At 38.8% G+C, this 565,905-nt stretch overlaps 12 protein-coding genes and 2 long non-coding RNA genes across 31 annotated transcripts in view; 9 read left to right on the top strand and 5 right to left on the bottom strand.

Annotated features, from left to right (window-relative positions):
* PLCL1 (phospholipase C like 1 (inactive)) overlaps positions 1-30,513 on the bottom strand; it is a 251,306-nt gene extending 220,793 nt beyond the window's left edge. Inside the window, exon 1 of the mRNA XM_032238169.1 lies at positions 29,844-30,513. Within this exon, the coding sequence (XP_032094060.1) occupies positions 29,844-30,107 (264 nt within the window). The 5' untranslated portion in view covers positions 30,108-30,513. The remainder of the gene's footprint in view (positions 1-29,843) is intronic.
* Positions 30,514-49,884: 19,371 nt separating this feature from the next.
* On the top strand, positions 49,885-83,967 carry BOLL (boule homolog, RNA binding protein). The gene is made up of 12 exons (XM_032233293.1): positions 49,885-49,902; positions 59,263-59,406; positions 60,942-61,033; positions 63,419-63,473; positions 64,890-64,965; positions 66,320-66,444; positions 69,153-69,155; positions 73,103-73,174; positions 73,785-73,832; positions 75,662-75,790; positions 79,844-79,942; positions 83,809-83,967. Exons 1-12 carry the CDS (start codon positions 49,885-49,887, stop codon positions 83,965-83,967), a joined length of 1,020 nt encoding a protein of 339 aa, XP_032089184.1.
* Positions 83,968-97,586: 13,619 nt separating this feature from the next.
* RFTN2 (raftlin family member 2) lies at positions 97,587-125,874 on the top strand. Of its 2 annotated transcripts, XM_032233161.1 has the most exons (10): positions 97,587-97,715; positions 98,178-98,324; positions 100,562-100,745; positions 106,602-106,713; positions 108,413-108,731; positions 110,382-110,585; positions 112,766-112,884; positions 115,201-115,304; positions 121,908-121,986; positions 125,060-125,874. In XM_032233161.1, the coding sequence occupies exons 2-10, from the start codon at positions 98,186-98,188 to the stop codon at positions 125,321-125,323; spliced, it is 1,524 nt and encodes a 507-aa protein (XP_032089052.1). In that variant the 5' UTR covers positions 97,587-97,715; positions 98,178-98,185; the 3' UTR covers positions 125,324-125,874. The 2 variants fall into 2 exon arrangements, with proteins under 2 accessions (XP_032089052.1, XP_032089059.1); XM_032233168.1 differs by lacking the exon at positions 97,587-97,715 and having other exon boundaries at positions 97,854-98,324.
* Positions 125,875-130,567: 4,693 nt separating this feature from the next.
* Positions 130,568-147,579, bottom strand: LOC116513574 (MOB-like protein phocein). Of its 3 annotated transcripts, XM_032224748.1 has the most exons (9): positions 147,259-147,579; positions 144,762-144,926; positions 135,229-135,291; positions 134,695-134,795; positions 134,159-134,201; positions 133,895-133,981; positions 132,921-133,000; positions 132,698-132,809; positions 130,568-131,804 (listed from the first exon to the last, which is right to left on the bottom strand). In XM_032224748.1, exons 1-9 carry the CDS (start codon positions 147,259-147,261, stop codon positions 131,673-131,675), a joined length of 786 nt encoding a protein of 261 aa, XP_032080639.1. In that variant the 5' UTR covers positions 147,262-147,579; the 3' UTR covers positions 130,568-131,672. The 3 variants fall into 3 exon arrangements, with proteins under 3 accessions (XP_032080639.1, XP_032080622.1, XP_032080630.1); XM_032224731.1 differs by lacking the exons at positions 144,762-144,926; positions 147,259-147,579 and adding an exon at positions 139,996-140,248; XM_032224739.1 differs by lacking the exons at positions 130,568-131,804; positions 132,698-132,809; positions 132,921-133,000; ... (2 more) ...; positions 134,695-134,795; positions 135,229-135,291 and adding exons at positions 142,335-142,542; positions 143,579-143,668 and having other exon boundaries at positions 147,259-147,529.
* Positions 147,580-147,829: 250 nt separating this feature from the next.
* HSPD1 (heat shock protein family D (Hsp60) member 1) lies at positions 147,830-161,150 on the top strand. The gene is made up of 12 exons (XM_032224705.1): positions 147,830-147,987; positions 150,147-150,322; positions 151,696-151,948; positions 152,950-153,032; positions 153,234-153,329; positions 153,620-153,713; positions 154,791-154,959; positions 156,329-156,428; positions 157,870-158,115; positions 159,770-159,944; positions 160,280-160,458; positions 160,547-161,150. The coding sequence occupies exons 2-12, from the start codon at positions 150,149-150,151 to the stop codon at positions 160,694-160,696; spliced, it is 1,719 nt and encodes a 572-aa protein (XP_032080596.1). The 5' UTR covers positions 147,830-147,987; positions 150,147-150,148; the 3' UTR covers positions 160,697-161,150.
* COQ10B (coenzyme Q10B) lies at positions 160,920-174,647 on the bottom strand. The gene is made up of 5 exons (XM_032224717.1): positions 174,477-174,647; positions 169,843-169,992; positions 167,967-168,159; positions 164,303-164,404; positions 160,920-162,701 (listed from the first exon to the last, which is right to left on the bottom strand). Exons 1-5 carry the CDS (start codon positions 174,551-174,553, stop codon positions 162,534-162,536), a joined length of 690 nt encoding a protein of 229 aa, XP_032080608.1. The 5' UTR covers positions 174,554-174,647; the 3' UTR covers positions 160,920-162,533.
* A 2,999-nt stretch (positions 174,648-177,646) lies between these two features.
* LOC116503934 lies at positions 177,647-182,410 on the bottom strand. The gene is made up of 3 exons (XR_004254754.1): positions 182,329-182,410; positions 179,833-179,925; positions 177,647-177,861 (listed from the first exon to the last, which is right to left on the bottom strand). It is a non-coding gene; the product is annotated as an uncharacterized LOC116503934 (long non-coding RNA).
* A 3,776-nt stretch (positions 182,411-186,186) lies between these two features.
* On the top strand, positions 186,187-212,036 carry SF3B1 (splicing factor 3b subunit 1). Of its 3 annotated transcripts, XM_032209210.1 has the most exons (25): positions 186,188-186,295; positions 190,260-190,426; positions 190,616-190,717; positions 193,422-193,536; positions 195,324-195,403; positions 196,597-196,764; positions 197,080-197,317; positions 197,796-198,008; positions 198,450-198,571; positions 199,539-199,736; positions 199,826-199,927; positions 201,427-201,606; positions 202,317-202,403; positions 202,663-202,933; positions 203,993-204,138; positions 204,226-204,372; positions 204,976-205,101; positions 205,546-205,767; positions 206,372-206,554; positions 206,876-206,987; positions 207,079-207,199; positions 208,074-208,205; positions 209,390-209,662; positions 210,659-210,875; positions 211,423-212,036. In XM_032209210.1, exons 1-25 carry the CDS (start codon positions 186,268-186,270, stop codon positions 211,579-211,581), a joined length of 3,909 nt encoding a protein of 1,302 aa, XP_032065101.1. In that variant the 5' UTR covers positions 186,188-186,267; the 3' UTR covers positions 211,582-212,036. The 3 variants fall into 3 exon arrangements, with proteins under 3 accessions (XP_032065119.1, XP_032065101.1, XP_032065109.1); XM_032209218.1 differs by lacking the exons at positions 186,188-186,295; positions 190,260-190,426; positions 190,616-190,717; positions 193,422-193,536 and adding an exon at positions 193,602-195,009; XM_032209228.1 differs by lacking the exons at positions 195,324-195,403; positions 196,597-196,764; positions 197,080-197,317; ... (16 more) ...; positions 210,659-210,875; positions 211,423-212,036 and adding an exon at positions 193,718-195,197 and having other exon boundaries at positions 186,187-186,295.
* A 4,916-nt stretch (positions 212,037-216,952) lies between these two features.
* Positions 216,953-400,351, top strand: ANKRD44 (ankyrin repeat domain 44). Of its 9 annotated transcripts, none has more exons than XM_032210432.1 (28): positions 216,953-217,217; positions 289,486-289,569; positions 303,386-303,464; positions 313,094-313,164; positions 322,353-322,553; positions 322,854-322,941; positions 327,216-327,358; positions 332,454-332,666; positions 334,367-334,445; positions 340,273-340,387; positions 341,577-341,659; positions 344,174-344,291; positions 349,148-349,216; positions 351,384-351,524; positions 356,023-356,103; positions 358,988-359,099; positions 364,643-364,714; positions 368,452-368,653; positions 371,372-371,450; positions 373,540-373,657; positions 375,323-375,536; positions 376,824-376,911; positions 378,266-378,349; positions 379,647-379,792; positions 386,712-386,794; positions 389,720-389,802; positions 390,005-390,096; positions 394,831-400,351. In XM_032210432.1, exons 1-28 carry the CDS (start codon positions 217,191-217,193, stop codon positions 395,097-395,099), a joined length of 3,234 nt encoding a protein of 1,077 aa, XP_032066323.1. In that variant the 5' UTR covers positions 216,953-217,190; the 3' UTR covers positions 395,100-400,351. The 9 variants fall into 9 exon arrangements, with proteins under 9 accessions (XP_032066323.1, XP_032066355.1, XP_032066329.1 ...); XM_032210464.1 differs by having other exon boundaries at positions 396,245-400,351; XM_032210438.1 differs by having other exon boundaries at positions 344,228-344,291.
* A 6,543-nt stretch (positions 400,352-406,894) lies between these two features.
* Positions 406,895-455,373, top strand: PGAP1 (post-GPI attachment to proteins inositol deacylase 1). Its single transcript, XM_032223863.1, has 27 exons — positions 406,895-407,076; positions 415,026-415,179; positions 417,483-417,658; positions 418,208-418,379; positions 421,119-421,279; positions 422,258-422,310; positions 422,440-422,506; positions 425,361-425,466; positions 426,722-426,777; positions 427,873-427,956; positions 428,813-428,862; positions 431,401-431,452; positions 431,653-431,730; positions 432,272-432,347; positions 432,680-432,753; positions 432,852-432,903; positions 434,541-434,607; positions 437,605-437,710; positions 441,129-441,167; positions 443,505-443,598; positions 444,638-444,728; positions 444,914-445,099; positions 447,626-447,761; positions 448,407-448,457; positions 449,667-449,890; positions 450,861-450,965; positions 452,450-455,373. Exons 1-27 carry the CDS (start codon positions 406,933-406,935, stop codon positions 452,586-452,588), a joined length of 2,793 nt encoding a protein of 930 aa, XP_032079754.1. The 5' UTR covers positions 406,895-406,932; the 3' UTR covers positions 452,589-455,373.
* Positions 455,374-464,171: 8,798 nt separating this feature from the next.
* C1H2orf66 (chromosome 1 C2orf66 homolog) lies at positions 464,172-469,456 on the top strand. The gene is made up of 2 exons (XM_032235473.1): positions 464,172-465,466; positions 466,356-469,456. Exons 1-2 carry the CDS (start codon positions 465,179-465,181, stop codon positions 466,557-466,559), a joined length of 492 nt encoding a protein of 163 aa, XP_032091364.1. The 5' UTR covers positions 464,172-465,178; the 3' UTR covers positions 466,560-469,456.
* A 3,160-nt stretch (positions 469,457-472,616) lies between these two features.
* GTF3C3 (general transcription factor IIIC subunit 3) lies at positions 472,617-498,510 on the top strand. Its single transcript, XM_032216669.1, has 19 exons — positions 472,617-472,858; positions 474,952-475,054; positions 477,298-477,476; positions 477,821-477,944; positions 479,845-480,036; positions 481,515-481,680; positions 482,874-483,021; positions 483,745-483,817; positions 484,384-484,458; positions 485,525-485,628; positions 487,621-487,792; positions 489,933-490,135; positions 490,618-490,719; positions 492,876-493,002; positions 493,266-493,503; positions 494,145-494,335; positions 494,864-494,988; positions 496,489-496,641; positions 497,800-498,510. The coding sequence occupies exons 1-19, from the start codon at positions 472,757-472,759 to the stop codon at positions 497,920-497,922; spliced, it is 2,700 nt and encodes an 899-aa protein (XP_032072560.1). The 5' UTR covers positions 472,617-472,756; the 3' UTR covers positions 497,923-498,510.
* Positions 498,511-498,721: 211 nt separating this feature from the next.
* Positions 498,722-542,783, bottom strand: CCDC150 (coiled-coil domain containing 150). Of its 5 annotated transcripts, none has more exons than XM_032216632.1 (28): positions 542,711-542,783; positions 542,324-542,460; positions 539,917-540,087; positions 539,334-539,554; positions 536,918-537,096; positions 531,151-531,219; positions 530,161-530,277; positions 528,980-529,109; positions 527,942-527,985; positions 527,658-527,750; positions 526,812-526,919; positions 524,784-524,804; positions 524,484-524,596; positions 524,120-524,294; positions 522,868-522,933; positions 522,192-522,284; positions 518,796-518,903; positions 515,184-515,312; positions 511,011-511,180; positions 509,861-509,951; positions 507,254-507,423; positions 506,699-506,825; positions 504,975-505,169; positions 503,578-503,646; positions 503,349-503,489; positions 502,470-502,556; positions 501,570-501,683; positions 498,722-500,153 (listed from the first exon to the last, which is right to left on the bottom strand). In XM_032216632.1, exons 3-28 carry the CDS (start codon positions 540,060-540,062, stop codon positions 500,049-500,051), a joined length of 3,081 nt encoding a protein of 1,026 aa, XP_032072523.1. In that variant the 5' UTR covers positions 540,063-540,087; positions 542,324-542,460; positions 542,711-542,783; the 3' UTR covers positions 498,722-500,048. The 5 variants fall into 5 exon arrangements, with proteins under 5 accessions (XP_032072523.1, XP_032072532.1, XP_032072512.1 ...); XM_032216641.1 differs by having other exon boundaries at positions 542,324-542,399; positions 542,643-542,732; XM_032216621.1 differs by having other exon boundaries at positions 542,643-542,732.
* LOC116508166 lies at positions 542,779-550,345 on the top strand. The gene is made up of 3 exons (XR_004255290.1): positions 542,779-542,841; positions 547,872-548,075; positions 549,884-550,345. It is a non-coding gene; the product is annotated as an uncharacterized LOC116508166 (long non-coding RNA).
* Positions 550,346-565,905: the final 15,560 nt, after the last annotated feature.

The raw sequence follows: 565,905 nt of genomic DNA on the forward strand, positions 1-565,905 counted from the left end.
AATACTAGCAAAATGGTAACTATATGATTCCACCTTAACAATAAACTTGCATATAAACCAGAGGTGGGTTCCTACCAGTTCGCACCTATTCGGTAGAACCGGTTCGTCAAATCTACCGAACCGGTTAGAAGGGGTTCCACCAGTGGACCCGGAAAGCAGGCCACACCTACAGAAGAGGTTCCAAAAATTTTTGAAACCCACCACTGGTCCTTGGATATGATTATTCTACACTATCATGCTCATATTTATAAAACTCAGTGCCTCTGTGAAAGGTAAGGATGACTACTGCGTTTGTGGTGCAATCAGAACATTGCGTGTGTTGAAGTTGTTTTAACGCAAACCAAAGATGCCTTTTAAAAAACAAGTTTACCTCATATTCTTATGCATGCCAGTGCTGTGTGTGAGGTAATTTAAGGTGGTTCTGACAAGTGTCGTCGGCATCTTCATATCCGGTCACATGGGCAGCAAGCCACTCTCATCCGGTCACATGGGCAGCAAGCCACTCCCACAAAAGAGGCCACACCCACAGAGTAGGTTCGAACAATTTTTGAAACCCACCACTGATATAAACCTTCGCAGGTCTATTTAAACAACTTATTCCTATCCAAAGAACCTTGAAGTAACATTGGACCAGACTCTCTCCTATAAGATACACCTAGAGAATACTGTCACAAAAATCAATACTAGGAACAATATATTCCAGAAATTATATGAAACAAAATGTGGAGCTTCAGCTACCACCTTCAGGTAATTGGCACTAGAGTTGGTCTATTCCGTAACAGAACACTGTGCCCCTGTATGGATTAAGGATAAGAATTGCCAGTTTTCTTTCTTTGAAGTTGGGTTTCTATTACGTATTGTTGAGAAAAATAAATATTATGGCACCTGAAATTTAAACCCCATTTCTGTGCTGGGTTCAGTGTGGAGTTGAAGAAGAGTGTTGCTTAGAGAACTGAAAGGTATTTGGAGAGAAGAGAAAAACAAATGGGCACAACTTAATTTAAGAAGAAATTTTTAAACTAGAGCCGAGGTGGCGCAGTGGTTAGGGTGCAGTACTGCAGGCCACTTCAGCTGACTGTTATCTGCAGTTCAGCGGTTCTAATCTCATCGGCTCAAGGTTGACTCAGCCTTCCATCCTTCCGAGGTGGGTGAAATGAGGACCCAGACTGTGGGGGTGATATGCTGACTCTGTAAACTGCTTAGAGAGGGCTGAAAGCCTTATGAAGCGGTATATAAGTCTAACTGCTATTGTGATTGCGATTGCGATTCCTATATGAATTGGAGAGGATCATCACGGGGTACAGAAACAAATCTCCAGTTACAGATTCAGTCATATCAACACAATCGGGATTCAAAGATAACCTTCAAGCTCTGATTTTAAAAAACTTGATATCTAGTATCGTAAATAAACTAGGGTTTCTCAACTGGTGAGGATTCAAAAATTCAAAACCAAACTACACAAGTTAGTTAAAATACACAAGTAGTAGATTAACACTGTATGATAATGGAGCCAATAAGCAAGCTAGGTGACAAACCAGACTACTACATCCAATATTGTGGCTGAGGAATTTTCGGGGAAAAATGCCTAAGACTCGTCTGATTTAAAATCATCATCTCAGACACATTATGAGAAGAACTGAAAGTCTGTAGCCTTCAACTTATTTCCCAAAATGGACAAAAATTGGCAGGGGACAGCACAACACTTCTCCAGTTATAACCTTATTAAGTGCACCGTGAAGACTTCGTTGCTGCAATTCGTACCTAAAGGGCCATATGCCTTGAAGTAAAAGCATAAAGTTGAGGCTAAATTATTCTTAGATCCTGTACAGGCCACCAATCCGTTTGTGATAACTATGCCCCAGTGTTATTTTGCTATTTTCATCGTTCAGTTGTTAAATAACATAATCTACCTTTGGTACACTGAATAGCAGCTGAAAATGCAAGCTACAATACAAAGCTACCTTAATTATTATACAAAGGGAAAGATGTATAAAAAGAAAGAAATAATTGGGTAGGCATATACAAAATCAAACAAAATGAAATGACCTTTGCAGCCTTTATGTACTCAAAATGATCTCTTGTTTCTGTGTCCCAAAATGAGTAGAGTTAAATATTGTAGATTACTTTAGGTCTGGAGATTTTTAAGTACATTATTTGCATAGTATGATGAAAGAACTAGCCCACAGATCATCTGCAGCAAAACAATGTTCTTTATTAGTTGCTAATAAGGTGGCACCATACAAAACCTCAATGGAACTTGATCACCTATCAGAATTAACTACTCATTAAACGGACACTTAACTTGCATCAAATTGCGACACAAACCTGCTCCTTTTTTCCCCTGTTGCTTCCTCGGGACGTTGCCTTCCCCAGTTCTGCGGTCGTTACCTAAGGGAGCCTTTGGTCATCTTTAGTTACACTGATGTCAATGTAATGTTTCCTCACTTATCAAGAAACAATTAATTAATTAATTGTAATTTAATAAATTTATATGCCGCCCAATCCCGTAGGACTCCGGGCGGCTTACAAATACAAGAATAAAGTAAAAAACTAAAATATAGGGAAAAGAGAAAACAGATTTAAAAGCAACACACCGTACACTCAAACCTAGATGGGGCTGGACCTCATTTATGGCGTCAACAGCCCCAGGCCTGCCGGAACAGCCAGGTCTTAAGTGGCTTTTCGGAAGGCTGAGAGAGTGGGAAAGGTACGGATATCTGCGGGTAGATCATTCCACAGGGCCGGAGCAGCTAAAGAGAAGGCCCTCCCCCGGCGGGTCGCCAGCCGGCATTGCCCGGTCGATGGCACCCGGAGGAGGCCCAGCCTGTGAGATCTTATCGGCTGTTGGGAGGTATGTGGCAGGAGGCGGTCTCGCAGATATTGCTTTGTCTTGGATACAACCTAATAGACTTCACCAACTGTTCTCTCATTGGTGCAATCAGATGACTTTTGGGATGGGGGTGCAAGCAACCTGGCACCTATTGGCCAGTTTAGGCTGCTATGCACATGCCCCTCCCTTCCGGATTCCTAGGCATGGTACTGAGTCATTCTGTTTTGTGTGGTAAGGGAGTAGCAGGGGGCTGTAGCAGGAAAAGCAGGCAGCATCTGCTCACTGTTGTTCTCTTTCTGTTCCTCGCTCTCTGTCATGACACAATCCTCTCCGTGCCTGCCAGCTATTGTCCCAGCCCCAGGCCATATTAAGAAGGACGTTTTCCCACTGGTTGGTGACATCTAATTCGGAGAGAAGAGAAACAAAGCTCCGAGGCATGAGAGGGATTGCCAGTGGAGGACAGGACAGTTATCTTCCAACTCAAGGACTGGTGTTTAGCCCTTTAGCTCAGCTATGAGAAAAAGCCCTTAGCAATAGTTGCCTAATTTGGCTATTCAAACTCTGGGAAACATAATGCCCCCATTACAAAATCCGAAGACAATTATACCAGTCAAAAAGAATGAAGTTCTATAATTAGCATTTCAAAAGTGTAAATGTGCAATTAATGTAATAATTAATCGTATCACTGATGAATGGATGATTTGAGCGATACGCATCAAGCTCACATTTTACGAGACTGAAGAAGCAACAACAGGCTTCAGATACGGGGTTCAATGAAAGGATCCAATCTTTTGCATCCTGCTCTCATTTAATGTAATCAACATTCGTGTTCTTTCAAACAAGGAATCCTCTTAAAGATGAGATATGCTATTTTGTATTTGTCTCAGAAGTAGTTCCTCTTGGGGATGTTCTTTTATTAGCAAGAGAAATGACTGAAAGGCACGCAGGTGCATAATATTTTGTCATATTATTTTCACAGAATCATAGCAAAACGATGGCGGAAAGATAACAGATTCAAGACGTTGAACCACACTTCTGCTTCGTCTTAGACTTTGGCAAATGTTCAGCTGTGCCAGCCTTTCTACCCTGTAAGCCAGTGTTTCTCAACCTTGGCAACTTGAAGATGTCCGGACTTCAACTCCCAGAATTCCCCAGCCAGCATTTGCTGGCTGGGGAAATCTGGAAGTTGAGGTCCGGACATCTTCAAGTTGCCAAGGTTGGGAAACACTGCTGTAAGCAAATAAGATGTACATTGTACACCCCTAAATCTTGGGAGATGATCCACTTGCAAAAAAATACACCCTTCCTTCCTTCCTTCCTTCCTTCCTTCCTTCCTTCTTTCCCTCCCGTCCTCCCTCCTTCCTTCCTTCCTTCCTTCCTTCCTTTCTTTCTTTCCACATTCTCTTTTGCATAAGGAAGGCTATCCCTGAAGGAGGATACGAAGCCAGGCAGAGCTATATCTCAAGTCTGTATACTGTAATTCTGAGGAACAAATTCAGTTACTAAATCAAGTTTATTAAACCTTCAGATCATTTCATTTTATTTTACTAGGCAACAAAAGACAAAAAATGGATCGGGCCATCTCATTTTATGTCAATTTACATTATACAAGCAACAGAATTTGTAAGAGCATGGCTGAGGGCAGATTACATCACCATGAGTGGACTTGATTAAGTCAAGCATTTGTAGTTACGTTATGTTAAACATACACTTGGCTTACATAAAGTGTTTTGTCAGTAGCAGCATAAAAAATATACAAAATAGATCAGAAGGGACTCAATAAAGCACTAACAGAGAACCAGTTTGGTTTAAGGGTTAAGCAACAGGCTAGAAATCAGAAGACTGTGAATTGTAGTCCTGTCATAGGCACGAAAGCTGGCTGGGTTACTTTGGGTCAGTCTCTCTCTCTCAACCCAACTAACTTCACAGGCTTGTTGCTGTGGGGGAAATAAGAGTAGGAAGAAGTATTGGTGTATGTTCACCACCCTGAGTTACTTATTTAAAAAATGATATTTAAAAATTTAACATAGTATCTGTACAGCCCTGAGTGTATAAAACTGAGCCATTTAATGTTGGTAGAATGGTGATGCATTTTGTGTCAAAATGAAAGAGTAGGCAGTGCCAGGTGTTTCTTTTCTGCATATGCCCTTTAGTTTCTTTTTTTCTACATCATTTTTGGAAGTGAGGATTTGCATATGCTAGCACTTCAGTAGGAACATTTTCTGATTTAAAATATTAAAAAGCCAGTCAGTTATTTCTCACCAAGCACTGTTATTCATAGAAAAGACAGTTTGGTGTAGTGGTTAAGGCATCAGGCTGGAAATCAGGAGGGCATGAGTTACAGACGTGCCTTACTTAGGCACAAAACCAGCTGGGAGACTTTGGGCCAGTCAAATTCTTTCAGCCCTGAGAAAGAATCAGTTGGTACAGAAAATAACTGTATGTTCTGCAAGTCTAGGACTTAAATCTAGAAGAGAAGGCAGCTGAATCATGAACTACGGAAGTTACAGAAAAGGAAAACGAAGTATCTGTGCAAAGAATAGAAGAGGGGCATTCTGGAGCCATCAGGAATATTTTTCCCTACTTGTTATACGAATGGGATGCGGTGGCTCAGTGTCTAAGATGCTGAGCCTGTCGATCAGAAAGGTCAGCAGTTCGGCAGTTCGAATCCCTAGCGCCGCGTAACAGAGTGAGCTCCCGTTACTTGTCCCAGCTTCTGCCAACCTAGCAGTTCGAAAGCATGTAAAAAAAAAACGCAAGTAGAAAAATAGGAACCACTTTGGTGGGAAGGTAACAGCAATTAGTGTGTCTTCAGCTTTTAGTCATGCTGGCCATATGACCACGGAGACGTCTTCGGACAGCACTGGCTCTTCGGCTTTGAAGCGGAGATGAGCACTGCCCCCTACAGTCAGGAATGACTAGTACATAAATGTGAGGGGAACATTTACCTTTATTATACCAAGAATGCCAGGCTTCTTGTGGGTGAAGATGGCACACTTAAGGATGCCTGCTTGAAATTAGAGTTCAAAATTTATGTGTGCAATTTGAAACTGTTCGCCACTGCTTATTTTACAGTTATATTTATATTCCACATTTCAACCAGAATCTCAAGATAGTATATACAGGACTCCCAATTTTTCTAGCAATAACAAACCTGTGAATAAGGTGGGGTAAAAGACAGCTCTTAGTCCAATTTCATGCAATGAGTTTCTGTGGCTGAGGACTTTAATCCAGATCTCTTCGCCATGTGGCTGAGGACCATTATACCACATTGATTCTCAATCAGTACACTTAAATGTCCAGTAATAACTAATTGAAAATCATTTGGGGGGCGGGAGGATATTCTGGTTAACTTTCCATAGATATATTTGATGAAGCCTAGTTGTTTTGGTAGAACTAGGTAGTCATGTTTGGGCACATAGTCCAGGGATGGGTTCCTGCCAGTTCTAACCTCTTCTACAGAAGAGGTTCCACAAATCTACAGTGCCGTTTAGAACCGGTTCCAGCTGCCTCCCCCCACACCAGTCCGCACATCATCAAGATGAAGAGTGAGAGGAGGAATTCTGGGAGTTGAAGTCCACAAGTCTTAAAGCTGTCAAGTTTGAACACCCCTGGGATTTTTTTCTAAAGGGTTAGGGGTGCAAGGGTCTTGTAACTTGACAGCTTTAAGACTTGCGTGCTTCAAATGCCAGAGTTTCTGAGCCAACATTTTGGTTGCTAAGCAAGAACGTTGTTAAATGAGTTTCACCACATTTTACAAGTTGGCCACTCCCACCTGGTCACATAACCACCAAGCCACTCCCACCCAGTCACATGGCCAGCAAGCCACTCCCACAGGCCACACCTACAGAAGAGGTTCTAAAAAAATTTGAAACCCACCACTGACATAGTCCATCTCAGATTCCTATTTCCAAGTAATACAATAAAATTCTTACAATAAAATTTCTATCAGTGGGAATCTGTACATCTTACTTGCCCCTGTTTAATGTCAGGAAATAATCAATTTAAGCTCAATGTATGATTTACTCTACCGAAACACATACAGTAATGACATTTGCAAAATGCACTCAGTCAACAGGCCTGTATTTTTAAAGCAATATTTCATGATTGAAGCTTTCATTACCATTCTTTTTTAATACCATGAGGATTCAAGACAGAAATGCCTGAAGAATTTTACTGTCTGAATCATAATGGCAAAGATGCTCCTTTTCTGCCCCTTGTTAAAATCATAATAGCTGGCTATGAAAACAAAAGTAAAGACTTGGAGCAGCTTCTTTCACTTGTCTCCCATTTTAGGCATTTGTTAGAGATACATGACAAACAACTAAACAGACGTAGCAGCGGAATGGAGAAAACAAACACTCCCTGACGGAAACCAGGCATGCCATTCAAAAGCCACCAACCTGAACTCAGTCCAGACTACACCGAATTTAAGAGCACAGCCATTCTATGTCTGCTCCCCCTCTGTGCATGCAATATTCTGCTAGAACCAAATTCAGACATAGGCATTAATCCAGGCGCTAACATTTCCTCCAAGCCAACTATTTTCTCATTCCTTTTTTTTTTGCACCTAACTGCATGAATAGAGCCCAGTCATATACCACTGAGTCAGATCAAAGTCCTGCGTAGCAAAACTGCATACAAAACTGAGAATTGCGTTCACTCCAGTAGCATAAAGAAGCTATTTGAGCAGAGCATGTACTGTCTTAGCGTGAACAGAAAATCAGAGTTCGAAAACAAGTACGTTAGTGAATAAAACTGGTTGGGGACTGTCTAGATAATAATACTGTTAAAAGTAAAACGAATGTGAATGGCTTTCAACTTCTCACAAGTAAAGGACCCATCAGATTCAAAAAGACTAACTAGGCAATCCTAAAACATTTATTAGATCACCTATATTAAACACAGACAGAAATGCAGGATCCGATCTGGGTTGGTCACTGGAACCAGAGATTTAGTCTTCCAGGTTTCCGGAGTCGTGCTGTAGCCTATCCTCAGGGAACTTCTCTCTAGAAGAATGTGCACTTTGGGCTATTCTATGTCTAGTATTTATGTGGTGCCTGCCTGTGTGTAGCTTTTTAGTTGTTGACTGAGGTGTTGATGGCTACCTATTAAGTTGTGACTATTGTTCCCTTGTGCTGCCAACTCTTGGATTCCTAACTAATTGATAAGTTGGTGATAAATCAGCACTCCCATTGACTGACAAGGAGTCTGTTTCCAAGGCTTTAATCATTTCCCTGGCTGTTTTTATCCCTGCTCAGCCAACAACCTTAGCAGCTGCAAAACAGAATGTACGTCCTTGTCCATTGCAATGTGACACTACCAATGATTTTAGGTATCTTTGTCTGACCACTTGCTTCTTGTAATGTGGTGGTTAGCTTCCTCCCCATCTGTCCTACACAATCACAGGGGCAATCCTTGCAGTGGATCCGGTAGATTACATTAGAAGTATCTCCCATCTCCAAGCGATCTTTGCAATGTCCTTGTATGGTAGCCTCTGGGTGGTGTGCAATGCCCATTTGCAGATCCTGGAAGCTATGTTCTACTGCTTCCGAAATGTTTTTGATGTATGGCAGGGTGTGCCCTAGAGTTGATCCTGTACCTTCTTTCTTCCTTTCTCTCCCATACATGTTGCCCCCTTCATTCGTGACAGATAGGAATCTTCTAACTTCTGTCTTATCTAAATCTAATTTCAGCTGACTATTTCTCAGTATATACAAAGTTTCACAGAGTTCAAATACTTAGAAAAAAATGAGTTATCTTATTGGTACTTTGAAGGCAATTTGCTCCAAAATGATCTTAACTGTTTGATAAAGGTTTTAAAAAACACTGGGAACAAGATGAAACCGTGACAATCATAGAGCAAAGCTTCCATAAGATCAAGTAAAGTTCCTGAATACATTTTTTAAAATCTCTCACATTTGAAATTATCTGATCACTTTAGCCCTTACAGTCAGCACAGCAAGATACCATGATTTAAATATATCAAAAGCAGCTAAGTAACACCATCAAGCTTATCATCTTCCAACAGAGTTCACATTTCATTGTAATACCTCAGGTGAAACCCCAAATAAATTGGAACTAGATAGCTGATTTTATTTGGAAATGGTCAAGTTAAACTGAAACTATCCTCCCAAATACTTTGCTGAAAAAAGGAATGCTATGCCACTGAGTAATACCCTCAGAAATCAGTATTTGTTTGTTAGATTGTTTGTGTGTTTAGTGACTTTATATGTCACTCATCTCACCCTGAAAAGAAACCATGAAATTAGTATGTGTTTCACTGATTGTAGAAAGACCTTAGACTGGGAAATGTGCTTAGAAAAATAGGGATTCCAGAACAGCTCATTATTCTTATCTAAAACCTATACAGATACCTATAGTCTGGATGGAACATGGCAAAACAGATTGGTTCCAGATTGGCAAGATAGTGACACAAGGTTTTATATTCTCTCCTTATTTATTTAACCTGCATGCTGAATATAGGTTGATGGAAACTAATTTTTAAAAAGTGGTTTTAAAATTGGAAAATGAAACATCAACATGCGATGTGAACAACACTATCCCACTATCCCAAGAGCCGAGGTGGCGCAGTGGTTAAATGCAGCACTGCAGGCTACTTCAGCTGACTGCAGTTCAGCAGTTCAGCTGTTCAAATCTCACCGGCTCAAGGTTGACTCAGCCTTCCATCCTTCCGAGGTGGGTAAAATGAGGACCCGGATTGTTGGGGGCAATATGCTGACTCTGTAAACCGCTTAGAGAGGGCTGAAAGCCCTATGAAGCGGTATATAAGTCTAACTGCTATTGCTATTGCTATTGCTATTTGCTGAAAATAAGAAAATCTGCAAGCTCTAACAATAAAAGTTAAGGAGCACAGTGAAAAAAAACGGAACTATAAGTAAATATAAAGGAGACCATACAAATGACAATTATAGCAACCAGCTTTAGAATTGTCAATGAAACTACTGAAGCGGTAGACAGCTTTAGCCTTTTAAGATCAGCAATCAATAGGGGAAAAAACAGCAGTCAAGAAATACATGCAGATTAGCCCTTGGTAGAATAGCCCTCTAGAAAAGTCTCTATTCTGGAAAGATAGAAGGAAAGAGGAGAGGATGACCAGCAGCAAGGTGGATGGGTTCAATGACAGTGAAGATGAATGCACCATTGGATGACTTGAAGGATCAGATTGGGGACAGATCATTCTGAAGAATTAACTATATGGTAGCTAAGACTTGACACCAACCTGAAGGGAAATAATCAGTCAATGGTATCCTTTTCAATGCTATGCCGTCTGGATTCAGCAAAGAGTTTAAAATAAGTTCTTCTTGTTCTTTCAAGGAGGCACAGACATTTTCTAAAAACAATCATTATCTTGATTTAAAACAGGCAGTAGAGAAGAATTCAAGCTTGGTCAGAGCTCTCTAGCCATTTATCTACATCCTCAGGTAAGAACTGAAATGTATCTGATAATAACTGAACCAGACAATAGCTAGCACCTCTGCATCTGTATGGTTCACCAAAGCTCTCTGTAGCCAGATGAGACATGAATACTCCTTGAAAAGTCTAGCAAATTTGTCATCTAGATATATGAGTATCCCAACTTCTTTTTCTTTCAGTCAATTTAGTCTCATTTGCTAACTGTATATGTGCACAAATTATTCCTACTTATATATGCAGGTTATATCGGAGGTGGGTTGCTCCCGGTTCGGCCTGGATCAAGAGAACCGGTGGTACCGGTGGCGGGAGGCTCCGCTTAGACGCTTCTGCGCATGAGCAGGAACACACCAGAACCAGTAGTAAAAAAAAAATGGCAACTGGATTATATGTAAGTTAGCAATATGATCCTTATTCTTCAGCTCTACTCCATATCTCACTAGGTAATATGATTGCCCTCAAATAGTCATGCATAATATTTTATTTATTTGTATCCTTCCTTTATTATTTTTACAAATAACTCAGAGTGGTGAATATAGCCATCCAGAGGTGGGTTCTACCAGTTTGCACCTATTCGGTAGAACCGGTTCATCAAATCTACCGAACCGGTTAGAAGAGGTTCCACCAGTGGACCCGGAAAGCAGGCCACACCTACAGAAGAGCTTCCAAAAATGTTTGAAACCCACCACTGGTCCTTGGATATGATTATTTTACACTATCATGCTCATATTTATAAAACTCAGTGCCTCTGTGAAAGGTAAGGATGACTACTGCGTTTGTGGTGCAATCAGAACATTGCGTGTGTTGAAGTTGTTTTAACGCAAACCAAAGATGCCTTGTAAAAAACAAGTTTACATCATATTCTTATGCATGCCAGTGCTGTGTGTGAGGTAATTTAAGGTGGTTCTGACAAGTGTCGTCGGCACTCATATCCGGTCACATGGGCCGCAAGCCACTCCCATCTGGTCACATGGGCAGCAAGCCACTCCCACAAAGGAGGCCACACCCACAGAGTAGGTTCGAACAATTTTTGAAACCCACCACTGTAGCCATCATACCTTCTTCCTCCTATTTCTAACACAACAACAATCCTGAGAGAGAGTCACCCAGCTGGCTTTCATGGCTAAGGCAGGACTAGAAGTCATGATATCTGGCTTTCTAAGCTAGTGCCTTAACCACTACCTTGCTGGACCATAGGGCAATAATTATTATTATATCAAACGTATGGTTTAATACAATAATTCTGACAAATAAACAGAACGATAGTCTTATGTGTTATGTGATAGTCTAAGTGTTATGAGAAAAAGAACACGTCAGATATAGTTCAGGGGTTTTCCTTGTTCTGCAAAAACCAAGGTTATTGGCATTGAACGAACTCATAGGGGAGAGTGATTGTATTCCATTAGCTGAACTGTCATTTTAATCAAGGGAACACTAAAGCACATATAACTGAATATAATAGAGGCTGGCTGGGGAACATTTTGTTTCGAAACCGCAGGGGAAATACCAGAATATTGCACCAAAATTAACATCAGAATCTCTATAATTAAATTCATAGCATTACATTGTGCAAAATTACTTTCTCTCAACCTTTAACATTTTGTACAGACAGGGTGAACAAATGTTTTCTTCATTCATATTAATACCCATCAGTGGTGGGTTTCAAAAAAATTTAGAACCTATTCTGTAGGTGTTGCCTGTTTTGTGGGAGTGGCTTGGCCGTCGTGTGACTGGGTAGGCATGGCTTGGTGGTCATGTGACTGGGTGGGCATGGCCAACTTGAGAAATGTCGTGAATCTCACTTAACGATGCTCTTGCCTAGCAACCAATATTTTGGGCTCAATTGTGGTATAAGTTCTCTTTCTTTCTTTCTCTTTCCTTCTTTCTCTTTCTTTCTCTCTTTCTCTTTCTCTCTTTGTCTCTCTCTCTTTTTTCTCTCATTTTCCTTCCATTCCTTCCTTCCGTTCTTTCTTGTGTGTTTCTCTCCCATTTTCTTTCTCCCTTCCTTCTTTCTTTCTTTCTCTTTCTTTCTCTCTTTCTCTCTCTCTTTTTCTTTCTTTCTTTTTTTCCTTTCTTTCTTTCTAAATCACTCTAAGGTTTGATGAAAGCAGTCACAAGTTTAGAGTGAATTAAGTCTTTCTCCAAAACTTAAACCAGGATTACAACAAAAACCTCTAGGTCAGCATCAAACTCAGGTTTTGACTTTTATCCAGAGCCCACCTCACCAGCTTCAAAAGTTCGGGACAGACCAGGTCTCTCCAGCTTAGATTTCCCACATAGCCCTGGAAATCAGGAAACTATGGGGGTGTGCCACCTCTGAACCCTCAGCCACCCTTGATACTACAAGAGGACTTATTGATGCTCAAGTATCATGGGCTTTGGGAGAGTGGCCACCACAAGGGATGGAAGGCAAGCAAGACTAGGAGGCATCATAAAAGAAGGCTAGGATGAGGGATGTCTATAGGGATTCTTGGTCATCCAGGATGTCCCAAAGACTCTTTTTTTTCCAAGAGACATCTGGACTTCCTGCTTTTTCTTCAAAGACCTTTCGCTTCTCCTCCAAGAAGCTTCTTCAGCTGCTCCAGAAGCTTCCTCAGAGCTGAAGAAGCTTCCTGGAGAAGAAGTAAAACATCTTCCAAGAAAAACCAGAAAGTCCAGTTGCCTCTTGGAGGAAAAAAAACACCTTTGGGAGAAACGGATGAGAGTACGAGGTCCTAGCCTATGCCCCTCGTGTCCGGGCATCCATCACAAGGAAGGACTCAACCCGGCTTGAAAAAGGGCCCATGCCCCACAGCTAGCCAATTTGCAAAAGCGTGGAGGGGGGCATGGGGGAGGCGTGTCACACATTCAACACCAATCACGCCCAAGTTCCCCCAATGTAGTGACTGGACATGGGGGGTAGGTTGGTGGCACTGGGTGAAGGATAAAAGTTGCAGGCATGGCATCCCCCCCCCAAAAAAAGCATCCCCGGCTTTGCATCAGGAGGTTTCTTCAACCCTCAGCTGTGCTGTGCTTTTGCAAAACAAGCCTGCCCTCAACCGAAAGCGGGTGGGCGGGCAGCTACCATTGCTACTCACGTTGTTGCTGACCTCCTGAAGAGCCATGCTCATGCTGGCAATCCAGAGGGCAGGGGGAAGAAGCAGGGGAGCAGGCCAGGGGAGGGAGCGTTCTGGTACGGTGCCACCGGACCAACAGGTATGGAAAGGCATGGTAAATTTCACCATCCGGTATGCCCGTACAGGTGCGTACCAGGTGAAACCCACCGCTAATACCCATGATCTATTGGGTCATCCTTTCAGAGATATTTACTTACCTATCACTCGCACATCCCCATGTACAGTACCTATCCTGACACTTGCTGCACCTTCTTTGCACCAATGTGCACCCCTTTCCACCCTCCCCAACCCCCCAAAAATTATTCAAAAATTGTTACACTATAATGCACCATTTTGGCTAATTGAAAGCTACAAGCATACAGGACAATTTAGTGTCAAATAGATACATAGCTGCAATGCAAATCACAGCCAGTTATCACAGTGGGTCTGATCGAATCCTCATCATCACCAACAGCCTAAGTTTCCATATAGTGTTGGCAGAGAAGTCTAGAGGATGCAGCTGAAGTTTGAGAAAGCAGTAAAAAAATATAATCTTAAAATATAATCTTACACATTTCTACTTGGAATTAATCCCTGGAGCTCACATCCAGTTTAATGGGGATGAGACTGCAGCTTTAACCATCTGATTCCTGTGATGCCAATCAGATAAACACATCTCTAGGCAGGAAACTACAAAATGTACAAAACCAGCAAAACACGTACCAAACTTTAGTCATATATTGGGATCAACATATTTTGTACATGTCATTTAGTGCATCAAATATATAATAAAAGTTTATATGGATAAATTGGATAATCCAAACCAAGAGGCAATGTACATATTAAAACATATATTAATATAATTAGTTTTGGCGCTATGCATTCTCCCACCTTTGGCTTGTGAGAAGCCAGACTGTCCCAGGTTACAGTTGAAGGATTCCAATTGTTGGTGAGATATAATCTCAACATTCTTTAAAACGGGTCATATAGTGGATGATTCAAACACATCTAGAAGGTTGGAGATTCTTCAGGCTGGTCTGCATTATTGGAATCATGTGTGAATTAGCTGCCTTAAAAACTACCTTTATTTGCCTGTCATATCCATTTCTAGGTTTGCTACTATAAACCAGAGCTCAGCCTCAATAACATTTGTAAGGATATTATTTGCTTTAGCATAAATTCATCCAGATGCTCAGGGACACTGCATCGCTTAGTAGAAATTCATGCTTTGTAAGAATGAGTACAACGACTGTTAATCTTCCTAGAAAATTTCAAAAGACTTTCCAGTTCCTTTATATAGTTAAGAAATTATGTGCTAAGAGAAAAAAAAGACAGGTTTCTAAGAAAGATTCTGTGTTAGCAATAAATTAATTTGCAAGAGAAAAATGAAACCTGCAAAAAAATAATTGCTGGATAGAGAAAGAGCTTATGGGTGATGAAAAAATGTCCTTCTGGGTTTGGCTCCAAGTGGGGAAAAAGACACTGGAGACATGGAGGCTGCTTGGAAAGATGGTTTAATGGTGGACAGGACCACATGGCTTGAGCCCTGAACAGAAAAGGTGATCACATGCTTCAATGTTGGTGGAGAAGAAGAGAAGGGCTGAGGGAGGGGCTTGCTAGGCTTTTTATAACTTGTTCAGTCCCACCTCTCTGTTTCCTGTTCCTGTGTAAGAAATGCATTCTGATTGGTTGTCAGACTCCCTTGGGGCCATGCAGGGGGCAACTCTCTAGGCTGTGTTTTGAATCCAGGTTTGGTTGAGTTCACAGATGCCATGTGGTCAGTTGAGTAAAGGGCCAATATTATCATGCCTTTACTCCCATCCCCCTGGAGCTGAAGTGGAGAAGCCTTTATTATGTAAAGTGGACTAGCTTGGCCTTCTTAATGGCCCGTTGACAAAGTGGGGATGGGCAGGAAGCTACAGGCAGCTATTTTGTCTTTTAAAATATGTTTCTTTCTTTTCACATCCAGAGAAATATTCTGCCTTTTCAATATTTCCTAGGATAGTTCATTTTTCTGGGAGAGGGCTGGATGATAGCTTCCCACAAGGGGAGGCAAGTTATAATAGACCCCCCCCCCCCAAGAACTCACGACCTGATTGTGGGCACACACACACACACACACACACACACACACACACACACACACACACATGGTCTTATGACTTCATACAGGTGCTTGGCAAACAGCTCATTTTTATGACCAGTTGCAGCATTCCACAGTCACATGGCTGCAATTCGCAACGTTTCAACTGGTTTTCAAGAAAAAACACCCATAGGAATGCATTGACTTGCTTTATGACTGGTGTGTTTGCTTTAGGATTGCTGTGTTTGCTTTATGACCACCACAAAAAAAATGGTAATAAAATTGGGTGCCTCGACTTACAACCATCACAGAAAATCTGGGCTTCATTATTGTTGTAAGTTGAGGAATACCTGGGCTGATATACAAATATTGATGCAATATATTAGTTCCAGATGTATTAGTTTTAACCCTTTCCTGGCCTGCTTTATAACTTAACTGATTGTAGAATATTGAAGTTAGTCATTAACTGAAATAAAACAGGACAATAGCATCCAAAAACAAAGCATGGATTTCTCTTCGTATAACAGAACTTCATTCCCTCTTTTTTCTTTTGTTCTCCTTTACTTCACAATATTTCCTACATCTACTCCAGAGTATTGGTAAATACTGCAAAGTAAATCAGAGGAGGATATGAGGAAGGAGGGGGGGAAAGGGGGGGGGTATTCTTTCAGCAGAGTCCCTTCTACTAACTGGAAGGTTACAACTGGATTTCCGCCTCAGCATTCTTATCCCATTATAAAAAAGCTATGAAAAACTTACTAAGACCAGGTAACTGTTTAATATTGTTTATGAGGAATAGAAATCTTGCTCATTCTAAATCTGTGCACGCCTTCCATGAATCCCATAGATCAGGGGTAGTCAACCTTTTTATACCTACCGCCCACTTTTGTATCTCTGTTAGTAGTAAAATTTTCTAACCGCCCACCGGTTCCACAGTGATGGTGATTTATAAAGTAGGGAAGTAACTTTACTTTATAAAATTTATACAGCAAACCCCTACCGCCCACCATGAAAGCTGGAACGCCCACTAGTGGGCGGTAGGGGGCAGGTTGACTACCAATGCAATAGATACTCTAAAATAAAAGTCCTTGTACACTAGGATACACAATATTTGAGTGTGATTGCAAATATTTGAATTAAATCTACATAAAGCAAACAATAAGTTACGACTCTGATTGCAGGTCATAAACAACATGGTATGGCACAAAAAGAAAAGTAAGAATAGTAATGAAAATAAATGTGACGTGACTAAAAAGAATGCAAAATAGAAAGAAATTTAGTTGAACTAAACCAGTACTAGAGTTTAATTTCTGAGTTCTAAAAATAATTTCTGAGTTCAAAGAGAGCATAGCAAAAACAGTGACTGTGAATAAATGGAGTCAGGTCCACAAGAAGACCATTCAATACTCCTTTACCTGTAATCCTCAACTTACCACCACAACTGAGCCTAAATTTTTTGTTGCTAAGCAAGACAGTTGTTAAGTTAATTTTGCCCATTTTTACGACTTTCCTGCCACAGTTGTTACATTAATAACACTGTTGGTAAGTGAATCTCACTTCACCATTGACTTTGCTTGTCAGAATATCCCAAAAAGTGACCACATGAGCCTGGGACACTGCAGCCCAGAGGTGGGTTCCTACCAGTTCGCACCTATTCGGTAGAACCGGTTCGTCAAATTTACCGAACCGGTTAGAAGAGGTTCCACCAGTGGACCCGGAAAGCAGGCCACACCTACAGAAGAGGTTCCAAAATTTTTTGAAACCCACTGCTGGTCCTTGGATATGATTATTCTACACCATCATGCTCATATTTATAAAACTCAATGCCTCTGTGAAAGGTAAGGATGACTGCTGCGTTTGTGGTGCAATCAGAACATTGTGTGTGTTGAAGTTGTTTTAACGCAAACCAAAGATGCCTTTTAAAAAACAAGTTGACATCATATTCTTATGCATGCCAGTGCTGTGTGTGAGGTAATTTAAGGTGGTTCTGACAAGTGTCGTCGGCATCTTCATATCCAGTCACATGGGTTGCAAGCCACTCCCACAAAGGAGGCCACACCCACAGAGTAAGTTTGAACAATTTTTGAAACCCACCACTGCTGCAGCCAGAATAACTATGAGTCAGTTGCCACGCATCTGAATTTTGATCACATGACCATTGGAATTCTGCAGCGGTGTGAAAAACGATCATAAATCACTTTTTTCTGTGCTGTTGTAACTTTGAACAATCACTAAACAGTTATAAGTTGAGATCTACCTGAATTGACCTCTTAAGTTTGTCAGTCCTCAATGTGTTCATCCCAATTTCATCATAGATAGGGTTGAACAATGAATGAACAATGTCCTTTCCACCCAGAGGCAAAGGTTCTGTTTCACTGGACATTTGCAAAATCTCATCTGAGATATGCTAAAATTTAAATATATAGCATATTCTGTAAGTAGAAAGATGTAAAAGCCTTCCTCAATGGAGTATGGTGATCTTAAGCCAAATACTGGAGGCAGTTCTGTTTCTTATAATGACATATTTGATTACTCTACCGTAGCGATGTCTCTACTGGCATCCAATTGAAGAAGACAATCTCAAAATGTTTTCTTGTGAAAAACGGAGAATACAGTTGTAGGACATGAGACAAATATCTGGGCCATGTATACTTCACATAACAGAATTGAACTAGGTGAGGTATAGTACCTTGGAAATGATAAATGGGCTTAACAGAGAAGGAAAGTAACCCTTAGTTCATCCTTAAAGGAGCAGAAGGCTACCCAAAAGATGGCCAACAATCTTCCTTAGGAAATTGTTCTGGACTAATTTCAGCTGCCTTGGATCTAGGATATTTTCATCTTTAGTAAAACTGTTTAGGAAACAAAATTGGCAATTTTTGGATATTGGTGTTCTTGCATTTATTGTTATAATTTCAATTTCAATATTAATTTTAATTATTAATTTCAATTAATTAATTTTAATCTCTTGGATGTAGGAGATTGCATCACATCTTAATTTCTTATGCTTTTGAATTGCTTAATTTGGACAATTGCTAAATACCGGAAATAAATAAATATAAATACAAAACTGATTTATACTAACCCAGACCAATGGTATGTTTAATTCAGTATTGTTCATGCTAAATGACAGAGGCGTTACAGGTGCTCAGAAAGGAGTTCCTAACTATTCTTGGAGATGCCAGGGATGGAAAATAGAGTTTTTCTGCATCGAAAGGACATTTTCTGCCACTGAGCTACAATCCTCTGAAAATAGAGGATACATGTACACTTCACACAACAGCTCTCACAGCAACTTTTAAACAAACCATAGTTTAAGGCAGTGGTCTCCAACTTTGGAAACTTTGGAAACTTTAAGACCTGTGGACTTCAACTCCCAGAGTTCCTCAGCCAGCTGGGTGTGGGTGTGGCCTCCTTTGTGGGAGTGGCTTTCTGCCCATGTGACCGGATGGGAGTGGCTTGCCACCCATGTGACCGGATATGAAGATGCCGATGACACTTATCAGAACCACCTTAAATTACCTTACACACAGCACTGGCATGCATAAGAATATGATGTCAACTTGTTTTTTAAAAGGCATCTTTGGTTTGCGTTAAAACAACTTCAACACACGCAACGTTCTGATTGCACCACAAATGCAGCAGTCATCCTTACCTTTCACAGAGGCACTGAGTTTTATAAATATCAGCATGATAGTGTAGAATAATCATATCCAAGGACCAGTGGTGGGTTTCAAAAAACTTGGGAACCTCTTCTGTAGGTGTGGCCTGCTTTCCGGGTCCACTGGTGGAACCTCTTCTAACCGGTTTGGTAGATTTGACGAACCGGTTCTACCAAATAGGTGCGAACTGGTAAGAACCCACCTCTGAAACTCACTGAGTAACTTTGGAACAGCCCATCTCTTTCAGTTCAAGAAAACTGACACATTTGTTGTGGGAAAACCAAAGGAGAAGAGAATGCAATATACAGTACTTCAAGATACTAAAGTGACAGCACTATATAAATCTAACTAATACATACATATACATTTCTTGCCCACCCATCTACTCACCCTTAGTAAACTGAAATTATCACTTGGCCTTCTTGAAATTCTGATTTTCCTTTCTAAGTGTAACATTTTGAGATCTCGGATATGTTGCTGGATAAAGAATACTGCTGGATCTCCTTATTATATTTAAATCCTGGTTTTCTGAATAAAATGCAGTGGCTGAGTTCATACATAGAATTAAGCCATAAACAAAAATGGCTGAATTAATCTGACATATAAAGCCAAAAGTAAACAAACCACATTTCAGTTTAAAGAGGCATGAGAATTCAATCATTTGGGGGGGGGGGGGGGGTTGCCTTTCCTTTTTTTTTTATTTCCCTCTCTCTTTTTGGACAAAGAATTATTAAGCAAACATCCTGCCCTTCTGCATCAACTGAAGTCAATATACTGATTCCATACCCATATCATTCAGTAGCACAGAGAAGTAATATTTGCAGGAGAAAACAATCAGAACAATTGCTTGGGAAAGTGTAAGATATTGAAATAAAAAAGTCACATCAGGTAAATGGGCTGTGATATGTATTACGTGCCATATTTGTGAACCAGATGTTACAGTATTAGGATAAAGATTTAGAGTGGATTTAGTCTTCTTTTTTAAATCTTTGATATTTTATCTCTTTCCATGACTGATGCAACTCTAACCTTTGTTTTATTCTATTCTTTTCTTAGGGGAAAAACAAGCATGTTGTATCCTCTATTCCAATCTTTATTCCACATAGCCATTGAGCTCAGTAATTAGGGATGCATATATTGGAGATAAAAGCTTGCACTGTAAGTGAGGATTGTTCCTATTTTAATATACCAGCATATATCACAAATTCCTGAATTTTATACAGAAACATCTGGCAACTAGCTAAGAAATGAAAGAAAGAGAAGGGAAAGGGAATGCTTGGACTCTTTGCTTCTTTTGGCAATTTTTAATTTCTTTCATCTTTGAATTTGCAATAGAGGTGCCAAGAAAGATGGAAACTATAGGAGAAATTAGTACTGCAGTATGGGTGGTATATGCAAACTGTATCCATTTGAAAACCATAGGAAAGATCATAGCGTTGGTGATGATGACCTGGACTGGAAGCCATGACAATGATTTATAAACTGCAGAAGTTGTAGATAAAAGTAGACATCCACTTTTCTGTGGAAAATTCCTCACTGTATTGAATTAATCTATTTTGTGACATTCCTTCCCAATGGTATCCTGAGAGGTCTGGGGGTTTTTCCTATGCTTTTTTTTTTCCCCTCTGAAATTTCAATTAACGATTATCCCAATATTAATTTAATCGAGGATTGAAGTAAATGAACAGCTCTATATTAAAATAAGTCTAAAATTATATTAATTTATTAAATTTCTCTTCATAAAGGTGAAATACTATTTAAATATTGCTGACACAAAAATTGTTTAGAAACATTGAATTCAGCAGAAATCCTTGTTAAGGGATATGTTGCCAAACATCAGCAAAACTGAAAGAATATTGAATAATTGCATCACAGCTTCCTATTTTTTTAAAAAAAGTGTTGAAAACCAAGAGAGTTATCTTGAATAGAGAATTAAGACTTGTTAACCATATATGACTCTTAATAGATATTCAATTTGTCTGAAGTCAAAGTTGCACTTCTAAACAAGTACATGATATCGGAAAAGTTTCATTTCTGTCTTAACTGCAGAGAGAGAGAGAGAGAGAGAGAGAAAGAGAGAGAGAGAGAGAGAGAGAGAGAGAGAGAGAGAGAAAACCTTCTATTCTATCTCTCATTGTTTGTTCTAGTTGTCAAATAGGGTCATACATCCACAGCCTTGGTAATACAGTAAAATGTTGTTTTGTCTGGAGTACTGCTGATATGGGATGAAAAAGAGAAGAACTTAATTTAAATAAAAAAATTCATAACTGAATATTAAACACTTGTTGTGTTTAAACTTACTGAGTTCATCAACACTACTTAGCCCTGTATATTTCAAAATACCATGACGCAAGTTACACATCCAGGTATAGCATATGGGATCAATATTAGATAGAAGATATCATCAAATGATATCAATATCAGCCAAGCTGCTGCCCCCATTGAGATGATGCTGGTCCTGGACCATGTGACCTTTTGAAAATCCTTTAAAAAGATGCTTTTCCAGCAAGCCTGGGGATCCTCTGCCAACAGAAAGCCCATGTGTTGACTTGTATCATGTTTAATGACATGAGGAGGTCCTTTTTGACATCTTGGGTTTTTCTTTATATTTGTTTTGGCTTTTTGTTTATTGTTTTAATTTTTGATCTTACTGTACACTGCCCAGAGTCACCTTGTATGAGATAGGCAGCCATATACATTTCATAAATAAATAAATTAGTGGAACCACATGCCTCCAGAAGTTGTAAACTGCTTCAACACTGAAAGTTTTTAAGAAGAGATTGGATAACCATTTGTTTGAAATAGTGTAGGGTTTCTTGCCTAAGTAGGGAGTCAGACTAGAAGACCCCCAAGGTCCCTTCCAACTCTGCTATTCTATTCCATTCTAAATCTACTATGCAGCAAAAAATATTCAAAGAAAGAAAAAGAAACTCTTGCATGTAGAAAGATGGCAAATCAACTTTAAAAAACAGACAAGATGAGGGCAGAACCTTGACATATTTAGAATTCACGAACAGAGTTTCTTCTTCGGGGAATGCACTCAACTATTTCCTGCAATGCACTTCAGTATAGCCCCCAAAATGGCATTTTTATAGTATTTTCTTTATTAGTTTGCAATCTGCTGTAAAAAAAATATCATCAATATGTCATTTGGCCAGGCACTATTTCAGTGAAGATTCAAATGAATCTAACGGATACAGCATTAAGTCAGGATTAAAAATAGAAGAAATCTAGGTTACAGTAGTCTTTCTCAACCCCAGGTTAGATATTTCAGAGTTTGATACATCTGGAAAACAGTTTGGAAAGGGCTAGCTGTACTTGGTTTCAACATCAGGTTAAAAACTAAAATAAGATCAGATCCATAAGACCACATGAACAAAGTACAAGATAAGAAAATACATGCACTTATTTCTAAATCAAACTCAAAGTACCCCATAGATTTGTCTTCCAAATGAAATCAGCATGACTATTAATCATGCAGTCAGTGTTACTGAAAAAAAAAGCATTGTTCTACTAGGACACGCAGTGATTTTGTTTAGTTTAGAGAGGATTTTCCTATATTGGACTTTAAAAAGCAGTTTAAAACGAAGCAAAAACAAAACAAAAAATCCCTTCACTGATGCTTTCATCCATTTTTTTTCCACATAGATATAATGCATGTGAATTGTATAGTTTTAAATCTCCAATGTTTTGATAGATTAGGATGAAATTATACCTTTTTAGAACTTCAGTTTATAGGACTTGGAATAATTTCTTGTACTTGAGCACTCTCAAATAAGTATGAAAACCTTTGTAATTTAATAAGAATTTCATATAGGAAATATTACATTATACTTTTGTTAATTAGCGGAAAGCATAAAGAATCATAAAATCAGTATTTAAAAGAAAAACAGTGATTTTATCTTATGCAGTTTTTCATTTTGGTACCTATTATCAATATTCTTTTTCCTGTAATATAATGTTGTTTCATATTCAACAGTATATTTCAGGGGGGGAAACTATGTAGAATAAGCAAAAAAATAAATAAATCCAGACATACATGGTAACATTGCATACCGTATGCCAATATTTTCAACTGGATTTCACCCACTTCATGCCCTCCACCTTTGTTTGACTTTAATTCGCTAAATTACCCAGCCATCATTATGAGGACTCCTAGGTTGAAAAAGATAGATTGCACACAACCATCTTGTGAAGCATCTTAACTGAGAAATGAAGCACATTTCAGTAAAGTACATGACTATATTGTATTTCAATTCAAATGTGAATTTGGTTGTAGCCTTAGTCAATTATCTACACTGCTTCCCAAGCTTCATAAATGCAGACATGCTGTACCACAAATGTTCTCCCCTTGATGCTGTGTAAACTTTCTGACATGGCCAGGATTTTCTCCAGTTTACCAATGGAGCTGTATAAAATATAATATTTCAGTCTATGCTTTGCCCCCATCTATTCTTGTTCTTTTCTCACATTTTTTTTTTGTTTTGTTTTCATACACAGGAGAGGGAGCACATTTGCGGAGGTAAAACTACCTCTCCCTTAAACTGACTGGGAAGGATAAAGGTGTGAACCTTAGGAGTTAGAAGGAAACTCTGTGAGATGCGATTCTTTGCCCTATATCTCCAAAAGAAATAATGCAAAAAATAATGAAATAAAAGTACAAGTCTAGTCTCAAATTGGCACAGTTTTTTCATTTGGAACAGGCTGCCACTGTGACAACTAAGCCATATTGTTTATTTGATATTCAGTATATTATATCCTGGCACATGATTGCGCCACTCTATTAGGTTTATAATGTCAACTCTAAATTTGGAGTAACAGCATATTAAATTCAGAAATGCACCACCTCTTTCTTTCTCTCAAAAACTTGCAGACAGAGAAATGTCATGCTTTGTATTCCCAGAACACAACCTCAGAGCTGGAACCTATTTTTAATTCTATAAATATGAGAAAATAACATCAAGGCAAACTAGAGAACAGGAAACTGTCTTGGGTTTAAAAAAATACTACAAGTATGCGTAGTCACAAACATTTCTGTCACGCTAAATGTATTTTTTTTTAAAAAAGAGCTATAACGATGCTTTAAACTTAATAGTGCTGAACTGTTTCAAGCAAATTTGAGGTTTAAATGTTGTGAAGATAGAAGAAAGAGGAAAAAATAGTAAATAAAAGGCAGCATGTAGGTGAGCAACTGAAGTTACGAATACTACCAAGTAACTCTTAAGTGCACTGTATCTCTCTATTTTTTAATATAGAACGTCTTAATTGTTTTGCAAGCATGATATGAGCTAAGTCTTCATTTTATTTGGAACTACATTGGAAAGAAAAGGGGTTTGAAGAAAGGGGTTCAAAATACATTCAGAAGAAACAGATTTAAAGTATAACGGATTGTTGGTTTACTGGAAGAATTAAAAAGCTCTGAAAATGGAAAAAAAGATTATTCAAACCATGCAGAACTGATTAGTCATGAAGATCAGAATGGACTAATCCTAAAAATTCAAATTGGACTAAGCAATTCATTTAAACTTTGACTACATCACCATTTCAACCCACATCAAAAGTAGACAGTTCCCCAAAAGAATGCAAATTGCACTCAAGTAGGAAATGAATGGGCACCCAGAAGTCATAACCATTCCATCTATAGAATTAGCTTCACCAGCATCTTTTAGCTCAGGTATCCTTGTTCTTGCCATAATGTTTGTTCTTGCTGTTCCTAGATCTGAGTCTGTGAGGTCAGGCTTATGTCTGTTCAGAGGATGTTGAGGATCATTCTCTTGCTTACTTCTCTTGGGATCTGCTACTACTTCTCTCCAGATGCCAGAGAGAGGATATATTTTCTCAGTTGGTGTAGATTTGAGACATCCTGTCACTTAGCGTGCTGCTTCATTGACGGCAATGCCAACTTGTTTCCCGTGTGCAAATGCACCCCACACTGGAGCAGCATACTTTGCTGCAGAGATGCTCAAGGCCCAAAACTGATGTGCGCGACATAGATGGTTGAGCTCCCTGTGTGTAGTTTATCAACTTCCTGATGATATTGTTCTTTGAGCTGACTTTAGCATTAGTGTTCAGACAACACTATTTAAAGGAGAGTGTCCTGTCGAGTATCACGCTGAGATACTTCACTGTTGGACAATGCTGTAGTGTAGCCGGTTCCCTTGCAACGTAACATCCAATTCTTCTCTAGCCAAGCTGAGGTGGCGCAGTGGTTAAATGCAGCACTGCAGGCTACTTCAGCTGACTGTTATCTGCAGTTCGGCTGTTCAAATCTCACCGGCTCAGGGTTGACTCAGCCTTCCATCCTTCCGAGGTGGGTAAAATGAGGACCTGGATTGTTGTTGGGGGTGATATGCTGACTCTGTAAACCGCTTAGAGAGGGCTGAAAGCCCTATGAAGCGGTATATAAGTCTAACTGCTATTGCTATTGCTATTGCTATCTCACTGATGCAGAGACTCTGAACACTTTACAATAGGGGTCTCCAACTCCGGGAGCCAAGGTGGCGCAGTGGTTAAATGCAGCACTGCAGGCTACTGCTAGATCAGCAGGTCAGCGGTTCAAATCTCACCGGCTCAGGGTTGACTCAGCCTTCCATCCTTCCGAGGTGGGTAAAATGAGGACCCAGATTGTTGGGGGCAATATGCTGACTCTCTGTAAACCGCTTAGAGAGGCCTGAAAGGCCTATGAAGCGGTATATAAGTCTACTGCTATTGCTATTGCTGCAGCCTATCTCCAGGCTTGAGCCATTTGGAACCAGGCCACAGAAGTGGCTAGCGAGTGCATGTGTGCACACTCATCCCCACCTGTGCAAACAGTGGGTGTGCACGTACATGCATGCTCCATTTGCATGAGTGGCAGCCCGTGCTTAAGGAGCTAGGCTAATTTATACTATATTGGACCTATTCTGTACAGAGTATTTACATTATGCTGCAGAATTTGCATTCAACTCAAGGCATTGGGTTTGGCCTTTAACTTCTAAATTGGCTTGATCCATGCTATCTGAAGGACTGCTTACATATGTAAGAGTCGAACAGAGCAGGAAGATCAATATTTGACTGATCAATAACAGCTATTACATTGGCTGGGAGGGGAGTATTGGGCTATCTCAATCAAAATTCAATGGTTTTAGAAATGCATCAATCATTACTGGTTCTCAAGGAAGACTTTTAGGAGATATGTTTAATAATGTGTTTTAGAACCAGGCCTCATGGCAATTGTGAAATCCTTGCTAGGCTAAATTATCCATGGCCTCTTAACCATTTCAGGGCTCATAGGATCTAAATCAGTGGTTCTCAACCTTCCCAATGCCACGACCCTTTAATACAGTTCCTCAGTCCCAAACCATAAAATTGGTGTCTCAGTTCCTAAGACCATCAAATATATGTGCTTTCCGATGGTCTTAGGCAACCCCTGTGAAAGGGTCGTTCGACCCCCAAAGGGGTCCCGACCCACAGGTGGAGAACCACTAATCTAAATTATAGCAAAATCAAATCACTCTAACTTAATGCTAGGTACAAATATAGGGAAACAAATGAGTAGATGCAAGCAAATTACACAATAGAAAAGTGAAACTTTCCTAAATAATTTTATGAAACCTTCTTCCCTAGTGATTCTGCCAGTTTCTCCAAACCAATATTTTCCGGATGTATTTAAACTATAGTTCTCGACATTCTTAACCAATATTGTATGGCTGTTGAAAAAGGTCAGCACTTTATTCTTTAGTGCACCGAATGCATTGCAGTCCAATGCATTATGTTCAGAATTAATGAAGGTGAATTCAATCATTCTTGCTCTCAAGTTATTGTACATAGGACTGCAACTTTGACCATTTAGATTCTCCCTAATATTTCATTTACTATCCCTTGATTCAAATTATTTTTCAGAAAAAAAGGCAAGAAGGTACAAACATTAACCTTTCTAAAATCCTTATGAAACTATCACCTTATTTTTATACAGCAGAGACACTGGATGGCTGGATAGATAGATATAAACAAATTGAATGCAATCTTTTAAAATATTAGCTTTTAAAATATTCTGTTGTAAATGATTAAAGGAAATTGCCCAGCATTTCTAAACTTAAAAATATTTTATTTTATTTTTTTAATGTTTTTGCATTTGTAACAGATAATTTCCCCCTTTTTAAATGGTGTAATTTTCTGTCAACACTAACCTCTCCGGTGATTCTAGTAAAACAAATATTTCAATATAATTCAATCAATAAAGCCTTTAATATATAATTTTAAAAATAACACATATTAATCTTAGCTGATTCAGATTGTGTGAGATAATTGATTTCACTAAAGAGTTGGTGGTTGATTGCATATGAATACTAATGAGAAATTGATGAATTTTGAGTGTGTGTACAGATTATTGCATAGGACACAAATGGTTTCACTTCTGCCTGTTTCTGCCTCATTACCTGCAAACCTTCACACATGTATATCTATTTTGTTTTTTAAACTACTGTGGTTCTCTACATTTAACTAGGATTCTTGTGCTTGATCATCCCCATACTGGTCACCATTTAGTAGTCACCATTACACCAGTAATGATTATAGATGTATCTACTATTGGTAGAGCATCTTTGAGAGACCGCCTTCTGCCAATAACCTCCCTGCGTCCCATCAGATCGCATAGAGTAGGCCTCCTCCGTATTCCATCCGCCAGTCAGTGCCGACTGGCGACTACCCGGAGGAGAGCCTTCTCAGTTGCTGCTCCGACGCTATGGAACAATCTCCCCGTGGAGATTCGTACCCTGACCACAGTCCAGGCCTTCCGTACAGCCCTTAAGATCTGGCTAGCCCGTCAGGCCTGGGGATAAACTCTTCTGCCCCTCCCGAATGCTGAGTGAATGTTGTGTTTTAGTACTTTTTAGTTATTTCACATTTTTTTTTCTATATTTTGTCTTCACTCCCCTTCCCTTATTATTGTAAGCCGCCCTGAGTCCCCTCAGGGAAAAGGGCAGCCTATAAATGCTAAATAAAATCTAAAAAAAAAAAAATATGAGTCTACTTGTTTCTGTAATGATAAATTAAGCTTAAATATACTTTTAGGTTTAAAAAAAGATTTTAAATAAAGTTATACATAAGGAGTGTGCACCAGATGTTCTTAATATTTTAAGACATCATACAAATAGATGAATGCAGGATTTGAAGTAACTGATGTTTCCTTAGACAGAATAGCTTAATGTGATCTGTACATCGCCAGATGTTTAAAGCACTAATAAAGAGCACAACATGCCACAGAGAAATAAAGGCAAGAAATTAAAGCAAACTTAAAAAACTTTTCCTCCACAGAATTCTCCTCTCACTCATCCATTTACTTTTTCAGACTTATGAAAAGCAGTTAAGCCATTAACACATACACTGTCACGTTGAGAGAGTAACCTTCTCACGTGCAAGATCTGATCTAGGAATTAAAAACAAAAAACCCCGTCCCCATTATTCTGATGAAGGCCATGCGGGATTGCAACCCCAGAATGCCCTAGTCCTCCAGCCACCGGTGTGCTCATCGGAAATGCCTGAAATTAAAACCCCAAGGCATTTGAATGGTAATTATTTGGAGAAGGCGATCCTAACGGGGAAATCCTGGAAAGAAAACAGACTCATTGTACTGAAAGGGATGGACTGTTTTGTGGGCAGATTCCTTTAAAAAAAAAAAAAATCCGATATCATTTTATTGGAAGCAAAACCAACGGTGCCCGTGCTTCTATCTATCTATCTATCTATCTATCTATCTATCTATCTATCTATCTATCTATCTATCTATCTATATCTCTCTTTCTATCTCTATCTATCTATCTATCTATCTATCTATCTATCTATCTATCAGTCTATCTATCTATCTATCTATCTCTCTATCTCTATCTCTCTCTCTATCTATCTATCTATCTATTTATCTCTCTCTATCTCTCTATCTATCTCTCTATCTCTATCTATCTCTCTATTTATCTCTCTCTATCTCTCTCTCTCTATCTATTTATCTCTATCTCCCTCTCTATCTCTCTCTATCTCTCTCTCTATCTCTCTCTATCTATCTCTCTATTTATCTCTCTCTATCTCTCTCTATCTCTCTCTCTATCTCTCTCTATCTATCTCTCTATTTATCTCTCTCTATCTCTCTCTCTCTATCTATCTATCTATCTCTCTCTCTCTATCTATCTCTCGATCTCTCTCTATCAGAAGCCATCGCAGAAGAGATGAAGAGGTTCACCTCCGATAGTTTCTCTTCCCCCCCCCCCCGCCCCAATCCTCTCTCTTTGAAATGAAATTACCCCCGACTCTCCTTCCCCTAAACAGCCTAAACCGGGCTGGTTATCAAATGCAAAGTTAAAGAGCCGCTGCCGCCCCAGGGGCTTCTAGCCAGAGCATCGTTTCAACCTCCATTCCTCAAATCTCCCACCGAGGGCTTGAAATGAACTCTTGCTTTGACCTTCTCGGGGAGCAGCCGCGCCGAACAACACGCAGCCTCGGATTCGCCGTTTGACTCTCTCTCTCTCTCTCTCCTTCCTTCCTTCCTTCCTTCCTTCCTTCCTTCCTTTCCCACCCATCGCCCTCCTGCACTCCCCGGGTGCTCGTTTCCAAGGCGAAGACACCCTCCGGGGCTTCCCACCGCGGTGGAGGAAAGCGCCCAGCGGGCATCTCCCGGCTGCCCGGTCGCCAGCGGCTACCTTTGCCCTGGTCGGGGCAGCATTGGGCGCGTCCCCGGCACCTCAATGCAAGGCAAAGCCATCTGAACGTACCTTGATAATACTGCTCCTCCGAGGGGTCGCCCGGGCCGCTTCCAGGAGCCCGGAGTCCGAGTCGGTTGCCAGGGTGCTGGCAAAGCGCTCCGCGGCGACGGTGCCGGTCCCGGCGAGCAAGACTCCGCTCCTCCGTTCCCTTCTCTTCCCTAGAGACGCCGCGGACATCTCAAAGGCTCCGGGCTCCGAAGACATCTCCGCGTCTTCCTCGCCCTTGGGAGGGATCACGGGCGGAGGTTCTCGGTTGGCCGAGCCTTGGGCCATGGCGGGTCCCGCTCCACCAAGCCGAGTCTCAACTTGCGGGAGGCCACTTCGACGGAGAGAGCGGCGGGAAAGAGAGCCCCGTTCACTGCAGGGCAGCCGACCCGCCAAGTTTCTCCCGGGGAGTCATGGGGGTGGGGGGGGTGGCGCGGTTCAAAATCCCCGGCTGGCTCGGGGAGCCCCAAGGTTAGTAGTTGCCCGTGCGCGGCTGCAGGAGAGAAGCGGTGGCTGGCAGGGGAGGGGCAGGAAGGCGCTAAACTTGGACAACGAGGGAGTTTTCCAGCCGCAGAGAATTACAAAGCAACAGCCACCCCCCTCACACGCCCATCCAAACGGAGACGCTCTTCCTCGCCGTCCGAGATTAATACGCGCATCTCATATATGCACATATACATACATACACGAGGCAGCTATATCTAGACAAAGCTATAGCTATAGCTATATATATATATATATATAGGTAGGTAGATGGGTAGGTATAGGCAAACAGAGAAAGAGAAAGACGCGCTGCTCTCAAGTACGCGCCAAGGAAGACGCTCTCCGAGCCATGCGAAGCCCGCCAACCAGCAGGAAGTGCAGCCGTTCTTACTCTTCTCCCCTGTGACAGACAAGAGCCTGGACTGCTTTTGACAGACGAGACTGATAGACGTCAGCCAGGGCCAGTAAGCGTTTTGATCGGAGCCGGCGCGGCCTATCGTTGCCCCGCGGGGCGTGGCCAAGGGATAATGTGCGCGCGTTTTCTGCGCGCGCGCGCGCGCACGGGGCGCGGGCATGGGTGTGGAGTGGGGGGGGAAGAGAGGCGCGGGCTGGTGTACACTGAAAGAGAAAAGAGGAACGTGTTCTTCGTTGAGAGCGGGTCTCAGTCATTGAACGTGCGTTTGCAATGGCTTTATTTTATTTTGTTTATATTTGCTTTGCGAGCTCCTTTGGCAGTTGTTGTACTGGAAGGCACCACAGGATAGCAGCAAATAAATGCATGTGACATGCAGTGAAAAGTCTTAGGCAGGTAGCCTACTGAATCGAGTTAGATGGCAAAATAGCAATAGCAATAGCAGTTAGACTTATATACCGCTTCATAGGGCTTTCATCTCTCTCTAAGGGGTTTACAGAGTCAGCATATCGCCCCCACAGTCTGGGTCCTCATTTCACCCACCTCGGAAGGATGGAAGGCTGAGTCAACCTTGAGCCGGTGAGATTAGAACCGCTGAACTGCAGATAACAGTCAGCTGAAGTGGCCTGCAGACCTGCACCCTAACCACTGCGCCACCTCGGCTCAGTGACAGACAGAGCCTGGACTGCTTTTGACAGACAAGACTGATAGACGTCAAAATAATCCTCTTTGGCATGCTACGCCCAGAGTAACTTCGAGGGAAAAGTGCTCTTGTGCTTACCTGCTGCCTCTTCCTTTAGCTTGATTGTGAAGAATACAGATCCTTCCAAAGTGGTTTAAAATATCATCACAATTTAATCATGAAAAGTTGCCAACAGGTGATGCTCGCACACCCTTTTCAACCCGTTATATATTCCAGCAAAGTTAAACAGCATCTCCCTTTGCCTCCTGTAAACATGACATTTATCTATCTGGTAGAAGGACCAAATGCCCTTGACAAAGCTGAACTTAAAATGATATGCCTGGACTTTTTCTTTCTTAAGAAAGGCATTTTCTTTTTCAGGATGAAATACTGCTTGGTGCAATATCATATCTCGAATGGTATGATTGTTGCGTGTTTTAAATTATGTATTGTTTTGTGTTGTTAATTTGTCTGTATCCCCCTTCCCTGGTTTGAGTTGTGAGCCGCCCTGTGTCCCCCTTCGGGGGGGGGGGGGGGAAGGGCGGCATACAAATGAAATAAACATTCAACATAAACATTAAAACATATTTGTTTCGTGCAAATTTATTACATACTTCATTATAGCAAACATTACCAGAAGAATCAGAATGGAACTACAGTACAAAAATAGCCTTTTTAGGGCCTTATGGATTTCTATATCATCGTCATATGACTGAGGATAGTAAAGTCCTCAATTTCGTAAGATTTTGTCTAAGGGAGTGGAACAATAAAGAATTCAGCTTGAAAGAATCACTAGGTGCCATTTTTGGCCGAGTCCTGACAAGCGCATTAGTCGCTTAAAGGAAAGGTCCAAATACTTTTGGCACGCACAAATGTGTAACTTTGGATCATTTTCCTCAAAAAAAAATCAATGAATAAATATAATGGTTCTGATTCATTTGTTTAAGTGGGTTCTCTATGTAATTTTAGGACATGTGGGGAACAGGTTTATGAAGGAATATTGAAAATTAAAAATATTTCACACACTTTTAAGAAAATCTGCCTTCTGCTTTCAGAGCAATCTTCCAAGATACCTCATTTAGAGTATGCTGCACAAATCTAACCCTGTTAGTAATATGTCTGGAACCAGCATACCAATTGGAGGCCTATCTGGCCACAACCTCCACCTACGAGGCAGCAGTACCTCCATTTGAGAAAATGATTAGTCGTAGACAATTCTTGGACAACCTCTTTGCCTTTTTAAAATTATCTTTGCAGCATACAGACTTTCTGGAGAAATGAGATTGATTTTTTCCTGCAGATGTAGGAAGTTTTCAAGCCAATGATAAGGAATGACGGACTGCAGTCTAATAATTGAAGGCCATAATTTCACTATCAATGGCATAAGTTTAAAAAAGGGAAATCTCAACCGAGACGATCGTGTTGGATTGACATGCAAATGGGAGGAGAAAGAACACCCATGTTCTCAATTACTTCCCACTTAATTGAGAAGTGTTGTTGGCTTTTTCCACATTGTGCTTCCCTGTGTAATATTTTAAAGTGGTCCAGACATCTATAATGAATGCCCTGCCCTGTCACAAAAATCACCTGTACAACAGATAGATTAACTCTAAACAGATTAACATCAAAATAAACTGATAAGAAAGCAACATATAGGAACAAGCAGACGTCTGCAGATTAGTTATACTAAACTTTAAGAGTGTGAGGGGACAGAATATCAAGTAACATTTCAGTATATTGCGAAGTCATCAATACTGTAGATCTGTCAAGTTTCTTTCCTACATCAGCTATTCAAACGATGGAACAGAAGTCAAATTATTATATCCAAAAGGACAGATCCAGTACAGATGTCAGAATTGTTTGAACAAACTTATCGCACCAGAATATAAGCATGGATATGGGTTCAAAACCATAAAAAGAGATCATCATTATTTGTACATTGAGAAGGGTAGCCAATTAGTCTGTGGCAACCAGTGGACTACATTGACAGCTGAAAAACCCAAGGCTGTAAATTATCCGAAGCCTCTTTTATTATTTTGGACAGGTACCTGCATTTCATTGCTTTAGTTCAATAAAACTGCACTCCCTGTCAGCAGCTTTCATTTATTAAAGCACAATCTACTCCAATATCTCTAATAATAAGTTTATATTCACCAGCAGTGGAAGAATAGAACCTATTAAAAATTTTTGAAATGTGATATTTGTCAAAATAATGTGGTCTTTTCTTTCTGGGTATGGACCACTGCAAGTTATTTTATTCTATTTTTGTGACATAAAAATTGTGTGTGTGTGTGTGTGTGTATGTGTGTGTGTATTTGTTTTTGTAGATTTTCATGGGTGTAGGTATGCTGGTCTTGTTGTATTCAGATCTTTTCCCATGTAAGAATCTTACACGGGAAAAGACCCGAATACAACAAGACCAGGATACCTACACCCGTGAAAATCTACAAAACAAATACACACACACACACACACAAACACACACACAAACACACATATATACTGATCTTGTTGTATCCGGGTCTTTTCCCATGTAAGATTGAGATTGTCTTGGCAAGATCCCATTCGCCATCTTGAGGCTGGTGTTTTCGGCTTCGTGCTTGTGCGAGTAAAACATGGTCGGAGCTGCCATCTCTCTATAAATCTTGGTGGGTGGAGTGCTGGCTTTGTTGCTGTAAGTGGGTTGATTGGCTGTGTAGTTGCATCCTGATTGGTAGATGGAATTGATGTTTGTAGATTGGTCGGCTGTTTCATATCATCCTGTGTGGCTGAGGGGCGGGCTGTGTGTCCGTTGTTCTTTTGTGTTGTAACAACTACAAACATCAATTCCATCTACCAATCAGGATGCAACTACACAGCCAATCAACCCACTTACAGCAACAAAGCCAGCACTCCACACACATCCATTAAGATTTATAGAGAGACGGCAGCTCCAACCACGCTTTACTGGCACAAGCACGAAGCCGAAAACATCAGCCTGAAGATGGCGAGTGGGACCTCGCCGAAACATTGCCAAGACAATCTCAATCTTACACGGGAAAAGATCCGAATACAACAAGACCATACAACAAGACCAGCATACTTACACCCATGAAAATCTATGAAAACATACATATACATATACATATACATATACATATACATATACATATACATATACATATACATATACATATACATATACACACACACATATTAGAAAATGCAGGTAGGCTTCAGTTTAACTTATTAGTCATGCATTAGTGCTAAAAGTTGATTGAAACATTGTGTTTCAATTATTTAGTTTATTTGCACTAATAACTACAATTCTCCTAACAGTTTAAAGTTATTTAAAACAGTAAGACTATCAAAATAATACATTAATAAATACAATGTATATAAATACATTTAATGAACAAACATTAATAAAACATAAAAATAAAAATATATAAAAAAACAATCTTGCTAGCAAAATGTTGGGACCTAAAATATTATTATTGTAATTATGTTTAGGAATGGTTTTACAGTAATCTAACCATGGAAGTTTTAATTTTGGTATTGTAGACTGTAAGCTGCTGAGGATAATTTTGATTGTAGCAGAGAAGAACTATGTTCAATAAATAAACAAATAAAATTAAAATGTACTATAAAAATCCTGAAATAATTAAGCCACTTGCTGAATTCAATATATTATTGTCATGGATTACAAATTTTAATTTCAATAAATCCAAAATAGAGGCTGCTCTGGGTTCAGATAACATAGTAAGCCTACTTTAACAACTTCATATGACGGGAGAAGGAGAATAATGATGGCCTACATCAATTTCACTTTTGAGGCTTAATGAGTTGTCTGAAGACAGCCATAAGAATGTGGTAATAATCTACTGTAGATGTCGTGTTAGCAGCACAGTAATGAATGTACCCCTGCAAATGTATATGGTTGATTTGATTTGGATTGATTTGGGGCATTGCCTGTTACAAGATAGCAACTATAAATCAGACCAATATTATAATTTCCTATTAGTACATTTTAGGTGAGTGAAAAATTGCTATGTTAAACAGTATGCAAAGCAAAACAACATAAACAAGAATAGAACTTCCATATACTGCAGAACATGTTACTAAGTAAAACTTCACATGATTTGTATTTTTGTATTTATATTTTTCCATTAATTTGCAAACCTGGAAACAGAATATCTTTGTGACTGTATATATTCTGAATTTAAAAGATGTCCTTAATGTTTGCTAGAGGAGGATTGGTGATAGAGAGTAATAGGGACCAAAATGGGCTAGATAATTATGAGAAATAGTCAAGACCAAATTAATTATATAGATGGTGCAGAGTTTTTCTTTTTTCTTTTATTCCAGGCAGTCTTCATTTTTAAACTTAGTATGCTTATTATAAAGTTCATTTTACTGTTTTCACTGAATAAATACTGTAGAACTGTATCAATTTTGCAATTTTTTCGCAATTGAAAATAAAATGCAGCGATGCAATCAGGCTAGAAAAAGAGTTGCTGAGCCTTATTTTAGAATGGTGGGGAGAAACACAGCGCTTGAGATTTGTCATTATATCTTTTGGTTGGTGAATTCAGTAAAGAAGATTTATATTCTAGGCTCAGAATACATTCTTCCAATTTCTTTGAGTAATTGTTTTCCTTACGTTGCTCATGGCTCAGGTCAAACACCAAATGCCTTCATTCAGGATTCTAAAAAGAAAAAAAAATTTTTTGCAAACAAGGCAAAATATTGTATTGTGCATTAAATTAATTGTGCATTAAATGTGGCAAGTCCCATGCAAGGGGTGCGATACCCTTTTTTATAGCCATGTATAACAACAACTTTGCAAATGCCTAATTCTACAAATCTCAAGTTTAACTTTCCAAATAAGGCATAGTCCTGATTTCTCACTTTCTAACTGGTATGCTTTATCTCTGTTGCTAGAATCATAACAGTTTCTTCTCATTCCTTTCTTATCTGTTTGCGTGACTTTCTCTGGCCTCTCTGTAATGTTCACATATTACCTTCCCTTCCAAAATGTTTTAGTTCAGTTTTTTTTTAATAACTACTACCTAACAACACCTAGAACATTAGAGAATACTCAGTGGTGGGTTTCAAAAATTGTTCGAACCTACTCTGTGGGTGTGGCCTCCTTTGTGGGAGTGGCTTGCCACCCATGTGACCGGATGGGAGTGGCTTGCCGCCCATGTGACCGGATATGAAGATGCCGACGACACTTGTCAGAACCACCTTAAATTACCACACACACAGCACTGGCATGCATAAGAATAGGATGTCAACTTGTTTTTTAAAAGGCATCTTTGGTTTGCGTTGAAACAACTTTAACACACGCAATGTTCTGATTGCACCACAAACGCAGTAGTCATCCTTACCTTTCACAGAGGCACTGAGTTTTGTAAATATCAGCATGATAGTGTAGAATAATCATATCCAAGGACCAGTGGTGGGTTTCAAAAAATTTTGGAACCTCTTCTGTAGGTGTGGCCTGCTTTCCAGGTCCACTGGTGGAACCTCTTCTAACCGGTTCGGTAGATTTGACGAACCGGTTCTACCGAATAGGTGCGAACTGATAGGAACCCACCTCTGAGAATACTTAAAAAAAACTAAAGCTATTTAATTTAAACATTACAGTGCTTGGTACTTGTTTTCATTCTTCTCGAAATAAAATTCCTTCATTTATTGATGCTGGACTGTCTCTTCTGGAATGTGCATTTTAAAGACTAAATATCTACTTTGAAATGAAGCGTCAACATAGCACTTTTTTTTAAAAAAGACATTTTGCAATTTGGAGAACTGCACACGTTGCAATGTATTTTTTCTAGAGGTGATTCCATAACTGACAACCTAGATTTCTAATACTTCTTGTTTATTGATTTTCCAGAAAAGAATAGCAATGATGAAACATTCCTGACAGTGTGCATTTAAAATGTATCCACCCACCACCAGACATAAATGTAATCAAATCAGTAATATTATTCTCTGAGGAAATATTATAGGTCAGACTTTGACTAAGAGATGTTAGAACATAAAAGAGGAGAAAAAAATACTAATAATAAATCATGGAGAGCATTGTAACTGACAATGTTTAATGGCTATTACAAAAAACAGCTTTAAAACAAAATAATCTAGAAATGAAATGATTTTTCTAATTATTTTTTGCAAGTGCAATTATAGCCTCCAAATCAATCTAAATATCTTATGCTATCCAAGATTGTTTGTAAATGTTCTAAAACATAACTAACGTGTCAAGTTTCTAGCCACCATTTCCCATAGGAAAAGTCATCATCATCATCCCTTAAGTAAAGGTAAAGGTTCCCCTCGCACATATGTGCTAGTCGTTCCCGACTCTAGGGGGCGGTGCTTATCTCTGTTTCAAAGCCAAAGAGCCAGCGTTGTCTGAAAACGTCTCCGTGGTCATGTGGCCGGCATGACTAGATGCCGAAGGCGCATAGAACACTGTTACCTTCCCACCAAAGGTGGTCCCTATTTTTTCTACTTGCATTTTTACATGCTTTCAAACTGCTAGGTTGGCAGAAGCTGGGACAAGTAACGGGAGCTCACTCTGTTACACGGTGCTAGGAATTTGAACTGCCAACCTTTCTGATCAACAAGCTCAGTGTCTTAGTCACTGAGCCACCTCGTCCCTTACTCTTCAGCTAAAAAAATGTTTTCAAAACAGTTTACAAAGATGTATAGGTTGGTCCCTGCCTTTTTCCTTCACTAATTATGTTGCAATTAGGCTCACCTACTCCTTACTATAATGCTCTTCCTGAGAGGCAGCCAAGGGGCATTTAGTCCAATGGTCAGTGTGGGAATACAGCACATCCTCTCCTTTAGTTCTGCAGGCAACTAATCATTCAAGCTGAATTTTTTTTTCCTGAGAAAATTAGTTCCTTGCAGCTGCTTTCTTTCTGGAAAAAGGACAGAGCTAGGTTATACTAGGTTTAATAAATGAAATATACTGTAATTCATCATTTTACTGATATAAGAAGATGAAGAGTTGGTAACTCTGAAGTTTTACCCAGCTATAAAAATGGATTGTCAGTAACCTTACACATAAAATCTAGCAGATACAGGAAACAATTAATGGCTTTGATAGAGGTTTGTAATGACCGTTTAATTGGGTGAGAAAGAGAGAACGCACAGGCAGATTGCTTAATTATAATTACATTTTTGTACTTACTGCTCTGTTAGTTTGATGTGTCCAGAGATCGAGCTTCACTTTTTTTTTTCCTCTTATGATATTCAGCGGCCAAGAAAGAAAATGAGAAGCTTTATGTTGAAATTTTAAAATGTCTTTTCATTGCATATATTTCTAACAGTATTAATGTTACGTTGTATTATTATTAATTGGCAGAGAGTTAAGTGCTTTACTTTATGCCCTTTATCAATCAATGGGAGAGATTGTCATTAAGTCCTGAAGACCACCAGGTGACTTTACCGAAGAAAAGTATGATAGTCATAAGACACAACCAGGATCCTTATAGTGGCCAGAGTAGAACGGTTACCAGTAAAGAGAATTTGCTCTGCTCCTTTGTTCTTGCTGGCTAAAGTAAAGATCATACTAGCGATAGCCAAGTTTACTAGCCAAATAAATTCTGCCCTACTCAGGAGCAAGGATTATAAACTGCTATTCGGACAAAAGCTTCACAGAGAAAGATCAACTAGCACAACTGTATGTAATGATTCAACTATTGTTTATAATTTCTTATTCCCTTTTCTCCATTTTATGTCCACTCTTTTCTCCCGCATATTTTATATATTTTTATTTTTAAATTGTAGCTTAAGGGCAGGACCAGTCTGGGTCTTTTAATTGGGGCAAAATCACAAGACATTGTTTCAAAACAGCAATATACAGTATGAGACTGCAAACAAAATGTTTGAAGGTTTTAGGAATAATTTATTCAGCCAAAATCCAACATGGTGACATTTACAGGATTTCCAGACAGAATGTTCTTAGAATTGCCAGTATTATGATAATAATGATAATGCAGCTCTTCCATCTTTTTACTCCTTAATGGTTTATTTGATTGATTGATCAAGAGGGAAAGAGGAAGAAACAATGCAAACTTTCCAGAGGGCTACAAATAGAAGATCACATAATCTGCCTCCTCTCAACAAAATGAAGACTGCAAAATAAAAGTCTCTTCTGGATATATCTACGCAAAAAAATAATGGTTCAGCTCATTTTAATTGCATTCAAGTACAAAAGGAAATGCTATACAGAGCTACTGTTGCCCCTCATTGACCAGCCAAAACTGTCAATGTTTTAATACTTTAAAACTTTGAAGGCCAATAAGGGAAAAAAATTAAGGGCTTCACAATGTAAAGGTTCTCATAAGAGAAAATTATCATGAGCAAGATTGCCCCCTAGCTTTGATTTGCAAAGAATTAGCACACTGATGTTGCTCAAAAAGAATAATATCCACTTTCAGTTCTTATATTCTCAGTTTTGTCTATTATTATCATAAATCTTAAAACCATGAGAAACATAAAGTAAAATGCTATTGATTTTAAATGTTAAGAACATGGGAACTGTAGCTAGCCTGGGACTATACATATCACTTCAGTTGTCTGCAGATAAATATATGATTGCACTTTGATCTGATAATTTAGAGATTTTTCTGTATATTTTTTGGCATATTGATGTGTTATGTTAAATATTTTAATTTCACTCTCTTTTTTCAAATAACACTATTAAAGATTATATTATACAAGTAAAGTGAGTTCAACCACAGAACAAAGAAATATATTTACAAAAAAAAATTGAAAATAATCCCATCTCATCCCTATGGCTGGTATATATCTTCCTGCACCTGGGCTACTCTGGTAGAGGAGGAGGCTTGGGAGTTTGAGGGTTCTGCACAGTATCTTATCTTGTACTCTTCTGGACAGAGAACTCTGATGTTGTTCTTCGGATGTGTTGGAGCAACTCCTGCAGCTTAGGAGTCAAAGCCCTGAGTGCTTCAACCACTACTGGGACACTTTGACCTTTACTTCCCACATCCTCTCCAGTTCCTCTTTCAGGCTCTGGTGTTTCTCCAGCTTCTCATACTCTTTTCCTGATGTTGCTGTCACTTGGCATAGCTACATCTACCACCACCACTATCTTCTGCTCTTGTCTACTACCACAGTGTCTTGTTGACTGGCCAGTACCTGCGTGTTGATCTGGAGTTGGAAGCCCTGCTATTCTCAATTACAGGGAATAACACCTTCCCTGTAATTCAATTACACCTTCTGTGTAATCCTTGCTGTGGGTTTGACAGAGTCTAGACTCTAGCCCAGTGGTGGGTTTCAAATTTTTTTAGAACCTCTTCTGTAGGTGTGGCCTGCTTTGTGGGAGTGGCTTGCTGGCCATGTGACCGAGTGGGAGTGGCTTGGCAGCCATATGACTGGATGGGCATGGCCAACTTGTAAAATGTGGTGAAACTCACTTAACAACGCTCTTGCTTAGCAACCAAAATGTTGGCTCAGAAACTCTGGCATTTGAAGCACGCAAGTCTTAAAGCTGTCAAGTGACAAGACCCTCGCACCCCTAACCCTTTAGGAAAAAAAACCCCAGGGGTGTTCAAACCTGACAGCTTTAAGACTTGGGGACTTCAACTCCCAGAACTCCTCCTCCAGTCATGTTGGCTCAGGAACTCTGGCATTGAAGCACACAAGTCTTAAAGCCGTCAAGTTACAAGACCCTTCCACCCCTAACCCTTTAGAAAAAAAATCCCAGGGGTGTTCAAACTTGACAGCTTTAAGACTTGTGGACTTCAACTCCCAGAATTCCTCCTCTCGCTCTTCATCTTGATGATGTGTGGACGGGCGGGGGGAGGAAGCTGGAACCAGTTCTAAACGGCACTGTAGATTGGTGGAACCTCTTCTATAGAATAAGTTAGAACTGGCAGGAACCCACCCCTGCTCTAGCCCATACATTGGGCAGATGTTCCAGTACACAATACCAGCTACTTGGCTGTATTATTCATTGTATGCAGTGTCTGCCTGCATCTCACATCCTGCCACTATGTGTTGAACTGTCTCTGAGGCATCGCTGTATAGTCTACGTATCGGGTCCTGTTTAGTGGGGTGACTCCTGTTTCTATGGATCTACCACGTAATGCTGTTGTTGTTCTGTTATGACCAGTGGCTCTGAAGTGAACCAAAATGTAAGTATTTTATATATCTAATTGATTCAAAACACAGTATGAGTCCAAAGTGGAATTATCGTCAAGTATGTATTTAACTAAATAAATTTACAGCAAATAAATATAAAGAAATAAGAAAATGATGCCACATAGCAAAGAAATAAACCCAATGCAAATAAGCACTTTAGTTCATGAAGAAAAAATATATCAAAAATTGATATCCAAGATGTCCCCATGGAAATATCCGATCAAAACAAAACATCATAGCAGAAATGCCTCTCAAACCTATTTATTTTCTGAGCAGATCCATTCTCCTGATTGACCCTCCTTCAAGTATACTGGATATAAGTGCTTTAAAGCTTTAGATAAGAATATGCACTTAACATATCCTGTTGCAGTATAGATATTTCAGGTTTATAATCTTTATGCTATTTAAAAAAGGGGGTTTGAACAGCGATGGAGGGAGGATTCCCAAGATCAAGAATCTAACCTGAACAATAATTAGTGAAGCAGATTTTATAACTACCAAAAAAAGACCGAATAGTAAATAAAAAGGTATAAATTCTTACCTCTCCATTCATTTCTCATTCTTTATGAGCCTTGATGACAACTTCGCCATCCAAAAGGTAGAGGAGAGAACTAGAGGATCAGATATGTGGGACTTAATTCTTACTAACAAAGATGAAATGATAGAGGTGGGTGAAGTTGCAGGAACTTTGGGGGAGAGCAACCATGTCATATTGGAATTCAATATAATACAAACACAAGGAATAGAACAAAATCAAACTAGTGTCTTAGACTATAAAAGAGCTGATTCAGCAAACTCAGAGAGCTTGGGAAAGATTCCATAGATGAAAATCTTAAAAGGGAAAACAAGTTAAGAAGCTTGGGAAACTCTGAAAAATGTCATCATTAAAAGCCCAGTCCACCACAATACTGCTGAAAAAGAAAAACAAGAAATTTGAGAAACTAGCATGGTTGCATAAATAACTCTCTGATAAACTCAAAGACAAAAATAATAAGTATAGAAAATGGAAAGAGGGGCACATAAGTAAGACAGAATAGCAGAATATAGCCTGAATCTGCAAAGACAAATCAGGAAAGCTAAAGCTCACAATAGCAATAGCACTCTAGACCTATATACCATTTCATAATGCTTTACAGCTCTCTCTAAGCAATTTACAGAGTCCCAAGGTTCTGTCTTAGGCCCAGTACTCTTCAATAGCTTTATAAACAAGTTAGATGAGGGAATAGAAGGGGAATGCATTAAATTTGCAAACAACACCAAACTGGCAGGAATAGCCAATATCTCAGAAGATAGATTCAAGATCCAGAAGGATCTCAACAGACTTGAACACTAGGCACTATCTAACAAAATGAAATTCAGTGCTGAGAAAAGTAGTTTTACACTTAGGCAAGAAAACCTAAATGTACAGGTATACAACAGGCAGAACTTGGCTCATTAGAAGGAGGGATCTTGGAGTCCTAGTGGATAATCACTTAAATATGAGCCTTCAGTGTGCTGCAGCTGCCAAAAAAGCCAGTGCAGTCTTAGACTGAATTAACAGAGATTTAGAATCAAGATCAAATGAAGTGTTAGTACTGTTTTATAATGCCTTGGTAAGACCACACTTGGAATATTGGATCCAGGTTTAGTCACCCCAATATTAAAAAGATGTTGTGTCTCTGGAAAAAGTGCAAAGAACAACAATAAAGATGATTAGGAGGCTGGAGGCTAAAACATATAAAGAACAGTTGCAGGAATTATATATGTCTAATCTAGTGAAAAGAAGGACTAGGAATCAGATGATAGTAGGGTTCCAATATTTGAGGGGCTGCCACAAAGAAGAGGGGGCCAACCTATTCTCCAAAGCACCAGAAGGCAGGACAAGAAGCAAAGGATGGAAACTAATCAAGGAGAGAACCAATCTAGAAGTAAGGAGAAATTTCTTGACAGTGAAAATAATTAACCAATGAAACAGCTTGCCTTAAAAGTTGTGAGTGATCCATCACTGGAGGTTTTTAAGAATAAATTTGACTGCCATTTGTCCAGAAAGGAATAGGATCTTCTGCTTGTGCAGGGGACTAGGAGACTTCCAAGATCCCTTCCAACTCTTTCATTCTGTTATTTAGTTGATCTTATAGGTTACCTCAATTATAATTGCAACTCTACAATCCATTTCCCCTTGTGGTCAGTAGGTCATCAGCTGCCAAAGAGACAGCATCTTTGCATCCATAACTCCAACCCTGCTTCAGGCCTCTTCATACAGTATTTAGCATGATTTCACAAAGTGGTCCAACAAGAACTTACCAAAAAATAGCCAGTGGTCTCATACCTTTTTAATGCTTCAGAATGATTCATGAAAAATTCTCAGGCTCACAGTGGTTTCTAATTTAATTGTGAACCTGAGCCAATGGCGGGTTTCAAAAATTTTTAGAACCTCTTCTGTAGGTGTGCCCTGCTTTGTGGGAGTGGCTTGCCGGCATGTGACTGGGTGGAAGTGGCTTGCCGGCCATGTGACTGGGAGGGCATGGCCAACTTGTAAAATGTGGTGAAACTCACTTAACAATGCTATTGCTTAGCAACCAAAATATTGGCTCAGAAACTCTGGCATTTGAAGCATGCAAGTCTTAAAGCTGTCAAGTTACAAGACCCTTGCACCCTAACTCTTTAGAAAAAAACACTCCAGGGTGTTCAAACTTGACAGCTTTAAGACTTGTGGACTTCAACTCCCAGAATTCCTCCTCTCGCTCTTCATCTTGATGATGTGCGGACGGGCAGGGGGAAGGAGCTGGAACCGGTTCTAAATGGCATGGTAGATTTGTGGAACCTCTTCTATAGAAGAGGTTAGAACTGGCAGGAACCCACCACTGACCTGAGCCATTCAGAGAATTACAATCACATCTGTAGGAAGTGGTTGCAAGGAAGGTCATCAGTTGCTTCTAAAAAATTCTGGAAATGTAAAGAAAATACTAAGGTTGTATCTAGCCTGAAAAAAAAATTTTTTTAAAATCCCAGAAGAAGGTCTGGTTGTCAAGAAAAACATATGAACCTATTATGTAAAAACTAGATTTTAAATAAAAATAATTTTATTTCTATGGTACCTTGTTTGTTCATCGGTATCTATGCTATTTGGAATATAAGTAATTTTAACTAATATCACTCTGGAAATTTAAAGCATAGACATGTGCAGCCTTGTTTAATATGTGTGCAATTACATTTAATATACTAATGCATTTTCCATAATTAAAATTATAAAGATATATTAACATATCATGTCAATTAATCATATACATTATGAAATTTAAGGCAGGGGGGAAAAGAAAGGGATAGGAGAAAGTTTCTAGGTCATCTCGAAACGATATTTTTCTGCTTCAAGACATGTCAATAGAGCTAGAGAAATATCTAAAGTCAGTCCAGTTCATTTTACTCTAAGGTGCTGGAGTCACCAAGGCTCCAGTGACCCTAATACAAAAGACAGGAGGCCCCCAAGTCCGAATTGGTAGGATAGCATCCGCCATATATTAGTTGCAGGGGTGGGTTTCAACCAGTTCGCGGTGGTCCCCACGAACCGGTTGGTCGGCAAACCCGGAAGTAAGTAACCTCCGGGAACGGCGAAGGGCCCACCCGCCTGCCTGCGCTCCTTACCAGTCTTTGAAGGCTTCTGCGCTTCCACGCAGGCGCATGGCACATACAGCGCCTGCGTGAGTCTCCGCGAGCAGCTGGAGCATTGCGCAGGCGCTAAGACGCATGCGTTAACTGCGCCCGTGCACGAGGACGACACCGGCCCCGTTCCAACTGAACCGGTTGGAACGGGATTAGCAACCCACCCCTGATTAGTTGCCTCTCAACAAACATGGTTGTAACTCTGCTGATCATTATTATTCAGCACTAGTATATACCTGTAATCAAGAGCCAGCATTCAGGCAGTGCCTCTTTGCCTCAACAAGCTAATAAAGATTTTAAATGTCTTTCTCCTTCAGTTTTCCACATTCAAAAGCCTCATTTTGCTGATTAGAATTCAGTTTTGTTCAAATAATGCATCATCTCTCAACCCACATACAGTATATTCAATATGAGCTTTAAAATTAGCTCTTCAACTTGACAGCTCAAATCATTCCTCTGTCTCCACATCCTATCAAATTACTTAAATTTTGTCCAAGACAGTAATCTACATTCAACACTATCTTCTTCCTAATATCCTGTATGCATTATGTTTGCTACATGTATTTTTCTTAGTTCACATAAATTGTTTACCTTTATCAAGGATTGTAACAAATGGTAAAATTATAAGAAATGGTACAGATATGTACCATTGGGAAATACTGCTTTACAGTCTGATTATAATTTGGGTTATATAGTTTTATATTGATATCCATTCTGAAGTCACTTAGGCTTTAGAAGTCACAAGTTACATAATTTTCTCTCTTTTTTTGGCATTCAGTAATAGCTTTGATTTGTTCATTTATTTTCTTCTTTCCTTTATTTTTTTCCCATACACTGGCCTCCTTTTTCTTATTCTTGAATGTTTATTTCCAGTTCTCCACATATTCAAATCCTCTTAAGCAAATATAAATTCTATATATTGGGCATGAATTTCTTACATCATTCTTCAGTCTGAAAATGTATTTTTATATGTATTCAACTTCAACCCTTAAAATTTTCTGAGTCTAAAAAATCAGAACGGCCTAATTTGGGAAAGGCTACCTTTGCTTTTAAAAAAAAAAATTGTATTAACTGAGCAAGCTTACTGCCTTTTTTTGGCAATATTGATTTTAATTATTTAATTCTTAAAAAGGTATCAAGCTATCAGAGATAACACAGGGTTTCCACTAAGTTCCACCGATAGCAGAAAATAAGTATAATGGGTCTCTGTTGAAACCCAATTTCAGCGATCAAATATTTAACACTTTTGACACATTTATTTCAAAATTATTGACGCATAAGGAAGAACTCTAGAATTCAAAACATATTACTGTCATTGAAAGCTATTTTTTATTATGATTGATTGTGACTACACTGAAGTTCCCAAGAATATTCCTTTCTGGGGCACTTCTGAAGGCAGATAAATCTATTTTTCTTTGAAAATACATTGTAAGCATATTAGGAGCATTTTTTTAAAAATCTATGTACACATTTATACTTTTTATTCAGCTTTACAGAGAATTAAATATATACCTAAGAGTACAAGGTATATTTGTGTTTTATGTTTTAAACAATATCTGTCACTTTGCATTAAATAATACTATTTTAAATAGTATTTACAGGGGTGTGTTCCAGCTGCTGCTATCTGCACATGCATAGTACTAAAAAAATGCTTCTGTGCTTGCGCAGAAGCAAAAAACAAGATGGAGGCCCCTACGGCACTGCCGAGAGAACCAGTTCAGGTGCGTGGCAGGCCGAGTTACTACCTACTTGGCCGAACCATGCCGAACTGGTAGGAACCCACCTCTGGTATATTATAGATTCAGAACATATTTCAACATAAATATGATTTTTAAAAGTATAGTTAATCATACATTTAAAAATTATATTTAGGTTGAAATATGTTCTGAAATTTCTGCCCATATTATGATTTTCTGGAATATTTGTTCCATATTTTATAATTATAACAAAATGTTTGTTCCATACTTTATAATAGAACAGATCAAAATGAGTCTACAGTAAGGGTTATCAGTTATCAGACTGTAGAAAAACTCCATAAAATGGATAGTCAAAAACATATCAAAGACATGGATTCAGAAAAAAATGCAGAGAGAATCCCCAAGAAACAAAGATTTCTGTGAGTAAAGTTCTTAGTTTAGTTTTCCTGACATGTAGCATCTTAACTGACAAAACAGCAGTTGATAGTCATGGCTGTGATTTAATCAGGGCTTCAAAAATTACAGCAACAGGTTCTCTGCCCGATTGCTAGGTGGATGTGGCCATGGTGGGCGTGGCCTAGTTGGCCTCCTGCACCATGGCGGGGGGGGGGGGCATTTTTGCCTTCCCCAGGCTCCAGAGGCTTTCCTCAAATCTCTGGGAGAGTAAAATCACCTTATTAAGATATAGATAGAATTCTTTATTGGCCAAGTGTGATTGGACACACACTGCTCTCAGTGTAAATAATTAAAATTATTTTTGTCTGTTGGGTTTTGCAGCACATATAAAACCGACCTGCTTGATTTAGTATTAGATAATAAATTCTGAGAAGTTGTAGGCTGAATATAGTAATAGCTTCTCCACTAAACCTATAGGTTTGAGGTTTGAGGTTTATTCGATTTATATGCCGCCCTTCTCCCAAGGACTCAGGGCGGCGTACAACATTAAAAGAAACACATAATGCAAAAGTTAAAAAGAAATTAAATAGGATATCCCAAACCCAATTAAAATTGACAATGACACATTTTTTTAAAAAGAATTAAAATTAAAATTAACAGTAATCAATAATTTGATTTGTTTTGTTCAGGCCAGGCTGGCTTGCTGGAAAAGCCAACTTTTTAGGGCGCGTCGGAAGGACCGGAGGTCGGGGATTATACGAAGCTCCGGGGGCAGCTCATTCCAGAGGGAAGGCGCTCCCACAGAGAAGGGTCTCCCCCTGGGAGACAAATGAGCAAATGGATTTTAAAAACTTCCCTTCTCACCCTTATGGGTTATATATGTCTTTCTCAATTAGGAAGATAACAAGGTAACGTCATCAGTACCTAGTTTGAGTAAATGAAACATCTGCAACGAAGCAGCCAAGCTACACAAAGGTGGCACCACACTTTACATCTGCATGATTCCCATTCAGATCTGTCAACTAGGCTGAAATCAGGCAGAAACTAGACCTGACTTACTGTCACATGGGTACGTGTATGCAGATAGCTGGGAACTGCTGGCAAAACGATACCCAAACTGGGGGAGGAGTAATGTATGTTGTAGAAAGCCGAGACGCAGCACACAGAAAATGAAGCCAACACATATGTTGCTCTTACTCCTTCAATCTTATGAACAAGACATTGTCCTTGTTACTAAAGTATAGTATTTTGCCTTGCACAGAGGTAATTATTCCACTCCCCCCTCCTACACTTTTGAATGAGAAGGTTATAATTGGAGTCCGGGTAACTCTTGAAAGTTAACTATTTTCTATCTCAGAAGTGTTAGGGTTGTGGAGAGAATGACAGCAGCAACAGGGACAAGGGCTGGCCGTTTTCTGTCTCAAGCATAAATGTCTTCTGTCTGGCACTATAATGGAAATTAAAGCCCAATGATAAGTAAAAACAGACTTGGTATCTCACTGGCCTCCTCTAAGCACGAAGCAAGTTAGAAGGTGTCATGGACAGGTAATAGGCAAAGGCATGTTTTTGTATGATTCTAGACTGACAGATTTAAAACAGCAAAAAAGATTGGCAAGATACCAGGAAGGAATTTGAACAGTTTACAATGGATGGTGTGATTTATAAATAAACAGTATTTTTACCCAAAATCTGTGTAACATTGAGCTTCATCTCCTGGTTACACATCCGGGTTCGACACTCCTTTTGCAAATTTACTATAGCTTAAATAGTCCATAATGAAAGAACATCTTCAAATGGATTCTGCCATTCCAAATTGTGAGGAGGAATGCACACCATAACTGAACCAATCAATTTATGATGTCAGTGTAAGTTCATTATTATCTCCTGATGCACAAACCATGGATTTGTGAGCTGAGTAAGGATGACAACGGTCACTGACATAAATTACCACTTGATCCAGTTCACTAATATAGATAATTTATTTCCTCAGTTAATAGGAGGAGGTCAAACCAACACGAAATTTATTTATTCATTCAGTTGTAACATTTGTGTGCCACTCTATTCCTAATGGCTCAGATGTGAATTTAAAGAACATTCAAAAATGTGAATTTGCTGGAATTAAGGATTGTGTATATAAAGCTTTATAAAATTGGAAACTAGAAAGCTCATACTCCAATAAATATTCCATACGAATATACACACCACCAAGTTTAATATTTAACACAGATTAAAAAAAAATTAAATGACGGGTTTTGTCTAAAAAAAAAAACAACCTTTGAAATTATTCAAGAGGCCCAACTAAACAGGAAGGGATGAATAAGAGCTAGATATTAAACCTCCCTCCCGCCCACCTCGCTTTTAGAGTTCCGGACGCCAGCCTAAACGTAGCTACAAGCCTTTTCCCTCAGCCCCACCTCTTGGCCCAGCGAGGGGCCACTGCACCTGTAGAAAGCTTGCCGCGCCCGCCCACCCCGTTTCTCGCGCCTTGCCCCTTAGTAACGGAGGCGCGGCAGCTGCGTGAGAAGGAGAGCTGCGTGCGGGAAACGTGCTGCCCAGAACTTGAGGCGTGCCGTGTCTGTACGTGTGAAGCGAACGATGGAGCCCGATTCCTCGGTTAGTACGAAACCTTGCAGCGTTTCAAAGGACACTCCGACCCCCCATCGGGCAGAGTTCGCGCCGCCGAGGGCCGGGGTTGGCCCACTTTCCTGAGGGAAAGGCGCGCTTTAGGCTTGAAATGGGGCCCTAGGATCGGACGGGGAGGGAAGCGGCAACTCGTCTTTGGGGCGGGAAGTTGACGACGCGGGGAAAGGGCGAGAAATCACTTCAGACTCGGAGGCACGAATGGTTTTGACGTCGCTTTCCCGCCAAAATACGCGAGCGCTCGGGAACGTTGCTGCCGCCGCCGCCGCTGCTCCTCCCTAGCACTCTCGAGCAAGAAAGGCGCAGCGCCCCTTCTCCCCGTTTTCCCTCCCCTCCCCGCCATTCCTTGAGGCGCTTCTCTATACCCCCACCCCTCCCCTCGCAAATGGGAGGGGCCCTCAGCTGGGGCTAAAGAAACGGCCCTCCCTGTGCGCGCGCCCCCTAACGGCAGCGGAAGGCGGTTGGGGGCGGTGGGGGGGGGAGGGAGGGAGGGAAGAGAGCCGCGGTTCTTCTCGGGCGGCGGAGAGTCGAGGCTCCTTGCCTTGTGCTGCCTTTCTCCGCGCCCTGTACGTTAAGAGGCGCTAGCCTTTCGCTTTGCTTTTGCAAACCGTCTTTTTTTTATTCTGCCGAAAGCGATCCAATATTCTCGATTTCGTTAGGAGTTCCAGCTCTTTATTTTAGGTGACGGGGGGGGGGGGATTTTTAAATATTTGGGCAGGTGGAGGTAAAATTCTCCTTCGGTTTGAGCGCGACTCCGGTGTGATTTATGCGCATACAAAATACACAAAAAAGGAAAACACACGAAACAGATCTATGCAGGGAAATAGGGACAATATTTTACACCTTATCTCTTCCACAATTTTTTTTTTTTCATCAAAGGTTTAAAAATTTTGATGCTCAAGAATGTTTTGTTTTGTTAGGAAGTTAATTAAAAAAAAAATAAGCAGGCACTTTTATAAAGGAAAACAAGTTCAATCCGAAGAAGCACTCCGATAACACATTTGCTTAACGTCTGCATTTAAACTGAACAGTCATTTAAAGTGCCCAGAGTTGCTTGGTGAGATGGGCAGTCATAATTGAACAAAGAATTAAATATCTCATGATTTTTTAAAAAATATTCCTATAGTAAGGTACAGGCATTTAAAATTCTCTGGTCTGAACTATAAAACATGGAAGCTAATTCCTGACATGATTGTTTTTGTGTGTCTGCACAGTCTTCATTGGACATTCTAAAAAGATTGCATCTTGAAATGTATTTTCTGGTGATTCTCACCAAGCCTCATTCAACAAGAACCCTGGAGAAAAAACTCTTTTTACGGATTGGAAAGTTTTTCCAGTTTGATGTTTTTCAAATGTATTGAAATTTTGGTTTGGCCATGGTGGCGAATTGTTGTAGGAACCTAGAATTTATGAAGAACATATTCAAGGAGATTGCTTTTTAAATACTGTGATTTAAATTGAGCTGTCTATCTGTTGGAAATTTCCAAGACATTTTTATATGTTATCCTGTACATCACAAGTTATAGCTACCTACTGGGAGATTACCAGAACATGACTAAATTAAACCAGGCTCTCTCTCGCTCTCTTCAGTTAGGGATGCTTCTGATTTATTTGATGTTCAAGAGATGTATCACTTTCAAATCAAATATCTGAGCTAGAGAAATTGACTACTTGATGACAATGCTGCTATAACTTGTCAGGATTGACTAGTTACTGGATTTAGTCAGTTAATTACTGTGCTCATGTTCTCTTCCAGTAAGTCATATATCTCGCCCATTGTTTGGTTTTGTATGAATATTAATTAAATCTTCACTCATTTTCCTGTACTGCATGTTATCCCATAGTTCCTACGGATGTTAAATAGGTCAGATGATAATATGGAATGAAGAATTCTGATACATAACTATCACAGAGTAAACCACCCTTTTTGTAATCTGCTATCCAAGTAGGAACAGAAACACTATAAAATAATGTATATAGGTTAAACAGCTGAACTAGAAAGATATAACTAATGTTATGTTAAGTAAGACTACATAACAATAATGTTATTGTTAAGTAAGATTACATATTCCCAACCATGGTGCTCAAGGTAGGGGACGTTCTACAGTGGGTTAAATATGGTGGCTTTAGCTGAACAATTGAGAGGCCCTTCCCCCCCCCCCCTTTTTAATTTGCAACATTATCAGTGTATGTTTTTTAAAAGATGAGACTTTTAATTGCATGGCCCATCTTGATCCAAGGTATTTTAAATCCCCATTTATTCAAATGGAATTTAAAGAGGTATATTTCATCATCCACTATTTAAAATTGGTTATTGATAACTTGCTAAAGATTTTATTCTCCATTCATTCGTATTTAGATTTTTCTAGAAGTGGCCCAGTTGCTGCCCCTTTCAAAAGAACTTAGTACTGTGGTACTATATAGACAGCTAAAGAAAGAATAGTAACTTTAAAGATACAAATAGTAGTCCCCTATTTATTAGAAGCAACAAACTTTCAACATGCAAGTATTTAGATTCCCTTTTATAGTTAGTTTTATTAAAAGTTAAAAGTTTTTTTATTAAAACTAATACAAACTTAAAAAATAAAAGGTACATAAAAGAAAAAAACAGGAAAAATAACAAAAAAGAAGACAGTAAAGGAAAATAAAATAAATATATAAAGAAATCAGTTCCCTGTTCATCACAAGTATAAGCTATTAACTTTTCACCCTATCTTAAAATACAATAAATGAACTCTTCTTCCCATACCCCCTTATTTATTTTTAAAAAAATCCTTAAAATCTTGTTTCAGCCCTAATTAGATAAAACCCATTACAGGTTACTAGGAATAACAGCATATGTATTCAAACCTTGATCAAATAAACCAATTTCATTTTACTTTTAATGATCTACAAGTCCCTTCAAATAATGTTCTAGAAGTTGAATTCTTTTCATTTTTTCTTTGTCTCTTTTCCCAAAATTCTTCAAAGTTTTAACTACCCTCTTTTTAAAATTCAATATAGGAAAATTATCCAGGTCGTTGTTTTGTTGTTTGTACAGCCTTCTTAATTATTAAGCTGATTTCTTTTGTATGTCCATGTGGCATCATCCATATAATTTTTGTAGCCTGTCTTTTTAAAATGCATTTTGAGATCAATCTCAATCTTGTCAGGTAAAATTTGATCCTGTTTCATAACCTCTTTGAAGCAGTCTATCAATGGAAGTAGACACTCTTAAAATTAACTCCATTAAAAAAAAAACTTCAGTATTTTCCAATGTTAAAATATTTTGCTCATTCTGAATTAGTAATTAAAATGTCAGTATTCTCCTTTAATTGTAATTTTAGGTACTTCTGGTTTTCTCTAGTATCTAACCTTCATAGTCTCATCCTATTATGTTTTTTTTAAGAGAATTCAAAACAAAAACATTTTCTCATGAGAAAAGTCTTATTAGTAATACCAAAATCTTATTTCAAATCTATCTGGACCCATAGCCCACTTTTAACTTTCTAGAATCAAAGTTCTAATCAGTCCTTTGGTGATTCCAAAATAATTAAGTCTAAACTTGAACAGGTAGTTTCCCCCTTAAAACCATTCATTTCGTGACTGTTAGAAGTTATAATAGCACTGAAAAAAATGATATAACTTTTTCACACTTACGATCGTTGTAGCATCCCCACAGTCATATGATCAAAATGTAGATGGTTGGCAACTAGCATTCATTTATTGACAGTTGCAGTAGCCGGTGTCATGTGATCACTTTTTGCAATCTTCTAACAAGCAAAGTTAATGGAGAAGCCAGTTTCACTTAACAACTGTGTTATTAACTTAACTGCAGTGATTCACTTAACAACTATGGCAGGGAAGGTCATAAAATGGAGCAAAACTAACTATCTTACTTAGCAATATAAATTTTGTGCTCAATTGTGGTTGAGGACTGCCTGTATTTCAAATGTCTTTCATTAAAAATTGAAGGAAACTCATCTGGTACTTTAAAACAATGATCCAAAAGGTTCCCAATACCTAAAATGCAGTTAAGAAGCAATTTCCATAAGTGATTAGAAAAGCATGCAAAACCATTGTCCTCTTGATGGCACTAACCATGATTTCAGCAAGATGGCTATTCCCTTCTGTGCGCTGCTTGGAGAATCTAAGCATGGGTTAACTTCTGCCTATTTGCCCAGAGACTGAGTTAGAAAAAAAGTCTTGACCACGCCTCTTCTGCTGAACTCAGTCTAGCCTAGTGAGACCTGATTATCCTTTCTCAAGCTCAGCCAAAGCAAAAGGCATATCACCAAGCTTGGATTCTCCTAAATTAGCAGCTATTCGTTTTCTCTCAAGGGGAGGAGAGCCTTCCACTAGTCTTCTCCACCTGGCGGCAGAGATAAATACCAAGACCTACCTCTCCCAGGAATGGCATTTCAGCATCTGGTCACTAGTAAACCAACTTCGGACACAGCGGTCAGTTCCTTTGACGGTTCTTTCCTAACTCTTGGGGAAAATGATTTCCTGCCTAGACATCATTACCTGGGCACGGCTGCACCTGTGGACCATGCAGTGGTTTCTGCTCCCATATCAGCAGACCGACGGCAGCAGCTCCAACAGCAGGGTTCGGCCACCGAAGGTGCTTCTCCAACTAAAATGGTGGACATTCCCTGATCTGCAAAAGGGTGTTTGTTCAGAGAACCAGAGACTCAGGTGGCGCAGGAACAATGGAGCCCACAAGAGCCATTGAACAATACAAACTGGTTGGAGCTCTTGGCCACCCACCTAGCACTTTGGCATTTCCAGGAACTGGTAACAGGCCTCCATGTCTTGATCCTCACTGACAGTGTGGCCAGAAAGGCCCGTATCAACCACCAGGGGGGCACCCACTTCCCATCCCTAATGCTCGAAGCAGAGAGACTGGGTCTGTGGGTGGAGATGCACACCCTTTCCATCAGGACGGAGCATATATCCGGGCTCACAAACTTGCAGGCAGATTGGTTGAGCAGGTCCACCTTGGACCATTCAGAGTGACGCCTTCACCCGGACCTGTTCAAGGATCTGTCCCGGAGATTTGGACAACTGACAGTGAACTTCACTCATCCGACAAACACTCAACTACTGAGGTTTTTTGCCAGGGGCAGAGGGAGTCAACACTCTCCGCTGCCCGTGGCCTCAGGGATTGTTGTACGCCTCCCCTTCCCCTCATCCTGAGGGTCATCTGGAAGGTGCTAGCGGAGAAAGCGGAGGTTCTTCTCGTTGCTCCTCATTGGACCAGATACCCCTGGTATGCAGACCTGGTCAACCTCTTAGTATCCTGCCCTGGAGAATTCCTGACAACAGGATATCCCTCAGCCAGGGGACACTCCTCCATCCGGAGCTCATTGGCTCCAGTTAGCCGTCTGGCACTTGAAAGAGACATCCTAAGAAGGGATAAATTTTCCAGGAAGGTCATTCAAACTATCCAGGCAGCCAGAAAATCTTTCACTATTCAAATGTATAATGCCACCTGGATTGTTTTTTGCAGATGGTGCCACATTGATCATATCAATCCTCTCTCAGCATCGATTCTGCAGATCTGGACTTCTTGCAGGAGGGGTTGGACAAGGGTTTGTCCCCCAACACTCTCTGCAGGCAGGTGACCGCCTTATCCACGGTTCTGGCAGGTGGAGATAGCCATACCCTTGCTCATTATCCAAGGGTACGCAGTTTCCTGAGGGGGGGCATCCAACCTGAGGCCTCCTGTGGTTCTTTGCTACCCCACTTGGCCATAGTGTTGCAAGCCATCAACTCTACATCGTTCAGGCCATTGCGGACAATCAGCCTTTGTCTATTGACTTTCAAGATCGCCTTCATCGTGGGCATTACCTTGACAAGGAGGATCTTGGAACTGGCAATTCTATCCGTCTGCAGGGATCTTTGCATCTTCCACCTGGACAGAATTGTACTATGGCTGGATCCCTCTTTCCTTCCTAAAGTAAACTCCTGGTTCCATAGGGCCCAGGAAATTATTCTCCCGGACTTCTGTCCACAGCCTACTCACCCTCTAGAGAGGAAATGGCACCATCTGGATGTCAGGAGGGCTCTTCGTAGGTACATCAAGCAAACAACTTCCTTCCAAAAGATGGAATCCCTGTTCTTTTCCTTTTAACTGGCATCCATGGGAAAGAAAATGATTCCATCCACCGTAGGCTGGTGGTTAAAGGCTTGCTTAGCCAAAGCCTATGAACTTCAGGCCAGACCGGTGTCTAGGCACACTCAACCAGGAGTGCTGCCACAATGGCCTCATGGGCTACGCAAGCTTCAATCAAAGAGATTTGCAGAGCGACGATGTGGTCTTCCCCCTCGCCCTTCATGAAAAATTACAAACTGGACATATTCACCTCGACTGAGGTGTCTTTCGGGTGGTGAGTGCTACAGATGGTTCATTTGGCTTTCGGGACCCTGGACCAGTCTATTTGCTGCCCTTGAAACATTAAGCTTGGGTATATCCCATGCTTGCGCACAGATGAAGGAACGTTGGTCTTTCCTGAGATGTTCTTTCCCTGTGCACTGCAGGAGAATCCAAACCTGCCCTTATGATCCATCTGGTCCAGGGCCAGGAGAGGATTTTTACCTTCAATGATTCCATCTTTACTGAACGGCTGCACCATTGTTGAAAAAACTGAGCTCAGTTGATCAGAGGAGGCGTGGTCAAGAATTGTTTTCTAAGTCAGTCTCTGAGCAAATTGGCGGAAATTAACCCATGCTTGGCTTCTCCCGCAGCACACGGAGAAAGAATGTCTCAGGTAAGACCAATGTTCCTTCCCTCCCTCCCCCACCAGATGCTGGTGTCTTATATTCTCCTCATGAAGAGTAGCACTATGGAGCACTTGTGGGCGATTTCAAGCCCCCTCCTTGACCCGAGAAGAATTGTAAAAAGCGGATCTACATGGTGGTTCTTCATTCTATTGAAGTTAACAACTCTGCTTCAGTTTGCCATTTCTTCCCTATAAGTCCTCAAGTAATCAGATTCCTGATTGCATTTTTAGGTTTTAATACTCAAAATGTGGACTGAATAGTTCATTGTCTCCAATAATAGAGCTACAATGTGTATGGAGTCATGATGAATATTGCTGATTTTTTCTTCAAATATCTGCTGAATTTCTTATAACAATTCACTTAAGGTAGAACCTGTTCCAATTCAGTTCTGATTGTAATAAACCACTTACTGTCTGAGACAGCGTTGCTTTGCAGATTACATTGCAAATGCCCTAGATAGGAAAGAACTTCTTTGGCATAATCACAGCATAGAGTGGATAATAAGGTCTAATATATAATTCTGTCAGTTTTTTCCTACTAGTTTTATTGTTCCTACTAATCAAGACCCTATATCCTATTAAGTTGTATCTGGAAACTGGTTTGATCTTGTTGGTGGAAAAGAAATGTGTGGTTCAGTCACCAAGCATACCAATTGGAAAACTACTAACAGAATCCGGAAACAGTAGTGTAGAATTTATTAGTTTCTTACGAGAACCATTCTAGTACAATTGTTTGCCATTGTAAAAGAAATAAATGAGAAAGTAAAAACCACAGCAATATTTATCTTTTCATCATGTCTGTCATTATCATCCTACTGAATTCAATGCTTTTTAAACTGTTTACCATGCATTTAAAATACATTGTGAAATAGCCCTTCTCTCACCTTATGCTTCAGAAACATTTGAATTTGTCGTGTTCATAGCAAGCAAAGTAGACATATTCTTCTGTATGTGATAGGAATGATCATATATACAAATAGACCTCTATGATCAATGTGTAATTTGTAAGGAGAACCTCTATTTTATTATGTCAGACTTGATCCCAAACAGTATATTACAAAGGTGTGTCCCTTCAAAAAAAAAATAAGTAAGGCTTCCTCATTAAAGCAACTATTGATGATCTATAGTTAATTAGAAGAATCCACTCATTTGCCAAAAATATACCCAATCATATGTAAACCAATACTATATGTATATTCAGTATTACTTGAATTATATTGTATGGAAACTTTGAATCCATGTGTTTATATAGTTTTGTCAATTTCACAGTGTTATATATAATGCCAAATATTTCAAAACAAACAGAAATATGAAATATAATTATATAACAGTCTGTAAAATGATAAAACTTTTAAAAATATCTTCTTATTTGATAATACTATTGTAATTTCATAGTGTTTCAACAAGTTATTCATTGATGTTGGAAGGTTTAAAAAATATTTTTGTTACTTTACATACAGTATTTTGAAATAAGTTTAGAAGCAAGCATTATAAATGAGAAAACATGCAAATTGATTTATTAAAAATTATCAAAAGTCTGGGACCCATTCTAATAGTAAATAAGCTCTTTCTCAGATAGATAGAGTTCTCTCCATTGTTGTTATTTTATCCCTGTTTAAAAAAGCATATATATATGATATTAACTATTTGTCAGATATCTGATTTCATATAACTTCATTTTTATGCAGTGGAACTCTTCCGAAACAATTTGAAATGTATAGCTTAAGTAATGAGATATTTTTTAAAAGCTAAATGAAAAATGTGTTTAATGTACAATTTAATTATGAGGAATTCAAATTTTTATTTTAAATTAGTGTTTTACTTTCTAGGTTAAATGTAAGTTTCATTGTACAGATGAACTGTTCTAAGAAAAGAGAGGATACAAATATCCTATTTAATAAAGCAGGCATAATGTTCATACATATTTTTTTAAAGAACTTTATTCTTTTAACTTAAGACAATATTTAATACACATATAAAATAATAACTTTTAGAACTTTATAGAATTAAGAGTTCAGTACAGGTAATCCCCAGATTATGAGCATTCTCTTAGCAAATGTTCAAAGTTAGCACCCCCTAGCTTTTATAAAAAAGTCCCAAAATTACGAATGTTGCAGCACCATGGCAGTTGTTTGCTCTTACAAATTACCACAGAGGCTCTGCAACATTCACCCTGCCTATCCCCCCCCCCCGCCCCCTCTGCTGGGTCTTCACAGACACTTGCCTGTGGAGACTCACTTATCTTGCAAAGATCTCTCTGTCCCGGTTTCTTTGCCTGTTTCATTGCTTCAGGCTTTCAGTGCAGTCGCACAGAACAGGCCTAAGTTTGCCGGCAAGAAAAGGCACAGAAGGGCACGTAACTGAGGGACTACCTGTATATGAAAACATAATACAAGAGATAAACTTTTGGTATTGTAGCATTAAATTACTTCTGGATTAAAGTAAAAATGCTTCCATTCCCTAGAAATGATTATAACTTGTTTGTTTTTTTCCCTCATTTTAATTTTTTGAAAATCCATAATATATTAGATTGAAAATATATTTAACAAGAATATGTTCTTTTAAACAGCAAACTGCAAATCAGATGCAAACTGATTCTTTGTCTCCATCTCCTAAGACTGTGTCGCCGGTGCCTTTAAATAACACCACCAGTGCCCCAAGGTTTGGAACAGTTATTCCTAATCGAATCTTTGTTGGAGGAATTGATTTTAAGGTAATTTGGATGACTGAATAACAGTCCAACTTTTATTGTAATAGAATTGTTTTTATATTGTTACATATATCTAAGAATTTATTCTTATCATTTTATTGTCTGGTAGATACAGAAAATAAGTGTTACGTCTCCCCCTTCTCATCCCTTTGTTGCTGTTGCTGTCTAATAAAATGGTATTGTCATTATAGTAGATTCCAGTCTCCCACTCTATTTCAGTAGGCTTGGGATTGTCCAGAACAAATTTACTAGTGTCTTTGTGAAGATAAAGAGTAGGGAATCATCCTAACTTATTAGCCATGCTCTCTAATAGTTCTACCTTTTTTTTTTTTACTGTTTTTTAAATCTTTCATTCACCCATAAATTCACTCAGAAGTATTTCACTTTTTAGTTTTTCAAATTATTCACCTTGAGTTTGAAAATATCCAAGTAGTATCCTTGAAAATATCCAGGTAACGTCCTCTCACTGCTTTCATCCACAGGACCTTCTATTGACACTTTTCTATGGAAAAGTGTGCATTTTTCCCTATAAGCAATTATGAATGAGAAGATGTATGTTGAGAGAAGTGTATACTAGCCACTTCCAATCTATTCAAAGGCCAGTGTTGCAATTAATTAAGAGCAAAAGCAAAAATATCTATATTCTTAGACACTACAGAAAACATACATATTTGAAAATATATTCCCTTCCATCATAGCTTAGTAAAATATCTAAATATGCACCCAGCATTAAAAACTTAAAAGTGCTAATAATGAAATATTAACTCTTAAATATATTATTCAATTTATAGAGAGAGCCATCATGGCACTGTGGTTAGAATGCAGTATTGCAGGCTAATTCTGCCGACTGCCAGCTGTTCCATTCTCCTTCCGAGGTCGGTAAAATGAGGACCTATATTGTTGGGTTCAATATGCTGACTGCAAACTGTTTAGAGAGGACTGTAAAGTATTATGAAGTAGTATGTAAGTCTCAGTGCTATTGCTATTTGTTGTATCCTGTTTAGCACTTTGTTTTTACAAAACGCTTCCAAAGTGATTCATTTTTTTAAAAAGTTGAATCCTTCTCATTTTATTTCCTGTAATAACACTTCTTTGTGTGTCTTTTCAGAGTAGGTTTTCTGGAAAATGGTCTTGAAAACCATTATCAGGCATGCCAATATATCCAAAGAAACTGCTGAATTTTCTCTCCTTTTATTATTTCCCTTTTTTAAAAAAAAACACATTTCAGAATACCATAGGAGATGGAAGTGGAAATTATATACAATATGGATAAGTCTAGAACAATTGGTCCACTTTAGAAAAGACTGTAGGTATCCTTATTGTACAAACTGCTGAAGAATATAATTGGAAAGTAATGTAACTTTCAAAATAGTGTATAAATGGATAGATTGAAATTAGTTTTGATTGAACAAACATGCCAGTTATTAAAAGAATGTCATTATTAAGTGATAATTGTATTTTAACTAGATTTACTAGTATTATAAGATACAGTCTTATTCTTTCTCTCTTCCCACTCCCCCTTTTATTTATTTTAATAGACTAACGAGAATGACCTGAGGAAATTTTTTTCCCAATACGGCTGTGTAAAAGAAGTAAAAATAGTAAATGACAGAGCTGGAGTATCAAAAGGGTTAGTAAAGTAAAACATTTATTAAGTTAATATATTGATGAGAGACCGTATATAGTCTTCCAAAAATTAAGAACATGGCATAAAAGTCCTATAATTCTGTAAGCAAATTATCTGGAAATAAGTTTAAAGTTTAAACAGTGTTAAGTTTCTTAGTAAAAATATATATTGGTAGTTTCATCAGCTATGGTTTCTGTTTCCAATCTAATCTGTTCCTAAAGTGTTGGCTATCATCTTCTAGGTTTAGTAGAAATATTCACAGATTTACTCTTCAATCTTCATTATTCAGTTTGAAGATATTGAAATGATATTCCAAACTAAACATACTGCCTGTAATAGGTGTCACCACAGGTCTATTTTCTTGAATAATTAGAAGTATTACAGATCACACTCCCATATGACTGAATGCTTCCAAAATATTTCTAGAAAAATACTGTTGTTTTGCAGAATTGTAGAGGTTTCCTACACTCAATCAATGGAGAACAAAATTGATCCCAGAAAGAAATATATTTGATTCACCAAGCTAGCTTACATGGACATTATTTTTAGACATCTCATATCCTTTTACAATGTTCAGGCAGATAAAATAATAGCTCATTGTTGTTGCAAATAACCATATAATGGCTATATCTTTTAATTGTCTCTTCTTTGGTACAATCTTTTCATAGGAAGGGTACAATAACACCAGTAACAGCTATGTAAAGAGTGCTAATTTCTATTTCCATTACTGTACTAAATAGATGAGGACAGTCTCATCCTTTGCAAATAGTCTTCTCTCTCCATCCCTTTAACAACTTCCTTGTTTAGTAACAGCAGTTACAACAGTGATGAAAAAGTAATTTACAACCTTTGCAGGTCTATAAAGTAAAGGAAAACTGAAGTAAGATCATAAGCACAGTCAAAGGCTTCACCTAACTTCGCTTAATGATCAAGATCCTGTTTCCAATTGTGGTTGCTAAACAAGGACTAGCTATATAAGTAAATTGTCTCACAAGGCAAAACGTTCACCCACATTGCATTTCAAGCTCTTTCCTTTTATTTAGGCTCAAATTCTAGGTAATTATTTTTATTTCTGTGATAGATACTTTCTTTGTACTGATCACAAGTACATCTTTATCAGAAGGTGCTTCATTTCACTTGTTTATTTCTACGGCTATACTCATACCTGCCTATGTGGTATTTCTATACTTTTATTGAGATACATAGGCATATTCATTTATTACTATAACTTGCCACCCTGCTAGGAGCACGTGAAGATTTTGGACAAATAAACTTATTTTCTATTATTGATTGGTTACAGTCCTACTTTTCTTTTATTTAGAATATGATGTAAAGCATAATTGGTTCAAAGAATCAAGGAAAAGAACTTCAGCTGCATGGTTTTCATTTGGAATTCACTACAGCCATTCAACTGTATCAAGAATTATATCATAGTTAAAAATAAGCATCCTATTCATCTATACAAATCCCACTGAAAAGCTATATGTCATTTTATGCAAATAAATTATTTCTTCACTTGAAACCTTATTTTAAAAATCATTATAGTTGGCAGATACATATATTTCAATGCAAAGTTTCATAAAAATAGCAAATTGAAATGAAAGAATTCTCAGTTTGAAAAATAGATTCATTTTATTGAAAGTAATTCCAGAAGGATATCTTTTATGCTAATTACAGCTTCAGTTTATATTGAATGTATTTTTCTTCAGCATTAGTGAATTTGGAAATTTGACCTAGAATCAAATATTGCTACACTGTCCTAATGTAAATCAGAACAGTTCCAGAAATCACACATTTTTTAAAAAGGACAAACAAAAACATGTACAACCTAACCAAAGCATTAAGGGTGTAAGTTTATATTAGCATTTATGGTAGTTTTATTTGCATACCATTCTGAGTTTTATTGATTATTGCTTTTGTCTCACATAAGCCTTACTTGGGTATATGTCTATTGTCAAGCTAGAGTTACAGCAAAATCTTCACTTTTCAATTCCACATGTAAAGTGCTGTGGTTCTTAACTTCTAGAATTCTGTTTTGATTAACATAGGAAGAATCGTTACTATGAGATAGTGTTATTTTCTATTAATAAGAATTTGTTTTGGGGGCACTGTTTTAGGCCTGTGGCTTAAACTTTTTCTTCTATAAATACTATAAACACATGGAAGTAATATGTTTCTTTTAGAAGGTCATAATCTGTTTTCTCTTTGGGGTAAATGTTTTTTAAAAGCCTTGTTCTCATTAGATGGGCTGAAACAAACACTTTGTTGCTTCACATTCCTTTTTTATAACTACAAAATGTCTCAAAATTCTCAGACAACACATTAACATTTTGAAAGAATGCATGTATAATGTACTTTAAGGAAAATAATTTCTGTTATTTTACTTAGGTACGGGTTTGTCACATTTGAAACTCAGGAAGATGCACAAAAAATTTTACAAGAGGTAAATGATTATTTTATTTTATATACGTAGATAGTAGTAATCTTCTCATGTTTACATACTTGTGAAGATCGTTATTTGAAGTCTGTAGGAACATTATTTTTTCAGATTTGGTAGACACCATCAAAAAATAGCTGCCATAATATATAATCAATATTAAAGCTATGGTACAAGAGAGAATTGTGCAAGTTACTTACAGGAGATACAGAGGGTCTTTTTCAGATACCATAGACATTTGGACTACTCTTATGCTCATGGGCATTGTGTTATAGGGATGGGATGTTCAAAAGCAGAGAAATGGATTGAAATGTGCAAAAAGATTTTTTTAAGCTGTCTTCGTTTCCAGTCAATGTATCCATGGCAATTAAGGGAGGGTAGAAGTTTTCTGATGCTCCCTTCTAGCTTCCCACAATGATTCAATGGGGAAGCCAGCAGGAAGTTGGAAGTCACTCCCACTGCTTTTTTGCCCTCCTATGATCATTAGGTAAGAAAATAACTCTGATAATGACCCAGTGGGCACTGATTGTCCAGTAGAAAGTTAAAAATCACAGCAGGAGACCTAGAAGTTTGAAATTGCTTTTACATGGCACAGAAAAAAATAAAGATGACAGACAATGTCTTACCTTATTGGGAAGGGCTAGCAGAATGATACAACTTGCCACGACTACAGGACAACTCACTATGGGACAATTCAACAAATACAATGTTAATTTTGATGGAATCTTAGCCAATATTAATAAAATAAAATCAATCCAGAAATATATGAGGTAGTAATAATTTTGAAGAAAACGTGGTCACCAATAATAAAAATAACTGAACGAAACAATTAATACAGTGTTGAATTGTCACACTGCGAGTTGGCCATGATGAGTTGGCTGTAGCAAGTTACAGTGGCAAGTTGGCCATGGCAAATTGTCCTAGACCCAGGACTAGAGGCAACAGGCAATTACTTGAAGAAAGCTACTTTTGGATAGCTATCAAATGCTTAACATGATATGGCATGTCAAATACCCCCCCCCCCCAAACACAATTTTATTTTAGTCAAAGGAACATAGAGAAATAGGCATTCCTAGTCCTTCAAAACCCTTGGTTCCAAGATATTAAGGGGTTTATAATTTAAAGTCAGTACCCTGAAGAAAATGTAAGGGGGGGTGGGGAAATCTAGGGATTGTTTTATATTTTGAATTCGTATCTTTTGAATTTTACATTCTCAAAATCCTTATATAGTAATATTAATTATTTGAACAAAAGAATTGTAATAGTAACCAAGCATCCCCCCAAAAAATTGCAAGAGATTTTTTGTAAGATATTTATTGAAATAAATATCTGAAAAAAAATGTTGGATTGCTTGTAAACATTTTGTAAAACAAGATTTAGAAGTAAGTAGTATAAATAACACATTTCCTTTGTTTTGTTTAGGCTGAAAAATTAAATTATAAAGATAAGAAACTGAACATTGGTCCAGCAATAAGAAAACAACAAGTAGGGATTCCTCGTATGTATTTGTTTTATCTCCCTCTTTGCCCAGGCTGCAGTGAAATCCCTTTCAAGCAGAGCACTAGACATAACCATTAAGCTACTAGAATCAAGAGACTATTTGCTGCACATGAGCCTTCTGGTTCACCCTATTTATTCATGTTACATCAACAATCTAGAATCTCTCCATGTGGCATTCAGTCTGGCCACATGAGGGTTATTTCTCTGTAACTTCTCCACCTACTACTCTTTTCTCTTCACTTTCAGCCATTCAAATTGCTAAGGGACAACCACAATATTTCCCTTCAACCTGATAAAGAGATATTATAAAACTTTGAAATTTGCCTGAAGTGGAACCTGTTGACCACGGAAAATTTTTAGACACACACTTCTCCCAGGCAAATGCTAAAGACAATAAATATTTCATTTGCATTGTGGTGAAATAATGTTCTACAGATAGGCCTTGCTTACTAACCATAATTGGGACCAGGAATTCTGTCACTTAAGTAACACAGTTGTAAAGCGTGACATCACATGACTGCACTGATTTACTATAGGAGTTCCAGTAATCCCATTTGTTACTGTCACCTAATTCCCATACAGTCACAGCATCTCAGTCACATGATCACCATTTGCACCCTCTCCTGATTTCCCCATTGGTTTTGGGTGTCCAGAGTTGGCAGTGAATGTTGCAAATGATAGTCATGTGACCACAGGACACTGCAACTTAATTGCAAGCTGATTGAAATCACAATTATGTGACTGGGCGGTGCTGCAATGGCTGCAAGTACCAGGACCTGTTGTATGTCCCTTGAAAGTGAAGCCTAGATTAGCTTGGATTGGGGCAGGTCCTTAGCTAATGACCCACAGAATTCAATTAATGTGGCAATGTCGAGTATAAAATCCTCATTGCTAAGTGATGTAGTCATGTGATGTGCTTTATCACTGCCTTGCTTAGCAACAAATTCCCATCCCAATTGTAGTTTTAAGTCAGGGACTACCGGTTTATCACTATTGCCTAATTTAGAATTATATTCTAAGTTCTGTACAGAGTTTTCCTGTTACTCATGATGCAGATTTAGACTTAGACTTAGATTTGTTATAGCCACCAAACTGATTGACTCTAGGAAAATTACCACTCTAATTCTCTGTTCCATCAATAAAATCCTACCTATAAAACGATTTGTGTGCACTTAAAATTCCTGTTTAGGAAATTTAATAGACGCCTCCATGTCTGATTAATTATTTTGTCGCCAAATTTTCAAACTTACACATGTTATATATCTGATTTTTACTAACTAAATACTTGTTATTCTAAGAGCACAAAATGATAAAATAAAAAGATACAAATTTTTATTCTGTCATTATTTCAGGTTCCAGTATAATGCCAGCAGCTGGAACAATGTACTTAACAACTTCAACTGGATATCCATACACTTACCATAATGGAGTAGCTTATTTTCACACTCCTGAAGTTACGTCTGTTCCTCAACCATGGGTAATTCTTTTATATAGGAATATCAGATTTTCTGATAAGTTATTTGCTTTATTTTATTTCTCTGTGTTGCCATGCTTTGTAAACTGTGGTTAATGCAGCAGATTTATAACAGTGTTGCCTTTGCCGTTTTATTCCATGCAGCTGTTGCAAATAATAATAATAATGCAGGTAGTTCGTGGGTTACGACAGCAGTCCTGAGAAGTTTGGGTTGCTGTTGTAACCTAAAAATATGTGGGTCATTAAGCTGGAAGAGATGGGAGTCCCACCTAAGGAGGGCAGGAAGGGAGGAGGGCCTGAGAAAGCTGGCACAAGCCATGCAGGAGGCCTAGGAGGGATAGCACAGATCACACCTAAGTTGTGAAGACTGAGGAGAACCAATACAGACCATGCATGCATCAGGGTAAAGGGCAGTCAGATTGCCAATATCTCACAGAAGGCAGGAAGAGCCAGCAGAGGCTGTTATGGGTGGGGGAGATGCTGCAGGCAGGTGAAAAATCAGGAGCAACTTAATGGAGCAATTTGCAACTTTCCTTGCCAGCTTCCTCATTGTGTTGGCTTGATGAATACTGCATTCACAAACAGCACTAAACAAAGACTAAATCATGATTAACTAAGTGGACTGCTTCCAACTACTTTTCACATCAAACCAAAAATAAACAAACCAAATTATAGATAAGTGTTATGTATAAAACAGTATAGTGGTTTTATGATGGTTAATATTTATCATAGTCAACTTCAGTTTATTTCAAAACTGGTTTCAAATTTTATTTATGAAATTTGTGTGTTGCCAAGTCTTAAAAAGACTCCTAAATACAATAAAAGTTTACCCAATAAGACAAAATAACACTACATTATACACAAATACAGATCGATAATACTGTTAGCTATAATTAAATACTAAAAAAATAAAACTTAAGAAAAAAGGCAAATGGTTATTTTTTAAAAGCCCTCTGGAAGAGCTTCCAGAAAGCTGATACAAAGGAGGCCCATTTAACTTTTAGAAAAAGCTTGTTCCACAACATAGATGTCACAATAAACTTTTTTTTCTGGTCTTAACCTTTTTATTTCACAGAAGTAGTGTTCCACAAGTGGCTATTACAGGGATCTAAGAAAAGTCAAAAACCCAAAATTCTAATAATAAATTAGTATTGATGCATATGAGAACCTGTTTGGTGTACTGGTTAAAGCATCAAGATAGAAACGGGGAGTTCATGAGTTCTAGTACCACCTTCAGCACAAAGCCAACAGGGTGGCCTCGGGCCAGTCATTGTTTCTCAGCTTTTAGGTAGCAGGCAGTGATAAACTACTTCTGAAATTTTGCTGAGAAAACTGTACAGACGTATCCAGGAATAAAGACTGATTTGAAGGCAAAAAAGATAGGTATACAAATTATGTATGTTTCACATTTCTGAACTGCCTATCTCCCTCAAAGATTCACTCAAGGTTCTCCGGAAATGAAAGGATGAGGGAGTCTGCCATGGATGACGAAGCAGGTAGAGCACACAATCCTAGACAAGATGTGCATTAAGTTACTGAATGAAACTTATTCATCCTCTTTTACAAAAACTAGTATTTTAACAATGCAAGTATACAGTGCATTCAGAAAGTACTCAGACCCCCTTCAACTTTGTCAATTTTGTTATGCCTGATTCTACAGTTGTTGAAATTCATTTTTTTTCTAATTAATCTACACTCAGTGAAGACGGAATTTTAAAAATGTCTGTAAATTTATTAAAAAGAAAGAAAACCCTGAAATATGGAATGGAATATAATTCTTTATTGGCCAAGTGCGATTGGACACACAAGGAATTTATCTTTGGTGCATATGTTCTCAGTGTACATAAAAGAAAAGATACATTCAGCAGGAATCATAAGGTATAACACTTAATAAAAGTCATAGGATACAAGTAAGCAATCAGGAAACAGTCAAAATCAATATCAATCGTAAGGATACAAGCAACAAGTTACAGTTCTGCAATCATAAGTAGGAGGAGATGAATGATAGGAACGATGAGAGGACTAATAGTAATAGTAATGCAGCCTTAGTGAATGGTTTGACAGTGGTGAGGGAATTATTTGTTTAGCAGTGTTCAGGAAAAAACTGTTCCTGTGTCTAGTTGTCTTGGTGTGCCGTGCTCTATAGCGTCGTTTTGAGGGTAAGAGTTGAAACAATATATGTCCAGGATGCGAGGGGTCTGTAAATATTTTCACAGCCCTCTTTTTGACTCATGCAGTGTACAGGTCCTCAATGGAAGGCAGGTTGGCAGTAATTGTTTTTTCTGCAGTTCTGATTATCCACTGAAGTCTGTGTCTCTCTTGTTGGGTTGCAGAACCAAACCACACAGTTATAGAGGTGCAGAGGACAGACTCAATAATTGCTCTGTAGAACTGTATCAGCAGCTCCTTGGGCAGCTCCTGAATTAGCACAGAAAGAACATTCTTTGTTGTGCTTTTTTGATGACGTTTTTGATGTTAGGGGTCTATTTTAGGTCTTGAGATATTATAGAACCTAGAAATTTGAATATCAAAAATATCACATTGGCATAAATGTTCAGACCCTTTGGAACAATAGCAGTAGACTTATATACCGCTTCATAGGCCTTTCAGGCCTCTCTAAGCGGTTTACAGAGAGTCAGCATATTGCCCCCAACAATCTGGGTCCTCATTTTACCCACCTCGGAAGGATGGAAGGCTGAGTCAACCCTGAGCCGGTGAGATTTGAACCGCTGACCTGCTGATCTAGCAGTAGCCTGCAGTGCTGCATTTAACCACTGCGCCACCTTGGCTCTTGCAATTTAGCTCTTGTGCCTCCCATTTCTCTTGATTGTTGCTGACATCTTTCTGAAGTCCACCTGTGGTAAATTAAATTGATTGGACATGATTTGGAAAGGCACACACCTTTCTATAGAAGGCCTCACAGCTAACAATGCAAACTGTAGCAGAACAAGAGCCATAAGGTCAAAGCAATTGCCTGCAGAGCTGAGAGGCAGAATTATTGCAAGGTACAGATCTAGGGACAGCTACAATAGAATTTCTGCTGCACTGAAGATTCCTAGGAGCACAGTGGCCTACATAATTCTGAAATGAAAGAAGTTTGGCACAACCAGGACTCTTTTGACAGCTAGTCACCTGGTCAAACTCAGCAATAGGGGAAGAAAGGCCTTAGTAAGAGAGAAGACTAATAACTCAATGAGCTCTAGAGATCCTGTGTGGAAATGAGACAGAGTTCAAGAAGAATAACCATCACTGTAGCCCCTCCACCAGTTTGGACTTTATGGCAAAGTGTCTAGATGGAAGCCTCTCCTCGCTTCATGAAAGTGTACTTGGAGTTTGCAAAAAAGCACTTGAAGATCTCTCAAACTGTAAGGAGTAAGATTCTCTGGTCTGATCAAACCTACACTGAAGGCACAATTATTAGGCAAGTGAGTATTTTGACCATATCATCCTTTGTATGCATATTTTCCACCTCCAAGCTATAAACTTAAATGCTTATAAGCAGATCAGGTGATGTGTATTTGTGTAATGAGGGAGATCTTCATTACACTAAGGAGATCAACATCCTATATCAAGGTATGCATAATTATTAAGCAACTTCTTTTCCTCAGACAAAATGGGCTAAAAAGAGATTTAATTCTGAAAAGTCAAAAGTTGTAAAAAGTCTTTCAGAGGGATGCAGCACTCTTGAAATTGCTAAGATATTGGGGTGTGATCACAGAACCATCAAATGTTTTTGTTGCAAATAGTCAATAGGTCACTGGTATTGGTCTGTATTGGTCACTGATTTTTTTGAACTGTCAGAAATGTTTATTCTCTGGTATCGTATGGAAGAAACGAGCTACCTCTCATCAACTGCCCAATATCATCCCCAACAGTGAAGCTTTGTTGTTTTTCAGCAGCAGGGACTGGGAGACTGGTCAGGGTTGAGGGAAAGCTGAATGATGGAAAGTACAGGGATATCCTCAATGAAAACCTGTTCCACAGTGCTCAGGACCTCAGTCTGCACTGAAGGTTAACTTTCCAACATGACAACGATCCTAAGCACACAGCCAAGACAATGCAGGAGTGGCTTAGGGACAACTCTAAATGTCCTAGAGTGGCCCAGCGAGAGCCCTTACTTGAACCCTATTGACCATCTCTGGAGGGACCTGAAAATGGCTATCCACCAACAGTCGCCATCCAACCTGACTGAGTTTGAGAAGATTTGCAAGGAAGACTGGCAGAAACTCTCCTAATCCAGGTATGCAACACTTGTTGCATGACACCAAAAAAGGCTCTAGGCTGTGATTGCTCCCAAAGATGCTTCAACGAAGTATCAAAGAATGAAGGTTCTGAATACTTATGCCAATGTAATATTTCAGTTTTTTCTTTTTAATAAATTAGCAGACATTTCTAAAATGTTTTCACTTTATCATTATCAGACACTGAGTGTAGATTAATGAGAAAAAATGAATTTCAACAACAATAGAATCAAGCTGCAGCATAATAAAATTGACAAAAGTGAAGGGTATCTGAATACTTCATGAGTACACTGTATTTCTAAGTAACATTTAAAACCTGAGTATACCTGAACAAAATACATTTTTCAAGTATTTTTATTAAGAATTATAAATAAAAAATAAAAATCAATACAAAATATAAAAAGAAAAAAGTACAAGGGAAAAAATGAGGGGTGTGAAAAGGGAAAAGAAAGAAAAGAAAATAAGTACCATATTTTTTTGCACTATAAAATGCTCTGGACCATAAGACACAGCTAGCTTTTGGAGAGGAAAACAAGAAAACAAAATCTGCCTCTGCCTCCCAGCAATTTGCCTCCTTGCAGCAAACAGCCTGGTCAGGTTCAGCACAGCCTGATTTAGCACAAGCAGCTGATTTCCGGTTGGATCGGCCTCCCGGAATATCGCTGATCGGCTGTTCCAGGCTGCGGAGATCACTGCCACCTCCACCTCCATGCCCCATTTTCAGCCTCCGCACACCCAGTTTTCAGCCTCCACACATCTGGTTTTCGGGCCATTCCAGGAGGCAGGGATCACCACTGCCATTCAGTGGCAATAGGTGGTGGAGATCCCCACTATCTGGAATGGGCCGAAAATGGGGTATGCAGAGGCCAAAAATACGGTGTGCGGAGGCAATGATAGGCAATCTCCACAGCCTGGAACAGCTGATTGGTGGTATTCCGGGAGGCCATCCAACTGGCAATCAACTGCTCAAGCTAAGTCAGGTTGTGCTGAAGCTGATCAGGCTATTTGCTCTTTGCTGCAAGGAGGCAAATTGCTGGGAGGAAGAGGCTGAAGGGTGGAGGGTGGCAGGTAGGAGGGCTTTGGTAATATTTGCTCTATAAGACGCACAGAGATTTCCACCCCCTTTTTTGGTGGGGGGAGTGTGTCTTATAGACCGAAAAGTATGGTAACTTCCCTGTTCATCCTAGCAGATAAAAACAATTTTGGTAGCGCTGCACTGTCTAAATAAAACATAATCTCTCTTTCCCCCAAAGCATATCTCTTAAATAAAGAAAATAAAATCCAAATTCTAGGTCAATAAATCTTTTGTCATCAAAAGTCCAGTAAAGGGAAACAGATATAGCTATTTTTAACAATAATAAGCCAATTTTGCAAACCTTTTCTAAGTTTTTAAAATTATACTTTAACTCCTTCAAAAAAAGTCCTAGAGTTTGTCCTATCATTTGTGCTTCAAAGTGAAAATTCTTCAGAACTTAACATATTTTTTGTATCAATTAGTAAAGTATCCCTTTGTCACTTCTAAAAAAAGTCTTTCCTAATCTTAGCAGAGTTCTTTTATATCCAGAAGAAAAAGTCCAAATCAGTTTCCGGTTTAGCATCTGTTTATCTCCTTTAGGGAATAAGTCATCAGATCTATTTCCATTACATTTAAGTTCCCGTTCAAATTATTTTCATAGATATCTAGCTTTATTATGCTTTGTCAATTTTATCAAACATTTCAACGATTTTGTCAAAAAACCTATGTGGAGATATTCCAAAGCCTTCAATTTCCATTTTCTTTATCCTCTGGCTCTATAGTCCAACCTTCAAGGTCTCCTTATCATTAAAAAACAATCAACGCAATCTACATTTTCCCATCAGAAAATATATTCGAAATAATTCAAAACTATAATTCTAAGTCCTCTGTCCCCTTAATTATTAATCTTCCAAAATCTATCTAGTGTCCTTACAACTTTTAAAGTCAAATTTACACCATCTTTTAAAGGGATAAAAACTCAGCTGATGAATACAATAATACCTTGCTGATCTGAAGGTTTTACACTCTCTAATATACAAACAATTTTTAAAAACCAAGTGATTTAAGATATAAGATCCTGTCAAATGTGATATCCATAAAGTCTGGTTTATGAGTGTGAGCTTGATGTAATCCTGAATCCCCGCCAGTCTACTCATAAGCCAACCATAAAAACTGCAATTTCATGATCTACACATGAGTGGCTATACAGAGTCATATCAATGATCACCACAAATCTCTCCCTTGTTCCAGAGAGATTTTGCCAGCTCGGATCTAGCATTTATTTCCCTTGCAAAAACTGTCTTGCTAACCAGCCAAAGCTAGAAAGACATTGACTCACCATGTGCCTACAGGTAATTTCCATCTCTGCAAAATACTAATTGATGTTATTTTCTTCTTTTTAAAGTCACGCTCAATTTCTAGTTCTCCTGTGATGTTAGCTCAACCAATTTATCAACAACCAACATATCACTATCAGGTAACAATGAAAGATTGCATTTGTTCAATATGATTGTAAATAAGGGAAATCATTAATTACACTTCTTTTTGTTTATGTAACAAAAACACTGAAAAATTATGAATGTATTCCATTTGTATGTTATTGATTAATAGTATTTTAGCTTTTTTATTAATTGTAATGGTTTCAATGTTTATTTTATTTAAAGTTTGTATTATCAGTTTTTGACTTATGACCATAATTGGGACTGGAACTTTCATTGCTAAGCAAGGCAGTCCTTAAGTGAGTTGCACCCGATTTTATGACCATTTTTGCCATGGTTATTAAGCAAATCACATCATTAATCCAGCTTCCCTCATTAACTTTGCTTGTCAGAAGCCAGCTAAGAAATGGTGATCATATGGTCCTGGATATATGCCAGTTACCTAGTGTCCGAATCATGATCGCATGACAGGATGCTGCAATGGTTATGTGATGACCAGTTGTAAGTCAGTTTTTTCAGCATCTCCATTACATTAATGATCTCCAGGTCATTAAACATATGGTCAAGATTGCCTGTATGTATAGTATACATTGCTTTAGAATTTTGATTAGAAAGAGTATTAACAAAAAATGTTTTTATCTATCCTAGGCTCCTGCACAATGTCTTCCTGGACAATGGCAGTGGAGTATTCCCCAGGTAAGTTGAAATATTTTTCAATCTCCTTCCCACATTTTGCTATTCTGTTTAATCTTCATATGAAATTCTTACAAAAGAACAAAAATACGGTAGTATTTATTATTAGTTATTAGTACTTTTTATGATTGAGTAATCACTAAGTATAGTTCGTTGAAATCATAGTTACAAACAAGATTTTGATGTATCATGTTGAAAACACCACATAGTTTTCTGATTATTCCTGGCAACTGATTATAAGAATTAAGGTTGATAATGTGCTAAGTTCCTCAGTCACCCACTTTTCAGTGAATCTCTGACAGATGAATTCACATGTTGTATTGAGAAAGATTGTATCATTTCAAGATTTTTTAAAAAAAAATGTTATTAACAAATGTAACATAGAATGTAAGGATATGGATCATATTTTGAATCAAACCATTTGAATTTAGGAATGTTTCAAGGTCAAATAGTGTTCTGTGATTAGAACCCAGCTATTTTGACCTTAAAACTTCCCCCAAATAATTGAAAGACATTTTATTTGTATGGAAAAACATTGCATTCTCTATTATTGTTTGGTGCATTTTAGCTGACACTAATCAAATGTCGTAGAGTTTGGATTGCTTTTTAATTGCTTATAATATTTTGGAAGATAGAAAATGGACTACTTGCATGGAGAAGAAAGTTGAAAAATAGAACCTTTTAAAGTAAGCTATTCAAACTAAGAGCTAGTTGCACACATTTATGCATGCACATATTTTTTCAAAATATACCATTTTTAAAGAAAGTATGCAATCTTTATTAAATAATAGCTCAATAGGATTTTAAAAAAGGTTTTATAACAATTACTACAAATTACTAAAGCACCGTCTTTATGGAATTTCAAGCATTCTGAAATAACTTTTAAGGCACATAGTTGTTATTAATAGATTTAATTCACAGCTCAAATTATGTGCCTTTCCCATTCACTATACATGCACGCCCTGGTAAAATCATTTTTCTGTTGCGTTCCATGTCATTGCCTTCACTTTGTTCAGCTGATAAGCGTGATAGATTTAAAGTCTTTAAATTATACTGATGTTTTAAGAAAAATGTCCAGAATACTGCATTACCTTGGAGAGGAATCTGTGAGTCGAAATAGAGGCATCAACAATGGTAGCAGCAGTGGAAAGAGCAAATATAATGTTAGTGTAGCTTGTCTGCCAGCTGAATTATGAACAGATAGCACTTCAATTCAGTAGTAGGGAAAGGCTCTATACTTATTTAAAATTAAGGCATAATAAAATATGCATACTGGAGGACTTTGAAAGAAAATCAGCTTTCTGTGTCTTGCTTGGTTTGTGAGTTGCTCAGAAAGCAGTTGCCATAGACTGGTGCTAGAAAGCAGCACTCCATAACAGGGTTATAATGATATGAAATTGCTGAATGAATAATGGGATTCATCTTCTAACTTTTTTGTTGATTTTCTGCATAAGTCAGAGAAACCCATGCTATAAATGAAAGTTTTGTATGGGATAGTCATGTTTTGCATGTCAGAACAAGGTTGACTGGTGAAAAAAAAAAGAAAAACGTTGAAGTAGCTGGAAAACAAACAAGGAGAAAAAAATATTCTAACCAAAATGTTTTAACCATATTGAGATATATTGTAAATCTTTTTGACTAAATCTACTTTTATTGGCATAGATTTTTCAATTATTTCAAAATAGGGCTTTTTCAATTTTGTGGAGACATTTTATTTATGTATATATAAAATGTAATCAAAGTAATAATGAAGTTTACATTAATTTCCTAATGTAGTTGAATTATATGATTTACATATTAATTATCCACAGTTTTTGTCTTATTTCTTTTAGTCACCTGCTTCTCCTACTTCATTCTTTTACCTTCATCCTTCTGAAATTACTTATCAACCATTGGAAATTGCACAAGATGGTGGATGTGTCCCTCCTCCTCTTTCCCTAATGGAAGCTGCAGTTCCAGAGGTATTTATATTCAGTAAAATATTTGTATCTGCTCTGTTCAATCTATGATTTTTAGAATTATCCACAGAAAATTCAACTTTGAGCTGAGGGAGAAAATATGCTCACAGCTTCAAATGAAACCTGCCTAAAGGACACTCAGTTTGCCTACTACACTATTGCTGACTTTGTAAAGGAGAATAAATTTCCCCAGTAAAAGTAGATGAATATTTTAAGAAATAAAGTTTATCAAAAATAACAGATGATAAATGAACCTGGAACAATAAGATTTGGGAGGCAGGAGAAAGGTGCATTTTAAATTCAAGATTGTGTATCTTGTAAATATAAATACTTATTTCAAGTTAGATAATGCGTTTTCCACCAGGGGGCAGGATTAGCTTTATTATGGATTTGTGCTCTTCTGTAGCCTTTTCTTAAAATGAACAACTAGTATTCATCAATACCAGGTAAAGTAAAAAAAGCAGTATATGTTTAAAGTATTGTTAGTTCCTTGTTTGGGGGAGGGGAAAATGGGCAAATCACACAGAATTTGCTCCTCAGTTTATTGATTGCAGTCTCTTTGTCTTGAAGAATTTGGAGGGAGCTCTTTAGAATTAAGCCTACTGATTTATCTTTTGTCAGTATAGGACATTGTGTTTTTTGTATTACCACTTCTTAATTTAATTTTTATTACTCCAGATCCCCAACAATCTATAAACTAGCTTTTATTTTATAGATTTCAACACATTTTGAAAGCTTATATACATATATTCCTTTTTGCTATTGGAAGGCCTATTATCATTACATAGGTGTGCAGACTCTACAAATTATCATCCAGAGTCTGTCTCAATGAGATACTGTTCATTTGGGACAGAAGAAAAATGATAACTAAAGCATACAACTGTTTCTTAAAATTTAAAATGGAAGAGGAAACAATGAAAGAGACTGATAATTTGGGGCAAAAAATTTGGATACAACATTGAATTGGAACACTGGGAAAAATTATGGGAGAAAAATTATATACTGATGATGTCAGCAGCTTATAAGGAAAACATGTACAAAATGTTTTAGCGTTGGCATTTACCCCCGGCAAGATTGGCCAAAATGTTTCCTAATATGTTGGCAAACTGTTGGAGATGCAATCATGAACAAGGGACATTCTACCATATGTGGTGGACCTGCCCAAAAACTAATAAATATTGGATGAAAATAAAAAAATGGTTAGAAGAAATTAGGGAACAAAAAGTAGAGATGAAACCAGAACTGTTTCTACTGGGGATTATAAAGAGAAACCTAAGCAAAGAAATTCAATATATCATATTCCATATAATAACCACAGCCAAAATTACTTTTGCTCAGAATTGGAAACAAGAAAACATTCCTTCAAATGCAATGATAATTTTTACAAAAGTGCTCAACTGTGCAGAAATGAATAAATTAACCATGGAATTAAAAGATAGAGAGGAAACAGAATACTATAAGATCTGAAATAGGTGGTACAGTTCGCTAGAAATTAGACAAAAAATTAATACATAAAAAGTACCTAGAAAATATAGTAAAGTGAAAAACTGTATATACCCGTAAACATAGCAAATAATGCTAAAAGTTAAAGATGTGTGTGTGCGTGTATGTATGTGTGTATATATATATATGTGTGTGTGTATACATACATACATACATACATACATACATACATACATACATACATACATACATACATATATATATATATATATATATATATATATATATATATATATCTATCTTCCTCCATGGCTTCAGCTGATAAGGAAGAGAGCCTGTGGCTTAATGGCTAAGACGTCTGCCTAAGATGTAATATAGCACAGGTTCGAATACCAGTAAGGGTATGGCTAGCTGATGAGAGCTAAATAGCTTGAAATAGATCTATACTAGTCTCCCTTTATTTATTTATCAGCGAAAATACAACACAAATGTACAAAAGGCAACAGTAAAAATATTGGGTTTCTGTCATGATGGACTCTTGTGATGAGCCGATTGACAGATAATGGAAGCAGTTAGCTTCCTCCCATAATTGGGGCATACCAGGGGTTGTGACTAAATGTATGTATGTATGTATGTATGTATGTATGTATGTATGTATATATATATATATAGAGAGAGTGTCACAACCCCTGGTAAGCCCCAATTATGGGAGGAAGCACAAATAAAACACACACACACACACACACACACATATATATATAGGCATACCAGGGGTTGTGACACAATACATACATACATACATACATACATACATACATACATACATACATATACACACACACACATACATACAGGGCGGGGCATAACCTTTTCCTAGGGGGTCACAGCAAGATCGACAGCAGTTTACAACTTCCGCGACACCTCATTTTAAAGCCCATAAAAAACTGAATTGAATGAGCTATTAAATGTTAAATTTGCTTTAAGAATGGCTGGAAAATTCGATTCGGAAGAACAAAGGATCATTGACAGAATAAAATGCATTGCCTTTCGAGAGGCTCGCGATGCTGGAGCGACGTTTATCAATCGAAAATGGATTGCAAACAAATTGAAACGTCATCCGGATTGGGTTACTGATAATTGGAACAAAACAGCCCAAGAATGTTTCACAAAATTTGGAGAAGGGCGTCCTCTGCAACTGTCCCAAGAAAGCAAAGCCATCATTGCAACTGGCAGTCGCAAACAACGAAAAGGAAACCGAAAAGTGGCCCAAGAAATCCTTCAAATTCGTGGAAAACGAATGACGTCTGGCCGGGAAATTCGCCAGATCTCAATCCGGCAGAGAACATTGGGGCCATAATTAAGGATGAAGTGGAAGCTCTGATGATTCAGGAGCAAGGTCAAAATCGATATTCGGTTGAAACTTTGAGAATGAATTTGGAAACTGTGTTGAAAAATCTGGAAAATCGAACGGAACTGTTTGAAGATTTGTTGTGTTCTTATCCACCTCGTTTGAATGCTGTTCGAAGGGCTAATGGTGGTCATACTGACTATTAAATCGTGTCAATAAACTCAGTTTTTGATGGGCTTTCGAATGGTGTATGAATTATTTGTGTTGTTATTACAAGTGTTGCTGTGACCCCCTAGGAAAAGGTTATGCCCCGCCCTGTACATAAACATATACATACATATATATGTAATGTATAACATATAATGTATAAAAGATGGGGGGAGAAGGATTGCTGATTTCAAACTGTATTTTGAGGGAGTGATTTGATTTGGCTGAAAGAGTGGGTATTGCTGAGAAGTAAGAAAATGTTACAAAAAGAAATATATAACCTGAGATTCAGGTGGCACAACAAACTAAAAATTAATGTAGATTTTAAATCATTATGTGAGAAGTGTCATTTTAAGCATTTGGAATAAATAAAAGCCCATCTTGTATGTATTGGTCTCAGCACAAGAAACATTTTAAGAAACAATGGACAAAGAAAAATGGTTAAAATACCAAATGCGGGAACATGAAGAACTTAAAGATGAAGTCAAGAGAACAATTGACTGACTGCAGAGAGATTTGCAGTCATTTGTTTACGCCTCAACCTTCCTTTTTTTTTTTTTAACAAGAATGCTTCTAGGTGTTGTTTATATAAATATACAGGCTTTTGTAGAAAATAAAGCTGCTGGGTGATTACACCAGAGTTTTTCAAGTATTTTCTTCCCTTAAAAAAATGGTAGAGATAAACCAGAGCTGCTGGATAGAATGCAGAAAATTTTTACGTTCTAATAAAAAGTGACAATGCAGCTCTCATCACATAGGCAAGCTTCCCTGTCCCACATGTAATCAATTTATTGAAACGCAAAGAATATTTTCATAGAATTCCAAATCTGCTTTCCAGTCCAAAAGACTAACCCAAGTTGCATGATGATAAAATTAAAAAGAATGTAAATTTGGAGGGCAGAATGTTAAGACTAGAATCAGTGAAGTTGACTAGTTGACTTCTAGCTTAGTAGAATGTGAAAAAGGGTTTAAACTGAAAATCCAATTTTGATTGTTGTTCATATACTGAAGATATATTTAATTCTAAAAAGAAGTTGAAATATTTGTTTGCCTACCAGCCATATACTGATCATGGAGTTCAAGCAGCATATCACCAAGTTTATGCTCCAAGTGCCATAGCCATGCCAGCCCCTGTGATGCAATCGGAGACTATTAAAGTAAGGCTTCTAATTTTTTTGTACCAGTTGACGTGTTTTAGAAATCAGGAAAAACTCAAGTTGAAAATATTATTGCAAAAAAAGGGGAGGAGCATAATACTTTCTTCTCCAAACAAAAAAAAAAGTTGGATTTGGATCCAGATTTAATAAATGGAAAGCTCTTGCTATTTAGGCATGTTTTGAGTCCTCAGAGGTTTCCTTCTAGTAAAAGATAATCATTTTTCCGAAATCTATTATCATCTGCTTTGTACCCTCCAGGCATATCTGTCCAAATATTTTCCATATAATTTAGAAATTCCAAGTTTTGGGAATATAGTGTAACAACATAATGACATTTTTGAACCTTAACCTCTTTTCAAGAACCTAGCAATATATTTTAATTTCTTTTCTCTTTTGTTTCTGCAATTCAAAGCAAGTTTTCAGAGAATACCGATTGCTATAGGGAATCCACTAAAAATTCTACTGATTCTTGAGTTTCTGTGCAAGTATACTTTACATGCAAGACAGCACTCTATTGATTCTGATCCTTTAAAATACCGTATTTTTCGGAGTATAAGATATCCCTTTTTTCCTCAAAAAGGCTGAACATCTGGGTGCGTCTTATACACTGAATACAGCATTTTTTTGCCTCCCAAAGCCCCGCCCCTTCATCAAAATGGCCATGCATAGCCTTATGGAGGCTTTCAGAGAGGTGCTGGGGGCTGGGGAGGGCAGAAATGAGTAAGAAACGGGCCATTTTTTGCCCCCCAGTCCCCAGCAGCACTCTATAAGCCTCCATAAGGCTATGCATGCAATTTTTTTGAAAAAAAAACTAGGCTCGTTTTTGCAAAAAAACGGGCCTTTTTTTGCTCAGTTTTGCGGCCCCCCACCCAACTATTCATGCCTTTTTTTTTAAACGGACCCATTTTCGCAAAAAACAGTCTGTTTTTGGGAGGTTTGCAGAGTGCAAAATCTTTTTTCCCCTTTTGGAAAGCTCTTTAACTGATTGATGAGAATTACGTTGATCAAGTGCTGCAGATTGTCAGCGATTTCCTTCTCCAGCACATGGATAAATACATCTGGAAACATCTACCTACCTACCTACCCTTTCTCTCTCTCTCTCTCCCTACCTACCTACTGTATTTCTCTTCCTCTCTATCCCTCTACCTACCTATCTACTTTTTTAAAATTTGCCTCTTCAAAACCTTGGTGCATCTTATACTCCAAAAATATGGTAACTTGTACCATTCCATTGGCATGCACTAGTTACAAGTATTATTACATCAAATTTCACATATATAGTGTCACATCATATTTCTCCTTAGCAATCTCTTTAATTCTATATCTTCTGGGCATTGATGTAGAAAACTGAGGTTTTGAGTGGCACCACCTACTGTTTTAGTTTTCTGTGAAATTCAGAGTCCCAGTCTTGTCCTTTTGCTTCTCCCTTTGCATTCTACTTTATTGACCCCAGTTCTTGGCTGAGTATATGTTCTGGGCCTTTGTCACCCCTTTTTTTTTTTAGTTTAATGCCTTCCTGATGAGACTGGCAAGATATATGCCAAATGTTTACTGTGTTTCCCCCAAAATACGACAGGGTCTTATTTTCTTTTTACTTACAAAATATGGACTTGGGCTTATTATAGGGGAGGGCTTATTGTTTTGGGGTTGCTGGGCAGCTGCTCCCTTGTGAACTGGCTCCCGAAGAGCCGGGCACAGCCTCAGGGGCGAAGCAGCCATGAGGTGACCAAGCTCACGAGCAACCGCCCGGCAAACTCCCTCTCCAGCTGGGCAGAGCGCCATTCACTGACCCAGGGGGTATCCCTAAGGCACCAAGCCATGTGGTGCTCTGCCCACTCCCCAGCTCCCGCAGTTTAGCATATTAGGGATACCCCCTAGGTCAGTGCATGGAGCTCTGCCAGGCTGGAGAAGGGGGTTGCTGTTCCACCCCCAGCAGGCATGCCTCCTATCCTCAACATGTCCAGGCCCAACTCTCCCTGCAGCAGGCACTGCCGCGCTCTGAGCATAATGTCTTCCAGTTCCGGTTCCAAACTCCCAAACTCTGCTGCCGAGTCTTCCAGCAGCGGCCACTCTAGGAGTGTGCTCTATGGTTGTGGGCTGGCTGTTGGAAGACTCTCTGTCCAGAAGACTCTTACAGAGTCTTCCAGCAGCCAGCCCACAACCATAGAATGCACTCCTAGAGCGGTCGCTGCTGGAAGACTTGGCAGGGAGTTTGGAACCAGAGAAGCCGTTATGCCCAGAGTGCAGTGGCAGCAGCTGCTTCAGGGAGAGCTGGACAATTCCCCCCTCCGGCCAGGCAGAACTCCACTCCCCAACCTAGCGGTATCCCGAAGGCAGCAAGCAATGTGAGTGCCTTTCTCCCCCCCCCCCCCCACCGGCTCCTGCGGCTTGGTGCCTTCAGGATACAGCTATGTCGGTGAGCGGTGCTCTGCCTGGCCGGAGGTGGGGGTTTGTCCAGGGGGTTTATTTTTGGGAGTAGGCTTATATTTTTGCCCACACGAAAAATGTGACAGGGCTTTAGTTTCAGGACAGGTTGTATTTTCGGGAAAACACGGTACTTTTCAGGCTTTGAAGATGTAACCCACCTTTTCCCAAGTGTTCTTTGTGAAAATGGAACAGGTCACTCAGGTAGAATCCAAAGCCTATCTCTCTATTACTTAAAGGTAGCAATCCGTAATACTTGCTAATAAATTGTTTAATTCAACTTCTGTTCTCTTTCTCTAGTACATCTTTTTTTCTTTTAGGATCTCTTTATTTTTCAAGTTATTCGCAAATATATTAACCATAATAGATTTCTTCCTTCAATAAGCATTTCTTGTCATGCCTTGAGTTCCTTTTGAGTCCAGTTTGATGTCTCATGTTTGCATATGTAATTAGATCTTTCTTACTATAATTATCTTTGAAATAAAAAGCATTTAATGATGGTGCTAGTTGCGAAATCATTAGATTTATCTGTGATTTTAAGTAAGTCCAACTTTTTAATAGATAACTAAGATTGAGAACAGTTTTTGTGCTGTTTTTTGTTTCTTGCAAAATTTTGAATTTTACTATTGCTTTTTTTTCTCCCATTCCGTATAAAAGAATTAATTGACCTTTATCAATCCTGCATTTATTTATCCAGAAATCAAGGTGCAGTTTGAAGTAAGAAATTTAGAGTGGCTAGTATGTTCATTTTTATTAATGCCGTAAGTCCTAGCCAGAAAATTTTTAAAGATTTTTCACTTAAATATAATTTTGTTTTATTTTTGCCATAGTTTATTGAAATTGTTTTGAAATAAGATTTTATTATATAGTGTCAAGTATAGTGCTAAATGTGTCATTGGAGTTTATGTTATCTCATAGTTAGATTCTTTTTTATGAAGTTTTTTTCCTCAGAAATCAGTGCTTTGCTGTTATCTTTGAGGTTTCCTTCATTGGTTTAGTATCTGGGAAAGCAACCCAAATCTTTGATTAATTTCATTACATACTTTATGGAGTTATGTGGTTTTGTGATTGCTAAAAGTATTTTATCTGCATATTTCTGCTCATTGCTGTTCATTAGCTTGCTTACTTTGAAAATTATATATGTTAATTATGTTGAGGTTCAGTTTGACAAATTATAACTAAAGATACCAGCATTCAATTTATTTTTGTTAGTAGTTTATCAAGGTAAAGAAATGAATTTAGTTAATGGGATTGTTTACAACATGTTGTAAATTATTGTCTGTCTTTTCAGGCTGTATTTCTATATGTTCATTTTCCTTTTGGAAACTTCCTTTTTTTTAATTGAACAGATTTAGCAGAATTTCATGCTTTTATTTAAACTATTACAGAATAAAGCGGTGTGGTTTTTGTGAATGTGAGTTTTGTTTTGTTATTATTTTTAGGAATCCAGGATACATTCAGTGAGAAGAAATTTTTCTCATCCTTCATCTATGAGTTTGAAACCTCGATATGCACGAACTCCTCATTTTCACCCTAGAAAAGATTACAGATCAGATGACAGTATGCTCAATACTTCTTCCTCTACAGACTCTGTTAAATAAAATGTTAGGTATCTACCAAATATGTTAACTCTTAAAGGTATGTAATTTTATAGCATCTTATATTTGCTGAATGCAAAATTCTTCTCTTGTGTAAGGGTATTTAAAAAACCCTTGCTCTTATGAACATAAAGTTAGTAAACATAAACTGCAGGATAAAAATCATGGTTACTGTTATCAATTGGTATATTACTATTGTGACACAAACCAATTTGTAATATGCACACTGTGCATATATTGCTTGTTTTAAACAATACATTTTAAAACCAGCATCTTTATGTTGTAAGGTAAGCCTAGCATTTATCTTCATCTGATAAATTGCAAGGGTGACGTAATAAAACAACAAAAAACATTTTTGTTAGTTTCACTGAAATCTAGTTAATACCAAAATTACATCATTTTCTCCAATCTTTCCATTTCAGTTCAATTTATTTTATATATTTTTAAAAAAATCTTTTTTACATCTTGAAGTTAATTTCAGTAAGTTGGAAGATAATTTAAGATTTTCAAAGTCCCTTTTTAAAAACTATAGGACTGCCAGCTTATATATACATAACATTCTGTTTTTTGTGGCTGATAATTTTCTTAAAATTCTAAACTTTACATATACATGTATTTTGTTTAATGTTGAGATTACAACAGGCATAAATAATACTGCATACACTTAGATATAGCATTTCCCCGGTTTAAGTGCAGAATCAAATAAGATATCTGCCTATATCATGTCTAGTATATTCCTCTACACTATATCACACAACACTACACTGATCAGAAAAGTTTTTATTACAATCTCTCAAACAATATATCAGAATAAATAAACACTTAATTACTGTGGAAGCCCATTCTTGTAATTAACAGTCAAATTTTTTCCATTATTTTCCAATTTTAACTGAAATATTTTTCATATTTTAATTTGTTTAGTCAGCTTTAAAACTATTTTTCTGGTTGGAAGGTTTTATTTATTAATACTTTTTAAGGGATTGTTTTAAAGCAATGGTAGTTATGCCAGCAATATTTAAGTAATTTATTTTTAAATTCCTTTTCTGTTTAACATTATATTGGATGCCTATATGCAATATATAGTTGAAGTTTTTTAAGTATATATTCAGACTCCTAACACTTGCTTTTCTAGTAACTAAGAACTAATTACTTCTTGTAAGTAATAAACAGGTGTGCATCTTCAGGACAAAAGATCAACCGGAGAAATATTTTATACCTTTTGTATAAATGTTTATGATAACAGACCTAGTAGTTTTATGACAAATATAAGTATTTTGAATTGTTGAAAATACCATACTAATGTTTGTGTTTTGATACTTGCAGAGGTTTTAAAATATATATAAAGGTGTTGACATCTCTTAAAATGGCTTTATATATATGAAAGGATTTGCTCAGTTGTAAATATTCTCGTAAGCAATATAGAAATAGACATGAAAAGGCCATGTGTTCTGTTATTATGGTCTTATTACTATCATGAAACATCCAAGTAGTCAGGGTTAATTTTAAATCCTTTGCTTGGGTTCCCATTTTTTTCCTTGTAGATTATAAAAAAATGTTAATTTCCTGAAAATATTTCAGAATATCCAAGGAAGCACTTGGAAAACAATAGACTTGAAATTCTATATTCCAAATATTGTGTTACAGTTATTGATATGCCTATCAGGTAAAATAATACATATTTCCCACGTGAATTAATTCTACATAAAAGAACAGTAAAAACATCAAGTTTGTTTCATATTTGGTCAAAAGTTTATTTCATGCCATTAAATATAATAACAGAAATAATTAAGAAGCAGGTCCCAAATGTTTTAAATGTATTATGTCCAAAAGTATTAAAACTGCCTTCTTTAATTTGGTTCTATAACGGATTATCACAATTCTTGTCAAAATATATGAATGTTTTTCATAGACTTCACACATCACAGAGCTTGGAATACTACCTGGGCAAAACTATTACTGTTCTATTTCTTATTATGTTTCTCCATAAAAAGCAGTAGTTCCTGAGTATGTTTAATATTCAGACAACTATATGCTACTTGAAAGGCTAGATTTATAATATTTTAATACATGGAACTTACATTTTTGTTCAAATGTTTATTTAAGAATACAAAGTGGAATCATACTAGCCATGGATTTAGAGATAGTTTATTTAAATAATATGTCAATATGATTAAAACTCCATATTTTGAGAAAAAGAGTGCTATAATGTTGAATAAACAGAAACTTCCTGTTACTGGAAAAATGGCCTGTTTTGAAATTTGAAAAAAAAAATGAACACCAAATGTTACCTTATGAACCAGAAAAATGTTCAGTTTAATAATAAATCATTTGCCCTACCACTTCAATTTTTCTTTATGCTTTCAATATCCCCAAAAATCCATTTAATAAAGTACTCAACAAATACATTCTAACTAAACCTTAGTCTTAAATAACAGAACACATGGCTTTGCAATATATATATATATATTACCTATATTACCTATATCTTAGCGTAGTTTTACAATACAAGTTTATAGTAACACATGGTTCTAAGTGTTAAGTAAAATAAATAGTAATTTCAGGGGTTTAGAATAATTTTGGTAGTGTGGCAACTTTAAAAAACCCAGAAGTGACAAGCTGTTTCAGTAAAATATGTATATTTCTACTGTGGAAATTTATTTTTATATATGCCAATTCTTTATTATTGTGAAAGTATTTTTAAACAGTATTATTTTATATAAGAAACTTGAAAAAGTACTTTCTTTTGAGCTTCAATACAAGAAGGTGCTCTTCAAATGGTTGATACAACATTATTCTAAAAATACCTTTAATTTGGCAGTTACAAGTGGGCTTTAGGATTGTATTTTATAATATAGGGATATTTTCCCAGGCATGTATATATCATCATAAAAAGCCTTTCATAAAAATGTAAATCATAACCAATATTTTTTTTTAAAAAATGCTTGCCTAGCCATAGAAATAATATTATGCCTAAATTGATAAAAAATGTCTTCATTGCACTACAATCTATGCAGTTGCTATAATTACTACAGCCTTAAAGAAAATACTATGGATGCACAGAAAAAATGTTTTGTCAGCATTGAAAGTTTTGTAAGCCTACTAGCTGAACGTTTTCTGTAGCCATTAGTCAATTTCAGACACAAAGGTGATGCACAGAAGATTACAGTATTCTTTTTTGTCTTTCCAAATAAACATAGTCCTCAGCATTACATATTATAGCAACAATGGGAGCTAAGCAGGTTCATTTATTAAAGACCTATTAAAGCTTTCTTTTTTTTTTTTGTACACACACAGAGTAAGCAGTTCTGTTAATAAATACTGTAAAAGGTCTTTGTACAGGCACACTAAATCTGTGCAGGACTGGATTGTTTCATGAATGTGCTGTATAATAAATGCACACTAAAATCAGTTCCTGTACATTGCATCTTTTAATTAAAGTGGTTTTGTAATAAAGGTTTATCTCAATAAAGCATTCTGTATTTACTATTGGTGGTTCTTTTTTTTTTTTAAGGAAAAAGCATTTGCATAAAATAAAACAAAAGCCAGCTACAGGGTTTTTTTCTTTTTTTGAATGAAAAAGCAGAATCCAGCTGGCAGCAATAAATCTTGGAATAATTTGATTTTTAACTTGCCCTTCCAGAAGTATCGAGCAGCAAAACAGATACAGGTAGTCTTCAATCTACAACAGTTAATTTAATGATCATTTGAAGTTACAGCAGCATTGAAAAAACTTGACTTATGACCATTTTTCACACTTAATAACGTTGCAGCATCCCCATGGTCATGCGATTTATATTTGGATGTGACAAGTGACTCACATTTGTGATGGTTGCAGTGACCCAAAGTGATGCGATCCTGTTTTGTGACCACCTGGTGAGCAGTCAATAGGGAAAACATTCACTTAACAACTGTGTTACTAATTTAAGAACTGCAGTAATTCACTTAACAAATGTGAGAAAAGTTGTAAAATGAGGCAAAATTCACTTAACAAACTTCTCACACAGCAGCATAAATTTTGGGCTCAACTGTGGTTGTAAGTTGAGCACTACCTGTATAGCCATTATACCTTTCCTAGATATTCTTCATTATGGTCTCTGTATTTCACAATCTGAATTTGTGAAATTCTTTGTCTCAAGTTCCATCAAGAGCAATGTAGAGCTTTGAAATATTTGGCTACATCATACTCTCTATGTATACGACATGATTAAGTATAGCTTATATCAAATCCCTTCAGTCTGTTTTCAACTACAGCAGCATTAATATTTACCTTAGCTCTGATTTCCTTTAAATACTGCCTTGTCTTTTTTAATTTCATTTTTTTTTAAAATTGCCTTAGCTTGACATCAAACAAATGAAAACATTGTTTGAGAATCATTACTCAAGAAACCATTGTCTTCCTCCATAATCTATCCAGCCTTCAACCGTATTGCCTTAAAGGTCAAATTTCACAAGTATCAGGATTGCAGGAGCAAACTTCGCTTACAAGACAGGCCCCCACAAGTCTTTTTATTTTGGAGAAGGTCAGTCAATAGAGTCTTGAGGACTGCCAGTCATTTATTAAGACAGACTTACTGCAATTTGTGAGCAATTTTCTGGGAAAAAACTCTTGATATTAAAGCTATTGTAGTCATTGTCTTACTCCATAGTTTTCACTATGCCCTAAAATCTGTATGGGTTCATCTCTTTAGGAGTTTGATGAAATCCTTAAATCTTAAATTTAATTGGCACAGGATATATTGCCCAATAAGGGCTCAAAACATTCCAATAAGGGCTCAAAACATTCCAACTAGACAGCCTTACCTGATTCCAACAAGGAAAAAAAAGAGGGGGAGCAGCCATGAGTTCCTCACCATATCAGCCTTCTCAGTTCTGAAGTTAATTCTATAGATTCCAATCTATGTGTCTAATTTTTGTCAACTACTCTTCACCTGACTTGAAATCGGGAGACTCTGGACAGCTTTTGGTAACATTGCTATTCTGTCTTCAGGGTTTATTTTTTAAACATTTATTCAAGATTTTACTTTGGAGTTCTAGGATGGCAAGGCTCTTTTGCCTAAAGATCAGTGGTCCCAAAGTTGCTTTTTCCTAAAGCAGCCGTGGTAGCACAGTGGTTAGAATGCAGTATTGCCAGCTAACTGTTGACTGCCGTCTGCCAGCAGTTCAGCAATTTGATTCTTAACGGCTCAAGGTTGACGCATCCTTCCAAGGTCAATAAAATGAGGACCCAGATTGTTGGGGGCAATACGCTGACTCTGTAAACTGCCTAGAGAAGGCTGTAAAGTCTAAGTGCCATTGCTATTATTTTCAAAAGGCTTTCTTCATTTTTCCTTGAAGATGGTTCACTTCTCATTCAAGCCTTCAGTATCTGCAGAGACCTCTTGATCTTGTCCATTTAGCAGAGATCACTCCATTCATTGCTTAATGAACTACAGGCCCATCACCACAAAGCTGGTGTCAGTTCTTTGAGGTAAGCAAGATTAGGAAACGGGCAGAGCAGGCATGTTAGGAATGTATGTATTGCTGTAGAATAGAATTAACAATCCTGAAAATCAATCAAAAGTTTTTCTAAGCTGCTTTCGCCAAACAAAAGTTGGGGTTACCTTGACTTTCTCAGGAAATTTTTGAGTCTTCCTTTAATGGTTTACTAACAGATTCAGCAACCTGAGGACCTGGTCCATCATTTAGTACAAAATGTTTCACCAGTCTTCATCCCTTTCCTTCCTGTCTTATTGAAGGAATCATCAAGAAATGTATAGGACAAGCCAGCTACTTTGCCATCACCCTCTAGTGAAAGAAGAGCATTTCTATTACAGATGAAACTCGAAAAATTAGAATATCGTGCAAAAGTTCATTTATTTCAGTAATGCAACTTAAAAGGTGAAACTAATATATGAGATAAGACTCATTGCATGCAAAGCAAGATAGTTCAAGCCATGACGTGTCATAACTGTGATGATATGGCATACAGCTCATGAAAACCTCAAATCCATCATCTCAGAAAATTAGAATATTACATGCAATCAATAAAACAAGGATTGTACATAGAACAATATCGTACCTCTGAAAAGTATAAGCATGCATATGTACTCAGTACTTGGTTTGGGCCCCTTTTGCAGCAATAACTGCCTCAATGTGGCGTGGCATGGAAGCTATCAGCCTGTGGCACTGGTGATGTGTTATGGAAGACCAGGATGCTTCAATAGCAGCTTTCAGCTCTTCTGCATTGTTTGGTCTCATGTCTCATCTTTCTCTTGGCAGTGCCCCATAGATTCTCTATGGGGTTCTGGTCAGGCGAGTTTGCTGGCCAATCAAGCACAGTAATTCCATAGTCATTGAACCAGGTTTTGGTGCTTTTGGCAGTGTGGGCAGCTGGAAAATGAAGTCATTGGCCAAGTTTTCCATCTCTCAGGCTGGGGGGTCAAACTATGCCCCTCAGACAGGGTTCGCAATTTGGGAGTCCTCCTGGACCCACAGCTGACTTTCGAACACCACTTGTCGGCTGTGACCAGGGGGGCATTTGCCCAGGTTCGCCTGGTGCACCAGTTGCGTCCCTACCTGAACCGGGAGGCCCTCACAACAGTCACTCGTGCCCTTGTGACCTCTAGACTGGACTACTGCAACGTGCTCTACATGGGGCAGCCCTTGAAGAGCATTCAGAGACTTCAGCTTGTCCAGAATGCAGCCGCGCGAGCGATTGTGGGTGCACCTCGGTTCACCCACGTAGCACCTATCCTCCACGAGCTGCACTGGCTGCCTATTGGTCTTCGGATATGCTTCAAGGCGCTAGTCGTCACTTATAAAGCCCTTCATGGTATTGGACCTGGGTACTTGAGAGACCACCTGCTGCCAATTACCTCCAATAGACCGATCAGATCCCACAGATTAGGCCTCCTCCGAATTCCATCCGCCGGCCAATGCCGACTGGCGACTACCCGGAGGAGAGCCTTCTCTGTGGCTGCTCCAACCCTCTGGAACGAGCTCCCCGTGGAGATTCGAACCCTCACCACCCTCCAGGCCTTCCGCAAAGCCCTTAAAACCTGGCTGTTCCGACAGGCCTGGGGCTAAAGAGTTTTTGCCCCCCTTCTCGAATGGTATGGTTGTGTGTTTTTAAATTTTGTATTGTTATGTCTCGTCTTTTTATCCCCCTGTCTGTACCCCCTTCCCTGATTGAATTGTGAGCCGCCCTGAGTCCCCTTTGGGGAAAAGGGCGGCATATAAATGTAATAAATCAATCAATCAATCAATCAAGTCAGCATGCCCATAAAGCTTGTCTGCGGAAGGAAGCATGAAGTGCTCTAAAATCTCCTGGTAGACTGCTGCGTTGAACCTGGTCTTAATGAAACACAGTGGTCCAAAGTCCTCTTCTGATGAGAGCAACTTTTACATCTCATTTGGAAATCAAGGAACCAGAGTATGGTGGAAGAATGGAGAGGCCAATCAAGCACAGTAATCCCACTGTCCTTGAACCAGTTTTTGGTGCTTTTGCCAGAAGTTGAACGCCAGAAGGGGTTCATCAAATTTACCGTACCTTTTAGAACCCGTTTATCTGGTGGGGCAGTACTGGAACGCTCCCTCCTACCTGCCCCCCCTTGCTCGCTCCCCCCGCCCATCCGCACCAAGCTTGCCTTGCCCGCCACTTACTAATTGGCTGGCTCACCTCTAAGAGCCCTATTTAAACCATGGCGCGGACATTCACTTACCTTTTTCCTGTTTGGCTAACGCGTCGTCGCTCGCTAGCTGATCGCATCCTCGCTTGCCTTCCCTGCTGCTATTGCTGCCTCCCTCAGGTAAGTAAGCTGCAACTAAGCACAGGAGGACGGGACTTGCCTAGGAGGCCTGGCCGCCAGCAAAGCATGGAGGTGGTGGCGGGAGCTTGCGCAGCCAGCCTCCTAGGCAAGTTTGGGTACTTCACTGAACTTGCCTGTGAGGCCTGGCCACCAGCAAAGCACGGGGACACCTATGGCATCATAGGCAAGTCCCGCCCCCCACGCTTAGTTGCAGCTTGCGTAGGAGGCCTGGCCATCAGCAAAGCACCGGGGTGGCAGTGGAAGCTTGCGTGGCGCGGCCAGCCTCCTAGGCAAGTTCGGGAGGTCCCCAAACTTGCCTAGGATGCATAGCCACCAGTAAGCATGGGGGCGGGAGCTTACATGGCACGGCCAGCATCCTCGGCAAGTTCGGGGACTTTGTGAGGCCTTCGCCAGGTCCCCGAACTTGCCTAGGATGCCTGGCCACAACTAAGGGTGGGGGTGGCGGGAAGCAGCTAGAGCGGCCTGCTGTGGCTCTGCACTCTGGGCGAGTCCGGGGATTCTTTGCAGCCTTCGTTGCAGTGGATCCACGAGCTCACCTAAATGGTAGGACTGCCTGGCACTCGGCTGAGACCTTTCTGGCCACCACCACCCTACCCAGTCCCCAGCCTCGCATGGCTGGCTAAGCCTGCCAGGCCAACTTACCTGCTGCCTGGTCTCCTGCCTGCTCCCTGCATCCATCGCATCGGAGAGTTGCTGATACTGCCTGCTGGTAAGTGACTCAGGTTTTTTTCTTTATGCTTTTAATGTTTTTTAAAGGCTATTTTATTTATTGTTTATAGAATTTTTTTAATGGCTTTTAGGGAGGGAATCGTATTTTTAATTATGGTTTATAGAGTATGTTTTTAAATGGTTTTTAAGGATTTTTTATTATTTATAGAATATCTTTTTTTAAAATTATTTTAGGGAATTTTTATTTATTGCTTATAGAATATGTTTATTACAAGAAATGTTATTGCTTTTTGCAAATGTTTTATTTGTGATGCAATATGTTGCTTTTAAGCATGCAGGTTGGTGCATGGTTTATGTGCCTCAAAGTGGCTGTTTTTCTATGGGCAGGCCAGGTTGGTGCAAGGCAGCTTTGCCAGATTTTGTGTGTTTCTGGGTGATACCTGGTTGTTTAGGTAATTGCGAGGTGGTTGCTGGTTCTGTGAGCTTCCTAGCACTGTCCTTTATAATTTCCCACAATGCCTTGATGGTTTTTATTCCAGTGGCTTTGTCTTTCCTGTCCTTAGGGTTAGAGAAAAAAACTGGTTTCATTTGCAGTCTTTTGGGGGGAAATTGTTATTCTTTTGGTGTTTTCCTGGCGCTGTCATAGTTTGTGTGTGTGTGTGTGTGTGTGTGTGTGTGTGTGTAATGTCCCGCAGTTATCTACACATTAATAATGATCAAGTACTAATAATATTTCCTTATACATTTTAGTGACCTTTTCTTACATAATTGGTTGTTGTAGCCCAGCAGGACCCATTGGAGCTACCACCAGACTCCGACAGCGAGGGGCCCTATGAGTCGGCTCTGGAGGATGTGGAGGACGCCAGACAAGGCTCCGACTCCGAGCAGGGCGCAGAGAGGCTAGTTGGCCACCAGGAGGCGCCTGAGCCTTGGACCAGTGGGGAGGAGACAAGGGAGTGTGAGCCTGAGGTCAGCAGTGAGTTGTTCCTGGATGCCCGGCATCGAAGAGCTAATAGGTGTCAGGAACAATTGCGCAAGTACAGGAGGTAATTGCACTCAGCTGGTGGTCATTAGGCCGTAACTTATCTTTGGCTCAGAATGTGTGTTGGTGTGGGACGAGGGGGGTCAGAACAATTGGTGTTTTCTTTCATACATTTAGATTTCTAATTGCTGTTTCTGTTAGTTAGCAATTGATCAAACAAATCCCACTTGAAAAAGTATTTGAAGCCTTCTTGATTTTAATTGTCAATTTATTCATTCCTGCACATTCTAATATTTATTCATTTTCATATCTTTGTTTTTCCACTGTTGCGCAAAGACAATTCCAGCAGCTGTTAGCATGTATAAAATTAAATATGTATTGTATTCCCTTTGAAATACCCAACAAAATATTACTGGTTTTAAATCCATATCTTGCTTTACTATTGCTTCTAACCATGACACCACTAACTCTTGAATAGCTACTTGGTCTGTCCTAAGTACTGAACCTAACTCATATATTCCTGTTTTTTTGAACTGAGGAATAAATTTCAGAAAAAGAAATCTGTATTGCTCTGTGAATCTACCTATTACATTCATTCTTGAGCTAACTTCTTAGATGAAAAACTATATCTTTCTATACCTTCTTTCAGAGGTCCCTTATGTTACCTGTAGTATAGTCCTCAGCTTACAACCACAATCAAGTCCAATATTGTTTTATTTATTTTGCAGGTAGTATTATTTAACAGGATGAAGAGGCAACAGAGTATGACCGCTAGGACAGTCATCTTTCCTATGTAAGTAGCTGTTTTATTGCTTTGTGTGCTGGTTTCATCCTTAATGTGGTAGTGCATGCAATTAAAATCTTCCTTTCTGTGTCTCTCTGTGCAGGCCATTCATTGGAGCAAGGTGGTCAGTCGGTGATGTTGAAGACACACAAAAGGACAATCATCTTCTTTTTCTATTATTTTGTGTGCTTGTTTCATCCTAATGTAGTGCATGCAAATTGAAGAGTTTATTTCTTCTTTGTGCAGGCCATTCACAGGAAGAGAACATAGCTAATTGTAAAAAATAACTGCTGGTTAAAATAAATTGATCACTCATTTCCTTATATTAACAATTTTATCTTAAATATAGAAGCACTTGTGCACACAATCATGCTTATATGTACACCTTCCCTTCTTTGAGCAAAAAACAGTGAAGAACAGGATGACGATGGGATAACAGTGTGATACATAAGGAATAGAAGATGAAGGGAGAAAAGAAACTGAATGAAAAAGGAGAGAAAGGTTCCTTGACTAAGCAAGAGAAACTCTGCTAGGATGTCACAAACAGAACTTGCCACCTGGAGAAATGAACCCCACTTCTCCCTAAAATCATCTTCAAAGGCAAACCATTGCTGCTCACTTCCTTGTTTTTAAATTTCCTTGCTTATTTTTCAGCAAAATTATAAACACCTACTCCTATTGTTCAGATGGGGAAAACTTGGCTTCTTAACTAAATAGAGCATGTGCAAAAAAAAGCATACCGTGTTCAGCATAACCCCTTTCCATGTTAATAGATATTTTTATATCTATTATTTCGTGTATGGTGTTTAAGTTACTAACTTTCAAGTCAGTTTACTTAACAAAGGGAAAAATGAAAACTCATATAAACTTTTACATGCAGTCTAAATTTCTAAATAGTCCTTTGCATGAAATTCTCAGAAGTAAAGTGTTTGCTTGGATATGAGATCCAGAATGAGAATTTTGGATCACTGTTGGAGAATAAGCATTATATGTATTATTTTTATGGTTCATTGCAGTCACCTAGATGTTTAGACTCGATTTGGCATTTTTATCTACTTCTCCAGCCCTTTCCTGGTATAGGCAGATGTTGTTTAATGGTGTTGTAGTCTACTAGCAGCCTGTGGAGCTGGCAGCAGAGTCGGACAGTGAGGAGATTGGGGAGGAACATGGGCCAGTTCTGGAGTCTGGGGAAGGCTCATATGAGGGCTCTGCGTTGGAGGCAGATTAGAGGCCAGGGCCATCTGGCAGTTATGTGCTGCCTCCAGAGTTGGACATCAGCGAGGCAGAGGAACAGGGGGAGCCTGTTCCCAGTGCACCCATACAAAGAGCTGCCAGAAGGCAAGGACAGTTACGACAAAAGGGAGTAAGGCTTGGGGGTGATTGACCCCTCCTATAGGACATAAAGGAGGAGCAAAGGCACGTGAGCCTTTGCAGGAAGCAACTGTATTCGTGCTGGTCGGTTTAAATTCTGAAGCTCCGTTTTAACTCTGCTCTGTGTGGCCTTGCAAGTTAATTGCCAATTAGGTCTTTGGCAGTGTTTCAAAGAAGATAAATGTGGGTGCTTATCAGCCTTAACCCGAAAGACTTTGGCAGCCTACTGTAGGACTCTTTACAACTATTTGTGACTCATTATGGGTTGTGAATGAACATAATTCACAGCCTTTGAAATAAAAAGAGGATTTTTAGGACTAAGCGTGTGCTTTTTACTCTATCAGGACGCTAAAGTCAGAACAGATAATGTTAAAGGTATCATCGCAAGATGTAAGTTGTTTCAAGTAAAGCTCCTTTTTTTACAATTGATTGATAATGATTTTGTCAACACCAATGGTGTTCAACTGCTGCTCCAGATGTTTTGAGAATGTACCTTTCCCTATTGGAACTATTGGGACTATCTTTGCATTCTTTTGCCACAGTCATTCTATTTGCAGGTCTTTATATTTTGTGATTTTCTTCAGTTCTCTTCTCTTCTGCTATCTCCAGCTACTGTGCTATCAACAATCCAAACTTTTTTGTCTTATCAACAATCGTTAAGACTGGGCTGATCTATATCAAGTGCTTGTCTTTATGAATTCTAAAGTCCCAAAGCACTTTGAATTGTTCATTTTCTATTAACTTTGTATATTTTGTGGTCTTATCAGTTCTTGCTTGCAGGCAAATGGTATGTCTTGCAGATTTTCCAGCACACCATTGTTGCCACTTTATCATGCCATTGCTTGTAGTCAGTCTGTGCAACCTTTTTGTGGCAATTAAGCTACATGGCCCACTCTTTCTTCAGCTTATTATAGTTCATAGCACAGTCAACCATACGTTTAGATTGGATTTGGCATTTTTATCCACCTATCAAGCCCCTCCCAAAGACCTGGGATAGGCAAATGTTTTTGATAGTATTATTAATATGAAAAAACTTTCCTTTTTTCTTCTGTTAGTTTCTAAATTATGGATTATAATAAAATATATGAACATTGTATAACATATAAATCTGTTCTAGGCTAAACAGTTTTGGAAATAAATGATTATTTATTTTGATTAAGTACAAGGTTGCTCTGAGATAAAATATTCCTGTAAAACTCAAATTCTGTCATATTCAGGAAGTAAAAAATGTTGTATAATCATTATAAAAGTGAATTCAGTTATCACATTATCTAATAAGAATCATCAATAATGCTACTGAGAATTTGCTGAATTCCAGCACATGGAATTGATGCAAAGCCTCATTTGTAATAAAGATTTTTATTTTCTTGGGGAGAAAGTTTTTCTGAATTTGAAAGTGCAGTGTTCTAAAACATCTCGCTAGGGGATGCCCAAAGGGGGGAAAACAGAATAGTGTGAATCATGTTAATATTTTTCAAAAAAGACCTGTATGATGAACAACAGATTTTCTGTTTTTCATGGTTGTGGTCTTTTATAGGACAGTCCAGCTACCATCTTCTGAGGTGACAAAAATATTTTATCACACTCTGGCTTAACTTGATTACTGCATCTATTTAAAAATGAACACAAGTAAAAGTATAATAGTTAGAAACCCAATGCTTCAGCTACTATTTTAGGAAAATCAGATCAATTTTGAAAGATTGTTTTTACAAAGTGTTCCAGAAGATAGTAATTAGAAGGGAACTTTCCCAAGACCCATTTTTAAAAATGAAATTGGATTACCCTGATGATTGCTCCACTGATTGTTTTCAAGAAGGCAATTTAATCATTCCAAACACTATGATTTCACCACTCTAGTTAAATCTTTTCGCTTTACTTGCATGATGTGTAGTTTTCCAGCTGCCCTAAGAAAAGGAAGTAAGCAACTAACGCTCACATTTAAAATAGAGTTGAACTGCTTTTCATTTATTTTCCTCCCCTTTGAGATGCCAGAAGCAATTTCCTTTTAAAGTTGACTTCCTTTCTGGAAATGATTTTCTTCTCAGACCATGGTGACGCTCTCTATCCTATTTCTTTGACTTCATTTGCTAGTTTTATTTCTTTTACTGGCCATTGCACTGAAGCAGATCTTCTGACTGTAAGTAATCATGCTAAAGTTTTGCTCTAACTTTATTTTGTTTCTTTTCTTTTTTTCTCATCATTATCAGCCAGCCAAGAGAGACAGACAAAGCACTCATTGGTGCCCTCTGCAACAGAACACTATTAGGGGGCTGGCTGTAAATTGACGTGGCATGGAAAATCTCTGCTCACTTTGTAGCAGTTTGTATTTTTTTGAAAGAGGAGTAGTACTCCTCCTGAATTTGGTGCCTGGTATCTTTAAGAGCGGTTGTGCCTTGCTGTAAATATGGGGAGAAAAAATCTCTTTTTTCTAACTTGGGAGCAGAAGATCGTTTTTTGTGTGGATGTTTCATTAACAGCAATAAAGAGGATCTAAAACACATTGCTTGTTTTTAAACCCGTCTTGTGAGAGAAGCCGATTTTGTGCCTGCAGTTTCTTCCTTAGCTTCTCCTTACTTTTCCCCTTACACCCATCTGCCAGGTCTTAAGATGGGGTGTGGGCTGAGAAAGCTAGAAGATTCAGATGACAGCAGTCCTGGAAAAATATTTTCAACGCTGAAGAGACCGCAAGTGGAAACAAAAACAGACTCTGCTTATGAGTACGTATTGCTGGATTTTACATTAGAAGGTATGTATGAAGTGTTTTAACCTTTCAAAAAAACATACTGTGTAAGCCAAATGTGTTTCTTACGGTTAGATACAGAAAAAAAAAGTTTGATTCATTTTCCCCTACTGCTTATTAGATTAAGGATTTATAAATGACTACTAAAACATTTCTCTGCCTGTGTTTGTCATACCTGGGTATCTCTGAAGAAATATGTCACTTTTCAAGACCTTCAGAATTAAGCTGGAGCTATTGATAGTAAGTGGATCACTGAAGATATCAAATACAAATATAGTTGAAAGTACTCTTCTTTGTTTTATACTGCTCATGGACATCTGTGCGGTTAAAAACAGGCTATCCTGTAGGTCTACTTCCTTCTTTTGTAGGGTGTCTTGTTTCTAACCAACTTCATGTCACAGAAAGTGGAAAAAAAATAAACAAATAGTCCCAGATGGCTTCCCACTAAGAACAGGCAGCTCTGTTCTGCAAAAGTTGCTTCTGGGAATTTTTTGAAGAAGTTTTTATAACGCTATTTGGGTCTGTACATCAGCTTTTTTGTGTAGAACTTAGTAGGTATTGATCCAAAAGACAACTTGCATATTACAGTCAGCGTGGTCATAGTTATAATTTAAATAGAATGATTTTATAATGTATAGGATACATTATGAAGTGTTATACAGTACCACTGAACTATATGTTAGCTTTTTAACATTTTTCTTTGGTTTCGGATGAAACAGCTTTTGTTCATTATGAGGAGAAAAAATAGTAACAAATACTTGTGAGTTTCATGTTTGATTGTCTAAAATCAAATGCAACAATATTAGTTATAACTGTGCATTTGGCTTTTGATTTAAATCACACTATTTATTTTATTTTAATGGGTAGCGGTTGATTTAAATATGTATATTTTCAGGATTATGAAAGTACTTTGATGGAGATTATTTCTTGTAAAAAATAATCATATTGCTAATAATTCAAACAACTGTTAGCAATTTTATGCAGTTACTTTTGTAACTGAGGTGATAGATGAGAGAGAGAGAGTGATGACATTGCCATTTTTCGATCACGTATCATAATGAAACAAGCAGTTGGATCAAATCTTGTCCTACTACTACTAGAAGACCCTTTCCATTTCTGGCAACTAGGCAAAACTCAATGGAGACTCCTATTGGGGCAAACGCGGAGGCAATGAAATCCAGCAGTAGAACCTGAGATGGTAAGGTTAAGTATGAAGACTCCAGAAACAACATGAGACTAAAAACCAATTATTGGGGTTGCTTTCTTTTCCTCTTTCCTTCATATTTTATTGATAGTGGAAACTGCAATTATTTGCCAGCTTCTTTATTTTAGAATACTTCTAGTCTTGCTGTACATTATTGGTTATACTGAGAGGTGAAAACATTCTGCCATTTATAAATCACAAGCTTTCTATTAAGCACAGAATCCCAGTATGCTTTCTTTCTAGTTTTTTTTTTTAATATCACATTATTACAAGGCTTGAAAATAGTTGGACAGTGACTGGTGTCAAAAGCAGAACTTCATATGTGGTAAGGCTCTGGTATCTACTCAAACTCCTTGAGTGTGTATAATAGAAACAAATACCTAATTCAGATGTGCAATATATATAGGCCAAAATCTATTGTCATATAAACTTCCGTTTTAAAAATCACTTAATAATTTAATAACGCTGCGTTAGTATTGCAACCACAACAAATATAATTTGTTTAACTTTCTCCCTGCACCTGTTATTATAACTATTAATGGTTCAACACTTAAGTCCCTATATTCTGTTACTGCTATAGTAATAGAAGCCACAGGCAATACTGTCTTCTTTAAAGTTTTTTTTCTTAGTAAATTGATTGATTGATTGAAATATTGCTTCTTTTCTCTTACAACAGCTCTCTGAAATTATTTGTTAAGTTCTTTTCTGAAATTTCTATTTTTCTTGGACTTGGCTTCTCTTTTTGGCAATATGGAATGACCTTCACACCTTGTGCGACCCTGCTAAGGTGTATGTACTGTTAGCATCCAATCCTGACTTTTCACATATCCCTCCCAGGAGCACTACTCCTACCACTATGATGAGGCAGGGCAGCAGGACTTTGGAAGGGAGATAGTGTTAGCAAATATCTGAAGTGAATAGTTAGTGAATAGTGGACCCCTCTAGTGATAATGAATTGTTGTACAACTTAATCTTTACAAAAAGTTATTTTAAATGTTGAATTCTATATCAAGTGTTTCTGTTGTTTTAATCCTTTTAGTTATCTCAAATCCAGAAATTATAAAAATATGCTCTGTTTTGGATATTGCAAAGAATGTGGAGAAGTATTATAATAAAGGATATGTGGTAGGAGCTATTCATCCTGTTTTACTGTCACCTGGACAAAGAAGGCATTTTCCAGCAAGTCACATCTATCGAGTTGTGCTTGTCCGTCTCAAATTCAGGTATGCCATACAAGAAATGCTTAAATTCTAGCAAGCTTTTGTACTGAGTGGAATTCCTTCATCGAAAAAATTGTTCCCTGCTTTAACAGTAAAACCATTATTATGACAACCACGTCATAATTTTGTTGCATTTAGAATCAAATTAGATCTTGCATTAAACTGCATGACTTAGTTTATTCCCCATGCAAAATAGCTGTTCAAATCTGGAGACTTGCAAAAATAATATCCTCTCCATCCTCCATAGTGTATTGATTGATGAGACCCTGATGGCTCTTTCCCTTTAGAAATAGAAAATGTGGGAGAGGGATGCAAGCAAGCAGTAACATCAGATAAAAATAGAATGAAAATAGTACACCTTTTATTTCCTTCTGACATTTTTGTTCCTTTTGCATCCTTGCCTGTGCATATCTCTTAGTCGAGATAATTTTTTATGCATCTGAGGAAGTTACATCCAGCACATGAATGTTTATGCAAAAACACATTTGATAATCTTTAGCTAGTCAATAGTTGGTACTGTAATTGTGACCAACAATGTGACTTTCCAGCTATACTTCTGAGATTCTTATATTAAATCTCCAATGAAGAATTGCTTAAAACTGAAGCTGAACTTAAACATAATACACACAGAACATTAGGTACTGATAGCAAGCTAGAAAAATAGGCTTTGTGAAATCAATTTTAAGTAGCCTTTTATATATTCTTATATACTGGGTGGATATCAGTTCATATATTTGTATATTTTTACCTAACTAAAATTTATGTTGTAGGAAATTGGGCATTATTTTACTTGTCCAAGGCTGCATTCTCTGATGTCAGTCTGTTTGGGTCCCAATTGTTGGCTTGTTCTAAAACTGTGTCAAAAACCTGAGCCAAAAGTGACTATAACCATCTTGAGAAACATCTCAGTGTTTCTTGTCTCCTTACTGACAAGCCCCTTTTTTGTCTTTGATTCATTTTTTTAACAACTTCTTTGTTCTTTTTTACTCTCTCCTCATCCTGCTCTACAAGCAGATTATTGGGAGAGAGGCTGATTACCGTATATACTCGAGTATAGGCCGAGTTTTTCAGCCCACTTTTTGGGCTGAAAAAAGCTGCCTCGGCTTATACTCGAGTCAGTGAAAAATTTGCCCAAATGGAGGAGAAAAAGGGGCGCCCCTTTTTCTCCTCCATTTCGGGACCCAGTGGAAGTTCTCTGCGCGAGGTGAAATGGCCGGCAGCAGCCTCACTCTCCTGCCGTGGCTTCCGTTTCAGTCGCGCAGAGAACTTCCACTCGCTTCCCGGGCTTGTGTTCTGATGAGGGGGAAAGAGAGGACTTTCCTTACGCCCGCATCAGAGCTGGACGTAAGGACTTTACCCCATTGATGAGGCGGGCGGCGCGGATTGTAGCAAGGACGGCCGCCGATCGCAGCCTGGCTGCGCTGGCGGGGACGGGCGGGGCGGGGTGGGATGAGACTCCCCACTCGCCAAGATGGTAGGACTCCAAGTCCCATCCCCTCCACCCGTCCCCACCAGCGCAGCCCCTGCCGCATCAGCCGGAATCTAATTTCCCCCTCATCAGAGCTCGGCGCGGATTGTAGCAAGGACGGCCGCCAATCGCAGCCCGATTGCGCCAGGGGGTTCCGCTGGTTGAAAGAAAGTCCTTCTTTGCACCAAGCGCTTTTCCCTCCCAACTAATTATAACTAATTATATTAATTAGATAGATCAGTGTTTCTCCACCTTGAAGACTTGAAAATATGTGGACTTCAACTCCCAGAATTCTGGGAGTTGAAGTCCACACACTTTCAAGTCTCCAAGGTGGAGAAACACTGAGATAGATGATCCACGGTGTTTATTTTTGGAAAAAAGCGCCTCCTGCTCTGGACTGCCGGGAACGCGATCGCGTCTCTCTCTCTCTCTCTCTTCCCCCCACCCCCGGCTTTTCCCACCCGGGAATGTTCTGGCGGGCTAGGCGGAGGGTGCGTGTGCGTGCATGTGTGTCAAGGGTGGGGAGGCTAAGAGGGCGAGGTGAGATCCTGGCGGGGACCGCATTTCACCCGCCGAGCTTCCTTTTCCCCCGTCTTTTCCTCCGCTCGCCGACTTCCTTTCTCCCGTGGCTGACAGGTGGGTGGGTTTCCCTCCTCCTCCTCCCTGCTGGACGTGGATCTGCGGCGTGGGTGGCCGTCCTTGTTGCCCGCCGGCAGCAGGTCGCGGCAAAGAGAGGGAGAGAGAGAGAAATGCCGCCGCTCCCCGGCTCGCCTCTTTTTCCCGGGATCGCCGTGATGCTTTGAGTTTTCCTTCTGCGGAGGTGGGGTGGAAAGAAGAAGAAGTGGGGCCCTTCCCCGCTTCTTCTCGGACTACCTAAGCGTTGGGTGCGCTGTCCCCATCTGGGAAAGTAGTGCTGACTCATCAGGTGTCTGGGAACGGGTGGGGCTGAGGAGCGGCTGGGGGTGGGGGGTGTTTCACAGAGCGGCTGGGGGTGGGGGGTGTTTTACAAAGGGATGAGGTGGACTGAATTACCCCCTTGTATCTGCTGCCTTGTTTAGTGATTGTTTTGTTTGCAGCTATAATGATGGTGAAAAAGACCTGTAAAGCAAAGGAAAACTGAATAGGATCCTCAGCCCAGTCACAGTTTCATTTAACAACCATTTAATGACCAAGATACTAGTCCCAGTTATGTTCACTAAATAAGGATTATCTGTAAACTGTTCTTTTGGTATCCACGTATGCAAAAGACTGATAGCTGTAGGAGATGACCAAGCTGAGCCCAAGGGAAGGGTCAAACACATCAATGGCCAACGTAATTGTTTCAGGGTTCATTTTATTTACACCAAATATAATTCATTTAAGAAATTGGACAGCACATCCTTTATTAGTTTCAAATTCTTTCTTTAAAGATATCCATGGTGGAATGTAACATGCTGAAAGCAACAGTGGCAATGGGATGCTTTTGTGGCCCTTTGGGATAACCAAGAAATAAGTGTGTGTGTGTGTGTGTGTGTGTGTGTGTGTGTGTGTGTGTGTGTGTGTGTGTCAGAGAAGAATTTTTAACACAGGTATGTTGTACATGCATACATTTGGACAAACTTTGCAGAAATCTCCTCTTTTTTAAGTTTTATTTGGCATCATTCAATAGAGCAAAGTCTGAAAATGAAGCTGCATGCTACTGTAGGAGTCCAACAGTTTAGCAAATAAAAAGAGAACTTAGTGTTCCAGGGAGATGAATTTAAACTGCATGGAGATGAGGTGAGTGAAGTATTTCATTGAATACACCGGTATTGTGTGATAATAATTTGTTATCCAGAGCAAATTTTTACAATGGCTACTGTATATTTAATGGGCACAGGCAGGCTGTATATGTTATTCAATGGGCAATGGCAGGCTGTAATTAATGGACACAGGACAGGCTGTATATTCAATGGGCACAGGCAGGACACTGGTAGAATGTATATTATGAGCCTATGAGTTTTGAAGGATTTTAACTCGTGTTTTAGCTTGGTTGCTGAATGAGCTAAGGTTTTTGTACTTTTAAAGTTATTGTTGATACCATATTGTTTTTGTTGACCCTCTTTTCCACTTACAGAGCTAGTTTACTGTTTTTCTTTGAAATAAATATTCAAAAACATTATTGGTATCTATTTTTATTTTTGAAATTTACCGGTAGCTGCTGCATTTCCCACCCTAGGCTTATACTCGAGTCAATAACTTTTCCAGTTTTTTGTGGTAAAATTAGGTGCCTCGGCTTATATTCGGATCGACCTATACTCGAGTATATACGGTACTTTTGAAAGCATGATCAGAACTGCAAGTTGCCCTTTATAGGGTTATTTTATTTATTTATTATATTTTACCCCATCTTTAATACTTTTACATACACAATATTCCTTTCTCCTCATTTATTTTCTCAGCATGAGAACTGTAACATTCTTAAATAGGAGGAAACTATCCAGAAAAAGAACAAACATTGCAAGAAAACACCCTACATGACCTTAATGTATATTTGTAACACTAAAGCTAACATAATAATATTATCTTTATTATTGGCATATTAATATTAATATCATGATATAAAACAAAAAGGCCACAGGTATTAGTTCTAAATGTATTCTTCTTGAGAGCTACTTACAATTTTTTATTTATTGAACTCATTCAGGATCAACTCTTGAAACTCTTCTGAACTATTTCAACATAGCTAAAAACTGTATTTCTAGGTTACATTATCTAAAAGTGAGTGTGAGATGTTAAGTGCTGTTAAAGCTTGAGATAATGAGTATACTAAGCTCCACTTAAACCTTAAAATGTTAACTTAAAGCATTTCACAGGATAAAAGTTTCCAGTCCTGTCCTCTCCACAGCTATCTGCACTTGATAAACAATGTAGGACAAGACAGTAACATTTCCTTACTGTTAGCTTCTTAAGCTTCAAATCTTTAAATTTAACTAATTGTTAGAAAACAGTTATCTTCTGACTTAGCAGTCAGTCATTTATTGCTTGTGTCATTTTGGTGAATCTCAAACAATAAGAGCTGTTTGTCATGATGAAACCCCCTTTTGAAACTATTTTATCTGGAGCTTCAAGTCAAGTACTTTTTTTTAAGGGAAAGTTGAAAGATAAATTGAAATTATCCAATTCATTATATTAGTTGGGCTCACTTTTCACATTCACCAAGCAGAACCCGAGAAATCTTTTATGTTGCTACATTACCTGGGGTTCCTCTGAAAACTAATGAGGATTCTCCAAACTCCACAAGTGTAACAAAACTGCACAGGTCGTACTGAATCCAAGACTATTATCATCCTCTTGTTACAGGTGGTAATGGCCTCAGTAAAACCAGAACCCTAACCCAAAAGAATCAATCAGATCCCTGGAGTAGGCCAATCAAATAAGTCCTTCCTTCCTGCTCCAAGGTCAACAGGGAGTGATCTGTCCAAGACAAGGGAGTGGGTGTTATATCCCAATGTTGCCACAGCTCTGAAATAAAAAGCAGGTATAATATGTAACACCTCCCACACACACACACACACATACACACATGTGAGTCAGGGCAGAGATAACTTAGTCAAGTTGATGATCAGCTTGGTGACCATAAACTCCCGAGTTGCTTCCAAATTCACACTCAGAAATGACAGTTTCAAGTCTCCCAGAACAATAAAGCTTGTGTACTCAGCCCCAGATTTAAGCTACTCAGCCAGGGAGGTCACTCCAGATTTCTCTGCTACAGTTCTGGGAGTCTTGGCAGTCAAAGACCTCCAATAACTTCCAGGCCACTAGACAGGTCTACCTCCCCCATACTCTGCTTAAATTGGGCTAACTTGGGGCGGTTCTGCTTTATGGTGTCTAAGAACTGGCTTCCATAGCTCTGTCCTATTCCTAACTTAACCAAACAGTTTGCACCAAATCTCCAAACTCTAACCCTCAACAACATTCTTAATATGCCTAAATTCCTGCATACCTTGTACATACATGCAGCTCTGACCCCAGAGCCATTACAAAAAAGTAATGCATTTGTAGCTCAAATTAAGTCTCTCAAACTTACCCTCACTAGATTTGCATTACAGTTAGAATACCATCAATGAAACCTCTTAAAATATCTGAAGGAAATTTCCTTTTTAACTCACATATTTTTACTTTATATTTCAGCAGAAAAATATTTAGTCTTTAAATGAAATGTAAACAAGGTTGCTCAATGGGTAATTCAGTTCTGTTCCCAGCAACATGTTTGGGCGAAAGAATCAAGAATAACGGAAGAGCTACCTAAACAAGAGAGTTGCCAACATTCCGTTTATAAATTTTGGGAATGAAAAAAAGTTTTTGCTTGCTAGTATTTTGCACAAGATCAATCACATTTCAACAAAAGCTGCTTTCTTTCTGTGTTTTAGTCACAAGAATCCACCAATGAGAGAGCCAAGACAACCCAGGCTTGTGATTGAAGAGTGCCCTTTAACGTATGAAAAACTAACAAACGAGACAGTTAAGGAAGTGTTAGAGAAGGTATATGACCATCTTCGCTGCATATTTTACTTTTCCTGTAATCCTACTCTGAGAACTCAGATATTGTTCATGAACAAAAGCATACATATCTAATACTAAACTTTGTCTTGATCATAACGTAACTACCTTCTGGATCTTCTGTTTCAATCACTTCTCATAATTCCACATTTCCAAGAGGTTGAATGGGCAGCACTGCTGTTCTGTGGCATCACCAATACTATAAAGCAACCTCCTGAAGGGCATCAGGTTGGCCCCCTCCTTGTCAGTTTTCTAGAAGTCTAAAAACTGGGTTGCTTTGGGGGGGCTTTCTTTGAGTCTTTCCCTGATGCCATCTTGCTTTTTGGTTTTTGTGTGGGTGTGAGTAGGTATTGTGTGTTCCCTTTTGTTCTTATGCAGAGCTAACCTGTTGACTGGCTTCATTGTTATGACTGTTTTGATTGGTTTTAAATTCACACAAATGTTTTAACTTTTAAAGTAACCTGCAAACCCTGAGAATCATTTGATTGCACCAGAGCAGAAGCACTACAAATAATGCTAGCACCCCATTTATAGACTCCTGCAATTGAGTTCTCCCATAACTCTTCCCATTCCCTGTTGATTCTGTTGAGTCAAAGATGGGTAGTTGAACAAAACAGTGGTGGCAGCAGCTATGGAAAATGTTTTCACATCCATTTCTGCTTTACACGCAAACCTGATTTCTAAATTCAGAAAAGAAAAATATACTAGGATTTCTTCAGAAGAATTCCAGGGCCTTATTGATGAAATATTCTACTGACTCATATATTTAGTTCTGTATGTAAATTGAGTCCCTCAACTGGTCAGTAAAGCTTGCAGAATGCAGCCTTAAAATATTCCATGTTGACATTCTATGATGAAAAGTTGAATATCACGTTGAATGACAGCCAGTTTGGTCTAGTGGATAAGGCACTAGGCTGGAAACCAGGAGATTGTGAATGCTAGTGGGCCAGTCACTCTCTTGCACCCCAACTTACCTCACAGAATTATTGTTGTGGGGAAAATAGAAGGAATAAGGAGTGTTAGGTATGTTTGCCACCTTGAAATATTTCTAAAAATAATAATGATGAAATATACATAAATAATTCCAGAACATCAGCATTTATTAAACCTTTGCATTGATGTTTAAGACATTTCAAGTATGTTTTAAGAGCTAATTAAGAAGTGTTAAGGCATCAGGCTAGAAACTGGGAGACTCTGAATTCTAGTCCTGAGTTAAGCAAGAAGCTATCTGGGTGTCCTTGGGCCAGCCCTTCTCTGTTGGGTCTAGGACAGAGAGAATGGCAAACCAATTCTGAAATTTTGCAAGTAAACTGTGGGGATTTGTGCAGGCTCTTGTCAGGATTCAACACTGACTCAAAGGCACAGATAAATAACATTTAAAAAATCCCTTTACATATCATTAATTTTTACCCAGGTACAAATAGGCAAAAGAAAGACTCCATATATCCTGTTCTTTGTAAAAACTGAAGATACATGTTTTACAGTTAGTTGAAATTCTTGAATAGGTGGCTGTTTCATAACATTCATAGTAAAATAGATGTGCTATTTTTATATATCAATGTATATTTCTTTCTGTGTATCCAAATAAAACCATCATACATAAATTAGCTGTACTCTTTCTTAGTGAACAATATGCATATCCACCCCACTGAATTAGTACTGTCTTTTTGAAAAAATATAGGTCAATGATGCTGCTAAAAGAGGAATGAAGTTTGTTGGGTTTATAACCCAGTCTTGCTCTCAGTCTAAAATCTGCAATGGTGCAAACCTGGGTGAAGATATGGAGTCTGACTCGACACTATGCAGAAGGAACAGAGAGCAGAGGAACCATGATTCAGAGGAAAATGTTAGAATCCTGAATGAAGGGATACTGAGTGGTCAATCCTCTGAGAGTGGAATACAGGAAGAAATTCACCCGGATGTCAAGCCAGTACAAAAGACTGATTTTCAAGATGGAAGAGAAAGCTGTCCCAGCCCAAATAAATTCAAGGAAAAAGAAGGTATTTAAACACATCATCTGTATCATCTACATGCACTATGTAGCTATCTCAAACTATAGAAGAATCAATTTTTAAGAACAATAGCTTAAGAGAAGGATTATCAAACAGTACAACCATATTTGGAGGTGTTCATAAACCTTTCTCATGTATCCTTGTGTTTATCGGCCCTTTTTTCAGCAAGGACAAACTATCCAAATTGAAAAATGTAATCCCTCTACTTTTTTTTAACAATTATTTTCCATCTGGAAAACTACAACAGAACAAAACATAACATCATATGTATTATCCTCTCCATTCTTACTGTCTTTAGGATAAAAAATGGCTGAACAAATGTTCTTTCAAAGGTTAAATGATATGGAGTATCAAATGGAAGTCAACAATTATCCCAGAGCTCAGAACTGAGGTTGCCAAGGACACTTAAGAATCCCCCAAATATTAAAGATTCTTATCTTTCCCAACTTGTGAAAAACTTTTTAAAGGAAGATACAGCGTCCTTCCCTCTAAAACCCCACTAGCCCAACACACTGCCCCTGCAAACCTGAGCAGATAAAAACTGTACACCATGTTAATATATTATAACTTCCATAGGATACTCAAAATAATTATATCCAGCCTCTGTTGCAGCAATTCTCAGGAAGTACTGATTATTATGTAAACCTCCTTTCAGATTGTTTCGTAAATAATAACAAGTAAACAAAACCATTAATCTCCTATATTGTAACTAAATTTGCGTGACCGCAATGAAAATCAGGCAATAGGTGATGCAAAACTGAACACTATTGTTTTTTATTATGTTTTAGTGTCATCTGCTGGATTGTTGATCAAAATAAAGTAAATTTAACTGAGTAATTTAGAGAAAATTGGCACTGACTTTATTAGAAAAAATTAGCATGGTAGCGCCCAGCCCCTCACAAATTGTAAAACAAAGATCACCATGCTATAAAAGATGAATTCTGGGCAGAGAGAGAGAAAGATGAATAAAGGGAATCATAAAAAGTAGCAGCAAACAGTTGAATGGGAGTAGGTGGAAGAGGAGGATGAATTTGGTTAAAGGAGAATGAACTTTAGAGAGAAATATCAATGTCATGTGGATAATTTGGCTGGAAATATTAGGATGTAGGGTTGCCAAGTTTAGTTTGCAAACTGGCAATCCAAGTGAGATGTCCACAGCATAGTTACAGCTGCAAGATTATTGGTGAGATGTATGACGGTAGCTGCAATAGATGAACCAATTAAAATTTAAGAATGGAAGTGTAGGTATTTCATGCTAGAAAAAGACTGAGAAAGAAAAATCCTGTCAATACAATACATAAAGGGAAGAAAAACATTTTGCAAATCACAATGTAAATTGAAAGAGGAGACTATGTTCTGTACAGAGAAAATGAAGAGTTTGGATTTAAGCCCCTGAATTAAGATGGCTTTCATAGTAGGATTTTCCAACATTTTAGCTTACATATTTAAGGATTGATATATCACTTTGAATTAAAATTGTCATTCTGGACTTTTATCCATATGGGTTTAATTTGTATTCTTAATGCAAAAATGTAATGTTGTAGATTTTTTTAAAAGTCTATAAATATAATCCCATTGACATTTTTACAGTGCATATTACCCTAATATCTTTATTTCATGGGTTTTTTTTCCCTTCAGACACCAAACTATATACAGTTTTCAATGTCTTTGAAGATGATTCCATCAGTTGGACCTATCATGACGGTATTTTGTCTCTGAAAGTGTCAAGAAAAGGACCTGTGATTAGTACATTGGATGCTGATTGGTTAGATTTAACCACATTTTATTACAGACAAGGGTTGTCATTAATTGACTCTTTTGTGTGTTGGGAAGCCTCTAAAGGTAAGGATAATGATACTCTTTTTCATATCTAAAAATAAGGATATTAGTAAAATTCATTCAGAAAATTCAAAACAATAAAAAAAGAGTGTGTGCAAGTTTTAAAATAGGCTGCAGAGTAAATAAAGACAGTGGTCTGTTGGATTCAGGATAGTTAAATCTTTCAGATAAAGCTTGCATCTGTCATCCACCCAGTTATAGATGCTACATTTATCACTCATTGGCTTTCTCTCCCAGGGAACTATTAAAAGATCACCAGAGGGAAGGGAGAAGCGATGAAGATCCCCCCACCAGCTGTTGTCTATACGTATCACTTGTTTCTCACTGTAGAGAACCAACTGTTTTGAGCAGAATGGCTGGGGGAGGGGAAGTCTCACTTCCTTTCCTCCCACCAAGAGAGAATCAAAGAGAGAAAGAGGGGTTATTCACCCTTAATTTAGGAGTGAAAAATAAGAACTACTAATAGCTGGGCAGAAGAAAGCTATAAAGAGGCTTGGAAAAGATTAAGCAGTTTTTCAAACTTCAAATTTGTTCTTGGTAGGAGAGGTCAAGTTTAAGTTCCCAGATTTTACTCTTATTTATATCTAAACCATTTAGTTTCTAGAATTTAATTGAATTTCTTATTAAAGGCTTCCAGGGGATGGTAGAGGACAGTTCCTGGAGGAACGTTGTCCATGGGGTCGCAATGGGTCGGACACAAACTTTGCAACTAATAACAACAACAAAATTAAAACTAGACATGGAGTGAGTTAAGAAATGAACTAATACATAAATCTCATAGATACAGAGGATTATGAATTCTTAACAAATGCATTTTCCTTTTAAACTGAATTTTTAAAATGTAATCTTTCTAAAAGTAAAATAAACAGCAGATGATTTACTTGAAGCAAGTAAGAAGGTTGACCTAGAATTTGCTTTGCTGTTGTACATTATTTGCCTTTTTATTTGGAAAAGAATGAGGCTGTCAAATTCATTTTGTGCTTAAGAAATATACTGCATATTCCAGCGATGGTGAACCTTTTTTGGCTCGCGTGCCATAAGGGAAGGGGAGCGCCGGGGGGGGGGGTCATGGGCAGGCGTGCCAAACCCATAATGCAACGCGCGACACCCCCCACTGCACATGCATGCATGAGAGGCGCTCCCCCCATATTTTGCATACTTTTTTCACCCTCCCTAGGCTCCAGAGGCTTTATAGGAGCCTGGGGATGGTGAAAACAGCCTCCACCGTCCCTCCGGAGGCTTCAGGAACCTTCAGGAGGCTTCTCTGAAGCCTCCGAAGGGCAAAAAACGACCCTAGGAGCAAACTGGAAGTCACTTCCGGTTTACTCATAGGGTCGGTTTAAGCCCTCCGGAGGCTTCCGGGAAGCCTTCTGAAGGTCCCTGAAGCCTCCGGAGGGCTTAAACTGACCGTACAAGCAAACTGGAAGTCTGTTCCCGAACTTCCGGTTTGCCCATAGGGCTGTTTTTTTGCGCTCCGGAGGCTTCACAGAAACTCCTGAAGCCTCCGGAGGGCCTCCAGGGGGGTGGGGGAGGCTCTTTTTGCCCTCCCCAGGCTCCTATAAAGTCTCTGGAGCCTGGGGAGGGCGAAAAATGGCTTTAAAAAAGGCTGAACTCAGCTGGCCAGGGGGTAATGGCCAAATGCACTTTGGGCTCTGACCTCATTTCTACCCGTTCTAACTCTACTCATCATAGAAACCCAAGATATGTGACATTTGACAGGAAAAAAACTTAACCACCACAGTCACTTAGAAAGTAAGATGAGCAATGTCTAAACCAGTGGTTCCTACCACCCACTAGTGGGTGTTCCAGCTCTCATGGTGGGTGTTAGGGGATTGCTGTAACTCTGCTTTATAAATTTTATAAAGTAAAGTTATTTCCCTACTTTATAAATCACCATTACTGTGGAACCAGTGGGCGGTCAAAAAAGTTTACTATGAGCAGAGATACAAAAGTGGGCGGTAGGTATAAAAAGGTTGACTACCCCTGGTCTAAACCTTACATAAGTAAATAAGTAAGTAATATAAATTAACCAAATCCTGTTCATTCACAATCATATCAGAATGATCAAGTGTGAGACAGAAAAGGAAAGTATACTCCTCTTAATACATAAGTATAGTACTATACAGTTTAGATATTTTCTAAATTACTATTATTTACTACTTTTCCTTTTTTTCTTTCTCTAGCTGACTTTGGGCCCAAATCATTAGAAGGGTTATTTATATATGAAGAAGAACTGGGGTTTCCAGGTTCAGAGAGGAAAGGAAATGATGCTATTGTTGTAGAACAATGGACTGTCATTGAGGTAATTCCCTATTTTTGTTTTTGACAATTTAAATTACTCTTCCTGATTAATTTCAAGGGTTTACATAAACTCAGTATACAATTAGAAAAATAATCAATATGTGAGCAAGTTTGTGATATCTTGTAATTTTAAACGTATTTGAGGTTTCAGCAGAAAATAACTCACATTTCAATTATCATTTTAGATAATCATTCCTTGTATATATCTTTGTTTTCTAGTGTCTATAAAGACCAAATCTTTACAGTAACAATGGTAGGAGTGGTTGTCACAATAAAAAGTTGTTGATGATAGGTAGTCATTAAAGATAATGTTCTGTTTAAATTTTCCATATCCCTCTTTTCAACCATCCACTTTTTGTTAAGATGTCTAGTCCTATACTCTAGTCTCTCAACTTCTATTCCCCTGCTATATTCCTTCTTGTTAGCAGTAAAAGGTAATAGTAATAGCAGTAGACTTATATACCGCTTTCAGCCCTCTCTAAGCGGTTTACAGAGAGTCAGCATATTGCCCCCAACAATCCGGGTCCTCATTTTACCCACCTCGGAAGGATGGAAGGCTGAGTCAACCCTGAGCCGGTGAGATTTGAACCGCTGAACTGCTGATCTAGCAGTAGCCTGCAGTGCTGCATTTAACCACTGCGCCACCTCGGCTCTTGCAGTCCGCCACCTCGGCTCTTGCAGTCCGTTCTTATACAGTAAATTTGTTGGAACAATTCAGATCTAGAGTATTTTGTCTGTTAAATCCAAATTACACTGAAGACTGTTAAATAGAGGGTTTACTATATTGTCATTTCTGTGTCACATATATTGAATACCGGTAGTTCATGCTGAGAAGCATCCTCCATTTGGATTTGTATATTTTATATGTTGTAATGCAGGACTCTTTGTCATAAAGTTCGTCTAAAGAAGCAGCCATTCGCTGACAATGCATATCTGTAATACACCTCCACTTGGAAGAACAAAATAATTACTCATTTCATCCCACAAAAAAGCTGATCAGTTCAGTTCCCCAAGTTATTCCATAAATAAGTGTTGAGAACTGGAATAAATGTCTTTGATTAGTTTTAAATTATATCAGAAATCATTGTACCATATATGTCAGGGACAAATAATGAAGTCTTCAGAACTTTTAAACTTTGATTTATCTCAGCTAATATACAAGAAGAAAGGAGCTGTGAAATAGTCCAAAACATCTAGAAGTTGCCGAACTCTTATTATTGCTTCAAGTAACTCGTTCAGGCAGCTGTTGTAGTGTCACTTTTGGAATTCAGAAAGAGATAGGAATAAACTGGGGAAAAAATCTCCATTCTAGAGAAAATTCATTTATAGATGAAGGAGAGTTACACACTGCTTAGTTTTTTCCCCTTTCCCACCTTTTTTATGATTAAAAAAAAAAGGTCCAACAGTAGTGATATGACTTTCAATGAGGGGAAAGTCCTATCTCCCTCTCTCCATCCATCCATCTATCGATCGATTGATAATTTCTTCTTTGTTCTTAGCTCTTCAATTTACATACATCATTAAAGTCACAATATATATGTACTTTTAGGTTTAATCACATTTAGAAATTAAAGAGAAGATTAGGGAAAAAGCGCTGTGAGGAACAAGAACATTTCTAGACCACACACACACACAAATCTTTTGACCTGATGTAATTTGAAAATTTTTTTTGACACTATACAAGTAGTAATAATATTTGTGTAATATAACATAACACTTTAAAAACTATTATGCTGCTACAGAAACAAAATTATTATTTAACCAATGGAAAAGAAAATGATATGTATCATAACTTTTAAAATGTTTGCTAAGTCATATATATTAAAAGTATATATTAATGTAATTTCCAGTGTGTTGTAAAACTGAATAAGATTGCAACTCCAGGAATGGGATTTTATTTGTGATTAGACCAGCATTGAGTTGCTCTATTATAGTAAATATTATAAAATCAGATTTTGGCATGCATACCACAAATGGACAGAAGTTTTGACTTGTGTTTTCTACACTAAAAATAAAATGGAACTAAAGAACTGAATTTCTTTAGGAAAATAAATATGTAATTGTCAAATTTCTTTCTATAAACACACCAGAACAGTAATAGGAAGAAACATAACTATGCCAGAAAAGTATTTGCATGTCTGTGCATGCATGTGCACATACTGTTCTTATTTTTTGTATGTTAATGGTTAATCATCCTTTTTTAATATGCATGGATCTTTGGGTTTCCCCTTCCTTCCTCTCTACATCTCGTGGTTAGTCTGTGGAAATGCTTACCCTATTCTTACGTATATATTTCTGTATCTATTTTTGTTAACAGGGCAGTGAAATCAAAACTGATTATGGTCCTTTACTGCACACTTTGGCTGAATTTGGCTGGCTTTTAACATGTGTGTTACCTACTCCTGTCATACGACTGGACAGGTAGATGAAATAACAATTTATCTTCCTATTTCTGGGAATGTAATTGAATACATATATTAATATTATATATATTATAATGTGTGTGTGTGTGTAGATATTTGTGCCTATACATATAAAAACTGTTTTAAAAAAATATCCATGAAATTTCAGCAATCTAATGTGCAACTGCTGAGATATGGGAAATCTCATGAGATTTTGGTATTCTTGTGCTTGATTTTGAAAGACTGAAAGAAATGATGTTTCAGGCCACCATTTGAGATTTGCAGAATGGTGGCTGAATCAGAGACTAGCCCTACATTTTTCCTCTTGAATGGATCATTGAGAAACTTAGGAAATGCTTGTTGAAATATGAAGCTGAGGATTACTTGCTAAATACAACAAGAGTACACAGGTAGTCTTTGACTTACTTACAACAGTTTCTTTAATGACTCTTCCAACGGCATTGGAAAAAGTGACTTATGACTGTTTTTCACATTTATGACCATTGCAGCATCCCCATTGTCACATGATCAAAATTCAAATGCTTGGCAAATGACTCATATTTATGATGGTTACAGTGTCCCAGGGTCATGTGATCACCTTTGTGACTTTCTGACCAGCAAAGTCAATGGGGAAGCCAGATTCACTTAACAACAATGTTGCTAACTTAACAACCACTGTGATTCACTTAACAATTGTGGCAAGAAAGATTATAAAATGAGCCAAAGCTCACTTAACCAATCTCTCACTTAGCAATAGAAATTTTGGGCTCAACTGGTCATAAGGCAAGGACTACCTGTAAAGCAAACATGAGAATAAATGGAATAATTAATGAATGATTCAGAACTACACAAGCAGTAAGACGTGGCATGTGACATCTCCTTGGTCTATGTATTTATGGATGATATCCATGCTTATCTCACTCAAATCTCCATCTGAGAACACAACAAATAGTTTAGTTGTCTGCACAAAGAAAGCTTTCATATTTGCAAATATCTGTATTATATTCCACCTTGGTGATTTTTCCTTTTTTAATGTCTGCATAGGGCTGTAATGGTCTAAACATCTATTTGGTATTTGAGCATCAGATAGCACAATTAAACAATCTCTCTCTATGATACCTCCTAGGCAGCTGGCCCACTACTTCAATAACAATTGCTTGAGCAGAGGTGGGGGTGGAGGGGACCTTTCCATTTAATCTGTTGTAGGGCAGAGTAATTTAGGAATTGATTAAAGCAATTAGATATTTATTTCATGAGAATTGGCCTAGGTCCTGCACCAATTCTCTTTAACTGAAAGGCAGAATCAGTATTCCAGACAGCTCTATTGTATTTCTCACAGGGATAACAGCAATTTTTGGATTCCCAGTTTAAAAATAATATCTTAGAAATATTCATCTACAGATTAAAAAATAACATTTAGTGTTTTCTGAAGATGAGCATTTAAAGTTTGAAATGCCTGAATGAAATAAGTGTCCTAGGAGTCTCATCTCCTAGAATTACATTTCTTGCCTATTGCACGCTAAAGTGATCAACTGAGAAAAGTTACCGGGAGATATATTATCTCATTATTTCCATCAGTATCTTTGCAGACCAAAAAGCATGTCTTTCAAGAAGAACAAGCTTAGCTCATATAGAATGAAGGCAAAAAGACTCAGCTCATGAAGTCCATCCTTATCTTGAGTATTTGTCGATAACAGAAGGGGCATTAGGGAAAAAAAGGAAATTTGAAATATTTTATAACCAAGGGACTATTGCAGGAAACAGCATTTTAGTCATTAAATAGCTATCATATGGTAGTAATGAATAAGCAAAACTATATCGTATTTTTTGGAGTAATAATAAATAAAAGTCCTTTATGAAAATAAGGCATGTAAAGATGGGTGTAGATCATGAACTATAACTTTCCTACACATAGAGGGGTAAAGGCTGTCATCACAGCTGCCAAATGGGGGACCAAAGTTACATGCCAACTAGCTATTCAGTATGCGTACGCATGTCCATATATGCACACAAACACATACACACATACATTTAACCCTGTTCTTTAGAACTATTCTTAATTCCACATATACTAATATTTTATTGTATCAAATTGTAACAAATGCAAAACTTATTTTTATCATATTCAATTAAAGAAATACTAGTCCACAAAGAAAGCATTCATTTCTTATGAAGATTTCTGAACATAATTATTTAATAGGAGAAAGAGGAAATTGTACATATTTAAAAGGAAGTTAAATCTGCTTTTCTAGCTAGTCTTCTGAAAAGGATTCCCAAAGATAAAATGATTTTCAAATATAGTTTACTGATTTGATTTTATTTATAAAATTTATAGGCCACCCATCTTACCTCAAGGTAACTCTGAGCGGCTTACAATATAAAAGATAAAAAACAATGTAAGCTAAAAACATAAATAAGGCGACACAAAATCCAAATGTTAAAAGCCAATTAAAAGACATGGAGGCCGGGAGCGGGAGGAAGGGAAGAGAGGTGGGATTTGTTGTTAATCAACCACCTCCAATGTGATGTTTCCCCATTGGAGCCCCAAGCTAACTGGCAGAGCCAAGTTTGGACTATTGTACAACTGATGGGAAATTGATAATTTCTCACCTTATACACAGAAAAATTATTAATATAAATAAGACACATATTACTATTGTCTTCCTGACAGTTTCTAAATCACTGGTGTATCATTCCAAATAACACAACAATCTACAAAAACCGGATATGTAAAAGTGTATTTGGAGCACTCGTTTCCCAACAATTAGTTCATCCTATCTACTTCTTCCTTTAAAAACATATAGGTGATCAGAAGGGACGTAAGATCAATCCAATGTAATGTGTTGGGACAGCAGCCTTTCTTAATCAGCTATCAGGGGAAAACGTTTTTTAAAAAAGTTCAAAGCTTTCTTTATCAGCTTCTTAAAGCAAGTGATTCCAGCCCCCATTTATTGACTGAGGACTATGTGAACCTGCCAGGGAATTGGATCAGCCACATGAATGAGGCACAAAGCATTTCTGCACAAAGGAATCTGTAGCCTGGAAGCCTGTTTTGGCACATTCATGGCTAAATCGGAGTCCTGACGCATCTGGGAAATTGGTTATAAGTGAGGAAGATGTTTTTTGGTTCAGTTTTAAAAGTGCAGTCCAAGTTACTGAATTAAGTCATCTTTTTTTTAAAGTACTCTCTCCACCTGCCAGAATAGACTGCTAGCAACTGTAAATTATAAATGTAGTTACTACTTTCATTTTAAAAATTGAGGAAGTGCTGCATTAATTTGTGTGAAACACTTTATACTCACATTGTCATGCGACGTTGCTCACATGGTTAAAAAAAAGAATAACATGTTTTTCAGTCTGCAGTTCTGTTTTTCCCACAGACTTTGAACTCTGACCTCAGTACGCAAGTGGAATATTAATAGCTTTTACTTTCTTCCAAATGCAGAGAAGTTTTCGTTTGCATCAGTTCACACACAGTTTCTTCAGAGGATTACAGGAATATTAGCATTTCCTCCCAAATAATTCTTTAAATCCTGTAATTAGAAGAGTTTCTATTTTCACAGTAAGATTTCCTGTTGTTCCTCTCCCTAAAGTAGACCCACCAAAAAACAACCATTGTAGAAAAAGATCCCCCCCCCCCCCCGGAAAATGGGGACGGTGGTAAGAAGAGCTACTGGAATTTCTCCCTTCTTACACATATGAAAGCACTTTTTGCTTGCTCAAGGTTTAGATGTCACCCTGTGTACCCATGGGTCATAGGATTCCTTGGATACTACTTTCCAGAAAACCTTTCAAGGATTGGAAAGTCCCAAATGAATAAAGCTTTAGAAAAAGTATTGGGCTATTTCAGTTAAAAAAAAAAAAAAGCACTCAAGCTCTCTCAACTCTTGCCCACAAGCCTGACTTTGGAGGAAATTGTAAGCTTTCCTTTGCAGTGAAAGGTGGAAGTTGTCAAACATGGATGGAAGGATACAAATGCTTCTCTGTCTTTAGATCTGCCAGCAGGGATTTGGACATCTTAGCATGATTGTCATTAATATGGTTCACATTATCTTTACTGACTATAACAGAAATCAAGGTGATATATCCTGTCAAAACAGCATATGATGCATTTGATGCATTATGTAATTTAGTCTTTCACTAAATTATTTATTATTTTCTTGTAGTTATTCCACTATGAAAATAAACAGAACAATCCGTATAAATTCAATTCTTACTGGTGAACAAGTCCAATAATGCCATTAAATATAATCTGCAAGTAGTAAATTAAAAAGGCAAAAGCTATGATAACTATCTAGTTGCAGCCAGCAATGTGTTTTCTTCCTCATTTTTCGATCCAAGTCCATCTATATCTTTTGTTAAGACAAAATATAAGAAGAAAATTCAACATATAAACAGATCTTTTTAATGTACTTTCTTTCCCTCCTTCATTGAAATTCAGGGGCAATCCCAACTTCATTCAGTTCAATTGTGAATTTATCCCCTGGCATTTATCGTGTTCAGCATTTTAATAAGGCCAGGTCTATTTTAAAGTTGTTCTTTAAAGCAGCTTTAGTACTTCAGCATGGAACATTTATTTAAACTTTTAAAGTTTTAGCCATGAGTTAATGCCTTTGATGATTCTATGGTGTCACAACGTAAAATAGGATATAGAAAGATGACTTGTTTCAGATAAATTCTTAACCCCACTTTAAAAAAAACCACCAGAAAAATAACGGAGAAGTCCCCTTTTTCTCTTGTCTTTCTGATATCATCCATGAGCATTCTCAATGGAATCCCATGTTTACAAAGCTAATGATTGATTGATTGACTGATTGTTTGATTGCCAGGTCATACTGTTGCTAATATCAGGCACTGTATTAAGCCAATCTTCTAAATCACTGTTTGATCAATCTTGAACAAATTAATCCTGGTGGGAATTTGGTTAGATGCTTTGATGAGAAGCTATCAGGAAAAACAAGGGCTGCAGCCTAGATGAAAAATAATCCTGGAAGACACTTTGCTATTGTTGCCAAAAGCAAAACACCCCCTCCCTCCAAAGCAAAAACAAATCAACAAAAAAAGTCATGTATGGGACTATCTGGAGGGCAAATTTAACTTTTTAGGATGAACGTAATAACGATGGAGCTCACATAGTGTGCCAAACCAAAACTAAACAAACCACATTGGTTCTTTGCATAATATGTGGACCCAGATTATTTGACAATATTTAGGATGAAGGAAGCTCTTTCAAGACAGACAAATGTTGTAATAAAAATATATATAATAAATAAAGTTATAAGAATACTCCGTATTTTTTGGAGTATAAGATGCACTCCCCCCCCAAAAAAAACAGGGTGAAAATCTGGGTGCGTCTTATACACTGAATACAGCATTTTCTGGCCTCCCACCCACCCCCCTTTTGCAAAAATGGATGTGCAGAGGGTTTGGGAGGCTTGCAAAGTGCTTCTGGGGGCTGGGGAGGACAAAAATGAGCAAAAAGCCAGGGTGTTTTTGCTCGCGCCCCCCCCCCGTCCCCAGGAGCACTCTGCAAGCCTCCCAAAGTTTCTGCATGCCCTTTTTTTCCCTAAAGAGCCTGTTTTTGCTAAAAACAAGGTATTTTTTTGCTAGTTTTTGACCCTTCCTACCCAGCCCCCAGGAGCACGCTACAAGCCTCCCAAAGGTCTGCATATCCTTTTTTTTTGCAGAGGGTTTGGGAGGCCTGCAGAGTGCAAACACATGTTTTTTTTAATTTAAATTTACCTCTTCAAAATCATGGTGCATCTTATACTCCGGTATGTCTTATACTCCTGTGTGTGTTATAGTCCAAAAAATTTCACAATGTTTATGAAATTAAAAAAGTTAATGAAAACAAAAATGCTGCTTAAAAATACTCATCAGTACAGATCATTAATTCCAAGGTCAAATATGACTTGGGCACATTAGTATTAGGGAAAGCCAAATATGTACTATTTACATTAACAGATGTAACAAATGTGGGCATGAGTAGCTGTTCATTCACTGAAGATAAGGTAATTTTAGAGGCTGCATTGCCTCTGAATAAATTTTGCTAGTACATTTAAATATTAAGAGAAAAATTTGCTTGGAAAAGCATAGTCAGTAATTTCATGAATATAATATTGATGTTGATGATATATTGATGTTCTATATATATTTTTTGTATGGGACATTTCATCCTCAATTTTTCCAGAAAAAAACAAAATATGATGGGGTGACAGCTGACTTAAAAAACTTAAGGGGGAGATTATTTTAGAACAATGTATAAAGAAAATCATAAGCTACAACATTTAGCATCGAAAAGAATTGCTTGGTAGATAGGAATGAAGTGGCTCCTGAGAACAGGGCCTGATGGCAGATGAGATTCCTCCCTTGCTCAAATAGCATACGATTGAATATGTTGTGACTGAAAGGAGTACTGTCTTCTTTGCTGGATGCTAAAAGGAAAGCAATATATAAATAAATGTGTTAAATACACGCACAAGTATGTTTGTTGTATGTGGCACCTCTCTAATAAAATTTGGTCCAGTTTCGGCCTCATTAATTCCAGTGAATACTGTAGAATTGTATATGAACAAAACCAGAGAAAGACAGAATATTAAAAACAGTTTCTTTAATGTTTCAGTGAAGGCAATCTAGCCACTAAGCAAATTGTTTTCCTTCAGCGGCCAGCTATGGGGAACCCAGCTGTCCAGATACCTGAGGTAAGAATAACCATCTGAAATAATCCCTGCAAAACCATCTAAAGCTCTTATGCATGCCCCGGAAGTCTGTAACACCTATATGACAATATGTGAAAGAACTCCATTATTACTGAAAGCACTTCTTTTTTTCCAAACCATTATAAAGAGCGCATTGTGTAGAGTTATGCAATTACTAGGATGAGCTATTTGACAAATTGTTATCCATTTCCTTGTGAGATAAAAAGGACATTGAAAATGAAAGAGTCAGAATACTTTGCCAAATGATGTCCTTGGGTGATCTTTTGCCCGTTTCCTTATGCACACTGTCCATTATTCAGCTTTTTTTAGCAGGATTTGGTGAAACTAATAACTGTTTTAATTCTGGCTTGCAGTCACCGTTTGTGTGTAGAGTCCTAAGGGCCTGAACTGATTAACATTTTTTTCTTACAAGGCATCTTGCTGCATATTCCTGTCCTCTGTACTGCCACATCCAATCCCATCCCTTTAAATCTTTTTGGAAGCCAAGTTGCCTATAGAATGAATATTGTATTTTGAGATTCGGCTCAAAGGAAATAGCCACAAAGGACTGTAAATGATCAATTGTTTTCTTTGCTCATTTTCTCTCTTTTCTTCCCTAAAGCAGTCTTGGCAACAAGTTACTAAAAATTCCTAAAGTCTGAAAGTGTTTAAAAGGGGGGGGGGGGAATACAAGTTGATGACATGTTTTACATGTTTTCATACTTAGTCTGGACACCAAAGAAACGGAAAACTTAATATGAGAAAGTTTATCCATTTTTAAGAGGTTGCATTTTGCAAATGCAGGGCTAGCATGACTTAAATTTTTAGAGCCATTCATTCATTTCAGTAATCACTTCCCCAGGGCAGCCCCCTCCTTTCTCAAACTTCTTTTGAAAGGCTCCCCTGAAGAGGGTGAGCTATTATGCTAAACAAGGGCAGAAAAGCAGTCTATTTCATGTTTTATGAAGGATGCCTGCATCTCCTTAAATTTTTTCTTTCTCCTGATTTTTAAATTATATTTCTTGCGGTGGGAACGAAAGAAATTAAAACAAGATGGAAGGGACAGGAAAGCAGTTCACATGCCAGTATTGTAGACCAAATCCATTGTTTCAGAAAAGAAATACATAAAGATTTTCAGAAACTTTTATTCCTAGAATGTCTCAATGAAGTATTTCTTTCTAATTAGTTTTATGTTATAGCAATAGCACTTAGATACTGCTTCACAGTGTTTTACAGCACTCTGGCAGTTTACAGTGTCAGCACATCGGCCCCAACAATGTGGGCCCTCATTTTACAATCTCAGAAGGAAAGAAGGTTGAATCAACCTTGAGCAGATCAGGATTGACCTCCTGGCAGTGTAATGCAGAGTTAGCCTGTAATATTGCATTCTAACCACTGCACCACCATGGTTCTAAATAGACTAAGTTTTTGATTTGCTGAGCAATATCACACTGCAATTGTCTCAATTAATTTTCAGTGCTGAGACTAAACTTTAAATAATTGGACTTAAAAATATGATATACTAATACAATAACCACCACCGTAAAAAATCCTAGTTGATTAAAACAAGTTTATAAATCTATAATGTTGTACTACTCATTTAATGTATTAATTGATAAGCTGTTTCTTACATAAATATTTGCTTCTAAGTCATTTAATTAACTGTACTATAGAGTAACAGGAAATTAAAGAAGGACCATTAAAAACATTTGGTCAAGAAATTTGGGGCTTAGTATTTCAGTTCCAGTTAGTAATACTAAATATACAAAAGTGGCCTTTGGAAACTGTATTTTAAAAGCTAAAATGTTTTTTTAAAAATCTCCGTAAGACTAGGAATCAAATATTTAAACTGAAAAACATAAATGCATTCCTATTTGGATGCATCAAATTTTTAATTTATATTTTAGATTTAAATTGTTTGAGGGTACAATCATCATCAAAGTTGCTATTTGGCTTTTTAAAATATCTATGTATAATTATGCTGTTTAATTATAAATCACAGGTGTTGTGATGTGCAATTCAAAGACATTTCCCAATTCAGACGTTATGCAAAAAAAAAAAAGGAAGGGTGGGTGATTTGCTAAAATAACTTGGAATGAACAAGAATACTGTTTGAAAACCTTGTACAGCAGTAGCTCAGGAAGTAGCATGATCTAGCCAACCTTGTCTTGGATCAGACCCTAAACAGCATCAACCCTGATTTATTTTTGGATGGGACGGGAAATTATTAGGGAATCCCAAGGCTGAAGAACATCACAAAGCCTGTAAGGTTGGTAATAAAGTAGTCTGGGCATGAAGTCACTAGGAATCAAGTTCACTATGAAAGAATTATACTAACACTGGACGCTTAATTTAGAGTTTTATTTTAAAGTCCGTCTAATAAGTTACCTCTTGGCAAATACTATTATTTGGTCAAAATGAGAACAAGCGTTGTTTAATGTATACAAAACAGGACTAGGTTAAGGATCCTGTAGCACTTGGGTTTCTATGCTGGAGTGCCAGATTTATAGCCTGTTAAATTGATGGTTGATTCCAACTACAGGAAAGGAATGTTGTGCAGACATTGGCAGAATCCTCTCTAACATCTAAAATCTTTTCAATCTCCTGGGAACTTGGCATGGCTCTGTGCTGGCTATACATAATTATGAAGACAGGGATAAGGAACTACATTCCATAATTGGATTTGGTTGTAGAAATACACAATAGATGCCAAAGCTTGCTTTGTAAAAACTGTGTGTTGAAAAACAAATCTAAATTCAACTTCTACCCAGCCATTCTAAATCCCAGCTCATATTCAGAATGATCCCTGCCTATATCGGTTCCACCACAAATGTGCGAACGACAAAAGCGCGCCTGACTAAACCGCGGTGACAAAACCGCGCCGACGAATGAGCGCTGAAGCGCGCCGACAACAGCGCGCTGTAACATAACCCTAAAAATAACTCTAAACCTAACCCTAAACCTTACCTTAACTTAAATCGCGCTGTTGTCGGCGCGGTTTTGTCGGCGCGCTTTTGTCGTTCGCGCTTTTGTCGGGTCACGGCCTATATCAACTCTAATTTTTTTTTAATTTCAGAAAAAAACTACTAAGCAATTTGGAGAAGAAAAGTTGAACATAAGTGGAAAAGATGGATCAGACACAGCTACTTCTCAGCCTGTCCAGCACATGCAACCTACAGAGGATTTCCATATAGCACCTTCTCCACAGTGTTGGCCCAAGGATGAATCTGCCCAGTATGGAAGCTTCCCTGCGTTCAAGAGCAGCGATGGCATGCTTAGAGAACTGGAGGAAGGACAGTTTGACCAAGAAGATGGAGTCACTCAAGTTACTTGTATGTGACCAGAAAATTAATAAGAGGAACCTATAGGTATTTTGAATGTAAAAATGTAATATTTTATTAACATGCATAGGCATAATTGTTTTATTTCCTCAAATAGGTATATGTTGGAGTCATTTTTGCCAACCACATTGAGGAATCTATGGAACTATTTCTACTGCATTTATAGAATTATTAACTTGTACATTAAGTTAATTGTATTGGTATATTACATTCCTAGAACAATGCTATAAACTGCTGGTGGCTTTCTCTGCAATCTTCCTGGCAACTGGAAAGGAAACAGCTATAGACGAGCTGTTGACTTTTTCCCTGTTGGAAAGCATAACCTTTTCTACAGTGTGACAATATGATGCAATGTTACTATTAAACCGTTATAACCATAACAAGGATTAAGAATAAATTAAAATGGTTTATAAACAACCGTGTCATTACTGAGCTTCACTTTTACTCTCATTGTTTTTAAAATGCTAAAATTCAAATGGTGATCATAAAACCTTTTTGCTGAAATATCTGTGAGTGCTTTGTAACATGAAATTGTTGAGAAGTTGAAGAAATAAAACTTTACCCAAATGCCTTTAGATTCTGTCCTGGGAAAGCATGAGAGGACTATTCTGTAAAGCTGATTATTAATTTTAAATGGATTTTTTTTCATATATGATTGCATATGACTGCATTTTTAAAAAAAGAAGATCATGTATTGCTTCAGTCTGGGGAAGGAAAAATGACCAGAGCAGGCAGAAAGGAAATTTAAATGCTGCTATAAATGGGGTATTTTGTCTGTATGAATCCTCACTTGAGGAATTTTCCTTAGAAATACACCAGGGAAGAAAATTACATGAGTTTTCTGTGCTCTGGACACTACCTATCAGCACCTTTATCACTGAACATGATTTTCAATTTACTTCTGCTATTTTTATTATATCTGAATTAATGATAGCCTAATCAAGGAACTTACTTCATTGAAAGCAGACCATGTATCCCTGTCCTGATATTAGATCTGAGAAAAATTCACAATGGTCTCTATTTTCCAATAAGGCCACTTTAAAAACAGGTGGACAAATTCCAGTCTTTCCTATACTCCTGGCCATCTGCTGCTGTAATCACTGAGTAGGAATTTGTCCGACATAGAGTCAGCTGCTCAGTCCAGCATTAGACCATTTTTTTTTCCAGCAAATGCTTACAGCTGACTCCCCCACTGTGTTAAATTAGGAGATTAAAACGTTCCTGAGTGGACATATGCTTTAGGCAGAGTGCCACTATGCCAAACATTCATCTAAACCTCCACATGAACCTCAGCTGGCATGGTCAGAACGCTGAGGACCAAATATTGCTTTAAAATATACTGCTCCATTTCTTTCATCGAACTGCACAAGTGAATGTTACAGCAACGCAAGTCCAACGTTAGGATTAAGATGGAAATTTTGCATGGCAATTACAAATTTGAAGGTAGAGCAGTTAAGACATTCCTATATACCAGAGCATCCAAGTAAACAGCTTATAAGTCTGTGAGGGTGAAGGTTCATTTTCCGAGCTTGTGGGTTGGTCGGAGAACGAACCTTCACCCTCATCCTACACCCGAGGTACAGATATTCACCACTATTATGAAGTCTGTTTCCAGGAGTATCTTCTTTTTACTGGAGAATCAGATATCTTTATAACCACTCCTAAACCGATAACATATTGTTTTCATCATTCTAATCTGCAGATATTTTAAATAAAACTATAATCTTATTTATAATTGCTCAAAACTAAATCCCACTATGCTGTATTATTTCTAATATCTAAAAATATAGGCTCCATTGAGGACAGTATTAAACCTTAAGGAGGAAAACATTGAGTTCTACTAGAAATATAGGAAGAAAACAAAAACTACGAAAGAACTTAGCAGCAAGTAGTGTGTTCATTGCAGGTGCATATTTCTCATTTCCTTCAAAGTCTGAAGTGGTTTTGGCCTTGAGATAAGAATAATTCTTAACTGCTGCCTTTAAGCAAGAGGAAGTGACCAAGGTATCATCAGCTGATGATACTCAACAACACTTCTGTTTGTTTTGGGATAGTTTCACCATGCTCACCTTTAGAAGCCATTTTGGGAAAGTACATGCCCCTGCACAGCAAGTATTTTATGGTTCACTTAAAATGTATACTGTATTTTAAATTCCAAAAGTTCTTCTCAAAATTAGTCAACCATTGCCTTAAATTTTCTCGGTTCACCGACAAAAGGGCGAACGACAAAACTGCGCCCGACTAAACCGCGTCACTGATGTCATCAACAGAGCGACAACAGCGTGGAGACAGAAGCACGCTGTAAACTCTAAACCTAAACTTAACCCCTAAACCTAACCCTAACCCTTAACCTAACCCTAACTCTAACCCTTAACCTAACCCTAAACCTAAGCCTTACCTTAAGTTGAATCGGCTTTCTTTCAACACGCTATTTAAAGCGCCCTTCTTTCTCCGCGCTGACTGTTGTCGCCCTGTTGATGACGTCAGCAACGCGGTTTAGTCGGGCGCGGTTTAGACGGGTCACAATTTTTCTCCAATTGGAAACAGCTCAGCTGTCTGTTAAGGGAAGACTGGGGCTATCCAGAATCAGAAATTGGGTTCACTATGAGGTTAAAATTATTTTGAAACAATTACCACCTACAGATCACTCTATGCTTTAAGTCTATAATGGCATAATTACAACACTATGTTTCAATCATTCTGGGTATTTATTTTAGTTGTATTTGATTTCAATAGGCACCCATCAAAAGGAGTGACTTTGGGAGGCCTACGTCATAAACTGTAAAACAATTTTAAAACAATACAAAATAAATATACATGGTTGCTGAGTAGAACTATTATCATGGGCGATAATGCAGCCAAGGAATGGGGCCCTTAACCCACTTGAGTTCCAGACCCAGGCACACAACCAAGTCTTCATGGCCTTTCAAAAGCCAACAGGGTTGGAGTCATTCTGATCTCTGAAGGAAGAATATTCTAGAAAGCAGAGGCTACAGCAGAGAAGGCATATCTTCTGGTCCCATCACCTGACATCCCTTAGCTAACAAGACCTGTAACAGACTCAAATTGGACTGGTAAAAACAACTGAGAGAAGACTGTCCCTTAGGTCAGTGGTCTCCAACCTTGGCAACTTTAAGACTTGTGGACTTCAACTTCCAGAGCTTTGCTGGCTGAGGAACTCTGGGAGTTGAAGTCCACAGGTCTTAAAGTTGCCAAGGTTGGAGACCGCTGCCTAGGTAACTAAGCCATAAAGGACTTTAAAAATGATGTGGAATGTATAGTATGAAGGATGCAGCCAAAGAGGCAACAAAGCATGGACTCTGGTCAGAAGAGGGTAAAAATATCTACAGTAATGTGTTGCTTTAGTTTAGCAAGATTTATGTCTATATGTGAGGAACAATAAAGAAAACTACTCAGAAATAACATTTTTCTTGTGGGGTTTTTTTTGGGGGGGGAGGGCTGACAGATTATCAGCACCTTGAATTGCACCTAGAAACCAATACTGTTCTCATAGCAATTATTTAAAAACTTGTCAAAATCAGTATTCCGTTTTCTTCAATACCATATACATATAAAAAGGTGCTTTATAGCTTTATTTTCAAATGCTGCCTGATGAATCATGTTCTTCCTGGGCAAGCAGACCAAAATCAACTCATTCCTTTGGGTTCTCTTAAGCAGCGCACTGGAGAACCACTGATCTTCAAGCCTTTTAAGTAGCTTCAATAAAATCTGCTCATAAACACGTTCTGCACATACAGAAACATCTTACCTCTTTGACTGTAATAGCAAGCACCAGAACTGAAATATTGGAAATATTAACTACCTATTAATATTTGTATTAGTGGGAATCGAGAAGGTTATTCATTTGACTTAATGAGTTGTACTAGCAATAAAAGTTATTACTTGTTCTGCAATCTTTAGATTGTCTTAGGTTATTAAATCACATGTGCCCTTGGTCTCATTTAGCTCCATGGAAAATTATAGTGGGTCCTTATGCATTGCTTCAATGACAATAGAAAGCATATTTTGCATTCTTGAATCATCTTCAATATTCACAATTCAGAATTGGTATTACTCAAACTGACCTTAATATACTCCAGTGTAAATGCTTTTGTTTCAGAAATGTACTTTCTTAGCTTTCAAAAGGCTTAACATGCTTTCAGATTAAAGTTTGCTAAACATTTCACCCAACTATTAAGACATCACTCTCATGTTACAAAAAGAACATAGGACTTAAGTGTGGAGTACCGTATTTTTTTTGACATCTGAATGCTCTTAACAAAGGTAGCCATCATTTTGCAGCCCAAATTTTTTTGGAAAAAGAAAATTTTTAATTGCAACCTCTACTTTTTACAAAGTATTTCAAAAGACAAACATAGCTCAGTTTCCCTATAATGCAGAATGTAAGTTAAACCCTCAATATATTTAGCATACAAATTCAATAGTTCACTTAAGCTTAATGAAGTTCTATAGTATCAGGCAGGCACATGTGCACACACATTAGAGGTACTCAAGTCAACAGCATTAAGAAACTTAATGTAGTTGTAGGTCATTTACAGAACTTTGATTATAGTGCAGACAAATCAGATTTATTAAGATCAAAATCAGTTTTTCCTCCCAAAGGCATGTACTGGAAGAGGGAGACATGTTAAAAGATTTTATTGCAGCCTCCAAATTAATGCTTACTGACATTTGTCTGTTAACTGCATCTTGTAACCCCTGAAACGTAACTCCTCAACCACGTGTTCTAACAAAATTACACATGGGTGTAATAATTGCTGTTGCTAAGAACCATCTGATGTGATGACCCTGTTGACCATTAAAACCATTCCAAAATAGATAATAAAAGCAGTTGAAGAAGCCAAATCTGTCAGTCCAGTGAAGAGCTTTCAACTTCCAAGAATATGCCTCTAGCACAGTCTCAAAGTGTCTATCATCTGCTATGAAGTATCCAAGTATCTTTTTAAAAGATTCCCTTTCTAGTAGAGCAGCAATCTTGACACTCTATGGGACCAATTCATAATATCTTACATGCAATTAAGGCAAGAACATTATGTGCTCTGAAACCAAGTTATGAATAGTAGGAAATAAACTAGTTTGACCACATTAAGGGCCAAACAAACCTATTTCAACAAATAGAGGGACATCTTTGATAAGAAAGGATCAGCCTTCAATTCCCAAAAGTTAAAACATCATACCAAACCTGACTGAACAGTGCTAGTGCTTTTAGATTTCTGTATTCATGTACATCCAATGTATAGAAGCCTATTATAATTGTCTTTTAAAAATATTTAGCTCTACAGCACTCAAAATAGTTTAAACTCCATTAAGTTCTTACTGAACTTTAGTGCTAATGCAAATCTTAAGATGCTAGGTAAGGAACATAGAGTTGGATTGGGGGACATAATTGTGGAATTCATTGACTAGCATACAAAACAGGTAATATTCGGGCAATATTTGGATCATAGAAACCACCTGCAAATGATGGATAAAACTTTTCCAAGTACATGGGACTCGTCCTACAAATGAGTAAGATTATTTTGGCACAATCTGCTGTAGTGTTAACATAAATGTTTAATGCGAGGTATAGTCTGTAAGCAATTACTATAAATATGCACAAGTATAAGCCGCGGAGAACTTTACTGTAAGCCAGGAGAAAGCACGCATTGTTTCATCCACTGGCGAGAAGTTCAGCTAGGGAATCTTTGCCTTAAGGGGATTGGACATATAACTATTTGTAGATATGCAGAAGCCTCCATTGATACAGCAAGGCAAGTCCAGAAATAAACCGAAAGCTGTAGTATATACTTTTGGCAGCATAATAAAAGCTACCATTTGATATTAATACCGCAGTAACAAATATTTCAATACACATGTACTGTAACAGGTTAGTTCTATATATGCATACACCCAAAAGCAAAACTAAATAAGGATCGTTTCCATAGAATACAAAGGTTAGAAAGAAATGAAATGGACTTGCAAGCTTCTGAAGTGTCAAAGTAAGGCTAAAGTTCCAACTTCTTTAGAATGAAAAGCTCAGATTTCAACTGGACATTGTTTGAAGACTAAGATCCAATGATTGTTTAGCAGCAATTTTACAGAACTGTAAATTCATTTATTAACAGGCAGTATAAACAGATAATTCTAATTTTATTTAAAAACCATGAGTGCCACATTGAATATACAGCTCATGAATAACTTAAAACCATATCCCATATTAAGAGGCAACGCACACAGCATACAAAAAGTATACTAAACAAAGCTCTATGGATACATGATTGAAATTTCTAAAATTATATATACAGTACACAATGTTAATTATGTGTTCATTTCAGTCCCCGATACTCCTCATGCCTCACTTTCACCAGAAACTGAATTCTGCACTTCCTCTTCTAAAATTGGTACGATCAGGTTATCCTTGGACATCAAGTTATATTTCATCACAAATTTGGTAAACCGATGACATAAGAAAGTCTCATTCTAAGGACAGAAAAAAATGTACACGTTAATACAGATTAGAAAAGTACATGTTAATACAGATTAAAATTACTCAGGGACAAAAATTCCTTCATGGGGAGCACTATGTTACGGGGGGGGGGGGGAATGTAGAATATAATTTGTGCTACATTTTGACGCTTCTCAGGATGTAGGATAAAAGCCACTTTTGAGATTTTTTTTCCAACTAAAAAAGAAGGAATCACCTGATAAATGACAGAATGTGGAAAAGCAGCCAAGACCACACACCTGAATTCATTCAATATACTCTGCTATTGACCCATTTGTTTAATGTCACATTAAAGGCTCAAAAGAACCATATTAAAAAGTATCAATCAAAAATTTACAGAAAAGTATTAGTTTTTAAGATGAAAGTATATTCAGGTTTTACAATCCTTTCTGCCACAATTTTTGTGAAAATGCTTTTAATGGCACATCAGACTAAATGCATAAGGTTTTGATAAAGAAACTGTAAGACACACTTACTTTCCTTAGAATTTATGTTCAAATCTCATATCCGGAGAACATTTTGAAACCATAATAATTATACCATGCTGTCATAAAAACAGCAGCAACACTGAGCGGGCATGCACTCTAAACAGCCATTCTAAAGATACCAATATAAAAAATAGACCAGTAAAGCTATTCCACCATTACAATTTCTGGTACTAAAATAAGGGCACAACCTAAAGGTTTACCCAGAAATAAAATCCATGTACTCAGCTGTCCCAGTTAAATGCATTTAAAATTGCCATCTCAAAACATTTACAACCCAATCTTGTATGCATCTATTCAGAAGTTAAGCCTTACATAGTTCAATAGAGCATATTCTAAAACACATAACTAAAGGGCCATACTCTTTGTAATAAAGCACTTACTTCATATTCATCAAATATTTGACGATGATGAAAATATGCATGTGAAAATATTCTGTAAATCCTACGGCAAACTGATCCTAGTTTGGCTACAGACGATTCCTTTATACTAACCCTGCAAAAACAAGGTATTTTTTGCTGCATTAAATATTCCTGTAATCCTCAATTGACAATACATGAAATTAATACTGAAATAAGGTTTCTATAATTCTGAGAAAATATTTACCTGCTGGGGAAATATTTATTGCTATTCAGAAGACATGCAGCACCATCCAGTGTATGTCTAGTGTAGTCAATGGCAGGACACTAGAAATAAATAAATGTACTGCATTTACTTTCAAATAATCTAAAACCAAAACATAGCCATAAAATTCACTGGGTGATATTACTACTATAGGGGAAAATGAGGAATTGCCTTGTGCTCCTCAGTTGAGATACGAATGGGAAGAAAATAAATAACAATAAATGCCAAATTATGATTTGAATTGTGTATTTTTTATAAAATTTAATGTGGTATTACATTATAAGGAAAAGAGCCAATGCCCTCTGCAATTACTCACTTGCAAGCATATAGCATTTAAACTTATATACCTCTTCACAGTGCTTTAAGCACTGTGCGGTTTATAGTGTCAGCATATTGCCCCCCCCAGGGATGGGTTTCAACCGGTTCGCGGCAGTCCCCGCGAACCGGTTGGTCAGCGAACCCGGAAGTAAGTAATTTCCGGGAACGGCGAAGGGCCCAGCCGCCCGCCCGCGCTCCTTACCCGGTTTTGACGGGTTCTGCGCTTCTACGCATGCGCAGGACGCATACAGTGCCTGCGCGATCCTCCAGGAGCAGCTGGAGCATCGCACAGACGCTAGTACGCATGCGTGCACTGCGCGCGCGCACGAGGACGCCGCCGGCCCCGTTCCAACTGAACCGGTTGGAACGGGGCGAGAAACCCACCCCTGCCCCCCCCAAAAAAATCTGGCTCATTTTACCAATTACTGATACAAGTGGCGTGGGGTAGGGCATATGCATGGAAAAACACTAGAAACCAAGAGAATGTCAACTTAATAACTAGAGAATAGCCGCTGATAGATGAACAGAAGTGTAGAACTTTGTTTCTGAACATACTGTATAGGAAAGTGACATTTGCAGTACAGTAACACAACTAGTAAAACATCTTTAATCATTACAGTTCCCGTTTTCTGTCTTACCTCCTTGGGAGTTTTATGGGCTGCACAAAGAAAAATCCATTGTTCAGTTGCTGTCATCTGTGTGCATGTGTCTGGGTGGCATTCACTCTATTAAAATAGTTGCACAATAAATATTTGTTGAGCCTTTGCGAAAAATACATTTTGTGCAAATAACATCCTTCCCATCTGATCATTATATATAATTAAAAAAACAAAATGCTAAAAAAGTTTTAACTAATTTTTAAAAAGACTCTTAAGTGCCTAAAGAAAAATGAAAAAAGTTACCTGAAGTTTAACCGCAAGACCATTTAGCTCCAGACAGAATTGCCTAAAAATTTTAGGGGAAAAAAAGTTAAGATCACCACCCTTTTTTTCTCTCATTTGATGTAATTACAAGCCTCCGAAATACCACAAACACTGTAAAATGCTGTTAATTTTTATCTTTGGAAAAAAGCATGAAAAAATACCTTAAGTGTTATATATATCCCTGTCAATTACTATATTGACAGGTGGGGGGAGGGAAATTTCTTGTAAATATACATCCCACTCCAATTCCATACCCACATGATTAAAAGAATAAGATCAAGTAAACAAATAAGGCATTTTAAAAAAATCTTTGCCACTTCTACTTAATTTACGTATATCCCTTTCATGAAATATCTCATCATGAGTCTCAGAAGCAATTAGCAATTTTCTTAATGAGAAAGTATTGCTACTTTCAGTGCTTTTTGTTTACTTAGATTGCAAATGGTGCAAAGGAGCACAATTTCTTAAGAACAAACTTTTTTAAAAGAGAAATTTACCTTAAATGTTGCAATTACCTTAAATGTTCATATTTCCAAACACCTTCATCCTGTCCTTCTGGAGGTTCAAGAATTTTATCAATATTTGAACAGTCCGCCCTTATATTTTGTTGGATATACTAGAGAGGGAAATGTTTAAAAATATATGTTTTATGAATCACAACATTAATAATCATACATTGTATATGTGTGAAGCTAGCAAAATTTATATTGAACACTTCCCAACTAACCTTTTTACCTGCTCTGCTAAACCCTGTTCTCATATTTCGCATCTAAGTTCCAACACAGATAACTTACTAAATGTGCAATTTACTTTGACTAAAAACTGTCAGTCCTGTAGCTGAACTTATTAACTACAGGGCAAAAAATAAAACAACAGGCAGCTCAGTAAACATACACCATTTACATGTTTCTAGTGTAAAAATGATATAATAAGCACTCAACAGCAAAGCAGGTAAAATTGTATCATTAATACAATCTAGGCCATTATAAATCCATAATTGTCAAAAAGTAAATGAATAGACTATCAAGATATAGTTAAATGCTGGGTACCTGTTGAACTGCCAATGTGCTATCCATCTCTTCAAATGATTCATCAGGCCAATTATAAAAATCCTAAAAAAAAAAAAAAGACCAGAAAGACTGACTCACAACAAAATCAAGTCTTAAAAATATTCAAGTTTATAACAGCACTTGGTTTTCCTTTTAAAAGAACAGACACAATCACCTTCTGGTCTGAATAATTTCATGTTTTTTGTTACCTATATCTCTATGTTATTCTAATACCAGAAATATCAAGCAGTACTATGTATTATAAGTGCTTTTCATGAAACAAAACCTCTTTAGAATGACATCTCCAATCCTACCATCTCTTTTATATATTTCTATTACTAGCCAATACAATGCAAATAGTTAAAGTTGGAGTCTTATAATATATACCCGAATCAGTACAATGTATGAGTGTCAGCCTCTGTTTTGCTGTTTGCTTTTCGGCTGCCATTGAAACGGGGAGGGGGGGGCATGGTATTTGGGTGAGGGAAATATTCTGTATAGGAGAGACTGTAATAAGGGAGTTTTTCTCACCATCTACTGCGCATGAGGCAGGGAGAGGAGTTTCTGGCATACCAACCTGATGATGATTTTTCAAGATGTCTACCACATGACACCTGTGGAGTAACTGGATTGGATTGTGGGCTGCGGTTACCAAGGGGAGGGGAATGGGTCATACATTGATATCTATGATTGCGCGCGCTTTTGTCCCAGATCCAGCTTTGCTTAGCTACTATTTACTTATAATCAGTAAAAGTACTCTTAATTCTGCAAAATTCAGTTGAGTAGTTTCTTTCTTGGTTATTTTAAGTGAAGCAGCCCTGACAATGAGTTAAGAGAATTATAGTATGCAGTTCTACACGTTTAACACAACAATGCAAAATTTATTGCATCTTACAATTGTTATTAAAGCAGTTAAGCTATTAGATTCCATGTAGCATTAATGAAATATTAAGGGAAGTGTGGAGAAATAATAAAAAGGCCCAGACATCTTTGCCTATCACAAAATGTATTTAAGAGTTTTGCAACTTTAAAAAAAAATTAGCATACTTTTATTATACTAGTATAAGTAACTCAAGGTGAGGAACGTATCCATTCCTGTATCCTCCTATTTTTCCCACAACAGCCTTGTGAATTGGGTTGGGCTGAAAGAGAGTGCGCAGCTGGCCCAAAGTCACCCAACTGGCTTTCATGCCTAAGGTGGGACTAGAACTCACGTCTCCTGGTTTCTAGGTCAGCACCTACATCAAATTGGTTGTCAATTTACCAACTCGCAGTTGTACACCTATGCATATTTAAGCTGAGGTAAATAAACAGTGAACTAATATAGCATGATATATATTATTAAAATTATTAAAATGTAATAAAGATAGGAAGAATAGCAAAATCATTTTTTTCTATAACACTCATGTAAGACTGTGTAAGGAGCCACTGCTATTCATATGGACAGAAAGTTAGGCAATAGAAAGGCATTTTTCTATTCCATGTGGAGATTCTAGCTGTGCGTTTATATGTTAAATGCTTCTGAAACAAAATTTAATAGCAATAGGGCTTAACTGTAATTGCTGTATTGGTTATTCTAAACAATTAATTCACAACTGTATTTTGGGATGCATTAGAGATATTTTCAAGAAAAAAGTATCCAGTTTTTTTACTATTAAAATTATATATGAATATATTTCACAAATTATATGCACTTTAACAACCCATGGCATTTTACATAAGTTTTATCAGAATTCCCCAAGCTATTGTGAGGATAACCTAACAACCTTGGTTACTAAAAATTATAAATCCATAAGTTTAATAGGAACATACAAGAAAAACCAAATTATCAGAGCCAATCTACCATCATGTTTCCATTTAGAGAATATTTATAGAGGCTGGAGGAAATAGATGGGAAAATAACCAACTTTTTGCCTGACTTTGTTTTTGCTTTACAATATCCGAAAAATCATCTTAAAATATTACACGTTAATTTATACATTTTCTCCAACTACTTTGCATTAATAGAAGCTAAGACTAACAGATTGAAAATAAAAACAAGATCTTTCAGACACTCGCTGTACTAATTGCATGTAAGGTGAATACATACAAACACATAGGTGCACACACGTATTTTATATTTGTTTCAAAGAGAAAAATCAGAGATATCACTAAGTATTATTATTTTTTAAATTCTAAGTTCTTCAAGATGACAATTTCAACTGAGTTATAATATAGAATGTAATCAAAGACTAATTACTGTAGAGATTTTATTGTGGCCTTGAAAACAATTTTGTTGAATCTAGTTTCTAATATAAAACAACCTCCCATTATTTCTGTCTGCCATATAAGGCATTTTATTATACAGAACGATTCCAAGAATAGAATTATAGTAGTATCTTCTCAGTATCTTTCATAGCAGAAAAACCCGTTTGATAGCAAAAGAGGAGCCTGAGTGGCATATGAATATTCTATTTATTATAAGTTTATTCTATTCATTATAAACTAGTTTCAAGAAAGCAAGATGACATCAGATGTATAGAAATCAAACACAGGTAGTCCTTGACTTATGACCATAATTGAGTCCAAAATTTCTGTTGCTAAGCAACATTTATGTGAGTTTCACCCCATTTTACAATATTTCTTGCCACAGTTAACTTAGTAAAAACAGCTGCTAAATGAATCTGGCTTCCCAGTTGTATTTGCTTATTACAAAATTGCAAAAGGTGATTCACATGATCCTGGGGCACTGCAACTATCATAAATAAGTCGGTTGCCAAGCATCTGAATTTTGATCATGGAGATTCTGCAACAGTCATAAGTGTGAAAAATGGTCATGTCGCTTTTTTTCAGTGCCATCTAATTTCGGTCACTAAATGAACTGTTGTAAGTCTAGGCCAGTGTTTCTCAACCTTGGCCAGCATTCGAATTCTGGGAGTTGAAGTCCGGACATCTTCAAGTTGTCAAGGTTGAGAAACACTGGCCTAGGCCAGTGTTTTTCAACCACTGTGCCGCGGCACACTAGTGTGCCATGACATAGTATAAGGTGTGCCGTGGGAAAATTACTTTATATATAGTCAATATAGGCACAGAGTTAATTTTTTTTAACATTTTCTAATGGTGGTGTGCCTCGTGATTTTTTTCATGAAAAAAGTGTGCCTTTGCACAAAAAAGGTTGAAAAACACTGGTCTAGGCCCTTCAAAGAGAGTTTGGGATTTCTAGTTCTAGGCAGCAAAGACAGTTTCTGAGAGCTATAATTTCCGAATGTTAATCAACTTCATAACATCTGCAGTAAGCAAGCTGCCACTGGAAGAAGGTAGGAGAGGAGCAAGGGAAATCAAGGGAAATCAAGGGAAACCCACAGCCTGCTCCTAAACCCCTTTCAGGTTTGCAATAAAAATCCCAAAGCTTCCGAAACAGGCATTTGAAGAACGCCTTCCAAAAAAAGGGAGAATCAAACAACTTATAACAATAATAACCGGCTATGACAGCATTGAATTATTGGAGAAAAAGGTGGTTGGTATCAGCATGGGGCAAATTAAACAAGCTCTTCCCTGCCTCAGCAATCCCAAAAGGACTAATTCTGAACAGGAAGGAAAGGACAAACGATTTCCCAATACAGCCCATTTCTCCTGTGGGAGGATAGGGAAAGGTTGTTTCAGAATCCCTTTGGCAACCTATTTTACACACCCTGCCACACTCATCCACACCCAGGTTCCAAGGCCGCTTTGTGAAGTCAACTTCCGCCTTTCCCTGCTTTAGAGCAGTGTTTTTCAACCACTGTGCCGTGGCACACTAGTGCAGTGTTTCTCAACCTTGGCAACTTGAAGATGTCCGGACTTCAACTCCCAGAATTCCCCAGCCAGCATTTGCTGGCTGGGGAATTCTGGGAGTTGAAGTCCGGACATCTTCAAGTTGGCAAGGTTGAGAAACACTGCACTAGTGTGCCGTGACATAGTGTAAGGTGTGCCGTGGGAAAAACACTTTATATATAGTCAATATAGGCACAGAGTTAAAATTTTTTTAACATTTTCTAATGGTGGTGTGCCTCGTGATTTTTTTCATGAAAAAAGTGTGCCTTTGCACAAAAAAAGGTTGAAAAACACTGCTTTAGAGTCACGGCTCCGGCCTTTTCCTTACACCTTCCTCCTCCTCCTCCTCCTCCTCCTCCAATATCCCCCGCCCGTCTCCCCTGCAAACCCAGTCGTGCTCTTCTCCCTTCCCACTCCTTCGGGCACCCCGACCTTGTTTCCAAGGCTTCCCAACCGTCTGGAAGAAGCTAATTTCCAATTCCAGACTGAAATCGCATTTTTAGCGGTTGATGCAAGGAGGGAGGGGGAAGGAACGACATAAAACACCCGAATCCCCCCCCCCCACAAAGGGCTTCGGGCCCAGGGAGGAGTTTCTAACCCCGGAGAGAGGGGGGGGGGTTGTCAGTCCCGTCTCTCCCACACAGACACACCTGCGGGGAAGCCGCATTGACTAACCTTTCCTCGCCCCGCCTTCCGTTTCCCACACCGGGCCCTGCTAGCCGTGGCGGGGAGGGACCCTTTTGGCCCTTTCCTTCCCCCCCCCCCCTCCACCGCTCTCCTGGTCCAGAGCGAGCAGAACGGCCGTCTTCCTGAGGGGGGTGGTGGTATACAAGTAGGCCTCCGCCACCCGTAGCTGCTCCCCCCCCCACCTCCCGTCCCGCGGCAATACCCGTCTCTTCGCCGCAACCGCGGTCCCCCCCGCGCCCCCTGCCCACGAAGCGTTCCGAGGCCTTGCGGGAGGGGCGACGGGCTTACCTGGGCCTTGGTGCCCGGCCTGTTCCGCCTCAGCACAGCCGTCCCCTCCGCCATGACCATAGTGACAGCGAGCGGCGCCAGGACCCGGATGCGGCGGCGGCAGCAGCAGCTACCCAACAGGCGGGGAGGGGAAAGAGAGAGAGAGAGGAAAAAAAAAAAGAGAGGCGGAAGACGCGCGGAAAGACGCGAGACGACGACGAGGCCGACTTCCCCCGAGGGGCGGGGAAGGAGGAGAGGGGGGCAGAAGAGCCCGCGGGGATTCGGAGAACTACGCAGCGTCCTACGTCACAGGGGGCGGGGCTGATGGTGTGGGACGGATAGAGCGGCCGCTGCGGGGGGGGAAAAAAAAACAGCGCCCTCCAGCTCGGGAGGAGACAACGCTCAGCGGAATAAGTAAAGAAAGGAGGCGAATACGGGACGCAAACGACACCGGAAGGGGCGGGGAAAAGCTGAACTGAAAGGCGAGAGAGAGAGACAAGCAGGGAAGCGGCGGGAGTGTCGAGAGCTTGTCGGAGCTTTCCGAAAAGAGGGCGGGGCGTCTCCTGTGGGAGCTGTGGCGCCTCCAGACGTTACGCGCGCGCGCGGGGCTCCTTGAAGCTGAGGAGATTCGCTCGCGTCAGGCGGTCTCTTACTCGGCTGGCAGCCGCAGGGATAAAAAAAAGACGCCCCTGACCAGACCGGTGCTCTCCTCGCTACTCTCCAGGCGGCCCGCTTATCGGCCGGAGATGCGGAGCGCTTGAGGCCTTCTACCCTCTTGTGGGGGAGGTCGCCCCCCCCCAGTCGTTTCGTGTTTTGAACGGAGAGCGACCCAAGTGCACGAATAGTAAACCTTTATACCACAGAGATCTTCAAACTTGGCGACTTTACGGCTTGTGGACTTCAACTCCCAGAATTCAGGCTGGAGGATTCTGGGAGTTGAAGTCCGCGAAGAAAGCCTGGCTGCGGATTCCCTCTAGAGCAGGGGTCTCCCAACTTTGGCAACTTTAAGACTTGCGGACTTCAACTCCCAGAATTCCTCAGCCAGCAAAGCAAAGCTGGCTGAGGAATTCTGGGAGTTGAAGTCCGCAAGTCTTAAAGTTGGCAAGGTTGGAGACCCCTGCTCTAGATGGCATCCGTCCAGTGGCTGATGGGCCATTTGCCAGCCCCTGGCAAATCTGGAGGAGGGGAGGACTTCACTCTCCACCCAGCAGTTCGTCCAGAGTGGGCCTTGCTTGATTGAAAAGATGGCTGGGAGGAGAAATGAGCTTGCCTATACAGAGCAGCTCTGCAAGGGCTTTAGCACCCATCATCTCCCTCACACAAGAGGTTCCCTCCAGGTCAGCTGGCAGACAGCTGATCTTTATCCTGGGGAGTGTCACCTCCAAAATATTTATTAAATTTATACGCTGCCTATCTCACCATTTTGGAGATGCAGCAGCTCAAGCAAGATATTTGCAATTTCAAGTATATGGCAATTATAAAAGGGTGGTTTTTTAAAAAAAAATGCTTTGGGGTAAATCTGGAATGTAAATACTTCAATATTGTACTATTTTCGACTACAAATTTCCTGTGAAGTTGAACTAGAACTAAGGTAATCAAAGAATTAAACTCTTACATTTTTCACAAGGACAGTTGTGCACTGAATTTTCTATTTCAGATGTTACTAAGAAAATATGAACATTGATTTGCATTAAGAAAGCCCTTATAAACACCTAAGAATTACAACCAAAATGAGTGTAATTTTAATCAGGGCTTCAATTTTAAGTGACTTGTATTGTTGGGTTTTTTTTTTTCAGGGAGAATGCAGAATCTGCCTTCCATCACAAGTCTTGGAAAATTATCTTCATGGCTCAAGCCATGTTATTCCTTGTGAATGAAAGGTGTGTTCATTAGGTATTTAGATCACTTACTAATAGGACTGAGCTATCTGAGGGACTCCCTATCTCTAGTCATTTCTACCCATCTGGTACATTCCAGCAGAATAGCTGTGCTTCAAGTTCCCTCAAACATTGTCATCTTATGGGATCAAGGAAGGATGCCTTCCATGTTGCTATCACTGTACTTGTGGATAGGACACCCCCACCCCACCAGTAATATGAATGCCCATTCTTCTGGTGTTCCAGAAGATCCTTAAGATCTGGCTTCCTCCCAGGCTGGAGCTGGGTATTTGTGAAGCTCCTATGGTATCATGTTTTATTATGATAGGTTTTAATCAGGCCAACATTTTGTTTCAAGCTTTTAACTATTCTAATTGTTTCTGTATAAAGTGCCCAGAGCTTTTGGGAATAGGCCATAATAAATTTAATAAATAAATGTAACAAGTGCTAAAGCAACACCATAATAAACATATTAGCAAGAAATATTTTCTCTATACAGATAAGTTTTATTTCAAGGTCACAATACCGTTTGAGAAATGTTGCATTTATTAAGAAAATAATTATTTACATGATGGAACAAAAGCATGTGAGCACTTTTTGTGGAATGACAACTTCATGATACTGCCATAGTATGAACTTCTCAGTCAATATATTTCCCAAGAATATCACCATCTCTAAATATGAAATAGTCCTGCAAATAGAGAATATAAATTAGCATTTACAAAAAACAAAAGGTTACTAGTTCAGGAGTCAAGGCAATTAAGTTGTTCCAGCAGAGATGGATTTACGAGCACTTAGTGAGATTAGTGCTCTGCAAACAGTGAGGCAAGGACATGTCCTTTACGTTGTTATTTCTTTGAAAACGGGGGAGAGAAGTGATAATTGAAACTAATTTCCCTTAAGAAGGCCTTCATCTGGAGTGAAATATTCCAATTTAAAGTCCTAGCTGCACTTTTACTGCATACAAAATACTTTAAATACTAAAGTAAACACAAATCTAGATTATATATGTCTCTTACTTTGTTTAGTGCTTTTTACAGTTTTGCTTTCCTCTGCCTTTTGCAAAAAAGGTTCCTTCTATGAAGAATGGGGATGAAAGTGCAAAAAGAGTTGCAGGGACTAGGTGGAGGGAGCAGGCCCAAAAATTGTGAGGACAAGGGAAGTGAAGCAAGGAGTGTTTTGGGCTGCATTAGGTCTCCCCCACCTTTAGTTCTGTGTTCCACTTTTACGCTGTTTAATGACCAATCAGGGAGACCAGGGGTGTGGAAGTCTTTAAGCAAGGCCATCTCACTTAGTGGCCATCACATGGAATTGGGCAGGTTCCATTATGATCTCCATTATGGAGACATGTTTTCTAAATCCAAAAATACTAGATTACAAGATGCCTTCATGACCAGATCTACAAATAATAAAGTTTACTTAAATACAGGATTAAGAAATGCATTCAAATTATATGTTTACTCTAGACTTCATGTCTGAACAAAGCAGAAACTAAAAGTGCAATATTTTAATAAGGAAAAAGAACAAGCTTTTTAGAAATATGAATATTTGCAGCTAAGGACTAGTCAGATAGAAATAGGCACAACGTTGAACACAAAAGCTTGGAATGTCAGGTATTTGAAGACTTGCCATGCTAGCTCTAAAGAAGTGATGTCTATGCAAACGTAATTACTTTTTAAAAATGAACCTGTGGAACTGAAAGAATGAACATTTAATGTAAAACTAACCTTATCATCCAGTATAATTTTTGTACCCCCGTACTCAGGTAGTAGAACCTTCTCACCAACTTTTACACTAACTGGTTGAGGGTTTCCATCCTAAAGGGAAGAATGTGAATTGTAAACATTACAGTACACTAAGAACTATTTTGTGGTGAGAATACATTTTAAATTCAAAGTTGCAAAATCAAATGAAAAACAGTTCTGAGACATGGTTCCGTTTCTCATCTTGAGAGAGAAGTATATAAGTACTATAAACCAAACCTACCTCAGTGAATTTCATTTTGTATTATCAAACATTGGCAGTTTTAGATGTTGTAATTGCATCAAAGTAAACTTTTTTGCATTTGAATATTTCCCCCACAAGGCTTGCTGATATATATTGAAGGGCAATTAATCAATGATGTTTCTATTAGGGATATGTGGAATGTCTATCTATGGAGCTTAAGTGTTCCAGGATAAGAAGGAACAGGAAAATAAGTGTTGTGAGGGTTTAGAGATGGTGAAAAAGGCATGAGCCCAAATGAATGTCATATCTGAATTCAAGTTGATGACTAAGGAAAGGGTAAGAAAAGCAACAAGGAAAATGGGTGAATAGGCTGAGCACAGGACAGTGAAGCAGAAAAGGGGTGATATGCATTTGCTTCATATCACTTGCTCCTTAAAAATCAAAGTCCAGTCAAACCTCTGAAATGATGTGTATAATCCAAGTACATTCACCTTGCCAAATTCTTAGCTTGTATTCAATGAGCGCAAGAAACCAAGGGTATAATTGAAAAAAATTCAGAGAAAAAGCTATTTAAATGACCTGTATGTCTTTTTAACCACCCCGTTTCATGATAAAATGAGTTGTAATATTTACTGGATTTCTTAAAAAGGAACATATGTACTTGGAGCCCAGAGCACACTGAATCTGGCTAAACATACTGGATGGGGAGAAACAATTAGAGAATGGTGATTTTTCAAATCACCATATTCTGTGGAATGAAGGGCCTTACAGATAAATTAGACAATCCATGTTCCTTTGGATCATCACCAAACAATTTTTTTTAGTTAAAAAAAGATATAGAATGACCAGGGGTGGATAAAACAGCAGCAGAAAAGCGATTTCTGACTAACTACAGATATCCCCATTGAAGTCCTCTGAAAAGTTATGAAAAAAAGTAATTATAATTACTAAATTCCTATTTACCTTGCTTTTTGAACCCGATCCAACTGCCACAACAGTGGCTTGTAGCACCTTTCCTTGAGATTTTTCTGGAATCATGATTCCCCCTTTAGTTACTGTCTCAGCTGCACATCTTTCGACCAGTACTCGGTCAAAAAGAGGGAGAAATTTTTTAAATGCCTGTGCTGCCTGTTAAAAACAAAACCAGAAATCATCATGAAGCCATAGCAAAAATAATTTGTCACCTATAAGATAATTTACAGCTTCTACAGCTTGTATGGAATATGAAATACATTAAGAGCTCTTGAAAAAAAAACTGATGCTGAAATTATAGTTAAACCAATCTGGCTTCCCCATTGACTATGCATATCAGAAGGTCGCAAAAGATCGCCAGATAAACCGGGACACTGTAACCATCATAAATATGAGCCAGTGGCTAAGCGGCTGAATTTTGATCATGTGACCATGAAGATGCTGCAATAGTCATTAAGTGTGAAGAAATGGTCATGTCATTTTTCAGTGCTTCGTAACTTTGTGTCACTAAGCAAATGAGTATCACTATGTATCTTATTCTCTCCCCCAACTTTTCTTTGTCTGATCTATACAATTCTCCAATCTTCTGCAGAGGGGAGGAAGAACAGAGAAATTGATCTTTGGCCACTCCAATGAGAAATGGAAAGAAATGTGAGTTAATAATAAAACATCTGAAGAAAATAATTAACTGCAAGAAAATTTAAGTTAACATTCAACAGTTTAAGCATAGTGAACTTTGGATGGGCATTTGGAAGGCTTGGCTACCACCGGTATTTTAGTGTGATTTTAAAAAATTCTTTAGGTGTTTTATTCAACTCAGTTAAATGCATCAAATCAGTAGACTGCAGATTCATACTACCAGCTGTAAATTATCATGCAATATATATATAGATATATAGATAGATAGATGATAGATAGATAGTTAAATATAAACCGATGTTATGCAATTTACTTGCACAAATAGTAAATGATTTCAAAAAGTAACCACTTGTTTTAGTTAAGTAAGAACAAAAGGAATCAAAAGGAAGCTAGTCAATTCATGTAGGATGTTTCTTTCAATACATTTTATCTGATTCTAGAGCTACCCAGATTATGGCATGGATGGTGGCAGAAATTACTAGAAGATTCTTCCAGTGTACTCTAGAATCCTTTAGAGGCCACTGTTGCACCAGCAGAAGAAATCTGAGCACACACACACCCATATAGAAAAATATGCATGGCATGCAAGTAACTGAAAACGGATATAATGCTTGTAATATATCTTTTTTCTATGGACTTTTCAGCAAAGTGTGCAAAACAGACATTCACAAACAACAAACACTTCCAAATACATCCATGGGTGCCTTCAAGAGGGCTCAAAACAATTTATCAATCCTGTTTTGAAATAAGATTTCTTTTCCACCAAAAGAGGTGAGAAAGGAAATTAAACATGAACAGGACGGCAGGAAGGGATTTTCCTCCCCACTAAAACATTTCCAGCCCAAAGATAATTAAATTCTATTTCCCATGGAAACCAATTTTAAGCAGCACTTACACGTGTCTTTTTTTTTTAAGCCTCTTTCCTCTGTCCCCCTCTTCTCTGTGACCTTTATGTCTTTAAATGGGCGTTAACTATTACAGCTTCCCTTCACAAAGCATGGGAGCTGGCTCTACACATCAGATAAATTTCACACAGCAACCATCCTACACAATTTTGTAGTTACAAAAGTTGACAAATTTTCAAATAAGAACCACACATACACTCATTTGCCTGGCACCGTCCCCCTGAATTCGGTGGGATATTCATTTCAACAAGAACTGGCTGCAGATGCGCTATATGCAAACATGCGTGTTTCAAAATCCAGCGTGAACGGCACAAAGCTTTTAGGATGATGCCTCGGTTTTAGCAAAAACATTAAATGAAAGGGGGGGAAAATCCCAACTAGACTTATTCTTGAATGAATAATCCCATCGCAGAGGGCGTAGTAATGTTCTCAGGCGCAAAATAAATTTTGGCCAATTAACTTTTTAGAAGTTAAGTAACATCACACTTCTGCCTGGTAACCCAGAGTTGATTTATGGCGAATGTTATTTATAGCGAATATTATTTATAGAGGGGTCTTAGTCATGTGCAATGCCACTCTCAAACAATAGAGGAAGACACGTGCAAAACCTTTCCTCCACATAATCTCCCAAATATTTCCGCATCTAAGTCTTCCCCGTTTCTGCATTATCGCTTGTTTTAACGCAAACCAAGAGTTCATCCAGCATCTCTTATAGGATCCAGCCAAAGGATCCCGAAGAACCAGAAGGCAGGAATAACCTTGCGGTGTCCTCTACCCTTAGGTTAGAAGTCTACAAGTGGGCAGAAGACAGGGTGGAGCTCATGGAGACCCCGCATCGTGCAAGGCCAGAAAAGGGTCTCAAGGTTCGTTCCTTTCCACTTTCCTCGCTTCTTTCCTCCACGGGTGGCGAAAGGTTGCGCGGCAGAAGCCCGTCAATCACTCACCATGCCGGCTGCTTCCAACGCTTCCCTTCCTGGGTTCCTGCCGCTGCCCTGGCGCGCGCTCCCCCTGCTCCTCGGCGGCGCAACCCACACGTGAAAGGGTCAAGGAACGCGCATGCGCCTGCCACACCCACTCACGGGGGGGGGGAACTGCTTCCCGTGCCATCATCAGGCGGGAGAAACGCTCGGCTTTCCCTTTCAAACGCCGCCTTTTTACATTTCTCCTCGTCCCCCCGCCCAACGCGGTGTCAATCCCTTCACTGTTTCACTCCCGCGTTTGCCTCTCCCTGAATTCGGGTGTTTTTAACCACCCCGAACGAGGCGAGACATGCCCGGAAGTGATGTAACCCTGAGCACGACCTTTGGTGAGCATGGGCATTCCAGAAAATTCTGGAAGTACGGAGCCCGGGAACCTGTATAACCAATCAGTCACGAAGCCTTGGGAGGACTGGGCCAATCAGCGCAGGGAGGCTCCTGGAAGCTCCGCCCCCTTCCCTCGCGAATGAAGGCCGAGAGGGCGTGGCGCAGGGAGTGGGCGGGCCCGGCAGAGTTGCCGCTATCCTCGTTCCCGGGCGAACCTCCCGCGCCAGCCTTTCACGTGGGGGGGAAAGGAGGTGGGGCAGTGCAAGGGAGGTGAGAGCACCGCGCTTGCTTCCAGCCCCCGCGAGTGGTCGAGAGGAGCCACCTTCATTCGTGCTGCGGTATCTCGCCTGTTGCCTGCGCCCACCACAGGTAAAGCGGGGGACCCGAGCCAGGAGGAGGAGGAGGAGGAGGACCGGGGAGGGCTGCGGGGGAAACCCAATGGGAGAATCCGTGCAACTTTCACGTGTCCCTCTCCCGTTCGGACGGAATGACCCAGCGCCTGCCTGCTTGCTTGCCTGCCAGTCATCCTCCTGCCCCTTTCGCCCACCCACCCCCTCCAGCTTTGGTGCGCTTCTAAAAAAAATGGGATTTGTAGTCCGAGGCATCCAAAGGGCTTGCAAAAGGCCAAAGGCTGCGGAACAGCAGGACTGGCGGGGCGGCTTAGATTGTGGGTCAGGCTGATCAGAGCGGGCGGGGGGGGATCGTGAGTCTTGGTGCGTAGAAGCCTTTCTCCCGCCGAATTCTCGGTTGCATTTCGATCAGTGGAGACGGCCTTGGCCCTTCCCCGACCGGCCCGGTGTCCGCAGGCGGCGTTTATAGACTCCCCTGGGGTTAGGTAACGGCTTCCAGCGGATCTACGAGGTGGTGGCAAGTCCTTTGCTGCTGGAGGGCGTCGGGTTAGTGGATCTAGGGCAGTGTTTCTCAACCTTGGCCACTTGAAGATGTCCGGACTTCAACTCCCAGAATTCCCCAGCCAGCGAATGCTGGCTGGGGAATTCTGGGAGTTGAAGTCCGGACATCTTCAAGTGGCCAAGGTTGGGAAACACCGATCTAGGGGACTTAAGGCAGCCCAGCCAAACCTTAAAAGACGGTGGATCTCAAGGTAGCGGCCTGCAATTGCTATGCTTCACACACACACACACAACACGCACCCGTGAAGGTAAGGGAGGGGGAGGGGAGTCTTCTGAATGCACCCACGAGTTTCTTCGGTACTTCAAAAGGTTTGGTGAGCTGCAAGTTTTACGGACTGTAGTACCGCTGTCCGAAGGCTAGGGGGCGCTGCTGCTCTTTTGACCTTGTCCTCCGACCTGGTAAAATGAATGAAGCACGTGTGAGCTACGCTTGATTTGTTAGTAGACTTTACTCTCTCCTTTCCCTCGCCCTCTTTTCTTTTATTTCTTTCCCCCCCACACTTTGCCTTTTTTTTTCTAATGATAGTGGCCGAGAAGCTGCCTTTCATGCTTTGATGTTCTTTTAAATTGATACCAGCCCATAGATACCACCTTAAGCCTGTTTCCCAGTGCATTTTGCTCCAAGATGAAATGGGAGGGGAGGAACAAGCGATATCTTTATCATTCATTCCTGTATTTCTTTTTAAAAAATGATTTCTGATAGGATGTGACTATTGTATATTATTAAGGTTTAAAGCAGATTATCAATGTTTTTGCATTAGATTTGGCATTTTGAGGAATGTTAATGAGCACTCTTACAAAATGGTTGCTGGTGTTTCAAACACAAAATATTCATATAATGGAAAGCAAAATAAATAAATAAACCATGAACTGCTTCAGCCCACTTGCTTTATGTAGATGAGCGACAGTATCGCTAGTACTGATTGTGCTGGTCCAAAATGACTTTTATTAAGTAGTACTAAATAGATTTGTTGGAATTAACACCTGAATCCATATTCCTATCTCCCTGGTTGACAATGAAATACATTTTCAAAAATCCTTTAAGAGCCACTTTGTTCTAGTGACTAAGGCATCAGGCTAGAAACTAGGAGAATGAATTTAGCTTTAGACATGAAATCAGGCTGACTTTGGGCCAGTCACTTCTCTCAACCCAGCCCACCTCACAAGGTTGTTGTGGGGGAAATAGGATGAAGAAATGTTCATCTATTAATATTTAAAAAATTAAGTTGGGATATCAATATATAATCCTTTAAAAAGTCGTAAGACAATATGTGATATCTTTTCATGGTAGTGACCTGTGAGTTGAATTCAAGGGCATTGAATTTGGCATAAGTAGTCCTACTGTAGTGATTGATCTTGCTAGTTATACATGTTCTATAATTTATTTGCCATTTTAAAAAGGCAATCCTATTTTGATGAGTCACTGCTCATAGACTTACCATATTGTGCAACTCTTCTAAACCATGTTGGGAATGAATTTGGAATTTCTGGCCCAGCATATCTGTTGTGCATCAGTTTAGGAAAGAATATTTTGGCATATAGTAGGCATGATTATGATCTGTTTCCATTCTTGATTATGTTGACATTGACTTGCATTCTTCAATGTATTCTTTATAGAAATGCTGCGTTTACCATCAGTGCTACGTCAACTAAGGCCGGTATCCAGAGCTCTGGCCCCACACCTTACAAGAGCCTATGCAAAAGATGTGAAATTTGGAGCAGAAGCCAGAGCTCTTATGTTGCAGGGAGTAGATCTTCTAGCTGATGCTGTAGCTGTCACTATGGGACCAAAGGTATTGGAACAAATAAGTCCAGCACTCTTCAGATGTTTACTTGTGAAGTGTCTTGATTTGATGAAGAGCAAAATCCAAAATAGTTTTGTGACTTAATTTATCTGAAGTGACATTATAATTTCAGCAGGAAAAATAAAATACATTATGTGGAAATCACTGGACTTAAATACATTTCATTTTTATTGTACCAGTTACATTTTAATTAACACTTTTCTATACAAGGTTTTGAAATGTATTTCCCTGTGGCATGTTAGAATATGCTGTCAAGCAAGACCATGTTCCCGTGGTTCGTCCATGAGGCCAATGTGGAGAAAAGACAGGACACGATCTTTCTCGGGATGGAGCAACCCAGATTGGGGGTCTGAGAGCCCCTTTTATTGAGATAGGACAAAGGCAGGAGGAGCAATAGAATATGGTTAAAAACAGCCTGTAAAAGTACAATTTCTAATCTACTGCTCAGGGAAGTTCTGTCTATATATGGTCAAATCCTGGAGTCGTTGGGTAAGGCACATCTAGAGTGAACCTCAGGATGTTATGTTATTCACTATCAGGATATTAGGATGTTATGGAGTACTATAAGGATGTTATGTTCTTTAGGAGTTTGTTTCTTCCTATGTGGTTCAGCATGCCCCGTTATGCACTGGGCCATGGGTGACCGCTACGCCTACACAAGGAATTATATTACAACACAAGATTATGCAACATTCCGTATAAATTGAGCATTCTTGATATCAAATTAATTAAATGAATTTTAAAAAAACCTTGTGAAATTCTCCCCCTGAATTGCTCTAGTATAAAGTGATTATAATATCAACAGCAGGCCCAACTTTACAGTTGTATGGTCAGTAATATGTAGCCCTCAACTTAATGACCACAATGGAGCCTGGAATTCTATGTGACCGGACTCAATTTTGTCACTATTTTTACATAAAATTGTCAAGTGAATCATTTTGAATAAAAATACTCCTTTAAACAAATACAAACTTACTCCTTAGTATGACTGTATTGTTGCATATTTCCTTGGACCTGGCTTCTTTTGTATGCGAGTTGATTTTTGTACACTGTTTTTGCAGATGCATAACTTTGTGCATAACTTTTTCCCGTTTGAACTTCAAATGGGTATATGATTCACCTTTAGCCCTGCTAGCATGTTTCCAGCTCTTGTTTACTTGGGAGTTCCAAATATTTTGTTTCATATTCTACAGTAAGACATAATTAATTATGATGCCTTTCTGGTATGTCTTAATAACATTTAAACTAGTATATTAATTGTTGTAAAAAATATTGTTGAATCATTATTAAGAGATCTGAATGGAACCTAAATTTTATATAAGCTCGGCAGGCCAGTGATTTAACTTCCTATGTTATTTCAGGGAAGAACAGTAATTATCGAACAGAGTTGGGGAAGCCCAAAGGTGACAAAAGATGGTGTGACAGTAGCCAAGGCCATTGATTTGAAGGACAAGTACAAAAACATTGGAGCAAGACTAGTTCAAGATGTTGCCAACAACACCAATGAAGAGGCAGGAGATGGTACAACTACTGCGACGGTATTGGCACGTTCAATTGCCAAGGAAGGATTTGAAAAGATCAGTAAAGGAGCAAATCCAGTGGAAATTAGAAGAGGTAATACGAATCTTCTTTCTGATACGAGTTTGGTAAAAGAAGGTGTAGTCAGACTTGATTCAAAACTGATTTTTCAAAGTGCTTTCAAATAGGCCACTTTTGTTAGTGCTTCCATAATTATCAAGGAAAAGTGAGACATATGGATATCTCTGCATGATGTTACTTTGATAAAGTATTCTATATATCAGTGATGGCTAACCTTTTTGTCATCGTGTGCCGAAATCTTCCGAGAGTCCTGTTTTTCATGTTTAGCTTTCCTCAAGCCTCCAGGAGGATGAAAACGGCCTCCCTTGGGCTCTGGAGGCCCTCCCTGAAGCCGCTTTGCACCAAAAACAGAGCGTGGGGTGTGTGCACTGCCTCCGAAGTATGGGTGCGCATTTCCTGCATGTGCGGCAGAGACCCGAAAATCAGCTGGCTGGCGGGAGATGCATGCACAATGCACCTGAGCTGGGCAACGGCTCATGTGCCTGCAGAAGGGCTCTGCGTACCACCTGTGGCACACGGACCATAGGCTCACCCTCACGGCTGTATATTTTCATAATTGTGTGGATTGTAATCTAACTAGCTAGATCATTTGGAGTCATACAAACCCAAATATTTACATACCGGTTATAAAGAGTATGAGGCTCTGATTTAAATTTCTTGACTCTTGATACAACAGTGTTTCTAAACTCTTCCTCCCATACAGCTGTCTTAAATGACTGTCCATTTTCCCTTCACTATTACAGTGCTGGATAACGTTGATTGGGAAAATGCAAAATAAAGCAGTTTACCTCCGCTTCCTCATATTATTTCTTCTGAGGCATAACAGATTTGAATATGGTCGTCATAGTAATAGACTGGTGTCTATTTATTTGAGACAAAATTGTGTATATGTAACAGGGAGAGAGATTTTACCATAATAACTTTGATGTGGGGAGAATGTGAGGACAATATCTCTTAAATACCTATTTACTGTTAGGTCCGCTGATTATTTAAATGAATACCTTTTTGTTTTTCAGGTGTGATGCTTGCTGTGGAGGCTGTGATTAATGAATTGAAGAAATTGTCCAAGCCAGTCACAACGCCAGAAGAAATTGCTCAGGTAATGTCATCTCAGCCTTAAGCAACTGATTCTGTTTTCCAACGTGCTTTGAAAAATGGCTGTATTATTTGGGCTACACTGTTTAATATGCCTAATAAAACCTCCTAATTTGGAAACATACTCTTTAAATGTGTGGTGTGGTGTCATGTTACCAATTTTTTAAAATGAGATGAGAAGTTTGTATTTAATTTATCTGTGCAGGTTGCCACAATATCAGCAAATGGGGATAAAGAAATTGGTAACATAATCTCCGATGCCATGAAGAAGGTTGGACGGAAAGGGGTTATTACAGTGAAGGTAAGGGTTGCACTGTGTTCCTTATATTATTTTTGTTTTACGATAGCATTTTAAGATTTACTGAAAGCATCTAATGAAAAGTGAAGTATGATGTTTAGGAGCCTTCATAGCATTTGTTAATAGAAGATTTAAGTTGGGGAATAAGATGCACATGTTATGTACCAAAATTAAACTGGGTTTGGTAATTTCAATTATTACAAATTGAGCATTTTCCTCTTACTCAGCGAAGAGGAAAGTGTGGTTGACTTCCAACAAGACTAGTTAATTTTCCAAATCTTTCAAAAAAATAGGATGGAAAAACTTTGAACGATGAGTTGGAAATCATTGAAGGTATGAAGTTTGATAGAGGCTACATCTCTCCCTACTTCATTAATACAGCCAAAGGTAAGATGCCATTAATTGAACCACATGTCTTGTTCTTATCCATCAGTCTTTTTGTTTTCATGATAGGAATAAACGTAATTCATGACATCCCCTGGTCCTATTCATTTATTTTTTTATTCAAGCATGTTTTGCTACAAAATGTAGCAATATCTTGACCCCAATTGGGCAAGATATTGTTAATATTGGGCTTGGGGATCCTAAGGAAGTATGGAGTCTGTTAAATGATTACATTGTATATTGTTAAAATGTACTCTTTTTTGTCTTATACTCTGAATGTAACTTTTCATTTTTTTTAGTTTTTTAGTATTTTAATTATGCATTTCACTTTTAGTATTAAGTTTTTATCAGCCTTAAACTGTTAATCTAACTATAGATTGCCCACATATAATAAACAAAACAATATGAAATGAAGGAACTAAAATGTTCTGGGATTTAGAATTCAAACCGACAAGTACATGCCATGCAACATTCCAGACTTAACAATTCTGTCAATAAAATAGATTTAAAAAGTCAGAATACTAGACATGGCAATACCTGGAGATAGCAAAAGAGAAAAAAAAACTGGAGAAAATGCAAAAAAGAAAGACTTGCAAATAAAAATAGAATGACTGCGGCAAAAGAAAGGAAAGGCAGTACCAATAGTGATAGGTGCTTTCTTCAATCTATATCTGGAGCACCACTTGAACTCCTTGGCATTGAGAAAATCATCCATTGGTTACAAAAGGCAGCTTTTTGGAACAGTTTACATTTGCAGGTTAAGCCTTTATTATTATTATTAAACAATATCTGCCTATGCCAGGTCATTAGAAAGGACTCCATACATGGACAAAAATGCTGAATGCAGTCTAGACATCTAGCTGACTATACATGCAACAATAACAACTATTGTGGTAATTGTGAACCCGGCATTTCTACAGGGTGCCATAATGGAAATTTTCTTTCAGATAAAAATCAAGATAGCTTTGTGGATCCATCTTTGCATGGAATTTGAATGTGCATGTTTTGCAATTGCCACTGGAGGGCCTCTTGCAGACTCCAGATGTGTTGCCACTGCTCTGTTATTATGTTCCTCTGCAGGACAGAAATGTGAATTCCAAGATGCTTATCTCTTAATCAGTGAAAAGAAGATTTCCACCGTTCAATCCATAGTACCAGCTCTTGAAATTGCAAATAATCACCGTAAGCCTTTAGTCATTATTGCTGAAGATCTAGATGGAGAAGCCCTCAGCACACTTGTACTAAACAGGTAGGTTTTATGTATGTATGTATGTATGTATGTATGTATGCATTTAATGCACTTTTTCCAAAATATTTTCAATAAAAGAAATTGCCTTCATACAATCAGCTTTAACAAAGGAAGTTGTCTCCCTTGAAGAATTTGTGATATGTTTGTGCTAGTGGAAGCATTTGGGAGCAGATTTTGAAAAAAGGGGGGGGGACAGCAAAGTGCTAAAAGTTCATACATGATATTTACTTTATCCTGCAGTAATAGAACAGAACTCAAGGATAATCATTATTGTCTGACAAGTAGGGAAACCTTGCTCTTGATATTAGTGGTAGGAATTCTGAAACAATTATGTACTATTTTAACAAGACAGTTAAATAACTTGTTAATATAGCAGCTGTAAAGATAACCGTATAGTAGTTATGATTTTGGTATAACCAAGCAAAAAAATGAAATATTAGCTATTTGCAGTTGAGACTGATGCTGCAAACCTATGGTAATCTATAGTTGAACAAAATTTGTATTCATTTAAAGCACAGGTTTTTAACCTGGATCCGCAAATGTGGATGGGAAAAATTACAACTTTATCTTCACCAATTTCTATCTTAAATTTAGTTATTCATTAAACAATTTTGGCCCAACTCACCTCACAAGATTGTTGTGGGGGAAATAAGCAGCAGGAGGAGGAAGATGTGTTGGATTTGTTTGCTGCTTTGAGTTATTTATAAAAGTAATAAAACTGGATACAAATAAACAAATGATTTCTGTATCCTACGTAATTTATGGCTTTCAAATTCCTAAGATGTTTGTTAACTTCAATAAATCTCACAATTAAATCCTTAAAAAGAATAATTTTATGATTGATTTCAATCAAAGCACATTTGATTACTTTGTTATATTCCTCTTGTTTTTTAATATTTTGATAAAGATACTTCAGAATAAGTGGTAATATTTATTGTATTGATTTTATTTTAAATACATTTTGAGAAAGGGTCTATAGCAGTGTTTCTCAACCTTGGCAACTTCCAGCCCTTTGGACTTCAACTCCCAGAATCCCCCAGCCAGCTATGCTGGCTGGGGGAATTCAGGGAGTTGAAGTCCACAGGACTGAAAGTCGCCAAGGTTGAGAAACACTGGTCTATAAGTTTTCCCAGACTTTTGTCCATAGGACAAGAAGGTTAAGAACTGGTCTAAAAAGTTTCTCGGGAATCAGGAATGCAGTTTATATCACAGGTTATTTGGGTCTGTAAACAATGGCCAATCGTTTCAGTTAAATTGTCATATTAAAATAAGTTCTAATTAAAATTGTATGTTGAGGTATCTTGGACTAAGAAGTATTAAAAAGATTTCAGATTTAAAGTGCACAGTGCTTACTGATTTTCTTTCTCAGATTGAAGGTTGGCTTGCAAGTTGTTGCAGTAAAAGCACCTGGGTTTGGTGACAATAGAAAAAATCAACTTAAGGATATGGCAATTGCTACTGGTGGTGCTGTAAGTAAAACCTAAAAAGAAATGAAAAGGTTCTTAATGCAAAATTAATGCAAAATTGACACATCTGTATTTGTATCATATCTAGAGCTGTAGGATTCTAACCTACTTTTATTGTATACTTGACTTATTGCAATATTTGCTCCTTATTTATATCAAAGGAGAATTTGGGAAGGTGTTTTATGCCAAAGCAGACTAGAGGTGAATATACAGGTAGTCTTCAACTTAAGACCATTCACTTAATGACTCTTCAAATGGTAATGAAAAAAGTAACTGATGACCATTCTTCTCATTACAATTGTGCCCATGGTCACGTGATCAAAATTCAGATGCTTGTCCTTGGTACATTGGCATGTATTTAAGACAGTTATTGTGTCGGGGGTCATGTGATTCACTTTTGCGGTCCTCTGACAAAGTCAGTGGGGAAGCCAGATTCACTTGATATGTTACTAACGTAACAACTGTGGCAAGAAAGGTCGCAAAATGGGGCAAAACACACTTAACTGTCTTGCTTAGCAATGGAAATTTTGAACTTCCTCGTAGACAAAAGTGTTAGGTCTACAAGGTCATGTACGTTGAGATTTAAACCACGGGTGCTCAGTTCATGCAATGGTATAAATGGGCCCCATCATTTTAAGGTCAGCTATCTAGCTTATAGAAAACCCGTGTGGTTTGTGGGGGGGGTTTAAAAGCACTAGGGTAGAAACCAGAAGACTTTAGTTCTAGTTCTCTCTTACGCAAGCCAATGGATGATTTTGGGCCAGTCACTCGCTCACAGTCCCAAGAAGAGAGCAAAGGTGAACTATTCCTAAAAAAATCTTGCTAGAAAACTGCAGGGACTTGTCCAGGCAGTAGTCAGGAGTCAACACTGACTTGAAAGCATCCAGAAACAATCAAAACCATCTACTTTGCAAGTAAAGGGGTTTTCTTGTTGTGAAGTAGGAGCCAGTGTATGCTCTGCTGCAACTCTGCGTGACCCGACAAATGCGCGCATGACAAAAGCGCGGTCCTAAAACCGCGATGTCATCAGCGCGCCGACAGAAGCGCGATTTAAGGCAAGGGTTGGGGTTACAGCGCGCTTCTGTCGGCGCGCTTTACAACTTGCGGTTTTGTCAGGCGCGGTTTTGTCGTTCGCTCTTTTGTGGGTGAACTGCAACTCTGAACTGATAACACTGAAGCCTGTGTGGGTTCTTCCAACGTGCAAGCATGAAACTAATAATTTTGTCTGAGCTATATAGGTTGAAAAATGTACCCTGTTGAAGTGCCTGGGCTGTAAATGATTATATGACATGTAGTTAAGTGTCTTTAATTTGGGAGAAACTTTTAGGTAGGAGTACTGAAGAAATCTTAATGAAGCAAATAAAGAGGGATTGTTTAGTAGTGATTATTAAACAGTTATGCAATTGCGACTACAAAAACCTTTGTTCAATGTAACCTATTTCAGGTGTTTGGCGAGGAAGGTTTAAGTATAAATCTGGAAGATGTTCAGCCTCACGACTTTGGTAAAGTTGGAGAAGTCATTGTAACCAAAGATGACTGCTTATTGCTTAAAGGCAAAGGTGATAAGACTCAGATTGAAAAACGGATTCAAGAAATAATTGAACAACTGGAAACCACAACAAGTGAATATGAAAAAGAGAAGCTGAACGAGCGCCTGGCTAAGCTTTCTGATGGAGTAGCTGTATTAAAAGTAGGTGTGCTATGACCTTTTCCGTCTGGGTAAAAATCAAGTTAATGTAATTTCATCTTTTTATGGTGATTTGGCCTACTTTGTTTTAACTGGGCACATGCAAATTTAATAAATCAATAGGGGGAGTATAAATGGCTTCAACATGCTTGGGATTTGATTAACATTACAGCCTAGTGCAGGGGTAGTCAACTTTTTTATACCTACTGTCCACTTTTGTATCTCTGTTAGTAGTAAAATTTTCTAACCATCCACCAGTTCCACAGTAATAGTGATTTATAAAATAGGGAAGTAACTTTATAAAATGTATAAAGCAGAGTTACAGCAAATCCCTACCGCCCACCATGAAAGCTGGAACACCCACTAGTGGGCGGTAGGGACCAGGTTGACTACCACTGGCCTGGTGTAAGATCCACTAGAGATTAACTATCATATCCAGAAGACTCTGGGTTGGGCATAGTTGATTTAAAAAATTGTTCAAAGTGACTTGTGAAAACGTAACAACATGCAGGAAGACTTCACTCATCTCAAATGTAGTTCATGACAGCAATGATTCCTTGAACTCAATATTCATTTGTGGCCTAAGGCATCTCTTAAAACTGAAGAAGGTGGAGTTTCTTAAGTGGTAACGGTAGTAAAATACTTAACCGTACCACAGAACTGATAACTAGTGTGATTAGGTGTTGTTGTTTTTTATGTCAAAGGGAGCTGTAACATTTATTTCTTGAACAGCAGCATTCCAATCATAGAAGTTGCCTTTCCCAGAGTCGTTCAGATTTCTGGATTTTGCAGATAACTTCTAAGTACAAGTAGCCCTCAACTTCAGAGTAGTCATTTAGCAAACCTGTTACAACCAACCCAAAATAGTGGACTTATTACCCAGATTCGAAGTTCCACCCGTCAGGCCTTATTCGTGGTCATGTGATTAGACTTTGGGCATTCAGTAACATGGCTACATTTATGGCCATTTGCAGCATAGCAATCGCATTTTGATTTATATGCTGCTTCACAGTGCTTTACAGCCCTAAGCGGTTTAGTGTCAGCATATTGCCCTCAGCAATCTAGGTCCTCATTTCACCAACCTTGGAAGGATGCTCGGTTAACCTTGAGCCAGCCAGAATCAAACTGCCAAACCAGAAATTAGCAGAAGTAGCTTGCAGGTCTGTGTTCTAGCCACTGTGCCACCACAGAGATTGCATTACTGACTTATAGTTTTGCTGAATAGCAATAGTAATAGCAATAGCAGTTAGACTTATATCCCGCTTCATAGGGCTTTCAGCCCTCTCTAAGCGGTTTACAGAGTCAGCATATTGCCCCCAACAACAATCCGGGCCCTCATTTTACCCACCTCGGAAGGATGGAAGGCTGAGTCAACCCTGAGCCGGTGAGATTTGAACAGCCGAATTGCAGAACTGCAGTCAGCTGAAGTAGCCTGCAGTGCTGCATTTAACCACTGTGCCACCTCGTTTTCTGCGCAAACCCACACCATAACACACTCTTGGTTAGCTTAATGACCACCACAAAAAAAAGGAAAATTGTATTAGTCAGACTGGCCACTTTGACTGTTTTAACAAAACGACCATGGTGGGTGGGCTCCAGTACAGTTGCATGTCAACAACTACCTGTTAAGGACTTAATAATTAGGGATTTTTCTTAGGTTGGAGGAACAAGTGATATTGAAGTTAACGAGAAGAAAGACAGAGTCACTGATGCCCTGAATGCCACTCGTGCTGCTGTAGAAGAAGGCATAGTCCTAGGTGGTGGCTGTGCGTTGCTCCGTTGTATTCCAGCATTGGATGCTTTGACTCCAGTCAATGAAGATCAGAAAACTGGTAAGTTAATACCAGTTACTAGCACTTACTTGGACACTTAAGATTTTAAGTAACTTCCAAATTTCCTATAGTGCGCTCTCTTCTCCCCCGTGTAGCTGTCTTTTCTCACCTTCAGAAATTTACTTCAACTATCGCAGAGCTTGTTGAGAGCTGGAAAATAGATGAAAGGATCTTACAAAATTAACTTCCAGGTACAGACTGGAAATTTTATACTCGGAAGTCTTCATTTGGAAAGATAGGCAATGTATCTGAATAATGGTCAATGTTGGTTCCATCATCAGCAGTGAAATTAGTGTAGTGCCGTTTTTATAATAACCAGAACTCATTTATTTTAGGCATAGAGATTATAAGAAGAACACTGAAAATTCCAGCTATGACTATTGCCAAGAATGCAGGAGTTGAAGGATCACTGATTGTTGAGAAAATCATGCAAAGCTCGCCTGAGATCGGTTATGATGCAATGCTTGGTGACTTCGTGAACATGGTAGAAAAAGGCATTATTGACCCAACAAAGGTAAATACCAAATTTTCCCAATGATTCTGGGATGGTGCTCTTAGATAGTGTTTCAATCTTTTACAGAATACTCTTAATCCATTCATAGGTTGTGAGAACAGCGCTGATGGATGCTGCAGGAGTAGCTTCCCTTTTATCTACCGCTGAAGCCGTTGTAACTGAAATCCCCAAAGAAGAGAAGGATGCTGCTGCTGCTATGGGAGGAATGGGGGGAGGAATGGGAGGCGGTATGTTCTAAAGCCTAGGCTACATGGATGTGTATCATGAACTACAATGCATGACTTGATAGTTTAAGAGAACCTTGGGTCAGAGTCAGAAAAGATGGATAGTGACTGCAGAAAAGGGTCTGTGTTTTAAAAAAAAGAAAAGAAAATCACTGTAACATTCAGTTACTGCATTTCAGTTGTATGATTGTTTACAGTCATTGTCCATGCCTACAGATAATTTATTTTGTACTTTGAATAAAGACATTTGTACATTCCTGATACTGGGCGCAGATCCATGTACCAATCTTGTGCTCTGAACTTAAAACCAGTTGAAGCACTTGCAATTCTGCTAAATAAGACTTTATTGGTGCCTGCTGTCACTAAAAAATGCAGAAGTCATTGTGTGCAAGACTGAATAAAATTGTGTACAAAGTAGACAAATATACAATTATGTGACAACTTTATGTAATAAAACAATTGCTCTAAGGTATGGTATGGTATGTATTAACTTATTCACAACATAATCTGTTCATCCCAAGTTTCCAAGACAATATTTTTTTGGATTTCATAGCCAACTACAATAACTAATTATTAAAGTCTTATTTTTCAAGGAAAGGTTATTTTTCAAAAGTTAAAACTTTCATATAAAATAGTTGTCAAGTTATTTTTCTTTAACTACATGAAAATAGAAAGCAGAGTGATTGAGCTGCCTTTCTAGTACAAAACAGTTTTGATAACATTGTGACTGAAATTAGAACTGCACTGAAGCCATTTAGAATCCAGCTGTACTTCAATTTGATCTACAAACCTTTCTTGCCTGAGTAACCATTTTTCATGATTAAGGTTCCAGAGAGTTCATTTGATGATGGGGCTTATGACCATTGTGAAACAGTTTGTAGTAAGGAATACAGCTGACCATAGATTACAGTACTCTCACATTTATGAAAATAAAAAATGAGAGGAGTGTATAGTATCAAAAATAGTCATAGGGCAAATAGTATGTTTATGAATCAAGCTAGAACCATCAAACTATTACAAGTGGTGAGTACAGCAATATATAACAAATACACTGTTTTAACTTAAACTATAGTTAATGCCAGAGTTACAGAAGCCAACTCTGGCAAACAGTGGTATTCTTTTTCCTGTTTATTCCTAATTTGTTTTCCAACTATGGAGGAAGGTGGGGAATGTGCTTTGTTAGCACTGTCAGTTCTGCTGGTAGGAGAGAGCCATAAACCCCCCCAGGCATTATGGTTTGTCATTAACTGGAACGTTTTTTAAAGCTAGAATTAATGATTATTCATAGAAGACCCCTAGTATAGGTAAGTTACCTGTTGGAACCTTGCAACAGTTTACTACAGTACCATATTAAATAATGTACTGATGAATCTGAGCCCTTTCTGTAGGATTCATACAACTTACTAAAATACTGCATATTAAGTTTGTTACTAAAGTTTATGCACTACAAAAACTCTTGTTTATAGAAATGCACACTGCTTGTTAAAAGCTAGTTTTGAATACTAAAAATAACTTAAATATGCATTTAAAATAATAACTTAACCTTGATTTCAATAGTAAATATTAAACATTTTGTCAAAATAAGGCTATAGACCTGGTAACAGTGCTGAGTTTTATACACGCTGAAAAGATGAGGGGAGGCCATTGTAAATGTAGCTGCCACTCAGTGAACTTACCAGCACCTTAGAATTGCACTTGACTGAAGCTTCTATGTACACCTGCATCTTACATGCATGTTTTATACAGTAGTATTATACATAATTGGCAAAAAATGCCCCATGTAATTGGAAGCCCACATGAGAAAAACATCTCATATGTAAAGATGGTGTCCCAAGAAATGTCAAAACTACTTTATGTATGATGCACTTCATGAAGCATTAACTCTCGAGGTATTGTAGTTTCTGGACCATAGAGCTTGCCTGCTCTTCTTTCAAATGCAGCTACCATCTGTTTAACAACTTCATCAAAGAACAATGTGGCAAGCTGAGAATGCAGAAGGGAGCGAAACTCAAAAGAAATCTGTAAAGGAAAACAAATTATCAGTCACCCTCAATGATTAAGATGAGTAGGCAGTTGTTCTTATGTTAATCTACCCATATTGGGAAATAGTGGCTAGTTATAAGTTCATAAGAAAATTTGGGCACTCATTTTCTGCAATTTCAATCTAATATTTGTAGATTACAATTTTCTAGCCATGAATCATTTTATCTTCATTAACCTTAATTGGCATTCAGGTTGGGTGGTACTGCTCAACAATATATAGACAAAATCAGTACCACAGGACTTTCAACAAAGTGACATTAATTTACTTCCCAGTTATAGTAGTCTGCACACAATACAATGCTTTCTTAATTACTTTGTCTTTTGTATCCCTTCTCCCACATAATCATTCTAGTTTTGCTATGTTCTATGTATTTCCAATTCAAAATGCTTCGTGCTCCTTTGGGTATGGTGGGGGCATTCCAAAGCTCCTGTTTGTAACTGAAAGCAGCTGTGCTTTCTAGGGTTACACAGCTGTCTGGCAGTTCAGTCCTAAATACCATTTAATCTAAGGAAGTGCCAACAGGTATCATGTGCATGCCTATATATGGTCACACATATATGGACCCTTTTTTCTTTAGAATCGAAAGTGCCGCATAGTTAAAAATACCTAACCAAGAAACGTATCTCCATATAAGAAGGCTAATTAATTATATTTAAATAAATAAGTATACTGGTCCGCTGATGCATTTTACTAGTCTTCTACATTCTAAAGAGTAACGTTTGTCAATAATAGGCAATCATTTGGCCAGTTCTGACAATTTCCTGTTCAATACAACAACATTAAAGGTAGCTAAGTTAGTCCTTGTTTAATGACAAACTCATTCAGCGACTATATGAATTTACAATGGCATTGAATGAGTCCAATATTGCCATTTGCAAGCTTCCAACAAGCAAAATCAGTGGGGAAGCTGGCAGGTTGCAAATGAGAGCTATGTGACATCACACTTAATGATAGTGCAGGATTTGCTTAATGATGGCAATTAAGTGCCATCACTAAGTGGTATAGCCACATTATTTTGCATATACTTAGCGATGGTCATGGTCTCAATTATCCTTAACTGAGAACTACCTATATTGAGGAAAAAACCTTGAAAATACCTAAAGCTAAACTATTTGAATGAAATGCTATAAAAATATTGAAATGATAATGAAATTACAAGTTTCTAGTGGAATAATTTATTCCATGCACATTACACATTGCTTGGAAATGAGCATTCTTCGTTGCTTAAAAACAAATTAATTAAAGTTGGATTGCTGCAACGAAAAATTATGGTTCACAAAAGTAATTTTGCAATCATAATTAAAAGCAAACTATACAAAGCCAGTCTGGCAGAGTGGTTAAGGTACTAAGCCAGAAACTGGTAGCTCATGAGTTCTAGTCTTGCCTTAGGCACATATCCAGCTGGATGACTTTGGTCTCATCACTTTCTTTCTATCCAAGTAAGCCACTTCTGTACCATGCACAATAAAATACATATTTAAAATACTTATATAGGATAATACAGCAATCAGGTATAGTTTCAAAAATACATTTTTCTCTGATCTCAATAGCTTAGAAGAGTTATTTTGCTACTTACTGAAAAATCCAAGGTACATGTCCTTTGATAGCCAGGAATTCCTGGACTGAAGCGCCACACGGTTTCCAGATGATTAAATAGTTTTCCATCTGTACAGGATGCCTATGAAAAATTTAAATTAAGTAAATGTATATTGCAAACAAAACTTTGAACCCCATACTTTTAAAATGTCTTAACTTTGATACATTGTGTATTATATGATCATCACCACAATAACCTCAAGGAATTTTTTTTCCCCAGCATGGAGCAAAATTGAAAGGAACATTACATTAATATTTTAAAAACTCCAAAATGAATGAGTTTTCTCTTAGAATAATCTAGCTTCCTTTGAACATTGCAACTGTTTCTCAACAGTATTTTTTCACTTCTGCAAATATAAGTGTTTTCTCGGGTAAAAGAGACTAACCCAACAACTGGCAAAATAATCAACTTGAAGATGGGTAATTTCTTTGAAAATATAATCTAGGTCCATTCAATTTCTTTGTTTATTTTAATTTCTTCTCTCTGGGACTTTTAAAAAAAAATTCTTCTGAAGGACAGGTTTTGAAAAATCTATTTCATGTTGGCCCAACTATAGCAATTACTTTATGGGGGAAACCTAATCTTAACAGGGACTCAAAATAAGTTGAAGTATGCATTACAGAAACAGCCTGGAGGTAAATAGAAAATATTCAACAAGTACAGAAGGGTACTAAAAAGCTGGTGGAAGAATTTTCCAGCTTCAGTCCCTTGGCACCAGTACTTAAGATAGGAGTGATATGATCCAAAAGCAGTGCCAATTTCAGCAGACAATAGAAATTCAAACAGAACTAGTTTAACCTGGTATAATGCAGCAATATATCTGTCATTATACCAGCTTATACAAGAAGAATATGACACTGGGAAGGGAGAGGCTTTAAGAAGATTGACAAGTTAGGAAATAAGATAAAAGTTTACTTTCTTATAAGCCACTTTTAGATAGCTTCAGAGTTGTAGAATTGAAGAATCATTATTCAGATCTTTATAGCTTTTTTTTAAAAAAATTAATTATTATTTATACTTTATAGGAACTGTATTGGCTTGGCAGAATTAAAGCGAGGTACTCCTGGTAATATTTAATGTACAGTTTTAAGAGGAACTGTTGCGTAATCTCAACAATGATAGTCTAAGGCATTGATGGCTAACCTTTTCGCCACTAAGTGCTGAAACTGGAGCGTGTGGGTGTACGTCGGAGTGATGGAACCCAGAAGAGGGCAGCTGGCTGTGCGCATGTGCGTGGCGGCCAACTGCTCTTCCGGGTTCCCGTGCGTGCATGCATACTTTCCAGTTGGTCTTCGCGCAAAGACCAGATGGCCAGCGCGCACCAGAACACAGAAGAGCAGTTGGCGATGGTGCATGTGCCCACAGAGAGGTTTGCCATCACCTTACACATAAGATACGTGAGTGAAAAATTAAGTGTAAACTATTTGCATAAATTTGGTAGGTATGTTATGGCATGATCTCAGCAAGACAAAAGCTATTCTGGAGCATTGGTTAGAATGCAGCATTCTAGGCAGGTCTAGGACACAGCCAATTTTCCATGGCCAACTCGCTATGGGGTAAGAGTTACATAAATATCAGACATGATGGAACAGAATCATTAAAGAAGGGATGCAAAAGGAGGGACAAAATGAAATGAATATCAAAAATGAAAATGTTTTGATTATTTTAAATAATTAAATTGAATTATTGTCCCATGATGAGTTGGCCATGGCAAGTTGTCCCATTTTGTTGCAGGCTAACTGCCCACAGTTTGCAATTCGATCCTCACAGGCTAGAGCTTGACTTAGCCTTCTGTTCTTCCGAGGTTGATAAAATGATGACCCAGATTGTTGGGAGCAATCTGTTGACACTGTAAACGGCCCAGAGTGCGCTATAAAGCACCATGGAATGGTATATATTGCTATTGCTATTCTGGATCTAACTGCTGAAGTTGAGAGACCAAGGGATAAGAACTATGACTAGATTATTGCAAGAACCTTGCAGTAGTTCTACTGTTGCAATTCATTCAAGCATTTGGATTTTCTGCTTTAATTTCAAGCAATATAGGGGAGTTTAAAAGGACATTTCCACTCAGCCTCGTATAAGAAAAATAAAGTCTACTTGCAAATTCAGGAGATTTAAAACTTTAGGTTTTCTTGGATGGATTTGATTTTTAGGTAGGTTTCAGTCATGGCTGTAAAACAGAAGCTTTCAATGCTATTGACTACAGCATCCTCGTAGACAGGTTATTTGAGGTGGGATATAGTAGCACTGTACTATGGTGGTCTACTCCTACTTGAATGTCCAACTAGCACTGGCCAATTACCACTCTGCATTATCACAATTGGGCTATATAGTCCCTCAAGGCTCCATTTTAGCTGCTAATCTTTAACATATATACGAAACCATTAGAATAGGTCATCCATTGAGATTGAGATGCCATCAATACATGGAGATACCCAACTCTGCCTCTCCTTTTCCTCTAGGAAAGTTAATTGTTTGGACAGGGTAAAGGAGTGGATGAGAGTCAATAAACTGAGACTCAATCCAGGCAAGATTTGTTGATGGTGATTCTATCCAACTGGGGGGGGGGGTGCCCTGATTGGCCTGGAGAGATCCACATTCACCCTAAAGGAGCATTATTTGCAGTTTGGAGGTGATTCTTGATCTATTATTGTCAGAAGCCCCAGGGGCCTCGCTTGAACAGAGTGCCTTTCAACAGCTTTGGCTGAATGATCAACTGACCTTTTCCAAACAGCCTTGCAATGCTCTGGTAACTTTTTTGTTGGATTATTGCAAAGCACTGTATGTGCAGCTACTTTTGAAAACAGTCTGGAAACTTCACTTGGTTCAACATTAGAGTGGCTAGACTATTCACTGCGACTGGCTGATATGAATATATTACGCCAATATTTTATCGTCTACACTGACTTATCAGTATATTTCTAGATTGAATGCAAAATACCTTTAAAGACTTCAAGGCTTTGGATCTGATTATCTGAAGGAGCACTTTCTCTAGTATGTACCTATATTGGGCCTTAAGATTTTCTGAGACCCTCCAGATCCTCCCCCCCCCCCAAAAAGAGGAAAGATGGGTTTCTACCAGGGAGGGCAATTTCTGAGTCTGTTTCCCCAGGTAGACTCAACTGGCATTCGTGTTATTCCAGTGCTAAGTGAGGACCATTTTATTTTCACAGGCTTTTAAAACATTTTAATTATATTTTAACATATATTAATTCACCTTGTTTTACAAGGTTATGACCCCCTTATTGCTACTAGGAGTATACAGTGCATTTATGTAGTATTTGATTGGATTGGATATGTAGTAACTCAAATTGTATACTTTCTCTTTTTTTGGTGTAAAACACTCAGAGAGTTTTGACTATTGGGCATTTTAAAAATTTAAATAAATAAACAAACTATTTATACACTGAATAGGTATACTGTTTACTCTTCAGAGCAGACTTGCTTTTAAGAGCGTTCTCTCCACATCCTAGTGCTAGTTACGTACATCCAAATATCTTCCCAAGCAATAAGCTATATCCAGATTTACGAGAAGAGTAATCGGAGGGAGAGCCAGCCCAAGATTTCTCGGTATTATGGCTAGACAAGATCCCTTATTGGGAACTCTTTGGAGTTACATATAACAACAAATAAGCATTACCTTAACCAGGTGAGGTCTGACTAGTGTAATAACTGATGTGTATCTTTCCAACACAGGAGGAAATCCTACTTCTAATTTAGCTTTGCAGTATCCTGTACGTTTGGATAATACGTCTGATTTTTTGCACCAAGGAACAAAGTTCTTGTATTCGCTTACAACAGCTACCACGTCGTACATTTCTTGCATAGAATACCTAGTAAATAATGCAAAAATGGAAAATACAATTATTAGAGATATGTAGTTAAAATATATTTTATTTCTCTCCTCCCCTTTACTGTTCCAATCATTCTTCAAACAAATATGGAATTTCAGCTAGCTTCCTCACACAAGGTTGTACTTCAAGGACACAATCCTGCCTGTCACTCCAGTATTTAATTGCTCTGAAACTGTTCATACTTTTCCTCTGCACAAGACTTAGTCCCAATGGATTTAGCAGAAGCCAATGTAATCTTGTGTATACAATTCTGGCCTTTAAAAGAATCCTTATTTTAATCATACCTTCTCTCAGCCTTGACTATTTCCTTATAACACAAGGATATTAAGGATTATTTAGGGTATTTTAATTCTAAAAGTTAAATATATTGGATGAGAAGTAAATAGAAGCTAGTAGTCAAAACTTTTGCAAACTGTTTGACTTCCTTGAAAAGGGTAAAAACTTTTAATAAAAAGATACAATAGTTAAATAGTACATCTTCTTTGATTAAAGGGAATAGCAATCAACTGGGGCCATAATTTAACTCATTATTGTACATGGTCTTTGTTTTTATTCCCCAAAGTGATTAAAGAACTGCAAACCAATCTTCAGAGCTCATTAAAAATGAATTTGAGAGTAGATAGTAAATAAGCATTAACTTTTAAAATTATAGTTTCATAAGCCAGTATGAGACTCTCAGGCAACATATTGAAAGGAGTTGTGGACAGCACCCTGGCCTGTTACCAGAAGAGTGCATCAATAGTAGAGATAATCTGTGAGCTAATAGCTTGTCCATCATATTTTGTAACTTGTTAGTAAAGCATGTTGGTCATGTGACTGCACTGAGTTTATGAACTTTTTGGGAGTGGACATTAAGTGCACCAATGTTTTAACTCCGCTTTTTGGCAAAACCTTTTAAAATACAGTTATGTGACCATGGGACACTTAAAATAGTTGTAAATCTAGCACAGTTGCCAAATGCCTGAAGTGTGATCATATCACTGCGGGGCAGAACTGTCAGAACTTCTAATCAGGTTCTAAATACCTCCCAGGTAGGCCAATTGGAACTATTAAGTTCCTGTCCTGTTATCCCTAATGCAATAGAGCTATACATACATTCACATAAGTCTCTGGAGAAAGCATAGCATGTTCTCCAACATCATATGATGGAGCTGATTCAACAATGTTGACAAACCTACCCAAGATATATTGCTAACTGATTGTATGGGATAATACACTACACTATATATACTGCCATACTATATCATTATCTCAAGAAAGGGGCAATATATCCCATTCATAAATAACTAACAATGATATCAAACTAGAATTACGTTGTAAGCAAAGAACTATAAATCCTGTATTTGCTTCTGCAAATGTAGAGCTGCCCTAAAAATTATATCCTGTGAACTTTAATCTTGTTTATATATAGTAGGACCATAAACTGCTCAGAGTGGATTAACAACAGCATATAATGAAAAAAAAATTAAATAAAATTTAAGGAATGCTTAAATGATTTCAAATTAAAGTGTGAAATTCAAGAATGAAATAGATAAGCATACATTTTAGCTATATAAACAATGTGAGCAAAGGCAATTGAAAATGAGAAGGACTGTTTTCATCAATGCAATCCATTAGTATCTACTTCTGTGTAATGGTACAATGTATTTTTCTTATACAAACCCTATAATTCTTCTCTCTGAATATTCTTTCCTTTTGTTCACGAATGGTGCAGTGAAGTTGAAGTAAGTTCTTCTTGGAAAGGCACAATTTTTTGCTGGTATTTGTGGCAGTGGTGCTTTGCTCACCAATATTTCCCAAGAAGTCAAATGCCTGGAATGATTTAAATATTTTTTATCAGAACAGGCATCTGGTTAACACAGTATAGATGAGCCAACAAGATGGGAAAACAAATAAAGAGTAACACAAGGACAATCAGACTCAGGATTAGGTTAACTTTTTTATGCCTTGGACAAGCTAAATATATCTCAGTCATGAGAGAACCTGGCAACAGTACAATATAAAGGCTGTCCCTCTTAAAAGTTGGCTCTGAATCAATCTGAGGCCACACACTACTCGGTTCATATATTTGAAAAGCAAGTTTCCTGTCAGGATGGCAAGAATCAAATACATTCAGCCTTTCTTCTATAGTTATAAAACATAACTTAAGCAGAAAGCTGAAAGCATTTTTCATTATGTTTCTCTTTTGGAGTGTCTTAGGTTTTCAGTGAGAATATAAGGTATGCAGATACAAACTGTTAGAATGATGACTACCTGTGATATTTTTTAAGGCTTTCTTCCTTTCAAATAGTCTCTTGCACTTATCAGCATATTCGACAAGGCATGGGTCTTCTATTATAAATATTTGGTTCAGTTAACATTTTCTTCCATAGCCATATACTACATTGAAAGAAATGCTGCTTGCTTAGATTTAGCTAACTTTATATTCAGAGGTGAAGGCATGAACAATTTCTTGCTAATGGTAATCTTATAATAAAATGCTATATCCACCCAAAAGTTCAGCTCCTGCAATAGCACTACTACCATAGTTACTGTATGTCTTTAAAACAGGAGTAGAACACATTTTTCAGCTTGGGTCCTATTTCTAAACATAAATAACACTGACCAGAACATCTGATAAATTTGTCAGGCCAGTTTTCAAAGGAGGCAAAGCAGTTAATTTAAAAGGGGTTTCATTTTTGCAGTTATTGAAGTTGTGAAACTCTTATTAACTAAATCAAAGGCTAAACTTTTATTTTCAATCAAAAAAGTCTCGATCAATCTGAACTGTAACATTAGAATCAAGAAGTCATAACAGAAGTTAAAAATGGACTTGACCTTCCTCAATTAGCGATGTAGGAGATTAAAGGATGTATTTCTTGATCAAATGTAAGCATACCACAAATAAGCATGCCAAAGAATAAAATTTATTTTTCTGCTTCCGAGATTATGAATTATAATTTATAAATAAAAAGGAGGAAATTTTTGCAGTAGAAAGAGGGATATATTTAGTAGGAAATGTTCACCCTATCCTTCATTGTATCTCAAGTGTCAGTTTTGGAAAAATAATGTCATCATATGATGATTATATGACGTTATGTTTGTATCATGTTAGCTGTAAATATACAGATACATTAAAAGTAGCAAGAACCATTTACATTTAACTGAAGATAAGTGATTCTAATGATTGAAAATGTAGGTGACTGTCTAGTTTAAGAGGGTGTGAGGGATGTTCAGGAAGAAATAATATCTCTGGTGGAGGGGTGTTAAGTGCCCTTTTTAGGGCTGCTTGTTCACTTTTGATACCCATCTGGGTATCAAAGCAATAAACAAGTGATTGCATGCAGCTCCAAACAGAAAATACTAATTAAACCTATAAATCACATTTGTAGATACAAATATGACTCTAGGATAGAAGTTTTTAAATACTGCAATTTAAAAGAAAATGTGAGTTTTATACTTCATTCATCTTTAATTCAAGCATGTAGTATCCCAATTCTGATTGTAGTAGATTGTTTTAAACTTTGTCTTTCATATGTATATAAAATATATTAAGTTATGAATTACCGGAAACACAGGAAAAGTGAAGGTCATTACTGTCTTCATGTGTGCCAATGCACAAAGCAGTAGTAGATAGAAGAAGAACAATACAGAATTACTGAGACTTAAGTTGCTCAGTAAAAATCAGAAAGTAGGGTATATTCTAGGATCAGATATAAAATAACATTCTCAAAATATCAATTATTGTATTTTGCCATTCTAAAACATAAACCATGAATATCTGAAATATCACAGTCTTTTAATTTTGGTACAATGCAAAAAATAAAATTTTGTTCTTCAAGACAATCACTGTGTTTTCCAAACTTTGTGCTGAGATGAGAAATACCTAATGGAGAGATTAATACAACATTTTATGTACAGATAAGACCTTGAGAAAATTGGAACATCCATGCCTTCATCAATCAAAACACAAGTGATATGAGTAAGAAAACATCTTTACTTTGATAAAGACTTGCAAATTAGCAAACTTTTCCCATTTTACCAGAATAATCTGATATGGAAAGAATTGCAGCTTTACTTTGCTAAGGTATTTTTTATGTGTGATTTTTTTTTTCAAGGTTCTAGATAGGTTTTAGGACTTATTCCCCAAAGTATTATGATTAATAAATTAATAATAAATAAATAAATAATAAGTATAAGGAAAGCAAGTGAGAAAGTGTGATTAAAACTAATATTTTTCTTCAATTGTTAAAATGATTAATCATTGCCAGGCTCAAAAGAATACTCCAGATTAAATTTGCATACTGAATTACAGATTGTCAGATATTTCAATGCAGAACATTACACAATGTTTTCCCTACCATTATTAGGTCTACCTAATAATACATACAACTGACAGAGAGCAAAGTGAGACTTAGCATATATGAAATAATTTATAGAAGGAAGAGTTAGTAAGTATAACATCGGGAGCAACCACCATATATTGAATGTGTCCAATAGCCCTTTTAGAGTAATACCATATGTAAGAAAAGGCATACAATACTTGTTTCTCCAATAAGAAAAGCCCTATTCCCCATGCTATTCATTTAGAAGTGCATGGAAAGTCTAAAGATTATGCCAACACTTTCTCAATGGCTTACAATTCCTAATTACATGTTAAATGGTAACAGCAAAACAAAACAAAAAGGAAATTTAAGCAAGTCAAAGTTACACATAAGAGAGAAACTTAAGAGATGTAACTTTTGACACTATTTTCCTAGTAATAAATATCACAAAAATTCAATTTGATGTCATTCTCTTGATGGTTGACTAACTAACACACAGTTAAGTACCTGCTCTTAACCAAGGCACTTATAATACATACTTCTTTACTTCCTTTACTTCTTTCAAATATAACACTTTTCAATATGAATTATTTCCTTTGACAGAAAGTATGCATTTTCTAATATATTCTTTATCATTTTCAAGCCTGGGATTTGAAGGGTGGATAAAGTTTTTAAAATATGTCTGAAGTTTCAGAAAAAAATATGAAGGTGTTAAATGGCTCCAAAGAGCAAGAGCTGAAGGACAATATTATGTATTTATTCTGCTTTAGAATACTGTTGATAGCACGCCACAATACACAAGTGTAAGTCACCAGATAGCCAGGTACTTCATAGGTAATTGGATCGAAAGAAGTAAAAAGAAAAGAACTTTACAAAAAAAAAAAGATAGACACATAATTTGGACCAGATCAAACTTAGAAGACTTAGGGAAGAGGGAATTGGCTCTTTATCAATGAAAAAAAAGATAGACACATAATTTGGACCAGATCAAACTTAGAAGACTTAGGGAAGAGGGAATTGGCTCTTTATCAATGAAATGGTGAACTAAACATAGCATGCAAATAATACATTAAAACAGTGTTTTTCAACCACTGTGCCGTGGCACACTAGTGTGCCGTGACATAGTGTAAGGTGTGCCGTGGGAGAATTACTTTATATATAGTCAATATAGGCACAGAGTTAATTTTTTTAACATTTTCTAATGGTGGTGTGCCTCGTGATTTTTTTCATGAAAAAAGTGTGCCTTTGCACAAAAAAGGTTGAAAAACACTGCATTAAAATATATAATGTACTTCCTTTACAACATTGGTGTGACATGCATACTAATAAGAGCACAATGGACTAAGAAATAGATGATTACCCCATAAGACCATTGACGCGTTCTACAATTAATCGAGAAATTAAATCTCACAGGGATAGAGGAGATATCCAATCTGTTCTATTACAAAAGTGTTTATTAATGTTAGTACATTTTAGCTGGAAATCAACAATAATCTGTCATGGCAAACAACAGGAGCCTTTTGTCACTTCTATTCCACCCACCACCCATTACAATGAAGGTAACTATTAAGTTGATAAAATTAGGTAGAGGGGTTAAGGTGGCACTTAATGATTGGGGGCCACAAAAGCCATCAAGCTCATCGGGAGCTCCCCAATCGCGGGTCCTGGGGCTTTTCCCAGCCGGTGGACGAAGCCCCAGGAAGGCAACCGCGCCTCGGGGTGACTATGGAAGCGGGCAGGAAACTCCCGAACAGTGACGGGCGGGGAAGGAAAAAAAAAAGCGAAGGCGACGGGAACCACCCTCGGCGCTCGTGACCAGGGAAAGGAGCCTCGGAAACCGCCGCCGCCGACGGTTGGCGGCAGACCCGCTTAGCCGCCCGCTCAAATCTACCGGACGCCTAGCAAACTTTCCTGCCCGAGCAGAGAAAAGTGACGGCTTTGGGGTGGGGGGGGGGTGTCTCCAGACAACCTGAGCTCCCCTTCTCGCCGTACCTGAGGGCTACTCTACGCGAAGGCACTGCCAACCTCTCCACCAGAGCCCTGCCGAGAGCCCGACTGCTCCGCGCCATTATTCGACTTCCCGCGGCGCCTCCAGACTCCCTCAGTGCCCCATCCTATTCTGGCTCCCTCTCCCTCAGCCGCCGCCGCCGCCGCCGCCGCCTCAACGGCCTCCCAGTACCTGTCCACACCTCCCTCCCGGAGGCAGAGCCAATCGCGTACGAGAGGCGCCCGACGCCAGCCTATCGGCGCGGAGCTCTAGCCCGAGCGTCATCCTTCGGCTTTCTCCGCCTCCTTAGACACGCCCCTGGGCTGCTCCTTCGCCTCTTCCTTTCGCCCCCCAGCACGTGATTTACCGGACTCGCGCCAGGAGATCGAGTTCAGGGCGTCGGGGCCGCGCCCGATCACAAGACTTGCTACCGGGGTTATACGAGGCCCCCGGGTTCGCGAATGCGAGGACTGGCCCGCGATTGGCTCCACCGGATGCCACTCGCTCGCCCTTCGAAGCGACGTAGCTTGGAAAGCTAATAATATTAGCGAGGCATGCCGAGAATGTCCTTGTTATTCTTCCTCCCGTTTAAATCCTTTCTTGGCAGCAGAAGCGCTCTTAAGGAAAAAAAGCTGCCGGGTTTGACCGTGGCTTCTGCTTTCTTTTTTCCACTGAGGAGAGCTAAAGACAAGGTTTTGTTCTGTAGGACAGTGTTTCTCAACCTTGGCAACTTGAAGAGGTCCGGACTTCAACTCCCAGAATTCCCCAGCCAGCGAATGCTGGCTGGGGAATTCTGGGAGTTGAAGTCCGGACCTCTTCAAGTTGCCAAGGTTGAGAAACACTGCTGTAGGAAGTTATCACCCATCCCTCTCCCAGAAAAATGAACTATCCCTAGGAAACATTGAAAAGGCAGAATATTTCTCTGGATGTGAAAAGGAAGAAACATGTTTTTAAAAGACAGAATAGCTGCCTGTAGCTTCCTGCCCATTCCCACTTTGTCAATTAAGAAGGCCAAGTTAGTCCACTTTACATAATAAAGGCTTCTCCACTTCAGCTCCAGGGGGATGGGATTAAAGCATGATAATATTGGCCCCAACTCCCCACATGGCATTTGAGAACTCATCCATACCTGGATTCAAAACACAGCCTAGAGAGTTGCTCCTGCATGGCCCCATGGGGGTCTGACAACCAATCAGAATACATTTCTTACACAGGAACAGGAAACAGAGAGGTGGGACTGAACAGGTTATAAAAAGCCTAGCAAGCCCCTCCTTCAGCCCTTCTCTTCTCCTCCACCAACATTGAAGCATGTGATCCCCTTTTCTGTTCAGGACTCGAGCCATGTGGTCCTGTCCAACAATAAACCGACTTTCCAAGCAGCCTCCATGTCTCCAGTGTCTTTTTCCCCACTTGGAGCCGAACCCAGAAGGACATTTCTTCATCAGTCCCCCCTCCCCAACTATTGACAACACAAACTAGTGGGTCTGGGTTAATCAGAAGTTCAAGGTTCGACTATGGAGGGCTTGGTACCCACTCAGCTTGTTTCTTTGCAGATGTTTCATTATCCAACTAGCATCTTCAGTTGGTCAGGAAATGGGGGGGGGGGGAACAACAACACGAAGCTCAGCAAGCACCCAGGACTCCAGAGTTTTGTCCTTTGACATTAGCGAGAATAAGTCAATTTCTGGAAAATAAGCCTACTACCCAGAGGTAGGTTCCTACCAGTTTGCACCTATTCGGTAGAACCGGTTCGTCAAATCTACCAAACCGGTTAGAAGAGGTTCCACCAGTGGACCCGGAAAGCAGGCCATACCTACAGAAGAGGTTCCAAAAATTTTTGAAACCCACCACTGCCACTACCAAATATAGTTATATTGTATACAATTCTTCCCTTTTCAGTAACAAGTGAGAAATTGCTCAAGTGTGAAGAAGACTTGGCTGCAAATGAGAGTTGCAAAATGTCTTATTTACACTTCACCAACTGTACATCCGTTAAGAGGAATATGAAATTCATTTGAAGTCGAGTTTCACCAAAACAATAAAGTGTATATATATATATTTTTAGAATAGAATGAGATGGAAGGGACCTTGGAGGTCTTCTAGTCCAGCCCCCTGCTGAAGCAGGAGAACCTATACCATTTCGGATAAATGACTGTCTAAACCAAGGGTGTCAAAATGGCGGCCTGCAGGCCAAATGGATCACACGGAGGCCACGCCCATCCCAGCTCCATGAAGGGTAAAACCATCTTGATACATCACATGACGGCAACGTGGCGCTGCGAGTTTGACCCCCGTGGTCTAGACTCTTCTTAAAAACACCCAGTGATGGAGAGTGCCCACGATTTCTGGAGGCAAGCTGTTCCACTGGTTAACTGTCCTCACTGTTTAGGAAGTTTCTCCTTAATTCCACGTTGCTTCTCTCTGTCCTAGAAGATTTCAACTACTGGAAACGATAAGAATTGATAAGGGCCAAGCCTTGTGCCCATGAAGTAAGTTGTACTAGTGGTGTCATTCCTCTAGAATTGAATTGAATTGAATTTATTGCACTTATAAGCCGCCCTTTTCCCCGGAGGGGACTCAGGGCGGTTCACAATCCAAGTCAGGGAAGGGGATACAGATAAGGGATAAAAAAGACAAACAAAACAATACACAATTTAAAAGCACACAACAACCATACCATTCGAGGGGGGGGGGGCAAAAGCTCTTTAGCCCCAGGCCTGTCGGAACAGCCAGGTTTTAAGGGCTTTGCGGAAGGCCTGGAGGGTGGTGAGGGTTCGAATCTCCACGGGGAGCTGGTTCCAGAGGGTCGGAGCAGCCACAGAGAAGGCTCTCCTCCGGGTAGTCGCCAGCTGGCATTGGCCGGCGGATGGAATTCGGAGGAGGCCTAATCTGTGGGATCTAATCGGTCTATTGGAGGTAATTGGCAGCAGGCGGTCTCTCAAGTACCCAGGTCCAATACCATGAAGGGCTTTATAAGTGACGACTAGCGCCTTGAAGCGTATCCGGAGACCAATAGGCAGCCAGCGCAGCTCGCGGAGGATAGGTGTTACGTGGGTGAACCGAGGTGCACCCACGATCGCTCGTGCGGCTGCATTCTGGACAAGCTGAAGTCTCCGAATGCTCTTCAAGGGCTGCCCCATGTAAAGCACGTTGCAGTAGTCCAGTCTAGAGGTCACAAGGGCACGAGTGACTGTTGTGAGGGCCTCCCGGTTCAGGTAGGGACGCAATTGGTGCACCAGAAGAGGGGCATCAGCCTGTTAACAGAAAAGTCTTCATGTTTCCTGTATGTCTCTGCTACTTATTCGTGGTCTGGAGTTTTGCAGCCAGGATGTGGTGGTGTATTCTCCACCCCACTCTCGCTCACATCATTGCCACATAATTGTGGGCAACCTAGAAGTTCAAAAAGAATCAGGAGAGAGAACTAAGAAAAAAAAATGCACTTGCGTACAATTGATAACCCCTTGTCTGTAACTTTCCAAACCAGGCATTATTCTATTCTACATCATGCCATTCAAATCTCTGAACTCTTTTCAAAAGAAAATCTGTGACTAAATGCTTCCAACTATCCCTAAATCAAGGATACCTAAATCAAATAAGAAGACATTTGTTAATCACACGAGCTTGTTAATACTGAAAAACATTTTTGCTTAAGCAGGCTCATCTGTTCTATATTTAGCAAGAATTTTTACTGCGTTTAGCAACAAGCATTATTGTAATTTGACTCTTATTTCACAAAATGGGGAATTTATACAAGCACAAACTAGGCTTCCATATGTGGGCTACAAACATCCAGATGGCTACTACATGGCAACAGAGAGAGTTTCCCGCCATAGAATGGTTATCTGGATTTTTACAACCCAGATATAATAGGCCTAAAGGGAAAGCATACACACCTGGGATTTTTCCATTGAAGAATCAATCTTTAGCAGAGACAGAAATCTGTTAGAACAGGGGTTCAACCCTCAAGCCGCAGCCCACTACTGCGCTGTGGCCTGTTCCGAACCAACCTGCGTGAGAACTGGGCCAGTGTGCACAGCTCCATTTGTGTGAGCGGCAGCCCAACACACACGCACATGCGCGCCGGCTCCACTTGTATGAGTGAAGTTGCACACACATCAGCCCGCCGCTCATGTGGCCTATTCCCCCCCCCCCCGCTCAATGCAGGCCACCAAGCCGCAAAGGTTGGGGACTTCTGTGTTAGAAGATCTAAATTGTTTTTTTTCCTTAATATCAAAACCATTATATTAGTAAATATTAATTTAGTTTAGCAAGCCAGAATGTAACTAGTCTCATAATAATATAATATCAGCTATCTATCCTCCCTTTTTACGAGCCTCTTATCCCTTAATTCGGGGTAGAGTTGGGGCAATTGGATGGAGCTGAGCGTTTATTGGTCGGATGTCCTTCCTGAAGCGACGCGGGGTTTGCAGCAAATATATTTCTTTGCAGCTTAGGAGAAAAATATCTGCACCACCTAAACCTTCCGAGTGGGAAGCGAGCATCTTCACCACTAGGCCACCACGCCATCCATCCATCCATCCATCCATCCAGTTTGGTCTCCTGCCCTTGAGCTTGTGTTGCATCCAGCATTACACACTCTTCCTGAACCTTGCCACAACCCCATGCAATCTCTCCAACTCACATGGCACTTCTTACACACCCCTTGCACCCTGCATGATTAGGTTTAGGTTTAGGTTTAGGTTTCGTTTTATTTATATGCCGCCCTATTCCCAGCGGGACTCAGGGCGGCGCACAAACCCAAAGGCGGAAAGGGAAACACAAAAACTACAAATACAGGCATTTAAAAATGACCAACAGACACACAAATCGAGAGGGGAAGGGAACTCATCAACCCCAGGCCTGCCGACACAGCCAGGTTTTAACGGCTTTTCGGAAGGCCTGGAGAGAGGTGAGGGTCCGAATCTCTGCGGGGAGCTCGTTCCAAAGGGCCGGAGTTGCCACAGAGAAGGCCCTCCCCCAGGTAGTAGCCAGATGGCATTGGCTGGTAGACAGAACCCGGAGGAGGCCAGCCCTGTGTGATCTAATGGGTCTTTGGGAGGTAATTGGCAGCAGGCGGTCTCTCAAGTACCCAGGTCCAATACCATGAAGGGCTTTATAAGTGACGACTAGCACCTTGAAGTGTATCCGGAGACCAATCAGTAACCAGTGCAGCTCGCGGAGGATAGATGTAACGTGGGTGTACCGAGGTGCACCCACAATCGCTCGCGCGGCTGCATTCTGGACGAGCTGAAGTCTCCGAAAGCTCTTCAAGGGCTGCCCCATGTAGAGCGCATTGCAGTAGTGATCCATGCAGTGCCCTTGCATCCCCAACCCACACGGCACCTCATCCCCCCCCCATACCTTAGTGATCTGCACTGCACTTCCATCGATCTTCCTTGATCCATTCAGCACCTCTCACGCATACCATGTGCCCTTCCCTGAGCTGCAGCACACCTACAGGAATATTTGAATTTTAAACACCATGGTTTAAAATGTAACTGAGTTGGATATAAATTTAAACTCCATTATCCAAATTCTGAGAAGTATAAATGAAATCCACATAATCTTATGCAGCATGCTTGTAAGTTTCCATGATTCCCATTGCTTAAGGTTGACTCAGTGAAAAAAAAATGCCAAAATGGCCATGAGTGAAATTCCATTTATTGAAATTAGTCTGCTCCAATCAACATTTTCAGCCTACAATCTACTGAAATTATGAAATTAATGTTTGGAATCAAGATAAAAAGCAGCATTTCTCATCTATTTTTATTATGACCAACTAATGCTATGGCTTCTTAAACTATGATCCAAAATAATCCAAAGAATGTATGTCTGTTTGAATGAGTCCAGAATTTCTATGCACTTTATTACTGTCAATTGTAAATATTAAAAGTATCAAAAATCAAACTACTAGGTAATGGCTCAAGCTGTTAATTATTGAACAATGTAAGAAGAAAAATGCCCCCATTAAAATGTAATTAAAATAAAAGGTAAGTTCATACTCTTCTGTCACAAACAGCAAATTTGTTTTCTAAAGGTAGTCATTTTCTCTTTCATACCTATTTTTGTGTTGTAATTTATCATCCAATCTAAGATACATCTGCTCTTAAGACACACACCCCAATTCAAAAAGCATTAAGTTCCAACTAAGCATGCTCATTAAATCAATACCATTTTTCTACATATAAAAAATTAAATGTGATATATTAGGGCTGTGCATACTTTCAACAGAAGTGCTTTGGACCTGGTACAATTATGGTTTTCAGTTAAGCAGCCTGAATTTTTTATGAGTGTAACACAAGCTTGAAAAAAAACATAGCTTCTTTAAACAAACAGTAGAAAAAGTTATAGCAAATTCTCACATATCAAGCTTGCTAAAATATTGAATACATGTTGCAACAATTTGTTATATGTTTTACTTTTCAGGATTAAAAATAAAATATAAAAAGTGCATTATATACGAAGCAACACTAAAATGTTCCCTGGGGTTAACACAAATTTTATGTGTTACTCAGCATCTACTATGACTTCAAATCTTTGGTACAAGGATAACACAAGATATATATATATATATATATGTATGTATGTATGTATGTATGTATACATACATACATACATACATACATACATACACATACACATACACATATACATATACTTTTACATATAATGTCAATGGAATTTCCTCAATTAAATATGAGAGCTATAATTTATAAGTGTTTTGCAACTTCTATCCAGAATTGGACTTTCTGGTCATCTGTGTTTGTCCAGGAATTGCATATGGATTTTGCCAGAGTTTACTGTTCCAGATTGAGATTGAAAAAAATACAAATCTTAAAAGAAACAGCATAAAAAAAGATTTAAGACCACTGAATGATTCAGGGGTAAAAGGAAACCAGGCTGAACATGGTGACTGGACACTTTATCAGAGCTGACATCAACCAGAGCATAGAAAAACTCAAATACTACTAGATCAGAAGATATAGATCAGCGATGGCGAACTTTTCGTCACCGAGTACCCAAATGGGAATGTGCGCATCGGAGCCCCAGAAACTCGAATACCAGCTGTGCATGCGCACTGGCCAGCTAATCTTCCCGTGTGCCAGAGCCCTGGAAACCCAAAGACCACCTGGCCAGTGTCCATGCATAGCTGGTCTTCGCGTGTGCCGGAGCCCTGGAAGCCACAAGACCAGAGCTGGTCTTTGGGTTTCTGGGGCTCCGGCCCCACATGAAGATCAGCTGGCCGGCACGCATGTGCACACCGGAAAGAAGAAGAGCAGCTGGCAACAATGCACATGCCCACAGAGAGGGCTCTACGTGCCACCTCTGGCAGGCATGCCACAGGTTCAGCATCACGGATATAGAGCGACCTGGCCCATAGAATCACCAAGAGTAGGACTTGACTGAATGGATAACATCATCGTCAAATGATTTAGGATGTTATATATTTGAGGGTAGTTGAAACCAGATGTCTCTCTTTAAAAATTCAAAATCATGGTAAATATTTTGTTAATAAAAGCATTAATCAATATTTTTTTTTTAAGTTGGACTACAAAAATTTCCATTGATTTGAAAAACAAATTTAGCACGCTTACATTAGTAAGGAAAGCTTCTCTAAAATACACATAATAATTTTAGTTACAAAGCTTGGAAAAATAGTTGAAAAGAATTGTCAAAAAGCCAAAGTTTTATTTTATTTAACAAGTAAATGAAATACACTTCATGGATGTGTTTTTATAAATTTTGGTTTAATAAACCAATATTCAAGCCACCACTCCCTTTCACTGGTATGCAGCAAGCAATTAATCTTGAAACCCCTTCAATTAACTAAACTTTCTTAATATGAACTATGCTTACCTGAAGAACTTTTGACTCAATCTTATACAAAACACCAAAGATAACTTAATTTTATATAAAAGACCAAAATAAAACAGGTGAGCTACAATGTCTATGAAATACACTGTAGAAAGTTAAAACCTATCCCTCTCCTTAAAAAAAAATGAAATATCCTGGGAAATATTGAAAAGGCAGAATATTATTTTTCGCTGGATAAGAAACGGAGGGACATGTTTTTAGGCAGGAAACAGACTCACTCTTAATAGCCCCCACCTGTGTCAATGGGCCATTAAAATGCCTGAGACTGTCTATTCTACATAACAAAGAACCCCCCTTCTGTTCCAGGGTGATGGGATTAAGGCATGATAGTATTAGTCCTTTACCCATTTCACCACAGGGCACTTGGGAAGAAGCAAGGCAACCAAACGTGGATTCAAAAGACACACAACCTACAAAGTTAGCTAAGACTCCCTGCTCCTGGGAGTCTGACAACCAATCAGAATACATTTCATACACAGGAACAGGAAACAGAGAGGTGGAGGCGGAGCTGAACAGAGGATATAAAAACTCAGGAACTCTCAGCAAGTCCCTTTCTTCACCCAACATTTGAAACATGTGTGATCCTCCTTTTCTGTTCAGGAACTCAAGCCATTTGATCCTGTCCAGCATTAAAGCCATCTTTCCAAGCAGCCTCCATGTTTCTGGTGTCTTTTTCCCCACTTGGAACTGAACCCAGAAGGACGTTTCTTCCAACAACACAAAAAAGAGTACACTATTCTCTTAGAAGGATGGATTACTTCAGTATTCAGACTTTTTGGAGACCCTCCATTGTTGGTGATTGAACTCAGCCCTTGATCTGGTGGTGCCTGATCTGAGATACATTGACCAAGTGACAATTTGCTAGATCCTCTTTACACAACAATGGAGTCCATCCAGGGGTGGGTTCCTGCCAGTTCTAACTTATTCTATAGAAGAGGTTCCACAAATCTACAGTGCCGTTTAATACCGGTTCCAGCTCCCTCCCCCCGCCCGTCCGCACATCATCAAGATGAAGAGCGAGAGGAAGAATTCTGGGAGTTGAAGTCCACAAGTCTTAAAGCTGTCAAGTTTGAACACTCCTGGGGTTTTTTTTTTCTAAAGGGTTAGGAGTTCAAGGGTCTTGTAAATGGACAGCTTTAAGACTTGCACACTTCAATGCGAGAGTTCCTGAGCCAATATGACTGGAGGAGGAATTCTGGGAGTTGAAGTCCACAAGTCTTAAAGCTGTCAAGTTTGAACACTCCTGGGGTTTTTTTTTCTAAAGGGTTAGGGGTGCAAGGATCTTGTAACTTGACAGCTTTAAGACTTGCGTGCTTCAAATGCCAGAGTATCTCAGCCAACATTTTGGTTGCTAAGCAAGAGTGTTGTTAAGTGAGTTTCACCACATTTTACAAGTTGGCCCACGCCCACCCAGTCACATGACTGCCAAACCACTTCCACTCAGTCACATGGCTGCCAAGCCACTCCCACCTGGTCACATGGCTGCCAAGCCACTCCCACTCGGTCACATGGCTGGCAGCCACTCCCATACAAAGCAGGCCACACCTACAGAAGAGGTTCTAAAAAATTTTGAAACCCACCACTGAGTCCATCACTCAATTCCATTTTTTTAAATGTTCTGTCCCTGCCAAATATTTACACCACTGTATCTACTTGGAAGTTCAATTTCTGTGGGAGGTGAAACCTAAATTGGCAAGTGGTGAAATGCCTAGACAAGAGCTACTTTATCAAGTTCTGTAGCATGTAATCTTTGCTTCAGATTAATAAAGGCTGTTAATACTCCTCCCTTGTCAGATCTTCCACCATGGAAAACAGTAGGGTGTTGTGCTTAAAGGGTTGCAGTGACTCAGTGGCTAAGACACTGAGCCTGTTGATCAGAAGGTCGGCAGTTCAGCGGTTCGAATCCCTAGCGCCATGTAATGGAGTGAGCTCCCGTTACTTATCCCAGTTTTTGCCAACCTAGCAGTTTGAAAGCATGTAAAAATGCAAGTAGAAAAATAGGAACCACCTTTGGTGGGAAGGTAGCAGTGCTCCGTGTGCCTTTGGCATTTAGTCATGCCGGCCACATGACCACGGAGACGTCTTCGGACAGCGCTGGCTTTTCGGCTTTGAAACGGAGATGAGTATCGCCCCCTACAGTCGGGAATGGCTAGCACATATGTGTTAGGGGAACCTTTACCTATGCTTAAAGTGTTGAATAAGGAGCAGGGACACCCAGGATTTACTCCAGCTTCATTCATTGGATGACTTTGGGCCAATCCTTTGTCAGCCGAACCTCAGGATTTTTGTTGTGGGGGAAAAATAGAAGCGACTTCTACTTTTAGTTATTAAAACAAAAAGAAAACTTTTTGTCCAGCTAAGAGATGGACCAAGAAAAAGTAGTTTAGCACTAAACTACTCCTAGTTTTATTTATTTATTTATTATTTATTTGGAGTTTTTATATGCTGCCCAATCCCAAACTACTCCTATCTCTCTGGACCATTTAATATGTGAAAATGATCAGCAAAGAAGATAGAAAGTTTTTCAGATGCAGTTGTTTGGCTGCAGAGAGATTTGTAGGAAACTGAAAAGATGATATGATTGATTGGTTCTTTTTTAAACAGCTGTAAATATAAGGAACAAGAATGGGGAAAATAGTAATAGCTGGAAGCATCCAAATATCTTTAGATGATGGAGCAAAAACTAGAAGCTAATATATATAATGCACGCACACATTATGACAACTGAAAAGAGGTCACTGCTGTTGAAAGAACATAGAGTATGTATATTTCCAATTTGCATTCTAATCTTGTTCAAGTGTCTCAATAATATTTAACAGTAGTATTTAACAATAAATAGTATTGTTACTATTTATTGAACTATTGTATTTACTATGTTAAATACAATAGTATTTAACAGTCACATATGATTTTTTTTTTAAAGAAAAAAACATATTGCAGTTTTATCCATGAAGGGATCCAGATCCATAAGCAGACAGAAATGAAGTCCATCATCATTCAGGCCTCGCTATTAAGGCATGGTGCAGCTGTTATTCTGAATTTTACACTCAGAGCAATCCTCAAAAGCTCCTCTCGAGTTCGAGCAAGTGACACCGCATTTATTATTATTATCTCCTATTCCAACTCTCACCCACCAAAGTCAGGATCAAGAGCGTCAAATATCTGGACTGGAGTGGGAAATAAAAGTTTGAAAGTCTCATTGAAAAATAAACACAAACTTGCTCCTTTTGCCACCTATAGAGATCTCTGTTGCTTTTTAACCTACAGCAGGGGTCTCCAAACTTGGGAACTTTTAAGACTTGTGGACTTAATTGTGGGAGTTGAAATCCACAACTGTTGAAAGTTCCCAAGTTTGGAAACCCCTGACCTATAGGGCAGGGGTCTCCAACCTTGGCAACTTTAAGACCTTTGGTCTTCAGGTCTCAGCCAGGAACTCTGGGAGTTGAAGTCCACAAGTTTTAAAGTTGCCAAGGTTGGAGACCACTGCTATAGGGCAGTGTTTCCCAAACTTGGCAACTTTAAGATTTGTGAACTTCAACTCCCAGAATTCTCCAGCTAGCTCTTCTGGCTGAAGAACTCTGGGAGTTGAAGTCCACAAGTCTTAAAGTTGCCAAGTTTGGGAAACACTGCTATAGGGTACTTACTTTCTCGGGACACACTCGCAATGAGTGGCCTTCCGAAGGAAGTGGTTAGAACGGGGATATAAAGGGCAGAATTCCAAGGAAAGGACCTCGGCTATCAGTGCATTCGAGCGACTCTGCAGGTTTCACGATCTACCGTTTAACCGGCCTCTCTTTCCTCCGCGCCTGCGCGGGAACGTCCCTCGCAGCCCCACCCACTAGCGGAAGTTGACGTCGTCGCGAGAAGGCGCTCGGCGCCCCCTTCCATCTCGCTTCCCGTTTTTTCTTCGAGCTCCACAAAATGGCGAAGATCGCCAAGACCCACGAAGGTAAGAAACGGCCGCGGCCTTTCAAGTTTGGGCCTCGGCCTTCTGGCCCGCCTCTCCTCGCCTTCCCTTTCAAACGGTCGCCAAGGCGTCGAGGAGAAAGCGCAGGGTGTGAGGAGAGAGACTCCGGGGCGGGTGAAGCGCCTGGCTCTACGTCGGGCCTGGGGGCCTGCGCGTTAATGGCGTCGCGGAGCGATTTTCTCCCGCTTGCCCCGCTCCTCTTCCCTCCGGCCTCCGTGTCGTCGGTGAGCTCAGTCGTGAGAAAGGCCCAGAGGGCGGCTGGAGAAGTTGGGTGTGAGCTGGGCGTTAGGATGGGCCCGTCAGATAACCGCCATCTGTTTCTTCCCCACGCCGATGTAAGCGCGCACTCTTCCGTTGCCCGCTCACGGGATTAAAATGGAGGAATGTTTTTTGTTCGTTAAACGACGAAGACATTTATTTGACAATACTGGTTGTTTATGAAACTTGCGCGACCGGAGGAAAAAAAACGGGCGAGAATAAGTAGATTCGGATCGACGTGTGTTGGGACACGAGGCCCGTTTTCTCTCTCGATATTGGGCGTCCGACGAAAGGCAGCCTGCTTTGGGGGTGGGGGGTGGGTTTCGTTGTTTAACGTAGGACGGTTAAAAGGTGCAAAAGGGGTTTACCGAAGGAAACCTGCAAGAAACAAGACATGAGGAAGAGGCCTCAGCGTAGAGGAGGAGGAGGGGTGTGGTTACGGTTTTGAACTAGGATGAAGCCACGTTTAGATTGACTAATAAACAGCACTCTTGCGGTAAAGTTTAGGATTACTACTAGGAGTAGGATTAACTCTTAGTAAATTTATTAAGCACATTTAATAAATTAATGAAGGTTTTTTTAAGAAGAGGCTGGACAGTCAGCTGTCTGAAACGGCTTGACCCAATTCTAGTTCAGGGGGGTTGAACTAGAAGACTTCCAAGGTCCTTTCCAGTTCTATTCTGATTGATTATGATTTACCCTTAATAAATGTATTAAGCATACTCTTAATCTACCTCACTGGGTTGTTGTTGTTGTTGCATTCTTGAAGATTAAAAACATAGATCTAGCACGTTTAAGTCATATGTACTTTGACCCTTCTGCCTTTCTGAAGCAATTATAAGCAGTTAGAAGGCAAAAATGTTATTTGTTTCTGTTACTGAACCTAGAGTACCAGTTTGTAATCTTCAGTATGTGGCATACCATATTGTAGAATGTAATTTGCGAGTATTTGACATATGGTATTTACTCCACCTCTTCAATGGCTTCTGTTAAGAGAGGAACACCCTGCAGTGCTTTTTGCATTTTTCCTGCCTGGGTTATTTATTAACTTTTTATTTCAGATTGGCTTGTTCTTTTCAATAGGAAGTTCAAAATGTATCAATGCAGTTGAGTGTCTTAGGGTTGTTTTTTTTTAAAAGATAATGAGAAAATGGATTTTTCACTTTAAACTGCACACATCATGAATGATTGATGAACATTGAACAGTATTAAAGATTTTAGGAAAACTAGAAATTATATAATTAGAAACAATTATAAAGATAATTGGAAAAATTAAATGAAAATTCAGTGTTCCCATTACGTACAAAAGGAGCTATTATTTATGTATGGGGGAAATGATCCAAAATAATTATTTAATAATTATCTACTAATTATAGCAGTCAGTGAATGTGCCACATAATATATGTTTTAAAATTAATACCATATATATAAAACTGATCAGAAGAGATTTCATCAATTTTTCCACAAAATTTAATTAAAAAAATTAAACTGGCATGTATTTCGCATGGCATAGAATCTTCTGGAAAAGCCAGGAATGGAAAGGGAGCCAAATTTGGTGTAATTGTATTCTTTAATAAGAGATTTGAGAATTTTCCTAATAGTCTTGTGAGTCAGTTTCTTTAATGGAAAAATGATTGTTTGGATATAGGCTGAAAATATTCAGGGAAACATTAAAAATTATATGACTTACCACTAATAAAGCAAAAAAGGTTTTAATAAGAAGTTGGTTTATTCATATTGAGAGTTGGATAAAAATAACAGTTCATTGAAATGGCTGGATACCATAGCTAGATATTCATGTATTACTCGCTAGATACTATGTATTAGTTATTTAAAAGAGACAGTGTATTTGCATGTCACATTAAGAAATAACTTTAAGAGTTCCTGCCTAACTGGGATTGATCAGAATGGCAGGGTATTTTGCTCAGGTGCTTCCATTTGACTGTTGCTGTAAGCTGGATAGATTGAAAACAACTAATCAAAGTGCATTGTGATGTCTGAATTCAGACTTCTGATTTGTTCCAGTCTTATAAATCAGAATTGAAAGTCATGAACAAAGATTCTAGAATGAATTCTAAGAATTAAAGTGATGCAAGCACAGCCTTTATTTAAGTGTGGTTCTTAATGTTCTTAATGTGTTTTTCTCACTTCAATTCACATGATTAAAAGTCCTGGCATATAATATCTTCTCTGATAAGTTAGAAGAACTTTAAGCTTTGCAAAATTATCTGTAACTTTTTTGATAATATGACCCATTATTTTTATTCTAAAAAGTAATGGGTAGCATTTTTACAAAATTGTAATATTGGTTAAGCCAGTTGTTTGGTGTGGGCAGAGTTACTTACATTTGCCAATGTTCAAGATCCCAAGCCCCAGGCAAGGGGGTGAGCTCCTGTTACTTGACCCAGCTCCTGCCAACCTAGCAGTTTGAAAGTATCTAGATGCAAGTAGATACATAGGTATTACTTCAGTGGGAAGATAACAGTATTTCGGGCATCTTAGCATATAATCATGTTGGCCACATAACCATGATTGTGTCTTCAGACAATACTGGCTCCCTCATTAGGAAACAGAATTGAGCATCATGCCTTAGAGTCAGACATGACTGGACAAGGAAATCTTTACCTTTTTTACCTTGCCCTACTGTATTTGGTGAATGGTATGTTGGAGACTGCCCTCAAATAAGAGTTGGACATATGTGCTCTTTTTCATTTATGCACAAGAACAAATTAAAGTTTTTCTCTCTTGAAAAAATGTATTTTTGCATTATGGATGAATATGGAGCTGGAATATATTGCAATATGGTTTAAGCAAAATATGATTTGACATAGTATTGAATACATTTGGTTAAAACAAAATGCATTCCCCACATAATGTGAAACTTAAGTAGTCTCTAAAAATGCTTTAATACTTGCTTTTCCTATGCATGGAGGAGAGGGGAGCCAACAATATAAACCTTGGTTTATTAATTGTAAGCATTTAACATACAGAGTAATAGAAGGTGGATACTCTCTGCTCTCCATCTCAAAATCTTAAAAAGAGGGTGGAAAGATTAGGAAACTTTGGGACCAGTTCCTAATATGTTGGTACTTCCAATCTCTAACAGTGCTAAAAATGCTGCTGTGGGACACGCAAAACCAATTGTCCTGCAGCACCATAGCAGAAAAATTGATTCTGCTAGATTACTTTGAGGAAGAACACACTCACCCCTTTTTTTAATATGATGAATGAATATAGGAGGTTTTTCCTGGCTGTTTTTGTGTTTTCAGACAGTTGTGTGACTCAGGTTAGAGTGTAGTTACACTGTCATTCATTATGTCTCTCAAAAATTCACTCTTGTCAAAAATTTATTATGGTTTATGGAGTCACACAAATCAAATTTGACTGGGAATAAAGTTAAACTTCTCAAAATCTGGCAGAAATTGTGCATTTGATGCTTTTTAAAGCATATTCATATCATTGTTGTTAACACCAAGATCTGTGTACTAGAACATTCATCAAATTATATATTTAAATTGCTCTTACAGAGAAATAATATATAAGCTCTCAAAAAATCAATTTTGCCAAGATTCATAAATTAAGAGTGGAGAGAAGACACAAGTTATAGAAAAGGTCAATGTAGTGCCTTCAATATGTTTATTAAATTGTTTTGAAATGTGTATAATATTGGCTTGTAACTTTTTCACAGACATTGAAGCTCAGATTCGAGAAATTCAAGGCAAAAAAGCTGCGCTTGATGAAGCTCAAGGAGTTGGCCTTGATTCTACAGGGTATTATGATCAAGAGATCTATGGTGGAAGTGATAGCAGGTTTGCTGGATATGTAACTTCAATTGCAGCAACTGAACTTGAAGATGTAAGTGTAACTTATTTTAATTAGCAACAGCACAACTGCATTGTTTAAAGAGTTTGTGGATTCAGTTGTTTAACAGTTATGCTTAAAAAGTTCCATTTACATTTTAAAAGAAATCTTAAATTATTTTAGTACAAAAATATATTCAATAAAAATAGTGTTGATCTCTCCTAATCATCTTGATTTATGTAGGATGACGACGACTATTCTTCTACAAGTTTACTTGGCCAGAAGAAGCCTGGGTATCATGCACCAGTGGCATTACTTAATGACATACCACAGTCAACTGAACAGGTGAATTTAAACTATATTAATACAATAATATACAGAGGTATTTTATATTTATATATATGTGTGTGTGTGTGTGTGTGTGTGTGTGTGTGTGTCTATGATATTGTGTATATATATTGTGCCAAGGAGAACAAAGAACACAGCAAGAGTCAACTGGGGTCAGTGGAATACAGTGGTCTCTTTACCAGCTATCCTGTGCAGGGAGCAATGTTCCCTCACGGCTGCGCAGCCGCACACATGACAAGACGCCGCCCAGCAGTTTCCAACTGCCGCGCAATGATTTTTTTGTTTTAAACATGCCCCCCATAACAAAACCCCAGCTAACGGGATCGAGGCTTTGATGAGGTTGAGCTCCCCTTTGGAGATTGACGTGGAGAAATGAACCACCGTCCCCTTCAATTAGCACGCTGAAAAGCAAATTAAACTCATCCCTTGTTCCCCCGCTCGCACTATTTATAGAAGGTGCTTCGGAAGAGAAGCTGAAAACACAGCCGAGATGGGGGGGAAAGGCAGCGCCTGGCAGCGGAGGCTTCAGAAAGGGCAGCGAAGCGGGTTAAAGGGACTGATTAAAATGGTTCCGTTTTCAGATTCTGCCCTGTCCCCGCCTCCCGTTGAAAAGCCTTTATCGGGCATTTCCATGCTGAAGCCGAGGGGGAAGAAAAGTGAGAAAGTGCTCCTTTTCCTATTCCTTCTTTTAAAACCGCCTTTACCTTTGGCCGCCAGAGGGGAAGTCAGTTCCAAGCGCTCCGAAGGTGATTTCGGGACCAATATAATATGTTACTAAATGACTTGCAGCCTGAGCGGGCTGGGTTTGATTCGGATTTGCTCCACCCCTCGCAAACTCACGGGGTTACTCGCTTCTTCCTCCCTGCTTGCCTAAAAGTGTCCAATCTGAAGGACTTTCCCGTTTTTGTAATCCGAATCGCGGTTCCCCCCAGCTTCTAGGAGACCTGAAGCCCTTCCCCCCTTTGATAAGATAGAAGCGCTGGATACAAAAGAAGGCTCTATTTGAAGTTGGCAGGATTTGAACCTCCATCTTTAATTAACTGCTCGTTCACCGCTCTCCCTCCCTCCCCCTTTGATTATTTTTAATTATGGTAGAATAATCCCCTCCTCCACCTTTAAAGGGATTTCTCTCCCCCCCCCTCCTAAATTAACCTGGAGCCGTGGGGAAATCAAACGAAAGATGGCAGAAAGTGGGTGGAGGATGAATTTTTAAAAAAAGTCTGGCTTAGTTGTTATTGTGTTTAAGCTGTGGTGATTAATAGTAAGAATTTGAACCCTGGAATTTCTAAGTACTGTCACCATTTCTTGTGTAAAATGTCCTGTAATGTGTACCACAGAGAGAAGATGTGGGGACTCAGGAATTGAGTACAGGTGTGATAACATACATAAACACACCTGAAGGCAGACTGAATGGGTAAATATTCCCTTCTCCGCAAGAACAGAACACATTCGCTCTATTATGTGTTTTACCCACAATGTGTAGATGTGAAGTATTTTAATATTGCAGACTTGCAGTATTATAAGTGATACTGATATTATATAACACTTTTAATTAAGTGGATACCTTGAATAAACATAACTGAGTTTCAAATAACACTGATTTCATTGTTGTCTTGGGTGACATCTGTGAAAAAAATTCAGGCGCTCAGGCATGAAAATGTGCCGCTCAAACACTATACTTCTCCACGCACATTGAAAAAAAATTAGAGGGAACATTGGCAGGGAGTCCAAAAGGCCCAAGGTGGAAGGGGTGTAATAGTAGGGGAGGAATTGAAGTGGAGGCTGTTTATGCAGGCCAAAACAAATGTGAGGTCTTTGCCTAAGGATTGTGTGGTCCTCGCTTAATGACCACAGCAGAAACTGCCTCTACTAGGAGGCATGATTACATGATTTATTTAACGTTTTCTTAGTAACAAATTCTGGTCCCAATTATAGTAATTAAGCAAGGGCTATCTCTAATTGAGATAATTTATACATAAACAAGATTCCTTATTTTAGTAGAATACATTTTGATGGGATATTTTAAGGCGGACCTGGGCATTTTATGCACCCGGGCCATATCTAGCCCTTTGGGTATCTTGTCCAGCCCATGTGAGGTCAATTGGAAATTAGAAATCAAATATACATATATGCCAAGAATGCAATACAACTGCTTTACTTTTATTTTGAAGATGACTTTTTCGATTTACATATATGTATGTGTGTCTGCCTATGCACATTTATAGTCCTGTTTTGGCCGCCTGCAACATTCCCTGTTTCTCATGTGGCTCCTTGGGAAAATTAATTACCTATCCCTCTTAAAGGAGATTGATGGCACTTTAGTTTTGTAGAATGTATTATTTGAAAATAATTATGCTGAAATCTGAAGGATTAGCACATCTTAATTCATCTGACTTCTATGATGTAGAAATGTGACTACAAATGTAAAGCCTTTTTAAACCCATATGTTGGCATTTTACCATAAGGAATTGTTTAAAGAGTAACAGTACTAATCACTACCCTTATAGACTGTTGAAGCAAATGCTCAGTACAGCTACACGAAGGTCTTTTTTTTTACCATAATTGTCTTCAGTTTGTCTTTTCCCTGGTTCTCCAGAATGTCTTTCAACACTCCAGAACAGATTTTGAGTACGATAGAGATTGTTCCAGCCTTCACTTGCAAATTTTATTGGGACTTAAATCTTATTTATCTCACTTTTAGTATGATCCATTTGCTGAACATCGCCCCCAAAAGATTGCCGACAGAGAAGATGAATACAAAAATCGGAGACGGATGATGATTATTTCCCCTGAACGCCTTGATCCTTTTGCAGATGGTAAATTATTTTCATTTTTCACTCAATTTTATCAGTTTTGTTTCCTTAAATTATCTTTAGCCCTTTGATTTCTGTTGGCATGCTTGAAAATTCAGGAGTTTTAGTTTATACACCTTGAAAGTTGTTTAAAATCATAGTTTGCCATTTTGTTCATCCTTTATAATACAGATTTTCTTTCCAGGTAGAAGGACAAGAAAATAATGAACCATTGCCATAGAAACACAAAGGGTTAAAGGTTTCTCTTTTCTTATTGCTTTGGTTATATATGCTGTACTTTGAGTGATTTTAATATTTAGTGCTCAAGAATCTTCCAACTTACTGGATGCTTTCAATCCAAAAGTAGAACATAAAGAATGACTGCTTTTAAAATTGTACCTAACAAACAGGAGCAGTTGATTCTCACATTTTGAATTTTCAAGAAGTTTTTGAGAGAAACAAAAGTAACATTTACAAACATTTGTTTCTTTTAGTAGTTCAGATCTATTCTGATAAATTTTATAAACCTAGCTTAGTGCAATGGGTATCTGTGGACCTGATGGAAGCTTTCCTTGGGTGCGTTAGTTTGACAAGGAACCTTAGAGCACCTGTTGATTAAAACTATAACTGGTTGCAGGTTTTTGTAAATTGGCATTTCAGCCTGCATGAATTAATAGGGATATGGATTTTACTTGCTTAACTGTCATTGATATAAACATGTATTGTCAGAATTCACAGGCCCATACTAACTGTCCTTAATTTCTTTCCTACAGCAGTACTGCTATATGCCAGTCCTGTCTGCATTCTTAAGGGTGCAGTTCAACACATCCTGTGTAGATAATGGTGAAAAAGTATCCCAAAGGAAAGTCCTATCAAAGCTGGTGTCAGAATGACACTGCCAATTGGGCATTGATGTTCAGCATAGCAAATGTATTAAGAATTTTATTTTGTCCTAAATACTTATGCTATACTACTGGTATAGCCAATCTGCACTTTAAAAATAGTGCATCCTAGATAGGATTGTTACTATATGGCTGGGCTTCTGTAAATATTTGAAGTTAGAATAAATTTCAAGGTTCAAATTAATATTTATGATGTGGGGAAAGACTTTTTGCCTGTGAGTAGCCTTATGGTAAAAACAGTGTACTGCAATCAGTTCACAGTTATAATTATACCTTCAGAATAAGTGGGGGGAGAAATTGGGTGCTCTTAAAGTGAAGCCCTTTTAACATGCCTCCACAAAGTTAAGAATCTGGGGTTCATTGTCCAGATTCATCAAACATATACACTGATTTCTATGATAAAACAATTTTGAGTTATTTAGGTTTACAGTAGTACGTATAGTCAGATATCATAGGCTTTATCAGCTTGAACAAGGTAATGTGTTGATTATAAATATCTTTCCAAAGTGTTACTAATGGTAAAGAGATAATTTTCTAGGCTTCTATTCTGCTGCTTGAAGTCAGAACTGCTGATGGAGACAAAAGGCACGAAAGTGTACGTATTCCGGATTAGCAACCCAGGAACCCATCACTTCTGAAGACTCTTAACTGTTTTGTCATTTTATCATTCTTATCTCCTTTAAAATATTTGTTTTAAGCTGTTGTAGTTATGTTTGTGTTCAAACAGGTTAAATTGATCAGCAAAGTGAATAAAAGTAAGAATCATATAATTTCTTTAAATCAGTCAAAATATTAAAATTAATTGATTTTGAAATAAAGTAAAGTTAGAATAGAGCAGTTTTAAAAGCCAACTTTTCTGCCTTTCTTGCACTTATTATGCTTTTGCCCTGTTGCTGTTCTCTTCTGCAGGTGGGAAGACACCTGACCCTAAAATGAATGCCAGAACATATATGGATGTTATGCGTGAACAACATTTAACAAAAGAAGAGGTTAGTTGGTTAAGATTGTTACTCTTAACTTTCAGTTTTTATTTCTCTTAGGCAAGGCTTTTCTTAGTTCATGGCATGTTGAGGAGTTCCTGAAGAACCACTAGTAATTGATGCCTTCTTTTGCTGTATTTCTTCTTTGTTTAATGACCACTACTCAGTTCTTGCAATGCTTTGGAGACAGAATACTTGAGAATATTGTAGGAAAATGATACGCAACATACAGAGAGGTTTCCCTAACATTAAGACTTATCAAGATCTAAAACATGAAATATGGATAATATACAATTATATGAACATTTAAAAGCCTGGCGATATCCCTGTCTCAATAAATGGATTAAAAATTCTGGCTTGGTATTATACATGAAGTAGGCTGATTTATCTGCTGAATAGATAATGCTTTGCCAAGGCCCACTTTAAATCATACTACTGTTCATATCCTCTTAGTATATGTAAGAAATTGTCGTTTGATATATTGTAAATTCATGCACACACATGGACATACATAGTTAATTAACAAGTGCATAAAACATGTTTAAATCACATATGTAAGTATAATTTGAGCATAAATTATTCAGATAAATACTTGTTCAAATAAAAACAACAGTGATTTGCACTAGCCAGGAAATACTGTGGTAATTTTGAAAATTTAGACCAATATATTCTGTATTTTGCTTCATATATGCCACTCCCTTTATATACGTGGTTTAGGTTTATTTATTTGGCAATACAGGTAGTTGTCACTTAATAATGGTAATGGGACTGGAATTTCTGTTGCTAAGCAATGTACTTGTTTGACATGCTGCTTAGTGGCAGCAGATCTTATCCTTCCTGTTGCCATTTATTAAGCAAATCGCCATTTGTGACAGTTTCCTCATTGACTTTCTTTTTGGAAGCCAATGGTGAACGTCTCGATGCTCACGTGACCATGGGGAGACTGACTAACATAAGTATGAGGACTGGTTGTAAAGGCCACTTACTCAGCACTGTTATGAGTTTGAACAGCTGCTGAATGCTGGTTAAAGGAGGATCATCTGTAATTGATTAATGCCAATAATTAGAAATGCTAACCTGTAGAAACATTTACATCCCAAATTAAAATGTGGATCCATTTAGAAAATATGAATGTACCAATGACTTTGTGGAGTTATTTTTTAGTTCACAGTTTTTGAGACATAATCTTTTCTCTTTAACAGAGAGAAATTAGACAGCAACTAGCAGAAAAGGCTAAAGCTGGTGAACTTAAAGTCGTCAATGGTGCTGCATCCCAGCCACCATCAAAACGTAAACGGCGTTGGGACCAGACTGCTGACCAGACTCCTGGTGCCACACCTAAGAAATTGTCTAGCTGGGATCAAGCTGAGGTAACATCTTAATGCACATTCTATTTTTTTATTCATTAACTTTGTTATCTGCCAAGTTGGAAATAAAAATAGGACAAGCTATAATAGTGCTCAACAGATAACCTGTTTCAAGCAAGGACAACATTCTTCTGTGCCATTTCTAAATTAATCCATCAATGCAAATGAATCTGCAGATATAAGCTTCAACATTTTTAAAAAGAATAATGTATCCTGTCATTTGAATCAGACATAAGACTGTTGAAAGATATGATAGGTGTTTTTGCAAAAAGTTATCTCGAAATACTTTTTCTTTAAACTATATTTTGTTTTGTTCAGACACCTGGACATACTCCGTCACTGCGGTGGGATGAAACACCTGGTCGTGCAAAGGGTAGTGAGACACCTGGAGCAACCCCTGGATCTAAAATATGGGATCCGACTCCTAGTCATACACCAGCAGGAGCTGCAACACCTGGGCGTGGTGATACACCTGGTCATGTAACACCCGGACATGGAGGTGCAACTTCCAGTGCTCGGAAGAATCGATGGGATGAGACTCCCAAAACAGAAAGAGGTATTCTTTGTGAAACATACTAAAATATGTTTAGTCTAGTGTATCAATCAGTAAATTACTACCTTATGTTTAGCAGATTATCTTAATTTCAAATGAGACCAATGGTTTATTTAGTATGCTGTTGGAAAGCTTTTGAGTTCAGGAGTTTTTATTCTTTTAACTTGATTTTTGTCCCCCTAGTTCTCATTGATACTTATGCTAAAAGTAGAATATAGCCTAATAAGACACTTTTTTAAAAAAAGAATGTATTTGGGGTATGTTGAAGGTCTTTTGCTCAGAGGAGCAAGACAATAATGCATATTAGTAAGCTCCCTGTATATCAGTCCCAGAAATTAAACTAATAATCCAATACAACTTTGCTTGGTTTAGTTATAATAGATAAACCTGAGATTAGGAGATTAGATAAAAGTACTGTGAAAGTTTTTACTTCTATTTGTGAACTGAATTCAATTTGAAATGTTTGGATTTTGTTTTCCAGATACCCCAGGACATGGGAGTGGATGGGCAGAAACTCCTCGTACTGATCGAGGGGGTGATTCCATTGGTGAAACGCCAACTCCTGGAGCGAGTAAAAGAAAATCACGTTGGGATGAGACACCAGCAAGTCAGATGGGTGGCAGCACCCCTGTATTAACACCAGGCAAAACACCAATTGGTACACCAGCTATGAACATGGCAACACCTACACCAGGTAATTTCAGTTGCCTTAATAGCCAAAACTCTAGTTATGTCTGCTAGATTCAGTGGTATTGTATGAGAAGGGATCTTTGGCCAGTAGAATTTTCATTATTCTTAAGTTTAATTGAAGTGCACATGCACACATCTGCCCTGCTTGACACTTGCCTTGAATAGGAACATACTAGAGCATTCTGGAAAAAGGAATGTAAGGAACAAATGAAATCCTATTCTATAATCATAATTGCTTAATGCTGAAGTTAGCCTGAATATCCATGATACTGTCATACTAATGCTTCATATTTGTGCTTTACTCAAACTTCATAGTTATCAGGTGAAGTTAAAAGTATGTTTAGAAATATACTACTTATCACAATGACTTGAAATGACCAAGAATTTTCTTTAAACTATGCATGTTGTCTCCATGTACTTCATATATTGAACAAATTCTTTATAGGGCACATAATGAGCATGACTCCTGAACAACTCCAAGCTTGGCGATGGGAAAGAGAAATTGATGAAAGAAATAGACCTCTTTCTGATGAAGAGTTGGATGCAATGTTTCCTGAGGGCTATCGGGTAAGGAATAAACCATGTACAATTATAGTAGCTGTGTGATAAATTCAGTGTATAAATAATCTACATATCACTAATGGGAATAAAATATTTTGATTCTATATGAACTATGAAAAAGAAATATCTTAAAAAGCCGAAGATTCTAAAATTTAGCATGATCTCGAAAATTAGACTGAACTTCAAAGATCAAAGAATGAACCAAAGTAGTTGAACAGCTAATTCATCCTCCACATTTTGATTTGATTTTAAGGTACTTTCAAAATGTCTTCATTTCTGATTAAACAGTAAGAGAGTTAATAGATTTTTGAGGAGGATCCTAACTTTCAGCTCTTTCCATGTTGTTCTTTCTTTGACCTCAACATCCTCTAATGCAGTTCCATCAGTAGGAGCTAAAAATTATCCCTAACAATTCTTTGAAAGTAGGACGAGATACAAGCACATTTTACAAGATGGCAGAGCTGGGTGCCTGGCAAATTCATACTTTTCCAGCATTTAAATAGTGATATTCAAGAAGTCCATATCACTAATGCATGTTTTCTGGGGAGAGGGCTTTAGAATTGACTGTGATGGCCTGGGTTACTTGGACTCTGTACCTCACATTCTCCTTGGACAGAATTGTTTCCCAGAAGAGAGTTTGAGGACCAGCACTGTTCAGTCCAGAAGCAATGTACAATAGTGCTCAGGGTAAAATGACGAAAACTCCAAGTCATGACATTTGTTGCCTGTGTCTGGAATAGTAGAGCTATGGAAGGTCATTGAATGACTAGTTAGTTGCTTTCTGTTGGGCCAAGCTGTCTTACAGGCTTCTTCCCTTGAGCTTCTAAAATAAAGCAGTGTCTAAATTAACAAATAACAAATCTTAACAAATAAATTGAAACTATTCCTAGAAAAAACATAGCTCATTTCAATTTAAAGTACGACATTCCTTTTTTCTTCTGTGATGTGACTATGTGCTTATTTGCCCCTTCAGGTTCTCCCTCCCCCAGCAGGTTATGTTCCTATTCGTACTCCAGCTCGTAAACTTACAGCAACACCAACTCCCTTGGGTGGTATGACTGGATTCCACATGCAAACAGAAGACAGAACTATGAAGAGTGTCAATGACCAGCCTTCAGGAAATCTTCCTTTCCTAAAACCAGATGACATACAGTATTTTGATAAACTGCTGGTGAGTTCTTTGGTCTGAGAGTGTTGTGTTCTTTGGTGAAGAAATTCAAGTAAATCTATATTAATCTTGCATATATGTGACAATTACAGGTTGATGTTGATGAATCAACTCTTAGTCCAGAGGAACAGAAAGAAAGAAAAATAATGAAACTGCTTTTGAAGATAAAAAATGGTACCCCTCCAATGAGGAAGGTAAAATAGACTACTTCTGTATCAATGGCATTTTCCTTTTACTCCCACTTTTGGTTCATTTTGTCTTATCTTTGTTCCTAGATTGCTTTCAGCTTTGAGATAGGTGTGTGTCTATCCGCACACGCGCGCGCACACATACTTTATTAATAAGCTGTTTGTCAGCTTTCCAAATATCAGTTGCTGGCTAGTGGGAGGTATGGCCCAAGCCCCTTTCTGCTGGCTGGGTTGATTTTCCCATGTTGGTGGTCAAGCAGGTGCCCACTGGCATCTCTTCCATCCATGATCTGGGAAGAAAGCCCAGTCTGGTGGTGCTTGATTCACAGGCTGCAGCCCAAACATCGATGGCTGATTAGGAAGATATGTTGGCCAAACCCCTTCCTGCTGGCTGGGTTGAATTCCCCATGTTAATAGGGAATCTGTCTTCGACTCAATTGCAGGGTAATGGGTCATTTCATTTATCACTGTATGGAAGGAGTCAAAATCTCCACTCCAGTTTTTTGCCAAGCCTTGGCTGGGGAAGAAGAGGGAGCATCCACTCACGTTTGGCTACACAAGTTGGTCTGGGAGGCTCCAATCATCTTGTCGGCTATTGGGTGATTGCTTTGGTCCCCTCAAGCCTTGTGTTGAAATAGCTTTTCCAACCCCCTCCGGCTGAGACCACATCTTCCCAGATGCTATAAATGTCTTGCCTTCCTCCTCCTCAGATTCCTTTGCAAAAGTGGAAGGGTTGCAGAGAAGCAACTTGTCCTCTGCTTCCATTCTCAAAGGCTCTATTTTCATCTTCGCTGATATTTTACACTGACCGGGTCAGGTCAGTGTTGGGAGTCAGCACCCCTCACCAGCACCCCCGTGCCGGCGTTGCTGGTGATTTATTTTAAGAGTGATTCGGTTTAATGTCAGCGTTCCAAATATCATCCAAAATTAAATCAGAGTCAAAGGCAGAACTTTCCTCAAACTTCCAATTTATTAAGAGCGACACGTTGGCACATCTGTGGAAAACCCGAATCTGAAAGCTTCCTGGGTTTCCCACCCAGTTGAAAGTTCATGATCTTGCCCCCACACCCAGAAATCCATCACATGGTCCAATCTTCCACTGCCATGCTGGTAGTTTCACCCATCCAGTTCTGGTCAGGCTCAGAGGTGTAGAGACAAAGGATGACCTTGGGCTTCTAGAAAGGATTTTTTTTATTTTGACAACAACACATTCTATCCTTACTATTCCTCTCCCAATTTCCTTCTAATGAAACAGACTAGTAGAAAAGAATATTAGTGTGGCAGGCCAAAGATCCTAAAAGCAACCGGCTGCTGGCCTGACACTGTTCTTCTGAAATACGCTTGTTTGCTTTACGTTTCATAATTAAAATGCTTCCTGTGTAGAAATGCACTGTGGTGTTAAATGTAACATCAGTGTACCTTTATAACTGATTATTTGACTTGGTAGATGTTTGGAGTGAACAGACTATATATAATACTATGCTTTTTTTCTTCTGCTTCCATAGGCTGCTTTGCGACAGATTACTGACAAAGCTCGAGAATTTGGAGCTGGCCCATTGTTCAATCAAATTTTGCCCCTTCTGATGTCTCCAACCCTTGAAGATCAAGAACGCCACTTGCTTGTGAAAGTTATTGACAGAATCTTATATAAATTGGATGACTTAGTCCGGCCATATGTGCACAAGGTTTGTGTCTCTGAATGTAGTATTTCAGCGTGTTACATACTTGCAAACTCATAATTGTAACTATATTTTGTACGTAAATGTAGAATGACACTGGCTATAGTTGCAGTGTAACACTCTTCTAGGATATAGGATTTCATGTGCAAGCTTCTAATCTTTTGTGTAATTTTGATTCATGCACTTTTCCTTTCCCTTCACTTTCTTCCAAATGACAGGAGAATTAGCATTGTGTAAAAACAGAGCATTGTGATTAGAAACAAATTATAGGCTTTCTTTTTAAAAAAAAAAAAGTCCATGGGGTTGGCCTTTTTTTAGCAATTGGTTAAATGTATCGTTTTAATTTATTAAATATTGAGATAGTTGAAATGAACCTTAATTTCTTCCACTCCCCAGCCATATAAGCAACAGAGAGTGAGGAGGCAAGGCACAGGTTTTAAACAGTCCTTCAAAAGACTCTTTAGTATTACCTATGAATTGCTATCTTGTTAAATGATTAGTTCAGATGGTTTCTCTCTCTCTCTGTGTGTGTGTGTGTGTGTGTGTATAGTTTTCCAAAATTAACCTTTAAATCAAATTCTTAAGCTATCAATTTAGATTGTTAAGTGTTTATCTTACAAGAGACAGGTTTTGTTTGTGCTTGCAAAATTAATATTACATTATTTGTATCAAACATTAATTTCCATGAGTTTTGACTTTCATTAAATTTCTTTTAGATTCTTGTGGTCATTGAACCTTTGCTGATTGATGAAGATTACTATGCTAGAGTGGAAGGCAGAGAAATCATTTCCAACTTGGCTAAGGTAATATGTCTTTCTAATCTATTGGGTTGATACTAACAGATACTAGCTTACAGGTGGAGGAACAGATATGCCAAATGGTTGTCTACAATTTGAATTGATCTATTGATATGCACATAAAATTGACCTGTTAAGAACAAGAATGTTTCACTTTAAGCCATATTCTATCATTGAAAAGCAACCAATAATGGCAAATATGGGGCATCAGTGTTTTTGGTTTAAGGTTGGATTAACAGATTCTTATGTTTTTTGGTCCATTCAGGCAGCTGGGCTGGCAACAATGATCTCTACCATGCGACCTGATATTGATAACATGGATGAATATGTTCGTAACACAACAGCTCGAGCTTTTGCTGTTGTTGCTTCTGCCCTAGGAATTCCATCCTTGTTACCATTTTTAAAAGCTGTGTGCAAAAGCAAGAAGTCTTGGCAAGCCAGACACACTGGCATCAAGATTGTGCAGCAAATTGCTATTCTTATGGGTTGTGCAATTTTACCCCATCTCAGGAGTTTGGTTGAAATTATTGAACATGGTAAGTGTGTTAAATGCTGTTGTTCTGTAACTATGAGATTGAATGATTTAGAATTGGATGTTAATAATTTGTAACAACTAAATGAAGTGGATTAAAGCAGTCTTTTTCTCTATTCCTTTTGAAATGTAATAGATTCTTTACATTTGAGAATAAAACTTACAGTTGATCTTCATCCTTTAAATTCCTCAGTAAATTAGCCCTCATTATGACAAATCAATACTGACTTGATAGGATAGAAGCAGTATATATCAATTAGATGGATTTTGCTGAAGTATAGGATCTTATGTCAAAAATGTGGCTATCTCTGATAAAACAAACTATTCAGTATGTTGATATTTAAGAGCTGAGATGGTGCAGTGGTTAAATGCAGCACTGCAGGCTATTTCAGCTGACTGCAGTTTGGCTGTTCAAATCTCACCGGCTCAAGGTTGACTCAGCCTTCCATCCTTCCGAGGTGGGTAAAATGAGGACCTGGATTGTTGGGGGCAATATGCTGACTGTAAACTGTTTAGAGAGGGCTGAAAGCCCTATGAAGCGGTATATAAGTTTTAACTGCTATTGCTATCTCATTACAATTCAGAAAAACTTCCTGCTTATTTCTTTGCCTTCATATCTTTGTTTTCTGGGCTCTATCATTCTAAAATCCATCAAAAGCCACTCTGCTGCTGGTCTTGTCTATCCCAAAGTTTATATGACCTAGTACCTGTTGCAGACTTTCCATCTGCCATCATGTTCATCCAAAGGTGCCATCACTGAGACGTCTAGGAGGACAGTTGCTGATTTCCCACCAAGTGTTATCTCAAAAATTAGTCTAGATGGCTAACCCTGTAGAGCAGATCCTTGAATGTCTGAAAAAAACCAGACTTTCTCTTTATCTGAAAGCAGTAAGGGAGTTGTCTGAACCTTCCTTATTTAATAATATAAATTAGATGTTCTCTCCCCCCCTGCTCCTTAACAATACATATTTAAAATGGCAACATAGTTATTACACTCCTCCCTCCCACACTATAATAGGTAAGAAATCTAAAATGGAGAATAAACTACGTATTTGTTTTGCAGGCTTGGTTGATGAGCAACAGAAAGTACGCACCATTAGTGCTTTAGCCATTGCTGCTTTAGCTGAAGCAGCGACCCCATATGGTATTGAATCCTTTGACTCTGTTCTAAAGCCCCTCTGGAAAGGCATACGTCAACACAGAGGAAAGGTATGTCCAATTTAACATCAGCCAGGTAATATTAGTTAACAGGTGGTGTTATTTATAATAATGTTTGTTTTATATATATATTTTTAGGGTCTGGCTGCTTTCTTGAAAGCCATAGGATATCTTATTCCACTTATGGATGCAGAGTATGCCAACTACTATACCAGAGAAGTAATGCTCATTCTTATCAGAGAGTTTCAGTCTCCTGATGAAGAAATGAAGAAGATTGTGTTGAAGGTACGTAGGTATATTTGAACGTGGAAGAATTTGTTGGATTCTGCTTTGTTCTGCTGGTGGAAGCCTCGGCATCCGAGAGGTAAAGAAAAATGGATATGACTCCGAGATGCATAAAAGTAGAGAGGTGTACATAAATGTAGAGACGGTGGTAAAACTAAAAAATATTAAGAACTTCAGGTTCTTAACCTTAGCACCTACAATTCACTTTAGCTGAAGAATTAATCTTCACAATATTAAAAGTATGTTATGTTCCTGTCCATTATCTAAATAATCTTGAAAGATATTCTGAAATAAAGGTATAGCAGCTTTTTAAGATTTGCTAATGAAGTAGTGGTTGAGCTGAATTTCGAACTAATTGGTTTCTGAGGAGATTCGAAAGATTGTTAATGTAAATATGAGAAGCCTGTAAGCGCTCTGGATATTGCTAAATTCCCAGCTCTGCATTAGCATAATCACTATACATATGCAAACACATTCAGTGTTGCCTATTCTCGCTGTAATGCTCTTCCAAATAATTGTATTTATTTGAGATGCACAAAGCACACTTGGTAGAATACCGTCTTTATGGAAAATTTTACATTAGCTTGTCTTTTTTTTTTTCAGGTGGTAAAGCAGTGTTGTGGCACAGATGGTGTTGAAGCAAACTACATTAAAACTGAAATTTTGCCTCCATTTTTCAAGCATTTCTGGCAGCATAGAATGGCATTGGATAGAAGAAATTATAGACAGGTATTACTATTATCGACACTAGTACTGTAAATTTTAACAGTAATTCTTAATAATTACTTTGAACAGAATATAAATAAAAGGATGGTTATTGTTGGACAACATTTAATTACAATTGCTAGGAAGTGGAATTGGGAACATCCGTAGAGGTCTCTAAGCAGAGATAATCGGCTTAGAAGAAAAAAGAAAAGGAATACATGTTGTGTGCCTGATACATATATACCTAAAGGGGAAGGAAATGGGGTGTTCCTTCGTGTTTTACTTTGCGATTGATTACCTGTTACGTGGCAGCTAATTTGTGATAGTATCTAGTGTACTTTTCAAAAATCCAGATGTATCCATTTTGCCTTTATCTTTAATACATTATTTTTGTTTGGAAATGTAATTGAGATGGTTCCAAATTTCTAAATTGATCATTGATTCCGCAAACTTTTGTGTTCGTTGTAGTTGGTTGACACAACCGTGGAGCTTGCAAACAAAGTTGGAGCTGCAGAAATTATTTCCAGGATTGTGGACGATCTGAAAGATGAAGCTGAGCAATACAGGAAAATGGTTATGGAAACCATTGAAAAGATCATGGGGAATCTGGGTGCAGCTGACATTGACCACAAGTTGGAAGAACAACTTATTGATGGCATTCTATATGCCTTCCAAGAACAGACTACAGAGGTATATGAATATACTCACAAAAGCTATTCTGGATTTAAACTCAAGTTATGACGAATATTGGGAAATGTTGGAAATACATATTTATGCCATCAAAAGTCACTTGATTGTTGCATATGGCAAATTAATATATGTTAGAGATACACAAGGTCTGTGTAATGAGATAATATTTCATCTCTCATTAGGGCTGTGCTTTGACTGAGATAAGCTATTCTCTGCTCCAGTAAATAATCAGCATCTTTTTCATGATGGGAAAGAGCTTTCCAGCTTTCTTCATCTAATACTTCCTGCTTTTGGGAGCAGCTTAGTCCATTTTTCACTAGAATAGAAATTAACATTAAAATTCTTAAATTCTCTTCAATGGGCATCATTGCTAAACATTCTCAAGATGGAATTGATCTATTTCAATGTAAGGGCTGGAGTTAAGTTATTAAAAGTTCTTGCATTATTTTGCTAACAGAGAACTACAGTTCTAGTACTTGTAATATTTCTTGCTTGTCAAGTCATGTCAAAAGATAACAGCCTAGAATCTAATCTTGCTGTAATGTGACAATAAAAAACACAACTGTCAGTATTTTAACATTGGTCTAATTTTTTTTATTGATAGGACTCAGTGATGTTGAATGGCTTTGGTACAGTGGTAAATGCTCTTGGCAAGCGAGTGAAACCATACTTGCCCCAGATCTGTGGTACAGTGTTGTGGCGTTTGAACAACAAATCAGCCAAAGTGAGACAGCAAGCTGCCGACCTGATATCTCGTACTGCAGTTGTCATGAAAACCTGTCAAGAGGTATTCACTGTTTGCTATCTTCTTCCATAAACATCTGCTGTTGTTTAAAGAGCCGAGGTGGCGCAGTGGTTAAATGCAGCACTGCAGGCTACTGCTAGATCAGCAGTTCAGCGGTTCAAATCTCACCGGCTCAGGGTTGACTCAGCCTTCCATCCTTCCGAGGTGGGTAAAATGAGGACCCGGATTGTTGGGGGCAATATGCTGACTCTCTGTAAACCGCTTAGAGAGGGCTGAAAGCCCTATGAAGCGGTATATAAGTCTACTGCTATATATTGCTATTGTTGAATTCTAAGTATATTTTTCTTTGTCTTTTGGTCCTAGGAAAAATTGATGGGTCACTTGGGTGTGGTATTGTATGAGTATTTGGGTGAAGAATACCCTGAAGTACTGGGCAGTATCCTAGGAGCTCTTAAAGCCATTGTGAACGTCATTGGTAAGTATGTATGTTAGTTGTGGTTAGAGTGACATTTTTACTTTGAAAAACAGAAATGGAGATTAAATGTATTGTTTCCTATATTTAACAGGTATGCACAAAATGACTCCTCCAATTAAAGATCTGCTCCCAAGACTCACACCTATCTTGAAGAACAGGCATGAAAAAGTACAAGAGAATTGTATTGACTTGGTTGGACGTATTGCAGACAGGTAAATGCCTTTGTAACACAACATTATCAACAGTTAAATATGTCTTCTTAAAATGAATTTATACAAGTAATTCTCAACTTACGATATAGTACATTTTGTGACCATTCAAATCTACAATAGCACTGAAAAAAGTGACTTAAGACCATTTTTCCCACTGTTGCAACATCCCCAATGGTCATATGATCAAAATTCAGATGCTTGACAACTGACTCATATTTATGACAGTTGCAGTGTCCTGGGGTCATGTTTGGGAAACCTTCTGATAAACAAAGTCAATGGGGAAGCCAGATCCCCTTCACCATGTTACTAACTTAATGACTGCAGTGCTTCACTTAACTGTCGGTAAGAAAGGTCACAAAATGGAGCAACACTCACTTTACAACTGTCTCAGTTAGCAACAGAAATTTTGGGCTCAATTGTGGGTTGTAGGTCGTCTACCTGTACAGAATTTATGAAATTTGAATGTTCTGCTGAAGACCATGTGCCTACTATTAATGCCTCTGTCCTCATTAAATATGTTCCATCATTACTTTTCCCTCAAAATTTAGCAGTGCATTTCAAACATATAGAAAATTTCCAACCTGCTGACTGCTGTATCTGTCCAAGAGAAATCTGGACAAGGCTGTTCTCCTTCCCAGAAATCCTCTCTTATTCAGTGTCATTTTCTGCATAGAGAAAAGCACAGAAAGACTTTAGCATAAAGAGTGACTGTATCTATCAGGATAGATAATGCCATCGTGGGCAGGTGCTTTGGTTTAGAGGTTATAATTTTGGGGAAAGAAGCCCTGATCATCTCTACTATTTCACTTAATTTGGCAAATGTATTTAAATGTTCTTTATTACTATTATTAATACCATTTCTTCTTTCTTCCAGAGGGGCAGAATATGTTTCTGCAAGGGAATGGATGAGGATTTGCTTTGAATTGCTTGAATTGTTAAAAGCACATAAGAAAGCTATCAGAAGAGCTACTGTGAATACATTTGGTTATATTGCAAAAGCTATTGGGTAAGTATAAGCTTCCTGTACTGATTTGTTTAAATGGGGAATGAAAGGTTAATGCTGCAGTTAATTCTATTATAATTATCTATGTCTTGGTTGTTAGTAGCAAGACATTCTCACTTTAAACATTTCACCTAGCTTAGATTTTATGTATTTATCCGGAAATTAATTTCTTGAACAGAATCTAACATTTGAACCAGAAGAGGGCATTGGTTTCATTTAATGTAATATTGTGACAGAATTGGAAAGAAGAAGAAACAAAAGAAATTAAGTTAGCAGTAAAAAAAAATCTGATAATCTGGCTGCACATTATATGTAATAAAATTGTGGATTGATTAATTGTGAGCAATTAGAATTTTTACCAAGGAAAATACTATGCATCAGACATTATCACATGAGCTTTCCCATGATTATTGTAAGCTTGTGTAATAATTATGTATAAAATTACTTATTTAGTTTCATACGATTTTGTAAGCGTATTATAACAAAAATACAAGAAATCTTTTTTTTAAAAAAAAGTTTTATTTTTTCCTTTCAAATTCATTCTTAAATATACATTCTTATAATTGCTGTTTAACATTTGTCAATTCATATCATTTTTCCGCCTGTATATTTACATTTTCATACTTTCTTATTCCCCCTTCCCTTGATTTAATAATGTGTCGTCTGAGTTATTTGTTTTGTGCTTTTTTCCTTTCTCTTTCTATTTGTATCTTTTTTTCAAGCCAATCATAAAATCGGCCCCATGTCCTGTAGTACACTGATTCCTCTTTGTCCTTTATTCTCAACGTCAACCTATTCATTTCTGCACAATCTAATATCTTCTTTATTATCTCTCCTGATGGGATTTTGTCTGCTTTCCAATTTTGTGCAAATACAATTCTAGCTGCTGTTATTATTTGTACAATCAGATATGACTCTTCTTTAGTATATTTCTCTGGTATAATACCCAATAAGAATATCTCTGGCTTAAATTCTATGGGCTGATGTATCATTTTTTCTAACCATGATTGTATTTTAACCCAATAGCTTTTTGTGTCTCTACATGTCCACGACATATGATAATGTGTTCCTGGTAATTGGTGACATTTCCAACAAGAAATCTTTTCTTGAGAAGAATTACTTGTGGCAGGCAGATAGATTTCTAACTGTAATTTTTCTGTAACATTTTTATCTTTCCTTTATTTTAGGCCCCATGATGTGCTTGCAACCCTGCTAAATAATTTGAAAGTACAAGAAAGACAAAACAGAGTGTGTACAACAGTGGCAATTGCTATTGTGGCTGAAACGTGTTCCCCTTTTACAGTACTTCCTGCACTTATGAATGAATACAGAGTTCCAGAGTTGAATGTTCAGAATGGTGTATTAAAATCTCTTTCTTTCCTATTTGAATATATTGGAGAAATGGGAAAAGACTACATTTACGCTGTTACCCCCTTACTTGAAGATGCTTTAATGGACAGGTAATTTTTCACTCCACACTAAATTATTTTTTATTGTTTCTTTTGCTCTTATTTGCCTGGTTATAGTAAACCTAACAAATATTAAGCCAATTATTTAGGTTCATGATTGTGGCGGTGTGGAAGGACCACAGAGACATGCTCATTGAGATGTAGAATTTTTGGGGTAGCTGAAAAATGTGGTTTTCAGTTTCTTGGACATAAGGAATACACATATAGGTAATAATTAATTTTGGAACTCCTTTATGTATTTAAATAAATGGATCATTAGTATATTTGAGAGTTATATTACAGTATATAGCTTTTCTTGAAATACAGTAATTACCATGGTCTGGAGTTAAATTATCTTAAATGATAATTCTCCTATTATATTTCTTTACCCCAACAGTAGAAGGGAAATGAGAAGAGAAGGAACAGTTCCTTTCTTACCCCTTGTTTAATTATTTGAATAGCAATTCAGCTCCAGAGCACGAATAGGTGCTGGGATAGAGGGTGCCTCTATTCCTTATACTGGTTGTGTAAGTAAAGGAGAAGCAAGGGTAGCGATAGAATGCTTTTGTTTTTTGATATTCTTTTTATTCTCTACCCATCCATCTACTTATCCCTATCTTGCAACTTATCTGAGCTGGGGAGTCAGGCCATTGGGCTGCTGAAGTACTGCTGAAGTACTGCTGCTCCCTCTAATTTCTCTCTTTTTGACACACCTTATATTGATCTGTTTTAGGAATTTAGTTGACCTGGCAATGTTTTGTTTCTTCTTTTTGTGGTATTGAAGCAGTTTTAACTTAGTCAAAAGGGGGGAAGTTAACCCTGCTAGCTACCAACCCCAAGACTTGAAGAGAAAAGGATGAACGGTCATGTTTGATATTAAAAGATTTTATTTTACAAACTAGATAGAATAACTCCTGGCTCAACGTAAGGTTGCTGGCAGAAAGAAAGAAAGAAAAAAAAAGGGAGGAAGTGATTGATAATTTTTTTTCTGTACAATTTCTTTTTCAGGGATCTGGTGCACAGGCAAACAGCTAGTGCAGTAGTGCAGCATATGTCGCTTGGAGTATATGGGTTTGGCTGTGAGGACTCTCTGAATCACTTGCTAAATTATGTGTGGCCCAACGTGTTTGAGACATCTCCTCATGTCATCCAAGCAGTTATGGGAGCATTGGAGGGCCTAAGGGTAGCTATTGGACCTTGCCGGATGTTGCAGTATTGTTTACAGGTAAGTTGGATAAAAATGCCTGCCTGAATAATTTTTAAAAAGACTATTAAATCAGGAAAATTATTTAATTGAAGTGTATCCTGCCGCTGTCTTAAAGACTTCTTTATGTTGAACTATAGAAAAGAATTGTAGCAAGATTCCATGTATATGGTTCGTGAATGAATATAGATAATGAAATCTTCCAAGATTATTTTTTGCTAGTAGAAAATTTTCTGAATGATTCATATGATAAGAAATAATATGTAAAATAAAATTATTTTACTACATAAACCACAAAGTATAAAATCAAATAATAAGTAGAAAGGCAGTGGCTAGATGCAAGAACTTTTGCATTATTGTAATGTGACTTTTGCCACACCCTTGTGGTCTATTATGTAAGCTACTTCTCAAAACTTTTGCCAAGTATTTCTAGGAAGGAGGAGCTAACTGAATAACATGATACACAGGTTTCTGACATGTCATAAAATGCCATTTCTTGTAAAATGATCAGTAAATAAGATGATTCACTTAAGTGCAATTTAATTTCTGGTTCTATTTTTTTTCCTAGGGTTTGTTTCACCCTGCCAGAAAAGTCAGAGATGTGTATTGGAAGATTTATAATTCCATCTATATTGGTTCACAGGATGCTTTAATAGCACATTATCCACGAATCTACAATGATGAAAAGAATACCTACATTCGTTACGAACTTGATTATGTCTTGTAATTTTATTTCTCATTTGTTTTGTGTTCAATAGACAGCTATTCCATATTTGGTTCAGAACTGGTGATGTACAATTTTTAAGACACTGCAGAGTACCGTAGAATGGTCAGAGGCAGAGCTTAGAAATCAATAGCATGATTTTTTAAATAACATGTCTTTGTTTTGGTGTTAAAGCCAGTAGTGACCAAGAACACAATGATTGCTGAGAAGATGGGAGAGGGGAAATCACCTTGATGAGGATTTAAGAATCTGTTCCTTGTGTTGAAAGGGGCTGTTTGAGAAATAAACATTTGTGTATAAAATATTAATGGTTATTTGTGTGTGAGCATTTTTGGGCAGGGAGACATATAAGAAGTCTCAGATCATCAAGCAATTTATGTAAAAAGGTGGCATATTACATTTTAATTGTCTTTGTCATACCCTAGCTTTTGAATAAATAAGAAACGTTCACATTTTGATCGTTGTGTCTTTATCTTGAAAAAGTACTTGTTATAAAATTGGCTTTTGTACTGAATTGCCCTGAGGTTTGGGTCTTTATTTTTTCTTTTCTCCACCAAATATTTTCCTATCGTATGTCCACTGTTTTCTTCCATTATGATTTGCTCTACTGAAGCAGTAATGAATTCAAAACTGGATATTTATTGAATATTGAAACATGGCTATGGATTATACACTAAAATAGGTGTATACCTGGGGTTGAAATATTATTAGGAGGCTATGTACAATATGTAATGTTTAGTGAATAAACATCACACCAAATATCCACCAGCAAGTTTTATGGTGGCTGCTCATGGTAACATTCTTGTTCAAAAGGGGGAAATGGCACAGATGTCTAACTGATGATAGCAGCCATTGTATGTGGGATATGGAAAGACAGCACATTTCAGGCCCAATGTAAAAGAAAAATGAAGCCTGTGGTTAACAGATGCCATTCAAGTTGTCGTTTTGTGGCTGCTGTTCCCACTTAACTATCTGGAGGTTGGAAAGGAAAATTGACAATTGATTAGCAAACATTCATTTCAACTTCAGATGACATTGCAAACCTGGGGTTTAAATGGGACGTCTGTTCTAGGCTCACACATTGTGGTGACTTGAATCAAGGGTTAGCAGGGAAAGTATTAGTTGGTCAGGGACAACACTCTTAATCTAGAAGGAGACGGGCTGCAGCTGTGCAGTGAAAAGTTGGGAGCCATGCAATGCTTATGGAAAGCTTCCAAGGCCACATTTTTAAAAACTTGTATCTCAATTGCTACTTCAAATTTTCTTTAAACGTGCCAGAATCTTATGACACTTAGACTCTCAAATTCTTGAAGATTGTGATGTACCCGTGGTTCGCTCATGAGGCCAATGTTGAGAAAAGACACGGACACGAGCTTTCTCGGGATGAGGCGACCCAGATTGGGGGTCTGGGAGCCCCTTTTATTGAGATAGGACAAAGGCAGGAGGAGCAATCAGCATGTGATTTAAGACAGCCTGTCAAACTATAATTGCTAATCTACTGCTCAGGGAAGTTCTGTCTATATATGGTCAAATCCTGGGCGTCGTTGGGTAAGGCACATCTAGAGTGAACTATCAGGATGTTATGTTCTTTAGGAATTTGTTTTTTCCTATGTGGTTCAGCGTGGCTGCGCATGCCCTGTTATGCACTAGGCCATGGGTGACCCACACCTACACAAGGAGTTATATGACAACAGAAGATATCAAAGAATCTGAGATAATACAAAACAAAAAGCTTTATTTAACAACATTCATGGAAAACGTGAAAGTCTCACCTTTTAAGCTCTACTTTAAGCTTGGGGTTTGTCTAAAATAATGTGCATCAGATGCTTATGTATACTAATTCATGGGCTGCTTCCCATCTCCTACTGGAATAATATTTTTTTAATTCCAAAGCTAAGTAGGGTTCAAAACACTATTGCTTACTAGTTAATATCACTTTTTTTTCTATCCCTGTTGCTTCTTTATCCCGTGGGGAAGACATGCTTTTCAAAGTTCTTTTAAAGGTTCCCTATAAGAGTCTAGGAATTATTTTTCCTATGAGTCTTATAAATTCATGATGAGCAGAGAAGTATGTAAACATTTAAATAGTTATATTTTGATTTTATTTATATGGATTGCACATATGCACATAATGAACTGAAAATAATTGTTCTCTTCTGGCCCTTCCTATCTCTTATTCAAAAAGAAAATAGTTGAATGGATCCAATAATAAATGAAACATTTTATGAACCTTTCATACTACCTGGGGAAAAGGAATTATTGGTTCTTAGGCTCCCCCTCTTTAGAAAGGCATGTCTGATGTTATTGCTCACTTCCGATATTTTCCAACTGGAAAATCCAAACTAGTTTTTTTTTAGATACATGTATATGGCTGCCTTTCAACATATATTTTTAGGGCAGCTCACAGATAAAAAGCAAACGACAAGTTTTATTACTATTCAAAAAATAGCAGTTGAACATAGCACGCATACAAAAAAAATGTAAATAGAGCCAACATTTTATTTATGAGTCACCTCCAGCCAACATGGCCTTAATCATTGATTTGACCTATTTCATTACAACTCTACATTTAGTACAGTTGCTAAAGGTGAATTTAAGCCATCACCTTTGTAGGAAGGGGTCAAGACAACATCAGAATATGTCCTTTTAAACTGTTCAGTGGAACATCTCTGTGTAAGGATGAGTCCTACCAGAGAGGTTCAAGAGCTATTAATAAAAGAGCCACTGTAGATTTCAAAAAGGTGCAGGCCATCTACTTTTCTTAGCAGCTTTAGATGTTTGCCTTCCACCAGAGCTAGCCTGATCTTTCCCCCAATAGTTCCAATCCCCTTTAAGAGTCTTAACTTTACTGGTTAATAATGCCAATTGATAGAAAAAAGCTTTTGATGATTATTAAGTAGAGATTATAGTACCTTATAGACTGTTTTAAATTGCCAGTGAATGTTTATCCGTTAACATAAATTTACTATGATACTAATAGAGTAATAATAACCCTAGTTAGGATAAATAACCAGACCATAGAAATACTAATATACATTCTGGGTGATTGTCAAGTAGAAATGTTAATATTTTTTAGATTGTCTTAGATGTCTAATGTTTATTTTCTTAGCCCGTAATTAACTAATTTGGGATTGAGGGAAAAGTCCTATAAATCTTATTAATAAATCATTGTTTAAAGACGGTTATAATGTTATAGTATTGTGTGGGCCTGGACAGGTGAGATAATTAGTAAATAACCTTTAGTTAACTACAATAATAACTGAAATGTTAATGGGCAATATTTAATGATATATACAGGTCTGTTGGGGGGGAGGAATGCTTAGATATCTTACTTAACCGAATTAATTTTAGAACATGTCATAAAAGTGCAATGTTATTGGAGATCTATTGAAATTGCAAATGAACGCCAGTAGGTGGTTGTGTCTTCTAATATAAATGATTCTAGATAAAAACATGTTTAAACAATGGTAGAAAAATGAGAATTATGGTACAGGGATAGTAAAATAGGTTCCACCACAAAACCGCGCTCGACTAAACTGCGCCCGACTAAGCTGCGTCGCTGACATCATCAACAGGGCGACAACAGCGCAGAGACAGAAGCACGCTGTAAACCCTAAACCTAAAATTAACCACTAAACCTAAACCTAACCCCCCTAAACCTAACCCTAAACCTAACCCTAAACCTAACCCTTAATCTGATGATGTCAGCGACGCGGTTTAATCGGGCGCGGCTTAGTCGAGCGCGGTTTTGACAGGTCACGGTAAAATATATAACTTTTCTTTCGTGATTTAAAACGTACATGATTTGAATGAAGTATATGTAAGGACTGTGGAAGAAACACACCAAATATATCTTGTAACCAATCAATACGCTTTCAGCAAGATGTAACGAAAGATGATTTTTTTCTTATTTTTTTTTCTGTTTAACTAAATCAATAAAAAAATTTCTAAAAAAAAAAAGTCTTAACTTTGGATTTCATATCCACATTTGATGGCTGCAAATTTCATTACTGTAACTAGCTCCTGTGTCAACAAGTAATTCCCTTTTATTATCTGTCCAAAAGGAGAGGAGAGTTTTTCAACATCAGACTTGATTTTATATATCTGATCTTATAGCTCCTTATCTTTCATTAGACGACATCTGAATTTGCCCTCTATTCATTCACCAAATGGGGATTTCATCCTAAAATCCTAGAACCGCCCCAAAGTCCAGGATCGACCCAGGACGCAAAGAGGCAGCGGCCCATATAAACGAGGACCACCTCCAAGGACCAAACAAAATAAAAGGCTGAATTCAAACGCAAGGCCGTCAGAAGGAGAACACACACGGGGTTCACAGAATTGGAGAGCCCGGCCCAACTAACAACCCAACCGAGCTCCAGGCGCCGCTCCTGGAAGTGCCGATAACTTGTACTTGTACTTGACGCCTCTTCACCCATCGTGGGTATAGGCGACTTCCATGGAAATTTGGCACCACTGTTTTCGGTCCTGGGCTAGGGTTGTCAGGTGGTGCAGCCAGTCGCTATTATATGATTTTCAGCTAAGATTGAATGGGCGCATGACTATATCTTCGGCTTTCCGTTTGAAGTGACGCAGAGTGGTTAGACGAACACCTCCTTTTGGCCGTTTCCAGGTCGGACCAGGCTCTGCAAGCAGGGGAATTTTTGGGATTCGATTTTCTGGCATTCTCAATGTATGGCCTAGCCAGCGCCAGCGTCTAAGTTCTATAATGGCAGATACATTTTCATTGATCTCACATCTTCGGCGGATTTCAGCATTGGATATTCTTTCAGAGTCCTTGATTTTCGTAAGTCTACGCAAGCAACGGTTTTGAAATAAGTCCAGTTTGTGTTGATGAGCAATTTTTATTGGCCAGGTTTCACAACCGTATAATAACGTTGGTATGATAGCAGCCTTGTATATACGGACTTTGGTTTTCAGGCAAATGTCTTTCCTAGCCCAGAGTTTCTTGAGTGAGCTCCAGGCAATTGTTGCTTTTTGAATTCTAGCATTTATTTCTGAAGAAACATCCCCATTTCCCCGTAATGTTGCTGCCAAGGTAGGTGAAATGATCAACAGCTCAACAGATCAACAGTGCCGATCAATTGCGCCTTTGACCAAGCAAAGGGAGAGCAATCGCAAAGGGCGGATTCCGCGCGAGGTGGCGGCCGACACCAAGGGAGCGGAACAAAGGAAACCATCCCGACGGGGCTCCCCAGCAGCCCGTAGGAGCAGCCTCGCATTTCCGGACATGGAGGAGGAGGAGGAGGAGAAAGAGGAGGAGGAGGAGGGGAGAGCCAAGGCGCAGTTCCAAGCCACGCTCGGCGAGGGGCGCTCTTCCTCCAGGCGAGCGCGGCCCGGGGAGTGTGTCGGAGTGATGTCAGGGCTAGCTGGGTTGAATGCATCCGTACTTCCTGTATAGCAGAGCAGGCTTGGCTAAATACCAACGGGCTTCTCTCCTCCTGACCTAGCGAGCTGCTGCTGCTGCTGCGGGACGAGGAGGAGGAGGAGGATTGTCAGCCCGCGATCGCGCGCGTCTCCCCTTCGGAACGTGGCTTGGCATCTCCAGCCGGGGAGAGCTGCATGTGGGCCAGCGAAGCCCGCGGGAGACCATGGCAGTCCTCAAACTGACCGACCAGGTAAATCAAAAAGAGAGACCACCAACAATAGAACCGGGGGGAGAAGAGGGAGAGGGTGGGGGGAGCCCACGCATAGCTGCTGCGTTGCGGGGAGGCTTCTGGAGAGCCGCCGCCGCCGCTGCAGCAGCAGCAAGTGAAGAGGAGGCGGCGGCGGGAGCAGGTCGCGTCGGAGGCCGGGTCTTCATTTTTTGGGGAGGTTCGGGGATCCCAAGCTGAGCGCCGGGTCTCCTCCTCCTCTTCCTCCTCCCGGGGGCGAGCCTTGCAAGCAAGCCACCTCGCGGGCTCCGGAATGCCGCGCTGCCCCAGAGGCGGGGGCAGAGGAGAAGGGGGAGTGCGAGGAAGGGGAGGTTCGAGGCGGATCGCCCGTCAAGTTTCTCATTGTCTGGGAAAGGGGAGCAGTTGTCAAAAAACAGGAGGAGGAGGCGGCGGTGGGGCGGGCGCCTCGGGAACGGCGGCGCGAGTTTGGCCGCGTTCGCACAACCGCGCATCCCCCGCCGTGGGTTCGGCGTTCGCACGGCGCGCTGACCTTTAGGTGAACCACGCGGACAGCCCGTCGCACATCTCAAAGTAGCGGATTACGTTTTTCGGGCCTCCCACTCCCCCTTCCCCCAGTTCCGACCCACGGCTTTTAACACCTACCGCGCATCTTTCCTATCTTGGGATTGATCGGGCCGGAGGCACGCGTTCACGTGTTGACCTGCCTCTCCACTGCTTGGGGGTGGGGTGTGTGTGTGGATAAGGGCATCTCCTAATACACGTGTAGTGTGTGCCGGAGCGAGGGAGGGTAGAGAGCAAATCGTGGGCTTGCTCTGTTCGTTGCAACGTCCCTTCAGTCCCAGCTTTTTGACATGAATGGCTTCACCCGAAATGTTAAGGCATCTTCATTGCGCCCCCGCCTCCCTCCCTCCCTCTCCCTCTCTCCCTCTCTCTCTCCCTCTCTCCCTCTCCCTCCCTCTCTCTCCCTCTCTCTCTCCCTCTCTCCCTCTCCTTCCCTCTCTCTCCCTCTCTCTCTCCCTCTCTCCCTCTCCCTCCCTGTCTCCCTCTCCCTCCCTCTCTCCCTCTCCCTCCCTCTCTCTCCCTCTCTCTCTCCCTCTCTCTCTCCCTCTCTCTCCCTCTCCCTCTTTCCCTCTCTCTCTCTCCCTCTCTCTCTCCCTCTCTCTCTCCCTCTCTCTCTCTCCCTCTCTCCGTCTCCCTCTCCCTCTCTCTCTCCCTCTCTCCCTCCCTCCCTCCCTCCCTCTCTCTCTCCCTCTCTCTCTCCCTCTCCCTCTCTCTCTCCCTCTCTCCCTCTCCCTCCCTCTCTCTCCCTCTCTCTCTCCCTCTCTCCCTCTCCCTCCCTGTCTCCCTCTCCCTCCCTCTCTCCCTCTCCCTCCCTCTCTCTCCCTCTCTCTCTCCCTCTCTCTCTCCCTCTCTCTCCCTCTCCCTCTTTCCCTCTCTCTCTCTCCCTCTCTCTCTCCCTCTCTCTCTCCCTCTCTCTCTCTCCCTCTCTCCGTCTCCCTCTCCCTCTCTCTCTCCCTCTCTCCCTCCCTCCCTCCCTCCCTCCCTCTCTCTCCTTCCCTGTTCAAACGTTTGCACTTTATAGCGATCTGCGTTCAGGGCTGTTAATTGGCTGTTCAATCAGGGCCAGAGTTGGTGAGCTCAAATATTTATGCAGCTTTTATTAAGCCGGAATTCCTTAAAAAAAGGAGCCGCTCCGAATAGGCTGTTTGGTGAACGGATCCTGGGAACTTTTAGATTGGTGGAAGAAGGACAAGGCTAGGAGGAGTTGAGTTGAAGGGCTGATTGCCTTAACTTCGTTGCCTTAGCTTGGTGGGATGAAAAGCAAGTCAATCCCTTGTTAAAAGGGGCTCTTGAATACATTCTTGTCAAAGAATATAAGAAGGACCAACCTCCCTGTTTTCCAAGCACAGGGATGCTGTGTCTTGGATGCTGCACAAATAGGCCTCTTTAAATCTTTTCTAGGCTGCAGGCGGTGGGTGAGTTTGGCAGAGATTCCGATGGGTTTCACAAATGAGTGAAATGTGGGGTGTGAGAGTTAAACTTCCTCTGCCTTCCCCAAGTGTGCTCCAAAGCCTATACATTATACATCTAATTTGAAAAATAGAGATTTATAACCCATTAGCTTTGGAACCCACCCTAAGAACTAAAAGGAAGTTTTAACTAGTGCAGTTCAAAATGTTCAGTTTAAATGCTATCCTGGAACCTTGTATTAAAATTGCCTCAAAAATCCCAGCAGTGGGGATCATCTCTTTAGATTTGCAAAAAAAAAAATGAAGAAATTGGTTGTCCTTGCATGAAATTGTATATGCTATTCATTAGGCAAGAATTATGCTTAGAGATGTTTGGGAAAGAACTTTTAAATGCATATTAAGGAGTACTTTGACCTAATTCATTCTAAATGGTTTGTTTCTATTCTTAAATAGCACATTTTTTTCTAATTCTATCAATCGTCAAGCAAAGCCTTGAAGGGTGACATTAAATTCCTTTAGTAGTCTAACTTGTCTCTAGAATATGCTGACTAGTTTGCATTCAGTTAATTTAATCTACTAATGTTTGTTTAATTTAGTGTGTGTATAATTTGTCACATGGATTTTAGTCTCAGTCTTCTCCTAAAAGTATTACTTAAGTTTTGTTTATAGGAACATAACATCTCTAGATCCAATACTCTACTGCAGCTCAGTTTTAGCTAATAACTTCATGTAGTCTTACATGAAATAATATGTATTTATTCTATAAGGTAGACAATACATTTTGGTAGCCTAGATGGTTTTTTTTTAGAGTTGTAAGGCTAGTAGCATTTATAAGTGCTGTCTCAGGTCTGCCACTTGATGCTGCTTTATTTTTATACAGATACTTCTAATTTACAACAAAAGGCTTTCAATTTGGGTGGTTTTCTCTGGCCTCCACAGGTTCCATTAATTCAGCTAAGATTTGCAAATCAAACATCTTTGCTGCAGTGAATACCAAAGGTGTTTGGGCTTTAGATGTCATTTCAATGCTTAGACTTTTTCTTGAAGCCAGATTTTTCAGATAATTAGTCATAAGGGTTTAAAAAATTTAAAGAGCCTTGATGATGAATGGTATTTGTCATTTTTTTCTTCAGATGTGATTTTATTTAAGTTGCCCAAAGCCACTAGAACTGGGTGAGAGAGAGAGAGAGAGAGAGAGAGAGACAGACAGACAGACAGACAGACAGACAGACAGACATATTTAGAGTTTGCACAACATAGTAAATCCAAACTAAATGAATAACTTTTAAGGTTTAGCATTCTGTAAAAATCATGTTTTGACTTAGCACGTTGTGATTTTTTTTTAAAAAAAAACCATGAGTAAGCAAACTAATATTATAGCACAAGGTGTGAAGGAGTTTACTTTTTTTTTCTCACATTGCTTAGTTTTAGTCATAAGCCAATTAGTTTTAATCTAAGACTTCTCTGGAAGGTAAAAGGAAAGAATTTCTGCTTTTCCTGAGCTGGTTCCAGCACCCCACCCCAAATTGGAGGCCTTCTGATTCCCTGGAGCTTTTTCATTGGTTAAAAAAGGGAACAGCCAATCCTGGGGAGCAAAACAGAGTGGTGGAAGAGGTACAGGAAGAGTCTGTTTCCATCCCTACCAATTGCAATAAAATTAGACATGTTGGGCTTTTGAATATTGACAAGAAGAGCTCGGCTGGTCATCTTAGTCCAGTATTTTGCTCCTCAGAAAATGGGCAACCAGATGCCCATTGGGTGCTTAGTAGAGCAGAGACACAGGCATACCATTTTCCCACCCTTGATTCCCCTGCTGGTATTTGGAGGAGTGCTACATTCAGTCTTCAGGATTAATAGTTTTCGATAGACTGGTCCACCCTCTACCCCGCCTTCCTTTTGAAACCATTGTACTTCAATATTTTTTTTGAATTATCATTGTTAACCTTTTTCAAATAGCAAAGCGGCCGGGGGGCGGGGAGGAGAGAAATAATGGCAAATTAAATAAAATTTCTGTCAATGGAAAAAGCATGAATAGAACGAAAATTTTACATCCAGCCTAGTAGAGCAGTTTGTGTATCACTCAGTTTATTCCAGATCATGGATCAGTATAATATATGAATCCAGCCACTCTTGTGGACAGTTCAATGGCCACAATAAAATAGGTCCATAGAAAGGTATGCTTTTCTATTAAATTATCATACACTCAACAGCCAAACATTATGCATGCTTAAATTGTCTCCCTTACAAATAGACTTACGTAATCTCTTCTGTGTGATACAAATATGCCCATTATCTTAGCTGTGACTCTAAACAGATGCCAAAATTCTTCCCAAATTATTATTCTTGATAAGACAAAATGACAACAGTTCTTTTAAACACATTTAAATGTAAATCAAATTTTAAATTACATTTTTGTTCTGGCTCCAGCATGACTATCTACAAGCAATTGAAATCTATATCGGCTCTCCACCCCTCAAAAGTTGCACACTTGTGTCTTATCGCAGCTGTCACAGCAGACACTATATGTTCATCTTGTTGAATTGATTGATTTTTGCCAGATGTCTTTAGCTTATACTATCCACATTTGCTACTTAAGGCTGGTGGTGCTTCAGCAAAAGCCCATTTCAGCCCAGTGCGTTGTTCTGTTAAGAACTAATTTCTGCTTTTTAGGGAGAAAAGAGACTTGTGGTTTGTGTAAACATCCTGCTTGTAAGTGTTACATGGAGGTTGATGCAAGAACTTCTGCAATTAACTCTTGTGACACATGTTACAAGACACCATGCCCCTGGATTTCCTTCAATCCATGAATCTGAATGCAGTGCTACTACATGCTTAGCCAGAAATAAATGTGCCTCTTTTCATGATATACTTAGCATGATGTATGAAAAACCATTTCCAAACACAAAGAAAGTTCTGTGCAGGAGTAGAATATTGATTCTATGATGAAACAAACATGTTATTTTACAAGTGGCAAGACAATTCTGTTTAAGTAGTAAAACATCCAAAGAAAATACCCAAATCATATATATTCATTGGTAGAGCTGTGTAGATAATTGTTAGACTAGAGTGCTTTCAGAATGAGAATCCTGTTGATGTAATTCACAGATTCATACTAGATCCACACACATTGATTAGTTTTGCATGCTTCATTATGCTGTGGTTGGTTCCTCTATGGTTTATTGAATAAAGCACAATAGGAGAGATTACATATTTCACCAAACCCAATCATGAGTTACAAATAGTAATCATGTGCTTGACTTCTAATCCAAAACAAAAATCATGTTTTCACACAAACGGATCACTATGATCCTCCATTACTAATCCTCCCATGTTACAGGTAGTTCATGACATACAACACTCCATTTAGTGACTGTTCAAAATTATAACTGCGCTGAAAAAAGTGACCTGTGACAATTTTTCAATTTACAATCATTGCCGCATCCCCATGGTCATATGATCAAAAGTCAGATGCTTGGCAGCTGTCTCATATTGATGACGTTTGCAGTGCCCCAGGGTCATGTGAACACATTTTGTGGCCTTTTGACAAGCTAAATCAATGGGAGAGCCAGATTCACTTAAGGACCGTGTTCCTAACTTCATCACAGTGATCCACTTAACAACAGTGGCAAGAAAGATCGTAAAATGGGGCAAAACTCACTAAACAAATATCTCCCTTAGCGATAGAAATTTTGGTCTCAGTTATGGTTGCAAGTTGACAACTACCTGTATTTTTGGAGTGAGTGGATAATGGAGTGAGTAAATAACCTGTATAGCAATAGCAATAGCAATAGCAGTTAGACTTATATACCGCTTCATAGGGCTTTCAGCCCTCTCTAAGCGGTTTACAGAGTCAGCATATCGCTCCCAACAATCCGGGTCCTCATTTCACCCACCTCGGAAGGATGGAAGGCTGAGTCAACCTTGAGCTTGGTGAGATTTGAACAGCCGAACAGCCGAACTCCAGTCAGATGAAGTAGCCTGCAGTGCTGCACTCTAACCACTGCGCCACCTGGAGTGAATGCTCCATTGCTGGAGGTTTTTAAGAGATTAGACAGCCATTTGTCTGGAATTGTATAGGGTCTGCTGCTTGAGCAAGGGGGCTGGATAGAGGATCTCCAACGTCCCTTCCAATATCTGTTGTATTCCACCTGTTGTAGATGAGCCATTAAAAACAGAAAGGCAGAATATATCTTATTTGTGGGAGATGTAATATCCTTGCCTCATCAGACTATGGTTTAGGAAGCAAACAGTCATAAAATGAGTTCAACTTGGAGTAAAATGATCAACCCTCAAGCTGAATTTAAATATTCTTTAAGCCAGTGTTTCTCAACCTTGGCGACTTTAAGTCCCGTAGACTTCAATTCCCAGAATCCCCTGGCTGGGGAATTCTGGGAGTTGAAGTCCACGGGACTTAAAGTCGCCAAGGTTGAGAAACACTGCTTTAAGCTGTAGCTCTTAGATTATGGTACTTAATTCCACCTGAACCATGGAACAGGTGCCCATTTATTAGGAGTAGAAATAACTTTAAAGTTATTTCTACTCCTAATAAATGGGCACCTGTTCCATGGGTAACAGGTATGTTATAATATGTTCAAGAAACCAAAACCATTCGTGATTTCCGGTGACTTACAGTATATTGTATTCTGGTATAACCAAACCATCACTGAGGGGATATTAAACCCTTTTTTCATTACTATTCTGTCAACACAGTCAGGGTTAGATAAACCTAGAGGAAGCACGATAGTCAATATGACCAAAGGCCTATTTCACGCAACACTCTGCTCCCCAATGGGCAAGGAGATGCCAGTAGAAAGCCCACAAGCAGGACTTTAGCCCAACAGCCCTTTTAACCAGAGATACTACTATTAGTATAAAGTCCAGCTGACAAGCCATTTTATCTCTTGTTTGCATTTAAAGATCTCCCTCTTTCTCGTTCAGAGCCATTCTGTAGCCTGTGGTCAAAATTCAGTCTCTTACAAAAATGTGAACTCCATAAACTTGCTAGCCAGAGTAAATGATGCTTTTAAAAATGCCTTTTTTTCTTTTTAATTCGGTTCATTGTTTGCTTTTTCGAACGCAGAATTTCGGAGAACCTCTGTATTTTTATGACATTTTCAGAGCTTCAGGCTTAGGAATAGGATGATTGCCACCATCCCCTCGGAGCCTTGCGGATAAGATTTGTGTTTATATTTTAGCCTCAAGGAAGGAAGAGTTAAAATTAACTGTGTTTATCAAATGGCTGTTCCAAAAGAAATCTAATCAAAATATGTGCCTCTCCCAGAAAATAATTAGCTAAATAACTTTGCTTTTCAAATAGGGAAGTGCAGCAATCTATATAAAAGTCTGATACATTATGTGTTAGGTGTGCATGCTGGGCAGGTTGCGCTTTCCCCAAATATAAATGTCACTCACCAAAACTCTTGATTCTTAAGGTCCTTTTTTTCTTGTGCTTAATGTGTGACTTGTAACCTTTTCCACCTAACTGCAGCAGAGGGATTTGGTTGTCATGCCAACGTTTGAATAGATGGGAACCTTATACTGTGTAAGCATTCATAGATGTCCCCTTGGTAAACTCAAGGCCATATCTGACCTTATAACGGATGTCTTTCGGATGAGTCTAGAGAGGCAGGTAAATTTTGCTTATAGCTTTCTTATAACATGGTTCCTTCCCTAAAATGGCAACATAATCCCCACTGCAGCTTTAACCAGCCTGAACATTTGGGAATCATGAATGGAGTCTGATTTGTCAGGGAATTGCAGATTAAATTAAATTCTTCTTTCCTCCTCTTTATCTTCCTTGGATCAAGCTGATTGATCTATGTCAAAAATAAGCAAGCCATCTAATAATTTCCCCCCAAACCAGTGGTGGGTTTCAAAGATTGTTCGAACCTACTCTGTGGGTGTGGCCTCCTTTGTGGGAGTGGCTTGCCACCCATGTGACCGGATGGGAGTTGCTTGCCGCCCAAGTGACCGGATATGAAATTATGAATTAGTTCTTAGGTCGGTCCAAGTAGCTATTCAGAAACTCTGCAGGTCTTAAAGCTGTCAAGTTACAAGATCCTTGCACCCCTAACCCTTTAGAAAAAAAAACTAGGGGTCTTTAAACCTGACAGCTTTAAGACTTGTGGACTTCAACTCCCAGAATTCTTCCTCCAGTCCTGTTGGCTCAGAAACTCTGGCATTGAATCATGCAGGTCTTAAAGCTGCAAAGTTACAAGATCCTTGCACCCCTAACCCTTTAGGAAAAAAAAAACTAGGGGTCTTCAAACCTGACAGCTTTAAGACTTGTGGACTTCAACTCCCAGAATTCCTCCTCCAGTCATGTTGGCTCAGAGACTCTGGCATTGAAGCATGCAAGTCAGTGGTGGGTTTCAAAAATGTTTGGAACCTCTTCTGTAGGTGTGGCCTGTTTCCGGGTCCACTGGTAGAACCTCTTCTAACCGGTTCGGTAGATTTGACGAACCGGTTCTACCGAATAGGTGCGAACTGGTAGGAACCCACGTCTGCCCCAATCCTTGGGTGTGCCTCAGTGGTACTAGTAAAGTGTAATTTTTAAGGTAGACTTACAAACATCATAAACCCATCTACATATTAAGGAACCAGGCTTATGGAAATGTATGGTCCAAAAAGAAATGTACAAAACGTCTATATTTGTTTTACCATGTTGCCATAGTGAAAAGGTAGGAATTGCTATATGTGACATTTGGACTCAGTAACTCATAGTTCAGAAAAATAGGATGCCCCATCAAGTTCAGGATCAGTGGTCCAACCTTGTTTTCTTTAGGATAAGAAGACAATTTTTTTCATGTATCAGTGACATTTCATATTTTTTAGTAGAGTATAGCCTTTATTGTCATTGTACATCAGGTATATAACAAAATTGGTTTTAGGCTCACTGGTGCAATCCATGAGAAAAAGTAAAAACAACATAAATAGTATAAAGAATAATCCCTATGCAAGTAATTGGGGGTTGGGGAGGAAAGAAAATGAAAAATAGTCCTAGCTCTGTCAGGTTCCTTGATCCTGTCAAGCAGCCTTTCCTAATCTGAGGCTGTGAAATTATGTTGGACTTCAATGGCCACAACATCCCTGGGATGGACAAGAGTTAGCTTTAATCAGGGGTGGGGAACTATGGCATTTTTATGAGCATGGCTGGCTCAGGAATTCTGGGAGTTGAAGTCCATAAATCATAAAACATATTTCCTCACCTCTGCCTTAAATATTTATACAGAACAGCAGGTGAATAAGGAAGTCCTGTTTATGTTCAAATGAAATCCTGTTTCAGCTAAAAGTGAAAACATGGATATGTAGGAGACAGGCCCAGTATCTATCACTGTCCCCTTGCATAGTTTGAGCCTACCTGCATTTCAAAAGCATCCTTAATGTTCAGAATAAACATTAATAGAATATTGCATTGGATGTATTGGGAACTCATCAAATGTGCAGATGACACTAAACTAGCAGGAATAGCCAACACCCCAGAAGATAGGTTCAAGATCCAGAAGGATCTTGACAGATTTGAACACTGTGTCTTATCTGTGTCTTACCTGAGAGACCGCCTCCTGCCGATTATCTCCCAGAGACCGATTAGATCTCACAGGTTAGATCTCCTCCGGATTCCATCTGCCAGCCAATGTCGGCTGGCGACTCCCCGGGGGAGAGCCTTCTCTGTTGCAGCTCCAGCCCTCTGGAATGACCTCCCCGTGGAGATCCGGATCCTTACTACCTTCCCGGCCTTCCGCAAAGCCACCAAGTCCTGGCGTCTTTTTTAAAATGTTGTCTTTGTCTATTTATCCCCCTTCCCTTGTCTGTTGTGAGCCGCCCGGAGTCCTCCGGGAGTGGGCGGCATACAAGACAAATAAAATGAAATGAAATATCTAACAAAATTAAATTCAATATGAATAAAAGTAAGATTTTATACTTAGGCAAGAAAAACCATTGGTACAGGAATAGATTGGGTGAAACTTGACAGTATACTTGAAGTTTCTTATCATGTGATTAAGAAATTTAGACAATAAATACTGATTGATCCTGTGCATGTATTTTTCTTAGATACATGTAGAGCATTCAATATTCTATGCTACGTAATAAAATGAATAATGCAATCGTAACTCCTAAAATAAAACATAGTATTGAGGAAATAGTAGAAATGTCATCCACTGGAATATACGTTAGCAGATTATTCAAGATTATTCATGTTTAGTTGAATAAAACATTATTTCTAAAACAATCTCCCCCCCCTCCACATTTTTAGTTAAAATTGAATGCATTGCAATTGGTGGCAAAGAAGATTTAGAAGATATACTTAGGTGACAAGCCAGCTAAATTTATTTCTTTATTTCTGTTAGCAAGAACTAAAATAGAAAACTCCTGACTCACCCAACTACAGTTGAGCTGATTGCCATTTAGTGACTAAATGATACCATAGCACTATCCGCACCAAAGGCATAATTTTAGAAAAAGCATGTCGTCTTGGATAAAAATTATTTTACAATTATTCTGAGAATGCAGAATGTTCTTCTGCAGCATTTGTAAGTAGAGTCTTGATTCGAGTGGTATATAGATCTGAATAAATAAGCGCATATAGATCTAAATGAATAAATAAGCGCAAGAATTGGAACTATCTATGTGCCATTTGGCTGGGCTAGTTGGAGTTAGTTTCAAACTTGGGAAGATAACAGGCTTGAGAAAGCTGGGTTGAATAGTTACATAAGTTTTTATAGTAATGAATGGGCTATTCTTTTGGGAAATGGCTCTCAAATGCTATACTGTTGTTCAGAGACAACAGAGAATGAACATTATGAAATGTAGCCTAATCCTAAACCTTGTAGTTAGGTCACTGTTAGTCTTTCAGTAGAACTTTGACTAATTCACCAATTCACTCTTTTTTTTTCCTATGATGATCTGCAAGTTTGAGAGTGTCAGTTCCTACATCTTTCTAACTTCCTCAAAAAAAAAAAACATTTGGTGCACGCATATAAAGAGGAAGTGAGTATTTTGTAAAAATATTTTGTTAACATATGCTGCTTTGAATAGTAAGAGTCAACATTCATTTCTTACAAGATATTTAATAGATGAGGGTTCATTTTACCAGTTGCATATACTTATGAGTCCTTTAGGTTAGTAGGAAAGAGCTTAGAAGTCTTAATAAGCCACTCACTACCGTAATAAATGAGTATTCATTTTTGCCTTTGACTTAGATGTGTAATCATAAGTCCAGTACGGCTCTTTAGCGCTGCCTTGTCATTTTCCTGTTTACAAGAGTTTGGCCACATTACTCTTATGCCCTTGGCCAATAGTATATTTCTCTGTTGTAGGAAAGATCTAACAAGACTTGCTAGAAGATAAGGATACTTGTTGTTTGTGTTAGGCCTCCTGCTTATTTAATAACCTGCCTGGGTTATTGATCTTTAACATGGGACAAGAGAGGTTTTACTAATGATAGCTAGCTACCCTGCCAAAGCATCATCACATCTTGCCAACTTGAGCATGCCAAGTTATCTGGCGGTTTTCATCTTCACAGTGGGCCCTTGTTAGTCTAAGACTAGCATTATTGTGGTAGTACATCAATTATGAACTTTGGCTTTGGGCTCTTCCTCATGACTGCCTTGAAGGGATAGAGAAATAGAAAAACATATTTTGCTGAGCCCTATTCTGCTTTAGTAATGAAGCCAGGGTGTGGTGACGTTCCTACAGTTTTAATGGTGAATTTTCCTGGTTTCATCCACTCTTCCACTGTAAGGTTGTCAGAGAAACATCCATCAGTCATTTATCTTAATGTGGAATAGGTTGCATCAGATGGTTAAAGGAGTTGGGGGGGTTAGTCCTTTGTCAAACCTTGCTCTGTTTTTGTGTAAGTGTTAAGAGGAAGCTGGAATGGTCTTATTTTTTAGAGTGTTAAAACAGCAGTAGTTAAATATTACTTAAAACTATTTAGTACAGGTAAAATCTAATTAAGGGATACTTTTCAGTCTGCTGCTGGGTCACACATTTTATAAAGTAAACAGTTAATGTTTCATTCCCTGTGAAGAAGTTTGAATATATTTTGAGATCTACTGGAGTTCTAACTGTCAGTCTTGTAGTTCCTCTTGTCTAGGCTGAAGTGAGCTTACTTACTTACTTACTATGAGCCGAGGTGGCGCAGTGGTTAAATGCAGCACTGCAAGCTACTTCAGCTGACTGCAGTTCTGCAGTTCGGCTGTTCAAATCTCACCGGCTCAAGGTTGACTCAGCCTTCCAACCTTCCGAGGTGGGTAAAATGAGGACCCGGATTGTTGGGGGCAATATGCTGACTCTGTAAACCGCTTAGAGAGGGCTGAAAGCCCTATGAAGCGGTATATATAAGTCTAACTGCTATTGCTATTGCTACTTTCTCTTGGCTTGCCCTTGAAGAGGTCACCTGAACAGATTAAGAGCCACCAGTACTGGATCTGAAGGGAGCAAGTCCTAGTACAGAATCTCTGTCTGCAATGGGTGGTTGAAATCTCTGGGTTCATTCATATGCAAGCCATATGACCTCACCCTCAAAGACCCCTTGTGGTAGGCAGAGATCAAATGCTCTGAAACGGCAAGCGGTGACTCTTTCAGCAAATTCTGGGCTGCAGCTTTCTCCAAAGATGAAACTACAAACAGTTGTCTGGGGTAGGATTGACTCTTTGTTTCTGCCATGATTAGTATGTTGAGGTTTATGGTTCCTATGGCTGGGCTAAGACCACCCATAACCAGCAGGTCAATTGCAATCCAGGCCTCCTTCTTTTGCACTGGTGATTAAAACCTGGTGACCTACTACAGAGATGCAGGGTCTAAATTATGGCAGATATCTGTCAAGAGCTGGTTTCACACTGTTTGTACAGAAGCAAAAAAAAAAAAAGGCAGTTTAGGCAAGCTATTCACACTATAGCATGCATTGCCAACTGGCATAAATTTCTTTCTTTCTTTCTTTCTTTCTTTCTTTCTTTCTTTCTTTCTTTCTTTCTTTCTTTCTTTCTTTCTTTCTTACTTTCTTTCTTTCTTTCTTTCTTTCCCCCCTCCCCCTTCCTTCCCTTCCCTAAAACAAAAATAGTAATCCAATCAGTGCACCAGATTTGCCCTTCTGACATCTGTTTATAGTTACCTGTTTAGTATGAAGCAGGCAGAGTTTTAAATCTCCCAGCCGTAAACATTGAAACAACAACCCCCCTCTCTCTCTGGCCATATGTGCTCTTTCCCAAGTACCAAGAATCTAGAAAGAATTGTTATCTACTGAGAATGTATGTTCATGCTGTTATTTTGCCAGAATGTGTGGGTTTGGAGAAATATGGCTTCAATTAAGAGCTCCCTCCTATTTTTTTCTTAACACTGCAGCATCAAATTCCACTTTCCCTCCAGCATGCAACCCTTTTGGGCTTTTGGCTGCACTTTTTCACTTGTGCCATAATGCATCTTGCCCTGTTTTGACACTTTCCAATTTCAGGTGAGTTGGAACTGCAGCTCCCAGAATTATGAGCTTGGGTATGTTGCAGGGGTGGTTTGCTGCTGGCATTGCTACTGGTTCGCTTCGTGTGTGTGTGTGTGTGTGTGTGTGTGTATGTGTGTGTACAGTTGACTGTAAATTGTTCTGCGGATGCACAGGACAAGAAAAAATTACTAAAAACCATGCCGGCAACGGGGAAACCAGTTTGGGGCGTGGCCAGCCTGGGTCACTGCCAGTTCTGCAACCAAGGCCAAAATACCACTACTGGTTTGCCCGAACCAGTGCAAACCTGTAGTAACCCACCTCTGGTGTGTTGGGTGGGAATTCTGCGAGTTGTAGTCCCCTGAAAGGACCAGCATAATAATGCGCTTATGGCAAAACTGTGCAATAGATCCTGAGCTATATGTGTCAAATCTCATATTGTTTCGTGTGTTTTTCTGAAAGTCTTATTTAAAGGAATTAAGGTCCAAATGCAACACCAGATTTGGAGGCTTTACCTATGCATACTATAGAACAATATTTCTCAACTTTGGCAACTTTAAAGACGTGTAGACTTCAACCCCCAGAATTCCCCAGCCAGCATGAAGTCCACACATTTTGAGGTTGCCATGGTTGAGAAATACTGTCCTAGATAAACAGTGCCAATGGATTCCTGCAAAATGGGATGTTAAAGCAGCATATTAAAAATGGCATGCCCAAGAATCAGAACTAAAAAAAGTTATACATTTAAAAGAAATATATTGGACACCAGATTTGAATATTTGTTATTTCTATTTTTAATTTTTTTTAAATCGACTTCTTTAGGGAGAGCCATTTCCTACGGCAGAAAGAGAAAAAAACAGTTTTCATTTTTGAAATGCAGTTTTCCTTGTTTTTTGTCCTCTGTACTTCCACAAAACTGCTGTAACAACTGCCTCTGATTCAGCTATATTGTAGGATGAAACCAGAAATCGCAAAATATATCTTATCTCAAGAGTCCTATTTCTAGAAGTAACATCCATGTACTCACGTACTCCCACTCACTGTTTCCTGTCTTTTGGTTAGTTACTTCATCATAAAGCAACCTGTTTTGTTAACCAACAACTACTAAGCTTTTTTAAATGTATATTTATTACTTTTTAATTAAAAGAGAGGCATAAAAATAATCCAATCTTTATGCAAGGTCATACTAGTTTTATTGTTTAATTCTGTTAGCTGGTTCTACTACTAGAAGCAATATTTCAAGTTTTGGATATTCTTTTTTACTGATGAAAGTACCTTAAAAATAGTTGTCTTAAGACTATTTCTTGGTTAGAAATTGAATCTAACCAATACTATTAATGAGAAAGCAGATATATCATACGTGGGGTGGCTATGATACCCAACTTTTCCTTGTGTTTTTTAATTCTTTAGAATCTTGCGGAGTCATGCCACCAGCAACAATTTAATTTCTTGATGGAAAAAGAATAAGTATATTAAGTTCTGAAAAAGGCTTAGCATAACTTAAATGGCCCAAACCCATCAAGAATAGCTGTAGCTCCACCTACTTACATGGCACGAAGATATCTGGGAAGAATGTTGAACCACTGTGTTTCTAGCCAGTTGTAATGTTTGACTCAACTCTCTTTTTTATTCTGGAGACCACAATGTTCCATAAATGGTTGCAAGAATTTAATGTCTTTGTGTTTTAGTATGCTGAAGTAATGTGATTAAGCCTGCTTTATCACCTAATCTTAGATTTACTTTCACAGACTGTTTATTCCTTTTTTCAATCATTAAGCTGGATATCATTAAGCCATATTCATTTATTATACTTTGGGAAAGGGGAGGGGGGTAAGTCAGTGTTGAGTGACCTATCAGCTAGCTTTGTGCCTAAGGCAGGACTAGAATTCACAATTTCCTAGTCTCTTATTTGTTCCTTTACCAACACACCATATTAGACATCTATTAGATATTAAGCCATTTATTAAAATTACTGAAAATTGGTTGAGTGCTTTTGTTTGCCAAAAGTCAAGGTACAACTATTATTTGTTAAGTTTATATTTTGTCTTTTATTCTGGAGTTCATAGCAATGTGCAATAGGTTCCTTTCTTCCATTACATTCCACATGACAAACTACTGTTAAAACTTAAGTTCTTATGGCATTTCTGGATCCCTACACAAATGGATAGCCGCATTCCTGTCGAACAGGCAACAAGTAGTCAAAATAGGGAAGGCTCTATCAAATCCAGCACAAGTTAACAGCGGTTAACTTCCCCAAGGCAGCATTCTAGAACCAACACTCTTTCTGCTATATATTAACGACCTGTGCGATCATATTAAAAGCAAAGGTGCCCTCTTCGCTGATGACGTAAAATTATTCAACACAACTGACAATGCCACTACCCTACAAAGCAACCTTGACCATATATCGGTTCTACCGAATAGGTGCGAACTGGTAGGAACCCACCTCTGGTACATGCACTACATCAAGAAACTGGTACCAAATCTAGTTAGTCAAATCTAGAAGCTGTATGTTAGAGATCTAATTGTTGGGATTGGAACTTGAAATACTTATTTCAGGATGAAAATAATAGATTCACACAAGGAAACAGAACATGGCTAAGTAATGTGGAGTTCAGATTGACGCCAAAGCTGTGAAAGTTTCTAGATTCTAGAAGAAAAGTACTAAGTCTTAAATAAAGAAATTCAACCGGATTGCCTGCAGTTCCAAAATTGTGTTAAGGTTTATTGGATTTGGGCCAGAGGTGGGTTCCTACCAGTTCGCACCTATTTGGTAGAACCGGTTCGTCAAATCTACCGAACCTGTTAGAAGAGGTTCCACCACTGGACCCGGAAAGCAGGCCACACCTACAGAAGAGGTTCCAAAAAATTTTGAAACCCACCACCGGTCCTTGGATATGATTATTCTACACTATCATGCTCATATTTATAAAACTCAGTGCCTCTGTGAAAGGTAAGGATGACTACTGCGTTTGTGGTGCAATCAGAACATTGCGTGTTGTTGAAGTTGTTTTAACGCAAACCAAAGATGCCTTTTAAAAAACAAGTTTACATCGTATTCTTATGCATGCCAGTTCTGTGTGTGAGGTAATTTAAGGTGGTTCAGACAAGTGTCGTCGGCATCTTCATATCCGGTCACATGGGCGGCAAGCCACTCCCTTCCGGTCACATGGGCGGCAAGCCACTCCCACACAGGAGGTTACACCCCCAGAGTAGGTTTGAACAATTTTTGAAACCCACCACTGATTTGGGCAGATATGTTTTTCTACTGTTTAATTTAAAAGCTGTCCTTGTGGCTAATTAAATCCTGTTGGCAACGTAAATCTATTATTATTTTGCTGAGCCTCTGAGTGATGTGGGCTGCTAGAGTGACAGAATTTTAAGGACCTGGCTTTTGATTTGTATGATCTAAAATGCCTACAAGGTTGCCCTCAGCCAACTTTCAGCACCTGCCGTTTTGACATGTGGCAACAATTGCTTTCCATCTCTCCTTCCCCTTCAGCTGGATGTTGCATATCCTTCTTTGTGAAGCACACTGCTCTGTTTTCAGCAGTCCTGGACTTGTCAAGAAAAATGATTGGTTTAGAGGATAAAGAACTTTACACTAGTGGAAAGAGTTGTCTTAGAAGTAATTGGTATTTATTCACAGTTTCATCATTATTTAATTTATTTATGCTGATTTCCTTTTTCCCTTGGGTCCACATTCCAATGTTAAGATAATTATTTGTTCCTTTCCAAACTATGTCATTCTAGCTAACATGAAGTGAATGTTGTATAGAAGATTTCTGACCTTACTGATAGAGATCCACTGTGAGCCCCAAATATCTGACTTCCGTCAAAGAGAGAAAACTCAAGTGATTCCCCCACCCCCACATGCTGGTAGTTTGTTTCGGTTGTAGGCATCATAGCAGGAATGGTAGCAACATCTTTTGGTTCTTAGGTTTGCTAATTTAGTTTTGTGTTGCTGGCTTCACAAATTATATGAAGGTTGCCTTTCCTAAGCTGGTAGCTTCCAAATGTGTTAATTGAAGCATGGCCATTGTTGAGAATTCTTGGACTCAAAGTCTATACCAGTGTTTCTCAACCTTGGCAACTTGAAGATGTCTGGACTTCAACTCCCAGAATTCCCCAGCCAGCATTTGCGAATGCTGGCTGGGGAATTCTGGGAGTTGAAGTCCAGACATCTTCAAGTTGCTAAGGTTGAGAAACACTGGTCTACACGATTTGCAGGTTGGAGGAAGTTGCTTAAAATCATATTTTGATCTTGATTTAACGTGTTTTGTTAACATTGTACGACATAGTTAAAACTTGATGTGCTACATAAACCTGAATAAAAAATAAACAATCCATTTCCTATAAGTGAGAGCAAAGTCGTATGGGACGTTAAAAAAAGAGGCTGGGGTAAAAATCACAATCTATATAAGTTGTGATGTAAGTTGTCAATAGAATCAGTATGAGCAGTGATATTGGTTAAGACAGCGATGGTGAACCTTTTTTGGCTCGCATGCCATAAGGGGGAAGCACAGGGGGGTCGTGTGTGGGCGTGCCACACCCATAATGCAATGCACGAATCCCCTCAGTGTGCATGTGTGCATGACAGGCGCAACCCCCTTCATTTTTTGCATGCTTTTTTCACCCTCCCCAGACTCCAGAGGCTTTATAGGAGCCTGGGGAGGGTGAAAACATCCCCCCCAAGCCCCCGGAGGCCCTCCGGAGGCTTCAGGAGCTTCCCTGAAGCCTCGGAAGTGCAAAAAAACGGCCCTATGGGCAACCCGGAAGTTTGGGAATGGACTTCTGGTTTGCTCGTAGGGCTGGTTAAAACCCTCCGGAGCCTTCAGGGGCCTTCAGGAGGCTTCCCTGAAGGCTCTGGAGGACGAAAAACGACCCTATGAGTAAACCAGAAGTCACTTTTTAGTCCTCTGGAGCCTTCAGGGAAGCCTCCTGAAGGCCCCTGGCTCCGGAGGGCTTAAACCGGCCCTACGAGCAAACCAGAAGTCCGTTCCCGAACTTCCGGTTTGCCCATAGGGCTGTTTTTTTGCCCTCCGGAGGCTTCAGAGAAGCTCCTGAAGCCTCCGGAAGGCCTCTGGGCGGGTGGAGGGAGGCTGTTTTCGCCCTACCCAGGCTCCTCTAAAGCCTCTGGAGCCTGTGGAGGTCTAAAAATGGCTTTAAAAAAGGCTGACAAATGGCTCCGTGTGCCACCTGTGGCATGCATGCCATAGGTTCACCATCCCTGGGTTAGGATCTACAGAGTTGTTGGTATTGGTTGCTACATAGCTTTGGGATTAATAAATGCTAGAGTAGAATGTGTATCAGACATTAAGAGGAAAGTCCTGTAGGGAAAGTATAATTGGGAGTAAGGATGACATCAGACGATTATTGTCCCCTATTGTGCTTAGCTGTCAGTTGTGTATATATTATTTCTCAATATCATGAACTTTGATTTACAGAATATAAAGGCTTTTGGAAATAACCTGAAAAGGGAATTGAATCATATCACTATCCTTTATCTAAGATTCATAGTAATGAAAGAAATCTAGTAGATTCTTTTTTTTCTCTTTGCATTGCAGAATCCTAACCTAAAGCAACCCTAAATTTTCATTATATCTCTAAAAACTTTCTTCCCAAAAGGTATCAGGTAGCAAGCGATGGTTAAATCCTTTACCTGAGACATTGAAAGACTCAGTTAGCCCAGTAAAAGAAGACCAGGGGAAGGCTGACTACAGATACAATATATGAGAGCAATTTAGTTTTCTACTGAAGCCTTAACGTCCCTCTATAACCCTCAGGAAAATATACACATATGGTTAGACTTTAAAAATTTAAAAATCCCGGAACAGAACTATCAACTCTCTCTCCATGAATATCCATGCCTGCTATCTTTATTTCATCTCATGTGCTTTGTTTCTATGGATAACTGGAAGTCAGAAATCCCTGCTAGAGGATTTTTATTTTTATTTTTAATCTACATCCTTTCTGTTGTATACGAATTCAAGAAGTGTATATAAAACTCCTCTTATTTATCCTTCATAAAGAACCCAGTTGAGAACAACTGGCCCAAAGTCTTCCATTGAGCTTCCATAACCACAGTGAACTAAAACCAGGGGTGGGTTTCTCGCCCCGTTCCAACCGGTTCGGTTGGAACGGGGCTGGCGGCGTCCTCGTGCACGCGCGCGGTGCACGCATGCGTACTAGCATCTGTGCGATGCTCCAGCTGCTCCTGGAGGATCGCGCAGGCGCTGTATGCGTCCTGCGCATGCGTGGAAGCGCAGAACTTGTCAAAACCGGGTAAGGAGCGCGGGCGGGCGGGTGGGCCCTTCTCCGTTCCCGGAAGTTACTTCCGGGTTCGCCGACCAACCGGTTCGCAGGGACCACCGCGAACCGGTTGAAACCCACCCCTGACTAAAACCTACTCCAACTCCTAGATGTAGACCAACTGCACATTGGAGTAATTTATCAGTCAATTATCCAGTAATTTTCAGTAATCTCAGTATTAGGTACTTCCTGATGAGCTTTAGAGTAGACAGGATTGAGGTATAAGCTCAAAAGTATGCATTTATTTATATAGTCAAAAACCGGTAAACAAATCAGAGGTGGTATTCTACCGGTTCACCCCGATTTGGGCGAACCAGTAGCGGCAGTGGTAGGAGACTCCGCCCACCCACCCAGACGTCATCAAGGACGCTCTGCTTATGTGCAGAAGGTTCTGCACATGTGCGGAAGCGCCATGCTTGCGCTCCCAGTTCTGAACCGGTAGAGAAGGTAAAAGAAAACCATTACAGGCATATGTAATGTTCATGCATGTGCCTGATTTACTATAGTCTATGTAACTGCATGCAATTGAACGAACTCTTTACAACAGTCTTTGTTTTCCAAAAAGTAGTAGAATTTCACTGTTCAATGTTCTGCCCCTGGTACAACATGTGAAGAAAATACTGTGCAGAATCCAATTGAAGCAAAGCCCCTTTCAACACAGAAGGCAGATCTGAGTGGGAAACTACATATACTAATATTACATAACATACTATATACTTTTTATTTACTCTGTGCATGGGATTAAATGTCCACATACAACTTGTTTGGGCCTAAATTTAGATATTTACTTTCTGCCTAAATATTTAATTGAAATCATTTTCACTCCATCCCTTTCTAGTCCTACAACTGGACTAACGAAACAACAAAACCCTGTAATTACTACAAGCAATGTTTGACAAAACTTTATAATTAGAGTAGTAAATAAAAAAGAAACCCTTGATGTTTCAATGTTGCAAAACTGGATTCAAATTGGAAAGCTTTGCTAAAGCTTTAGAGCCAAAACAACATTCACATTGCTGCCTGTTCTGTCTCTCTGCTTGGTAAGTCAGAGCTCACATCAAAAAAGACCTCCTGTGATGAAGACTGTGATGAAGAAGGATTGGGGGAAGAGGGTCTAGGAATGGAGAAGTGCAGTCGATCCCATTTACTACGTTTTAAAATGAATGTTGCCCGTTAACATCTCAAATATATGTGTAGCTCTACTTCTTTAAGACTAGACCACCATAATCTAAAGTTTAACAATACTTGTATGCACTCTACCATAACTCTCTGGGAATCATGGGCTCTGTTTCCAAACTTCAGGAAATCCAGACCAAGCTTCATTGAATATCCAAGGATGGCAGCACGTTTGCTTAAGAGAAGGCAATTGTACTGTCTATAGTATTTCTTCTGCTTCAGTGAAAGTAAGAGCAGAAAGTGAAAAGCCAAAACTTATTGAAGTGAGCTAAAGGGGGAAAGTGAACAGATAATTCAGGGATCAAGTTTCAAGTTCATAAATAGTATTCCAAGTTCATGAATTTTCAAGTTTTCAGTTCATCAGTAGAATTTAATGAACAGCATTTTTTTCCCTTTTTTAAAAGAAAATTTTTGAAAGAAAAGAAATAAAGGCAAGCTGTACGTGCGACATACACTTCAGAAATAGTCCTCTTTCTGGACTGAATTCTGGAATCGCGGTGATGGAACAAAGCATTTGGAGCAAAAGCTGAGGGAACTTTGCGTTTGTGGAATGTCAGTTGCTGGTAGGAAGCAAAGGAAAATGTAATATGAGGTTCCCTTTGATAAAGCTATGAAGGATGGAATAACAAACAGGAGGCTGTCATTTCCTTCCCAGTGTCCTCTAAGCTTTTGTTATCAGACTGATGACAGAACTTGCACAGATTCAAGCTACCATAACTAAATGTATTATTTGTGGTTTGCAGAGAGACAGAGAGAGAGAAAGAGAGAGACTTTCAGAGCAGGTTTTTAAGATGAAAAGAAAGCCTGTTCATGGCTGCCATTTGAGATATGTTAAAATATAGCAGGAGTATTATATAGTTCTAAAAATAAACCCATAACTTACTCTTTCTGAAACATATCCAAGGGCTTGGTGTTATTGAGGCTCACCTTAGCAAGAATCCAGTGGTGGGTTTCAAAAATTTTTGGAACCTACTCTGTGGGTGTGGCTTCCTTTGTGGGAAGTGGCTTGGCGGCCATGTGACCTGGTGGGAGTGGCTTGCCGGCCATGTGTTTTCTTTCTCTCTCTCTCTCTCTCTCTCTCTCTCTCTCTCCTACCTTTTGTCTCTCTGTCCCTTTTTTCTTTTCTTCTTTCATCTCTCTCTCATTCTTTTTCTTTCTTTTTTCTTTTTTCTTTCTTTCTTTCTTTCTTCCTTTCTCTCTCTCTCTCTCTCTCTCTCTCTCTCTCTCTCTCTCTGTCAGTCTGTGTGTGTGTGGGGGGGCAGTGGTGGGTTTCAAAAAATTTGGAACCTCTTCTGCAGGTGTGGCCTGCTTTCCGGGTCCACTGGTGGAACCTCTTCTAACCGGTTCAGTAGATTTGACGAACCGGTTCTACCGAATAGGTGCGAACTGGTAGGAATCCACATCTGCAAGAATCCCAATGTTGACTCACCAGTAGTATTCTGACTGCAATACTGCTCTTCCTTCTTGTTCTCAGCGCCTGAATAGGCAAACAGAGATGAGAAGTAGAAATGCATCGGCATTTTCTCTTCACCTTTTGGTTCTCCTTCTTATTTAATGGTGGAGATAGGGACCAGGTGGGGGACGACACCTTGTCCAAATCTGTAGTCAACACCGACACATCAACAAATTGTATTACACATACTTTTGAGTATATGTAGACCTGGTCACTGAATCCATTCAGAATTAGTTGTAAAATTATCACTTGTAATGTGAAAAAGTTTTTAAAAACGTACGAAGAATAATCATACAGTCTGTACTGAATCCATTTTAACTATGTTTACGTTTAAATTAAATCAGATTTATCTCTTTCCTTGTCCTACCAAGATGACTTCATCTTGGAAACAGCAGGCCATTTGAAAGCCAAGCATGCTGTCAGCTCCTGAAAGGCAGTTATAATTATGTGGTATAAACAGACTTTCATCAGCATCATATGTCCCATGAAGTCTTACAGTACAATATTTTATTGAGTCGTATTCAATCAATCTATTCTGCCAGTTAATAGAATAGAAGAGACAAGTATAGGTATAGAAGAAAATGTAGGATCAAGTGAATGTATAATGTGAAGAGGAGTCTCATTACATTGCTTCGGTTTTAGGTGCTGTATTTTGTTCAAAGTACAGGAATGGCTGTGCTTTTATGCATGTGATCTTTGATTCTGGTTGCTTTATTTTTTTTAATTGAAAATTTTAGGAAAAAAACTTACAAATGTTTACCTCCCCTCCCCTCCCCATCCAAATCCCCCCCACAACCTTCCCCCCCCGCCCCCGACTTCCCAGAACCAATACAGGGTATAAATCTTTAACAAAGATGTTCTAAAATAAACTTTAAAAAAAGTTGGTATCATCTTTCATTTGAGCTTTAACTCCTCTTAGCTAGGCTAACTCTAAACCGATTATATCATTCCTTGTTTCTTCAGTCATAAACTATCTGGAATTTCTTAGTCCCATATTTATTTTGAATATAGTCAATCCATCTTCTCCACTCCAGTTTATATCTCTCATTTGAGTGATCCTTGAGATATGCTGATATTTTAGCCATCTCTGCTAGGTTTGTTACTTTTAATGTCCATTCTTGAATAGTAGGCAAATCTTCCTTCTATTGCGCCACCAGCAGTCTTGCTGCCGTTATTAAATGCAAAATCAGGTTAATCTCTATAACTGTACAATCAGTAATTATACCTAACAAGAATATCTGAGGGGTAAACTTTATCCTTTTTTTAAGAACATTTTGCATAATCCACCATATTTTTATCCAAAATGCTTTAACCTTTTTACAAGTCCACCATATATGATCGTATGTAGCATCGAGACAATCACATCTCCAGCATTTAGATTGTAAATTCAGATACGTACAGGCTAATTTTTTAGGATCTAAATGCCATTTATAAAACATCTTATAAAAGTTTTCTCTCAAATTTTGGGCTTGTCTAAATTTTACATTTCTTACCCATATCTTTTCTCATGTATCCAACAATAATGTTGGATGCTGGTTGCTTTAGAGAGCAGAGAATATTGTCTTGTTATTTCACGTGCTTCCAGGGTAAAAGGAGTTTGTAATCCAGGCATTTTCTACAACTTGAACATGCACACTTGATCACTTTCCCTACCTTGAAAAGCAACCACAATAATCGGTGGACAAGCAACACAGTTATCTTGGACATCTCCTGTTTTCTTATTAGGTTTCCTGAAGTGATTTTTCCTAGTAGTTCCTGTCTTTGTTTCTTCAATATTCCACTTCAGTTCAAGAATCCTGTCTACCTTCATTTGTGTGCCCTTTTCAATAGTTTAAATAAATATTTGCATTTTGAGTCCTGGAGTCCATTCTTCTGTATCATGTTGCCGTCCAGATGCTTTTAACTGCAATGTCTCTACTATCTCCCAACATCCCCAATACAGAACATCTGGATGGGAAAGGCTGTGCTGGACATTTGCTGTGGCGTAGATTCAAACAGCTTACATTGATTGCTTGATATTGATTGATTGATTGATTGTGTGCCATCAAGTTGCAATCAACTCCTAGTGACCACATAGGTTTCTTTTGATGATTTACTGTCCCTCACCCAGACCTTTAGCTGTTTCAGTGGTGCACTCATTGCTATTGTAACTGAGTCTATCCACCTTACTGCTGTTTGACCTCTTCTCCTCTTTCCTTCTACCTTTCTCAGGATTGCAGCCTTCTCCAGAGTTTTTATAGCCGTGGTCTTAAACCAGTGAAGCCCCAGATCGATATATGCAATATAATAAAATGGCAGATTTGTAAATGTGTTGCTTGGGGTTGCAGTTATGGGAGTTTTTATTTTGAATACTCTCGTGGAAAGAACTTCTCCAACTCAGCAACCTCTGCAAAGAGAGGTTGGTAGCCCCGTGGCACGACAAAACCGCACTCCACTAAAGCGCGCCCGATTAAACTGCGTCGCTGACGTCATCAGCAGGGCGACAACAGCGACCGCAGAGAAAAAAGGGTGCTTTAAATAGCGCTTTGAAAGCAAGCCGATTCAAGTTAAGGTAAGGGTTAGGTTTAGGGTTAGGTTAAGGGTTAGGGTTAGGTTTAGGGTTAGGGTTAGGTTAAGGGTTAGGGTTAGGGTTAGGGTTAGGGTTAGGTTAAGGGTTAGGATTAGGTTTAGCGTTAGGTTAAGGGTTAGGTTTAGGGTTAGGTTAAGGGTTAGGTTTAGGGTTAGGTTTAGGGGGTTAGGGTTAGGTTTAGGGGTTAATTTTAGCTTTAGCGTTTACAGCGTGCTTTTTTCGTCGCACTGTGATGACGTCAGCTACGCGGTTTCGTCGAGCGCGCTTTAGTCGAACGCAGTTTTGTGGTGGAACCTGGTAGCCCATTGCTCCTGCATCACCACTTGCATTCCTTTCAGATTTATGTTACCAGAAACTCACACTACAGTTTTTGCAATTTATTTTCTTTATTTCAGGTCTGCATTTGGAGCATGGGTGAAATCAGATTTATTGCATTAACTTTTTTTAAAAAAAAAATATTCTTCATATCAGAGGGTACTCAAAACCAGCAATCTCATTTCTAATTTCAGTGATGCAATCCATTTTATTCTTTTAGCTTTGTAAACCAGGCCAGATATTGCACAGCTATGTGAAAAAGTCCTGCACGCTTTCAGTTTTAAGCTGTATTAAGATGTATAATCAACTTTTCACTCATAGAAACCGCACAAAATTAGTACTTTGATGAAAATTTCTGTAATCAGATTGAGGTGCATAATTTTTGTTAATATAACCAAAGTCTTTTTAACGTTTTGAGTGAGTTTATGTGTTAAAACAAACACAACTTGAATTTTCGAGAATGCTAGGATCGAAAGTAGGCAATCAGCAGCGAGCTTTGGCTGACCAATCAAAATGCACAGAGGCTAAATCTATGAGCCAATCAATGTTGTCATACTCTCTGACTATAAATAGGCATGAAAAGCATCAAGAAATTTAATTTAGCTCTGGCTGTGGGCAAGGATGAAGGCCTTTGCTTTCACCAGTACTGAGCAGGGGCACCACATCATGGTGTTTCATGAAGAGGGTTACTCCTGTACAGAAATAGTCAAGAGCGTGAAATGTCATCGTACCACAGTGAGCAGAGCGGTTGAAAAATATCAAATAACTGATTCCGTTGATGACAGGCTCCACTCTGGAAGACCAAGAAAATCGACAAAACGGCAAGATCGGGCTTTGCAACGCATGTCGATGGCTGACAGGAAGCTCACTTCACCTCAGATTACAAGAATTTGGGGTGAAACATGTGATGTAAAAGTCTGCATAAGCACAGTGCATCGCAGACTGCTTGCCAGAGGGCTCAAAGGCTGCAGGGCTCGAAGTAAACCTTTGCTCACAGACACTCACCGTTTTTGTCGACATGCGTGGGCCAAGAAGTATGCCAAGTGGACCAACGAACAGTGGGCCAAGGTCATCTTCAGTGACGAGAGCAATTTCTACTTGACTGGGAATCAGTGCAATAAGTATGACAAGAAGATTTCCAGCTGAAGAATTTAGGCCGTACTGCCTGAATCTATCTGTGAAGCATCCATTGCACGTGATGATCCGGGGCTGTATCGCTGCTTCTGGTATTGGTCAGATACAAATCGTGCAGGGAATCATGAATTCCAAGCAGTATGTTGAAGTCCTGGAAAAGACCATGCTTCCTTCAGCTCAGCAACTTGTAGGGAAGGACTTTTACTTCCAGGATGACAATGCCCCTTGTCATCGAGCCAAGTCTGTCCAATAGTGGATGAAGAAGCATGATGTTCAACTCCTGGATTGGCCAGCTCAGAGCCCAGAATTGAACCCAAGTGAGAACTTGTTGGCCAATATTGGTTACAAAATAAGCAAGAAGCATCTGAAGACCAAGCTGGGAGCTGATTGAATCCATTATTGCAGCCTGGCACCACATTGTCACCAAAGATCACGTGCAAAGGCTTATACAGTCTATGCCGAAGCGATGCCGCTTGGTGATAAGCAATAAGGGCTGGCCAATTTCATATTAGTAACCATGTTTGGTTACCTAAATGGTCCTTTTCAGGGCCACAAATATTAAAAAATGTTAACAAAACACTAGCATCAGCCTTAGTAATTGCAACATGTATGCCACTGGGTATGCATCAGTTAATCTGTTTTCATAGTCATTGTAAGCATGCAATAGCAATAGCAATAGCAATAGCAGTAGACTTATATACCGCTTCATAGGACTTTCAGGCCTCTCTAAGCGGTTTACAGAGTGTTAGCATATTGCCCCCAACAATCTGGGTCCTCATTTTACCCACCTCGGAAGGATGGAAGGCTGAGTCAACCCTGAGCCGGTGAGATTTGAACCGCTGACCTGCTGATCTAGCAGTAGCCTGCAGTGCTGCATTTAACCACTGCGCCACCTTGGCTCTTGCAAGAAAATTCACACTCCCCATCCAAACAGCACCAAATTGCAAAAAGCTTATGCTTTTCATTTAAAAACCACCAGTATTTATTTAAATATAACAATATTTGCATAGCAGTTAGCATAAAATATAAAATTAATGGCCTATCCAAAAAATGTCATAAACTTTAAAGCATGCAGGACTTTTTCACACAGCTGTAAATTTAAATTATGACCATCTCCGACTCACTGATCTTTCAGTTATACTCCCAGTAACATAAACATTGTTGTTATCACCAGGTGGCATCTGAGACCACGGCAACAATGAGATAAATACCTGGGTGAGATTCTGCTAGGTAGTTTGGACATTGTCCCAAGTCATGAAATTGGTCTGCCAGGAATAATGTAATAAGTCTTGATGGTATACAAGTTTTGGTGTATTAGGGTCTTTTCCTGTGTAAGATTGAGAGTATCTTGGCGACGTTTCGGCAAGGTCCCACTCGTCATCCTCAGGCTGGTGTCTTCGGCCTCGTGCCTGTGTGACCATACATGCATGCATGCATGCATGCATGCATACATACATACATACATACATACATACATACATACATACACTGTATTGCCAAAAGTATTCGCTCACAACTGAATCTGATTATGTGGATGGGTGAGTGAATACTTTTGGCAATATAGTGTATATATGTCTATGAATATGTATGTTCAAACTTGGTAAACAGATGACTTACTCCCTGGAAACAAATACTGTGGGGATAAGACACCTCTAACATACCTCGGGGTATGTGTTCTGTTATGATACAGCCTGTTGTGCCTTAAAATGGCTTCTACTGTACAGTGCAGTGGAGTTGCCATGGTGACAGCTTCACAGTACTCCACAAGGGGGCTCCCTCTGATAAGGGGAAAAATCCAACATTAGAAATTTTGTTTGGTCTGGGCATTTCCCCTCTATAAATAAATACCTGGCAACGCTGGTTATCAGCACTAGTTGACCATAAAGTACAGGTAGTCTTCAACTTATGACTGCAATTGACTGATAAGTGAGTTTTGCCCCATTTTACAACCTTTCTTGCCCTAGTTGTTAAGTGAATCATTGCAGTTGATAAGTTAGCAACCTGGTTGTTAAGTGAATCTGGCTTCCCTATTGACTGTGCTTGTCAGAAGGTCGCAAAAGGGGACCACATGACCTTGGGACATAGCAATAGTCATAAATATGAACCAGTCACCAAGCATCTGAATTTTGATCACATGATCATGGGGTGCTGCAAAGGTCTTAACTATGAAAAACAGTCATAAGTCACATTTTTAGTGCTGTTGTATTTGAATGGTCACTAAATGAACTGTTGTATGTCGAGGACTACCTGTATTGAGCCACAGGTTATCTACACAAAAAAAAATTCAGATCTGTTTGTAGGCATTCCTATTTCTTTGTCCAGATTAACTATGGCTGCTGTACTCTCTTTGTGCTTGTGAAATATACTTCTAAGTATCTGTGGCCTGAAGCACTATCCTCAAATATTTGAAACTCTTTAACATGCTATATTTCATTTCCTTCAATAGCTGATTTAATTTTGGGGGGGATTTTCTAACAAAACATCATCACTTTGGTTTTCTGGTCACTGGGCGTTACCAGAAGGTGCTCTCCTTAGTAATACGTTAAATCCTCTTTTGGGTTAGAGTAGTGGTTTCCACTTGCCTCTCCGGCTGTTTGCTTGTGACCATCTGAGAACTTGTTCTCATGCTTGATTTATTGATTTCCAAAATAGATTCTCTTCCTTTACTCTTAACTACCTTTGCTGTCACAATGCCTTCCCACCATTAACACTTTAAATTTCTCTTTCAGGTACTAGTTTAATTGTGATATGAACCAGGGCCATATCTTGGCTTGATCTTATTGACTATCTTGTGATGAACCGATCCAATAGTTTAGAATCAAACCAAATATGATCATTTGAAAAAAAACAGAACAAAAACAGGAGTATCATGAAATCCATCTCCGTCAGAGTAGCACAGATGCAGGAGCTAAAAGCCACAGAGGAAGGGAAGCTGAGTAATTTATTCTGTTAGGGTTGCCAACTATTGACACAGAAAAATAGAAGCGCAACAAAGGCAAGCAGACATTTGCCTTGTTTCTTTGAGTAATTAGGTGTGCCAGGATTCCTGATTTTACCTGAAATTCCATTAATGGAAGAATAATGGGAAAGGATATTTTGCACCATTTATTTATAAACTAACAGATTTCGATGGAAGCAAGGCGCTTCCTAACAAAACTTTTATCATATAGCCTTTTTGCTTCATTCATATAATTTTGCAGGAGATTTGGATTATATTATTTTCTCTGGTTTCTCTTCAGATCATGTAAATTCTTAAACTTTCCATTTATAAATCTTCCCATCATTTCTGCCACCTCTCTTTTCTTCTTTCCAGAAAAAAATAATAATTAAAGGAAAAAGAATACCTCCTTTGTCCTTACTTTCATCACAACTGCCTGGAAAACCAAAATGTGTAAAGAACCAGAATCCCTACCTTGGGAGAGGTCTTGCCTTTGGAGGACATTTTTTGGGTTGTTGCTATTGTTCCCGAGGAGGACAGGGGGATGATGTTATATTTGGTCCTGTTGTCCCAGTGAAATCCCACTACTTCTCCCCCTTTTCTCCATGGTAACTATTAGGAGATATCTAAAAATAACTACCCTCATCATAGCATTTTTAAATGGTATGCTTAGCATCAGCCTCACAATCAGGGCCGGATTTAGATGAAAAGAGGCCCTAGGCTATTCCACTTATGAGGCCCTTTCACCTCCCATTTTTAAGTTTGTAAATTACATGAGAGACAATAAAATACATCATTACTGTGATATATATCAATATATATCAATATATATAGCTGGCCTCCCACGGAGGGCGGCTCTGCTCTGCGGCAAAGGCAGCGAGGCCAGTCGCCTCCCCTGCTGCGCTCAGCTGCCGGGCTCGGCCCCCTCGCCCTCACCTGCCTGGCTGCTGGTGGGCTCCGCGTCAACGGGGCGGCTACTGGAAGCAGCCGCGCCTCTCGCCCGACCGCCGGTGCCGGGAACATGAGCGGGCTCCCCAACTACCGCGGCGCTGGAACGATCTTAACCAATACATTTTTATGTTTGTTTATTAGTCATATGCGTAGAATTTCTCCTTATTTTCGGTTCAGTGTTTTAGTGTTCACTGTTTTTAGAATAGTGTAATTTTAATTTTGCTAACAATTTGAATGTAGGCCCCTCTTGATCTTGAGGCCCTAGGCTGAAGCCTAGTTAGCCTATAGGAAAATCTGGCCCTGCTCACAGTGAGTTCTTCCCTTGATCTTGCAGCCCAGCTTGGCGCTCTTCATTAACTAGCCTCAACCTGTTTGCTAAGCTTTCTATATCCGAGGCAAACTCTATAAGTGGAGCCATCACCATTTCTAGAATTTCTGCACCATAGTCATGTCCCTCCCTCCCCACAATCTTTCAGAATACTTCTATATTTCATATGTCTGAAACATATTTTATATGTTTACCTGCTGTTCCAAGGCTTTTGTCTTGCAGTGACTCATTAATAATGAAAGGTATAATAGGTAGTGCTAATAAACCAGTGTGAGGATTTTTAAAGAGAGGACTGGGTCCAACATATAACTCAGAGAAAATTCCATTTCATTCTTGTTGAAAGTAGATGGAGAATCTTGCCTTCCTTACTGAAATATAAAATATGAATTGTGGTTGCTAGGAGTACATCATTGTAAGTAACTAAAGTAACTGGGAATTACGGGAATTGTAAGGTTAGTTAAAGGTGATGTAAGATAATAGCTTTGTGCATGTGGAAAGAACCAGGTTACCTAGATTGATAAAGTCCATATTGGCTTTGTAGCAACTAACCAAGGTTTTTTTCCACTTTGGATGACCAGTGGAAGCTAGCGATTAAGTCTTTCATGCATGGAAATATCAGTAAATAAATCATCCCATGGATATTATTGCAATGCTTAAGTATGGCCCTTTAACTAATTGAACCTTAGTATGAATGTCTAGTTTCATGTTCCTTATGAATTCCTGGCTTATTAACTACTTATCTTTATGGCTTATATATCTATCATCCTGGCTCTAGTTATCTTGCTGCAATTATGTCTTTTATCTATTGTATTGTAGTAATAAAAAGAACGGCAATTGTGTCACTTTCCTGTAAAGGTTCATTCCATGAAGCAATGTGATAACAGAATAAAGATCTTGTCTGAAAATGTCACAGGATAGGAGAATCAAATCAAATGGATATGCACTTATTAAATAAATTTTGGCTGTCTGAATGGGGAGGAGGAAGGTATTTTTTAATGCTAAAAAGAATGGTGGGAGAGAGAAAAGCAAAATTATTGCTTCTTCTTTCCTTTCTTCTGCTACTTTACTTCCATTTCACCCAACAACCTGGTTTAATACGTAAGGGGGTGGTGTGTGTGTGTGTGTGTGTGTGTGAGAGAGAGAGAGATGACTTAAGGAATAGAGGATGGTACTAAAATACAATGGGCAGGATGAGAAGTTGTTGCATTGCTTGCAAGACCCTTTCTAGTATCAACATTTAATCTTAAGAATGACACTTGATCAAGATACAGTCATTGTCTGTTGTAATATAACTCTTTGTGTAGGTGTGGGTCACCCATAGCCCAGTGCATAACAGGGCATGCGCAGCCACGCTGAACCACACAGGAAAAAACAAACTCCTAAAGAACATAACATCCTCATAGTACGCCATAACATCCTGATAGTTCACTCTAGATGTGCCTTACCCAACGACGCCCAGGATTTGACCATATATAGACAGAACTTCCCTGAGCAGTAGATTAGCAATTGTCGTTTGACAGGCTGTCTTAAATCACATGCTGATTGCTCCTCCTGCCTTTGTCCTATCTCAATAAAAGGGGGTCCCAGGCTCCAATCTGGGTCGCCTCATCCCGAGAAGGCTCGTGTCCGTGTCTTTTCTCAACCTTGGCTTCATGAGCGACCCACGGGTACTTCACAATTGTCCCCTCCTGAAATTAACTCACAAAATAGAAGAAGGATGTGCATGGCATGTTTATTACCTGCTCTCCATGTCCTAGTTAAATAGATCATACATACAAACAGGATTCTAATATTGTGCTGCATACAGTTTTTAAAAATGCAATATGGTGAAAACATAGACACAGAGCGAGTAATCCTGACTTTTATATAAACATGATAGATCAATGTTAAACTGAAATTATGTATTATCTATATAAAATCTAATATGTTTCTGCTGTATATTGATAGTTCTTAGTCATTCATCACTGCTGACCTTATGCTATAGCAGTCATTCTCCCAACCAGCCAGCCAACCCCCCCTCCCGCCGGGGCATTGGTCATTGCCATCCATCCCTGAATAGTATTAATGGAAAAGCTTGAGAAATGAAAACCGTGAGTTAAAGACCCACCCACAAAAAGGAACATGATTGGTGTTGGTTGTCCTGACATGGGTACAAGGGTGGTGGTAGTAGGGGGATCTGTAAATCAGGATCCATGGTAACCGTTGTCTGGACAGAATACCTGACTACTATCATTGCCAAAGCCAACAAATTAAAATCCACACAACAAATTCTTAAGATAGCTTCATTTTCAGCTGGGTTCATCATAGGAGGTAAGCAGTTTAAGGTTGCTATGTGGATGAGCCCTGAATATTTTAATCCTTTAAAAAATGTATCTGTGGATTGTTTTTTTACACACTTTTTTAAAAAGAAAGCAAACTTTTCTCAGGGATTTTTTTCTGTGGGCATCAAAACAAGAGGAAGTTTTTTCTCTGCTCACCGAGTTGGTAGCACGTGATCGTTGATGGACTTAGCATATGTCAGCCAATATTTTCCTGTATATTTCTGAATATTTGTTTTGGTAACTTTGGGCCAAAGTGGAAGAAAAAGACAAAATAAAAGTCTAGATATGGAAAAGAAATAAATTAAAACTGCAGGTTTTAGAACATGTTGACTTAATCACTCATTTCTTTTTTCTATCCATTCACAATTCTTTCTCTCTTCCCTACCTCTCCCCAAGAGAAATCAAAAATGAACAGAAACAGGATATTAAGCAAGCTTGCTCTATCCACCCCCAGAGTTCATATACTATTTTAGCATCAGGCTTAAAATCAACAGACTGCACTGCTCCATTAGGAGAGAATATTTTTTTTTTGCAAATAATAAGACAACAAATATTGAAATAACAGGGAAGCAAAACCTGTTATTTGCCAGAAATAGAAGTTGTGCACCTTTGAGATTTGTGGACCTAATTGTACAATTTAGGAAGAATTTCAGCATGCTCCTTGCTTTAATATTCAGCATTCTTGATTTCTGTGATTTATTTTCATTCAGTTTGGGAGCGCATGGTATAAAAATGAATATAAACAAAACTATTGTTTTTTTTTAATTGCTTGTTGCCCCTTATATAAATGGTCTGAGCAAAACAGGGATTCGTATTCATAATGTCATCTGTGCTGGGACCATTCCTTTGTTTTTTTGTGAATAATAGTATCTCATTTCTGCAGAGATTATGGACTCAAGTGAGAATGCACAGGGACTCTTTGATAAAAGTTAGCTAGCATATTAATTCACATTTTGTTTTTCACTTAAATTTGTGTAAGAAACAAATAGGAAAATGTATACTCGCGTACTTTTTAAACCGAAGTGGAACCATTAAAAACCCTGCTGGATATATGGTAGTGACGGGAGTTTGATGGATGTTCACATTACTTGTGTCAAAGGACAGCACTCTTGCTGCTTTTATTTTACCACTGTTATTAGAACCTAGCTGTGCTTTTTCACAATGAAGGTGGAATGTAGAGCAATTTCCAAAACGAGAACAAAGTAAGCTTCAAGCCTTAGGGGATTAGAAAAATAGTAGAAAGGATAGTAATAGTGAGATCTGCCCGATGCATCAAAGTCAACATGCAAATTCTGATTTTTACTTTGGTTCCAACTATTGAGGGACTCTTACAGAACATCCTCGTCGCAATGATCCTCCAGACCTTAAGCCAGCACGTTGGCATCAATTGTTCCGTCCCTACTGCCAATTCCTGTTCTGCAACAGTAAACGGGCAAGATGAGGAATGCTGTCCTTGTGCACCTGTTGCTGACCAAGTTAACATGGAAATGGTCCCCCTGTTTCTTTTTCCTCCCACTTGCTAATGAGAAAACAACCAGTAATCACCCTCCCTAGTATGGGGCTTCTGCGTGATTGGGAAAGTGATGTACAAGGTTTTAGCTCGAAACCAAGACTTCAGTGGCAGCAATTGAATTCAGCAATGTTTCCTGAGCTTGAAAGAGCTGCGACAACCCCTCCATTCCTCCTATATTTCTATCACTATTTTTTTTTAAAAAGCCCCCTTCCCACCCCCATGAAAGCCATAGAAATTAACTATGCAGGCCTGTTCACGTACCCTGGTTAATTTTGGAACCCTGAACTTTAAAAGGAGACATCTCCCTCTTCTTTAAATCTAGACTCCACTCCCACAGTGTAGGAAGAGTAAGCGTTGTTCATCTTTTTCTTGTAAGCACGGGTTGTGGTGGCTAAAAATGCATGCTCATCAGATCCGCCATAATAGTTCTAATTTAGCTCTGTAGCAACTGGCCTCCAGGTCCCAAACAAGAGCCGAGGTGGCGCAGTGGTTAAATGCAGCACTGCAGGCTACTTCAGCTGACTGCAGTTCAGCAGTTCGGCTGTTCAAATCACACCAGCTCAGGGTTGACTCAGCCTTCCATCCTTCCGAGGTGGGTAAAATGAGGACCCGGATTGTTGTTGGGGGCAATATGCTGACTCTGTAAACCGCTTAGAGAGGACTGAAAGCCCTATGAAGCGGTATGTAAGTCTAACTGCTATTGCTATTGCTAAGTTTCTAGGTTAACAAGTTGCAAGCAGAGTGGGATGCCTAGGGTGAGACAAGAGGAAGCACCACCCAACCCCTCAGGCTGAGCACAAATCCTCCATACTCGTGACCTGTTTCTGAGCACAAGTCGGCCCTCTTCTGAAAGAGAGCAAAACATGTGTTCAAAAACAACCTGTTTGACATGTCCCGAAGGTGTTTTTCCAACCATGACCTGGATGACTGAGAATCTCCATGGATAACATGTTTGACAAGTCTCAGGCCTGGAGTAGTTGTGTATAACGAAGCAGAAGGGAATGATAATTGTGAGTGGCACCTTCAGCGAATACTGCAAATAAATGGCATGGCTGGCAGTTAATAACTGGGGGTGTGGGTGGAATCTGGTTCTGTCCTAATGGTCAGCAAAACCCATAAGTAGATGGTAAAACTGCAGAAAACATTAGGGCAACTATTGCAAGCAAAGTCAGAGTAGAATAGGCACTCGATCAAGGCAATGGGGTATTAACCATCGTGACCCGACAAATGAGCGCTCGACTAAAGCGCGCCGATGAAACCACGTCACCAAAACCGCGATGTCATCAATGCGCCCACAACAGCGCGCCGACAACAGCACACCGACAGAAGCGCGATTTAAGTTAAGGTAAGGGTTAGGTTCAGGGTTACTTTTTGGGTTAGGTTCAGGGTTAGTGTCAGGCCCCACTCCATTCCATAATTAGGAAAGAAGACCAAGAGACTCCATGGGTTGGAAATCCAAAGTACTTTTACTAATTATAAATGGTAAGCGAGCAGTAGTGAAGCAAGATCTGAATAATATGGCGCGAAAGCAATTGATATATAGCATAGCCCGTTCCCCCCCCACAGGATCAAAGCTCCAGTCCAATCATAAGTCCCTCAAATGTCAGGTGTGAGATAACTTCAAAAAGACAGGCCAAGATGGAATGTGAAGGCCGTTGATGTAGGCGGGAAACACGTACGCATGCGTACACCCCGACGACTGGAACACCCTGGAACATTCCGTCAGCAGACCTCCAGCACATCAATTAAAACCCTCCCACAACAAGCCCCCCCCTTCCCGTTTCATGGCAGCTGAAGCAGCAGCAAAGCAGAAGCTGACATCCGGCCGTCCCCCGGAAAAAAGGCTGTCAGGCCTGGAAAAAAAAAACAAACAAAACACACAAAACAGACAAACAACAAACAAACAAGAGAGGGAAAGGAGAAAAGTCAAGGCTTGTCGGGATAAGCAGCATAAAACTTCCGGAGCAAGCGGGGAGCACGCACGTGGGACTTATCAACCCATTCCGTGTGGGAGGGGGGAAAATGTTTCCAAGCTACAAGGTATTGCACGCGATTGCGGTGCTTGCGGGAATCCAAAATGTCCCGGACCTCAAAATGATGTTCCCCATCAACAAGCAACGGAGCAGGTGGAGGGTCAGCTGCAGGCCGCAGGTCAGACGTCCGAACGGGCTTGATAAGGTTGATATGGAACACAGGATGGATCCGGCTAAGATGTTTGGGCAATTGCAAACGAACAGAAACAGGATTAATGACTTTCAAAATGGGAAAAGGGCCAACATACTTGGGACCCAATTTCTTCGACTTTTGCGTGGTATGCAAGAATTTAGTGGACAAATACACCAAATCACCAACGTGGTACTCATAAGGCTGAGAGCGTTTCCTATCAGCCTGTTTCTTGTGAGCCTTGTGGGCCGCGTCCAAGGTGGAACGAGTGAGGGGCCAAAGGCGACTGAGACGTTCACTCCAGTCCGCCACGGAGGGAACCTGAGGCTGGGCCGCAGGCAGTTCGGGGATAGGAACAAAATCCTGGCCGTAAACTACCCGGAAAGGGGTGAAACCAGTGCTGGAATGAACCGAATTGTTATAGGCCACTTCAGCGTGTGGTAACAAGTCCACCCAATCGTCCTGTTGATAATTGATGAAACAACGTAAATATTGTTCAAGGACGGAATTAGTACGTTCACAGCCGCCATTAGTCTGAGGATGGTAGGCGGAGCTAAGGCCTTGGGCGGAGCCAATACGTGTGAGGAACTCTTTCCAAAACTTGGACGTGAATTGGACCCCACGATCGGAGACAATACGGTCGGGAACGCCATGCAAACGGTATATATGGGAAAGGAAGAGCTTAGCCAAGGCCTTGGCAGAAGGAATCTTGTGGCACGGCACGAAATGAACTTGTTTGGAGAACAAATCAGTAACCACCCAGATGACTGTGTGCCCCTGGCTCTCGGGAAGGTCCACAATAAAGTCCATAGAAATTTCCTTCCACGGGGCAACGGGGCGGGCGACGGACTGCAGAAATCCGTGTGGTTTCCCCGGAGGTTTCTTGGCGGTGGCGCAAACCGGGCAACTGGAAACATAAAGTTCAATGTCCTTTTTTAAAGAGGGCCACCAGAATTGTCTCTTAACGAGGTGCAAAGTTTTCACGAATCCAAAATGACCCGCCATCCTGGAGTCATGAGCGCGACGAAGGACCACCAGACGTAGGGCAGCGGGGATGTACAGTTTAGCTCCAATCCATGGCAGATCGTCCCTCATAGTGCAGTCGTCCCGATGGTTGAGGAACCAGTCGTCCTGCGGAAGAGCTGCTTTGAGGTCAGAAAGCAGGTCGTGAGGCACGTCCTGTTGGGCCTTGGCCTGGCGACGCGTGAGCACCGGAGCCGCCAAGAGCGGTTGGACGATACTTAGCTTGGAACAATTATACTGAGGTAACCGGGATAAAGCATCGGCCATAAAATTCTTCCCGCCCGGGATATACTTCAGCGTGAAATTGAAACGGTTGAAATATTGGGCCCAACGCATCTGCTTTGGGGAGAGACGGCGAGGTGTGCGCAATGCTTCCAAATTTTTGTGGTCAGTCCACACTTCAAAAGGGTGTTTAGAGCCTTCAAGGAAGTGGCGCCAAGTAGCGAGAGCCCAACGAACTGCAAACGCCTCCTTCTCCCAGACCGCCCAGCGTCGTTCCGTGTCAGTGAGTTTACGTGAGGTGTACGCGCAAGGCTGTAAGGTACCTTGATCATTTGCTTGTAGCAGAACTGCTCCAACCGCGACATCACTGGCATCAGCTTGCACAACGAAGGGGTGGTTGAGGTCAGGATGTTTAAGAACGGGTTCAGCGGCAAAAAGGCGTTTAAGCTTTTCAAACGCCGCCTGGCATTCCATGGTCCAGTCCAACGGCTTACTGGGTTTAGGTTTCGGGTCGCCCCTAGTCTTGAGCAAATTCGTAATAGGGAGAGCAATGTCGGCAAAAGAGGGAATAAATTGACGGTAGAAATTAGCGAAACCCAAAAATTGTTGCAGTTGCTTACGAGTTTTGGGAGCGTCCCATTCAGTGACCGCCTTCACCTTCTCAGGATCCATCTCAATGCCATGAGGGGAGATACGGTAGCCCAGATAATCAATAGTAGATTGGTGAAATTCACACTTAGACAATTTGGCATACAAGTTGGCAGCCCGGAGTTTTTTCAAAACAGTGCGTACCAGATTGACGTGGTGGTCGTAATTGCGGGTATAAATGAGGATATCATCCAGATATACGATAACGCCCTTATAGAGATGATCGTGTAGGATCTCATTAATAAATTGCATGAATACAGCAGGGGCCCCCTGTAGGCCAAAAGGCATAACTCGGAACTGGAAACAACCAAGAGGGCAGTTAAAGGCGGTCTTCCATTCGTCCCCCTCCTTAATGCGCACCCTATAGTAAGCTTCACGCAGGTCCAATTTAGTGAAGATGCGGCCCTTCCCCAGTTGCGCCAATAAGTCCTTCATCAAGGGGAGTGGGTAGAGGTTCTGAGAACAGATGGCGTTAAGATTTCTGAAGTCGCAACACAAACGAAGAGACCCATCTTTCTTTTCACGAAATAGCACAGGGGCCGCCACCTTGGGCCGGGCCGGTTCAATGAAACCACGTTTCAAATTTTTGTCAATGAAAGAACGCATCTCCTCCATTTCCCTGGGTGACATGGAGTAAATGCGGGGTTTAGGGAGTTTGACTCCGGGCAAAATGTCAATGGAGCAGTCAGTAGGCCTGTGGGGGGGTAGAATGTCCGAAGATTGCTCGCTAAAGACTTCTTTAAGATCCAAATATTCTTTCGGAATTCTCTCCTCTCCTGCAATCCTCTCCTGCCCCCTAGCGGCCACCTCAGGAACGTCAGTGACTGCAGGTTGGCTTGGAGAGCCCTCCCCCACTGGAGGTACCTTGGAGCGAATCCGCAAGCGGCCTGTCCGCCAGTTAATGTGAGGGTTCCATTTCCGGAGCCATGGGATGCCCAAAATAAGTGGTCTGTCCATGCCAGGCGCGACCACAAAAGAGATCAATTCAGTGTGGGTCCCCAATTTCATTTCCAAAGGCTCAGTAAAAAAATGGGCAGGCCCCCCCCCCGCAACAGATCCGTCTATCTGGCAAAACACAAGAGGGGTTTTTAAAGTTCGCAATTTGAGGCCTAATTTTTCAACCATGGCTGGGTTGATCATGGACCGGGAACAGCCGGAGTCCAGTAATGCCAGGAGGGTGGCAGTAGTTCCCTCAGAAGGAACCTTTAATTCAATAGGGAGTAGAAGGGGCCCCTTGTTTGAACTCACCCAGTTAGGTGAAGCGTCGTCATCTGAGTCATCAGAAGAAGAGGAGTTAGCATCCGCGTCATCCTTCAATGGTTGGGCAAGAGGAGGGGGGTTGGTTTCTCCTGCGAAAGCTGTTTCCCTCTTTTTCTTTCCAGGGCCTCTTGCAGGCTTCTCCTCCCGTCTGGGAGGGGGTTGGGTGGAGAGGGGTGATCTCGCCCGACAGAGGGGGGCGGTATGCCCAAGCTTGCCACAGCGAAAACATGTTAAAGGTCTGGAGGAGCCAGAAGGGGGCTCCCTCGCGTCGCCTCGGCGTTTGGGAAGCGCTTGAGTAGCAGGAGGGGGGAGGGACTTGGCAGCTCTTTCTTTTCGCTTCCTTCTTTCTTCAGTGGCATAGCGCAGACGAATTAAATCAAGCTCAGCGTCAGCAGCATGTTCGAACCAAGTGATTAAACGCCTCGGCAGGTTACGATTGACACATTGTTGATAAATGTCAGCGTTTAAGCCTTCAGCAAATCTGTCCAGAAGCGCATCCTCCCCCCAGCCTCTCATATACTGAGACAGACATTGAAACTCCTGGATGTATTGGGCCACAGGTCTATCGTCTTGGTCAAAGGTTAAAAACTTTAATTTGTTCCGCTTCTCGGTCAACGGGTCATCAAAACGTTGGCGGAAAGCCGCCATAAAACGGTTGAAATTCCCCAAGAGGGGAGAACCAGACATATGCAGAGCAGTCGACCACGTGGCCGCTTCACCATCCAAAGATAAAAGAACCATTCTGACCCTTAAAGTATCAGATTCAAAGTCCCCTTTGATCAGCAAAACCTCTAGCCGCAGGGGGTGATGCAGGCCGAGGGGGGGGTGGGGGAGAATCCTGGCGTGGGTGACGTTGCCAACTTCTCCAGTCTCTTTCCTCCTCCCCCCTCCTGTCCTCCAAAAATGTTTGACCCCAATAATCAGGTAACTCACTCCGCTGTGGTTTTCTCACGGGGCCCTGGTGCTGATAATTTCTCCATTCCGCTTCATCGCCTCTTTGGCTCCAATAGTCAGGAAATTCGCCCCCCTGAGGTTTTCTCACGGCCCCTGGCTCCAGCGAAGTTTGTTGAGGTGGTCTCTGGGTGAGACCAGCATTCCAACTTGTCTCTATTTCTCTTTGCCCCACTGAAGTTGACCACCGGGGCAGGGGGGAAGGCTCAGGCTGACTGGAAATTTGCAGTTGACATAAATCTTCGTGCAGAGGTCGGTCAGACGGGCTGGGCTGGTGTAAAGAAAGGTCGGGAGGTCCCAGTTCACTGGAGTCCATCCCTCCAACGGCGCCTTCCTCCTCTCTGGTCGGAGAAGACATTATGTCCCTTCTCGGTAGACGTAAATCTCCTGGAAAGGGATATTACTGAGATCTTGCTTCTTGTCAGGCCCCACTCCATTCCATAATTAGGAAAGAAGACCAAGAGACTCCATGGGTTGGAAATCCAAAGTACTTTTACTAATTATAAATGGTAAGCGAGCAGTAGTGAAGCAAGATCTGAATAATATGGCGCGAAAGCAATTGATATATAGCATAGCCCGTTCCCCCCCCACAGGATCAAAGCTCCAGTCCAATCATAAGTCCCTCAAATGTCAGGTGTGAGATAACTTCAAAAAGACAGGCCAAGATGGAATGTGAAGGCCGTTGATGTAGGCGGGAAACACGTACGCATGCGTACACCCCGACGACTGGAACACCCTGGAACATTCCGTCAGCAGACCTCCAGCACATCAATTAAAACCCTCCCACAACAAGCCCCCCCCTTCCCGTTTCATGGCAGCTGAAGCAGCAGCAAAGCAGAAGCTGACAGTTAGGTTCAGGGTTAGGTTTAGGGTTAGGTTCAGGGTTAGGTTCAGGGTTAGGTTTAGGGTTAGGTTTAGGGTTAGGTTTAGGGTTAGGTTTAGGGTTAGGTTCAGGGTTAGGTTCAGGGTTAGGGTTAGGTTTAGGGTTAGGTTCAGGGTTAGGTTCAGGGTTAGGTTTAGGGTTAGGTTCAGGGTTAGGTTTAGGGTTAGGTTTAGGGTTATGTTCAGGGTTATGTTCAGGGTTAGGTTTAGGGTTAGGTTCAGGGTTAGGTTTAGGGTTAGGTTCAGGGTTAGGTTCAGGGTTAGGGTTAGGGTTAGGGTTAGGGTTAGGTTTAGGGTTAGGTTCAGGGTTAGGTTCAGGGTTAGGGTTAGGGTTAGGGTTAGGTTCAGGGTTAGGGTTAGGGTTAGTTTTAGGGTTAGGGTTAGGGTTAGGGTTAGGGTTAGGGTTAGGGTTAGGGTTAGGGTTAGGTTTAGGGTTAGGTTCAGGGTTAGGTTTAGGGTTAGGTTTAGGGTTAGGTTCAGGGTTAGGTTTAGGGTTAGGTTTAGGGTAAGTTTTAGGGTTAGGTTTAGGGTTAGGTTTAGAGCGCGCTTCTATCGGCGCGCTGTTGTCAGCGCACTTCAGCGCTCATTCGTCAGCGCGGTTTAGAACTCGCGGTTTTGTCATCGCGCTTTAGTCGGGCGCGCTTTTCTCGGTCGCCCTTTGTCGGCGAACCTTAACCATTAAGCAGACTAAGCACATGCTTAGAGCCCAAAGGGGGCACCACAAAGTTGAGAAACAAACAAACAAACAAAAAATGAAGCTTGGCTTCATTTGTACAGTATGTACAAAGGAGGGGGGGGGCACCAAGATTTGTCAGTGAACCTTAATCTGCCACTGGATCAAGGTAATAAAAATAGTAAACTCTGCAGCCAGCCACTCGAACCCCCTTGTTATCAGAAGCAATGAAAATGTGCCCATTAGTGACAAACCTAGCAACCCACAGCTGGCAGAACCTGACTTTCTTTCAGGATTTACATTGACCATCTGTATAAATTGCTCCCTGACTGTGACAGCAACCACATAATTGGGGAAGTGTGCCACAGATTATATCCACAGTAAAAATTGTGTCAGGAGTACAACAACAAGAAGAACAATAAAAACCCCTTTAAAACTGGAACTGTTAAGAATAATTGAGTTGCCTCTGCGCTGGCATGGGCTGTTTCATGAGGACGTGTCAAACAAAGCAGTTAGGAGAACATGAGGAGGAGCCCAAAAAGGAATAGAAATAAAGTGAGTCTGCTTGCTTCAATGTTTGTGAAAGGAGACACAGATTTATCACTTGTCTGTCTTTTGGGATCTTCTTCCCCTGAAGTTGCTGACAATCTCTGAGCTCAGTGTAAGAACCTTGCCAAAAAGGCATTCAGAGTTGTCAACTTTATTTTATAAAGTTTTCTCTCTCGTAATGTTATACTGCTAACTAGGGCATACAAAACCTTCGCCGGACCTATCCTTGAATACTGCTCACCTGCCTGGAACCCACACTGTATTTCGGACATTAATACATTAGAGAGGGTCCAGAGGTATTTCACAAGAAAAGTACTCAACTCCTCTGCTCGCAATAAAATTCCTTATACCACCAGGCTTGAAATTTTAGGCCTGGATAATCTTGAACTACGCCGTCTACATTCTGACCTAAGCTTAGTACACAAGATTATCTGCCAAAGCGTCCTACCAGTTAGCGACTACTTTAACGTCAATCACAATAACACAAGGGCTATCAATAGATACAACCTAAATGTAATCCGCTCTAATGTGGATAGCAGAAAATACGACTTCAGCAATAGAGTAGTAAATGTCTATTTAAATCACTCTTCCTGATCCTGCTGTTAGTTCCTCTAACCCCCATACCTTTTACCTTAAACTGTCTACCGTGGACCTTACATGTTTCTTAAGAGGTCCCTAAGGGGGTGTGCATAAACGCACCAGCGTGCCTACCGTCCCTGTCCTATTGTCCCCCATTTATACGTACTTGTTTTGTGTTTATGGCTATGTTTTGCTTGTACTTGTACTTGTACTTGACGCCTCTTCACCCATCGTGGGTATAGGCGACTTCCATGGAAATTTGACGCCACTGTTTTCGGTACGGCGATCCATGAAAGCTGTTTCGGCTGGATATACCCAAGGGAACGCCAGTCCCAAGGGTCGACAGAGCCCGATGTTTTGCTTACTTAAATTCATTTAAGAAGCCGAGGTGGCGCAGTGGGTAGAGTGCAGTACTGCAGGCCACTTCAGCTGACTGCTATCTGCAGTTCAGCGGTTCAAATCTCACCAGCTCAGGGTTGACTCAGCCTTCCATCCTTCCGAGGTGGGTAAAATGAGAACCCAGATTGTGGGGGCGATATGCTGACTCTGTAAACCGCTTAGAGAGGCTGAAAGCCCTATGAAACGGTATATAAGTCTAACTGCTATTGCTATTGCTATTTATTTGTGTCATTTTTTCATATGTCTATGTCGATACTGATACTTGTTTCCTTGTACTTGTTGACAATAAATAAAAAATAAATAAAATAAATAAAATAAATAAAATAAATAAAATAAATAAAATAAATAAAATAAATAAAATAAATAAAATAAATAAAATAAATAAAATAAATAAAATAAATAAAATAAATAAAATAAATAAAATAAATAATAAAATAAATAAAATAAATAAAATAAAGTAAATAAAGTAAATAAAGTAAATAAATAAATAAATAAAATAAATTAAATAAATTAAATAAATTAAATAAATTAAATAAATTAAATAAATAAAATAAAATAAATAAAATAAATAAAATAAATTAAATAAAATAAATAAATAAATAAAATAAATAAATAAATAAATAAAATAAATAAAATAAATAAAATAAATAAAATAAATAAAATAAATAAAATAAATAAAATAAATAAATAAATAAAATAAATAAAATAAAATAAATAAATAAATAAAATAAATAAATAAAATAAATAAATAAAATAAATCACACATCCCAGTGCTTTGGTTTTTTAAATTTTTCTCTTGCCACCGGTATTTCTTTTGCTTTGGTATGCGTCTGAAAGGTTCTAGGACTTAAACATTTTAAAATCCTAGAAGCCGAGGTAGTAATCCAGTTATACTTCATTTCTGAATTTCAGTTCCCAGCATCCCTTCCCTTTAGCCTCAGTTGCCGCTGAGAGTGGTAGTTCAGCAAAATCCGAGGCAACAGTTTCCCACTCCTCCTGTCCTGGTTTTCAAAGCTTTTCTCGTCCTGCAAGTGAAACACTCCATGTGAGGCACCAATAATCTCTTGGTTCATTTTGTCCTTAATCAGCCCTTCTAATCGCTTCAGTCCTCATGTGAAACACCCCCCTCCCAAGCTTAAAATCTGGGGGAAATGGATTTTAAAAGTCCCATATAACTAAGGAGAATATTTATGGCAGTACAATTCTACAAGTCAGATTTTTTTTAAATGCTACAAATAGATATCAAATCTATCTGACCAGAATCTGTACTGGTCAACACAGACCCTTAAAAACCATGGTCTGTGCATATCCTGGAATTTGGTAAAAGGAAATATTCCAAATTTAGGAACATATATGATTTTCAGTGGAGGAAATAAGGTGTTTCTCAGATACTCTTAGTTACAATTAGCCCCATTCTTGGTTGTTTAATTTTGCTCTCTGGTCGAAGTAGAAACCTTCTGCAGAAGAAGTGTTTGCATTCTAAGCACCACATGGCAGTGCTCTGTGGTTTGTTGCTAATCCTGGCTATTTTCAGAAACCCAGTACTACAAGAAACTCAGGAAGGCCTTAAGTGCCCAACGGGCTTGGCTTCTGGCCAGTCTGAGGATTTCATGTTTTATTTTCAGGAGCATGAGGGCTAGAATAGTCTCTGCTCTTGAATGGATTATTAATGTTGCCAGAAAACGGAATGTACTACAGGAAGTGGCATCAAATGCCTTCATTTATTCCTGCAGTCCTTACTCACCCATGCCAATCCTTTATTTCTTTTTACATAGCTCTGAAAGGACAATTATTCATAGAGGGAACGCTGCTAATATATTTCACATCTTCCTACCCCGACTTTTCAGTTTTTATCATTGTTGGGAAGAATTACAAGTATTCTGAACTAAGGAGAGGCCTGTCATAATAAAACAATATTTAAAGGTGTTCTTTGTATTTATTGCAATCATCACTGTTCTTAAATCAATAAATTAAATAACTTTGGACCGGGGGATATATGCATATTTGACATCTTGCATTCTTTCTGTAGCTAAGAAGGCAAGAGAGATTTATTTTGGGACCGTTTTCCTCATATCTTGGCCGTTTGACAGGGCAGTGAATACTCCAGTTCATTTTTCATGTAAAAATGCATGTTCAGTGACAAGCAAAACTTCATCTTGGTCAAGAGCTTACCATCCCAAATTAATAAGCAAAGAATTCACTTTTACTCTGCACTTTCGTGGAAGAAGAACTTTGATAGTAATTTAGCATTTCTAAAGTAGAACAGAGAGTACTTGATATGTAAGCTTCTGATTCATTTCCCCCAGAGAAGTTGGATGCCCTGTTTATTTCTTATAACTTTTATAATAATAGGTTGCTGTAGCACACTTCAAAACCTGTCCTCATTTCCTGTGCCAAAACTTTAACAAGAGGACTGCTATTCTTCATGTCATTGATTTTTTATAACAATGAGGCTATGCTTATGCTTTATGTTGAACCTAAGGCCACGTCTCGCCAATCAGTATGAAAGATAAACAAAAACACTCTTCTCAGTCAAAAAAATGTGTGATTTTGGAGGTCTTTAGTGAATATACGTTAATATGTGGGGAGGAAAGGAATTAAAAGGCAACTTCTTATGAGGCGGATCACAGTTTCTTGCAGAGGATTGTATTAATCCATCAGGATTAATGCATTGTTTATTCTCGGTTTTCAAAATTGTCATAGCTTTTAAAGTGATCTGCATGCCTTTTTCTCATTATTTTCCCTTTATCTAAAATGTGCTACCTTACCAGCATTGCTATTAAATTCAGAAAGTTTACTGCTGCGAATCTGCAGCCAATAGAGCTTTGTTTGTCATAAAGTGAATTGGTCTTCTTTTTCTTCGTTCCTTTGTTAAGTAACGGTTTCATGATTAACCAGAGCACATACAACAACTTCAGAAAGTTTTCAACGTTCTGTTGTCGGTGTATTAATCGCTCAGAACTGATCTTTTTTCTCCCCCACCTTAATAAGTTTAATAACCTGCCAATTTGGTCATATTTCAGATAGATGTTCCTCTTTAGCCAGCTACAGCAAAGAAGTTAATGAAGGCAGGGTCATTTGTTAGCATTTTAAATAACTGTACTTCCCTCACGCCCCATTCCTGTACAGAAGCTTCTTAAAAGATTTGTTAGGCACAAGGCAAATTACAGGTATTTGGATAATTGGAGGAAGTGTATATCAATTATTGCTTATCCATGATCAGGATGGACATTTGACTGGTAGTTACAGTGGTGGGTTTCAAAAATTGTTGGAACCTACTCTGTGGGTGTGGCCTCCTTTGTGGGAGTGGCTTGCCACCCATGTGACTGGATGGGAGTGGCTTGCTGACCATGTGACCGGATGGGAGTGGCTTGCCACCCATGTGACCGGGTATGAAATTATGAATTAGTACTTAGGTCGGTCCAAGTAGCTATTCAGAAGTTAGTGGTTAGAAGCAATCGTAAAGCAAGATATGGAATTAAAACCGGAAATATTTTGTTGGCTATTTGAAAGGGAGTATAATATATATATTTAATTTTACACATGTTAGCAGCTGCTGGAATTGTGTTTTCACAACAGTGGAAAAACAGAGATATGTAAATGAATAAATATTACAATGTGCAGGAATAAATAAATTGACAATTAAAATCAAGAAGGCTTTGAATACTTTTTCACGTGGGATTGGTTTTAGCAATTGCCAACTAACGGAAACAGAAATTAGAAATCCAAAAGTATGAAAAAAACCACCAATTATGTAAGGAAAGGTCCCTAAAATGTATAAGGAAATATTACTAGATCATTATTAATGCGTAGATAACTGCGGGACATTACACACCCACCAGTGGTGGTTTCAAAAATTTTTGAAACCTCTTCTGTAGGTGTGGCCTGCTTTCCGGGTCAACTGGTGGAACCTCTTCTAACCGGTTCGGTAGATTTAACGAACCGGTTCTACCGAATAGGTGCAAACTGGTAGGAACCCACCTCTGGGTTGTAGTTAGGTTGAGTCTTCGAAAGAGACTTTTGATTAGTTCATACTCTTTGCGACCATTATTGATTTATTTATAAGGCAGAATTATAGACCTGTCCACAATTAATAGCATTTGAAGATCAGCCTGGTACTAAAAAAGTAAAAAAAAAGAGGGGGGGGGCGGGTTCTTTTCAGTTTTGACACAGGCTGTGAAGCTTTGGAAAAGAGAAAAGCAGATAGGAAGTTTCAAGATGAGTGCTTCCTTTTGCAGTCAGATGCTGTCACCATTTCTGTGGTCTGCCGGGCTTTGAAGCTGAAGGTCCTTCATAACGATACAACTCCTTGAGAGTACAAAAATCATGCAATTGATCTCCATCAGGAGTATCTATTCTTCCCATTCACCATGTGTTGCTGAATTTAGAGCAAGGACCTGCAATTCCCAATAGAGTGTGATGATTGGCAGCCAAAAAGGATGTTGCAATGACGCATAATGCATGGAGTTGTAACAAGATTGAAATTTCATTTTCCACTCTGAGGCAAAAGGATTGTGATGGTTGCTGATTACAGATACCATTAGATTGCTTTATTTTCCTGTTGTAATCAGAGCTAATGCAGGCCTAGGACACAAATTGGCTAACCCAGTATGAATTCAAGCTGGTTAGATATGTGGATGAGCCAGACTCTTGAGTTTCTAAATTCTAAACTTCTGATACAAGAAATGAATCAGATTTTATAAATGACAAACATTGCTCACTTAAGCTTTTTATTTTAGATAGAAACAGAGATGAACACTACGTCCTAGAGTTGGACTTGATTGGACAGGGGAAACTTTACCTTTTCATAAATAAATAAAGGCAGGTATGATTCCTTTCTGTCTTCAGTTTCTGATTAAAAGATTAATAGTAATAATTCATTTTCAAATACTGGGGATGAAGGTTTCTTCATCTTACCATTTTCTGCTGATCCAACATACACAAAGTTCTATCTATGACAGTTTATAAACTACCACAGGGCACCTTAAAACTAAGTGCAAGCATGGCTTGCATTTGCATGCATTAAAGACAAAATCAGATCCCAAAGTCTTATCTACAGGGTACATATTATAGGCATATACCTAGAAATATGCAAAAATAAATTGTTGGCCTCCAAACAATTAAATGATAAAGAGGTATATCCTGTAACATTTATTTGCAAAGCTGAAAGGTATGTAAGATAAGCACAAAATATCATTTGCAACAATTTCATGCTGGCCTTGTTTCAAGTGCTTCTGCCAAAATGAAAAATCTCAGTAAGTTTGATTCTATACGTGTGAAATAATTTTGCAGCAAGTTTTTTTTTTTTTTTTTGGTCTCCTGTGGTAGGTATTAAATTACCATAGAAAAGCCCTTTTGCAGACATCCCTCTTCCTGTTTGTCTCAGTGAAGCAATTCAACAAAATCTTTAAAATTTACAAATTGTAGGATTCTAGAAATGTATGATCTGGTCCAGTTGCTGAGCCACAGCAAGGCAAAAATAAGGAATGATGTGTCACAGGTTCTGTATAAAGGTTCACCAACAAAAGGGTGAACGACAAAACCGCGCCCGACTAAACCGTGGTGACAAAACCACGTGTTCTAAAGCGCTCCGACGAATGAGCGCTGAATCACACCGACAACAGCGCGGCAACAGAAGCGCGCTGTAAAACTAAACCTAAACCTAAACCTAACCCTAAACATAACGCTAATCCTAACCCTAAACGTAACGTTAAACCTAACCCTAAATTTAACCCTAAACCTAACCCTAAACCTAACCCCAAATCTAATCCTAAACCTAACCCTAAACCTAACCCTTACCTTAACTTAAATCGCCCTTCTGCCGACGCGCTGTTGTAAATCGCCCTTCTGTCGACGCGCTGTTGTCGACGTGTTGATGACGTCGCGGTTTTAGCGACGCGGTTTAGTCGGGCGCGGTTTTGTCGTTTGCCCTTTTGTCGGGTCATGCTGTATAAAAATTTGCCATACCAATCCAGTGCACAGAAAAAAAAATAAGAATGGACACTGGCCTTATGCAGGTTTCTAAAGCAATAGCATCAAACCCTTTGCAGATGGTGATTGGCCATGTAGCAGCTGAACAAAGGAGAAAGTTTCTTTTCCAGGAAGTCACCTCTTTGAAAAAATTGCTCCATGAGAGTTTGTTTGTGGGAGCCTAGATACTAATTAGAGGCATTTCAAATCTTCAAGGAATCCAGTCTAGATCCACTTCTTTGAAATAAAAAAGGAAATTGTACAACTGACCACTCCTAGACGATGCTGGAATCGGTGTGTGTAGAATGTTTGCATCCACATACAAGAAAAGTGCCTGTTGAAGAAACCAAAAACATGGATAGATTATAAGTAAAGGACTATTCCAGTTTTCCAGTGTTGACCACCCGCTAGCCCCCACATCTCAGTTTTGCAACTATTACGTTGCTTCATAATAGTTGAGGGCATTGACTCATGAATATCCCCTAATCCTATGCAGTATATGGAGATTAGCAGATGGACAGAGACTGCATGCAGTTTTGCTGGCTTCCATCTCCTGTGCTTTGGCTTAATTAGCAATCTGAGAGAGCCAGCTAGGTATGCAAGCAAGATTGACTTTGCTTTGATGAAAGAAATGTCCTTCTGGGTTCGGCTCCAAGTGGGGAAAAAGACACTGGAGACGTGGAGGCTGCTTGGAAAGATGGTTTATTGGTGGACAGGACCACATGGCTTGAGCCCTGAACAGAAAAGGTGATCACATGCTTCAATGTTGGTGGAGAAGAAGAGAAGGGCTGAGGGAGGGGCTTGCTAGGCTTTTTATAACCTGTTCAGTCCCACCTCTCTGTTTCCTGTTCCTGTGTAAGAAGTGTATTCTGATTGGTTGTCAGACTCCCATGGGGCCATGCAGGGGCAACTCTCTAGGCTGTGTTTTGAATCCAGGTTTGGTTGAGTTCTCAGATGCCATGTGGTGAGTTGGGGCCAATATTATCATTCTTTAATACCATACCCCTGGAGCTGAAGTGGAGAAGCCTTTATTATGTAAAGTGGACTAGCTTGGCCTTCTTAATGGCCCATTGACAAAGTGGGGATGGGCAGGAAGCTGCAGGCAGCTATTCTGTCTTTTAAAACATGTTTCTATCTTTTCACATCCAGAGAAATATTCTGCTTTTTCAATATTTCCTCAGATATTTCATTTTTTCTGGGAGAGGGCTGGGTGATAACTTCCTACAGCTTGAAGCAAAGCAAGATAGTCTGACTGGCCAGATCTCCTGGGCATTTCTTTGGGAAAAGCCTATATTGTAAGAAGAAAGAGCAAAGTTAGAAAGCAGGAGACTGTAAATTCTAGTCCTGCTTGTGGCAGGAAAACTAGCTGGGTGACTTTGGACCAGTCGCTCTCTGTCAGCCCAACTTACCTCACAAAGTTGTTGTTGTGGGGAAAATAAAAGGAAGAAGTAAAAGGCAAATTTTAAAAAAAATCTTAAACTGACAGGTTTTCTATTGCTGGATTTGGAGATACAACATAGAAGGAGTGTGGAAACTGAGCCTTCTTGGCAAAGGCTAATTGAACTGATTTGATATCTGTTTCCAGCAAAAACTGTTATGTGCTTTTATTGTAGTTATACGTATGTTATGATTAATAATAGGACAGCCTCAAGTTCTTCAGTTAGTTTCATTGGATCCTTTTCATATTAACATAATTGATTGTCATTGTTGACTCTGCTTTTCATACAGCTGTGTAAAAATTGATATCGCATTGTTCCCAACTTCTCTCTCTGACTTTAATAATTTGCTAAACAGACGAACATGTTGCTTAGAGATTAGCTTGTCATTCTATCTTCACATAATGATGCAAATTAAGGATGGACACATCAGATATGTGTTGTGGCCCAGCAGGTGCCGTTGGAGCTGCCACCAGACTCCGACACCGAGGGGCCCTCTGAGTCAGCTCTGGAGGATGTGAAGGACCCTGGACAGGGTTCTGACTCTGAGCAGGGTGCAGAGAGGCTGGTTGGCCACCAGGAGGCACCTGAGCCTTGGACCAGTGTGGAGGAGACAAGGGAGAGTGAGCTGGAGGCCAGTAGTGAGTTGTTCCTGGATGCACGCCGTCGAAGAGCTACTAGGTGTCAGGAACAATTACGCAATTACAGGAGGTGATTGTACTCAGCTGGTGGTCATTAGGCTCCTCTCCAGACTATAAAAAGCTACTTGTGCACACGCCCCTCTTTGCAGAAGTCAATGCAGGATTGAATGTCGGAGGACAGTACTGTGAGCTTGGCAGGCTGGATTGCTGCCAAGCCTTCTCTGTGTTTATTGCTGCCTGAGTTTGTCTGAGTTGTTGCCAAGGTCCTTATCTGTTTGTTTTGCTTGGCTTTCAGCCACCGAGGTTTTGGTGTCTTGCTATTAAAGTACATTCCAGTTAAGCTTGTCTCGGCATTCGTTACTGGACGGAGGAGGGGGTCAGAACAGATATGTATTTATGGCCACCCAACTCCATAAAAACTCAGAGCAGCATACAAGATTAACAAAAGTAAGAACAAAAATTTTACTCCAGAGAAAAAAAATTCAAACTACGGTAACATAAAGTACTATACAAGGTTCACTATCCCTGTAGCCCAAATTCTAGGGAAACATCTTTAAAAACTTTTTAAACTTTTTGTTAGGATGGATGCCATGTAAATATTTGGGGCAACGTCGTTCCAGAGGGCAGGCATTTGGAAATAAAAAGGGTATGTGTGTGTGAGAAGGGGTGTGTGTGTATGTGTACACATGCATGCAATCTTTCTTCATCCTCTGACTGTGGGAAAGCCAGGATAGCCTTTCATAGTTGTAAGAGGGAGGCAGAAGGCTCTTCTTAAAAGTATGCAACGTTATTGATCAATTGCAGTTGCTCTCTTTATCATTAATATTGTGCAATCCGAGCAACAAAACCTAGATTCTCTCGACTGGGCTTGAGAATTCTGCCTTGTTTACTGCGATTTATCAATGTGGAGGCAAATTGCTATGCAAAATCCCAACTGGATTGATAATATCTTCAATTCCAGATTTCTGTTGGCCATAAAATACTGTGAACCATTCACTTTGATTCTGGAGGTGGTTTCACCTTTTTTATTCAACGTGGCATTTAAATCCATAAATATTCTTCAGACATTTCTTCCTCATTTTTTGTCCAAATAAGGAGAAAGTAACTGCTATTGGAAAGAATGCAATTAATCTTTAATGCACATATTAAGTATACAAAGAAGTGTCAAGAGCTCTTTTTCTACTTGTATGCACTGAAAAAAGTCTTTGTAAAAATAATCAGGGGGCAATAAATCCAGAGCAATTAGATGACTTTTGAGTGTGCTTATATGTATGTGAGCGAGGGAGAAAGAGAGAAAAAACTAATAACTTGCTGCTCTATCCTGTCAAAACAGTTGGATGGATATTGTATATCTTGGAACCATTTGGCTTCATTCTCTCAGGAAGGTTTATCCTGGTTTCCTCTTCTGAAACACCAAGTATGCATATTAATTAATTCATTAATCTGTTTGTTTTATTTAAAGTTATACGATGCTCCAGTTGAATACTTAAACTCTTTACATAACTGTTATTGAAACAATAGAAATAAACAATCCAATGTTGTTTTTTTAATCATTTACAGAAAACAATAAATGATTAAAAATAATAATGGACTAATTAAAAGTGAGGAATCAAAAACACTCTTTCAACAGAAGGGAGTGAAATCAGTTTGTCTCCATCTGAAGGATGGAGCCTTGTTGAGATAACTGAGACAAATCAGTTCACCGGGGATTACGACTTCAGATGAGTGGTGATCAAGAAGACTTTCCTCAGAGAGTTACTTTTTCAAAGAGGGGATCATGGATGGAGCCCACCCGATCTTATCGGGTGAGCAAACTATTAAGGGAAAGTGATTCCCCAAATATTTGTTTTATTAGGCTTGGATAATTTTTCTAGTCATGTCTGATTGAGCAGTTTATAAATCTCCAGAATAGCTTTAAGGTTAAAACTACAACAAATTGGATATGCATAAGAATAAAATCAAAATAACAATTTAATAAATAACAATATCGGTTCCACCACAAAACCGCGCTCGACTAAACCGCGCTCGATGAAACCGCGTAGCTGACGTCATAAACAGGGCGACAACAGCGCGGAGACAGAAGCACGCTGTAAACGCTAAACCTAAAATTAACCCCTAAACCTAAACCTAACCCCCCTAAACCTAATCCTAATCCTAAACCTAACCCTTAACCTAACCCTAAACCTAACCCTAAACCTAACCCTTAACCTAACCCTAAACCTAATCCTAACCCTTAACCTAACCCTAACCCTAACCCTTAAGCTAACCCTAAACCTAACCCTAACCCTTAACCTAACCCTAAACCTAACCCTAAACTTAACCCTAAACCTAACCCAACTCAACTTAAGTTGAATCGGCTTGCTTTCAAAGCGCTATTTAAAGCGCCCTTCTTTCTCCGCGCTCGCTGTTGTCGCCCTGTTGATGACGTCAGCGATGCGGTTTAATCGGGCGCGGCTTAGTCGAGCGCGGTTTTGACGGGTCACGAACAATATCCAGGTCTGGAGCCATTAAAGGATTATAACCATGTGAGTGGAGTAAGAAGTGCTGGAAGGTAGATTCCTTCCTCCACCTCAATCAAAGTACAGGTAGTCCTTGACTTACAACAGTCCATTTGAAATTACAACAGTACTGAAAAAAAGTGGCTTATGACCATTTTTCACACCTATGATCTCTGCAGCATCCCCGTGATCATGTGAACAAAATTCAGATGCTTGGCAATTGGTTTATTCTTATGACCGTTGCTGTGTCCCAGGGTATCGGGATCACCTTTTGCAACCTTTGGGCAAGCAAAATCAATGGGGAATCTAGATTCAACCATGCTTCTAAATTATCAGCTGCAATGATCCACTTAATAACTGTGGCAAGAAAGGTGGCGCAATACAGGAAGAAGGAAGATTTGCCTATTATTCAAGAATGGACATTAAAAGTAACAAACCTAGCAGAGATGGCTAAAATATCAGCATATCTTAAGGACCATTCAAATGAGAGATATAAACTGGAGTGGAGAAGATGGATTGACTATACTCAAAATAAATATGGGACTAAGAAATTCCAGATAGTTTATGACTGAAGAAGCAAGGAATGACATAATTTGTTTAGAGCTAGCCAAGCAAGGAGGAGTTAAAGCTCAAATGAAAGATGATACTAACTTTTTTTTAAAGTTTATCTTAGAATATCTTTATTAAAGTTTTATACCTTGTATTGGTTCTGGGAAGCCAGGGAGGGTGGGAAGGCTGGGCGTGGGTGGGAGGGAGGGGAGGGGGAGGGAGGTAAACATTTGTAAAAGTTTTTTTTTTCAAAATTTTCAATTAAAAAACAAGGTCATAAAATGGGGCAAAACTCACTTAACAAATGTCTCAACACCAGAATTTTGGGAGTCCGTGGTCATCGTATGTCACCCGTAAAAGGCTCATCCCCTCTCAAAAGAGCTGCAAACTCATTCCAAAAGTAGTTGCCAATATCACTTGTAATTAGAAACAGTGTTGGTGCTCAAATATTAATAATCATGGTTATTACTTTTTTAAAAATTTCATAGCGCTTTTTCGATGGTGCTGAGAGCTTTTGGGTGCCACCTCGCAGCCTTCATTCCAGCCTGGTGAGGAGATAGATACACTATCATTCCTCTGCACACAGAGAGATGAAATCTGGGAAGTCAAAGCAGCAGGCCGATAATTCCTGATGGAGTCAATCAGGCATAAAAAGAGGTTTGAACTAAAGCCACCTGCTGCTATGGCTGCAGACATATATGACTGTTGCATTTCCCCAGTTTAATGGCACATTTTAATTCCTAGGAAGAACCCTTTGAAAGATGTAACCTGCAGAGGAAAAGTTATGCCTCTGTATCTTGCAGGGAAAAACAACATGGGTGGAATTAATAGGCAGCACATTTCCTCCCTGTATTCCTTTCCCACAATCCCATTTTATTTGGGGCAAGGTGGAAGTGCGAAGGTAGCAGTGGTGGGTTGCCGGAAGTACGCCCCAGTATGGGCGTACCAGAGCCAGCCTGGAGCACCAGATACCGTTCCGGTATGGTGCTCCGGAGGGCCCACCCGCACTCCTTACCTGTGTTTTAAAGCTTCTGTGCTCCCTTAAGGACGCCACCGGCCCGATTCCAACCGTATCAGTTGGAACGGGAGTTGAAACCCACCACAGAAAGGTAGCTATGTAAATGCCCTGATGTCAGTTGATGGTAGTTAATGCCAGAGGTGGGTTCCTACCAGTTCGCACCTATTCGGTAGAACCAGTTCGTCAAATCTACTGAAACGGTTAGAAGAGGTTCCACCAGTGGACCCGGAAAGCAGGCCACACCTACAGAAGAGGTTCCAAAAATTTTTGAAACCCACCACTGGCAAGGATCTTGTAACTTGACAGCTTTAAGACTTGCATGCTTCAATGCCAGAGTTTCTGAATAGCTACTTGGACCGACCTAAGTACTAATTCATAAGTTCATATCTGATGACATGGGTGGCAAGCCACTCCCACAATGGAGGCCACACCCACAGAGTAGGTTCCAACAATTTTTGAAACCCACCACTGGTTAATGCCTATGAAATAGACTCATTATATGACAAGGACATGGAATCAGGGAAGTTGTAGAGGAGACCTTGGAACCGCAAAATAGATGACTGTATAATCTAAGCACTGGCAGCTATCGGGTGCTGTATAGAATAGTAATTTAAAAACCGAACATTAATCAAGCATAATGCTTCTTTGGGGTAAAATACTAAATAGCAATAAATAGCATAGAGAAGGAAGAGTTATCTAAACGTGAGCAGAAATGCTTGTCACTTGGAACACACACACTAAAATTACACAAATTCATGATGAACCTTTAGAAATAGAACAAGGCCTTTGGATACCGAGGGCTGAATGCAGTCAATAATTTGTTTGCATGTATCAATTGGTTCTCTGGAGCTGTTCTTGCTCTTTAGATCACATGTAGGAATGGTTTTAGCAGGTATAGTCTCAAAGGTACCCCCCCCCCCCAAAAAAGGCAACTGGACTTTTTTCCCTTGAGAAAGAAGAAGACATTTCACTTCTCATCCAAGAAGCTTCATCAGTTCCAGCAGAATGGTGGGGACGATGGAGGGATTAGTTTTGACAGGATTGGGAGGGGGAGATGGTTGGAAGGATCATATTTTAGCATGTATAGGTGCCCAGTATGGCAAAAGAGAATGGTAGTGAAGAATTGGAACGGCATGCAGAAAGGACCAGTTACTGTGGCCTCCAGTGGATTTCCAATGAAGTGTCAACTATTAGTTTACTCAGGATAGATACTATCCTGAGTATAAGGCTATTCCTAATATGTGCTTTAAGAACCTGTACCTTCAAGGTGCTAGTCGTCACTTATAAAGCCCTACATGGTATTGGACCTGGGTACTTGGGAGACCGCCTCCTGCCGATTACCTCCCAAAGACCCATTAGATCCCACAGACTAGGCCTCCTCCGAATTCCATCTGCCGGCCAATGCCGGCTGTCAACTACCCGGAGGAGGGCCTTCTCTGTGGCTGCTCCGGCCCTCTGGAACGATCTCCCCGTGGAGATTCGGACCCTCACCACCCTCCAGGCTTTCTGTAAAGCCGTTAAGACCTGGCTGTTCCAGCAGGCCTGGGGCTGCTGAGTTCCATCCCCGCTCGAAGTGGCGTACTTGTTGAGTCGTTTTAAATTGGTTTTGTATTGTTGTTTGTCTTGTTTTTCTTTCCTTTGTAATGTTTCCCTTCCCTTTCGGTTTTGTTAGCCGCCCTGAGTCCCTCGGGAATAGGGCGGCATACAAGTTGAATAAAACCACTAAAACCACTAAACCACTTCCATTTATACAACATGGAGGATAAAAGTGCCTTTTGATAATTGATTATGTTGGCTACTTATATGTAAGAGACCAATTTGTGTATTTATTTATATATATATAAATATATATATATATATTTGGCCTGCCCAATGTGTATCCCACTCATCCGAATTCATCTTTGCCAGGCATATTATACCTTCTATAAACAATCTGACCCTTTGCTTTTATCTTTAGTTGCTTAGATCTGAAGTTCTATTCTTATTTATGAAGGGTTTTGCAAGCGGGGGTAAGCTCTTGTTACAGAATGAAGTGGATAAAATGTTCACTGTCAATAATTCATAGGCAGTGAGCTTTGTTTGAATTGGTGGATCAGATACACTATCACCTAATACCCTGACACGTCTGCTTCTCTATTTTATAGTAAGCCTTCACATATTTTCTTGGGTTAATTTGGCCGTATTATAATACGGAGCTTTCATTTGTTGCAAATCATTGCCATATTCTTCGAGTATAATTGATTACTATATCAACTTTGAAACAGATGACAATTGACATTTGTATATTGGTAAGCAATGTCTTTTACGAAAATTAAACACAGGTATTACACCTGGCTGAACTAGTGTGGGATCAGAAACTGAGCAGAATCAGACCTGATTTGTGCTTGGATAGAAAAAGATACTAGAGATCTTTATGGGGTATAAAGAAGGGAAAAAAGCAAAAGGAAAACTCATGGGATTTCCTGTAAAAAAATTAAGTTTGTGTCATGGTGATTGAACAAGCAAGCGCTATTATCTTCTTAATGTGCTATATTCCAAGTCATCAGCTGAAGTTCTGTTTCAATTTTATCAGTCTGGATTTCACTGAGACAAATAAATCTTTCAAACACCCTTGTCTTTTCCAACCAAGAAATGGTTGAATTAGGAAACCAATAAATGTAAATGCATAGGCATTAATGAACTTTGGCATGGTTTTACTGGTAGCCAGTAATATGCGGTTCCACCACAAAACCGTGCTCGACTAAACCGCGTCCGACTAAACCGCGTAGCTGACGTCATCAACAGGGCGACAACAGTGAGGAGACAGAAGCACGCTGTAAACCCTAAACCTAAAATTAATCCCTAAACCTAAACCTAACCCCCCTAAACCTAATCCTAAACCTAACCCTAACCCTAAACCTAACCCTTAATCTAACCCTAATCCTAACCCTTAACCTAACCCTAAACCTAACCCTAACCCTTAACCTAACCCTAACCCTAACCCTAACCCTTAACCTAACCCTAAACCTAACCCTAAACCTAACCCTTACCTTCAGTTGTATCGGCTTGCTTTCAAAGCGCTATCTAAAGCGCCCTTCTTTCTCCGTGCTGGCTGTTGTCGCCCTGTTGATGACATCAGCGATGCGGTTTAATCGGGCGCGGTTTAGTCGAGCGCGGTTTTGACAGGTCACGGTAATATGCTGCCAGTAATATTCTTCATGGTTGCATGCTGCTGCACCAGTACTGGAAATGGAAATAATTACATCTTTTCATCACTTAAACTCATTTATTTCTTTCAAGAAAACCATAATTAAGAAAATTATACTGACATTCATTTTCTTGAAAGTCATTTTCTTCTTTGATGAATGAGATACTAGAATTCCAAACTGGAGCCATATTGGTGATTTATTCAACACCTGTGTCATGACACAAATTTAATTTTTCTGTTAATTATAAATATGTATCTACCTGACACATCTGAACCTTAATACTTATTTTTGTTACAATATATAATAACAAAAGAGCTACCTTGGTCCGGTGACTAATTTGACGCATTCAGGAAACCCACAAGCATTTCCTCATTCTGCAAATAGCAATAGCAATAGCAGTAGACTTATATACCGCTTCATAGGCCTTTCAGCCCTCTCTAAGCGGTTTACAGAGAGTCAGCATATTGCCCCCAACAATCCGGGTCCTCATTTTACCCACCTCGGAAGGATGGAAGGCTGAGTCAACCCTGAGCCGGTGAGATTTGAACCGCTGAACTGCTGATCTAGCAGTAGCCTGCAGTGCTGCATTTAACCACTGCGCCACCTCGGCTCATTTAACCACTGCGCCACATCGGAGCCTAAGTGAAAATGGTTGTGATCACACTTCATATTGAAGCACAATGCTTTTAATTTGGTTTTGGCTCGGTGTGATGGATTAGCCAATGTGATTTTTAAACCATTGAATTAATGTGAAAATCTGACTCCATGGTTTTGTGCCTTGAGCCGTGACTGAAGCAAGCTTTAAATTAATGTCATGTGTGAACTGAGCTAGTGACCTGCTTAAGACCTGCCTTTCTAAGAGAAATCGTAACTCCATGTCAGAGGCAACAGTATCTTCTGCACTTTGCCTTCAGAAAAGTCCTAAATTCTATCCATTATTTGCTCAGTTCAGAGGATCAGGGAGCGGATTTTGATAAAAATCCAGACTCAGGAGTCCATGAAGCTTTCTGCATAGCCTTTCAGGCTTAAAACAAGCAGCATTACACTCATTTTCTTGATTAAAATATTTATCAATAAGCTTTAGCATAACATTTAAGTGTGCTTTAGGTCACCATGGTTTAAGTCCATAACTCAGCATTGCTCTGTAGGTTTTTTTATAATATTCAGTGTCTAGTATGCTTCTTATGAATATGACACTGGGGCAAACCAGAGAGGTTGTTAATCACACAGTGTTTTCTTGAGTGCATGATTTTTCTCTCTGGGTAGAATAGAATAGAATAGAATTTTATTATTTGTATGCCGCCCTTCTCCGGGAGGACTCAGGGCGGCGAACAATTCAAAAGGGGAAAAAGGGGAATAGCAATAGCAATAGCAGTAGACTTATATACCGCTTCATAGGCCTTTCAGGCCTCTCTAAGCGGTTTACAGAGAGTCAGCATATTGCCCCCAACAATCTGGGTCCTCATTTTACCCACCTCGGAAGGATGGAAGGCTGAGTCAACCCTGAGCCGGTGAGATTTGTACCGCTGACCTGCTGATCTAGCAGTAGCCTGCAGTGCTGCATTTAACCACTGCGCCACCTTGGCTCCTACATAAAAACGAAATACAAATAATAAAAATAAGCAACAGTTGCGCAACCATACATGTCGAGAGGGGAGAGAACTCATCACCCCCAGGCCTGCCGGCAAAGCCAGGTTTTGACGGCTTTTCGGAAGGCCTGGAGAGAGGTGAGGGTCCGAATCCCTGCGGGGAGTTCATTCCAGAGGGCCGGAGCTGCCACAGAGAAGGCCCTCCCCCGGGTAGTAGCCAGATGGCATTGGCTGGTAGATGGCACCCGGAGAAGGCCAACCCTGTGAGATCTAATGGGTCTGTGGGAGGTAATTGGCAGCAGGCGGTCTCTCAAGTACCCAGGTAGACTGTATAGGGCTTCTGTCTGCAATTGGAACCACATTATTCAGGATGTGTGCATGTAATTTTATAACCTCCTGTTGTGGGCCTTACCGTAATCATTATTCTCCTATGCTTCCAACGTACCGGTAGTTGGAGAACAGGTCCCAGATAGACAACATTTGATGCTTTTCTTCCAATGCAAAATAACAGATGCAGGGTTTCCTAGGACAAAATAGGAATAAAGCCTTTAGTTCTAATTGGGATCCCTTTACAAGTTATTTCTAAGCAAACAATCCTGTACACCTGGACAAACTAAATGTCCAGGTGTACTAGAGCCGAGGTGGCGCAGTGGTTAAATGCAGCACTGCAGGCTGCTTCAGCTGACTGCAGTTCTGCAGTTCGGCTGTTCAAATCTCACCGTCTCAGTGTTGACTCAGCCTTCCATCCTTCCGAGGTGGGTAAAATGAGGATCCGGATTGTTGTCGGGGGCAATATGCTGACTCTGTAAACCGCTTAGAGAGGGCTGAACGCCCTATGAAGCGGTATATAAGTCTAACTGCTACTGCTATTGCTAAATGTGAAATGCCACATCATTGGCATTTTTATTTTTATAGACAGATAACTTATGTTGAGAGATGTTATTCAATTGTACAGATACTTTTATTACTGACAAAAATAACTGTGTGTGGGAAAGAAAGTTGCATATACATTTGAGTCTCTTTAAAACTTCCTTATGACCTTTTCTTTCCATATGGATATGGCAAATTCACTCCATATGTTCTCAGAGACGGTATAGATTTATTTAGCTGTATGAGCTCACTACAAAAAATTACATCTTGAAAAGTTTTAATGAAAACTCAGTTTATAAAGAAAGACATGTTTGAATCCATAATACAGTCTCTGGGGTTCTGGTTTATTGATCATCTGGATCTGCATATAATAAGAATGATTGCATTATTATTATTATTATAGACTTTGATAATGAAGACAATGACTGCTATATTTAACATATGCAATAATTTATTCCTCTATTTTCAAGATTTGTATCCCAAAAGACATTTTTATAGGTAAAAGACAGACAGAGGTAAATATTAGGAAATAATGTGATAATATAACTAGAAATGGAGATCAGATTGGAAAGGAATAGTCTGCAACTAAAAAATTGTCAGAGTCTTTACTTGTATTTAATTTTTCAGCCAATGCAGTTACTTATATTTGCAACACTGTCCATCCAAGAATAAAGTATTATTTTGTTTACCAGTGTTTTGCTGGAGTAAATCTGGTATTAACAAAAGAAATGGAAATATTTTTTGTATTGTGTCATTTTATACATACTAAAAAATAACATCAACCTAGAATTAATTATCTTTGTAACTGGGTTACAAAGATAATTTCTACAAGAGTATGGTTTTGGTGTGGACACTATGGTTAAGACATCAGTCTAGAAACCAGGAGACTGTGAATTCTAGTTTCACCTTAGTCAAGGAAGACATTGCGCCAATTATGTACTCTCATTCCACAACATCAAGCTTTGGAAATAAGCTGGTCAGTCAATTCCTATCGCAACCTATGGACCAGTATTTGGTTCAAAAAGCAGACTCTGTACTTACAAGAAAAATGCTGGGAAGGATTAGGATATGAGTTTGTGAGAATCAGGCAAATCTTGGAATCACTCAGAACCTTAGATAAAGTTTGAAAAAATGGCCATGAAGATTTTAAGTCAAACAGTATAATGACAACAGAATAGGGCTTTCAAAAAAAACAACCCAATTTGATACTTGTGTCTTTTCATCAGATTTTTTCATTAAATCAAAAGAAAGCATCAATAAACTAATTGCTGTTATTGCTTTTAACTGAAGGAACTGCTAAAATTTCTCATTTTATGTGAAGGGATTTGTTTTAGTGCTTTGTGTTTCGTCCAAAGAAATTCCCATAGATTCTGAGTCATGACTTAAAAGCATAATTTTAGATCCCAATAGAAAAAAGGATACGATAGAATTAATTAGTTAAACTGGCTCCGAGCTTCTTAAATTCTCTTCTTTTTACGTAAACTTCACCTTTTATAAATGTATATATACAGGATTCTAGGTGAAATCATTTTTTTACCATTTGAACTGCTTTATATATAAATAAATGGGCACACACATACAAAAAGAACTCTGACTTTTAATTTTCTTTGCCATTGTTAAAAATAAGAAAGAGTTGGATGATTTATTTAATCTGTTTTTATTGTCATTGTAGTTTTTTTTTTGGGGGGGGAACTCAGTGGTTTTTAATGCAGCATTTTTGGAAGGCAGCTGAAATAGCAATTAACTCCCAAGAGGGTTAGCACTAAAATATTGCATAATTTCACCCCTCTAGTTAAATACAGGGAAGAACGGCAGAATACGAATTAAATAAATAAGCTGTGGTAGATTGCTAGTTTTTGTCATTCAGCCTTAGGGCCACCAAATCTGGTTTGCAAAAATCTGGACATCTGCTAGATGGCAAAGAGATTCAAAAAAAAAGTCCAGCCTTTTGCTGCTCCCTAGTGGTCGCCAAAACAAGAAAGAGTAGTTTGTCATTACATTTTATGTAATTTGCCATTTTTTAGAAGACTGAGATAGCTCCTTGGAGTGTAAATGCTGGTCCATGGAGAGCAGGAGGAAAGTGCTTGAGAAAAGCTATGCATCATTAGGCTGGATTTGCATCTACTAAGCTGGGCTGTGGTTCTGAATGTGTGGAGGAGAATGCTATGCTGTTGGCAGTACTAAGATGATGTCCTAGCAGGCACTGGAAGAGGGACATTTTCTGTCATCAGGCACTAACCTGTTTTGCTCTGTTCTTAAAGCTTTTTTGGACTTTAACTTCTCAAGGTGCTTTCTTCTCCTCCAGAATGTTACTAGGGCCAAGTCATGGAGGGCAGCTCTCTCAAGTTAGATGGGAGGACGTCTGCTGTTTGGGGGCAGCTTCCCTCAGGTATTGAGAAGGGTGTTTAAAAAACCTTGAGTTGGGTCGGTTTTATGCACTGTGCACAGTACTGGGTGTTTGAGGAAATCGAGTCCTGAGTATGATGAAAGTTGTGAATCTCTCAGCTGCATTCCATTTCCTGCCTAAATGTGCCATGTTTAAAAAATTAGCATTTTTTTTCCACTCTCTCAAATTGCTACCATTTGGAGATATGTTGCCTTGCTTGCTTGCTTGTTTGCCTTCCTTCCTTCCTTCCTAGAGCCGAGGTGGCGCAGTGGTTAAATGCAGCACTGCAGGCTACTTCAGCTGACTGCAGTTCTGCAGTTCGGCTGTTCAAATCTCACCGGCTCAGGGTTGACTCAGCCTTCCATCCTTCCGAGGTGGGTGAAATGAGGACCCAGACTGTGGGGGCAATATGCTGACTCTGTAAACCGCTTAGAGAGGGCTGAAAGCCCTATGAAGCGGTATATAAGTCTAACTGCTGTTGCTATTGCTATTGCTTCCTTCCTTCCTTCCTTCCTTCCTTCCTTCCTTTCTTTCTTTCTTTCCCTCCCCCCTCCCTCCCCTCATGCCTTTAAAACATGGGCTGTATTTTTTATATTGCCTCAGAAAAAGCTTCACATATGGTTCTAATGTAAAACAAAAATATTCAGCCTGTGGCTTTGAGAGAAAACCTCATTGCATTAATTTCCTGTTATCACCAAATGAAGCAGAGAAGACAGTGAAGCCTTAGACTTCCGGAGCGTAAACGTTCTGAAGGAGCTTGTGTAGAATACCTCTGCCTGAGGCTCTTTTTTTAAAAAAAAAAAGAAGTTTCCTGATTGCTACTCAATGTAGCAAACCAAATTTGAAAAGGCAGTAGCAGGGGGGAATTAAAGGAACTAAAGAGGCAGTGAAATCAGTGGGTGCTGAAATTCTTTAGGAGAGATGTCTGTAGCTAAGGAGAAGTTGCCCTATTTGTCTGAAAACACTTGGCAGCAATTCTAGGTTTTAAAGGGTTAGATGAACAGACATTTCCTGATTGCATGCATCCACTTTGCTGGCATCGATGTCCTTGGCTTCAAGAAAAGCAAAGCCAACAGCAAGGAAGATTAGAGTGCAATTGAATATACTTCACCTGAAGATACTGGTGATAGTGGCAGCAATGTGAAGAATTGAGTAGGGGAATTAAAATGTTAGGAGGATGGGGGATGATGAAAGTTAAACAAGCCACTGCTGCTAATATCCCTAGCTTTAAACATGGCAAATGTTTCCCCCTTCCTAAGAAGAGGTAGGGACAGAAAAATGGATAGAAGATTGGAAAATGCATGGGAAGGGAACCTGCTTTTTGATGCGGGAGAACACCAGCAATGATAACATATAAATTGAAGTAGGGAAAGGAAGGTGTTAAGGAGATTAGAGGTGGATGGGTGGGTTGTTGCCACCAATATGGAATGGAGTGGAGAGGAGAGTGGAGTGGAGTGGAGTGGAGTGGAAAAGAGTAGAGTAGAGTAAAGTAGAGCAGAATAGAATAGAATAGAATAGAATAGAATAGAATAGAATGGCCAAGTGTGATTGAACACACAAGGAATTTGTCTTTGGTGCATATACTCAGTCTATAAAATAGAATACATTAATCAAGAATCATAAGATGCAACACTTAGTAATAGTCATAGGTTACTAATAAGCAAACAAAGTATACTAGGGAACAAATGAAACAATATACATTTTAAAGATACAAGCAACATGGTTATAGTCGTAAGTGGAAAGAGATAGGGTCTAGGAAGAAAGAGAAAAATAATAGTAATAAAGTCTTAGTAGATAATTTGATAGTGGTGTGTGGATTAGTTGTTTAGCAGAGTGATGGCATTCAGGAAAAAAAAAACACCTGTCCTTGTGTCTAGTTGTTCTGGTGTGCAGTGCCCTATAGTGTTGTTTTTAGGGTAGAAGTTGAAACAATTTATGTCCAATATGTGAGGGTTAGGGTTAGAGTTAGAGTTTCTCTCTGGATTCAGATGCAACATATCCAACTGGCCCATTCAGTTTTCTAAGTGAGTTAGCAATAGCAATAGCAGTTAGACTTATATACCGCTTTATAGGGCTTTCAGCCCTCTCTAAGCGCTTTACAGAGTCAGGATATTGCCCCCAACAACAATCCGGGTCCTCATTTTACCCACCTCGGAAGGATGGAAGGCTGAGTCAACCCTGAGCCGGTGAGATTTGAACAGTCGAACTGCAGAACTGCAGTCAGCTGAAGTAGCCTGCAGTGCTGCACTCTAACCACTGCGCCACCTCGGTTGGACAGAACTTGGAACAAAAAACTGTTCCAGGTTCCAATTCTGCCAAACCTAAGACCACCTAGAATGCTTCAGCAGAATTTTTGAGACACCGCGTGTTTGCTTTTACATGAAACAAAGCATGTAATTTCTCCAGTTGTACCATCTATGCCTGCAGTCTTACCACTTTTCAACTTTCTCACAGCATTTATGATTTTCCTTTCGTCAATTTATTTTGAATTCTAACATTTATAGCATTTCTTTCAGTTTTACACTTTGATCTAATATTAGTACTTCCATACAGATCTTTAAAGTACGCCTTCCCGAATTCTCTCAGTTCAATCTCACCCCAAATTTTCCTCATTGCTTCTGTTATTAATTCCAATTAGTCTGCTGTAGGCTCCTTGTTTAGCCTGTTCACTCACTTCCTAAATAATTTTAATCTCCCTATTCCGTGACGCCTAGATCAGAATAGGAGGAGGTAATACAAGATGCGTTGAAGCGAATCAATGCTTCATTGTCTACCAGTTACAGCCATTACATTTCGAAGAAGATAATGGATGCTGAATAGATTAACTTTGAATAATTTCCTGCCTTAATACATTAATTAGTCTGAAATAAAATCTGTTGGTGGTTTGCAAATATTTATTGACAAATTGTGCTTCCAGTAGGCATCCCAACACCCGGGAATCCAAACTGAGTGTAAGAGTTATCGAACCATCTTCACGTTGGTAGAAAACTGGAATTTATTTTTTTTAATTTCCTTTTTATTAAGGATATTTTTGAAAAAAAGATAAACACTTAAACAAATAATACAAACTAATATAAAGTAAAAACAATGCAAGTAATCAGAGAGGAAGCTAAAAGTGCAAGACAGGAAAGAAAAAAGTAAAAAAGAAAAGAAAAAAGACACGAAGAAGTCTATAGGGGGTTTCCTGTCAGCAATAAATGTAACTATTGTCTTTGATCAAAGGAGTGAGTTTAGCCATCTAAGCAAAATCCATAACCTGCATTGTAAGTAGTACTGCGTCTTTCCATCTTTGTGCATATACCATAATAATCCCATTTCAGTTATCATGTAAAAAACCCAAAATTCTATAACTTTTTTCCAACTATTTCTCCATCAATCCTATAAGTAAAATCTCTGGCCTCAATTTCATATTAATCTTTAAAATCCTCCGAATCAGCATATATATTTTAATCCAGAATTTTCTGGCTTTTTTTACACATCCACTGAGCATGATAAAATGTGCCTTGTGTTCACCTTTCCAATGTAAATGTGAAGTACCTTTATACATTCTTGACAATATTTTCCTATCTGTATACTATAACCAAAATTTTTAGCTCAATGTATCAAACATTCTTTTACTTGTTCTTCAATTTCAAATTTCAGTAAAAGTTCATACACTTTCGCAATTATAGGTTCATTGTAATCTATTTAGAATAGGATAGGATAGAATAGAATAGAATAGAATTCTTTATTGGCCAACTGTAATTGGACACACAAGGAATTTGTCTTTGGTGCATATGCTCTCAGTGTGCATAAAAAGACAAGATACATTCGTCAAGAATCATGAGGTACATCACTTAATGATAGTCATAGGGTACAAATAAGCAATCAGGAAACAATCAATATCGTAAGGATACAAGCAACAAAATTACAGTCCTGCAGTCATAAGTGGGAGGAGATGGGAGATAGGAACGATGAGAAGACTAATAGTAATAGTAATGCAACCTTAGTGAATGGTTTGACAGTGGTGAGGGAATAATTTGTTTAGCAGAGTGATGGGGTTCAGGGAAAAACTGTTCTTGTATCTAGTTGTCTTGGTGTGTATCTATTCTATCCTAGTGTGGAATTTATTCACCAAACTGCCAATCTCTGTCCTACCTTTATCTTCCTTGATCTGTTTCATTGCCAAAAGGTGATGTTTTGAAAATGTGTGTACATTACATGGTAAGCAAGATGGTTGGTTGGATCATCTGTCTTTGTAGCCCCTCAATACTGTTTATCCACAGTTGGTTATAAAAAAACATCCACCAGTCACAGCTTTGCTGAAGAAATGGTTGCCAGGCTGTGAGTCTTTCCAATTTTTTCCACCTCCTTGATGGAAAGCCAGGAGGAAAAGCCAAGGGTGCTTTGATTTATCCCCTTCACACATGTTACATTTGAAGTCAGGGGAAACAAAAGTCTCATGTGAAAGAGTTCTCTCTTCTCTCAAAGAAAGGGAAAAAGAACAAAGAAGAAAATTTGAATCACCCTCCCAAGTCATCTTCTCTCTGGACTCATGAAAGGGATGACCAGAGTCTAGGGGGATTATCTGAATCAAAGGAGTCCCAGTATAGCTTAGTGATTTGCTCTAAGAAGCCCTTGGGTACCGACATGTGCTTTAAAAAACCAGGAGTGAGCTGTAACCTCTCTGTCTCAAATTCTTCTCAAATGGCTTCATAGACATAGGAGTAAGAGAGGAATCCTACTACTGCATTGCGCTCTACATGGGGCAGCCCTTGAAGAGTATTCGGAGACTTCAACTTGTCCAGAATGCAGCCGCTCAAGTGATTGTGGGTGCACCTCGGTACACCCACGTTACACCTATCCTCCGCGAGCTGCACTGGCTACCGATCAGTCTCCGGATACGCTTCAAAGTGCTAGTCGTAACTTATAAAGCCCTTCATGGTATTGGATCTGGGTACTTGAGAGACCGCCTGCTGCCAATTACCTCCCAAAGACCCATTAGATCACACAGGGTTGGCCTCCTCCGGCTTCCGTCTACTAGCCAATGCCACCTGGCTACTACCCGGGGGAGGGCCTTCTCTGTGGCAGCTCCGGCCCTCTGGAACGAACTCCCCGCAGGGATTCGGACCCTCACCTCTCTCCAGGCCTTCCGAAAAGCCGTCAAAACCTGGCTTTGCCGGCAGGCCTGGGGTTGATGAGTTCCCCTCCCCTCTCGACTTGTGTGGTTGCGTGATTCTTGCCTATTTTAATTATCTGTATTTTGTTCTACGTTCCCCATTTCCCTTTTTTGAATTGTTCACCGCCCTGAGTCCTTCCCGGAGAAGGGCGGCATACAAATAATAAAATTCAATTCAATTCAATCCTATGTTTCTTCCATTTTTCCTTCAATAAAAACAGAAGGCTTGAAAGTTTAACCAGAGGCAAAGGATTGGGAATAAATATGTCTTTGCTTGAAATTAAAGCTTTCCTTTGAAATAAGGACTACCTTCAGCAACAGCCTTTCTAATACTGTAGGACCCAACATCACTTATCCTTCACCAGATTGATGGTGCTTCTGGAAATGCAACAGCAGAGGGCCTCCCAATGATAGATTACAATATAATTATTAAAAGTAATTTGTCTATCAATTTGTGTGTCATCACCCTGTACCTAATGAATCAGTTCTTGTACAGCATTTGGGTTGTCTTAAGTCTGTCCAACTCATGAGTAATGGACAAGATGACAGTCAACAACATAAGGATATTTCAGGAAAAAAGATGATGCCAGGACATGTATATGCTATGGGGAAAGGGTCTCTGCTTGGTAAAAAAAGAAATTAATCTTCAGGATGACTCTATGCAAATTATTAATCTGCATTTATGTGAATGGACAGTCTAATTATTTCTGCTGATTTACTATTTCTTCTCAATTCATCTTGGATATTCCTGATCTTAGGGTGCATCCAGAAAGACACTAGTAATGAAAAGACATTCTTCAGCTATTTTCTCCTTTAATAGTGTGGTTAAAAGAAGTTGAAGAAACGGTGTAAACATTATTTTGTTATTTAAACGCCCCATGAAACTTTGGAAAGGAGGCAGAAAGACCTGATTTGGAACCTCTGTTTCCCATTTTCTTGTCTTTGAATTTTACTGGAGATTTTTTTTTTTTTTGGTGCTCTGACTTTTTCCACCTTTATTTTTTATTGCATATTTTATGTAAAACATTCTTTGAATGAATAGTTATCTAATTTTAATGTATAACTCTATACATTTGAAGTGCTACAAACTAAGGGATTTTTGGCGGGGGATGTCATTCCAAAATAAATGGTTCAGAACAGAATAGGCTTTTTGATATTTCTCCTTTCCAGGAATAACACACATTTTTAAGTGCTTGTTGTCACAGCCCTATCTGATGCATTTGAAAATGTAAGTTATTTTGTTGTAATTTTCTAGGATAGGAAAATGGCCAGATTCCAGGGCATTTCAGGAAGTGGCCTCTCTTTCACCTGGAAACAGTGATCCTGAGGGCAACAGTTTAGTTATAAAAATAAAAATGGATATTAGCCATTTAAGAACCAAGGCTCTGCCTAAAAATAGTGCAGGAAGAATAAAAGAAACTTCTATTTATTTCTGTACAGGATGGTTAATTTTGGTCAGAAAACATAAAAAGAGCCAAGTCTTTTAAAGAAAACATGTCAAATAACATCACTTCAGATGATACCCTAAATATGGATGTATAATATTGTTAACAAAATATTTATTTTAAAACTACAGTCCCCAAGATAAAGCCATAATATCGTTTAAAACTAAAACTGTAGTCTCAACCCAGAATCTGGAAAAAATAGAATCTGAAAAATATTACCTTATATTACTGACACTAAAATATGGATAGAATTAAGAAATTTGGGTTTTTAAAAATATCTATCCTATAGTACAATTAATGACAGGATATTAAACTGAGTTTAATCTCCTGTCTTTCTCAATTTCAAAGTACTTGTACGCACAAGTATGCATTACTTATATTCTGGAATGAACTTGACATAACACTTATAACCTTATTTGTAGAATTTGGAGAACCAAAATAATTTGTATTATTACAGGTAGTCTTTGACTTAGAACAGTTCATTTAGTGAGCGTTCAAAGTTAGAACAGTGCTGGGGGAAAAAATGGCATGACCATTTTTCACACAACCATTTCAGCAACCCCATCCATGATCATGTGATCAAAATTCAGATGCTTGGCCACTGGTTCATATTTATGACAGTTGCAGTGTCCTGGGGTCATGTGTTCAGCTTTTGCAATCTTCTGACAAGCAAAATCAATAGGGAATCCAGTTAGTAACAACATGTTACTAATTGGATTCCCCATTGATTTTGCTTGTCAGGATTCTGCAACCTTCATAAATATGAACCAGGTGCCAAGTAATAACCATGTTACTAACTTAACAAATGCAATGATTCACTTAACAACGGTGGAAAGAAAAGCTGTAAAATGGGACAAATTTACTGAACAAATGTTTCACTTAGCAACATAATTTTTAGGCTTGAATGTGGTCGTAACTCAAGGACTACCTGTATTAGATTTCTTAAGTAAGAGGTTGAATATAGAGGTTTAGAGGTTTATTAACATTTATAGGCCGCCCTTTTCCCTAAGGGGACTCAGGGCGGCTTACATAAAATCAAGGGAGGGATATACAAACAGTAACGCAGACAAACATAGAATAAAATAATGAGCAACATTCATTCATCATTCGGGAGGGGCAATTATCATTGTCCCCAGGCCTGACGGGCTAGCCAGTTCTTAAGGGCTATGCGGAAGGCCTGGACGGTGCTGAGAGTACGAATCTCCATGGGGAGATCGTTCCAAAGGGTCGGAGCTACTACTGAGAAGGCTCTCCTCCTTGTAATTGCCAGCCGGCACTGGCTGGCAGATGGAACTCGGAGGAGGCCCAATCTATGAGATCTAATTGGTCGCAGGGAGGTAATTGGCAGAAGGCGGTCTCTCAAGTACGCAGACCCACTACCATGGAGGGCTTTATGGGTGACTAATAGCACCTTGAAGCACACCCGGAGATCAACAGGTAGCCAGCGCAGCTCGCGGAGGATAGGTGTTATGTGGGTGAACCGAGGTGCACCCACGATCACTCGCGCGGCCGCGTTCTGGACTAGCTGAAGTCGCCGGATGCTCTTCAAGGGCTATATTGTCTATGGAATATGTCTATATTTCTAGGACTGTACCATCAGCTGCATTAAGGAACCTTTTTTTTTCTATGAAAGGAGGATGTGCAAGACAGCTCAGGTGTTTCTATGTATGCAATGGTTTGAATCTTTGTTGATTTTAGGGAGGAATAACATTTACCATTCTCTTTCCACCATTACCCCACTCCTGTTTTTATCTCCTTAGCCACCGCTGGTCCAAGCAATTTTCAACGGCGATCCTGATGAGATACGTGTACTAATCTACAAAACTGAAGATGTTAATGCTTTGGTAAGCAGCTTTATACATTTCTTTTCTAATTCTTTTGGTATTTCATCGATAGGAGGAAAATGTCTGGTGGAGGTGAGATAAGATTTATAGCAAAGCCAATAATTTTTCACAATACTTTTCTCTGCCTCCTACCTTTAAAGTACAATTGTGATTTGGTAAACTACAACAAATAATCCTTGTTTTTTTTAATTTAGTACATGCTAGGCTCATGCAGCTGTTCCTATACTGACTAGTGTACCTTGGGCTTGGAAATAGAACCAAGCATTATTGCTCCCTTCATCTAAGTTGTGCCTACAACTTCAGAATTATGATCATACAAGTCTGTCCTCATATGAATATAATGGAAATAGAAATGTCCCATTGGACCGTAACTGTTGTTACATTCAAAATAAATTATGTTGTATATCAGAAATGTTTCTTTCTGACAGCTTTCAGGGTATTCAATCTGATGCTTTAACTACTTGCTGTAGAATAACATATAAGGGGTAAGATGGGGGAGATAGATAGATAGATAGATAGATAGATAGATAGATAGATAGATAGATAGATAGATAGATAGATGGATGATAGATAGATAGATAGATAGATAGATAGATAGATAGATAGATAGATGCATGCATGCATGCATGCATACATACATACATACATACATACATACATACATATACACACACACATACATTTTTCTCTGAAGGTTTCTAATGCTCTTGTTTGTGGCAGATTTAGCTTGCAAGCCCACATGGGATCTTCAGGTTTTTTTAATGCAGAATTTGTGGTATCAATGCAACAATACATAGAATGGATCCTCCGCCCACCCCAGAGGTGGGTTCCTACCAGTTTGCACCAGTTCGGTAGAACCGGTTCGTCAAATCTACTGAACCGGTTAGAAGAGGTTCTACCAGTGGACCTGGAAAGCAGGCCACACCTACAGAAGAGGTTCCAAAAAATTTTGAAACCCACCACTGACACAGAGAGAGAGAGAGAGAGAGAGAGAGAGAGAGAGAGAGAGAGAGAGAGAGAGAGAGAAAGAAAAAAAGAAAGAAAAAGTGAGAGAGATTAAAGAAAAAAGGAAAAAGGGACAGAGAGGCAAAAGGAAGGGGAGAGAGAGAGAGAGAGAGAGAGAGAGAGAGAGAAAACACATGCCCGGCAAGCCACTCCCACCAGGTCACATGACCTGCAAGCCACTCCCACGAAGGAGGCCATACCCACAGAGTAGGTTCGAAATTTTTTTGAAACCCACCACTGCCCCACCCCCACTTTGGGCTGTTTTAGGAATTAGAGATCAGCAGGTGATGCAATGAAGAGGATTATAATCAACAATTTACTAGGGATTCCTCTGTTAGTAAATGTCACAATCAGTATTTAATGACAAGTAACCTGGAAGGCTCTTGAAGTGAAGATCCAGAGCTTTCTCCCTAGAGATATGGAAGTTCAATTGGGCAGAACAGATACAATCAAGATGCCCCCCTGGGTTCTCTTCTTACATTCTTCATGGAAGTGCTATTTTATTGCTGCTTAGTATGTTTTCGTAATCCACCGCAATAACAGTATGGTGAGGTGGTTAGTCATCAGCTAGACAGTAAATGCTGATATTTCAAAAACCAGTAGCTGCTACCTGGGGAAATATGGTTGTGTGTGTTTGTTATTAAGACTACAACTATTTCAAGGCATTTCTTTATAAAACTATGAAGATGGATAAATGATGAGATTATACTGTAAGGAAAACATTCCAGAAGACATGCAGGGTAGGATTTAACAAAAACCCAAAGGCTTTGTGACACATTAAAAGTATCAGATCTTTAAAGACATTTGTGGGTCACTTTGTATGTAAGATAAACACAGCTTCGATTAACAGTATTGATTTAAACTACATGGATTAATTGCCATCAAGTCAGATCCAGAAGGATCTATCCTCAACCCTGGTTCTTCAGGTTCCACCACAAAACCACGTTCGACTAAAGGGCGCTCGACGAAACCACGTAGCTGATGTCATCACAGCGTGACAACAGCGGGGAGAAAAAAGCACGCTGTAAAAGCTAAACCTAAAATTAACCCCTAAACCTAAACCTAACCCCCCTAAACCTAACCCTAAACCTAACCCTAAACCTAATCCTAACCCTTAACCTAACCCTAAACCTAACCCTAACCCTTAACCTAACCCTAAAGCTAACCCTAAACCTAACCCTTACCTTAACTTGAATCGGCTTGCTTTCAAAGCGCTATTTAAAGCGCCCTTCTTTCTCCGCGCTCGCTGTTGTCGCCCTGTTGATGGCGTCAGCGACGCGGTTTAATCGGGCGCGCTTTAGTCGAGCGCGGTTTTGTCGTGCCACGCGTTCTTCAAGTCTTCAAATAGCACACCCATTACCACTCCCCTCCCCCTTTTAATAGTCTCTCTTTCATCTTTAACAACTTTAAGTCTATTTTACTATTCCTTTGGCTCCCTATTAGGAGGTTTGGGATTTCAAAGTGACTCCTGATGTTCTCCTTGAAAGTAATGGGGGGGGGGGGCATGATCAAGATTACATCATGGATGGTGGCTGGCTTTCTTCTGCTGCCTTAGTTTAGCTTGGAATTTTCACTTGAGCAATTTGTAATCTATTCCACAATCAGCCCTTGACCATGTGCTTGCTCTTATAAATGAGTATTTTCTACTTCCTTGTGCCATTAATAGAGTCGATTTGATATCTCTGTGTAGTCTATCTGGTAATGTCCATTTGCATATGAAGATGTTCTGTATGGCAAAATCAATAGTTAGATGGCCTAAAGGCTTTAATGTAGCTTTGTCATAATCCCCATTAGTTCTTTCCCATCAGTTCTTTCTCAGAAGCCTGCTGAGTGCCATCCATCATGAGTATCATCCAATCATTATTTTATATTTTCCATTCCCATGGTCTGGTTGTAAAATATTGGTAAAATCGGAACAGTTTATCACTCTGTCTTCTCTGCTGCAATATGAAATGATGTCTTGATCTTTATCGTTAAAATGATCTTCTGCCTCCAGCATATTTCCATTTAGCTGCTGACCAATATAAGAACCTGCTTGCATTAGATGTGTAGTTTGGATGACTGTCACATCTTGAATGACCCTGCTGGAATTGTATATTCTTGGCACGTGCTTCTCTCCCCCTTCATAATGAGGCTACATAGCAGTTCTTGAGGAGGGGGTTGATTCCAACTGAAAGTGATAGAATTGCCTTTCTTGAAAAGATGCAGTTTAGTGGTTTTCTTTTAAGTTTCTTTCTTCAGGACAGAGGAAATAAGAAAGGTAATTGCCTTTCATTTAGATTAGCTTGCGTTTAAACATCTAGGTTGTTCTCCAGTCTTGATCTGGAATAAAGCAAATGAGCCTTGATGAGTTCATGCATGTTTTCTCTCACTTTAGAGATTTGTAAAGCAGGGTGAAGAGAAAGATTCAGGATTTGGTTTAGCAATGAATTCTTAATTGCAATAGAACTTTTTATTACATAGGCCTTCTGCAGGTAATGAAAACAACACAATAAAACGCAATAGAATTTTGCTACATAGCATAAAATAAAACAGAATTTTAAAACATGGATGGATGAATAGATAAAACTGTCATCTTATATTTAAAGTATCTTTTATTCTTTGTATGAAAATATACTAAATATACTTTTTAAACTTTAAATAATAGGGCATTTGTAGATAAGCTAAAGCTTTCACAGCATAAGAATATTTAGGTCTTGTGTGTTTCCTATGATCTCTCTTTTGTTAGGTCAGGTAGAGCAATAGCATATTTACAATTGTTGAATTTCTTATCATTCTTAGTAGTAAGAACTCGGAGTAGGCGCTTACAACAGACTCTACTAGCTACTTAACAAGCTAGAGATTCTGATTTGGTTTCCAACCTAATTTTATTTTAAAGCACAAAATAGTTCACAATAAGGAAAGAAGTGAGTCAAGGTTGTGTAGTTATCATATTTATTTAACTTATTTGTAGAATATATCTTTAAAAATCTGTCCTGGGGGAAAGACAATTTAAATTAAAATTGCTGGGAGAAATATTCATAGTCTTGGATATCTTAATGATACCACTTTGATAGCAAGAAGTGAGGAAGACTAAATTATAATAATTATAAATTATTGCGGGTAAAAGAAGAGTACAAAAGTTGGTCTATTACCTCATATTTAAAAAGTCCTTAAGGTTATGTCAGACAATGCCAATCCAATGGAAACAAGAAAATGTGAAGTTGAAACAATGAAAAGGTGGGCTCAAAATTTTACAAGGTTGGTGACTAAAGCTATGAAATGCAAAGGCATCTGCTACTTGAGCAAAAAGAAATATGACAAAATGTGAAATTATAAAGCTACCACACTAATTATTACTGTCATAGTTTCTCTAATTGCAGTATGTGACTATAACAACTGGACTGTCAGAAAGGCTGACTGAAGAAAAATGCATGCATTTGAACTGTAATGCTGGACAAAATTCTTCAGAATAGTTTGGACCACAAAATGAACAAATAATTCAATACTAGGTGAAATGAAATTGGGTCGCTCACTGGAAGGGCTAGTAATGAAGTTCAAACTTTAAAAACTTGGATACATATCATGAAAACAAGGATCATTGGAGAAGATGTATGGAAAATTGGAAGCAATCAGAAGAGCCTTACAAAAGATAAGGAGCTTGGATACTATCGCTCATGACACAAGTGGGAGCTTACAAGAAATCAAGCAGTTACTGACAGACAATCCTGGGGAAAGGAAGACTTTCAGGGCATGAAGAATCTCAGCTGACTGACTGACTGACCCACAGCCACAACCTGTAATTCAGAAGTTAGGGAAAATGGAATTGATATGTAAAATTGGTTTTACAGAATATGCGGAGCTATGATTTATATGCTGCCCAGAGTTGCTTTGTAAGTGAGATGGGTGGCATATACATTTAATAAATAAAATAAAATGAAAATATTTTAAGCAGGAATTGGTGAATAAACCACAGCAGACATTGTTCAGACATCAACAACCTTGTTCAGAATACCTGAAAACCAAACAAAGCATGTTAGGTCTTATTGTGAGGGGTGAATCCATTTCTCTTTCCAAATCAGAGGTGGGTTCCTACCAGTTCGCACCTATTCGGTAGAACCGGTTCGTCAAATCTACCGAACCGGTTAGAAGAGATTCCACCAGTGGACCCAAAAGCAGGCCACACCTACAGAAAAGGTTCAATTTTTTTTTGAAACCCACCACTGACTTGCATGCTTCAATGCCAGAGTCTCTGAGCCATCATGACTGGAGGAGGAATTCTGGGGGTTGAAGTCCACAAGTCTTAAAGCTGTCAGGTTTGAAGACCCCTAGTTTTTTTTCCTAAAGGGTTAGGGGTGCAAGGATCTTGTAACTTGACAGCTTTAAGACCTGCATGCTTCAATGCCAGAGTTTCTGAATATCTACTTGAACTGACCTAAGTACTAATTCATAATTTCATATCCGGTCACTTGGGCGGCAAGCCACTCCCATCCGGTCACATGGGTGGCAAGCCACTCCCACAAAGGAGGCCACACCCACAGAGTAGGTTCGAACAATCTTTGAAACCCACCACTGTTCCAGATGTATAGGAGCAGAGGGGAGGCAAGAGTATATTAGCAGCTAAGGCTTGCTTAGGGATTGCAAAAGCTCATTCACCTGACATTTAATATTAAACACAAATAAAGTCAATACTAAAATGTTGACTTTAAGAGAAAAGCAGCGAAGATGGTTAGGGGACTGTAGGCTAAAAAATATAAAGAACGGTTGCTGGAACTGGGTATCTCTAGTTTGATGAAAAGAAGGACTAGAGGTGACATGATAGCAGTCTTCCAATATCTCAGGGGCCGCTACAAAGAAGAGGAAATCAAGCTATTCTCCAAAGCAGCTGAGGGCAGGACAAGAAGCAATGGGTGGAAACTAATGAAGGAGAGAAGCTACTTAGAACCAAGGAGAAATTTCCTGGCAGAACAATTAATCAGTGGAACAACTTGCTTCCAGAGATTGTGAATGCTCCAACACTGGAAGTTTTTCCAAAGAGATTGGTTAACTATTTGTCTGAAGTGGTGAAGTGGTGTTTCCTACCTAAGCAGGGAGTTGGACTAGAAGACCACCAACATTCCTTCTAACTCTGCTATTCTGTTTTTAAGTGTGAGTAGAGGATCACATTCTGTATATTTGTTTGTGTAGAAGACTTCTATTTGAGTGATCCTGGCCATTATGTGTAATTTATTTTAAGGCTTTCTAATGGTCTCTTTCTTACTGCATAGTCAATGCTGTTTGCTGTTTTAACCTATATGAAAATATATTACATTTTACTGATGAAGGATTGGAGCCAAGGTGGCGCAGTGGTTAAATGCAGCACTGCAGGCTGACTGCTAGATCAGCAGTTCAGCGGTTCAAATCTCACCGGCTCAGGGTTGACTCAGCCTTCCATCCTTCCGAGGTGGGTAAAATGAGGACCCGGATTGTTGTTGGGGGCAATATGCTGACTCTGTAAACCGCTTAGAGAGGCCTGAAAGGCCTATGAAGCGGTATATAAGTCTACTGTTATTGCTATTATTGGTGTTGGGTTGTAATTCTCAAAACCAGTAAGGTGTGATTTTGGGTTTCCTGCAGTGATAATGATCTTTGCTGCATAATATCGTAAAAAGAATAGATACAAACATTTGCTTCCTTTCCTAACGTGCAGAAATACAGTATGATTATATGTAGAGAGTGTTTCATTATGAATTTACTTGGTTTAGCTTGTTCTTCCTGATTCAAATATGTTGATTGCTCTATTTTTTCCTCAAAAATTTCTCTTTGTAGGTCTTACCTTACAGCCCTGATTGTTAACCCAGTGTTCATGCACGTGGTTTCATAGGCTAAATATCTACAGGGAATAAGAGGATTTAGAATTCCTCAGCCTGAATTTATACAGCTTAAATATATGTGCTTAATCTAACAGTAGTTTAGGGACCTGGCTGGTTCCCATTATTGTATATCTAAATTTCACTGAAAGTCAATATTTCATGGCTATAATTAATATTATTATTTTTTTATATTGACAGGTCATTTTTCTCATTTATTCTTTGCACAGTCTGAAATCCATTGTATCTTATGAGGATTTATTCGGTTAGCCAGAGCCTCAGGGAATATGAAGCTGCCATAAATTGGCAGTTAGTGTAAGGGTTTATAGGATTATTTTTCAATATTTTAAGATGGATGGACCAATTTTGAGATTGAGCCATTTTGTGTCCTGAATTTAGAGCAGGTCGGTTTCGTGTTTTGGAACTATGCTCCAGGCCCTAAAATTATTTTGGCTGTATTCTCTTCTACTTATATTCTACTGAACTGGAGAGAACCAGCTGAATACCACCTCTGGTGTTGATCCATATAGTGGTTGTGGGTTGGACACAACTGAATGGCAACAACCATTTAAAGCTCTCCACTTTAGTTGGTTTCTAGTTCCCATAATTCCGTATTGATCAATATTCTACTCCAACATATTTGGATTTAATTAGAAAGGAAGATACTGTATGTTTAAATGATTGAATAATATCCATATACAGTTGTCCTCCGTTCATTGTTCTTACGATTTCCTCAGCAAAAGTTATCTTACTCATGTATCATTCTACTTTTTTTTTTTTTTTTGCACAAGCTTATACAACAATGCAAAATACTTTTACTAAAGGGTGAAGTAAATGTAGCTATTGTTTTGGGCCATCCTTTGTTTAGTTTGTTTAAGATCTGTGTTTAAAACATACCATGCTTATTTTAATGTAAGCTGTCCTTCCTCTGCAATCAACTTTCTTTCATTCAATTATTTGTGTAAACTAGAATCTTTCAAAATATTTATAAAGGAAGAGAAATGTCTTCCATATATGAGCCCTGATATTTCTGTCAGTGTTCCAAGTATCATGCAGAATTAAATCAGAGTCCAAGGCAAAACTATCCTTTTTGTTCCAATTTAATAAGACAGACATCTTAGGCACATCTGTGTTAATCCCAATACAGGAAATGACCTCAGAATTCCACCCAGTTAAAAGTTCATGATCTTGTCCCCACACCTACAATCCATCACATGGTCCAATCTTCTTCTTCCATGCTGGCGTCTCCACCCAGCTGCTTCTGGTCAGGTGTGAAAGTGCGGAGACAAAGGATGACCTTGACTTCTAGCAAAGAATAAAAATAATACATTCCACAATCCTACTCCTTCTATTCCCCCCTCCCATCAACTATACTAAAGAACCAGCATAATGAAATAAGAGAAAGTGTGGCAGGCCAAAATTCTAAAAGGAATATAAATGCAGGCCTGACCATTTCTTTTTTCTGTCCTTTTGATATAGAACTTGATAACTTCTACATATTGCTAATTGGTCTCCAGTTGCCACTCACTCTTGAATATATGGCCTATTTTAACTAATAGTGAAAAAGCTAAGTAGGATTAGGCCTACCAGTAATTAATATAAGGATTAATAAAAGATTATCAGGAAATGCCAGCTCTGTAGCCTAGATTGAGAAGAAATTAGAAGGAAGGCAATATAAAACATTTCTATATTGTTGGCAAGAAAACACAAAGGCATGTGCATATTATCAAGAATCAAGTGCAACTTGAGGAAATCTTCGATTGTTTGATGTGTTTTTAATTTTATTTGAACTTAATACTATATCTAGGAAGTCCACATATTCCTAAAATATGGTCTATAGTAAAAGTGCCGCAACTTTAATGAAACTCAGAATATCTGTTTCTAGCTAATTGCTACGTTTGTAATTTCTGAGCTCTGTGATTCTAGAAAGCCCCATGTCAGGGTTCCAATAACCTCCAAAATTAAATCAGACTCCAAGGCAAAATATTGCTCAAAGTTCCAATTTATTAAGAGAGTCATGTTGGCACATCTGGGAAAACCCGAATCTGAAAGCTTCCCGGTTTTCCCCATCCAGTTGAAAGACTGGTAAGAAAATGTATCTAACCCACAGTCATATATCAAAAATTGGAAAAGGCAAAGAATCTTGAGAGCACAAAAAATATTGATGGACAGATCGGATTTTTGCAAAAGAAAGAAAGAAAGAAAAGGAAAATGCCCCCCCCCCAAGCTATTTGTTTGAAACAATTCGGACAGAAAGGGAGAAAGCACAGAAGTGACAAACACACTCAAACACTAACTTTACATTTGGTTTTGAACTTGAAAGGATTGTGTTTTTAAAGGAGTCTTGGCGCATGAAGATTTGCTTCGTCCGAGTGTCTTTTAACCAACATATTTTAAGCAACTCCAATTAACGAGAGGTGGAATGCAACAAGGGAGAAAGATCAAGAAAAAAGCACTGACAATTGATAACCTAAACTTGCCTGTGTGGGAAATTTTAATTAATCAACTGCCATAAATCAGAACTTGGAAAAGCAGGAGGAAAGAGAAACATACCCGAGTTTGGCTGTATGCAAGTTTGTTCCAATTAATATATTTTGAGCAATTATAACTAACAAGAGGTGGAAAATAGCAAGGAAAAAATAATAACAAAATCAAGAACTGGGAAATACGAAGTCTTTTTTTCTCTTTTGTCTGCAAAAGATCAAGATGGCTCCAGCTTTTCTTCCACTTCCACAGTAGTTGAATTAACTAAATTTAAGGTGGACCAGAACCTCGAAATAAGATTTCTACAACTAACTACAATTTTGGAACTGGACATTAAAGAAGAACAAAAGACCAAGATGGCTCTTGTTGCTCTTCCCCACAGCAGATGAAGTAGATAAATTTAAGGTGGACCAGAACTCTGAAATGAGAACTGTATAACTAACTGTAACTTTGGGAATGGACATTATGGCAAAGTGGGAATTTGAAGAACTACGTGAAATTATAAAAAATATGCATAAATCATTAAAATCAAGCCTAAATAGAATTCTGAATTCAGAGAAGCAGGTATTTAAAGAAGAAGGGAAGGAAGAAGGGAGGAGAGACAATGAAGGGGTAGAAAAGATGGGAAATAAAAAGCAGACAAAAAACTCCATTGGGCTTGGCAGTGGTATAGGGAAAAATGTAAAGGGGGGATGTGTCCCAACAAAAAGGAATAACAAGCAGACAAAAGATGTTTTGGAGATTGACAGTGGCATAAGGAAAATTGAAGTAGGAAGTTACGCCCCAACAAAGGGAAATAAAAAAGATCTTTTTGACGGTGACTTGGGGAAAATTGAAGAGGATGGACATGTCAAAACAAAGAAAAGGGAGAAGGCAGGAATAGAGAGGGAGACAAATGCCTTACTAGGAAAAAATCAGGGAACTAGAAATTGTTATATGGGAAAATATAAAGCTAAGATAAGGGATTTATTACTAAATATGATAATAAAATGGAGTTACTAACTGATTGAATATGATAATGGAAAGATAATTAAAGGTTAAAGCATATGGAATATGGACAAATATGAAACTGATATGGGGAGATTGTAAAGCAGAAGTTTGTGATTCACTTTTATACATGATAATTGAACTGAATTGCTAATTGATTGAACATGACAATAGAAGGACAGTTAAGCATGGGTTAAAATGTATGAAACATGGACATATATAGAACTTTTAAGATGATGAACAAAGTGAGATGTGTACCACTTGTTATGCTATATAGTGGATTAAGGGAATTGTAATGAACATTGAACAGTAAGGATTGCTATTTATAGACAATTAAGTGTAATCTAAACCAAGATATGGAAAAATGGAGAGGCAACATGAAACATTCTTACAATGGGAAACTATTGAGATTTAAAGACAGAATCACAAAGTGGGGCCATGTAAGGATGTATAATTATATAAATATAATGATGAGAATAGCTGGGAATTGTAACCAGGTCTACATCTAGGCCAAAATTAGGCGGGTGGTGGTGGTGGTTTAAAAGCACAATCACTATATATGTATACTTTTTTGTTCTCTCTTTAAAAAAAGAAGGAGGAAGATATATGTTAAAATTAAATATGTGTATTGAAAAGGAATTATAAATACCATCAAAATAAAATGGAGCTCGCTCAGAAGCTGAAATACACCAAATAAATCAGATGAAGAGTGTGAAGTAGAAAGAGGTAAATGAATAAGAGAGGGATAGGAAAGAGGGCAGGGGGGGAAGAGGAGGAGAGGAAGGAGGAGTGGAAAGGGGAGAGAGGAGAAGGAGAGAGGAAAGGGAAGTAGAGAAGAAAAGGGTGACAGAGGGAAGAAAGGAGGTAAGGAGGAGGGGGAGAGAGAGAGAGAGAGAGAAGAAAGTGATGGATAAGGTACAAAGATGGTGTATGGAGAGCAGAAGAGCCAATAATTATTTTTGGGAGTTGATGGTAAGATGAATTGATGTAAACATTTAATAATAGCAATAGCAGTAGACTTATATACCGCTTCATAGGCCTTTCAGACCTCTCTAAGCGGTTTACAGAGAGTCAGCATATTGCCCCCAACAATCTGGGTCCTCATTTTACCCACCTCGGAAGGATGGAAGGCTGAGTCAACCCTGAGCCGGTGAGATTTGAACCGCTGACCTGCTGATCTAGCAGTAGCCTGCAGTGCTGCATTTAACCACTGCGCCACCTTGGCCATACCATACGATGTTGGCTATGTAATAGTATACATGTGGTTATATGTTATGAAAATGAAAAAATAAAAAACTTTATATATAAAGAAGTCTCCACCTGTCATTCTGTCTTCTGCATTGATTTTCGAGAGTAAATAAGACCTAACCATTATTTTACACCGATTTAAGCCTACAGAAAGAGTCAGTTTGGTGTATTAAGGCATCAGGCTAAACTTTGGGTGGGTCTCTTCTCAACCTAGGAAATTATTTATTTATTTATTTTGAAAAGTTTTTTTTATTTTTTATTCTCTTACATAGAATTATAGGTATACATTCACATGGTTATTCTTCTTCTTTACATTTGTCATTCTTATACATTTATTATTCCATTTAAAAGGTTATAACATACAGCTTTATTTACTATCCCATCCGCCTGTTTTAACACCACCTTATTTTCCTTTCCTTTTCTCCCTCCCTCCCTTCTCTACTTCCTTCCTTCCTTCCTTCTCTCTTTTCCCTTCCTTCTTCCCTTACCTCTTCCCTACTTCTACTCTTTTTCTTCCCCTTCCTACCCTCTCTCCTTCTCTTTCTCTCACCCTCCCCTCCTTACCTCTTCCTTCCTTCCCTCCCTCTTCTTCCTCTCATCCTCTCTTCCTTTTTCCCCCCGTTGTTATAGGTGTCTCTTTCAAATCTCAATTTATGTTTTCTTGGGATGGTATTTCCGTAAACCCAAATATAGTTTAGTATCATTTCTTATTCCCTTTCCTTTGCTAATCTATCCTAACTACATTTTCCCTCCTTTATATCTCACTCTTGAATATATACTTGTATATTTAGTACTTTCTTTTCTGTTTCCCCCCTCTTCCCCCCTTTCCCATTTCATAGTTTCTCGTCTGGGTTCTGTATCTTCTAGGAAATCATTTCTAAAAAACCTTACCAATAAAACTTCAGGGGCTAAACCAGATAGTTGCCTAGAGTCAGTACTGTCTCAAAGACACCCACTCTCTCTTAAAAAAAAAGTTCTACACCACTTCAAAATTATGCCCTTGTCTGAGAAAGGGAAAGGCAGAGGAAGAATGGGAGGGAATGTAAGAGTAGGAAAGAGGGGAGGAATGGGAAGAAGAGGGGAAGGGTAAAGGGGAGGAAGGGGATGGAGAGAAGGGAAAGGAGAGGAGGAAGGAAGGAAGGAGAGAAGAAAGAGAAGAAAGGGGGGTAGGAAGGAGGGAGGGAAGGAGGGAGGGAAGCAAGGAGGGAAGGAAGGAGGGAAGGAAGGAGAGAAGGAGAGAAGAAAGGAGGGAGGGAAGGAAGGAGAGAAGGAGAGAAGAAAGGAGGGAAGGAAGGAGGGAATGTAGGAGAGAAGGAAGGGGGAAGGAGAGAAGAAAGAGAAGAAAGGGGGGTAGGAAGGAGGGAGGGAAGGAGGGAGGGAAGCAAGGAGGGAAGGAAGGAGGGAAGGAAGGAGAGAAGGAGAGAAGAAAGGAGGGAGGGAAGGAAGGAGAGAAGGAGAGAAGAAAGGAGGGAAGGAAGGGGGAAAGGAAGGAGAGAAGGAGAGAAGAAAGGAGGGAAGGAAGGAAGGAGGGAAGGAGAGAAGGAGGGAAGGGGAAGGAGGGAGGGAAGGAAGGAGAGGAGGAGAGAAGAAACAAGGGAAGGAAAAAGGGAGGGAGGGAAGAAGAAGTAGGACCGTTGTAAGATAAGATGGATCTATGGGATGGTAAGAAAGCAATCTTCAAGTATATTGTCAACTGTAGGGAAAAAATTGTTATAAATACATATTATTAATAACAGTTATGAGATCATATAATTGTGAATGTATATATGAAATTGATAAAATAAATATATTTTTTTAAAAAAAATTATGCCCTTGTCACCTCGAGGCTGGATTATTGTAACGCGCTCTACATGAGGCTACCCTTGAAAAGCGTTCGGAAACTGCAGTTAGTTCAGAATGCAGCCGCGTGGGCGATATTGGGTGTGCCGAGGTACACCCACATTACACCTATCCTCCGTGAGCTGCACTGGCTACTTATTGGTCTCCGGACTCAATTCAAGGTGTTGGTTATTACCTTTAAAGCCCTACATGGCTTAGGGCCAGGATACCTTCGAGACCGCCTGCTGACACATACCAATAAATAATAAATAAATAAATAAATAAATAAATAAATAAATAAATAAATAAATAAATAAATAAATAAATAAATAAATAAATAAATAAATAAATAAATAAATAAATAAATAAATAAATGTCTTAGCCTCCTAGAACATACTCAAGATCTGCAATGGCCTTTTTAAACCATTCTTTCTTTTTTCTTTTAGGACACGGAGAAGCGCACCCCGCTTCACGTTGCTGCTTTCTTGGGAGATGCAGAGATTATTGAGCTCCTTATCTTGTCCGGTATGTATATTTCCTGTTCGATAATTCTGAATGCAAAATGATTGACATGCTCATAAATGCTACAGAAATGAAATGCCTCATTTGGTAATGCAAACGAAGAGGTTTAATATATGTAATACATCAATTGCTACATCTGCTCTCCCAGCTTGTACCCTCCATATATATTGAATTTCAATTTCCATGCCAGCTGGGATTTACTCGTTGAATATGTGAGGGCCACCAGCATAAGAAAGCCCGCAATGTATGTCTGGGTTTGTAACTACACACCGTAACTTTTTTTTGCTGAAAGCATTCTAAATACTACTTTTTCCAGTGTTCAGTCTGTAGCAACTTGGCACGTTAAGCTTCTGTCAAACACCGCTTTGGCTCAGAATGATTTTTGTAGCTGATTACTTGTTAATGCCAGAATGTTAGCCAAATAACTTTTAAAAATGAACAGTAATGCCATTTTTTTTCATAACCCAATATAAAGACTGCATATTGTATATTGCAATGAAGGACTCAGTGGAAAGCTTATTTTATTTAATCACTTTGAAAAGTTGGCTATGTTCTCTGGTGCTGGAATGCCTTGAAAAATTCTGTGGTTCTGAAAGCAGCTTTTTGCAATAATGTGTACTCTGGAGTTTAGACTACTGATTACACTACTCTGAGCTATTGTGGCTCCCTTAGGTGGGGTTTATGGAGTTGTTTCCCACACATTTAGTGGGCACAAGGTTGTAATCTCCTGGTACAAGACTAGTCTTTGAGACAATTCTTGCCCGATCCCAGTAATATGTGCCAGTCAAATATTTCTGATAGCATTTAACTCTTAATAAATGATTCTAGAGCCGAGGTGGTGCAGTGGTTAAATGCAGCACTGCAGGCTACTTCAGCTGACTGCAGTTCTGCAGTTCGGCTGTTCAAATCTCACCGGCTCAGGGTTGACTCAGCCTTCCATCCTTCCGAGGTGGGTAAAATGAGGACCCGGATTGTTGTTGGGGGCAATATGCTGACTCTGTAAACCGCTTAGAGGGGGCTGAAAGCCCTATGAAGCGGTATATAAGTCTAACTGCTATTGCTATTGCTATTGCTATTGCTCGGTCCAAATATCACTAATTCTAAATCCTTTCTAGAAATCCAGAATTTCGTAACTACCTATGTCTAAAAAATAAGAAATGTTCCATTATCACGTTAAAAAGAAGACAACCATTTGTTTCCAATACACTAGTCTGAGTGCTTCTGGTTTGTAATCAAAACAGGCTTGTTATCAAAACAAGTCAGAAATAGGAAACACAAGGTTTTTAATAATACAAGAAAATGTTTCTTTAAAGTATTAGATCTAAGTTTAATTCAGACAACTGCCCTGAAGGGGCTAAAGACTGGGAGTGGTGGTGGTAGTGGCAATGGTGGAAATACTGAGAAGAGAGACATTGAAAGGCGTGCACAAAACAGCATTTTTTTCTGAAGCATTTTCTTAAAATTAGTACCACATGGGGCTTCCCTTGAAGATCACTCAAAAGCTTCATCTGATCCAAATGCAACATCATTGGCATTCCTTGGTATGCCCGTGTAACACTTCTGCTTCACAAGTTGTGTTGATAGCAAGTTTTATTTCCAACCAGGTGTGATTGAATGTGCTGGTTATCTATGAAGCCCTAGGTGGGCCTGGTTACTTTGTCTTCCATGGTATCTGACCGGCTGATTTGAACTGGCATATTTGGCATGCTCTGGGTACTTTTGTTTAAACCATGCCATCTGACACAGCACCTGCCATCTGGAATTAAGTTCCCCCGAGAACTGTATGGTCCCCACCCTTCAAGGCTCGGCCTTTTGCACATGCTTTCCTGGAACCCCATATTTAGATTGTGCGGGTTTGATTTTGCTCCTGTCTAATCTGCTGTCTTTCATTTCTTGTTTTTGCTTATTTTTTACATTGTTTTATTCCTTTTAATGTTATCTTTTTGTGAACCTCTCAGAGAGATTGGAAATTGGATAGTACGCACCACGGTGGCGCAGTGATTAGACTGCATAACTACAGGCTACTTCTGCTGCCTGCTGGCTGCCTGCAATTTGGCAGTTCAGATCAAGGTTGACTCAGCCTTCCATCCTTTTGAGGTGGGTAAAATGAGGACCCAAACTGTTGGGGGCAATATGCTGACTCTGTAAACCACTTAGAGAGGGCTTTAAAGCACCTGGGTACCTGAGAGACCACCTCCTGCCAATTACCTCCCTTAGACCGATCAGATCTCACAGGTTAGGTCTCCTCCGGATTCCATCTGCCAGCCAATGTCGGCTGGCGACTCCCCAGGGTAGAGCCTTCTCTGTTGCAGCTCCGGCCCTCTGGAATGACCTCCCTGTGGAGATCCGGACCCTTACTACCCTCCCGGCCTTCCGCAAAGCCACCAAGTCCTGGCTGCTCCAGCAGGCCGGAGGGCTTGTGAAATATCCAGCCCCACGGTAACTGTGAATGTTGCGTATTTTAAAGTGTTGTTTTGTCTATTTATCCCCTTCCCTTGTTTATTGTAAGCCGCCCGGAATCCTTCGGGAGTGGGCGGCATACAAGACCAATAAACAAACAAACAAACAAACACCATAAAGCTGTATATAAATCTAAAGGCTATTGCTATGAACGTTGAAGCTGTGAATGTTATATCACAGTCTAGGCTATTTCTTACCATGAGGATTTCTGTCAGAAAAGTATAAAACTCAGGTCTAATGAGTCTGATTAGTGAATCATAAAATGAGACGATTGAACATTTTCCCATGACTGGATCCCCATTAATGTCTTCAAGTTACTTTGAAGAGGGGCCACAGTTCACTGATTGCATGTTCACTCCTTAACATTAACTATTGAAAAGATCCTTGGGAGTGGATTAAATAAGTTGTGATCGTACCTTAGAAGACCGAAGGAAGAGCTGCAGCCAGTGCAACTGCCTGACCAGTGATACCTCCGTCTACAGAATAAATATAGTAGTGGTGGGTTTCAAAATGTTTTAGAACCTCTTCTGTGGGTGTGGCCTGCTTTGTGGGAGTGGCTTGCCGGCCATGTGACTGAGTGGGAGTGGCTTGGCAGTCATGTGTCTGGTTGGGCATGGCCAACTTGTAAAATGTGGTGAAACTCACTTAACAACGCTCTTGCTTAGCAACCAAAATGTTGGCTCAGAAACTCTGGCATTTGAAGCACGCACGTCTTAAAGCTGTCAAGTTACAAGACCCTTGAACCCCTAACCCTTTAGGAAAAAAAACCCCAGGGGTGTTCAAACTTGACAGCTTTAAGATTTTAAGGTTTAAATAGGACTCTTAGAGGCGGGTGGGGTGATTGGTGAGCGGCGGGCGGGGCGAGCGTGGTGCAGACGGGTGGAGGGAGGGAGCTGGAACCAGTTCTAAACTGCACGGTAGATTTGTGGAACCTCTTCTATAGAAGAGGTTAGAACTGGCAGGAACCCACCCCTGAAATATAGGCAGAGAAAGTATCTCAGAAGGGACCTTCCCCTATTTGGGGAAGAGTAAAAGTAAGGTAGGAAAGAGGTGCTTTCAGATTTTCAAGATACTGTTACTTTAATCTTCCAATAAAAGTAGGTATAAGACTCAGGGTTCTAGTTTCCCATCTGGACTACTTTGAAGGTCTTATGTTGGTAGATCAGAAATATCCTAATCTCTGCATTGATTTGATTTATGTGAAAGATACGTATATGTCTAAACACATGAGACTAGGCTTACAACAGTTTAAAACATTAATACTGAAAATAATAATAATAAACCAAGTACAAAGATATTGAGGTCTAACTCCAGAACTTCCCGACATAAAAATAATAGAAGCCAGGCTTACTTAACACTTTAATTTAAGGCTTGGTGGAACAGCCAAGTGTTTAAGGCCTTAAAGAAGGCGAACAAGTGTAAGGCCATCCAGATCTTGGGAGTAACGGTGTCCCATAATGGAGAAGGCACATTTCCTGGGTCCCATCAGATCGTAGTGTTTAAAAGAAGAGACCTGGAGCATGTCCACTTTACCAGTTCTTGTGTTTCAGGCAAAATAATTGAAGGTATGTGGTTTCACCAATTTTCTGCTTTTGTGCCATGTGTAGAGCTACCACCTCCAAAGTAGAAAAAGCAGGGCTAGATGAAGTGATAGTTAGAACTCAGCATAAAGCATCCTTTCACATTTCCCCTCCTACACATCCTCTCCCCCCCCCCCGCCCCCGAAATCATCCCAAGAAGGAGAATAAGAGTAAGGGGGAATAATATCTGCAGGAAATTGCTTCTAACGTAGTGCTTCATAGTTATTAGTCAGTCCTTGACAAATGTAACAGTAATTTTGATTGCTAAGTGATGTGATTGTTAACTACATGACCAGACCTGATTTTACAAGTTTTTACTGTGATTGTTAAGTGAATCATCCAATTATTAAGCAAATCATGCAGTTGTTAAGTGGATCATGCTGTTGTTAAACAAACCTTGCTTCCCCTATGCTTGTTGGAAACTGGCTGGGAAAGTCACAAAACATGATTATAAGGAACAGCTTTGAGGGTGGGACATAAGTCATTTTTTTCCAGACCATCATAAATTCAAACCACAGTTAAATAGCAATAGCACTTAGACTTATACACTGCTTCACAGTGCTTTGCAGCCCTCTCTAAGCAGTTTACAGAGTCAGCATATTGCCCCCATCAATCTGGGTGCTCATTTTATCCACCTCAGAAGGATAGAAGGCTGAGACAATCTTGAGCCGATGAGGAGTGAAGTCCTGGCAGTCAGCAGAATTAGCCCGCAATATAGCATTCTAGCACCTTGGCTCTTATGGTCATAAGTCAAGGGCCACCTGTGGAAGAAGCCATATTCCAGTTTTTTTCTTTCACTCTCAGCTTTTCTCCCTGATGCTTCTTTACCGAATTGATAAAATTGACCTTCCTCCCCAAATAGTGTATAAGGATTACGGAGATAATGAATATGAACCCATTAGGATGCTTGAAATATGTTTTCTAAATGTCAAGTTTTGTTTTGTGCTTCACTATTGGTAGAGACATTGGTGCAAACATTGGGATACTGTTGTGACTCAGCAGCAGCTTGCTGTGAGTTGCGTCGGGATGCAGGAATAATGAGCAGCTGTTGCTCGTTAGGGTCGTCTTCTGCAGATAAAAGACGGATGGTGCCACGCCTTAGTTGCAGAAGTCAATGTTCGTTCGTCGTTCGTCGTGTGTGGTTCATCGTTTCGAGATTCAAAGAGGCACTTGGATAAGTGGTTTGCTTTCTGTAAACCTGATTCAAAGAGGCACTTGGATAAGTGATTTGCTTTCTGTAAACCCCGTTTGCTGTAAGAGCTTTTTGTTTTTGCTTTTGCTGTGTAACGTTTTGCCAGAGACTTTATCTACATTTATTTTTGGGCTCGCAGCCAACTTGAGCCAGGACTGATAAAGATATTTCCTTTGAAGTTCTGTCTGACTGTCATCTGTGAACGAGCAGAGAGGGGGGTCAGAACAGGATATTATGTTCAAAAATCTATTTTAGAGAACTCTTCCTTCTAAAGTAGTAATTTAAGTTATCCTCAAAGGAAATAGGTTGGCATACAAATGAAATAAAGTAACTGATTAATACATATGTATATCAATAAATAAACACACCTTTCCTTTTTGACCTGGAAGGACCACCCGATCATGTTTTTAAGGTTTGGTCAATACTGCCTTTTTGTGTTTGTGTTTTCTGGCTGCTTTCTTCCTGCGAAACTCTGAAGTGCCATTATTTATCAAGGACATCACTGCTTGTACCCCCTTTTGAGTAATACAAGGTTACGACTCATAAATTATTTCGCTGTAGTGCCTCTCTCTATCAAACTAATGCATTTCCGTTTGTTAAAAATAGGTCTACATTTTGGAGGCTGCTTCATAAAGGATGGATCGGTTGAATACTGATCAGCATAAACAGCAGACAGCAAAACTCCTCAAATCTTTTCGGTTCATTTTTTATATTTAAAGAAGGATTTATAACCTGTAGCAGTCCTGCTGGGGAAGCTGGACCCTGCAAAAAGAATTGGCCCATTGCATTTCCCTCAAGACTCAGGAGAGACATTTGGTGAAATATGTTCGTAGTTAGTCTTGTGGCACATGAACTGGTGCACCAGCAGTACAAATAAACATAGCATGTAATGAATAAAGCATACGTCCTTTGCATTGAGACATATCAGGAATGGGCCTCTGGGTTACCATTAAACAGAAATTATTCAGAGTTAAAATGCAGAAGACCAGCAGCCAGATGTCTCAAAACAGCACGGTGAAACCGTAGCCAGCGTGACTGTTTATGTAGGTTGAAGCTGTCAGACTGAGATTCTGAAGCGGGGGGGGGGGGGAATAAAAGGATTTTGGAAATCCTGCTTGAATTTATATACAACCGAATCACAGGACCCATGTTTTCCCGTCAGGGATTTATGGTTCGATACCTGAATTATTTAGCATCAAAAGCCCCTCCACCCCCCAAAAAAAGTTGCCTGCTCTCTAAGTCTAGCAGCCATTTCTCTAATTTTGAAAATTGAAAACCATTTGGGTGAGACAGATATCTATCTGCAGCATGCTGCAAAGAGAAAAGGGCTACCCTTCTCCCCTTTCTGCCACCCTGACAAAAATAGCTCTTGCTTGCATAAAATTAGTTTTGGCACGAAGAAGACACCCCCTCCTCCTCCCCCCAATGTTAATTTATTTATGTATGTGATTAAATTTTTATACCATCAAGGGCCCACGGTCTCATAGCAGTATAAATCTCCCCTCCATGTTTGCTGTGCCCCTGTTGAAATCACCCCGTCAGCACCGCTTTAAATTTAATAAAGAACCATGTTATGATATGATTATTAGCTACACAATTCAGAGCAGATTCGGTTGCTTGATACTTGCTAGCTGTGGGCCAAAGGCGGTTTTCATCAGCACAGCAAACTTCAAAGAGAAGCTTGGCTCTTTGAAGCTACTAAAATGAATGTCTTAGCACATCTGCAGGACGCTTAATATTGGTTAGGACTGTGTTAGATTTGTTAAAGGGTGAGTTGCACAGTGACAGTTCTACCCCGAGGTTCCAAAGAGTTACAAGTGCTCTGATTAGCGTGGTCCCTACTCCCCCAATTCAGTATTGTGTTATCAAATACAGAATATCAGACAGATAATCAGGAAGGAGCACTTGGTTTATGGATTCATGTTCTCCTGTCAACCAATACTGTCTTGTCGCTGAGTGTAAGGTTTGATTTGATTTGATTTGATTTATTGCATTTCTATGCCGCCCTATTCCCAGAGGGACTCAGGGTGGCTCACAAACCAAAGTAAGGGGGGGGGGATACAAACATGGAGGAAAGACAACGGACAAACAACTACAACAATTTAAAAACAGTCAACAACCACACAATTCGAGCGGGGGTGGGGAAGTCATCAGCCCCAGGCCTGTCGGAACAGCCAGGTTTTAAGGGCTTTGCGGAAAGCCTGAAGGTTGGTGATAGTCCGAATCTCCACGGGGAGCTCATTCCAGAGGGCCGGAGCAGCCACAGAGAAGGCCCTCCTCCAGGTAATAGCCAAACGGCATTGGCCGGTAGATGGAATCCGGAGGAGGCCTAATCTGTGGGATCTAATGGGTCTATTGGAGGTAATTGGCAGCAGGCGGTCTCTCAAGTACCCAGGTCCAATACCATGAAGGGCTTTATAAGTGACAACTAGCACCTTGAAGCGTATCCGAAGACCAATAGGCAGCCAGTGCAGCTCATGGAGGATAGGTGTGACGTGGGTGTACCGGGGTGCACCCACAATCGCTCGCGCGGTTGCATTCTGGAAGGTGTAGAAGCAGATCTCTGAGAGCTGCTGGTTGAGACTTATGGAAGTTGTAACCTAAAATATGTTGCCTAATAGTGGTCCAGAGGAATTTTATGTAAAAGATCCAGCAAGGCAGTATAAGGTCAGGGTCACATAATTTTAAAACAAAAGGTAACTCATTTGAATGGCTCTTTTGCAGCAGTGGGAAAGGTTCCATTCTTAATCGGACATTCTGAATAGTTGCTTTTTAAATACATTTAAATACATCAATAAAATTGAATGTGCAGATAACTTCTCTGCGTTAGATAAACAACACCTTGCAAATTTGCAAAGGCAGAGGATGTGGAAACGAGATCTGGTTAACAAGGCACCTACTATACTTCTGTGGTGTGTTTCATTTCCAGGAAAATTTACACATTATTTTTTCAGAGATTGTAATCAAGCAATCAGTCAAAATGTGAATTCCCTTCTTTTTCTTTTCTTTTTAAAAGATATTGTATCCAAACTACATAAACTATTGGGCCTATTGATGACAAAAACATTTCTTCCATCTTCTGTTTAAATCTTATTAAACAACAATAGGACACTAGGAATAGAAAACACAACATTGGAAAAACAGCCTTTTCACAGAATGAAAGGGATTTGGGTTGGAATGAAGAAAATAAGTAGTATTGATAAGGACTGTCTTTTGTTTAAAAAAGAGTAGAATGAGGATTCTATTATAGAATAGGGAAAAGTCGCTTAGCTGAGATGGGCGGTTATAGAAATTGAATGAATGAATGAATGAATGAATGAAGGAAGGAAGGAAGGAAGGAAGGAAGGAAGGAAGGAAGGAAGGAATGTCCAGCTTATTTTAGGTTTTAGACAATGAATCTAATAAAGTAATAAAATACTGTCTCAGTGAAGCTATGAATTCTAGACCTTCCTCTGCTTCTCCACTTTCTCATTTGCTCCAGGTATAGATTTGGAGAGCAGTTGGCCAGGGCACATGAACTACATTTTTGTACAAATATGGATAGCCACAGAATAGGATGTGTGTGAGCAGCATCAGTATCAACAATGCAAGTAATAGAACTGCCTGGTCTTTGACAACGTTACAAGCAAACTGTTGATACCTTTCATGATTTTTTAGTAACTGGTTAAAGCAGTGACGTGCGGTGAGGTTGATACCTGGTGAGGCTCAGCAGGGCAGCAGTCGGCCTCGGCGGGGGGGAGGGGGATTTGCATCGCGGGAGCAACCAAGCGCCCGGGTCTGCAGCAAAGAGGCAGCCTCCTCCTTCTCGCCCACTCCTCTCTCCTCTGAAGCACGCCCCGCCCAACGTAAGCGTGCTCAAGAAGACACGATTGGCTGCTTCCAAATCAGGAGGCGGGAGAATTAGTGCCTCTTTTCCATCTGAACTTCTTTGCCTTTTAGCTCTTTATTAACTTTTAGAAGGCGAAAAATTCCTTATGGAAAAGAGGCCCCGAGTTCTCTCGCCTCCTGCTTTGGTTAACACTAAGCAGACACCAAGCCACTGTGAGCTGGAATCTGGTAGCAACTATCTTGGCTTTAATTATTAAAAAAAAAATATTTAAATTTCTTTCTTTTTCCTGAGGAGACTGGTGAGGCTCCGCCTCCCTTGCCTCTAGTGACTGCACGTCCCTGGGTTAAAGCATCAGGTTAGAAACCGTGAGACGGTGAGTTCTCTTTCCTGCTCCAGGATTATTTTGGGAATCAGCAACGTCACTTTGCCTTTGGTTATTAGCCATCTTGAAACAAATGTCAAAAATTGGGCAGTATGGTCTGGAACACGTTCTGTATTGCATGCTGTTCTGTTTAGCAAGCCTCACTTTTGGGTGATGTGGTATTTAAGAGATGTCTATTTGATTTTGCAGGAGCCCGTGTCAATGCAAAGGACAACATGTGGCTGACTCCTCTCCATCGAGCTGTTGCTTCAAGGAGTGAAGTGAGTAACACAGCCAATGCTTCAGCAATATGTGCTTCAGAAGTTTCAACTTTAAAAAAATGCTCTACTGTTACTCCATCCCTTGTACACATATCCATAAAGGAACGATTCAATATAATTGTCTATGTAATTCTAAGTTAGGTGTCTTGAATAATGGACTACTATGTATATATTTAATGTGTTTACTTAATAGTCAGCTGGATCAGGGAATCAAAGCTGTGAAGCAGGCATACTGGGGATGGGGAGAGGAGGAAAGGAGGAAGAGGGTATATGCTGCACAGTGACGTGCGGTCAGCTTTAGGGCTGGTGAGGCACTTTTTACACTTGTGGACTTCAACTCCCAGAATTCCACAGCCAGGCATGCTCAGTTCCGATTGAAAGCGACAGCATTTTTCCCCCTTGCAAAATAAGTTTTCCCGTTCTTTTTCTTCTCCCTCCCCCTCCTTCCTCCCTCTCTCCCTCCCTCCCCCTCTCTCAAACAGACACATGCACACAGAGAACTTGGATCCCTCTCTCATTCACTCACTCTCAAACACAAACACAGAACTTGGATTGGATATATTTTCCAAAGGCTTGAAAGCAGCTCCTCTGCCATACCATTCCCCTGCTGCCTTCCGATCAAACTTTTTGAATTCCTCCCCCACTCCCCACACATGCACCTTTTCCAGCTGTTTCAGAGACAATTTCAACTCTGCTTCTCCCTGCCCTGCCCTGCCCTGCCCTCATTAAAGGCCAGAGCTCTGAGTCAGACTGAGCTAGTTGCTCCCAGAGAACTCTAAAAACCCTCTAAAAATGCCCTCTACAGGAGGCAAGAGAATACGTGCCTCATTTGCATAAGGAATTTTTTGCTTGTTAACCCTTGCTTAACTCTTAAAAGGCGAAAAATTCCTTATGCAAAAGAGGTCCCTAGTTCTCTGGCCTCCTCCTATGGTTAAAACAAAGCACTGTTCCAAGTCACTGTGAATCTGGCAGCAACTACCTTGGCTTTAATTATTTTTTAAAAATTCTTTAAAATTCTTTCCTTTTCCTCATGACTGGTGAGGCCACGCCTCCCCTGCCTCTAGTGACTGCACTTCCCTGATGCTGCATTGGAGGTTATGTAGTGTAGCATTCACCACTATGTCTCTTGTGTCCTGTATTGTCAACTTATTCATGTGCCAGGAAGATGCAGCTCACTTGTATCTGTAAGGCCCCAATAAACATTCTGCCTTCCTGTCAGCTTGAGATTTCCAAAGGGTTTATAAATAAATTAAGTTACAGTACAAGCTTCTTTACATTAACCGTTCGGTGACTAAATGGAAACATTTTCCATTTCCCCAGAATTCTTTGTAGCCCTGGTAATGATTGCATTGCATTCTTTGATGTGGTGATCATTTTTGTCTATGACACAGATGAATAAATGCTGGGTTTAACCTAAAAAAGGCTAGCATGCAAAGCTTGTGTGGTTTAGATGCACATATCTGGTTTACTTAATAGATTTAATGCCATGAAATATAACTCCATAGTCACTAATAGAAAGCATAAATATAGGAAACACGGACACTTACTTGAGAAGAGAGATAGAATTAAAAGTTGATCTCGCATGCTGATCCAGAATTTTGCTTCTGGAGAGGCCTGAATACCGTTATAAACATTCACCAAGTTCCCTTGTTGCTAGTAAGGAAACTAATTGAAAGCTATTTGAAAGTTTTAAAGTTTCCAGAGGTTTGAAGAGCATAAATGACTTCAAGAAACAGAAGCTGAGATTTTTCTTTCTTCCATAATTATGAATCCAGTAATTGTACTGGATCCCAGCCTTCACTTTAGCAATAGCAATAGCAGTTAGACTTATATACCGCTTCATAGGGCTTTCAGCCCTCTCTAAGCGGTTTACAGAGTCAGCATATCGCCCCACAGTCTGGGTCCTCATTTCACCCATCTCGGAAGGATGGAAGGCTGAGTCAACCTTGAGCCGGTGAGATTAGAACCGCTGAACTGCAGATAACAATCAGCTGAAGTGGCCTGCAGTACTGCACTCTACCCACTGCACCACCTCGGCTCTTTGCCAAAACAACTGGCGAGAAGGGAACTTCCATTATCCCCCCTTTACTTTCTTTGTACACACAGGCAAAGGCTAGTGGATAAGTTGCAAATAAATACCACTTAAAAAGTAACAGGTGTAAGAGAAAATTTTGGCAATGTGATTACAAAGCATATTAACTTAATCAGTTCAACCCAACCCTGTTTTAGACGGCATGGTTACCTGCATTGCAGTCAATGGCAGAAAGAGAGAGGTTCTCCCTAAAAGCACCCTCAACTATTTATTTCTTAACACAGAACTATGTACTTTGCAAACTGGCTTGATATTATCAGGTTGCTGACCAATACTGTCTTGTTACCAGTGTTGAAATAAGATTGCCAGGACTACTTCAACTGAAATTAGGAAATGATTCACAATTTATTAATCTCTATTTTGGTGCAAGGAAAGAAAACATGAACCAAAGTGCCTTGAGCGACCCTCGCTTACTGTTAATTTCCCGAGTTGTATTAGGAGTGCACAAGGAGTGCTGTAAAAAAGGGAAATGGTTTAGGTTTAGGTTTCGTTTTATTTATATGCCACCCTATTCCCAGCGGGACTCAGGGCGGCTCACAAACCCAAGGGGGGAAGGGAAACACAAAAACTACAAATACAAGCATTTAAAAATGACCAACAGACACACAAATCGAGAGGGGAAGGGAACTCATCAACCCCAGGCCTGCCGACACAGCCAGGTTTTAACGGCTTTTCGGAAGGTCTGGAGAGAGGTGAGGGTCCGAATCTCTGCGGGGAGTTCGTTCCAAAGGGCCGGAGCCGCCACAGAGAAGGCCCTCCCCCGGGTAGTAGCCAGATGGCATTGGCTGGTAGACGGAACCCGGAGGAGGCCAGCCCTGTGTGATCTAATGGGTCTTTGGGAGGTAATTGGCAGCAGGCGGTCTCTCAAGTACCCAGGAAATGGATCCAAACCATGCATTTGGTAAAGTAAGAGAGACAGACTATAGAGCAGTGTTTCTCAACCTTGGTCCCTTGAAGATGTCTGGACTTCAAGTTAAAGTCCAGACATCTTCAAGTTAAAGTCCAGACATCTTCAAGTGGCCAAGGTTGAGAAACACTGCTATAGAGAGTGCCTTGTATTTGTTTTAATCAATGGTAGCATCTTTTCCAATCATGTTTTATTAAAAGACCTCAGTTTCCACGTGTGATAACTCACTTTATCAGATGAAAAAGGCATCTGATGGAGTGAGCTACAGTTCACAACAGCTTACGTGTTTTTTTTTTTTAATAAAACTTGTTAACCAGTAAAGTGCTATCAGATTCTGAATTTAGAGAGAATGCTGAAACTTCAGCGATATTGCTTGGATTCTCTTGAGATCTCGGAAAAACAGTTGTTTCTGTAACTATCTCTCTCTGATGGAGGCATAGACATCGATTGAGGAAATATACAGGAAATAAAATTTTGGAGTCTCTAGGAATTAGCTTCTGTCTAGTTTGCTCTCATGCTGGTCTCAAAATGGAATAGAACCAGCGTAGAGTACTGAAATCTCTTCTACTGGTTTCAAACCCCTAAAGCAACCATTACAATCCCATTGGTAAGCATCAGGGGTGGGTTTCAGGCGGTTCGCAGCGGTCCCCGTGAGCCAGTTGGTCGGCGAAGGGTCCACCCGCCCGCCCGCGTTTCTTACCTGGTTTTGACGAGTTCTGCGCTTCCACGCATGCGCAGGACGCATACAGCTCCTGCGCAATCCTCCAGGAGCAGCTGGAGCATCGCACAGACGCTAGTATACATGCGTGCACTGCGCGCGTGCACGAGGACGACGCCGGCCCCGTTCCAACCGAACCAGTTGGAACGGGGCGAGAAACCCACCCCTGGTAAGCATCCTCTTTCAAATTCCAGTAAGCTCTGCAACAGTGCTGTTGCCATAGCACTGCAGGAGGCCTCTCCCTCCTCTTTTCCCCTTCTTCTTTCACAGATGAAACAACTACAACTGCCTGCCATCTCTCCACCACTGCTGTTGCTTCTAGGGCAGTGATGGCGAACCTTTTTGGCACCAAGTTCCGGGCTAGTCTTCCGGTTACTAGCGCGCATGCGCGCAAGACGATCAGCAGGCCAGTGTGTATGCTCATGCAGGAAAACGGAAGACCAGCTCTTCCAGTTTCCCCCAGTGCCGCACGCACAAAAGCCAGCTGATTGTCGTGTACGCATGTGCTCAAGAAACCCAGAAGAGGAACAGGCGACGCCATGCATGCCAGGGGACATGGCTCTGTGTGCCAGTTTGGGCACGTGTGCCATAGATTCGTCATCACAGTTCTAGGGTCTCTAGGAGTGAGCCAGCTACTACCATCACCACCTTATTGAGTTCTGTGCTTAAGATCTCAGAAAGGTGATCTACCACGCAAGGAGACATTAATTCCACTGAACAAGGCAACCACCAGAGAGACAGAGGGAATGTGGCAAAATGTCCACATTCCACTGTTTCAGAAGCAGAAGAAATGACATCTCTGCCTTTGTTAATTGAGCACTTCGTGAACCTTGGGCTCAGAGCAAAGCTTATTTTTAACATGCTGATTGATACATTTAAAATCCCTAATGATTTTGACTATAAATATAATTAATTCAATTTCAATTTAATAAAATTTGTATGCTGCCCACTCCCTTGGGACTCTGGGCAGCTTACAGGAAAGAAAAAAGAAGCATTTAAAAATTTAAAATAAAGAGATACAATTATTAAAATTACACACCATCCATTCTGTCTGAGTGGGGCTGGATATTGATCAATAGCCCCAGGCCTGCCGGAACAGCCAGGTCTTGGTGGCTTTATGGAAGGCCGGGAGAGTGGTAAGGGTCCGGATCTCTACGGGTAGATCGTTCCACAGGGCCGGCGCAGCTACAGAGAAGGCCCTCCCCTGGGGGGGCCACCAGCCGGCATTGTCCGGTCGACGGCACCCGGAGGAGGCCCAACCTGTGCGATCCTATTGGTCGTTGGGAGGTAAGTGGCAGGAGGCGGTCTCTCAAGTAGCCAGATCCTAAACCATGTAGGGCTTTAAAAGTAACAACTAGCACCTTGAAGTGCGTCCGGAGACCAATGGGGAGTCAGTGCAGCTCGCGGAGGATGGGTGTGACATGGGTGTATCTAGGTACACCCAATATCGCTCGCGCGGCTGCTTTAATCATTTAGAATGTTCTTCACTGTAGCTAGCAGTCTTCTAAAGAGAGACTCTCTTTGAAAAAAGAACACTTTTGCTAAAAGCAATTTCATTTAAAAAATAACCATGAATAGATCATTTACCAACTTCCAACATCCTTGCAGAAAACATTCCCGAATTTCGCCCTTTCATGTAACAGGAAAAGTTATGTGATGTGATGAGCCAATAAAACACGGCATAATTTTACCTTTAATGGAATGTTCCCAAGCGATTAGGATATCTGCTTAGATATGGACTATATTAAAGGGAGACAGCAGTGTGCCAGAAAATAGTGTCCTGAAGGTTTGATTGTGCACATTCTCCTCCCCTTCAATCATCTCTTATCAAAATATTGAAAATAATGCCCAATCCAGCAAAACCTGTTCAGCAAGTTTCCTTAGGTTTACTCTTTGCAAGTCAATTCTATCTTATCCCGTCTGGAGTTACTTTTTTTAAATAGCTCTGTATGGTATTTTTTATACTTAATATCCTATCCCCTCCTTCCTTTTACTCACTTAAGACTTTATAAGTGAGAGAAATAACCAGGAGCAGCTAAATTTTTATTTATAATGTGGTCCCATTCTAAGCTGCCATTTTGCAGGGTGTTTTCATTTTCCAAAGTTGGGTCTACACCAGTGGTTCCCAAACTTGGCAACTTTAAGACTTGTGGACTTCAACTCCCAGAATTCTCCAGCCAGCAGAGCTGAGCTGGCAGAGCTGTCTGGAGAATTCTGGGAGTTGAAGTCCACAAGTCTTAAAGTTGCCAAGTTTGGGAACCACTGGTCTACACAATCCATGCCAATGAATTGGCTGTTGAGAAAGTCTTTCTTTTTCAAAAGTTGCCAGCTTGGCTTTTCTCCAAAGATTGGTAGAATTGCTTTTGCAGCTATCTGGGTCCTTGCCAAGCCTAAGGGGGTTGGATTCTTAGAATTTGTTTCTAAATCTGAGTACTCTTTGGCTGCTACAGTATTGGAATTTCCCAGCTGTTGGCTTCTGGTAAAACTCCACTGAAGAAACATTAGAAATCATAAGCTACAAATCCTTGAAAAGAAAGGATGGTGGATAGAAATTGCCACTCCTTGGTTCATATTAATGGCATAATTTAACATCAATTTTAAAAGAAAAGCTATGAGCTTGACATAGAAGGTATTGGACTTGTTTCACCTGCTAAACCTGTTGGGTTTCTATTGAACGTGTTTAGATGGCTTCTAATCTGTCTCAAATATAGTTGAAGAGTTAAAAGTATTCATTTTTTTGTTTTGTTTTTGCAGCTCAGTTATATTTCTGTGGCTCACATATATATGTATAGGTATATTGATCATAATTCTGCTTTAAGCATATAATGAGTCTGAAGGGCCAATTGAAAGAATAGTGGAACCACAGTGTTGGTACAAATTCTGGAAGCTGCATGGTTTTCCACTAGACCTGTTGTCAACCATGCATCGTGGGCAGATGTCTGCAAGTCAAAAGTCTTCATGTAGCAGTCAGTGGGGAAACCACATAACTATATATAGCCAAATAATGTCCATGCGAATAAAATCATTGATTACAGATAATTTTCCCAGGTAAAATCCAAGTTATCTCAAGCTGAAAAGAATTTTCCACTCCTCCTTCTCCTCCTCTCCCTAATAGTTTAATAAGATGCAAGTTTTTTCCCCTTCCATTCTATTTCTTTGAGGGCCACCTGTGAGAGGCGGGTATACATACTGAGTTCTTGGCTTTCAAATCTTGGCTTGTTAGAATGAAAAAAGCCAGAATTCCCCAGCTCCACATCACATTAAAACACACTAAGAAGAAATTATGCTGTGGTTTATTTCATCCTTTGCAATGGCAGCAGAAGCAAAGTTGGAGTGATTCAACTCATTCACACGAAGCCAGAATTCTTCAGAAGGCACTGTGAAAAAAGCTAACTACTATATAAACTAGATTAAACCAGTAAAAATGTACTTTTATTTTGCCATTTTTACCTCCCAATCCCTTAAGGATTTTAAGTGACCCACAACTTTCTTCACTGCTTCTTCCTCTCAACACTGTTGATAAACATTAAGTCAATCAGTGTCCCTTTAGCTGATCAATCATCAAGCTGCAAAGACTGTGTTCAGTCAGTGCCTCATCTCCCCTTTTCTTTTTTATTTGCATCAGTGGTGGGTTGCTTATCCCGTTCCAACTGGTTCGGTGGGAACGGGGCCGGTGGCATCCTCGTGCACGCGCGCAGTTCACGCATGCAACATAGCGCCTGCACAATGCTCCAGCTGTTTGTGGAGAATCGCGCAGGCGCTGTATGTGCCATGCGCCTGCATGGAAGCGCAGAAGCCTTCAAAGACCGGTAAGGAGGGCGGGCGGGTGGGCCCTTCACCGTTCCTGGAAGTTACTTACTTCTGGGTTCGCCGACCAACCGGTTCGCGGGAACTGCCGCGAACCGGTTGAAACCCACCCCTGATTTGCATGTTGTACTGTATGCATTTGTTTGGTAATTTGTACTGTATGTATTTGTTTGGTAAGTTATCTGGCCAAATATAGGGAGCTACAAAGCCACCAAAGCTTTGTCCTTTGGTACTTTTTAAAAAGTTAATAATAGCGCATCAGTCCTAAGGAATGACAGCTGATTCTCTGTGGGAGGAAGGAGAGGCTAGATTGAGCTAAGGAATTTGGAGGGAGGGTAAACAGAAGAATTCCCACAGTGGAAAATTGACAAGCCCTCCAGAGCTGTCAGCCTAGCAAAAGAGAAACCATTTCAAGTGTGATTTCATATACTCTCTACAGCCCAACCAGGTAGATATCAGCTCAGCTTTTAACTCCTGCCAATGCTGTACAATAACAGAAGTCTTCAGACTGGGTGCAGAGTACACATTTGAAAGTGTTTTCAGTTACTTAACAGTCCAAATCTAAGCCTACTGATAAGTAAGCTCCACTAAGTTGGAGGTGGCGCAGTGGTGGCGCAGTGGTTAAATGCAGCACTGCAGGCTACTTCAGCTGACTGCAGTTCTGCAGTTCAGCTGTTCAAATCTCTCACCGGCTCAGGGTTGACTCAGCCTTCCATCCTTCCGAGGTGGGTAAAATGAGGACCCGGATTGTTGTTGGGGGCAATATGCTGACTCTGTAAACCGCTTAGAGAGGGCTGAAAGCCCTATGAAGCGGTATATTTAGAGTATTTAGAGTATTTATTAATACTTATAGGCCGCCCTTTTCCCTGAGGGGACTCAGGGCGGCTTACATAAAATGAGGGGAGGGGATATACAAACAATAAACACACACACTACATAAAGTAAAATAATAAGCAACATTCATTCATCATTCGGGTGGGGGCAATTATCTTTGTCCCCAGGCCTGACGGGCTAGCCAGGTCTTGAGGGCTGTGCGGAAGGCCTGGACGGTGGTGAGGGTACGAATCTCCACGGGGAGATCGTTCCAAAGGGTCGGAGCTACTACTGAGAAGGCTCTCCTCCTTGTAGTTGCCAGTCGGCACTGACTGGCAGATGGAACTCGGAGGAGGCCTAATCTATGTGATCTAATTGGTCGCAGGGAGGTAATTGGCAGGAGGCAGTCTCTCAAGTACGCAGACCCACTACCATATAAGTCTAACTGCTATTGCTATTGCTATTGCTATTTAATTTTGAATAAACATGGTTGAATATTTAGTCTGGGAATGATGGCGTTTGCAATCCTACATATCAGGTTGGAGAAGTATTGGCGAAGTATGATTTTACAGGAAATCATACAGGAATATGAATTTATCTCTAAGTAGGATGTTGACTGTAGCATTTTCTTCCATATTGAGCACTGTTGGATTTAAACACTTCAGTCAAGCTAGAAGAACATTTCTATAGCTATTCAACACAGTATGCATAAAGGTAATGGGGTCCATTTTACTTTACGGGAGAGAAGTAATATATTTCGGTATAAGGCCAATGTTGGTATAAGATTTGTAAATCTAATCTGTAGTTTCTAATAAATGCTTTCCTTGTGATTTAATTGTGGGATCTTCTAGGAAGCCGTACAAGTATTGATTAAGCATTCAGCTGACGTCAATGCCAGAGACAAGAACTGGCAGACACCCCTACATGTCGCAGCTGCAAATAAAGCTGTGAAGTGTGCCGAAGTGATAATTCCCCTTCTGAGTAGTGTCAATGTCTCGGACAGAGGAGGTCGGACAGCATTACACCATGCAGCTCTGAATGGCCATGTTGAAGTAAGTGCCTTAAGAACATTGTTATTTTACTTTAGCCGCCCGGAGTCCTCTGGGATTTTGGGCGGCCTATAAATCTAATGAATTGAATTGAATTGAAATCTGTCTGGTCTGGCAAAACCATTTCCCTTTATGTGAGCTGTGAGCTGAACTCAGAATTGTTTTGCTAATTTGTATCCAATGGATTGGGTAAAACAAATCAATAAAAATACATTTGTGAAGTACAAATCAACATTAAGTCAATTGTTGCGTAGTCTATAACTATTGACTGATGTGCATTTGGGGATTGTTTGCTTGTTTTAGATGGTGAGTTTACTTTTGGCTAAAGGGGCAAATATTAATGCCTTCGACAAAAGGGACCGAAGAGCTTTACACTGGGCAGCATACAAGGGTAAGAGAGTTTTGTTTTTTCTTGCTAGCAAAATGTCCGTAATATGTTTGGCAATAAGTAGTAAGAGTCATAATAACTACAATACTCGAGATCTTCCCTTAATTTAATAAGCATATTTGAATTTCTTCTGTTGTTTGGTATATTCTTCTAATGCTGATGTTTGATAATTTATTTCTGTTTGTATCTTAGGGTGAAATAAATCCCTTTAGAATTAGAATTTGAATTTTATTATTTGTATGCCGCCCTTCTCCGGGAGGACTCAGGACGGCGAACAATTCAAGGGGGAAAAGGGAAACATAAAAAAACAAAATACAAATAATAAAAGTAAACAACAGTCGCACAACCATACATGTCGAGAAGGGAGGGAACTCATCACCCCCAGGCCTGCCGGCAAAGCCAGGTTTTGACGGCTTTTCGGAAGGCCTGGAGAGAGGTGAGGGTCTGAATCCCTGCGGGGAGTTCATTCCAGAGGGCTGGAGCTGCCACAGAGAAGGCCCTCCCCCAGGTAATAGCCAGGTGGCATTGGCTGGTAGATGGCACCCGGAGGAGGCCAACCCTGTGAGATCTAATGGGTCTGTGGGAGGTAATTGGCAGCAGGCGGTCTCTCAAGTACCCAGATCCAATACCATGAAGGGCTTTTTTATTTTATTTACCTTTATTTTAAAGGTTTACATCATATTTTAAGGAGAAAAAGTTAAATGTCTTTAAATGAAAAGTAATATTTGCTCACTGTTCATTTGAATATTTTTAAAATATTTCAAACTGAAGTGGTTTTTCAACTCTTGTGTGGTTCAGAGTTCATGTAGTGATAAACGAAATATGCATTAGAGCCCTTGCAGGTATCAGTGAAACTTTCTGTAGAGACCACAGCATCTTTCTTTGCAGAAAGGCAGACTGAATATTACCAGTAAGGACAAACAGTATTAAATTTTACAAACTGATGCTCATGAAATAGATGACCCTACACATAGTCTTCAAGCAGAAAGGAAAATCAAAATGCATTAGTCATATGATACAGATATATAATTTATCCCCCCCCAAAAAAGAATTAAAGCAAAAGTGACCCAAGACATTGGTTCACCGACAAATGCGCGCATGACAAAAGCGCACCGACAAAACCATGGCGAAAAAATCACGATGTTGAAATCGCGCCCACAACAGCGCGCCGACAAAAGCACGCCATCAACAAACAACGCGAAAACAAGGTAATAACCCTAACCCTAACCCTTACCTTAACCCTAATCGCGCTTTTGTAGGCACGGTTTTGTCAGCGCGCTGTTGTGGGCGTGATTTCAACATCGCGGTTTTCTCGCCGCGGTTTTGTCGTGCGAGCATTTGCCGGGTCACGCAAGACATTGTATCTGGGTCAAGCTGAAGTTGACGTATGTTATCAAGAATTGGATTTTTTAAGAAGAACCCTCAAGGATACTGACTTTGAAAAAAATCGTGATTTTTTTTAAAACTACAGTATGTTGAAATCACAAGTGGAAAAGTATCTTTGCACTGAATCATATCCATAATTTATATCGGAGAGAGTGTGTAATTTATTATGTATAGAACTTCATCTTATAAGATTGACTAAGGAAACTATCCTTTAGAAATGTTGCTTTCAATTAGTTAGCGCTCTTGATCAGGAATCCATGTGTTTTGCTGAAAGATCTTCCCCTTTGGTGACTTACAAAAGAGTTCTCTATATGTTAGCTGAAAGGCAAAAATGTGTAAAATATGGAAAAATATCAAGGTCATTAGTATTTGAAGCTCATCTCTTAGATTTAACAACCATATTCTGCTGCACAAAGACTTTTGCTCTTAATTGATGCTTTCTTTTGCAAAGCTTTGTAGGCAAGTTTGCTGAAAATGGTTGGGACAGCTTTTGAAGAAATTACTGATATTAGTTTGACGTTGTCATTATGCAGTGACGCTGGTTCAGGAACTGCAGTTTGCAGAAATGCAAGATGATTTATCTATAGAGGCAGACAATCTTAAAAATAAGTGTGGGTCCATTGTTCAAAAATATCTTCCAGTATCTGTAATATTAAAATAATGTTCCCCTCCTCTACTTGTAAGTCGAATGTGTGGTTTTCTGCTTTAATTGTAATATTGAGTTCCTTTTAGTTCCCTGTAGCGTCCAACTTTCAACATCCCAGCCTGTCAATTTAAAAAAAAAAAAATCAAAATGAAAGTTTTTTCCATAGAGAATTCCAAAATCTTATTTGAAATCTTTGTAACTTTCCAAAATCAAAATTTTAATTAGCCTTTTGCTATCTATTAAAACAAATGAAGTCCTTAAGCTTGTATTTAAAACTTATTTTGGTAAGGATCGAAGGAAACTTGCCTGTTTTTTTTCTCCAGATTTGCCAATCCAGTGGTTCCTTATAACTGAAGAGCAGTTAACAAGTGATTTTTAAAAGTGATTAGCAAAGAGATGAGAACCCAGTTTTAAAGTTGGCAACTATGGTTTGAGAAGGTGGCTATTCCATTCTCTCCCAAATCTCTAAACCCACTGGAGATTGCTGTCTTGTGAAGTCCTTGCAAGGAACAGCTGTACTGTAGATTCCCTTGTCAGCAATTCCAAAGCCTTTCCTTGTCTAGAAAGAAATTACAAAGAGTTGATTTACTCGGTGGCATTTTATTTTGCTGTGCTTCTTGACTCCACTTTTAGTGGAGCTGTCTTCAGTTCACCATTTCTTCCCCTGAAATCCAAAAACTCAGAACTCCCAGTCAGCCCCATCTTTAAATACTGCTGTTTGTAGGATATTTGAAAAGGGGATTACTAACCAATCATAAGCATCAATAGAGTTAACAGTTAAGGAAAAGAAAATATATTAATAGTTATTTACTGTACTGTGAAATTCAACAGAAACCAATACAGTTCTAGGCTGCATAAACAGAGGGATAGAATCAAGATCACATGAAGTGTTAATACCACTTTATAATGCCTTGGAAAGACCACACTTGGAATACTGCATCCAGTTTTGGTCGCCATGATATAAAAATAGATGCTGAGACTCTAGAAAGTGTTCAGAGAAGAGCAACAAAGATGATTAGGGAACTGGAGACTAAAACATATGAAGAAGAGTTGCAGGAACTGGGTATGTCTAGTTTAATGAAAAGAAGGACTAGGGAAGACATGATAGTAGTGACCAATATCTCAGGGGCTGCCACAAAGGAGAGGAAGTCAAGCTATTCTCCAAAGCACCTGAAGGCAGGCAAGAAGCAATGGGTGGAAACTAATCAAAGAGAGAAGCAACTTAGAACTAAGGAAAAATTTCCTGACAGTTGGAACAATTAATCAGTGGAACAACTTGCCTCCAGAAGTTATGAAAGCTCCAACACTGGAAGTTTTTAAGAAGATGTTGGATAACCATTTATCTGAAATGGTATAGGTTTTCTTGCCTAAGCAGTGGATTGGACTAGAAGACCTCCAAGGTCCCTTCCAACTCAGTTATTCTATTCTATTCAAGAACAATTATCACATATTAATGACCCTTTTTTGTAATCTTTTCTTTCGCTGCCATGTATATGATGGTAACTTGAGTATTATGAAAACAGTAATTCACAGCACAACAATTTAGCTGCTTAATAACAGAAAAAGGTGAACTAATTAGCATTCAAATTTTAAAAAGCCTTTTCATAAGATCTTCCCTGTGAAAGTGAAACACAATTGGAGTAATTACATTAGATTAGAAGAAGTATAAAGAAAAAAATACAGTTCCTTAAAAACAGCTATTCATGTTCCTTTATCTAACTGAAAAAAATGCAACTTTTGAATTGTGTTAAAAATGCAAGTAAGCCCAAAATAGAATACAGTGGGATTAAAATAATTTTGTTTTTTAAAAAGGGAAATGATTTATGTGAAGATCTCTTCAGTTTTGGATTTTTAAAAAAATGTCTATTGTTGCTTTCCATTTTCTTTTTTCAAAGGGCTAAAGATAACTTGAAGGGTTATAGGTCTGTGTGTGTGTGTGTGTGTGTGTGTGTGTGTGTTACAATTAACCTTCCATCTTAAGATACATTGATTGGTTTTATTGTCCTGTCCAGGAACAACAATCATCCAGGATTTTTTATATTTTATATGCATCATATAAAATTAGATTTCTCATCTTCCTTCACTTGTCTTAAGCATACACACTAACAATTGTCTAATGAATGAGCATATTTTGTTTGAGACTGAGTTATGAACCTAGAGTGGCATACCAACAATGAGGGCCATATTAAATTGCGTTGCCAAGATAGACACACAAGAAATACTACATTTTCCTTGTCTTTTTTAGGCCACTTGGAAGTTGTTTCATTATTGATCAGTCATGGGGCTGAAGTGACATGTAAAGATAAGAAAGGTTACACTCCACTTCATGCTGCTGCATCCAGTGGCCAGATCGGCATAGTGAAACACTTGCTCAATCTTGGTGTGGAGGTAAGAAGTTGTTAATATTACTTTTAACATTGAATTGTTTCTAAATCCTGACTGTTTAAGCTTTAATTCTTGTATAAAATGAATGAATGGGCGCTTTTTAAAATGTTTGCTATCTTTGACAAGGTTGATGAACCATTCTTTGGATTATAAATTATTTTAAATTATTATGGATAATGATATTATCTGTGGAGCCATGGTTAGAATGCAGTATTGCAGGCTAATTCTGCTGATTGCTGACTGCTAGCAGTTCGGCAGGTTGAATCTCACGGGCTCAAGTTTGACCCAGATTTTTGGGGAGCAATATGCTGATTCTATAAACTGTTGAGACAGGGCTGTAAAGCACTCTGAAGCAGTATATAAGTCTAAGTGCTATTGCTATATTAATATGGCATAGTTGTTGAGAGTAACAGCCACAAATTTAATTCTCCAACTTCCTTTGTCTCTTAGACTTGATATAATAATAAAAATATACCATATGGAGGTACCACTGAAGCATGTGATGTACAACAGACCATATCCACTTATAATGAAATGATAATTGCTCCTATGTGATTGGAGAAATTTTCTTCATTATCTCCCTTAATTTATTACATAAATAATCTGTTTCAACATTGACAGCTTTAACCTAGATAACTATATTATTATTTACTTTTCCTTCTTTTTCTGTTTTTCTTTTATACCACCAAGTAACATATGTCCAAGTTTGAATGAATCTAAGCAAAGATAAAAAATTTACAATATCCAACATTTTTGTGCAAATCTAAAAGCCTGGGAAAGATGCAATTTCTTGAAAAAATGCAATCTTTTTCTTTTTTTTTTAAAGAAAAGTATTGTTTTTTTTTTTTAAATTTTATTTCCATTCCATTCTATACAATCACATGTTTACTGTGCATAACCGGGGCATATAACATTGAATAATAAACACAGCCCTCACTTATATAGAAAGTGCCCCCTATAATACAAACCCAATATACCTCCTTGGCCCACCATACACCCTCTTTCAACCCCCTCCAACTTTCATTCTTCCTTCTCACATACCCCTCTACACCTACTTCCCCTCCCCCTCTATCTAACCCTAACCCTATCACTCCCTCTCTTAATCCATTCCCTCCCTTCCTTCTCCTCCTCCTCTCTCTCACCCTCTCCACCCTCCTTCTTCTTTCACTCAGCTCCTCCCTTCGGTATACTTCTATTACCTTCCAATATATTCGGTTTGTTCTGTTTTAACACTAACATTAAAAAGCCACAGTATACGTGGAATCATGTACTTTAGAATTTAACACATATTGTATTTTCCCCCTCCCCCCAGAACCCCACCTCCCTTCCCTCCCCCCGACTTCCCAGAGACCGTACACGGTATAGCATTTTAACAATCACAGTCTAAAATATCTCAACATTGAGCTCAGCTTCTTACTGTTACCCAAATTTTAAACAGTTTAAGTTATTACTAATATTAAACATAAACTATCTGGAGTTTCTTAGTCCCATAATGAACAGTTTACATTGTTCGTATACATTAAACTCAGCTTCTCACCATTACACAAATTTAAACAGTTTGCTTTGTTCTGTCTATTTCCAAACCCATTAATTTTTGTTCCCTTTGTGCCTCCTTCCTCTATAACACAATTTAAATACATTTCAAATTTTTCTTTTGATTTCCTCTTCCAACTTTTTTTTTGCCTTTATTTGTATCCATATATATATATATATATATATATATATATATATATATATATATATATACACCTTCACACACATATATATGTATATATATATATACGTACATATATATATACATATATATTTTTATATTCATTAGTACTCCTCTCATATATGCTTTCCTTGGGTCTCCTAGAAATTCCCTAAATATGCCCTTATTCATATTCTGAACATGATATTCAGATAGCAATTTTTACAATCATTAATATACTTTTCATATCATAATAGCTTCCATTCGACCTCCAAGATCTTCTTACCTACACTACCCTTCCCAATTCCATCCAGACTGGGCCATAATCCAAAAGAACCCCCACCACAATCTCTGTCCTCTTTGCCCCAGAAAATAAATCATCAGTAATTTATATAAAAGTTCACAATTATCCATCAAGTCAATATCTTTTCTTCAGTATGCAACTATGTCATTTTTCTTTTGCATGACAGAAGTCACAAAGTATTGACCATGTAATCAATGGCCAATAACTATTAAAGTTGTTGCAGTCTGACTTATTTCCCCATTCGTCTGGTAGTCGTACCGCTAGGTCCTTGTTCTCTGATCCCTTGCCCTACCGGGGAGGAAAGATGATGCTTCCTATCTTGTGGTTGTATAATTTGTTGTTTATCTTGTCCTTCTCGTTGTCTTTCTCCGGATCCAGATGATTCAGAATGTCCCACCTTCATTTCTATGATAGAAATCTCGGGCTTCCCATACAGAGTTGAGACGATATTTTTGCTCGCCAAGTATAATTATAATACCAAATGGCACATCCCATCTATACTGTATCTGACGGTTTCTGAGTTCTTCCACTAGAAAAGCGTAATCTCTCCTGGCTCTTAACATTTGGGGTGGTATTTCTTTGAAGACAATCAAATCCTGTCCGCCAATTTGTAGCTTGGTATTATAAAACTTTTGTAGTATCCTATTTCTAGACTCTCTTGTAGCAAAATATATGATTACATCTCGAGGGAGCTGTCTCTGTTTTGCCGTCCACGAATTATGGCGGTAAATTTTTTCAATCTGCCAATCAAAGTTGATTCCCGGTCTTCCCACCAGACGACTGAAGGCCTCTGAGAAAATCTGTTTCAGGTTCTCCTGTTTCCTTTCATGCAGTCCCCTGATTCTTAATGCAAGCTCCATCTTTTTATAATTTATCATAACTATTTGTTTTTCTGTATTTTCAACTTTTTGTTGCATCACTTCAATTTTGGATGTCAAGTTGGTATTGGCTTCCTCCAGAAGCTCTAACTTATCTTCCATTCCAGCTTTTTCGACTTTTTGTTGCATCACTTCGATTTTGGATGTCAAGTTGGTATTGGCTTCCTCCAGAAGCTCTAACTTATCTTCCATTCCAGCTTTTTCGACTTTTTGTTGCATCACTTCGATTTTGGATGTCAAGTTGGTATTGGCTTCCTCCAGAAGCTCTAGCTTATCTTCCATTCCAGCAACATACTCTGTCACTACAGTTACAAGTCCTATCATATCTTCCTTTGTATTAGCAATCTTAGTGTCAAACTTGTCACAAAAGTCTGTAATAAGTTGCTTTATCTCCTCTCTGAATTCTCTAAGTGTCTCAAAAAGAAATTCTTTCGTTAGCAAATCTCCAGTAGGGGGCGTAGAAGGTAAAGGCTGCGACTTCATGCCAAATGCATGAGGTGTATTGCTAAAAGGACGTCTCCCCGACTTTGATTTTGGTGCCATTATTTCAAACAATTAGTCAAGAATTACTCGAGCTCTGCTGGCCCGTTATGTAACTTGCAGAACAATAAGATAACATTAAATAAAGCCATCAAAGATCAAACCAAGATACCTTAAAACAATAACAATTAAGGTTCTTTTTTATTTTAAAATGCAGTTAGGCCCTGGGATTATCCTATAAATGCTAGAGCAAAAATTCCGATGCTGTCTTAAATATTGCATAAAGAAGACTACATGGGAACCAGCCATATTTCCTTTGGAACAAAGTTCATACAGTTGGAATAGAGTGGAAATGCAGTACAATATCTGTCTCTCTTTAAGTGACATCATCTTTTCCCAGGATTGTGCTTTAAAAAGTCAAAAGTTTATATTCTTCATACTATAAAGTATGTTTTTAGAACTGGGTCCATAGTTTTGCAAGTTTGTATTAAGTCCCCCGCTTAAATCCAAATCAAAATAATCTCATTGAGCTTCTTCCAGACCTGCTTTAAATGAATGGTCACATTTCCACTATTTCGTTTGTTGGATAATAGTTCTCCTAACCTCAGAGTTTGATATCAATATCATAAGAATAAGTTCAGGAGCACACACCCTTTTGGAGGGCATAAGTTTTTTTTTTTTGCTTTCTTCATTAAATTGAATGATTAAATTTTGTAGCCACAGGAGGGGAATAATTAAGTTTAAATTATTATTTTTTGTATGTTTTATGTAGTCATGTGATATTTAGATGTTTTGTTGTGTAATACAATTCTTCTTGAAGAAATGCATTACATTCTATTTGAAATATTAAGGACCATTTTATCCTTACTAGAACCTCTTTTCCTTTCACACAAACCCTATGGCATAGTTAGTATTTTATAGTTATAATAGTCAGATTATATTTTGTTAATTAATAACAAACCCTGTGTTGCAAATCTCTAGCTAAGTCAACACGCAATGTTCTCTTCTAGTGTGCTAAAAAGAGAAGGAAGTCAACACTTTTTTTTTCCTTTTCCTCTTCTACCCCATACTCTCACCTCTTCCCTTTTCCCTCCTCAGTTTCCCATTATTTGTATTTTATGTTCTGATCAGTGGTGGGTTTCAAAAATTGTTCGAACCTACTCTGTGGGTGTGGCCTCCTCTGTGGGTGTGGCTTGCCACCCATGTGACTGGATGGGAGTGGCTTGCTGCCCATGTGACCGGATATAAAGATGCCGACAACACTTGTCAGAACCACCTTAAATTACCTCACACACAGCACTGGCATGCATAAGAATATGATGTAAACTTGTTTCTTAAAAGGCATCTTTGGTTTGCGTTAAAACAACTTCAGAACATGCAATGTTCTGATTGCACCACAAACGCAGTAGTCATCCTTACCTTTCACAGAGGCACTGAGTCTTATAAATATGAGCATGATAGTATAGAATAAATATATCCAAGGACCAGTGGTGGGTTTCAAAAAATTTTGGAACCTCTTCTGCAGGTGTGGCCTGCTTTCCGGGTCCACTGGTGGAACCTCTTCTAACCGGTTCGGTAGATTTGACGAACCGGTTCTACCGAATAGGTGCGAACTGGTAGGAACCCACCTCTGGTTCTGATATACTAATTAAAAAACAATTGAAACAACACACAATGAGGCATGGGCTAGACAAAACTTATGCCTTAATGTGAGTGATTTCATGTGGTCTTTTGCTATTGCAGATTGATGAAATGAACATCTATGGAAATACTGCCCTTCATATAGCTTGTTATAATGGGCAGGATTCTGTGGCTAATGAGCTGATAGACTACGGAGCTAACGTCAATCAACCTAATAACAGTGGATTCACTCCCCTCCATTTTGCTGCTGCTTCAACTCACGGGGCCCTTTGTCTGGAACTACTTGTGAATAATGGGGCAGATGTAAACATTCAGGTAAAATTATAGGTTTCACATCTCTTCCTTTTGATTTCCATTTCTTACATCTTTAAACAGCAGATAAATGGAACGGAGATCAGGTAAGTGAAGGTTGTGTGTTACACCTACACATTTAAATGCTGAGCTTTGAGGCATGCCTGTTAAATACAGAGCACTTTTCTTTTTTGAACAGCATGGGAGGCTATTGAAGGAGAAATAAAATCATGATGATTGAATTTTTAACTTTCTAATTCAGACATATTCTTTCTGTGCAAAAAATTGCTAGGAATGGATAACTGTTACATTAAAGTCGCTCTGGACAGCAAGATGGGCAAAATAAATTTAATAGGCGAATAATAAATAGATATGGATTTACATGGAGAACAAAGAAAAATGAGGCAGTGTCCTTCACACGGTTCAGAGGTGAAGTATTGAAACCAAGGGCTGTTCAGCTTCTCTTAAATACTGCCATCATTAAGCATGTTTCTTTCTCACTCCATCCCTTAGCAGGATTACTTCTAACTACAATACTGTAGCCTGAAAATGGAGGCATATGTTTCTTCTCCCCATCTTTTCTTGCAATATTACTTCGAAGGTTGACAACCATTCCTGAATCTTTTTGTTTTATAATATCACTAGATAATTTAGAGTTGGGGACAGGGGTGGGATCCTACCGGTTTAACAAGCAGTTTGCTGTGTGCGCGGGTGCGTGCAGTTTACAGAAAACTCACTTTCCGCATTACTGCTGGCGAGGAAAAGAGCTGAGGTACGGCAATCCACTCTATCGCGCCAGTCAGCTGGGATCTGGAAAAGGAAATATAGGTGAGTATAACACAGGAGCGGGCAGGCCCTCTTCAAAGTCGGAGGAACCGGTTCGCTCCCAGCTGATAGTCGGAGCTACCGGTTCTCCCGGAGTGGTCTGAACCGGTAGAATCCCACTCCTGGTTGGGGAGAAAAAGTAAGGTTTGTGGGGGAAATGTGAGTCCTTAGGCTACTGCTATGCTGTCTCTTCTTAGAAGAGTATGTTAATTTCTCCTTACCAGGGGTGGGTTTCAAAAATTGTTGGAACCTACTCTGTGGGTGTGGCCTCCTTTGTGGGAGTGGCTTGCCACCCATGTGACCGGATATGAAATTATGAATTAGTACTTAGGTCGGTCCAAGTAGCTATTCAGAAACTCTGGCATTGAAGCATGCAAGTCTTTAAGCTGTCAAGTTACAAGATCTTTGCCAGTGGTGGGTTTCCAAAATTTTTGGAACCTCTTCTGTAGGTGTGGACTGCTTTCCGGGTCCAGTGGTGGAACCTCTTCTAACCGGTTCGGTAGATTTGACGAACCGGTTCTACCGAATAGGTGCGAACTGGTAGGAACCCACCTCTGCTCCTTACCCATCTGTTCTCTATTTTTTAAATGTTTTCAGAACATGAACCCAGTTATTGAACAGTTCCCAAAGGCCTGATCAAGAGACAAGCACAGTGTAAAAAACTTTACTCTATAATTAAAAACTTTTCTATAAAGTCTTAGAAGTTCACCGAGTCATAAATGTTAACATGCTTTGAATATTATTTTAATTGATAAACATCCTTCTTTCTGTGTATTTAGGAAGTGTCCAATGTTGCCATTTTACGTCTAAACATGGGGCATCAAGAGCACCTTAAAGGAAATAGGCACTTCGCTACCAATAGGTGTGATCTGTCTTATGTTTGTGTTTTTGTTTGACAGAGTAAAGACGGGAAAAGCCCCCTGCATATGACAGCTGTCCATGGGAGGTTTACACGGTCACAAACTCTCATTCAGAATGGTAAGCTAGTATTTTTAATATTGTATCATTTTAAAGCATCTTTACTAATTTTGTCAAGTTTCAATCTTTAATCTTTTTAGAAAATGAACAGTTGTATATTTTCTTTCTTTCGGATAATACAGCCCAAAAGAAGTAAGAGTGAAAAATAGAACAATTTAAATGTTATTGTAACTTATTTCTTTATTTGTAGTCAGAGACAACTGAAATGACTAGGGAGATAAATAATAAAATGAACTTAACTAGAATCTATACTTCATTAAGACATCAGCAGGGTAAAATAGCAAACCACAGCAATGGAAACTGAGCAAAAATTAGCAACCCTTCTAGAGATTGTCAAAGACCCACTAGATAGAAGGAGGAGAGAATATTCTCTATAAGGTTAGGATTAGGGTTAGGCATTGGAGGTGCGCCGGCCTGTTGCTCCTTCTCTGGCTAGCAAGGGTTCCATGGTGTGGGATCAGGTTCAAAGAGAGGTAGATATGTCTAATGATGAGGATCCCTCAAAACCTGAGGCATCAGCATTCTCTGGTCTATTTCCTCGGGATTTGTTCAAGTCACTGTTGCGCAAGGGCCACAACGGAACTGGGTGAGATGGAGGGTGCCAAGGGCCACAACGGAACTGGGTGAGATGGAGGGTGCCAAGTCGGGCGCCAAGGAGGGTGGTCCAGAGAAAAAGTCGGAGGATCGAGTTTTCTCAGAGCCCCCTCCAGCGAAGGAAGACATCCCTGCCCCTAAGTTGTTCCTAGAGATAGTTAAAAAGCAGTGGGAAAAGCCAGGAACATTTCCCAATCCCAGCAGCAGTGATAGGAGGTTCTTTAACATGGAACCTAGTTTCTCTGAGGTGTTGCAGGTGCCAACAGTGGACCCTCCAGTGGTGGCATTGGCATCCACGTCAACAGTGGTGTCCGGTGATGTGGCTGATTACTTGAAGGCCGAGGACAAGAAGGCGGAGCTGACCCTTCGTAAAACATTCCAGTCTTCTGCGTGGGCCATCAAGGCAGCTGCCTCTACATCGTTCTTCAGCCACACGGCTATCCTTTGGCTACAACAGATGCAGAAAAGGATTTTGCCTGAGGAGGTCCGTGCTCATCAAGATCTCAACAAACTGGTTTCTGTTGCTCACTTCTCTGCGGACGCCACTCTACATACCATGAAGTATGCCTCATGGGCAATGGCGGCCTCGGTGACCTCCCGACGTCTCCTGTGGCTGAGGGGGTGGCAAGCGGAGAAGAAGGCAAAGTGGCACCTGGCATCATCGCCTTATTCTGGGGAATCTTTTTTTGGTACCCTGTTTGACTCAATCCTCGTTGAGGACAAGAATAAAAGGAAGGTCATGCCTACGCCCGCAAAGAAGTCAGAGCAAAAATCTGTGCCTTACTTTCGGAAGCAGTCCTATCGTCAGTCAGATCAGGAGGCGCAGCACAGCAGGTATTTTCCGAGATCAGATAGGCAGTCGGATAGGCACTACACCAGGGATAGGCCTAGGTTCCAACCCCAGGGGAAGAGACTCTTTCGGAGGGGAGGTGGCCGTCCCTACCACCGGGGCAGATAGTTCAATAGCGACCCCACCCATAGGCGGCAGACTCCTTCTGTTTGCCGATGCCTGGGCTGAGATTACCACTGATGCCTGGGTTCTGAATACCATCAGATTTGGCCTGCGCCTAGAGTTTCTCTCCATTCTGCCGAACCATTTTCGGTCGCCAAGAGTAAAGATAAACAATCTCTCATGAGGCAGGCGATCTGACACCTCCTAGAAATTAGGGCGGTGGAACCGGTTCGTCTGGACCAAGTGGGGTCAGGTTTCTATTCCAACCTCTTTGTTGTTCCAAAGAGTTCGGGGGGATGGAGGGTGATCCTGGATCTTAAACTGCTAAATTTTCACTTAGTCTATAGAAGATTCAAGATGAATCATTTAAATTCATCTTGGCAGGGGTCAGGCGCAATGACTTCATGGCCTCCGTCGACCTGACGGAGGCTTACCTTCATATCCACATCTTCCCTGGCCATCGTAAGTATCTCAGGTTCTCCTATATAGGTAGCCACTACCAGTATAGGGCCCTACCGTTTGGCTTGGTGTCAGGGCAGTGGCGGCTTACCTCTGTGAGCGGTCTGTCAGGGTCCAATGCTTTCTCGATGACATCTTAATCCAAGCAGCATCGTTTGAGCGGGCGAGGGAGGATCTTTCGTTGGTGGTATCCACACTACAGCAGTTAGGTTTTTTGGTTAACCTAGATAAGAGTTCCCTCATTCCCGCCACCAGGATTCCTCACCTGGGGACCATCATAGACTCTAAGCTTGGGAAGGTGTTCCTGTCCCACGACCGTAAAGTTAGTTTGTTAGCCTTAGTTAGACAAGTTGGAAGTCAACGTTTTGTTCCTGTAGTAGTGCTCTCCAGCTTGCTGGGGAAATTCATTTCTTGCATAGACATGGTGCCTTGGGCTCATCTACACGCGAGGCCGCTCCAGTGGCGTCTCCTGCCACATCAGAGGTCAAACTCCAGCAATTCCGAGGAAAAGGTTCCAGTGACACCACAGGTGCAGCTGTCATTGAGGTGGTGGCTCTCCCCAGTGCTACACGAGGGCTGCGAGTTCAGGGAGCCAGAGCGCCTCATCCTGACAACGGATGCCAGCTTGTATGGGTGGCGAGCTCTCTTGGGGTCCCTGATGGCGCAGGGGCGTTGGACCTGGTTGGCCCTCCAACACAATATAAATTGGCTGGAACTGTGAGCGATTCACTTGGCATTGCAGCACTTCAAGGACCATGTTCGGGATCGAGACATCTTGGTGCTGACTGACAATGTGGCGGCAAAGGCCCATGTCAACCGACAGGGCGGCACACACTCCAGGGCTCTTCAAACCAAGGCGATGGCACTTGGCGCCTGGGCAGAGAGGCATCTTCAATTGCTCAGGGCAGAGCACATCACAGGAGTGAACAACCATCAAGCCGACTGGCTCAGTTGGGCCACGGTCGACCACAGGGAATGGAACCTTTCTCCAAAACTGTTCCAGTCCATCTGCTCTATGTTCGGCCATCCGGAGGAGGACCTGTTTGCCACACCGCAGAATGCTGAGGTGGATCGGTTCTTCTCTTGGTTCCTGGCTTGGGGGATGGAGGGAGACGACACGCTTCGGATTCCGTGGCCGGAAGGTCTGCTCTACACCTTCCCTCCCCTTTCCCTTCTCTCTGGGGTTGTTCAGAAAGTGATATCAGAGAAGGTGGAGCTCATCTTAGTGGTGCCCTACTGGCCCCAACGGGCATGGTTTGCGGACCTAATGTGCCTGTCAGTGTCACACCTGTGGAGGATCCCAGGGAGGGATGTGGACCTCAGACAGGGGAACCTGGTGCATCCCAAGCCAGAGTGGCTGCAGCTAGCCGTGTGGAGATTGAGCGGGAGCGCCTAAGGGCCGCCCAGCTTTCACAGAGCGTGATCTCCACACTTGAGGCTTCACGCAAGGGTTCCACCACTAGGATTTATGATTCCACCTGGTGGGTCTTTGCAGAGTGGTGCTGGGTCTCTGGAGCAAATCCTTGGGAGGCTTCGGTACCGCATGTCTTGGAGTTCCTCCAAGATGGATTGGATAGGGGGCTCTCACATGGCACCCTCGGGAGACAGGTGGTGGCCCTCTCCACAATTATTCGGGGAGAGGGGCTCCTTCCACTTTCCCAAGTCCCGTTAATTAAGAGGTTTTTGAAGGGTGCCGGGAATCTCCGTCCCCCAGTAGTCCACAGGTTTCTGACATCACTACAAGCCTCACTACGGTTCTCCAAGCAATGACAGGAGCACCATTCGAACCTCTGAGGACGGTTGACCTAAAGTTCGTAACCTTTAATGTAGTGTTCCTTGTGGTGGTCACCTCAGCCCGTCGCATCTCTGTACATCAAACACCCTGGGTGGAAGAATATTTCTCTCTCTTTCTCATTCTCTTTAGCTTTTTATCATCCTGTTCTATTCAGAGAAGGAATAGATTGCTGTTATCAGAAGTCTGAATACACCCTTAAGAAAAAAAAATAGGCTCTTATACTAATCCATGGGGGCTAAATATTGTTCTTAGTTTTAGTAACATTTTTAATTATTAAAATATTGAGGATGGTAGGGACCTACAGCTCCCTGCTCAAAATCTTTCTTCAGTTTCATGTGGAACCAAATTGTGTAATAAAACTACAGTAATCTCATTATAGTTTAAGTATAACTGACAAAGCAGTAAAAATACTAGCAAGCCAGAAGCAGATTAATGAATTTCTGAATTTCATTAGCAAAATGTTAGCAAAAAGAAAAGAAAATATACATTGGACAATATCAGTTGGCTAAAAATTCATGGGAAATTCTGCAGATGAGCTAACTTATTTGTCAGATTTACATACTGGTACATTAATTAGAGAAACTTCTAGATTGGTTTTCTGCAAAATGCGTGCGTGCCTAAGTAAAAATGGAGATGGCTAGGACCAGAATCCGTGTTATATAAACTTTTATTGATTCAAATTCACTTTTGAACTTACTGTCTTACAAGTCCTTCCTTTATAATGTATGTTGTAACACATAAGAATTCCAAATATGCACTTAGTTGAACAGGTGAAAATTTACAAGTATTTAAGGGTAATATTTTGTACTACATGTAAATGCAGGACGCATATGCAACATGTTGTTCAAAATGCACAAAAATTGTCAACCTCCCTGAAAACATTCTAAAAGAGCATACTTCATGTTTGCTGCAATAAAAAATATTTTTGGCTGGGGTTAAGGCACAACTTCTGTGCAAAAGCTGAGTTGGATTCACATAAACTTCTTCACTACCTTCGAAAAGATACAACCTAACTCTTGAGGAAGGTATTTGAAGGCCAAGTTTGGTTTTTGCTGTAATTGAGCCTAATCTCACCTGTGACTCTTATTTGGACAGGCATCCTGTCATATTGATTCAAACTATTTTCCCCCTTTTGTCTTGGCACTCTTGATTTCAATTGATAATTTTGTTTCATTTAAGTAAGATATTGTATGAGAAATTAAAATGCCACAGCTTTTCACCTGATAGAATTGTCTTATTTTCTTCTTTGTGAATTGGTCAAGCCCTTCACTGATGGAATTTAGTACTTAATAGTTCATAATGTTCAGCAGGGATGGGTTTCAGGCGGTTCGCAGCGGTCCCTGCGAACCGGTTGGTCGGCGAACCCGGAAGTAAGTAACTTCCGGGAACGCCGAAGGATCCACCCGCCCGCCCGCGTTTCTTACCCAGTTTTGACGAGTTCTGCGCTTCCACGCATGCGCAGAACGCATACAGCGCCTGCGCGATCCTCCAGGAGCAGCTGGAGCATCGCACAGGCGCTAGTACGCATGCGTGCACTGCGCGCGTGCACGAGGATGCCGCCGGCCCCGTTCCAACCGAACCGGTTGGAACAGGGCGAGAAACCCACACCTGATGTTCAGGGAGCCCAACGTGCCTTAATGTGTTATGGTGATCAGGCCATCATATTAAGTCATAAAGTATTCTATTTGTGTGGGTTTGTTAAGGCTTGTTAGCAGTTTTTGTGTACCAGTATCAAAGTTGTATGATAATGCACTTTGGTTGCCCTTTCAGGATATATAGCACTATATCTAATAATAGTGTAGAATTTCTTGATTAGTAATATATGGTATAGTGATTCCATATAAATTCATTGCTAGTGTTTTCATATTTCTATCTCAAATGATATATTGCAAATAGTGAAAATACAGTTGTGTTATATTTTCTACTGGCTGGATAGGTGAAATTCTCTAATCCTTGCAAATAATGTGTTAGTTTTTCCATTAAATTGCACCTTACATAATTTTTTCATATTCAAATGACATATCTAGGAGGTGAAATTGACTGTGTTGATAAGGATGGCAACACTCCCCTCCATGTGGCTGCAAGATACGGGCATGAACTTTTGATTAATACCTTAATAACCAGCGGAGCTGATGCGGCCAAGTAAGTTGCTGAAGAAGTAATATTTCAAATTGTAAAATTATATCATTAATTTTAGAGTGCATCATCACTTTGGATTGGGAAGATGGCCTATTTAGCAATGAGTTGATAATATTTTGTAAATATTTAAGGTGGATTAATGGTTGCTGGACCCTTTTTAATTTGTTAAACCCATTCATTCTGTATGACATCAATAGCTTTGACTGAAGTCCATAGCAAGACAGGATCAACAAATAGTTTACAGTTATAATTAATACACATTAAAATTTATATTTCAACTTTTACCATTTCTATACCTAATATTATAATATGATTGGATTGTACAACTCAGAACTATTGCTATATTTTCTTTCTGGTTAAAAAATACCATAAATGGTTATTATTTGTTTAGATACAGAAAGAAGGTTTAGAAGGATACGATCTACAATATTTTGGGCTTATTCCTGTATGAATTTTAATCCATTACTTTTCTAACTGCTGAAGATAGAAATGAGCATCAGTGAGAGAAAAGGTTTCAGCAATCCAGGTTATCCGCTCAAAATTTCTATTTCATGCTTCAATGACCTGTATGTTGATCAAATAAAACACCTCTGTCAGTGCCTGAGATGTCCAGTGAAGTGAGAATCCGGCTTGGAATCATTAGGTAGACGTCAATGTCAGGATTGGATAATATATCTGGGACCTAAAATGAACATTTGAATTGTTCTTTGTCAAGATCATTTTGTGTCCTTCCAGATTGGCATCCAGAAGCAGAAGATTTGCAAATATAATGCTTGAAGAAGTAAAGTCGAAGGGCGTTATCTGAGATAATTACGTGTAGGGGGATGAAGGAGTAAATAATTAAATTTGACTGATTTATATTCAGATAGGAAATTTTTAAGACGTAACCTGGACATTGTATAATGTTCCAATGAATCCCAGTAGATTATTCCTTTACTTTTACAATCTGTCTGATAACATATTTGTGTGACGGAGATTACAAATTAGTTCTGGAAGGGATTGTTATTTAATAAGCAGGAAATATTTGTAAAGTTTTTCCATATATCACTAGAAAACATATTGCCATCTTATCACTCTGAAATAAATCCAAATGTCCCTATAGCAAATAGATTTAGAAGAGAGACATATACGGAGAGAGGTGTCTACAAACTTTATTTGAAGAAATGTTTATATCGGTTCGTTTGTTCTGCAGATGTGGCATCCATCGCATGTTTCCTTTACACTTGGCAGCACTTAATGCGCATGCTGACTGCTGTAGGAAGTTGCTTTCATCAGGTAAGCAAAAGCAACAGAATGTAAAACTAACCTCGTGAATGTGTCACTAACGTATGTCCGCATACTTAGCAACTCAAGGCCTTACATTTTGTTTCAAACACATGCTGTTGTATGCTTATATGTGCAAATCTATGTGTTCCTATTTGACTGTACATACACTCCTGTTTTACGCATTGTCTGTGTTTAAAGCATGGTGAATGCTGTCCCCTTCTTTAATGACCATAAAGAATGGTAATTCGAGCGCCCGTTATAGGATATTGTACGATTTCTGGAGGAAAAGAGGGAGTGATTTTTGTCATTTGCTGTTCTTTCTGCAGAACCTTGCAAAATCTGCAGGCGGGGGGGACAAGGTGGAGACCAAATCTATAGGTCTTGATTGTGGGTGGAGGAACACCGCTGCAATATTGAACAAGCCTTTGTTAAACCTAAATCCTTTCTATGAATCAAAGGAGATTTTTGTTACCTGGTAATAAGCTGGCTCTTTCTCAATAATTTGCCAGAATGTAAACCAGGTTTGTGTGAATTTTGGTTCTTAGTTCTTCTCACCACCAGGAATTACTAAATTCCCAGCTGCTTCTGCTTATCTCAAGCAAATGACAATGGCTTCTGTCAGTCAAAATAAGGTTAACTTTACATCCAAACCCAAACTGCAAATACTCATAATGTATTTACAATTCTGGCTTGTTAGAGGATTTGCAAATTTTACCACCAATGGTAAGCTTACTATGGCTGATATGTTTCTGATTATTTTTCCATTCTGGCTTATGGGTTTCAAGATAGGAATATCTGTGAAATATGTACTAGCTTGCTTGACTCTTATCTTTAATAAACCAAAATTCTCAACAAATCTTGTTTATTAGTAAGCCAATAGAATCTCTTTTAAAATAGACATATGTAAGGCTATTCCTTTTTTGATTCCCAGATACAAGATAAAAATGTAATGCATTGTATAAACAGGAAATCAATCAGGTTGTCCCCTTTTATAGCCTTCACTTGTTTTGTTACCATATCCTTTGTTGAGAGTTTAATCTTATGTTGAATTTCTAATTTCATTATCACTTGGTTTTTATTTTTGACGTGTGTGGCACTCTGCAGTCCTATAGAAATACATAAATAGTAAACTAGATTAAAGGAGGCTACATACATTTATTTTTTTGTCTCATAAATATTTTTGATGTCATAAATTAGGGCAATTTAATTCGACTGTATAGGAAAACCAAACTTACAGCAAGCAATGCTCAGGGTCGCTGTGTGCAATTTGAACAAGAAGAGAGACATCAGAACTAGCGGCTGTTTTCATTATCCAAGCGCAATATGCTAGTCTTTGATTTTCAAATATCAGTTTCCCATAATATGGGCTATTCCAATTGCTTAACTATTTGCTCTCCAAAATTAGTGAAACAGCTGTCCCTCGCTCTGGCCTACCAACTAGGCCTTGTCCTTCACTGGACAAAATCTACCATCAGTTCTAATCCTTACAAGATGCCTTTCTGTAGAGGGAGCATCTGTTATTTTGTCCATTAATGCTAAAATCAGTACAATACGGCAAAGGAATGATAATGGAAGCTGCTTTTACAAGTACCTTTTTAGACATTTTTAATAAGATAGTCATTGATTGCATTTTCAAATGCCCAATATTAGAGCAGTTGTATTCTCTGGATGGACATGATTGCAGAAGTGTGGGAGACCTATGATGAGTCTCTTTAATCTCTTAGTTCGTTATCTTTGTCATCGTCATTATACTAAGCAAATGATAAATCTAAATTTAGAGCCGCAGAACATCTTAAAGTGAGGCTCAGTTCTTTTTTTATTAGTCACTTCAAACAATTCGTGGCCATGGCCATTTTCCATTGCTCCATCTCTCTATGGCAGAAGCCCCCCCCCTCAACATCTGGTGAAGGAATGAGATGGGGATAATGCAGATAAAGGAACAGACAGAACTCAATTCGACATCCTTGTGAATTCACTATCTGTTGCCTTAAGGGAAATGATAATCATTTCTCCTTTTTTTGCAATTTTACAGAGATGATCCACCCCCTCCTTAATTGTGGATTTTATTAGGTCCTGGCTGCAATGAAAAATGTGCTGCTCTCCATACAAAATATCCGTCCTTTTCTAGAAAGTGATTATTTCCTGTTCCCGTGCAAAATCTGAAGCCATTAGTCAATAAAAACTCTCTTTGATGCGTGCTGAGGCAATTCTTGTGACTTCCTCATTTTCCACACAGAGCTCTCTCTGCCTTCATGCCTGCTGTCACTTCTCTTGAAAGTCTCCTCCTGAAATGCCTGCTGCATGATTTAAATACTTCAATAGCAATGGGGTGGATGTGAAAATAGATTCTTTTTGACTTTATGGTTCTTTTTTTTTAATTTTTCTGTAGCGGCCAAGCTTGAACAGCCGCTGTCCGTTTCCATAACAACCTCTTGCTGACTACAGTTGTGTCTTCATTCTGATTTTTTTTTTCCTGACTAACTGATTTTTCTGTCTCTGCAATGTTTCTTGCGGTTTAACTAGGACAAAAGTATAGCATAGTGTCCTTGTTTAGTAATGAGCACGTGCTGTCTGCAGGCTTTGATATAGACACCCCAGATAAATTTGGAAGGACGTGCCTCCACGCTGCTGCTGCAGGAGGGTGAGTAGTTTTGAAATTACAACTGCAATAGATATATGTAATTTTAGCTCTGTGGTTTCCCTGCAATTTTTTCCCCCAAAGAGAAACAGCAAAATGACACAAAAACTACTGTAATTTATGAGGCCCCTGTTTTGTGTGGAATGCATGAGTTGTGCACACATAAACACAAACCTCACTTTAGAAAAAAAATGCTTTTTGCACATGACAAAACTATGTTTGTTTTGCTTCAGTTAAGTAGATACCATGTTCCCCTGTCACAGACCAGCCTTCCTTGCCCTCAACTGGTTTTTCTTCCATTTTTGGTCATCCATCACACAAGCCCTGCAGTTTATCGTGCTGGAAACCCTATCTGTAAAGATGAATCTTTACAAATTAATGGCAGGTTCTGGCTCTTGCATAAAATGCTTTGATGGGCCAAGTATTGTGGGAACAGATCAAAAGAAGAGATATGAGGCCCAAATTGAGTCACTTCTCTTTTGCCCCTTTTTATCCACTGACATGGGGGGGCGGGCATTGTGCGATCCTTCCCAGGGCCTAGGGGACATTTCTCTTTACCATGAAATAGGGCAGATTTCCCCTAATCATTGGAACAACTTGCCTCGAGAAGTTGTGAATGCCCCAACACTGCAAGTCTTTAAGAAGATGTTGGCTAGCCATCTGTCTGAAACGGTATAAGGTTTCCTGCCCTAGGCAGGGGGTTGGACTAGAAGACCTCCAAGGTCCCTTCCAACTCTGCTATTGTATTGTATTGTAAGGGTTGCCATTCCAGTGTTTTGCAAGGAATTGGCTGCTGTGCCATTAAGGAAAAGCAGGACAGGGACGGTGTGTTCACATCCATCCCTCTACTGAGCCAGAATTCTTTCAGGTTTCTACACTTGCAAATTTGAATTAGCCCAGATAGCAGTAAACACATACATACACACAAACACCCTAAATGGACATGCATTCAATGATAAAAGTTATATTCTAGATTTGTTTACTTTCCTCTCCTAAATGGGTAGGATTTGTCTTCCTTGCACATTCAGGCTAGACCAGACAAGCCCATACTTTGTTCTTTAATATAGGCCAAATTGTAAATTACTGTCCTGGAAAACAGTTGCCAGACAGGAAAGAAAATAAACACTCATAGTTCCTCAGCCAGATCACTCCTTTTAATAGAGTGCGCCTTCCCTTGTATCAAAGGCAAGCTATAAAAAGGAAGGGTGAACCTCTACCATTCTAAAATTTATGCATCTGAAGACTTGTTTTAAGGGATGAGAGAGGGAAAAGCAGGCCACAGACTTCATGGACTGCACAGTAACACAGTTCTTCCAGCCAAGAGCTTGACTGAAGACGAATATGAACTTAATTCCTTTAATTACACTTGAAATAGCCGATGCATCAAATTTATTTCAAGGTTTCTTAACTCATTCAAGAGATCTCTCAGCAGAATGTTCCTCTGCACTTTATAAATGTATTGAAATGATCCAGGGATGTGCTTTTTTTTTATTTTTGGTCTTTTCATACTGTTCCCATTCATCACAGTAGGATGTGTGCAGGATAACTTCATGTCAAAGGGATCTTGCACAAATTAAGCAGTGTTAACATGAACTGAGTGCAATGGTTCTTTCTGAGTGAGATTAAATTTTATTTAAAAAGAATGCTCTTGGTATTCACATTTTTAACTAAGAATTGTCTAAAGGTTCAGGGAAAAATTTCTTTAAGGGTATGTATCATAACTTTGAACATGGATGGGTAGGTATTGGTAATATAGAACAGGGCAATCTCAGTAGATCTGGGGAGGATCAAAGTGGAAAGTATATTCTCTAGCCAGGACAGAAAGAATAGTGAGACTAAGGGACTTCCTTGAGCTATTCAGCAAGACATGTCCTTGCATATATGTGACGGAAACAAGATATCTGAGCTGCAGGTCAGCTCCTTCCTATTCCTGCCTTGCTTTTATTGCAATAAACATACCTAGGACTCCTTTAGATTGAAGCTGTTGTATGCTGGCCACATGAAAGGACAAGTTTGCTGTAATAGTTAAGGTATGGGCCTAGAAATCAAGGAACTGATTCTAGTCCTACCTTAGGCATGAAATCCCACAAGGTTGCTGTTAAGGGGAAAGAAAGAAGGGAAAGGAGTATTATGTATTGTGCTGCCTTGAGTTTTAAACTAATAAAGACCAGATAAAAATACATCAATAATAAATAAAAATGCTAAACATTAAGATGTTAAGATTCAGCTGTGAGCTACTAACAGCTGCTTCTAGGGTTATATTGCTAAATGTATTTTAACTGGAATTAAGCTTCTCTGAACTTTGGTGAGGTGTTCTTCTAAGTATACAGATTTGCTTATGTTGCATCTATCAATGAGATTTAAGTACTATTTTTAAAAATAAAAATACCATTCTGGTTTGAAAACCTGAATGTATCTGGAAGGTGCCAGATTGGAAAAGGCTGATCTAACAAATGATGGATTCTTAACTTAAAATTAAAGTGCTTTACTGTCATAGCAACTTTGACAGGTGTATGTCCACAAATTATTATTTTGTTTTTTTGTTGTTTCAAGCAAAAAAAACCAGCATCCATTATGTTCAATCAGTTCTGAATGTGCAGTGAGTAGTGACTATGAAGTTAAACCTTTACAGTACTGGTTTAAATACGCTCAGATTATTTTTGGAATGTCTTTACCTTTGCACTTGCTAACTTTCATACCACTATATCACGGAGAGGAGAAAAGTTAGAATGTTTGAGTACAGCAGTGAGTCAATATTTGGCCAGTCATAAAATACAGTAATAAAATATTTTTTTCAGAGAGTTGAATTAAAATAATATGCTATACGCATTATTGCCATGGTGTGCATGTCCATCCCTCAGTAGAAGGCTTTTTTTTTGGCCAATTTTAAGATTGTCAAAAAGCCATGGGAAATATGTATTTGGTATACTTCAGGGGTGGGTTTCAACCGGTTCGCGGCGGTCCCTGCGAACCGGTTGGTCGGCGAACCCGGAAGTAAGTAACTTCCGGGAACGGCGAAGGGCCCACCCGCGTGCCCGCGCTCCTTACCTGGTTTTGACGAGTTCTGCGCTTCCACGCATGCGCAGGACTCATACAACCCCTGCGCGATCCTCCAGGAGCAGCTGGAGCATTGCACAGACGCTAGTACGCGAGGACACCGCCGGCCCCGTTCCAACCGAACCGATTGGAACGGAGTGAGAAACCCACCCCTGGTATACTTGTATCATATCATCTTCAATGCTTTTAGAACATATCATTTTATGATTAATAAAGCTTTTGAATAATTTAATTAGAAATTAGCAAGTCTACCTTAATAAGTGAAGCAAGGCTTCTGTTTTTAATAGTGCAGAGCTTGTACATAAATTTAGAAACTGCTTTCAGTTTGAGCCAAATACTTTTTAACCTTGTACAGACTACAATTAAGACAACATATTGGGTTCCCTGTGTGGAGATTTTCACATGATTGTTTCCTTAGAAAATGCTTGATTAGATTTGTAATGCCCAAGTCAGAAACTCACATAGAAAGGTGTGGATTCTGAATCCTTCTTTTCCAAGGACTGATTGCATTGTCACCTAAAATGAGCACTGGTACATTCTGACAAAGGCTTTGTGAACAATTCCTATACATGATAACCAGTACAAATGAGGTTTTAGAGTTTGAGGAAGACATGCTTACACACTGTTTTCTCACTTAATTTCATTTTTATTTATTAAATTTGTTTGATGCCCATCTTACCGTGAGGTGACTGGGTGGCTTACAATGATAAAAAGAAGAAAAAACCCAATGCAATAACATGTATCCAATAAGGATAAAACACTACAAAAATACAAATTAGCTATAACTAAGAAATGGGGAGGGAGGGAGGGGGGGCGTAGGACAACTGGGGGAGAAGTGGGATTTGTTATTAATCTAACAACCACCTCCAGTGTGATATTGCCCTATTGGCCAACTGGCAGAGCCAGGTCTTCAAAGTCTTGTGTGAAGGTCAGGAGGATAGGAAGTAGGAACCAACCTCACTCCAAGGCAGTGGTGGGTTTCCAAAATTGTTTGAACCTACTCTGTGGGTGTGGCCTCCTTTGTGGGAGTGGCTTGCTGCCCATGTGACCGGATGGAAGTGGCTTGCCGCCCATGTGACCGGATATGAAGATGCCGACACTTGTCAGAACCCCCTTAAATTACCTCACACAAAGCACTGGCATGCATAAGAATATGATGTAAACTTGTTTTTTAAAAGGCATCTTTGGTTTGCGTTAAAACAACTTCAACACACGCAATATTCTGATTGCACCACAAACGCAGTAGTCATCCTTACCTTTCACAGAGGCATTGAGTTTTATAAATATGAGCATGATAGCGTAGAATAATCATATCCAAGGACCAGTGGTGGGTTTCAAAAAATGTTGGAACCTCTTCTGTAGGTGTGGCCTGCTTTCCGGGTCCACTGGTGGAACCTCTTCTAACCAGTTTGGTAGATTTGACGAACCGGTTCTACCGAATAGGTGCGAACTGGTAGGAACCCACCTCTGCTCCAAAGGAATAGATGTTCGAAAGGGCCGGCTCTTTTCGTGGACTCCATCAACTGGAATTCCCTGACTGACAGGGTCTGTAGCATGCCTCCTCTGCCAGCACGGGGTGGATGGGTGGGCCAATCCAATTGGGATTAGATGTTTCCTGAAGTGAGCAGGACCCATGTCATGAAGGACTAATTGTTAGTGTTTTACTCATATTTTATCTTGTAGTTTGTTCTTCCCAGTTCCTAAATGGATAACCATGATTTTTAAAAAAAACTTTAGACTTTTTTTCTCATCAGCACTATTTTACTTTATTTATGCATCCTTTTCTTTCTGTATCTTTTCAGCAATGTTGAGTGTGTGAAACTCTTGCAGAGCAGTGGAGCAGATGTAAATAAAAAAGACAAATATGGAAGGTTTGTAACTTACAAAAACTTCAAAAATCAGTGTGGAAGTCTAGATCTTAGTTTTATGATATTGATAATTAACTGAGCAGGATTAAGAGGAGCTCATGCTTGGCTGCCAAACTTCATCTTTGGAAAACATGTAATACTTAATATGTACTACTTAAACATGTAATTCTTAATACCAATAAGTTTCTGGCAAGATCAAGAATATCACATAGGATTTCAGACAATGCTGCTATTGCTCAGTGTCTTATCCTTCTTCGTTTGTGGGATTAGCACTGAATTCAGATGTGAACATTCTCAGTTTGTAATCCTTTTGTCTTTTCCCATCATTTTTCTGTCATATTTTATTCTGAGGAAATCTGTCAGGGAGGGAAAAAATATAATGTTTGCACTGTATCTTTTGACTGATAATGCAGGAGACCTCTGTTTGGCAACAGAGAAATAGGTTGTTTTCAGACTGGGAATCCATGGAAGGATATAAGTTAACTAGTCCTAATCTTTCCTGTCCTCTCATGTCCTCCCCTCCCGTCCCCTCCTAAGTAAAAGTTTGAGATTGTATAATAACGGCAATAATAAATTTACTTATACTATACCAACTAGGTGAAGTGAGAACATAACAAGATAGAATTAAGACTCAGACATGTGACAGCAATGGCTATGTTTATTACTGTATGAGGTTACAACTTCCTTCATAGGAAATAAACCTTTCCTGTCCAAAGTGTAATCCTAAAAGAGACAGATGCATGTTAGATCAATGGTATATTATTTCCCCTTTCCTAATAAGATTTACAAATAGTTTAGTTCAGGGGTGGGTTCCGGCTTCTGCTATTGCCGGTTTGCTCAGGGATGTGCTTTGGGCACGCATGTGCTTTATGCACAATAGTTTTTAAAATGTGCATGCGCAGAAGCAAAAAACAGAATGGCTCATAGAAATGGTTCGGGGTTGAGGGAGACCGAGGTTCTACCTACTCGGTCGAACCGGGCCAAACCAGTAGGAACCCACCGTGGCACGACAAAACCGCGGTCCACTAAAGCGCGCCCGATTAAAGCGCGTCGCTGATGTCATCAGCAGTGCGACAACAGCGACCGCGGAGAAAAAAGGTCGCTTTAAAAAGGGCGCTTTAAAAAGCGCTTTGAAAGCAAGCCGATTCACGTTAAGGTAAGGGTTAGGGTTAGGGTTAGGTTAAGGGTTAGGGTTATGTTTAGGGTTAGGTTAAGCGTTAGGGTTAGGTTTAGGGTTAGGTTAAGGGTTAGCGTTAGATTTAGCGTTAGGTTAAGGGTTAGGTTTAGGGTTAGGTTAAGGGTTAGGTTTAGGGTTAGGGTGAGGGGATAGGTTTCGGGGGGTTAGGTTTAGGTTTAGGGGTTAATTTTAGCTTTAGCGCTCACAGCGTGCTTTTTTCGTCGCGCTGTGATGACGTCAGGTACGCGGTTTCGTCGAGCGCGCTTTAGTCAACCGCGGTTTTGTGGTGGAACCGGAACCCACCTCTGGTTTAGTTCTATATCATTTTGTACCAGAATTCATCTGTATGGCTGCCCAGAAATAATAATTCAGTATAAAAAAATTAAGTGTAGAATAGACCATTGCTCTGTCTCTGTCATTATTTAAGTATCTGAATCAGAGTTGTTTTAAAAAGAACCTTTCTTCTAGTCACTCTGAGTTATCCCTTATATTTCTGCACTTTAACCAAGCAACTTTTAGACATCTGGAAGAGGAAACAGTGCACTTACCCTACTTTCTGAAAGTATTTTCCCCCTAAATTAAATCATTAATTTTTCACTGGGCTTGTAGTAGAGGCCATATGAGTATCTTGTTTTCTAACTACAATAATGACAACAGCGTAAATATCTATCTGTACAATATTTTCCTTTGTAACAAATCTTACTTATTTTTACAATAAGCCAGTGATTTATTATGGTTTATTCTTTGTTTTTTTTAGTTAGCTGAATAGCACTTCCTACCCTTTTTGTTTGTTCACTTCTTAGCCATTTCTTCTGTACTTATTTCAAATCTTCACAGAAAAAGAAAGAATATGTTCTGCACTCAATTAAATGCTGCTGTTGTATCTCGAAATGGATTCTCCCTATAGTAATGTTGCTGTCAGAAATAGTTAGCATAATCATATCCTGTTTCTCAAGTAGTGTCTTGGCTAATATGTTTCTATTTATTTTTCAGGACACCTTTGCACTATGCAGCTGCAAATTGTCATTTTCAATGTATTGAGATGCTGGTAACCGCGGGGGCCAATATTAATGAAACTGATGACTGGGGACGAACAGCTTTACATTATGCTGCAGCCTCAGACATGGACAGAAAGTAAACAAGCTTATTTGTATTCCTTGTTTCTAATTCGTTGCTAAGTTGGTGTCATTTCTGTTCTCTTCATCCAGCAATCTCATTGAAGCAAAAACTCTCCTTTGAATCAAATACCTCTTTAATGTCCCAGCTGCTAGAATTGCTTTCAGTAACTACCTGCTCCTCCATACTGAGTTACTTTTGCAATTTGCATTGTTTCTTCCAAGTTGCTGGTTTCTGCGTGAACCAGCTTCAACTTCTTTATATTTTACTCCCTTGTTTGTATTTATCTTGCTACTGGTTTCACCTGGGCAGATGCGGTATATGAATGTTTTGTCTGCTTTCCAAAGTGTTAGAAAGACTACTGAACAAAAAAAAAGCTGCCTTGTTTTGTCCAATTGCTATAAACTCCTATTGACTGGCATTCTTAAGGCTTTCCCCGCTGAATATTAAATTTTCTTGAATTAGAGGAGACATTCAGAAAACTCTTATCATATAAGATGTAAAATAGTATTAAGTTTCAAGCCATGGGATGAAAGCTTGGAAGGAGCATGACGTTACAATGGAGTTAAAATATCTTCTTTATATTCTTAATGCTCCTGATCCCTATGATTGAATCTCTAAATTTTCTTTTAGTCTAAGTGAAAGTTGAAATTATAAGCATGTTGTGTTCCATTCTATGCCAGAATATTTCTGGCTTTGATGCTCATTTCGTAATGTAGTTCTTTATATCAGATGCATAAGATTTCTTGCAAAAAAAAGATTCTTTAAAATGGCAACCTTAAATGAAGTATTTCTCTATAAACTAGTTCTCAAAACATAAATATCCTATAATATGTGAAACAATTTCATCAAATTCTGAAGAAATAGTTTTCTTTTATGAAGAAACTTAGGGAATAGAGAAAATTTATAATTTCATGCATTGAAGGAGTAAATATGTGTATTGACACCATTTGCAAATGTGGACAGCTGCATACAGTCTCTTCTGTCCTTATAAACTTACTGTTTTTGGTATCTGTATCTGATTTATAATTACATGCAGGCGGTCTGCCATGTTAATGTATCAAATAGACCTTATGAAATGAACCTTTACTTAATTAAGTATGCCTTAAGAAAAATACTTAGTCTACCCTAAATATATTGTGAAAGGAGTTTTGGCTTCAGTTAAAAGAACAATTCTACCATAGTAAGTGGATGAGTAGTATAGCTCATGTGTTCTTTATTCTTCCCTAGTTTCATTAGCCAAGACCCCAATTATTCTCTCCTATGCTGATGTGAAGTATTCTCCAACCTCCTAAAGGACCTAACAAACAAATCTTTTTATCCCAATGTCAGCAGAACTTTACTGAGCAAACACGCACACATCCTGGCATATATACAGACACGGACACAGACATACACACACACACACACACACACATGATAAAGGAGGAGAGCCTGTGGCTTAGTGGCTAATATAACTGCCTAATATGTAATACAGCCCAGGTTCGATTCCCAGTAAGGGTATGGCTAGCTGATGAGAGCTAAATAGCTTGAAATAGTTCTATACTAATCTCCCTTTATTTATCAGCACAAATGCTATATATATGTATGTGTATATGTATATGTATATGTATATGTATACGTATACACATATACATATACATATACGGTTCCACCACAAATGTGCGAACGACAAAAGCGCACCTGACTAAACTGCGGTGACAAAACCGCGCCGACAAAACCGTGCCGACGAATGAGTGCTGAAGCGCGCCAACAACAGCGCGCCGACAGAAGCGCGCTGTAACCCTAAACCTAACCCTAAACCTAACCCTAAACCTTACCTTAACTTAAATCGCGCTTCTGTCGGCGCGCTGTTGTCGGCGCGCTTTTGACATCACGGTTTTAGCGCCGCGGTTTTGTCGGCGCGCTTTTGACGTTCGCGCATTTGTCGGGTCACGACATATACATATACATATATATATACACATACATACACACACACACACACACACACACACATATATATATATATATATCACATGTGTGAGTGCAAATACATTGTTAATTAGAAAACTGGAATTGGAAAGAATCTTCTGGGGCTCAGCCAAGATTTGTGCTTATGAAGCAGAATAGATTCATGATTTGATCATATTTAAATAATGATAAACTTCATGCACACTTGCCTCTGTTCTGAGAGCAAGTAAGAATATCTTGAACTCTGGGGAAAGGCTATAATTGAATAGCTGGTTTCTTTGAAGCTATGAATTTTCATACAGTTGAAGTAAAAAAAAAACCTAGGATCATCTCTCCCATTTGGTAGCCTGAGTTCAATATAATTTAAACTTAAGATCATAAAAATTCCCTGGTGGATCATACTACTGTGTGCCATCAAATTCATGACCTTTTCTCCATTAGAAAAATGTTTAAATCGTGATAAAAAGATTTATTTGAAAAGTGTGTGCCTGAAGGCAGAGAATTATGATGAATGACAGAGTCAACCTCAATCCCTTTTAGTTTTCATTATTGAAAAATAAAGTCATGCATAAAAAAAGAAACCTAGTTTAGCATAATATTACTTGGAGCTGTCTTGATAAAAAGATTGATTTAGAAAAAAAAATAGCTGTTTTAATTCTAAGAGCTACACTGTTGTGCAAACAGTGACACTGAAGGGACATATACAGTATTAATTAAACTTTTAAGGTTGATGGGAGAACTGATTTAGTAATGAGAAAAATAATGTATATTAACCAGATATACAGCCAGTCAACATGTAAAAATTCCATGTTACATCATTTTCCAAGTAGTTTGGGTAGATCTGTGAAATCTAATGAAATAATGTCTCACGCATCCATGATATTTATTTGTATTGTCTTTTGAAGGTAACATTATGTGTGAAATTATTTATAATGCTTTAAACCATCAATCAAAGCCTCTTTCCACATATTGCAAATTTTCTATTTGCGTGTACAGTTGTACACGTAAATTAAAATACCACCTATATTTCTATAATTGCTTGTATTTATTCTCCATCACTGTGAATACACACATGTGGTGTTTGGTCATTTAGATTTTTTTTTTTTTGCCATTTTCAGTATTGTTTTTGCTTTAAAATTAAAAATTAACAAATCAGTTTCAGAAGAATTTAAATGGACCACGATGTTTTCGTTAAACATTTGAGAGAAACCATGGCAATGTTTTCTTACCGTTGTTATCTCATTTGTCGGTTACAAGTTAAATGGATACATAAAAAGGTTTCTTCATTGAAGAAGAATATGACTATAATAATGGGCAAACTGACATCATCATCATCAGGATGAATTGATAATGTAATGCATTGCTATGATAGCAATTATGAAGCCGTAGGCCTCATGCCTCCTTCAGTGAATTAGATCTTAGTTTGTGCTCGCGTAAGAAATGGTGTGTGGATTTAGAGAGGAGGAAACTATGACTGTCATTGTTATTTGATCTGATCAGCCATTGTGTGTCTTTCATCTATACAGGTAGTCCTCGACTTACGACCATAATTGAGCCTAAAATTTCTGTTGCTAAGTGAGAAATTTGTTTTGCTCCATTTTATGACTTTTCTTGCCACATGTGTTAAGTGAACCACTGCAGTCCTTTAATTAGTAACATGGTTGTTAAGTGAGTCTGGTTCCCCCATTGACTTTGCTTGCCAGAAGGTCGCAAAAGATGATCACATGACCTCAGGACACTGCACCGTCATAAATATCATCCGGTAGCCAAGCATCCAAATGTAAAGCACATGACCATGGGCATGCTGCAACAGTTGTAAATGTGAAAAATGGTCATAAGTCACTTTTTTCAGTGCCCTTGTAAGTTTGAATGGTCACTGTTGTAAGTCAAGGACTACCCGTACTTTTGCCAATGGGAAAATAATGTCTTTAAAATTGAATACTACTTTTATACCCTAGTATTCCCAACAACTTTTTTTTTATTACTCCACTGTCTTCTGATATTGGTGTCACAGCTAACACCAATTCATATTGTTCCTACATTGAATTAAACATGATTGCAATTTCTGCCACTGCAGAAGCCTTTTAGGAAGAGTCTAGATTGGAGAAAATTGTGGAGAAGTTGAAAACATAAGTAGTATTTGTGTAGAGTATCCAATAAAACATTCCTTCTAGATGGGATACGCTACTTTCTCTATGGAAATATGGAGCTTCGTGGAGACTTTTATCTTTGAAATTATAAAGCTGAACCAACATTTAGGACGAGGTTGGAATTGGTGAGGAAAACTGTATCGAGCCATGATGAGCTGAAATGATAAATATCAGAAAGCAGTTATAAAAAATATTGTAGCTGAATGTGATGCTGTGATGTAGAACGAGGAGGACCCTAGAAATACTTCCCATTTCTGAGTGCTCTTTATGACTCCTGCCATGTGCCAATCTGTGAAACGTTTATATTAAAAAGTTTCCTGGTAGCACTCATAAATGTATTTACTGCTTGAAGTGAAACGATAAAGAGTAGTTTATACCACAGAATCTCAAAATGAGTTGCCTTTTTCATTCAGAAAGAATATTTTGGGTAACTCCCATGAAAACTCTGAAGAAATTGAGAGATCCAATGAAAAGAAAGAAAAAGAAGCTGCATTGTAAGTTTGGTATCAGTACAGCGCTTTGACCCCATCTCTGCATTATGCTTCTCCTTCTGTGGGTTGCAGTTATGTCCATTCCTTAGTTTTGTTCTGTGTCTCTGTTTACTGCTGGATTTGACATCTAAAACCCTAAAATGCTAACCGTAGGGTTCTTGTTTATTGATGTAGATATATGTTTACGTGTACTGGCACATTTCATATTTCATTATTTTAAAAAGTTGTGTAGCATCGACAAAATGACAAAAGGAACACCATGACACAAGCACTGTTCCTTTCATACATGCATGGCATTGCTTACAGTTTGGGGGAATAATATTGCTTTAATCATTTTCACTGAACAGGAATCACTTATTCACCTAAATTGTTTACCATCCGCTAATAAAAGTCCATCTTGTTTGGGTTGAGGCTAGATTTACTGGCTTTTATCCAATAAACCCCATTACTGAAGGGTTACACTGACTAATCTACCTGAAACTGATAGGGTGCTACAGAACGGCAGGCTATCAATAAGTTGATGGGACTTTATTAAAAACTTCATATGATCTCCCCCAGCAGTTTAATGTAAACATTGAACAGTTATAGCACCAAACCATTTAAACAATATAGCCTTGAGCAGAAATTCCGCAGTAGCATTGTCTAGAGATAGACCTAACTCAGTCTCTCCAAAATAATTCATTGTATTAGAAACACTTGAAAGGTCCTGTAGAATTCCACATTTCTCTGCTTGTAAAGAGAGGGGATTATTCCACCACCTAATCAAGACACATTTAGTGCCAAGACCACTAAGTCCGAGGCCAAAGTTTACTTCTGTTAAAAATCCATTTTATTCAAGGTTGCCTGGAACTGATTATCTACCAACAGCTCAAGCATCCTTCCCAAAAAGATGTTTGCCTGCTTTCTTTAATTAAAATTGTAGCCTTCCTGCTTTTAAGAAGAAATGTATAAACATCTGGATCTAGCTAAACATTCCCTTTCTACTACCCGAATAAGCCATGAGAAGCAAAGTTTGAGCAAATAAATGCCTGTTTGAACTCTCTGCAGTTCCTTGAACACATTGTTATGCCTTAAAGCACTCCTGGACTCCTCTACTATCGAATTGCCAAAACTGCAGAATCCAAATCAAGACAATTACAATAAATTTTGCCCTCAAAGGATCTTGGTGGCATGTCACACAGTGGTGGGTTTCAAAAATTGTTGGAACCTACTCTGTGGGTGTGGCCTCCTTTGTGGGAGTGGCTTGCCGCCCATGTGACTGGATATGAAATTATGAATTAGTACTTAGTTCGGTCCAAGTAGCTATTCAGAAACTCTGGCATTGAAGCATGCAAGTCTTAAAGCTGTCAAGTTACAAGATCCTTGCCAGTGGTGGGTTTCAAAATTTTTTGGAACCTCTTCTGTAGGTGTGGCCTGCTTTCCGGGTCCACTGGTGGAACCTCTTCTAACCGTTTCGGTAGATTTGACGAACCGGTTCTACCGAATAGGTGCGAACTGGAAGGAACCCACCTCTGATGTCACATGAAACAACCTTAGGTTCTACATTCTTCTCTTTAATGAGAACTCAGGAGGTTCCAAATCACTTGGAGAAGTTCCACTGGATATCACTAAGAGGATAGAGTGATGGCGGGAAAATGTAATAATGACATCTCAAAAAACTTTGAAATGAGCTTTGCTGCAGGTGTCTCTCTACTTATTTCAGCTTGGTATATACCAAAGATATAGACGAAGTAGTTCACAAATAAACATTTACTGTCTGTGCCAGAAAATTTCCCTTTATGTTAACTGGAATCCATTAATTTTCAGAATCATAATCTTAACTCTAACAGATTCCCCATCCCTACAGCAAGTAATAATTGATAGACATCTAAAAATCTCAGCAGATCTGACTTTTGCAGATTTAACATCCCCTAATTTCAAAGTGCTATACTCCTTCCTCCAAACCCCACCCCAGAAGTCCATAGAAGGTTGTCTACAAGTGTTGACCTAGTTATGTCTATGTATGTTTGTGTTTTTAAAGATTTGTGTGTGTATGTGTGTGTTAGCTATTGTTGTAGCCTTTTAATAAGGCTTGACGATTGGTCCTGTTGTCTTTATGTCAAGAAGGTTGTAATAAATACTGTAAGGAAAATCTTTCCTTCATAAACTTGATACTTAGAGTTGGTATATTTTTCTGATTATTGCTGTAGCTTTTGTTATATCAATAACCAATATCTTGAATATACATAAAAGTGATGTATCAAATCTCTGACATAAAGAGTTTCCTTTAAAAAAAGGAAACAATAAAAGGAAAGGAAACATAATAAAAACAGTTGACATTAAAAATTTAGTAATTATTGGAAACTATGTTAGACTCCAAAATCCAGAATAGTTTCTTCAGTTTGAATAGCTGTATAGCAAATAACATTTCAGCAGATAGTCATTGAAGAGCTAAAGCAACAAAAAACATTTCTCATTATCACTATATGGTTATTTGAAACACAAAAGCTGTATCTGGCTGTATAGATAACAACTCTTATTGCTGCACATTGGAACCCTCAGTTGAGAAGAATGTAATTCATATCTGGTTAATCTCAAGCATAAGAAAACATATTTAAGATGTGGTTAATTCACTCATAGAAACAAAACATTATAGAAAATGGTATATAGTGGGAATGCTTTTAATTGGATCTTGTAGCAAGTATGTAACTTCCAGGCCATTCCTATTGTACAAAATCCCAGTGAATATAGTAGAACTGAAGATTCAACAGGTACAGGATTCTGTTAAGTAGAAATAAAAAGTTAGTATTACACAGTTTTAACATGACAGTGAATGTTTATCTCAGTATCCATCATTACATATAGTTAAATGGTAACATTTTGGTTTATGTTTCTAAACAATCCATAGGTGTCTAGAATTTCTTCTTCAAAATGAAGCAAACCCTTCAATCCAAGATAGAGATGGCTATAATACAGTGCATTACGCTGCTGCTTATGGACACAGGCAGTGTTTAGAACTGGTGAGTAGGCCTGAAACAGTGTTGAAATGCTGCATTGCAAATGTCACTTCCAAACAAAACATATTCTTAATTTTGCAGAGCTATTACCATTATTCTTTGACACTGAACAATGTTATGTTTGTAAATTTGCCCAGGAATATGGCTACGCAGGAGAGGTACAAGTATTTTCATTACTTTACTACTTCAACATAAAGTTGATAGAGAAGCCAAGCATAATCAGAATTAAGGTGTGAAATTCTTCTGGATTGCAAGTTCAGAAGCCTGTGGAATATGTAGTGATGAGAAGATGAAAAGGGCACGCACTTGCCATGATCAAAACAGTCTTCCTCTGGGATATGCACTGAGGGTGCAATGGCTGAAAATGTTTGGGACTAACTTTCTTGATGGCCTACTCAATATTTGCTATGCATTGTTTGAGAACACCCTTGTTAGGACAGATATCAAAGTAAGCTAATAATTTCTCAAGAAAGTCCTTGGTACCATTCAACTCCTAATTTTTCAAGAAAAGTCCAATCATTATGAGTTGTTATCTTAAAGGAATAGTTTTTTTCAGAAACTCTTGCCATACCTTGCATGTATCTGAGTTTATGCATTGTAACGCATCCAAGCAAATATCAGCTCCACCATATGCTGTGCAACTACTTTGTTAAGTTTGTTACTATCATTGTAGCCAACAAGTTTCATACCTGCATTTATTTAAGTTCCCCATAGCAATATACAGAACTTGGTTGTGTCGTTATTTTGCAGAAGTTGATCCATAGGAAAGCAGAAATATTTAAAGCTATTAAATTTATAGTTTTTTGGCAATTTTACAACTTGGAGTTCCTTTTTATTATCATAGTTCAAAGTCTTTACTTTTAAAATAAGCATGCTGACTTGACTATCTATCAAATGTCACAGTCCAAAAGTAAAAAAAAAAGTAGTTGTGCTGTCATAACTATCTCAGAATGAAAAGGAATGACAAGATTCTTGAGATGTCAACAATTCATAAAATATGTGAATGACAGAACTAGGTACTAATGGATAAGTGAGCATTACAGTAGTCTGCTTTTACTATGTTAAAATCTGTTTCATTTTACAATGAATTCATTCTTGATTCTTCTAATTCTTTTGAACCCTTAGTGATCAGCAATAGTACGTTCAATAGTATATGACAGTCGTAAGATGATGGGTTTTCTTTAAAGATAACCAGCATCTTGAATTGCACCCAGAAACTGTATTAGCCAATGTAGCTCACGGAGCAATGGTGTCACATAGGCATTCTGAGGTGTGCCCATTACTCTTTGCATCTCTGCATTTTGGTCTAGCTGTAGTTTCTGAGTAGTCTTTAAGGGTAACCCCCATTGAGAAAATTCATTGTCCAATTGTGAGATCACAAAGGGGTGCTTGATTATATGGAGGATCTCCTGAACTAGGCACAAGTGCAAAGCAATAGCAATAGCAGTTAGACTTATATACCGCTTCATAGGGCTTTCAGCCCTCTCTAAGCGGTTTACAGAGTTAGCATATCGCCCCCACAGTCTGGGTCCTCATTTCACCCTCCTTGGAAGGATGGAAGGCTGAGTCAACCTTGAGCCGGTGAGATTTGAACCGCTGAACTGCAGATAACAGTCAGCTGAAGTGGCCTGCAGTACTGCACCCTAACCACTGCGCCACCTCGGCAAAGACAATGCCTTAGGCTTTGATTAATCTCTGCAAAGGCCTTCTTCACCATAGTTGCCATTTTGAGCAAGAAATGTGAATCCAAGAAACTTCCCACATTGCACACTAGTTTCAAATGGGGAAGTACACTCCCATCCAAGCAGAAGACAGAAAATTCCCAGAATTGGGGAATCCAAATACATTGTCAAGATAGAGCCTATGTCTGTTTCTCCCCACCAAACCTGCACACCCTCAAACATTAGGAGAGAACATCAACAGGGGCTTAGGGAAAAACCTCCAACTAGGTATCAACAATATATTGATGGTACCAGACCCTCAAATAGCTCCAAAACCTTCAGCACATCAACCCCTTCATGAAGTTTCAGATTTTACAACTACCCCTATTTATGACTTGAAAATAATCTAATGCTACTTCAATTAATAGTACTGTGAATAACAATATCCATAGTTATATTGATACAATATATCAACAACAATAGCAATAGTGGATAGTCCCGGGATTGAAACTGACTACTTTGTGGAATGTTGCCCTAAAATGATAGATGACCTCTCCCAACTATTTTGTATAGATGTTAAAACAGAAGGGTAAGAACATTAAGCCCCAAGGCTCATCACTTATTAATGCTTTAATATGCATACTCTCAGATACACTAATTTGTTTGATTATAGTTGCAGATCAAACACGGAGGAGTCATAGTCATAATTGTACTCCCCAAAGGCACATTATTCCTTTTTCAAATGTGTCAATAAATACTTATTATGATCTAATATGGAGCCAGTTTAGGCTGACAAATCCTATTGCCTGGAGGTATTTATATAAAAACTTGGCAAAAGCATTTTTCCAGGACATCAATTTTAATAGAATCACATAAAATTATAGAAAATCCCCATGGTAATTTATCTTCAATTAGCATGAAGAACTAAGTTTGTTAAGAGCTAGAAAATCATTAGCAGGTTATTTGAAGTTTCATTTTCTTTTTAGTAAATTTGTCATTGCCTCTTTTCTTGCTGTGTGCAGCTGAAGAGCTCTTGAGTGTTAAGTTTGTGTTTATGCTTAACATTACAACAGATTTCAGTATTTTCAGCAGCAAGCCAATTAATCTTTATTTGCCTGTGTCTCATCTGCTTTCTGATTAATAGCTTGACTGTATTTCTAAAAATGCTTCCAAATCTTGATTTTTCCACTCATGAAAAATGACTATCTCTATCCTTTTTTTTTTCACTCTGAAATTGTCTTGTCACTTTGTATTAAAAAAAAAAAGATTTATAGTGTTTTCATGTTGATCTTTGGGTCAACATGAACTAGGTCATATTCATAGACTGTGATAAAAATAATCAGAAATAATAAAATTAGTTTTTTTATTTGAAAGGCCTTTTGAAGAATGAGCAGCAAAGACTGAGAACAGAATTAGCAGACATTTTATTTTTAGAGTTTATGCGCCTGAGATTAATACAGTCATAGCTCATGAAACTGAAAACACACCGTCGCAGTACTATGCACTGGCAAAATCTAATAAAATCTATTGCAGCTGTCGCCGAGGTCTCTTTCTCTTGACCTCTTAACTGAAACAGTTAAAAGAATGTTTAAAAGGCAATGGCATCCCCCTTCCAATGAAGGTGGCAGCTTGTCTCTCTCACCCAGATTGAAAAGAAATGTACCGTAGTGACAGTCAGCATTCCACCCAAACTGTTCAGTTCAATTATCATTCCATGTGTCAGTACACTGCACACACTCTAGTTGGTGTCACGCAGGCAACAGTGTGTAGCCTCTAGATTAGTATTCTTATCTTGAATAGAATAGTGTGAGTGTGCTTGGGGTGAACAGGGCTGTGACTGAATTCATGATATCCTGGACTAAATTGGCTAAATGTGCTGATATTATCCTTACCATGCGTATGGAATTTGCACCTGGCACAGAATACAATTGTGTTAGGTAATCTGATAAACTGCTCTACAAGTGAAAAGTACTAAGAATGTGATCAAATCAAATCTTTATTACATTGTAATCCAGCATAAAGTAGGTCGGATACAATCAGTTTAAGGAAGATTCATAGGATTAAAAAGCATAGAAGATATATCGAAGTCTAATTTAAAAAGAAAAAAAAAATCCTAAACATATATATCATGTTACGTATATATAAAACAAGAGTCTAAAAAAAAATCTAAAGGGGTGGAATCCAAAAATATATATGTTCCGCTACATTTACCTAACGTTGCTATTCTTCCAGATTTGTAATATGTGTGAAATTAAAGAAAAATATTATCAATGAAACTTAAGGTTAAGGAAAAGAATACATAGTTCTGAATGTAAATTAATCAGATTTTGTGGAGCAGACTTGATGAATAAATCCTTGTGGAGTGATGAAAAGGCTAAAATCATGTCCAAAAATATAAATTAGTATAATCTAAATTGTTCTAGTTGTATATGAAGTAGAAATCCATAGGTTGGTGATAATTGCATATTGTATTCCAGTAAATGGCAGTAATATAATAACCATAATAGTTTTGGGGGGAAATTACAACATTCAAAATTACAATATTTTGAATGAATGCAATATGCTCAGGCATTAATAACCATGATATTATTATCCACATAAACGAACAATTGCTGCAAAAAACAGTGAAAGTTTTATAATGTGTATGTAGACAAAAAGATAATTACAAAGAATGAAACAAAAAAAATCAAATTACAGTTAAATGTTAAAAGTCAGACAAAATAATTCGGAGAGAAATAAAAAATTGTTTTGAAAGTACACGCGCAGGCTAAACAAAGTGCTTTCATCAGAATGTGTGACATTAAAAATAGAATACATTTTGTGATTAAATGATTTAGGATGAAATTGAAGTGAAAGAATAGTGAAAGGAGTTAGAGATTTATGATTTGTTATTCAGTAAATTATTGAGAAATGCATGATTTGTAGTAAACATTAGTTAATTTGTGTGATGCAGTAAAAAGAATGTGAATCTGAAAAATTAATGTATCAATTGTACCTAAATAATTAAAAATGAGAGCAGATTGATGACTTTGTCCCTAAGATGGGACAATTGTTGGAAAAAGAGGACATATAAAAATAATGGATAATATGTGGTCTGTTGTAAGGAATGAAAATTTATCAAAAGCAATACTTTTTATTTATAAAAGAGTGCTTCTGGACTTGTTTTCTGGAAGTAAGTCAACTGGGCCTGGGATGTCAGGAGAAATCTAAAAATAGTTGACTACAAAAAACAATAAAACATTGAGTCAAGAAGATCTGACTGACTGAAAGTAGATTAAAAGGCAAAGTGAGTAAGCACTACAGAAGAAATGTTTTGAAAGGTTCTAGTTAGAAAGAGAATGAATGAGTATATAATTGAATGGATGAAGAGAAAGGAAAAAGAGAGGAAGCCATAATTGTTGTTGATATGATTTGGAAAAAGAGGTGAAAAATTTCAAGAACAAAAGATAATTAATAACTGAAAACCAGTTTGGTCTAAAGTGCTGATCTAGAAACTGGAAGACAGTGAGGTCTTCTTTTGACAAGTAAAGGCCAGTCATCCTCAGCCAACCTGCCTCACACGGTTATTGTTGTGGAGAAAATAGGTGGGAACATTCTGTATCCAGCCTTAAGTTTTTAAAATAAAGATGTGATATAAATGTTGCTGTTACTATCTTCCTTGCAATCTCTGCATAACTTCTCAGATGTTCTGAGAAATCCCCAGTGTTTCAGAGCAAATTAGAAGACAGGAAAAGTTTTAGGGAAGAACAATTCACAAAAATCAATTCCCTTCCATCTAAGTGTAGTGTCTCTTATTAACTCAGGGGACATATGTTAAATATACATGTTATGTACTTTACCTCTTCACCATAGGTATAAATAATTTCCTTCTTTTGTTTGTTCTAGCTTCTGGAGAAAACAAACAACTTTTTTGAGGAATCAGATTCAATATCAGCAAGAAGTCCTTTGCATTTAGCTGTAAGTATAGGTTGGGCGAAATGCTGTTCTAATAAGGTCAAATATCCTTCTGTTTCTTATCTAAAGTACAATGGTTAATACTTATGATGAGACTTCTTTTCTTTGAGACATATCCAAATCTCTGTAGCCAAATTCAAAGCCCAAGATCTCCAAGTGAAAACATTGCATGAAAGCTAACGCTTTCTAAAGCTGAAGCCTCCTCTTAGAGATGGGGAAAGTGTTGAAATCGGTTTTGGTTAAGTTAGTTTGGGGGCTGATATAAATATGCTACTAGTTAAAATAACAAATTCAAGAACTGTGTGCTGGTTTATTTCTTCACTATGTTCAAATTATTCATATAAGGAATATCTATAGTCTGTAACCAGAGGTGGGTTCCTACCAGTTCACACCTATTAGGTAGAACCGGTTCGTCAAATTTACCAAACTGGTTAGAAGAGGTTCCACCAGTGGACCCGGAAAGCAGGCCACACCTACAGAAGAGGTTCCAAAAAATTTTGAAACCCACCACTGGCAAGGATCTTGTAACTTGACAGCTTTAAGACTTGCATACTTCAATGCCAGAGTTTCTGAATAGCTACTTGGACCAACCTAAGTACTAATTCATAATTTCATATCCAGTCACATGGGTGGCAAGCCACTCCCATGCGGTCACATGGGTGGCAAGCCACTCCCACAAAGGAGGCCACACCCACATAGTAGGTTCCAACAATTTTGGAAACCCACCACTGTCTGTAACCTTCAACTGGATGAAATTATGCGTCTCAGGGCAAAATGTTTTCAACCAAAGTACCTTACATGAACTAACCTACAGAATGCTGGGACCTATTACTACAAAGAGAATGAAATTTTTATAAGTAATTTTTATTAAACTTTTTTTAAAAAACAAAATATTTATTTATTCAATTTCTATTTCAGTCAATGACTCTGGGGAATCTGTGGCTGCTTCAGCATTGCCAGGCTTCTGCTGCTACCACACTGCTGGGGTCATCTACCTGCTCCTTTAGAAGGGGAAGGGGAAGGAGGGAGGGAGAGAGGAAGGAAGATTTCCAAAGCTCATTACCACTTTCCCACAAGGAAATTTAAGGGAAAATCGATAGGAAGTCATAACTCACTCCAGCTCCAATTGATTTTTTTTTGTTGCTAGGCATGGTCATTCTAGTTCTCTGTTTAGTTGAGGAAATACAGTATCTCTGAAATGATGATCCAATGGGCCACAGGTCCTCTAGTTAATATTAAATGCAGCTTTGTGCACTTTGGGATTAATTTCAAGACATCTGTCCAGCTGCAGTTCTGGATACAATCACAGTTAGAGAAGCAGATGTGGGTAACCAAGCAAAACTGTGCCATGGCGAACAGTGGGTTCACTTCAGAAGTGGGTTCCTACCAGTTCGCACCAGTTCGGTAGAACCGGTTCGTCAAATCTACCGAACCGGTTAGAAGAGGTTAGATAGATAGATAGATAGATTGTTTATTTGTATGCCGCCCTTTTCCCTGGGGGGACTCAGGGCGGCTCACAATCCAAAGGAAGGGGGGGAAAACAGACTTTTACATATAAGACAGTACATGATTAAAACGCAACATTCATACCATTCGGGCGGGTTACAATCTTTAGCCCCAGGCCTGACGGGATAGCCAGATTCTAAGGGCTGTGCGGAAGGTCTGGAGGGTGGTGAGGGTACGAAGCTCCACGGGGAGATCGTTCCATTGGGTCGGGGCTACCACCGAGAAGGCTCTCCTCCGCGTGGTGGCCAGTCGGCATTGGCCAGCGGATGGAACTCGGAGGAGGCCTAAACGATGAGATCTAATGGGTCGTGTGGAGGTGATCGGCAGTAGGCGGTCTCTCAAGTACCCAGATCCACTACCATGAAGGGATTTATAGGTTCCACCAGAAAGCAGGCCACACTTACAGAAGAGGTTCCAAAATTTTTTGAAACCCACCACTGACACACACACACACACACGCACACACACACACACACACTCTCTCACATAGAGAAAGAGAAAGAACGGAAGAAAGAAATAAAGAAAAAAGAAAGAAAAAGTGAGAGAGAGATGAAAGAAAAAAGGAAAAAGGGACAGAGAGACAAAAGAAAGGAGAGAGAGAGGAAGGAAGGAAGGAAGGAAAGAAGAAAGAAAGAAAGAATGAAAGAAAGAAATAAAGAAAGAAAGAAAGAAAGAAAGAAAGAAAGAAAGAAAGAAAGAAAGAAAGAAAGAAAGAAAAAAAACACATGGCCGGCAAGCCACTCCCACCAGGTCACATGGTCGGCAAGCCACTCCCACAAAGAAGGCCACACCCACAGAGTAGGTTCGAAAAAAATTTGAAACCCACCACTGGTTCACTTAATGATTGCGGCCTTTGTTTAACTACCTTGGTGTTTGCACTTATGACCATGTCCATTTAATGATTGCCTCAAAAAAGTCATCACATTGGCAAGCAGGTGTATGGCTAACTCCATGAGGTTGTAACTGGAGGACTACCTGTGAAATACTCACTATGGAATCTTAGAAACTTTTGAAGGTTTAAATTGAATTGTTTATATATAAGTTATTTACAGTTAACTTGCCCACTGCTGAGCTGCCCTCTCAAACTGTTTCAAGGATTTTTTTTTTTTTTTTTGCAAAATAGTCGGCCAATATTCATTATCACATGTACAGAAATACATACACGGAACAGCTTACGAAGTTTTCCCCTCCAACTAAAGTATGTGCAACTTTCCTTTTGCTGTGATTATGTAAACTGATTAAAATTTTCTCTTCAACTTCTAGTCCAGGTGCCTGACTGTGGCATCTACCTTGCCTTTTATCTGAGACTTTATCTTAGCTTTTTTTTTGTTGGGGGGGAGTGGTACTTGTTGATGGTTCTTGGATTTATTTATTAGTATTTCATTTCTCGGTTATCTTTCTTGTTTGATATTATATGCCTCCAGTGGTGGGTTTCAAATTTTTTTTGAACCTACTCTGTGGGTGTGGCCTCCTTTGTGGGAGTGGCTTGCCGGCCATGTGACCTGATGGGAGTGGCTTGCCGGCCATGTGTTTTCTTTCTTTCTTTCTCTCTCTCTCCCCACCTCTCTCTTTTCCTTTTGTCTCTCTGTCCCTTTTTCCTTTTTTTCTTTCATCTCTCACTTCTTTCTTTTTTCTTTTTTTCTTCTTTCTTCCTTTCTTTCTCTTTCTCTTTCTCTCTCTCTCTCTCTGTGTGTGTGTGTGTGTGTGTGTGTGTGTGGTGGGTTTCAAAAATTTTTGGAACCTCTTCTGTAGGTGTGGCCTGCTTTCTGGTGGAACCTCTTCTAACCGGTTCGGTAGGTTTGACGAACCAGTTCTACCGAACTAGTGCGAAGTGGTAGGAACCCACCTCTGTATGCCTCCCAGGGTTCTTTTGAATTAGTGTAGGTTATAAAAACATTTTTTTAATTTAGATTCTTTTCTGTTGGAATGCATATATTACTTATTTCCAAAAATTATTCTAAATTCATTTAATTTTTAATAGGTTAAAATTCCTACAGGGTTACTTTATGTACCAGTTTTAAATCATCTTCTAAAAATGCAATTCCAGAGAAAAAAACCCTGAAAGGTATAGTTTATTTTGAAGAGGTAAATACCACATTGTGAAAGAGGTTTTACTAGACTAATGAGATTTCCTCACTGTTTCAGTTTTCATATCAGGAGAAATCTTGGTGTATTCTCAGTGTTTAGACTCAGTGAAAAATCACTGGTCTTAAGTACTTCATTTTATTTCCTAGGCCTATAATGGTCACCATGAAGCATTAGAAGTGCTGCTTCAGTCACTAGTAGATCTGGATATTAGAGATGAAAAAGGGCGTACTGCCTTGGACCTTGCTGCATTTAAAGGACATATGGAATGTGTTGAAGCGCTCATCAACCAGGGTGCTTCTGTCACAGTGAAAGATAATGTCACACAACGGACCCCACTCCATGCCTCAGGTAGGTGAGATGCTATTATTTTGATACACTGACTACAGTTAAAAAGAATGATATGCAGAAAAGCTTTGACAAAGTTTGGTTCCTTTTTAAACAGAAAAAAAATATTACCTCCTTAGAGGAGTGGGAGAGAACCAGAGGTGGGTTGCTCCCAGTTTGGCCTGGATCGGGAGAACGGGTAGTGGTGGCGGAGGGAGGCTCCCTCCACCTGCCCACCTCATGCGCACAAGAAAAAAAATATTACCTCCTTAGAGGAGTGGGAGAGAACCAGAGGTGGGTTGCTCCCAGTTTGGCCTGGATCGGGAGAACCGGTAGTGGTGGCGGAGGGAGGCTCCCTCCACCTGCCCACCTCATGCGCACAAGCGCACGAGCAAACCGGTAGTAAAAAAAAAAAAATGGAAACCCACCACTGGAGAGAACTGCAGCAAAAATTGCAAACTGTAATTTACATCTGGTCCTGCTGATATGCTAAGGTCACTTTGTGTATTGTATGACCTCAAGAGTTCTACATAATAATTCAGGTTGAAGAGAGAAACAAATTATAGCAATTTTAGAAAATTACTATTTCACATGAGTTCTTCGTGAATAAGAAAATATAAGAGTGGAAGTTTTTTCCCCCTGGAAAACCTCCTTCTTTCTTGTGTGTCAAAATAGTTCTAATTTACCACCAAATTCTTGTCTAGCCTAATGTATACCCCTCCCTCCCTCCACCCCCCCCCTACCCCCCTCCTCCTTCCCCCCCCCCGACTTCCCAGAACCCGTACACGGTATGGATTTTTAACAAACACAGTCTAAACTCTATTGAGAAAAAAGAGATAAAGAAATTAATGACATCTCTACATTGATCTTAGCTTCTTCTTGCTGAGCTAACTTTAAACAATTTAAATCATTTCTGATCTTAAGCATAGGCTAACTGGAATTTCTTGGTCCCGTATTTATTTTGTATATAGTCAATCCATTTTTTCCAGTCTCGTTTATATCTCTCATTTGAGTGATCTTTAAGATATGCCGATATTTTAGCCATCTCGGCTAAGTTTGTAACTTTCAATGTCCATTCTTGAGTTGTAGGCAAGTCTTCCTTCTTCCAGTATTGCGCCACCAACAGTCTTGCTGAAGAAAACCTTCTTCTTTCTTAATGAGCTATGCTAAAAATGATTTTTTACTAAATCTCCCAAAATGAAGAAATAAAGTAAGCACGTCTTACAGGTAGTCCTTGATTTATTACCACAGTTGGCACAAGGAATTTCCTTCGCTAAGCGATACGGTCGATAAGTGACTAATCCTATGATTGTGCCCAATTTTACAATCTTTTATGTCACAGTCATTAAGCGAATAACTCTGGCCACTAAGTGAATCACACAGTTGTTCAACAAATCCAGTTTCCCCCATTGACTTTACTTATTGGAAGCCAGCTGGGAAAGTTATAAATTGTGGTCATGTGACACACACACACACCCCGGTACTCTGAAACCATCATAAATACATGCCTGTTGCCTAGCACCTGGATTGTGCTTACTTGAGCATGGGGACACTACAATTGTAAATGTGAGGACCAATCGTGAGTCACTTTTTTTAGTGTCACTGTAACATCAAATAATAGCTAAATAAATGGTTGTTAAATCAAGGACTACCTGTATTCCCAAAACAGAGATGATGTGACTGGACAACTATAGTGAATCATGATCCTTGAATCTTATTACCAGTTCATCAAATTATCATAATTTATTGCAGGGTTGAGCAGTAATAGGTTTACAGATCTTCTGATCCCTGGTTGTGCATGATCATTTTGTCTAACCAAATGGTGCCCCAACATTTCATAATTATATCACTGAAATGAAGAAAGCTTAGCATAACCAAAATTGGATTGGCCCGTGAAGTTCCACTCAAGTTCTAGTCCTTAGAACAAATTCCTAGGTTCAGAATTCTTCCCCTCCTGAACCAGACTCCAGTTGGTACTCCAGATGTCAGCAGGCTGTGAATTAGATCTGTTTTTCATCTTGAGTTGTACTTGCTATTAGGCATTTTGAATTTAGATCAACACATCTGTAATCGTAACTGTACTTACTTCATTTTCCTTATACCCTAGTTTAGAATTGATTATACCGTATATTGCCATTTATTTTTAGAGTAGTTAACAAATAAACCGAGTGTATATTATTTTGTATTGAAATGGTGCATTGTCTTAGCATGGCCTGATAGAGACCTCTGTTGGCTAAATACAGGTTTACATTGTCCACCAATAATAGTTGAAGCAGACCATATTTGACTATAATTAGATAGGATTTCTTTATAGTAGAAACTCAAAATTGTTGCTGCTGTTATTTTCCATATGTCTTTGGATGCTACTAAAGTGTTGAAAACAGTCTAAAAAAATGTAATGCGAGTACAAAAATATGAATGTCATTTCTCAACTCTCTATTTTCTTACCCCATCAAAGACAATATGTATTTTTGCTCTTCTTTCTAATGGCAATCAATATTTTTGGAGAATAAGCATTAAATAATTAAATTATTAATGAATATAAATTAAATTATCAAAATGCATATCTAAATTTACTTCTTATATTAGAAGATGAACTTCAGGAGTCAATATATAGGGATATTTTTCTTTCTTAATGAATTAATCAAAAATATTTTCTCCTAAATATTACTTGATACAAGTTTCTCTCTTTCATGGCTTTTATTTGAAAAACATTTAAAGTATGTCTTTCCTTTTTTATAGTCATCAATGGGCATACATCATGTCTACGGCTTTTATTAGAAGTAACAGATAACCCTGACGTAGTGGATGCCAAAGGACAGTAAGTTTATTTTATTTTGAAATTTACAATTTGAGTGACCTTGAGATCATTTTAAGCAGTAGCACTTCGATATCCATCGTGGCTATGTCCTCGTTCAAGGATGTTCAGAAGTTAATTTAATAACTTCAAATTAAGGTAAGCATAGCCTTCCCACGCCATGGCTAACCAATTCACGGTGCTGCTATCAGTTCTTCAGTAATAACACTGGAGTCAAAGAGGAGAAAAGGACACAACCATTACAGCTGGTAAGAAACTGGTAACCAAGGACAAGAATCACGGTTAAGCCTGGATGAGACAAGAAATAGAAAAAGCAAATTTGCAGCAACCCTAAGGAAATGAGATTATAATTGGTGTTGTGCTGCCAATGTATATCCAGTAGATGTTCTCTGGGATTTCTGCTACAGAAAGCATTCCACCCCATGCCAGATGTGTGTTTTTTATTTTACATCTTAGACAAATGGTAGTGAGAATAAAAGTTTGAAGTAAAGGACTCTTTAGGAATGCAGACTGAATGTGTCTCCTATTAATATGAACCAGAATCTTGAAAGATGACCCTACTCTAACTCCCCATGAATCACTCTTCTTGGACTCAGTTCTTGTATATGTGATTATATCCTATAGCAGTGATGGCGAACCTATGGCACGCGGAGCCATTTGTCAGGGCACGCGGGGTGCTGCCCTGTCAGCTGGCCAGCTGAGTTCACCCTTTTTAAAATACATTTTTTGCCCTCCTCAGGCTCCGGAGGTTTTATAGGAGCCTGGGGAGGGCGAAAAGAGCCTCCCCAGACCCCCCCCGAAGGTCCTCCAGAGGCTTCATGAGCTTCCCTGAAGCCTCCGGAGAGCAAAAATCCAGTCCTACGGGCAAACCGGAAATTCGGGAACGGACTTCCGGTTTGCTTGGAGGGTCATTTTGACTGCTCCAGAGGCTTCAGGGAAGACTCCTGAAGGTCCCTGAAGCCTCCGGAGGGCTTCCGGGAGGGCGGGGGAAGCTGTTTTCGCCCTCCCCGGGCTCCTATAAAGCCTCTGGAGCCTGGGGAGGGCGAAAATAGCATGCAAAATGGGGGTCATGCCTGTAGTGCGCGCATGCGCACTTGAGGGGGTCACACATTGCATTATGGGTGTGGCATGCCCGCATATGATCCCCCCCCCGTGCTCCCCACCTTATGGCACGCAAGCAAAAAAAGGTTCGCCATCACTGTCCTATAGTTTAAGCCAGGAAAGCCAGCTGAGAGACTTTGGGTCACACCCTCTCTTTTAGCCTAGCCTACATCTCAGGGTTGTTGTGCGAAAAATAGGATGAAGGAGGAGGATTAGGTATTTTTGCACCATTGGCAGTTTCAAAAGGAATACAGGTGGCATAAAAATCTAGTAAATAATAAAAATAATTAAAAACCTTTGTGCATGTAGAAAAATAGCATATATTTCTGTATGCAATCAATCTCTCTCTGGCTTCCCTATGCCTCTTCCCCTGAGAATATACAGCTGTGAATTGCTGAAGGGTAGAAAACCTTCTAGATTTTATAAATTGATTCTGATAATACTACAGTGTGACAAAGAATTAAAATCTAGAAGCTGGTTCATAAATATAGCCTTACGTTATGGGCAATAGAATAGATTGGAACCATAACTATCTGTCTATCGAAATGTTTAAATGATTTAGATTACATTTAGTCTAAATGTCTAAATCTAAATCTATCCATTTCCTCGCATGATGGACAAATTCAAAATGGACAAATCCCCCAATAGATATGGGGAAATGTTTCCACATAAATCTTTTTATGGAGGCTCTGGCCATTTTAGAGTTTAGAATACCCAAACAGAAACAATTAAGTTAGGAAATGCAGCACTAGGTAAAGACAAATAATCAGAAATAAACATTATGCTGCTCGTTTTTAGATTAAGGACAAAGATTGAATATCAATGCTTCATAAACCTCCAATATTACCGAATCTAGCTATCTCTGGCAACATATATAATAACTAATGGATATTACAATGTTTGGAGAAGAGGTAAATACTTTTGGATAATACATTGAATAAAGTCAAATCAGGAATATATCATGACGGTTATGGGCCTCTCATTTTTTTAGGACTCCACTGATGCTAGCTGTGGCTTATGGGCACATAGACGCTGTTTCTTTGTTACTTGAAAAAGAGGCATCTGTTGATGCAGCTGATATCCTGGGATGTACTGCTTTACATCGAGGGGTAATTTCTCGTTTCTCTATCCTGTGTTTCTGCTGTATGTTTTTTTCAATTGCACATATGCCTAATAATGATAGAGAAGAATACAGAGCACTAAAACTGACTTTGATTCTAACATATATCATGTAAGTCTCTGAATGCAACCTGCTTAGGAGAAGCCACAGTGATATGCAAACCTCTGCTAGAAACTGCTGTATTAACTAATTTTCTCAATTAGTCCTTTTTTAAAAAAAAGCAGTGTTATATAAAAGAATGGATATGATTGGAGAAAAAAATATGACAAAAGCTGTGCAGTCCACAGTTATACTCTGAAGGAAGAGTTTGCTCATATTTAAAGGTAAATATATGTTAGAGTTGGGAAAGATATCAGAAAACTGCCTTTATGAAGATGCAATCAAGTTTCTCAGGTAGAAATTCTTAGCAGAATTTTGCTAATCTAAATTTTAATTGGTTATTACAAAGGCTTTAAGGTTTTATGATGATTAGAAGAAAAACAGTCCTATTGGAGGGGGCTTGGCTCATAGCTTTACAACAGTGTTTCTCAACCTTGGCGACTTTAAGTCCTGTGGACTTCAACTCCCAGAATCCCCCAGCCAGCTGGGGGATTCTGGGAGTTGAAGTCCACAGGACTTAAAGTCGCCAAGGTTGAGAAACACTGCTTTACATATAGGTTTTGTCAATAATTCTCCATCCAAAGCACAGTGGGTTCATAGTAAGATTGTGTATGCCTACTGACATATGTCGATGTATTTATAGCATATCTAATTTTCTAAGTTTTTCCTCTACTTTTCAAATTTAAACAATAAAATACTTGGAACATGTTTTTTCAAAGATGCCTCCTCCTCATATTTATTTAATTAATCATTATTGTTTTCAAGTAGCCCAATTTTTACAATTTTCTTATATTTCCAAGAATGCTTGGGGGAAAATTAAAACAATTTCTAGCAGTTCAAGATGCATCATCACCATAAACATTTTAGATTGCCTCTTGTGGATGTTCACCAAAAATGTCACTATTCCGAGCATGCTTGGAACACTTTTGAAAGTTGTTGGGTTTGTACCGGTAATGTTAAGGGCTCTTGGTCTGGAAGGACCCTTGATGCATTATGTGACTATATTTTTTATAAAGAACACTCTGAGTATTTCTTTTCATTAAATATTTAGCAATAGCAGTTAGACTTATATACCGCTTCATAGGGCTTTCAGCCCTCTCTAAGTGGTTTACAGAGTCAGCATATTGCCCCCACAGTCTGGGTCCTCATTTTACCTACCTTGGAAGGAGGGAAGGCTGAGTCAACCTTGAGCCAGCGAGATTTGAACCGCCGAACTGCAGATAACAGTCAGCTGAAGTGGCCTGCAGTACAGCACTCTAACCACTGTGCCACCTTGGCTCTTTTAGAGAAGACAGTATCCAATGTCCATATTCCCATGTATGCAAGTTACTAAAAAAAAATCTTTGTCACTGACTGTCCACTTAGAACATGTTTTATTCCAGAAAAAACCCAAATCTTTATCATTAATATTTCAGACAAGCTTTTTCAGTTACTACAAAAAAAAACAGTTTTTGTTTATATTTATTTAGGATTGTTGATTATCTTGCATAGCTTTATGAGATGAAAGGCATATTTTACTAAAACGAATCTAATTTTTAAATTTTATTTGAAAAAGATTATGACAGGGCATGAGGAATGCATTCAAATGCTGTTGGAACAAGAAGTATTAATTCTGTGTAAGGATGCCAGAGGCAGGACCCCTCTCCATTATGCAGCAGCTCGCGGTCATGCCACATGGCTGAGTGAATTAATGCAGTTGGCACTTTCGGAAGACTACAATTTTAAAGATAATCAGAATTATACACCATTGCACTGGGCTTCTTATAACGGTAATCTTTTATGCCAAGCAGATATTTAATACTGGCTATTAAGTTTGGTGTGGAAATTGCATGCAAAGAGAGATTACAGAGCTTGTAAAACAATAGTTGTATCTTGTTGTAAATTGTTAGAGATTTGGCACCGTTCCCAGATCAATGCCACGTCTTTATGATCTGCATTGTCTCCATTTGACAGCTGACCCAATTTCTTGTGAATGGTCCAGTTTTCAATCTGACACTGAAGCTCTAAGCAGTTTTTCAGTTGGTCGGAATTTCCCTTCTCTGCCACTGTGTTGCAATACAGCAACTCTCCGGGTTAAGAAAGCCCCAGTTTAAGGATGACCTATAGTTAAGTTAAATGTTCAGTAATTCAAGTTAAACTTGCAATAGTTCAATTCATGGTTCCACCACAAAACCGTGGTAGAATAAAGCGCGCTCGACGAAAGCGCGTATGTGACGTCATCACAGCGCGATGAAAACATCGCGCTGTGAGCGGTAAATTTAAAATTAAAGCGAAAACCTTACCCTAACCCCCCCACACCTAACCCTAAACCTAACCCTAAACCTAACCCTTAACCTAACGCTAAACCTAACGCTAACCCTTAACCTAACCCTAAACCTAACCCTAACGCTTAACGTAACCCTAAACCTAACCCTAACCCTTAACCTAACCCTAACCCTTACCTTTATGTGAATCGGCTTGCTTTAATTTTATTTTATTTTAATTTATTTTTAATTTTTTTCGTCGCGCTGCTGCTGATGTCACGTACGCGCTTTAATCGGGCACGCTTTAGTCTACCGCGGTTTTGACGGGTCACGCAATTCATTGTATCATACTACTAAGACATTATTATACAATAATGCTTTCCTGGCTTACATACAAATTTGATTTAAGGACAGACCTGGGGACATTCTTAAACTGGGAACTATATGTATTTTGAACACACTGATGCTTTGTATTGAGCAATATGATGGAATTGTGGCCCTCCCAAACAGCAGTCCCAGTGACTTTTTTATATTACCAAATGAATACGATTATTTCATTTTTAAAAATCTCAAAGCATATGCAGACTATCTCAGATTGAGTAACTTGTACCTTCATTTCAACCACTTTGGAGAAGTTTCTTCTAGTCAGCCTGAGCAATATGCTGACTTGAAAATAGTGGGCACCGTTTTGATTCTGGATAAAGTATCTTCAGAGAATCCATATCAAACTGAAAGATAAAGCATAGTTCTTTTGACAATACTGAGCACTTTTTTTTGTTTTGGAACTTGAAATTATCATCTGATCTCTTACAGGAAATGAAAACTGTATAGAGGTACTGTTGGAACACAAAGCTTTTCGCAACTTTCATGGAAACACGTTTTCTCCATTGCACTGTGCGGTGTAAGTAGAAATAGCAGTAAATTTCACTTCCTATATAGCCTAGGCTGTGTGCCAAGTTAAGCTGGAATTTAAAAACAATAAAGCTTTGAGACAGTACTATTTTTATAATATTAGTCCCCAATCCACTCATGCACACAGTTACAAGCAATTAAAATGCCTTGTCAGCAAATTTCTGTAGTAGGAAATGAACCATTTTCATTATACTTTATGTAGTTTTGATTGCCAGTTTTTCTGTACTATAAACTTTGATTTCGAATTGTGCTCTGAGGATTTTAATAAAAGCAAAAGTAAAGGTGGCTTTGACCTGAACTGAACATTAATGAGACAGGATCATAATTATCTTCATTTTTTGCCTATAGTACAAAAGTGATTGGCCATTACTTTAAGGCTAATGTCTATAGCCTATAGTCCAATATTCTCTGTTGATCACCCATCCAAGTATTAAATGGGCATAGATCAGAAACAGGAAAAAGTCTTGGGACACCTTGCACATGAACATATTTGCTATAGAGACTTTTGGAGTTATCTCATGACAACTGAGTAGGTGTTTGATCACTGGAAATAAATTGTAGAAAGTTTACTTAGGGACAGTGATATTGTTTGATTAGTGATACTATGTTGACAACTCCCAATCTCTCTTCAATCAATGCCTGGGGGATGTTATTATCCTTAATAATACTGTTAGTACATCACATACTTTTTCCGTATTTAGCTCCCTTGTCTGTAAGTGTATTATTGTGGCTTTGTCTGTTATTGCTGCTAAGTAGCTGTGAAAGTAGCATCCCAGACTGCCAGAGTTACATGAACAGGAAAGCTATAATAAGAAGCAAACACACACACACACACACACACACAAACATGTACCTTGCTTTAAATGAACATCTTTTAAGGAAGTCATTTCACACATTTCTATTGAAATTATAGGAGGTCTATATATAGTATATAATACATATAAAGGGTAAAGTGAACATACAAGGAAACAAGAAAGTGGGAACTGTCCTCACTCATGTTTTGATCCCCCCCCCCCCCAATACCTTATGCATTTATTGTAATTTCTGAAAAAGCCAATGGAGCGTGGTTTGTGTGCATGAGTGGTTCCTTGTTCATGAATATGCACATATAGGCAGTTCTAAGGAGAATAAGTGAACCAGCTTAGTTGTGATTTATAAATTGTAAATGTATTACTGGGCAAACTATGCTATGGATAAAGCTATAAATCCAGGCTATCAAAATTCTGGACCGAAGTATAATGATAAGCCTACATTGAAAGTAAACCCAGGGAAATCCAGTTGAACTATGCTATCAAATTAATGAAATAAATTACATGGAATTAAATAGTATCCTTCCTTAACAGAATAAATGATCATGAAAACTGTGCTTCACTACTCATTGGGGCATTTGGTGGTGGCATTGTTAATTGCAAAGATGAAAAAGGAAGGTAAGAATTACTTTGATGAAATGTGTAATTTATTAATTTGTTTTATTTATAATGAATTATAGTTCCATTTTAAAATGGAGGCAGCGGTTTGTATTCATTTATAAATGGAGAAGCCTTTTATCTGACAGTAAAATGGAACAAAAAACATTTTAACAATGTTTCCTCCCTATTGAGTACCCCATGGCCCACTTACCTCACCCAACTCTTCAAAGAGGATTACTAGAGGAAAAGGAACAGGAGTCTCCATTCCACTAATAAAGATTTCCACCAAGTCAAAGACATTTGCTTCAGTGAAGAAATACCAAATTGATTGTATTTAATAGGTTGAAACAAAACTAGTGAAACTTTAAAAAGCTGGGGTTACCAATTTCATAGATGAATAGAAGGGAGGGGAAGGGAAGGATAAAAATTATTGGCCAAGTGTGATTGGACACAGGAATGTGTCTCCAGTGCATAACCTCTCAATCATACAACAAAGTGATAGGGCATAGATCATAAATCATAATTACAATCATTAATCATAAGCAGAGGTGGGATTCAAGTAATTTAACAACCGGTTCTCTGCCCTAATGACTTCTTCCAACAACCAGTTTGCCAAACTGCTCAGAAAGTTAATAACCAGTTCTGAAGTGGTGCAAACTGATTGAATCCCATCACTGATCATAAGATACAAACAACAAGTAATAAATCATAAGATACCAATAGGAGAAGATAGTAGGAAAGATGAAAAGATGAGAAAGAATGAAAAATGAAAAGATGAGAGGATGAGAAGGATAATAGCAATACAGCCTACTACATGGGTAAAACATCTTTAGTCTAAAACAGCACTGTGGGAATTAGGTGTTCAGCAGAGTGATGGCACGTGATACTGTTCGATAATTAGTGCTCAACTCAGCTAAAACCAAGTATTGACTGCCTTCATAAAAAATTATTCACATACATTTTATAATAAAGCTTTGTCTGTTGTGGTTCCTTGCTCTAGGAAATTCCTGTGCCTTTTATTTTATAAGGCTTACACTTGTCTCCTTTTAAGTAATTATTAAATATCTACCACTTTTCTTTAAGATTTGAAGAAATCAGATTTATGTTGCTATTGAGCATCCCTCTTTTTTGTGGCTTTTGTTCTGTGCTGAACTTTGTTTTTACCTGTGAATAATACTTTATTATTCTAAACGATAATATTTTCCTGAAATATTAGATTAAGAGATGAATTAGAAGTAAATAAAAATAAACGATGGGAATAATAAATCACTCGATTAGTCAAATGTTTCTATGTTCCATTTTTTTCCCCCCCTAGGACTCCACTCCATGCAGCAGCCTTTGCTGATCACGTGGAATGCTTGCAGCTACTTTTAAGTCACAATGCACAAGTAAATGCGGCAGATAATTCAGGGAAAACTCCACTTACCATCGCTGCTGAAAAGGGCCATATAGGGACTGTAGGTAAGGAATTGCTTCCTAGGAACTGAACATAACTTGATGTCGTTATATAGGTCTATTTGTTAGGTAAGATAAAGTGTATTGCTTCTGTTTATGATGTCTGCAGATCTTTCAAACTTCCTATCTTTGCTGAGTAGATAGTAGAGTAGAAGAAAAGGGCAAGACAGAAAGGCAGAAGATAGGAGAGAACCTGCTAGGAGTTAGAGGGAAAACAAAAGAAAAAGAAAAAGTGATAACCTGTTTGTAAGAAAAGAAAAGAAAATATATCAGAAGGTCTGAGCAGCCACTCTGATTCTGTAAATAAAGCACAAAGGAGGAATTTGCTGATGCACTGTTCAGAAATGTGCATGCATTCACCCACATACCCTCCACACACAGATATGTGCATTATGGTATTCCTTTACAGAATAAGCAACATTAAGCAAAGCACAAAAAAAGTTGAGAAGTAGTGCGTAGAAGATTACAAATAAGTGAAAAGAAAAGAAAATCTAAGTAAATCTAGTTTACACTGGCTAGATATCTCTGTACTTTTCCATATCTTTCTATCCTTGCTTCTACCTACACATCACTTCAAATAAAATCTTTAAACTTGCCATCTCTTTTTTTAAGGATCTCCTTAATTCTATCCAGCTATATCTTTCTCTATTTTCTCCTTCTTTTCATTTCATTCCAATATCTATTTCTTTAGATATTTCTTTTGCAATTCAATTGTTTTTTTCTATATGACCAGTCTGTTCAATGTATTTTCATACTGGCCATTCACTTTTGTAGACAGGCCACATTCATTTATCCAGCACCCATTTATTGTAGACTATCTCGTCTGGTTTTACTTCCTATATTTTCAACAAATTCCTTGCAATATAAATACCGTATTTTTTTTTAACTATAAGACGTTCTGGATTATAAGATGCATATTAGCTTTAGAGGAAGAAGACAAGGAAAAAAAATCTGCCTCTCAGCAATTTGCCTCCTTACAGCAAATAGCCTGGTCAGCTTCAGGAACAGCCTGATTTAGCATGAGCAGCTGATTGGCTGTTGGATTGACCTCTCGGAATACCTCTGATCAGCTGTTCTAGGCTACGGGAATCGTCACCGCCGATTGCAGTGGTGGGTTTCAAATTTTTTTAGAACCTCTTCTGTAGGTGTGGCCTGTTTTGTGGGTGTGGCTTGCTGGCCATGTGACCAGTGGGAGTGGCTTGGCAGTCATGTGAGCAGGTGGGAGTGGCCAAGATGATGTCACTGAATTCTTTGCCCCAATGAATGATCTACAAAAAGAAGATATAAAAAAGGAAATTTATCATTTTGTGAACTTACTACTTAAATAAGATTGAAATAAGTACACAAAACAATAAAAGAGCTACTTACAGTAGGAAGATGACTGTCCTTAGTGGTTTTCTACATCACTGACCACACTTGCTCCAGTGAATGGCCTGCACAAAGAAGAGACACAGAAATGAACTCTTCAGTTTGCATGCACTGCATTAGGATGAAACAAGCACACAAAACAATAAAACTGCTACTTACAGAAGGAAGATGACTGTCCTTGCCAGTCTTTAATATCACTGACCACCTTGCTCCAATGAATGGCCTGCACAAAGAAGAGACACACAAATGATCTCTTCAATTGCATGCACTACATTAGCATGAAACAAGCACACAAAATAATAGAAAAGGAAGATGACTGTCCTTTTGTGTGTCTTCAACATCACCGACTGACCACCTTGCTCCAATGAATGGCCTGCACAAAGAGACACAGAAAGGAAGACTTTAATTGCAAGCACTACCACATTAAAGATGAAACCAGCACACAAAGCAATAAAACAGCTACTTACATAGGAAAGATGACTGTCCTAGTGGTCATACTCTGTTGCTTCTTCATCCTGTTAAATAATACTAACTGCAAAAGAAATAAAACAATATTGGACTTGATTGTGGTTGTAAGCTGAGGTCTACACTACAGGTAACAGAAGGGACCTCTGTTTTCACCCAACAATGTACAGTCTTTTCAGAAAAGATGTCCCCCAACAAACAGGAAAGATATAGTTTTTCATCTAAGAAGTTAGATCAAGAATGAATGTAATAGGTAGATTCACAAAGCAATACAGATTTCTTTTTCTGAAATTTATTCCTCAGTTCAAAAAACAGGAATATATGAATTGGGTTCAGTACTTAGGACAGACCAAGTAGCTATTCAAGAGTTAGTGGTGTCATGGTTAGAAGCAATGGTAAAGCAAGATATGGATTTAAAACCAGTAATATTTTGTTGGGTATTTCAAAGAGAATACAATACATATTTAATTTTACACATGTTAACAGCTGCTGGAATTGTGTTTGCACAACAGTGAAAAAACAAAGATATGAAAATGAATAAACATTAGAATGTGCAGGAATGAATAAATTGACAATTAAATCAAGGTGGCTTCGAATATTTTTTTCACATGGAGTTTGTTTTATCAATGGCTAACTAACAGAAACAGAAATTAGAAATCTAAAAGTATGAAAGAAAACACCAATTATGTAGGAAAGGTCACTAAAATGTATAAGGAAATATTATTAGTACTTGATCATTATTAATGTGTAGATAACTGCGGGACATTACACACCCAAACTATGACAGCACTAGGAAAACACCAAAAGAATAGCAGTTTTCCCACAAAAGACTGCAGATGAAACCAGTTTTTTCCCTAACCCTAAGGACAGAAAAGACAAAGCCACTGGAATAAAAACCATCAAGGCATTGTGGGAAGTTATAAACGATAGTGCCAGGAAGCTCACAGAACCAGAAATCACAAGACAAAACACCATCTGAAAGGTAAAATTTAAATACACCCATTAAGACAAATAGCTTGCCTGGCTCCCTGTTTCCTGGCAATAATAATCCCCAGGATAGGAAAGACAAAAGAACTGGGACCAAGAGTAACGCAGGAAAATAGGAAAACAAAAACAGAGCAATCAGAAACCAGCAAAACCCATCAAGCTGCAGGAGCTCACAAAGCAGCACAACTCAACATATGAAAACAGCCATGGAGTCACTTGGTTATTGCTGCAAGAAGCAACCACCTCACAATTACCTCAACAACCAGGTATCACACAGAAACACACAAAATCTCGCAAAGCTGCCTTGCACCAACCTGGCCTGCCCATAGAAGAGCAAAAAAAATTTTATGTGTCTCAAAGTGGCTGCTTTTCTATTGGCAGGCCAGGTTGGTGCAAGGCAGCTTTGCGAGATTTTATGTTTATTTCTGTAGTGAATTCACTACAGAAACACACACATCTCCCAAACCATGTACCAAATAAAACCATTTAAAAATATTCTATACACAATACATTTAAAAGTATTGTGGATAGAATATTTTTAAATGGTTTATTTTAATTTATTGTGGATAGAATATTTTTTTAAATGGTCTGTCTCTTTAAAAAATATTCTATCCACAATAAATTAAAATAAAACCATTTAAAAATATTCTATACAGAATAAATTAAGATAAAACCATTAAAAAATATTCTATAAACAATAAATAAAATATTCTTTATAAACAAAACATTAAAAGCATAAAGAAAAAAAAACAGATCACTTACCAGAAGGCAGAATCAGCAGCTCTCCAATGTGATGGATGCAGGGAGCATGCAGGCGATGAGGCACCAGTTAAGCTGGACTGAAGGGACAAGGTACAACCCAGTCAGCTAGGCCCTCCGCCTGGCAGGCTTAGCCAACCAGGCGAGGCTGTGGACTGGGTGTGGGGGGTTGCAAGGAAGGCCTTAGCCGAGTGCCACGCGGGCCTGCGGTCTAAACGAGCTCGGGAATCGTCTGGAATGAAGGCCCCAAAGGATCCCCGGACTTGCCAAGAGCGCAGAGATGCGGCAGGCCGCTGCAGCTGGCTTCCTGCCACCACCGCCCACCCCCCAACCTCCTTTCAGCCACGTAGCGTACGCGAGGCCACAGCTTTCACAAAGGAAGGCTTTCCTTTGCGAAGGCCCCGGTCTCGCGTACCGCAGCCTGCCGCCATCACCTACCCCAACCTCCTTTCGGCCATGTGTATGCGAGGCCGCAGCTTTCTCAAAGGAAGCCTTTCCTTCGCAAAGGCCCGTCTCGCGTACCGCCACCGCCACCCCCCAACCTCCTTTCAGCCATGCGGCATACGCAAGGTCATGGCTTTCCCGAAGGAACGCCTTCCTTCATGAAAGCCATGGGCTGGTGTACCCTAGCCTCTCGCTGCCGACGCTGCTCCTTGCGCTTAGTTGTTTATCTGAGGGAAGCAGCAATAGCAGCAGTGAAGGTGAAGCGAAGCGAGGACCTGATCAGCAAGCAACGGCGCGACAGAGGTAAGTGGGCCGTTTGTGCCACGCTTTTAATTGGGCTGTTAGAGGTGGGCAGGGCGACTCCAGCCACTCAGTGAGTGGTGGGTGGGGCTAGCATAGTGTGGACGGGTGGAGGGAGCGAGCGAACAAGAAGTGACCGGATGGGCTGGGTGGAGCGAGTGAGCGAGGGTGCCGGGGAAGGCGTTCCGGTACTGTTCCACTGGTGAAACAGGTTCTAAACCACATGGTAGATTTGTGGAACCTCTTCTACCGAACCGGTTAGAACCGGCAGGAACCCACTCCTGCGCCGTTGCCACCAATCAGCGATCCACGCCGCCTGGAACCGGATGAAAATGGGATGCACAAAGTATGAAAACAGGGTGCGTGGAGCCTGAAAATGGGGCGCACAGAGGCTGCGATGGGCAGCGGTGTTGCGTGCTGGCGATCCCTACAGCCTGGAACAGTTGTTCAGCTGTATTCCAGGAGGCTGATCCAACCGCCAATCAGTTGCTCATGCTAAATTAGGCTGTGCTGAAGCTGACCAGGCTGTTTGTTGCAAGGAGGCAAATTGCTGGGAGGCAGAGGCCGAAGGGTGGGGGCCAGTGGGTGGGTGGGGCTTTGGCAACATTTGCTCTGTAAGACCACAGACATTTCCACCAACTTTTGGGGGTGGAGAAGTATGTCTTGTAGGCCGAAAAATATGGTATATCAGCAGTTGAGCATCTTAAAATTCCCTATCTACTTGCCTGTCTTTAATAAATATGCTACCTTTTAAAAGAGAAACTTTTCATACAATGTCATTCTTAAATACAGTTTTAATTATTCATTATCAAGTGATCCTCTGAGTAATGTAGAATATAAAATTCCCATCCTCCGTAGTATGCTATTAGGAAAGAACAGATGAGGGAAACATCAGTAATATAAGAATGTTACTTTATTATTTTGGAATAGTAGCAACGAAATGTTAAAGCGTCATTCCCTGGTCATCTCTAGTCTGGACTACTGCAATGCACTCTACATGGAGCTACCCTTGAAGAAATTCAGAAGCTTCAAATGGTGCACAGTGCAGCACTATGGGTAGTTCTTGGCACCCCGAGAGGGGCCCGTGTTATACCAAGCTGCATTGTCTGTTAGTTTGCTTCTGGGTGCAATTCAAGATGTTGGTTATTACCTTTAAAGCCCTGCGTGGGTTCAGTTTATTGAGGAACTGTCTCACCCATTGGGGCTGGCCTGCGCCATCCACATCGGCAAAGGAGGCATGCTGCAGACCCCAACAGTCAAGGAATTCCAGCTGATGGGGTCCAGGAGAAGAGCCTTCTCTGCAATTGTTCCTGTCCTTTGGAACATCTTACCCCTGAAGTAAGATGGTCTCTCATCCTTCTGAACTTTGCAAGATCCTGAAAATCTGGCTATGCCAGATGGCTTGGACACCAGTGGGGGAACATCATACTGTAGATGGTTGATGAATTAACAGGCTCATCACCTCCCCCTCTGTACAACCTGTTCCTTCCCTTCCCATCTTTTAACTATAATTCTATTTTTCATTGTAATGTCCATTTTTATTGTTATAGAGATGTATCTTTTACGCTTTTAATGCTTTTAAAGGTGTAACTCTCCCAAAGTTGCTTTGAAATGAGAAGGGTGGCAAATAAATGTAATTAATTAATTAATTGCATAAATAAATAAATAAATTTCTCTCTAAAATAATTTAGAAGAAATTATGTCACGCAGTTTGTTTACCATACAGGCTTATGGATGTTCAGAATTCAGATTTTTTTTTAAAAAAAAACATGAAATATGAAATAAAAATTGATTGTTTGAGCAACTGAATTTGTAAGCTGCCCACTCCAAATGACTTTGGACAGCTTAACAAAATTCAGTACCAAATAACCCTAGCAAAAGAAATAGTGATGAAAACCCTCCATCGATGTTCCTCATAACACCCGGAGCCCATTCATCATTCTAACCCAAGGTGACATCCTGGAACAAGCATGTTATTTATTTATTTATTTATTTATTTATTTATTTATTTATTTATTTATTTATTTATCTATCTATCTATCTATCTATCTATCTATCTATCTATCTATCTATTTATTTACTTAATCAAGCATGCATTGGATAACAGATATAAGGATAAACATGATTATGAATACCTGAAATGGATATGAATAAAAGGGAACATTAGGATAGGGACGATAGGCACGTTGGTGCGCTTATGCATGCCCCTTACAGACCTCTTAGGAATGGGGTGAGATCAACAGTAGACAGAGTAAGGTTAAAGTTTTGGGGGTTTGGGGAAGAATCCACAGAATCATGATCTGGACAATATCATTCACCATTTGTGATCCTACCTTTCCTACAGTTTCTTCCAGCATTTTTCATGTTACAGAAGATCAGTTAAGAAGGAAAATTAGAATAACTACACTGTGCTTTTTAAATAATTTGGGGGAAAACATTGCTTTATGTTGCAACTTTATTGAATTTTGCTTTGATCTCTTTTACTACAATTTTATTTTTCTTATTAATTTATTGTGTAAACTTCATCTGAAGAGTCTGAAGATACTTGAACTTGTGTTATGGATGTAAATTTATGGAATATTTTGTTTTTTTGGTATTTTAGATTTTTTGGTGAACAGTGCTAAGGCTGATCTAACCTTGATGGATAATGACTTGAATACATCATTGCACTTGGCTAGCAGTAAAGTATGTTTAAATTTGTGTTTGGTTCTGTTTGTGTGAGTATGTCCTCAGAAGTGTGCAAAATATGTCAGATGTTGACACTTACATTAGAGAGTAAATAATTAATGTGTAAATTAAGCGCTGCATGAATCAGGGTTAGTACAAAGTGTATGGTTATATAGTTTTTTAATATATCATATGACTTGCAGCAACCAATACATACTAGTTTCAATATATGTATTTCATGAATGTGATAAATCTTTATATTAAAACACAGTGCACAAAACTAAATGAAATTATGATGAGGAAACAGTTTGGTTAAAATAAATCCTCATCAAAATATTTAACAGAATTTGCCCTTTCTCATTTTAAAAAAGTACATTTTTATTGTTTGTTCAGGTAGTGCTTACTTAGCAATCACAACTGGGACTGGTAATTGTCCCTAAGTGCCATGATCATTACATGAAATGGGCTTGCCCGGCGGAGGCAGGCTGCCCTCTTCTTCCTCAACTTGCCCCGCTTCGCCGGCCCCGGAGAGCCTCAGCCACCGCCGCTGCCGCGTCCTCCGCCGCCGCCGCCGCCTCCCCCGGAGGAAGAGGCAGGGCGGGCGGCGTCGGCAGCCCCGCTTGGGCCCCCCGTGGGCTTCCTGCTGCCCCCCGCGGCTGAGCTGGACCCTTCCTGCGGGCTGCTGCTGCTAGGCAGCCCCCTTTGCCCCGTGCCCGCTGCCGCTGTCAGCTGGAGGAGGAGGGCTACCTTTGGAGGTACAGAGGCAAAGAACGAAGCATGTAGAACGCCCTTCTGTCGCCGCGCTGTTGTCGCAGCGGTGATGACGCGTGGTGATGACGTCGCGGCTTTAGCAACGCGGTTTAATCACCGCTATTTTGACGAGCGCGGTTTTGTCGTGCCACGTTTTAACTTACTGCACCGGTGTAAGGTTTGCCAATTGCACGGTGGCAGATAGGACAGCACTCCAGAGGGTTAACATGAATGCCCAGAGGATCACTGGTTGCCCTCTACCCTCCTTTGAAGAGCTTTATAGCTCCTGCTGCCTTAAGAAAGTTCAATACATTCTCAAAGATCCATCTCATCCTAGGCACCCTTTTTTTTTAACTATTACCATCTGGCAGATCGTACAGGCCAATAAAAACAAAGACAAATAGGCTGAAAAACAGCTTCTATCCCAGAGCAGTAACTATATTGAATTCTACTGTATAGTGCAATATTAATGCAATATCAGGGGGTTTTCAATTCAATTGTACAGATAGAATGTGAAGGATTTGTGTTTTATGTTTTATATATAATGTACATTGAAGATGGCATTTAATTTCATTGTGCGAGGTGCAGTGACAATAAAGTACACTTAAACATAATTAACTCTTCTTGTTACAAGCCAGTTGCAAAGACCTCAACTGGTGATCACATGACCATATGATGAGAAAGTTTCGTTGTTTGGTTGAGGATTGGTTGTAAAACTTGTATACCACTTGTAACTTGAGTGGTCATTAAACAAGGCAACTGGAGGATGAGGACTACCTGTATATTCTATGCCCTGGAAATGGCAACACTGAAATTCAACAATCCTGTGCCATGCTGATTGATCCCCACAAGAACTGATGTCCATGTTGTACATTGCACATTCTAATAGCAAATTACTTTCCTAGTAATCAGCGGTAGTGAAATATCACCAGAATCCTGGGGTACTTCCAAATTTTGCATTAATAAAAATGACAGTAAGAAAAATGGAGAGATTTAAAACAATCCAATGATAATTACTCTTCCTCTTGGTTATGAATTATTCGGTGTCTGGGGTAGTGAAGTGAGGCTAAAAGAAATAAAGAAGAAGAACAGAATGCCAGAATTTGAAAAAGATTGACTTTTCTGCTAACAGCCTGAAAAGAGCCCCATAATACTGCATTTTTAAAATTGAATGTTCTATTGGTGTAAGATGTAAACAAGTGATAAAAGTTTAGAATATAGTTTTTTTTATATATTTACTTATCAGCTCCTGTGAGTCTTCACTATTATATTCTTAAGGGAAATAATCCTGCAGACAGTGAGCAATAATTACTCTGTCTTATCTTAGGGAATTCCTGTTATTTGATTTTATGGTTTTATGATTATGATTGTATGGCTATTTGTTTTATTGTTGTGAATTGTGTTTAAGGTGGGTGCCAAAAGAGATATTTTAAATAAGATAAAGTAAGGTAAAGTGAATTTAAAAAAAACAACAGCAATCCAGCTTTATAGCAGTATTTTTACAATTCTTGGGTTTTCTTTCAGTCAGACATTACTGAGTCAGTCAACAGTAGGAATGGTGACAGAGGAACCTTACAGAGCAAGGAAAACTCTCTCAACCTGAAGAACAGTTTATATCATTTTCCCTTTGCTTGAATATTATGATTTGCTGTAACTGATTGTATTCCCACCCCACCCCCATATGCAGTGTGTTGACTTTGGCTAAGTAGAAAACAAGAGGCAGGTGACTTAAGAGGTATGCAATAACAACAGCGGTATGCATTTAGGAAGCTTGGACAAATTAGGTGGCCTTTCAGTATTTTTCATTCCTTCTACTGTAGAACTTGTAGCTTGTTTGTCTCCACAACTCCCACCCACAGTACATCACTGGCAGACGAGGGAAATTTAGACAGGCTACAAGTTCTACCATTAGAAGTAATGAAAAATTCTAATAAACTAATAAATACATTTCAATAAAAGCATCTCATTCTTTCATCTTAATGCATTTCCAAAGTTTTCAGATGGAAATCTCTGTTCTCACATCTGCTAGAGCCAGTGTTTCTCAACCTTGGCATCTTGACATCTTCAAGTTGCCAAGGTTGAGAAACACTGTGCTAGACTTTCCTTAATAATTAACTAAAGTCAGATTTAAAAACATATGTGTTCCAGAATGTTCCAAATATAGTTAAGATATAGTGTGTGTTTGTTTTCCAGGGTCATGAAAAATGTGCCTTGTTGATACTTGACAAGATACAAGAACCGAGCCTTATTAATGCAAAAAACAATGCATTGCAAACGTGAGTATAATTTTAATTAACATGTATTTTTATTTAACAATTTTGATAAAAGTAAAGTGTTACATAATTTATACTTTTGCAGTTTGCAATCAGAGTTCAGAGTGTTTTAATGTAGTTAAGCACTTGAACAAACTGCATAGTATTATTAATAGACTTTTTGAAATACATCAAACCTACTGAATCTAGACATTACATTTTCTAGACCTCTTCATATTGCTGCACAGAATGGCTTGAAGATGGTAGTTGAGGAATTGTTAGCAAAGGGGGCATGTGTACAGGCAGTAGATGAAAATGGTAAGTGAAGATATTCATATTATAATTTATGAACAACAAATTAGCAGCCATTATTCATTACATATGAATATGTGTTTCTAAAATATTTGTAAGCTTGCTGACAGTGGTTATTAATTTCCAAATTGCAAAAATAGAATTTGTGTTATCACAAACACAGTTCTATTAATAAACTATTATATAAAAACAAGTCCCATTATTATTTCACCTGCAACGTTTTGTTAACTATGCCTTGTGTAAAGTAACAAAACTTAAAATTTTCTAGCTTTATAAAGGCATCAGAACTCTTGGAAGAGGGCTGCATTTTAAATGTATTCATTTTATGGAAGAATGCAAAGCCTATAACCTAATTTTTAACTATATCCTCATTCTTTCTGAAGTTATAATTATTTCCTGTTCTTTCCGCAACAAGTCACTGCCATTTTGTGGCCTCGGGTGAAATGTAATGAATATAATATAATGAATAATATTTAGGCAAATCGCTTTTCATCTTGAACTCACATATACTATTGCAACTGACATATCTGATCATTAGATGGTAACCTTCTAAGAAAAGTAAATTAATCTATGATCAAAGATATATCTCAGTCTGGATCTTATGTGCTTAGCTTTGCAGGCCTGAATGGTTTCTCATAAATCATTCCTATATACTACATTACAAATCATTGAGAGAAGCTTAAATCCATTTGGCATGTACTGTCATGTTTGAAAGGAGATTTATATTAAATATGCTAAATTTTCATATGGATGTCTAAAGCATATCTTTAATATAGCTTTTAGGATCTTGGCCTTTTGAGAGCTACAGATGAATCATATTAACCATATTCTTAATGAAATGTTGGCCAGATATTGCACACTCACAAGTAAAATACTAGCTAGAATCCAAGAATAGGAACTGAGCTTTTGAAGAAAAGCTATACTGGCATGTTTTCATGAAGTCATTGACTCCTTCTTTTCTTACTTATTAAAGAACAGATTTTTTAATATATATATTTAAAAAGTCCAAACAATTCTAAAGGCACTTCATGGGGGAAGGAAGGCCTGTTACTGTATGCAAATTACTTTTTATTAAACAGGCAAAACTGGTTCTGAAATAATTTTGAATTGTATGATGGCAATTAAACATTTTAATTTCTTTTTAATCAGAAGAAAGGACTGAAATAAGATACACTCACACAAACACATACCAATCTTCTTCCCTCAGTTTTTGGAGAAGGCATTTTCCCCAATTCTGTGAAATCTTGAAAAAGACATTAGTAGTTTCAATCTGCGATGATTTCACTTAATGAAGGCAACTGGAAATGCTGACATTTCTTTCCTAAGCAAGCATGGTCCTGTGATATTGTGTTTTATGACTGTTGCTTTGTGATGGAAATTCTGGTTCCGATTATCATCGTTAAGTGAGACCACCTTATAAAAAGTATTTTGGTAAAATTACACACCTCCACCAGTGGTTTGCTGATAAATGCATTTTAAAAAACCCACTGTTGACACTAATTAAATGGCAAGCATCCCTAGATCCAATATACAAGTGAAAACAATCTGCTTCAGCCAAGTTTATTGAATTTTACAGGGTACAGAATACAAGGCTCTGCACACTAATAGGAGGAAAAGCAAACACTTACATAGATATTTTTATAATAGTACTCCTTAACAACAGAACCCATCCTCCCAGCAATTCTTCATTACTAGCCCTGATTCAGTTTATTCAGAAAGCTTTGAATAACATTCAAGAGTCAACTTCCTTATTTCAGTAACCATTCCTGGAGGCTGAACTTTCAGCCAATGAGATGAGTAACTTATTTGTAAGATGCTGAACTTGTCAATAAGAAAGATTGGCAGTTTGGTGGCTCAAATCCCTAGTGCCGCATAACAGAGTGAGCTCTCGTTACTTGTCCCAGCTTCGGCCCACCTAGCACTTTGAAAGCATGTAAAAATGCAAGTAGAAAACTAGGGACCATTTTGGTGGAAGGTAACAGCGCTTCGTGCGTCTTCGGCATTTAGTCATGCTGGCCACATGTCCACGGAGACGTTTTCGGAAAACGCTGGCTCTTTGGCTTTGAAATGGAGATGAGCACCGCCTCCTAGAGTCAGGAATGACTAGCACAAATGTGCAAGGGGAACCTTTACCTTTAAATTAAAAAAAAAAAAACCTCCAAGATTGGGCAGCTGCAAAGAGTTGGCAAGGAACAAGACATGCAGACTATTTTCACAATTTTGAGCTCATGTCATAATACTGGCTTACACTGTCTATCTACTAAGTAGTTAACATACTGTATGTGAAAGCCTCACAGGCAAAATGGTTCGGAAAGTCAGCAAGCAGCTAATAAGCATCCAACACAAGGCATGTATTCCACTAGACATTACGCAGGCACACTTGTTCCTCTGATTGTGTGATATATATCTAGTGCTGCTACTCTCGTGACCCGTCAAAACCGTGGTCGACAAAAGCGCGCTCGATGAAAGCGCGTACGTGACGTCATCACAGCGCGACGAAAAAAATTAAAAATTGAAATAAAAATAAAATTAAAGCAAGCCGATTCACATAAAGGTAAAGGTTAGGGTTAGGTTTAGGGTTAGGGTTAGGTTTAGGGTTACGTTTAGCGTTAGGTTAAGGGTTAGTGTTAGGTTTAGCGTTAGGTTAAGGGTTAGGTTTAGGGTTAGGTTTAGGTTAAGGGTTAGGTTTAGGGTTAGGTTCAGGGTTAGGTTTGGGGGGGTTAGGGTAAGGTTTTCGCTTTAATTTTACATTTACCGCTCACAGCGCGATGTTTTCGTCGCGCTGTGATGACGTCACGTACGCGCTTTCGTCGAGCGCGTTTTTGTCTACCGCGGTTTTGTGGTGGAACCGCTACTCTTGCTTGGAAAATGGTTTTGAGCCATTTATTTATACAGATACAGTATTTGAATTAAAATGAAATTGCATCTGTATGGCTTCAGAAGTATTCTGAAGCTTCCCTTTATTTTCATAGCAGATAGAAAACATCCATTAAATAACAATGCTGCATGGAAATCCATATTCTAAATAAATTATTAGTAATAGTACAGCAGAGGTGGTTTGCTGCCGGTTCGGCCAGGATCGGCCGAACTGGTAGTAGCAGCGGTGGGAGGCTTCGTCCACCTACCTGGATGCTTCTGTGCAAGCGCAGAAGTGTCACACACACACACATGGGAGTGCGCCTGAACCGATAGTAACAAAACTGGCAACCCACTACTGAAGTTCCATATCAATTTCCATATTATGTGTGTGTGTATAAAAGGCAATCCACTAATAGTAGGTGTATTCGCGGGGAAGGGGTGTTAGCCAATATGTAGTTTATGAACATCTCTTTTGCACTTTCATAGCACATTGATGGTTTGCTAAAAGCTGTGATTTTTTAAAATATCATATCTTAAATAGACAATCTAGCATTTAGTGCACCACAATAATTATTGGGATATCGACAATAATTGGCCCATAACATTTGTGTTTAGTCTTCATTCATTCGGTTAGTGAAATGTAATGAACCTATTCTCCCCCTGCCACTGAGTAGTCTTCCTATTTCCTGTCTAGCAACAAGGAATTCTGAAAAGTTCATCTGCTTCAGCAAATGTAACTAATATTAAACTAATATTAATATTAAACTAATATTAAACATTGCTTTAGAAAGCTATATTTAACCTAGAACAGAAGTGAAAACTTTTGATTTCAATTTCTGAATCTATGGAATGACCTAATAGGGAAACTAGTCTCATTTGCACTGTGTTTAAACTAAGGAAAGTATTGCCTATGCAGAAAAAAAAACCAATGTCTTTTTCTATAGATTGTTGCTGTTCCTGTTGTTGTTAATATTTATTTCTCTTCTATGTGGAAAGATATCAAGCCTTCTTCTCATTGCACAGTGCAGAACCTATGAAGAGGCTTTTTAAAAAGACTCTGTGTGTGTGTGTGTGTGTGTGTGTGTGTGTGTGTGTGTGTGTGTTTTGACATCCAATTCCTGTGATGCTGTTTGTCATGGAATATCCAACAAGCTTCCCTGATATTTTAGAAACATATAAGCAGAAGGAAAGAACTAACTATTTTCTTAAGAGGCCACCTACTTTTCATTTTCCCTACGAGAGAAGATTTCCCTATCTTAATACCCAATATATAGTAAAGAGCACATTGCTTGTCCTACAGAGAGAGACTCAGCTGTCACATTTTAATAAACATGATTGAATTTAGCTAAATTGAATATTTCGATTATTTATTTAACTTTCTCATCTAAAATATTGCAGAATTAATCATCCACTACATTAATGCTAATCAGATTATTATTATTTTTGTAAAAATACAATAATCTATATTACTAATTTGTTTTCTTAAATATCGCACAGTTTCTTTTGAGTGAAAGCTATTGCTCTCGGAATAACTCTTACATGAACCTCTATCTTGTGACTTAAGTCTAACAGTGTCTTGGCTCATATTGATTCACGTTGTCCTCCAGGACCATGGTCTACCTGTTTTTATTTCATTTTGTGGATAATTTAAGTTGCCTTTTTGCTTTTTATTAAGTAGTGCTTGTTATGAGAACCACTTTGTGAATTATGTATCTTCCCAGCATGTCTAATTTTAAAGTAACCCTGGCTTTGTCTGCTGTGATGGTGACTAAACATACATCTCCTAGCTGTGAGTTCATCTGGAGATGTATCCATGGAATGCTCAGATCTTTTCCTAGTTCCCTTAGTACTAACCATGGCTTTGTCTGCATTTGTGCCCAGGTCATACACCAGCCCTGGCTTGCGCTCCTAACAAAGACGTGGCTGACTGCCTGGCACTCATTTTGGCTACCATGATGCCTTTTTCTCCTTCCAGTACACTGACGCCGCTCAACTTCGTTTCTTTTAAAAAAGACCACTTGAGTAGGACTCTTCTCTGCAATAGCTCCAATATGAGCAACACTCTTAACTCATATAGTAAAACCTTAATGAATGATGAAGGAGCAGAAAATGGATACAATGACAATGATTCCGATTCCGAAACCTTTTGACTTTTTAACATTCAGTGCCCCTTCCTTGATTGCATTTGCATTTAATCTGAAATTTTCTTTAGAAACACCTGGATTTCACCTCACCTTCATTTATGAATTGAGAACAGCAAAGACTAAAATTTGCAATTAAATAGAGCCTTTTAGAAAATTTAAGTATTTTTTTGTTTTTGTTTTAGTGCACTCTAGTTAATGTTTTGCTTCCAGCACTACTGTGCTTTCCATAAATTCTAAGGGCTCCTCTGGAAGTCTCTACCTCCTATTATATGCAGAAAAAAGAAGCTGCCTTTTTCTGTTTTGACAGCACAAGTAAACAGGGAACTGTTATGTCTATATTAATATGTTAGCTATATTAAACTGCTGATATAAAGTCATTATTCAAGTAGGGTGCTTCTGGATTGTCAGAAGACCTTCCCATATCTAGTATTTCTTGTATAGATGTATAGTCTTCATTTTTAGGTACTTTTGTTATAAAAACCAAAGGTAAAGCCACATAGTTTGATTTGGGTTTGAACAAATACTGCCAACACCACCATTTTCTGTGGCAATCCAGACTTCTAAATTCATCACAGTAATACCCAATAGGTGTTTTAAAACAATAGGTATGTGCTGCTTCCATTTGCAATTTAAAATCATTAGGATCAAATCTTGTTTGCCTCATCACAACATACCCACCTGCGGCTGCAGCAAAGAGATTATTGTAAAGGCAGATGAGATTTGCCTTATTTTTGTTACCATTCAGCACAAGCATGCATGCTTTATTTGCACTCTCCAAGTACGGATCCTTGGGAACTTGTCTTACCTGTGCTGTCTAGCAATTATTTGTTTTAGGAAAAAAACCAATTCTAAATATAATGCCTAATGCACCTAAATGTTTCACCCTGCTCATTTGAATTGACTTTTTGTTATCTTTATGTGTAATGTGATTTTTATCATACGCATTGTCTGACTTTTTTTGGGAAGTATACAACGATTACAGTCCTTCATATTTATCATTGCTGTGCTAAGATGCAAACAGGAGACAAAACCAAAACATGAAGTGGAAAAGTTAAGTAATCATACAGAAGGGAACTGTACTAAACAGTCCTGCTGGCATCAATTTACTTTTTAAACATTTGCATTATGAATATCTACTCCTTCTGCCAAAGCTTCTAGGTCAAACGGACCCTTTTCCTCGCCCGAGAAAGGTGTACAGAAAGAAGAGTGAGACTCTTAAAATATAAAGAACTAACCAGCTATACCATGAGGACCAAAAGGCTTCAGAAGACTTTATTATTTTTTTAATAATGCAAGAGGGGGGAAAAAAATCAAGTAACTTTTCTAATCACCAATGCACAAATAGTGTTTTCTGTAATTAAGAGTCTTGGGTTATTTCTAGTAGATACTTTGACATTTGTAACCAATGATGATGATGTGTTGATCACAGTTTATTTTTCCAGACTAGTGTTCGTACTTGTAATGTTAAATGTGTTTATATTTATTTGAAATGAAACAAGTGCCCAGAAAAAATTGACCATGGTTTGTCCTCCTTCTTAATTCTATAATGTGTTACTAGCTATGAATTTAAGCAAATTTAGTATGCTGGGTTTGATGGAACAAATGCACAGAGTTATCATTTTCAGCTCTTATGCAGCCAGCTGGGAATAGTTTCATGCATATTTTGTCAAATGCAGTGGAGGCGTACATTGCATACTATTTGTTGGCAGAGCAGAGGAAAACATATAAAGGAAAGAAAAATGTGTGATTTAGTCTTTAAAAGGATGGTGGTGAAAATTTGTCAATGTTCTAAAGGAGAATTGTGGAATCAAGAGGGATGTGTCGTTCCTTGTTTACGGAAGCAAAATACTTTAAAAAAAAAACCTGAAACAGAACAGATAGTAGACTATCTGCTGCTTTATTATCTATTCTACACAGATATTTGAAATAATTTAACATAACCACTCATTGCTATATATCAAAGTATGTTAAAGACAGAATATGTGAATTTATTCTTGGATGATCAGTAAAGCGTAACGAAGTTTCTCTTTGCTTCTATAAACAAGATTTGCCGGGAAAGCTTCCACCTTGAGACTGCATCTTCATCTAAGTCAAATGTATTTTCATTCTGGGCTATACATTGCAAAAAAATAGAAACCAGACATCTTGCATTGTAATGGACGTTATGAAACATTTCCAATTTGAAACAACTGTTTCTGCACAATATTGTGCTGATTTCACTGAAACTGTTCTGTACGGCACTGTACCAGTATTTGAAGAAGGGTTACAAATTCAAAATGCTTTGCACATATCTAAAATGTAATCCTCGTAGGGGACGCTTTATTCTCAGACAGGTGACAATGTTCCTCAGTTTTCAGCCATTTTGTAGTTGCACTCGCAAACAAAAATGCCTTTAATGAAAAGGTACCACTAACACTGACTGAAACTCTCAGTTGTTCCTTTTTTTAACTCCCAGCCAGTGTATTGAGAGGAAAAATTCCCAGCAAAATACCAAAAGAAAAACTAGGATCAGAAATATCCCCATGAATCAATTGAACTTTCTGCCACATGACTGATATTTTTTGTCCCAACTACTGATTAACATATCAGAAATTAAATTTCTTCCCTCTTTTGAAAATCATGGAAGACTCCAAAAGAACTTTTGGCTGAATGGACTATATTTATCTATCTTTACTATATTAAGAATTAAAATTGACACTCTTGCTTCTCATGATTGTTGATGGGATTTTAATACTGTATTATTTTTCAATCTAGGTGGGCAAATAATTTTGATTTTATAGACTTGAGGGGACACCCCCCCTCAAGGGTCCTAAGACCACACTTTAATAAATTCTGATATAGAAGAACCTAGAGGTTTCATGCATTGGACCAACACTCTATAATTTCACATTATGATTTTTATTAGGTAGCAGAGCTCAGCTGTAGCCCCAGAGAATTCCCTAATTTTCCACTTTTCACACTAGAGCTTGGGGACAGGCTGTATTCTTGTGGGTGGGAACTCTCACCTCACATTTTCCCATAACTCCTAAGCTTCCATAGCACTATCATATCATGTCCTTTTGCCAGGCTTTAGTGTTGTAGAAATGTGGCTTTGCAACTCCAGCTATAAGGCCTTACATTCTTGTGTATGTTTTTTTTTCACTGTCTCTCATTTTTTCTCTTTTTCTGCTTTTCTAGAAAAGGAAAGCATGGAAGGAAATTGAGGAGGTGGGGCACAATCTGAATGTCATTTTTGGTACTTTCCTGTTGATCCATTAGAAAGAAAGTTAATCAACTCATGTGGGGTTTTCAGCAGCTGAGGTCAGGACTATAACAGGTTGATGCCGAATAATTCTGAGTTTATAGAATGGCAACAGTGGTTGCATGGAGATGCCCTCATAGTTGTGAGTCATCTGGAGCCTACTTATCATCTATTAACAATAGTTTGCTGTTATGTTTTTTTTTCCAAAAAAGAAAAGCAGTGCATTTGATTATAATGGTATAGCTATGAAGGAAGACATGAAATAAACAGAATGACCAAAAATAAAAAAAGGATCACCAAACAGTCAGGGAAATCAAACTACACTTACAAATCTATAAGTTTTCTTTCTTAGTACTGTAATGTTTTATAGCTGAAGTGAGTTCTCTACAACAGTACTAAATATTATTAAACATCACTTGAAACAAAACAAAAATGTTCCATGTAGAATTGAGTAAAAAGTCTCATTTTCTTCTTCCTTCTTCTTGGCTGATCATATCAAGTTAGTCACCAATAAATACACACATACACACACCACCGCAGCCTCCACAAAACATCAGGAGGGTAGGGGGGAAAGTAAATTTGGGGAACAGAGGTCAAAGGACAATCTACCACACAAACAGAAATCTTCTACAGCATTGGAATCATTCACAGTACAATAATCTCCTCACCCAAATAATTTGATAGTGACTTCTATAAATACATTTTTCAACACTTTATGCTAAAATCCTCTGCACAGCTATATAGAAATATAATAGAATATAGTTCTGAGTTCCTCAGTTTAGACTACATTATGCCTTTCTGTCCTATCAACAATCCCAGCCTACTGCCTTGAAAAGACAATATGGCTAAAATCCCCGGCTATACAATCTTTTGAACTTAAAATAATTTATTTCTGAATAGACCTATATTCATTTGTAGGGCCATCTTTTCCAAATATATGCTTATCTATCTCTTTTATATGTATTACTTTCATGTAAAAGAGTAATAAAACCATCTTAATTAAAATGGGAAATTTGCAGTTAGTGTCACTGGACTATGGATTCCATTCCAATCGCTTTCTTCTCTAAATGGCAATACGGTTTAGTAGCAGATAAGGTACTGTATTTTAACGATAGTAATAAATGTCAGTTATGGCCTGTTTTGATTTGTTTGATTAGCTTTTGTCAAAAGATAAGCACTCTATTCTACTGACATCCGTGGTGTTGATTTGATAAAGATTGAGAAGCATGATCTAGAAGGTGAGTAATAACGCATGCACTTCTCTATAGTTATGGTTCTCTGTTAGCAGCTTGTTCTCCATTCATGTGAAACTTCAGCTGCCAGGTTACAATGCATGGCACTTACCCCCTTGCTGATCTGTATTGTTTCAAGTGTTAAGATAAACTAGCTCAGGGGATATCTGTATCACTACTAAAAGGGCACCATGTTGTGTTTTGGTACTATTATAGCAAACCTTTGTATTTAACTATGAATTGAGTAAATTCAATTTCTTGTCTTCTCTGTTTAGAAACTTGATAATGCACCTGAGTTTCCTAATGTAAGAAACTTTTAGAGTGCCTTTTTATATTTGTGTATGCTGGATATCTACTATTGTGAACATGTTTTTCCTTCATTTGAGTCATACTGAAGCAATATAATACCTATATGTTTTCGTTTCAAAGCTTTATGACTTTGTCGTTTTTTTAAAAAAAACATTTGCGTTGACATAAAATTAATATGCTAAATTTGTATAGGAATTTATACATTTTCTTATTACACAAAGCAAACCTTAAGTCAGTGTTATTGAGAAGGATGTTTTAAAATGGTGACAATCTTGGGTGTGTATTAAATGCAACTATCCGTGTTTGTAATGCAGTGACATACATTTTAAAAAGCCAATATCTAATGTTTTGTAGTTTTGTCTGTATATTTTATGCTTTTAGCATGTGCAATATATCTTTACAAACCATGGTGTCATGCATCTGGTGCCAGTGTTACATTTTGTATGAAATATTTGTAATAAACAGTATGAAATATTGTTGAATGGTTTGTTGCTAATTTTTTAAAATTTAAAAATATATTGAATTTAAATTAACCCATGTGTTACATTATGTGCTTTTAAAAATGGATATGAAATATTACTTTCAACCATAGGCTGGGTGTACTCAAGTTTAATATCCTTTCAACTACTGAATGTTGTATTAACTGTAATGAACTTTTTTATCTGAAAATTACAGTAATATTAAAATGCATTCAGATGAATATTTTTATAAATAAATAGTACAAATACCATGGCAACCCCAAATTCATTCATCAGTACTTTTACATTTTACAGGTTTTTGAATGCCTGTAAAAAATAAGAAATATATAACCGCTGAAAAACACTAGTCAGTACAGCTTTCTGAACAGTGCTTAAAATACATTATAAAATATGTATCTAAAACTAAAAACATGAAGCAATGCAATTGTTATGAATAGCATAAATGAGACTGATATATCTCAAAATCACTCATGAAAAACTTTGCAAAATAATAAAATGGTAGTCCAAAAGTTATCCATCCAGATATTAATTACCTGAAAAATAAAAATGTGTTCTTCTATAGCACAGGTTTAACAAATATGACTCTGGAGATCTTGAAAAAATAGCATTTTCTATAAACTTCTATCAATTATCATACTAAGTTCAGTTGCTTAGAAGTGTACTGTAAAAGTTTTAAAGGTAAATAAAGTTTTCCTTATTCTCGAAGGAGCAGGCATGAAGGGAGAAAGGATTTTTAGAGAAGAATTAAATATGGTTGGAGAAAGGCATTTATATGGATCTGTCCTGTTGCTCATTTCCATTTCCAGTAACTATGCAAAGGTACTAAACCAGTGATGGGCAACCTTTTTGGCGTGGTGTGTCAAAAATCGGCAAAAAATCGAGCATAACTCGCGTTGTGTGTCACTTCGACAAAAACATAATTTTGCGCAATTTATAGTTTAAACTACAAAAATGTATAATTGCAATATATAATTGTATTTAATAAACCAAAAACAAATTATTTAGCATACCTGCTTAGTAACTTCTTTGTTCATCAGTCGATTTCGTATGTTGCCCTTGATATTATTGAACTTGTTTGGGGTGCCGTGAACCAGGGCTGTGGAGTCGGCTGCTTCCAGCTCCACGTCCTCATCAACATGCCGCTCCAGCCCGCCCCAAGAGAACTCAGATATTCTCTTAATAATTGCATCTTTATTCTGCATATCGTGAAATAGAACTGGCGCACATCTTAGGAGAGTTTCTTTAATAAATTCTCCCTCATTAAGCGCTTTTGCATGCTGAGCTATGGAGTGAGCAATGCTCAAACTTGCAGAGTTTAAATTTGTAGAGCCTTTCATAAATTTAAGGATGGAGTTACCCTTAAACTATTGGCACCCCAATAGTTGCTGCTAATGGCGCTCACAGTTCCCGTTGGCACTCCGCTGTTCCCTGCTGTGGTGCGGTCGTAACCGACAGTCCCAGGAGTAGACTCTCTGTGCCGGCCTGACTGGAGAGAGGTGCGCACTGTTCCTGCGCTCCTCTCCTGCGGGTCCTCCCTCGCCGTGCTGATGACGTGTGTGCGCACGGCACGCACGCCTTACCAGCAGCCCCTGCGCTCAGAAAGGGGCGGCGGCGATACAGTGAGTGTGGGCGGGGGAGATCACACGTCCCGCCCCCCCCCGTTCCTCCAGCACAGATTCTTTCATCCTCGGCGGCCGTGCAGGAGCCGAGGATGAATCGCATGAAATCACCCCAAATGGCTACGCGTGTCAGCACTGACACGCGTGTCATAGGTTCGCCATCACTGTACTAAACTGTACAGAAACCGGAGTTGAGTATTGTAGTGTTATCCAGAAATAAGTCTCAAGTGAAAAGATTAACAACTGACAATTATAAAATCATTGTAGAAGTCTGCAGGGTCCTCCATTATAAAACTGATTGCCTAATGGTGAGACAGCATTACATACAATGGATCTCTTCCATCATTGCCAGATGGTTTCCAAAAATCAAAAGGATCCATCCAGCTGCTCGTCTGTTTGTTTCCTTTTTATCCCCTTTTTATTTTGTACTGGAACTCAATGTGACTTACATAGACTCCTTTCTGTTTCCCCTACAACCATTACCTTGGGATTTGGGCTGGCTTAAAGTCACCTAATGACCTTCTCACTGCTAGTCCAACTCTGTAAGCACGCTACAACACTGGATGGAAAGTGTTATCTAACAACCACTTAATATGTACCCTCCCCATCTTCCTAATGTCTTTTCACTTCTGCTGCCAATGTGCCCACCAATTTACAACTGTAATTGTGCTCAAAATTGTGGTTGTAACTCATTGTGATCATACAACCATTCAAAGTTGAAACTGTTTTTTTTAATTAATTAAGACTACTTTAAATTACAAGCCAAAACTGATAAGAGGCCAGTGCAAAGCCTTCAAGAAAGGTGTAACAAGTACCCTTAAACACCCATGAGCACTGAGGTCCCTGCATTTTGCACAAACTGGGCCTTCAGTCTGGTCCTTAAAGGCAGTCCATTGTGGACAAAGTTGCAGTAGTCTAATTGTTACAGTATTCCAAAAACTAATATGCCCCATGTAAATTGCAGGAAATAAAAAGGGTAGACCACATTCTACTTTGAGTCACTTTTATACAGGTCTTTGAAATAATTTAATAAAATCATTGCTATATTCCGAGAAAGTCAGAGATTAAGAATAGTGAATCTATCTTTTAGTTGCTTGAAGGCCCATAATCAATTAATTATTGGATTGTCAATATGTAAGAAAGGAAGTTACAGCTATCATTTCCAAAAAGGAATAATTTGCCGAAAAATTTCTTCTATTATTTGGTGATGTTTTTTCTTTTAAATCATCTGTTGAAATATGATTTCTATTTTTAACTGTCATCTTTGACCATAACTAAAAAAACGTCTGATTGAAACCCCTGTCATCCTGGTCAGAAAGTATTTTAACTGAGTTTGCCTCATCTTTGCTTACTGGAGGTGGGATAAACATACTGTAAATAATAGGGAAACTATTTGCAAGCTTCCAGAAGACATCAAGCTGACTGCTACCAGAACCGAAATGTTGGATGGTTTTGCATTACCAAATTGTTTGGTACATAAGCCAATTGTACAGAAACTTACTGTTTGTAAGAAACAATTTTATATTTATGTTCTCTAAGTTTCATGATTGGAATTTTATGTATCATTAAACTCTTAAGATTAATTTTTTATCATCCTATATTGCCCGATTTCTTCATTTCTTCCTGTAAATGTGAAGCATGGGTATTTGATTTTTACAACAAAATAATTCAATGCAAATTTAGCAATAGCGCTTAAACTTATATACTGCCCAATAGTGCTTTACAGCACACTCTGAGTGGTTTAGAGCAGTGTTTTTCAACCACTGTACCGCGGCACACTAGTGTGCCGTGACATAGTGTAAGGTGTGCCGTGGGAGAATTACTTTATATATAGTCAATATAGGCACAGAGTTAAATTTTTTTAACATTTTCTAATGGTGGTGTGCCTCGTGATTTTTTTCATGAAAAAAGTGTGCCTTTGCACAAAAAAGGTTGAAAAACACTGGTTTAGAGAGTCAGCATGTTGTCCCCAACAATCTGGATCCTCATGGTACTGAAGTCGGAAGGATGGAAGGCTGAGTCAACTTTGAGTCCTTCAGGATCAAACTCCAGGCTGTGGGCAGAGTTAGCCTGCAATACTGTTTCTAAGCATTGCACCACCAGTGCTCTTTTAGACAGAGCATTTTCACATAGTGTTTCTATACTGGTTTGAGAAAAAAAGCCAAATATTTCTTAATGCCATGAGGTTGGCTCATTTAGGGCCTGAACCAATGTATTTCTAAACCATAAATATCTGACTCTTCAGCACAACAATGATCTTTTGGTGGGAAAAAAATCAACAGCTCTATGACATTTTCTCAATTACAAAATATTCTGCCTCACCCTGATTCCTGAACTTTCACATATGTCAAAAGAGAAAGGACGCCTTCCCTTGCAATAAGTGAGAGTGTGTTGCACCCAGTATAAATAAAGAACGTGAGCAGAGAATGTGTGTTTCATTTATTTATTAAGCAGTCCTGATATTAACTAAGGGATGGGCAGAGATTTTTGCACCATGATACTTGCATTTCAAGTTTTACAGGTTTCAAGAAAAATGTGGAATGTCTTCAACCATCTTTTGAAAAAAAAAAAGAGGGGGCAGAATTCAAGTAGAAACATATACACAATTTCCTTTTAATCTGATGAAATTCAAACAGTTCTTACTTTGAGAGCATTTAGAGTAATTTTTTTAATTGTTCTTATTATGCAGCATAGTATGAACACAGATATACTTAGGTTGCAAATGAAATCTGATTATGCATTGCATATGACTTGCAACAATTTGTTTAGTGACTATTCAAACGTACAAAAGCACTGAAAAAAGTGACTTATGACCGATTTTCATGCTTATACCGTTGCAGTAACCCCATGGTCACATGATCAAAATTATAAAACTTGGCAACTGTCATGTATTTATGATAGTTGCAGTGTCCTGGGGTCATATAATCACTTTTTGAGATAGAAGCAAGTTCAATAGGGAAGCTAGATTCACTTAACAACTGTGTTAGTTGCCGAGGTTAGAGCCGAGGTGGCGCGGTGGTTAGGGTGCAGTACTGCAGGCCACTTTAGCTGACTGTGATCTGCAGTTCAGCGGTTCAAATCTCACCAGCTCAAGGTCGACTCAGCCTTCCATCCTTCCGAGGTGGGTGAAATGAGGACACGGACTGTGGGGGCAAGTTGCTGACTCAATTTGCTAAAAAAAATTTGTAAACTGCTTAGAGAGGGCTGAAAGCCCTATGAAGCGGTATATAATTCTAATTAATTAATTAATTAATTAGTAACTTACAAGTGCAGTGATTCAGTTAACTGTGGCAGAAAAGATCATAAAATGGGGCAAAATTCACTTAACTGTTTTGCTCAGCAATAGAAATTTTGGGCTCATTTTTAAGTTGAGGATTATTTAACTTGTGGTAAATTGAGGATTATTAGCCGAGCATAGTATGATGTAGCAACTAATCTATTCCAGATGTGACTCAGCATCTCTTCAGTGAGCCTGTGTCCTTTTTTTCCCCTATCATTTCCTCAACTTTGATTTTGCTATTGATCATTGTTCATATTACTGCCAACAAGTTGCAAGCCACCAGGGTTAATTTGGGTTAAACTCCACTAAATTTAGTTTCTACATAACACGTGGCTTTATATAGTCAGGTGAAGGATTGGCCGGTAAGAGATTAGGAGGAAAACGGGTTTGATTGAATCCAGACGACCAGGAGATGACAGGGAGAAGTTGAGAGTTTGATAACTCCAGCAGGTTGTCCGAATTCTTTGCAATCCGGATCTAGCAGCCACAAAGCAAATAGCTTCGCTCGGGGGTGTGATGTTCAAAGAGTTACTCTTTCATGTGTGTATTAATTATTTTATTGTTAAATAAGTGTTATGATCCACTAATACACGTTTCGTCCAACAAGCCGCTCACGTCATCTTTTAAAGATGTGGCTTCATTTCCCAACGATAGTCGGAACTCTTCCTCCTTCCCGTTTTTCATGTTCGGGCTCATTTATGAGACGGGCTTAAATTGGAATTAGATGCAAGCCTCCGCAGCTGCTAATGCGGCTCCCCGACCTCCCGATTCCCCGTTAGCGACCCCGGGGAAATCTTCCCCGCTGAAAGTCTATGGCAGTGTTTCTCAACCTTGGCAACTTGAAGATGTCTGGACCTCAACTCCCAGAATTCCCCAGCCAGCGAATGCTGGCTGGGGAATTCTGGAAGTTGAAGTCCAGACATCTTCAAGTTGCCAAGGTTGGGGAATTCTGGGAGTTGAAGTCCAGACACCTTCAAGTTGCCAAGGTTGGGGAATTCTGGGAGTTGAAGTCCAGACATCTTCAAGTTGCCAAGGTTGGGGAATTCTGGGAGTTGAAGTCCAGACATCTTCAAGTTGCCAAGGTTGGGGAATTCTGGGAGTTGAAGTCCAGACATCTTCAAGTTGCCAAGGTTGGGGAATTCTGGGAGTTGAAGTCCAGACATCTTCAAGTTGCCAAGGTTGGGGAATTCTGGGAGTTGAAGTCCAGACATCTTCCAAGTTGCCAAGGTTGGGGAATTCTGGGAGTTGAAGTCCAGACATCTTCAAGTTGCCAAGGTTGGGGAATTCTGGGAGTTGAAGTCCAGACACCTTCAAGTTGCCAAGGTTGAGAAACCCTGGTCTATGGAGATTCGCAGCCATCCAAGTCACGGTTGCCTCAAAGGTGCTTTAAAAGAAACCGGCCGTCTAAACGGCCCACACGCCCCGCCCACCCGATCCGAGGGACCTTCCCAAGATGGCGGACGGAAAGGCTCCCTTGAACCCCGCCCGAGAATCCTGAGGCAGTTTTTTCGGTCGACCTTCCAAACATGGCGGGAGCTTTTTCCACCGCTTCGCCCCGCCCGGCGAGGGAGGCACTCGGGGCGGTTCCCCGCCTCTTGGCGGGTGTGGCCCGCCGGCGAGAGCGCAGAGGCGGCCCTGGCGGCGAGAAGAGCCGGGCGGCCGCCGCCGATGAGAACGACATGTGGACGGCGGGAAGGGTGACCGGGATTTTGTTTCACGGGGTCTTGGCGGCTCTGGTGCTGCTGGGAGCCCGCGACGTCTTCTTTCAGTATGAGGAGAACCGGTGCAGCATGACCTACATGTTCGACTACCCGGAGTACCTGGTGAGTGGCTGGGGGCGGACAGGCGGTAGCATCCTGTGAGGTGTCTCCGCGAGTTCTCCCTGAGAGGCTGGCGGCGTTCCCCGTCCCCCCCGCTTTCCTACAGAGAAAGACCCGCTTTCTCTATAATAATGGAGGTCCCGAGCAACTTGGTCTCCGGCGAGACGAGAGCCCGCGAAGGCTCCTCTCCGCAGCCCGAGGGCAAAGCATCACCCCGGTCTCGGGGACAGCTCCTTCGGAGGAAGAGGCGCCTTTGCCTCACGCCCTTCATCCGCACTTAGGAGCGGTCCCTTTTCAGCCCCTTCTCACCTTCGTGGGCGCCTGTCTGTCTGGTGTGTGTTTGTGTGTGTTTGTGTCTGTGTGAGTGTGGTCTCCCCGCTGGTTCAATGGGGGGTTCAAGCACCTCTATCGGGTGCCCTATAAAGCAGGGGTTCTCCCAAGGGGTCCCTGGGGACTCCTGGGGGTCCCTGACACGGTTTCAAGGGGGGGAGTGTCCATGAAGTGAAAAATAAATACTTTCAAAGGTTTTGCTTTTGATTCCTAACAGGGTCAATAGTGATAGACATAATTACTTAAAGCAAAACTCTTTGGGGGTCCTGACTCATTTAAAAAAAAATTGCAAAGAAGGTATGTATGGAGCTTTCTCAGTCGTCCAGATCAGTATATCCCAACCTTGGCAACTTGAAGATGTCTGGACTTCAACTCCCAGAATTCCCCAACCTTGGCAACTTGAAGATGTCTGGACTTCAACTCCCAGAATTCCCCAACCTTGGCAACTTGAAGATGTCTGGACTTCAACTCCCAGAATTCCCCAACCTTGGCAACTTGAAGATGTCTGGACTTCAACTCCCAGAATTCCCCAACCTTGGCAACTTGAAGATGTCTGGACTTCAACTCCCAGAATTCCCCAACCTTGGCAACTTGAAGATGTCTGGACTTCAACTCCCAGAATTCCCCAACCTTGGCAACTTGAAGATGTCTGGACTTCAACTCCCAGAATTCCCCAGCCAGCATTCGCATTCGCTGGCTGGGGAATTCTGGGAGTTGAGGTCCAGACATCTTCAAGTTGCCAAGGTTGGGAAACACAGGTCCAGATCATGGTTGTCCCGAAAGGGCCTTTTCAAGAGGCATCTGGACTTTGTGGGAAAAGTCCAGTTGGCTCTTGAAAAAAGCACCTTTGGGATGAAAAGAGACCAGTCTGAGACCCACTGCCCTAGAGCAGTGGGTCTCCAACCTTGGCAACTTTAAGACTTGTGGACTTCAACTCCTAGAGTTCCTCAGCCAGCTTTAACTTGAATATACATTGGGGAAACAACTTATTTATTGTGGAATGTTTTCCAAGCATGCAAGACAAGCATTTGCTGGCTGAGGAACTCTGGGAGTTGAAGTCCACAAGTCTTAAAAGTTGCCAAGGTTGGAGACCACTGCCCTAGAGGAATAAAGCCTTCAGTAAATTACTTAACTGTGAAAAAACAGCCCAGCTCACCTTCCTGGAGAACATGCTTTCCAAGTTGGCTTGGCACTTGGATCTCAGGAATCAAGCTTTCTATTTCCCTGCAATTAGCCAAAAGTCAAAGCGGCATTGACCCTTGTTAACCCGCTAGAAAGTTGCCAGTTTGTTTGCGGTTGAGCAATTGTTTAATAGTGAGAGAACAAGGGTGTTGAACAAGTAACCTTTCACTGCAGTCATGGTATTTTCTTGGTGAATGTTGATACGACTTTTATTTTTCTTTGAATTGAGTAGACAGGTGGTCCTTGACTTACAACCACATTTGAGCCCAGCATTTATGTTGTTCAGGGAGACATTTAAGTGAGTTTTGCCCCATTTTACAACCTTTCTTAGGTGTTAAGTGAATCACTGCCATTGATAAGTTAGTAACTCAGTTGGTAAGTGAATCTGGCTTCCCCATTGACTTGGTTTGTCAGAAGTTTGCAAAAGGTGGACACATGATCTTGGGACAAAGCAATGGTCGTAAATCTGAACCAGTTGCCAAGCATCTGAATTTTGATCACATGATTATGGGGATGCTGCGAAGGTTGTAACTATGAAAAGCAGTCATAAATCACTTTTTTCGGTGCCATTGTAAGTTTGAACACTTACTAAATGTATTTTGTCTTGTGGCTTCCTAGTTCTCAAAGCATTCTCCTATCTTTTTCTGATGATAGCTATGATTTTAAAAATGCAGTAGTGTTCAGTCTTTTCGAAAGCAGAATAGGTCAATTTTATCCTGAAATGATTTGTGCTGGACCCTTTCCTTTCTGTCAGCTTTTCCCATCTTCCTTTTAAAGATTGCTATAATGTTAACAGTTTTACCCTTATGGATAATGCCATGCACTATTTACAGACCAAAACCAGTGTAGACATGTATCACAGGTAATTGGTATGATGGTATGATAGGAAATCAAAAGCAGGAGCTCCTGAAACTCTTTTTCTACGGCATCATTTTCTTTTCATGTGGTTGTTTTAGGCATGGGAAGTGAAGCAATTAATTTGCCTTTATAATTACATTATGTGTTATTCAAAAATTATTTTTGTCTGCTTATAGTGATGTTCCTTATATAGCATATTCAGCAAGCAAAAAGCTGGAGGTGTTTTTTTTCTTCCCAAGTTGTTTAAAATATCTCTCATCTACAAACAATGATTTTAATGTAGGGAATGAAAGTATGGTGAACATTAACACATAGAGCAAAATATTAAAGCAAACAACTATGTAATAAATCCTAATTTGAGAATGCAGAGCCACACCTAATACTGTAATACTTTCCCCAGAAGAACACAGATTTGTCTCCCAGAAATATGCCTTGGATAGCATCCTGATTTTATAATTAATTTTTCTGGCAAAAGGATCTCAGATCTGGCCCTTATCCAGTGTTCATAATAAATAGGCAGGTTAATGAGAGAAGAAGTGGTACATAAGCTTTTTGGATCCCAAGTTGGTCTTCACTGAGCTACTACAGAATACACAATGTTGCTTTTCTAAAAGCATGTTCTTTCTGAGATGCCTTAAGAACTTTGATACTTCGCTTTAAAGCGCAGGTTACTTTGTATTTGATGTTTCACATGCTGTTTCTTACTGATGCCTCTAATGGAAAAGGACCTTGAGATATATGCTTCACATGGATTCCTGTAATAAAACAATTATACTTTGAGGGTTTTTTTAATGAATTTTTTGTGGAAAGTATTTAAAATATGTTATCTCCAGAGTAATACATGGGATTGATGCCACAATTTTGACCAGGACTCAATTTGTTTGATTCAATTTGTCAAACAAAAGTTTGGTTAACAAAGTAAATATTTAACACACGTCCAACTGTAAAACTTATATAGGAAACAATTCTACGCTATTAAAGTAGTCAATAGTAATAGTTTCAGTGAGGTTTATTCCAGGCAAATGGATATAGGTCTATAGGCCCTTGCACACACACCCCCAACACAACTTTTGGTAATCATATAGTTGTATTTCTTGTTATGGTCTTTTTCATTGTTTATTTTAATGCTCCTTGATGTTACTTCTGTTCACATTCTTTTCATTTCTTTCCTTTTATTGTTGTAAGCCAGCTAGAGTAACCCGACAGATCAGTGGAAAACAAATTTAGCAAATAAATAAGTAAATAAATAAATGATATACTTTGTAGAACAGCCTCATGGTAATATATATCTACAGTGTTATTACCTAAAACAACAGATTTTTTTAAAAATACAATGAAATGGAGACTATTAAAAGACTTTAGAGAAGAGTTCTGCAGATGTACTCATGACTTAAATTGGTAGTTGGAAGCTGCTGTGGGCTAAATTTGTTAAGTATAATAAATAACTAGCTTAACGTATGGTGGGTGTGGGAATGTCAGAATAACTACTAGAGCTTTTACAGCAAATTCAACAGGAAAGACAAGTACTGGTTAACTTTATGATTTGTTTATCTGATTTCTGTCATCTTAAAAAAAATGATTGTGTTGTTTAAAATACTTTGTGTGAAATTAAATAAAAGGCATAAGACATTTAAATATTAAGAGTTAACAGAGCTATGCGGTAATACAAATTTGAGGAAAATTGCTAAGAAAATTGCCAGAACTCTTTTTATATATACTTTGTATGATATGGAATCTCAAGGCAAGGAAACCATTTTATTTGCTCTTTTTGTATGTAGTTTCAGATGGGTTCTATGCCAATTCTTATGATCTCATTCCTGATTGGTAGAAAAATTGTTCAGTTATAATAGCAAATAGGTGACCAGGGTTGACTGTAGAATAGATAAGATGCAAGTTACAAGTTAAGCTAAATTGGAAAAAGAGAACCAAACAGTTTGCAGTATATAATCTTGAGCATATGCCCACCATTTTGAAGGAGACTATCAAGAATTATTTTGAAGTCCTAAGCCTCATTAATGAGGAACTAGAAGAATTATGGAATGAAATCAAATAAATTAAGGATGAATATCAAACGATGCTGACAACGATCAAGAAAGAAAAGACAGCAAATTGACTATGAAATAAATGTTGGAAATTGCCAAAAATGCAATCAGGATTTCAGGAAGAAACTTAACAAAGAATTATTAATAATTCTTAACTATATGTTTGTTAGAAGCAAGAGAAACAATATTATATGAAGATAATGAAATTGAAAACAGACATGGGACTTTGAAAGAGCTTCAAACTCAGGAAATACCAACCTCATGCTGGTGAAGAAAAGGATATCAATGTATCGTTAATAACCAATTTCAAGAAATCCAACAAAGATGAAGGAGAATTCTGAAATTTGGTGTAGTAGAGAAGATAAGCAAGATAGCTTAGAAAAGTCCTGTTATTTAACAAGGACATCTAATATAAGAAGATGAAATTAGATCAGCACTATGATCATTACCAAGTCGCAAAATTATAGAGAATTGGTGGAATATCTAAAGAAATATGAAGAAGAATCAGTAAAGGTTTTAACCAAACTATGCTTAAAACTAAAATAAAGTTGAAAAACATTACAAAATTTAATTACACAAAAGCATTACAATATTAAGTTAGAGCCTTTTATAGATCATCTTCATTTTATGTTGGATTGATAAAACAAAAGAAGCTAGTTGTAATAGTTAAAGCTCAGACTTGGTAAAACTGCCTAATCTAGTTAATAACCAAGTTGGAATAGGTAGATTGTGTACCTTCAGAGAGTAAATTCCCATTAATCCACATTAGATTCTGAAACATACTACAGTCTTATTGCCTTGTTAGCTCAATGTTGTTTAGCAAGAAATAATTTTTATAAAGGATTGTTCCTTTCTCATGAATATCTTGAAAATCACATTTTACATAGAGCAGTGTATGATATTTATATGATTGTATACAAATATGTGTATACATTTACTATATATGGTGGGGGGAGTTTTAGTATGGTGACTTGAGGATCCCAGAAATTAACAAGAGTTAGCATAACAGCTATTGTTCCTTTTCAGAAATGTAGAAACTAAATTTATTTAAAAAAATATTTAATGATTATATGCCATCAAGTCTTAGCAACCACATAACAGATTTTCTTTTCCCAATCTGGTACTTTGTCTTACAATGACACATCCTTTGGCTTTATAACTGAGTTCATCCACTTTCTTGCTAGTCATCATCTTTTTTCTTTTCTTTTTGCCATTAAAAAGGACTATATGTATGTTTGTGTGTGTGCGCGCACATGCATGTGTGAAGTATGTGTGTGTAAGTGTGTAAGTGTGTGTGTATGTTCCAGCATAACTCTGGAAAGTCTCAAGCAATTTCAACCAAACTTGGTACTCAGATGACTTACTCTCTGGAAACAAATTCTGTGGGGGTAAGACACCCCTAATACCCGTTGGGGTTTGTGTTCTGCTAAGATTCAACCTGTTGTGCCTTAAAATGGCTTCTACTGGGCAGCGCAGTGGAGTTGTGGTAACGGCTTCACCAGTACTCCAAAAGGGGTCTCCCTCTGGTAAAGGGGAAAATCCAACATTAGAAATTACGTTTGGTCCAGACATTTCCCCCTTATAAATAAATATCCGGGCAATACCAGGCTATCCTCTAGTACAATATATAATTCAAATAGTTTCTGTTGGCTTTCTCAAGTTATTTTACCATCTTTTGGAATTTCCTCTTTGCACTTTTGTTTTCTATTTTGCGTTTTGTATATTTCTACCCTGTATTTCTACAGGCATTTTCAAAATGGATTAGAACCATAACATAACAACATAGAGTTATTAAATATTGTGCAATGTATAGCTTGCACACAAAAGCTAAATAAGAATCCCACAAAACAACTCTAATTAACTGGAACAGTATTATTTTAATAGCAGAATTTTAAACCTGTGTGATGGAGTGTCTAAGAGACTCTGGGGAAACAAGCAGAACCATTATAGAGAAGATTACATACCCCCAGGAAAGGGGTGATACGTAAATGGGATTCAGAGTAACTCATCTTAATTATATTAGTTATAGATGTATCTGGAAAACTGCTTTGGCAAGCAGATTCTGTTACACAACCCTACCAGTAATAAGGAGCATTCCAGCAATTCAAGTATTCCTTGATTCCTGAGTCTGATAGCTTGAAGGACTTGGCATTTCTACAGGTTTTTTGCTAGTTATCTAAGGAGAAGTGAAAGGGCAAATACAAGTAGTCCTTGACTTACAACTGTTCATTCAGGGATCGTCCAAAGTTACAATGGAATTGAAAAAAAGTTACGACTTTTTTCACACCACCATTGCAGCATCCCCATGGGTCACATTATCAGAATTCAACCAGTTGGCAACGGGCATGTATTTATGATAGTTGCACTGTTCCAGACTCATGTAATCCCCATTTGTAAATTTCCCACCTGGCTTCCAACAAGTAAGGTCAGTGGCAAGGTCCAGATTCACTTAACAACCACATGATTCAATTAACAATGGCAATGATTCACTTAATGCTGGCAGAAAAAGTCAAAATGAGGCTAAACTAATTTAACAACTGTGTTGCTTAGCAACAGAAATTTTCTGTTCAATTGTGGTCATAAGTTGAGGACTATCTTTACATTTCTTTTGCTGTAATAATCTGCCAGTAGGCTTCATCTAATAGCATGATTGCTAAGAACAGAAAATAGTAAGGACTGGATCTGTATAAATATTAGGGCAGCTTTCACTGCTAAGGTTTGTGTTACACATCCCATTATTTCTGGCTGTTCAGCATGAGTCTATGACAATTTGCCGCGGCCAGCTAATCACACAGTAAACTTGCCATAGCCATCTTGCTGCAGCTAACTTGCCACAGCCAATCTGCCATGTGACAACTCATTGTGGGACAAGAGTTACACTAATTTCAAAGCAAGGGTGGAATAGAATCTTTATATAAAGGATGCAAAAAGAGATGACAAAAATATTTTGTATTTATTTTAAATAATTAAATTGAATTGTTAAATTGCCCTGTGGTGAATTGTCTCATGGTGAGTTGGCCATGGCGAGTTGATCCATGATGAGTTGGCTATGACAAATTGACCACAGTGAATTTGACTGTGATGAGTTGGCCCATTCCAGTTCAACATGCTGTCTGTAGCTAGTGAGAATGCCCCAAAAAATATTAGCTTGGGGAAAGCTGAACTATGTGTTTAAATCTGTTGGATGTGGAAAGTAGCACTTTCCCCTGCTAGTGCCATCAAGTTTATATACATAGTTGCAAGGTTATTTGTGTAAACAAATACAAGTTTTGGTTCTCCATTTCAGGATCTTCTCCAAAGTTACTGTCAGAAGGAATGCAGATATTTCAGATTTGCAATTATTTAATTACATACAGAAGATAGTGAAATATTCAAAAAGCTGTCATATTGTTTCAGGCTTTTTAAAAGTATATTGGCTTCATATTAATAGCACAGTGCATTTTATTGTGTAAATGTTATTTACATTGCAATTGCTTAGATTCTTCCTATTAATACCAAAATTGTTACCTTTCTTCTGCTGAAATGCATGTTTTGTCTCAGAGAATAAAATTACCTAAGAAAATATCCAGACGTTACCCAGCCTATGAACTGTATCTCTACGGGGAAGGAATTTCTGCAGAAGAAAACAGAAATCTAATCTTAACAGGGATTCCTATCCTTTTTCTTCCTGGCAATGCTGGAAGTTTTAAGCAAGGTAAGGTATCTCTGAAGGAATAGAAATATCTCTGTAGAATACCTAAAGAGGAAATAGTTTAGGAATAATAATCTTTACACGAATCTGTGTTTACCTGGATAATAAATGGTTTGCATTTGCAGTATTTTATTACATTTATTAATTACATTTTAAAAATACCATAATTAAAACAATAAAAAATGCAGAATAAAATGAAGTAACAAAGCCAGATTATGACCATACCAAGATGGAATCAAGGACCAAATGCCAACCAAAAGAGATCACTTTTGAAATATTTCCAGGTGGTAGCCAGATGAGTAGTTTACTGGAAACCATTCAGAAAGCAATGCTAGGGAGCCTCCCTACTACCCTTGAAAAGCGTTCAGAGACTGCAGTTAGTTCAGAATGCGGCCGCACGGGTGATAGTGGGTGCGCTGAGGTACACCCACGTTACACCTATCCTCCGTGAGCCGCACTGGCTGCCTATTGGTCTCCGGACTCAATTCAAGGTGTTGGTTATCACCTTTAAAGCCCTACATGGCTTAGGGCCAGGATACTTTCGAGACCGCCTGCTGACGCATACCTCCCAGCGACCAGTAAGATCCCATAGATTGGGCCTCCTTCGGGTGCCGTCGGCCATACAATGTCGGTTAGCGGGCCCTCAGGGGAGAACCTTCTCGGTGGCTGCTCCGACTCTTTGGAACCAGCTCCCCCCGGAAATCCGGACCATACCCACTCTGATGGCCTTCAGGAAAGCCGTAAAAACTTGGCTATTTTGGCAGGCCTGGGGCTGTTGACCTCACTATTGAGGTCCAGCCCGACTAGAATGAATTTGATGGATGATTGTTGTTTTAAATTGTATTGTTTTTATGTTTTTTATATTTCATTTGTAAGCCGCCCGGAGTCCTTTGGGATTGGGCGGCATATAAAAGTTTTAAATAAATAAATAAATAAATAAATACTGCTACATCCTTAAAGCAGAGATCCATTTGTAGTTTCTCCCGGACAGCTTGAATTAGCTGGGCAAATCCCATTGAGAAAATACAGTCCTGCAAATAATTTGGAGCCAAGCCACATACATTATATAAATTATCAGGAACACTGTAAATGGCATTGAGAAATCTGTCTGTAACTAGTGTAGCATCCATAGCACTGGTGTATCATCATCATGTTCCCTCTGGCAAATTCTGGTTAGCAGATGGGCTGCTGCATTGTGAATGAACTGAAGTATCTGAATAGTCTTCAAAAGATACCCATGTAGAGGTTTTTGCAGTAAGTTAAATGGATGGTAGCAAGGGGATGAGTCATTATAGTAAGGTCCTCCTTTTCAAGGTAGAGTCCAAAACACCACCCAAAACTGGGAGAAGTCAGCATTGCTTGCAGTTTTCACTTTCTGTTTTAAATGGAGCCACAATCCAGAAGGACCCAAAGGTCACAGTCTTGCTCATTAGGGGCTACTAGTCCCTGTCAAGAGACCACTGGAGCAGACAAATATCTGTGTTGGACAACAAGTGTCTTGTTAGGATTCTCAATTTAAGCCTCCAAGGATCAGGATAGGGCTTCAATAAATTCTAGTCTCATCTAGTATCAGTATTCTAGTATCAGTAATTCTAGTATCAATATACAGTTGTGAATCATTAATGATGCCCAATCCCAAACTATTAGATGACCTTTTCCAGAGGCTGCAAGGGAGAAGACTGATCTCTAACTTCCACAAAGTAGTAGCCACCAGGCCAGTCCCTCCTTCCCTGTCCTCCCCCTTCTCTAACTGGTACCACTACAACATATTATCCTCAATTTCCCATAAGCAGTCCAAAAGTATATCATGAATTACAATATCGAAGGCCATGGAGAGATCTAATGTGGTATAGATACACTATCTTCATCATGGGCATGGCAAAAATAAATTACTACTACAATTGCTATCTGTGTTCCACAGCCAGGCCTGAATCCTGACTACAAGGGTCAGATAATCCTTTTTTTTTTAGTACCCTACGTTGAATCCCCACCATTGTCTCAACAGCCTTTCCCTGGTGTTAATTATTTAACGTCTCTGAATCCATGGAGCTCACTAAAATTGCTGAGAATATTTCAACTCTTCTAAGGTTATATTTCAAAATAATACTGTTGTTTTCAAATTGCACTGCGTGGTAAGCATGGGTTTTTGGAGTCTTGAAGACATAAAAATTAGAATGAGGATTTTAAAAACAAATCCTCATAGTGTTGTTTTCTGCCTCCTCCCTATCTCTTTTAGGGATCTACTTCACCATCCAAATCCAGGATTTTAATTATCTCTGCTTCTAATATATGCTTTTTTTCCCCAGTACGTTCCCTTGGATCAATAGCACTGAGAAAGGCAGAAGATATGGATTTCAAATATCATTTTGATGTCTTCAGTGTGAATTTCAACGAGGAACTTGTTGCACTATATGGTGGAAGTCTACAAAGGCAGACAAGATTTGTGCATGAGTGTATTAAAATAATTCTTAAATTATATAAGGTATGAAGATAAACACAATGTATATTAACTTTTTATTGTTTTGTGCTATTATCCCTGCGATTCAGAAAATATGGAAGATGAGAGAAGATCTCCATTACCATGCAGTGATCAGATATATGTGGCTTGAGCCCATACCAAGAAAGTGATTTAAGAAGACACCTCAGACAGTCCCTCCCCCCCACAATTCACCTGAAGATAAAATAGGGAGCATGGGAAGCAGTTTCAAACTTGCAAGATTCTGTTATTATAGCAAGGGTGTCAAACTGGCGGCCCATGGGCAAGATGCATCATGTGCAGGCCATGATCACACCAGCTCCGCAAATGGGAAAAACATTGTGAAACGTCACGTGACGGCAATGTGACGCGGCGAGTTTGACACCCATGTATTACAGATATTCTAATAAAGATAGCTTTAAACAACAGTGTCTGTTTCTTAGTCTGGTTTACCTTAAAGGATTGACATGTTAACTATTAAGTGGGAAAGAATTTGTGCTTTTATATGTTTTCATTGTGCCTGATGTGAGATTATTTTTCTTTATTTTTTTGAAGGGTCATGAATTTGCTCCCCGCAGTGTTGCAGTAGTAGGTCATTCCATGGGTGGTCTTGTTGCAAGAGCACTGGTGATTCTTAAACATTTTAAACCCGAACTTCTCAATATTCTTATTACTCAAGCGACACCTCATGTTGCACCTGTGTTGCCTTTAGATCAATATCTTGCTGGTAAGTCCACCCCTAAGAATCTTTGGATTGGTCAAGTTTTGTTTTGCCTTCCCCCTCTATTTTGCTTTTGCTTTGTCACTTTTGAGTAACTGAATAAGCTTCATTCCCATTGATTTAATGAAAAACACTATTGGAAATTCTAGAAACTTCCTTGTTATTCTTTCTGTTATAACTACTATTATTAGCAATTTCATCAGAAATGTGTTGTAGAGTAGAATAATGTGGAAGAGCATCGGTTTTGAAAGTTGGTATCACAATTTTCTCTCAATATGTATTCGTTTAATCATGGTTTGCCTATATAGGTAGCCTTAAATTTTAGGATGGAAATAATTGTACTTAAATATGTCCTGGCAGCATCAGTGACAGTCACGTGCCTACACGTAAGCAAGACAGGTTTAAAAACAATCTTATTCTATTTCTGCAAAATGTTTGGATTGGATCACTAACTTTGGATTCTCAAAAATCCAAGGTACTCCAGAATTTTTCAGATATTATTTTCAGATCCACACTTCTGTGGGCAATTGGATGATACTGTGACAAATCCATATCCAAGACTCTTGAAAATTAAAACAAGGGTTATTTGTCTGATGTTAATTTGAAACAGATTACTAGGAGAGTCAGAGCATGAATATTAGGTTCTTACACATCAAACTAGACACCACTTCAGATAGTTTATCTATTTGATAGCAAGGAATATCTCCAACAGTATCCTCACTTTTTCTTTTTGGCCCAAAGCCAGTTTCTTGTAGCTAAACCTGTTCCTGGAGAAAATAGCATTTCTTCTGACTCCACAGTCTAGGCTTCACTTTAAAAAAAAACCTAGTTTGGTAGAGTTAGACCATATCCATGCCATTAGCTAACTGATCCATGTTTCAGTATTTTATCTTTCATTTTTGAAAGAACCATATAAAAACGATAAAACCATGAGGTCTCACTTAGGAATAGGAGATCAGAAACCAGTTACTCAATAGCAATAACAATAGCAGTTAGACTTATATACCGCTTCATAGGGCTTTCAGCCCTCTAAGCGGTTTACAGAGTCAGCATATTGCCCCCAACAACAATCTGTGTCCTCATTTTACCCACCTCGGAAGGATGGAAGGCTGAGTCAACCCTGAGCCGGTGAGATTTGAACAGCCGAACTGCAGAACTGCAGTCAGCTGTAATAGCCTGCAGTGCTGCATTTAACCACTGCGCCACCTCAGCTCAATACATGAGATCAAAGGGATGACCCATCAGTGTCTCAATAGGGGTGAACTAATTTGTTAATATACCTGATAATACTGGAGCTATAAATGAAAAATTGCTTCTATGTTCACTCTCACCCCCAAAAAGCAACTTTTGTTCTAAATGGCACCATATTCATTATGTTGCTGATACTCCAGAAAAGATATGGAATCCATTAGGAAAATTAAAATGAGCTTAGTCTGGGAAAACAGGAAAGCATGGGAAAGAAAGTCAAAATTGCCAAATATTGATACTATTTGATATTAGAGGGACAGAAAGAACATTCTTTTGAAAGCCCACCTCAAGTAGAATTTCAGTATTTCTTATTGTCTCTATTTCCTGATCTGATCTACCTTGAAGGGGTATCATGCATGTTGAAGGTAAATTAATTTTTTTTAAAAAAAATCTCAAAACCTTCAAAATAGCCAGCTGATAAAATATTTGCCCCTTGCTTAGCACTGGCATTTCAGTAGAATATCTTCCCCACTATGTTTAGTAGAATTGGACTACATCTCTTCTGGGATCCATAGCCGAGTATGCCTTTTAAGGTCTCGAGCAAGTAAACAATAGATTTGTAGCCACCCTGTGAAGGCAAAATAATCAACATTTTCATGTATTGTGAATAGCTTTACTTTAAACTTTAATAAAATTTTTAGCAGAATTCAAACACAGGATCTCAGATTCATTAAGATAAAGCTACATTTTCCATCTCAATTAAATTACAATTGGATCATCATCCAGGATTTACCCAGGCTATCTTTTTTAAGTTCATGCATACATAGGAGACATTTTTCTCTGGTCCAAATTGATGCATTATCTATCAGGGAAACAACTGGAATGTATTTCAATCTCTCACGTCAAAATATTTTTATATATGTTCAAATAACCCCTTGGTCTATAAAATGCTCATTTTATACACAACCACAAAACGTATAATCCAAATTATTGCAATATATGTATGCTTGTGCGTATGTGTTTATGTATGTGTGTATGTACTGTATGAGTAGGATTTAAGGTTTATACAGTTTTTATAAAATACATGGATTTACATGTTGAAATATGCTTAAAGTAAGTAATTTGAATGGATACGGTCAAATATCACATTGGGATAAGATTACTACTGTTAAAATAATTGAACTTTGAAATTAATGCATATCGATATGAGTTTTCATTCAATATTTATTACATATAGATAGTAAAATGTTTATGGCAAGCAAAACTCTTTAGAATATCTTTGACCAACTTGTAAATTACCTTATGTAGAATAGAGGCTTTAACCTGCCAGATTTAAATTATCTTAATTCTACATTTTTCCGGAATGAGATTTATTATTTTGATTTATTGGTATGCTGAGTTGGCTTATTTTTTTCTTGTTTGAAATTGCTTAGTGGAGAAATGAGGAATTATAATATATGCTGATATGTGCTACAAAATGATCTATACTAAAGATATTGCCGAACCTCGGGAAACAAAACTGCTGAAATGATATTTAAAAGAATGTTCTTTTTATAGATTTTTACTCAACCGTGAACCATAACTGGATTCAGAAGGCTCAAGAAATAAAGAATCTAACAACCCTTTCTGTAGCAGGAGGATTCCGAGATTATCAAGTTCGCTCTGGATTGGCTTTTCTGCCCAGTTCAAATAGTCAAAATTGTGCTTTATCTGTTGTGGTAAATTCTTTAATTGTTGCTTTTAAGCCTTGGCTTTTGAAGATCATTAAATATTACTGTTAACATTCCTGAATAGTTTAGTTCTTTCTTGCCCTAACATCTGTCCTAATTGAATATGACATTCTAAATTGAAATCTCAATTTGAGTGGAAGCAGTAGCATTCATTGCTACATTTATTTGGAGATTCTTCCATCCTCAAGAAATAGCACGTTATATTTTATTTAGAATTTTCTCTATAGAAGAAAATATATGTAGCTCAGGGTTGAACTTGATCGTTTTTTTTACAGACATTTAATTACTAAATTAGTAAAGTGAAACTACTATATATAAACAGGGAGTAAAATGCACCTTCACTAGCACTGGTGATTATTATCTAATTGGGTAATGAAATGTTTGCAAGCAAACAATCAAACTCAGAGAACAAAGACTCCACAATGTTCTTATTTGTTTGCCATGTCTAGCTTGGATTTTACTTCAAATCCCTTGAACAAAGAACCTGTTTAAAAGAGGGTGTCTAAAACATATTAGCTGTAACTAAGCTGTTGCTCATGCTAAGAATTAGTTGGTATCCAATTTATATAATTGTACTTCTGTTTTTAATCTTTATTGCTTCAGTGAACGAGGCATTTCACAAATTCATTGCATCAATAAAGAAATATGAATCTGCACACAGTTTAAATTAATAATACAGAACTCTTATGTGAAGTGTGTAAGACCATATTTTCCTGGTGCTTCTCAAACAACAGTACAGCAGCATCCAAATGGCAAAATGGGCAGATATTTCAAAGTATAATAAGGCAGAATTGTCTGCTGTTCAAAGAGGGAGCATATGACATGCTCGGTTTTTGGATTTTAGTCATAACAATGTTAGCAGGATTTCAACCGTATTTTTTTCAGCAAGATATTAGCTTCTAGTAAATAAATAAATGTTTGGATGTTCAGTTTTAAAATGAATAATACATATCTTCTTTTAATCAGAGTTCAGCAGTTCCTCGAGTCTGGGCTTCCACAGACCATCTTTCCATTGTTTGGTGAGTAGTTAAAGGCTTTTTGGTACAAAGACTGATATACTGCTGTTCAAATATTTTTATTTGGCTATTATTTGACTTTTAATTTGTCTGTTTTTTTTACAAGCATTTTTCCCTTACATTCTTTTTTAGGTGTAAGGAATTGAACTTGGCTACCGTCAGAGCATTTTTTGACCTTATTGACGATAATACTAAACAGGTTTGCATTCCTTGAAGATCTGTGCATGCTTTGTGGAAAAAAGCATGTATTGTTTGTTTGTTTTTACATTCCTGCAAGTAAATGAAGATAATAGTGTTAGGAATGGTACCTACATTACAGCTCATTAGAATTATGAATACATTTTTCATTAACCAGGCTGTTACTGCCATTGTAGTGGCAGGGCCGATTCATAAAATGAAAGTGTAAGAATCTCAATGTGCTTTCTAAGAAGCTCACTTCATATCTAACTTCCCTTCCAGCCTTGGCATAAATATTTTTCAATCTAACAAGATATAGACAAAATTAACAATTAAAAAAAAGTAAAAATCCTTTTTCAACTTCCCTTTCATATTCAAAATACCCATCAGTAGGGGAAATAGAAATAAATTTATTCAAATCACAGATTTTTACTGAAAAGGAAATCACATGGAAAAATTATGAAAGACACTATAAGGCTCTGGACAGATGCCACAGGTTATAGATTTGCTTTTCATTTAGGATACCACTACTGTAAAAGAGCTTCCAAATTGCATTAAAATATGTAATATTCCAAATATGCATGGAGAACATAAATACCAGGGAAAAAATTGACCAGGAAACCACTGTTCCCTCTAAGGTGCGCGGCTGCGCGGCCGCGCACGTGGAAAGAAACCCCCGCGCAGCAGTTTCTAACTGCCGCGCAGAGATTTCTACCAAAGCAAACATGGGGAAGTCCTTTGCAGGTGGCTAGAACTGGCCGCCCGCAAAGGACCTCTCCAGACTTGTTTTGATGAGCTGCCCGTGGCAGTGGTGCCTCTCCCTCCACGCGGAGCACTTGAGCTGGCCCCCGCGTTATCCCTCCCCCTTCCTCCTCTGCCGTGCTTTTGAGGCCGCGGGAGCTAGTAGGAAAGCGGCGGAGGTAGAGGCGGCGGCAGGGGTAACACAGAGCCCAGCTGAGGTGCTCCGAGCGGAGGGGGAGGCACCACCGCCGCTGCCATGGGCGGGGGCGCCAGCGGGAGCTTTGCCGGCTTCACCGGCAAAGAAGGAGAAGAAGCAAGAGGACTGGCAGCTTTGCAATGCAACCCCCTGGTCCCGCCGGCCGCGGATTTGATTCGGCATAAGCGGGGGCCGAACACATGCGCCGACTTTGTGCTGCGTCTTTGCTGTGAGGCGGAGTAATTCAACACCCCCCCCCAAAGAACGTGTGTGTGTGTGTGTGTGTGTGTGTGATTCCGCTTGATGAGATGTTGGTAGAAAAAGTATACAAACTGCGAATTGGATCAAAATTGGTGGCCAAAGGAGTGGAGGGAGGGAGGGAGGGAAGGAAGGAAGGAAGGAAGGAAGCAAGCCCTGCCCCCTTTGAAAAAAACTGAAGATGGAGCAGTGAATGAATAAACCATAAAAGCAACAAACAGTTAATGCGTAAGTAAGCTGAGAAGCAAGTTCTCAACTAAGGAAGCAATATAAGAAAGAAATATAAAAAGCTCAATATGCCAAAACACTTATTTTAGTCTTCATTTAATTACTTGTATTGTAGTCTGATGTAACATCTTTTTAAAGTTAATGTTAGTTAGAAAAGATAGGGTACAAAACTTAAATAATAAAAAAAATGTACATTCATTTTGAAAAATAAATGCAATACTTGATTAATTTCATATCTTTATTTAAAATAGTTTTGGCATGGCATATGATTTTATTGACTCAGTTGGAAATGATGTGGATGTTGTATCTGATTCTGAGGCATATATATTCTTAAGTAACATAACATATAGCATATTGTCCAAACTTGCTAGACTATTTAATTGATCTTACTACTTTAAAGGGGGAGAGTTTCATGATAAATTATTTTATTACATTTATGTTGCATTTATATATTATATTTATTACATTTATATTCCACATTATATATTTGTATTGTTATTTTAGTGTTTATTGTCAATTTTGATAGATATTATATTGATATATCAGTACTGATTTTAATCATACTAAATAACAATTACTGCTATTATTTATCAGCATTAAATATTTACAGTTTTTAATATTGAGTTAGTCATATTTTAGAATAATAGGATTATCTTTTAATAGGATAATTGGCAAAATCTAATTCAAATGTGATGGGTTGCATTCCAAAGGAATGTGAGAGGACAGGTTGCCTGCAAAATACCAGGACCCAGGCTGTTGGTGCCATGTCTCTCTCTAGCCAGTCTAACAATCTAAAAGCTGAGCAGAGAGCCTTTTTTTTTCAGGGTGAGCAGAAAAGTATAGTGTTTGAGTGGCACTTTTCATGCCTGGCATTCCTCAGGCTGAAACCTTGCTCACAATTGGTGCTTGACGCTTGGAATGTTGCACAAATGTCCAGCAGACGTAACAGCAGTTCAAACTGTTGCTCTCTTAGGTGCTCAGGCATGAAACTGTGCAGCTCAAACACTATACTTTTCCGCTCACACTGAAAAAAAATTAGAGGGAACATTGCAGGCAACATAGAAATTAAGATTCGTACAAAATTAGTTACCTTTTTTCTGTTCCTTTAGAGAATAGAGCAGCCTTGGAAATAATACTACCTCTGTGTCCAAAACATTTGGGTTTTTTTTTTTTTCAAAAGGAGAAACTATTTTCTGTCTAGCTTAGAAAGGAAAGGGGTTGGGGAATTGTGGTTGCTTTTTGCAAATGTGCCCAAACCCATTTGATTCTGCTTGAAGCTGAAAAGTTGTTAATTTTGTGTCTGGGAAGTATTATCTCCCAATATTATTACTAATGGTTAGCCTCACATTAGACCTCAAAAGCTTGTTAAAGTTTTTATTTACATGCTTGTTAATTGATAGATAACAGAAAATTTTTATTTAAAGTTTTTATTTACATGCTTGTTAATTGATAGATAACAGAAAATCCCCAAAGAAAAATTCTGGTCCTGAATCACCACTTTTTAAGGTATCCAGGAAAACTCTTTGAAGAAAGACCTGAATCACTTACTGAGTTAACAGGTTAGTGTGTCCGGTGTTACTTGTGTGGGTGTGTATTACTTCCTTTGATGATTAAGAGTAACATTAAATCCAAAGGAATTGAATCAATATATTTCATTCAGTTTTTTCCTCTTAAGTTCTGGGAAGTAGCATAGGAACATTTTCTGCTGCAAAGCTCAAATCATTAAGCCATTCAAATGATTTAAAATCTTATATTCAAAATCACTATTGCTAATTTAAAAACTAATTGAAAAAAAGAATAGGAGACTGAATTACAACACTCAGGTCATCTTGTTTAGTGATCATTTACAGTTACAACGGTGATAAAAAAAAGTAACCAATCCTCACATTTATTAACTTTGCAAGCCTATAAAGCAAAGTAAAGCTGAAATACGACCATAAGCGTACCACTGGTTTCATTTAGCAACTGCTTTACTTAGTGACCAAGTTGTCAGTTTCAATAACGGTCACTAAATGAGACTACCTGTAGGATATCATAGATTAGATCTTGTCTCAGCTCTGAACTTGTTAGATAGCTGCTTCTTTTTTTGCTAAGGATCTCATGTGCAATTCGGGCCTAACATTGTAGCATTACAAAGCCCAAAGGCAGGGAATATTATTACAGAAAACCCAAGCAATTTATTTCAAGATCAGGCATTAAAATTTATAACTGCAGTTTTCCAGTATGAATACACCTTTTTTTTTTTTTTTAAAGACAATTTGAACTAATCTTAAGGTAACTTTTTGTTTCCTTTCTGTAAATGCTGGAGTGTTTGCTAGGAACATTTATCTATATCTGTGCTTATTCCTTCTCTATATGATGTTTGGGCCTGTGCAAATGCGTAGGTTAAATAAGTGTTGCTGTTCCATGTCATAATGTTCTAACTAGGCAGCATGATGGTGTGACCAAAAAAAAAACACAACCCTTTTGTAAGTTCCTATGTTGTTTTCATCATTGCAACCACCAGTGTTTCATGATTTAATGTTTGTTATTCCAACTAAACTATTAAATATGAAGATGTAAATGCCTTAAGTACTTATAAAAAGCTTGAAAAAGAATATTTGGTAATGATAATGATGCTAATTTGCCTGCTCCGAACTAAAATCAGAGGAGAAGAATTTAGTTTTTGTCATTTCAAAAATATTTGTTTTTCTATGTCAAAAAGAGACATGCTATTTTAGATTATACAACAAAATTATTGTGGTGTGGTACTGCAGGACAGCAGAAAAAAAAGTAACACAGTATGAAGAAAAGTATTGTTTTTTTTTTTTCCAGAAGCATCCATTTGGATTAATATAAAAACTTCAAAATGGTCCTACAAAGGATACAATGTAAGTAATACTTTTCATTTAAAACAGAATTACTTATTAGATGATGTAAAAGCTACTTTAAAAAAAAAATTATGAGGTCTTTTTTAAGTTTAGGCAGGTTTATTTTCCATCTCTAGTAGTGCTAGAGGTGTTTGAATTTAGCATCTTCCCTATGAAAAATATTTGCTCTACCACTTGCAGCTTTTTTTCTGATTGAAAATCTAGAATTGAAAATAGTATTATAATTATTGAACCAAGATTTCCCCATATCTAATCTAGCTGTTGAGATATGCAAAACCTTTGCAGGTTTGAAAAGTTTACAAGTCAAAAAGACAACCAAATGTTCCGAGCTCAGAACAAACCTCTGATGACAAATCACTTGTTTCATTTTACATTTCACATCTGCCTGGATGTTTTTAAAAAAACTCCAAGCCATGGAGATTTGGTGAGTGGATTAGTGAATAAAAACAATAAAAAGAGCAGAGAAAGCTTGAGGGAGAATTATGTTGCATCATCATAGTATTGGTAGGTAGGTTTACTGGTGAATTTAAATTCTTTGCTATAGAATTCATGAGTTAAAGTACATTATTGTCCCTCTATACATTCCTTTTATATTAAATTGTCTTTTTCAGGCTTGTTTCAAAATGTAAAAGCATGTAATAGGCACATGCCTCACAGATGTTGTTGGTGCCCTCTTGAACTTTGGGATTACAAATAAAAATATTTTGCTTTATTGAATTTTGCAAGCAAATATTGAAGTTCTCTGTGCGTATTGATGGAAAAGATGCCTCAAGCCAGTTGTCAAGTGCAACTGTTACATTATTTGTGGGCTAGGTTGAAACAAATCTATTGCTACCAGTATCAAATTTTACCTTAGTTTAGTTTCAAGGCAAGCTTGCTTAATCATTGTTTCCATGAGTTATCACTATATTTATATTTGTGGCTTTTGCATGGAGAACAAAACAGATAACACCCTTCAATTTCTCATTGTTCCCTATGATAGAATATTTTCAATGTTTAAATATTTTATCCCATCATTTAAAATAATATAGCACAATTTATCAGTGTAATAGTTTTAGTATGTTCTACTAAGCATTTCTCTCTTTTTCTAAATAGGAATCAGATGGAAAATATTTCAGCTTTTCTCTCTCAAGCCAAAGAAAATCATTCACTCATATTTACTGCCAAAACAGTATATTGGTGAGAAATTATTTCCTTCCTAACATTCATTTTCATTGTTATATTATGATGCATCTGTTTTAATATTTTAAGACAACAGCTTCTCTTAATCTCTACGTAAGATGGATGATGTCATAATGGGAAACTAGATCACAAACTTTCCATGACATCATTTTTTAAAAATTTTGGGGTGTTATTTCAAAGCATTAGTAGCACTTGGAAGTATTAGGAAATGTTTTTAATGCCTGCTTTAACAGAATCTTCAATTGTTCTGTTCTTTTCATTCTTAGAAAAAACTATCACTATCCTAGCAGCACTTCAACAGTCCTTGACTTACAGCAATTCATGAAGTGACATTACAATGACACTGAAAAAAGTGATTTATGCTAACCATTTTTCACACAATCATTGCAGCATCCACATGGGCATGTAATCAACATTCAGGCACTTGCAAATGTCTCATTTATGATGGCTGCTTTATCTTGGGGTCATGTGTTCATCTTTTGTGACCTTCTGACAAGTAAAGTCAATGGGGAAGCCTGAGTTACTTAATAATTATGTCACTAACTTAACAACTGCAGTGATTCACTTAGCAAGTGTGGCAAGAAAGATCGTAAAATGAGGCAAAACCCATTTAATAATCGTCTCACTTAGCAACAGAGATTTTGGGCTCAATTGTCATCATAGGTTGAGGACTACCTATTGGTATATTTACAAAAGCAGATTGCCCCAATGCTAGCAGCCAGTGTTGCTTTTGATAAATATTTTTAGGAAAATTTAAAGTAAATTATTGACAGGTTAGGTTAAAAAAATACAGTAGGAATCTACATACATTTTAATTTTCTCTTTATTGTTTTCTTCTCTTCTTAAACAAAAGGATACAAATAGCTGGATATTTGGTTGTGCAAACAGTACTTCATCAAAGTGGTAAGCGTATTTTATTTTTATGAGATTATGAAAATAATTTCCTTTTTAAAGAAGTATTTATGTAACTGAATAACACCCCCCCCCCCCTGCAGAAGATATGATACCTCTACAGGTATATGACTAGAGTTTTGTCAGAAGTAGATAAGGTATTGTTCTGCGGGCTTATTGAAACCTAACCATTCTTCAGAAGGGGAAATTGGCAAAAACCTGTTAATCATCATCCAGTTAGCCTGCTAGATATTTTGTTTATGTTTATGCCATGATCCAGCCTCAGGACTCAGATTCTTATCTGATGAAGTTAATTTGTTTGAACAAGTGGAAGGGCAGCCTCAGCAGACACTTTATGCCAGATATCTTCTGAATAAGTTAAAAGATTGGAAAGAAGAAACAAAATTCTTCCAACCAGAACAGGCAGATTTTTCAAAAAGGATATAGCACATTAGATCACTGCACCACTTTGAAGATTCTCACTCAGAAATATACTAACATGTACACAAAACAAACTCAGGTTTTACCTCTGCCTTTTATTCAGTTGACAAATCTTGACTATGGGATAAACTAGTAAGGGCAGATATTGATAGATGCCTTCTCAGACTAATAATAATTAGAGCCAGAGTAAAAATGGGCCTACAAATGTCTTTGTCAGATCCTATTTTATTGGAAAGAGGAGCTAAAACAAGGGTGTTTATTTGCTCCATTCTTACTTCATATTAATGATATTGTAGCAGCCATTAAGTCACAAAGATTTTTCTTCCCCTCACTTAATGGATGGAAAATTTCACTGTTCTTTTTTTACTCATGTCAGAAGCCCCTTCAAATTCTAGATATATAACCTTCAATACTGAGCAAATAAAATAGATGTAAAATAGGTCATAAAAGTATGTAAAATTAAATTGAACTAAAATTAAATAACATTCACCCAGCATTGGGCCACATCGACAGCATTTTCTCTTGCCAGCATGAAGTTTTTCTCCATACATATTGAAAGACATTGTATGTTCCATAGCATCCACAGTCATTGTTAATGTATGTTGATCACATGGTTCTTATTTCCTGTATCAGGATTGATCTTTGACGGTTATTGGTCACTGTTGTGAAAGGAGAAAAACTGAGGATAACTTATATTAAAACAAAGGGAGTGTCTAGCAGAAGAAATATTGAACACAGCTGGACAATTACTGCCAACAAATAGAGAAATGCTACATTTTTAAATACCTAGGCATCACTTTTCATAAGTTCCTTATGTTGAAAATATGTTTAATTACTATCTTAACAACTGCCCAGAAGTTTTTATATTCTACAGGAGGGCAGCTGAATTTAAAATGTTCCAAAGCAAGGTGATAGCCCAGATGCTATATGGAGCTAAGATCTGGGGATGAGATGAAAAAGATATTGCTCAATTGGTAGAAGTCCAGGGAGATTTTGCAAGTGTCCCGTTGAAGAATGCCTACGCTCTTGTGATGTTGGTCAAGTGGAAGGCATTGTTTATTATGTCCTCCCCTGCCCCATTTATGGTGGGGCTGGATTGCATGCCTCCCCCCCCCGTGCTTCTGCTGCCGTCTGCTACTTGGACAGGTAATCCACTCACCTTGGCTGCGCAGACTACACAACCCCAGAGTGCGCCTACCAAGGGGCCAGCGGGCTGTAGCTGCTGTCAGACAATATCGGCCTCTGCATGCTCACCGCCTTTTGTGTGTGTGCTGGATGAGTGGGGCACCCAGCTGGGCTGATCACCCTGAAATCATGTTTTCCCGAAAATCAACCCTAATGCTTATTTTGGAGCCCTCCCCCAAATATAAGACCAGGTCTTATTTTCAGGGAAACACAGTAGGTTGTCCCATAAACCTTCCTAGTCTTCTCATCTGTTCTACAGTTCTTTTTCCATGACAGATCAGTCCACACCCCACAATCACAAATATCTACCTCCCAAGATCTCCCTGGTCCTTCTCTGGTGGGTCATTTTCAGCTTACTCTGCTCTCGAAACTGCTTCTACTCACTCTATAAATTTAGTCGTAGCCCTCTCAGTCCTTAGTTAGACTAACTAACTTTAATTACTTCTAGGCCTCTTAATCTGCTGTCATCTCCAAAATGTACCTGCTGTAATGATACCTTGCTTCTTTTTTTCCTAGCTTCATCCTATGTTTATTTCCCCCCAAAAATTGCAATTGTGTTTTGCAATGTGTTTAAATCTTTTTCATTATACATCAGAGTTGAGTCCAACTGTTTATTAGGAAATACAGTCTACTTCATGTGTCTTTGTCTCTTTGCAAATTAATACCACAAAATACTCCTGTCCCTTTTAAAAATAGCATTATAAATGCTTTCTGAGAAACTGCTTCCTGTGGACACTGTTTTTACTATGTCAGCTGCTGTATTGAGTATTAATAATAATGGAATTAAATTTATTTTCTAAATTTGTTGCTCAAATGAAGAAAAGCACTAGTTTTAAATGGATTATTGTGCATTTCTTTATGAATACACATTCATGAATATTTTGTATAACACCTCTAATATTTTCATTTTAATGTACATTTCAGTCAGCAAGCAATTGACTTGTCTTGGAATGCTGAGTTACTACCAACAGTCAAGGTATTTATTCTGAACCTCAAAAACAAATTCACTAGGTATGTGAATAGATCTGTGACTTATTGTGAAAAGTATCACCTCAGACTTAGTATAATGTTTTGTTCTAATGTTATTATAGATTGCACTATTAAATATTAGATAATCTTTAACCTTAATTTTAAAAAACATATTCAAGCATTATTATTATTTGCATTGTTTTTCAGATTGTGACTTTGAAACTTCAAGATTATCCATCTTTGACTCATATTGTGCTTCATATTCCAGTAGTTAATGGTATTAAGGTAAAGTTTATTTTTCAGTTTTCAGAAATGAAACATGAGTATCTTAAATGAATTACATATTATATCATGGCAAAATTGCCACAGCAATAATCTTATTCTGTTTGACAATAGCTGCAATAAATGCAGAGAGTTGCTATCTTATATTTATAATGGATGAAACCTTCCCTTGGTTTCAGTTACAATGGTAAAGGGTGCACCACTGGAAGATCTAAAGGTTGAAGAAAGATTTCTATGGGGGTCAATGGTCAATTACTACCAGTTCAGGCGCACTCCCCGCATGCTCGAGCACGTGCAATGCTTCTGTGCATGCGCAGAAGCATCTGGGTGGGTGGATGGAACCTCCCACTGCCGCTACTACTGGTTCGTCTGATGTGGGTGAACCTCTAATGTGGGTACATAATTGATTAAGCTTTCAGAGTTTTTTTTCTTCAGTATCTGAGTTAAACAACCACAAGTTCTAAATGATATACTGTATTTGGAATGGATAGAAATCCACATATTAGTTTTAATATGACAGTAAGTAATTTTGTTTGTTTTGCAGTTTACTTTGGACTGTGAGTTCTTTAATGAAGTTTCAAGAACAGTGCAACTCCCTGTAACCCATCTTTTTACTTTTGGTAGGTTCAATTCATTGGGTTTGACATATGGATTAATTTTGCTTCTTCCTTCTCCTGCAATTGTGATTTTAAATCTATAATCCTATACAGACTTCTCTGAAAATTACTCTCACTAAACAGGCTTGTTTCTAGATAGATATAAATAAGACTATGTTCTTGTCTTTTAACAAAACATGTTTACAAAATGGTTAATTTTTTCCATCTTATTATTTATGTTTTATTAATAAGGAATGTATGTGTCTCTATACAGCTAACATTCAATATTTCTTCTAAAACCCATTTTAATTTTTATCTTTTGTTAATTCTAACTAACAAAGCCATAATTTCTGCAGGATTTTCTTCAAGCAAAATCATACTAAATTCAACTGGCCTTATTCACATTGTTCAGCTACAACATTTTGGTCAGGTATTAATTTTTGAAGTGTATACATTATTTGTTTAGTAGAATCTAATATGGATTAGTTTTGGGAAGTAATACTAATATAGTATGTTATCTTTCTTTAGATATACCAGGCTTTTAATATCTTTATAGAGAGTAAATGCCAGATTCTCAAAGGTAAATTTATTTCCTAAATATCATTTCATATGTAAAAATGCTTTTTGTTTGTTACGTGCACATTTTATTGCATTGTTATCATTTCTTAAATCAGACTAGTCGTATCAAAACAAAACAAAGTGAGAAATTACTGAAACCAGTAACAGAATAACAAAATAATAAAATTGGAAGATCTTCTAATTTGATCCCCTGCTCAAACAGGAAACCATGTAACATTTCAGGCAAATCATTGTCCAGTCTCTTCTTAAAAACCTCCAATGTTGGAGCATCAACAACTTCTGAAGGCAAATTGTTTCACTGATTAATTGTAGTAACTGTGGGAGAATTTCTCCTTAGTTCTATTTTAGATTTAATCTGAAAGTGTGTACTTAGGAGCCATAAATTAGTCAGTCAGCAGGGAATCCCACCAGTAGATGACCAACCACTGAGAAAGTTTTAATTCTTTTGCCTGCCTATGTTAGAAGAGGGCTTATCATCAAGACTACTACAGTTGATACCAATAGCAGTAGACTTATATACCGCTTCATAGGGCTTTCAGCCCTCTCTAAGCGGTTTACAGAGAGTCAGCATATTGCCCCCAACAATCTGGGTCCTCATTTTACCCACCTCGGAAGGATGGAAGGCTGAGTCAACCCTGAGCCGGTGAGATTTGAACCGCTGAACTGCTGATCTAGCAGTAGCCTGCAGTGCTGCATTTAACCACTGCGCCACCTTGGCTCCTGAGTTCAGGCAACTCATAGATAAGGAAGAAATGCTTATATTTTTTTAATATAAAAATGATGCATACTCTCATCCTCAAGATGTAGGAATATATTGCCCAATATAGTCAGAAGTTTTGACAACTGTTAGGTGCCCATATGATCACCTCATTTACATCCCTGCTCTTCCCAATACAGTCATTAAATGAAAATGCAGATTTTAAGTGAAGCATGGAGAGACTCAGAGGCCTGTCCAGGGCCTCCTAAGACCTTCCCCATCCCTTGAAGCATCCTGTGTTCCACTTCCCACTCTTCAGCATGCCTTAGGCCTGCTTCTCATTCCACTGGGCCTGACATCCTCCTCCTTATCCCGTGTCTCTTATCCCATACTGAAAATCTCTGGAGCTTAGATTAGGGAAGAAGGACAGGCCACTGCATTGCTGGAAAATGGTGGCCGCTTCCAAGATCACACCACACAACCCAACAATGGAGCAGCCTGCCCTTCTTCCCCACCTAAGCACCAGAGTTCCAGGACTCTTTAAAAGGTAAGTGCTTGCGGTGAGCCAGTGCAGGGGAAGGGGGAAGATAGGCGGGGGAGGGGCTCTACACCATTGCTGCAGTCCTATTTGCTAAATGTACCCACAAGGGTACTGCAGTGCCTGTAATTTTGGGATCAGGTTGTCAGAAACTTTTTGGGGGTCCACTGTAACTTCAGGATTACAAGGATTACCTGTAATGGGACCTCAACACTCTATTTTTGGGATTGGGAATATTCTGCAACTCCTGCAACTCCAAAAGGAGATTTTAAGGATAAATTGCTACTGTTCAAAATTGTTCTTTTGATAGGAACTGATTGGCTATTACCCAATTATCCTTACGATTTGTTAAACTTGAAGTACTTAAAAATGATTCATTCTGTGCTTTCATTTGTCCCTTAAGAAAGAAAACCCAATGTGTATCAACTTCATATACCATGGTCACATGAAGATTTCTTAACTTTGTCACAGTAAGGATTTCTCATTCTTTATTTACATTGTTTAAATAAAATAGGCTATAAAGTATTTTCTGCCTATTTTACAAAACTGATATCTTTTCCTTCTGATAGATAAGCTCCATGAAAGTTGTAAGTAAAAAATCTAATTTACGCACACAGTCATTTGCCTAACCAAGTAAGTGAGGGGAATCAGGCAGGGCTACATACTGGTGCCATTATCTTTTAAATTGTATACAAGTAATCTTGGCTTCTGACAGAAATTGGGATCGGATTTCTGGTCATCATGGTAGTAAGTTGAGGCATCTAGACCCAATTTTGAGACACTTGTTGTGGCACTTGTTAAGCAAAATCACCAGGATCATTAAGCAAATCTATGGTTGTTAATCATGGCCATAAATGGGACCCATTCAAAAATGCCAAACTGGAAACCGGCAAAAACACTGAAACAGGCAAAAAAACATCGCAAATTGCAATGCAACCAGTTGTAAAGGTGAGCTGGTTGTAACACACCTGAAATGCATTTATGTGACTGCCAGGGGGGGTGGCACAATATTTTATGATGGCTAAAAGTGCTTTTACTCTTATAAGAGTAATTACAAAATTACTCTTGTAATCTTGAATAGTCATAAGTTGTGTACTGTTTAAATAATTTATTTGGTTTACCATCAAAACAGTCCTAATTTTCTTCCCCCTAAGGTAGCTTATAGACTTACCACAACTTTTGTGTACTGATGATGTATTTTCCCTATTCGAGACCTTAACTGGATTAAAGTGTGCTTTGAGAGCCTTTGCCTTTTATTGCAAGGACAAAGAATTAGTAATACATTTTGAAAAAAATAAAAAATGAAAATCCTAATATTTGCTAAATGTCCTAGGTGGCAATTAAATGGCCATGTAATTGAGCAAATCAAGACTTTTTGGTATCTTAAACTTATTTTTTCAGACTTCCAGTAAGAGAAGTACTATGTCATTCAGAATCTTCAAATATTAACTTTGGCAACTGGAATATTCTGATTGGGAGTAGGGCATTACTTTTCTACCAATGAGCCCTTCCAGCTCTTATATGTTCATATGAATGTTATATGTTTTACACTGTGTCTCAAATGTAGTCCTTTGTTAAGAGTGGAAGTAAAATTTAACTAATTTTTAAGCTATTGTTTAAAGGTTGCTCGTAAACCCCTTTTGATATTAGATGACTATTTCAGTGATAGGTAGAAGAGATATTTACTAAAGAAACTGCTTTGGATTTTCTGAGGGAAGTCATTTATTTGTTTTAAAGTTCTCTTTGAGCCTGTTGTGATGGCTCAGTGGCTAAGATGCTGAGCTTGTCAGTCAGAAAGATCGGCAGTTTGGCGGTTCAAATCCCTAGTGCATTTAGTCATGCTGGCCACATGACCACGGAGATGTCTTCAGAAAGCGCTGGTCTTTGGCTTTGAAATGGAGATGAGCACCGCCCCTAGAGTCAGGAACAACTAGCACATATCTGCGAGGGGAACCTTTACCTTGAGCTTATGGCTGAATTGGATTGGAGAAAACATTAATTATTTGATTTGCATGTTAAGAGATAGGTTATGGGATGAAGAACTATTTGTCACCTTTTCCTAGTTAACAAATAGGTAAACAAGGAAGAGGTGAAGAGATTATGAAATGGTTTATACTTGTCATGGTGCAGATGGGAAGTTGCTTTCTTAGGGAGGAGAGTTTTTGCTTTCTTGCACCTTTTTTGTTTCTTTTTAATTTGCAACACCTTTTATTGTTCCATCTAAAGCAGTTATAAATGTATTACAAGATAACAAAGGCACTGTAGGTTCTTGTTTTACCAGTTTTTATCAGAATTTCAGAGTTATAGCCTATTGAATATATTTGTAGGCATGTGTGCACATTGGTGCACAAATACATGCATGTGATGTTGAATATTTCCTGTAAATTTTTTTCTTCACGGAAATTCTCCTGAAAATGTTCAAATGTATACATGCAGATAAACACACACACACATACACACACCATGGTGAAATTTCCCTATGAGGCCATGATACTTCTCATTTGTATGTTATGGAATAATTCCAAAAATGACAGCAGTCTAAGAAGAGCTTGTGCCAGTGTTCCAAATATCATGTAGAATTAAATCAGAGTCCAAGGCAAAGCAATCCTTAAAGTTCCAATTTAATAAAGCAGACATCTTAACACATCTGGATTAATCCCAATTCTGGAAATGACATCAGAATTCCACCCAGTTAAAAGTTCATGATCTTGTCCCCACACCCACAATCCATCACATGGTCCAATCTTCTTCTTCCACGCTGGCATCCACACCCAGCTGCTTCTGGTCAGGTGTAAAAGTGCGGAGACAAAAGATGACCTTGGCTTCTAGAAAAGAATGATAACAATACATTCCACAATCCTACTCCTTTCTATTCCCCCCTCCCATCAACTATACTAATGAAACAGCATAATGAAATAAGAGAAAGTGTGGCAGGCCAAAATTCTAAAAGGAATATAATTGCAGGCCTGACAGTCTGTATCTCTCCCTTTAATTCTTATTTTTCCAAATACTTTCCATCTTCCATTTGCTGTTTTCAATCCTAGTCTGATTATTTTTATTTCTGACTAACATTAAGCAGGATTCAATAGAGTTTTTAATTAGATTGTATTATCTTTTTAAGTTTCTTTTGCAGTTGAATGAAACTAAGGGGCCACTTATCAAAATATGAAATTGGACCATTCTAGAGGTTTTTGTCATAAAATGTATTGTTATTATTTTTGCTTATTTCTTGTGAGCTGCCAAGATTTTTTTGTGATTGCAGTAGGGTATACATTTGATTAAGATATAATAAATAAAGATGGGATTGCACAAAAATATTTAGTGTATGCTTTTTTAAATTAAGTGTTAATGTTTCATGTTGTTGCTCCCTTGTGACTGTAGCATGTATGTCCATCTTAAGTTTGATTTCTGTTTAGATGTGATGCCTTACTTTGCAGATTAATAGTTTTTAAAATTAACCATTTTAGAGATTCTTTGACTGAGATTTCTGCAAAATTGCACATTGCACAGCCTGAAAATGACTCTACAGTTTCTTTGTTGAAAATGTATTCATCTTCAGATTGTCAATATGAAGTAAGTAAAAACTGTAAAAATGTTCAATTCCTTCTGTTTTTCTTCAGAATAAGGTAGCCTATATTTGTTTATTTATTTTATAAATCTGTATAACACCTTAGTCACAAAGTATTTCTGTGGATTGTATTCCAAAATAATGAAACTCTTTTGAAAAACTAAGGCTAAATGATCTTTGCTTTCATCTTCAATGTATTTGTGACTTACAGGCTCATTTTAAACATATAGGGTCCAGTGACCATTCAAAGTTGCTTGTTGAATGAGTGGTCCTTGAAATTCTGGACTGCCTTGGGGTTACGATGGCAACTAGGTTGCTGAGATTGTCATTGCTAAGCGATACAATTACATGACATATAACCTTGCAACCACGTTGCTTAGTGATGGCAAACCTGGTCCCAATGTCTTTGTGACTGGACGACTATTTATATTGCATTTCTTAAAAGATATCTATACTACTCTCTGTGTGATGAAATGATAAAAGTAGCAAGAATGAAGTACATCTATCACTGTATAAACGGCACAGCTGAAGCCATGAAACCAAGATAATGACCTTCTAGTTCTAGTTGACCTTCTGGACTAGGAAAAGCATTAATGCTGCTGATGATATTTTTTTGGGGGGGGATAGTTTCAACCTAATTGTGAAATACCGTATTTTTCGGAGTATAAGACACACCTCCCCCCCCCCAAAGAGGGTGAAAATCTGGATGCGTCTTATACTCTGAATGTAGCTAAACCCACCCGCTCTGCACGTCACATTTTCGGGTGGTTCCATGTGTTGGGGATCCACACTTTCACAAGGAGCCTGATTTCCAAAGTAGCCCAGGGAATTGCGTTCAAAGCCTTTTCAATGAAAGCGTTTTTGGACTGTAGTGCCACGATACCCTTCCCGATTCCAAAAGGGACATGCAGAGGCCAAAAAAGTGCAGCATATTTCAGGTGGCAGGTGGTTCCAACACGCGCTGCCACCTAAAAATGCTTTCCTTCCCAGTTCCCTGGTGCACATCGCAGAGCCACATGCCCTTCTCCTCCTCTACAGACTTGCCTTCTGTTTTCTCCTGGCCAGCGTTGTCAGCCAGGAGAGGCAGGGAGAAAAGCGAGAGGACAGCATAGTCGGGTGAGGGTGCAGGAGCTGGGCACGGACACAGGGCATACAGATGAGAGGCAGCCGACCGATTGCTGGCTTGCCAGCTTTGGTGCTGGCAATCCAGAGTGCGCAACCATCAAAGGAAACCCATGCCGTGGCCTCTGCTGCCTACTTGCATTGAGGAGGCCGAGCAGCAGCAGCAAGGAGAGTGCAGACCTCCTGAGCTGCAGGAAGCAGCTGCAATCGATGCCCTCAGGACAAAGATTTATGAGCGGGGAGGGCTCGGCCCCCTCAGGAGCCGCCAAGCACTCGCTGCCCCTCTGACACCTGTCAAGCCTCCTCCCACCGCAGACTCACATTCTGTTTTCAGCTGGCTCGATCTGCCCCCTGAAACAGATCTGGCTAACTGAAAAGAGAATGCGAGTCTGCAGAGGATGAAAGAGCCGCGCACCTTTCTCCTCCTCCTTTCTACCACTTTAAGGGAGTCCATGGGCAGAGATCAAGTGGGGGCAGCCAAAGTATCCCAGCTTGGTTTTCCGGGATGACCCAAAGTGTGGAGAGATGGCCTGGAGACCAGGGACTTCTCCCAAAGACCTGTGTCTTTCAGGTCCTTCCTCCCCTCTGGTCCCCAGAGAAAGTAGCGATGCTGGTGTGGGTGCCGCTCCAGCCAGCAAGCCATGGGATGACTCGCTAACTTGGCGTGCCCATTCAAGCACTGCAGGCCCAAAGTGAGCCCAGCAGCGTGTGGCCCCGGCCTAGTCCTGCCAGGGAAGAGGCACAGCAGAACTCGGCTGTCAATATGGGGCTGAGAGAGTTCCAGGCAGCCGCTTCTTGGCGCCCACTGCCCACGCCCTAAGTGTCACTGCTAGTAACAACAGTTTCATGCCCCCCTTCTGGATAACAGCCGCCAGGAGAGCAGAGGCAGCGTGCTGGGCAAAGTTTCTCCTGCTGGGCCTCAGATCTAGAATGCACCTTCACCTGTGGCACGACAAAACCGCGCTCATCAAAATAGCGGTGATAAAACTGCGTCGCTAAAGCCGCGACGTCATCACCGTGCGTCATCACCGCCGCGACAACAGTGCGGCGACAGAAGGGCGCTTTAAAACAGCGCGGCGGCAGAAAGCCAATTTAAATTAAGGTGAGGATTAGGATTAGGTTTAGTGGTTAGGGTTAGGGTTAGGGTTAGGTTTAGGGTGCTGAGTGCTTCGGAAGGCACGGATTTGCCCTCCGCGATTATGTCATCGCGGTAGGGTCGCGTTTTTCCTTAGCGCTTCGGACGGTGCGGATTTGCCCTCCGCACTTATGTCGGCGCGGATAAGGGCTTCACGGTTTTGTGGTGGAACCACCTTCACCATCCCCACCCCAACGAGCGAGGGAACGGGAGAGTCCGGCAGTTCCCGGGGCACTTCTTTGCTGCTGTCAGGGATGCTGGGCACCCCATCCCCTGCCCCACCTGCCACCCCCAAATTGTGTCTCACCACGAAATGCGCATCTTAATAGAGTCTGGCAGCTCCGTTGCATCACTTGGCCGGTCTTTGCAGGGAAAACCTTTCCTTGCACAGAGTGGCCAAGAGAGAGAAGCGGTGGAGCTGTCAGACTCAAGTAAGATGCGTGTCCCACCCTGTCCCATCCCCTGCCCCACCTGCCATCCCCGTGGCAGTTGCCCAGGCCGCTTCGGTTTTCATTGTAATTCCCGGGCCGCTTTGGGAGTCACGCTTCGGGACGGAGGCAGCAAAGACATTAGCCAGATAAATACTGATGGATGCTGCTGGAAAAGAGGCAGAAAGATTTTTTTCCTGATTTCCTCCCCCAAAATTAAGGTGCATCTTATATTCTGGTGCATCTTATACTCCGAAAAATATGGTAGGTGAAATAGTTTCAACTTAATGGTAAAAGCATCAGTGTTCATAGGAGGTAACAAGTTCTCTGGACAATGTTTGACTGGAAACACTCGATCTTTGGAAGATCTGACATGGAAGTTAAAAGAAACCCCAAAGAATATCTGATTAGTATTAACAGAAAGACTTCAATATGCACTTGGCAAGAGACTGTAAGCTTAAAGTAGCTGTATAGGAGAGAGAAGCTATGAAATTCAGCCTTCAGAAGTAATGTTTATTTTTGTAAAGCTTTTTAGTAACCTTATATCACTTAAAACGTGGATCAGTGTGGACAAGGAGTCTTCATCTAGGAGACTGGGGTGGATGCACAATCTAAACCAGAAGCCATTTTGGTACAATGGGCACTTACTGTATTTATCTTTCCAGTAAAAGTTTTTATTCTTTTATCTCAAAGATTTGTTTTTAAATAATAACTCGTTCTTGTATGTGTTAAAACTAGGTTACTGTCAAGACCTCTTTTCTTCAGGTCCTTGGTCAGGTAAGGTTTTATTTAATAGCTTATACACAATTATGTATAAGTAGATTAAGAGAAGCAAGATTTTTCAACTTAATGCAATTTGATATATTTTAATTGACCAGTTACTGTTACAGCAGCCCGTGTTATTTAAGGCTTAATTGTGGCTTTCAATGTAATCATGGCTTTATAAAGCCATAAATAAAATGTATTTACTAGGTTTCTCTATGGAAGGTTTGTGCTCAATAGATTTGGATAATATTAAAATTACCTTCAAACAATTAATTTGGCGTATGGATCTCCAAGCAAATTTAAGCAAGGTGTCACACCCCAATATTCCTAAAGGGTTCACTCCAGCCTCCTATTTATTATTCATTACAATTCTGACATTTCGTTAGGCCCTCGTTTTACCCAGGCTGCATGCATTGCCCTCAGCAGTCCTTTTGGGATGTGTAAGGATACTCCTATGTACCTTTGGTTAGCTCCATGCAGTGCAATAGAAACTCTTAACTCACCTGCTACTATGCTGTTCCCTATATCCTATTTTATTTGAGTATATATCTTCTTAATTATTTAGATCCTATCATTGTTGTATAGTAGATATTTTATTGTATATGCCCTTGGGGTCATAATAGACCGATTGAGGAAATAGTGTGAATAACTGATGCCTCCAGCTGCTTTTGAATATGCACATACTATCTTTTTCCAACAAAATGTATCAGCAGGTTGGGACATAATTGCCTTGCTATATTACAAATAAGCAATCATGAATTCATAGAATCCTCATTTTCTATTAAAATAAATAATGTGTGCCTGCCTCCTTTAAGGCAGAATTTAAAGTAGTTGTATAATTGCTGTAAAAAATACTATGGGAGGGAAGTGCACTAGGAAAATAATTTAAAATGGCAAATTTTTCTGAGCAAGTGTAGTAGTTACCTTTGCCACTGGATATATAAACATCTGCTGCACCTTCTCTCATAGGAGAAAATTTTTGCATATTGAAAAATATTTGAGCTATGTTTAATGCAACTAATGTATATAATTGAACAATTGCACTAAATTGAGTATGATTGAATTCTGAGTTAGTGTGTCTAGGGTCATTAGGTATAGTATAATATGAGATGGTTCCTATAGTTTAATTATAGATATGTTACTTGTTTACAGGAAACATTGAAATGAAATACATACATACATACATTTACATACACACACACATACACACTTGTTGAAGTAGAAATTTTGTCACCGAGTAAAGCAATGTTGCTTTTTTAAAGTGAAAAGCATAAAGTGAAAAACACATTTCAGAAAGTTTCAGCAAGCTTGTAAAATAGTATTGTCATTGCTACAGTGAAATTTACTGTAAATTATTTAAAACCAGTTTTGTAGAGAACACTCCAATATTCCAGATAATAACGTTCTAAACAGATTGAAAAACTCCAATTAGCTATTTTGGAACAGAATGGGACAGCAATAAAATGGCAGCTGATATTGTCTGTTAGTGTATTAAAATTCCCAGATTAGTTTTGTTTAAATCCATCTTGCCTTAATTTAAACATTTTCCACATAAGTGGTCACATTCTAAATTCTTTAGGTACACATATCACAGTCCATGCTTTTTTAAAAAAATAAATAAAGGTTAGATTTGATCACTCACCAGGACACGTGGCTCTAATGAGCCCCAAAGTAATCTGAACATTTCCAAACTTTTTTGTAAATTGCTAACCTCACTTTGATATTAATATTTACGCTGATCTGATCTCATACATATTATGATGGAATATCCACCTGAAGAAGCAGTGGAAGCAAATCTTGGCAGCACAGAGCTTTCTCAGGAAGGAGACAGTATATTCCAGAGAGAAGCTCAAATTAAGAAACTGAACTAGAATCTCTCAGGATACATCTAATAGGCTAGAGGTTTATAGCTTTAGCTTGGCAAGATTCTGTCCATTAGGTGTAAGCAAACAAAGGATTGGACTCAACTGGATTTCACTGCGCCGTTTTTGGGCTTAAAGCACTTACTAAAACTCATAGGCACATGGTTTTCTACAACTCCTGTTGTCTTGCTATTCTTTAATATTTACATTGGAACATATGATCTTCCTACACATCAGTGAGAAAATAGATTCACTTTCTAATCTTTTTCCCTTAATAGATTTTTGAGAGTGAATTAATTAGGATTGGATTTTTTTTATGCAAGACTTGCTTTTTCCATGACTATTCAGGATGCTCTCAAGCAAGACACTTTGTTATATCTGTACAAAATTGTAAGAATGACTGGGGTAGTTAGTATAGGAATAAAGGGAAAGGTAAAATGAATTTTCCATGTTCTTGTTTTCCAAAAAAAACACCTTTGTTTTGTAGGTGATGAGATTCCATGGTGGCACTCTTCCTATGTACATTATTTCTAATATTCTTCTTGCCTACAGAAGACAGTTAAGGTCCCTAGTGTCAACAGGTAACATTACATGAAAAGATTTTTAAGCAAGGTTTGTTTATCGCTAAAAAACTAGTTCACATTGCATTTAATTTTATGTTCTGTATCATCACTTTTAAAACAAGGCTGACATTTGTTTGAAACTATTTATAATCAAACAAATCCCTTTTAGAATGTAAAGAGATAAAATGTTTACATTACTAGTAATTAGTGAATTATGATTATCTCATAGCTTATTGACTTCAACAGGATCATATTTTAAAACAAGGTGTTTACAACACAGGTAGCCCTCAAGTTACGACAATTGGGACCAGACTGTCTGTCACTAAGCAATGCAGTAGTAAATTCCACTTGACTGCATCCCTTAGTGACATCAATCCTGGTCTTTGTTGTTTTTGAATCCCGCCAGTCATCAGCCAAGGACCCATCCTGATCCAAGCCGTTCCTGTCTAGATCCCTCCCAACCTCGAGCTCCAGTTCTTCCAATGTAAAGGATTATCTCTCTTACAGTGTCCCCCCCCCCCAAATTGCCTTTAGATCATCTAGGGTGGGGAGAGCATAGGGAAGCAGGGGACTGGGAGTGCAGGGGGCCAAAAGAGCAGAAATGGAGAAGAAATAGGCAAGTAAGAGGAATTAAAGCACCCCTGTGGTTGATCATGTGGCCATAACTTCAGGGACTGTGCTAAAGTACATTTGTTCAGTGCCTCCGTAATTTCAAATGGTCACTGGATGAATTATCATAAATCGAAGGAATAAAGATTTTGAAAAGCATATTTCTAAAGAATTGCATTATACCGGGCTTTTTAATAAGACTTGCAAACTGGAAATGGAAATGTATGCATGGAACTAAACATTATTTTAATTTAAATATAGATATTTAAATATCTTGAGTTTTAATTTTTTTTCTTTTTGTGCTCAAGTAAAAAGAGAGTCTGAGAAGTAATTGATTTTGATAGTATAATTTTTAAACATTTTCAAATGTATTCTAAAAAGATAAATGTTAACTTTATCATTTAATTTGTGAACATGTGGTTTCAGATATTTTTTTCTTTTGTTCCAGGTCAGTGTTCAGACTTCGTTCCTGCACTTACTAAAGCAGCTAAGCCTTATAAAGTAGAACCCGTAGCATACATGATTAGGTTCTTCTTGGGGTATGTTTCTTTTTAATATATTTAATATATTTTTATCTTATAGTTACATAATTTTTCTCAAACATGAGAATTTTTATAACTATTTATAACATTAATTTTGCAGCTAAGATTAATTACTAGTTTTGGGAAATGCAGGTAATCAAACCAAATAACTATCATGCTGTTTATTTTTTTGTTTTTTTTAGACTTAACTGGTTTAAAGGACTCAGAAATCCAGACCTGGATCGTGTCACAGTGAACAACCAGGACTTGTGGTTTCCTTTTGTATCCCTGATTCTCTTTATGTTTGGGACTGGCATAGCCTATTGGGGTGGCATACTTCTTGACTCATCTATAAGGCTCTTATCTTCATTGCACTTAGTTTTGACCAGGTAAAAACCCATAAATAAATGCAAATGTTTAGTGGTATTGCTGGAAACAATATTTGGTAAACTTGCTGAGAAGTATATTCTCTCTGCCGTATTCAACCATGCAAGAATATTTTCTGAATTGATATTTTTAAAATAATCTTAAAACTGAAACACCTGTAAATATCACAAGCACAACGCAAAGGCTTCTGATGTAGCCCTAGTCCTAGTGTTGCATAATGTTGCATGATGTAGCCCTAAGTTCTGGTGTTAGCATAAGCTAACTAGAGCATAAGCAACACTCCTTGAACCTATAGTTACTAGTATTACACACTAGCTACTGTATCCCTTAAAAGGCAACAGGAATTAATTATTTACTACACTTCTGTATTTTTCAGGCAACACTTACACAAAAGGTAAAATGACTCTAGCAATTTGACAGATTGGAAATGGATCATATTTACTCTTAAGTGGCTTCATCATCTTTTCCGAGAATGGAAAGTTAACAACATACGTGCACACCCACTCACACCCACACCCACACCTCACAGAAGTATTCTTGCAAAGTAAACTGTTTGGATGTGTGTAAAGAGATCCCCAAGAATAGAACTTTTATCTTTTAATAAAACAATAAGAAAATTAGGAAGAAAAAATCTATCTCCCTCTCTGTTGAGATCTTACTCTCTCCATTGGAGATACAAAAGCAAAACTAATTGGTTTTCTTTTCTAAATGATTTAGCTGTCTAAAATTCATAACACATAGTAATTTTTGGCTAGGCCAATGAAAAGATCACAAAATTATGTGCAAACTTTTGAATTCTCTAGAGTTGTTAATTGGATTAGGGCAAAAAGGAGAAAAGATAAGTAGCTAATTCCCTCCAAATAATCTAGTGGGATTCTACCATAGTTCCAAAACACTATGGATCGTGTTGGGAATTTTGTGAAATTGAAAAGTTGTGATTTTTCCAGCTTTGTTGTTATTTTTATCAAGAAAGTTATTGATCTTCCTGAAAAGTACTTCTGAATTCAGAAATTTTAAGCAAGGCAGGATATGTTATGAATAGAATGTATTCTATTTAAATTTTAAACTGGTTTGGAAGAACTATAACAATATATATTATAAGTAAAATATTATACTAATGGATAAAATCCTCCCACCTGTATACCATAGACCAGTGACCGCGAACCTTTTTTGGCTCATGTGCCAAAAGCAGGAGCGCAGTGTGCGGGCGTGCCACACCCATAAGCGCATGCGCGTGTGACCAGCACTCTCCCCCCACACCTTTGGCAGACTTTTTCCCCTCCCCAGGGTCCAGAAGCTTTCTAGGAGCCTGGGGAGGGCAAAAACAGCCTCCCCTGCCCCACCGGAGGACCTCCGGTGGCTTTAGGAGCTTCACTGAAGGCTCTGTAGGGTAAAAAACAACACTATGGCGAAACCGAAAGTGACTTCATGAAGGCTCCGGAGGGTGAAAAATGGCCCTACAAGCAAACCAGAAGTCCATTCCCAAACTTCCGTTTTGCCCTTAGGGCCAGTTTTTCCTTGAAGCCTCCAGAGGGCAAAAAAATGTCCTCAAAAGAAGGCCAAAGTCAGGTGGCCAGCGCTCACATGCACCCTGGAGCTGACAGGGCAACTCTTCATGTGCCCTAACAAATGACTCCGCGTGCCACCTGTGGCACGCGTGCCATAGGTTCGCCCTCACGGTCATAGACCAAGGATAAGAAATATAGCAGCCTCCAGATGTTTTAGATTTCATTCCTATTAGTGTAGGTTATCAAAGTATAGGTGTAGGTTGCCAATTTGTTAGGAGTATTGAAGTTTCAAGTACTTGCTTACTGCTTGCTATAAACAAATTTGTAGTTTAATTAAAGGGTACTTTTAAACAGTAATTTTATGCTAAGTAGAACAACTAGCTGTTCATTGTATCTTTTTTGTGTGTGTTCTATTATTTCCCTCTGTGTATTGTTACAAATAATGGTTTGATATTACATACGAAGTGGAAAAAGCATAAGATGGGATGAGATGAGATGAGATGAGATAGCCTTTATTGTCACTTTTTTCTATCAACATACTGGCTCACATTTAAAAATCAAGTTCTCAAAAGAAAATAAGCCAAAATGTTGAAAATCTACCCATATAATGGTAAACTGTGCAACAAAATCATGAGAGAGTTAATTGTAGGGGGGAAAGCTCATTATGCATAACCTGTGTCCCTATGCATTTAGGTATCATGGCAAACTATGATTAAGAAACTTAGCAGTTCTGATTTGGCAAAACCAAGGTTGAAATTAAATAGAAAATCATTTAGAATGTTGATTCCTACTGAGTCTACTGAATTTCAATTTAATGTTGAGTAATAAAATAATGGAAAACAGCCAAGTGACTTTCAACCAACATTTGAACATTAGACCGCTAAAAAGTCAGTCTGCAGCTTGAGTCACAAAAATACTTATCATAAACCATAGTTTGATGTGAAGTTTGAACTCTGACATCTTGTTTTGTAATATAATTAATATTTTATTTCATAAAAGTGTTTATTTTGTATTTGTTAGACCCTCTGGACCTCCATCTCACAACCGTCTGATTACCCGATTAAGATTTTGTGTTGCGGTTTCAATGTTTTTTCTTTGTTGGACTACCTGTGGAGCGCTGGCAATAATGATGACTTATTTTCATTATATATTCAAGGTATTTAAACAATAAAAGTTATGTGATATAATACAAACATAGTTTTGACATTTTTGGGCTACAGGTTGGCTAGTTAATTTCCCACTAGTTTATGTTAAGCATGGAAGATTATAGGTTTTTGCTAGTTTGGCCTTGAGATCATCCATCCTGCCCGTATATGTGTCTATGTACAACCTATGTGTAAAAATTTACTGCTGATGTTTCTGGTAATCAATACAGAAGTGCCTCTAGGGAAAAGTCAGTAGGATGGAGAGCAATTGGATAATTCTTAACCAGGTTATACAATTTGTCCCTTTGCCCCTGAAATAGGTTTATGCTCCTTGCTCGTTATTCTTTTTATCCAAGGAAGAAAGCAGACTGAAATATTTTTTTAAATGGATGGTAAATAATGTAGCAGTAAAATCCCAAAGAACTTCCAGATATGCAGGGATTATATATGAATTCAATAATATGGTAAGAATGCAAAGTGCTCATGCAATATAAGGAAACCACAAAGATGCCAGATAAGAGCTTTAAAAATATTTAAAGAGGAAACTGTAGAACAAAGAAGCACAGAATAGTAAAGCACAACCATTAACTTTAGGAAGCTATGATCATAGGCATATAATGTTGTGGCAGAACTAAAATGTATGCTTGTTGTTACAGGTTGTTAATTTCCATTCATATTTAAGATCTGAACTAAGTGTTTGTAATGCGGTAAGTCTGTTTATTGTGTACTTTTTGTGGTTGGCTTAAGAACATCCATGTCTTAATATATGCAGAGTTCCTGTTCTTGCCTACTGCTTGCAGAATATCATTACTCCGCATTTTTTCATGGGGATTTACTATACCCACCCCCATGGTGAAAGGCTGAAAAAAAATCTATTAGATCAGGTTTAATTTGTCTCTCTAATCTTGGGTTTCCAAACTCCTAGCTTCTTTTTTAAAGAATAAATAGATTACTGTTTTATTTTAGTGTTTCCAGTGCTTGAATAATTCTTCATAACAATGCAGTGTCAAGATAGCAGCACGAGAGGAAATCCAAGCATTTGAGCAACTGAACCCCATAACAGGAAGTGGGGCAGAAAATAGGACTACTGCATTGGTTATTTCACTGTTGGCTCTCCAGCTCTGTATGTAATTCAGAGTTTATGTTCCATTCTTCTCAGAATATTTTACAGAAGAAACAATAATTACTGTATTTTTTGGACTATAAGACGCACCAAAATTTCAAAGAGGGAAGTAAAAAAAAGAAGTTTTTGTCCTCCCCAGCCCCAAGGAGCACTCTGCAGGCTTCAGCAGGGCTGGGGGAAGGCAACAATGCCCCCATTTTTCATCAAAAGCCCTGCTGAAGCCTGCAGAGTGCTTCTGGGTGGTGGCGGAAGGCAAAAACGCCCTCGTTTTGGCCAAAAATGGCCTGTTCTTTTGCTCGTTTTTCACCAAACAGGGGGGCATTTTTCCTTCTCCCAGCCCTGCTGAAGCCTACAGAGTGCTTCTGGGAGGTGGGGGAAGGCAAAATTCCCTCATTTTTGCAAAAAACGGCCTGTTTTTCACAAAAATGGGGTGTGGGGATAGGGCTTCGGGAGGCCAAAAATGGCTGTATTCAGTGTAAGATGCACCAACATTTCCACACTCTTTTAGCGGGGAGGGAGATGTGTCTTATACTCCAAAAAATAAGGTATAATTATCAAACTAAAATAGGATTCTCAAAAGCTGGCAACTTTAAGACAAATCTTAAAAAATAGCAATAATCCTTCATCAGGAAGGAATCTGATTTAAAATAAAATAATAATATATAACCTCATAAATTTAAACAACTGAATTATGGTATGCTATTATTAAATTATTTTATGAACATTTCAAATTACTCTTTATACTTATATTAACTAATGCTGAAAAAACTGAAATATATTTATATTTTTATAGCCCATAAAGAACCCAGAACCTAAATCAGATGATTCAAAAAACGAAAAGTGGAACAGCTGCAGATCAGAGGATTGCCCTTCAGAAGCAAGAAACTCATTTAGCACCACAATCGCCAATGACAGCATTATAGATAGCCTTAAGATGCATGTCACTGTCATCAACTTAATGACATGGATTGTGCTTCTTAGTTGTCCATCCTTAATTTATTGGCTAAAAAATATCAGGTAATCATCCCCAATTTGCAGGTTTTATTTTTAAAAAACTATTATGAGATGGTCCTATGAGCTCATTAGAAGACTTTATGAAGTACCATATTTTTCAAACTATAAGACACACCAAGATTTTGAAGAGGCAGATTTAAAAAAAAAGTTTTTGCACGCTTCAGACCTCCCAAAAACGGCCTGTTTTTCACAGAAACGGCCCGGTTTTTTGTCAAAAAAAAAGGGGGGCATGCATAGCCTTTAGGAGGCTTATAGAGTGCTCCTGGGGGCGGGGGGCGAAAAACAGCCTGTTTTTTGCTAATTGTGCCCTCCCCAGCCCTCAGGAACACTCTATAAGCCTCCTAAAGGCTACGCACGGCCATTTTGGTGAAGGGGACAGGGTTTCAGGAGGCCAAAAATGCTGTTTTCAGTGTATAAGACGCATCCAGATTTTCAGCCTCTTTTTTGAGGAAAAAAGGTGTGCCTTATACTCTAAAAAATACGGTATTTGGGTGTGTAGATGAAATCAGTCCAGCTGAGTTATGACTGTGAGAGGCAGCCACAGTACATTAGCAGGCAGAGAACTAAAGAAAAAAATATTTAAAAGTTAAAAGATAAAACGGCTGCAAGAAAATGTAAAACCACAAATGTTTTAATTTTTAGCATAATAGGAACCTATCTTGAAATGAAAAATCAATTATAAGTATTTTTTCATTATCTTAAAATTGGCATTGTTTTCTTTACAGTTTCTGAAATAGGTAGTTCACAGAAATTCAATATTTTTTATTGTTAAAGTAGCTTTAATTGAGAGAAAAAATTGCATTTGGGCCATCTAATGACATGGTATTGTTTTCCCTATTTCTCTGCTTGTTTCCTTTTCAAGAATCTTTTCAACTCCTTTACAGTATTTTGTTGTTGCTACTAGAAAAATAATTTTGCATGTGAGTAATACAAATTGCAATAGTCCTTTGTATTTTCTTTCTTTTTAATTTAGATACAATTTCAGACTTGATCCTGATCCATGCAGATTTGTTGCTGTTATTCTGATAGTCATTTTGGGTATACTCATGAATACAAGTACTACAAAACTTAAATCAAGGTACTTTAATTATCTTATAATATATATAATTATTTAATATATTATAAATTGTACTACAGTACATTGAATCACTCTTGTATCACATATTCTCCCTTCTTATAGTACATTATTAGGAATTGGATCAAAACAAAAAAAGTGTCAGGCCTGCAATTATATCCCTTTTAGAATTTTGGCCTGCCACACTTTCTCTTATTTCAATATGCTGTTTCATTAGTATAGTCGATGGGAGGGGGGAATAGACAGGAGTAGGATTGTGGAATGTATTGTTTTCATTCTTTTCTAGAAGCCAAGGTCATCTTTTGTTTCCGCACTTTTACACCTGACCGGAAGCAGCTGGGTGGAGACACCAGCGTGGAAGAAGAAGATTGGACCATGTGATGGATTGTGGGTGTGGGGACAAGATCATGAACTTTTAACTGGGTGGGATTCTGATGTCATTTCCAGAATTGGGATAATGTCAGCGTTCCAAGTATCATGTAGAATTAAATCAGAGTCCAAGGCAAAATGATCCTTAAAGTTCCAATTTAATAAAGCAGACATCTTAACACATCTGGATTAATCCCAATTCTGGAAATGACATCAGAATTCCACCCAGTTAAAAGTTCATGATCTTGTCCTCATACCCACAATCCATCACATGGTCCAATCTTCTTCTTCCATGCTGGCGTCTCCACCCAGCTGCTTCCGGTCAGGTGTAAAAGTGCGGAGACAAAAGATGACCTTGGCTTCTAGAAAAGAATGAAAACAATACATTCCACAATCCTACTTCTGTCTATTCCCCCCTCCCATCAACTATACTAATGAAACAGCATATTGAAATAAGAGAAAGTGTGACAGGCCAAAATTGTAAAAAGAATATAATTGCAGGCCTGACAAAAAGAACTGCTTTAGATCCAACAATAGCAGCAAAAGGATGGAAATGAGATTTGTTTATTTTCATCTTGTTCCAAGCTTATTTTTTTCTTTTCCTACACAAAAAATAAACTGAATTTTCCAGATCATTTTGTAATTCTGCTAACTGACAACTCTCATAGTAATTATTACAGAAAATAAAGAAATTGTATGAATTGTTCTCTTATAAACGTGTGAGGGAAGGAAATGGAAGTCTATATGGACTTTATACATTTTTTTCTTTTAAAAGCCATGGGGTAGATGGTTCTCTTACAAGCTGAGGTGCTAAAATTCCAATTTCCCATTTTAGCATATTCTAGGATGTTTTACTGCAAATAAATTATATGTTGAACATTACTCCATAGTATTGCTTCAATAATATCTGTTGTTTATTTGCTACATTAGCCTTTCCAGCTTGATTACCCTGTCCACCAATAAATTGTACCTGTGTCTCCAGTCAGCATAACCATGTTGGCTTGGGAGTTGAAATCAAATATCACATGAGATTAGGAAAGACTAAAATTAACAAAAGTACTCATACATTTTACTGCTTGAATAATTTTATTTTATTCTTTTTCTTTCTCTTCCTACAGTAAATTATTGAAGATTGCAGCATATTTTCCACTTCTTTTCTCTGTTGCTGCTGTAGTTTTTGCACCTGTTTATTTATATCAAATGCCATACTTTGTAATAATTCCTCTTTTTTTACATTCATTATGCAGCATTGTTTAAAATACTTTAGCTGGCCAAAACAGTAATAGATGCGGAAGTATAGATAATATAGGAAAACCTACGCTGCATCTTCTATCAATGGTAGAAAATGGAAAGGCTTTAGGTTTCCAAAGAAAACAATATTTTTACTTACTAATAATAACTTTAATTGAAATGCATAAATCTGTTACTCAGTAAGCACTTTGTTCTCGACACTGAGAGAAAACATGGTTGCATCGGTTCCTTGTATTGAAGCAAAAGGCTTATACTTATTTATTTTAAAATTGCAAGTTTACATGTCCAAGATACTTCTGTGTACTTATTTCATTGAATCACCACTCCCATATTTATTTTGGCAATATTACTGTTGGAGTAAATAAGATAACAGTTTGTATTGTGAAATAACTTCATACATCCAAAACCCTTTTGCGTAGTTAGTTGAATTCAAGAATTGAAGAACTAAGCATCCAGCGACAGTAGAAATGGAACGATAACAGAGTATTTTCTGCATAGAAGCCATTTTATTCAAGGGCAGTGAAACCCTGCATTGTGTAAATGATCATTTCTCTAATATGTTCCTTTTTAGATACTTCACTGGACAATTCTTATAGTTCCAACCATGTTGGAAAGACTAGGTTAAAGACAGACAAACACGACAATTCAGAAAACTTCCCTAGAGCTATACACAGAGATTTTAAAAATGCATCCTGGAAGTATTTCATTAGAATAACATTTTGCTAATGTCATTCAGCACCTCTTGGGTCCAATATTATTTGGATTGATAAAATGTAGGCATCAAAGATATCAATACTTATCTGTGCACAAAGGAGTTTTAAAAGAAGCTGCCTTTAGGCAGAACTATGTTAATGTTACATATAACCATTTAAAAAGCAGCAAATATTTTGGTTCTTTAAATAAAATGTATAAGGGATTTTTGCTGCTTTTGCATATCACCATGAGCTTAAAACTTCATTGTATTTCTTAACAGCTCTTTTACATAATGGCTAATTTCCTCTTCCTAAAGAGATTCTTCCTCTAAACAAAGTTATAATACATATTTTCCTTACTTGTATCCACTATAATTCCTGCCTAAAGTGCCTTTGGTTAGTTATTTGTCTCTTGTTTATCATTTTTTTTCTAATTTATTAAACAAATATTTATAGAATTGTTCTGTAATATTAACAATTTTGTATATTGTGCTATGTATGAATCATCACACGTGTTAATGTTACTATCTTTACATGGAATGCTTCAAGGTCAAGCCAGTCTTGGTATTCAGGCATACTATTAATAGGATATTAAAATATTCTTAGGCAAGTCTCTGGAAAAAAGTCCTCCAATACCTAATTTTCAACTGATTTTATGGCACTAAACTGAGCTATCAGTGTACTCTGTGACCTACTTAATGGATGACTTACAACATCCGCAATGAGTTTCTTTTTTACTGCTATACTGGGCTTTTTGCCAACAGCTGGCAGAGCACAAAGTAATGCAATCTATTCTCAGACCTCGTTCAATGAAGACTGACCTTGGAAAGCATTTCTATGCCTCTCATAGCTGTATGCGAAATAGAATTTTGGCAGTGACCTTTTGTCTCTTGTCAGCGCTACAGCAAGGGAAATGGTACTTGCCAAATTATTCGTTCTCAAGCAGAAGCTAAGGGCACAAAAGTTCTCTTCAAATTCATGCATTGGCACCTCCTGGGAAGCTTGTCCTTCTAATCAGATGCCAATGAGAACCTCAATTTGTTAAAGGTCATAATAGGTTTTAGTAAAGGCTCTGTTTGACTGTATAACCTTTATCTGTTTTGCAGTGTATATGGTGTGGGTATGTGTGTGTCATAGCATCTAATATTTATTAACATTGTGGTAGCTTATTGCATACCAGCTCATAATCTATGGCTATTCAGACTGAAAGCATTAGAAGTTAAGGAGCTATCCAATACACTTTAGAATCTGTAAGACAGCTCTGGACAATCTATTATGGATTCATGTATTACTAGAAAATCAAAGCTGCTGAATGTGGTCTCATACCTGTATATGAGAAGCGGGTGAATTGAGAAATCTCTATAATCATATTCTTAGGTAAATGATGCTATTTTACACTCTATGTGAATTGTGCATACTTAGGATGTATAGCACTTTTATTATACTTTTTACATATTTTTGTACCTGCCTAGAAATTAATAATTTATAGTTTTAGATTGTATATTGAAAGTAGTTTTACACTTTTATCTGAAATGTTTTGCTTTTTTCCTATTTTGGATCCCCTTCTCTTTTTGCTTTTAATTTGGATTTAGAGTGTCCATTAAAAAAACAACAAGCAGTGTAATCGTAGCCAGGCTACTCACAAGAAAGTCAATTTGAGTGCATTGAGATTTTCTTCAGTTAAGCATGCAACTATGTGTAGAACTGTAGGTATTTCAGGAAAGTAGTCTAAGGAAATTTTAAAATGAAAACATCCCTACTTTTTAATAGAGTCTTGCCAGAGGTGTCAAACTGGTGGCTCGCGGGTTGGATGCATCGTGTGCAGCCACGCCCACCCCGGCTCCACAAGGCAAAAAATGTTGTGATATGTCACATCACACGATCGAGTTTAGCACCCATTCATCTAGGCAATCTCCAGGAGTTAACAAGAGCAGCTATATTAAATTTCTACAGCTTAATTAAACATCATCATTATCAGTAGTAGTAGATGGCAGTGTTACATTAGCCAGGAAAAAACAGTGCTAATGCAGAGTAGCAATAGCAATAGCAATAGCAATAGCAGTAGACTTATATACCGCTTCATAGGCCTTTCAGGCCTCTCTAAGCGGTTTACAGAGAGTCAGCATATTGCCCCCAACAATCTGGGTCCTCATTTTACCCACCTCGGAAGGATGGAAGGCTGAGTCAACCCTGAGCCGGTGAGATTTGAACCGCTGACCTGCTGATCTAGCAGTAGCCTGCAGTGCTGCATTTAACCACTGCGCCACCTTGGCTGCCAATTTACTAGCTCTGTTGTAGTACACATTCAGGTGCACCACAGGAAAGTGAGCTAGGTTTGCACTAGAAAGAAAGATGAGCAGCTCTTCCTGCAGCTCTTCCTCATCCAAGGCCCCCTCCTTCCACCGGAACCACCTCACAAACAGGTGTCACAACTGGGAAGGTTCAGAGCTGGCAGGAATCTGACCACCTGCATGAAGTATCAGTTCATCTCCCCACCAAAGCAGTATCTGTTTATCTGCTTTCATAGAACACATTTTCAAACTGTTAGATGGGCAGAAGCTGAGGCAAGTGATGGAAGTTCACCCCACCATGCAGTGCTAGGGCTTGAACCATTGTAGCAGAGACCATCTCCAGTTTCATGAAGCCACTGAGCCACCGCATCTCAATTAGCCTTTGAGAAAATGCTTTTTCCTAGAAATTCAAATTGACTTCTGTATATCTTCAGGATCAGAATCCAATTTGGAGATCAGAACTGTTTAAGAATAAAACTCTGCAAGTGTTAACTTTTTATTTTGAATTCTTACTTGTGCAATTGGCATGGAGGATTAAACAATAATGAGAACTATTGGAAAAACTAATAAGAGGACGGACCATATTCAAAATATCCATGCCTAGGTCCATCTGACTTTTTTTGGTTCTAGTTCCTAAAAAGCAACTTTCTTATGTAACTACTATATTAAAAACATGAGAAACTGAGCAGAGTTTCAAAAATTTCAGAAGGGCCTGGTGGGTTGCAGTTGAAAGGAGGGCATTTTCCAATCCTTCAGCTCTTGGAATTATGCATTAAGCATTGATATATTGCGCAACTTTGATTTTCGAACCTGCTAGATTTTTTAATATTGCTTAGCCAGTGGGCTGCACATGCCTCAAACATTTATTTATAAATACCTCTATTCAGAAATGCTAGATGTATCCTTAAGCTTTCAATCACCATTTCTGATCTCTAGTGCCTGTAAACCAGAGGTGTCCAAACTTGGGAACTTTAAGACTTGTGGGCTTCAACTCCCAGGGAATTCTGGCACAAGTTTCCAAGTTTGGACACCCCCGCTGTAAACAAATGAGTAGCTGCCAAAAAAATTAACTAGCAAAGAAATAATTTACAGTAAAGGATGACCTGTTTGCACAGTTGGATCTCACACTCATCTTGTGCAATACAGTTGATAGAATTGATTCATTTCATAACTCATAGCTCTTAACATCCGCATGGGCTCTTACTGTTCATGCAATAAAGTATGTTTCTATCCACTGCAATATATTCTGAACAATATGAAATATTTTAGTCCCTAAGTAGCCTAGATTTTAGAGTTAATTTTGTAACCTGCTAGATCCTTCTTCAGTTGCAGTATTAATCTTTTGCTTCCTTTTTCTAGAAAATAAGATAATGTAGCTAGATCAACATTCATATTAACTATTTTAGAAATACATGATGTTTATTAAAAGTATTTGTAATTGTTAATATATTTCCGGATATTTATGCCAAGGAAGTATGATTGAACAACTTACCCGTGCTTTAGAACGGGTGAAGAATACATTTTTAGTTCATTTTGATAGATTTTTGAAACTTGATGCTAATCTCTGTGATAAATATTTAAGGTGAGAAACATACTTGAAATATTTTCATTCATTAAAAAAGGCGTAGCTTGATTATTCAGTAGTGGCATTTTAGTGAACCAACTTGTAAAACTTTATAGTTAAATCCACAGTTCTAGTGGTTTCCATCTTCTCATGAACAATTGTTCACACAAGAGCATATGGTGTAATATTTTCATAATGAATACTATTTGAAAGTCCAGGAGTATAAATCCTGTTTCAAAGTACCGACCATTAAACTTGAACATCTAGATATACTTCCTGAATTTTAATAATAAATCTCCTTTCTGTGCATGACATTTTGTTTTTAACGTTTTTTTAAAAAAAATGCAGGCTATGATATTTCAAGGGATGAAGGGAAGTCAAAATTGTGACCGGAATAAGCTCTGGAATGCAACTAGATTTGTGATTTCAGTTTCTAAAATATAGTCTACAGGAAGTCCTTGACTTATGACCCCAGAATTACAAGTCATACGTTGGGCTAGTCATTAAGCATGTCACCATGAGACCATCCCCAATTTTGCTACATGTAGTCCTCAACTTACGACCACAATTGAGCCCAAATTTTTTGTGGCTAAGTGAGACATTGGTTAAGTGAGTTTTGCCCATTTTATGACCTCTGTTGCCGTGCAGTAGCATGCAGTGGTTAAGTTAGTAAAACAGTTAAGTGAATCTGGCTCCTGCCCTGCCCTGTTAAGCAACTGGTTGTAAGTCAAGGACTACCTATATCAGGGATGTCAAACTTGCGTTGTCACAGCAGCGTCATTTGACATATTGGGACTCCCCCCCCTTCGTTAAACCGGGTGTGGGTGTGGTCAGCATGTGACGCTTCCAGCCCACAGGCTATGAGTTTGACAGCCCTGACCTATATTATCTATTTGCTGTAGTCCACTGGATTAAATCAAACTTTATTGGCATACTATCATAAAGTAAGTTGCCATGAGAATTTTGAAAATAGTAAAAGGGTAAAATCTGATATATTACCCTTAATATAATTAAGGTTCAAGAGGAAGAGAGATGTTTAATGCCCTCTGCTCCCCTGTCCTTTTGGGGATTTTAAAAATCTTTTCTAAGTCTATCCGTTGTTTAAAATATTTTCTACTCTTTTCCTTCCCAAAAATTTGCAAAAAATCCTGTTGCAAAGGATTCCATCACCAAAAGAGAGAGAGAGAGAGAGAGATTGTCTCTTGAAGTCCTTGATATACATACCCACAAAGGCTCATATCCTCTTTATAATTTGATTTGATTGGGATTTTTTTTTAGTGAAAAAAAGCGAAGTGGGTACTTTTAAATAAACAATGCTGTATGAATTCTGCAATACTACAGCATAGAAAGGAAGGGATTACACAAGGACTACTATCCTTTATCAAACAATGACGTTACTTCACATTTTTATAACTATACATTTAAACATTTATTTATTATAATTAATTATATCTACATTTTGAAAGTAAAATTTCTACATGTAGAAAGGATTCATCATAAATGAAATAAGCAATTGATTAAAACAAATGTATAAGGATTTCCGTCCACTAAAAAAAGTTTTAAAATGTAGATCACAAATAGATAAAAGTATTACATTGTATCTCCAAAGAATTTCCAGGTATTGGAGACAATAAACTTCAAAGCATTTTTACAGCAGTGTATAAAAACAAACCAAAAATGTAATTTTCCTTACAATAAATTTTAGTTGTATTATTGCTCCTTAGTAAGATGGGCAGCATATACATTTAATAAGTAAATAAATACATAAATTTAAAAAAAATCTGTCCCAGGGACACTTGCAAACTATATGTTCCTAATTACTTGAAGTCAGAATTCCTTAGTGTTTTGTGGCCAGTGGGCATACTTAGAATTTTCAAAGTCTATTAATAGGCATTCCCACTAAATGTTTGCCATGGTCGGACACACCCACACCCACACACCCACACACTTTATTTTTCAGGTTCATCCCTAATATAGGGGGGCCCAGAGTCATCATTAGAAATATAGGTTGGTCTTGGTTCTTCCAGCATGCTAGCTTACTTTAAAAAAAATAAAAGACTACAAGTAAATTGGGGAGGAAATTTGTTAGCTAGGAAGACATGTTGACAAGCAGAGTGCTGTGCTGGGTACTATTATTGGGGGGGAATGCCAAACAAGCCATAGAAGAAAGAAATGTAGTTCTCTTCATTCAGTTCTAGTGGAGTTTAATCTTAGAACCTTTTAATTTCACTGGCACCTTCATTTTACTAAAACCGTGTGTCAATTACAATAGGCATTTCTGTTATAAAATAGTGTACTGATGGAATGGCCAATATCTTAGTGTTCCTGTTACACAAGGTTCTCTTCATTTTGGGGAAGCTTGATATGCAAAGTCCGGTTATTCTACAAAGTATTACACTAAGCAGTTTTGACTGATTCTTAGTGGTTTGGTTAGGGCTGTGACGGTGAAACTATGGCACGTGTGGGGAGGTGGGCTGGGGAGGCCATTTTCACCCTCCCAGGCTTTAGGAAAGCCTCCAGCCACATGCGCACAATTTTGGCGCACCGTAAGAAAAAGGTTTGCCATCACTGGGTTATGGTCATCTTATAAGCTAAAATAAGATTTGTTGTCTTTTAGAGATATCCATGATTTAAGTTTGTGAAGCTGATGATTAGCTGAATTAAATGTATTTTTCAGTTTTTAAAAAGTTATTTTTCATTTTTATTAGATGAATTCATTTTTGGTGCTAATTAACAATATAAAGATCAGTTTTTAAATAATCTTGTTACTATGGCCAAATGCTTACTTGTAGATACAGATGTTATAGTGCACATAATAGAATTATAGTCTCATAAATCTGTTCCTTTTATGGATTACTAATTCTCACTACGTTCTTCTTATTGAATCTTGCCACAGGTAGATCTGTGCATATTTTTGAGCCTGCATGGATCTCTGAATGGAACCATTCCATTCCCTGAGGCAATATTGCACATTTGAATCAAAGATAGTTACTATCAATCATCACTTAAATGATTCAAGGGTATCGCATTTCTGTCAGCATTTGAATATATTTTCATTTCTGAAGTGTGTCTGTATGTGTGCGCGTGCATGCGTGTGTGCTAACGAACATACACTATTCAATTTAACTATTTCAAATGTGAAAATTAAAATATGGCTCTCTAGAGAAATTTGGCATCTGGAAGTAATGTGCTTAACATAATTCTTTTTTGATAACTAGTTTCTCTTTGTATCTGACTTTTTTTATTAACTTCTTAAGACAATCACTGGCTTGATTGTAGGATTATGCAAGGATGAAAGAAGTGTGGACTTGTCTTCCCAATGTCTGCCTATCCCTTCTTTCAGTCACAGCTTCCATTCTACAAATGTCACATTGCACATTCTGCAGATTTCAGAAACAGTTTTTAGAAGAAAGAGCAGGACTGTTCTGTTGCATAAAAATTCTGCTCAAGTCTTTTTGCACTGACCATTCCTAGATTATAAATATCCGTTTCTGCAATGGGTTGATGTACTATTCTGGAAACGATTACATTTGTGAAAATAAAGTTTACCGTAAAACTTTTTTTCATAAAAAACATAATTAGTTTTGCTGGGCTTTTTCTATTTTATACAGTAAAAATGAGCATGATATCCACTTGAAAGTAAAACATAGGATTTGATGGTTGTAAGCACTATTGAACAGTGTAATTTATACTTATATTTTAGTTTTCAATTACAGATCTGCAAAATCAAACGTTGATGTGATAGGCTCTTTACCTCAGATTTAGATTTGTAGACAGTGGTGAATAGGACTTGCTTTAGCTGTGTTGAATGTGGTTTATACATTATACAATTCAAATATGAATTACAGTTATGGAAATTCTGGAAATTTAGGGGGAGCAGTTAAATGTACCAAACATGCTTAGTTGGAGACTTTCAGCTCCTCCACCAGTAATTGCCATCAAGTGATCTCCCAGAAGAAGATGGAGTCCTAAGACTGAAAAAAACATTTCATCCTGCAGAAAGGAGAGCTGCACTTGCTCCTTGAGAACAATTTTGCTCCAATCAAGCCAGCAATCACAGAATGGATATCAAAGCTTTTTTTTTTGTTTCAAAAAATGCTTACTCTTCTATATGTCCAAATAATACTTTAAGCAGTCAATTGTAAGTGTGCATAATTTTCTAATATTTTATACATCAAGTTCCATTACAAATCATAGTATTGAATATCTTAGTACTTTTCCCATGGAATACATGAGATTTATGAAAAGTGCCACTCAAGAGACCATTTACTGCAGTCTGTGAATATTGTTACCTGCATTTCTATTTTGCTCAAATGCTTTTGAATGTAATGATGCGTGTTTCTGCCTTCAGTCGGCTCAGGTATTTTATGTTAGAATATTTGGGTGTATTTTTTCAGTTTTAATATTTTGTGTATTAAATAAAAGGAAAAAAAATTAAATCATGTTTACCGTGTTCTTCAGCAATATAAAGCTAGCTTCAATTTTCACACGAAGTCTTTTAAGCAATGGGTAGAACTAGCTCTAAAAGCATTTTATTGCTAAATTATTTGTTCACTTTTGTTCAGCAGTAACATGTTCAGTGGTGGTATTCAGCCGGTTCGGGTGAACCAGTAGTAAAAATTCTGGCTGACCAGAAGTTATTATGGCCTTGCACGCCTTAGCTGGTGCCTTAGAGTCACACTGCGGCATAGAGACAGCTGCTCTTTGGCTCCCTTGCCTCGACCATGTAGCCCAATCACATGGCCACCTAGGCACACCCACTCAGTCACATGACCACCTAGCCACACCCACAGAACCTGTAGTAAAAAAATTGAATCCCACCACTGAATATGTTGTATTACAAACATTGATATAGGAAAGAATAGTAAGGATTTTTAGCTTGAAATTACTTGGATTGTTAACTGACCAACAGAAATGATTGGGAAAAAAACAGCTAACAAGAGTGAAGGAGCAAAGATGAGCAGCCATTCCATATTGTTGTTCAGAAAGCTCCATGGCTAAATCCATGAAATCAAACTCAATTTTTTCTTTGGGGAGGGGGGAGAGCTAAGCTTAATAGTATTAATTTACTGTGTGCTATTTTCCAAAAAATGAGGGGTGATGGAAGGAATATTTTTTGAGCTGGAGAGTTTTAATTTCATATTTTTCTATGAGCTGTCTATGGGAGGAGAGTACTTAATTTTGTTGACTGATGTGAACGGTAAAAATGAAATGATATATATTCTCCCATTTTGTAGAAAATTACTTCTGTTAAAATTAATTTGGCATATCATCTGGTAGATACATGTGATTTTTCTACAAGCACCTCTTCTGTACGACTAGAAAATCATATGGTAGATTAGCACTCTCCAATGACGCATGTCCTTGTTTTAATTAAACATAATTGTCCTGTTTGGTATTTATGTCTCTACATTTATTACCCATGAAAAGAGAGATGCTCCTTTAAAGATTTTGGGGCCAAAATCACACTGCTTTTATATTGTTCAGTAGGTGTGACAGCAATTAAATAGTTTTAAATGTGCCTAACTTATCACAATGGGAATATGCACAACAGATGTGGGTTTCTGCTGGTTTACCCCGGATCAGGAGAACAGTAGTGGTGGGAGCCTCTGGCCAGATGCTTCTGTGCATGCACAGAAGCTTTTGTGCATGTGTGCGCACGCACGAGAAAACCGGTAGTAAAATAAATTGAAACCCACCACTGTTATTTTAAGGGAATAATAATGGCAACGTTGAACTATTTCCACATAGTTATATGTTCTGTCCCCCTCTTCATAGCTCGTTAACAAACGCAGGCAGGCAACTTAAAAGGAAGTCTTTATCAGTTTTCAGCTCAAACTGGCTTCGAGCCCCAAAATAACATAAATACAAGTCTCCGACAAGAATGCAAAACAAAAGACTCTTACAAGCACTTCACTTCTTCCACAGTCTCCACGGATCAGGTTTACATGAAACACCAAAGCACTTATCCAAGTGTAACAAGCATAAATCACGATTAATAATCAAGCAATGTTGTACCAAACAAGGAACACACGAAGGAACGATGTTGACTCCAGCGACTGGGGCGTGGCAGCATCCGTCCTTTTATCTCCAAACTTCCTCCCACAAGCCCCAGCTGCATACTGAATCTTGTATCCCAAAAAAACTCACAGCAGAACTGCAGAGTCACAACAGTTATCTATCCATCAAACTATTCCATTATGGGATAAGCAGTGTTAAACAACATATACTGAAAGCGAAAGAAATTAAAATCAGGAAATAAGGAAACTAAATCAAGTTTACATCAATACTTTTCACCAATACCTTTCCTGATAAGAAATATAGTATGATAGAATGGATTAATCAGAATCCCTCTGTTTTCATAGGCCTCGTCCTACACCAAAGCACGCCAAGACAAAGATACTTCAAGGACTTTATTAACAGACAGACAGGCCCTTGCCAGCAATCCAGCACAAACAAGACGTGGCAGCAATCCAGCACAGACTAACCTTGGCAGCAATCCAGCCTGCCAAGCTAGCCCCAAAGGTTCTCCCACTTTAGTGCATATATTAACTCCTGCAAAAGGGCGTGTGCACAATCATTCCTTTTATAGTCTTGAGAGGAGCCTAATTACCACCAACTGAGTGCAATTATCTCCTGTAACTGCGCAACTGTTCCTTACGCCTATTAGCTCTTCGGTATTGGGCATCCAGGAACAACTCCCTTGACTCCTCCCCACTGCTCCAATGCATGACTTCAGGATCACACTCCTTTGTCTCCTCCCCACTGGTCCAAGGTTCAGGCACCTCCTGGTGGCCAACCAGCCTCTCTGCGCCCTGCAACAGAGAAGGCTCTCCCCCGGGGAGTCGCCAGCCGACATTGGCTGGCAGATGGAATCCGGAGAAGACCTAACCTGTGAGATCTAATCGGTCTATGGGAGATAATCGGCAGGAGGCAGTCTCTCAGGTACCCAGGTCCGATGCCATGTAGGGCTTTATAGGTAACGACCAACACCTTGAAGCGGGTCCAGAGACTAATGGGTAGCCAGTGCAGCTCGCAGAGGATAGGTGTGACATGGGTGTATCTGGGTGCACCCACAATCGCTCGCGCGGCTGCGTTCTTTTGTTGTACATGTGTAAGATGAGCAAGCATTTTAGCATTTTTCATTTACTGTTGTCTTTTAGCCAAAATTCTTTGTATCTACCTTTCCTACGTATCTTAATATGGTCAATTTAAATTTGGTTATTTGAACACTGATTCCCCTGTGCTGGTTAATGACAGCACTAAAGCTCTTTCTTTCAAATTTTCAGATGAAAAATGGGTAATGACTGGGAAGGTACACAAAAAAACATCTAGCCAAATCATTATGGTCACTACACTGATTGTGAACGAAGTCTGGGATTTGAAGTTCAAAACTTTGTCAGAAGAATCAGCTGGAAAAAAGCCATATTTGACGTTAAAAAAACAAAATGTCTTAACCCCTTTTCTTTTATGCAAGAGATTTTTATTCAATGATATAATGGATAAGGCAGTAGTGTTTCATCATTTTGAGCTCAACCACTATTTCAGGGCACTTTGGATAATGAGTCAGTAAGTATAGTAAGATGTATACAAATCTGTTACTGCCTTTTGAAACCCCACTTGCAAGTCACTATCAATTAATGACCATTATTTTTTCTAAAACTATAAGCAGGAAATATGACTTACCTTGAGACTTTGTAAGCTGCTGAACAGAGAAGGGAAAGCCAATACTTACTGGTAAGCTTTATTTCTAAGCGACTATTTTTAAACAATAGATTTGTACATCATTCATTCTACTCAGTTTATGGATAGCATGGGTAATTTAAGAACAAAAGCCTGAACAAGCAAATTAAGAGTTGAACTATGCTCTAATATTCATTTGCTTACAAATGAATATTGCAGGACAAAGTTTCTTTTAATTATTGCTTGAGACAAATTATATAAATTCATGAACCAGCTTACATAATTGCTTCAAATGTGTCCTGAACATTCATGCATAGAATCTTTTGAGCTGTTGTTACTTGCCCGCAGTCTTCCAATCTTTCTGGCATGTGGAAGCCGTTGATCTTGGTTGAGTGTACCGTCCTCATGGCAACAGAATTGCCTCAGGGTCCTCCATTAAAGCCAGAGGAAGTATGGAAATCTTTGGATAATCCCAGGAACAGAGATCTAGTAAATAAAACTTTGGAACAATCTGTTATACCAGTTTTTCTCAATATCGTATGCTCCAGATGGATTGGGATTACAACTACCAAATTCTCATTCTTAAAGGCGCAATGGTTTGGGGTGTTTGAGAACTCCAGGACATCTGGAATAAGGTTGGTTGATAAACATTGGTCTTAACTTGTGTTTGCTTGTGTACATTTATCTATAGGTATACTATAAGTAATTTTCAAATCATCTATGCTAGTACAAAATCACAATTCAAATGTTAAATATGATATTTATTTTACCATATTTTTCTTTAATTAATGTCTAACAGTTGCCTGATGAAAAGTGGCAAATGACCTGAAATAATCTTAGAACATATTAAGTAACAAGCAGTTAATTAATGGCTATTCTAAGTAAGATGCAATTTTAATTGCGATTCTTTTATTCAGTTACTCTATCACCTCCACTAGACCGATTAGATCCCACAGATTAGGCCTCCTCCGAATTCCATCCGCCGGCCAGTGCCGACTGGCGACTATCCAGAGGAGAGCCTTCTCTGTGGCTGCTCTGACCCTCTGGAACGAACTCCCCGTGGAGATTCGAACCCTCACCACCCTCCAGGCCTTCCGCAAAGCCGTTAAAACCTGGCTGTTCCAACAGGCCTGGGGCTAAAGAGCTGTTGCCCCCGTCTCGAATGGTATGACTGTTGTGTGTTTTTAAATTATGTATTGTTATGTCTCGTCTTTTATTTTTTGTCTGTACCCCCCTTCCCTGATTTGAATTGTGAGCCGCCCTGAGTCCCCTTCAGGGGAAAAGGGCGGCATATAAATATAATCAAATCAAATCAAATCAAATATTAATTTATGATAAAACCCAATGTGTGGATGGAAATAAAATTTATTTGTCTTCTGTAGATACACTCTCAATTTGTGTCTGACTATCCAGTATTTGGAAATAATACATGTGCACATTTAGAAACAAAACAAGTGTTTCTTGCACATAATGCATTGTGTGAAAGTTGTGAGTCAACAAAAACAAAAAATGGTGCTTGAATGTTACTATTTCATTCTTCTAAAATCATAAATGTCATATAGTTTTTCGGAACTTTTATGGAACTTACTTTTCTGAGAGAGAGTTTACACTTGGAAAGTTCCCAAATACCTTCCCAGTGAACAATGACAAATCAAATCCAGTTTCTTTTTACATGGAACCGGTTGCTTCTGCATTTACAGATAATGAAGAAAAGAAAAACCCCTTTGGAAACTATCTCAGAAGCTGAAAAAGATGGATCAAGATACATTGTTTTCCTTATAAATCATGCCCACATTACGTGTTCAATCTGGATCAGTTCCTGTTCTGAATTTGGTTCATATTCAGAGCTATGATACATTATTTCACGAATGAAATTCATTTAGAACCCCTACATAAATGGGTTTTGCATGAGTAACAAATTGTTTTAATATTATATTGTTGAACTCATATTATTCTGGAACTGTAGATTCACTAAATCATATTTGCTTAAAACCTGACAGTTTTCCTTTTACGTTCAACAATGTAGTGGAGAATATTGATTACAGAATGAGGGATTGTGTGACAAAAAAAGGATCCAATAATATCAGGAGCACCTCAAAATTAATGTTCTGCAATGTCCCTGCAGTCAAATACAATAATGTCCCAGTAACCATGACTGTTGTTGGTGTACTTATGTTGCATGTTTTCCAAGACACTAGGAAAGTTTCAGGAATGTATAAAGGACCATACAGGACTTAGGTTCCACAATCTATATTGATGTATTCATCTCCATCTTTTCCTCCATTTTAGCTTTATTAATGGGATGGGTAGAATATCTCTAATTGGAAGTAAGTTCATTTCGAACCAGCCTGAGCTATCCCGGGCCTGGGATGGAATTTTCTATGAAATTTATAGCCCACCAATGTAGTTTAAACCTACATCGCTAATTATATTGTAGCATTGTCACTCCAGAGTGAAAGGAGCAGAAGGACAATCAATAAAATAAAACTGAGAGTATGTCTAGTGTGAGCATGAAATAGTTTTTAAGTTTCAAATATTAGAACTTCTCTTATATTAATTAAAACAGAAGTTCCAGAAGTTCAAAGTAAAGAGAAGAAAAAGGAAGATAAATTAGCAGTCATGGTTTATGACACCCATTTTTAATCTTTCTAAAACTCTTGTTTATTATACTCTTCCTTTCTTCCCTATTTTTATAGGTGGCTGCTTAAGCATGCACAATTATTCAGAAGCAGCTAGAAAAAAGTGTTGATAAATCATTCTCCAACAATTTTCTTTCATGTCAGATGCTGGGTGCATACAGATAGATATCTGAAACCTGCTCTGTGTTCACAATCTTGCATTTGCTTAAAGAAAAACAGAAAGAAATTCAAATTATACCCATGTATACCTATTGAGACTCTCAGGAAAACAGTTTTTATAACAATGTATAAAATTGCTAAATGAATTGATTTTAGGTTTTTTTTAACCATATACATTTGCGCACAATTATTTGGTTCCCTTACAATTCCGATTCCTTTCAAAATTAAGTATGCCATGAAATATCAACATCAAATATCTGTAACCAAATTTTGTAGTTGGTCATGCTTCAAAATGATATAACGATGGAATATTAAAAACAGCGTGATTTGGTTCAGCGGTCACAAACATACAAAAACTTTGAATTCCATGTCAATTTTTCAGTACAAAATGGGCATGTTTGTGTGTAGATATGTTTTACCACTTCAAGGGTAGATTATATTTTTTAGAAATGTCAATTCAAAATAAACAAAACAAAACATTTTTATTACTAGTTTTATTACTAGTAGTTTGATTATTATTGTACATTTATGATTCAGGCTTTTGTAGTTGGTCATGCTTCAAAATGATATAACGATGGAATATTAAAAACAGCGTGATTTGGTTCAGCGGTCACAAACATACAAAAACTTTGAATTCCATGTCAATTTTTCAATACAAAATGGGTATTTTTGTGTGTAGATATGTTTTACCACTTCAAGGGTAGATTATATTTTTTAGAAATGTCAATTCAAAATAAACAAAACAAAACATTTTTACTACTAGTTTTATTACTAGTAGTTTGATTATTATTGTACATTTATGATTCAGGCTGGCAAAGATCAAGGCACTAAAACTCAAAAATGAATTTGTTAAGGAATAGTGGGAAGCATTCCTCATAATGGCCATGCTCTGGCAGAAGAGTTTTTATACTTCTTAGTCCTGGCTCCATCCAGTCTTATTCTAATAAAGAATGGACAATGTTTACAACAGTCTTTACTCCAGTCTTACTCCCATGCCTAAAAAGTCTCGTCCCATGCATTACAAATCTAGAAAATTATCCCATGCATAAAAAGTCTTTCTCCCCCAAAGAAAAGAAGAAGAAAAAAGAAAAGAAGAAAAGAAGAAAAGAAACCATCATCACCGTATAGTCCCAGAGTTCATGGATTCAGGGGAGGACCAACAATTGAGTAACCATAATGCCATGGACTACATTGATGGCAACCAATGACTAGAAGGAAGGGCATACACTGTACCTATTGGACCATTAACAGATATGTGCAATGGAACGAAATGCAGCAAATGAAACATCATTGTTTGTGCCAGCACAAGTGGGAAAACACTTACTTTTGATGTGAGGCAGAAAAAAACTGGAGATGGCTTTTCCAATAGACTGGAGAGATTATAGGATTCCTGCAGTTTTTCTGGCAAGATTATCAGTAGTAGTTTGCAGTGATTGACCAAAGTCACACAACTGGTTTTGTGCCTAGCTCACAGCCTAGCCTAGGGCCCTTAACCTCTATACCAAATTGGCTTTGCTCTCATTCCCCTTATTTACAGTCATCCAAGGGCAGCTTCAAACTATATAAAATCTGTTAGCATTTTGGATTTGAAACAAAGGCAATAGAGGAGTGTTTCTCAACCTTGGCAACTTGAAGATGTCCGGACTTCAATTCCCAGAATTCCCCAGCTAGCGAATGCCGGGCATCTTCAAGTTGCCAAGTTTGAGAAACACTGCAATAGAGACAGTTTATTGAATGGTAACAGGGACAGCAAGTTTTATTCTAGAATATTTTCTATACCCCTAAATATAAGTGGATAGTACTTAAATTCAGTATTGCAGAAAGATTCATAAAAATAAGTCACTTGATTGAAAGCAAGCAAGTAAAGGAGGCAGTAATTGCTTGAGCTAAAAATTTTGGATATGCCATAAAATTAGATAAATTAGAATGGGATAGAAATATTAAATTGACTATGTCAACTCCATATAAATAAAATTTGTATAAAATGTTTTATAGATGGCATTTTGTACCGGCAAGACTAGCAAAAATGTATAAAGATAGATCTACTAAATGTTGGAAGTGTAATCAATCATCTGGTTCATATTACCATATGTGGTGGACATGCCCAAAAGCTAAAATATATTGGACGAAAATACATACTTGGTTGGAAAAAATGATAAAGCAGAATATAGACTTGAAATCAAGACATTTTTGTTGGGAATTCTACCAGAAAAATATGATAAAAGGACTATATATCTGGTTTTACATATACTAACTGCAGCCAGAATTGTATTTGCACAGCAATGGAACAATACTGGAAGAAGGAAGACTTGCCTACAACTCAAGAATGGACATTGAAAGTTACAAACTTAGCCGAGATGGCTAAAATATCGGCATACCTTAAAGATCACTCAAATGAGAGATATAAACGAGACTGGAAAAAATAGATTGACTATATACAAAATAAATATGGGACCAAGAAATTCCAGTTAGCCTATGCTTAAGATCAGAAATGATTTAAATTGTTTAAAGTTGGTTCAGCAAGAAGAAGCTAAGGTCAATGTAGAATGTTATTAATTTTTTTTTATTTCTTTTTTTTTTCTCAACAGATTTTAGACTGTGTTTGTTAGAAATCCATACCGTGTACGGGTTCTGGGAAGTCTGGGGGGGAGGGTGGAGGGAGGGAGGGGTATATATTAGGCTAGACAAGAATTTGGTGGTAAACTAGAATTATTTTGACATACAAGAAATTGTACTTCGATGTCTTACTGATTGAGGAATGATGAAATGTTTGCCTTAAAAGAAATAAAACTTTTGAAACCTTAAAAAAAAAAAAAAAATAGGAACAATGATGGGACTCCAGCAAATGAGAATGTAATTAAGAAAATACTAGAATGCACAGAAACGGATAGATTAACACTTACTATTAAGGATAAAGAAGAAACTGAATATTTTTTGATATGGGACATATTTTATCAACGGCTAGACAATAGAAACAGAAGTTAGAAAGCAGGAGACATAAAAAGAGGAAATGTTAAGTGTAGAGTTGTTGAAGAAGATAATGTTAAGTATTATTGTTATTATATGATTATTATCAAAATTATTGTGATGAATACTATAGCAAATATGTGGATTATGACCGCTTAAAAACAACTGGACCCAGATCGCACACAGTTTTATGGAAATTGATTTTTATATGTTATATAAACAAAATAAATAAAACATTAAAAAAAGATAAGTCAGATGCAACTAAGAGCAAATCACTGGCATTTTTGTAGTAGCCAACACAGAAGCAAAAAAGGCAGATCATCCATAATCCTGATGGAAAACAGTATTCCTGTAGTTTGGATGATAAAGTTCTCTTCTTGATTCTTTGATGCAACTTTGCTCGTCTTTAAAAAAAAAGGTTCTATATTAGTTATCCACAAGTGAAAGTTGAAAACCAGATGCCAGAAAGCGTTTTGCATTTCTTTTGCCGGAAAAGTAGTGAGAACCTTCCCACCCAAAAAGTCAGGTTTTTTTGCCTCTACTAAAGTTTTGTTCCTTTTCCACCTCTGACAAACTTCATCCAGCATCTCACTTTGTCCTCTTATCTTTATTCTTTTTTGGGGGGTGAGAAATTTTTTTTATTGTTTTAGTTAAACAAACAAACAAAAAAAAAAAAAACAAGGAAAAAAACCCCATCTTTCGTTACATCTTGTTGAAAGTGTATCCATTGCTTACGAATATATTCCGTGCGTTTCTTCCACAGACCTTACATATACTTCATTCAAATCATGTTTGATTTGTTTATTTGTTTATTTATTTATTTATATATGTTGTACATTTTAAGTCAAGAAAGAAAAGTTATGTATTTTACTATCCCTGTACCATAATTCTCATTTGGCTAACATTGTTTGAACATGTTTTTTATCTAGAATAATTTATATTAGAAGACACAACTACCTACTGGCCTTCATTTGCAGTTTCAATAGATCTCCAATAACATTGCACCTTTATGACGTATTCTAAAATTAATTCAGTTAAGTAAGATATCTAAGCATTCCCCCCGACCCCCCCCCCCCGTAACACACCTGTATGTATCATTAAATATTGTCCATTAACATTTCATTGTTATTATTGTAGTTAGCTACTAATTATCTCACCTCTTCTCTCCAGGCCCACACAATATTATAACTTTATAACCGTCTTTAAACAATGATTTATTAATAAGATTTATAGGACTTTTCCCTCAATCCCAAATTAGTTAATTACGTGCTAAGAAAATAAGCATTAGACATCTAAGACAATCTAAGAAATATTAACATTTCTACTTTGACAATCACCCAGAATGTACATTAGCATTTCTATGACCTGGCTCTTATCTTTATTCTTTTTCCACCACAGATATATAAAAGTAATTAAACTCTTGTTAGCCGTTACCTATTGTAGGGAAGTCAGGAGTCCGAAAGGGACTCAAAGAAGAGACAGCGCTGATTTAGGAAATTGCTGCTGCTGTTGTGTTACGACTTTGGTGACTTGCCTCTATCCTTCAATTTTTGGACTACATCTCCCAGAATTCCCGGTAGTCAACCGAGTTGAGCGAGGCGGATGAAGCACAACGACGAGTACAGGTCGCCTATTCTTGACAAAGAAAGTTATAAAGGTGGATCCAAAGATGGTACTACTAATGCATGTGTTACAACAGAGCTGCCTGGCAATAGAATGGCAGAAAATGACCATGTATTACAACACTTGATTGAAGGGCTTTCCCCTTTAAAGAGATAAAAATCCCTCCTCCGATTTTAAGCGCTTGAACGCAAGAAAGGGGGAAATTCTCAGCGCTCCCTCCCGTAGAGCAGTGTTTCTCAACCTTGGCTACTTGAAGATGTCCGGACTTCAACTCCCAGAATTCCCCAGCCAGCGAATGCTGGCTGGGGAATTCTGGGAGTTGAAGTCCGGACATCTTCAAGTGGCCAAGGTTGAGAAACACTTGCCGTAGAGCAACCTCAGCCACGAACGCATGCGCGGTAGGCAGCGAAGTCAGCGCCCCCCCCCCCTTTCTCTTCGTTCGTAGTCGGACTCTTTTCGGCGAGGGAATTGCGGTCCTTTACAAAATAGGTTCCCCGTCGTTCGCCGGAGCGGCTGTTGATAATCGCCTTACGGTTGTTCCTCAGTGCAGCATAAAATGTCAGGGTTTAGTCCCGAATTAATTGAGTACCTGGAAGGGAAAATCTCTTTCGAGGAGTTCGAGCGTCGCCGAGAGGAGCGCAAAAGCTGCGAAAGAAAGGTGAGGCCTCTTTTGCCTCGCGGATATTCGCGCTCTTGGCTAAAACAGTGTTTCTCCACCTTGGCAACTTGAAGATGACTGGACTTCAACTCCCAGAATTCCCCAGCCAGCGTTCGCTGGCTGGGGAATTCTGGGAGTTGAAGTCCAGACATCTTCAAGTTGCCAAGGTGGAGAAACACTGGTCTAAAAGGATGTCTGTCAGGGGTCTTATCGCCTGCACTCCCCTCATTTTCAGTAGTGCGTAATGTACTCAGGTACCCGATATCTTGCTTGCATTTTAAATAAGGATGTTGGGTCATAAAATCCTAAAAATAAGTTTAGTAGGACACGCAAGAAGGGACGTGATGGCATACGTCTTATCCATCCTTTCTTGGTGTTCGTTCGTTTTAATTAAAAACAAATGCTGGACCTAGGGCTCATTTTCGGACCCAAAAATCCGACTGACTACTAGTAGGATTTTCGGTGTGCGTGCTGGCTGTTTAATTCGGATTTTTGCAGCCCAGTTCAGATGAATTTGAAGACATAATTATCAGTATTACTGCTTATGTTGGGGGCATAAGAGTAAGGTTTAGGTTGTGATTGTTTTGCTTTTGGGCACTTGGTTAATGCAAAATACAAGGAAATCACATTTGAGCAAAGGGACAACAAAGGGATTATTATAGCAGTAAAACACATTGTGTTACATTATACGTTTGTGCTGGCGCGTATTCAACTGGTTCAATTTATTTAAATTGTTGTTCCATTCGGACCAATTCCGTTTAGATTGTTTAATGTAATGTTGAAAGAAATGTCCTTCTGGGTTCAGCTCCAAGTGGGGAAGAAGACACTGGAGACATGGAGGCTGCTTGGAAAGATGGTTTATTGTTGGACAGGGCCACATGGCTTGAGCCCTGAACAGAAAAGGTGATCACATGCTTCAATGTTGGTGGAGAAGAAGAGAAGGGCTGAGGGAGGGGCTTGCTAGGCTTTTTATAACCTGTTCAGTCCCACCTCTCTGTTTCCTGTTCCTGTGTAAGAAATGTATTCTGATTGGTTGTCAGACTCCCATGGTGCCATGCAGGGAGCTACTCTCTAGGCTGTTTTGAATCCAGGTATGAGTTCTCAGATGCCATGTGGAGAGTTGACTATAAGGCCAATATTATCATGCCTTAATCCCATCACTCTGGAGCTGAACGGGAAAACTCTTTATTATGTAAAGTGACTAGCTCAGGCTTTAATGGCTCATTGACAAAGGGGGATGGGCAGGAAGCTGCAGGCAGCTATTCTGTCTTTTAAAACATGTTTCTTCCTTTTTCACATCCAGAGAAATATTCTGCCTTTTCAATATTTCCTAGGATATTTCATTTTTCTGGGAGAGGGCTGGATGATAACTTCCCCCAGTAAGATACACATGATTCTGTTATCCAAAGTGTAGCCAAATTTTGTTAAATCATTTTCAAAATGTGCAGTCAATTGAGGAATATGTCCTGTTAATGATATAATATCCATATACACGTAGCCTGTTTTACATTACTTAGCTTTGTTGTCTACTGACTAATTAAAGATTTTTTAAAAAGTTGACCATTTAACTTTCATAAAAGTTAAACCCTTCCAAAATAAGTCATACAATGTAACCTCAGGTTTCATATATCATTTTTCTTAAGCAGATATGAATTTTAGTACAGAATATTCTATTCACAATACAGGCAGTCCTTGATTTACGACCACAATTGAACCCAAATTTTTGTTCCTAAGTAACACAGTTGTTAAGTAAGTTTTGTCCCATTTAATGACCCTTTTTGTCACAGTTATTCAGTGTGAATCACTGCAGTTGTTAAGTTAGTAACATGGTTGTTAAGTGAATCTGGCCATCCCATATACATTGCTTGCCAGACTAGCACAAAAAGTGATCGCATGACCTTGGAACACTGCAACTGCATAAATACTCAACAGTTGTCAAGATTCCAAATTTTAATCACATGACCATGGGGATTCTGCAATGGTTGTATATAAGGCACTTTTTTCAGTATAGTTTTAAGTTTGAACAGTCACTAAATAAAAGCACTACCTGTAACATTATAAAATTAATGTTATTTCCTTTTTAATCTTTACAGGGACAAAATGTACTCATTGAAGAAAATGCAGAAGACTTTGATGGACCCTCTACTTCTGGGCAAGGAATGTGTACTGAAATACAAGGACATGTGGAAGCAGAAGGTATATTTTAGGCTTATTGTTTCATTTACATTTATCCTTAACTTTGCTTTGTCGTCACATTTATAAGTTAGAAAATGGGGGTTTACTGCCACTTTGCAGTGAAAATAAATCAAAATTTCTCCAGGTTCAGAAATCTGTATCTAATACTAATTATTATTTGTTGGCCTTAATTCAAACATATATGTACGGTATATCCTTTGTGATCAGTCTACAGCATCTTGATGCAGAGTAGGAAATTTTTGAGGTCCCAAAGGTGCTTTTTCACGAGGCAACTGGACTTTCTTCTGGTTTTGATTTAAAATTTTTGAGGGTTTATACTAGTTGGTGCAAAAATACAAAAAATGTGATGATCTAATATGATGTTATATTATTTTTCAAGCTTATCACTTTATTAATAGAAAGAGAAGGGAACCTTCTGCCCTTCAGCTCTCATCAGCCTTAGTTATTGTGGCCAATGATAACTGATGGTAGGAGATATAATCCTAACTGTTTGGGACGTACTGAATTAAAGTACGAGCCGAGGTGGCGCAGTGGTTAGGGTGCAGTACTGCAGGCCACTTCAGCTGACTGTTATCTGCAGTTCAGCGGTTCAAATCTCACCGGCTCAAGGTTGACTCAGCCTTCCATCCTTCCGAGGTGGGTGAAATGAGGACCCAGACTGTGGGGGCGATATGCTGACTCTGTAAACCGCTTAGAGAGGGCTGAAAGCCCTATGAAGCGGTATATAAGTCTAACTGCTATTGCTATTGCTATAAAGTTGCCTCCTACCCATTTCAAATCCCCCTCCCCTAGTTTCTAGTGCTTTGAAGGATGCTCTGCTTTTTTGGGATCCTTTCCACCCCCACCCCCAGATGCACTGTATGTTGATGTATTGGTTGCAACAAGATTTGCCTGACTCGCTTGTTGCTCAAGTTTGCCAACAAGATTATAGGTTGAAAGAGAGTGACTTGACCAAAGTTACCCGGTTGGCTTTGAGCCGAAGTTGGGACTAGTCTTCTGATTTCTAGTCTGGTTCTTTAACCATTAGGCCAAACTAGTCCTCCCTCACTTCAAATTCCTTGTTAGTAGGAAAACATCATTTTATAGTTTTTCATTGTATTACATTTCTGCTCCATTCTTGGAGTACTTGGATCTTTTTGCAAAGCCTTTGCTTTCCTAATGCTGAAACAATGCTCTTAGAATTTTCAATAGTTCCATTAAAAAAATTAAAAATGGGAATGGGATTGATTTGGAGGACTTTTTCCCCCACTGTCAGATTGTCAATAGTTATAGGAAGAGAAATCTTGGCTAATTGTTCTGTAGCTGGAAATGATCTATAGAAACAGGGATTTTTGGGAGACTTAAGACTTATATACTGCTTCACAGTGCTTTACAGCCCTCTCTAAGCGATTTACAGAGTCAGCATTTTGCCCCCAACAACCTGGGTCCTCATTTTACCCATCTCGGAAGGATGGAAGTCTGAGTCAACCTTGAGCCGGGTGAGATTTGAACTGCCAAATTGCAGGTAGCTGGCAGTCGGCAGAAGTAGCCTGCAGTACTGCACTCTCACCACTGTGCCACTGTGGGCTCAATAGGTAATTAGCAGTAAGTAATAGCTATAAGTCAAATGCAAGGAGTTTTTGAATTTACTTATTTATACATGTTCAAATGATTTTTATTTTTTTATTATTTTCATTAATTTTTCAATGTATTATTTTCATTAATTTATTGTTTAACTGATATTAGTTATTATAATTTATTGCATTTCTGGACAGCCAACTAATACCATTTCTCTGGGAAATATACAACTCAAGTTAAAACATATGACTACGCAAACATGAAATGAAAGCAAAATAATAGTTGCCTTTATTTTTGCTGTCATGTTTTGGGGGTGAGGACTGGTAAAGATGAAATATTGTAGATTCTTGCTAATTCCTGTTATCTCCTCAAAATCTTGCCTCTTTACTTTAAAGACTTAAATTACTCTTATTGATTCTGTGAGTATTTGATTACATTTATGTTTTAATACAAGTACTCCTTGTTTTGATACTGACAAGATGGTATTAAATGAAGCAGTTGCTAAGTGAAAATTATGACTATGATTGTACTTACAATTTTCCTTCAGTTTTCTTTTGCTTCTTGTTATTTCCCTTACTTGAACTGGAATTCCTTCTCTCTTTCTTTGAGGATAACTTTCCTGATTTTATGACCTCCCTTTTTTTACATGATTAATCATTATTATTAATCTTTTTCCCTCTGAGCAGAAGAGATATCAGATGGTATCAGTAAATCTGTCCATCGAGTTTTTGCTTCCATGATGGGAGAGAATGATGATGATGAAGAAGAAGAGGAGGAAGATGAGGAGATCTCTGAGCAACCTACAGCTGGCGATGTTTTTGCACTAGAGATGGTGCTTAATAGAGAGACTAAGAAAATGATGAAGGCAAGCAATATAAAAGTCATTAAAGCAAAAAGATCTAATTGCCCCAAAGAAGGATTCCCATTTCTGTGCATTCTGAACCATCTCTTATGAACCCTTTTTGAAGCATCCACATCCTTGCTGCTTAATTGAAAATATTTATGATAGAATTTGATTAAGTGGGTTCTGTGTGGATGTCTGATATAAACTTAATATTAAATAATGTACATGGCTATTGCACAAACAACAGTTTAAATCAACAGCTCAATAAACGCCCTCAATTCAAATATATTTCTTACTAAAAATATTCCTTGTAAGTAGTAATAAAAACTGAATTTATTGAAATATATTACCAATCTGTTTTCTAGGAAAAACGTCCACGCAGTAAATTGCCTCGTGCCCTGAGAGGCCTCATGGGTGAAGCTAACATTAGATTTGCTCGAGGGGAACATGAAGAAGCCATTCTAATGTGCATGGAGATCATAAGACAAGGTATCTTTGGATGCTTCTATGGGTGAGATTTGTTACTGACCATGTTTCCCGAAAATAAGACACGATCTCATTTTCTTTTTACCCTTGAAATAAATGCTTGGCCTTATTTTTGAGGAGGTCTTATTGTTTTTGAGGTGCAAGAGGTGGCGAGTGTGGTCACCTCAGGGCTGCTGCTGTGTTGCAGTATTTTCGGGGAGGGCTTATTTTTGGTGGAGGGATTATTTTAGCGCATGCGCTCAAAAGCCCAATTGGGCTTATTATCCGGGGAGGTCTTATTTTCGGAAAACAGGTTGAGAATAAATAGAAGGGACACATAACATTAATACAAGACAGTTCAGTGTGTCATTATAGAGCTGACCTTGCATCTCTTCTGTGTTTTTATTTAAACTACACTTTCTCCTGGTTTCTTTGCAACTTCTTCTTAAATTTTCCCAATGTAGAAAATATGTGATTCAAAACCACTTTGCTCTAGCATTGATCTTTTGCTTACATTAGTGTTGTATGGTAGCATAGGCGCACAAATTTAACCCATTCATAGTTTCTGAACACTTTGGACTCTCAATCTGCTATTGCCAAGCTTTGAAAAGTTTACTTTTAACATTACTTTTCAGGAATAGAAGAAATAAACCCATAAGGAAATAAATAGATATATGATTTTAAAAACGTATTCTTTAAATTTGATGTATGACCACTTTTTGCTTTGCCTATGCTTGTGTGGAAATGTTACATTGCTGGACGTTTTTAAAGCATGGAAAATGTTTTGCTTTTTTTTAAATGAAAATTTTGGAGAAAACTAAAATATATATTGTATTTATTTTTTATATTAGCCTCTACTGATTTAAGTTCACTTTGCTGTTTTAACAATCTGCAGTACAATATGAACAGCCTAAGTTAGTTTTACATTAACTGTATTTGGCATAGCAATTAAATGTAAAAGAAGAATTAAGCCAGACAATACTGTAACTACATGTACTAATTGTGTTTTGTTAAAAATGTTTTGAATATTCGCTATAAGGAGATCTACAATCTATGAAACGCCAAAAGATCTAGATTCTCTTAATTTTGTCAGATTGTAAATTAGAAAAAGAAGTTGAAATAGGAAACCGTCAACCTGATAATAAAACAGTTTTATTTGAAGCCTTATTAAGAGCAGACCCACTGATCTTTAGATAAAAAGTCAGATATAGACAACTGAATCCTTTCATTCCTACTTTAGTGCATCATGCTGTATTGCACTCTTTGTCCTCTTTAATATAGGAACTATAGTGCTAGATAAAAGCTTTCCTGTTACAATTCTCAAATAACTGAAGGTTGGTTTTTTAGTCTTTTCCTTTTTTCGGAGGGGTAAAAAGGCTTAGGGGAAAAATGGGAAAAGGTCACATTTCCCCCTAAGCCTTCAGATATTTGTAATAAATAAACTGATTCTTTTTCTTTAAAAAGTTCCCATATTTGAATTATGCTTTTGTTTGCTTTTTTAAATTAAAAGCTGCCAAACATAATATCAACAATGGCAGTCAAATAATTTAAAATTTGATAAAACAGGGGAGAAAGCCAATTCAAATGCTGCTGTGTTTGTGTCATGGAAGAAAGTTTGGAAAAGATCCCAATCTCTCTAACTATCTTCTCTCTAGACTACAGCATCCAAAGCAGGGTCTCACACTAAGAACTTAACAGTTGGGTGGGTCTATGCAGGAAATCCTTCTCATGCTCCTTCCAGTCTAAACTGCTACAGTTTTACAGGTCGAAAACAGTATTTTGCATTATATTCAGAAATGAGCTGCTAATCTGCCTTTAAACACTTTCAAATGATTATTGTTGCTAGGTACAGCATGTACAAATGTAGGCATTTTTATTGAAATGATTATGAATTGTAACCCATTTTTCTTTTGACATCCAACAGCTCCACTTGCTTATGAGCCATTCTCCACTCTTGCTATGATTTATGAAGACCAAGGAGATATGGAAAAATCCTTGCAGTTTGAACTGATTGCTGCTCACTTAAATCCCAGTGACACAGAGGAGTGGGTCAGGCTAGCTGAAATGTCACTTGAGCAAGACAATATTAAACAGGCTGTCTTTTGCTATTCGAAAGGTAAACAAATTAATGTCATAGTAGATCATTTAATAATACTTTACTTGCTTTACTGTTCATTTTGCAGCAAGTGTCAAGATATTGTTTTCATTACAGATTAGTCTTTGTATTTACTCAACCTAATTTCATTCAGCTGATTTTGATGGGCATCTCATAAGTTAATTTTTTGAGATATTTAGACATAGTATATTTACAATCTCCTTGCCTTTTGTTATGACATACCAAATCAAGATGGGAAATTGATTTTGTACGAAGTGATAGATGACCCTGATATGGAGATAAAATGTATACAGTTTTCAAAAGCTATATGATAGCTTGCCAGTATTTTGCTAGAAAGCTTTTCAAGTACTCTGATTGAAATTATGTGGGAGAATATTAAATTATAATGTCACAAAGATGTGGCAGGTAATATGAAATGAAATATAACAATTGACTTGAGGAATAATACCAATTTATCATGGCCATCTAGCATTCTGTTTATAGCATAGCGCAAGTGAAGTATATTTTAAAATCAATTTTTTCTTTTAAAAAAGTGTTATTAAGATTTATTAAGATTTATTACAGAATAAAATTCAATGAAAATAATAAAGGGGTGAATGCAGAGTGGAAAAAAAGAAAAAAGTGTGGACTCTTTCCAATAGTAAAATATTAATATGGTTAGAACTCAACTGTTTACATTACGTATAATTATTATAAGCCAATCTTATAACTACACTGTTATAAAGTCTTCAGTCTAAATTCTGAAATTCATTTTTTTTCTATTCCAAATCTAAAAACCAGAAGCAATATTCCAATAGAAACAAGACTAAATAAAATCTCTTCGTTTATCTCATCCATTTTTTCTCCTGTTGTGAAAAATGATATATATTTCTTTTTAAACATATTAATCATTCTACTCATTGTTTATATTAACAATAACAACTATACTCCTTTCAAATTTTTAACCTTAAAATGAAGTTTTATATTCATTTTAACACACTAAATATTTCTTTAAAAATTCATCTTTACAACTGAAATAAATTCTAATACATCTTTTAAAACTTTCCTTTAATATATAAGTACATACTTTCAAATTCACTTTCAATAATATTTTGTAAGCTTTTAAGAATTACTCAATCTTTAAAAATAAAAAAATGGAAAAAGACCCATTTTCAAACCCACTTTATATAAACAAAACAATGCACTGGAACTATGTTTAAAACTACATAGGCAAAACCAATGGAAAATCAATCCTAATTTCATTTAATTTACTAACTTGTTAAATTTAAGTTATTCCCTCCATCTTATCTTTATATAATAAAATCTTGAAAATGTATGTTACGATAACAATCTATGCAGTGTTCAGAATTTTTTTTTCATTTCATCCACTTTCAGGATGAGAAATTTATATTTTATTTATTCTATTGTATATATTTGCATATTGCTTCCAATAATTACAAATATCAAAATGATTTATCATACCACTTCCATTTTTATAGCTCTGAAGTATGATGCTACTAACGTGCGTTACTTGTGGGAGAGATCAAATCTCTACAAACAGTTAGGGGAGCACAAACTGGCAATGGATGGCTACAGACGCATTTTAAATCTTCTGACTCCTTTTGATGGTGAACGATTTATGCTTTTGGCAAGAGATATGGCCAAGTAAGTAGAATGGAACACTTAGTCATGCTGAACTGAAATGAAACATCAGCTTCTAATGGAGTAGGTTTTTTTTTTCTACTTGTTGTTGGTATAGTTAATAATTGCAGGATACAGAAATGATGTTATGATTGGTTGGATGCTTTGGAATGCAGACAGTCCTCACTTAACAGCAATGAGTGTCCATTGCTAAACAGATGGTAAAAGAATGCAACATCATGTGATTCCACTTCCTAGCAGTGGAAATTCAGCGTGACCCGACAAATGCGCGATCATCAAATCCGCGCTGACAAAACCGCGCCCGCCATCAACAAACAACATAATGGGACGCGAAAACAACATTATAAAGGGTTAGGGTTAGGGTTATAACGTTTTCGATCCCATTATGTTGTTTGTTGATGGGCGCGGTTTCATCAGCGCGGATTTGACGATCGCGCATTTGTTGGTGAACTGAAATTCTGGCATTCCCAATTGCCATTGTTAAAGAAATCATCCTGAGTTAAGTGAGACATCCCATAGTTACTATTTGTGACTTCTGCCAGATTCCCCATTGGCTTGCTTGTTTGAAATTGATTACAAATGGCAATCACATGACCGCAGGATGTTGCGACATCACAAAGTGGGTGCCAAGCCCATGGATTGTGATCACCCCTTATCTCAAGTCATGGTTTAGAGAGGTATGAATTCAGCTAGCTTTGCTCTAGGCTGGTCTATTAGCACTATCTCTCCTTCTTTGGTATTGGCTGTAAGAAAGAATGCTAAAAGTTTTTGCTTTCACTTTTGATAATTACATTTTGCAAAGGTTTACAAATTTGTGGCTTTAGACTAATTATCATGATTTAGAATTTTGGGTTTCACCAGCATAATAGGGTATCATCAATCAGATCTTCTCCTGTGATCAATCACAGCTTCTTGAATGGGTTGTATATTGGTGAAATTACATTAATTTTCTTGCTGAACCTGATTTTGGATAAAACCTACAAACTATGAGTTGAAGAATCAATTAACTTAATGCTTTTAAGTTTACAAACACAAAAGTACCATGATTTTGATATTCACAATAATAAATAATGTTTTTCAATGAGGATTGTTGTTTTTCTTGCCCAGAAAATATTGTAATAATTTGTGTATTTTTAATGCAGAAGATGTATTACTATTTACATTTACTATTACCCAATTACTAATGTATTCCACAGAAGTTATTATGAAGCAAATGATATTACTGCTGCTATTGAGATAATGGAAGAAGCTTTTATGAAACATCAAAGCCTTGTATCCATGGAAGACGTTAATATAGCTGCTGAGCTGTATATTTCCAACAAGCAGTATGATAAAGCATTAGCAGTAAGCATATTAAATTAATCTAATTGCTGTCTGTTTATAATATAATGAGTATATAAATGCATATGCATGAAGAGGTGCACTTTCTAATACTGTTATTCAAGGAATTAAGATTGCCCTTCTACCAGTTGTGAGTTGCCTCTTACTATGAGGATTCCAGAGGAATAGTTGTTGAAAAGAGTATGTCTCCCCAAGTTGCACGCAGAATATCAGCTTCTCCCAGCTCTCTGGACCAGAGAGTCTCAGTATGTAGAGAGAAATGGAGAAGATCTTTTGTTCTGCTTTTGGATGAGTTGTCGTTTTCTGGAATTAGAACATTATTTGTTGCTCTAAAGCTCTTGTCTTTGTCCTCTTGTCCAAAGTTATGGGTCAGGATTAACTTTTCTTTGGAGGTTAATTGAGCATGCCAGAGCCATATTTTATGCTGAAGTGAACTTGTGCTAGTGATCTCTATACAACTATGTTGCATTTAGGCTATTGCTAGAGGGGAAGTGGTGGCACTTCATATTTCTTACATCTTCTTTTAATTTTTTTCCCGTTAGGCAGCACTCAGTGACTTTCCCCATACTTTCTGAGTTATTTCATCCCTGTAGTGACTCTGTGTCAGTTGCTGCTTTGAACCATTAAATTACCTCTTAGTTCTCAGTACTTTTCTTCTTAAATCGCCCTTTTCTAGGTTCATTCATTTTATTCCTTGACAACCAAAATCATTTTTCCTCCTCTTAGGTTATTACAGATTGTTCAGGAATTGTACTCGAAAAGCAAGAAGCAGAAAAAGATTCTTCAGCAGATAAAAACGGTATTAGAGTGAATGAGGACCATTGCGTTGAACTCTATGTGGAACAGTTAATCTTCTGAAATAGTCAGGTTTTTTGATGTTATTAGAGATATGCTATTAACTCTTTCCTGCCAATATAGTAGTTAATAATAAATACACATAGTCTTTATAAATAACAGTAACAGAGTTGGAAGGGACCTTGGAGGTCATCTTGTCCAACCCTCTGCGCATGCAGGAAACTTATACTATTTCTGATAAATGAAATAGTCTTTTTTTAAAAGCCTTCGGTAATGGGGCACCTGCAACTTCCAAAGGGAATTTGTTCCATTGGTTGATTGTTGTCACTCGTTAGCAATTTTCTCTTAGTTCTAGTTGCTTCTTTCCTTGATTAGTTTATATCCATTGTTTCTTGTCTTACCTTCAGGTGGTTTGGTAAATAGGTTTCTTCCCCTCTTCCTTTACGTGTCCATTGATAAAAGACTATTGATGAATAATTTTATATGGCGTAATTTTATATTTATTGAATGATTTTCATAAGCTCAGTATATGCTTTATTTTTCCTGTTCTTCCCTCTTGTTCCATGGTAGAAGCAATGGAAAGTCAGGAAGATCCAGGAACAACAATTAATCAGCAAGAATATGTGCCTGGAACCAATTCTGCATGTGAGTATGCAATTCTGCATCTTAAAAATTGCTGAGATGAGCAATTTGCGTATCTCTCAGGATATAAATACCTGGACATAATAGTGGCACTGTATAAATAAATGCAGCTGGTTCTTGTTGCTGTAAGCAGATTGTTTTATTTTCATTTTTCAGCCCTCTTTCTTTCCATAAATTCACTTCTGTAATACATTTATTAAGGTTAGCTGTCCACATGCAGTCCTGCCAGCTGGTTCCTTCCGCTGTGCCCCATGAAAGTTAGAAAAAGCTGCACTGAATTGTTTAAAAATTGCTGGATTATAATCCTCCAGACACTGTCATCCAGCCTCAAAATAAGCACTGAGATATTTCATAGGTTTGTTCCAATATTAACAAAATCAAAGGATATGGGCAAATTATATATTAAGACTTGGGCAACATAGGAACACCTGCTTCAAAGCTCAGAAAAGGACATTGCAAATACTGTATGTCAGTGTGTCTAATCCTATTAACTGTATGGAATAGGCTTTGTGAATGTGGTTTGTTTTCCTTTCCTCTTCACATCACCTTATATTGGGAAAACGAGTAAATAAAAAAAATGGATAAATGCACATAAAAGAGAAACGAATAAAATAAAGAGTACTAAGTAATGCATTCCTGTGTTTGAATATTTATTCTTGCTACAGATTGAATTCTTTCACATTTATTCTGAGACAAATGTATCTTTGATGAAAAACATATTTTTGTGTGCAGAAATAAAATCTATTAATGGTTCAAAACTCCCCCTTTGAAATTGTGGATTACAGGTAGTCCTCATTTTAGTGACTGCTTTGTTTCCAGTTACGCTGGTCACAAAAAAGTAATTTTGTGACTAATCTTCACATTTATGATCATCACAGATCTGTAGAGCAAGGGAAAGCTGAAGTAAAATTATAACCATGGTCATAGTTTCACTTAGTGACTGCTTCACTTGACAGCTGAATTGTCATTAAATAAGGACTGCCCGTATTTATTTGGAGAAAGTAGTTGAAAAATGTACATGATATATTGTAAAATATTTAGAAAATGTAATTATGCTGTTATTTTCTAGCTTCAGAAAAAATTACATGCTCTATACCTGATGGTGTTCCCATTGATATCACTGTGAAACTCATGGTGTGTTTGATTCACCTGAATATCTTGGAGCCTCTCAATGTAAGTAAAGAACCAAATAAAGAAAAATATAAATAATTTAATACACAATCTAATTTGTATTCTGTTGAAGCAAAAACTGAATGAACTTGAAAGTCTGTACTAGCTAATTCAGAATTTTAATTAAACTAAGGAATTTTCCCTTTTGAAAACACCTCAGTTTGCTATGTGCCTTTATGGGGTTGCTCTTGAAAAAGCAGACATTTAAGTAAACCCTAAGCTACCTTTTCTTTTTTAAAATATTCTAGTGGTAAACTATAATTTTACATAGAAAAAAGTCGGGCAATTCCAGGGAGTTCTTGTAGTGAACTCTCTGGAATGAGTGGGAATTCAAGATCCAATTGCTACAAGCTGTAGGATACACTTACACAGACTTTGTTTCAGGTTTGGAGCTGGTGTGGGAAAGACCAGACTCTCCAAAGGGATCTGGTGGGCAAAGAAGGATGAAATCCATAGGGAGAGCTAGATCCACTAGGATGATTTTTCTTGAACCTTTTCTTTCTCCTGCAACCTGCTCTACATGGGGCAGCCCTTGAAGAGTATTCGGCGACTTCAGCTTGTCCAGAATGCAGCCGCGCGAGCGATTGTGGGTGCACCTCGGTTCACCCACGTAACACCTATCCTCCGCGAGCTGCACTGGCTGCCTATTGGTCTCCGGATACGCTTCAAGGCGCTAGTCGTCACTTATAAAGCCCTTCATGGTATTGGACCTGGGTACTTGAGAGACTGCCTTCTGCCAATTACCTCCACTAGACCAATTAGATCCCACAGACTAGGCCTCCTCCGAATTCCATCTGACGGCCAGTGCTGACTGGCGACTACCCGGAGGAGAGCCTTCTCTGTGGCTGCTCCGACCCTCTGGAACGAACTCCCCGTGGAGATTCGTACCCTCACCACCCTCCAGGCCTTCCGCATAGCCCTCAAAACCTGGCTGTTCCGACAGGCCTGGGGCTAAAGATTCGCTGCCCCTAGTTCGAATGGTATGACTGTTGTGCTTTTAATTATGTATTGTTTTGTGTTGTTACTAAACTGTCTGTATCCCCCCTTCCCTTTTTGAGCTGTGAGCCGCCCTGAGTCCCCTTAGGGAAAAGGGCGGCATACAAATGAAATAAAACTCAAACTCCATTAGAAATGGAGAATTGGATAATTGGAGCAGCTTAGAAACACATACATGGAGAGCCCACAGGAGTTGTCTAAGGCTAGTAACTTGTATATGCCCATATTTGTATATATTTTATTACAGTAAAAATCTGGGGCATTTCACTTTTGATACTGTGTTGGTATTCCATCTGGCTATACAAATCTAAAAGTTGAAGTATGTTCACTTCTAATTTTCAATATCTCTAAACTTATTACCTCAATTAGTTTGCATTTAAAAATATTAAGAGTGGAAGTATGAGTTAGCATGGGCTTGGAAGGGGATCAGTTTATGAAATTTGTGAGTTGGGTTAATATTTACAAAACCAGAATCATCCTCAGTGGGTCTCTTAAGCAAAAAAACATGCTTATGCATCTCATCAAATCCAACATAGTGTAATTCCATAGAAAAACATTTTATGTTCCCGTTACAGTACTATTATTTATAAAAGTAACTATGTCTAGCTCAGTAGGCAGTCCCTGTAAGCAGAGTCTAAAGACTTGACTAGTAAAAAGTGAACCAGAATTTCCCTTTTTAGATTGATTTGATCGAAGTATTTGTGCCTTAGAGGCACTGTAGGAATAATTCCTATGTTGTGCATTTTTTAAAGTATCTTTAAAGCTAGGATACTTTAATAGTAATATTTGGCTTTGAAATTGTTAGGGCAAACTTGCAGCCTTCCAAGCTTAATGTCTTCCAAATTCTCTGGTGTTTATCATACATACATAGATACATGCATGTTTTTTTCTAATGTTTCAAGGAGATACAAGCTTAAATCTTCTGCTTAGTGTTCCCGACTTAAGAAGCAACAAATCTGTTTCTTTAGTTGTATTCTTAATTTTGCTCTTCTTTGCAAGTTCCTTTTGACTATCTTAGTGGAGCAGAATCCTGAGGATATGGGAGATTTGTATCTTGATGTTGCAGAAGCATTTCTTGATGTTGGAGAATACGATTCGGCCCTCCCCCTCCTGAGTTCCCTGGTGTGCTCTGAAAGATACAATTTAGCTGTTGTTTGGCTCCGACATGCAGGTAACTGCTTCCTCCTAGTATGTGATAAGTTATTTTCTGGCTCAGTAACAAGTGTTGCATTTCATAATTTAAAGTTGTAGTTGCGTGTGCACTTTGCTGGGAACTACCCCAAGGGGACATCGAATGGGACTCTATTCGTGAGTTTTCAAAGGGATGTTAGATTTTTCTTGGCACTAAACACTCATATGCATTTTTGTTCATATGTTGTACATTTGCATATTATTTATGACTTGATTATGGACAAGATTTTTAGATGTATGCATCAATCAATTTTGAAAGACCATTTATTTAAAACATAATATTGGAGAATAGCTGCAATTTTTTAACAAAATATTATTCCTAAGTGTACTAAAATACACACACCCAAAATAAATGTTAGTTAAAACTAGAGAATAAATGTGTCCCATGTACTTCCCTTTGCTTTCCCCTAGCAAAATAGCCTTGTTAAAAACTTCTATCTGCCTGTTCTGTAAATTGTTGTCCATGATATCAAAAAAGCCTGATGTCAACTTTCTATGTTGGCATTCCATGCAGAGCATCAGCGGAGCCAGATCTCAGATTACAGTAGCTGGGTTGAGATGAATAAAACTATCAGATAACGTGATTTATTGACAAAGACTGAAAGGAGGGAAGAAACACAGGCAAAGTTTAAAAGCAGATAAAGAAAGCAAAAAAGATGGCTGTGAATACACTGCTTTTTGTATTACAATATCGGGTGACTTATTATGAAGTTGCTTTCATTAAGGGCACATCAGCCCAGCCATAATAGTTGTATTTACAATTTGACTGAATGGGGCATTACAGTAGCATGTTATGTAGCCCTTAATTACGTAATAAAATGATCACAATTGAAGTGCTGTATTACGGCTTCTCAGCAATATGTGCCCTTAAAAGCTCTGACTTAACCCTGAAAGTTCAACATCTTAAATTCTATTATCTGTTGGCTTGATTTTTGATCTGTTAACTATTTGTTGAACAAAATAATTGAAGTATGTATGTCTGTTATTATATGTAATTAGTAATTAATGTACCTGATTATTGAATTAAGTTCAAATTAATGTCTAAAAACAAGCTGCCCAGGTTCAGATTTTTTCAGGTTCATAAATCTAGCAGGTGACCGTAGTCATTCTTTCTATTTATTAGTATATAATAATGCTAACTTATTTTACAAAATAGTGGAAGACATACTGAGGTACCATAAAGTCCTTAGAACCTATAACTTTTTGATTGCTGCTGTGTCATATTAATGAACATCACTTGTTCTCTTTAAGTAATGTGCATGAAGCTGTATCAGCGAACTGCTGTTCCTTAATGATAATGTTTTGGAGTCTCATCATTCTCCTGTATGGTATTTTTTAATAAACAAGATCGATGGGCATAGCTCCCCACCCCCCGCTACCTACCTATACTCATGTTTCTTAATTATTACAGTCCCTAACTCCCACTAACATCTTCCCTATGGTACCCATGTTTTGTCTGGCTCCCTTCTTCTAAGATAAGAGGCATTCATTAGCAGTGTCCATGTGTAGAATCATAGGTGTTAATTATATTTGTGACCACTTTAACTGTGGAAACTGAAAGTTATAGACAGGATTTAAAGAAATTCTTGTATGACAAATTAAATTAAAAATTCTGTGCTACCTCTTCAGAACACAAACTATTTTGTACATGCTTCAAGGTGCTAGTCGTTACTTTTAAAGCCCTACATGGTATCGGACCTGGGTACTTGAGAGACCGCCTCCTGCCAATTACCTCCCTACGACCGATCAGATCCCACAGATTAGGCCTCCTCCGAATTCCATCCGCCAGCCAGTGCCGACTGGTAAATCCCTGGGGGAGGGCCTTCTCTGTGGCTGCTCCGGCCCTCTGGAACGATCCAGACCCTCACCACCCTCCAGGCTTTCCGCAAAGCCACGAAGACCTGGTTGTTCCGGCAGGCCTGGGGCTTATGAATTTCCAGCCCCACTTGAAATGTTATGACTGTTGTTGTTTTTACTCTGTCTGTCTTTTGTCCTATTTGTATCCCCTTCCCCCCTTTGGTTGTTAGCCGCCCCGAGTCCCTTGGGAGTGGGGCGGCATACAAATTAAATAAACATTCAAACATTCAACATATTTTTAAAAAATGTCCTTTCCTTGCTAGAATGCTTGAAAGCGCTGGGCTATATAGATCGTGCTGCAGAGAGTTATGCCAAAGTGGTTGACCTTACCCCTCTGCATCTGGATGCAAGGATCTCGCTCTCTACCCTACAACAGCAATTGGGCCGGCCTGAGAAAGCTCTAGAAGCACTTGAGCCCATGTATGATCCGGATACCCTGGCACAGGATGCCAACGCTGCTCAGCAAGTAAGCATGTATCTTATGGTGTGAACTCTATTCTGAAGTCTTGAGGCGTGGCACGACATAACCGCGAACGTCAAAAGCGCGCCGACAACACCACGGCGCTAAAACCGCGATGTCAAAAGCGCGCCGACAACAGCGCACCGACAGAAGCGCGATTTAACTTAAGGTTTAGGGTTAGGTTTAGGGTTAGGTTTAGGGTTATTTTTAGGGTTATGTTACATCACGCTTCTGTCGGCGCACTGTTGTCGGCGCGCTGTTGTCGCGCGGTTTTGACGGTGCGGTTTTGTCACCGCGCTTTAGTCTACCGCGGTTTTGTGGTGGAACCGTCTTGAGGTGGGAGGGCTAAATTGCTCAAAGAATGAAACAAGATGCTGGAATGAAAAAAAAAATGTCAGGAGGGAATAGTTGCCTTTTCCCAAGATCTGGGATCCAGATAGAAAGCAGCTAAAGTTCTTGCCTTTGTAACCCAAATTTTCTGTATTTAGGAATTAAAATTGCTGCTTCATCGATCAACATTGCTGTTCTCTCAGGGCAACATGTATGGCTATGTAGATTCTTTGCTCACCATGTTAGCCATGCTGTTAAAGGTAAGTTAATTTTTATACCTCTTCTCTCCCCCTGCTCATGTTTTTCTTTCTCATCTACTTTAATGATAAAGACTAGGATTCTTAATGCCCAACAATTTCCCTGATTACTTGGTCCCCAATGTAGTATTTCAGAATCCTTCTTAAGTGGTTACAGGTGATGCCATTATTCATGCTAACGCTGTTCTATTAGAGAAGATCTGTGATTTCATGTCATCTATGATAGCTATAAGTTTCATACTGTCATCACACTAATTTATAAAGCAGGGCATACCCTCAAGTCTACTTTTTGTTTTAAGATATGGAGGGAGTGATATAATATTAGTAGGGGTTATAGTTACCTTGCTTGATTTATTCAAGCTGGTCAAAAGAGTTTAATTGGTTAGGAGCTGGAGTAAAGCCTTTTTTCCCTAGATAAGACAATGATCTGTTTTCTTCTGAAGAAGCTATTATAGATCTATAAGATTAGGCTAATAGATTACCAGATACAAGTACCCTGTTTTTTTAGGCAAAGATCTGTCAAAATAGCTGCAGATTTTTGGTTCCACCACAAAACCGCGCCCGACTAAACCGCGTCGCTGACGTCAACAGGGCGACAACAGCGCGGAGACAGAAGCACGCTGTAAACCCTAAACCTAAAATTAACCGCTAAACCTAAACCTAACCCCCCTAAACCTAACCCTAAACCTAACCCTAAACCTAACCCTTAACCCTAATCCTAACCCTTAACCTAACCCTAAACCTAACCCTAAACCTAGCCCTTACCTTAAGTTGAATCGGCTTGCTTTTAAAGCGCTATTTAAAACACCCTTCTTTCTCCGCGCTGGGTGTTGTCGCCCTGTTGATGACATCAGCGACGCGGTTTAATCGGGCGCGGCTTAGTCGAGAGCGGTTTTGACGGGTCACGCAGATTTCTTAGAGAATAGTTATTATCTCAGTTCTTTTCATCCAGGTTCAGTCCTGGTGTCAAGACAGAATCAGCTATAGCCATTCTGATGTTTTGCTTTAAAGGAATGCAACTTTTGATATTACTGTCTGTAGCATACAGAATAGCAGACTTGGAAGGGACCTTGGAGGTGTTCTAGTCCAACACCCTGCTCAAGCAGGAAACACTACAGCATTTCAGACAAATAGTTGTCCAATCTCTTCTTTAAAGTCTCCAGTATTGTAGCCCCTACAATTTTTGGAGGCAAGTTGTTCCACTGTTTAATTATTTTGTCAGAAAATTTATTCTTAATTCTTGGTTGGTTCTCTCCTTGATTACTTTGTATACCAATTATGCGCTTTTCTGGAAGCAAATGTCTAATCATAGTTCATACCCTAGTCATCATAGGCTTTAGATGATTGTAATCTATACTATACAAATTACTATAGTGCTCGCTCCAGAATTTAGAGTTAGGGAAGAAGGTAGGAGTCAGATTGCTGATTGGAACATGCATATAAGATGGCTGTTAGTGTAGTTATTGTTTTAGGTTAAGGATTTAATTTGGTATATAAGATTGCAAACAATTTGAAGCCAAGAATTCTTTCATCACTATAGATTTAATGAAAGGACTCCTCTGAGGGTGCCAACAGGTACTCTGTCTGAAGTGTGTGAGGTTCCTGTTTTCCCCTTTTTAGGTATCTGATAAAGACTATGAATTTTGAAAAAGTATTTTTGTCTTTTTTCCCCTCCCACCTATTTTAATACAAATGTTTAATATTGTTTTGTGTAATTGTTTTGTAATTATTTTAATAGCTTTTATGTAACTCTCCTCAATATGAGATTGTATAGGAAATAGCATAAAAGTATACATTAAATAAATGTGTGGTATTTAGTACATGTGGCAGAATAAGAGAAAAAGTATTATAAATTTAAAAGGTAACGTGTGCAGTTTTGTTTTTTACAAATGTGAGCCTTTCTGTATTGAGCTGTAACAGTTGTATCTATGGGTGACTTCAGACAATGAAAATTTATGGTTTCTAGTCAATTTTAATCTGCTTTGTAATTGGATCAAGCCAACTGTATCATAGATCTTTGGCACTTTTTATTGTTCACTTTGTTAAGTCTGGGATGCAGTTACAAACTGAAAAAAAATCAATAAACTATTTGAAAGCAAAGAATGGGCAACTGTAAGGTATTTCTTTTTTCAGATGTGTTTTAAATGTTCAACTTGCAGGTAGCCATGAACAGAGCTCAGGTGTGTTTAATATCTAGCTCAAAATCGGGAGAAAGACATCTCTATCTTATAAAAGTTTCAAGAGATAAAATCTCTGATAATGATGACCAAGAAACAACAAAGAAAGGTAAAACAATTTAAATTGTTCAATTTAATTGTTCAAATTATGGAAACAGTTGACTACTGCAGTTTATAAATGTTGATAACTGGGCCTTTGTTAAATACGCTTTGAGCAAATTTTTCAGTGATAATAGGCTTTTTGATATTCCTTCAGTTTTATTGAATCCACACATTAACCTCTACTTCAGACTTTTATTAATGTTTTCAATTATGTTTTCGTTTTATGTTCTGTCTGTGTAAAAATTAACTGTAGTTTATGGTTGACTCTAGCTATATTTTTGGTGCTTACGAGTGTTCTGACAAAAGAGGATTGGTGGAACCTTCTCCTTAAGGCAATCTATGCATTGTGTGACCTTATGCGATACAAGGAGGCAGAACTGCTAGTGGACTCCTCATTGGAATATTATTCATTCTATGATGATCGGCAGAAGCGCAAAGAACTGGAATACTTTGGTCTCTCGGCAGCAGTTTTAGACAAGAATTTTAGAAAAGCTTATAATTATATCAGGTAGGTCATTCCAACAATCACATTGGGTTAAGGCAGTGGTTCCCAAACTTGGCAACTTTAAAACTTGCGGACTTCAACTCCCAGAATTCTCCAGCTAGCTCTGCAGAGCTGGCTGGAGAATTCTGGGAGTTGAAGTCCACAAGTCTTAAAGTTGCCAAGTTTGGGAACCACTGGGTTAAGGCAAAATCATTTCAATATCTCTTTAAATTAAAACCTTGTTACTGATATGGTATTTTTCTAGATAATTTAGATCTTTTGTTTCTACTGAGAACTCAAGCAAACCACCTACCTATGTGCCATATCTTCAGAATACCATATTTTCATCTCCTGCTGCAGAGTTAAATAAATTTAATGTTGGTGAAATAATAATTTTAGTTGAAGGGTCTAGTGATGCATTTTGTCTGTTGAAAGAGACTAGTTCTAGGCCAAGTAATATAGTGGTGAATGGTCTGGGCTGGCTTATTTTGAGTGTAATTCTGTGAATTGAGCCTCCATGTGGAACATGCTCATTGTAGGCGATATACAAAAGTGATGGAAGAGGCCATCTTGTGACTGGATCGCACGGTTATCCTCAGTGATTATAGACTGATTTTTTTCCTATCATTTACAAGCAGTCTGAAAAGCACCTGTTTCTTTTGTAGGATAATGGTAATGGAACATGTCAGTAAGCCTCAGCTTTGGAATATCTTTAACCAAATCACCATGCATTCCCAAGATGTCCGGCACCATCGTTTCTGTCTACGATTATTGTTGAAGAACCCAGACAATCATGCACTGTGTGTTTTAAATGGCCACAATGCTTTTGTATCCGGTTGTTTCAAGCATGCCCTTGGTATGTTTCTTACTGTTATTAATTTAAAAATTGCAATTGCAGTGTGTGGAGATGTATGTAGAATTATGTCTTGTGTATTTGGAGATAGGTCATATAAAACTGGAATATTATAAGCTGTGGTTTTACTATTTTGCAAAAACAAAATTGGAGAATAGCTGCAACCATTTCACCTGAGCCAAGGCCAAACTATGATGAAACAGTAGAGGGCATCCTTGGGCATAAGTAATGAACAGCAACCGCATCAACATGCCTTGTGATAAACAGGGACTTTGTGATTTATCATTCCCATCTTGCCCATATGTAGTAGAGTTTTCCTACTCATTAACAATAGGCAAACACAACTACAGCCATTCTGTCAAAATTTCAGACATGCCCACTGGCCCAAAACAGCTGCTTTTTTTTTTAACTTCAATAAATAAAATGGTCCATAGATGTATTGCTGGTTTAAATTGTTTTGAAAGCTTTTTCAGTAAAATATATCCAGTCATACGTGACATTCCAAAATCTTCGCTGCTTATTTCTTTGCAGGGCAATATGTACAAGCATTCCGTACTAACCCAGATGAACCCCTGTACAGCCTTTGCATAGGCTTGATTTTCATCCACATGGCATCTCAGAAATATGTTTTAAAAAGACATGCCCTCATAATACAGGTGTGTTGTCTTTCTCTCACAACTTTCGTGTACAAACCCTTACCTCATCTTAAATGGTATAAAATTCCTTTAAAATTTATTTAGGCAAGTCTTCAAGAATTGACCGTAAAAATAATCCGTATATTCTTGTAAAAGTTATCTTGCATGAAACATCTTTTATGTGGCGCTGGGTTGTAAGCAGGTTAATCAGTATTACCAGTCGTACTGGGAATGTGTAATTTGTTTTTCAGAAGAAAAGATAATTAACCAACTATCAGGCCTGCAGCCAGTTCCATTTAAGATCTTTGGCCTGCCACACACTCTTTCTTTACTATGCTGTTTCATTAGTGGGGAAATGGGAGGGGGAATAGTAAGGTGTAGAATGTGTTGTTTTCAAAATAAAAAAAAAATCCTTTCTAAAAATCAACCAACTCAAGGCCATCTTTTGTCTCTGCACCTGACCGGAAGTGGATGGGTGGAAATGCCAGCGTGGCATAGGAAGATTGGACCATGTGATGGGCTTGTGGGTGTGGGGACAAGATCATGAACTTTCCCGGGAAGCTTTCAGATTCGGGTTTATCGCAGATGTACCAACATGTCTCTCTTAATAAATTGGAACTTTGAGGAAAGCGCTGCCTTGAACTCTGATTTAATTCTGGAGGCTATTTGGAACGCTGACACCAACAATATCTGTCAATTAATCCCATTAATGTTTTATTATCCACATTTTCCAAGACTTATAAGCTAGTGCAGTTTAATAGTCTTATTGGTGGGAGATTTACTACTGCAAAATGTTTTGTGGAATATTTATGGGGACTGATTAAATGCTATCAAGTTGGTGTCAACTCCTTAGTGAGCACATAGACTTTCTCGATACTGCGGGTTCTCCTCTTTCCTTCCTTCCATCCTTCCCAAAACCCTTTTCCAGAGAGCTAGATTAAGAGCCAAGGTGGCGCAGTGGTTAAATGCAGCACTGCAGGCTACTGCTAGATCAGCAGGTCAGCGGTTCAAATCTCACCGGCTCAGGGTTGACTCAGCCTTCCATCCTTCCGAGGTGGGTAAAATGAGGACCCAGATTGTTGGGGGCAATATGCTGACTCTCTGTAAACCGCTTAGAGAGGCCTGAAAGGCCTATGAAGCGGTATATAAGTCTACTGCTATTGCTATTGCTAAAGATCTTCACATAGTATGTTCAAAGTAAGGTAATTTGAGCTTCATCATTTGTGCCTCGAAAGACAATTCTGGGTTGATTGTTCGATAATCTATTTGCTTTCTTGGCTGTCTTTGGTTCCTCAGAAGTCCCCTCCAACACTAAATTTCCAAAGCATCAATTCTCTTCCTAGCCTGCTTCTTCAAAGTCCAGCTTTTGCTTCCATAGTGTATCATATGGAATAATATATTTTACTGTATTTAATGGTGGCCATATGTGAATTTAAGTCTCACAGTATTACTTCTGATGTCTCGATTGTTAACTTGTAATGTTTAATTTTTGCAATAGTGAAGTTTTCCTTTTGTATTTAGGGGTTTTCATTCCTGCAACGGTACCTGAGCCTTCGTGGTTCTTGTCAAGAATCTTATTACAACTTAGGACGTGCCCTTCATCAACTGGGATTAGTACATCTTGCTATTCACTATTACAAAAAGGCCCTGGAATTACCTCCATTGGTCCTAGAGGTACTGTGTGGAACAGCATTTGATTAGGATTTGAATGTTAAGACGTGTGAACATTCTCACGAACTGCCAACCTCTATAGGCTCATGTGTTCCTATATCCCCCCTTTCCAATTCTGTTTTCATCACCAGTAAAAAACAGAACATGCATATCCATATTGGCATCTTTGGATAATTATACAAAGGTGTTTATAAAATATTTATGGTTTTAACTCTCGTGTGTTGTTAATTTAAACGTGAGAAAACCATAGGTATATTATAAAGTGAATGTCAACTGCCTCATGGCCTTCTTGATGAAAAGCAATAACAAATCAGCATTTGACAAGCTGCCATTTCAGTTGGAAAAAACCCCCTCGCCCCCAATCATCCAGTTTCAATTTGGCCATTCATATCCAGTGCCAAATTTCTTCCCTTTCATGACTTAAGTATTTATGGTTTTCCTGATAATGCTGTTTCAATTCTTCAAAATGTTTAGAGGGAGCCTGTTTTGCATTCTCCGACCTATCCCACAAAGCATTTATGATCCAAACTCTGCCCTGAAATTTAAGAAAATTGTTATTAAAACCATCGTATTTTATTACTGTTCCAAGCATAGTCGCATGCCATTTAAAACCTTTGAAAAGGCCAAGCAGAATATAGTCAATTTTGCAATGTGCTGAAGTAAGAGATTTATCCCTTATTTATAGTTGTTTTAGAAGATTCCAGAAAATGTAACTGCCACATTACATTTCCATGTGCAGGATTTGTTCCAAAATTAAACTATTCTAAAGATTTGGATTCAGGGAAAGACAGTGTCTATGTTTATTGCTGACTGGAAACTGCTTTTTCCATAATTAGAAAAAAAATCAACTTATAATTTATGGTTTTGATGATTAGATAGATTAATAAGAGTAGAGTTATAATTCTATGTATAACTGCTGTAAAGCAGATTGGCAACTTCTTTTTCTTTTCTATTTGTCTCCTTTTTTTCCTTTCATGCACTTTTAGCTTTCTCTGTATTTTTATTTTTCTTAGTTTGTATTAGTTTTTAAACTTTCTTTAAAATGTTTAAAAATAAATTTTAAATTCATATATATATATATATATATGAATTTATGTATATGAATTCTGGGGAAAAGTTATTTTGTGACAAGTTAAAAGAGATTTTTCTCCTTTAAACTAGGGAATAGAAGCTGACCAGACAGACTTACGAAATGATATCGCTTTCAATTTGTCGCTCATTTATCAGAGCAGTGGAAATATTCGAATGGCTCGCAAACTGTTGTATACATATGGAACTGTATGAGGACAAAGTTATACACGGTCACTGAGATGAATTCCTTTCCTTGATTCTATGGGGAGACTTGGAAGAGACTGATGGAAGAATGGTCAAGACAGAGACATCATGAATGGACTCCAGCCTTTGAATTATATAATTCAACACTCCTTAAAACTGAATGAGAAATACAAGAAGACTTAAAACTTTCTCGATAGAAGAAGTCTAAGAACTTTCTTGATAGAGTTGAAGGTTGAGCTGTTTTCCTTTGGGAAACTTAATCCTAACCGTCTAACCAATGACCAATTTGAATCTGTACAGGAATCAAGAACATTCTCAGCTTTTTGATACACAAACCTTATTCCAGAATAGTACTGACTCTTACTTACCTTTACAATACCAATGTTTAGGCCAAGGTTGGGATTGTCATGCCTCTTGTTCTATTACAGTACATGATTGTTTATAAGAATTATGAATTCTTAGCAACTTCTTCTTCATTTGGAAGAAATAAAGACTCAGATTGTTATGCATGTTTTTCTTATTTAAAAAGGAGACAGAAGAGAAACTGTTTTACTGTTCATTAATTTCAGGATATGATAATAAAACAAAGGCAAAAATTAGGTTCTTTAGACCAAGTTCTATTTATTTACATTTAACAACCTATTGAAAATTAATTCATTATAAAGATGTAGCGATCTAAAGTAACTATTCTCTATGTCATAGTATTTCCTAAGAAAAATAAACTATACTTGTAGTAAATTTTATAGTTTAAGAAGAGGAACAACTCTCCTCTTTTTTTTTAGAACAAAATACAAACTGCAACTGTTATAAAAAAAGTGGATGTTTTATTCTTAAAAACAAATCCCACACCCCTACAAGTTATATAGCAAGCTTATATACTATACAGTTGTTATCTAGAACAGAAAGTTCAGAAATATATAATTGTTATCCATGATTTATGGTAATCTTCCTCAATCTGGATTCCCTTGTCATCTCTACTTCTGAATACCAAGTTACCAGTTCAATGAAAATTCTGGGAGTTGAAGTCTGGAGGACACTGAGGTAAGGAAAGATTGATTTAGGGTGAAAATATTTGGAAAGACCAGTTGTTTTGATATTTGTGAACCAATTCCACGTAAGACTATTATTTGGAAGTCTGAGCAAATATTTTATAGTTCGGTGAATTGTCAAATGACATAGCTGTTTAAGGCTTTTTTTAAATGAAATTCTGATTTTGTACTTCATATATCTAAATATGAAAATCACAAATGTTATAAAAGGCTGCTAATTTTCTGGCTTTTATATTGTTTTGTCTCAACTCATACAGAATAGTTCAATTCCCAAATAATGATGGGTGAGGATTAGGATAAGCAGGTAAGAGCAGATAGTAAAATATTTTTGTGTGAAAAATATTTGACTGAATTTTGAATTTTGTTGCTATAATTTTAATAGTTATGAAAGTATTTCTGTCATACATGGCAGTTTATCTCGGGAGGTGATAGATACATTTACTCAAACTATACCTTGTATTGAGAGGACTCATTAAGACCATCCTTTGTAAAAAAAAATGTATTTGGATGCCAGCCTTACTCTATAAAATTTAGCCTGGTCAAGGCTTCAGACCTGCCACTTAAAAAGAAAGACATCCAAATACCAGTATTTTTCCTTTCTTGAATTGCAAATAAAGCACAACTGTTAATATACAAGATAAACAAATCATATCACGGTGTATAGTGTATGTATATAGTATAAGAAGGTTGATTCTATACACTTGTCCTCTGTGTAGATTTGAATCCTATGTGTAGCTTTAAAAATAGAAGTTATTTTCTCAGGAAGAGTTTAAGATTGAGGCACATAATTTATTTTGAATAAAACTTGAAGTTTTCCGGTCTGAAAAGTTCCACAGAGGCATTTTAAAGACTTGGTAGTTGAAACCTAGTGCCTAAAGTTTAGAGGACTTTTCTTCATTAGTGTAGAGCATTCCTAGTTCAAGATCTCCTCTGTTAACATCAGTATGTGGAGGATCACACTGAAATGATCTACCATTTGGCTCCTTCCAGGTACACCACTGTTCCTGGGGCCCTAGATCTGAGACATGATGTTCACAGGTACAGGGTCATCTTTTACATCCTGGAACCTCCTGGGAAAGCAGGTCATCAATTATTTTGTTCTGTTAAATATTTCCTGGAGATGAGCTTCAGGTGATTTTTGGTCTCCCACCGCTTCAGACAGACCTGGCTAGGGATCTTCACTGGCTTATTCTGTTGATAGAACATTTGGTCAAAGATGAGAATGATCAGAAAATGTCAAATCTATTGAGGACATCGTACTTTGATTCTAATCTGACCAAGATGAAATATGTATCTGCTAAAACTAACATTTACAAGCATTTGGGATCCAAAAATCTGGTTAGTAGATCTCCGCAGTGAACATTCTTGGGAGAAAGTAAGAAACAGAGTTATCAATCTTAATTTTCAGAATATTTTTTTTTTCTTTAAAACAGCAGTAGGTGAAATTTAAATTATACCTTAAGCAGGGACGTGCAGTCAGGGGAGGCAGAGCCTCAACACTGTCATCATGAAAAGAAAAAAAAATGTAAAAGGGAAGAAGGCAAGAGCTGAGGTCAGGCTGAGCTAGTTGCTGCCAGAGTCACCATGGATGACTCTGCTTAGTGCTTAACTGTTTAAAAAAGCCTCTAAAAAGTGCCCTCTACAGGAGGCAAGAGAACGATGTGCCTCATCTAGTCTGGCGTTTTATGATCACTCGAGCAGAGTTAAGCAAGGGTTAAAAGCCGAAAAATTCCTGACATAGATGAGGAGGCAGAAAGGGAGAAAGGAGGGGAAGGGAGAAGAAAAAGAAGGAAACTTATTTAGCAAAGGAGAAAAACAAATGCTGTCACTTTAAATTGGAACTGAGCATGCCTGGCTGTGGAATTCTGGGAATTGAAGTCCACAAGTCTAAAAAAATTGCCTCACCAGCCATAAACCTCACCGCACGTCACTGACCTTAAGTCAGATTTTTTTTAAAGCTGGGAAAGCAATTGATTAGAACCAACGAATATGAACAAATGAACCATGGCGGATATAAAAGCACAATTTTGCCTACTTTTTCCTCTAGCCCAGCAAGTCATGTCTCATTTTCCTCAAGCCGTAAAAAGTTGACCCTAACCTCAATTCTAGATTTTTGAAGTAGTCTCAGATAAGAGGAGGGTAGTCCAAGAAATGAACTTGACCCATGTTAAATGCAACTCAGCTTGCTTTTTTCATTTCTATCTTTGGTGAACCCTTCAGTATTTTCTAACCTTCCCTTTAGTCAAATTCTGTGTATCTCTTTAGTAGAGGTATATTTTCCAGTCTTCTTTGCAATTGAATTTTAACAGCTACTAATACTGGTGTCTACTGTTCACCTCTGGGAACAATCCTAGACTGGATTGTATACTGTGCCAATGTTTGTTCCCTTGTGGTTGACTGAAAAAATGGTACTTAATGAGTTCCTACAATATACATACACATGAATCAGTTTCACATTAAAATGGCTGAATTCACAGAACATGAAGTTAAGAGCAAACAAGCCATACTATGGCTTAGCTTGATGTGTGAAGTCAGCTGCTGCTTAAATGGCATGGTATATACTATGACATGAGACCCACAACAAGTGGACATTGTTCCAATACTGACCTCTTCTTCACTGTCTTCATCCAGCTTTAGTTTTCGGTTTCTGACTAGATCCCGCTGCAGAATATCAAACTTGGATTTGAACCAGTGATGAGCTTCTTCTAGGTTAGCAGAGATCTAAAGCAGAGAAAGGATATCAGAAATGAAATACTGCGTATTGATTATAAAAAAAGGAGTGGCATTTTCCTAGGCCTTCACATCGGTAATTGATAATATATGATAAAGTACTGGAATACTGATAAGTTCCTAAACTTTAAATCAAATCATAAAATTAGCTCTTACTTCAGTAATGAGAATAAAATAGAAGAATAGAATTCTTTATTGGCCAAGTGTGATTGGACAAACAAGGAATTTGTCTTTGGTGCATATGCTCTCAGTGTACATAAAATAAAAGATACATTCATCACGAATCATAAAGTACAACACTTAATGATAGTCGTAGGATACAAACAAGCAATCAATTCATACTAGGAAACAATATAAATTGTAAGGATACAAGCAACATTGTTACTGTCAGAGGTGGGTTGCTCCCGGTTTGGCCCGGATCACCAAATCGGTAGTGGCAGCAAGAGGCTCCGCCCAGACGCTTCTGCACATGTGCAGAAGCGGCGCAAACATGCGTAGGAGAGCACCCTAACCGATAGTAAAAAAATTGGCAACGCACCTCTGCATACAGTCATAAGTGGGAGGAGATGGGTGATAGGAACGATGAGAAGATTAATAGTAATAGTAATGCAGACTTAGTAAATAGTTTGACAGTGTGAGAAGTTAATGAGAAATTCAGAAATGCCAAGCCAGTTTTATTCTGATCTGTAAAACTTAATTCCTTTCCAAGCATATTAATTTCAAGCTAAATGGCAACTCTGCCCCAGGGTTTCCCCCCCTTTTTGTCTCTGCATCTACCTGTTGAGACTCAATGCTGGCTTCTTTTAGTTTCTCTTCAGTAGCTGCCTTGCATTTCTTGAGCTCCTTAATGGTGTCTTCCAAAGTCTAAAGGAGCAAAAAACAAAACAAAACTCCAAGCAAACTAATAAAATTATTTATTCTTCTACAGTAATTTCAATATGAGTATGAGTATGAGTAGTTTATTTATATGCCGCCCTTTTCCCTGGGGGGACTCAGGGCGGCTTACAATTCGGAAGGAAGGGAGAACAAACAGATTAACACATAAGACAGTACATCATTAAAAGCACAACATTCATACAATTCGGGTGGGTTACGGTCTTTAACCCCAGGCCTGACGGGACAGCCAGGTTTTAAGGGCTGTGCGGAAGGTCTGGAGGGTGGTGAGGGTACGAATCTCCACGGGGAGATCGTTCCATAGGGTCGGAGCTGCCACCGAGAAGGCTCTCCTCCGCGTGGTTGCCAGTCGACATTGACCGGCAGATGGGACTCGGAGGAGGCCTAATCTATGGGATCTAATTGGTCGAGTGGAGGTAATTGGCAGTAGGCGGTCTCTCAAGTACCCAGATCCACTACCATGAAGGGCTTTGTAGGTGACAAGTAGCACCTTGAAGCTTACCCGGAGATCGACAGGTAGCCAGTGCAGCTCGCGGAGGATAGGTGTTACGTGGGTGAAACGAGGTGCACCCACAATCGCTCGCGCGGCCGCATTCTGGACTAGCTGAAGTCGCCGAATATGATTTAAGATTAACGCTAACAGATTTTGCTTTCCATCAAGCAAAAGGACAGGAAAAGAGGAGCATTAGACATGTCACTAGCTGTCACTAAAAATATGAAGCTACTCAGTTGAAATAAACTATGAGCTCAAAAGAGGCTTACTCGGCACTCTTCTTCAAGTTGTTTCCGCTTTTTCCTTTCATCTTCAAGCTGATTTTCCATCCCTTGCTGATTTTTGGCCAGTTGCTGCATCTCACTTTGTAGGCTTGTTAGTTCGGTGGCAAATTGTTTAATACTATGGGACTAGAAAAAAAGAAGGATCAGATTCTGTGATCAAATCAAGCATTTTAGTTTAGTCAATTCTTAACTTGCTATAGAAAGTTGATGCTACCTGCTCGTAGTTTTTCTTCTGGTATAAGTCCTTCAGTTCTTCCATTTGCCTCAATTCCATTTCAATCTCCTGAAAGTATTTCACCACAATGAGAGGAAAGCATCCAGGAATCTACTGTGTCAGAGTACACCTATACTAAACGATAGTTTCTCCTCTCTCCTGCAGACACCAAAACTCCAAAGTACTCATTCTGTTTTTAGGCTGCTGCATAAAGCAAGCAGGCAGTTATTTCAATTTTACAATGGCTGCTCCACAGTAAAGAACCCAGTAGTAAAAATTCAGAAAATAAAAGACTGCCCCAGGGCTGTCTTCTAGAATGTCCTCAGAAATAAATAAATTTTAAAAGTAGCAGATAGATATGGAGGAAGAAAATCACATTACTTTGCATTGGCCCCACCATAACTAGGAATGTCAAGACCTTTTCTGTAGTATAAGAGGCCTTACTAGTGGCATAGCTTGGAACTTTTCCTACTAGCCCTCCTTCCAATGTGAGATGCTAGATACTAAAGGCCCAGAATTTTCGTGATACCGCTGGAGGCCCCAAGCACATTTCCTCATTGCCACTTGTTCCTATTTACCACTTCACCTAAAGTATTTAAAACAAGCAGAAATTCTGAAAAGAAATCCATGATAGGAATCTCAAAAATACAGGTTTTGTAAGTTATGTGACTTTAAACCAGTTCATAAACTAGGCTCAGACTATTGGGAAGGCTCCTCCTTTTCAGGAAATTAGAGAGAGGCTGTAAATATTGCTGTGATTCTGATCAGGCTTCACCAGAGAAAGTAGAAACATCAAATACAGGCTTTGCTCTTCACTTTGCCTGAATCAGTTGCAGTACCAACAACAATAGAAAGCCGCAATTAAAATTTAGCTATTAAAACTAAGCGGTATATGAATTTCTTGCCTCATTCACCCTTACTCTAATGAAATGAGTTTTGCTCATGATAAACAGGCCACACCTATTCATTTATCGTTTTCTGGCTATCACAGTACTGCCAGGTTTCCCACATTCTGCAGGAAACTATGATTGGCTTTATTAATCTAAATCCTCTTTGGAGAGAAAATGCACACTTTGATTTTTAAAAAACACTTAGTTTTGTCTCAGCACCACTAATGAGCCAGGCATTTGACAAGGAGAGAGATTTTGCATCCAGGCCACATTCTATTGTTTTCTCTAAAACACGGGTGTTGAATTTGCGGCGTCACGTTGCTATCACGTGATGTTTTGTGACTTTTCTTTTGCGGAGATGGGGTGGACATGGCCTGCTCTAAAACTTCCATTTTAACTTTTACCTATGATGTCCCGCTGATAACAGCTGCAGCAAAAATAGATACAGGCCATACAAAAAAAAACTATTTTCAAAGAAGGCAAAGGAAACCAAATCCATCAATTTACCTTGATTTTTTCTGCATTGTGTGTATTGTTGGTCTTGGAGTTGAAGTACTGGGTGATTAGTACTTTCTGCTTTTTTACCTTCTCCTTCTGATTTGCCAATGCGGCTTCCAGGTCTATCACTTTTGCCCGCAGTTCTTTGTTGCAGCGTAGTATTTCGCTAGACTTAGAGCAGGCCTCTTCAAGAGCTTTTTTAACCTATTCGGGTAGAGACAGAGGCAATTCATATTCATCTGAAAAAAATTGCAGAAGATAAAGGCCATGTCTGAATTCTTACTTTGTCCCTTCACTCTAAAAGTTTCCTACTTGGAGAATAATTTTTGTCCGGCTTCTGTTTAGTGATATAAAGCTTTTCTAAAATATTAGGCATCTCTGCTCAAATCTTAGACTCTTTCTGTTAGAGACATTGGCTCTATCACTCATAACTGGCATGTAGAAGATTTTGAAGCAGTCTATGGACTCTCCTTATTATAGACTGGGTGACATAAACCAGGCTTAACTGCATCTTCTTAAGTTATTTAATACCACTGATATGAATCCCAAAGGAAGCATGTTAGAGATAGAGCTTGAGTTAGGATCATTTGTTCAGCAACTGTTCAAAATTACGACAGCATTGAAGGAACTTATGACCATTCCCAAAGTTCAGGTTGCCAAGTTCAGAACCCAGGTGGCCAAGCATCTGAAAACCACATGATTGCCATTTACAACCTTCCCTACCGGCTGCTGCAGAGTGTCACTGGGGAAGCTGGCAGGGAAGGTCATGAGTCACTAAGGTACATCTCCCCCCCTCCCACATGGCCTTTCTTCACTTGCCTGCACTGCAGCCACCTTACCTCCTGCAATTGCGCCTACCCTATGACCTGTTTCTACAACACCAAGCATCCCCCAGTTCACCCGTAGCAGAGGTGGGTTCCTACCAGTTCGGACCTATTCGGTAGAACCGGTTCATCAAATCTACCGAACCAGTTAGAAGAGGTTCCACCAATGGACCCGGAAAGCAGGCCACACCTACAGAAGAGGTTCCAAAACTTTTTGAAACCCACCCCTGGTCCTTGGATATGATTATTCTACACTATCATGCTCATGTTTATAAAACTCAGTGCCTCTGTGAAAGTGCCTGCGTGCCTGCGTTTGTGGTGCAATCAGAACATTGCGTGTGTTGAAGTTGTTTTAACGCAAACCAAAGATGCCTTTTAAAAAACAAGTTTACATCATATTCTTATGCATGCCAGTGCTGTGTGTGAGGTAATTTAAGGTGGTTTTGACAAGTGTCGTCGGCATCTTCATATCCGGTCACATGGGCGGCAAGCCACTCCCATCTGGTCACATGGATGGCAAGCCACTCCCACAAAGGAGGCCACACCCACAGAGTAGGTTCGAACAATTTTTGAAACCCACCACTGACCCGTAGACTGTGCCAGGCCTCCCCACTCCCATGGCATGCCCATGCTCCCTACCTGGGATTTCCCCTGCTTTCCACTTAATGACCTGTCCAACTGTAATAACAGGGGTTTCCTGCGCTTAGTCAGCGCTAAGTGATGAGGTCATATGGCATTGTACTTTATGACTGTATTACTCAGTGATGGTAATCCTGGTCTCAATTTTTGCCTTAACTCAAGGACTATCTATTGCAACTAGCCTGCAATGAAGACATAGGGCCATTATTCTATTTCTTATTGGAGTAGACTCTATCAAGAACTCACTTCAGAGCCTTTCCCTTTCCTCACCTCGGCTGATTCTTTTTGGGCTGATTTCTTCGCTACTTCTCGTTCGGTCTGGAACTGTTTCTTCAGGGTCTCCAGGCGATCCGCATAGAACTTTGTCTCCCGCTTGGTTTCTTCAACGAGCTGGTCCCTTTGAGGAGGGAAAAGGAATTCTTACAGGACATCAGTCCCATCTCTTCTGTTTTGAAAATACAGTTCCCAAACAGACAAAAGAACTTATTCCAAAACGTACATGAGATTTTCTCTTCTTTTCATTTTTTTTTTTTTGTCAATCCCTCAAAGGCAAAGGATGGCCTCCTGCAGCACTTTGCCAGCCAAAACAGGATGCGAGAGCCTCACGCGGCTCCATGCGCCCCCCTTTGGCTGGCAAAATGTTGCAGGCGTTTGTCCTGGCCGAAAATGTGGCGCTGTAGGAGGCGTCCGTCCTGTCTCCCCGCCAGCCAGACCGCAGAGGACTACAATGCTGATCTGGCCCTCGAAGAAATTCAGTTTGACACCCCTGACCTAGAGGTTTTGTAAGGCAGCAGGAAATGCATATATAAGTAAACAAAACCTGACCTGCATTGCATTAATTGCTTGCATTCGGCTTCTTTGCTTTCCAGCTCATCTTGAACAAGAGAGAGTTTGCTTTCCAAGGCACAATTGGTCTGCAGAGTTTGCTCTAAATTTTGGATCAGTTTCTTCTTGTCCAGTTTGGAGGTTTCCAGGGATTTACGAAGTGAGTTCATCTTTCATAGTACGGAAGAAAGCAAATGGTGACAAAAATTGTGTGTAATGCAGCCAATTACTAGAAAGCCAATGTGCCCAAAGATGCTTCACTTGGCATTTGCCAGGCTTCCTGCACCAACTATATTTCATATATTTAAGATGCTTCATGTGTCCCATAACTGCATTTGCTCAGTTTGCAAAATGCCAGGCTAGAAAGTAGGAGACTATGAGTTTTCAAGTCCCACCTTAGCCATGAAAGCCAGCTGGGTGACTTTGGGCCAGTCGCTCGCTCTCAGCCCAACTCACCTCACAGGGTTCTTGTTGTAGGGAAAATAGGAGGAGGAAGGTGTGCTGGATATGTTCGCTACCTTGAGTTATTTGTAAAAATAATAAAGGATTTGTATAATTCTGCAATTCCCCTCTACCCCCCCAAAAAACAAAAGAGGGCTAGGAACACTGTTCCCTCTAAGGTGCGCGCCTGCGCGGCCGCGCACGTGGCTAGAAACCCCCGCGCAGAGATTTCTAACTGCCGCGCAGAGCTTTCTACCAAAGCAAACGTGGGGAAGTCCTTTGCAGGCGGCTAGAACTGGCCGCCTGCAAAGGACCTCCCCAGACTTGTTTTGATGAGCCGCCCGTGGCAGTGGTGCCTCTCTCTCCACGCGGAGCACCTGAGCTGGCCCCCGCGTTATCCCTCCCCCTTCCTCCTCTGCCGTGCTTTTGAGGCCGCAGGAGCTAGTAGGAAAGCGGCGGAGGTAGAGGCAATGGCAGGGATAACCCAGAGCCCAGCTGAGGTGCTCCGAGCGGAGGGGGAGGCACCACCGCCGCTGCTTTGCCAGTGAAGGAGAAGGAGCAAGAGGACTGGCGGCTTTGAAATGGTCCTGCAGATTTGATTCGGCGTAAGCAGGGGCCGAACACATGCTGAGCCGACTTTGCGCAGTGAGGCGGAGTAATTCAACCCCCCCCAAAGAACACGTGTGTGTGTGTGTGTGTGTGTGTGTGTGTGAGAGAGAGAGAGAGAGAGAGAGAGAGAGAGAGAGAGAGAGAGAGAGAGAGAGAGAGAATTGGATCAAAATTGGTGGCCAAAGGAGTGGAAGGAAGGAAGGAAGAAAGGAAGGAAGCCCTGCCCCCTGTGAAAAAAACTGAAGATGGAGCAGTGAATGAATAAGCCATAAAAGCAACAAACAGTTAATGCGTAAGTAAGCTGAGGAGGAAGTTCTCAACTAAGGAAGCAATATTAGAAAGAAATATAAAAAGCTCAATATGCCAAAACACTTATTTTAGTCTTCATTTAATTACTTGTATTGTAGTCTGATGTAACATCTTTTTAAAGTTAACGTTAGTTAGAAAAGATAGGGTACAAAACTTAAATAATAAAAAAAATTCTACATTCATTTTGAAAAATAAATGCAATACTTGATTAATTTCATATCTTTATTTAAAATAGTTTTGGCATGGCATATGATTTTATTGACTCAGTTGGAAATGATGTGGATGTTGTATCTGATTCTGAGGCATATATATTCTTAAGTAACATAACATATAGCATATTGTCCAAACTTGCTAGACTATTTAATTGATCTTATTACTTTAAAGGGGGAGAGTTTCATGATAAATTATTTTATTACATTTATGTTGCATTTATATATTATATTTATTACATTTATATTCCACATTATATATTTGTATTGTTATTTTAGTGTTTATTGTCAATTTTGATAGATATATTGATATATCAATACTGATTTTAATCATACTAAATAACAATTACTGCTATTATTTATCAGCATTAAATATTTACATTTTTAATATCGAGTTAGTCATATTTTAGAATAATAGGATTATCTTTTAATAGGATAATTGGCAAAATCTAATTCAAATGTGATGGGTTGCATTCCAAAGGAATGTGAGAGGACAGGTTGCCTGCAAAATGCCAGGACCCAGGACCCTGTTGGTGCCATGTCTCTCTCTAGCCAGTCTAATGATCTAAAAGCTGAGCAGAAGTCTTTTTTTTTTCAGGGTGAGCGGAAAAGTATAGTGTTTGAGTGGCACTTTTCATGCCTGGCATTCATCAGGCTGAAACCTCGCTCACAATTGGTGCTTGGCGCTTGGAATGTTGCGCAAATGTCCAGCAGACGAGACAGAAGTTCAAACTGTTGCTCTCTTAGGTGCTCAGGCATGAAACTGTGCCGCTCAAACACTATACTTTTCCGCTCACCCTGAAAAAAAATTAGAGGGAACATTGACTAGGAATGTCTTTATTACAATTAGTGTCAACCACATACCCTGCTATCAACCTCACATTGTAAATGGCTACACGGCTAAAATAGCCTTCCATTTCAACCAAATTATATCAGTATTTCATCAACAGAGAATGTCATTTCTGTTACCAACGATGCCCCAATTCCCAGATTGAATAGACTGTCTGTTTTAGTCAATGGAAGTTGCTTTGCTTTTTACCTTCGCATTGCGCTGGGAGTCCAAAGCTAGCTTGTTCTGATATTCTTCCAGCTCTTCTTCCAGTGCCTGAATTCTTTGCTCGTTCTGAGCCCTACATATGAGAATAGAAGTAGCCCAAAGAATAGGTATACTGAGAGAATGTGCTTGTCGTCTTGCCCCATCCCCCGCCGCCAAAATCTCAAATATTGCTTAGTACTTCAGAAGATGTTTTTTAAACAAGTTCATATTTGCTGAAATAGAATATCTTATTTTTTTTATTTTTTTAGTTGGTTTTTTTTTTACTGTTCAAAAGTTTTATTTCTTTTAAGACAAACATTTCATCATTCCTCAATCAGTAAGACATCGAAGTACAATTTTTTATATGTCAAAATAATTCTAGTTTACCACCAAATTCTTGTCTAGCCTAATATATACCCCTCCCTCCCTCCACCCTCCCCCCCAACCCCCCTCCTCCTTCCCCCCCCCAGACTTCCCAGAACCCGTACACGGTATGGATTTCTAACAAACAGAGTCTAAAATCTATTGAGAAAAAAAAAAAAAGAAATAAAGAAATTAATAACATTCTACATTGACCTTAGCTTCTTCTTGCTGAACTAACTTTAAGGAATTTAAATCATTTCTGATCTTAAGCATAGGCTAACTGGAATTTCTATTTTGTATTTATTTTGTATATAGTCAATCCATTTTTTCCAGTCTCGTTTATATCTCTCATTTGAGTGATCTTTAAGATATGCCGATATTTTAGCCATCTCGGCTAAGTTTGTAACTTTCAATGTCCATTCTTGAGTTGTAGACAAGTCTTCCTTCTTCCAGTATTGCGCCACCAACAGTCTTGCTGCCGTTATTAGATGCAGACTCAAGTTAGTCTCTACCACTGTAAAGTCAGTACATATACCTAGTAAAAATAACTGAGGAGTAAACTTTATCCTTCTTTTAAAGATATTTTGCATAATCCACCATATTTTACCATATTTACCAATATGGTGGATTATGAAATAGAATATCTTGAAACATTTCTTAACAAATCCTGATATTGTATATTAGACTTTTTTTCAAGGGGGACATTAATGGTATTCTACCACACATATAAAACCATTCAGTTGGCCATACTGAGCAGTATACAAAGGGGGAGGACGGCAAGCTCATTTACCTCTCTTTCTTCAAGCCAGCAATATCCGAATCTTTGTGCTCCAATTCAATCTGTACCTTTTCCAGAGCTGCCTGCATCTTGTTATGAGAAGCCAACACATTTTGTAGAATTGTGGTCATTTTGATGTTGTCTTCCTTCGATTCTTCCAGCTTGTGTTGTAGATTTGCCAGCTGTAGAACAACAACATGGCAGGCAATCAGCAGTTGATCTAACAATTATTTTGCATGTCCCGGGCATAGACCAGGGGCAGAGTATCCGTTTTTACAAGCAAATGGTCCTAATTGAAAAATATCAGACAATGTGCTCTGTAAGCATCTCATTTTTTGAAAACCTGGAAAACTGTGGCTGCCTCAAAAGGTCAAAGTCAGCTGGCCACTGCGCGCATGCACGCTGGTCAGCTGACAGGGAACGCCTTGCGTGCCCTGACAAATGGCTCCGCATGCCACCTGTGGCACACGTGCCAAAGGTTTGCCATCACAGGTATAGTGCATACTTATAATTGCCGTTTCTATGACATTTCTCTCCTACGATTCTGGCCTCATTTCTTTACTGAATTTTTTTTTTAGGTTGAAGTTTTCATATATTTATTATTTTTTCCCCTGATGTGCCATGGGGGATGAATTTGGCTAGTGGTTGAGCCTAGGGAACCAGGCAGGATTATTGTTGGGGCATTTGGGCTATTGCACTGTGACTGAAATGTGTGCATGGGTATTTGTATAGTGCAAAAAATGTAAGCAGCTCACTATATAACTATTAGATGCAGTGATTTTTAAAAGAAACAAAAATGGTAGTGTTCTGGAGCCGGCGTGACTAGATGAGGACACTTTCTTAGAAGCGTGAGAGGAGGCTTTGTGTGAATGCTGAGATGATGCATGCGAAAGATGAGGCACATCTGACTCAGCCTTCTTGCCCAGGGTGGTCTCCCTCCTCAGGCTGGTTTGGGTAAGGTCTTTGCCGTGTTGAAACTGCTCTACATGTTCCTCTTTTAACTTCTGAATGAACAGCATTTTATCCTGGATTTCTTCATCATCCTTTAGTTCACTCTGGATGTTGCAGAGGCGTACTCCGTATATTGCCCCTGGTGCGTAACATACGTCCATGTCCTCACTTAAGGTTCGGAGACGTTCGGGTGGTAGATCGTCTTTGAGTTCGTCGCAGAAGCGTTGCAACCTCTCCCAATAACTCTCGTACCTTTGATAGAGGCTGTCCCATTCCTCCAAGAGGTTGACCGCGTAATCTGCGTAGGCTTTCTGTACTGCCTTAAATCATAGGATATCTGAGTTGCCTCTAACCTTTCTGCTAGCTGGACATCTAAATCTGAGCTTTGGTAGACTAATACTGAATCTGTATTGGATTCAAGCATGAGGTTTGGCGAGTCTGATCCTTCCGCCATGACTGGAAAGATTCAATAATTCTATGACCAGGATTAATTCAGAGAATTTCTTTAAATTCTTTGAGTTCAATTCACTTGGGGGTGCGTTGTCCTTGCAAACACGGGGCTATTCACATGTCAGCCGTTAGAATGTGTTGCGATACTTTGCAGACGCAGATGCAATTCACTTATTAGCCACTAGGGTGCGTTGCGGTACTACTGTTTGGAGTTATTGCCAATGGTGTTATCCCTTCTGAGGCTCACCCAGCTCCTCTCCAGCTTTGGCATCCCCAAGGGATTTTCACCCAAACTCAGAATCCGTCTAGTGACCTGGCTGGACGTGAAACTTCTGAAAGGGCTTGACCTTCTTTCAATAACTCATAAACAAAGGGTAGCGAAATAACAAAAACATACTTCAATCTCTTCAGCAGAAGTTGCACTTGCTTACGGCTTGTACTCAAAGATAAACTGTATTTTTGGCTGGACTGCAATTTGCAGACGGCCCACTGGAGGTCACTGCTTGCACACACAAATTGAATTGTCTTGGGAGGTGATGGGCTCCTTTATGGCTTTCGTTGCCTTGACAACATGCAATAAAATTTCAAAGGAATTTGGTCTGGCTGACCTCTCACTCATTCAAATACAGTGTATATGGAACCTTTCCAAATGCGATGAAGCTGAATTACAGAGAGCGAAACTTGAGTTTTCAAACAAACACGCTGTTCTTAATTCTGTAGGAAACCCTCAGTAAGACATATAGGCTTTTCAGGGTAAATTGATCTCAGCTTTGTCATGCAAACTAAAGTCTCTCGTCTCACTGATGTCAAGATGTTTCCCTGAAGCTCAATTTATCGCAGACAACGTGGTTCTGTGAAGGCAGCTTTGCTGCAGGCAAAGATTTTTAACACACGCTGTTATTTAATTCTACAGAATCTGCCTTTTTTCAAGTAACCTCCTTTAACATATCTTCTTAATCACAACAAAGCATTTTGCCTCCAGAATGTTAATTGCCTCCCTGAACGGAGCATCACTCTTGATTCTAGAGGAAATTAACATCACTTTGTCCCTTTCCTGCAGGGGACCTTAGCCACACAGAGCCCTTTTGCTAGAGGAGATGGTTTTCATTCACAGTTTTTTCACTGTTCTGGACCCGGCGTGCAACCATGCCAGGCACCAGTCAGCTTTAAGCTTCATGCTTTAGGATTGGTGTCTTTCAGATCAATTTATTAACAGGAATTCTTTGTAGCAAACATAGAGTTCAATATTAAAATACATCTGACCTTGATCTGTCCATTGCGCGATGTGAAAAAACTATGCTTTACCATTCCTCTGATGAAGCGGGGGTGAGGAAACATGCGTTTATCCCATTGTTCTCAATTAACACAGAAACCTCTTCACAGAGCGTCCGGTCATAAATCAATTCTCCGGGGGAGGGGGGGGGTCCAATCAGGGAACACAGGTGTGGTCACATGTCATGGAACTACATTTCCCACAAGGCATCCCTGCGTATATTTCCCATAAGGTGGCTGCATTTCCCATGAGGTAGTTTCTTAAAGGAGACAGTTCTTAATTCCTACATTAGCTATATACTGTTGGGGCAGCACAGGTAGCAAAAGTATAATTATATATTCTATAGAAATTGAATGAATGAATAAATATAAATAAATAAATAAATTCCACTTAGGATTTTTTCCCCCTTGATTATTTAAGAGAGGCCAGTGGTGCATGGAAAATAACTACTGCTAACTATTCAGGTAAATTAAGGTAGTATCTCAGGAAGTTTAATCAGTTGAAAAATCTGCTGTGAAGTAGGAAAAACTTTTCTGATCAGATACCATCATTCCATCTATTCCATCCTATGAGGAAGTTATAATTCAAAAAAGTATTTTGAAAAATCACCTTGCTGGCTGTTTTTTCTCCCAACTATCAAACAACTGCCTATCCTTCTGGTGCTGGAGTGAAAAACACGTGACCCGTCAAAACCGCGGAGGACAAAATCGCGATCGACAAAAGCACGCATTTGACATCATCACAGCGCGACGAAAAAAATTAAAAATTGAAATAAAAATTAAATTAAGCCAAGCCGATTCACATAAAGGTAAGGGTTAGGTTTAGGTTTAGGTTTAGGTTTAGGGTTAGGTTAAGGGTTAGGGTTAGGTTTAGAGCGTTAGGGTTACGTTTAGCGTTAGGTTAAGGGTTAGCGTTAGGTTTAGCGTTAGGTTAAGGGTTAGGTTTAGGGTTAGATTTAGGGTTAGGTTAAGGGTTAGGTTTAGGGTTAGGTTTAGGGTTAGGGTTAGGTTAAGGGTTAGGGTTAGGTTTAGAGCGTTAGGGTTACGTTTAGCGTTAGGTTAAGGGTTAGCGTTAGGTTTAGCGTTAGGTTAAGGGTTAGGTTTAGGGTTAGATTTAGGGTTAGGTTAAGGGTTAGGTTTAGGGTTAGGTTTGGGGGGGTTAGGGTAAGGTTTTTGCTTTATTTTTACATTTTTCGATCACAGCGCGATGTTTTCGTCGCGCTGTGATGACGTCAAATGCGCGCTTTCGTCGAGCGAGATTTTGTCCTCCGCGGTTTTGTGGTGGAACCGAAAAACAGAGCAGCAAAAGGTTGTTCCTCACTTCTCCCACCACCTAATACTGTATACAGTGACCAGAGAATTTGAAACAGCTGAAAGAATATCTGATAGGTCACATAATTAACCAAAGTCCTTATGGTGATGATGAATAGAAACATTAAGGTGTTTTGGTGAAATTACTTAGGTGGGAAGGGTAGACAAAGCTGATAAGGGTCTTTCCCTATCTGGCGTTACCTTGCGCTGCTCTCTTTCTTCAATGGCATCTATTTGCCCTTTGAGCTTCTGGTTCTCTCTTAATGCTTCTTCGTGGGATTTGACTGAGATAGAAAGAGCCTCGTCTCTGCAGACAAGGAGGGACTGTGTCTTTTATGGAAAAAAAAAAAGAGACAGAAATGTTATTTTTCTAAATGCCAGGAACTAGTCTCTAGTGGGGAAAATGTTACCCTCAATTTTGTGCAAATAAATCGGTAACTAAACAGTAAAGAGAGACTGGAATATTCAGAACTGGTTACCATTCCACATATATCCATGAGCTACAGAATACGTACAAGCATCACTTGAAAAACAACAATTAGCAACCTAGAGGCAATCATTTTTCAAGACAATTTAATCTTATGGTTAATATTAGGAAATGAATTCCCCCACCTAATCTTGCCATAAAAGGAAGCCCGGCGCAAAAGAGAGTACTCAACACATTTTTTTTAATCATAAAAGATGCCAAAGAACAAAAGGAGAGGTAGACTAATTGCTGACACAAAATACTGTATAGTTCAATTAAAAGCAGGTTGACGTGTTATCAATTACCAGTGTGTGGTAATAATAATAAACTGTCCTACTATTTCTACCCACTGCCCATGGAATGGTATTCTCTCTTATAGAACGAACTGTAGGATAAAACAATCATAATGCTAAATAATAAAGTGCAAAGTATAGCTTAAAGTAAGGATTAAAAACTAGCAATGGAACCAACTTCCTATTTCAATTTAAACAAAACCAGATTTCTTTAAAGCTACAAACTCCCTAGCTTAAGGATGAGTTGGATGTAACATCTATGTTAAACATGAACTTTTAACCGGTCAAACTACCCTCTAGTTTCCCAGGTGAATGACATATGTTTCCTTAACACTCTTGGCTCTTAATGTAACGGTTTCACTTCTCAAATTCCAAGCAGAATAATATAATCGTCTATCTTTATCTATATTACGATTATTTTATTACATTAGTCCCTTAGATAAACATTTTCAAATCAAACTTCTGAATCATACACTCTGTGTATGTGTGGGGAGTGAGGAAGAGGCAGAGATTGAAATGAATAAGAACATATGAATGGATATGGTTATGTGCATGTGTGCGCACACACACACACACGCACAAGTCTAGTATAGGCTAGGCCTCCTAGCTATGAGAGAGAATGACTGACCCAATGATATCCATCTGGCTTCCCTGCCTAAGGAAAAAGTAGAACCTGAATCTCCATACTTATATATATATGATTGGTTGCTGATATCCTCTTCCTGCATGTCACGGTTTTAAACTCACCCTCTGGAGATCTGTTCCCTCACTAACTACATCTCTGTCAGTTTCTAAACGCTTGCGGCTCCTGATTTTTCTTCTACGCTCCAGCTTTTCATCCACAGCCATGGCAGCTTTGAATAAATCACGAGAAGAGGCTCTGCGATTATCACCACAGTCAGAGACAGATTCCCTTCCAGGCAGATCAGTCATGAAACGAACTCTACGCGTTGGAGAATATAGGGAAGACGTTTGTTCCTTCAGTTCCAGGTTGTACTTTATGTCACAGGCCATGCATGACCTATAATGGTTACTGGACTTCTCTTGCCAGCAATTTTCGGAAGACTTTCTTTTTTTAAGAGGCATTTTCGCTATAAACTTTGTGGCTTAAGGAGAAATACAAATCCTGGAGAAGGCTGATCAAGTTTGAAAAGAGTGGTGTCCATTTTCAAATACAGATTCTTATCCCCAACTACATATTGTTTTTAAAAAGCTGTTACATTAATGAGGTCTGAAGGGAGCCATTTTAAATCTGATTTTGTTCCCTTTTCCCATCAATGGCTGTTGAAAAGTTCTACACTCAACAGCCCTTCTTATTCAAAGGTAAAGCTGTATGTTCTCTCCCATATCATAGAAATGCTGGGACATCACTCTGTTCCATTTGTGATGTCATGAGACTCCTCCTCTTTGGTCAGAATGTGATTTAAACAGTGTAATATTTCACAATCCACTTTCTGTAATGAACAAATTTAAGTGAAAAAATAGTGCAGATTGACAAGTTGGATTAAATTTAACTCCTTATTCTGTTTTTCTTTTTCAAAATAGCAACATTGAGATCTACAATGGTGTGCCCTGGGAGGTTAAAATGCTCTGATATTACTTGACATACCCTATTTTGAGTTGTGATATGAAAAGAGCCGAGGTGGCGCAGTGGTTAAATGCAGCACTGCAGGCTACTTCAGCTGACTGCAGTTCTGCAGTTCGGCTGTTCAAATCTCACCGGCTCAGGGTTGACTCAGCCTTCCATCCTTCCGAGGTGGGTAAAATGAGGACCCGGATTGTTGTTGGGGGCAATATGCTGACTCTGTAAACCGCTTAGAGAGGGCTGAAAGCCCTATGAAGCGGTATATAAGTCTAACTGCTATTGCTATTGCTATATCAATTTGTGTTTGTTACCGTATTTTTCCGGAGTATAAGACGCACCTTTTTTCATAAAAAAGAGGCTGAAAATCTGGGTGCATCTTATAGTTCGTGAAAAACGGGCCGTTTTGGGGAGGTCTTTAGTTAGAGTGATTGATGAGAATTAGATTGATCAAGTGCTGTGCCAGAAGAAACAAGTCTTAGATGCTGCAGATTGTCAGTGATTTCCTTCTCTAGCACATGGATAAATACACCTGGAAACATCTACCTACCTACCTACCTACCTACCCTCTCTCTTCTACCTACCTACTTACCTACCTACTCTCTCTCCCCCTCTCTCTCTCCCTCTGCCTACTACCTACTCTGTCTCTCTCTCCCTACCTACCTACTGTATTTCTCTCTCTCTCTCTTCCTCTCTCCCTCTACCTACCTACCTACCTACCTACCTACCTACCTACCTACCTACCTACCTACTCTCCCTCCTTCCTCTCTCTCTCTCTCTCCCTCCCTCCCCCTCTACCTACCTACCTACTCTCTCTCCCTCCCTACTGTATTTCTCTCTCTCTCCCTCTCTATTCCTCTATCTACCTACCTACTTTTTTAAAAAAATTGCCTCTTCAAAACCTTGGTGCGTCTTATACTCTGGTGCGTCTTATACTCCGAAAAATACGCTAATTATTTTGTTTAAAATAAACTCAGAAAACCTTCCCTTCCCATTAGAACCTGGGTCTCCATACTCCTATATGATTGCGCCATCTATTTCTCCAAAATGTGTTTTGATGTTCTAAAATTATGACTTATTTCCATTCAAAAAACATCTCTGGTAAATCAAAACTCTTAATATATGTATTAATTTAGTATTGTAAATTTTTCCAACAGGAAAAAATATATATTAATACAAATGATTATTTAACTACGTATGATGTATCTACAATTTGATCATGTAGCATTTAAAATCCCCAAAAAAACCCAGAAAGAAATATAATTCCAAGCAATTTTTCCTCAAAAAAAATAAAAATAAAAATAAAAAAAATAAAAAACAAAACCACTTGCAAGTTTTTCTTGTTTCCAAAAATTTATCCTTGTGGCAATCAAAAGGCTACTTCCACTTTCTTGGCTCCAAAAGTGTTTCATGTTCATAGAAAAAAAAGATATTTATTAGTTTACAAATGTCTTATTACATTTATGGAGTACCTGATCATATTTATCCTTCAGGGCGATACAAAATGTGCGAAGCTGATTATTCTCTGATTGCACATATATGAGGGACTGCAGTTCTTCTTCCAGTTGCTGTACTTTCAGCTAGAGAAAATGAAAGATGGCTTTCAGCTTAAGCATTTTTAAAATGTCTGGAGAAACTATTATGAACAGAATCCCACAGAATCTACAGGTAAATTACAAAAGGTTGTAAGATTATAAAAAGTCAGATTCCGACAGGTGAAATCAAAATAGTCTCAAATATAACAGCATATAATTGTCATGTTATTTAAATACATCTATTCTTCATGATGTCATATACTTTTGCACACTTAGGCACATGCCTTATTTTTTACTGCACACCCTCTCTATCTGTCCTTGCAGTATTAAAAGAGACTCATTTCAGTACAGTCCATTAAAATTGCAGGCGATCCTCATTTAAAGTCTGATTGGACTTAATGACAGTGCTGAACAAGTGGCACTCACATCCAGTCCTCGAAGTTTTGGTTATCATAGCACCTCCAGAGTCACGAGGCTTCATTTCAGCCACCGGTCCTCACTTCCATTTGCCATAGTGTCGCGCAGACATGTGACTGTGATTTGTCACTTTCCCTGCCAGCTTCCCACAAGCAGAGTCAATGGAGAAGTTGGCAAGAAGTCAAAAGCCACCATCACATGAGATCCTCACTTAATGACTAGCTTAACAAACATAACTAGGACTGCCTTTGCTAAGCGGTGCAGTCACATAGTTGTTCAACCTATGACGACTCTGCTTAACAAGAGTTTTCAGTTCTAATCAGTATTGACTACCTGCAAGGTGATATTTTTAAGTAAAATTGGAGTATCAATTGTGACATCAATTTAATGACTAAAATGTCACTATTCCTAGGTTTGTCTTCACTCTTATTTATTTCTTGTTCCTCTTCTTCACTGTCATCCGAAAATATCCATCAACTCCTAGACAACACAACCAAGTCATTTTTAAAAAAAGATTTCTGTGCCATAGGAATGATCGACTTTGTGTCTGCAAAGACCTATCTTTTAATTTCTATTCTTTGTTTAGTGTTCAGGCCTATAAGCTGTTTTGTTTATAATATGTTTCAAATAAAAAACAGCAGTTGGAAATTAATGAAAGAACCTGAAAGATAAATTTCAGATAATATTCAAGTACTCCAGAAGTGCCACAGACAGAAGCCACTTTCTATGCTACAGGTGTACTTTTTAAAAGTCTGAGAATCAGATTGGTGAAGTTAGGGAAGTGCTTGCTCTTGTCTTAATATGAAGAATGGCTTAAGCACTGCAGCAATGGGATGAACTATAACACTTAAAGTGGGGATCAGATACAGATTTCTCATTCCTGGGTTTAAAAACAAACTGCCCCCAAAATATTTTTAAGCATTCAAGCCAACTCTCTCCTTTTTACAACATTTCATAACATGTTCTAGTAAATTTACTAATAGTCTAGTAAAAATTCTAAGATATCACAAGCAATTATTATTTCTCTTTTCACTCGCTTGCCTCTTCTTTCCCTTTAAAGAAGCTTGATAAAATACATTTTTTTTAAAAAGACACCAGAGGCACAGTCTATCATTCTTCAGCTTGAAGAAAAATTATGGACACGTTTATGAGTTGTCTTCATGCAGAACAGGATTCAATGATAAAAAACACAGGATGTTTCAAGCACTCTCAAAAATCAGATTTTATTCTTCCAACTCATTTCCAGAAATAAAAAGAGGATTATTCAGGAGGGCAGCAGCAGAAGTGTCTCTAAAGGGATTATGCTGAAAAACAGTATAGATCTAATGATCAGGAGAAAGTAAAAGGAGGTGAACAGGAAGCACAAGAATGATCCTCCTTTCAACAGTTTAGCTACCTGAATTTTCCTTTTAGCATATGCCCGTTTTTGTTATCTTTTCTTTTGTTAACTTTTCAAACTTATTTTAGTGGCTGATGGACCAGTCATTGTCTTATGCTCCCTAAACTAAAGCATGTGGCTTAGAAATTTCTCTCTCCTCATTCTTTTTCTTTGCTTTCATTCAGCTGTGATTCATAGCAAATTGTAAAGAAATGAAGCAGTCATAAATTTTCATTATTAGCTCAAAGCATAATAAAAGAGAAAACACTGGTTAGCAAGATGAAAACAGAGGAGCCTGCTCTCTGTCAACCAAGGATATTGAAATTACAGTTTGGGTAGTTAGGCCTTCCATTCTGGAGATATCTATAGTAAATGTTTCTTTTCTCCAAAACATTGATTTAATCTATTCATTGAAGTATTTATAGTTTGCCCTAAGAATCTCAGGGTGTGTAAACTACCCATAAGCTCAAAAATAATTTTCAAACACTCTTCTTCCCATACCTCAACCTAAAACTCGCAAGAGTTTTAGATGCCAAAATATATTTAAAAATTGTATTTAGCTTATCTGCAATACTATATATACAGTAATGCTTTTACAAATTAGTCTTCAAAATGTTAAAAAAAAACATGAAAAACGTGCGACTCACAGATATGGCAAAAATAAAAAAAATACAAAAATGTAGATGTCAACGTATCCTTAGATGGCACATTTTTCATGTTTTTTTTTAGCATTTTGAGGGTTGGTCATTTACAGATGGGCTTATGTATAGATAGTATAGATTATTTTTCAATCTCAGCAAAGTTAAGATGTTTGTGCTTCGAGTCCCAGAATTCTCTTGTCGGGATACCGGCTGGAGAATTCTGGGAGTTGAAGTCCACCCATCTTAACTGAGATGATAATAAGGTTCTGTATTCTCTTCGTATTATTGCATAAATAGACAACTGTGTTGCTTTTTGAGAAGAAAAGCTGAATAGGTTGCACATAAAAGTAACCGCTGTTACTGAGTCAGCCCCATTCCCTTGTTAGTAAGGGAATCGGTTTCCTGTAGTATAAAAAGAAATTCAAGGATTTACGTGGAGGCTCATTAAGGGAACCAGAAGTAAGAGAGGATAATGGCCCAGAACACCTTCGTTCAAGTCACATCCTGACTGCAGAATTTCATTTCAGTGCTGACCACAAGATAATGCCCAATAAAGCAGAAAACAAGCAGGCTGCAATGTCCTCTAACAACAATGAACCTGCAGAGTTGACAGGAAACGGGGGAAAGGTTATCGCTAAACTTCTCTTTGCCTGAGACAGAAGACCAGTCCTGAATGTAAAAGTAAAATGAGAAACTAAGTAAAATAAAACAGATGCTGTGAAAACTGCAGATATGATTAAAATAAACCTTTACTTCCAATGCCACTGCAAAAAAGTATTGATCCCCCCCCCCACTTAACATTCCTTTTTGTTGAAGGCTATTTTTTTTATTGGAGGAGAAGAGATATCATCAAATCACTTCACTTTTATGCCATGTTGTACTATTTTAGTTGCATACCTTTTGGTGCTTAAGTGCAGCATCCTGCTCCAAAAATTCCCTTTTTTCTTTCTCTAGTGCTTTCACTGATTCTTGCAGACAATTAATTTCCGACTTAAAAAAAGAAACAAAGACCACATTTCAGGTGCCATAAAATATAGTTAATTGTTCATAGTTTGAACCATTTGGAAAATGAAACCTATCTATATATTTCTCTAGCAGCAGAGGGAGCCAGAAAATTGCTAGTTATGTACAGCATCAGGTGCTGACATCTAAAATGACTAAAAATGACAAATAATTAGTCTTCTATTTGTAAACATCAGTTTAAAATGAATATCTTTGCTATGGTTATCACACATTTATCTAGAAAATATATTCTGTTTTTTTTTTTATATCACGATTTGCTGGTTGTAGAACTTAGTAACACAAAGAAGACCCAGTTTTGAACTGCTTGTCAAAGAATTTTAAAATAACCTTAACCTACTGGATCATTTCACCAAATGTGTTTGAACTAATTCTTGAACTAAACAGAGGTTAAAAGTAATAGGCAAAGGTTTAGGGACGCCTCCTATGCTTTTCCAGGTTTATTCCAAGCAAATCTGGATCTATAACCCAATGAATTGCAAATCAATTGACAGATTTAACTGTTGGCCAATGGGAACCTCAATACTTTCAACACTTGTATATAATGCTGTACCTTTTTTTCCGTTAGTTCGGCTTCCAACTTTTCAGTCGTTCTTGTTTCTTGTATAGTTTGCTGCAACTGCCATTAAGAATTAAAATAGTTTTTTGCCAAACACTTCAAGGAAAAATCTATTATATATATATATTTTCTCTTCATGTACATTAGGAATGGTTGCTTTTGTAAAAATCTGAATCAGCAGTGATTAGCGATAACTCATCAAATACCATAAAAGGTAATGGTAAAGGTTCCCCTCGCACATATGTGCTAGTCGTACCTGACTCTAGGGGGCGGTGCTCTTCTCTGTTTCAAAGCTGAAGAGCCAGCACTGTCTGAAGACATCTCCGTGGTCATGTGGCTGGCATGACTAAACGCCAAAGGTGCACGGAATGCTGTTTCCTTCCCACCAAGGTGATCCCTATTTTTCTATTGCATTTTTTACGTGCTTTCGAACTGCTAGGTTGGCAGAAGCTGGGACGAGTAACAGGAGCTTACTCTGTTACACAGTGCTATGGATTTAAACCACTGAACTGACAACCTTTCTGATCGACAAGCTCAGCATCTTAGCCACTGAGCCACCGCGTCCCCTCAAATACCATAGTATAGCCTTTATTGCCATTGTATAGCATGCGTACAACAAAATTGGTTATTGCAGAATATACTGGTTTTCTATGCTATTTTCTGGGGCAAATTTTATTTAAAAAATTTGGCACAGAAATATTATTTTGAGTCAATTCAAATCTTGCATATAAGCTCAGTCACAGATAGTCGTCGATCATTTGTTTAGTGACCGTTTAAAGTTACAACAGCACTGAAAAAAGTGACTTATGACCAATTCTCACACTTTGCATCAGCCCCATGGTCACATGATCAAAATTTAGATGCTTGGCAACTGGCAACTGTATTTATGGCATTGACAGTTGCAAAATCAATGGAGGAAGTCAGTTTCACTAATCAACTGAATGATTCACTTAATCACAGTGATTCACTAAACAATTGGGTCAAGAAAGGTCGTAAAATGGGGCAAAATAAACTTAATAATTGCCTTAATTACCAATGGAAATTTTGGCCTCATTTGCAGTTATAAGTAAAGGACGATTTGCATTTGCCATTTTGGTACTGGTATATTATACAAAGCAGCAAACATCTTCTTGAGTTTTTTTTTTAACTAAGATTCCAAATACAAATCTGCCTCTCTCTAACGAACATGTAATGCCCTTCCGACAAAAATGCGGATTTTACTGTAAAACCACAATAGCCACTGTACCTCTTCTTCAAGTATCTTTTTCTCATTTAGCAAAGAATTTCGCTCCTGTATAATTGTCTCCAATTCCTTTTGGGTCTGGGAAAGTACAGACTCCAGGCGGGCTTTTTCAGCGGCAATGGTGTCTTCTTTACAGTCCCTCTTCTTGCATTCAGCATGCTCAGTTTGCAAGTCTTCTCTGCAGAATAAACATAACTATGTGGCAGTCCTGTTATCCTCTACATTCTTCAAAAAATTCAGAAGACAGTGCAAGAAGCTGAATAAGGTATAGCTTGTGCTAAACTAAGAGACAAATACAGAAAACAGAACAGGAAAGGAAGTGGGTCACACTTGGGGAACAATCACACAAATCTCAATTGCCTCTCACAGTTTTTTCTGGAGCTGAGCTTTTTCTTTCTGCACAACCTGAAGGTCTCCCATAACAGCATCCAAAAGCAAAGCTTGTTCCTTCAGTTTCTGATGCATTTTTTCTTGTTCTACCTAAATGGGGGGGGGGGGGGGAAGGGAGGGAGAATTTATGAACATGGAAGTAACAATGAGAGCCAGTTCGGTCTAGTGGTTAAGGCACCCGGCTAGAAACCGAGAGACTGTGAGTTCCAGTCCTGCCTTAACCACGAAAGCCGGCTGGCTGACTACGGTGTGGTCCTTCTCTCTCCCCCCAACTCACCTCACAGGGTTGTTGTTGTTGCTGTGGGGAAAATCAGAGGAAGAAGGAGTATTACATATGTTTGCTACTTTGTGATTTATAAAATAATGAATGCAGGATAAAATGCAATCAACCAACCAATCTCTGCTGTATCAGCCATGACCATTCTGAATTGGGAAACTCTGTTCAGAGTAGGTCATGCTTTAATTTCCTCTATAAGGAGCTGCTTTGAACCGTGACCTGACAAAAGTGTGCACGACAACAGCGCATCAACAAAAGCGCGTTGCTAAAACGGTTTAGGTTAAGGGTTAGGTTTAGGGTTAGAGTTAGGGTTAGCATTACGTTTAGGGTTAGGGTTACATTTAGGGTTAGGTTTAGTTTTACAGCGCGCTTCTGTCGCCGCACTGTTGTCGATGTGATTCAGCGCTCATTCGTCGGAGCGCTTTAGAACGTGCAGTTTTGTCACCGCAGTTTAGTCGGGCGCGGTTTTGTCGTTCGCCCTTTTGTTGGTGAACCGCTTTGAACATCCAGAGGGTTGAACTGGCACAGGTTACAGCCTACTTCAACCAACAGAAGTAGCAAATTAACATCTAACACTCTTACACCCAGAATGCACTGATTGCAAGTTAGCTTCAAGTACAATTCAAAGTCTAGAATTCTTCAAAGCCCTTTATGGTTCAGGACATGGATTTCTTTGGCCTGCCTCCTCTCAGTTCCACCTGCCCATCTCAAAAGGCTGAAAAGCAAGTTTTCCTTCAGGTCCCTTCTCTTAGAGATGTTCTACATGGTCCAGAAGTTGAGCCTTCTCAGTTGCAGCCCTCTTCACTAGAATAGTTTACTTCCTGAAATCAAAATAGCCCAACCCTGTTGAGTTTTACAAAACGTGTAAGAAATTGCTTTTTTAATAAAAAGCTCTGGGAAGGAAACTTGAATGAGTTTGGGGCCCACTTGACTCGTGTTTGGGTGCTTATGGTTCTTCCAAGGAGCCGAGGTGGCGCAGTGGTTAGAGTGCAGTACTGAAGGCCACTTCAGCTGACTGCTATCTGCAGTTCAGCGGTTCTAATCTCACCGGCTCAAGGTTGACTCAGCCTTCCATCCTTCCGAGGTGGGTGAAATGAGGACCCAGACTGTGGGGGCGATATGCTGACTCTGTAAACCGCTTAGAGAGGGCTGAAAGCCCTATGAAGCGGTATATAAGTCTAACTGCTATTGCTATTGAGTGGCTACGGTAATTTTTGGTAACTGACAGATGATCTTTCTAATATTGTTTTGCTAGTTTAATTTTCTTATTAAAGGAAAGGAATGGGAGCTATTCAGAATCCCTCTGTATTGGAGCAACAAATGCTAAGCAAGCAAGGAAACAGAAAATAAATAAAGGTATGAAATGATGAACTAGTTTTCAAAACAAACTAAATCAGCCCTTGAAATTCCACAGCTTTGTCAATGTAAGGGCTGCCCAGCTAATTTCCCTTCTGGTTCTGACTTCACAGTGAATAAACAAAGCCTGACATTAGCAGAAATGAGGAGCCAGCAATTCTTTGCTTGACTTTTCTTTCAGCAAGTTTTTTAGTTTCTTTATTATTATTTTTTCAATTTTTTGAACTGCCTATCTCCCTCAAAAAGGGTATCCTGCGCAATATACAATGTTTGTGAGACTGCTACAAGACAGATGTAAAACATTAGCCTTATCTAGGTTCTCCCTTTTCTCCTTCACAGATTTTAATAATATATACTGATGCAGACTTCTTGAAATCTCAGCTATTTAAACAAATACACAGGTTCTCCTTTGTCTACCATATTGTTTCCATCTAGTTGATCTATTACAAGACATGGATGGATTCTTATCTATAGAGCCATCCAGAATCACGTTAGCAAGATGGGTGGCCATATGAATAAATAATAAGCAATAAAAGGAATAAAAGGAAGGCTAGGCTGTGCACCATTGACTGTTTTCAACAAACAACTTTCATTCATTCATTCATTCATTCATTCATTTTCATATATATATATGTATATGTATATATGTATATATTAAAATGTACTCCATACCTGAAGAGCAACCTGATGATCTGAAGCAACTTGAGCATTTTCCACAGTAGCTTTTTGAAGAGCACCACTTAGTTCTGTGCACTGTTGAGCCAACTGCCCATTAAGTTTCTGAAAAAGAAAACAGATTTTCTGCAGCAACAGACACAAGTTCCCTGACAAGATGACTGGTTTTGGCTTCCATCTTTAAAAACAACAACAACAGATATTGTTTTTGATAGATATTGTTTCTTGTATTTTACCTATAAGAAGCTTCCCAAGCTGCGTGCCTTCTTCTGACAATAAGCAGAAATGATTCCATGGAATTGAAGGGCGTGTGTGTGTGTATGTGTGTGTGTTTGTGAATCTTAGGTCCCTAGTAGCTGTGCAACTCCCCCACCCCCGCTTGATCTTGGTCCTCCCCCACCCCGTCCCCATCCCCCTTGCCTGGCTGGTAGTTTCCCAACATTTCAGGAGCAATGTTTTGTGATGACCATTTCCCATCATTTGACCATTAAATCTCACATCTCCAATTTTCCTAAGAACTGAAAGCTCCTTTCTCAGAAACACATTAGAACAGCACAAAGAAAAAAATACCTAGATTTTACAGACATTTGTCTCTTGTGTCCTATATACAAGTAGTCTTCATTTAGCAATTGCCTCACTTAGCAACTACTTGCAATTACCATGAAAAATAAAATTACAACCAGTTCGTATATTTACCATTTTCATTGGTCTATAAAGCAAAGCACAGCTGAACCATAAGCACTGTTCATTGCTTTGCTTAATGACCAAATTGCCAGTCCCAGTTACAGACATTAAAAGAGGACTACCAGTAATTTAGTTTGTAGTAGCAGGAATATTTCCTACCTGTGCCTTACTTGCTACCTCTTGTAAAGTAAATATTTTTGACCGAAACTTTGTATTCTTTTCTTCTGCCGTGTTCAAACATAGCTGTGTAGTCTAGATGAAAATAAGGTTAATTGTCTTTAGGAAAAAATATTTTAAAACAGGTATTAAAACATAATTATTCTCTTTGGCACAGCTCTTTATGTATTAACAAAAAGCTTTTGTTGTGTAGTTAAAGTCAAGACACTTATAAAAAGAATTTCTATAATATATTTTAGACTCACTGATTTTCTTTTTATACTTACTTGGATGTCTTCCTGTAGCTTGGAAATCATCTTGTCTCGGGATTCTACAAAAAAATCAAAATGCAGCTGTTTTAATTAGACATTAACTGTTTAACTAATATTCTTCCCTAATAATAACAATAACAACAACAAAACAGATGTAAAGCTTGTTCACTCCGAGCAAGCTGTATTTTTAAGTAATACACTCAGGATTTGCCTAGATTACTGTATATATTTATGAAATCCAAAGTAACATTTTTCTGCATGTAGATTTAAACTTGCAAGCTGATTTGTTGAGAGCATCTCTAAGGCATTTCCTGTAACATCTATAGCTACTTATATGAATGATTATGCTGTCTTATTTCAATCTGCCACAGGTGGCCTAGTTTTTTTTTTTTTTTGAAGACCTACATCAATAGATCACTACACCGTAGATAGCTGGTTCCATCATGAAACCATTTTTAAATTATTGTAATAGCAGATGTACAATGCAATCAGTTTACAAGAGGAGCAATAGCTTGCCTCAATGAAGACCTTCCAATGAAAACTAGATATTATTTTTGTGACAATACTCTACCTCTGGAATTCCAGTAGACTTTATGATTGAGTGGCTAATAATCAATTTCTCATTTATTTCATGAATGATTTTGCAAGTATATTATAATTTTCTCTTTCCAAAAAGCAGCAATTAACTGTGATTTTTCCGTTTACTCAGATATTCCTCTTGTAGTCATTTCATTCTAAATGTGGACTGGCATTTATTTTTGTTTAAATATACAAGCCTTCCTATGTTTGGATTTCATGCCTGATAAAATATATTTCCCACTTCACTGACTAGAGATAAACTTCATACAACTATCTTAGACCTTTGACCTATACGTTCTTTGTTCAACAAAACTGGTCCTTTGTTCCCTTGAAAAACAGTTACGGTTTTAAAGAAATCAAGAAGAAAAAAACAATTAAAAGATATTTCTAATTAGCTTATCTATCATTGATCATCAAGTGATAACCAAAGTTGGTTTAAGAAATATAAAACATTCAAGGTTTTGATTCCAATACCTAGATCAGCTTTAAGATGTAGACATTCCTCCTCTAATTGAACGAACTTCTCTTGTTCTTGCTGTAGTCTCTCCTGAGATAGCTGAATATCATGCCGTAGAATGTTACAATCCTGCTGCAGAATTTGAACCTGTAATGGCATTTGAAACATGCATTTTGTAAAATACAGGCATTTCTTAAAACAATTAAGAAATACCAAAAAGTGAGCAAGCTAATAATTTAATGAAATTAAATTTAATGAAATTAAATTATTCAGTCAAATAGCTTATCATGTAGATTATTATCCTTGAGGATCAGGATGGGAATACCAACAAATTTGAAGAATAATTCAAGAGCAGATTTGAATGCTGGCTCATGGATACATTTTTAAAATAAAATAAAAAAACAGTGTCCAAATAGGTATGTATTGATGTCATGGGAAGAGAAAGATTTGGTGTGGGGAGGGGGGTGGTTGGGGAAGTTTTGGAAGATTTTGATGGGTGGCAGGAATACCTTGCTATTGAAAATCATTGGGGTGGCCATCAAATTTTGACAGTGATTTGGAAACTGCAAAATGGGGACTGGAATTTGTTATCCACCTCGGATATGGACACCTACTTCCATTGACAGCTGACCCATCATTTAGACTGACACTAACACTGTATCTGATGGATTACTAATGGAATGAAATATACACATAGAATTTGTTCATAATTGAATTTAGTTGATTGTCATGAGGCAGCCTATATAACCTCTGTCAAAATCTGGCATATTAGCCAGGTAATGTAAGCTACAATTCTGGACAACCATCCATTACTCACATTCTCTGATTACTTCTTGCTAGTCAAAAAAAGCATACATTTTCCAAATTGCAGCATGCCGACTATTCTCATAAACTGCATGAATAAGAGTAAGATATAGGTGATTAAGGGCTGGCAAAGGAAGATTTTCTTAAGGGCATGCAATCATGTGCACACTACAGATAGCCTTCCAGCATTCTGCTTAATAGAGGGAAAATGAACATTTATATACACCAATGTTTGCATTAGTAAATTCTCTTAATAAGCCTGGTTGTAAGAGCAATAGTAATTTAATATTCTGCTTTAGTGGTATGCTGTTGCAACCTTACATGTCAATATCAGTCCATCGGCATCCTGCAAGCACATTCTTTGGTCATATTCTAGCAGAAAGGCGTCTACTACCTGCGTCTGTTCTTTTTCCACCATTGCTTCCATGTCACGTATTTGATAAAGAAGGACAACCTGGCCTTGTTCCAAAGACTCCCTTGAGTTGGACTCTCTGGATAATTTCTCCATTATCTGGAAAAAAGAAACAAATGTAAAGCAGAAAGGCAACACAGAAAACAAATCTGGGAGTCTCACTTTGCAAGTCACAATACAGAGACTTCCACAATATACTTGATTGTTCTGACCCCCCCCCCTTTCTCCACCCAGGAACGAATGCCACAAACAAAAGTAAATAAGAATACTTTTAATCAGTCCAGACTCTCGTTGGCTGCAAGCCCAAAATAAACAAAGAGATAAGCACTCTGCCAGCAAGTCCTACAAAACTAGGCAATGCAAACAAGCTCTCACAGCAAACCACTTCTCCAAGTTGGTTTCTCTGAATCATGAATGTTGACTTCTCCAAAAGGGCATGGCACAAGCAGTCTCTTTTATAATCAGGAGAGGATCTTAATAAGCATCAGTTAAACATAATCATCTCCTACAATTACTCAGTTGTTCTTGCCACCGAGTAGCCCTTCGATGGCGTGCATCCCGAAACAACTCACAAGTGTTTTCCGGAACACTCCCTCTGATCCAAGGCTCCGCCACCACCTGGTGGCCAACCAGTCTCTCCTCGTCCTGCTCGGAGTCGGCACCCTGTCCAGGGTCCTCCACCTCCTCCAGGGCCAACTCATAAGACCCCTCGCTGTCGGAGTCTGGCGGCAGCTCCAACGGCTCCTGCTGGGCCACAACACTTGATGGACATGATTTCATATGTTCTTAGTCTGACATGGTTTTATCTTATTTCTGCAAAAATAATGCTGACCTTTCGATTGAAAACCTCTTCCCAAACAATACACGATCACTTGGAGAATATTCTAAGAATCTTCAACTCATCCATTGCCTTGTGCCTATAGCCCTGCACTTTTTAAAACGTACTACTTTCTGATTTTCTCCTGCTCTTACCTCTTGGAGTTTATTGTTCATTTTTTCTTTTGCTGCTCTCAATTCTTCAGCTGAAATAGTTATATCTCTCTACAAAGATCAAAATAGCACATTTAGGCAACTCTAACAGAATGCACAAACATTTTTCAAAGTACTTTTTATAGCTTTTAGCTGTGATGTTTGTCTGCAGTTCCAATAAACCTCTGACATTTGGATTTATGGGATACAGCTTAGCTTTCTTAAAGTCCTTTTTAATAGTCAAATCTCTATCTTTCCCATTACAGTAATTCATTCTTGAACCTACAACTTCAATATCATTTAAATCAATGAAATCTACACAGTATACAGGTTTCCCCAATATAGAATCGTATAGGAATATGAACAAAATTAAAAATGTATCTATAAATTGCAAAGTATATAATCAATAAACAAGGCTATTGCCAGCAGTCTTCACTCATAACTTATTCCCACAATGCTCCCTGAAACCTTTTTTTTAACTTGATTTTTTTACTTGATTTACTTGATTGATTTTTTTACTTGCTTCAGAAAAATCAAAATGTTATGTTTTGGACTACAGGTAATCCTCAGTTAACAACCATTTGTTTAGTGATGGTTTGAAGTTACAACAGTCCAGAAAAATGTGACTTACAACCGGTCTTCACAATTGTGCTCATCGTAGCATCTCCATGATCATGACTGTGATTCAGACCCTTGGCAATCACGTTTGCAGCATCCTGTGATCATGTGATTGCCATTTGTGACCTTTCCAACTGGCTTCTGACAAGCAAAGTCAATGGGGAAGCCAGTAGGAGGTCACACATTGCAGTCATACGATACCTTGTTTAACAAATAGGGGTGATTTTTTTTAATGACTGCAACTGGGACTGCTAGAACAGCCCATTGTAAGTTGGCATAGTCAGTTCGCTTAGCAGCTACTTTGCTAATTGATGGAATTGCTAGTCCTAATTATATTCATTAAACAAGGACTGGTTCACCGACAAATGCGCGAAAGCCTTTTCCGCGCCGACAGAACCGCGGAGGTCAAATCCGTGCCGTCTTAAGCGCTAATCATTATGCAACAGTAGCGCACCGACGCAATCTCGCGCCCATGTTTAAATTCAAAACGCTGTCAATGCTGTCAACTCGTTAAAACGTTAAAGCCTAACCCTAAACCTAACGCTAAACCGAACGCTAAACCTAACCCTGAACCTAACCCTTACCTTAACCGTAATCGCGCTTCTGTCAGTGCTCTTTTGTCGGCGCGCCTTTGTGGGCGCGCTGTCGACGCCATGGTTTTATCGCCGCGGTTTTGTCAGTGCGCTGTTGTCGGGCGCGCATTTGTCGGGTCACGACAAGGACTATCTGTATTCCACAAGTATCCATGGGATGTTTTCAAAAAAAAGTGGGGGCTGCAAAGGTGTAGCTGAAATACCACCTATTTTTAATATGCAAAACCTATGCAAGGCACATAAAGAACAGGCAGAACCTTGATCACACCGCTGCCGTCATCATCTTGACCTTTTTGACCACTCATTGCCAATATCCCTGGGCTACTCTTATTTTCTAGGGATATTTTATTCCAACACAGGGAAACTCCAACAAAGAAGGCTTTCTTCCCTCATGGGACTGAGGACTTTTAGCATACATTCTTTGCCCGAAACCTTTTGGGCAGGCAGAGTCTACCAAGAGGAAGCAGACTTCCATTTAACTGGACTCCCAGCCATTTAGGGCTTTATAGTTATGATCAGCAACCTCAATGGTATTGGGAAGCAAACCAGCAACCAATGCAGCTCTTGAAATACCACTGTACAATGACAATAACAGGTCATTCCTGTTTCTAAATGGCCCTCAAGGGCAGTCCCATGGAAGGACAAGATAGATTATCCAAGGATGAAGTGACATAATGGTCATTGCACCATCCATTCCAAGAAAGGCTGGAATTGGCACAAAACTGAAGAAAGGCTCTCATTGTTGTGGCCCTGCTGGATACTTCTCATGAGAAGGAAAAGGAAATCCAACCAGAGGCTTCTAAGGATAACTGTCCTGGAGGGGTGATTTTAGTAAAGTCAAAGCCAGTAACTCCACCCTGCCTGAGGTGGATCCAGCAAACCCCCAGGACTATCTGCTTGAACTCATTCATATCCTCTCGGATTCTGAGAGCAGAAATATACTTAAAATGCAACACCATTTGCAGGGCAGGATACCGAACATCAGATACACTGTCCAAGAAGTAGGCTAGCATCGAATGAGTAATGTACCTCAGCTGTACATCTGGGTGATGGCTCAGCATGGCTCAATCCCTGAGGGAATATGCCGAGAATAACTTTTCAAGCCTCAGCTCTGTCATGCTTGCCTTGTTCTGCCATAGTTTGAACTCTGGATCCTACCCCATGGTGTCTATTATCTTCTCCCTTGGATTTGTCTTTTTTTTAAAAATTGGATTCAAAGTCATGACCCAGGCCAAGCCTTGACCATCTTTATAGTTAAAAAGGACTGTTTGCTTCTAAAAATTCTGCCTGAATTTCCCCAGCATGCTCTCTTGTTGGCTGGCAGCCAGCAGTGCTGGCACAGAAAATTCATTGCCATGGCTTCTACCTGCTCTTCTACCAGAAACAGGAGAAAGACCTTAAAGCGGCAGAACAGCTCTTTCTGGAACAACATGACCTCATCTAAAGCTAAATCTGATACCATCCCACATTCTTAGCAATCCCCCCCCCCTCCTAGATGTTGGAGACCTGGCTAATATGGCTGGGTAGGGCCACTTAAGGAAGTAAAGACAATGGCAATTCTACTTCCAACAAGAAGATATTTATCACAATCTGAGCCCAGCTTCTCCCTAGCTGTGTGCACCAGCCAAAAAGGGTAGGGATCCAGCCTACAGCTGATAGAGTTCCTCTTATCATCTTCTTCATCAGGATCCTTAGGCTCAAATTCCTCTGAGTTGACATTACAAAACATCACCCCTTCCTAACTGTTTGACTTCTGTCCAACTGGTTTTTACATTCAAGCAAATTTTAGCTGCACAATGACTAGCTGTCAGGTCACTGCAGCCCATTTCTAGTTCCTCTGGCTATCCTTCTCCAAACAATTCCAAGCCATTATAAAGCGTGACCCGACAAATGCGCGCATGACAAAACCGCGCTGCGAAAACCGCGCTGCGAAAACCGCGACATCATCAACGCACCAACAACAGCGTGCCAACAACAGCACGCCGACAGAAGCTCAATTTAAGTCAAGGTAAGGATTAGGGTCAGGGTCAGGTTTAGGGTTAGGTTTAGATCGCGCTTCTGTCGGCGCGCTGTTGTCGGCACGCTTCAGCGCTCATTCGTCAGCGCGGTTTAGAACTCGCGGTTTTGTCACCGGGGTTTTGTCGGGCGCGCTTTTGTCGGTGAACCATTATAAAGAGCATCAGTGGACAGACAGTATTTCACAAATCCAGTAAAGACAGATAAATAATTGAACTCAACACCTTTGCCACCAGTGAAGACACAAACCTGAATGTAGACTCATGCTTGCCCACTCAGATTTGCTCTTAGTTTTCTGTCAGTATTACCCTAGAATATCTTTTGGCACTTTCTCACGTGAAGTTTCTCAGTAAGCCAAGGAGCTGCTCCCAATCACTGAATAGAAGAGCTATCTTACTGTGAGACTTCATTACCTTCATATTCCCAAAGATTAAGAAGGGCTTCTACAGAATCATACTAGGAACACCTAAGCATTGGATTCATAATACCATATCTTATTTAGAATTGTTGAACAGATTTCCCCTCGCCACTATTGCCAAACTTTATGGATTTTAATATTTATGAGTGTGAATAAATAGATGTATGTGCATACACAACAGGTAGATTGTACCACAAAGCATTAAACCTAATAGTATTATAACTTCACACAATGAATTAGGGAAATCTGTCAGGAATTACCATATTTTTCCGAGGATAAGACACACCTTTTTACCCCACAAAAGAGGGTGAAAATCTAGATGCATCTTATACTCCGAATGTAGCCCGCTCACCTGGTCCGCGCGTCGGATTTTTGGGTGATTCCAGGTGGCGGGGATCCTCACATACTCATGGAGTCTGAGTTTTGAGATGGCAGCAAAACAATCTCAGGAGCTTGATTGCATCCCATTCCAGGTTTTTAATTTCCCAATCTAGCATCCTGAGAAAAGCCTTCATGGAGAGGAGACTGTTCCTCTTCTCTTCCTCCACCCCCACCTCCAATCTGTCCGGATCTGTCATGCAGCAAAGAGGTATGGTAGCTGGGAGCCTGGCACCTGCTTTTGCACTGAGATTAAGGAAGCGGGGTTGCAAAAAGGGTTGTGAACAACCCCTTTTTTTCAAGGAGGCAGCCTTGCCAGGTCGTATTCTTTGGGCTTCCCTTTTGCCGCTCAGGCACCACCACGAGGAACCGTTAATCCAAATGGAAGAGATCCCCACCCAATCTCGCCCAATGGGCCGTTTCTAGTCGAGCACAGCAGTGACCGTTCAGCAGCCCCCACGTGTCTTTCTCTCCTCACTAAAGAGAAAAAGCGAGCCAACTGCCAAGTGGCTCTGCTTGGTCGCCAGTCAGAAGGAAGGGGAAAAAAAATAAAGCACGGAGAGATATGTTTAGTCCTGCCCTTCCGTGGGGAGGGGTAGAAAAAAAGAGGATTTGAGATCGATAAAAGCCTTACCCTTTAGGATGATCGAGCCCCCACACATCACACTTTTGCTCTCCCCGGTCCCCAGAAGCACTTCGCAGGCCTCCCAAACTCTCTGCATACCTCAGTTTTCAGAGGGTTTGGGAGGCCTGCAGAGTGCTCCTGTGAGCTGGGGAGGGCAAAAACTTTTTTTTTTTAAATTTACCTCTTCAAAATCTTGGTGCATCTTATACTCCGGTGCATCTTATACGCCGAAAAATATGGTATGTACTACAAAATCTGCAACATTTAGAACAAGGCTAAAAAGCGAGGAATTTCAAATGAGCAGAGGGAAACAGAAATATATGAAGCTGTACTTGAATGAATCAAAAGTGTTTATTGGAAATCCCCAAGTCCCTACCATGGCATCCCATTCAAGCCTGCTTAACTCTCTTCCCTCAAAGAGAATCCTAGTCATGAACTACCTCACTTAAAGTGTACAAATAACATCGACTATCACTTCATTTTTCCCACTTTTTAGAATGGTGATCTCATAGCCTTAATACATCTAATATCCTTCCTAACCAATCTAGGTGGGATGAGTATGAGACAATGCATTTTTCATTCCTCTGTCCACTGCAAGTAAAGCCATAGGATTTCTGGCTTCTCTGTAAATAGCAATAAAAACAATACTAGCAGAGGAGTCCTTGGTGCTTTCTGAGCTCACTTGTTTGCTTGAAGCGTTTCATTCATTCCAAAGGAGCAAATCACAACCCACACAAATATATCCCTGTATACAACAGGGAGCAAAACCCACTCACTTCAACTGATGAGGTTACCTAGTTGGGTAATGAAAGCTCAGAGACAATACCACAATCTAACCTGAGCTATACATATTCTCTTCTGTTAGAAGAATACTATGAGCTATTCCCTTTAAGTTGGGTCCATGCAAGTACCAAGCTACAATTATTTGCACTGCTTTAGTGTGTGATTGTACTGTAGTTAGAAAAAGATTAATGCAGATGAATGAATGGAGCCAATTATGCCTTAGGAAAGAAATCATGGCTTACGACATGGTGTGAATTCAAGAATTTAAGACCAGTAATGTAGTAGCAGTGATTTACATTGAACTGGAGATTAAAGAAGCAACAGAAAGAAAAAGTATACCTTTGTTGTGGTTGCAATTTCTAGGGCAGCGCTTAGCTTCTGCACGTGTGCTCTGGCTTTTTCTTCCTCTTCTTGAGACTCCTTCAGCTGCTGGCACAGCATTCTCCCTTCCATTTGTAGCACCTTTAGCTCTTCCATGTGCTCCTCCTGTATTGTATTCAGGCGCTGTTCTAAATTGGCTATAAAATAGCAAGGGAGGAATGGAGGCACAGTCGTACTCAATAAAATTGCCCAAACTTCCCATAAGAAGCACTCAAAAAGGTTTATAAGATGAAAAGAAGCTGCCCATTATCCAAAAAACACTTATCATGATTTGATAGGAAGCATTATCCTGAATTGGAGATCTAGATCACAGATTATGAGCCGAGGTGGCGCAGTGGTTAAATGCAGCACTGCAGGCTACTTCAGCTGACTGCAGTTCTGCAGTTCGGCTGTTCAAATCTCACCGGCTCAGGGTTGACTCAGCCTTCCATCCTTCCGAGGTGGGTAAAATGAGGACCCGGATTGTTGTTGGGGGCAATATGCTGACTCTGTAAACCGCTTAGAGAGGGCTGAAAGCCCTATGAAGCGGTATATAAGTCTAACTGCTATTGCTATTATCTGATGTGCTATTTCGGATGGTAATAAGTTCTCCTATATCCAATCATATAAAAACAGCAGTAAAGTTGTTGACTGGGGCTCTCAAATTGCCTATCCAAGCTCTCTTTATTATAGTCCTCATAAATCCCTCAATTCAAGATTGCTACAAGCTGACAGCACATTTTCTCCCCATATTATGAAGGGAAACAATTATAAGTTCCATATAAAAATATATGTGGAGTTAGGCCTAAAGTAAGCCGGTCATAGTTACAAAGGGAATTGCTGCTGTGGAGACTATAGGCGTGGCACAAAGGAAAGAAGGTATACAGGTAGTCCTCGATTTACAACAGTTTTCTTAGTGACCATTCAAAGTTAGAACGCCCAAAAAAGTGACATTTTCACTTATGACCTTTGCAGCATCCCCAAAATACAGATGCTTGACAGCTGACTCACATTTATGACGGTTGCAGCGCCTCAGGATCATGGGATCCCCTTGTGCAACCTTCTGACAAGCAAAGTCAATGGGGAAACCAGATTCACTTAACAACCGTGTTACTAATTTAACAACCTCACTGATTTACTTAGCAAATGTGGCAAGAATAGTCCTAAAACGGCGGGGGAGGGGGATTCACTGAACAATTTTCTCACTTAGCAACATAAAGTTGGGGCTCAATTGTGGTTGTAAGTAGAAGACTACCTGTACAACTGAGCCCAAAATTTCCACTGCTAAGCAAGACAGTTAAGTGAGTTTCGCCTCTATGTAACAACCTTTCTTGACACAGTTGCTAAGTGAACCACGGCAGTCATTAAGTTAGTACAGTGTTTCTCAACCTTGTCAACTTGAAGATGTCTGTATGCGAATGCTGGCTGGGGAATTCTGGGAGTTGAAGTCCAGACATCTTCAAGTTGACAAGGTTGAGAAACACTGAGTTAGTAACATGATTGTCAAGTGGATCTGGTTCCCCCATTGACTTGCTGATGAGGTGAAAAAGGTGATCACATGACCCAAGGACACTGCAACTGTTTTAAATACATGCCACTTGCCAGGCATCTGAATTTTGAACACGTGACCAAGGGGATGCTACAATGGTCGAAAGTGTGAATATAGTCATAAGTCACTTTTTTCAGTGCTATTGTAATTTTGAACAGTCACTAAATGAATGGTTTAAGGTTGAGGACTACCTCCAATAGATATGTGTTGTGGCCCAGCAGGAGCCGTTGGAGCTGCCACCAGACTCCGACAGCGAGGGACCCTATGAGTCGGCTTTGGAGGATGTGGAGAACCCTGGACAGGGTTCCAACTCCGAGCAGGGCGCAGAGAGGCTGGTTGGCCACCAGGAGGCACCTGAGCCTTGGACCAGTGGGGAGAAGACAAGGGAGTGTGATCCGGACGTCAGCAGTGGGGAGGAGCCAAGGGAGTTGTTCCTAGATGCCCGGCACCGGAGAGCTAATAGGCGTAAAGAACAGTTACGCAGTTACAGGAGATAATTGCACTCAGCTGGTGGTAATTAGGCTCCTCTCAAGACTATAAAAGGACTGCTTGTGCACACGCCCCTTTTGCAGAAGTCAACGCATTAACTAATGTTGGAGAACTGTGGTGTTAGCTTGGCAGGCTGGATTGCTGCCAAGGCTTGTCTGTGCTAGATTGCTGCCAAGGCTTATCTGTGCTGGATTGCTACCAAGGCCTGTCTGTGCTGGTTTGCTGCCAAGGACCTGTCTGTGAATAAATTCTGTAAAGTATCTTTGGCTCGGAGTGCTTTGGTGTGGGCCAAGGGGCGGGGTGGGGTTAGAACAGATATGTATATTGCTACAGTTTTCCATTGTCTTTCTATAATACCTGCATGCTTTGGATTCAATTCCTTTTCTGTTTGTAATCGAAACATGTTCAGTTTTATGGTCTGGATGACACTCTCGAGCCGGCATACTCGATTCACCAGAGTTTCGCAGGTTCTCCACAGTGAGTTATTTGCTTCACCAAATGCTGTTCGAACTTGGACAGGGCTGATGGATTGGTGGTCCTCAGAATTCACAGGGTATTTTGCAGCTAAGCGTTCCATGCTGGGAAAAGACCAAAGGAATACCTACTTGTTTGGAATCGTCTCTGGCATCTCATCAATATTTAATATAATTAGCTACAATCTGGAACACAACAAAGCCACAAAATCTATTTCTCATTTCCCAAATTATATTAATTCAGCAACCAGATTAAATTAGAATAGAAAAACTCTGCTAATAATTAAATACTAAGGGAAGAAGCAACATGAAGCTCAGAAAGAGAAACGGATACGGAAGAAGGCAAACTCAGAATTAAACTAGCGTTCTTAAATAAATTTTCCTAAAAAAAAGTCTCACTAAATTACTGTGGAACTTACTTCTAAGCAAACCTGTCCAAGATTGTGCAAGATCCATTTCAATCATACCTGTGTCTGTTCACTCCCATTTTCTGCAGATCTTTCAACAGTTCATTTGTCTCCTCTTCAACTACTTTCATTCTTTGGTCCAGCACAACAAAGGTTTCGGGAGCCGTTGGGTGAACATCCATTGGAGAAATCACTGGTCTTGCCATCCCAATCTCAGTTTTCAACTAGTATCTGATTTAAAAACAATTACATTTAGAGGTAGTAGTAATGAATGCTCTTCAAACCAGCTCATTAATCACTGAAAAAAAATATAAAGACGTGATAACTGCAGAGAGAAATAATAAAATGGTTTCTATAATGTTCACGTATTTTAAAAGTAGTGAAAATAGATAATTTTTATAGTCGGCTGCCGCACAATATTTTTTGCATGTCTGGGAAATGAAATAGGTGTGAGAAAAATTAGACAGTACTAAGATTTCTAATTTTTTTTCAACTGACATTTTCTTTTAAATGTCAGTTGTAGGACACTATATTTTTATGTTTCCCGACTCAGAATAGCAAGAAACTTCTATAAAGTTTTAGCTTTTTCAGTCAGAAGGAGTTTCAAGAGCGAGGTCTGGGGGTTACGTGTGTCCCAAGAGTCTGAAGCTATCTACTCTTATTGTGTAATATGGGAATAGAGTATCTCTTTTCTTGAAACTGAGTTAAAAGGATAAGTTTTCCTAATTTTCTTGGATAATTCAATAAGTGTAATATAAGCCAATGAATGCCAATAGAGATTTTCCAAACAAAACTTCTGAAAAAAGGAGAGGCAGCTAAGGATTTTTGTGAAATTACTATTGTTTGCAGTGAATAATTTCACTATAAGCCTTCCTTGTCTTGGAGCAGAAAGAGAAGACTGACAACACAGAGAATTATTTCCAAAGATATATTATCACTAACATCACGACGACTCATCCCTTTTGTATGATATACTGAGCCATCCAGCTTTGACTTTAACTCTCTGGTGTACATTTCATTTGATATTAAATCCCTATCAAAGCCGTGGGATTCGCTCACAATTCAGCTTGTTTTAAAAACTGACATATTTGTCAATTCTGAGATTTTTTTTTTATTTTCCCTTAAAAAAAGTAAAAATCCAAAACTGATTAAAAATAACCCATTCTACTGCACAGAAGAAACTTGGTGAAAATATTGCAGGCGTGGCAAGGTCAATCTTACCTCCAATAGACCGATCAGATCCCACAGATTAGGCCTCCTCCGAATTCCATCCGCCGGCCAATGCCGACTGGCGACTACCCGGAGGAGGGCCTTCTCTGTGGCTGCTCCGACCCTCTGGAACGAGCTCCCCGTGGAGATTCGAACCTTCACCACACTCCAGGCCTTCCGCAAAGCCCTTAAAACCTGGCTGTTCCGACAGGCCTGGGGCTAAAGAGTTTTTGCCCCCCTTCTCGAATGGTATGGTTGTTGTGTGTTTTTAAATTTTGTATTGTTATGTCTCATCTTTTTTATCCCCCTGTCTGTACCCCCTTCCCTGATTGAATTGTGAGCCGCCCTGAGTCCCCTTCGGGGGAAAAGGGCGGCATATAAATGTAATAAATCCAATCCAATCCAATCTTCTAAACTCTTTAATGGAGCGTTCATGTGGAGGATGTTGGGCCCTGTTGCAACCGTACTGGTTGCAATGGGATCCGGAACCCACCACTGACCCACAACTTCTGGAGGCAAGTCATTTCCCCTGATTCATTTTTCTCACATTCGGAGAACTTCTAAGGTGCTTCTCTCCCGTGACCCGTCAAAAGCGCGGAGGACAAAATCGCGCTCGACGAAAATGCGCATGTGATGTCATCACAGCGCGACAAAAAAAATTAAAAATTGAAATAAAATTAAAATTAAAGCAAGCCGATTCACATAAAGGTAAGGGTTAGGGTTAGGTTAAGGGTTAGGTTTAGAGCGTTAGGGTTACGTTTAGCGTTAGGTTAAGGGTTAGCATTAGGTTTAGCGTTATGTTAACGGTTAGGTTTAGGGTTAGATTTAGGATTAGGTTAAGGGTTAGGTTTAGGGTTAGGTTTGGGGGGGTTAGGGTAAGGTTTTCACTTTTTTAAAACATTTTTCGATCACAGCGCGATGTTTTCGTCGCGCTGTGATGACGTCAAATGCGCACTTTCGTCGAGCGCTATTTTGTCCTCCGCGGTTTTGTGGTGGAACTCTTCTCTCCTTGATTAGTTTCCACCCATTGCTTCTTGTTCTACTCCCAGGTGCCTTGAAGAATAGCTTGACTCCCTCTTCTTTGTGGCAACCCCTGAGATATTGGAAGACTGCTGTCATGTCTCCCCTGGTCCTTCTTTCCATTATACTAGACATTAAACGGGATCCTGACAAGTCTTCCTCCGTGCCACCGGCTATAATTTTAGAGCAGCGTCCGTGCACCGTGCAGGGATCTATCGCCCTTCAAAGCTTGATTTACCCAGGGAGGGTTCCGCATCTCAGTCATCAAGCCCGCCTGCAGCTGGAGGCTCCGGATTCAGCGCCGGTCATCTTCCCTGGAAAAAAAAAGGCAGCTCTTTCGGCCTCGATAAGAGCGGACAGGCCGGATCTTCAGTCCTAAAAATCGACCAAAAAAGGGGATGAGTTTAGCAGGGCTAAAGGGGGGGGGGATCCGAGGGGGTCAGAAGGCGCCTGGAGTCCATCTTTATTGCTCGCTCTCTCCCTCACAGCCTCAAGCTCTTCCGCCCGAGCCTGCAAGCCGCCCTCCTCAGCCCCTTCCCGGGAGCGCAGGAGCTCACCCGGCAGACCCTTGGTGTGTCCCCGCGGCCTGGTTTCCATGGAGCTCGCCTTGCAGCTTCAAACTCACCCGCTCCCCGAGAGAGCGCCGTCCCCGCGCACGCGCGCCCCGCGCCCCGCTGCATTGTGGGATTCGTAGTCCCGCCGCTCCTCTTTCCCCCCTCCCTACCCGGCCCAGCTTTCGAGGGTGGTGTGAGAAAGGTGACGTGGAGAAGGAGAGGAAGGGTGGAAGGGAGAGAAAGAGAAGGAGAGAGGGCAGGAAAGGGGAAGAGAGAGGGGTAGGGGAGAGTTAAGGGAAGAAAGAAGGGGAAGGAGAGGAGGAAGGAAGGAAGTAGAGAAGGGAGGGAAGAAGGAAGGGAAAGGAGAGGAGGGTGGAAGGGAGAGAAAGAGAAGGAGAGAGGGTAGGAAAGGAAGAGGGAGAGTGGAGGAGAGGTAAGGGAAGAAGAAAGAGGTAAGGAGAGGTGGGTGGAAGGGAGAGAAAGAGAAGGAGAGAGGGCAGGAAAGGGGAAGAGAGAGGGTAGGGGAGAGTTAAGGGAAGAAAGAAGGGGAAGGAGAGGAGGAAGGAAGGAAGGAGAGAAGGGAGGGAAGAAGGAAGGGAAAGGAGAGGAGGGTGGAAGGGAGAGAAAGAGAAGGAGAGAGGGCAGGAAAGGAAGAGGAAGAGTGGAGGAGAGGTAAGGGAAGAAGAAAGCGGTAAGGAGAGGTGGGTGGAAGGGAGAGAAAGAGAAGGAGAGAGGGCAGGAAAGGGGAAGAGAGAGGGTAGGGGAGAGTTAAGGGAAGAAAGAAGGGGAAGGAGAGGAGGAAGGAAGGAAGTAGAGAAGGGAGGGAAGAAGGAAGGGAAAGGAGAGGAGGGTGGAAGGGAGAGAAAGAGAAGGAGAGAGGGTAGGAAAGGAAGAGGGAGAGTGGAGGAGAGGTAAGGGAAGAAGAAAGAGGTAAGGAGAGGTGGGTGGAAGGGAGAGAAAGAGAAGGAGAGAGGGTAGGAAAGGAAGAGTGGAGGAGAGGTAAGGGAAGAAGAAAGCGGTAAGGAGAGGTGGGTGGAAGGGAGAGAAAGAGAAGGAGAGAGGGTAGGAAAGGAAGAGGGAGAGTGGAGGAGAGGTAAGGGAAGAAGAAAGAGGTAAGGAGAGGTGGGTGGAAGGGAGAGAAAGAGAAGGAGAGAGGGTAGGAAAGGAAGAGTGGAGGAGAGGTAAGGGAAGAAGAAAGCGGTAAGGAGAGGTGGGTGGAAGGGAGAGAAAGAGAAGGAGAGAGGGTAGGAAAGGAAGAGGGAGAGTGGAGGAGAGGTAAGGGAAGAAGAAAGCGGTAAGGAGAGGTGGGTGGAAGGGAGAGAAAGAGAAGGAGAGAGGGCAGGAAAGGAAGAGGGAGAGTGGAGGAGAGGTAAGGGAAGAAGAAAGCGGTAAGGAGAGGTGGGTGGAGGGGAGAGAAAGAGAAGGAGAGAGGGTAGGAAAGGAAGAGGAAGAGTGGAGGAGAGGTAAGGGAAGAAGAAAGCGGTAAGGAGAGGAGGGTGGAAGGGAGAGAAAGAGAAGGAGAGAGAGTAGGAAAGGAAGAGGGAGAGTGGAGGAGAGGTAAGGGAAGAAGAAAGCGGTAAGGAGAGGTGGGTGGAAGGGAGAGAAAGAGAAGGAGAGAGGGCAGGAAAGGGGAAGAGAGAGGGGTAGGGGTAGGGGAGAGGTAAGGGAAGAAGGAAGGAGAAGTAGAGCAAGAAGGAAGTAGAGAAGGGAAGAAGGAAGGAGAAGGAGAGCAGGAAGGAAGTAGGGAAGGGAGGGAAGAAGGAAGGGAAAGGAGAGGAGGGTGGAAGGGAGATAAAGAGAAGGAGAGATAGTAGGAAGGGAAGAGTGGAGGAGAGGCAAGGGAAGAAAGAGAAGGAGAGGAGGGTGGAAGGGAGAGAAAGAGAAGGAGAGAGGGCAGGAAGGGAGAGAGAGAGGGTAGGGATAGGGGAGAGGTAAGGGAAGAAAGAAGGGGAAGGAGAGGAGGAAGGAAGGAAGTAGAGAAGGAAGGGAGGGAGAAAAGAAAGGGAAAATAAGGTGGTGTTACAACAGGCGCTAGGGATGGTGAACAAAGCAACTCAAACTATATATTATAACCTTTTAAATGGAATAACAAAAGTATAAGAATGGCAAGGAGAAAGAATAACCATGTGAATGTATACCTATAATTGTATGTAAGAGAATAAATGACAGTAAGAATATAAAGCACAATGTAGGTAAACAATATTTGGTTATAAATAGCTAAGTATAAATAAATATAGAATTGTACATAAAAATGGATAACGAATAAGGAGATCATGAATGCAAGATAGAAAGGTATAGAAGGGAAAACACTAACTGCAAAGAAACCGATACGGAACTGCTGTATGATATATGATGGAACTTCTTGTTCCTATGTTGTTTTAAGTCATGTGTCTGTTTTTGTTGATGTGTTTATGTGTTTAAAATAAAAAAAAATTTTTTTAAAAGAGAAAGGTGACTTAGGCAGGCGCAAGGAAAACGATCTAGGTCTATCTAAGTAGAGAAAAGCATTCTGGGTGCTGCTGGCATTTGGAAGGACGGGGATGGTTGTGGGACTCATCCGGTAGCTTAATGCAACTATTAAATAAGACCCCACGTAGCATAGGCTAAAAGCTGGACCCCTCCTCTCCTATCAATACTGATTGGGTTTGGCTCTGGGGGGAAAGGAAGGAGGGAAGAACCAACAAAACACTGTGCTATCCATGCCAAACCCCCAACACCAGAAGGATCCACCAGAGATCAGTGCCCTCTTGAGCCCCATAATTCATAGTTTGTTTAATAAATGACAGCCGAATAAGCTAATTTCTTGTTTCCTATTTTAAATGCCCCAGGTTGATCTGATGAATATTATTATGCTTAATTTTCTTTTACCAGACAAGAAAACATTTGTTACACACAAAGTTGCAAAATGTTGCATTGTCCATATTTATAAACATTAAATGCCACTGAATAAAATGCTCATGGAGACTTCCTTAGGCATTTTTTTTACAAGATTGGTAAAAAATCTTGGCGGCTCCGGCCCTTTGGAATGAGCTCCCCGCAGAGATTCGGACCCTCACCTCTCTCCAGGCCTTCCGAAAAGCCGTTAAAACCTGGCTGTGTCGGCAGGCCTGGGGTCGATGAGTTCCCTTCCCCTCTCGAATCGTGTGGCTGTTGGTTGTTTTAAATGCCCTGTATTTTTTTGTTGTAGTTTTTGTGTTTCCCTTCCCCTCCTTGGGTTTGTGCGCCACCCTGAGTCCCACCGGGAATAGGGCGGCATATAAATAAAATGAACCTTGAACCTTGAACCTTGAACCTTAAATGTTTTTTATTGCCATTTGTTTCCTTGGTGGGACATAATTTTAGAGTCACAAAACTGGTGTTAAAAATACAGGTAGATTTGAGGGCTTAAGAAGATGAGAAGGAGCAATAAATGTATGTGCTGTTTTCAATATAAGTATACAGTTTAGTTATAGTACGTTAAGCGGCCAACCAAATGCACAAGGAAGCCCAATAATCTTTGAGAAGATGGTCTTCACAGATAGTCATATTGCCATCAAGGCTAATAGGCATTGATCTTCATGACTTCCGTGAATGGGTCCAGCCATTTTGTTCTAGTTTGGTCTTTTTATAATCCAATAATCTCTCTGCTACAATCTGTCTGAGGATTTCTGTTCATTCAAGATACATCTTTGTGATTCAAGACACACAGTAAATATTGTGGTTGGGATGAACAGAAATAAAAGAAAGGTTGGGAGTTAAAGGGCATGGATGGCTTAAACTGATTACCCTCTTTTTGATAGCAGTTCAAATGCTGTTTTCAATGGGTGAATAGAAGTCCCAAGCAGGAATCCTGACTGTCTTTAATATTCTGGAATATGAGGGCACTTACTTTCAAAAAGAACAATGTTTAGCATAAGAGCTATGTTTTCCTCTGTTTATCTGATTATAGATAACGGACAGCAGTTTGTTTTGTATACAGAAGCTAACATTAATGTTGAAAAAAATTATCTATAGAAATGTATAATACCCTATCACTAAGCAAGCCACCCATTTGGTATCAGAAGCTGCAGGTGCTTGATCGGCAAGATATCTAAATGACCTGATCTCCCCAAAACAAAGAATAGCTTTCTTCAGAGCCAGATTTAACATTCTTCCTGCAGCACTCCTCCAGGGCAGGTATAAGAGAACACCTATAGCCGAACGCGTTTGTATACGTGGTAAAGGAGAAGTGGGAGATAATTCACATGTTCTATTACACTACGAGCTATACAGAGCTTGTAGGTCTGCACATATTAGAGAAATTGCCAGGGAGGGCAGACCATTTTTATCTAGGCTTTCTCCTCCAGGACACTAACCCGGTTACCACGTATGCAGTGGCAAAGTTCTGTGCGGCTGCAATGTCCATAAGAAAAAAAATGGCTACAGAAGTATAGTTGTCATCTTGTACCAATTATCTGGACATACCTCTAACAATCTTTGGACCATTATGTTATTATCCACTTTTAATGTCAATACTTTTTAATTATATTTTAATGTTAGTATTTTTTAATATAGTGTAAAAACTAATGTGTATTGCTGGTCTTTGACCGTAATAAAGATTTTACTTTTTTTTTTTTGACATACATATAGTCCAAAGTATACCATGACATTTTAACAAACTTTTTTAAATATTCTTTTTTTTTATTTTTTTTATTTCTCATATATACATTCACAATTATATGATCTCATAACTGTTATTAATAATATGTATTTGTAACAATTTTTCTCCCCTACAGTTGACAATTTACTTGAAATTGCTTTCTTACCATCCCCTAAACCCATCTTATCTTACAACAATCCTACTTCCTCTTCCTTCCTTCCCTCCTACCTTCCCTCCTTTCTTCTCTCCTTCCTTCCCTCCTTCCTTCCCTCCCTCCTTCCCCCTTCCCTCCCTCCTTTATTCTCTCCTTCCCTCCTTCCTTCCCTCCTTTCTTCTCCCCTTCTCCCCTTCCTTCCCTCCTTCCTTACCCCTTCCTTCTCTCCTTCATTCCCTCCTTCCTTCCCTCCTTTCTTCTCTCCTTCCTTCCCTCCTTCCTTCCCTCCTTGCTTCCCTCCCTCCTTGCTTCCCTCCTTCCTTCCCCCCTTTCTTCTCTTTCTTCTCTCCTTCCTTCCTTCCTTCCTTCCTCTCCTTTCTCTTCTCTCCTTTACTTACTTACTTACTGCGGGTGCTTGTTTACTCTGTATGATTATGGAGACCAGATTTTTTCTTTCCAGGAAGAGGCATGCAGCCAGTTTACTGGATTAAAGGAATGCAAAGCATTTATGACTACAAGCATAATCTGATTTCCCAGGAGAGAATCTGGCCAGAAGTGATGTTAATCTGGGAGTGAGTCAAACTCTCTGGTTCAAGAACTTCACTGCAGTTGTTTCCTCGAGGAATTTCGAGAGAGCCCAAGACTACACTTTATTGCAAGCAGGGTTAGTTATCCAAAATTGACAACTGAATGGCATCACTTGTTAGAGGAGAACTTGGAAATGGATTCAAACAACTTTGTCCCAATTTACACCATCCACCGACCACTCTAGCACTAACCTCTCCCCCTACCAAATCTTTCCTTTGTATTTTCTCATGTCTGTAGACAAGGTGACAATCCTGTCTTCGTGTGAAAGTTCTCTTTTTTCACAGAAGCCTGACAAAGAGAGTGAATTTATATCCCAGACACACAGATCAATACTTTAGTTTTATCAAAAATTAGGGCCATTTTCACATATTACTCAGCTTGCAATAAAAAGATTGCAGCTATTCACAACTGTCTGTCAGGATAAGTATATATGATGGATGGTTTGTATTTCTAAGTACAGTTTGTTCACATATTAGTAAGCATTAGGCACAGAGAGCTTGCTGCATTTCCAGATATTGAGCTACAACTGTTAGTAGGCTTCATCGTTAGTTGTGCTGATTGAAGTTGGAAGAAATTGTAATTCGAAAGCAGGCAAATGCAAGTAGATAAACAGGCACCACTTTGGTGGGAAAGTAACAATGTTACTTGCACCTCAATGTAAAGTCATGCTAGCCATGTGACCAAGCATTTTTGGACAATGCTGACTCCTTCAGCTAGGAAACAGAAATGAGAAGTTGTGTCCCCCAGTCATGTCCCCCAGAGTCGGACACCACTGGGCAGGGGAAACTTTTATCTTTCTTCAGTTCTGTTGTACTTTTCTATAAAAGCTGAGTTTATCTTTGAATGCTATGCTAGGAGCATCAGTCCATGTAGGTACAAGAAAGACAAAGAATTAGATGAAACTAGGATAAAACCAGGATGTGTTTTAATTAAAATGTAAGACTAATAAAATTAGATTTTGGGGAAAAAAATACTAATTCAAAATGGATGTTGCCATCAGTTATCCTTTAGAATTTTGATTTTATGACTGAATTAACTAAACTTTTGTTAAGCTTATTTGCTAATAGAGTCCTTGTTATCAGATTCATTTTTGGTGGAATATAGAAGCTGTTTTGAAAATGTATAGATCTCTAGACTAACTATTTTAATCTTATTGACCTCTGGAGAATCTGTGTTATTGTATTTTACTAATAACCTTACTTTCTAAGTGTAATTGATCTAATATTTATGGGTTTTTTTTCCTTTTTTTAAGTATACCTCTTTGATAAATATGTTATCCTCTTATTACTATTTCATGGCTTTCCATCAAAGGTTTCTGAAGTCCTAATGCAAGTTAAAGTTGTACTTACTATGCCAGATTTATAACTGGTCAATATAATGAGTTTGTGTTGTTATTTTTTTCCCCTTTTCCACTTGTTTTGTTGGAATTCTGTAATCTTTGCACTTGCCTGATTATTTTAATCTCAAAGGTTTTTTCTTTTGCCAACATTAGGTGGCGTCTTTTCCAAGTGTGCCAGATTTTAATATCTTGACTATGAGGAATTACAGTATCTCTGTTCCTTAAGATTTTAAAAGTACTATAAGGCTTTACTTAATGTAGCTCTACTTATTGTCACTCATGCCCTGAGGTTGTGCTAAATGTAAATGAGTAGAGCCTCAGTGTCACTCATGTCCTGGTCACTTCTAGAATGAATTACTGCTACATGCTCTACATGGGGCTGCCCTTGAAGAGCATCTGGAAGCTTCAGCTGGTGCAGAGTGCAACTTTATGGATAGTTACGTCTGCCTCTAGGATGGCATATTTTACACCTCTGTTTTATGAGCTGCATTGATTGCTACTTGGCTTCCAGGTGCAATTCAAAATGCTAATTTTGACTTTTATAGCCTTACATGGCATGGGATCAAGTTGTTTGAAGGACTGTCTCTTCCTGGTTATATCTGCCCATTCCACCAAGTCCAGCAGAAGAGGTATGCTCCAAATCCCATCTGGAGTTCCATCTGGCTGGATCCAGGAGAGGCATCTTTTCTGATGTAGCCTGCGCCCTCTGGAACATCATTTCCCCTGAGGTGAGGTTAGCCCCATTTCTTTCAGACTTCTGGAAAGCCTTGGAAATGTAAATCTTCCATCAAGACTAGTGAGTCTGTAGAATGGTTGAAAGAAGCTAAATGATGCTTGTCCTCTTACTCTCTTGGGGTTCCTTTTGTTTTTATTTATTATTTTTGCAGTTATTTATGTCTGCTTTTTTAAAATATTGTGATATGGTTATTTTGCTTGTAAATTGACTTTTTGTGAGATAGCAATAGCAATAGCAGTTAGACTTATATACCGCTTCATAGGGCTTTCAGCCCTCTCTAAGCGGTTTACAGAGTCAGCATATTGCCCCCAACAACAATCCGGGTCCTCATTTTACCCACCTCGGAAGGATGGAAGGCTGAGTCAACCTTGAGCCAGTGAGATTTGAACAGCCGAACTGCTGAACTGCAGTCAGCTGAAGTAGCCTGCAGTGCTGCATTTAACCACTGCGCCACCTTGGCTAGATAGATGGCCATATCAATTTGCTAATGGAAAAAACATGGTATTGAAAATTATTAGAGAATGTTATCAATGCTAAAATAATAGAATGACTTAGAATAGGATATAAAAATTCTTTATTATTGGATATATTGAAGATGATATAATGAAATTATAATATAAATGGATACATATTTAGAATACCTTGCTTAAAATGGAGAAACAATAGTGATAATCAAACAAATGAAGTATAATAATAATAATGTATACAAAGATATTTGATTGACAATATGTGAATTTTGATAAAGCTCAAGTGATGACTATGGAAAGGACGCAGAAAGACCTTGTAACCAATTGACACACTGTATGCAGTTGAAGAGGTTTTTATGTGATATGTTTTGTGTGTTTATCTGTTTGAAAATAAAAAAAAATATTTTAAAAAAAGAATATTGAACTTGTTAAGAGGACAAATGCAAGTAGTGTGGGAAGTTATCATCCAGCCCTCTCCCAGGAAAATGAAATATCCTAGGAAATATTGAAAAGGCAGAATATTTCTCTGGATGTGAAAAGAAAGAAACATGCTTTAAAAGACAGAATAGTTGCCTGTAGCTTCCTGCTCACCCCCACTTTGTCAATAGGCCATTGAGAAGGCCAGGCTAGCCCACTTTACATAATAAAGACTTCTCCACTGCAGCTGCAGGGGGAAGGGATATTACTCAACTCTCCACATGGCATCTGAGAACTCATCCATACCTGGATTCAAAACAGCCTAGAGAGTAGCCCCCTGCATGGCACCATGGGAGTCTGACAACCAATCAGAATACATTTCTTACACAGGAACAGGAAACAGAGAGGTGGGACTAAACAGGGTATAAAAAGCCTAGCAAGCCCCTCCCTCAGCCCTTCTCTTCTTCTCCACCAACATTGAAACATGTGATCACCTTTTCTGTTCAGGGCTCAAGCCATGTGGCCCTGTCCAACAATAAACCATCTTTCCAAGCAGCCTCCATGTCTCCAGTGCCTTTTTCCCCACTTGGAGCTGAACCCAGAAGGAGATTTCTTTCAACAGTAGCATAAAGAAGTTGAGGAACAACCTTGGCTAAGAGAATCTTACAGGCTACAGGGATACAATGAGCCCCTTTTAAATGAAAAGATATCATAATAGATGTCGAGTTACATTGATCAACACCTGCCTAATAGGAAAGAAGTGCCCTACAAGATGAAGAGGTCTGGAACAGCACACCAGGGCTGCACAGTTGAAGTGCTATTAATTGATCACTTCTGAAAATTACCATAATATTGAATAAATAACTAGAACTTTGTTTTTTCTATGACATTTAATTAATAATCTTTCTTTTAAACCAAAAAGGCCAAAGACCTTCTCATTTCTAGTTGGGAAATGGACATAATAATTACACTAACTGCATGTAAAGTGTCTTATTATTGAATTTGTATAGAAATTAAAAATTAAGAAAGCCAGTACAAAGTTGAAACAGCTTCAGAAAGGTGACCCCAAGGGAGTATCTAACTCTCCGAGAGGTGTTAGAGTAGAAAGATTGGATAAGCAGAAGGAGCCTTTTGTCAATGGTGGATTACCTTAATTTGTCCCACAATCTGTTTTTGGGAATTAAATTCAAAGTCAATGTAAAGTTATCAAAGGTTGCAAAAATGTGGGAAGTGTTTTTCAGGTAAATTTAAATATTACCTTCATATGCAGTAGGTTTAATGCAAAATGCAGCAACTTGCTTCTGGACAAAGAGAACAAACCTTACTTGGAATTCCTCTACTTTATAAAGGCAAAAGTGAACACCATTTTTACATTTTACAAGGACAAATTTATAGCAGAGCATTCCAAGCCTCCAAGGATATGCTATTGCAGATCCCCAAAGCGACAATTTTGGAAAGCTGAAACTTTAAAAGCAACATTGGGCAATGGATTGCTGAACTCACAAACATCAAAAGGTTTCAAGACACTTCAAAGGGTCTCAATAAATACAATGGGTTTTTAACTAACTACAATTGTTAATTGATAAGATTTCAATCTGTATCTGCTGTTTCATATGTGGTCTGTATCTGCATAACCTAACTAATCTTTCCCTCCCTTTCCCTCTCCTAACCTGATTTAAATCCTACATTAGCCCAGCCACGTTAGGCATCTGATGAAGTGAGTTGCAGCTGACAAAAGTTTCTGTCTTTTAATAAAATGTACTATCAGACGAATGTATTTTGCCTAATTAGCATTTTATTATCTCTTTTTAGTTTACTCTAGGATGGTCCCATTTATTAAAATGCATTACAAATTTGAGTTCACATCCTCTGCCACGTTAATATCTTCAATAACAATGAACTAAATAATTGAATCTATATTATTGAGGGGAGTAGAGGATCCAAGTACATGTGCCCCAGTGGTGGGTTTCAAAAATTGTTCGAACCTACTCTGTGGGTGTGGCCTCCTTTGTGGGAGTGGCTCGTCACCCATGTGACTGGATGGGAGTGGCTTGCCACCCATGTGACCGGATATGAAGATGCCGACGACACTTGTCAGAACCACCTTAAATTACTTCACACACAGCACTGGCATACATAAGAATATGATGTCAACTTGTTTTTTAAAAGGCATCTTTGGTTTGCGTTAAAACAACTTCAACACACGCAATGTTCTGATTGCACCACAAACGCAGTAGTCATCCTTACCTTTCACAGAGGCACTGAGTTTTATAAATATGAGCATGATAGTGTAGAATAATCATCTCCAAGGACCAGTGGTGGGTTTCAAACATTTTTAGAACCTCTTCTGTAGGTGTGGCCTGCTTTCCGGGTCCACTGGTGGAACCTCTTCTAACCGGTTCGGTAGATTTGACGAACCGGTTCTACCGAATAGGTGCGAACTGGTAGGAACCCACCTCTGATGTGCCCAGTACATCAGATATCATCTTGGAACCACTGAAGAGAAGCAGGTTACTACTGATATTTAGGAATTGTTGAAATGGAGACAGCGGTTTTATCACGACTGAATGCAATCCACAGGGTTACTCTTTTGTCCATGTATAGCCATGAAAGGGAATCTGCTTCTCCTGCTGTTTTCTTATCTACCCTTTTTTTCAAAAAAATATTTTGGGATCAACTCATAGCAGAAATATCCTAATATACCTGTCTGCTGTTATACATGTGTGGTAGCCTTGTCTGCAGCTGTCAAATAGCTCTCGATCATCCTGTTCCACTGAAGGTGTAAAATGAGATAAGCTGTCTATCCTTTACCAAAGCAACAAGGAGAAGAACATAGCTTAAGTCTAAAAGAAGAAGAAGGGATACATAAGTGGTTCCAACATACACCACCCTAATTTAATGGATATTAGAAGGGGAGGAGGCATTGACAATCAGACTTGCAAGATTATGTTATTGTAGTCAATCTTAGTAAAGGTAATTTTAGCCTTCCTTCCTTTCATAGTCTATTCTATCTGGTGAGGCTGACCCTTCTGATATGATGCTGAACTAGATAATATTTTTCTTATAACTCTGAAATGTCCTGAATGTAGATACTTGTTGACTGATATCTTTATATTAGAAATTGTAGTAACAAGAATAAAGCATAATTCATATTTCCTTCTCCTTATTAACATTAATAATTTAAATCATACCTAATATTGATATATCTTTTTTTCTTTTCTATCTTTAAAGGTCTAAGTTATCTAAACATTATAGTGTTAATGATCTCTAGTCAACATTGTATGAATATCAATATATGAACATGGTATAAGGTATCAAAATAAAAACAATACCTTTGGGCTCAAAACAATACAGTAAAACCATTTTTTAAAAATAATATTAGATATGTTCTTGGAGTGGTTGAATGACTGACTGCATGAAACAAGAGTAGTAATTAATTTCTTTCCTACTGTAAATGTACTCTTTGGAAGCTGGATGTGATAGTGCTATTCTCTAGGAAATTACCTGAGATGTTTTGTGTTCATCAAATATACTGTTATTTCAGTCTCTCGATATATTTGTGCTTAGAATCCAGAGGTGGGTTCCTGCCAGTTCGCACCAGTTCGGTAGAACCGGTTCTACTGAATAGGTGCGAACTGGTAGGAACCCACCTCTGTTAGAATCCAACTAACAATTTGAAGAGTATTCAAAAGTTGGACTTGAAATAATTAATTAATAATTAATAATGGAAAACTATTCTTGGAACTCTGGATGATTGGTGACATTATGGTCAATTGAAAATATGAATGTATATTACAAATTAATGATAATTCTTTGTTCTAATCTCCGCTTTTTCTCCTTGGAGATAGGTGATATTATAATACTTTAAAGACTTTAAGTTATTTGATAGATAATTATGAATTCAAGGAAATAAGGATTGTTACAAATGAAAGAATATTAATGGTAATCTGGACACATAATGCTCAATGACAGCGAAATATTCAGTTATGTTTAATGCAAAACTAGTGATGTTATTCTTAATCTTAAGAATTGATGCACAAAAACTTGTAACCAAACGACAGGAAATGGAGGAAAGACTTTTTTTCTCACTCTTGTTTTGTATGTGTTGTTTTGTTTTTTAAGAAAAAGAATAAAAATATATATTTAAAAAAAGTTGGACTTGAAAGAAGCAAGATAGGAAAAGTAATAATACTTTTGAAGTTTGGTGTTCAAGACAAGACAAGAAAGCAAATGCATCATTGAACAAATCAAATTTTGTGTGGTCATTAAGACTTAAGGCCATCTGTAAGGGTTGATACCAATTTGATGGCACAGGCTGATATCAAGTGGAATTCAAAAAACACTATATATGTTAGTGCCTAAGGTGGGGGGAGGGAGGGAAGGAAGTCATAAATGCTGCAAGAATGTTGGATAACAGTAAACTTGTTGGACTAGATGGGGTAGAGAAATGTTAAAATATAGTTATGGTCACGTGGTAGAATGGCTGTGCAGTTTGAGTATTGAAAGGATGATGTTGTTGGTCCCAGTGGTGGAATACAATTTTTTTTTACTACTGGTTCTGGGGGCATGGCTTGGTGGGTGTGGCAGGGGAAGGATATAGTAAAATCTCCATTCCCACTCCACACCAGGGGAAGGTTACTGCAAAATCCCATTTCTTCCCGAACAGCTGGGACTCAGGAGGCAGAGAGGGGGTGGTGCCAGCCAGAGGTGATATTCACTGGTTCTCTGAACTACTCAAAAATTTCTGCTACCGGTTCTCCAGAACTGGTCAGAACCTGCTGAATGCCACCTCTGGTTGGTCCCCTATATAAATAGAAGGTGACTGTATGAGTGACTGACTGCAAAAACTGCAGTGAGCTTGGAAGACTCATCACAAAATTCTGATTTAAAAGAAATGAGAAATGACAGAAATGAAATGTAGTAAACACAGTTTAACTTTCTGCTAGGCAGAACAGATCTCTTCTTTTCTTGTGCAATCTCTGAGAAATGTATGATTATCAGAAAGAAAAAAAAGATGCTTAGCCATGAAAAAGAACTAAAATAACAATATATAAGGACCCCCTTGGTTGTTCCATACATTTATAAATAACTGTTGTGGCCCAGCAGGTGCCATTGCAGCTGCCACCAGACTCCGACAGCGAGGGGCCCTCTAAGTCGGCTCTGGAGGATGTGGGGGACCCTGGACAGGGTTCCGACTCCGAGCAGGGTGCAGAGAGGCTGGTTGGCCACCAGGAGGCACCTGAGCCTTGGACCAGTGGGGAAGAGACAAGAGAGAGTGAGCTGGAGGCCAGTAGTGAGTTGTTCCTGGATGCACGCCATCGAAGAGCTACTAGGCGTCAGGAACAATTATGCAATTACAGGAGGTGATTGTACTCAGCTGGTGATCATTAGGCTCCTCTCCAGACTATAAAAAGCTACTTGTGCATATGACCCTCTTTGCAGAAGTCAACACAGTATTGAATGTCAGAGGACAGTACTGGGAGATTGGCAGGCTGGATTGCTGCCAAGCCTTCTCTGTGTTTATTGCTGCCTGAGTTTGTCTGAGTTGCTGCCAAGGTCCTTATCTGTTTGTTTTGCTTGGCTTTCAGCCACCGAGGTTTTGGTGTCTTGATATTAAAGTACATTCCAGTTAAGCTTGTCTCGGCATTTGTTACTGGACGGAGGAGGGGGTAAGAACAGATAACTATATAAGAAATATTCATAATGATGTTAAAAGTAGAGTATGTTGGTCGATATGAATGTGCATATACTTTTTGTATGCAGAGAAGTTGCAGCAAACATTAGATTATATGATACCCTGAGAACCATAGAACTGCAAAACAATCTATTTTAGACGAAGTGAGCTATATTTTAATACAAATGTATTTTAAGGTCTGTATCTTTGTTGATTGTAAAAAACACGGTGGGTAATAGCAGTAACCAGCTGAGAGGAAGTAAAGTTTGTTGAAAGCAGTGAAAATGTATTGTGAGAACCGGCTAATGTCCATTTTGCTATATGACAAATGTTCAGTATATCAGAAACAAAGAAGCAAGTTAGGCATTGTATGGATGTAATTAAAAATAATATGATGAGATTATTTGGAATGAAAGTAAAAAGTAAGAGAATTCTGGAACACACATTTTAGGGAATCTATATTTTGAATATTTATTGACGGAAGTTGGATTAGAAGATGGTAAGTATGGTTTTAACATTTAAGAAGGCAATGTCAATAACCATGCTATGCTGATGACACTCTCTCAAAGATGAAAATTATCTGCAAGCTGTGATAATGAAAGTTAAGGAGCACAATGAAGAAAAAAAGAGACTAGGTTTCCCCAGAGGGTGGATGGCTATCAGTAAAAGGTGTTTGTTGTTGTGGATTCTGGAACAGAGCAGAGACTGAACTAGATTATTTCTAAGATCTCTTCTAAAGGGATTGTTTGGATTCCCCCCAACATTGCTTTCTGTCCTTTATTCAAAATGTTGATGATAAGATACAGTCTTTGACAATCAAGTCACTCAACCCATCAAGTTGAACTTGAATCCAAAATTTCCCCTATCAAATCTATATATTTAAATCATATATATTCAGAATGGTTCTAGGACATTTGGTGTTCCTTGGGTTTTTGATTGGAAAGTAAAAAGAACTTTCTGAAATTAAGACTGTTTGGAAATCACATAGCAGACTAGAAACTAGAATCTAGTTTTTTACTTTGTTAAAATCTGCAATATGTTGTCACCTTCTTGCTTGCTTTTTGCTGCGTGATTTAAAAACACGTCATGTATGCTTCATCTGTTAGCTAAAATCAATTTTCTAAATCCTAATTGTGGAAACATACACAAATCCTTTAAGGAAGTTGGAAGAATTATAAGGATTGTATTTTGTAATGGGAGATTAGATTCACATTCCTTTAAAGCCACGAATGAGGACTCTGTTAACGCTTATTTATTATTACAGTAAAGTACACAAGCTTTCATGTACTACAGCTCACTTCATCGGATGTATGAGGAGGCTACATTGATGTAGGGTTTAAATTGGGATGAGGTGAATAGAAAGGGAGGATGGGGAAAGCCAGGGTGCTTATCAAAGTACAAGTTATATAAAAGGCAAGTATCTTATCACTTAACAATTGTAATCTGTTAGAAATTTATTTTTTTGATCACATACTTTTCCTTTGATGTGAGATATACCATTCTTTGCTAACAATGTCGATCTGAATTCAACATAGAACAGACAGTCCAAACTTTGTACTGTGGGAAGTTATCATCCAGCCCACTCCCAGAAAAATGATTTTCCTAGGAAATATTGAAGAGGCAGTATATTTCTCTGGATGTGAGGAGAAAGAAACATGTTGTCAGCCTCTGCTTTGCTGCTGCTTCGGCTGCCATTGAAACGGGGAGGGGGGGCATGGTATTTGGGAGGGGACTACTAATTGTGCTGGAGGAAGATTCTGGAGTTTCTGCTGCCTGTCTTACTGCGCATGCGGAGGTTTCCCACCAAGGCCAACGGCACTGACATTCCATCTTGGTGATGCCTTTCGAAGTTATCTCGCACCTGACACTTGGGAGAATTATGATTGGACTGTGACTGGGATGCCAAGGGGTGGGGAATGGGTTATTCTATATATCATTTGCTTTCGCGCCTAAATAATCAGTCTTCGCTTTGCTACGCTTCTGTTCATTTATAATTAGTAAAAGTACACTTGATTTCTATCAATGGAGTCTTGTGGTTTTCTTTCCTGATTATCCAATGAAGGAGTGCTGACACATGTTTTAAAAGACAGAATAGTTGCCTGTAGCTTCCTGCCCATCCCCACTTTGTTAATGGGCCATTGACACGGCCAGGCTAGTCACTTTACATAATAAAGACGTCACCAGCAGCTACAGCAGAAAGGCATGATAATATTGGAACTTTACTCAACTGAGCACATGGCATCTGAGAATTCATCCATACCTGGATTCAACACAGCCTAGAGAGTAGCCCCTGCATGGCCCCATGGGAGTCTGAAAACCAATCAGAATACATTTCTTACACAGGAACAGGAAACAGAGAGGTGGGACTGAACAGGTTATAAAAAGCCTAGCAAGCCCCTCCCTCAGCCCTTCTCTTCTTCTTCACCAACATTGAAGCATGTGATCACCTTTTCTGTTCAGGGTTCAAGCCATGTGGCCCTGTCCAACAATAAACCATCTTTCCAAGCAGCCTCCATGTCTTCAGTGTCTTTATCCCCACTTGGAGCCGAACCCAGAAGGACATTTCTTTCAACAGTACAAAATAAATAAATTGACATGTTTGACATCAGGACTCAAAAAAGGACAAGGCATGTCAGGGGATTTTAACCTCTCAAAACGATCCATTACAGATTTTAAAGTGGTTACTTTGAAAAAAAAACTTTTTAACAGGACAATTGAGCAAGATATCGATGAACTCATATACATCAAAAGGCTTCAGGCTATCTCAGCAATACAATGGAATTTTAGCACATTACAATTGTTGTTTAACATAGTGCTTGTTATCTATTTCACATTTTACTTGCACCCCTCCATGGATTGCTATTATCTAGATTATGTGTTCTTGATTTTGATCAGGAAAATGCTATGCAGAAAAGTAAACACTTTCGTGATATTCATTTTGCAGTTGCCTTTTTTTGTACAGCTTTTACATATTGTTATTGGTTACTTAGGTTCTATATATGGACAGATGGTAAATATATCAATTAAAAATACGGTAAATAGCATTCTTTCATTACTGCTGAAAATGTATTTATAGCCTTATTAAAAACAGTGCACCTGGTTTAACATTCTTCTCCAGATGCTTTTATTTTACAGTCTTTTGAATGAAGTTTAATATTTTCAAAAGAAATGTTTGGAGAAGTTTTCATAAATTACTTGCCATGGAGTGTATATTTTGGTTCTGAAGGTTTAGAATATATTAATTATAAGCAAAGAAACTCAAAGCAAATTGTTCTAAGATTTAATGTTGCCTGCTTAACCTTCAAACATTTATTTGTGTGCATCCCTTTCAGGAAAATATTTGATTTGCTGATCTTGAATAAACTTTTTCCAAAGAGCTGGAAATGTCTAGTTGGTGTTACCTTTCTTCAATAGAATCTGCCTTTCTTTTTCAGCCTGCTTTTATCTCTTATCATTTGTTCAGCTGTCACCAAAGACTTTAGGCATTGATGAAAGGAATTGGAAACTTAGGGCTCATGAGAAAGATAGTTCCTAGAAGCTATTTAGTGAGGACACTTTTGTATTACTAGGAATTAACTGGTGCTATAGTTCCACTGCTCTTTGCGGGCTTTCAGTGATCCACTTATTGCCTGGAAGTTACTAATTTTATACACCCACATTGAAATTTAGGTCAGCTCAACTCAAGGATCATCCTAGTTTTGCTGGGGGAAAAGGAAACAAATAAAGCTGAATTCCTTATTTTTAGAAAGATAATATCTAGTTCTTATACTCACGCCTCTTTCCAGACATAGATAAGAATATTGTTTCCTCAAACTTTGCAATATTAGTACTACCATTAATAACACTAATTATGTCAAGGGAGGTGAAATAAAAATGCCACTTATTTATTTATTTATTTATTAGACTTATATACCGCTTCATAGGGATTTCAGCCCTCTCTAAGCGGTTTACAAATTTTTTAGCAAATTGAGTCAGCAACTTGCCCCCACAGTCCGGGTCCTCATTTCACCCACCTCGGAAGGATGGAAGGCTGAGTCGACCTTGAGCCGGTGAGATTTGAACCGCTGAACTGCAGATCACAGTCAGCTAAAGTGGCCTGCAGTACTGCACCCTAACCACTGCGCCACCTTTTAATCATTTTTGTCTATACTTCCAATCAAACAATAGTAGAAGTTTCAAACTTTATACATTAAAACCGTGTTCTTTAGAATCCAACATATTTAATGGGGGAAAAGGATCAGTTTGCTTCCTGTTGCATAATTTCTGAAAACTGATCGTGAGATATTCACTCTCATTTGATTTTCCTCTCGTTCATTCAAAGACCCAGACAAAACAGAATGTAATTGGTGAGTAGTATCCCTATGCTACAGAAATAATGTATTTAAGTGGTAGTTAAAAGTAACTCAGCACAGAGAAGCCTATACATTTTCCAGATAGATAAATGCACAGGTACAGTATAGGTGGTACCTTGCTCAATAGTAGTAACTGTGAGAGGGATCTTGGAATCCTAGTGGACAACCATTTAAATATGAGCCAGCAGTGTGTAGCAAAAAAGCCAACACAGTTCTAGGTTACATAAACAGAGGGATAGAATCAAGATCACGTGAAGTGTTAATACCACTTTATAATGCTTTGGTAAGGCCACACTTGGAATATTGCATTCAGTTTTGGTCGCCACAATGTAAATAAGATGTGGAGACTCTAGAAAGAGTAAATAAGATGTGGAGAAGAGCAACAAAGATGATTAGGGGATTGGAGGCTAAAACATATGAAGAACGGTTGCAGGAACTGGGTATGTCTAGTTTAATGAAAAGAAGGACTAGGGGAGACATGATAGCAGTGTTCCAATATCTCAGGAGTTGCCACAAAGAAGAGGGAGTCAAACTATTCTCCAAATTACCTGAGGGTAGAACAAGATGGGTGGAAATTAATCAAGGAGAGAAGCAATTTAGAACTGAGAAGAAATTTCCTGACAGTTAAAACAATTAATCAGTGGAACAGGAGTTGCCTCCAGAAATTGTTAATGCTCCAACAATGGAAGTCTTTAAGAAGATGTTGGATAGCCATTTGTCTGAAACGGTCTAAGGTTTCCTGCCTAGGCAGAAGGTTGGACAAGAACAGTGGTTCCCAAACTTGGCAACTTTAAGACTTGTGGACTTTAACTCCCAGAATTCTGGAAGTTGAAGTCCACAAGTCTTAAAGTTGCCAAGTTTGGGAACCACTGGACTAGGCGACCTCCAAGGTCCCTTCCAACTCTGCTATTGTATTGTATTGTAAATGTAGACATTATTTCCTATGATTAATTATGTTTTGCTATCATTTATACACATGCCAAGGAAAGCTTCACTGCTTTTAAACTTTTGAATATGGCTTGCTGTCAGCCATGGAAATAATCTCAGAGCAGGCACAATGGTAACCTATCATTGTGTGGTATATACATATTTTCACATTAAAAAGCATCCTTTTAAGAAAATGTAAACGTTGAATCTAAGCTTCTTCTGGCATTTGCAAAAAGACCATGATTTCTCCATACAGCCTTCAAATCTGTGTCATGAGATCAATGGTTTTTTATGATACTTTGCTTGCAGTGCAACTGAACCGAATGGTGTTTCAGATTGGAAGGATTATTCCTTCATGCAAATGAAAGGTTTGCTATAGGGCTTACATGCCATTACTTTAATTTTTCCATGTCAAATTCTTAGCAATCTAAGTTGAATTACCTCTCAATTTGCATATGTAAATATTTTCCATTTACTATTTTCTCCAGTATTTGAATATGATCTATTGAAGCACTTTTCTTCAATAAATATTAAACATCCAGATTAATGTTAATTTTGCACATTCAACTTTTATGCAACTGACATCTTAAAAGCCTTGAAATACGGACTGCACCACTACTCAGAGTGTATTTGGAATAAAAATGATAAGTACTATCATTTATGGATACTATCAAATATAATTGTATTAAAGATGCAATTTAGTCAATAGTTGGCAAGTTTAGGCATGTGGTTTATGGTGCCACTTTTTTAAAATCACAGACAGTAACTATTCTATATGTGGGACAAAGAATAAATTGTGCACGTCAGAACTTTGGGGAAGTAGAATGAATGAATGAAGCTAGGTTTAGTAAATTGTAATGGCAATTTGGAAGTAAAAATAAAACCCCAAAGGATCCATAGCAGAGGCATATTTGAGTTCAACCATTGTGCTAAACCATGGCTTGATCAACCATGGCTTAATGAATTGACTACAAATAATTTACTGAGTACAGTACACTAAATAAAAAATCAAGCTAACCACATTATAGTTTAGCTCAGACTTCAGGCAGAAAGAGTAGGAAGGAGATATCACTGAAAGATCAGTATTCCAAAGCCTTGACACTGTCACTAAAGATATAAGCCTTTTTTTATTATGGTTAGGTTAATCACAATGTAGGTATCCCATTGACTATTCTGCAGTATATCTACTCATGTCCATTATTTTTTCAGAAATACACGCTGAATACAACTTAACCAAACTTTTAAAAAATAAAGTATTAAACATCTTTGAACAATCATTCCGTGCTTTTGCTGATCTTTAATAGGATCGGTGAACTTTATTTTTACAGTAGAGCCTTCATTTTATTTAATTTATGTATTATATTATTTATATTCTATCTTTCTGCTTATTTTGCAGCCAAGGCAGCTTACAATAAAAAATATAGGCCACTGTATAAAATGCAAAATGAATGAAATTAAAATCAAAGGTAAAATTCAAGCCAATAATTAATAGCTTGGCAGGAGAGATACTTTTTCCATTTTCCTAAATACTAGGGGTCTGGGAGTCAAACCCACCTCCTTATATTCCATAGCCAGATAACTAGAGAAGAACGCCCCTTGTTGTGTAACCATTGTTGGGTTGGGAATGAAGCAACTCTTGCTTGTCATTGCAGTCATATTATTTTGTTCTGCTCCAACTTGATTGCTTAGAAAGATTTAATAAAGTCATTGCCAGACTCCCCATTTAATAACATTACATTAAGCTGGGGGGACAAATGCCCGATTTCAGGAAAGAGCAAGCAAAACTTACTCAACAGCTTACGCGTGCAATTTGCAAGCTGCAGATGGAATATAAATAGCTTATTCAGATAAGGTTGTAAAATATTCAACTTTAGCTTCTAAAAAATCTCATTCCATTCTTAATAGCACTTGTAAGACTTAGGCAGAGAGAGAGAGAACAATGAGGATTGCATTTTGCATTAACTAATAATGTGGTTTGTTTTTTACTTCGTATGTGAACTTAACCATTGGGATATATAAAGCTGAATTCCTATCTTAGCGTATTGTTTGAACCTAGCAAACTATCTCGGCAGTAGGGAGAGGAAGCACTGCAATTTCACACCAGCAAAATCTCGCAGAAAAGGGGCCAATTTGTGGCAGTGCCATTTTGCCCCATTTTTCAGGTTCTGGAAGAAGCGATGACAAAGACATATCCATGAGGTCATCAGGACTTTTCTTTTGTGCCTTTCAGTCAGTGTTGACACCTGGGGACTACCTGGACAAGTCCTTGGACTTTTCTTAGCAGTGTTTGCCTGTACCTGCTTCCTAGGGCTGAGAAAGTGACTGGCTTAAAGTCATCCAACTGAGTTTGTGCAAAAGGCAGAACTAGAATTCATGTCTTTGTTTCTACCCTAGTGCCTTGATCACTACATCAAACTGGCTCTGAAGCTTTATGGTGACTTTATTATCTTCAATATAACAGAAATTCTGCTTTTATACATAGAATTCCTTACTTGAAGGGTGGATGTAGTTGGCTGGTTGCAGAACATATCCTAGTGGAAAGATTATTTTTATTACTTACATACAGTAACACTCCAGATACAGGTAGCTGAAACAGTCTGTTCATGTTATACTGTTGATTAGTTGAACATCAGATGCGTCTATGAGACATAGGAACCACATTGCAGACTTGGAAATAACGTCTGAATCAGTATGTTCTTTACCATTGAATTATCTATCAGACTACATCGGTTCTCTTACAGAACAGATGGCAGTATCTTATTTGAATGTATTTGTGTAATCCGTATTTGGTTCGCTGAAAGAATTCACACACAAGCACACACATCAATTAAAAACAGCTTAAAGAGATTTAATCCAGGAAGCTTAACTTTCTGGCAATACCATTTTCATATGGATTCCAGGATAGAAGGGAAGGGAATCTGCTTTGCAACAAAAATAGGTTATTCTTTTGCACTTTCACCCTATTAGCAGAAAATATTGAAGAACTGTGTTTTTCCCCCCACTTGTGCGTTAGCTTCTTTTTATACTGAAGTTCCATCCTTAATGTCCAGGCATACAGTTGTCCTATCTTGATTTGAATCCTTTAATTTAACCATATTATGCTTCTTGTGAGTCACCCAGAATTTTTTAAGATGTACAGCCATTTAAATAAAATATTTCAACATAGACAAAATAGCATACAAGGATCCTGTCAAGGATAATATATGTGCTTATATTCTAAAGTTTTTATCCAGAACATGGATTGATAAATGCAGTCCAGATAGAAGTGGTCTGTTTATACAGACACAAAAACATTGACATCTGATTAATATTAATATATTTCTGTGGGGATTTCAGTCTTATAATATTGAGGTGCATGTATACTTAAAACTATGTTTATGTCTTTTAGATATGCTCAGAAGTGTATTAAAAGGCACTGGAGAAACCACTCCTCTTATACACAACATTCCTACTTGCCTTATAACAATTCTTACCATGCAAATGAAGTGGCTATATAGCACATAGGTTCAAGTGAGTGTCCACAGAAAACCATGATGGTGTCAAAATAACAAGCATGTCATCACATAAAAGCTGTGATTATTGATCCCTATGAGAGAAGAAAGCTGTGGCTTTTGTGTGATATCATCATACATTTTATCACCTGCCCCTTTTGCCTTCTGCTCCCCCCCTCCCCCAAAGCACCCTCATTTTCTGGAACTAAACAATGCAGTAATATGGCAGTTTGAAAAGACAGACAGCGATATGAAACTTACTCTGTGTTTCTCAATGTGGTTTTTATTCTACAAGTGGAATAAAGTATTCTGGAGGTCCTGACATTGACTGAATTCATATATAGTGCATTTGATCTTGGTTTATGAAATACGCCACTGTTTAATTAAGTTGAGCCACAGCGCACCACACTGTGGAAAAAGATGCTCAATCTTTCTAGGCTGGTGGGCACATTTGGAAAGGTTGAGAACATCGGCTGCTGGAATTGCTAGGTCATTAATAAAAT

Source organism: Thamnophis elegans, chromosome 1 (genome assembly GCF_009769535.1).
Source record: "Thamnophis elegans isolate rThaEle1 chromosome 1, rThaEle1.pri, whole genome shotgun sequence".
Lineage (NCBI taxonomy): Eukaryota > Metazoa > Chordata > Lepidosauria > Squamata > Colubridae > Thamnophis > Thamnophis elegans.

Excerpts from the sequence above, each read along its gene's own strand:
- ANKRD44 (XM_032210432.1), top strand. The coding sequence starts at position 217,191 with ATGGCAGTCCTCAAACTGACCGACCAG. Across the intron at positions 332,667-334,366 it reads GGGCAGATGTAAACATTCAG|AGTAAAGACGGGAAAAGCCC; the intron begins GTAAAATTATAG and ends TTTGTTTGACAG. Across the intron at positions 379,793-386,711 it reads GGGCCATATAGGGACTGTAG|ATTTTTTGGTGAACAGTGCT; the intron begins GTAAGGAATTGC and ends TTGGTATTTTAG.
- PGAP1 (XM_032223863.1), top strand. The coding sequence starts at position 406,933 with ATGTGGACGGCGGGAAGGGTGACCGGGATTTTGTTTCACGGGGTCTTG. Across the intron at positions 417,659-418,207 it reads TAATTCTTAAATTATATAAG|GGTCATGAATTTGCTCCCCG; the intron begins GTATGAAGATAA and ends ATTTTTTTGAAG. Across the intron at positions 441,168-443,504 it reads TTCTTCAGGTCCTTGGTCAG|GTGATGAGATTCCATGGTGG; the intron begins GTAAGGTTTTAT and ends TTTGTTTTGTAG.
- LOC116513574 (XM_032224748.1), bottom strand. Across the intron at positions 134,202-134,694 it reads TGGAAATATGAACATTTAAG|GCAATTCTGTCTGGAGCTAA; the intron begins GTAATTGCAACA and ends TAAAATTTTTAG. Across the intron at positions 133,982-134,158 it reads GTCTTGCGGTTAAACTTCAG|AGTGAATGCCACCCAGACAC; the intron begins GTAACTTTTTTC and ends CTATTTTAATAG.
- C1H2orf66 (XM_032235473.1), top strand. The coding sequence starts at position 465,179 with ATGTGGAAGCCGTTGATCTTGGTTGAGTGTACCGTCCTCATGGCAACA. Across the intron at positions 465,467-466,355 it reads GGTTGGTTGATAAACATTGG|AATCATAAATGTCATATAGT; the intron begins TCTTAACTTGTG and ends TCATTCTTCTAA.
- RFTN2 (XM_032233161.1), top strand. The coding sequence starts at position 98,186 with ATGGGGTGTGGGCTGAGAAAGCTAGAAGATTCAGATGACAGCAGTCCT. Across the intron at positions 100,746-106,601 it reads CTTGTCCGTCTCAAATTCAG|TCACAAGAATCCACCAATGA; the intron begins GTATGCCATACA and ends TCTGTGTTTTAG. Across the intron at positions 112,885-115,200 it reads AACAATGGACTGTCATTGAG|GGCAGTGAAATCAAAACTGA; the intron begins GTAATTCCCTAT and ends TTTTGTTAACAG.
- SF3B1 (XM_032209210.1), top strand. The coding sequence starts at position 186,268 with ATGGCGAAGATCGCCAAGACCCACGAAG. Across the intron at positions 193,537-195,323 it reads CCTTGATCCTTTTGCAGATG|GTGGGAAGACACCTGACCCT; the intron begins GTAAATTATTTT and ends TCTCTTCTGCAG. Across the intron at positions 196,765-197,079 it reads CTAGCTGGGATCAAGCTGAG|ACACCTGGACATACTCCGTC; the intron begins GTAACATCTTAA and ends TGTTTTGTTCAG.
- HSPD1 (XM_032224705.1), top strand. The coding sequence starts at position 150,149 with ATGCTGCGTTTACCATCAGTGCTACGTCAACTAAGGCCGGTATCCAGA. Across the intron at positions 151,949-152,949 it reads TCCAGTGGAAATTAGAAGAG|GTGTGATGCTTGCTGTGGAG; the intron begins GTAATACGAATC and ends TTTGTTTTTCAG. Across the intron at positions 154,960-156,328 it reads AGCACACTTGTACTAAACAG|ATTGAAGGTTGGCTTGCAAG; the intron begins GTAGGTTTTATG and ends TTTCTTTCTCAG.
- BOLL (XM_032233293.1), top strand. Across the intron at positions 73,175-73,784 it reads AACCAACATATCACTATCAG|GCTCCTGCACAATGTCTTCC; the intron begins GTAACAATGAAA and ends TATCTATCCTAG. Across the intron at positions 75,791-79,843 it reads TGGAAGCTGCAGTTCCAGAG|CCATATACTGATCATGGAGT; the intron begins GTATTTATATTC and ends TTTGCCTACCAG.
- CCDC150 (XM_032216632.1), bottom strand. The coding sequence starts at position 540,062 with ATGGCAAGACCAGTGATTTCTCCAATGGATGTTCACCCAACGGCTCCC. Across the intron at positions 524,805-526,811 it reads ATCATCAGGTTGCTCTTCAG|CAACAACAACAACCCTGTGA; the intron begins GTATGGAGTACA and ends TTTTCCCCACAG. Across the intron at positions 522,285-522,867 it reads CCGAACTAACGGAAAAAAAG|TCGGAAATTAATTGTCTGCA; the intron begins GTACAGCATTAT and ends TCTTTTTTTAAG.
- GTF3C3 (XM_032216669.1), top strand. The coding sequence starts at position 472,757 with ATGTCAGGGTTTAGTCCCGAATTAATTGAGTACCTGGAAGGGAAAATC. Across the intron at positions 493,504-494,144 it reads AAAGCTTATAATTATATCAG|GATAATGGTAATGGAACATG; the intron begins GTAGGTCATTCC and ends TTTCTTTTGTAG. Across the intron at positions 496,642-497,799 it reads TACCTCCATTGGTCCTAGAG|GGAATAGAAGCTGACCAGAC; the intron begins GTACTGTGTGGA and ends CCTTTAAACTAG.
- COQ10B (XM_032224717.1), bottom strand. The coding sequence starts at position 174,553 with ATGGCGCGGAGCAGTCGGGCTCTCGGCAGGGCTCTGGTGGAGAGGTTG. Across the intron at positions 164,405-167,966 it reads TCAGACCTCACCTGGTTAAG|GCATCCTGTACAGATGGAAA; the intron begins GTAATGCTTATT and ends AATTTTTCATAG. Across the intron at positions 162,702-164,302 it reads CATGTACCTTGGATTTTTCA|ATTTCTTTTGAGTTTCGCTC; the intron begins GTAAGTAGCAAA and ends TTTCCTTTACAG.